The sequence below is a fragment of the Delphinapterus leucas genome, chromosome 3, assembly GCF_059928025.1.
Source record: "Delphinapterus leucas isolate spDelLeu-1000000601 "Yukka" chromosome 3, BTC_Dleu_Yukka2, whole genome shotgun sequence".
Taxonomy (NCBI): domain Eukaryota; kingdom Metazoa; phylum Chordata; class Mammalia; order Artiodactyla; family Monodontidae; genus Delphinapterus; species Delphinapterus leucas.
Window position 1 is genome coordinate 137,540,046 of NC_143131.1, and position 576,716 is coordinate 138,116,761.

Here is a 576,716-nt window from a genome sequence, read left to right on the forward strand (position 1 = left end):
TGATGTAATAGCCAGATTCACATGGCCCTACCGGTTGGACTTTTAATTAATTTCCTTTTGTCTCCCATAGCGTGCAGGTCCCTTTTCTTGACATTTGTCCAGGCTTTCCCAGTAGCTTATTTCCTAGTAGCCAAACAGTTTTCTAGAGCTTATTCCCAGGACACAATAGGACAGTTCATTTTCCCCAACAGCATGGTGGTGCTGATTGCAGAAACTGATCTGTCTGGCCCAGGTGACTATTTCGCACCTGGGTGCTCATTATCTCCATTACTAATCCAGGTTGGGGTTACAGGGACTCTAAGAGAAGGTAGAGCTTCTCCTAAGTCTTCCATGGGTGCTTTTCAGAAGATTAAAAACTCATCCTGGCCAGGCCACTGTTTCATATGGATGTAAAGACCCATTGCAGTAAGTCCTGATCAGTCTTTACATGTTCCTTCCCCTGGGCCCATGTCATCAAGCAAGGCAACTGTGGCCAGGGTGGCTTGGAGCACAGGGCTGATTGTTAACCACCTAAATGAATTCCATTCCTTCTTATCCAGCAACCCTTGTATAGCTCCCTAACATGCTAGCCAGATAAGTCACATTTCTATTATCTCATTAGGCTTTTACCCAGATAGAACTCTAATTTCTCTTCTTCTGTGAGTAACCAATTGCCCTTGATCACCAGCAAGCATTTCATCTTTTTTTAAAAAAAATTTTTGGCCGAGCCACATGGCCTGCGGGATCTTACTTCCCAGACCAGGGATCCAACCTGTGCCCCCTGCAATGGAAGCGCAGAGTCTTAACCACTGGACTGCCAGGGAATTCCCAAATATTTAATCTTTTGACACAGCTACGAGTTGGAGGAAAGTGACCTCCATTTGCCAGTGGTGCAGATGGTGACTGACAACCACTGTACACTCTCTTTAGCTTCCCATGATCCTGCTGCTTTATACCTAATTCTAACCATGATGGCAATTCATCAGTCATCTCAAGGATGATGATCCAAAACTAGTTGTCTCTGTTGTTACTGAACACTTCAGCAACCATGTCCACTCCGACCTACCAGGTTACCACACTTAACCAGCCAGTCCACAGGACTCCAGTTGTCATTCTTCCAAAAGAGCATCATGCCCTTAGCAGCCCAAGACTGGAAGCCAAATTTGTCAAGAAGGCCGACAGATGTGACTAGTAAAGAAAATATAAGCCCAGATAGATTCACATAGTTTATGACTTACATAGACAGTGAGAACAAGATCAGCAATGATGTCAGCTCCCCATGTCACAAGATGACATTAAAGCAAAAGGGACCAGGTGACACGCAAACGAGTTAGGAACCAGGCTGTTTCTGAGGAACCAATTCCACATAGGAACAAAGCCGTTTTATCAACAGCAGCTATACCCTACGAGGGGACAAGGCAGAAAGCCCCTCGTCCTATAAGAATTAGGGAGACAGATAGAAACTGCCCTGGGAAAGCTTCTCTCAAGATACGGAAGTCAGTGAGAAATGGCCTTGAATTAGCCCCTCACAACACTGCTTCTCTCTCCCTGTTTCGTAAGACTCACAGGGCATTCTGATAAGCCTAATGTCATTTGTGATTGAATCTTACCTAGGTGGCCTGTGTTGTACAAGCTCACCAGGGCACTGGCATAAATGTATAACGAGGACAAGGGAAACCCATGAGTTAGGAATTTTGCTCAGAAGAAAATATTTTGCTCCTTTGTTCCTTTATTCCTGTTATTCTGAATAACTCATTCCTGTTAATCTTCACTCTTTTGATACCTTGACTAGACAAGATAGGTTCTTTCCATTACCTTAGATTTTTTCCTATAAATTCCAAGATCTTTTCTAATATCATTGCTTTTCCATCACATTCTTGCCTAAACATTTCTCATAAAAGACCATATTTATTTCTTACTTAGTGAAGCTGTTATCCTCATTTGACAGCTGAAGACTGCAGGAGAGGGCTTGCTCATGGCCAGTGAGTAGGCTTACACCGTAATACAGTTTAGCACTTTCTCCCCTCAATATTAAACTGATTTTTTATATACATCTGATCATATACGTTTTCTACCTAAAATCTTCCAATAGCTTCCCCCATAACATAAAATTCAAACATTTAACATGCATTTAAGGTTCTATTAGGATCTCACCTGCAAACTTCAACCCCAACTCCCACCATTCCCCAATCATTCACTATACTTCACCTACTATGTCTCCTTTCAGTTGCTCAAAAATGCAAAGTCCATTCCTGCCTCAAAGGCTTTGCCCTGGCCTTTTTCTCTGCATGGAATGATCTTTTCAGCTCTCTGTGGAACTGATACTTTTTAATCATTCAGGTCTCAGACTAAGTATCACTCCCAATCACCACATTTAGTGTTACCAGATTAACTAGAAATAAGTTGATTCAGAATATGAAAGAGCCCAATTCCACACTGGCAATCAGATTATAGGTTTTCCAACAAGGGAGTAGAATTCTAAGCTGTAGAAACAATGAAGGCTGCTGCAAAGGTTAATCAAGAAATTCATGCCAAACTGGGAAAGATTTCAGCAGGTGTTAAAGAGTGAGCATGTAACGGAGTAGAGGAAGAAGAGTATATTCACAAAATATGTAGGTCAAAGTATATAAGCTCTGTGGGAATAAAGGATATCATAAGAGGTGAGAAGAGAGAGGTTGAGAAATAGAGTAAGTGAAGAAGGACCTTGAATGTTGGGCTTAATACACGAGATGATTTGATTTGTTAGTTTTTTTCTGTTTTTTTTTTTTAAGACAGCGTGTCACTGAATACTTCTGAGAAGAGGAATGATTCAGTGAAAACTGTTCCAAAGAACATTTTGCCTGCTATCTGCAGAATGACGTAACAGTTATACTAATTAGAGAAAATATATGACAGAAATAGTAAATATATACTTATCAAAGCAAACCTACAGCTCAGTAATGTTTAATTTAGCTCTTCTAAAATGTTGCATGCAGTGGGTTGGTCCTTTAGTGAGCATATTTTTATATTAATAAAGAGTTTCAAATCAAGAATTTCTACTTCCAACAAGAACCTACTGTATAGCACAGGGAACTATATTCAATATCTTGTAATAGCCTATAATGGAAAAGAATCTGAAAAAGAATATATATGTGTGTGTGTGTGTGTGTGTGTGTGTGTGTGTACACATAACTGAATCACTTTGCTGTATACCTGAAACTAACACAACATTGTAAATCAACTATTCTTCAATTTAAAAAATGCACAAAAATAAAGAATTTCTATTCCCATGTGTTTTCTTAGAATTAATGTCACTTTACGGGGTCTCTTGGGAAGTTAGTTAAAATTTCAGGGCTTCCCTGGTGGCTCAGTGGTTGAGAATCTGCCTGCCAATTCAGGGGACATGGGTTCGAGCCGTGGTCTAGGAAGATCCCATATGCCGCAGAGCAACTGGGCCCATGAACCACAACTACTGAGCCTGAGCATCTGGAGCCTGTGTTCTGCAACAAGAGAGGCCGCGACAGTGAGAAACCTGCGCACCGCGATGAAGAGTGGCCCCCGCTCGCCGCAACTGGAGAAAGCCCTCACACAGAAACGAAGACCCAGCACGGTCAAATAAATAAACAAATAAATTTATTAAAAAAAAATTTTCAGTGCAGACTTCTCTTTTGGGGAAAATAGGAACCATTTTAATTAATTTTCATGCATCTTTATCTATAACTCTGAAAAGAACATTCAGTATATAGTCAAAAGATCTATTTGTAATCTCATTTTTCCCATTTACTATTCCATTAACATTGAATAAAATACATTAAATAATTTTTATCCACACAAACTAACAGGGGCAAGTGTGAGGTAACTCATCATAAGTTTCTCAAAATCACACTTTCTATATCATGAGGTATTCTTCAAATGTCCAATATATAGAAGAGGTGGAGCAGGACAAAGGAAAATGCAATGTCTTCAATTTATAGAACAACAAATAGTTAATGTGTACCTACACTCTACCAGCATTTTACTAAATGCTGAGATAAAGTAAGGATCAAAATATGCCAGCCCTCAAGAAAATTATTGTCTAATAGACAAAATACTTTCTGCAGTCCAGCTATATACCATCTTCTCCATCGCTATGAATGCACTATGCAGATAGAATGAGTTTCATATAAATCAAAGAGAAGCTGGTGTTAAAGTGATTAAAGGAGGAAGCTATTAGACTGGGGTGGCTCTAATACCTTGGTACCCTACTAAGCAAACCAAAACCTAAGCCAGGGTCAATGCACCAGAAACCAAGAAAATAAAAGAACAGCCAATCACAAAATCATGGCTACCTAGGCTTTCCCGAATAAGGTAACTGCTTAAGCTATAGCCAATCAATAATTTCCTTGCTTTGCTTCTGCATCTTCTCTTTAAAACCTCTCTCCTAGTTCCTGTCAGATGGAATGCTCCTAACCATCTTCTGTTTGCCACTGGCAGATTCTGACTGATGTGTGTTCAAATAAACTCTTGAAAATTTTTAATGTGCCTCAGTTGGTCTTTTAACAATGGTAACACAGATCAGAACTATATTTCTAGAGAGTCGTATACTTTCTTTTTATTCTAGATTAATTTCTGTATTATATATGCAACATATTTGACATTAGTAAGACATATCTAAATTAAATGATATGGCTCTATTTTGAAATATTCCACCTTCAAATGATGCTATAAAAAATAGAGGTCAAGTTGACATAAGGACATAGTGATTATCAAATTTAATTTTCTTTGCATTGTATAGTTATCCTTCTATTTTAGTGAAAGAGGAAAGAAAGAATAAATATTGTGAACTTAAAAATGTTCACACCATGCTATATGCCCTCTTACATTTTAAAATAATTACTATGATAATAAAAAGAGCTATTGTTTTCTTTTTTTTTTTTTAAACATCTTTATTGGGGTATAATTGCTTTACAATGGTGTGTTAGTTTCTGCTTTATAACAAAGTGAATCAGTTATACATATACATATGTTCCCATATGTCTTCCCTCTTGCGTCTCCCTCCCTCCCACTCTCCCTATCCCACCCCTCCAGGCTGTCACAAAGCACCGAGCTAATATCCCTGTGCCTTGCGGCTGCTTCCCCCTAGCTATCTGCCTTACTACGTTTGTTAGTGTGTATATGTCCATGACTCTCTCTCGCCCTGTCAAAGCTCACCCTTCCCCCTCCCCATATCCTCAAGTCCGTTCTCCAGTAGGTCTGCGTCTTTATTCCTGTCTTACCCCTAGGGTCTTCATGACATTTTTTTTCCCCTTAAATTCCATATATATGTGTTAGCATACGGTATTTGTCTTTTTCTTTCTGACTTACTTCACTCTGTATGACAGACTCTAGGTCTATCCATCTCATTACAAATAGCTCAATTTCATTTCTTTTTAAGGCTGAGTAATATTCCATTGTATATATGTGCCACATCTTCTTTATCCATTCATCCGATGATGGGCGCTTAGGTTGTTTCCATCTCCGGGCTATTGTAAATAGAGCTGCAATGAACATTTTGGTACATGACTCTTTTTGAATTTTGGTTTTCTCAGGGTATATGCCCAGTAGTGGGATTGCTGGGTCATATGGTAATTCTATTTGTAGTTTTTTAAGGAACCTCCATACTGTTCTCCATAGTGGCTGAACCAATTCACATTCCCACCAGCAGTGCAAGAGTGTTCCCTTTTCTCCACACCCTCTCCAGCATTTATTGTTTCTAGATTTTTTGATGATGGCCATTCTGACTGGTGTGAGATGATATCTCATTGTAGTTTTGATTTGCATTTCTCTAATGATTAATGATGTTGAGCATTCTTTCATGTGTTTGTTGGCATTCTGTATATCTTCTTTGGAGAAATGTCTATTTAGGTCTTCTGCCCATTTTTGGATTGGGTTGTTTGTTTTTTTGGTATTGAGCTGCATGAGCTGCTTGTAAATTTTGGAGATTAATCCTTTGTCAGTTGCTTCATTTGCAAATATTTTCTCCCATTCTGAGGGTTGTCTTTTGGTCTTGATTATGGTTTCCTTTGCTGTGCAAAAGCTTTGAAGTTTCATTAGGTCCCATCTGTTTATTTTTGTTTTTATTTCCATTACTCTAGGAGGTGGGTCAGAAAGGATCTTGCTGTGATTTATGTCATAGAGTGTTCTGCCTATGTGTTCCTCTAAGAGTTTGATAGTTTCTGGCCTTACATTTAGGTCTTTAATCCATTTTGAGCTTATTTTTGTGTATGGTGGTAGGGAGTGATCTAATCTCATACTTTTACATGTACCTGTCCAGTTTTCCCAGCACCATTTATTGAAGAGGCTGTCCTTTCTCCACTGTACATTCCTGCCACCTTTATCAAAGATAAGGTGTCCATATGTGCGTGGGTTTATCTCTGGGCTTTCTATCCTGTTCCATTGATCAATCTTTCTGTTTCTGTGCCAGTACCATACTGTCTTGATTACTGTAGCTTTGTAGTATAGTCTGAAGTCAGGGAGCCTGATTCCTCCAGCTCCTGTTTTTGTTCTCAAGATTGCTTTGGCTATTCGGGGTCTTTTGTGTTTCCATACAAACTGTGAAATTTTTTGTTCTAGTTCTGTGAAAAATGCCAGTGGTAGTTTGATAGGGATTGCATTGAATCTGTAGATTGCTTTGGGTAGTAGAGTCATTTTCACAATGTTGATTCTTCCCATCCAAGAACATGGTATATCTCTCCATCTATTTGTATCATCTTTAATTTCTTTCATCAGTGTCTTATAATTTTCTGCATACAGGTCTTTCGTCTCCTTAGGTAGGTTTATTCCTAGATATTTTATTCTTTTTGTTGCAATGGTAAATGGGAGTGTTTTCTTGATTTCACTTTCAGATTTTTCATCATTAGTATATAGGAATGCCAGAGATTTCTGTGCCTTAATTTTGTATCCTGCTACTTTACCAAATTCATTGATTAGCTCTAGTAGTTTTCTGGTAGCATCTTTAGGATTCTCTTTGTATAGTATCATGTCATCTGCAAACAGTGACAGCTTTACTTCTTCTTTTCTGATTTGGATTCCTTTTATTTCCTTTTCTTCTCTGATTGCTGTGGCTAAAACTTCCAAAACTATGTTGAATAAGAGTGGTGAGAGTGGGCAACCTTGTCTTGTTCCTGATCTTAGTGGAAATGCTTTCAGTTTTTCACCATTGAGGATGATGTTTGCTGTGGGCTTGTCATATATATGGCCTTTATTATGCTGAGGAAAGTTCCCTCTATGCCTACTTTCTGGAGGGTTTTTTTCATAAATGGGTGTTGAATTTTGTCGAAAGCTTTCTCTGCATCTATTGAGATGATCATATGGTTTTTCTCCTTCAGTTTGTTAATATGGTTTATCACATTGATAGATTTGCGTATATTGAAGAATCCTTGCATTCCTGGAATAAACCCCACTTGATCATGGTGTATGATCCTTTTAATGTGCTGTTGGATTCTGTTTGCTAGTATTTTGTTGAGGATTTTTGCATCTATGTTCATCAGTGATATTGGCCTGTAGTTTTCTTTCTTTGTGACATCCTTGTCTGGTTTTGGTATCAAGGTGATGGTGGCCTCGTAGAAGGAATTTGGGAGTGTTCCTCCCTCTGCTATATTTTGGAAGAGTTTGAGAAGGATAGGTGTTAGCTCTTCTCTAAACGTTTGATAGAATTCACCTGTGAAGCCATCTGGTCCTGGGCTTTTGTTTGTTGGAAGATTTTTAATCACAGTTTCAATTTCAGTGCTTGTGATTGGTCTGTTCATATTTTCTATTTCTTCCTGATTCAGTCTTGGCAGGTTGTGCATTTCTAAGAATTTGTCCATTTCTTCCAGATTGTCCATTTTATTGGCATAGAGTTGCTTGTAGTAATCTCTCATGATTTTTTTCATTTCTGCAGTGTCAGTTGTTACTTCTCCTTTTTCATTTCTAATTCTATTGATTTGAGTCTTCTCCCTTTTTTTCTTGATGAGTCTGGCTAGTGGTTTATCTATTTTGTTTATCTTCTCAAAGAACCAGCTTTTAGTTTTATTGAGCTTTCCTATTGTTTCCTTCATTTCTTTTTCATTTATTTCTGATCTGATTTTTATGATTTCTTTCCTTCTGCTAGCTTTGGGGTTTTTTTGTTCTTCTTTCTCTAATTGCTTGAGGTGCAAGGTTAGGTTGTTTATTCGAGATGTTTCCTGCTTCTTAAGGTGGGCTTGTATTGCTATAAACTTCCCCCTTAGAACTGCTTTTGCTGCATCCCATAGGTTTTGGGTCGTTGTGTCTCCATTGTCATTTGTTTCTAGGTATTTTTTTATTTCCTCTTTGATTTCTTCAGTGATCACTTCATTATTAAGTAGTGTATTGTTTAGCCTCCATGTGTTTGTATTTTTTACAGATCTTTTCCTGCAATTGATAACTAGGCGTTGTGGTCAGAAAAGATACTTGATACAATTTCAATTTTCTTAAATTTACCAAGGCTTGATTTGTGACCCAAGATATGATCTATCCTGGAGAATGTTCCATGAGCACTTGAGAAAAATGTGTATTCTGTTGTTTTTGGATGGAGTGTCCTATAAATATCAATTAAGTCCATCTTGTTTAATGTATCATTTAAAGCTTGTGTTTCCTTATTTATTTTCATTTTGGATGATCTGTCCATGGGTGAAAGTGGGGTGTTAAAGTCTCCTACTATGAATGTTTTACTGTCAATCTCCCCTTTCATGGCTGTTAGTATTTGCCTTATGTATTGAGGTGCTCCTATGTTGGGTGCATAAATATTTACAATTGTTATATCTTCTTCTTGGATCGATCCCTTGATCATTATGTAGTGTCCTTCTTTGTCTCTTGTAATAGTCCTTATTTTAAAGTCTATTTTGTCTGATATGAGAATTGCTACTCCAGCTTTCTTTTGGTTTCCATTTGCATGGAATATCTTTTTCCATCCCCTTATTTTCAGTCTGTATGTGTCTCTAGGTCTGAAGTGGGTCTCTTGTAGACAGCATATATAAGGGTCTTGTTTTTGTATCCATTCAGCCAATCTGTGTCTTTTGGTGGGAGCATTTAGTCCATTTACATTTAAGGTAATTATCGATATGTATGTTCCTATTCCCATTTTCTATATTGTTTTGGGTTCGTTATTATAGGTCTTTTCCTTCTCTTGTGTTCCTTGTCTAGAGAAGTTCCTTTAGCATTTGTTGTAAAGCTGGTTTGGTGGTGCTAAACTCTCTCAGCTTTTGCTTGTCTGTAAAGGTTTTAATTTCTCCATCAAATCTGAATGAGATCCTTGCTGGGTAGAGTAGTCTTGGTTGCAGGTTTTTCTCCTTCATCACTTTCAGTATGTCCTGCCACTCCCTTCTGGCTTGTAGGGTTTCTGCTGAGAGATCATCTGTTAACCTTATGGGGATTCCCTTGTGTGTTATTTGTTGTTTTTCCCTTGCTGCTTTTAATATGCTTTCTTTGTATTTAATTTTTGACAGTTTGATTAATATATGTCTTGGCGTATTTCTCCTTGTATTTATCCTGTATGGGACTCTCTGTGCTTCCTGGACTTGATTAACTATTTCCTTTCCCATATTAGGGAAGTTTTCAACTATAATCTCTTCAAATATTTTCTCAGTCCCTTTCTTTTTCTCTTCTTCTTCTGGAACCCCTATAATTCGAATGTTGGTGCGTTTAATGTTGTCCCAGAGGTCTCTGAGACTGTCCTCAGTTCTTTTCATTCTTTTTTCTTTATTCTGCTCTGCAGTAGTTATTTCCACTATTTTATCTTCCAGGTCACTTATCCGTTCTTCTGCCTCAGTTATTCTGTTATTGATCCCATCTAGAGTACTTTTAATTTCATTTATTGCGTTGTTCATCATTGCTTGTTTCATCTTTATTTCTTCTAGGTCCTTGTTAACTGTTTCTTGCATTTTGTCCATTCTACTTCCAAGATTTCGGATCATCCTTACTATCATTATTCTGAATTCTTTTTCAGGTAGACTGCCTATTTCCTCTTCATTTGTTAGGTCTGGTGCATTTTTATCTTGCTCCTTCATCTGCTGTGTGTTTTTCTGTCTTCTCATTTTGCTTATCTTACTGTGTTTGGGGTCTCCTTTTTGCAGGCTGCACGTTCGTATTTCCCGTTGTTTTTGATGTCTGTCTCCAGTGGCTAAGGTTGTTTCAGTGGGTTGTGTAGGCTTCCTGGTGGAGGGGACTAGTGCCTGTGTTGTGGTGGATGAGGCTGGATCTTGTCTCTCTAGTGGGCAGGTTCACGTCTGGTGGTGTGTTTTGGGGTGTCTGTGGCCTTATTATGATTTTAGGCAGCCTCTGTGCTAATGGGTGGGGTTGTGTTCCTGTTTTGCTAGTTGTTTGGCATAGGTTGTCTAGCACTGTGGCTTGCTGGTCGTTGAGTGAAGCTGGGTGCTGGTGTTAAGATGGAGGTCACTGGGAGATTTCCACCGTTTAATATTATGTGGAGCTGGGAGGTCTCTTGTTGACCAGTGTCCTGAAGTTGGCTCTCCTACCTCAGAGGCAGAGCCCTGACTCCTGGCTGTAGCACCAAGAGCCTTTCATCCACACGGCTCAGAATAAAAGGGAGAACAAGTAGAATTAGTAGAAGTATGAGGAAAGAAAGAAGGAAAGGAGGAAAGGAAGGAAGGAAGAAAGAAGCAAAGAAGGAAAGAAAAGAGGGAGGGAGGGAGGAAGGAAGGAAGGAAGGAGGGAAAGAAGGAAAAAAGAGAGAAAGAAACAAGATACAGTAAAAATAAAATAAAGTATAATATAGTTATTGAATTAAAAAATGTTTAGGAAAAAAAAAAAGGGACGGATAGAACCTTAGGACAAATGTTGGAAGCAAAGCTATACAGAGAAAATCTTATACAGAAGCATACACATACACCTTCACAAAAAGAGGTAAAGGGGGAAAAATCATAAATCTTGCTCTCAGAGACCACCTCCTCAATTTGGGGTGATTCGTTGTCTAAAGGAGGGAAGGACGGAAAGAAAGAAAGAAAGAAAGAACGAAGGTAAAGTTATTACAATTAAAATTATTGAGAAAAAAATTTTTTTAAAAAACCATGGACGGATAGAGCCCTAGGACAAATGGTGGAAGCAAGAGTATACAGACAAGATCTCACACAGAAGCATACACGTACACATTCACAAAAAGAGGAAAAGGGAAAAAAATCATAGATCTCGCTCCTAAATTCCACCTCTTCAATTTGGGATCATTCCTTGTCTATTCAGGTATTCCACAGGTGCAGGGTATATCAAGTTGATTGTGGAGCTTTAATCCGCTGCTTCTGAGGCTGCTGGGAGAGATTTCCCTTTCTCTTCTTTGTTCTCACAGCTCACAGGAGCTCAGCTTTGGATTTGGCCCTGCCTCTGCGTGTAGGTCGCTGGAGGGCGTCTGTTTTTTGCTCAGACAGGACGGGGTTAAAGGGGCCGCTGATTCGGGGGCTCTGGCTCACTCAGGCCGGGGGTGAGGGGGGGGAAGGAGGGGCACTGCGTGCGGGGCGGGCCTGCGGCGTCAGAGGCGGCGTGACGTTGCGGCAGAGGCCGGCGTGACGTTGCACCAGCCTGAGGCCCGCCGTGCGTTCTCCCGGGGAAGTTGTCCCTGGTTCCCGGGAACCTGGCGGTGGCGGGCTGCACAGGCTCCGCGGAAGAGGGGTGTGGAGAGTGACCTGTGCTCGCACACAGGCCCCTTGGTGGCGGCAGCAGCAGCCTTAGCGTCTCCCGCCCGTCTCTGTGGTCCGCGCTTTTAGCCGCGGCTCGCGCCCGTCTCTGGGGTTCGCGCTTTTAGCCGCGGCTCGCGCCCGTCTCTGGAGTTCCTTTAAGCAGCGCTCTTAAACCCCTCTCCTCGCGCACCAGGAAACAAAGAGGGAAGAAAAAGTCTCTTGCCTCTTCGGCAGGTGCAGGCTTTTCCCCGAACTCCCTCCCGGCTAGTCGTGGTGCACTAACCCCTTCAGGCTATGTTCAAGCCGCCAACCCCAGTCCTCTCCCTGCGCTCCGTCCAAAACCGAAACCCGAGCCTCAGCTCGCAGCCCCACCCGCCCCGGCGGGTGAGCAGACAAGCCTCTCGGGCTGGTGAGTGCCGGTCGGCACCGATCCTCTGTGCGGGAATCTCCCCGCTTTGCCCTCCGCACCCGTCGCTGTGCACTACTCCGCGGTACCGAAGCTCCCCCCTCCGCCTCCCGCAGTCTCCGCCCGCGGAGGGGCTTCCTAGTGTGTGGAAACTTTTCCTCCTTCACAGCTCCCTCCCACTGGTGCAGGTGCCGTCCTTATTCTTTTGTCTCTGTTTTTTCTTTTATTCTTTTGCCCTACCCAGGTACGTGGGGAGTTTCTTGCCTTTTGGGAGGTCTGAGGTCTTCTGCCAGCCTTCAGTAGGTGTTCTGTAGGAGTTGTTCCACGTGTAGATGTATTTCTGGTGTATCCGTGGGGAGGAAGGCTATCTCCGCGTCTTACTCTTCCGCCATCTTCAAGGTCCCCCCTATTGTTTTCTTACTATGTGTTAGGTACTCTGCTTTGCATCTTATGTACATTTTCCTATTGAATACATGTAGCAACCTTATGAGGTCAAAATTTGCAATGAATACGTTTAAGTTTTCTTGTTTAGCTCATGATCCCTTCTTTGAAATTACCATCTACCATATGAATAGATGGGCCTCAGTATTACACTTACTTACATGAGATAATCCTGTCCCTTTGACCACAACTGAGCAGAGCACAACAGATTCTCTCTCCTGTTTCAGACTGGACACTAGAAGACCAAGGAAATTAAATGATGTGGGCTTAAACTAGAAGACAATGAACAGTATAGGCCAGAATCTGTGCCTTGTCAGAACAAATCCATGTATAAAGAGCAATTTTAGAAGCTCAGATAAGCCATGAAAGCTAGAAAAAGCTGATTTACAGGTAAACTATGGAGAATTAGGAAGACTCATAGCAAGACTCAGAAGCAGAAATTCCTGTCGTTGTGTGTGATGACTGAATTTTTTTGTTCTGTCACTGAAGTTGCTTAGCGTGCTCATCAAATAAACCACTTGTTCACTTGAATGGTATTATCATATTACTGTGCTATTATTACTGTTACTTTGTGCTAAATGATACCTGTTTAAGAATGGGGATTTCACTTGTTCCACATTCTAGTCAAAATTTGGTATTTTAGTATTTATATTAGCCATTCCAGGGTTTGTGAAATATCTTTTTGTAGTCTTACTTTTGTTTCCCTAATGATTAATGATTTTGAGCACCCTGAACAAGTTTATTGGCTATCTGTTTATCTTTCTTTAGAAGTATCCAAGACTTCTGTCCATTTTTAATTGGATTGTTTGTCTTTTTATTATTTATATGCTGAAGTTTTTAAAAAAATATGACTATGAGTCCTTTGCCAGGTGTATGTATTACAAACATTTTTCCCAGTGTGTGGCTTGTTTACTCATTTTCCTACTGGTGGCTTTTGATGGGCAGACTTTTTTATTTTGATGAATACAATTTATCACTTTTACTTGTATGGTTAATACTTTTCTGCCCTGTCTGAGGAATATATGCTTGTTCCAACACTGTGAAGATATTCTCTCAAATTTTCCTTCAGAGATTTTATTCTGGTTTTATATTTATGTCTATTATCTAACTCAAATTGTTTTTTGTATATATAGAGAAAAGGGGTTAAGGTTCATTTTTAAAATCAAATATCCAGTTTTTTAGCTCTTTCATTATACAAATTTATTTTTGGTACTCCTCTTGTATTTCAGTTGGATTATTTCTATAGATTTGCCTCTCAGTTCACTGATTGTTTCCTCCATTGCTTCTAGGGGTGCTGTTAAATCTATCAATCAGTTTCTTCATTTGGTTTATTTTTATAGTTTGCATCTCTTTGATGATATATTCCATTTTTTCATAGACACTGCATATAATTTCAATTAAATCCATTAATATATTTATTAAAGTGTGAAAATTCAAAAATCTAGACCATCTCTGCATCTGTTTAAATTTACTATTTCCTCTCTTCACCATGGGTTACATCTTGTTTCTTTATGTCTAGTAACTTTTATTGTGTATCAGACATTGGATATAAAGGTACCTAGTATAATTTTAAAAGTAATATTCAGCCTAGAAAAGGGTACACCCCTGTTTCTGTAAGGTTTCTGATAATGCAGCTGAGTTTAAATTTATTTCATCTCTATCCAGACTTTGCTGCAGTTTGATTTATTTGTTTCACCAGTGACTTCAGCTATCTGAGTAAGGAATGATGTCTTCTTCATCAAAGCTTGGGAGTTGAATGCCAGCAAACTGGGAAATTACTTGCTGATTTCAGTCTGGCTATCCGCTCTTTGGGCCACTGGGGAATTCTCTTTGATGTTTGGGTTAATTCCTGGGAGTTTTTCTGCCTTTGGGAATGTCCTCGGCTGCCCTACATTTAACCCTTTAAAGCTCCACTGCAACGTTCTCAGTAAACACCAAAATTGCAGGGGTTTCAGTGGGGTTTCAGCAATACACTCAGATAAGATTTGGAGTGCCTTGGATTTATCTCAGCTTTCCTGCCCTCTTCCCAGCCTTTGGCAGCTACTACCTGGCATTTGATGATAGCCTACTGCATCCCAGGGGGTTGTTCTCAGCTCTCCAGCCCTGCTCAGCTTCAGTAAGCCACTGCCTTACACTTGGAAAAGCACCTCTGGGTTTGGCGGGGTGGGGTGGGAGTGGGGGGACCTCCCTTGACTCTCTTGTCCTGCCTCAGCCTTTGACTAAGGAGGTGGCTTGTAGAAAGAAACTTAGTTGAAGGATGCAAGTAGCTCAGTGGCTGAAGCTCCTCAGTATTCTAATCTATCAACCCAGCCCACAAATGGCCATTAAATGTTTATTAAATGCAGATTTCTCCACATGCCTCTCTCTGAAAGATTTCTTATCCTCCTCTCTCTCTATCAGAAATCAAAGCAACTGCAGGCTCTTCCCTCTTCAGAGGGATTCATCACTTTCTGAACTTGTGTTCATACACCTTTTTACGATTGTTGTTTTGAATTCTCAGTTCTTTGATTTCTTTTTTTAATGATGACTTTGTAGCTTCTCTAGTTTTGTTGCTGTGGTTGTTAGCATGAGGAAGATAGTCTCTTAAAATGTTTTAACATCCTAATGGAAAGTAAATATTTACTATTAGGCTTATATTTTAATTATTATTTTTATCATAATAAAAATTAAAATTATTAGTTATTATTTTCCTGAGCCATATTTACAAGAAAAACTAGTTGATTTTAAAGAGGATTGTAGTATTTCTTGATACAAGTTCTCATTTTAAAAGAGTTCATGTTAAAATTTTAATACATTTCTCAGCTATCCATATTTTCTTCTAACTTTCTCTTCTGTAAATTTCTACAAGTAATTCACATAGACAAAACTGTGTCTATCTGTATTAGGGGCAGACAGTTTTATTTTATATAAGTAGTGGGGCACCATTTTCAATTGCTGTTCTCATGATTTCCAAGCTACAACATTTCCAAGACGCTTTTGGAAAGATTTGATAAAATATACTATTAATTATAGACCATACCCAATTTTTCTGAGCAAAGAGAAAAAAAAATCAGAAAAGCACTTCTCAAAAACCACAGGTATATTTTCCTCAAAGTTCTCTTTTTCAGTGAAAATAATCTCAAGGAATTCAAGAAAGAAAAAATCTAAGGTGTTATCAAATATCTTCACTGACCAAAGTAGTGCTCTGTAAGTTGTTCACTTCTAACATTTATGACTTATCTCTGACACTCCACCCAAAATGTCATTTCTTTATGCTGTATTATTATAGGATGTTCCATTAATTATGTCAACGAAAAAGGGGATATAAAATCATCCAACATAAAAGATGGAATAAAGCATAGAAATCTTGAAATAAAAAAACATTCATCAAAAAGAGTCATGTACCAAAATGTTCATTGCAGCTCTATTTACAATAGCCAGGACATGGAAGCAACTAAAGTGTCCATCAACAGATGAATGGATAAAGAAGATGTGGCAGGGCTTCCCTGGTGGCACAGTGGTTGAGAGTCCGCCTGCCAATACAGGGGACACGGGTTCGTGCCCCGGTCCAGGAAGACCCCACATGCCACGGAGCAGCTAGGCCCGTGAGCCATGGCCGCTGGGCCTCTGCGTCTGGAGCCTGTGCTCCGCAACGGGAGAGGCCACAACAGTGAGAGGCCCGCATACCACAAAAGAAAAAAAAAGAAGAAGAAGATGTGGCACATATATACAATGGAATATTACTCAGCCATAAAAAGAAACGAAACTGAGTTATTTGTAGTGAGGTGGATGGGCCTAGAGACTGTCATACAGAGTGAAGTCAGTCAGAAAGAGAAAAACAAACACCATATGCTAACACATATATATGGAATCTAAAAAAAAAAAAAGAGAGAAAAATATGATCAGAAGAACCTAGGGGCAAGACGGGAATAAAGATGCAGACCTACTAGAGAATGGACTTGAGGATACGGGAAGGGGGAAGGGTAAGTTGGGAAAAAATGAGACAGTGACATGGACATATATACACTACCAAATGTAAAATAGATAGCTAGTGGGAAGCAGCCACATAGCACAGGGAGATAAGCTTGGTGCTTTGTGACCACCTAGAGGGGTGGGATAGGGAGGGTGGAAGGTAGGGAGATGCAAGACGGAAGAGATGTGGGGACATATGTATATTTATAACTGATTCACTTTGTTATAAAGCAGAAACTAACACACCATTGTAAAGCAATTATACTCCAGTAAAGATGTTAAAAAACAAAACAAAACAAAAAAAATTCATTTCAAAAATAATTAAAAACAATGAGGTTAGTTCTACATCTAAACTTGTATTTTTAAAGTAATGTCCCTTACTAGTACCTGTCCTGTGTCACAATAAAACTACAGAGAAAGCAAGAAATCATTTGATTTCTTATATGTATTATACTTCAAAATGGATTTTAGAAATATATGCAGTTTTGTGCATAGGAATATAATAATACACTGTGACACGCTGTGAGGGAAGAGTGTCTGTTGCTTTTCAAATCAGAGCAATGTTTTGAAGACCCTGAGTTTCAAAAAGCTTCTATTAAGCTTTCTTTACAGTGCTTTTCTTATAGAATTAATCTGTTGGAGTTGTATATGCCTTTATGAGAAAAAATAATGCTGCAACGACAATAACAATTATAATTTAGTGAGGGTTTATAAGTGTCAAGTACTATGCTATAGGCATTAATAAACAACCTGATTTAGTCAATAAACAACCTGATTTAGTCTTCGCAACACGATTGTGAGATAAGTTTTGGTGCTCCTATTTTATGGGTGAAGACAGAAATTTTAAGTGACTTGCCCAGTTACCACTTGCCAAACCTCGGATTAAAATCTAGCACCATTGATATTTTTTTTTTCCTGTACTATCCGAGAATATAAGCAAAGCCCTAGATTGTATCACAGGCATTAGCATAAGAAACACTGCCTGAATCTGCATCCTTACTGTAAAAGAAATACAGCAGGTACAAATGAACATAACTGATCAATAAATATGTGTGATTTCTTTAAAAATTAATTGTTATTCTGCACTAGAAAGGAAAACTGAATTCTAAAGGGAAGTTGTTAATTGGTCTTGCCCTGGTTCTGATGCTAGGCAAGGTTAACCAAGACAGGCAGTAAGTATATGAAAATCTGTGCATTGTAAATACAAGAGAATGTTTCACCAACAAGTATTTCCTGGATAAAAACCCATGAAATTATCATTGTTCTCAGTCACCTAACAAGCAATTCTAATCAGCAGCTTATTTTAATTGTGAGACCGCAAACTATAAGTGCAAAAGGCTCTTCCCCTTCCTCTCCTACAGATATGTTGAAGAATACATTTTAATTCACAAATACCTAAATTTTGAAGATATCAGAATGTAGCCATGAAAGTGTAAATAATGATGAACCTTTTGCTTCCTGGACTTTGAACTTAAAGTATTTTCTCCTTGGCCTATGCAAATTACAGTCCCAGAAATCATCAGACTCTTCTTTTCCCTTTAATATTTTCTCTAGGGACTCAAATGGCAGAATGTGGTCTTTGTTTTCCCAGTATCATGATGATAAATGATAAACCACAGAGCTAGATGCACCAAATTCTGAAAACGATTTCACAGTTCATAGAAGAGTGATAAACGAAACTTTCTAAAAGGTAAGTCAATACCTCCTCAACTCTGCTATAGATAGCTCATTATGGATAAATGCCAGTTACAATCATGCTTATGACTCTGTTCTGTTTGTTTAATTTAAAGCTCCCTAAGCAGAGGAAAAGTGTCTTGAGCTGTGACTGACACATATCTATAGATATCAGATTGTTTTTCTCTTTAGAGGGACAGATGGTTCAGCTTAAAACCCCAGAGAATTTCTATAATATCTAAATGTGTCAGTTAGAGAGAAAATAATTTCTCTCTTCATCCCTCAACACGTATACAAGAAGTTATTTTGCAAATGTTATTGCTTTTTTAGAAATCTTTTAAATGGATGGTAGTCCAGGGCTCTTTCTGGAATGCTGAGAAAGGAAGCACCAGCAATTGGAAACAACCCAAGCTGGGTCATAAAATTAGGAGACTTAATATGCCTTAAAACCTGTTGGTTCATGTATCATTATTGGGGGATGGTGGGGGGAGGAGATTGCACCCCTTCTTACGGACATATTCTGGATCCGTGGTTCTCAAAGTGTAGTAAGGGAAAAAGGAGCACCAGCATCTGCTCCTAACTTCTTAGAAATGCAAATTATCAGGCTCCACTGAAGATTTAGTGAGTCAGAATCTCTGTGGGTGGGACAATCTGGGTTTTAACAAGGACTACTGTTCAGTCTAGCTCCATGATACTCAAGTGTTGCCTGAAAACCAGCAACATTGGGAGCCCATGGTAACTTGTTAAGTCAACAGATTTGGGGCTCCATGTCTACTGGTTCAGAATCTACATTTTAATAGGATCTCCAAGTATTGTGCTTCTACATATGTGTTGAAGAAGCATTGCTCTACAAGCTTGACAGATGTGTGAGGTAAATTTCACTATTTCTGCCTGTATAAAAAGGTAATATCACTCTTTAACACTGAGGTTAGAGAATGGGCAAAAAAAATCTTTGTCAAGACAATTCTCTATCAAGCACTATTCATCCATTCAATAAGCATTTCCTGAGCATTTCTTGAGCACCATGTTCTGGGCACAGTTGTAAACACTGGTTTTAGGAGCAATGCACAAGAGGAAATGAGTTTACCCTCTACAAAGTAATCAGCATTGAAATAAGAGTTGAAACCCATTTGCTATCCTTGCTGTAAATGAGACTAAGAAAGAAATCCTGAGGAGAAAATTGTCATCTAAATAGTCATTACTGCAGTTATATTGATTAATGTCTACAGGTATATGATATTTGTACCTTCATATCTATGGCACAAAATATTCCATAAGATTGATGTTGCTTGTTATAGATCAGAATTATAATTCTAGCATCTAATTTGTGTCATGAGTAATATGTGAGGTAGAGAGAAAATGAAAGCTAATATTGCATACATGTTGAGATGATCCAGCAGAGGTAAAACCAATAACTGTTTTGTTGACTAACACCCTACTTAGGGGTAGGTGGATGAGTTTTATGGACTCATGCTTCTATGGCTGTTTAACAAAAATCTATTTATGAAATTTCAATTTAAAGGTGATATAAAATAAATATTTGTCATTATATATGTGTTGAAGCAAGAGTCTCATGATAAAGATTACTCACAGTAAGAGACTACTATAAGCAACTTGCTAATAAATTGGACAACCTAGAAGAAATGGACAAATTCTTAGAAAGGTACAGTTTCACAAGACTAAACCAGGAAGAAACAGAAAATACAAACAGACCAATTACAAATACTGCAATTGATTCCATGATTAAAAAACTCCCAATGAACAAAAGCCCAGGACCACACGGCTTCACAGGTGAATTCTACCAAACATTTAGACAAGAGTTAACACGTATCCTTCTGAAACTATCCCAAAAAATTGCAGAGAAAGGAACACTTTCAAACTCATTCTATGCTGATATCAACACCAGACAAAGCTACTAGAAGAAAAGAAAATTACAGGCCAATATCAGTGATGCAAATAGACACAAAAATCCTCAACAAAATACTAGCAAACTGAATCCAACATTACATTCAAATGATCATACACCATGACCTAGTGGGATTTATCCCAGATGCAAGGATTTTTCAGTATTTCCAAATCAATCAGTGTGATACACCATATTAACAAATTGAGGAACAAAAACCGTATCATCTCAATAGATACAGAAAAAGCTTTTGATAAAATTCAACATCCATTTATGATAAAAACTCTCCAGAAAGTAGGCATAGAGGGAACCTAACAACATACTAAAGGCCATATATGACAAACCCACAGCTAATATCATACTCAATGGTGGAAAGCTGAAAGCATTTCCTCTAAGATCAGGAACAAGACAAGGATGTCCACTCTCACCAGGTTTTTTTTTTTGTTTTTTTTTTTCCGGTATGCGGGCCTCTCACTGTTGTGGCCTCTCCCGTTGCAGAGCACAGGCTTGGTCGTGCAGGTTCCGTGGCCATGGCTCACGGGCCGAGCCGATCCACGGCATGTGGGATCTTCCCGGACCAGGGCGCGAACCCGTGTCCCCTGCATCGGCAGGCGGACTCTCAACCACTGCGCCACCAGTGAAGCCCTCACCAGTTTTATTCAACATAATTTAGGAAGTCCTAGTCACAGAAACCAGAGAAGGAAAAGAAATAAAAGGGATAAAAACTGGAAAAGAAGGGGCTTCCCTGGTGGCGCAGTGGTTGAGAGTCCGCCTGCCGATGCGGGGGGCATGGGTTCATGCCCCGGTCCGGGAGTGATCCCACGTGCTGCAGAGCGGCTGGGCCCATGGGCCATGGCCGCTGAGCCTGTGCATCTGGAGCCTGTGCTCTGCAGCAGGAGAGGCCACAACAGTGAGAGGCCCGCATACCGCAAAAAAAAAAAAAAAAAACTGGAAAAGAAGAAGTAAAACTGTCACTGTTTGCAGATGACATGATACTATACATAGAAAATCCTAAAGATGCTACCAGAAAACTACTAGAACTCATCAATGAATCCATTAAGGTGCAGGATACAAAATTAATACACAGAAATCTGTTTAATTTTTTGTTTTTTTTTTTTTTGTTTGGCCATACTGCACGGCTTGCAGGATCTTAGTTCCCTGACTAGGGATTGAACTCATGCCCTTAGCAGTGAAAGCATGGGGTCCCAACCACTGGACTGCCAGGGAATTCCCAGAAACCTGTTGCATTTCTATACACTAACAAGGAAAGACCAGAAAGAGAAATTAAGGAAACAATTCCATTTACCATAGCATCAAAAAAGAATAAAATACCTAGGAATAAACTTGCCAAAGGAAGCCAAAGACCTGTACTCTGAAAACTATATAAGATGCTGATGAAATAAGTCAAAGATGCCACAAACAGATGGCAATATATATAATGTTCTTGGATTAGAAGAAACTATATTGTCAAAGTGACTCTATTACCCAAGGTGATCTACTGATTCAATGCAATCCCTATCAAATTACCAATGGCAGTTTTTACAGAACTAGAAAAATTTTTTTTAAAATCTGTATGGAAACACAAAAGACCCTGAACAGCCAAAGCAATCTTGAGAAAGAAAAATAGAGCTGGAGGAATCAGGCTCCCTGACTTTAGACTACACTACAAAACCACAGTAATCAAAACTGTATGGGAATGGTGCCAAAAAAAGACACATGGATCAATGTAACAGGATAGAAAGCCCAGAGGTAAACCCAAGTATCTATGGTCAATTAATCCATGACAAAGGAGGCAAGAATATGCAATGGAGAAAAGACAGTTTCTTCAATAAGTGGTGCTAGGAAAACGAGACAGCTACATGTAAAACAATGAAATCAGAACATTCTCTAACACCATATACAAAAATAAGCTCAAAATGGATTAAAGACCTAAATGTAAGACCAGATACTATAAAACTCCTAGAGGAAAACATAGGCAGGACACTCTTTGACATAAATTGCAGCAATATCTTTCTGGATCCATCTCCTAGAATAATGGAAATAAAAACAAAAATAAACAAATTGGACCTAATAAAACTTATAAGCTTTTGCACAGCAAAGGAAAACGTAAAATGAAAAGACAACCTACAAAATGAGAGAAAATCTTTGCAAACGATATGACTGACAAGGATGTAATTCCCAAAATATACAAACAGCTCATACAGCTCAATAACAAAAAGACAACCCAATCAAAATATGGGCAGAAGACCTAAATAGATATTTCTCCAAAGAAGATATACAGCATGGCCAGGAGGCACATGAAAAGATGTTCAACGTCACTAATGATTAGAGAAACGCAAATCAAAACTACAATGAGGTATCACCTCACACAGGCTGGAATGGTCATCATCAAAAAGCCTACAAATAATAAATGCTGGAAAGGATGTGGAGAAAAAGGAACCCTTCTACACTGTTGGTGGAAATTTAAATTGGTATAGCCACTATGGAGAACAGTATGGAGGTTCCTTTAAGAACTAAAAAGAGAGCTACCATATGATCCTGAAATCCCACTCCTGGGCATATATCCAGAGAAAAGTATAATTTGAAAAGATACATGCACCCCAGTGTTCACTGCAGCACTATTTACAACAGCCAAGACATGGAAGCAACCTAAATGTCTATCAACAGATGAATGGATAAAGAAGATGTGATAATATATATACAATGGAATATTACTTATCCATAAAAAAATGAAATAATGCCATTTGCAGCAACATGGATGGACCTGGAGATTATCATACTAATTGAAGAAGCCAGTCAGAGGAAGATAAACTATCATATGATATCACTTATATGTGGAACGAAAAATAAATGATATAAATGAACTTATTTCTAAAACAGAGAGAGACTAACAGACAAAGAAAACAAATTTATGGTTACCAAAGGAGAAAGGGGAGTGTGGGGGAGGGATAAATTAGGAGTTTGGGATTAACACATACACACTACTATATATAAAACAGATAACCAGCAAGGACCTACTGTATAGCACAAGGAACTCTACTCAGTATTTTGCAAGAACCTATAAGGGAAGAGAATCTGAAGAAGAATAAATATAAATATAAACATACACATATATGACTGAAATGCTGTGCTGAATACCTGAAACTAGCATGATATTGTAAATCAACTGTACTTCAATTTTTAAAAAAAAGAAATGCTCTTATTCCATCAAACTGTTGAATAGCACGTAACATGTCCTTTGGATAACAATTACTTGCATCTATTATTTGGTAGGTATTAGGACCTCTCTCATTGTATATGGTTTCTTTCTAGCACTCGACAGGTGGTTTGTTTCATGGAAAAAGCACAGACTTTGAGCTCAGATTAACATGAGTTCAGACCACGGTACTATGGCTTCCAATTTTTATGCCTTGAATAGAATTAATAGCCTCTTCAATTTTAGCTTCCTAATTGGTGAAACTGAAATAATAATACCTACTTTAGAAATTTCTAAGAAGAAAATTAAAACAAATATATTTATAATGCTAGGCCCATAGATGTGACATATATTTTAGTTATTAATGATATTTCTTTGTATTTTTATTCATTTATTCAAAAAAGTATTTATTAAAACACTGTTATTTGTTAGGTATGATTATTCTACTTTAACAGTAGGACTGTATCATTTTATCTTTGTACCACACAGTATCTGCTACAGTATTTTTTCTTTACTAAATGTTTGTAAATGTGAATATACCATTACTATAGTATCTACTGTCTTGGAGAACACTATAAAATGCTAAGCTTTTTCTAGTGTATTTTTATAGCTGGAAATATTTACACAGTATGGAATTATCACAGTTTATACTGTAGCAGACTCAAGAGGTGTCTAAACATTCATGGAAGAATATTTCAGTGTCTCACTCTGTTCCTGTATAACCTGGCAAATTATATGACGTAAACTTGCTATGATTCGGCTGTTTCAAATTTTCACCTATAAATCTCATTCATTCATTCATTTATTTATTCCACTTACGTTTTATTCATTGCAAAAAATACATATATTTATGTATTTTTTAACCATTCCTTGGGTACATAAGGACTTATGTCATGAAAAATTTCAAGGTCCAAATTACTATAAACTATTTCTTAACATAAATTATATGAATGCAAAATATTATTTTTTAGAACACATGCTCTTTAGCTTTCTCGTAAAGTGAATCGAATAATAGAGAGGGATTTTACAAGTGCATGCCAGAATGAACTGTTGAGCTACTGAAGGAAGAAATCCCATTAAGGATTAAATGCATCTAATACATTGTGTGAAGATTTGAAAATAAAATATGTCCCTAATGAAATACTGGTGTAGGAAAGATCGAGGTGTATTGATATACTTTCTGGAACAGTAACAATAAAATTATCATCGTATTAAAAAAAAATTAATCTTTGTATTTTCCTTGTTGCTTCAACAACACCTTAATGAACTGTATTCATAATGTTAACGCTGAGCGCTCAACACATAGGCATCACACTGTCTAATATTTGATCATTATATAAGTCATGGGGAGTTAAAGATTACAGAGAATTGGGCTGTTCTATAATCCCCATTGTGTCTTCTCAAATCTAGGGGAGTTGTTTGGGTTGTAGGCATAATGCTAGGTGAGCCGAATCCAACTTTACTATGGTCATAGCTCTATCCCACAGTACTGTAGTTCCCACTTATCTGTGGTTTCAGTTTCTGTGGTTTCAGTTACCTGCAGTCAACCATGGTCCAAAAATATTAATGGAAAATCCCAGAAATAAACGATTTATCAGTTTTAAATTGCACACCATTTTGAGTAACATGATGATATCTCAGGCCCTCCCACTCCATCCTGCCTGGGATGAGAATCATCCTTTTCTTTCTCTAGAGTATTCTACGTATTAGTTACTTAGTAGCCTTCTTGGTTATCAGATCTACTATCACAGTATCATAATGCTTGTGTTCAAGTAACCCTTATTTTACTTAATAATGGCCACAGAGCACAAGAGTATTGATTCTGGCAATTTGGATGTTCTCTTACTGTGCCTAATTTATAAATCAAACTTTATAATATGTATAGGAAAAAAATAGTGTATATATAGAGTTTGATACTATCCCTGGTATCAGGAGTCCACAGGGAATCTTGGAACATATCCCCCATAGGCAAGAAAGGACTGCTGTATTGAGTGCCTACTATGTGCCAGTACTGGGGTAGATGTAATGGATGCACAAATGAACAAGACAGGGTTCCTGTCTTCAAGGATCTCATATTATATATATGGATATAGATACCAGTTATATAAGCAATTTCAACATTTTTAATACATGTTATATCCTAGTAACTATAAAGTATTAAAGGAACACAGAAAAGTGGCACAGATCTCAACACTGTACAATCTGGCATGGCTTCTCAAAGGTGAAGACACTGAAACCAATTCTAAAGAAGGAAGGGAAAGAAATTCAATTGTGAAGGTTGGTATTTGAGACCTGTGGATGGTATAAAAAGGCTTGAAGTGGGCTATTCAATTCTTTTTTATTTTAAAGGGAGATACTTTTGGAAAATCCTGTAAAAACAAAATAAGAGGAACATGATGATAGTATCTGATGGGAAGAGCAATCCACAAAGTTTAGCAGATCTTGCTCTATTGGTTGTGACTCGTGAAATAGAAAGAACCTCTTGGAATTAGTTTCTGAATTATTAAAATAAAGCTATTCAATCATCAGAAGCTACCTAGTGTTACTAAGTTTTGAGATCTGGTCATGTGTATATCAGTCAGGGTGCCAGCAGGAAACAGATGGCATATTCAAATTGGATTACTCAAGGGAGTTTAATAAAGGGCTATTTCCAAAGATGCGGCCGTGTCAATACCAGGGCTGTTTGCACCCCTGAAGGGGTGAGTGGACAGAGTAATTATAGAAATTCTTAAAGAGTGTCATGTGGAGATGGCCACCTGGAGAGGAGATTTGACCTTTAGTTAAAGGATGCAGCTAGGCCAAGGAGAAACCACAGAGTTGGGTGAGTAAATACCCTGAATGCCCTCTATCTATATTTCCATTTGCAATCCAATGGAAGAGAACAAGGAATAAATAAAGGTTAGCCTTTGGGAGGCAGAGAGCAGGCTATATAATAGGGAAGATGATCTGGAGGACATAGAAGGCTATCCAGCATCATGTAATTCATGAATCAAAAAGGGAAAAAATTAACATGCATCCACTTAATTATTTTCCAACTTTTCAAACTGCATTGCTTATAAAATTCTTTACCAAAAATTTTATGAAGGAATTTCAATAATTAAAGAAATCGTGTGTGTGTGTGTGTGTGTGTGTGTGTGTGTGTGTTGAAGCGGGTTCTATTACACCTTTATAATTCTCCTGAGTCTACACTGCAGGCATCTTAGCTGACCTATTCATCACCACCAGAGGTATCATTGGATGAGGTGAGTCTATTTTAATCCCTCTTCTGTAGAATTATGTTAGAGCAACAATATCATAGACTTCACCAAACAATAAAATTAACCATCAGGAAATGTTTTATAGCCCTATAAACCTGATCTAACACAGCTAATATTATTGCTAGATATTATATATTCATAACCTATGTCTGAGGACTAAAGCCAGGTAGTTTTAAATGGAGATATTCAATGGTTGAAGAATAATAGATGCCAAGGAAAATACTAGGACTAGAGCCAGGAGTAATTTTCTGTTGGATAACTCTGAGATCCTAAGTTTGATTTTCATCCATTGGTTCCTAGTCCAGTTTCAAGGTACATATTGCCAGTCCCACATTAAACAGTCAATGATAGATTTCAACAAACAGGTCAGATGCTCCCCCTTTGGTTCTAGGAAATATTAACCAGATGAATTGACTTTGAAGGGATATTCTAGCTACTGTAAGACAAGGTGGCCAATATTTTCCATTTTCCACACTGAGGGTTTAGTTCCTGTCCAGACCATAAGCTGATTTCAATGTATTGTCCCTAGTGTATTAACATTTATTTTGTATTTGTTCTATGTCATCTACTGTTATTATATAACAGGAACCTGTTATATCCTTTTCATCTTGTAGTCTTACATCTTTACCATGTCTTATCTCCTTTCTATCATGATAAAGTAAGTAAAGCTTATCCCAGGGCAGAGATGTTCTCTTTATTGAAAAGCCACTATATCATTCAGGAGATTTAAATAAGATCAGGCCTCATTTAACTATGAACTCCCATTAGAAGACATTCAATTATTTTGTTTTATTTTATTTATTTGTGTTTATTGCAAAGATTTAGAAAATATTCAATGAATGAATAACTGAAAGCACTCAAGGAAGGAAAATTATGGACAAAATTTTGAAACAGGGAGATGTTTGCTATCACTTTTTAATCATTTTACATTTTAGCTCTTCACAGGAATATAGTTATATTGCAGCTGTTAAGATATAAAACAAAGATTCATTTTTATAGCTTATTTCCTCTTGTGTAATATTTCTATCTGCAATATTAACTTCCAGGTTGTGAATTTCCTGGGTAGTACTAATGAAAGTCTGCTGCCTGTCTCAATAGCTACGTCTGTCTGCAGGACCTAAGGTGCCAAAGCTCACTTAAACATCTACGTGAATCCTGCCGTGGTATTATTTTGGAATGAATAACCTGACTCTGTCTTTGGGAAATGTATTTCTGGATGGTGGTTGTTGCTGCTGATGTGTATGTGTGTGTTCCATAGATTTTCTGGCGGACAGGGGAGGGGTGAGGAATAGGTCCTGCTGTAAGACCAAACCCCATGGGTGGATACTCCAGATGGTATAAATAATAGTAGGGATCTATTTGAATACATGGAAAATGTTCATAAAACCACCCAGTACATAGTAATAGTACCATAATACTAATTATAATCATCATCAACAGCACCCCACATTGTGGTATAATAACATAAAGTATCTATCTTCCACAAGGGAAACGATGGCAGGAGAGCAGGTAAAAGTCCTGGGGCGGGGGGTACTCATGAGAAGATACCCTATAAAAATTTTCATCTGTGTTGTGGTTTTTGCCTTGAACCTTGACAAACTATTGTTAGCACTGGGTGTGCTCCCACTGTCAGCTTCTGCTTTTGCCTGCACTGACCTTGAAGTGGTAGCATTTTTTTACATTCTTGAAAACCAGACATCCTCTCTCTCCCTCTCCCTCTCCCTCTCCCTCTCCCTCTTCCTCTCCCCCTCCCCCTCCCTCTCCTCTTCCTCTTCCTCTTCCTCTTCCTCTTTCTCTGCTATGTGAGGACACAACAAGAAAGCAACCAGCTGCAAGCCAAGAAGAGAGCGCTCTCACCAGAGCCCAACCACACTGGCACCTTGACCCCAGACTTCCAGCCCCTAGAACTTACGCGGGCCTCTCACTGCCGTGGGCTCTCCCGCTGCGGAGCACAGGCTCCGAACACACAGGCCCAGCGCGTCCATGGCTCACGGGCCCAGCCGCTCCGTGGCACGTGGGACCCTCCTGGACCGGGGCATGAACCCGCGTTCCCTGCATCGGCAGACGGACCAACCACTGCACCACCAGGGAAGCCCTGAATGTGGATCTTGATGTTTGAATATGTTTTAACCTTGCACGATGTCTATACTAACAATGTATGGTTGTTTGATAAATATTTAAAAATTAAAAAAGAGAAAAACGGACATAAAGAAGACTGCAGGAGTCACGGTTTTCCTGTATCAGAGACTTCTTTGGATGTAAGTTTCAAATCCCTCCAAGACTGATTATAGGCAGAGCCGGGAAAAGGTTTGTTAAGGAGGTTATCTAAAAGATGCATATGTTATATTTTTGACCACTTACTAAAAATACAGAGTAGATATGTTTGTTCACTTTGTAATTCTGTCTTTTGCTTTCAGCCACAACAGTCTCCCTTCCTCCTTGCCAGCTCTTTTCTCTGCAACCAATAACCCCCTCTTCAAGCAACTCTGCTCCAGCCCCTGATGACTTACCTGCTAAGTCAAAGCCCTGTAACCATTTACCCTTTAAAAAAGGCACTTTTGTGACCACCATCATTGTTACTTGAACGAACTCAGGGCCTCTGTTCTCACTACAAGCAGCTTGACAAATTATTTGTCCCATAAAAGCAGGTTGCTCAATGGGGAGACAAGAGAAGGGAATCCTGTTACTAAGAAGAGTCTCTATTCCAGACTTTATCTAAACATAACAATTTATTAAAGGGAAAAGTAATACTAAAAACCTCCAGAAGTATTTTAATTCTTTAACATTCCAAAGTATATTCTTAGCTATATTGATTTCCCTTGACCACAGATGTAAATTAGTCTATAGAAATGCGTTTATTACATGGCTTAGCTTGACAGAGTGAGAAAGAAAGCCATAGCCTTCTAGACTCTACCTTCTTGACACAAGCTATAATACTAATTCGGGCTGACCATTTGTTCTTCTGTCTGTTTTTCTCTTTAAATAAAGTCTATCGTGAAAATAGAACAATTATTCTTTCCCAGGGACTTTTTAAAAAAGATCCACTGTTCTAGAGAGAATACCATTACTCTTTTTCATTCAGCTTTTAATCTGTAAATATACTTTAAGTGCCTGTCAAGAACCCAATTTACCCAGAACTGAAATATATGAATTAGCATCTTTGTTCATTAAGGGCAAAAGAAAGGAAAAGGAGGACGGAAAAAGGAGATGGGAACTATAAACTTCTGTGCCAGTAGTGGGCTAAATTCAATATATAAATATAAATATATATATATGTTTTATTTATATATATATATATTTCAAAGAAGAACACAGCTAAGAAAGAATACAAAAGGAAATAATGGATCGCTAAGATAAAGTAGTTCTGGAGTAGCATTGGTTAAGTTCAAGGTCAGGATACAAGGATAACCCTCCTGCGTTAATAGGAGTCAGTTAATGGTTAAATCACGTCAATTTAATTATATCTACAACTAAGAGAATGTGAAAGTCCATGTGGGATGGAGATGTAGGAGACAGTTTCATGGAGGAAAAGTACTTGATATAAACCTTAAACAATGGCTATAGTTTGATCTCATTAAGGGAAGAATGGGGTTACTCCAAAGAGCGTGATGATAACAAGGTGCTGGATGAACAAAGAGGACACACATCTGATTAAAGGAGTTGAGCAGTTCTGCCAGTGATTTCAGCATCTGAAAGGTGTTATCATCATTTGCCAGTGAGTTCAGCACTGCTCAACCATAATTAAATCTAGCAGACGCTAAATTAAATTACTGGAAGCTGTAATCTTCAAGTTTATGAGAAAACTTACGTACAAGAGTCTCAGGATCCCCTTTAAAACTAACAGGATAAATTACATAAAATGAAGTATAATTATTCTCCATTCACATTTTTTTTTCCAGTGTATTCTGTTTGGTAAATTTTGGTTGTCATAGTGTTAAATAAAACTCTGCTTTAAAACATTTATTTTGGATTTTGGCCAAGGATAGACTGGTAGTAAATTAAAGATATGTCATATAGCTTTAGTAATAGGACTTGCAATTATTTTCCCACCACCTTTCTCTTCCCTCTCCCCTTCCCTCTCCTCTCCCCTTTTCTCTCTTCCTCACCGAAAAGCAATTCTCTTCAAAGCCCAGAAGTAACTGCTTTCTCAGGAGTCTGAAATTTGTATATATCTCCCTATTTATTTAGCTCTTTGAATATAACTAGAAATTTCTTTACACAACCAAGGAAGATTGAAACCTCACACTCTGTAGCCATTCATAGCATTGCCATGAATGCAAAACATGTGGAAAAGTTGCCTGGCTATTTTGTAACCTCTTAAAAATATCCCAGTTAAAGAGTATATACAGTAGTGGAAAAACTCTTTCTCATAGTAATCTTTTCCTTTTCTTTTTTATTTTTTTAAGGCCACACCACTCGGTTTGTGGGATCTTAGTTCCCTGACCAGGGATGGAACTCAGGCCCCCAGCAGTGGAAGCACAGAGTCGTAACTACTGGACCTTCAGGGAATTCCCAGCAATCTTTTACTTTAAATAAATGCTTAAAGCCCTTTTACTCTTGTCACTCTTGTCACTAATGATCTTTCCATAAAGATCCCAGAGCTGGGTCAATATAGAATTTTCAATGTCTCTTACCTTTCAAAGGAGCCTCTCCTGTGACAAGATCCCTAGAGTCTCAGCAAGGCTGAGAAGGCTGTCTTTTCAAAATGCATAATTAAATACTCTTTTTAAAAAAATGGTGGTGATTTATTCTTAACACTGGAAGTGAAATGAAGCGGGGTTTAACTCAGTAATGACACTGTACTTAACGATTTCAAGAGAACGGTCCCATATCAATTGCATATTAGCGGCTAAAGGGGCCACAACTCAATCTTTCTGCTCTCTGCGGTTGTAAAATTTGGGGAGCATATAATCAAGGATGAATATCCAAATCGGAAACAGAATTTTACTTTATTAATCTGGAGCAATACTCTCTAACTCACTAAACGAAGGGCTTCTGAATATTGGAGAAGGTGGCTTAAGCTTGAAGTCAAAATGAGGCTTCCTCCTCCATTCCCCTCTTGAATGGAAAACAACTGTATCCAGAGAAGATTCAGTTTTATAACATTACACTTTGAATAACTTGCTTTATTGAACATTATTAGTTATCTTATACCGTCGCTTACCTAATCTTAAATTTTTAAATGTAATTTTCAGGCTGTGTATGTATTTCCATCATAAAGGATTTATGACAGACATAGATTTTTAATTTATCCCCAAGATTTCTGAAAATACATACACACATATGTGTTCTCTATCATCTATCATTTATCTCTCTGTTTGCATATAGATGACAACTTAAATCAATATAGACTTTTTAAGCCAAAATTCTTTTTCGTCAAAACCCCCTCAACATCATTGCATTGCCCTTGAGTCTTTCATGCTATAGAGGAAAATTCTAAGACAGCCGTTTTCTTTCCCATGTAGGCAACATTTTCCCCCTTGATATCTAAAGGTTACATTTTCTTTATTCTTAAATTTTAAATAAAATTAAAATAACATATCTAGGTATGAATTTTTTACACTTTGTGAACTTTACTGATCTGTATGTTCAAATCTTCCTCTCAAGAAAATTTTGAGTATACTGTACATTTCATTGAATATTTCTTCTCTGTGCACTCTTTCCAACACCACCCACTCTACCCCCAAAATTGAGTCATCCTCATACATAGAAACTGCAAGTGCTGTATATATTAATGTCTTTCGACTATTATATCACTTTATTTTTATACTGTGGATCTCAGTGAATATCTCATTTTTGTCCTCTATACTTGTTTGGTTTTTCTCTATCTTTATTTTTAATTTAGTAATTGTGCTGTTCATCAAATGTATTTTTCTAATTTTAGATTTTCCCCACTTCACATCTGCTTGCTTTAATTTCATAGATTAGACAGCTTTTATAATCCCCTCTTGTTTTTACACAAAATCTTTCTCAGATACAAAATTTTTTCTCTGATTCTTCAGGGTATTTCTTTGTGTGGGCTGTAATATATACTTTGCATAGGTTCCATATTTTTCTTTTGTAGTAGAATCTGACAGGAAGTTCCACTCAGTAACACTGAACTTATCGTGAACAGTAGCTCTTGGAGCCCATCTGGAACAAGTTTTCTGCTTCTTACAGCATGTGTTTTGAGATAAATCACTTCCATTTCATTCATTCATTCATTCCATAGAAATTGCATTTTTACTAGGGCCAGGTCATGGGCAATGAACATATAATGGAGAACCAAGCAGGCTGCTTTATTTGGCTACCTGCCCCATGAAAGAAAGAGAAGAATTCCAAAGGACCAAAACATCTCAAGGGAACAAGAATGCCATTACTGTTAGTAGTGAAAGTTCTCTCCCTGCCAGACTGTAATATTCTTTAAAAAGGCAAAGTGGAGGGAACAAGAGGTCAGCCATCCTCTCTAGCAACAGAATGGAGTACAGTTTTACTTCCTGCCATTATTTTCATTGCTATGGTCACCTTTTATCATTGCTTTCTAAAGCCTGATGCTTGCCAGGGTCTTCCCTGAAAACAATGCATATTAAGAGACACAAGTGGGAAGGGGACAGAGGAAACCTATTTACTTTACTAATTATGGCACTGTGTCTACAAGGGGCCAGGTAGAAGAGACAGTTTCTCTATCTTCTGAAAACTGCTAACACAACAAGCTACCTTGTGCATTAATTGTGCTTCTAGGAAGTCTTCTTACCATTTACCTGCTAAACAAAAGCCAGCAGCTGAAAACTTAGGACCTTAGTGATCACTAGGAAGAATAAAGTAATATTGCTTTATCTCGCCTCTAAGGATGTGAAAAAACTGCCTTTTTAAAGGACTTAAGCCAAGTACTGCTACAAATGACATGTACTGCTGCTAAAACCTCAGATTCAAGTTTAACAATTATTGTATGAATGCTTATAATATGCCAGGCACTGTGCTAACTGCTTTCACATTACTGACTTTCTTAACTGTTAAGAATGTGTTATAAAGCAACAGCAAATCTCTCCTTATTACAGGTAAGAAGACTATGACTCAGGGATTTCCCTGGTGGCGCAGTGCAGGGGTCACCTGCCAGTGCAGGGGTCACGGGTTTGATCCCTGGTCCAGGAAGATCCCACACGCCGCAGAGCAACTAAGCCTGTGCACCACAATTACTGAGCCCGTGTGCTGCAACTACTGAAGCCCACGCGCCTAGAGCCCGTGCTCCACAGCAAGAGAAGCCACCCCAAGAAGAAGCCACTGCAATGAGAAGCCTGCGCACCGCAACGAAGAGTAGCCCTGGCTCTCCTCAACTAAAGAAAGGCTGCGTGCAGCAACAATTCAACATAGCCAAAAAGAAATAAACAAATAAATAAATTTATTTTAAAAAGACTATGGCTCAGAAAGTTTAAGGGATTTTCCTAACAGCATAGAAAAGCAGGCCTAGATTTGAGTGAAGTTCTGACGCAAACCTCTTAACAAGCCCAACTCAAAAAAAATAACAAGGATATTAAACATATATGACTTTAAGATACAGTATATGTGTGCTCAACAGAATGCATTCATTCATTGATTTGATTTTCCAAACATCATTATATTCGACAATTTTCATATTTTAGCAATAATTTATAGGAAGTTTTCAAATAGACTGCTTGTTTAAGCATCAAAACTATTCATTAAGAAAAGCAAGGCAGGAACTTACTTGGCGGTCCAGCGGTTAGGACTCCGCACTTCTAGTGCGGCGGGTGCAGGTTCAATCCTTGTTTGGGGAGCTGAGATCCCACATACTGTAGGGCCAAAAAAAAAAAAAAAAACCTCTATGCCTGTGGTGATAATTACATAACTCTGTAAATATACCAAAAATCATTGAATTGTACGAGTAAAGCAAGTGAATTGTATGGTATGTAAATTATAACTCAATAAAAATTAAAAAAGGAAAGAAAGAAAAGCAAGGCAAAGGCAATTAATCCCATGGTACAGAAAAAGAAGCTAAAGTTTAGAAAATTGAAGTGTCTGATGCTGTTTCCTTCAATATCTAGAGTCAGGGCTCTCTCTCTCGCATCTATCACTCTGCATTTTACCATGTGCCCCCAATTTGTCTCATTACTCACCAGTAGTTAATGCCTTGTAACCTCCTATTGTTACCAGAACTCAGAAACTCCTATCATGTAGCCTGGAATGTGTCTAAATGTAAAAATTGACTGATGTCATACATGGGGAAAAGGGAAAGCCAGCATGGGAACATGCTGAGTGAATCTCTCTGGGTGATTCTGAGAAAGGAAAAGTCAATGTTTCCTATTCAGAAAGTATCCCAGTGAGATGAGAGTTTCTCAGTGAGGAATCCAGACAGTGTAATAGACAAATACTTTCTCCCCATTTCATTTAAGTCATGAAGAATGAAGTAAGCGAGAGGAATGTAAGTTTGGACCACATATTCTGTTGTTTCATGGAAACAGAAGAAATTCTGGGCTCTAAATATGTCTCAGAGTTTTCTGATGCACGCACAACCAGCCTGGGGTCTGAAATTTTGACATCGGCTGGAACTAAGCAATCACAGAACACAAAATCTTGGAGTTGGAAGGGGCTTCAAAGTTTATCCACTCCAACCCTGTAATATCCCTAAGATATGGTGGTCCAGCTTCTGCTTGAACCTCTGATGAGAAGAAATCTACTAAGCCCCGAGTAGGTTTATTACAATACTAGGTAGCGTTCATTCTTAGAAATTTGTCTGTTCATAAATTGCATCCATGGTTCTCAATTACCTCCCAGGAGTCTCACTGAATAAGTACAATCAAGTTTTACTCCTTAAGAACCTCAAGTATTTAGAGAAAGTTATATCATACTGGGTCTTTTCTTCTTCGAGCTAAATAAATATGTTGCTTTGTCAACTTTTACTCATGACACAAGGTTCTGATTCCTGTTCATTTAAGTCGTTTGCTTTTTTTGCCTTTTAATTTGATAACACTCTTTTTAAAGTCCTACCTGTATTCTGATTAGGGTTGGAACATGAGACTATCACTGAACAAACCCAACAGACAGAAGAAGGATTTTCAGGTAAACTCTGTCAGCTCTAATGTGTAGAACTTTTACCCAATGAACTTGTAAGTCACAAAGGTTGCTCCAATTACAGTCTGTAATAATTTAGTCATTTTGTTTGTTTTAGTATTTCACCCAGAAAATAAAACTGCTTTGTATTTCACTCCTTCCTTTCTCTTTCACCCACTTCTTACTTCCATTTATATCTTCTCTCTAAAAGGACTCCTTCTGACACATGCAATTACCCTGAGAGGATAACTGGGGAAAATCGGCCCCCAGACCCAATAGGAACCTATTGGTTTGCTTTTCACACTTGTGCTTTGTCTCATTTTCCTCCTTTCGTCTTTCAATGTCATTCACCATCACTGCGTAGCCCTTTAATACTCAGGAATGGAATTCATTCTTATATTCAGGAAAGGAATAAGTCATTCATTCAGCAAAGTACTATTGATATTAAGTGTCTACTACATTCAAGGCATCACACTGGGCATTGGAAATCAATGGAGACACCTAACCAGAGACTTCAATTCAAGCTGTAAAGTTTTAATTAATAAAATAGCTAGTGTTTATTGTACATTTAGTATATGCCAACACTATGTTAAGCAAGCATTTTCATGCCTTATATAAATTCACCCTCATATAACTTCAGGAATATTGTTATTTTAATTTTACAGATGAATAATCTGATGCTTAAAGTAGTTAGAAACATGTCCATCTATCACAGATAGTCAGTGGAGTGCGTATAAACTAAATCTAAGATTATCCAATGCCAAACAAAGTCCACTATCTCCCCTCCAGAATATAATAAATATGTTGCATTATTTGGGACGTAATTTCAGCAGTCATCATTACAACTCCCTCTTAACCTATTCAGTTTTAAATTTCCTTCAATTATTTAAATCTATTTAAGGTAAAAGTACATCTTCTTTTACAGAAATGTAGTTTATTCTGCCCAGGGATAGCTGTCTAGTTCACTGCCCATTTAACCAGCCAGAGACAGAGATATTTGTCAGGGATCCAGGCAGTCAGTCACCTCTCATTTGAAGTTGTTCAGAACACATTTTGAATTTCATTGAACAAACAGTGCACCACTTCATAAGGCATTAATGATCGTCATAGGCACTCACAGCACAACTGTGTGGAATACAACAGCAGTTTAAAAGATTACATAAAAAACAAAAGCCATGATGTTCCATCTCTAAAGCTAATATGCTGGAGGAACTGACTTCATAATTTTTGCTTTACCTGCTGAAGTATCAGGGTGCTGTGCACAGGCCAATGCAAGGCAGGGTATTCTTTTTCTAGACTGGATCCTCCAAATGCAAGGTAATTTTGGAAATTGTTCAGAGGGTTGGGAGGAAGTAACTCAAGGGGCATCAAAGAAACTGCTGCCACCTTGGAAGGAAGCTGTAGGGGCTCAGCTCCAGAAACTCATTTAGAAAAAGAAACTATTGAGGGAACAGACTTCCCTTGGAAGAATGAAAAAGCTTCATTATCTAGTACTAGAAAATACTCCTGAGTTGAGCCTAAGGAGAGGTCACGCCTCTATCGAATTAGCCATTACCTAGGCATAAGTACTATGGGATATGCCTTTGTATTTATCTAAACTCCTCCCCAGGAATTTTTATTACATTTTTGTTTTTTTATAGTACTAGTGCTCAAAGATCTGTTTTCAAAAGAGGGTCTAGACACATAGATATAAAATGAACACGTTAAAGCTTACACTTAACTCATTAATTAAGGAGAGAATGAGTAGGATGTTACTTTAGATTTTCAGAAGAAAATCTGATAGGAAGGTGGCTGTATTGGCCTATCATGAATGCTGAAATGAATGTGCTTAACAGATGCAGAACAGGCACAACTGGTCAATCTGCACACGGCAATAATCAACTGAATCTCCACTGGACACAATTTACATTGTTACAGATAAGAATCTATGCATAATTATCAGTTTTCTACAACTTATAGACCTGTAAAACAGCTCAAAAAAAAAAAATGGAAAGCAGAGATAACCTGGAGAGGAATGATACACATGACACTCAATAATCTTTTGGCCCATTTCCAGTCTTTTGTAATTTTTCCCTGTAATAGAACCTTACTTTAAATGAAGTTTAGAGTTTTATGGAAATGTCCTGATGTATATGTGAAATTTTAAAAACTATTTAAGTGTGAATATGTAAATGAGGATATGTAAGCTATATTAAAGATGTTATCTGTAAAAGGCACTGAGCATTGCAGAAAATAATTTAAAATAAAATATCTCTTCATATATACATATATGTGTGTATGTATATGTGTGTGTGTGTGTATATATATATATATATATATATATATATATATATAAAATGTTTCTCTTCTCCAGAAACGTTTCAATTTCTTAGCAAGAAAAGGTTAATGAATCAGGCCTCTTCTATGTGAGTTTACTAGAAAAGTTGCAGCTAAACTTAGATTCATGTGTTATACATGTATTTATTGAGTACAGGTTGTAAATAAAGCACTTCAAAGCAGAAACAGAATTAGCTTGGGCAAAATAAGTTCATTTGATATTATTGTCAGCCTGTCAGAGCAGATGATAATAAAGCAGAAAGATGTTTTAGATTTAGTCTTTAATATTTCAAAGGATCCCCAGTTGCAGTAATTCCCAAAAAGTTCTATAGAGGCTATTTCCAGACTGTTTGCTACTCCAAAAAGGCAAATTCCACTGCCTTCCTAAATCCCTGGTATTCCTTGAGCCATGGATTCATCTGAAACACCTGCCTCTTGCCAGAGGCTTCCTAATGACATGCAAATTATTGGAGCAAAAAAAAAAAAAAAATCACACTGCCTTAGTAGAAAGAAGCCTCCAGAAGGGAAGTTTGCCAACAGCATTGTGTCTGATAGAAGACGATGCATCTTCTGTCCTCCATTAAAAAATTAAGGACACCTAACCTTGAACCCTTTCTTCAATATATTAAGGCACTGTTCCAAAGTCCCAGGACTGTCCTTTAAATCTGGGCCATGTTTTCCCCATTGGTATATCTAATGAGCATGTTTATATGCATTTAAATGGCAAACAAAGTCCTGTTGGGAACAAGCTAGGGGACATACAATGAGTATATATTAATTCAGGTTTCAAAAATACAGACATTTTCTCCAAATAAAGATATATATCAGTGAATTTTAGATATGTTTAGATATATGTAACAAATATGTCCTGAGCATCAATTGGTTGGTGTAGACATGGTCTCTATTCTCAAGGCCCCTATAGTCAAATGAAAGAGACAGCCTTATTTGTTACTAAATCTGGAATTAATCATTGTTTTAAAATATAGGGTTTAGCATTTTTTAGGTAATGTGAGGCCAAGAGATCAAGAGATGCCTGCCATTGAAAAGAGAGTTTGAGGGAGAGGACTCAAATCAATAAAATTAGAAATGAAAAAGGAGAAATTACAAATGACACAGCAGAAATACAAAGGATCATATGAGACTACTACAAGCAACTATATCCCAATAAAATGGATAATATGGAAGAAATGGACAAATTCTTAGAAAGGTAAAACCTTCCAAGACTGATCCAGGAAGAAATAGAAAATATGAACAGACCAATCACAAGTAATGAAACTGTGATTAAAAATCTTCCAAGAAACAAAAGTCCAGGACCAGGTGGCTTCACAGGTGAATTCTATCAAACATTTCTAGAAGAGCTAACACCCATCCTTCCCATACTCTTCCAAAAAATTGCAGAGTAAGGAATACTCCCAAGCTCATTCTACGAGGCCACCATCACCCTGATACAGAAACCACACAAAGATATCACAAAAAAAGAAAATTACAGACCAATATCACTGATGAACATAGATGCAAAAATCCTCAACAAACTACTAGCAAACAGAATCCAACAACACATTAAAAGGATCATACACCATAAAGAAGTGGGGTTTATCCCAGGGATGCAAGGATTCTTCAATATATACAAAACAATCATTGTGACACACCATATTAACAAATTAAAGAATAAAAACCATATGATCAGCTCAATAGATGCAGAAAAAGCTTTTGACAAAATTCAACACCGATTTATGATACAAACTCTCCAGAAAGTGGGCACAGAGGGAACCTAACTCAACATAATAAAGGCCATATATGACAAACTCACAGCAAACATTATTCTCAACAGTGAAAACCTGAAAGCATTTCCTCTAAGATCAGGAACAAGACAAGGATGTCCACTCTCACCACTATTATTCAACATAGTTTTGGAAGTCCTAGCCACAGCAATCAGAGAAGAAAAAGAAACAAAAGGAATACAAATTGGAAAAGAAGAAATAAAACTGTCACTGCAAATGACATGATACTATACACAGATAATCCTAAAGATGCCACCAGAAGACTGCTAGAGCTAATCAATGAATTTGGTAAAGTAGCAGGATACAAAATTAATGCACAGAAATCTCTTGCATTCCTATACAGTAACAATGAAAGAACAGAAAGAGAATTTAAGGAAACAATCCCAGTTACCATTACAACAAAAAGAATAAAATACCTAGGAATAAACCTACTGAAGGAGGCAAAAGACCTGTACCCAGAAAACTATAAGACACTGAAGAAAGAAATCAAAGAAGACACAAACAGATGGAGAGATATACCATGTTCCTGGAATGGAAGAATCAATATTATGAAAATGACTATACTATCCAAAGCAATTTACAGATTCAATACAATCTCTATCAAATTACCAATAGCATTTTCACAGAATTAGAATAAAAAATTTCACAATTTGTATGGAAACATAAAAGACCCCGAATAGCCAAAGCAATCTTGAGAAAGAAAAACGGAGCTGGAGGAATCAGGCTCCCTGACTTCAGGCTATACTACAAAGCTACAGTAATCAAGACAGTATGGTACTGGCACAAAAACAGAAATATAGATCAATGGAACAGGATAGAAAGCCCAGAGATAAACCCACTCACCTACAGTCACCTAATCTATGACAAAGGAGGCAAGAATATACAATGGAGAAGAGACAGTCTTTTCAATAAGTGGTGCTGGGAAAACTGGGCAGCTACATGTAAAAGAATGAAATAAGAATGCTTCCTAACACCATACACAAAAGTAAACTCAAAAATGGATTAAAGACATAAATGTAAGGCCAAACACTGTAAAATTCTTAGAGGAAAACTTAGGAAGAACACTCTTTGACATAAACCACAGCAAGATATTTTTGACCCACCTCCTAGAGTAATGAAAATAAAATCAAAAATAAACAAATGGGACCCACTGAAACTTAAAAGCTTTTGCACAGCAAAGGAACCCATATACAAGATGAAAGGACAACCATAGAATGGGAGAAAACATTTACAAATGAAGCAACTGACAGGGGTTAATCTCCAAAATATACAAACAGCTCATGCAGCTCAACATCAAAGAAACAAACAACCCAATCAAAAAATGGGTGGAAGACCTAAATAGACTTTTCTCCAAAGAAGACATACAGATAGCCAAGAGGCACATGAAAAGATGCTCAACATCACTGATTATTAGAGAAATGCAAATCAAAACTACAATGAGGTACTACCTCACACAGGTCAGAATGGCCATCATTAAAAAAAATCTACAAACAATAAATGCTGGAGAGGGTGTGGAGAAAAGGGGACCCTCTTACACTGTTGGTGGGAATGTAAATTGGTACAGCCACTATGGAGAACAGTGTGAAGGTTCCTTAAAAAACTAAAAATACAACTACCATATGACCCAGCAATCCCACTCCTGGGCATATGCCCAGAGAAAACCATAATTCCAAAAGATAAATGCACCCCAGTGTTCATTGCAGCACTACTTACAATAGCCAGGACATGGAAGCAACCTAAATGTCTGCTGACAGATGAATGGATAAAGATGTGGTACATATATACAATGGAATATTATTCAGCCATAAAAAGGAATGAAATTGTACCATTTACAGAGACGTGGATGGACCTAGAGACTGTCATACAGAGTGAAGTAAGTCAGAAAGAGAAAAATAAACATCATATATTAACACACATATGTGGAATTTAGAAAAATGGTACTGATGAACCTATTTGCAAAGCACAAACAGACACAGACACAGAGAACAAATGTATGGACCAAGGGGGTAAGTGGGGGCTGGGATGGATTGGGAGATTGAGATTTATGTATGTACACTACTATGTATGAAATGGATCACTGGTGATGACCTACTGTATAGCACAGGGGGAAAAAAAAGGAAGGTACAATCTGTTTACAGGACATATATTAAGTTAACCTTAAAAATGCAGTCCAATATACATTACGTGCAGACAAAGACTGTTTGATTCCACTTATATACCTAGAAGTACCTAGAATAGTCAAATTCATAGAGTCAGAAAGTATACTGGTAAATGCCAGGGCCCAGGGTTTGGGATGGCGGGGAGGGGGAATGGGGAGTTAGTGTTTAATGGGGACAGAGTTTCAGTTTAAGTAGGTGAAAAATTTGTGAGATGGATGATGGTGAGAGTTGCACAATAATGTGAATGTAGTTAGTGCCCCTGAACTGTACAGTTAAATATGGTTAAAATAGTATGTTTTATGTGATGTGACTTTTACCACAATGAAAAATCATTTAAAAAAAAAGAAAAGAGTTTGTTACACTCACAGATCCCATGAAAATGTCACACTCTGTGGGTGCCACTAGGGAAGCAGTGGGGTTGGTCAGGAGGAAAGGGAGAGGGGGAAATGTGAGCACAAGCCTTCACAGTGGTTTCTATGGGAAAGAACGGGCGAGGCAGGGTAAGCATGCTTAGGATTGGCTAGCTTGAATAATTTCAGTGGGATCTGGGGCATAGGGGCTGTCCCTAGTTTTGTGGTACCTGACCCTGGGGTGACGGGGCAAGTGGAAAGGGCCGCAGAATGCGAGAGCCCCGTGAGAGAGGTGGTTGAGGAGAGGTGGTTGGACTAGCTGGTGTGCGTCTGAAGTGTGCTCTTGGGGGAGTGGTTTACTATGTCTAGGGATTGGCTGACCCTGGACGGACAGTCCCTCCGGCGTCACCAGGCCCCTGATGTCAAAGCATCAGAATATAGAAAATGAAAGACATAGTTAATACACTCATACCTAATTTTTTTTCTTTATACTCAATACGAAAAGTTGTTGGCACTACAAGCAGAGAGCTGGTGAAGAAAGGAAGAAATGAGAAGGAAGAAAATGAGAAATGATACCAGCACCGATGAAATTTTTTTAAAAAGGTCAGAAACCTTTGTAATCCTTTCCAGCTTCTTGTAACAAGAATAAGATGGACAAGTGGAACAAGCTGTGATTCCAGAAGAAAATTATAATAATAACAGCAACTACTCAGGGTTTGCTTATCGTGAGCCACGTGCTAGGCTTAGTGCTTTGCATACAGTTATTTTATTTGATGCTTCTAGCAACTCTAACAGCTTTTGGAAAGTGAGGCTTAGAGAGTTTCAGTAATTTTCTCAAGTTTACATAGCAAGTAAGTATTAGAGCTGAGATTTATGCTGAGATCTGATGCTCTCTAGAGTTAGAGCTGTTCATTATTACACACACATTTATATATGCATGTATGTGTGTATTCACACACATTTTATTGAGGGGAAGAAGAAGAACTTTGAAATACATCATTCAAATTATATACAGTAAGACTTTTATTTCCTAGAACGATTTATAAATGGGAGTATGGTAATTAGATTATAAGAGCATTGACGAGATAGCTATAAATGTCTTTCAATAATAATAATTGAAAATCTTTATAAACCATAGACTTATCATAATGAATTTCTTCTAGGTAATCTAATATTATCTTTGATGATTAAATACCTGGGAAGACCTTAGTGTCAACATTAAGAACATGAGTTGGAACTGTATTATCCTAAAGAAATAGGTGAGAACTTAAATGAGCTGACTTTTCCTATTTTGAAAATTGTATTTGTTGTTGTGGCTGTGATCTTCTCACCTCTTACTCCTAAAAATGTAGTGACAGGAAAAAATTTACATATATATAATATATATATATTATATATATATAATATACATATAGAATATATAATATATAAATATATATTATATATATTATAATATATATATATAAACAATATATGGGTGTGTGTGTGTGTATAACTATATATAGAGGGATAGTTGAGGCTCATGGTGGGCAGCCCCAAGATATGCCACAATGGCATATTGATTATTTTGGGTTATTTTTAGTGCATATGATTATTTTGACTTAAAGTTGCTTGAGAAGCAGTGATGCAAGAAGGAAGCTCTGAGCCTCCTCTGTTTCCCTTAAAAACAGGCAATAAACCTCTCACATGAAAAGTGCACTCCCTGCATCTGGGGGGAAAAGGACACCCCTTATCAACAGAGATAGGAGCCAAACAGGCTTGTATAAACAAGTCTCTGTCACTTCTTTAATTTACAACCCCAAGCCCAAACTCTATTTATATTCTTCACTAATTAAGCAGACAAAGCCTAAGTTTCTTTGTCCTGTCAATTCCTCACAAATTTACTGTTTCTTGGTCTAAAAAGTATGAAAGCTGCCTGCTTTGGCCACTTCTTAAGTCCCATTTCTAAGAGACCTCCATGCACATGAATTAAAATTTGTCTCTTTTTCTCTTGTTAATCTCTCTCGTGTCAATTTTATTATTAGTCCAGCCATAACTAAAGAAGGGTAGAGAGGGAAATTTCCCCCTCCCCAACAAGATATATCAAATACATAATATATAAAATATAATATGTAATAATAACCTGACCTGTATCAAATATATTATATATAATTTGATGTATATATAAAAGGGCTTGAGAGAGTGGATTTACTAGTTCCTAAATTTCATCTATTTATCATTAGCTGGAAACTGATTAGGAAAAAAAGAGCCAATGTCTCTGAGATTAAAGAGAATTGAGAGAAAGCTCTTTTAATATATAACTGTTCCAAGATCCTATACTGTAATGGACGGAGCACTGGCTCTGGGCTCACCTGATTTGGGTTTGAATTCAGGCTACAATTTTCTAGCTCTGTGAACGCATTCTGATCTGTGAAACGGTGGAAATTCCTATCTCATGAGATGGTTGTGAAGGTTAAATAAAATAATGAATGTAAAACGCTAGCGCAGTGTTTAGTTCATATTAATTAAGCATTCAATAAACCTTAGTTATTATTGCCATCAGAGGATGATGTGGTCTCCTGAAATTAAACATCAAATTTGCCTTTTAGTATCCTTTCTTGTTCCATTCGCAGTTAAATTTCTGCACCTCCAATGGAACCAGTACCCTTAGGAAAGGATTCTCTCACCCACAAGTTCCTAGCACTACTGAACCTGTCTCACTCCATTAATTCCAAGGGGGAAAGTGACTCCAGCTGAAGAGAAGCAGAGGGTAAAGCACAATCTTCAAGCCTCAGGCTCAAGAGGCACGTGGTTCTGAGACAGAGGGTGGTGAGGCAGAGTGCAGCAGGCAATGGCTTAATTAGCCCTGGTAGAAAATGAGATGCTAATTGGTCTGCTCCTGCCTACCCTAGGGACTTACATTCTACACTTCTTATCAGATGGCCCCTTGAGTCTAATTTCTTTGGAGGAAGACTCTTGCTGCTTATAACTTTCTCATACCAACAGGAAGGTTACTGCTCAGAATTCCCGAGTTTGGTGCAGAGTTGGCTCAGTTCCCAATTGTGAAGTGAGCAGAGTCCTTTAATGTCTGAATATCAGCTGTTCAGCTTCTACCCCTCCAATGGATTCTTTTCCCTCCAAACTGCTCCTGTCCTGGAAACCTCTTGATTAATTACCAACTCCCAGTTAGATACCACTTTATATTAATAAACATAGGGATGAGCCCAGGTTTCTCATAGTCAATAAAATTTTCTTGAGAGAATTCAAATTTTAATAGCAAAATCTAGCACAAGATGTGATGATTTCTAGGATTATGAATTTTCTAATCACTCAGCTACATTAGGCCATATAAAAAAATACATAGTAAGCTTTATATGTCCATGCTCTCCCCAAAAGTATCCCTGTTTCAAAGCTCTGCCTTTATACTGCCTGGAAAGAGTAATCTAAACTAGTAAGTTCCCCCACTCAGGCCATTCCTGATAGAAACAGGAAGAGTTTACTATATAAAGAGGGTGATATTCTAAAATATATTATTGTGTGTTTCTCTTTCACATTTCCATGTGCTTGACACTCTTCCTGGTGAGTCCAAAGCATCCAAGTTGATGGTAGGAAAGTAAATTGTTATAGCAATATTCACAATAATGAAAGAAACAGTTAATATTTTGCTCTGACATTTAGAAAGAAGAACAGATGGAATTCTGAGCCTTTTGTTTCTTAGAGACAGTGATTCTGATCACATACCATAGTCATCTTAAAAAACATGATCTCCAAAAGCAACTGAAGATACAAAAGGCGTCACTGGTGGTGATAGAGGGATGGACTTTGAGTAACACATGTAAGACCTTTTGGAATTGGGGGTCAAACAAAATAACTAAGAATTCATAACCTGAGGACATTTCAACATTCTCAAGAGCTGAAAGTATCACCCTAGAATTCATGTCATTTGCTCGTATTTGCATTATTTGTTATATTATTTGTTCAAGAAGTTGGGGTAGGGAAATATTACAAATTGTTGATGATTGTACTGCACAATTATTCTGGTCAGTGTTTAATCTGAATTCAGGCCTAGTTCCAAAACTGATCCTTGTTTAAAATACTGTATATAAATCATTGTACCAAAGAGAATATACTGGCTGTACAAACGCGGTTGTCTTTTAGTCTGCCCTCTGCCCCTCACTAACTAGGATGTGGATACTTGAGATAAAGTACAGATGTGTTACAGATAAACAGTAAGAAGCCACATGTTCTTCACATGTTTATTTGGAAATGCAAAGACCCAGCTATACTGTAGCCAATCTAGCATAATCAGATCTTCTTTTTAATTTTTTCTTTTTTTTTTAGTTTGGAAGTGAGATACAGATTAGCTAATCAGGTGGCCTAGTATACTGGGACAGAAACTAAGAGCCCCTGTAGGGGTCGTTGCTTTGTGGAAATGAGAAACTCTATTATCATCTCAGGAATTTCATTCCCAGGTGATTTCTATTTCTCCCTCATCTTCAAAATCTTCCTAGCTAATGTTTAGCTCTTACCTTAAATACTAAGTGCACAAAGAGGTTGCCCCTGACCCTTGAATATAAGAAGTAATCTAATAACTCATTATAACACCATCCTGCTTTAATTCTCTACTTGACACTCCCTTTTATCTGATATTTTCTTGTGTGTTTAATTGCTTATCATTTGTCTCTCCCTGTTTCCTAGAATAGCAGATCCACAAAAAGGGGAAACTTAACTGCTCATTGTTTTGTGCCCCTCTCAGCCTATCTGTAACCAATGTTGTGGCTGGACTGGCTCTTGTGATTCTTATTATGATTTCAAGACACCCTTCAGCAATCCATTAGAAAACTTCGGGGAAAAGGGTTATTACTTACAAGTCCTGGAAATGATCAATACATGGCACACCTGGGGCCACATAGCGAGGTCATGTGTACAGAGAGAGAGAGAGAGCCTGGGGTTCTACTTTTATTGGAGTTGAGGGTGGGGTCCTAGGGTTTCGTGGGCTCACTCTTTATTGATGAATTTAAAACGTGAGAGTGGAATTTAAAGAGCAAGAAGAGAAAAAAAAAAGATGGCCCAAATGGTTAGTTACCAAAATCTACCAAGATCTCTAAAACGAAAGAGCCAGAGGTGGAGTGGGAGGGGATAAGGAGGGAGCGTGTGGCCTGGCTCTTTATCTAGTCCTGTGGCTGGCAATGAGTTTGAGACAGCCATCTTTGAAGTGGATGTCTCAGTAATCAAAGCTTAAGTCAGGCACTTATAAAGAACAGAAAATCCAACTATACTTATGCATACCATAGGATCCTAAGTACATATAACTGTGCCTGGCAAATAGTAGGCACTCTAATAATATTTGCTGAATATACATGTTTATATATTAAATTATACATATGAGTCAAAAGATGAACCTAGGGAGGAAGACACAGGAAGAATAGTCTGCTCACTTGCCCATTTCCCTGAGGCTTTCTGTAATTCCATTACTTACAATTCCCTATGCCCATAGTTTTGTTTGGCCTCTGCTTTTTCTAACCAAAAATGATGGCCAAGCAAGAACTTGCTTTTCCTAACCTCAGTTTCTTCCATTTTAGAAGTTTCCATTTTAGAAACTTCCATGTTAGTCTGTATTTGGTTCACCTTCCCAAGACTTCCTAAGAAGCGTTTCAACCTTAGGGTTGGTAAGGTGATGTGCCCAAACCCATATCCCCAGCCTGCTGCAAAGCCCCTTGACTCCTAGTTTAGCACATTTTTATATTGCATCTTGCCACCTTCCATTCTTACTGAATTATAATAAGTGCTATTCTGTTTTAATGAGTATGCTAACGTGTTGGTGTTTGTCTCAGCCTGACCTTGTATATGTTTGCCTTTGCTGCTCTGTTTCTATTCAAATTGCAAGCTCTTGGGAGGAGGAGAAGATGCCAATTTAACCACCCCACTGCCTCGTGCTTCTGGAAGCTCAGCAAACACTATTTGGGTGATGATAATGATGATAGACTAGGCATAATAATATTCTTCTTTCTCTCTAGGGAACAGTGTGGTTGCTTTATTTTGCATTTTTTGTTCCTCAAGAGATAGGTACTTCGGGAGTCTTCTAAAGGTCAGAAAATGGAAGCAGCATTTTCCATCAACAACTTTTCTTACCGGAATTCTGAACTGTCCCCAGATTTGCAAAAGGAGACAGAAGTGTGAAACTCAGAGATAGTGTGGAGTGGAGCTGTCGTTTTACATTTGTTTTCCAGGACACGGCTGAGCATAGCAAATATAAGCGGTCAAGGCCACATTTCATTTTCAGGAGAGCAGGTGGCGCTTGAGGCAGGGGAATTGAAAGGATTCAGGATATGAAGGAGAGAAAAGACAATAAAAAGGAATGGAACCTGAGGCGGTAGTTGATACTGTGCCTAATTGTTGGGGAGGAAGACATTTTCCTCTACCCTTCTAGGTTCCTCTGGCTGATCTAAGAATTAAATTGACGGGAGGCAGATTAACAGGAGAAAATCAGACAAAAATCTTAATAACATGTACAAATGGAAGAGACTCAGGAAAACGGAGTAACTCACCAAAAGGGCCAAAGCCCTCAACATAAACACCATCTATAGCTAAAGACAAAAGAGGGGTAGTGGTTTGGGACCTCAAAGAGGAGGAAGGCAATGCACATGGAGACGGAAAAGCAAATGTTTGGTAAATAAAGATTTGCTGGGCTGTGCAGAGACAATAGGACACAGAGTGGAATCTGATTTCTAGGCCCTGCTGAGTTTCCTGCACCATACCTAGCCATTATTCTTTGCAGATATCTCCGATGATAGCTCTATTCCAGAAACAGAACCTTTATCTAAGTTCTTTAGGCAGCTAAGGGGAGGTTTAAAAAAAAAAAAAGACTTCCTGATTTGTGTCTTAAAAATAATCAACCTAAATTAATTCTCTTGGCAAAAAGATATATTTTGGGGTGGCAAAATTTGATCCTCTATGGTATGCATTCACAACAAAAATACAGAATTTCTCTAACTTGCAGAAAAGTTGGAGTAGCTGAGTTCCCATAGGCCACTTAATGACAATGAAATGATAAATTGTATAGTTATAGTGGCTAGGTTTTTGGGTCAAACTACATTGACAGGTGTTCCAGCCCTAACAATTCCTAGATAATACCTATTATTTTGGGTTGTTGTGAAGATTAAATGAAAGAATGCAGGCACAGCTCTTCAAACAATGCCTTTCCCATTGTGGGCACTCAATGAAAGTGAGTTATTACCATACTGTTAACACAAAAGCAAATAAACAAGGAGGCTCACTCATCAACCAGTTATACAACAGTTAAGTGGCAATCCACTGCAAAAGCCTACTGACAATGTGTCCTGAAAGGACTTTAGGATGAAAAAACACAGGATGAGGTACTCTGTGCTTTGGATAAATGGGCCCCTAAGGAATTAGATGCATATCTCAGGAAGAATTTCAACGACCCCTGATTCTTGCATCTAGCCATACACAGAAAAGCACTAAAATCATTAACTTGAGATATCTGTTCTTTGTGATTAACAGTAATTTTTTTTACCAAGATGTATGCTTGACTGCATGTATCTCCCAGCCAAAAAAGAGGCCATATAGATACTGGTTTCTCCCCTATCTCTTCAGAGCAGTTTATTCAGAGCTGCTGAATGGTTGACTCCCAGGCTATAGTCCTCAGTAAGACCCTGAAAAAATCTTAAACTCACAACTCCCATGTTGTACATTTTTCATCATGTTGACGATACTCTTTAAAGTTTCATTCTTATGAGCAGAATGACAGGATTGTCCTCAGCTTGGAGACAGAGGGATCACAAAACTTGGATGGCCCGAATTTCTAAAGATGTTCACTTCTATGGGTTGAGACATTATAGTGTTACCAATGTGTAATATAGGATTAAGGCATAATCACCAATTAACACATAATCATTAATCCATTTATCCTATTGACGACTGATAGCCTGAGGGACCTGAGGGGATTGCAGAAGAGAAAATATGAATGTGTGAGGCAGATAGTTGCTAGCTGTTCACCCATCCACTTCCTCTTTTTCCTGGGCACACAGATGCTCTTCATGCCCCAGACTACCTTCCAGTTAGGTGTGAGCACCGGCTTAAGTTCTGCTCAGTGTTACGTGATCAGAAGTGACAAGTGCTCCTTCCAGGCCTGAACCACAAAAAATTTCCCACATAATATCCCCACTCCTCTTCCTCTTACTTGATAAATGAGCATAGAGATACTACAGGAAGCTGCATGCTGAAGAAGGACACAATTCAGGTCACTGATAACATTTTGAAATTTTTAAAAAATGGGAAGTAAACTCCTCATGTGTTAAAACCATTACATATTTGGGGGTTTACTTATTACAAAAGCTAACATTAAGCTAATTCATAGAAAATATATATGTGTGCTTCTATGTGTGTAAAGTTTAGAGAATGGGGCAGTGTAGGAAATAGAGAAGGACTGAAGCAAGTAAGCCATAAAAATGCCTGTGGTGGGCTTCCCTGGTGGTGCAGTGGGTGGGAGTCCGTCTGCTGATGCAGGGGACACGGGTTCGTGCCCCGGTCTAGGAGGATCCCACATGCCACGGAGCGGCTGGGCCCGTGGGCCACGGCCGCTGAGCCTGCGCGTCCGGAGCCTGTGCTCTGCAATGGGAGAGGCCGCGATGGTGAGAGGCCCACGTGCCGCAAAAAAAAAAAAAAAAAAAAAAAAATGCCTGTGGGGCCATTTTCTAAGTAAAATGCTGTTAAGTTAGAGAGAGTGCAGTTCACAGGACTCAATATTTTCGACACCATTTGCAAGTTTGGGAGCCCTAGAGATGACCCTTTGAGGTTCAAAGTTGTTATGCTCACAGTTACAATTTATCACAGCTAAAAGATACAGATTAAAATTAGTAAGAGAAGAGAACCACAGTACACACTCCAAGAAAGTTCCAAATGTAGAGCTTCTCTAGTTCTTTCCCCATGGAGTCATGGATAGTATTACTTTCCAAGTGTGGACGTGTGACAATATGCACATTATGTTGCCAACCAGGGATGCTCACCAGAGCTCGGAGTCTAGAATTTTTACTGGGGCTCCATCATTCAAGTAAGATTGACCTCTGACATGGTTGATCTCATTCTCCAGGCCCTCCAGAGGTTGAGCTGATATCATGTGACCCAAAGCCCCCCACGCTAAATCACACCTTTAGACTATCTGGAATGACATTGGCCTCCAGGCAAACAAAAGTCCCCAAGGGTTTAAGAGATTACCTCCCAGAAACTTAGGGCAAAATTCAGATATCTCTTAAATTCTTTAAAGAATTAAGATTAAAGAATTAAGATTAAATTCTTTACTACACAAAACTGTTTTGTTATTCTTATGACATCAAATAGGGCAAACAGGCATAGATCCTTCACACAAACACAGTAATGTGTTACTGAAACTAAGCAGGACCCTGTGGGGCTCCTGGGCACAGAAGCCTTTCCTTGTTCCCCATTCCTTGTTTGTAGGAAATAGGCTTCAGCCTCCATGACCTTCCCTGAGTTCCAAAGGGCAGGTTCAAACAGTTACTAATCAGGGAAGGGAGGGGATGCAGAGACAAGCCAGGAGCAGTCAAGAAACAATAGTGTAGACTTGGGGCAGGGTCCTGGTTCCAAATCAAGGGAGATACATAATATTTTTGAGCTCTTGTACAAAACTAAAACCCCCAACAAATGGAAGACATTAATTACTGGATGAAGCATTCTTCATTCCAGAGAAGGTCACAGTTTGATAGCCTCGGGAACCTGAGAGGCTTATCAGGAGACCACCTGAGGCCAGATTAGTGGCCTCACACACCCTGATCTTTATCAGCAATCCCCCATCCTTGAACTGTTGCTATAAAACTCCTCACCAAATGCTCCCTGGGTTGGGACACACAGTTGTTTTCTTTTTTATTAATTTATTTGTTTTTAATTTATTTATTTTTGGCTGCATTGGGTCTTTGTTGCTGCATGTGGGCTTCCTCTCGTTGCAGTGAGCAGGGGCTACTCTTTTTTGTGGTGCGTGGGCTTCCCATTGTGATGGCTTCTCTTGTTGCAGAGCATGGGCTCTAGGAAGCTGGGCTTCAGTAGTTGTGGCAGCTGGGCTCAGTAGTTGTGGCTCCTGGGCTCTAGAGTGCAGGCTCAGAAGTTGTGGCACACGGACTTAGTTGCTCCATGGCATGTGGGATCCTCCCAGAGCAGGGATTGAACCCGTGTCCCCTGCATTGGCAGGCAGATTCCCAACCACTGTGCCACCAGGGAAGTACCAAGGGACACACAGTTTTTGACGGTAGGAGCCCACTGTGTCCCTCTTTGCCTGGCAAAGCAATAAAGCTATTCTTTCCTACTTCACCCAAAACCGTCTCTGAGATTCGATTCAGCACTGGTACAAAGAGGACAAGTTTTTGGTATCATTATTATTAGCCAATCAGACTCACTCACACAAACTTTTGTAGATTCTCTGATTGTATGGAAAAGGAACTGAATGAGGGATGAAATTTAGTCCTCAAACTCCTGGCCAACCTATTTTTCATGGGCCTGTATAAACCAAGACGAAGTGTCTTTTTCTAATTCATATGCACTAAAGAGGCAGATAAATGGCTTTTTTTTTTTTTCTAATCTCCCAAAGACATTGTATGTGTGAGAGGCAGCCTTGTATATGTAGTTGAGACAGTGTAAAAACAGTGTCTACATCATTCCAGTCCACAAAGAGCTTCAAGATGGTGGAGGAGTAAGATGTGGAGATCACCTTCCTCCCCACAAATACATCAGAAATACATCTACATGTGGAACAACTCCTACAGAACACCTACTGAACACTGGCAGAAGACCTCAGGCTTCCCCAAAGGCAAAAAACTCCCCACATACCTGGGTAGGGCAAAAGAAAAAAGAAAAAACAGAGACAAAAAAATAGGGATGGGACCTGCACCTCTGGGAGGGAACTGTGAAGGAGGAAAAGCTTCCACACACTAGGAAGGCCCTTCACTGGCAGAGATGGGAGGTGGGTGGCGGGGGAAGCTTCGGAGCCACGGAGGAGAGCGCAGCAACAGGGGTGCAGAGGGCAAAGTGGAGAGATTCCCGCACAGAGGATCGGTGCTGACCAGCACTTACCATCCCGAGAGGCTTGTCTGCTCACCCGCCGGGGCGGGCTGGAGCTGGGAGCTGAGGCTCAGGCTTCAGAGGTCAGATCCCAGGGAGAGGACTGGGGTTGGCTTGTGAACAAAGCCTGAAGGGGGCTACTGCGGCACAGCTAGCTAGGAGGGAATCTGGGAAAAAGTCTGGACCTGCCTAAGAGGCAAGAGACCATTGTTTCGGGGTGCACGAGGAGAGGGGATTCAGAGCACTGCCTAAAAGAGCTCCAGAGATGGGCGCAAGCCAGGGCTATCAATGCAGACACCAGAGACGGGCATGAAACGCTAATGCTGCTGCGGCAGCCACCAAGAAGCCTGAGTGCAAGCACAGGTCACTATCCACACCTTCCCTCCTGGGAGCCTGTGAAGCCCGCCACTGCCAGGATCCCGTCATCCAGGACAACTTCCCCGGAGAACACATGACATGCACCAGGTTGTTGCAACGTCACGCCAGCTTCTGCCCCTGCAGGCTAGCCCCCCATTCCGTACCCAACCCTCCCCCCAGCCTGAGTGAGCCAGAGCTCCTGAATCAGCCATTCCTTTGACTGCCTCCTGTCTGGGCTAAGAGCAGATGCCAGAGGGCGACCTACATGCAAAGGCAGGGCCAAATCCAAAGCTGAGCCCCGGGAGCTGTGCGAACAAAGAAGAGAAAGGGAAATCTCTCCCAGCAGCCTCAGGAGCAGCGGATTAAATCTCCACAATCAACTTGATATACCCTGCATCTGTGGAATACCTGAATAGACAACAAATCATCCCAAAATTGAGGAGGAGGACTTTGGGAGCAACTGTACACTTGGAGTTTGCTGTATGCAACTGACCAGTTTCTGAGTTTTATATTTATCTTAGTTTAGTTTTTAGCACTTCTTATCATTGGTGGATTTCTTTATTGGTTTGGTTGCTCTCTTCTTTTATATTTTAATTACTTTTCTATTTTTCTTATTTTACTAATATTTCTTAATTTTTTTATTTTAATAACTTTATTTTATTGTATTTTATTTATTTATTTTTTCTTTCTTTTTTTTCCCTTTTCTTCTAAGCTGCATAGCTCTGGTGTCTTCTGAGCCATGTGGCTGTATCCTGGTGCGCTGGCCGGATGTCAAGCCTGACACTCTGAGGTGGAACAGCCAAGTTCAGGACACTGGACCACCAGGGACCTCCAAGACCCATGTAATATCAATCGGCGAGAGCTCTCCCGTGTCAACACTAAGACCCAGATCCACTCAATGACCAGCAAGTTCCAGTGCTGGACACCCCATGCCAAACAACTAGCAAGACAGGAACAGAAACCCACTCATTAGCAGAGAGGCTGACTAAAATCATAATAAGTTCACAGACACCCCAAAACATTCCACTGGATGTGGTCCTGTCCACCAGAAAGATAAGATCCACCGCCATCCACCAGAACACAGGCACCAGTCCCGTCTATCAGGAAGCCTACACAACCCACTGAACCAACCTTAGCCACTGGGGGCAGACAGCAAAAACAACGGGAAGTACGAACATGCAGCCTGCAAAAAAGGAGACCCCAAACACAGTAAGTTAAGCAAAATGAGAAGACAGTGAAATAGCACATGAAGGAGCAAGGTAAAAACCCACCAGACCTAACAAATGAAGAGGAAATAGGCAGTCTACCTGAAAAAGAGTTCAGAGTAATGATAGTAAAGATGATCCAAAATCTTGGAAATAGAATGGAGAAAATACAAGAAGCATTTAATAAGGACCTAGAAGAAATAAAGAGCAAACAAACAATGATGAACAACACAATAAATGAAATTAAAAATTCTCTAGAAGGAATCAATAGCAGAATAACTGAGGCAGAAGAAAGGATAAGTGACCTGGAAGATAAAATAGTGGAAATAACTACCGCAGAGCAGAATAAAGAAAAAAGAATGAAAAGAATTGAGGACAGTCCCAGAGACCTCCACATTCGAATTATACGGGTCCCAGAAGAAGGAGAGAAAAAGAAAGGGACTGAAAAATATTTGAAGAGATTATAGTTGAAAACTTCCCTAATATGGGAAAGGAAATAGTCAATGAAGTCCAGGAAGCACACAGAGCCCCATACAGGATAAATCCAAAGAGGAACATGCCAAGACACATATTAATCAAACTATCAAAAATTAAATACAAAGAAAAAATATTAAAACAAGCAAGGGAAAAGGAACAAATAACATACAAGGGAACTCCCATAAGGTTAACAGCTGATTTCTCAGCAGAAACTCTACAAGTCAGAAGGGAGTGGCATGATATACTTAAAGTGATGAAAGTGAAGAACATACAACCAAGATTACTCTACCCGGCAAGGATCTAATTCAGATTCTATGGAGAAATCACAAGCTTTACAGACAAGCAAAAGCTAAGAGAATTCAGCACCACCAAACCAGCTCTACAACAAATGCTAAAGGAACTTCTCTAAGTGGGAAACACAAGAGAAGAAAAGGACCTACGAAACCAAACCCAAAACAACTAAGAAAATGGTCATAGCAACATACATATTGATAATTACCTTAAACGTGAATGGATTAAACACTCCAACCCAAAGGCACAGGCTTGCTGAATGGATACAAAAACAAGACCCATATATGTGCCGTTTAAAAGAGACTCACTTCAGACCTAGGGACACATATAGCCTGAAAGTGAGGGGATGGAAAAAGATATTCCATGCAAATGGAAATCAAAAGAAAGCTGGAGTAGCAATACTCATGTAAGATAAAATAGACTTTCAAATAAAGAATGTTACAAGAGACAAGGAAGGACACTACATAATGATCAAGGGATCAATCCAAGAAGAAGATATAACAATTATAAATATATATGCACCCAATGTAGGGGCATCTCAATAAATAAGGCAACTGCTAACAGCTATAAAAGAGGAAATCGACAGTAACACAATAATAGTGGGGGACTTTAACACCTCACTTACACCAATGGTCAGATCATCCAAAATGAAAATAAATAAGGAAACAGAAGCTTTAAATGATACAATAGACCAGACAGATTTAATTGATATTTATAGGACATTCCATCCCAAAACAGCAGATTACACTTTCTTCTCAAGTGTGCATGGAACATTCTCCAGGATACATCACATCTTGGGTCACAACACAAGCCTCAGTTAATTTCAGAAAATTGAAATCATATCAAGCATCTTTTCTGACTACAACGCTATGAGACTGAAATGAATTAGAGGGAAAAAAACGGAAAAAGCACAAACACATGGAGGCTAAACAATATGTTATTAAATAACCAAGAGATCATTAAAGAAATCAAAAAATACCTAGAGACAAATGACAATGAAAACATGACAATCCAAAACCTATGGGATGCAGCGAAAGCAGTTCTAAGAGGGAAGTTTATAGCTATACAAGCCTACCTCAAGAAACAAGAAATATCTCAAATAAACAATCTAAACTTACACCTAAAGGAACTAGAGAAAGAAGAACAAACAAAACCCAAAGTTAGCAGAAGGAAAGAAATAATAAAGATCAGAGCAGAAATAAATGAAATAGAAACAAAGAAACCAATAGCAAAGATCAATTAAACTAAAAGCTGGTTCTTTGAGAAGATAAAATTGATAAACCATTAGCCAGACTCATCAAGAAAAAGAGGGAGAGGACTCAAATCAATAAAATTAGAAATGAAAAAGGAGATGTTACAACAGACACTGCAGAAATGCAACCTACGAGACTACTACAAGCAACTCTATGCCAATAAAATGGACAACCTGGAAGAAATGGACAAATTCTTAGAAAGGTATAACCATCCAAGACTGAACTGGGAAGAAATAGGAAATATGAACAGACCAATCACAAGTAATGAAATTGAAACTGTGATTAAAAATCTTCGAACAAACAAATGTTGAGGACCAGATGACTTCACAGGTGAATTCTATCAAACATTTAGAGAAGAGCTAACACCCATACTTCTCAAACTCTTTCAAAAAGTTGTGGAGGAAGGAAAACTCCCAAACTCATTCTATGAGGCTACCATCACCCTGATACCAAAACCAGACAAAGATACTACAAAAAAAGAAAATTACAGGCCAATATCACTGATGACTATACATGCAAAAATCCTCAACAAAATACTAGCAAGCAGAATCCAACAACACATTAAAAGGATCATAAACCATGATCAAGTGGGATTTATCCCATGGATGCAAGGATTCTTTAATATACACAAATCAAACAATGTGATACACCATATTACAAACTGAAGAATAAAAAACATATGATCATCTCAATAGATGCATAAAAAGCTCTTGACAGCATTCAACACCCACTTATGATAAAAACTCTCCAGAAAGTGGGCATAGAGGGAACCTACCTCAATGTACCTCAAAGGCAATATAGGAGAAACCCACAGCAAACATCATTTGCAAGGGTGAAAAACTGAAAGCATTTCCTCTAAGATCAGGAACAAGACAAGGATGTCCACTCTCACCACTATTATTCAACATAGGTTTGGAAGTCCTAGCCATGGCACTCTCACCACTATTATTCAACATAGGTTTGGAAGTCCTAGCCATGGCAATCAGAAAAGAAAAAGAAATAAAAGGAATACAAATTGGAAAAGAAGTAAAACTGTCAGTGTTTGCAGATGAAATGATAGTATACATAGAGAATCCTACAGATGCCACCAGAAAACTACTAGAGCTAATCAATGCATTTGGTGAAGTTGCATTGGATACAAAGTTAATGCACAGAAATCTCTTGCACTCCTATACACTAATGATGAAAAATCTGAAAGAGAAATTAAGGAAACACTCCCACTTACCAGTGCAACAAAAAGAATAAAATACCTAGGAATAAACCTACCTAGGGAGACAAAAGACCTGTATGCAGAAAACTATAAGACTCTGATGAAAGAAAATAAAGATGATACCAACAGATGGAAAGATATGCCATGTTCTTGAATTGGAAGAATCAATATTGTGAAAATGACTATACTACCCAAAGCAATCTACAGATTCAATGCAATCCCTATCAAATTACCAATGGCATTTTTTATGGAACTGGAACAAAAAATCTTAAAATTTGTATGGAGACACAAAAGACCCCAAATAGCCAAAGCAGTCTTGAGAGAAAAAAACGGAGCTGGAGGAATCAGACTCCCTGACTTCAGACTATACTACAAAGCTACAGTAATCAAGACAATATGGTACTGGCACAGAAACAGGAACATAGATCAATGGAACAAGGTAGAAAGCCCAGCGATAAACCCATGCACCTATGGTCAACTAATCTATGACAAAGGAGGCAAGGATATACAATGGAGAAAAGACAGTGTCTTCAATAAGTGGTGCTGGGAAAACTGGACAGCTACATGTAAAAGAATGAAATTAGAACACTCCCTAACACCATACACAAAAATAAATGCAAAATGGATCAGTGACCTAAATGTAAGACCGGACACTATAAAACTCTTAGAGGAAAACACAGAAAGAACACTCTTTGACATAAATCACAGCAAGATCTTTTTTGATCCACCTCATAGAATAATGGAAATCAAAAGTAAAATAAACAAATGAGACCTAATGAAACTCAAAAGCTTTTGCCCAGCAAAGGAAACCATAAACAAGACGAAAAGACAACCCTCAGAATGGGAGAAAATATTTGCAAATGAAGCAACTGACAAAGGATTAATCTCCAAAATATATAAACAGCTCATGAAGCTCAATATTAAAAAAACAAACAACCCAATCTAAAAATGGGCAGAAGACCCAAATAGACATTTCTTCAAAGAAGACATACAGATGGCCAAGAAGCACATGAAAAGCTGCTCACCATCACTAATTATTAGAGAAATGCAAGTCAAAAGTACAATGAGGTATCACCTCACACCAGTTAGAATGGGCATCGTCAGAAAATCTGCAAACAACAAATGCTGGAGAGGGTGTGGAGAAAAGGGAACCCTCTTGCACTGTTGGTAGGAATGTAAATTGATACAGTCTTTATGGAGAAGAGTATGGTGGTTCCTTAAAAAACTAAAAATAGAATTACCATATAATCCAGTAATCCCACTACTGGGCATATACCCAGAGAAAACCATAATTCAAAAAGACACATATACCCCAATGTTCATTGCAGCACTATTTACAATAGCCAGGACATGGAAGCAACCTATATGCCCATCGACAGATGAACGGATAAAGAAGAGGTGGTACATATATACAGTGGAATATTACTCAGCCATAAAAATGAACGAAATTGGGTTATTTGTTGAGACGTGGATGGATGCAGAGACTGTCATACAGAGTGAAGTAAGTCAAAAAGAGAAAAACAAATACCGTATATTAATGCATATATGTGGAACCTAGAAAAATGGTACAGATGAACCGGTTTTCAGGGCAGAAATTGAGACACAGATGTAGAGAACAAACATATGGACACCAAGGGGGGAAAGCTGCAGAGGGGGTGGTGGTGGTGGTGGTGTGAAGAATTGGGCGATTGGGATTGACATGTATACACTGATGTGTATAAAACTGATTAGTAATAAAAACCTGCTGTGTAAAAAAAAAATAAAAATCAAAAATTCAAAAAAAAAAAATTCATGTACCACTATGTTCATTGCAGCACTATTTACAATACCCAGGATATGGAAGCAACCCAAGTGTCCAATGACAGATGAATGGATCAAGGTGTGGCACATATATACAATGGAATATTACTCAGCCATAAAAACAAATGAAATTGAGTTATTTGTAGTGAGCTGGATGGACCTAGAATCTGTCAGACCTAGATCTGTGAAGTAAGTCAGAAAGAGAAAAACAAATACCGTATGGTAACACATATATATGGAATGTAAAAAAAAAGGTTCTGAAAAACCTAGGGGCAGGACAGGAATAAAGACCCAGACGTAGAGAATGAACTTAAGGACACAGGGAGGGGGAAGGGTAAGATGGGATGAAGTGAGAGAGTGGCACTGACATATATACAATACCAAATGTAAAACAGATAGCTGGTGGGAAGCAGCTGCATAGCACAGGGAAGATCAGCTTGGTGTTTTGTGATCACCTCGAGGGGTGGGAGGGAGATGCAAGAGGGAGGAGAAATGAGGATATAAGTATACAGCTGATTCACTTTGTTATACAGCAGAAACTAACAGAACAATGTAAAGCAATTATACTGCAATAAACATGTTAAAAAATTACTACTGAAATCTTTTTTGGTGTTATCTATCATAGTCTGCACAGACTGTTTTCTAGAATTTTATTCTCCATAAGTATGATTTGGGTAAAGTATATAGTACTGGCTTATCAGAGAGCCTCAGTCCTCTGGCCACATTTATAGCTTCTAGGATGGCTGCATTTCTCACACTGGACCAATCAGAGTTATTCCTGAAACCTTCTCCCCAGCTACCAGTAAAGATGGTACCTTTTTCAGATCAAGAGCTGTAAAGATAATGGAAGTTGCTGGCTACCTGTAGGCACATTAGTGACATATGAAAAGAATGTATCTGCGAAGAAAAGCAAGCAGAAAAAGCAGAGCTAAGAGACAAAGAAAGAGAGACACTGCACTCATGAACCCCAGTGTGTCAGATGAGTTTGCCTTTGGACTGTTCAATGAGCACAACAATCTTTTTTTTTTTTGCTTTAAACTGCTTTGAGGTAGATATATAACTTAAAATTGAATGACTCCTGAGTAATGAAGTAAAGAAAACATTAGAAGTGAACAAAAGAAAGGAACAGAAGTAAAACTTGCCACTCCTCTAATAACCATGGAACTCGCTGGAAGTAAGTAGGAATATTTGTCTCTCAACTGCCCACTTGACATAATTTTTCTGTCCTTGACAATGCTACCATGGCTTGCTGGTGTTTCTTTAGTTGGTTCCCCTGCCTCAGGATACTGTAGCTATAATCAGGGACCCTATGTTTATGACAATGGTTGAGTTAGCTGAGCCAAGAATGTGCCTGTCAACAGATCCTCTGCATAGGAAGTGTTGGGAGAGGCTGGGATTAACATATACACATTACCATATATAAAACAGATAACAAACAAGGACCTACTGTATAGCACAGGGAACTATACTCAGTATTCTGTAATAACCTACAAGGGAAAAGAATCGGAAAAAGAATGTATATATGTATATGCATAACTGAATCACTTTGCTCTATACCTGAAACTAACACAACATTGTAAATCAATTATACTCCAATATAAAATAAAAATTAAATTAAAAAGGTCTAATGATGATTAATGAGCTCATTTCTCTCATAATTCACAAGTGACTTAACAGGTTGGCCTATATGGTTATTGGGAGACAAAGAAAGAGGTGATTTGTATGTGCCCAACACCTTTGACTCAGCCGGTCCCACAGGACTGGGACTTACAATGCCCTTCAAATTAGGGAGTCAGCAAGTCATTTGTTTCTGATCTGTTACATGGAAGATTTTAACAGGGGAAGAAACTGTTCTTTCTCTCAACTAAAATTAAGGTTCTTCTGAGAGATCACAGAAGAAGAACGCTATAGCTACTTTTACCACTATTTCATAATTTAAAAAACCCTAATATTTATAAAATACTTACAATGCACAGGTGCCAGGTAGTAATAGATGTGCATATGAATATACACATACGGCTGTCTGGACTTAAGTGATCTAGAAGCCAGAGAATTTTTATCTAAATTACCTAAATATGACCAAAGATCTGAATAAACAGATCCGTCAGTATATTAAATTCATACTAAACAATACTTTTTAAAAATCATGCTAACCCCTCTATCACAGCTTCTCCAAGTGAATGTGAGATTATAAATATGGGGACTTTGTCTTTTATGTGTACCGGTTATTTTCTTTGAAAAACTTTGTGTACTCAACCAGAATGTCTCAAGATATTAGAGAGGAAAGGACAATTTTCAAATTGTTAAACACATAATTTTCATACAAATAGCGAGTGAGCATATGCCAAAATTTAATTTGTGTCATTAATGAGAGAACCAGCAGAATGTTAAGAGATCATGTAGAAAGGATCTGAGAAACTGGCATACGTGTTTAGTGGGGAAAGGACTGCCCAAATAAGACTGCTGTATTGGAAAATATCCTACAAAACAATAAACCATCATCTTTGGGATTATTCTCTCTATTAGACAGGAGAAAAAAATCATCATTTGATACCAGTTTCTACAAGTTAATGGCTAACTTAAGAGGGCTGTAAAACATCCAAGCTCTGATCATTAGCCAAAGTTATATTTTCTGAGAGCATCAAATATCATTCATATGAGCTTACTAGAAAATAATCTAGCATCATATTGGAGTCACATAATCAACATGTTGATTTTTTTCAAATTTCGGATAGTTTTCTTACAAGGAGGTAACTCAGCTCAAGAGTAAGCCAAATTAATTGATCTTACCTAACTGAAAATGGAGTTTCTGAGATAACTGAGGGGCCTCATTAATTTTTTATTATTCCATGATAATAAATAATAAAAATATAAATTTTAATTATTCTTAGCAAAAATATATTTCAAATATTTGTAGATCTGCCATGAGGATACCAAACAAACATGTAAGAAGCTCAGGAACATGTATCTAGGAAAAGATACAAATTAAGTTGCTTATAATGTATAAGTAGAGGCAGGGAAAAGTTTAGTTCAGAAAATTAAATAAGTGATAAATGTGGTCAGTGTTTCTAAAGGGACACATGACCAGCAGATACATCAGCAATAATAAGAGGTAGTAATTTTACCATGAAGAACTTTTAAGATATTCAGAGTTGTTTCCCCCGAGTGGAGATTTTTTTTTTTTTTTTAAGATTACATCTTTCTTTACCTTTCCACACAGTGTGTGAAATATTATATATCTCCAAAGTTTAAAAAAGGAAGGAAGGAAGAAAGGACAGACAGGAGGACGGGAGGGAAGGGAGGGAGGAAAAAAAAAAACCTTGAATCAAACCATAAGTCATAGTACATAATCTGGATCATCATTATCATTTCCATCATCATCTTGCTGTACTCTCATTTACCTCTTGAAAGTACTCTTTTCCCCTCAAATGTTAATTAACTTTTTATTAAAAATACAAATTACAGATGAAATTTCTTATTTCATTAAATGAGAGGGTTTTCCCTTCATTGGATATTCAGCTGCCTCTAAACCCTCTCCCGCCCCTTGTCTTGGGAACAGTCATTGGCACTGTTCTTCTACCACAATCAACAAATCCCTGCAAATTAACTCACTTGATATGCCCCCAACAACCAACAGCGTCAGGATTTCAGAGACAGGCAGGATATTAAGCTATTCCTAGACAGGTAAAGATTAAGCAGGGCCCATTTGATCTTTCCTGGTTGGAATCAGTAACAGGAGCCTTCCGGATCCATGAGGAATTTCCAACTAAATACAGAGGCTAGAAAAGCCAAGCACAGAAAGACATAACGAGAAACACAAAATCAGCTGTGAATGATGAGTTGCATAAATTTGGAAAGTATGGCGTTGGGTGAGTTTGAGTCTGGCCTGGTAGCTGTTTGGGGGTATAATATCTTCAGGACATGGATTCTCATCCTCGTGACTCTGCGCTAGCAACTTCATCCTACTATCCTCAACAGAGAAAATAAATCCACGAACAGCCGGTATTACACAACCTGATTGTGTATCATGCTGAGAGTGCAGATTGTTAGTGGTCTGAGGTATTCCTGTTGAAAGTCTTTAGGTGAGAAACTTTGTAATCATACCTAACTGAAGGTATATTTTGCACTCAAGTTTTCTTTTGTAATCATCGCACATGTTTATCAGTAAGAATATGAGGGAATTAAAATTTGATTATGATCAAGGATTATGACATTATGATTATGACACTCAGATAAAGTAAATCAGGGACAAATGAATAATGTATTAAGTATCTAAACCAGGAGATGTTACTTGAGAAAGGGGCAGCCTTCCAAGTCATCTACTTGAAGAAAAGGACGGGGTTTGGAAACAGGAGCATCCCTAAGCACAAATCTTCCTAACCATAAAGCCTCAGCTGGATGACAAGTTATCAAGCACAGCTCTGTGGAGGCTGAATAACTGATTCCACTGCCTATTGTTAAATATATCCTGAAGCCTAAAGGAGATGATTCCTAATAAACTCTGAGATTAAACACCGATTCCTGGTGGCAAAATGACAATTTACAATTTCAATTATAGTTAACCAGGGAGAAAGACTGTAGCAGCAGAAAACAAACCAACACGCTGTGCTACACCAAGACAATCAATAAACTGATCTTCCATCTTAGCAGGAAAGAAGGTGATTATTTTACAAGTCTTAACTGCTTAAAGTTTAAAGGAGAATGAAACCTATCTTAAATAAGATATTTAGGGGCGGGAATCATGCCTTCTTCTTAGTGGCCTACCTTACTCAACCCACCACTTAAGAGATGAGGTGAAAGATAGCACACAGTACTACTCAATCTTCTGACCCATCAGGGTACGCAGTGAGTCACTGCTGATCACCAAGCCCAGGTGAAATATTACCTCCTTTGTGAATTCTTTCCTAATCCTAGCAGGCAGGGTTAGGCATTTCTCACTGTTTTTTAGTTACTTAGTTTGGTTAGTTTTTTTAAAAAAAATCTTAATTTATGTATTCATGCATCAAAAATCGTTATATATCTACAATGTACTAGACATTGTAATAAATGTGAGAGATAAATAGCAATGGATATGTATAATATGGCACTGATCCACTGTATTTCAAATTTTTGTTTTTATATCTGTCTCTTTAGGCACCTTAAGGGCAGAAACTGCTGTCTAACTTAATTTCTTATCCCCCAAAGTTAGCAGGGTTTCGTAGGCATTACAGGATCACAATAATCTCTTCTTATATTTTTCATACTACTTCACAACCAGTTCAAATCACATATCTTGAATGGCTCATTCTTATTACTTCCTAACTCAGTTCAGCTCTGTATACTCTGTTATTTTTATCCCTATGTTGCTTACCTATACCTTTTTGGCTATTGGTTGTGTGTCTGTGTATGTATTAGTCAGGCATTCTTCATTATATGCCGATAAATGTTTACTGAACATTGACTATGTTACAGGTGTGGCATTGGATTGCCCACAATGAGAGGAGAGGTTATCCCATTCATACTTAATATTGTCCCTTCTCCAACTAGAATCTGGGACCCTCCAAAGTTCATAGAGAATAGGAACTTTATTTTGGTTAGTTTTGTATATTTAAAGGCTAGAAATACGGTAGAAACTTGCCCCACAATTAAATTAATTGGGTCATAAATAAATGTATTTTGATTTTCCTCCCCTCCCCCACTCATGGCAGTTACACTTGGAACATAGCTAAGCATATGGTAGGACTGCAAAAGAGCTAAAGTTTATCAAGTGCTTCTTATATGTCAGATGCAAGGCTAAAGTCTATGGAAACATACTATCATTTAATTTTCCTAAAACTTCATAAGGTTAGTCTACCATTCGGATTCTATTCATAGATGAGTAAACTGGGGGTTAAAGAGATTTAAGTTAGAGGCAAGTGGTAGACCTATGACTCACATGCATCTTGTATTATTCTATTCTAACAGAGAATGGAAGATTCCTAGATTGATTAATTGTGAAATTTAGAAGCGATGCCTTACTTCTAGGGTTACTGTCTGAACTGGCTTCGTATCTCATATGAAAAGTGCCCTCAGATAGGGAGGAATCTAAAATACAGATATGTGTCTTTCTTGGTGTTCTGCCTGCACTACTTGCTCATTCTCTCAAACCCACACTCACTTTGACTATCCTGGGTTTCAGATTCCTGACATAAAAATCTTTTTCACTTCTACTGGCTGTTGTCTTTGATTTGGCATCTTTTGATTTTTTTTGACACTTGCTTTATCCTTGAACACTTTTCTACCCACTGTTTGCAGCTACAGCCTGCTTGGGGAGTTGAGTTTTGAGCCTGACACCAGGACTCCTTCCTTTGCCCTAGAGAGATATAAAAAAAAAAAAAAAAAAAAAAAAAATCCCCTCTAAAAGCAAAAAATAGGGGCTTCCCTGGTGGCGCAGTGGTTGAGCGTCTGCCTGCCAATGCAGGGGACGTGGGTTCGAGCCCTGGTCTGGGAAGATCCCACATGCTGCGGAGCAACTAGGCCCGTGAGCCACAACTACTGAGCCTGCGCGTCTGGAGCTTGTGCTCCGCAACAAGAGAGGCCGCCGCGGTGAGAGGCCCGCGCACCGCGATGAAGCGTGGACCCCGCTCGCCGCAACTAGAGAGGGCCCATGCACAGAAACGAAGACCCAACACAGCCAAAATAAATAAATAAATAAATATAATTTAAAAGCAAAAAATAGGAAACACCACAGTTTCTCTAAACACAATGATTACATAGATTTATTTCATAAGTGATTTGCATGATTCTGAAAAGAAACTCTTTTCAAGACAAAAGCAATGTTCCCTAAACAATAACTAGGTTATACTATACCTGTTTCTTTTTAACTTATTTTCTCACTTGCTTCTGGTGAATTTCAGGTAATATTCTATTTGTCAATTCTTACATAAAATCACCTGTCTCTTTCAGTTATCAATGCTTCCTATTAGAAATGAAGACTTCATGTTTGCTAAAATCTTAATAATTCTTAAGGTTATATTAAGTAGAGCTTTATTTTATTACAGTGAATACTATCTTATGAATATTTCAGTAACATTAGCAGAAAATTAAAATAAAGTAAACAGCTTCTACAAGCAAACATCTTCATTTTAATTATTATTTAGGATATACCTTATGCCACTCTCTTTTCCACTTTATGTCAAAGCCTCCTTCTCCACCGAAAACTGCACAGTCCAAGTCATGTTTAATAGTCAATATTTTAATTGCATATGACAGTAAAATAATTAAAGTTGCAATTTTCACCTTAAAAAAATCACACTCTTCTAAAAAATTACATCAGATCAATTGTGAAAAAGGAGAACAAAGTTGGAGAACTCACAAAGCCTGATTTCAAATTTATCACAAAGCTACAGTATCAAAACTGTGTGGTATCAAGAAAAGGAAAAGAAAGCCACAGACTGGCAGAATATATTTGCAAAAGACACATCTGATAAAAGGACTGTTACCCAAAATATACAATGAACTTTTAAAACTCAAAAATAACAAACAAACCAATTAAAAAGTGGTCAAATATCAAAGAAGGTATCATATGGCAAATAAGCATACGAAAACATGCTGCATATCATGTCCACATAAAAACCTGCACACAGATAATTATAGTAGCTTTTTCATAACTGCCAAAACCTGGAAGCAACCAAGATGCCCTTCAGTAGGCGAATGGATAAATAAATTGTGATACATCCAGACAATGGAACATTATTCATCATTATAAAGAAATGAGCTATCAAGCCATGAAAAGGCATGCTGGGAACTTACATTCATATTGCTAAATGAAGGAAGCCAGTATGAAAAGGCTACAATACTGTATGATTCCAACTATATGACATACTGGAAAAGACAAACCATAGAGACATTAAAAAAAAAAAGATCAGTAGTTGCTAATGGTTTTGGGGAGTGAGGGATGAGTAGGCTTAGCACGGAGGAATCCATCTATAATGATGGATGCATGTCATTATATATCTGCCCAAATTCATAGAGTGCACAACACCAAGAATGAACTGTAATGTAAACCGTGGACTTTGGATGACAATGATGTTTCAGTGTAGGTTCACCAATTGTAACAAATGTGGGGGATGTTGGTAATGGGGGGAGGTTATGATTGAGTGGGGGCAGAGGGTGTGGGAGATCTCTGCATTTTCCACTCAATTTTTTTTTTGGCCGCACCCCACGGCATGCAGAACTTCCCCGACCAGGGACTGAACCCACACCCCCTGCAGTAGAAGTCTGGAATCTTAACCACTGGACCACCAGGGAAGTCCATCTTCCACTCAATTTTGCTTTGAACCTAAAACTTCTCCAAAAAATAAAGTCTTTTAAAAAAAAGAAAGGCACACTCTCCTAAAGAAATTATATTATATTCTTTGTGGTTTTAACTTAATCTCTATTTTCAGAATCATCAAGGTGCCAGTTCACAACATTAATTTTAGAAGTCATACATCTTAATTTATCTTTTTTCTCTTTTAGAAATGTGAACAGTTCATAATGCCCAGTGGAAATACAATTAGTGAAGTGCCAATCGGCAAAGGACTGGAGAGTAGGTGCAAAGTAGCTAAAGTAGAGCAACAAAGTTGTTGCCCTCTGAGGGATTTTAAGACAAAGAAACAATACAAAAGGGAGTACTGGAAGATAATGAAGAAAAACTTTGGACTGCTGCAACAAATATAAACAGATTATTTTAAAGAGCTGCTAAGGAACAGCAACCAACTCCTTAAAGCACAGAGGTAAAACTAGAATGCTATAGAAAAAGAAAAAAAAATGTCTAAAAAAGAAATATAACAATTTTAGGACAATAAAAAACAATCCAAACTTTATTCACAAATCCTGCAAAACCAACAGACTGCTCCTGTGACACCAAGAAAAAAATGAATAAAATACACTCTGATAAACATCAGAGAGTCATTTTTCAGCACCCTTGGCTTTGAAAGAGAATTTGTTTCCTTGTGTCTCAACATATTTGTAGCTCTCATTAATGGTTAGAAGGAATACAACTCTGACTTTTATCCCTAACTTGCTTGGTATGTTTGATTTAGGTTGATAAATTTGTCAATAGATTTATAGTCTTTTAACAAATTGGGAGTAAACATAATTATCAAGACATTATCAAATATCTGAGTCAAATAAGAAGGGAAAAAAAGACATCAATCTTATTTCCTTGTTATCATAGTTTAGTTTCCAATAAACATGCCTCCTACATCCCAAACTGCAAAGCTAATTTTATTTAAAAAAATATTATAATGAGCAACATTTGATGAAATCAAAAGTAAATTGTTAGATTGTGTGCATCACTGAAATTTGAAAAGAAAATACTAATTATTTTGTGTGCTATCACTTAATATTCTGGCACACATGAGATTATTCCCTCCTACATATTATTTGTGTAATTTGACCGAGCTGACAACTAGAAAACAGTGGTGCCCAGGTTATGGTATGATGGCTGAATTTAAATATAAATTATCTTCAAATAAATGAATCTTAACTTTTAGCATATCATTATAGTAAATTATCCTTTTTCTACTTAATAATTGTTAATGAAATAGTGAACAAAAATCTCAAGTACCTATTCAAAAAGAAGATACAGGTTAGAACAAGATTTAAAGAAATGAAAACACACTAGAAAACTTAGAAACGATAGGATCATAACATTTTAAAGATTAAAACAACAAGAAGCATCTAAAGAGAAATTTTATGTTTTCGACTGCTATTATTTATCCTATCTAAGCCTGAATTTGTCTCCTAGACCTAAAAAGAAAGGAATCTATTGTCAACCTTTTCTTTATCTCAACCTCACACAGTTGTTTCTTCTCCAGTATTATTAACATTTTAATAAACTAGGTGTCAAAAATCAGATTTTATCAATTTGACAACTTCAACCAAATTGAAAATACATATTCCATTCCACATATTAAAAACCAGTTCTACAAAAATACCTGAACAAATATGAAAGTATAAATGTAAAATGATGTTTAATGAGGAGATTGGTTCAAGATGGAGGAGTAAAAGGACGTGCTCTCACTCCCTCTTGTAAGAGCACTGGAATCACAACTAACTGCTAAACAGTCATCGAAAGGAAGACACTGGAATTCACCAAAAAAGATACCCCACATCAAAAGACAAAGGAGAAGCCGCAATGAGATGGTAGGAGGGGCACAATCACAATAAAATCAAATCCCATAACCGCTGGGTGGCGTGACTCACAGACTGGAGAACAACTATACCATAGAAGTCCACACACTGGAATAAGGTTCTGAGCCCCATGTCAGGCTTCCCAACCTGGAAGTCTGGCAATGGGAAGAGGAATTCCCAGAGAATCAGACTTTTAAAGCTAGTGGGATTTGATGGTACGACTTCAACAGGACTGCAGGAAACAGAGACTCCACTGTTGGAGGGCATACACAAAGTGGTGTGTGCATCAGGACCCAGGGTGAAGGAGCAGTGACCTCATAGGAGACAGACCCAGACCTACCTGCTAGTGCTGGAGGGTCTCCCGCAGAGGCAGGGGGTGGGTGTGGTTCACTGTGGGGACAAGGACACTGGCAGCAGAAGTTCTGCAAAGTACTGTTTGGCATGAGCCCTCATGGAGTCCACCATTAGCCCCACCAAAGAGCCTGTATCCTCCAGTGCTGGGTTGCCTCAGGTTAAACAATCAACAGAGACAGACTCAGCCTCACACATCAGCAGACAATCAGATTGGAGTTTTAATGAGCTCTGCCCACCAAAGCGACAACCAGTTATACCCACCACCAGTCCTTCCCATCAGGAAGTTTGCACAAGCCTCTCAGATAGCCTCATCCACCAGAGGGCAGAAAGCAGAAGCAAGAAGAGCTACAATCCTGCAGCCTGTGAAACAAAAAACACATTCACAGGACAGACAAAAGGAAAAGGCAGAGGACTATGCACCAGATGAAGGAACAAGATAAAACCCCAGAAAAACAACTAAATGAAGTGGAGATAGGCAACCTTCCAGAAAAGGAATTTAGAATAATGATAGTGAAGATGATCCAGGACCTCAGAAAAAGAATAGAGGCAAAGATTGAGAAGATGCAAGAAATGATTCACAAAGAGGTAAAAGGATTAAAGAAAAAAACCTGGAAGAATTAAAGAACAAACAAACAGAGATGAACAATACAATAACAGAAATGAAAAATAAACTAGAAGGAAATAATAATAGAATAACTGAGGCAGAAGAACAGATAAGTAACCTGGAAGATAAAATGGTGGAATTCACTGCCATGGAACAGAATAAAGACAAAAGAATGAAAAGAAATGAAGACAGCCTAAGAGACCTCAGGGACAACATTAAATGCACCAACATTCGCATTAGAGGGGTCCCAGAAGGAGAAGAGACAGAGAAAGGACCCAGGAAAATATTTGAAGAGATTATGGTCAAAAACTTTCCTAACATGGGAAAGGAAATAACAACCCAAGTCCAAGGAAGGGCAGAAAGTCCCGTGCAAGATAAACCCAAGGAGAAACACGCCAAGACACATACTAATCAAATGGAAAAAACTTAAAGACAAAGAAAAATTATTAAAAGCAACAGGGGAAAAACGACAAATAACATACAAGGGAACTCCCATAAGGCTAACAGTTGACTTCTCAGCAGAAACTCTACAAGCCAGAAGGGAGTGGCACAATATATTTAAAGTGATGAAAGGGAAGAACCTACAACCAAGATTACTCTATCCAGCAAGGATCTCATTCAGATTCGATGGAGAAACCAAAATCTTTACAGACAAGCTAAAGCTAAGAGAGTTCAGCACCACCAAGCCAGCTCTACAACAAATGCTAAAGGAACTTCCCTATGTGGGAAACACAAGAGAAGAAGGGACCTACATAAACAAAACCAAAACAATTAAGAAAATGGTAATAGAAACATAAATATCAAAATTACCTTCAATGTGAATGGACTAAATGTTCCAACCAAAAGACACAGGATCACTGAATGGATACAAAAACAAGACCCATATATATGCTGTCACAAGACACCAACTTCAGACCTAGGGACACATACAGACTGAAAGTGAGGGGATGGAAAAAGACATGCCATGAAAATGGAAATCAAAAGAAAGCTGGAGTACCAAGACTCATATCAGATAAAACAGGCTTTAAAATAAAGAATGTTACAAGAGACAAGGAAAGAGACCACATAATGATCAAGGGATCAATCCACAAAGAAGATACAACAATTATAAATATATAGGCACCCAACACAGAAGCACCTCCATACATAAGGCAAATGTTAACAGCCATAAAAGGGGAAATCGACCGTAACACAATCATAGTAGGGGAATTTAACACCCAACTTTCACCAATGGACAGATCATCCAAAATGAAAATAAATAAGGAAACACAAGCTTTAAATGATACATTAAACAAGATGGACTTAATTGATATTATAAGACATTCCATCCCAAAACAAGAGAATACACTTTCTTCTCAAGTGCTCATGGAACATTCTCCAGGATAAATCATATCTTGGGTCACAAGTCAAGCTTTGGTAAATTTAAGAAAATTGAAATCATATCAAGTATCATTTCCGACCACAGTGCTATGAGACTAGACAGCAATTACGGGAAAACACCTGTAAAAAATAAAAACAAATGGAGGCTAAACAATACACTAATAAATAACAAAGAGATCACTGAAGAAATCAAAAAGGAAATCTAAAAATACATAGACGCAAATGACAATGAAAACACGACGTAATGCAGAAATCAACACACCCTTGTAAAGCAATTATACTCCAATAAAGATGTTAAAAAAAAGAAAATATGAACATACCAATCATTAATAATGAAATTGAAACTGTGATTAAACATCTTCCAACAAACAAAAGTCCAGGACTAGATGGCTTCACAGGTGAATTCTATCAAACATTTAGAGAAGAGCTAACACCCATTCTTCTCAAACTCTTCCAAAAAATTGCAGAGGAAGGAACACTCCCAAACTCATTCTGTGAGGCCACCATCATCCTGATACTGAAACCACACAAAGATACTACAAAAAAAGAAAATTACAGACCAATATCACTCATGAATATAGGTGTGAAAATCCTCAACAAAATACTAGCAAACAGAATCCAACAACACATTAAAAAGATCATACACCATGATCAAGTGGGATTTATCCCAGGGATGCAAGGATTCTTCAATATACTCAAATCAATCAATGTGATACACCATATTAACAAATTGAAGACTAAAAACCAAATGATCATCTCAATAGATGCAGAAAAAGCTTTTGACAAAATTCAACACCCATTTATGATAAAAACTCTCCAGAAAGTGGGCACAGAGGGAACCTACCTCAACATAATAATGACCATATATGACAAACTCACAGCAAACATCATTCTCAATGGTGAAAACCTGAAAGCATTTCCTCTAAGATCAGGAACATGACAAGAGTCGTGCCTAAAGAGGCAAAAGACCTGTACTCTGAAAACTATAAGACACTGATGAAAGAAATCAAAGATGACACGAAGAGATGGAGAGATATACCATGTTCTTGGATTGGAAGAATCAATACTGTGAAAATGACTATACTACCCAAAGAAATCTAGAGATTCAATACAATCCCTATCAAATTACCAATGGCATTTTTTACAGAACTACAACAAAAATCTTAACATTTGTATGGACACACGGAAGACCCCAAATAGCCAAAGCAATCTTGAGGGGAAAAAAAAGGAGCTGGAGGAATCAGGCTACCTGACTTCAGACTATACCACAAAGCTACAGTAATCAAGACAATATGGTACTGGCACATAAACAGAAATATAGATCAATGGAACAGAACAGAAAGCCACACACCTGTGGTCAACTAATCTATGACAAAGAGGCAAGGATATACAATGGAGAAAAGACAGTATCTTCAATAAGTGGTGTTGGGAAAACTTGACAGCTACATTTAAAAGAATGAAATTAGAACACTCCCTAACACCATACACAAAAATAAACTCAAAATGCATTAAAGGGCTTCCCTGGTGGTGCAGTGGTTAAGAGTCTGCCTGCTGATGCAGGGGACACGTGTTCATGACCCGGTCCAGGAGGATCCCACATGCCATGGAGCAGCTAGGCCCGTGAGCCATGCCTACTGGGCCTGCGCGTCCGGAGCCTGTGCTCCACAGCGAGAGGGGCCACAGCAGTGAGAGGCCCACATACCGGGGAAAAAAAAAAAAAAAGCATTAAAGACCTAAATGTAAGACTGAACACTACAAAACTCTTAGAGGAAAACATAGGAAGAACACTCTGTGACATAAATCACAGCATGATATTTTATGATCCACCTCCTAGAGTAACGGACATAAAAACTAAAATAAACAAATGGGACCTAATGAAACTTCAAAGCTTTTGCACAGCAAAGGAAACCATAAACAAGACAAAAAGACAACCCTCAGAATGGGAGAAAATATTTGCAAATGAATCAATGGACAAAGGATTAATCTCCAAAATATATAAACAGGTCATGCACCTCAATATTAAAAAAACAAACAACCCAATCCAAAAATGGGCAGAAGACCTAAATAGACATTTCTTCAAACAAGACATACAGATGGCTACAAGGCACATGATAAGCTGCTCAATATCAGTAATTATTAGAGAAATCAAAACTACAGTGAGGTATCACCTCACACCGGTTAGAATGGGCATCATCAGAAAATCCACAAACAACAAATGCTGCAGAGGCTGTGGAGAAAAGCGAACCCTCCTGCACTGTTGGCGGGAATGTAAATTGATACAGTCATTATGGAGAACAGTATGGAGCTTCCTTAAAAAACTAAAAATAGAATTACCCTATGAGCCAACAGTCCCACTATTGGGCATATACTTAGAGAAAACCATAATTCAAAAAGTCACACGCACCCCAGTGTTCATTGCAGCACTATTTACAATAGCCAGATCATGGAACCAACCTGAATGCCCATTGACAGATGAATGGATAAAGAAGATGTGGTACATATATACAATGGAATATTACTCAGCCATAAAAAGGAACGAAACTGGGTCATTTGTAGAGACGTGGACGGACCTAGAGGCTGTCATACAGAGTAAAGTAAGTCAGAATGAGAAAAACAACTATCGTATATTAATGCATCTATGTGGAATCTAGAAAAATGGTACAGATGAACCAGTTTGCAAGGCACAAATAGAGGCACAGATGTAGAGAACAAATGTATGGACACTAAAGGGGGAAAGTGCGGCAGTGGGGATGATGGTAGTGGGATGAATTGTGAGATTGGGATTGACATACATACACTAATATATATAAAATAGGTAACTAATAAGAACCTGCTGTATAAAATAAAATTCAAAAAAATAAATAAGATGATGTTTATGACATCATTGTTTGTAAAAGGAGAGACAGAGGGAGAGAGAGAGTGCCAAATAACCGTCAGTAAGAGACATGATATATTAAGTTAAATTATGATCTATTATAGTATATTCCTGCTATCCTCAACTCATGGTTAAATTGTGATATGATCAAAATATGAAAGGAAGAAAAATACATGCTTATATGGAACAAACTCTAAGATTTATTTACCAAAAAGTAAGGTTCAGAACATGTTTTATAGTATAAGCCTATATTTGCAAAATAAGTGTAATGTTTCAACTGGTAGAGTATTAAATACCTAGAAATTTAGTAGTGTTTTATGTCTGAAATATTTCATATTTGGGTGAAACACATATATTATTTTTATTTTTTTAAGTTAAATATGTCAGCAATACAAACTAATATTAAAAACAATAGAGATATCAGAAATTAATTTTCTTTTTAAAATTTGCTGCTCACATCAATCACATTCTGAAAAACATATACTACAAAACATGTTTAATTGGAGACTGTACAACTCAATAAAATAGCTTTGCAACAGTTATCCTAAACCCACCATTATAATTTGCATAGTATAAGAAATAATCTACTGCCAATTTGTGAATGTTCATTCAGCCATAGCCTATAAACCCAGCAACAGACCGAGGAGTGGCCTTGGCTTGGTTATTCATAGTTCTCATCAGGAAAACAAAATTTCATTCCTCATCCAGGTGATGAAAATCCCTCTGAAACTATTCAGATTGTAATAACCATAATTTTGTGGGAATTATCCTGCAAATCAAAACTCAAACAAGAAAAAAAGGCATTTTACAATCCAGATACAACAGAAAATAAAATTAAAAACTACATGAAAATGAACAGCAGAATTCTCCAAATCTCAGAGTAAACAGCTTGCTCAAGCGAGATAATTTAGAACACACAGAAAATTAAAACCTACTTATGATAATGGGTTTAGAATGACAATTATAGAATGCTATATACAAGAAAATGGAAGACCTCATCTCTGTATGGTACCAGACAGACTATAATTTCCCAACCTCGACCCTATATACATTTGGGGCCAGATAATTCTTTGAGAGGCTGTTTATTGCATTATAGGATATTTAGCAGCTTTGTTGGTCCTTTACCCACTAGCTGCCAATAAGACTCCTCTCCTCCACTCTCCCATCTTCTTCTGTGATATTTCAAAAATGTTTCCAGACACTGCCAAATATCCTTCAAGAGTAAAATTGTTCCTGATTGAAAATTACTGACATAGATTATATTGACTAATTTGGGGGGGTTAAATTTTTTGCTATGATCATTAATAAAATATACATTTCAAATCGCAACTCAGTACCCAAATATACATATATATATACACAAATGGGGATATGTATATGAAATACTAAACAATTATTTTGGCATGGTCACTGATCAATCAAAATAGACAGTGGTGGTAATGCTAGAAGATCCTAAGGCATCAGGAAATCTCTTTAGCTGTTGGACTCTGAAGAGTTCTAATGGGAGGACCCAAAATGTTACTGTGTCCCTGGGACAGAGGGCACCAGGAGCCACAGAGCTCCTGACTTTTCACTAACTATAGACAAATATTTCATTATTGTTAACAAATGGTTCAGCAAATGCTAGTGTGAATTGACTGAATACTAGTATTTATAATAAAATAAATATTTTATAAAACAATAACTGACAATGCATGTTGATATTTTCTATTCTCTCATTACTTTCTCTCTCTCTCCCCCTAGATTTTTCAAGGTTGGCACCATCTACTAAATTGAATTTACTGATCACAATGCTAAGGTATAATTCACACTTTGATAAACCCTGGACTTAATATGTATCATCTCAATCACCCAGGTACTACTGATTTGTATTCATATAAATAACTATGGTGATTTGGGATAGCTTCCTTGTGCAATGTCACACACTTTTGCGGATTTGACACAGTAATGGTACCAAGATGGAACCTATTCATAGGTGCAGTTGTCAACTGCCTGGTATTTATGATATAAAGGCTACTGAAGGATGTCTCTAACTCAAATTATATCAACTACTAACCTGCTTAAAATTCTCTCAATGACCAGGCCTTCTAGGCCTTTAGCACTGAGAACCTGGTTTAAGTTCAAAGACATTTTATTGGTAGGTCAATAATTAAATATATTATTAGCCTTTAACCTCGTTATATTAATTCAAAGTATTCTGTAGTGGTTTAGAGTATGCACATTAAAGTTCTGCAGGACTGTATGTACACCTTGGCTTTGCTGCTTTCTATCTATGGATCATTGGGCAATTTACTTCTCCAAGCTTCACTCACTTTTCTTAAAAATGGAAATAATGACAGTATGTAATACATATAGTTATTGTGAGAATTAAGTGTACATAAAGGTTAACTCAGTTCCCAGCATATGGTAAGTGCTTCATGAATGTTGCTTTTAAAAATGATAATACCGATAAGTTAATAATACGAATATCAAGCCATGTCATTCTGTGAATCTCACATAGAATATATAACATGATGATTTGGAAAAGAATGTCAAGGTTGCTTCCAGCTCAAGACCAAAGTCTTTTGGATCATCTTTCTTGCAAACTCTTTGTAAGTCACTTAATTTTCATAAGTGAAAATTTTTCACTTAAATAGATTAATAACTAAGGATTTTTTTAACTTAAGTGCATAGGATACATATTACATTTTAAGCGAGAGAAGCTGTCTTTAAAACATTTTCAGTAAGATTTTCCAATTAAAGCATTTGGAAGCATTTGGAGAAAAAAACTGGGTTGCTATTTTTAGAGACTTGGTTTAACAATTGCTAGGCTTCTTTGCTTTTTTAAATTCATTTTTCACCCCTTGAAGGAAATTGTAGAAAAGTTCTACTGAATTGAGTCTCATATGTGCACACATCTGCCACATAGCAATTCACATATGCTATGATATAAAATGCTAGATTGACACCAGCCTCCTGCAGCTCCCTCAAATGTGGAACTATTAGGGGGTGTTTTCTGTGTTGGTAACTGGCAACCCTCACAAAATCTCATCTGGAAGACCCAATAAACTGGAAAAAAAAAAGACCTGACTAGTTTCCATGGTAGGAAAATAGGTATTCCTGCTTGAAAAATTATTGGAACTGGCTCTTCTCTTTCAGAATTGAGCACAGAAGAAACTGTGTGAGAAATACTATACTATACTGGAGAAATAATCTGTGTGGTGAGATAAGGCTATGCCAGTGGTGAAGTAAAAGGATATCTTTGAAATCCAGGTAATGGCACTTTAATTTTATGTTTGCAACTCACCCTGTGATCCTTAGCCTCATTTACCATTAATATAAAATACAACATAAAACCAAAAGATCACTGAGATCAACTAAGATCAATTAATTCCACCCATCTTCATATAGATGTGGTAACAGAGATAAGCATTCTCTGTCTCTGCTTCTCTCCTTAGTTTAGAGTTAATTCTCAAACTTTCTAGGAAAAGAAGATTGTTTTTTAAACTATATTTTCAAATGCCAATACAACAGGATTCTGGTATGGTGAAGATACAGTAAACATCCTATCTCTTCCATCTAATACAATTTAAATCATTGGATAAAGTGCATAAAACAATTTAGCCCATAAAAACAAGGATTCTAAAAAGTAAATAATAGCTGGTGGATTGGAAAGGAAAACCAAAATGTGAAGAAAAGCTGACACAGTGGCCAGCTCCCTCATCTTCTTTTTATCCCTCTACCATGTTTCTTGGACTCACAGTCTTGATGAATTGGCAACTGCATAAAGAGTGTAGCCATGAAAAACCCTTTCTTTCTGGTCAGAGGAGTGGGAGAGGAAATTTCTGGAACAGAGAGAATGGTGGATATATTCTTTTTTTATTTTTCTCTCCTAGCTCTGCCTTCCCTGGATACCAAACTCAGTCCCCAAGCTTCAATCCTAGGCTGTGGAATTGGTCACAGCAACTAGGTCCATTTATTTGCCCTGGAGAAGAATACATTTCAGGAGATTTAAAACAATGTGGGGATTTAAAATCTTGCCTTTTGGCCAGAGAAAAAGAAGGGTAGGCTCTGAAAGACAGTGAAGTGGGGAAATTATGGAGAAGAGAAAGTTTGATAAGATAAGGAAGCAGCGTTATACATGAAATTGTAGCTGCTTATCTATGGAAATGATCTCCAAACTAACAATGTGAGAACTGCCCTATGGTGTAGGCCAGTATCCAGGTTCCAGATATGTCCCTGGATATGATATAAGCAGGCTTGATCCAAATAGCAAAACAAAGGCTTTAAAAACTGAACTGACATTAGAACCAAAGCCCACATAAGACAGAAGAGGAAGTGAAGCCTAAACCAAGTAAGATTAATTATTTGTTAAAACAAACAAAGAAGTCGGTATTCTCTAGAGGATTTTAATGTGACCCAGAGACTCAGAAAATAATATATCAAATAACTGGGTCATAATACAAAATTAATCAACATACAAAGATACATGAACATCTCAACAGCATTCAAGGAAAATGGGAATGCGTCAATGTGAAACACACAGACATATCTTGGAATGATCAGACGAAGATTTTAAAGCAATTACTATAACCAATCTTTGTGAATTAGGAGTACGAAGTCTTGAAACCAATGAAAACCTTGAAAATTTCATTAGAGTAATATGTTATTCTAAAAGTGAAAACCACAACAATCAAATTTTAAAAAAATTACTGAATGGACTCAATAACATATTGAAAATTATAGAGGAAACAGTGAACTTGAATGTAAACTAAGAGAAATAATCCAATCTGAACAAAAGGGAGGCAAAAAAATTGAAAAAAATAATGATCAAAGCCCCAGAGACCCATGGAATAATACCCAAAAGTCTAATGTTCTTGTCATTGTAGTCTCATAAGAATAGGGGAAGGTTTGTGTCACTCCCTGAAATTAAAAAATAATGCCTGAAAAACTCCCCAAATTTGGTTAAAGAGAAAATATCTGCAGATTTAAGAACCTCCATGAGCTACAAATACAATAATCTCATAGAATCTAACTATGAGATAGTTTTCTCACAGAAAACTACAAACACATCCTAATTAAAATGCTTAAAGTCAAAGATGAAGAAAAAAAAACTTTAAAACGGCCAGAAAAATTACATGTGATATGTAAGGGAAACAGTAACTCTAAGGACTGTTGATTTCTTATTACAAACCATGGAAGCCAGCAGACAGTTGAACATGTTTTTTTAAGTGCTGAAAGCAAACAACAATTTTGAAAGCTAACCAAAAATTCTGTATCCAGCAAACATACTGAGGAATGATGATAAAATAAACACATTCTCAGATAAAGGAAAACTAAAATAAGTTATCTCTAGCAACACTACTCTCAAGGAAATGTTAAAAACAGCTTTTTAGGCAAAAGGGAAATGATGCCAGAAGAAAAACTGAAAAATAGGAAATAAGAGAAAAGAAATGGTAAATACATATGTAAATATAATAAGCCATCTTTCTCCTCTTAAATTCTTTAAAGTATGCATGACAGTGAAAACATATATTTAAAATTGGCTGGTGGGGTTTTCAGTTTATCCAGATATAATACATATGACAATTACAATATAAGAAGGGTAGAGTAAAGGGATTAAAAGGTTTTAAGGGCTCCACATTTCACTTGAAGAGGTAAAATATTGATTCTATGTGAAATGTGACAAGTTATAAAAACCCTACAGCAATCAGTAAAATAAATGTAAAAAATACATAGTGAAAAATTCAACAGATACATTAAAATGGAATTCTAATTATTCACATAATCTAAATAAGAAAAAAAACAGATTAAGCAAACAGAAAAAAATAATAAAAGGGTAGTCTAAATCCAAACATTAATATTACATTAAATGTAAATGATCTAAGATGACTAATTTAAAGACAAAGATAATCAGATTGGTTTAAAAGTACCCAAATATATGCTGTTTATCTCAAACTCAGTTTAAATATAATGTTATAAAGTAAAAAAAAAAAAAAAAAAGGAAAAAGTTATACCATGCAAATACTAATCAAAAGAAAGTTAGAGTGGCTACAGGAAGGAAAGTTACCAGGGATAAAGAGGGACATTATATAGTAATAAAAAAGAACATTTCACCAAGAAAATATAATAATCATAAATTGTATGCACCTAACAAAAGAATTCCAAAATACATGTGTATGTATTGGAGAAATCAACATTCCCTTCAATGTAGTTGATAGAACAAAGAGATAGAAAATCATCAAGGTAATAGAAGATTTGAACTATACCCCTGTGATATATAATAAGAAGTATATACTTGGACTTTGTCTCTTGTTCTGTCACAGAGCTCCTAAAACCCTTGGAATTTCCTAAGTGTTGAGAGCAATAAAATTGTCTTTTGTTAAAAAGATACAAATGAACTTATTTACAAAAAAGAAGCAAACTTATAGATATTGAAAACAAACTTATGGTTACCAAAGGGGAATTGTTGGGGGGACAGATAAATCAGGAGCTTGGGATAAACAAATGCACACTACTATATGTAAGATAGATGACCAACGGGGACCTACTGTATAGCACAGGGAACTTTACCCAATATTCTGTGATAACCTATATGAGAAAAGAATCTAAAAAAGGATGAATATATGTATATGTATAACTGAATTACTTTGCTGTAACCTGAAACTAACAACATTGTAAATCAACTATACTCCAATAAAATTAGAAACAACAACAATCACAACAAACTACCACTCTGATGAATGGGGCTGGGTAGTGGGAGACAGTGGCCTGAGCACCTAATTTTTCAATGTCATAAATTTCTCAGGATTCTAAAATTAGAATAAAGTTGATAAATACAAAAAAAGTGTCTTTTTTTATATTAGTAAGATGACTTTTAGACCATACTTAGGGATGAGGGCTGACTGCCAGGAGAACCAACCATGTGATTAGTGGGCTGGAACTTTAAGTCCCATACTCCTGACCTCTGGAGAAGTGAGAAGGGCTGGAGAATGAATCAGTTGCCAAGAGCCAATGATTTAATCAATCATGCCTATGCAATGAAGCCTCCTAAAAAACCAAAAGGAGAGAATCTGCAGAGCTTCCGGTGGGTAAACACATGGAGATTTGGGAAGACTGGTGTGCTCAGGGAGGGCATGGAAGCTCAGTGCCCTTTCCCCATACTTTGCCCTATGTATTCCTTCCATCTGGCTGTTCCTGAGTTATATCCTTTCATAATAAACCAGTAATCTACTAAGTAAAATGTTTCTCTGAGTTCTGGGAGCTGCTCTAGCAAATTAACTGAATCTGAGGAGACAGTCATTGGAACTTCCAATCTATAACCTGGACCTGGACTTTCAATTGGCATCTGAAGTTGGTGGGGGGCAGTCTCGTAGGACTGAGCTCTTAACATGGGGGATCTGATGTTATCTTCAGTTAGAGAGTGTTAGAATTGAGTTGAATTGTAGGACACCCAGCTGGTATCTGGAAAATTGTTTGGTATGGGAAAAAAACCCACCCCTGCAAATGCTGGAATTGGGTCCAGAACCTTTCAGTTGGTGATCAGAAGTGAGATCAGAATTAGAAGCTTTAATCTTCAATTACCTTGACCTAACTGACATTTATAGAACCCTCAACCCAACAAATGAGAATACACATTCTTTTCATATGCATATGAAATACTCACCAAAATAGAACACGTTCTAGGTCACAGAAAAAAACATTAACAAATTAACCAAAAAAGGAAATCATGCAAACTTTATCTTGTTACCATAATGAAATTTAATTAGAAATCAGCAACAGAAATATATTTGGACAACCCCTTCATACTTGAAAATTAAACAACATACTTCTAAATAATCACTTGGCTAAGGAGGAAGTCTCAGGAAAAATTCAAATATATTTTGAACTGAATGAAAGTGAAATATATCATATCAAAATTTGTGGAATGCACCAAAGTCAGGAGTTATAGAAATTTATAGCATTAAATGCATATACTGGAAAAAAGAATAAAGGTCTCAAATCGCTAATTTTATACCTCAAGGATCTAGGAAAGAAAGAGCAATATAAACCCAAAGTATGTATAAAAAGTTAATAAAGATATGAGCAGATATCAAAGAAACTGAAAACAGAAAAACAACAGAGAAAATGAAGTCAAAAGCTGATTCTCTGTAAACACCAATAAAATTGATAAACTCTATCCAGTGATCAAGAAAATTAGTAAACATAAAGTTCTAGTATCAGGAATGAAAGAAGGAATATCTCTATAAACTCTACAGACACTAAAATTTAATGAGGGAATACTATGAATAACACTGTTTTAGTCAACTCAGGCTGCTATAAAATATATCAAACATCAAAAATATGTACTTTGGGCTTCCCTGGTGGCGCAGTGGTTGAGAGTCCGCCTGCCAATGCAGGGGAAACGGGTTTGTGCCCCGGTCCGGGAGAATCCCACATGCCGTGGAGCAGCTGGGCCTGTGAGCCATGCCGCTGAGCCTGCACGTCCGGAGCCTGTGCTCCACAACGGGAGAGTCCACAACAGTGAGAGGCCCGCGTATCACAAAAAAAAAAAAAAAATGTACTTTGTAGCTTATCAACAACATACATTTGTTTGTCACAGTTCTAAAGGCTGGACGTCCCATATCAGGGGCCGGTATGGTCGGATTCTTGGCAAAGACCCTCTTTCTAGTTTACGATGGCTGCTTTATCACATAATGGAGAAAGAGCTAATTAGTTCCCTGATCTCTTCTTATAAGGCAATAATTCCATTCCTGAAGGTTCTACCCTCGTGACCCAATTATTTCCCAAAGGCTACACCTCCAAATACTATCACACTGGAATTAGGGTTTCAGCTTAAGAGTTGGGAGAGATACAACCATTCACTCCACAGAAAACACTATCAACATAAATAGACAAAATGAGGAAAATGGAGCACTTTTTTGAAAAACATAAACTGAGAAAACTCTCTTGAGAAGACAGAGATAATATAAATAGTCGTCCTAAATCTAATAAAGAGATTGAATTCATGGTTAGAACCCATTATGAAAGAAAATGTTAAGTCTAGATGGTTTCACTGGTGAATTCTACCAGATGTTTAAAGAAAAAAATAACACAAATCTTACATAATATCTTTCAGAAAACAGAAAAGGAAACACTAACTCATTTTATGATGCCAGGATTGTCCTCATACCAAAACCAGACAAAAACAGTACAAGAAAATAAAATCACATTACAGTATTAATCATAAACATAGATACTAAAATCCTCAACAAAATATTAGCAGTTCAGTCTAGCAATACATAAAAAACATAAAACATCATGACCAAGTGAGATTAATCTCAGGAATGCAGTATTAAAAATCAATATTAGAAAATCAATCAATATAATCCACCGTATCAACAGGCTTCAAAAGAAAAATCACAGTACATGAAATAAAGCATTTGACAAAAATCAATATCCATTCATGATTTTAAAAAAATTCAGCAAAGCAGGAAACTTCCTTTACTCGATAAATGGCAGCTACATAAAACCTAAAACAAAGAAGCAGGAAACATCTCGAATAAACAACCTAACCTTGCACCTCAAGCAATTAGAGAAAGAAGAACAAAAAAGCCCCAAAGCTAGCAGAAGGAAAGAAATCATAAAAATCAGATCAGAAATAAATGAAAAAGAAATGAAGGAAACGATAGCAAAGATCAATAAAATTAAAAGCTGGTTCTTTGAGAAGATAAACAAAATAGATAAACCACTAGCCAGACTCATCAAGAAAAAAAGGGAGAAGACTCAAATCAATAGAATTAGAAATGAAAAAGGAGAAGTAACAACTGACACTGCAGAAATACAGAGGATCATGAGAGATTACTACAAGCAACTCTATGCCAATAAAATGGACAATCTGGAAGAAATGGACAAATTCTTAGAAATGCACAACCTGCCAAGACTGAATCAGGAAGAAATAGAAAATATGAACAGACCAATCACAAGCACTGAAATTGAAACTGTGATTAAAAATCTTCCAACAAACAAAAGCCCAGGACCAGATGGCTTCACAGGTGAATTCTATCAAACGTTTAGAGAAGAGCTAACACCTATCCTTCTCAAACTCTTCCAAAATATAGCAGAGGGAGGAACACTCCCAAATTCCTTCTATGAGGCCACCATCACCTTGATACCAAAACCAGACAAGGATGTCAGAAAAAAAGAAAACTACAGGCCAATATCACTGATGAACATAAATGCAAAAATCCTCAACAAAATACTAGCAAACAGAATCCAACAGCACATTAAAAGGATCATACACCATGATCAAGTGGGGTTTATTCCAGGAATGCAAGGATTCTTCAATATACGCAAATCTATCAATGTGATAAACCATATTAACAAACTGAAGGAGAAAAACCATATGATCATCTCAATAGATGCAGAGAAAGCTTTCGACAAAATTCAACACCCATTTATGATAAAAACCCTGCAGAAAGTAGGCATAGAAGGAACCTTCCTCAACATAATAAAGGCCATATATGACAAGCCCACAGCAAACATAATCCTCAATGGTGAAAAACTGAAAGCATTTCCACTAAGATCAGGAACAAGACAAGGTTGCCCACTCTCACCACTCTTATTCAACATAGTTTTGGAAGTTTTAGCCACAGCAATCAGAGAAGAAAAGGAAATAAAAGGAATCCAAATCGGAAAAGAAGAAGTAAAGCTGTCACTGTTTGCAGATGACATGATACTATACAAAGAGAATCCTAAAGATGCTACCAGAAAACTACTAGAGCTAATCAATGAATTTGGTAAAGTAGCAGGATACAAAATTAAGGCACAGAAATCTCTGGCATTCCTATATACTAATGATGAAAAATCTGAAAGTGAAATCAAGAAAACACTCCCATTTACCATTGCAACAAAAAGAATAAAATATCTAGGAATAAACCTACCTAAGGAGACGAAAGACCTGTATGCAGAAAATTATAAGACACTGATGAAAGAAATTAAAGATGATATAAATAGATGGAGAGATATACCATGTTCTTGGATGGGAAGAATCAACATTGTGAAAATGACTCTACTACCCAAAGCAATCTACAGATTCAATGCAATCCCTATCAAACTACCACTGGCATTTTTCACAGAACTAGAACAAAAAATTTCGCAATTTGTATGGAAACACAAAAGACCCCGAATAGCCAAAGCAATCTTGAGAACGAAAACAGGAGCTGGAGGAATCAGGCTCCCTGACTTCAGACTATACTACAAAGCTACAGTAATCAAGACAGTATCATACTGGCACTAAAACAGAAAGATAGATCAATGGAACAGGATAGAAAGCCCAGAGATAAACCCACGCACATATGGACACCTTATCTTTGATAAAGGTGGCAGGAATGTACAGTGGAGAAAGGACAGCCTCTTCAATAAATGGTGCTGGGAAAACTGGACAGGTACATGTAAAAGTATGAGATTAGATCACTCCCTACCACCATACACAAAAATAAGCTCAAAATGGATTAAAGACCTAAATGTAAGGCCAGAAACTATCAAACTCTTAGAGGAAAACAAAGGCAGAACACTCTATGACATAAATCACAGCAAGATCCTTTCTGACCCACCTCCTAGAGTAATGGAAATAAAAACAAAAATAAACAAATGGGACCTAATGAAACTTCAAAGCTTTTGCACAGCAAAGGAAACCATAATCAAGACCAAAAGACAACCCTCAGAATGGGAGAAAATATTTGCAAATGAAGCAACTGACAAAGGATTAATCTCCAAAATTTACAAGCAGCTCATGCAGCTCAATAACAAAAAAACAAACAACCCAATCCAAAAATGGGCAGAAGACCTAAATAGACATTTCTCCAAAGAAGATATACAGAATGCCAACAAACTCATGAAAGAATGCTCAACATCATTAATCATTAGAGAAATGCAAATCAAAACTACAATGAGATATCATCTCACACCAGTCAGAATGGCCATCATCAAAAAATCTAGAAACAATAAATGCTGGAGAGGGTGTGGAGAAAAGGGAACACTCTTGCACTGCTGGTGGGAATGTGAATTGGTTCAGCCACTATGGAGAACAGTATGGAGGTTCCTTAAAAAACTACAAATAGAATTACCATATGACCCAGCAATCCCAGTACTGGGCATATACCCTGAGAAAATCAAAATTCAAAAAGAGTCATGTACCAAAATGTTCATTGCAGCTCTATTTACAATAGCCCAGAGATGGAAACAACCTAAGCGCCTATCATCGGATGAATGGATAAAGAAGATGTGGCACATATATACAATGGAATATTACTCAGCCTTAAAAAGAAATGAAATTGAGCTATTTGTAATGAGATAGATAGACCTAGAGTCTGTCATACAGAGTGAAGTAAGTCAGAAAGAAAAAGACAAATACCGTATGCTAACACATATATATGGAATTTAAGGGAAAAAAAATGTCATGAAGAACCTAGGGGTAAGACAGGAATAAAGATGCAGACTTACTGGAGAACGGACTTGAGGATATGGGGAGGGGGAAGGGTGAGCTTTGACAGGGCGAGAGAGAGTCATGGACATATACACACTAACAAACGTAGTAAGGTAGATAGCTAGGGGGAAGCAGCCGCAAGGCACAGGGATATTAGCTCGGTGCTTTGTGACAGCCTGGAGGGGTTGGATAGGGAGAGTGGGAGGGAGGGAGACGCAAGAGGGAAGACATATGGGAACATATGTATATGTATAACTGATTCACTTTGTTATAAAGCAGAAACTAACACACCATTGTAAAGCAATTATACCCCAATAAAGATGTTAAAAAAAAAAACAAACAAAAAAACCTAAAACATTATACTTAATAGTGAAAGACTGAATGCTTCCCCTTAAGGTTAAGACCAAGGCAAGGATGTTCATTCTCACCACTCCTATTCAACATTATGCAGAAATTCTATTAATCACAGTGAAACAAGGAAAAGAAATAAAAAGCATTGAAATGGAAAGAAAGAAATGAAACTGTCCCTATTCATAAAAGACAAGATTTTCTATGTAGAAAATCCTAAATAATTTGTAGAAGAGCTCCTACTACTTATAAGTGAGTTTAGCGAAGTCACAGAATATAATGTGAACATAATAAAATCAATAATATTTTTACATACTATCAACAAACAATTAGATACAGATATTTTTTAAGAGTTCCATTCATAAGTTCCCCCAAAATGAATTACTTAGGTATAAATCTAACAACATATGCATAGTATATGTTGAAAACTATAAAATGCTAATGAAAGATCAAATAAGATCCAAAATGTGAAGAAATACATGGTGTTCATTGATTGCAAGATTCAACATAATTAAGATGTCAATCCCAATCAAAATTCCTGCAGAATTTTTTGTAGGCATATACAAACTAGTTTCAATATTTATATGAAAAGGCCAAAGAGTCAGCCAAAAAAATCACTGTAAAGCTATAGCAATCAAGACTGTATGTTATTGGAAAAAGAATAGTAACATAGATCAATGAACAGAATAGAAAATCTAGGGGGAAAAAACCTACATAAATATGATTAATTGATTTTTTAACAAAGAGGAATGGCAATTCAATGGAGAAAGGACAGTACTTTTAACAAATACTGCTTCAACATTTGGACATTTGCTTACCAAAAAAAAAAAGAAAAAAGAAAAGAAAGAAAGTATCACAACCCATGCCTGATGCAAAATGGATTGTAGAATAAACTGTAAAATGTAAGGCTTTAAAACTCTTAGAAGAAAATGTAGGAAAAAAATAGATTATGTGTCCTTCAGTTAGGCAAAAAAATCTTAAACATATTTCAACTCACATGTTCAACAAAGGACTTGATATTCAGAATATATAAGTAACTTTTACAAATCAAGAATAAGGAAATAAACAACCCAATCAAAACATGGGCAAAAAGATTTAAACAGCCACTTTAACAAGAAGATATATGGGTTGCAAATGAGCATGTGAAAAGATGCTGAATATTATTAGTCATTAATGAAATGCAAATAAATACCATAATGCCATACTGTTACACACCTGTTAGAATGGCTATAATGAAAAACACTGATAATACCAAATGCTGGTTAGTAAGTGGGGCAACTGGAAGTGTACTGCTGGCAGGAAAATGGTACAGCTACTCAGGAAAATAGTTTGATCATTAATCATAACACTTTAAATATTTCATTCCACTCTCTTCTTGCTTGCATAGTTTCTGAGAAGTCAGATGTAATACTTATCTTTGCTCCTCTATAGAAAAGATGTTCTTTCCTTCTTTCAAGATTTTTTCACTCTCTTTGGCTTTCTAAACTTTGAATATGATATACCTGACTGTATTATTATTATTGGCATTCCTCCTGGTTGGTATTCTCTGAGTTTCCTGAAACTATGCTTTGATGTCGGACACTAATTTGGGGAAATTCTCAGTCATTATTGCTTCAAATTGCTTCTGTTCCTTTCTCTCTTTTTTCTCCTTCTGATATTCCTATTATTCATATGCTACATGTTTTGTAGCTGTCAAATAGTCCTTGGACATTCTGCTCTTTCTTTCTTCTTTAAGACTCTCTTCTCTTTGCTTTTCAGTTTTTGAAGTTTCTATCGTCATATCCTCAAGCTCAGAGATTCTTCCCTCAGCCATGTTCAGGCTATGAATAAGTCCATTAAAAGCAGTGTTCATTTCTGTTACAGAGTTTTTTGATCTCCAGCATTCTTTTTTTTTTTTCTTAGAATTCTATCACCCTGCTTATATTGACCATCTGTTTTTGCATACTATCCACTTTATCCATTAGAACCCTTAGCATATTAATCATAGTTGTTTTAGTTCTCATTCTGATAAATCCAACATCCCTGACATATCGGAATCTGGTTCTGATGCTTTCTCTGTCTCTTCTAACTGCATATTTTGCCTTTCAGTATGTCTTGTAATTTTTTGTTGAAAGCTGCACTAGGTAAAAGGAACTTCAGTAAATAAGCCTTCGTAATGTAGTGGTAAGGTGTCCAGGGAGAGGAAGTGTTCTATAGTTCCGTGATCAGGTCTCAGTTTGGTGGGCCGGTGCCCCTGGACTGTGAGGCTCACCAGTGCTTCTCAGTTTTTTCAATTCTCTCCACCTTAGGTGGGACAGGATGGTTAGAGTGGGCTGGAGTTGGGTATTTCTCTTCCCCAAGGTAGGTGTGGCTCTGATAAAACTCAAGCACCGTAGCCTCTGGCTAACTAGTTTCTCCTGAGGCAGGCCTTATTAAGAAGAACAGAATTCTCGGCATATTTCAAAATGGTTAGATTTCCTCTCTCCCTGCCAGAAGCATGGAGGTACGAGGGGATTTTTTTCCAACATTCACTATGAGAACCTGGTAAAGTTTCTGGAGGTAAAACTAAAGAAAGCATGGGGGTCCCTCTATGATTGGATCTCCTGGACTCAGACTTTTTCAAGAGACAAGGGAATTCTTTGAGGAGTTGGAATTATTTTGTGTCCTGATTGTGTTTTTGTTACATAAGTCTAGGATGTGTTAAAAACTCAGAAATGTACAATAAGAAAGGTGAATTTTACTTTATGTGAATTTTTAAAAGCCAATACAGTAATAGAAATTTTTTCTCTTGTTTAAAATAAAAGGAATCCTCAAGAAGGTTTTCTATGCTATTTCCTCTAATACATTTATAGCTCCAGAATTAGACATCATGCCAATCATATTTTTTGACTACTTTATAACTCTCTGAATAACAGCATACCAGATGCAGCCACAGGACGAGAAACACTGACACTAACCAACTGGCATCGACGCAAAGTCTAATGAGCCAACACTTTGTGAACCGATGTTTTAGCCAAAGGGACCATTAAGTACAACATACTATTTAATAAAGTGGTGGGGAGAGGTAATCTTGAGGGGGGGAGGGGGAAACAGAGTAAGAGACAAATTCCCTTTGCTCTTGAGTACTGTTTAATGAATCTAATTAGTAAGCCTCAATGGTCCTGTAGAGGCTTTGGGGATTTCTGCATTCATTTTAAAAATGAAATGAATGTTCTGGCAGCTCCTGAAACAGAATGTTAAGATAAGAAATGCAACACAAAAAGCAGTCACCTTGAATCAGAACCGCAGAGCTGACTGGAGAGAGATGCTGCTGAGACTGTAAAGAAGCTTGTTTTTTCTTTTCAAGATCACCTTTCATTTCAAACCACCAGCTTCACACAAAAAAATGTAGGGAAAAGGGAGAAAAAGAACTGTCATCTGGGGCTGGAGCCATTGCAAGGTTAAAACTCTGGGGGATTGGAGGAAAAATCAGATAGTCTAAGGTTGTCAATGAATTTAGGAATGGCAAGTTGGCAATTAAGTTGGATGTTAATTAATCGGCAAAAATAGAATGGGATGACCACCTAGCATAAAGTCAGTGGTGAAGACCTGTATTTCCAGCCAGTCCTGGAGGGAAGTTTAGGGTTTGTACTTCTTCAGGGCATCTTTCTAGAGTGTGCCAAGACAGATGCCAGGCTGCCTACCAAATCATGAAGGTCACATTTCTGTTCTTTGTCAGAGCCTCTGGGCCCATGTCAACATCACTAAGGAATGCTTTCTTTCAAACAAGATCTGGTTCTTATTCCATACCCCATCTCCTGATATCATCTCTAACAAAACACACTTGCCCTGGGCTTTAGTCAGTCACAGTAGCGTGGTGGACTGGCAGCTTTCTGCTCAGTGGCACAATAAGAAAGGAAACAGACTTGACTTTCAGCTTGCTCAGGAGGTACAGGCATAAGGTGAAGCTATCTTAGGCCATGGTAATCATCCCTATATCCCAAAGTCATGAGAAGTTTTCAGAGAGGTGAGTCCTCAAACAAGACAAGCAGCATAGGTCACTGCAGAATTAAACTGGCATCTTTGGAGCATTTTGTGGGCCCACTGGAAGTGACAATTGGAAAACCAAACTAAAGGCTTGGCTTTGCCGCCTGCCTCACTATATCTCACAGTTTGCTAAGGCCAATCTACATGACTAGGGTGAGAAAACTTAATAAACAAAAGTAGCAGTGGATGCTGGTAAAATGCAAGCCATGCTCAGGCAGGATAAATAGAATCTCCACTGGATTTTCTCCCAGATAATTCTGTCAAAATGCAAATGTTAGATACTTAGCAACAGATGCCGAATAAAAGGGAGAATAGGGGGCTGACTGGCCATCTAGTATTTGCTGAAAGATTATCAGAAAGTAATAACAATAATAATAATAGATTAAAATCAGAAAGGAAAGATGGTAGGTAGAAAGGAAAATATCTGATTTAATACACTCATTTATCATTTAATATTTTCATTTTTCACCAACTCTGAGAGCACCTGAGCTGTGTATGCATCATTTGACTGTTTAAAATGCACAAGTAGTTTACCACCTGAGGAACCCTAGAATGATGTATCCTGGCGTGTGAATCACTTGACGAATAAAATCTGTCTCTATGAAATTCATCCAAGGCAGATCAAACCTAGAATTCCACTAAATTAGGAACATCATAAATATTTTGTGAGGTTAAAATGAGGTCCCTTTATTATTATTTGACTGTTCATGTGAGTTAAAACTTCGAAAGCCTCTTCTTTTGAGAATTATCTGAATCTGTTCATAATTGGTCATAGTACTCGTGAATTTCCAGCTTTCACAGAACGTAAACTGCGTAAGTATCTGTGGTCATATTTATCCCATAGTACCAATCTAGGGAGGAGTGAAAAAATTCAATCACCTAAATAGCTTTTTCAAAATTATGTAACACAGAAACAACCTTCTTTTACTGGTATTTTTCATTTCCTTCTAAAAACATAGCTAATTATGCATACAACTTTGGTCAATTTATTTAAAAATAAATAAATGAAATAGCTAATTAAATGGTATAATATAAGTTAGAAAACCATAGGAGTTTGGCTTAAAATTTTACTTTTCAATTGTTTTTACATAGACAGTTTTAACTGACAACTGCATTGATACAGCTATATCAAACACTTAGATCCAGTCTATGTGTGAAGATATGCTTTCAGGGATAACTAGCCAAACAAGCAAACATCAAGGATACTGAATCTTTTTTACTTGAGGTTGAGCTATAAACTTTAACTAAGCCATGCCCTCAGAAACTTCTAAGTGTTAGGCAATAAATCAAAAACACCATTCATTCCCTCCAGGAAGAGAAAGCCTGAAATCAGGCTAGTTGGCAGAATTGACATGGTCTGTAAGTGGTCAGAGCATCTGTTATAAACTCAGCTGCCTAAAGGCCAGGTAGGAAACCTAAATAACTGATGGAATCTGGGTGTGGAGGCTATGCTGACACAGGAGCAGATGTCCTCAGGCACAACAGCGTCACAGGCTTCTCTACCTGTCTTTCTAAACGCCATAGCTTGTGAGAAAAATTGGCTAGAGCTAAGAGAAGTTTTAAACCAAGTAAAAATGACTTAACCAATTGTTACTTTGTGTAAATGTAAGTTATATGTACCCACATCTTCCAATTTTAAAAGAAAGCAATTTAGTACAGTGTTTTTTATTCTCTACTGAGTTACACACACACATACACGTGCATATCATATGTACATACGCATACATATACACATGTGGGTGTATATGATTACATATCTATCAATATGTGTATATTTATATACAATAATTTATGAAATCTAAATATCTATTTATGGGCTGAATTGTGTCTCCTCAAAATTAATATGCTGAAGTCCTCACCCTCGTACCTGAGAATGTGACTGTATTTGGAGATAAGGTCTTTAAAGGTGCAATTCAGTTAAAATAGGCCATAGTCTGAGATGACCAGTATCTTTATAAGAAGGGGACATTAGGACACAGATGGTTTTAGAGAGAAAACCAGGGGAAGACACGGGGAAAAGATAGCCATACACAAGCCAAAGAGAGTGGAAGCAGCAGAGAAACCAACTGTGCCGACACCTTGATCTCAGATTTTCTCCAGAATTATGAGAATATAAATTCTATCATTTAGGCCATCTACTCTGTGGCACTTTGTTATGGTAGCCCTAACAAACTAATACAATTACCATCCAGTTAAAAATGTGTGAATAGTTATAACAAAGTTGAATGTATCTTGACTACGTAAGTCATCTCTGAGTTAGAAATCACAGATGTTGATTTATGAGCTATGGTGATCTTCCCATCATACTCCCTCATTTAATGCCTCCAATACCAATGACCTTGCTTTGGGAAGCTTTAATGAGGAGGCGTATCTATTTCCAAACAGCTTAAGAAAATTCATTTTTTGCTGTGTGACCACAGTCTCTGTCACAGGACTTCACCTTACGTTCAACAACATTGTTGAACTAACAAATTGAGTAAAGCCAACAGGTGGACTCCAAAAATAGTCACATCTAACTCTACAGTCCAGTGGGAGAACTTGGAATTAGATTATAAACTTGTTTTTTTACAGGTTCCTACCATACAGCTGCTGCATCTGGGCAATTTTTTCCTTTGCTTCAGTTTGCTGCTGTTATTTGCAGGTTTGTTTGCTTACAAAGGAAAAAAAAAAAAAGGAACTGCACTGAACAAATAACATCACAGAACTATATATGAAACTGCATACTTCATGATGTCAAATGATGAGATATCACTAGGTCCCAAGTCAAGATCAGATTATCTTAAAACGTATTCATCTTTTAATTATCTCTCAACTTATGTTAACTTTTCATTTCTTGGGCCTCTGCCCTCCCCTGGACATTTTCTTAGCAAAATACTTCCTTGATGATATCTCAGATGTTTAAAAATATTCCAGATGATAAAGTTTTATCAACTGAATAAAATGCTTTTTAAGAGCTTTTAAACATCATATACATACTAGAACAAGATCCTGGGTTGCTAAATGTCCATAACATTTCTTCAGACTTAAATGTGTACCTACTGTAAAAGCTAAAGACAGAGTGATCAGGGAAGTCTTTCATTGCTTTTCTCCACCTCAATGTTCTGTTTTAAAAATCTTTGCTGCAGGTTTTTTGCCCTCAGGCTTCTCGAGCTTTAAGAAGTCTTAGAGCACATTTTCTCACTGCAAGGAAAAACCACAGTTCTAACCTTGGAAAGACTTTGACAGCAGGATTAGAGCCAAGTAAAATAATGAAAGAGGCAAATTAGTCTTCAATGTTACTTACGTAATTTTCTTCAAGTCCTACTCAGAGCTCTCACACAAATTTCTTTATATCCAAGATCCCATCCTCAATTTGGGTCATTGCCCCAGATGAGATTATTCCAAGAAAGTGCTTTATGCTCTATAACTCAATAAGCCTGGAGTCTGAGCACAGAGAGCTCTTAGTAGCAGCGGGACCATGAGCAAGTTATTTGGCCTCTCAAATACTCAGTTTCATCATCGGTAAAACTGAGCCAACCTCAGTGGCCTACTGTCAGAGATAAAGAGATCATCTATATAAATCACTTAGCATAGGACCTGTCACATGAAATCCACTCTATTTGTTATCAAGGAGACTAGGCTCAGGCTCTGAGTAAGATAAAATAAGCTTACTCCATTCTCTTTCTCCCACTAAATATAGCTATAAAACCTGGACAGAAAGCATGAACAGCTATTTGACTGCTGTGAAAGTAGACAGTAGCAGAGAGATTGGAAAGGAAGATCAAATTTTGAATACAACTGACATATCCATGAGTCTACTTTTTTTTTCCCTTTTGGCAACCCCCAGCCTGAATTCAATGTGCCAGAAGTGGGCACTGAGGCACAGAGAGAGAAAACTCTAGTTAAAATCCTCTAGCTCTGGTTCCATAGTGGAAAAGGAAGTTTAACCCTCAGAAGATTGTGGAAATACATCCCTTTGGTTTTTCCTGCTCTCTTTTCTCCTACAACCCAGCCCTCAACAGCTGTAGACAGCAGTAACCATACAAACTAAAACTCTGGTTTAGGGAAATTTTCCCCTTGGATCAGCGGAGTTATGGCTTTAAGAGTATGGCGTTTATCCTTTGTTGCTTTTATTCCCTCTCATCTGTTGGTTGGCCCCCACATGAGATCAGTTGATAAAGTATATGGAGGAACAAGGTAAATAGAGCCTCAGCTTTTTGGTCATAGGACCAAAAACAGGAGCCCCAGGGAAAGAGAAAATATTAGGATGGTTGAAGAGAGGCAGGAACTTGGGAAAGTAGCCCAAGAAAGGTTTCTGTCATCTCCTATGCTCACCCCAAGCTGCACACACAAATCTGACATTATTTAGCATATTAAAGATACTAAGAACTGAATTAACCAACCACTGCCCAGGTCCAAGACTGGTGACTGGGTGATATATGCCCAGGACAGATCAGAATAGTACTGCAATGGCTTTGAAAACCACAAGTTGGAAATTACAGTTGAATCTAAACTGGTCTATTACCTGCTAAAACAAATATACCACATTTAGAAATTAGTGAAGTCTCAGTCTCATATGATAATATTCCACATGTTTAGTATTTAATCCAAACTTACTTGGCATACAGATAACTAGAAAAATCTCAAATCAAAAGGAAAAAGACAATCAACAGATAACAATAATATGTCACAAATGTTGAAATTACTTGACAAATATTTTAAAGAAATTAAAATGTCAATACTATTAAAAGCCATCTATAGAGTCAATGCAATTACTATCAAGATTCCAATGGCATTTTTTACAATTTTTAAAGAAGTAGAAAAACACTCCTAAAATTTATATGAAACCACGAAAGACCGTGAATAGCCAAAGAAAACCTGAGAAAGAACAAAGCAGGAGGCACCACACTTCCTGATTTCAAGCTACAAAACAAAGCTCTTATCATCAAAACACTATGGTCCTGGCATTAAAAAAAAAGACAAATAGACCAATAGAACTGAATCAAGTGCCCAGAAATAAACCCAAGGATATACGGTCAGCTAATATTTGACAAAGGGGCCAAGAATAATCAGTAAAGACAGTCTTTTTCAATAAATGGTGCTGGGATAATTAGATATTCACATGTAAGAGAATAAAACTAGATCCATATCTTACACCACTTACAAAAATTACCTCAAAATGGATTAAAGACTCTAATTTGAGACCTGAAACTCCTAGAAGAAAACACAGTAATAAAGCCTCTTGACATAGGTCTTGGTAGTGATTTTTTGGATATGATACCTAAAGCACAAGCAACAAAATAAAAAATAAACAAGTGGGACTACATCAAACTAAAAGAGTTCTACCCAGCAAAAGAAAACCTATGGAATAGGAAAAAATATTTGCAAACCATATATCTGATAAGGAGTTAATATCCAAAATATATAAAGAACTCATACAACTCAAGAGAAAAACCCCCAAATAACCCAATTAAAAAATAGGCACATAATCTGAACAGACATTTCTCTAAAGAAGATATACAAAAGGCCAACAGGTACATGAAAAGACGCTCAACATCACTGGTCATTAGAGAAATACAAATTAAAACCACAGTGGGATATCACCTCATGCTTATTAGAGCCATCATCAGAAAGAGAAGAGATAACAACTGCTGACATGGATGTGGAGAAAAGGGAATCCTTATGCACTGTTGGTGGGATTGTAAATTAGCCACTATTGAAAACAGTATGGAGGATACTCAAAAAATTAAAAACAGAACTACCAAATGATCCAGCAATTCCACTTCAATCCAAAGGAAATGAAAATACTCAAAATTATATCGGTACTCCCACATTCATAGCAGCACTATTTACAATAGCCAAGACACTGAAAGAACTTAAGTGTCCATTGATGGGTGAATGGATAAAGAAGTCACACACACACACACACACACACACATACACCCACACATTCACAAACGTTGGAATATTATTCAGCCATTAAACAATGAGGAAATCCTACCATTTGCAACAACATGATGGACTGTGAAGGCATTATGCTAACTGAAATAAGTCAGACATAAAAGACAAATACTGTATGATTTCACTTGTATATGGGACCTGAAAAAAAAAAAGAAAAAAGAAAAACAACACCAAAAGCTAAAAAAAACCCAAACTCATAGAAAAAGAGATCAGACTGTAGTTACTAGAGATGGGGGGGTGGTGGTGGTGAGGGAATTGAAGGAATTTGGTCCAAAGGAACAAACTTCCAGCCATAAGATAAATAAGTATTAGGGATACTGAAGGATACTGAACAACATGATGACTACAGTGAACACAGCTGTCTGCTGTATGGGACAGCTGTTGAGAGAGTAAATCCTAAGAGTTCTCATCACAAGGAGAAAAACTGTTTCCTCTTTTTGCTTTCATTTTTTACTGTACCTATATGAGAAGCTGAATGTTAGCTGAACCTGTTATGGTAATCATTTCACAATCTATGTGGATGAAACCATCATGCTTTATGCCTTAATCTTATACAGTTATGCATGTCAATTATTTCTTAATAAAACTGGAAAAAATAGTCTAGCAAGCTGTGAACTTGCTAGAACTGTGAACATGATTGAAACAAAATTTAAAAAGTAGAAAATCAGAGCAAAACAAATTTGAAGATATAAAGAAAAAAACAAAAAGTAAATCTTAGAAATAAGAATCTTAGTACATAAAATTCACTGGATGACTCAGTTGCAGGATGGAGATTATAGTGGATTTTAATACAGAGCAATAGAAATTATTCAACATCATTCAATTATTATCTGGGGAACAGAAAAATTAAAAGAAAAATAAGGACTTATTGGACAATAACAAGAGATCTAAAATATGTGTCATTAAAGTTCCAGAGGGATAGGAGAAAGAGTGTAGCACTGGAAATAATATTTTAAAAAATTACTGCTGAAAACTCTCCTTCAGTGGAGAAAGATACAAACTTACAGATCCAAAGAAGCACAGACATTCAAAACAGTATAAACTCAAAGATCCAAAGAAGCACAGATATTCAAAACAGAGTAAACTCAAAGAAACCTATTCCTGTGACTTTATAATCAAACTGCATATAACCAAAGATAAAGAACAATTCTTGAAGACAGCTAGAGAAAGGACATGTTATATATAGTGAAACAGCAATTTTAAAATTGTAAAAATATTTACAAACGATGGCAAAATAAGACAAATCAGATGAAGGAAAACTAAGATAATTTATTTCCAATGAAACTGCTGTAAAGCATAATTAAAGGAAAGTCTTAAGATATAAAGGTAATAATACCAGGAAAAACAAAGCAAAACAAACTTGGAACGAGGGGAATGAAGAAAAGCGACAAAAATGGTAAATATTTGAGTAAATATATTAGCTTATTCTTTTCCTTTTGAGATTTGTACAGTATATGTGATGGCTGAAACAAAAAATATAAGATTATTGTATAAGAATTTGCCTAGTCTTTGTCCCAGGTTCCTGGCACTAGACTCCTAAAACCCTTAGAATTTCCTGTGTAATAGGAGTGTCTTTGTCATTCATGAGCCCCTTTGGATTACCCTTTGGATTACACTTTCATTGCTTCTGAAAATGAGATGACAAGCCCCTAGATAGTTTGAGAATTATACTGGCAACATCTGAAAGACCAACCATGTGGTTAGAGGACTGAGCCTTTGAGCCAGTCTGACCTCTGGGAAGGGCAAAGATATTGGAGACTGAGTTCAATCACATGGCCAGTGGTTCAATCTATTATACCTATGTGATAAAACATCAATAAAAACTCTGAACATCAAAGTTTGATGGAGCTTCCTGGTTGGTGAAAACACTGCATAACTTGCCTTGATTTCCTGGGGAGAGGGTATAGAAGCTCTGTGCCTGGGTCTCTTTCAAACCTAACCCTATGTGTCTCTTCATTTGTCTGGTTCTAATTTGTGCCCTTTATAATAGCACTGTAATTTTAAGTATAGCACTTTCCTGAATTTTGTGAGTCATTTTAGTGAATTATTTAACCTGAGGAGGTCATGGGAACCCTTGAATTCACAGCTCGTTAGAAGTGTCAGTGGCCTGGGGAATCCTGAAATGTAGTGGTCTCTGAAGTAGAAGCAATCTTATTGGAGATCATGTCTTTAAACCAGTGGAGTCTGATGTTAACTCCTGGTGGTTAGTATGAGAATTGACTGGCAGCACACCATTCAGTGTCAGAATAATGGTTGAGGTTTTTAATGTACATAGACATTCACACATAAGAAAACCATGAAATATAGAGGTGTAAAAAGACCTATATGGTGATTTTTACGTTCAACTTCAAGTTGTAAAACACTGACACCATAGACAGGCTATAAAATATGTATACTGTAATCCCTATCTTAAAAAGATACAGAAAGAGTTTCAGTCAAAAAAACAACAGACACATCAAAATAAAGTACTAAAAGATGTTTAAATAACCCAAAGGGAAGATGAAAAACAAGAAACAGGGATTTTTTTAAAAAACAAGCAAACAGGAGGAAACAAATAATAAAATGGTAGACCTTAGTCTCCCTAGGCTGCCATAACAAAATACCACAAACTGAGTGGCTTAAACAACAGACATTTATTTTCTAACAGTTTGTGGGCTAGAGAAGTTCATGATCAAAGTGCTGGCAAATTCAGCTTCTACTGAGAGCTCTCTTCCTGGCTTGTAGACATCTGCATTCTTGCTGTGTCCTCACATGGCCTTTCCTTTGTGCTCACATGGAGAGGGAGAAAGAGATCTGGGGTCCCTTCCTCTTCTTATAAAGACACTAGCCCTAGTGGATTAAAGTCTTACCCTTATGACCTCACTTAACCTTTATTACCTTCTTCTATTATAGGTCCTGTCTCCAAATACAGCCACATTGGGAACTAAGCCTTCAAAATCTGAATTTTGAGGAGAACACAATTTAGTTCATAATAACATGTAGTGAAGTGGATCAATAATTTCATTAAACTACAAAATGTTAATTCATATCAATTAAAAGACAGAGATGGATTTTAAAATATTCAAGTATTATGTTCACAAGAAACTCATTTCAAATATAATTATGTAAATGAGTTAAAGGTAAAAGAATGAAAAAAGACATACTATATAAATACTAATCAAAAGGAAGCTGAAGTGACTCTATAGATATCAAACTGTAATTGTCAGAGCAAAGAAAAATACCAGGGATAAAGAGGGATATTACCCAATGATAAGAGGAAAGAGGGTTAATTAACCAAGAAGACCAAAAAAAAAAAAAAAATCCTTAAATGTGATTGCAGCTAACAATAGAATTTTAAAATATACGGAGCAAAGTCTGACTAAAAGAAGAAATAATACAAACACAAAATTATAGGAGAGCCAAGCTTCCAGGAAGATGGCCGAAGAGTAAGACGCAGAGATCACCTTCCTCCCCACAGATACACCAGAAATACATCTACACGTGGAACAACTCCTACAGAACACCTACTGAACACTGGCAGAAGACCTCAGACCTCCCAAAAGGCAAGAAACTCCCCACGTACCTGGGTAGGGCAAAAGAAAAAAGATTAAACAGAGACAAAAGAATAGGGACGGGACCTGCACCAGTGGGAGGGAGCTGTGAAGGAGGAAAGGTTTCCACACACTAGGAAGCCCCTTGGCTGGCGGAGACTTCGGGTGGTGGAGGGGGAAGCTTTGGAGCCGCGGAGGAGAGCACAGCCACAGGGGTGCGGAGGGCAAAGCGGTGAGATTCCCGCACAGAGGATCAGGGCCGACCAGCTCTCACCAGCCCGAGAGGCTTGTCTGCTCACCCGCCGGGGCGGGAGGGGCTGAGAGTTGAGGTTCGGGTTTCGGTCGGAGCGCTGGGAGAGGACTGGGGTTGGCGGCGTGAACACAGCCTGCAGGGGGTTAGTGCGCCACGGCTAGCCAGGAGGGAGTCCGGGTAAAAGTCTAGACCTGCCGAAGAGGCAAGAGGCTTTTTCTTACCTCTTCGTTTCCTGGTGCGCGAGAGGGGATTAAGAACGCTGCTTAAAGGAGCTCCAGAGACGGGTGCGAGCCGCGGCTAAAAGCGCGGACCCCAGAGACGAGCATGAGATGCTATGGCTGCTGCTGCCGCCACCAAGAAGCCTGTGTGCAAGCACAGGTCACTATCCACGCCCCACTTCCGGGGAGCCTGTGCAGCCTGCCACTGCCAGGGTCACGGGATCCAGGGTCAACTTCCCCAGGAGAACACACGGCGCGCCTCAGGCTGCTGCAACGTCACGCCGGCCTCTGCCTCCTTAGGCTCGCCCCGCACTCTGTGCCCCTCCCTCCCCCCGGCCTGAGTGAGCCAGAGCCCCCGCATCAGCGGCTCCTTTAACCCCATCCTGTCTGAGCGAAGAACAGACGCCCTCCGGCGACCTACACGCAGAGGCGGAGGCCAAATCCAAAGCTGAGCCCCGGGGAGCTGTGGGAACAAAGAAGAGAAAGGGAAATCTCTCCCAGCAGCCTCAGGAGCAGTGGATTAAAGCTCCACAATCAACGTGATGTACCCTGCAGCTGTGGAATACATGAATAGACAACGAATCATCCCAAATTAAGGAGGTGGACTTCGAGAGCAAGATTTATGATTTTTTCCCCTTTTCCTCTTTTTGTGAGTGTGTATGTGTATGCTTCTGTGTGAGATTTTGTCTGTATAGCTTTGCTTCCACCATTTGTCCTAGGGTTCTATCCGTGCGGTTTTGTTTTTCTTCTCTTAATAATTATTTTTTATTTTAATAACTTTATTATATTTTATCTTACTTTATTTTATTTTACTTTATCTCCTTTCTTTTTACCTTCCTTCCCTCCATACTTCTATCCTCCCTCCCTCCTTCCCTCCCTTTCTTTCTTTCTTTCTTTCTCTCTTTCTACTTCAACTAATTCTTTCTTTCTACTTCTTCCTCCCTTTTATTCTGAGCCGTGTGGATGAAAGGCTCTTGGTGTAGCAGCCAGGAGTCAGTGCTGTGCCTCTGAGGAGGGAGAGCCAACTTCAGGACACTGGTCCACAAGAGACCTCCCAGCTCCACATAATATCAAACAGTGAAAATCTCCCAGAGATCTCCATCTCAACACCAGCACCCAGCTTCACTCAACGACCAGCAAGCTATAGTGCTGGACATCCTATGCCAAACAACTAGCAAGACAGGAACACAACCCCACCCATTAGCAGAGAGGCTGCCTAAAACCATAGTAAGTCCACAGACACCCCAAAACACACCACCAGACTTGGACCTGCCCACCAGAAAGACAAGATCCAGCCTCATCCACCACAACACAGGCACTAGTCCCCTCCACCAGGAAGCCTACACAACCCACTGAATCAACCTTAGCCACTGGGGACAGACACCAAAAACAACGGGAAATACGAACCTGCAGCCTGCAAAAAGGAGACCCCAAACACAGTAAGATAAGCAAAATGAGAAGACAGAAAAACACAAGGCAGATGAAGGAGCAAGATAAAAACCCACCAGACCTAACAAATGAAGAGGAAATAGGCAATCTACCTGAAAAAGAATTCAGAATAATGATAGAAAAGATGACCCAAAATCTTGGAAATAGAATAGAGAAAATGCATGAAACATTTAACAAGGACCTAGAAGAACTAAAGATGAAACAAACAATGATGAACAACACAATAAATGAAATTAAAAATACTCTAGATGGGATCAATAGCAGAATAACTGAGGCAGAAGAACGGATAAGTGACCTGGAAGATAAAATAGTGGAAATAACTACTGCAGAGCAGAATAAAGAAAAAAGAATGAAAAGAACTGAGGACAGTCTCAGAGACATCTGGGACAGCATCAAACGCACCAACATTCGAATTATAGGGGTTCCAGAAGAAGAAGAGAAAAAGAAAGGGACTGAGAAAATATTTGAAGAGATTATAGTTGAAAACTTCCCTAATATGGGAGAGGAAACAGTTAATCAAGTCCAGGAAGCACAGAGAGTCCCATACAGGATAAATACAAGGAGAAACACGCCAAGACACATATTAATCAAACTGTCAAAAATTAAATACAAAGGAAACATATTAAAAGCAGCAAGGGAAAAACAACAAATAACACACAAGGGAATCCCCATAAGGTTAACAGCTGATCTTTCAGCAGAAACTCTGCAAGCCAGAAGGGACTGGCAGGACGTATTTAAAGTGATGAAGGAGAAAAACCTGCAACCAAGATTACTCTACCCAGCAAGGATCTCATTCAGATTTGATGGAGAAATTAAAACATTTACAGACAAGCAAAAGCTGAGAGAGTTCAGCACCACCAAACCAGCTTTACAACAAATGCTAAAGGAACTTCTCTAGGCAAGAAACACAAGAGAAGGAAAAGACCTACAATAACTAACCCAAAACAATTAAGAAAATGGGAATAGGAACATACATATCGATAATTATCTTAAATGTAAATGGACTAAATGCTCCCACCAAAAGACACAGATTGGCTGAATGGATACAAAAACAAGACCCATATATATGCTGTCTACAACAGACCCACTTCAGACCTAGAGACACATACAGACGGAAAGTGAGGGGATGGAAAAAGATATTCCACGCAAATGGAAACCCAAAGAAAGCTGGAGTAGCAATTCTCATATCAGACAAAATAGACTTTAAAATAAAGACTATTAGAAGAGACAAAGAAGGACACTACATAATGATCAAGGGATCGATCCAAGAAGAAGATATAACAATTGTAAATATTTATGCACCCAACATAGAAGCACCTCAATACATAAGGCAAATACTAACAGCCATAAAAGGGGAAATCAACAGTAACACATTCATAGTAGGGGACTTTAACACCCCACTTTCACCAATGGACAGATCATCCAAAATTAAAATAAATAAGGAGACACAAGCTTTAAATGATACATTAAACAAGATGGACTTAACTGATATTTATAGGACATTCCATGCAAAAACAACAGAATACACATTTTTCTCAAGTGCTCATGGAACATTCTCCAGGATAGATCATATCTTGGGTCACAAATCAAGCCTTGGTAAATTTAAGAAAATTGAAATTGTATCAAGTATCTTTTCCGACCACAACGCTATGAGGCTAGATATCAATTACAGGAAAAGATCTGTAAAAAATACAAACACATGGAGGCTAAACAATGCACTACTTAATAACGAAGTGATCGCTGAAGAAATCAAAGAGGAAATAAAAAAATATCTAGAAACAAATGACAATGGAGGCACGACAACCCAAAATCTATGGGATGCAGCAAAAGCAGTTCTAAGAGGGAAGTTTATAGCAATACAATCCTACCTTACGAAACAGGAAACATCTCGAATAAAAATTATAGGAGAAAACTTCAACACTTTCCTCTCAGTATTATAGGGAACTGGTAGACATAAGATCAGCAAGGATATAGAACAGTGTAACAACACTATGGATTAATTAGACTTAATTGACATTTATAGGACACTCCAGCAAAAGCAGAATAAACTTCTGTTCAAGTGCAGATGGAAACAATCAAAAAGATGAGGGGTCAGCAAACTATAGCTACTGGTCATACAAACCAATATGCATTGTACATTATGAGGTAACCACCCAAAAGTGTGACTAGCAGATGGTGGGGGGCTTTGGAGAAATCTTTGAAGCTGGTTATCACGCTCTTCTAGCAGTGTTCTCCATTGCAGCTTTACTATAGTACTAACGTAAGGAAGAAAAAAAACCCCAAAAAACCCAAGAAGAAATTCCTCAAAGTTTCTGAATCACCAAAGAAAGTATACGTAGGCAAATGAGCACATGAATGATGTTAAACATCATTGGCCATAGGGTAATACAAATTAAAACCATGATTAGATTCCACTATATACTGACTATAATAGCTAAAATGAAATAATATTGACTATAGCAAATCCTGGCAAGGATGCAAAGCACTGAGAATTCTCTCACATTGCTGGTGGGAATGGATAATGGCGCAAGTAATTTGGAAAATGGTTTGGAAGTTTCTTATTAAGTTAAAAATACACTTACTGTATGACCTAGCAATTCATTCCTGGGTATGTATCATAGAGAAATAAAAACTAATGTTAACTGAACATCCTGTACACAAAGGCTTATAGCTACTCTTTCATAAGCATCAAAAACTGGAATAACACAAATGTTATTAATAAAGTACAAGGATAAAGAAATTGTGGTACATGCATACAATGGAATAAAAAGGAATGACTGTTACACATAGAAACTTGGATGGAGCTTAAAGATGAATATCATGCAGAATATGGAAGAAATCTGCCTCAAAAGCTTATACAGAGTATGAGTCCATTTAAATGACATTCTTGAAAACACAAAATTATAGTAACTGAAAATAAATCAGTGATTTCCAGGGGGAAAGAATGGGGTTTTAAGTATAAAAGGATAGCAGAAAGGACATTTGGGAGGTAATGGAACTGTTCTGTATCCTGATTTTTGTGGTGACTGCCTGATTTTTTCTGTTCATGTGTTAAAATGTATAGAACTGCTCACCAAAATAAAGGTCAATTTTACTGTGTTAATCTATACAATAAAAGCAAATAAATGAAAAATGCAGTTGCTATTATTATCAGTTTTCCGGCATCAACAAACTAGTACATATTGGGTGTGCTCAGAAAACAACACATCTAACTTTGTCCATCAAATGTATATCTATTAAAAAAGAGAAATTGTTATTACTGATATTGTTATAATTTTCTGACAAGCCACTTTCAAAGAATTCTGAAATGACCTCTAACTTAATCTTATAAACCATTTATATTTCAATTATCTATTGCTGTGTAATAAACTTGTGGCTTAAAACAACATTTTATTATTTTGTATTTCGTTCCTTAGCGTGATGGCTTCTCTGCTGATTTTGTCTGTGCTCACACACGTGACTACATACTGCTCAAGAGCTGGCTGGACTAGAAGACCCAAGATGGCATCAATGACTTGTCTGGCATTGATCTGGCTGATGACCAGGGAAACCCAAGTCCCTTCCTCATGCCTTTCACCCTCCAGTATTCTAGACCAACTTCTTTATATGGTGCCTCACAGCAACATCCAAAAAGGATGAAACTGAATGCTAGACCAACTGAGGTCTAGACTATTGGATCCATAATACCACTTTGCCATAGTCTGTTGGTTAAAGCAAATCACAAGGCCAGTCCCAACTCGACATGGGGAAATTGAATCCACCTCTTCATTGCAGAAGGCACGAAATATTTGGGCTGTATTTTTCTGTCTACCAAATTATTTCATTCTTTTTTTTTTTTTTTTTTTCGCGGTACGCGGGCCTCTCACTGTTGTGGCCTCTCCCGTCGCAAAGCACAGGCTCCGGACGCGCAGGCTCAGCGGCCATGGCTCACGGGCCCAACCGCTCCGCGGCATGTAGGATCTTCCCGGACCGGGGGCACGAACCCGTGTCCCCTGCATCGGCAGGCAGGCTCTCAACTACTGTGCCACCAGGGAAGCCCTTATTTCATTCTTATATTATTACAGAAGCTAATGACCGACTGAGGATAAATTTCTGGGTATCATGCAAAGATAGAAATTTCAGTCCTTTTTCTAAACCAGGAAAAGTTCTTTCCTTTATGCTTCTGATTCCATTTTTCATGTGAATAGCCCTATGTTCATGATGCCACTTACATGCATGGCCATCTTTATTTGTAAAGTCTTCTTTTGGTTCTCTTAAGAACCAATTGAATATGGCAGCTGTTTATTTATTGCATAGCTCAGGCCAGCACCTAGTTTCCTGCAAGGCAGACTTGATGATGTGTTGACACCTAGAATTTCAGTTTTTCTCAGAGGAAAAAAAAAATCACACTACATTGGAATGACAATCATTAAATTCACTGTGCCTTGGTTAGGAACTGGAAACAGTAGTCCTCACAATTCTTTGTCAGCTAAAAGAGAAAATTCTTTTGATTAAAAAGTTAGAGAATTATTATATTTTGCAAAACGTGCTAAGTACTTTTCCCAAAGGAAGTAATTTCCAGATTTCTATCTTTAGAACTGCTTTTCCCAACATAATCTCTGCAAATATGTTTTTAATCCTCACTTCCACGTCTCTCTATTGCCTTGGTTTTAACTTATATTATTTTATTATTATTTCTTGTGGTCTGCTTATTCAATATATGAAAGGTTTGTGACTCTATATCTATCTACCTATCTATCTCTTTATACATATACATACATATTGATGCTGCAGTTGTTTTGTTATGTAAAACATGTAGATGAGTCTTCTATATTTCCATAGCTGAATTTAGGTTTACTGAATAACACAGAGATTTATTTTAAGGCCTCTTTTCTTTTCCAACCTAGCAACAACTTTCAAAGGACTGTTCACTTGCATTAAGAAATTCAGAAAAAAACAGCATCTGTTAGGAATGTGAAATGACCCTCTGCTACCAAACGTGTGTTGTGCCTTACATTACAATGATTTCTTTCCTTGTTTCTACCCTAAAAGTAATGCTCTAATTAGTGTCATCCTTGCACTTTGCTGTTAGGCACAACAAGCAGTTTATAATCAGCCGTGATGAAATGGTGACAATTATAAACTTTGGGACAAACTGCATGTACAACAACATTCAATTTTCATAACAGCGGGATACAGCAATTGGAGGTAGTGTTGACCAGCAAACATTTTTATTAAGAGGCGTGTGTAAAATGACTTTTTATTTTAATTGTAGCTTAGACAATTGTCAGAAAACAGAGGTACCATAGCCTCTGCTTCTAATTAAAATTTAAAATCTGCCTTCCAATACTAAGTATACTTAATGCTACCATTGGTTTGATAATCTAGTCCTGGGGTCCATACATTGTGCTTTTTTAATTAGCCCCATATTCAGTTGGTCACTTGATCCACCAAAACAAGAGAAAACATTAGGACTGAATAGACTGCATGTATTGCTCTTGAAAATAAATGAGGACACTCAGGAATATACTCCTCAGAGCATGGGGATAAAGGCAATTGTTGCGAGGAGTCGTATAAAAAGCCATGAAGGCTCGAGTTGATATAGGGTTGTTCAGAGTAAGATACTCTCGAAAATATTTTTAACAGTGAGTCTTCTTTAAGTGATGGATCTCATTAATTTGTATTGCAAACTATACCATCCGAAGACTAACAAAATGACATAAAGTTCTTAAGTTGAAGCCAAATTTCTTGTTGTATCCCATCATTTGCTTTAGTAGTTAATAAAATTTAATTTCTCTTAACACACAGCCATGATTTGAAGAACGGTTTTAGCCTCTAAATATCCTCTAAATGAAAGATATTCTTTACTAGAACGTCTCCAGTTTTCTTAGCAGTTTGGTTGATCAACATCCTTTTTAAAGAGCTCTTATAAAAAATTAGACACTGTGTCCATTAGCATGAAGCACAATGGGATATTCCTCTTTTTTGCTCTGTTTATTCTATTCATCCCAAGGTTTTATTAGGAGTTTTCAGAATCATTTCACACTGTCAATATTTACTGAGGTTATCATCATCTAAAAGCCTGTGCTTTATTACTATGGATTTCTGTCAAGCCAAATTTCCCCCATCTAATATTATATGTGTGTTTTTGTTTAACATTTGTTTGTGGGTAGGGGGGTTGGGGGAAGAGATGTTCAATATTTTTCTTCAAGATATTTGAAACCTTCTGAATGCTGATATTGTCAACTATGTTATTAATCATGCCTCATGACTCTGTGTAATAAAAGCTTAGCTTTCTTCTTCATGGATTATAGGAATAAGTGTGTAAGGAATATCTAAATAAAAGGAAAACAGATTTCTAAATATATCTTGTTAATTATTAAGTTGTCATGAATATTCAATAAAACTTGAGTCACATAAAACTAGACTGCAAATTTGACAGAAAGTTGATCTTTGGCAGTCTATTTTTAGAGGAAATTCAGACACAAGGTAAGTAGTGAATACAGCATGAATAAGAAAGCACACATACACACAACTCACAAAGCATAACTTTCCTGGCAACTTCACTTGCATTTTAAACTATTCTATAATTTTTTCTTTATACCTATTACACCTCATACTCCATTCAATTGAAAATGATGTTCAGAATAATAAATCTAAGATTGTAGATTTAGCCCATTATAAAATATTAAGTAAATTTCACTACACGGCATTTTCAAAACCAGGAAAGCTGGTGCAGATATTTTTCTTCTGCTTTATTCTTATCTAAACAAATAATTCAATTCTTCAAGCTTCCTCATTCAGTTTCCTTCTATTCATTTTGACTTCTTTCATACCAAAGTTTTTTTATTTCCTTCTCTTTTTCTAATTTAAAATAAAACATACTTACAGAAATGTTATATATACACACTCATCTCTACTTTTCCCTTGGGAACTCATCTTGCTAAAAGAACTCTAGAACTGACAAAATGGATTGGTTTATTTATCACATAATAGGCTTCAGAACAAGGACATGTTATAGAAAATCAATTCATTCCTACAATAGATACTAATTCAATGTTTACTATGGGTAAAGTATTGTGCTAAGGATCAAAGTGGTGCCATGTGTGAATACAACTCAATCTCAACCATAAAATAGGTTCTCAATATGTTTTTTAAATCTTGGCTATATCCCAATTAAATGATTTTCATTTGATATCTGAATCAGCTAACTTCTATTTACTTTTGAGTTTATTTATATTCAAGTGGCTATTACATAAGGATGGCAGAACCTAACATATATGGAGAAGATAATTTTAAATACCAATAAGCCAATCTAAATGGAATCTGAGCTGTCTAGGAAGCAAAAGTTAAATTCTAGGAAGCAAAAATTAAATTGGCTAACTCCACAAGTTGAGACTCGTAAGTTGAAGTCAGGGCTGTATTTACCACTTCAGACCAAAAATGTTCTCAATAATTAATATTCAAAACAGAAACCCAAGTAAAATACATAAATCAAAGTATGATCTTATTGATCATTTATGCCATAACAAATGTATTTATTTTATATTTATTTATTATAAGTATTTATATTTATTTCCCTTATTTGAATATTCTCAAAGGGCAAATGCCTCTGGTGTATTTCACCATCATCAACAAGGGGAAGCATTTGGGGTACAAGAAAGTGTTTTGGTTTAGAAATCTAGAAACTTGGGGTGCTGGTCCAAAATTTGTAACTATCGTGGTATGGGAGCAAGAGATGATTATTTTGAGTTCTTCAGTCTCAGATTTCTCATCTATAAAAGAAGCAAATTGCACTGATCTTCTCCATTTAAAATAAGAGTCTCAACCCTCTACACGCTCCAAATCACCTCTTCCCTTGGTTCCACATTGTCAACTGGAATGAAGGAGTGCCCAGACGACTCTGTATTTTCCTGGTAAAGACTTTTACTTCTCCTTCCCCTTCTAGAGTGTCACTAATAATAGTTACCTTGAGATTTCCCAGGACTTACCATTCCTCTTATCTTATTTACATCATTCAGTACTAGAAGCCTGTTATATCCAGGTCATCACTCAACCCCTGGCTCTATCCCCACAGAGATCTGTGGATAAGCAATGAGACAAATCCTTCACTGCCACTCTGGCCAATATTTTCCGTTCCTTGTCACACTATTTTTCTTTATAGGATTTATCACCAACTCTCATATCATATATTTTACTTTTATTTATGTTTCTATCTCTTTCCACAAATATATAACCTTCACAAGCGCGGAAATTAAAAAAAACATAAATTCTGTTTTTTAGAACAGTTAAGGTTTACAGAAAAATTTTAAAGATAGTAAGTACAGAAGCCATCCATATACCCCTCAACCAATTTTCCTACTATTAACATTAAACATTAATATGGTACATCTGTTACAATTAATGAATCAATATTAATACATATTATTAACTAAAATCCACACTTTATTCTAATTGTCTTAGTTTTTACCTAATGATCTTTTTCTGTTCCAGATCTCACCCAGAATATCACATTACATTTAGCCCCTCATGTCTCCTTCGGCTCCTCTTGGCTATGACAGTTTCTCAAACTTTCCTTGTCTCTGATAATCTTAACATTTTTGAGGAATACTGGTAAAGTATTTGGTTGCATAGCCCTCAGTTGAGATTTCTGATATCTTTCTCTTGATTGGACTAGGCTTATGGATTTGGAAAGGAGGATCACAGGTAAAAAGCTATTCCCATCATATCATATGATGGGTAGATACTACTAACATGACGTATCACTGTTGATGTTGACCTTGATCAGCTGGTCGAAGTAGCATTTGTTAGGTTTCTCCATTGCAAAGTTACTTTTTTTCTTCCTTTCCATACTGTACACTTCAGAAAGAAGTCATTGTGCAGGGCCCTCATTTACAGAGTAAGGAGTTATGTTCCACCTCCTTCAGAGTGGAGTATCTACAAAAATTATTTGGGATTCTTCTACTCAGGAGATTTATCTACACCTATCCCCTCCATTTATTTATTTACTCAATTACTTATTTATACCTACATAGATCCATTGATATTTATTTTATGCTTTGGGTTATAATCCAATACTTTATTTATTTAACTCAGCTTTTGTCATTGGTAGCTCTTTTAGTTGGCTTCTGCTTCCCTTGAACATACTACCAATTTTTTAGAAAAAGTATTTCTTTGCTTTCGGGCAATACAAGATGTTTCAGGCTCATTTTGTATTTCTTCCATCTCAGTCTTAGAATCAACAACTTCTTTAAGAAACAGTGGTTCCTTTTATTGCATAGTGGTATTAGAAACACAATCTGGGTGTAAAGCTTGCTGCTTCTTACTGGAGCATTCTCTAATATGTTACCACATAGATTATTCTAGCCTCTTCCCAATGCTAATCTGTAAACTTCCATTACAACAGTGAGAAACCTGCCCCTCAATCTCTGGCATCCATTTATTTAATTGTTCAGTTCTGGTATACAGGTATACCATATCACAATTGTTAACTCATACTTCCACGGGAAACTATTTCATCAACTAGAGAACAGTACTTGTGTAAAGTTTCTTTTGCCTTTATTCTTACAGACTTCAGTCATTTCTAAATGTACTTGGGTCAGTAGTTGTTCTCCCCTCCAATTTCTACAGTGAGATTGTTTCATAAATACGTAATACAGTTGGATTATTTGGTCACATTCCACATTCTATTCGAGAAATCTCAATGTCTTAAATGATTTTGTTTTAACTTATACGCATTAAGATTTACTCCTTGTACTGCAAATTTCTATGGGTTTTGGCAAATGCATAATGTCATGTATCCACTATCACGGTATCATATGGAACAGTCTCACCACTCTAAAAAATTCCCTGTGCTTCACCAATTCAATCCTCTGTCTCCAAAGCCCTGGCAACCACTGGGATTGTTTTATCACTGTTACAATTTTGTCTTTCCCCAAATGTCATGTAATTGAAATCATACAGTATGTAGAGGACTGAATTTTTTATCTGATCTGTTTAGTACTGTATATCTAGTATACAGAATAATTCCTTGCTTATGTGGGCATCTATTATGGACTGAATGTCTAAGTCCCCCCCAAATATATATATTGAAGCCCTATCCCACAATGTGATAGTATGTGGAGGTAGGTCCTTTGGGCGATAATTAATTTTAGATGAGGTTATAAGGAGAGATCCTCATAATAGGACTAGCGCTCTCGTAGGAAGAGACCAGACATCTTATTGTCTCTCTCTACATGCTCACTGAGAAGTCATGTGAGCACAGAGCAAGATGGCAGCCATTTGTAAGACAGAAAGAGAGCCCTCACCAAGAATCAAATCTGCCAGCACCTTGATCTTGGATTCCCCAGCCTCCAGAACTGTGAGCAATAAATGCCTGCTGTTAAAGTTACTCAGTCTATGGTATTTTTCTGTAGCAGCTCAAGCTGACTATGACAGGACTCAATATATGTTTTTGAATGAAGAACTGGAAGGATCATTCATGAGTTTCTTTTTAGTTCAAAAATGCCATGGCTCTAAGTTGTTTTATGATTTTATTTCCTTTGGCTTTCTCTCATACTCTCTTTAAAAGAATTATGGAAGAAAAACAAAATAATTACTGCTTTCAATGGTGACTGTAATATAATTGTTTTGCTAAAGGTTTTTTGAAGTGAATTTGGAGGTATGTCATTTATAGTGATTATTGTATTGATTTAAAATAGCATATAAGGAACTATTTAGAAATACATAAAAATGATAGCAAGGAGATCTTATTCTACATACTCATATTTTTCTATGAAAGTTTTTTTTTCATATTTTCTATGAAAATGTTTCATATGCTCTATGGTTTCATATTTTCATCTTATGCAGCAGTTTTCAAGGCATAAAAAATGACCTTTACATTCTTCCATACTATTGTTAAGGACTAAACATAAGCGAGTAGAAGTGAACTGCTTTACCTAAACAGAATGTATAAATGGAGGCTCCCGCCCCTTAAGAAGAAATCTTATACAAAAACAATGTTTTCAGTCTTTCCTGATTTTTAAGAGGCCCTCAGTTAAGAATTGGGTGAAACAAATGTAATGGTTATTTTTCTGCAGTCCTTTTTGCTCATAGAGTCCATGCACAGATTAATTTTCAGGATATCAGAGGGAGTCTCTTAGGTTATGATTTCTATCTAAAGGAATGACACTATATAGATTAAAGTACCACAGAAGAGTTTCTGTTAGTTCCTTGCATTCATTTCATTACTGAAGACATCAGTATAAAGCTTGTTTAAATTAAGGAATCATGTACAAGAGTAAATCTGTTCTGACCAGGATGACAAGTCTATGAACTTTCCAAAATATATCAAAAAAAAAAAACTTTTAGGATTTTGATTATCAATTTCAAGCTCTATGAGAATTATAATATGATTCCTAAGGTCATAACTGTTTTACAATTAATGCAACCAGAATTTTAGTCCACATAAAACAATGCAATCTTTCCAAGACTAAACAATCAATAGAGTCATAGAAGAATTTGGTATTTATGTTAGTTTGGATTTTGATTAATGCCAAGCCGTAGTTGGGATGTTTTTTCAAACCTATAGACAGAAAGTCACTTTTCCTGAAGTTTCTCAGAGACAGAGGGTATTTATATAAAGCGTGGCATAAAATATCCCATTGTACTTAAGTAACTAAAAAATCATAATGTCTTCAGATAATAATACTGCTTTGATGAAAAACATCTCTTGGCTACGTAATACTTCCCCAACCCCCACCGAGATATACACATTGGTTACCATTTCCTCTCAGTCTTTGCTTCATTTTCACATCTCAAAGCTATTCCTTTTTTTTTTTTTTAGCCTGGCTACGATCGCTAGATATACTAGAAAATACCTACTTAAATTTGCATTTCAAATATAACTAGGAATATTTTTTAGTATAAATATGTCCCAAGTATTACATGGCACATGGTTATACTAAATCAATTATTCATCATATATCTGAAATTCAGATTTAACTGGATGTGTTTTTATTTTCTAAAATGCTAATCCTAAAATTAGACACATTACTTATCATTAGTCCTACTAAGCAGTTGTTTTAGTATTCGCTCCTTCAGAAAGTCCTATACACAGTGAAGCTCTGATTAAATACTCAAAGATTTTGAGCAATGAGTTATCTTAATTATTTAGTGTAAATAATCACTTTGAGCTTAATTTTATAGGCAAAAATTTTATATTGATCTCATGTTAACCAATCCCCAGTCTAATCTCTTAAAAATTATCCTCAGCTCTGCCTCATAGAACTTTGTTCTCTTCCCCCAAGTACCCAGTAAAAAAAAAGTATACATAAACATTTTTTTCTTTTAACCTATACAACCCATTAGAATATTTCTTATGTTATATTGCCATTTTTGTTTATTGTATATTTTTGTTAAATTATAAACTCCTTGGGGAAAAATAGGTATTTTATCTTTGTATCTCTTAGATTAGCACATACCACTTTCTCATTAATTGAATTAGTGGAAACATTAAGCTACAATGAAATGGCAGCTAAGCATTGATACTGCAGTCATTTGGGAATGGTAGATGGTAACTATATACATTCCAAATCAGTTAACAATCTCATACCTACTTGTTAGGTCAAGGCAGAAAATAAACCAGACAGCAGATGTTTAGATGAAGCCTCCTCTAATTTATGCCTTTGGGAAAATATATATGCTATGTTGTATTTTTGGTTTTTTGTTTTTTCAGTCCATGGAAAGTAGTTGAAATCATTTAAAATGGATGATAGTCTCATCATAACAATTCCACTAGAAAACTAGGGAAAAAAAATGGGATTGTTATCTTTCCTTTTTACAGATGATAATCCTCAAATATTTTGGTCTTTTATTATTTGAATCTCAGGAATAATGTGACATAATGAAAATGGCTGTTTTTAAAATGTCCTAATGCTTTTAAGTATCTAGAGTAAATTTGCTATATTGAATTTTTTTTTCCTTAGCAATCTTTGTTTTTTTCCCGTACTTATTCCAGAAAATTCAGTTTGGCTTATAGAAAACCTGAGCCATAAAAATCAAAAGTTATTTTGAATCTATTCAACCTATATACATTTTTTATTATAGTAAATGTCATATTTTAATATATTCAACATAATGTGACCTAATGTTAATGGTTTGTGTTAAGTAACTAAACTCAGAGTGTAGCACATATCAGCTTTTTTGCCCGGCTTCCATTTCTCCACCTTCTAATAAGAAAACTCTGATTTTATCTGGGGAACCACACTTTCCTCATTAGATACAATCCAGGTGGAACTGTCAAAGACTGTGTACTTCTCTCAGGAGATAAATGAATACTTCTTGTAAACTAGGACAAATATCCTCTCCATGGACTGTGAGCCTGGAGGAGAGATAGAAAACAGAAGATAGCTGAGACTCTCCATTAGTCCCGACTTCCCAGATCCTGTCCTATTGGAGACTTGATTTTGTAATTTTTTTTTAAATGGAACTAGTTCATATCTTTCCAGTAAATTCCATTCATTTAATTAAGCAGAGCCAGCCTGGGTTGCTTGAAACTAAAGAAAGAATGAAATGTCAAACCCTCTGCAGATATAAAGTGTAGAATTCAAAGCACATTGCCCTTGCCTTATGTGAGTACAATAATCAATCTTCAAAAATGCAAAGTAAGGTCCAAAGTCAAGTAAGGGACAGAGATCTAAATTATTCGGCATAGAAACTATGGGAACAGGCAAGTGGCTAAAACAGAGAAGTTGGAAAATCTGAGTGGCGTCTTGAGGATAAGAGGAGCCGAAGAAAGGCTGGAAGAAGCAGAGAAGAGTAACCAATGAGAAATTTCTGGTGATAACTGAACCCTATATATAGGAATACCCGGTTTCAATTTTAAAATGCTTTGCAAAACCAACAAATATTTGTGGAAATAATATGACTGCACTCAAATTTTGCTCTACTCAGGAAACCATCCATATCAAAGAAGTGTGGTAGAGAACTATATTGGAATTAAGAGTGTGCAAAGAAGGTAGAGAACCACCCCAGGGAACTCTAAAGTAATTGAAATAAGCTATCATCAGAACGGATGGAATTCATGACAAGGTGTATCCATGTATACTAAAGCCCTCTAACATTTCCAGCATGTTTATAAATAAGGCTACAGGTATCATGAAGTCTTCTCTATATTCTTGGCTTTGACATTGATTCAGAGTATGATCTAATAAAATACATATGGGGTAACTTCTGATAAAAATGACCTTTGTTTAAAACACTGGTTGCTTTTGTTGAATTTTTTTGTTTTGACTAAAAATTGCACTTGTTTTTGGAACTTATTTAACAAGAAAATGTGTAGACTTTTCTATGGTCAGGAACTCTTTTAATCACCTAAAAAATATGTTTTTAAGTTGTCACATAATAGTCCCAGTTTCCAGTTGCTGAAACTGAAACACAGAGAGTTTAAGCAGCTCCTCCAAAGTCACATGGTAGCGAGTGGTGGAATCCTGGAATTTAACCCAAGAGTTTATTCCTGGAGTCCATGCCCCTCAGGCATAAAATCTGCTGTGCTGACAAAGTGAATGAAAGACAAAAAAGAGTAGACTCTGGAATCAAACGTACCTGGGTTCAACTTACTGATCTTCTAGCTATGTGACCTGTTTATTTTTCCCATGTTGTACTGAATTTCAAAGAGGATTGAGTTTCAATTAATTTTTCACCAGATTAAATATGACTTAGAATTTGGACTGCTTCAGAATTTTGTTTTATTTTATCTTGTAATCTATTTGTTCACCAATATTTTTTCTGTTTGTTTGTTTGGGGTTTTTTTGCGATACGCGGGCCTCTCACTGTTGTGGCCTCTCCCGTTGCGGAGCACAGGCTCCGGACGCGCAGGCTCAGCGGCCATGGCTCACGAGCCCAGCCGCTCCGCGGCATGTGGGATCTTCCCGGACCACACGAACCCGTGTCCCCTGCATCGGCAGGCGGACTCTCAACCACTGTGCCACCAGGGAAGCCCCACCAATATTTTTTGAGTGCCTGTTATATGCCAGGCACTATTATCATAAGTACAATTATGGATAAGACACAGCTTGCTCATCTTATGAAACTCATATATTATGTACCTACTAGTTCCCTTAACATCCTATAATAGAAGTCCAAGCCATAATTTTTGTCCCCAGTTCATTCCATTAGAAGCCAACAAGTGCTCTAAATATATGCCTGAAATTTATCAAACTGTCTTCTGAGGAAAAAAGAAAGATCACTTCATATCAATAACTGTCTCTTGAAGGCAGGTAACACATTTTCAAATAATGTGACCCTCGTAACCAGTCTGTATTTAACCAGGACAAAGACAAGCTTCATTACAGATGGAAATGAATGGCTTTTTGCCACAAGTAGATCATCTCACTGTCAAGGAGCATCTGAGGCACATCAAAGAATGGTAATTAATGTTAGTGAGAAACCCAACAAAATCAATTCCTTTTCTGCATTTAGTCTCCTAGGAGGAGTTTGGCTTCAGTTCACTGCTGAGGGATAGGCTCCTTGAATATGGGGAAATGGCACTGTGATTATTTGGGCTGTTTAAACTAGACATGCTTCTCTTGGGATTGACTATACAATCACCATAACTCCTTTAGAGATACATTTAGACGTGGATTAATCATCACAGGTCCATAGAGACTGCAGTAAGAAAAAGACTGAGCCCTACAAATCATTATTGCAATTTGTAATCTTTGCAATCACTCTGCAATTTCTAGTTGGGATCAAATATAGTAAGTACTAGAAAGAAATGACGCCTTGATCACAGGAGAAGTTAGGTGTGCCTTATATTATGGCAGTGGGTCTATAAAGGACATTTGTTTTGATCTGTTTGCCTGATCAACATCTACCCTTCCTTCCTTTGATAATAGCACACTGACCTTAATTTTTGGATTCACCCATTTCTTATTATCAGTCTATGGGCTCCAATTATGAGTATATTATCCAGCCTTGGCCAATCAGCATGTTCTCTCTTCTGGCCACAGCAGAATGGAAACATGACCAAAGTCAGCCGGGAATCCTTGGATTTTCTAGAACTTAGGAAAGTGAAACTTTCTCTTATGCTGGGACTAACTACTCAGAGGACCACATATAAGTCTGATAGTGTTGGTGTTTTCCACATGGGAAGAGACTGACTGAATGGGTCCGAAATGAAGGAAAATCACAACACAGAGAGAAAATGAGTTCTGGTGACATCACTTGAGATCCTGATTCTGGACCTTCCTGGAAAAAATCACTCTACTTTGCCCTTGTATTCTTAAGTTATGCAAGTCACCAATTTTTTTCACCTAGGTCAGTTTTGGTTTGTTTTCTGTCTCTAGGAGTCATCTAGAATTGTTCAAGCTTTCTTCTTTGAAAAATATGGGCCCAAGTTAGGGTTCTATGAGACAAGAATGGGGAAGGGTATCCAGTGTGGACTAAGATATATAAAAAATCCTACAACATGAGGGTGTCTTGACTTAGCAAAGTTTATTCTACAGATAAAGTCCGAGAAGACAGGCAAAAAAAAATCTAGATCTGAGGCCAAAGTTTGGGAATAAGTCCAGAAAAGAGTTGTTGGCAAGGCTGAAATGTGGAGGTGAGGCAGATTCCCTAAAGATAAAGCCTTTTATAGTGTGTTTTTCATCCTATGGCTGCTGAGGTAGTTCCAGTGAAATTCACCAACGGGGCTAAATTTTCTGAGTAGAGCAGCCTATAATCTCTTGTAGTAATACCTTTGATACACAATATATCTAATTTCTGAATGAGTGATTTTGATGGGAATTATATCCCAAAGAGATTTAGCGTAAAGTGTACTGAAAACTCTGAAAGTCAGTACTTCATAGGCAATAGGAAAAGGAGCCTCATTTAGCCAGGAAAACTTGTTCCCCTGTTACTGTGATTATACTATGAAAAATGCTTGGCATCACCCACATTTGAGGTATTAGTGTTTCAATTTTGCATTCTTATGTTTGAATTTGTGTGAAATGTTATTCACTATGATTCCTTCTTTGAGCAAAATGTGGCTTTTCCTGTAGGAACCTATTATGGTATGGCCTAAGGCTCCATACATTAGACTTCAACCTTTCAGGACCGCTCCTTGAGTCATAATTAAAAGTTAGCTGTAAAATGCCACATAAATTGGTCAAACTACTGTCCATTTGACTTAGGTTCCAGGAGGAATATATTTTTGGTTTACAGTATGTAGGTCATTAAAAAAAGTGGGAAAGAATGAAAGCTTTTGACTGTAATTCATTTATATTTTATGGAACAAATGCCTCAGCTCTTACATTTTACTGAGTTTTTAATTGAAAGATACATACAGTTTTAGGTAACTATTAGTAAGTCAAAGCTTTTCTATGATGCATTGCTATGCTTCAGCAACTTTTATAAAGTATGTCATATTAATCCTAAAACTTTTCCTGGGATATAGTCACTAAAATGACTTCATATATGAGGAACATCCCCTTGAATGGCATGATTTTATACTTAAATTTGACTTTAGGTGGCAACTAACTTTACTTTCTATGCCTAATTGCAACTACTAAGCTCCTTCTTCTGATTTATAGGTCTCTGTGGAACCTGGCATTATTTTTCTGGGTATGCTTTCAGTTGACACACTCAAACCCGATTAAAGAAGAAAAGGTATAAATAAAGTTCACCCGGAAAAAAAAACAAAAACAAAAGAAGAAGAGGATGAAGAAAAGGAAGAGGAACATGGATAAGGAGGAGAAGGAAGGAGAGAATTAAGGATGAGATGGCATTAGGTACAGCTGGATCCAGGCGTTGATGCAGGACCCTCATCTTGCTTACACTCCTGATCCCCCAACTCTCTGCTCTGCTTCTCTCTGAGTGCTGGCCTCTTTTACATGGTCATCAACCAATGGGTAATCAAAGGTCACAGCATTTCTGCTTAGTTACCCCAATGGAAGAAACTTAATGTTTTTTGTCCCAGATTCTGTACATAAATCCAGGAGAGTACTCACCTTAGCTCTGTTTGTGTATGCTAGCAATAAACAGGAAGTCTAATCTGATTATGTGATATCTGTGTTATTCTTTGTTATGTGAGTGTTCATATTGACTCCATGCCAGACTGTATCACTTTGGGTGTCAGGACCCTTCATTATAGATGTTTACCTCCCCTATTCTACCAAGGATTCGGCTGTGTCCATAACAACAGATTCATACATGCTAGCTGCTTTCTGACTGAGTGCCAACATAATGCTTATGACAAGGGGATACCATACTACTTAAATACACAAAATATCTTGGCATGGCCACAAAATTCCGAAGCACCAAGCCTTTTCATGTTTCAAGGCCTTCTCACATTCTGTTCTCTCTTGTCTCCCTTCTCTATTACCCCTCTTTAACTGGCCCACTTCTAAACAGCTTAAATATCATTTTCTCAGAATCTTTACCTGATCACCCCTCCCATCCCGACTAGAGTAGGACATCGAGTTTACCTGTTTATAGCTCCTGTTTTTTGTTTCCCTTATAGCAATTACTGTAATTGTAAATAATTGGGCAATATTTGTTTTCCCTTGGAAACAGATGCACTGCCTAAATTATTTACTTCTGCACTGATAGCACTTTATCATCAAAAGCACTGAATATGTATTTTTTTACAGGAATAGACAGATGATTAAAAAGAATGTTAACTCTAGAATTGCATTTGTTAAGACTTCTTTGGAGTATGCAATCAAATTTGGCAGCAAAAAATCTAATTGTGAACAGCCAGGGCACCATCAAGATCTCAATGCTACTGTTAATGGTCACATGATAATTCTAGTTAGTATAACAAATACACTGCCACATTTTAGTAACTTACACATGTAAGTGTATCGCTTGCTCACGTAACTCCTGTGCAGATATTCCTGGTCAGTGAGCAGCCTTTCTCAGTTGGGTAATTCAGGGACTCCTTCAATCTTATGGCTCCACCATCTCTAGGAGCTTGAGATGCATCCAGCAATAAGATGGAGGATGAACAAGAGTATGGAGAAGACATGCCCAATTTTGTTAATCAACTTAGTCCAGAATTAAAACACATCACTACAGCTCATATTCCATTGGTAAGAACTAGTCATATGGTCCCATCTAGAGGCAGGGAAATGTAGCTTCTAGCTAACCAGCCACATGCCAGCACAGCCATATAGCATGGATGGAATAAGTAAGAACGTTCGGTGGGCAGCTACTGATCGCTGTTTGGATAGTAGACAGTACATTGTTTATAGACAGTAGACAAAGTCTCCAGTAAGCTGATTTCTAAGATTCAAAAAGCTATGGAACCATCTTATCAACAAAACTGGCAGCAAAATGAACAATTCAGGCACTCAGCTATTTTTTCTGTAGTGAAGACAAAACAAAACATCAAAAACACAGAAATGGAAACCTGCTGACCTATTTTCTTTTTTATGGTTCTGTTTCTGTTTCTTACTGCTCACGTTGTTTTTTGAAATCATGTGGAAATACAGCCTCAGGCTGGGTTAGTATAAGAGCTACAACAGAGTTTTGTGACTTCCCTCTCAGATCTTAATTTCTCTTATTATTTCTAATATTTTTAAATGTTAACCCCAAAAGAAATTATATTAGTTAGCATATATAATCACAATGTCTATGCGCTATCCCATATTTACTACGTTCTATCTCATCAAGAAGATGCTAATTAACGGTTTGGTATGTTTAACACAGCAGTATGCTATTTAACATCTTCATAAAACATGAAGGCTAAAGGTTACAACACTATTTTACAGACTGAAACACAAAAACAGGTGGTAATCACCACAATATTTTGTTCTGAGGTTAAAATACTGGCAAATTAAATAATCTATCAGCAGATGTTGCATTATATTAATTCCTTCAGTTTTAGACGTAAACGAAGTCTAAACTCATGAAAACAGTGTGCAAGCTAAGAGAATATGGAGACGTGCACAGAACACTGATCTGACGTATGCAATACTTTTTCCCTGAGAAGATTCTCACCAGTCAATTTTATTTTGCTCAAGAATTCATAGCAAGTTACCACTAGTGATTTCTCAAAGGCACATTTATTAAAGGCTCGTATAATCTGATTTTTAACTAACTTTTCACAATTTTTTCTCAACTGATAAAATCACCCCTTCCCATTTGCCACTATTATTCATTCAACAAAATCATTATTTTGTCATTTATCTACTTATTCATTCAATTAATTATTTTAATTTTTACCAAGCCTCTGATATGTAAATAGACTATTCTGCTAGGTGCTAACTGGGCGTATATATAATTTTTGCCCTAAAAGAACTTGCAACTGATTCTTTTCATATCAGAACTATTTATACTACAACTGAATAATCATATATAACAAGACACCAGTGATGTTTCAGAGACATATATGGTAAATGTTGAGTAAATTAAACAGATAATTATGCTATGTGTTCTGAGAATGAAATTTTTTACAGTGGGGAGTAGTAACCAGAGACACCTTCTTGGAGGTAGTATGGTTTAAAGACCTTGGAGAATGCATATGAGTTGAATAGTAAAAGAATGAGCTAGGGAATTCCAAAGAGGAAAACAATGTGAAAGGAACACAGAGAAGGAGGCCTGAGTATAACTTGGAAAGGGAAAAATCAGTAGAGTATTATGGCTGGAGAGTGGAAGGTTCAAGGAGCGAAAAGGGAGATTTGGGAGCTGATAGAATAATCACCCAATTTATCTTGACAAGGAGAACAAATGATTTCTAAGATGTCAATGATGAGGAGATCCACTGTGCACTATTGTGGTGAGGGATAAGTTTCCAGTAGAGAGGACAACACATGCAAAAGCCCAAAGAAAACAAAAAGTATTCATTACATAAGAAACTATTTACTCAATATGAATAAAAGGTAAAGTGTCTATGGAAAAGGAGAAGAGAAGACAATGTTTGGGACTGAGACACATGAGTCTGGGGAGGTGGGTTATTTGGGCCATAATCAGGAGGTTATTTTTTTTTTAAGCTTTTTTTTTTTTTTTTACATCTTTATTGGAGTATAATTGCTTTACAATGGTGTGTTAGTTTCTGCTTTATAACAAAGTGAATCAGTTATACGTATACATATGTTCCCATATCTCTTCCCTCTTGCGTCTCCCTCCCTCCCACCCTCCCTATCCTACCCCTCTAGGTGGTCACAAAGCACCGAGCTGATCTCCCTGTGCTATGCGGCTGCTTCCCACTAGCTATCTACTTTACCTTTGGTAGTGTATATATGTCCATGCCACTCTCTCGCTTTGTCACAGCTTACCCTTCCCCTCCCCATATCCTCAAGTCCATTCTCTAGTAGGTCTGTGTCTTTATTCCTGTCTTACCCCTAGGTTCTTCATGACATTTTTGTTTTTCTTAGATTCCATATATATGTGTTAGCATACGGTATTTGTCTTTCTCTTTCTCACTTACTTCACTCTGTATGACAGGCTCTAGGTACATCCACCTCATTACAAATAGCTCAATTTCATTTCTTTTTATGGCTGAGCAATATTCCATTGTATATATGTGCCACATCTTCTTTATCCATTCATCCGATGATGGACACTTAGGTTGTTTCCATATCCAGGCTATTGTAAATAGAGCTGCAATGAACATTTTGGTACATGACTCTTTTTGAATTATCGTTTTCTCAGGGTATATGCCCAGTAGTGGGATTGCTGGGTCATATGGTAGTTCTATTTGTAGTTTTTTAAGGAAACTCCATACTGTTCTCCATAGTGGCTGTGGAAACACGAAAGACCCCGAATAGCCAAAGCAATCTTGAGAATGAAAAACGGAGCTGGAGGAATCAGGCTCCCTGACTTCAGACTATACTACAAATCTACAGTAATCAAGACAGTATGGTACTGGCACAAAAACAGAAAGATAGATTAATGGAACAGGATAGAAAGCCCAGAGATAAACCCACGCACATATGGTCACCTTATCTTTGATAAAGGAGGCAGGAATGTACAGTGGAGAAAGGACAATAAGTGGTGCTGGGAAAACTGGACAGGTACATGTAAAAGTATGAGATTAGATCACTCCCTAACACCATACACAAAAGTAAGCTCAAAATGGATTAAAGACCTAAATGTAAGGCCAGAAACTATCAAACTCTTAGAGGAAAACATAGGCAGAACACTCTATGACATAAATCACAGCAGGAGGTTATTTTTTATCATGTTAAAAAAGTTGGATTTTACTCTGCAAGCACTGGGAGACACTGAGAAGGGAGAACAAGGTCAGAGCTGGATGGAGGACGATGCTAAGCTGCAGCGGGCATGATTGATAAGAGAAAAGCACAACTGGAGGCAGGAGGTACTATTACTAAAAAGTTGGGGTGATTCAGATGATAAATAATGATGAAGTGGCATGGGAATGAAAAGAAGTCAACAGATGAGTGACACAGCAAAGAGAAAACTCATAATTTCTATGCGAATAGATGATGGTAGGTCCATTTTAGGACCTTCATAGTTCATATATTTCTTTTGGAGTCCGTACCCAGTGTTGTATATTAGGCATATTAAAATATACCCACAAACCCAATAAATATCATGAATAATTATAATAAATGAAATTGAAGTGTTCTAATTTTTATAATTTTGACTTTATTATAAGATAAATTATTCATTTTTCTTATGATTTTAATCTTATTGGGTTTGATTATACTTCACTATTTTAATATCTATATAAGAAATGCAATGAACTGCAGTTGTCTAGTTGTCATAAAACTATTTGTAAACAATTAAGCAGTTATTAATTTAAATTTTTCTGTTTGTATCTATGTGTATGTAGATTTTATACATTATTTCAATATTTTCAGAAGCCTTTCAAAGCTCTATGGCCCTAGGCACTGAACCTTACATGTAAAATTAGCTTCGATGATGGTGACCCTCACTGATTTACCAGGAACCATAATAGGAAGGACATGTATCATTCCAAGTGCCTCCAACCACATCCTTTTTATTTTCATGTACTAAAGTTCTAAATGAATTCTTTAAATTCACTAAACACTTCAGAGTGTTGTAGATCATGGGCTAAATTTGCCCACATTCTTGTGTGGATGTAACCCAATGGAAAAAAGCAGCGAAGTGAGAAATCTGCTTTCCACTCAGACGCCTCTCGTAAACACAGTCATTTGTGTTCTTAGGGAAGGAGGAAAAGAACACAGTGGCTGCTCTATCCCCAGCAAGCCCAGACTACTCAGTGGAGTTACTCCCAGTAATAAAAGGGCCCAGCATGTTGCAGAAGGGCAGGTGCTGGACTGATGTCAGGCATCCTTAGGGCCAGTCTTCAGCAGACACATATTCATCTGCCCAGGAAAAGTGCACCCTATGAATCCTCACTACAACATGTCATGGCAACAACACTGATTTAGACTTTCTTCTTGACCAGTTGCCATTTCTATGGTAATGAGAATCATCTTCTTCCTCTGGCTGTTTGACACTTGTCAGCTAAGCCTTCTAGAGAAGGGAGCAGTAAGAAGGCAATGCACTTTACAACAATGCTACAGTAGGGAAGTGACCGTATGCCGAAGCTCTCAATTTTATAACAAATTAAAACGAAAAGTGAATTTTCCTGAAAAAGAAAATGCTCTTCAAAAATATTTTTTCAGTTACCAATATGTTATATAACGTGCTCAAAATCTAATTTACCACTGTGTCTAAGGCACATGAAATATCTTTGACCTGAGTAATTTGATATAAATCAATGGAGACTGATACTCAGATGTCACATATTTTTGCTCTGATCATCACTTTTCAGAGGAAAGTAAAGCAAGCTAGGAGAAGGGTTAGGAGGAGGCAAAGAAGAAAAAGCAGGAAAAAAAGGAAAAGGAGAGAAAAAAGAAAAAAAATAAAAGGAGAAAGAAAAAAATCAATAAAAATAATTTTCCCTCTTTTTCTCTTCCACAAATGGTTAGTTCAAACATTTTTTAAAATGTTCCAATCTAATTATACCTATCCCAAATCAAGTTTTCTTCATGAGTATAAAAGTAATATCGGCCATTTAAGGAGATCAGTTCTTGTCTTCCTATTTTTAAAGAGCATCCAAAATTTCATTCCACATTATTTAATCCAATCCTGTACATATAAATTATGTCCACAGCACAATCTACCCTTAGCTCTAGCCAAAGCTAGTTTTTCTAGGAACCCACATACACCTGGCACCTCATCATCTCATTCTCTAAAAGACTAATCCATATTATCTATTCTGAGAAAACTTTAGCGTCTAGAATTTGATCAGCCAATTTAGTCAGTATACAAACTAGCACAATAATAAACACTGCCTTGTTCTCACTTCACGTGTGTTCATTCACCTCCCAAGACTGAGAATTCTCTGTGAACATGAAGCAAGCATTATGCTTTGAGTATTTGAAAACCCTGGACCCAATCTAGATGAATAGAAGATATTATATAAATGTGTACTAACTGATTTCTTTAGCCCTTTATCTAATTTTTGGTACACTGGTATTATCTAGGCTGCCTAAGCATGGCTGTTACCATGCAAGAAAGAAAAGGAGTCAGATGGTAAGAAGTTACTTCTTTGTCCTGCTCTGAAACTAGCTTTCTCTCCAAGGACTTTTTTGCTTTTGTTCACTAAGAAAAATTAATCTGCTGAATAACTGCTAGTGCCCATTTAATTAATTTAGCCTAACTTAAACTATTTGTTGGAATATCTGTGTAGTGTTTTGTGGAGTCCATTTTTTCCCTCAACACATTCTGTAAAGAGCCCTTGTGTAATTATTAGAACCCTGAATTAAGTAGATACCTTCTCTATGAATTGTTATTCCACCCAGGACCAAAGCCATTTCTTGTTGGTTCAGTTACATTGCATGTATATACCAATTATTACAACGAGCTTCACCAGTACTTGTTAAATCTCCTCTACCTGCTATATTTGAGACCACCACTCAAGTTGTCTTCCTTCATGAACTTTTTCTGCAACAACTATTATCTCTTTTCTGAATGTCTACAACCAGAAAGTTTGGTACCTTACTGTTTTTCTCATTATTTCATTAGCATTTCATCCTCAGATATGACAGAAGCTCCTTGAAAAAAAGGACTATATCTTTACTGTGTTACCTCCACAGATCTTCACTGAGCAGCTGTTTACTGAGAATACATCACATGCCAAACCCAGGTTAATATTTGAGGATATAGAAAGGATGCATTCAAATCCAAACTCTAGAGACGCTCTCAATCAAGTGGAGGTGACAGATCTGTAAATTGATGAATTCAGGAAGATGTAATCAGTTCTACAGACGAAGAGTTGTGAAAATATAAAACGCGGGCAATTAATTTTGCCCAGTGTGGTCATATCAATAGATACTTAATCTGGGTCCTAAAAAACAAATACAGTTTCTTAGGATAAAACTTAGGAAGGGATCAGAAAGAGAAAATTCCAGGCAGAAGTAACAGCTGGATTCATGGAAAGATTTTCCTCAAAATTTAGCACAAAGCTAAGCAAATAGCAGGGGCTTCAATAATAGTTTAATTTTAATTGGTGAAGTTCCTTTATATTGACTGGTAAAATCTAGATTAATATTTTCAGTAGACAAAATTAGAAAAAAAGAGCTTTTACTTTGTATTTAATGTGCTCCCTTAAATAAAAAAGACAATTCAGTTATAAAGAGAAACTTGTCAAATATTCACTTTGATGCATTTTGGTGATGTAAACCTACACATTATCCTAAGCTTTTAATATTCCCTACTGTTCTCTTCTAATTAACGTGAGCACTGTGTTTGAAGGACAAAGTTTAGTCTACAAAGGCACTGCCTGAAGTAACAGCATTCGCATCTTGGTTGGTTTCTCTTATGAAAATAAGGAAGGCTCACATCCAGGTGTGAAGGAGAGTACTTACCCAGTCATCTATTTAGGTATAAATACACCTCTTTGGTTCTAAATTCTAAATACTTTAGCATTGTCTCCTATGTTTTTGCCAAGTGTAGCTAAAACATGAAGTTCACTAACACTGTGGAACCATATTTATATCCAATTAGACTCTAAATATCCTTAATGAATGCAAGACAGACACCAACCCGCAATCACACACAGTCTTCTGTCAAATGGGAAAGAGGCAGGAAACTAGGAAATGGCCAACCATGACTCTGTGATCAAAAGACTCAAATGGCTCCCTGTCACTTTGTAAAATACCATCAGATTGGTTTTCATGCTCTATAGACCCTACATGCTCTGCTCCTACAGAATTCCCCTTCATCATGGCCTACCACTCTCTCTCTCTCTCTCTGAACTTTAGATATATAAGCCTCCCTATTCATCTTCAGAAGTGTCAAGTTTATTCCTATTCCTGAACGCATTTATTTGTTGTTTCTTCAGCAAGAAGATCTTCATTCATTTTCAAAATTCATTCATGAGTCTATTCAAGTGTTACCTCTAGAGAGGTTGTTCCTGGCCATGCTATTTAAAATAGGCATCATCTACCTTTATCATACTCTAATAGTCTTTGTTGCTTATATCACTTCCTGAAATCATCTCCCTCACGTGCACACACGCACTACTTTAAATGCCTGTCTCTCTTCCAGAGAGGAAAGGCAGTTTGACTCTGTTGTTCACAACTATGGCTCCAGTTTCTTGAACAGTGCCTCACATGTAATAGATGCTCAATAAATATTTCCTATTTTTTGTTGGTGTTGGCTCATGTATACAGAGTGATATGAAAGAGGGAGAAATATTTTTTTGAGTATCCTTTCCCTTTTGAAATTTGCATCTGATCATCCAACATAGATTTTCAGCTCCATTTTGGCTACCTTCACTATGATGCTAGAAGAGAAAAAAAACCATCACATCTGATAAGCACTTGACATAGAAATATGTCAAGCCAATAGTAGATCTCTTCCAGATGAACACATCCAATTATTTATTCCACAGATACTTCTTGAGCTCATAATAACTGATACTGAGACTGCTCCTAATAATTGAAAAACACAGATCCTGATCCTGCTGGCAAGGAGTTTAAAATCTAGCTAGAAAGAAACACAGCAATCCAATAAATGCACATATAATAATTTGATTATAATTATCAAATATATTATGAAGAACAAGGTGCTATGATGCCATATAATATAGAGAGTCCAATTTGGTGTGGTGAAGCAGTAAAGATTTTCTTGGGTATGCAGTATTTATGCTAAGACTTGAAGGATTAATATGAAATGACAAGGAAAAGTAAATTTTTAAAAAGGAAGGCTGCAATGGAAGGGGAAAACATTCTAGGAAGAGGGAAAGCTTAAGGACAGAGAAAATTTACTGAAGAATTTTAGGTAGGGTTGCCAGTATCGGCAAATAAAAATACAGGATGCACAATTAAACTTGAATTTCAGATAAACTATAATTTTTTTCAATATAAGTATGTTTCATATGTTGTACAGGACATACAGTAAAAACAAAAACAAAACGTTGTTTACCTGGAATCAAATTTAACTGGGCATTGTAAATTTTATCTGAAAACCTATATTACAGGAATTAAGAGATGGCCAGAACGCTTTGATCAGGTAGGAGACAGACTAAGGGTGGACACAGAAATTCTTTTGCTTTTTACTTATTCACTTATGTATTATATAAATATCTTACATGTATTTAATGTGTCTTGCAGTCCTCAATGTACCTGAGGATATAGTCAAGCAAGATACATAGAGGAATCCCCTATTAGACTATCGATCAAAGACTTTGGTGAATATGTCTCTGTATTGTCAACCCCTAGCCCAATACTTGGCGCAGAGGTGACTTCCAGAAAGAGAAGTTCAGTAACTGAAAATATATTAAAACAAAATGATGTTACTAAACAACCACTGGTTTTGGTTCCACGATAGAAAGTTAGCATTTCACTTACACATAGAAACACTTAAAATTTACCTCAGTTGGTTCTTAGTGCTCATCTCACTGTGCTCATCTCATCTGTGTTCTCATCTGTGTTCTATCTCAGCTGTAATGAAAGATGAGAATGGAAAGGACTTAAGCATATGGTGTACCTTGGACTCTCCACTTTGGCTTCAAACACAACAATACCTCAAAGATGACTGATTGTGTCCATGGGTGTTTACTGTCATATCATAATTTAGTCAATTTTTTTAATTTACTAGTAAATTTTAGTAAATATTCATCTAAGGTAGTGAACACATACACATGGTCATTAAAATAAAAATATCATTGAAATACTCTCCCGAAACCATCATCTAAGCATTTTGATTTTGTTTAGTGGCTCTCATTCAGTGGGCACTTGGCAATTTCCGGAGACATTTTTTTGACTGTCATGGCTGTGCATTTGGGGGAGGAAGTTACTGGCATCTAGTGGATAGAGGCCAGGGATGCTGGTAAACATCTTAAAGTGCATAAGATAAACCTTCCACAATAAAGAATTGTCCAAAATGTCATTAGTGTCACTAATAAGAAACCCTGACATAAATTAGTAGATAGCTTGGTTTGAAACATATATTTTAATTCATAGCAATCCAATTTTGTCAAATACAAATACAATGGCATGAGAGAAAATAGTACATGATTGTTTTAAGATAATGGGAGTCTTCCATTCTGGACTACTTATTACATGGTAGACCACTGTGCACATTTAAACTTCACAAAAATACACTGAAGTTAATTGTATTAATTGCCACTTCACATTTTAGGAAACTAAGACTTGAAATGATTAGCTAACTTGCTGATAATTGAACCTAGGTATTCTAAGGCCAAAACCTACATGCATATCCCTTCTCAGTAGTCCTTCTCCATTGAATGCATTCAATGGAATGATCACAGTAGATAACTGATTCCATAGCTCAAAATGTTTTCAACTGAAATGGTAACAAACTCTTCCTGCCTGATTATTGCCAACATTTCAAACTGATATACACTTTTTTTCTACCGATAATTATGAGAGCATACCTACTCTTCATAATTGTAACTATATATTCCCTTTATTGAACACCATCTGCTCTGTTTTGAGTTGAATCAGTCAACTTGTTTATTTTTAAGGGTTTACAGCTGTTGAAGAATCCCTCCCCCCCCCCACCCACACCCACGCCTTAATTAAAGGTTTCTTTCTCTGCCTCCATTCTCCAGAAAGGGAATATCTTAATTTGTTTTTAACAACTGTCTTCAGCCTCAGTGTCAGTTAAGTAACCATATCATCTTCATACTTAAATACCTGTGTTTTCTTTTGGCTTTTAATCCTTTGTTCTATGTTTAAATTTAACTCCAAATGTAAATGGGATTATTCAAGCCTAATAGACCCTAACAATCATCCCATGAGTTCCACAGGTGATTTGCTTCCTAATTACCATTTAAAACAATACATACCTGGCTATTTTTATGCTTATATATTCATTATTGCTATATGCTGTTAAATAAAAACAGATGCACAGAAAGGGGTAAAATTGTATCTGCAAATCACTGCAGTAAATTGGATGTTTATTCACAGAAACATCTAATTGATAATCACTTGTTGGCAAGACTGGACAAGTTTCAATGTAACTCCAAAGGAGATTCAAGCATCCTGTTAAAAAGAAAGTCTCCACAGAGCACAGCAAAACACATTTGTGTTTGCTGAAGAAACTACTATGCCCCCATCACAAAATGAGTTTTCTAATTTTGAGGTTGAGATTTCATTCATTCACTGTGATGTTAACTGCAAGACAGGAATTACTTAGTTTCAGTGGAAGAAGAGAGAATGTTGCTTCTGATCAAGCAAATTTTAAAGAAAACACAGTCAGTTCCAGTTTGTCATTTGGGTATTCTCCATTTCTTTCAGAATCTTACCTTAACACTTTCATATATTACTGATGCAAATGGAAATTGGTTTGATCTTTTTGGAGAGAAATTTACAAACAAGAATGTTGTTCTTTAGAATTCTTGTTTGAGGCATTAGAAACTGACTAGCCAACTGAAGCAGATAGGACTTCATTAGCAGGATACCTCAGAGTTCTTAGAACTGAAGGGAGCAGGTTCAGACAGAGGTAGAAAAACACTGGGAGGAAGTACATGAAGCATGAGCTAATGGATATCTCTTAGGGAGGCTGAAATGAAATGAACCAGGTTGAAGTATTTTTAGTTTTTTTGACTATACTCTTCATTTTCAAAGAGGTAGCGTTTGATTGACCTGCCCTGAGTCACATGTTCATTATTTTTCTAAGCCAGAGCAAGAAACCTTAACCAATGTTTTCACAAGAATGTATTCCAAAGGAAAAGGTTGTTGCCAATAAATAAACAGATAAACAAACAGACCCATCACTTATATCAAAAGGTTTTAAAATAAGTATTCCTTTTGATCAAGAAATGGACCTCTGGGCCATAACCTGGGGAAATAGTCAAAGATGTTTTCAAGATTTACATCTAGTAGTTAATTTTATGAGAAAGCTGAAAAAATTCCATACAAAATATGAAATTAAAAAAAAAACAGGCTAAGGGTCTGAAAGTTAAAAGTATAATTCAATTTTTGTTTAAATGACAATGTACTGATGAGAAAGTACCATATGAAAATTATTTTAAGTAATTTTATTATATACATTTTTTCTTTTCAAATCTTTATATATATTTTCAAGCTTTAGTGAAATATAATTGACACATTATATTGTCATTGTATAAGTTTTAGGTATACACATATACACATATAATTATGAAATGATTACCACAATAAGCTTACTTAGCACTTGCAATGCCTCACATAATTAATTTTTCTTTTGGTGTGTGGTCAGAACATTTAAGATTTACTTTCTTAGTAAATTTCAAATACACAAATACAGTACTGTTAACTATAGTCACCATGCTACACCTTAGATCTGCAGAGCTTTTCATCTTATTACTGGATGTTTATACCCTTTGTTTGTCCCAACATCTCTCCAGTTTTCTCACCCCTCCCCCCAGCACATGGCAACCACCATTCTACTCTGTTTCTATGAATTCAGCTCTTTTTCTGGCTTCTACATGTAAGCGAGATCATACAGTATTTGTCTTTCTCTGTATAACCTACTTTACTTACTACAGTGCACTCAAGGTCAATGCATGTTGTTGTAAAAGGCAGAAGTTCCTTCATTTTTATGGCTGAATAATATTTCATTGTATGTACATACCACATCTTCTTTACCCACTGATGGATACTTAGGTGGTTTTCATGTCTTTGTTATTGTGAATAATGTTGCGATGAACACGGGGGTGTAGATATCTCTTCAAGAGTGTGGTGATTTCATTTATTTGGATGTATACCCAGAAGTGAAATTTCTGGATTATATGTTAGTTCTATTTTTTTTTCTTTTTGAGGAACCTCCATATTGTCTTCCATAGTGTCTGCACCAATTTACATTCCCACCAACACTGTACAAGAGTTCCTTTTTCTCCACATCCTCACTGACATTTGTCATGGCTTGTCTTTTTGATAATAGTCATTTTTAAAAAACTTTATTTATTTATTCATTTATGGCTGTGTTGGGTCTTCGCTGCGGTGCGCGGGCTTCTCATTGCAGTGGCTTCTCTTGTTGCGGAGCATGGGCTCTAGGCATGCAGGCTTCAGTAGTTGTGGCTCGCGGGCTCTAGAGTGCAGGCTCAGTAGTTGTGGTGCACGGGCTTAGTTGCTCCGCGGCATGTGGGATCTTCCCGGACCAGGGCTCGAACCCGTGTCCCCTGCCTTGGCAGGCGATTCTTAACCACTGCACCACCAGGGGAGCCCCAGTCATTTTAACAAATGCGAGGTGATGTTTCATTGTGGTTTTGGTTTGCATTTCTCTGGTCATTAGTGATGCTGAACATCTTTTTATCTGTAGGTCTAGGTACATGTGATCTGGCTGGGAAGCTAAGCTCATGGAAAAACTGTCCTGGTGCTAGGTTGGACCAGGAGCTTGGTTCCAAATAACCTACCTGGAGCCTAGGTTTGGGCGGCTGCTTTGGTGCTGTGCTGGGCTGAAATCTTAGGCTCATGGGACCCCACCAGGAACCTGGGCCACGTGAGGCACCATGAAAGCCAACCTAGTACTGCGGTAGACTGAGGTCCTGGGACTGCAACAAGTCTGCGTGGTGTTGCCGTGGACCTGATGTGGGATCCCCAATGAGGTCAGGTGCTTACTTCACTCTCCCCCATGGAGGAGGTGTCTCTCTCCATACTGGGCTGTCCAGGCTTGTGGGAGGGGTAACGGGGGTGATATGAAACTGTCTTTCCTACCTTCTTCGATGCATCTTTTCCTATTTCTGTGCTCCATCTAGATGCTGTAATCTCTCACCTGGAACCCTTAGCTCTTATACAGGTATTTTCATGCATGGATAGTTGTCCAAATTGATGTTTCTGAGAGGGGATGAGCTCTACAAATTCTCATACTGCCATCTCGCTGATGTCATTCCTCTACCTATATTTTCTTCTTAGTTATGTATTTACATTTTAGGAATGGAACTTCCCTTTGTGATTGCAGGAGTCATACAGCATAATGCTAAGAATAATTATAATGTGAATAAAAAAGCATTTTGACTTTAATTTGAACTTCAAATTTATGAAATAGGATTATAGCAGCTGCCTCTATGGATGGAAAAAAAAGCCCAATGAAACAAAAATGTTATTAGTGGTTATCTCCAGATAATATTTTGGAGGGTGGTTTTTAAATTTCTTGCAATACAAGTATTTTTCTTGTAATAAGAAAGGAAAGCAGGAAAGAGTAAAAATTCTTACGTAAGCTCAGGTGTTTATATAAATGCTTATGAGATCTTTTGCTAACTTTTTTATGAGGGAAAGTCAATTTATAACCAAATTATTAGTGCAATCTGTCCATATTCCTTAAATTTCTTCATTTATACGTCTCATCTTATAGCCTACTGAAAACAAAAGAAGTAATAAACTCAGTGGCTGAGAGCAGAGGCTTTAAAGCCAGTTAGATCTGTACCTGAATCTTACTTGTTCCACTTATTACCCAAGCTGCTTCAATGTTCTGACCTCAGTATCCACATCTATAAAACAGTGATAATAATTTCTCTTAAGATCATTATGGGAATGAAAATCTATATGGACGTTATATCTACTTTACATTCACTACAGGAATATAAAGTTTAAAGAAAATAATTTGTTAGAAAATTAATTTAAAGAAAAATACTAAACAAACTATTTAAAAATTTTATTTTATACAGATATATGTAAAATCATGAAAGTAGAATGCAAGTAGCTGAAATGGGAGAACAGTGCTCTAAAATGATGAATAGAAGTTTGAGGAAGCTCTGGCTCACGTAACATCCAACATGCATTACAACAGCGGTCCCCCACATTTTTGGCAGCAGGGACTGGTTTTGTGGAAGACAAGTTTTTCATGGACAGTGGGGTGGGGGAGCGTTGGGAGAGAGATGTTTCAGGCGGTAATGCAAGCTGTGGGGAGCGGCAGACAAAGCTTTGCTCACTTGCCGGCCACTCATCTCCTGATGTGAGGCCTGGTTCCTAAAAGGCTGTGGACCAGTACAGGTCCATGGTCCAGGGGTTGGGGGCCCCTGCATTACAAGGTGCTATGTTTCCGGAAAAATCACGCCCTTGTTCAACTGCTGGCAAGTAGTAATAGGATGTCTTATTCTGGGAAGCCACAATCTAACACAGAGGTTATGCTGTGATCCATGGATGCCCCTAGTGGTCTGTGAGATCGTATACACACTTTAAATGTCTTAATAGGCATGTCTTTCTTGGCATGAGAATCAATAGCCTTCATGAACATTTCCAAAAGAAATGAGACCCTTAAAATATTAAGAAGCACAGAATTAAAATCTCCAATATTAATCACTCCCAATGTCCCTTATGTTGTCAACTTCTTTATTTGCTGCTCTTATCTGTTTTTCCCAAGTGTTGCAAATATGAGCTGGCTGCTTGAAAGACCACTAGAAATTAGTAGGAACAAGCCATGTACGTTCCCTCTTTTTCTCATCCTTGGTAATGAGCAAACCCATCTGTGGTCGGGATGAAAAATAAAACTGAATTGGCTAGGGTGAGAACACACGAATAATAATTTAGAATAAAACACGTCTTATGCACTTGCTGCTGGAGATGTGGATAGGCATCCAGAAAATAGAATGGCATATTTTAAAACATAAATGTTATATGGTGGTACAGACTAGGATCAGAATACTGAAATGAATTCTTCTGTTATCCCTTGTCTTCATAATTCAAGCCTGAAGTCTGATCTCCATCATAAGCCTCATCTAATTCTTCTAGCCTTTACTAACATCATTTTTCTGAATTCCCATTCCTGGAATGATAGATAGTTTTCTGGCCAACTCCAATCAGTTGTTTGGCTGCTTGGGAGGATTTGGAGGAACCATTAAAGCTCAGCTGGAAAGAGAAACTTGACGATGAGCAGTGTGTGCTGTGGGCTCTGACTGGAGATTGGCTGGCCTTAGGCTAGATCAGCACTAAGGAAACAACACAGGGCTTACAGCAGAAAAAATACCAGAAGTATTTTAAAAACACTAATCAGGACCTGGTGAAATCCCAAAGTTCCACACTGAATTTACATCCAGCTAGGTATGAATATCAAGCAGGGTTATGATGACCTTGGTTACTTTTACCTTGGGCATGAAAGTATTAGCAACTGCGCTGCTTAGTTACCATCATCTTGAACCATAAACTTATAAGTCACTAGAACCATAGAAATGATCAGTGAGATAAATTTTGTTCAAATTCCATTATCCAGATAAGTATACATAAATAAAACTAGCTACCGTTAGATTATAACAAGCAGTTCGAAGCTGTTACAACAGGTAGCATGGAAACGTTTTGGATGACAGTAGAGAAATAAAACAGGCTTTTTCTCTCTGCCATTTGAAGTAAATGACAAGTACTATGCTTATTTATTCTTCAAGTAACCTTGCAAGTACTATAGTACTATTATTATTATCTTTATTTACAACTGAGAAAATATGTTCAAAAGATTGTGCCTAAAAGTAGATGACAGTTGAACCCAGGTCAATCTCTGCTATAGCCCATGCATTTAATCTCGACAGTATCTCGACAGCCATTGTTAAATTATCCATACTCTCCGCAGATTCTCTTTGTGAATAAGAGGAGGTCAGCTAACAGCTGACCAGGGTAACTGTTAAATGCACATTCAGATATCTGATATAAGAGCAAATGAAGAGGGGAGTCCATTTTTCAGCAGGAAAAAACACAGAAATATATACCCTCTAGTTTCTTAACTAAAACAATCCTGATAGGGAGGAAATATGGTCCCCTTCTCTTGTTATTATGTATGGCGAACTCAAATATAAAACGGTATAATGGAATATTACTTAAGAGCATTGGGTTGGGAGCCAGGGTTCATATCTTTGGCCTGTAATACTTACACAGTGTGTGAAATTTAAAAATCTGTTGTTTAGTTCCTGCATCTGACGAAATATAGATGTAATGAATTGTTATAATCATTTCACATAACCAGACTGTCTCAGATTGTTGTGAGAATTAAAATAATACCTGGCATGGAGTAAGCATCACTGAAGTGTTAACTATGATCATAGTTATTATAATAGTAATTACTCATATTCCAGTCCAACCTAAAGTACCAACAATTTAGTTCTGTTTCAATACTTCAGGCAGCTCTTTTTAGAATCCTTTACCATGTGCACTTGCTTATGATTAAAAACCCTAACATTAAAAAACATCCTTTCTCACAGAAAGCACTTAAGATAAAGTGATAAGCAAAAGAGATGCCTCCCTGCCCTCATAAAATTTTCAGCTGCTCAGAGAATGTAGGAACTGAGATAAATAAATACTTTGGAGTATCATGAATGTTTTGGAAGACAAAATATAGCTGTGATGGGGAGTATAATTGGGGTGTTGGGGGTCAGGAAAGGCTCCCTGAGGAGGTGGGATTTAAGTTGAAACCTGGAAGATGAGGAAACTAAGTGAGAAGAAATGACTCAAACAGAATAAAAGGCATGTGTGCAAAGCTAGGAGGAAGAGAGAATGCGAGCTCAGCATTCATTATGGCTAGAGAGGACAGAGGAGAATGAAGTAGGGATTGTAAAAACTGACAAAAAGTGAAAACTACAGACCTTGTTTGACATTTTAGGAAGGAGGGATTACATTATGAGGGTCATGAAAAGTCACCGAAGAGTTTTAAGCAAGGGAGTGACAATCCATTTGTTACCAATAGAAAGCTAGAATTTAGCCTATGCTCATTATCACAGATCCAAAAGGAACTGAAAGGAATTTAAATGTTTGCTTAAGTCTCTCTAAAAAAAAAGATTGCTGATGGGAGATTAAATCGAATAGAGTACACAAGATCCCAGCATTCGGTTTTACCATTTATCTTTCCTAAATCAAAGGCATTCCAGCATAACTGCTACTTTTTCCTTTTCTCATGCCCTTTTCAAAATTGCTCCTATATCTCCATTTTCAGAACCACTCCAGGCTTTCTCTCTGTCCCTCTCCTTTCATTCTACAGATCCTTTTCAAGATGAGCCTGGAGATACATAGACCAAATCCCCCTTCATGGAAGCGCTTGCCGACAAGTTGGGGGAGGGTAGTCAGTGGGCAGTCTTCAGCTGTAGGCTTATTCGGGGGATTCCTCAGCTTTAGAGAGCAATCTCTTCTTCCCAGCTCTCACCTTTCCCAGGGCAGCTCACATCTGGTGTTTGAGAGAAGTGGGGATATAAAAGACCTGCCCCAGACATTTCATCCCAAAGTGGGATAACTCTGTCCATATATACCCTAGAGATTCATCCCAGTGGGGTTCCTTGAGGCCTTGTCAGACCTGCATGGAATTAGTTTTCTCCCTTCGCCCAGTCCTGCTTTCTCCCCTTTCCTTTCATGGTTTTGACCAAATAAACCTCTCACACTAGACATGGAATCTAGAGAACACAGTCTGCAAGACTTTGCATGTCTATTTTCCTCTTCAGGAGAAAGCTCTGTCAATTCATATAGAAATGAGCCCAGTTTTCCAAACTGAATTCCCTTTATTTCTCTCTGCACATTGCTCTGATCAAAAAGAAGAAAGTCTTGTAACTTGAGCAACAAAAAACACCTCTCTCATAAGTTCATGGAGTTAACTTATACAGGGCAGTTAGAAAGGTATAGTGATCCTGTGAATTTTCATATATTAACTTTTTGGTTCATGTCACCCTTAGAATCTGTGAACGGTTTCTTCCATGACGCTGTTCTCAGTCACTGAGGTTTCTGGAGCTGGCAGAAAGGCATCAAATCTGCTGCACTCTGCATCAGAAAGACTGCCTGTTGTCTGCCCATGGAGGCAAATCTACTTTTGTCCTCATGAGTCTTGGGCATTTGTGATGCACTGTCATAGAAATGAGAGATGAAAATGGAGAGGGTTGAGAGGAGAAAGAGAAGGACACTGCGAGGTCAATCCACATAACCAGGAATGGGAGGTGGGTGGGGCCGGTATGTTTATTGTTTGGTGAAATTGCTGGGTGGTGGAAGATGTCAGTGGTGAATAAAAGGAACAGAGTTAGTCTGAGTATGAGGGAGCTGGGAAGAAAGAATGGAATGTTTGAGAAATATTGCTGGGAGTTATGAACTGAATTTCCTTTTATGTGTATTGAGAGGTAGGAAAGAGATTGTGGTTTCTTTGTATATTGGTTTTTTGTGTTTGGACTAGAAGAGACCACCGGTATCAGGATTACCTGGACAGCATTAAACCTGATTCTATGGCCTCAGCTCTACAATTAATGGATGGAATTTGCAGCTAGATCTCCAATATCTTCACTTTTAACAAACATCCTAGGTGTTTCTAGGGCACATGATCTACACATCACAATACCCGAAGCACTGCCCTAGTCTAGAAGTCAATCTTCAAATAGGGGAAGTTGTCCCCTGAGGATACACAGACTTGTAGGGGATATACAGGCATGTATGATTTTGAGAAAATACATATCCAGATCCTCAACTTCTGAATGTGGACCTTTGGTAAAGGCGATCTTTCTGAAAAGGTCTGTTGACTATCACTTTTCCATAACTACCTCTGCTTTAAGTGTTTCTCCCTCTGAGGTGGGAGAGCTGAGTTCAGGACATTGGTTCACCAGAGATCTCCTGGCTGCACGTAATATCAAATGACGAAATTTCTCCCAGAATTCTTCATCTCAACGCTAAGACCCAGCTCCACTCAATGACCAGCAAGCTACAGCACTAGACACTCTATGCCAAACAACTAGCAAGACAGGAACACAACCCCACCCATTAGCAGAGAGGCTGCCTAAAATCATAAAAAGGTCACAGACACCCCAAAACACACCAGCGGACGTGGTCCTGCCCACCAGAAAGACAAGAACCAGCCTCATCCACCAGAACACAGGCACCAGTCCCCTCAACAGGAAGCATACACAAGCCACTGAACCAATCGTACCCACTGGGAGCAGACACCAAAAACAATGGGAAATACGAACCTGAAGCCTGTGAAACAGAAACCCCAAACACAGTAAATTAAGCAAAATGAGAAGACAGAAAAATACAAAGCAGATGAAGGAGCAAGGTAAAAATCCACCTGAACAAACAAATGAAGAGGAAATAGGCAGTCTAATTGAAAAAGAATTCAGAGTAATGATAGCAAAGGTAATCCAAAATCTTGGAAATACAATGGAGAAAATACAAGAAACTTTTAACAAGGACCTAGAAGAACTAAAGAGCAAACAAACAAGGATGGACAACACAATAAATGAAATTTAAAATAGCAGAATAACTGAGGAAGAATAACGGATACGTGACCTGGAAGATAAAATAGTATAAATAACTACCACACAGCGGAATAAATAAAAAAGAATGTAAAGAAATGAGGAAAATCTCAGAGACCTCTAAGAGAACATTAGATGCACCAACATTCGAATTACAGGGGTCCCAGAAGAAGAAGAGAAAAAAAAAAGGGACTGAGAAAATATGTGAAGAGATTATAGTTGAACATTTCCCTAATATGGGTTAAGAAATAGTCAATAAAGTCCAGGAAGTGCAGAGAGTCACATACAGGATAAATCCAAAGAGAAACATGCCAAGACACATATTAATCAAACTATCAAAAATTAAATACAAAGAAAAAATATTAAAAGCAGCAAGGGAAAAGCAACAATTAACATACAAGGGAATCCCCATAAGGTTAACAGCTGATCTTTCAGCAGAAACTCTGCAAGCCAGAAGGGAGTGGCAGGACATATTTAAAGTGATGAAAGGCAAAAACCTACAACCAAGATTACTCTACCCAGCAAGGATCTCTTTTAGATTAGATGGAGAAATTAAAATCTTTACAGCCAACCAAAAGCTGAGATAAGTCAGCACCACCAAACCAGCTTTACAACAAATGCTAAAGGAATTTCTCTAGGCAGAAAACAAAGGATAAGGAAAAGACCTACAAAGCCAAATGCAAAACAATTAAGAAAATGGTCATAGGAACATACATATCAATAATTACCTTAAATGTAAACAGATTAAATGCTCCATCCAAAAGACATAGACTGGCTGAATGGACACAAAAACAAGACCCATATACATGCTGTCTACAACAGACCCACTTCAGACCCAGGGATACATACAAACTGAAAGTGAGGTGATGGAAAAAGATATTCCATGCAAATGGAAATCAAAAGAAAGCTGGAGTAGCAATTCTCATATCAGACAAAATAGACTTTAAAATAAAGACTATTACAAGAGACAAAGAAGGACACTACGTAATGATCAAGGGATCAATCCAAGGAGAAGATATAACAATTGTAAATATTTATTCACCCAACATAGGAGCACCCCAATACATAAGGCAAATGCTAACAGCCATAAAAGGGGAAATGGACAGTAACACAATCCCAGTAGGGGACTTTAACACCCCACTATCACCAATGGACAGATCATCCAAAATGAAAACAAATATGGAAACACAAACTTTAAATGACACATTAAACAAGATGGACTTAATTGATATTTATAGCACATTCCATCCAAAAACAGCAGATTACACTTCTCAACTGCTCATGGAACATTCTCCAGGAGAGATCATATCTTGGGTCACAAATCAAGCCTTGGTAAATTTAAGAAAACTGAAATCATATCAAGTATCTTTTCTGACCACAACGCTATGAGATTAGACATCAATTACAGGAAAAAATCTGTAAAAAATAGCAACACATGGAGGCTACACAATACACAAGTAAATAACCAAGAGATCACTGAAGAAATCAAAGAGGAAATCAAAAAATACCAAGAAACAAATGACAATGAAAACACGATGACCCAAAACCTATGGGATGCAGCAAAACCAGTTCTAAGAGGGAAGATTATAGCAATACAATCATACCTCAAGAAAGAAGAAAAATCTCAGATAAAAAACCTAACCATACACCTAAGGCAACTAGAGAAAGAAGAACAAAAAAACCCCCGAAGTTAGGAGAAATCATAAAGATCAGATGAGAAATAATGAAAAGGAAATGGAGGAAACGATAGCAAAAATCAGTAAAACTAAAAGCTGGTTCTTTGAAAAGATAAACAAAATTGATAAACCTTTAGCCAGACTCATCAAGAAAAAAAGGAAGACTCAAATCAATAGAATTAGAAATGAAAAAGGAGAAGTAACAACTGACACTGCAGAAATGCATAGGATCACGAGAGATTACGACAAGCAAGTATATGCCAATAAAATGGACAACCTGGAAGAAATGGACAAATTCTGAGAAAACCACAACCTTCTGAGACTGAACCAGGAAGAAATACAAAATATAAAGAGACCAATCACAAGCACTGAAATTGTAACTGATTAAAAATCTTCCAACAAACAAAAGCCCAGGACCAGATGGCTTCACAGGCAAATTCTATCAAGCGTTTAGAGAAGAGCTAACACCTACCTCCTCAAACTCTTCCAAAATATAGCACAGGGGGGAACACTCCCAAACTCATTCTATGAGGTCACCATCACCCTGATACCAAAACCAGACAAAGATGTCAGCAAAAAAGAAAACTACAAGCCAATATCACTGAGGAACATAGATGTAAAAATCCTCAACAAAATTCTAGCAAAAGGAGTCCAACAGCACATTAAAAGGATCATACACCATGATCAAGTGGGGTTTATCCCAGGAATGCAAGGATTCCTCAATATATGCAAATCAATCAATGTGATAAACCACAGTAACAAACTGAAGGAGAAAAACCATATGATCGTCTCAATAGGTGCAGAAAAAGCTTTTGACAAAATTCAACACTCATTTATGATAAAAACCCTCTCCAGCAAGTAGGCATAGAGGGAACTTTCCTCAACATAATAAAGGCCATATATGACAAACGCACACCCAACATCATCCTCAGTGGTGAAAAACTGAAACCATTTCCACTAAGATCAGGAACAAGACAAGGTTGCCCACTCTCACCACTATTATTCAACATAGTTTTGGAAGTTTTAGTGACAGCAATCAAAGAAGAAAAATAAATAAAAGGAATCCAAATCGGAAAAGAAGAAGTAAAACTGTCACTGTTTGCAGATGACATGATGCTATACATAGAGAAGCCCAAAGATGCTACCAGAAAACTACTAGAGCTAATCAATGAATTTGGTAGAGTAGCAGGATACCAAATTAAGGCACAGACATCTCTTGCATTCCTATACACTAATGATGAAAAATCTGAAAGAGAAATTAAGGAAACACTCCCGTTTACCACTGCAACAAAAAGAATAAAATACCTAGGAATAAACCTACCTAAGGAGACAAAAGAACTGCATGTGGAAAACTATAAGACACTGATGAAAGAAATTAAAGATGATACAAACAGATGGAGAGATACATCATGTTCTTGGATTGGAAGAATCAACATTGTGAAAATGACTATACTACCCAAAGCAATCTACAGATTCAAAGCAATCCCTATCAAACTACCAACGGCATTTTTCACAGGACTAGAACAAAAAATTTCACAATTTGTATGGAAACACAAAAGACCCCGAATAGCCAAAGCAATCTTGAGAAAGAAAAACAGAGCTGGAGGAATCAGGCTCCCTGACTTCAGATTATACTACAAAGCTACAGTAATCAAGACAGTATGGTACTGGCACAAAAAGAGAAACACAGATCAGTGGAACAAGATAGAAAGCCCAGAGGTAAACCCAAACACCTATGGTCACTTTATTTTCGATAATGGAGGCAAGAATATACAATGGAGAAAAGACAGCCTCTTCAAGAAGTGGTGTTGCAAAAACTGGAGAGCTACATGTAAAAGAATGAAATTAGAACACTCCCTAACACCATACACAAAAATAAACTCAAAATGGATTAAAGACTTAAATGTAAGGCCAGACACTATAAAACTTTTAAAGGAAAACAGGCAGAACACTCTTTGACATACATCACAGCAAGATCCTTTGTGACCCACCTCCTAGAGAAATGGAAATAAAAACAAAAATAAACAAATGGAACCTAATGAAACTTAAAAGCTTTTGCACAGCAAAGGAAACCAAAAGACGAAAAGAAAACCCTGAGAATGGGAGAAAATATTTGCAAATGAAGCATCTGATAAAGGATTAATCTCCAAAATATACAAGCAGCTCATACAGCTCAATATCAAAAAAACAAACAACCCAAATCAAAAATGGGCAGAAGACCTAAATAGACATTTCTCCAAAGAAGATATACAGATTGCCAACAAATACATGAAAGGATGCCCAACATCGCTAGTCATTATTGAAATGCAAATCAAAACTACAATGAGGCATCACCTCACACCAGTCAGAATGGCCATCATCAAAAAATCTACAAACGATAAATGCTGGAGAGGGTGTGGAGAAAAGGGATCACTCTTGCCCTGTTGGTGGGAATGTAAATTGATATAGCCACTATGGAGAACAGTATGGAGGTTCCTTAAAAAACTACAAATAGAACTACCATATGACCCAGCAATACCACTACTGGGCATATACCCTGAGAAAACCATCATTCAAAAAGTGTCATGTACCAAAATATTCATTGCAGCTCTATTTACAATAGCCAGGACATAGCAGCAATCTAAGTCCATCGGCAGATGAATGGATAAAGAAGATGTGGCACATATATACAATGGAATATTACTCAGCCATAAAAAGAAAAGAAATTGAGTTATTTGTAGTGAGGTGGATGGACCCAGAGACTGTCATACAGAATGAAGTAAGTCAGAAAGAGAAAAACAAACACTGTATGCTAACACATATATATATGGAATCTAAAAAAAAAAGAAAAATAAAAGGTTCCGAAGATCCCAGGGGCAGGACAGGAATAAAGACGCAGACATAGCGAATGGACTTGAGGACACGGGGAGGGGGAAGGGTAAGCTGGGACCAAGTGAGAGAGTGGCATGGACATATATACACTACCAGATGTAAAATAGATAGCTAGTGGGAAGCAGCTGCATAGCACAGGGAGATCAGCTCAGCGCTATGTGACCACCTAGAGGGGTGGCATAGGGAGGGTGTGAGGGAGATGGAAGAGGGAGGAGATATGGGGATGTATGTATATGTATAGCTGATTCACTTTGTTGTACAGCAGAAACTAACACACCACTGTAAAGCAATTATACTCCAATAAAGATGTTAAAAAATTTTAAAAATAAAATGTGAAAAAAGAATCTTAAACTTATATGTTAAGATTTAAATAATTTAAAAAGTTATTTTAGTGAATACATGTATATATGTGTGTATGTGCTTAGTCACATACATATCAATACTAGTAATTTTCCTCCATCATGCAATAGTCCAAGTTAAGCAGTCCAGACTAGCAAAACCATCTGCAGACATTGATTTCTTGAAATCAAGTTTGCTCTAGCATCCCCTATGACTTTGCTACAGGCCTTGGCCCAATCATATCAGCCCATAATCTATTGGCAAACACTGACCACTTAAGTGCAAGAAGGCTGGGAAATGTAGTTGCCAGGTACAAATTCAAGTACAAATTCAGGTACAAATTCAAGTCAATAGAAGAAAGAACAGATTTGAAAAGACATCCTGAAGCCATTCCACATGAAGTGAATTTACTAATACATTTTTATGGGATAATCATCACTTTACCCAGTGTATTTTAATACACTACTAAATTCTGTTTATTAGTGTTTTGCTTTTGTGTTTCTCAATATGTTATCTGACATTGCCATATAACTTTTCTCTCTCATGCCATGCTTATCTAGTTTTCATATAAAGAATATTATAATTTCACAAATGAACTAGAATACTCCTTTTTATTGTAACTGGAATAGATTGTTAATTTTTTAAAAGATGAACATGATTTAGAAGATGATCACCTCTAAAACCTCTGGACATAGACTAGATTTGTTTTTCAATACTCTTAAATTGTTTTTAAACAAATAATTCTATTGCTTTAATTAAAATGGTTCTACTTTGGGTTTTCTACTTCTGAAGTAAGTGTTGGTAAATTATAAAATTTTCTAGGAAATTAAGCATTTTGTTAAAATTTTAAATGCATTAGAATAACATTAATTTTTGATCATATTTGCTTGTGATTCTTTTCATGTTTGTTTTAACAAAGACCCTGCAGCTGGCCTGCTCTACAGAACGAGTTGCTCTTCACCTTTGTCTGTAGGACTCAGTAAATGCAATGATGCCACAAGTGTAGGTGACAACCATGTATGCTCTATAGACCCTCTGGCAAGTTCTAATAAGAAAAACACAGTACACACTGGTAGGTATTGAGGCAAAGTCATGAGTTCTGCAAATTTCTATTTTCCTTTTGCAAAAAAAAAAGCTTCTGGTTTGCTCTTGGACTTTGATAGTGTGAACCTGTAACTGTGGAACATGACGTGACTCTGCAATCTGAGCTGCCTATCATAATCAATAAACCATAGGGCAGAAATTCACAGCAGCACCGTAACACCCAGTTGAAGTGGAATATTTAAAATGCAGTTTAATTAGGTCCTTAGGGCATGAGTAGTTGCATGGGCCTGTGGTTCAGATCTACTTGCCAATAGGGCTCTGGTTTAATATCTGTCAATAAGAGACACTCCCATGAGACCCACATGACAACAGAAAAGGTGGAGCCTCCTTCTCCAGCCATAAAGGGCAGATACACAATCTTGTAGATATTCTCCAGTGAAGCACCCTCCTTAGAGCTGTACACAGTTGAGGTTATCAGTAGCAGTTTCATCTGACTCCTGAAACCCCACAGAAAATCTGTAATAATAAAATAGTAAAAAATATTCAAAATAGTCTAGATGTTTTCAGGAGTTGATTATTTCCATTCTTATAATTGTTCTCATTAAATGCAGCTTTAGGTACAACAACAACTCACTGATGGAGTTACAACTGTTGAGCATCATAGGTGTCAATAATTTTCTTAACCTGGGGTGGAGGTGAGCTTATTGCCCATTCTTGAACACAGCTATGACTTCTATTTTGGCAAAGTGGGATCTTAGGAGATCACTTTTACATTTCAATATCCTTTTAGGGAGTTCCTGGAATGATCTGTAGCAATAGAATTCACTGACCACAGGTCATTCTATTTTGTTTTAACATGCAGTGGCCACAAGCAAGAGTAGCCAGTGTTCTAAGCAGGAGTGAATGGCCACATGCATGCCTTGGCTGCAGCACCGGGCCTAAGGAGTATGTGAGTTGCTTTGCTGGTTCCTGGATCCCAAGTATACTAGAAGCAAAGAGAGCTGATCGGTTAACTGTTTTTATCTGTGGCTGTCTGGTCTGACACAGGGAAATCATAGCTCCAGATCTCACAAAGAAATATTTGGAAATCATTGCCCAAGGCAATATCTACTGGGTACCTGAACTGGGGTGTAAGGCAGATCTTAGTATGGGACAACCATGTTGGCCCCATATGCATATAGAGCAGAAAAAGAAAAGTTGGCAACAGAGAGAAAAGAATAAAGCAAACGTAGAGAGGAAAGTAGAGAAGAGACATGATAATGGTAAGAGAGAGAGGCTGCAAAGTTGCAGATGACTTTCCAGTTCTAATCCCAGCCATAATTAAGATGTGACAGAACTTCCTTGCCTTGAAACCCATATGCTAACAGCTGAATTCTTCTAATAAGTGTATTTTATTTCCTAGCTTAATCTAGTTTGAACAGGTATTTCACACTTGCCCCAAGTTATCCCACGCCTAAGACACATGCCAAACAACTGAGGGAAGAACATTTAAATCTACTGAGGAAGAATGAAAGAGACCTCTTCAAACTACAGCTAAAAAGTCTGGAATTCTAAACCAACAGCATCCCTCTAATTAGGACACTGAAACATCATATATTCTGAAGGCTTTCACTATATAGATAAGGAAACTCTCTGTATGGTCACATTTTCTGCAGTTCAATAACAATTTCAAAAAGGAATATTTTTGCTCTAGATGAAAAGAAAGAACCCACACCTCAACATGGAACAGTATAAAATGGAAGTCACTGCTCAGTGCAGTCTGGTATTATTCTGATTCTGTTTACAACTGATGATGATTTATATTTGGGAGAGATATTTTTTCTTAAATATGCTTGTGTTTCTCACATGCTGTCTCAGCAATTTAGGTATCTAATTACTTGCATGTATTCATTCTGAAGACAGGAACCTTAGGTTAAAACCCACCTTGCGAATCTCAAATCTCATTGCCATGGTAACAGTGTTCATTTTCCACCAACTCTGCACTCTTAGCTAACTTAAGTATCGTGGATTTCTTTCTCATGCCAAAGCACTGTGATAGATCATTATGGAATTTTTATGTATATTATAGTACAGCCTTTAATTTCTTTTCTAAAATTGTTTAACAGGCTGCATCTTATATTGTGCATTAAATAACCCCAGATTCTCCTATTCATTTGGAAAATGTTATAAATCTTGAACTTTGATTTTGGTGTAGGCTGACATTAATCATTTTATGCTTTAAAACTCCTCATTTTGGCCTTGTGAAGAATTCAAAGAAAATTTAAATTCCGAGAACGCAGCTTTATTTCATAGGATAATATTCTTAGTGTTTATAATTTGCCTGTAAGCTCCCAATGGTGGAAAATATGTTCATATTCTTTGAATCATTCTAAGTAACCAGAACACTGCTTCCATACATACTGACTGAAACGGGATATGTCATATCTCAAGGCAATACTGATGAAAACCCATACAACATCGTCTCAATTCCAAAGTATCTCTCCTCACTACTTGCTTTAGTGGCTTAAAATTCCCATTGTGACCTACACCCCTTGGAAAGACATCAAGTTTCAAGGAAGACAAAGACATAGCAAGTGTGAGTAAAACTTGAATTCCAATCCATCATCAGCATAATGCTGATACTCTCTACTATTTTCTGAGCATTACAGTGATAGCGTTCTACCTACCTACCATCCAAAGCATTTTACCTAAGTTGTTCCATATGACCCTTCAGAGCAACTGCATTTTATCCAAGAGGGCAGTAAGGTACAGGGGGGTGGAGTAACTTAACTGAAGGCATGTAACTGTAAACTATTCAAACTCAAGTATGCTAAATGGTTTCCATTAGTGAGGATATTTCTGGCTACAAGTAGCTAAAAATCCAGATTTGCCCTCAAATCCCAGGGCAAGAATGGGATTAGAAAAGCACCTAGAGCACAAGTGTTTTAAGGCACACAGTCTCAAGTCCTCAATCTAGCTCCAGTTCTGTCCCATCCTTCCCATCCTGCTCTCTGCCCCAGTAGGCTGACTTGCATGGACCACATCAGAGCTCCTTTTCCCTCTAACTTTCCAATGGATTAAGGTTTTACTACTGGATTTTAGCAGGAAATCAGAAAAAAAAATAAGGAGAGAGACCTACCTTTAAAGTAGCCTTGGTCTCTTTCCTCCACAAATTTCCTTTACAATTTCCCTACAAATTATAACTGTTTATCATATCATATTACATAAGGGCCACAGAATAAAATGTGTTTTAAGAGGGCTGGTAGAAATACGTGTTTTGAAAAAAAAATAGTAATACAGATACTGAAATCTCTTATGACATGCCTCAAAAAATACTATAAATATTACTAATATTGTCTTTAGTTACTTATGCAACATTTATTCAGTAATTATTTTCCGAGACTCTAAATGGCTTTCCATTCTGTTTAATATAAAATTCCCAATCCTAAAGTGACTTATAAGGTCCTCTAGAGTATGACACCTGACTGCAAATTGAGGCTCTTCCCTATGACTTCTCTTTAACTGTTTTTAGTCCAGGCATTCTTAATACCTCCAGACTTCTTAATACTCTCAAGAATGCTAAGCTTTCTCTTGACTCTGGGCTTTTTACACAATCCTTTTGCCTAGAATTCTCTCCCTCAACATGTATTCTTACTGAACAGTTTCTACTACCTTAGAGAGATGTCATTTCTTTCAAAGGAAGCTGTTCCCAACTCTCCAATAATTGTTAAATCCAACTAGGGTTTTGGGGTTTTTCAATGGTAGATATGATTGAATCTATTCAACAACCACCCTCCCCTTTCTTTCTAATTAAGACAACCATGTTTTGTTGTGGATACCTATCATGATCTATCTAATCTAATCACAGAAGTGCTAGCCCCTTTATCAGTTGCCAAACTAATGAGACATAAAGGAAACATTAGCTGGAAATGACAAAAAAGATATGCTTCCTAGTTTCTGGCTGTGAATGTAATTGCAGTTGTGATGTTTATTCAAAGCTGAGGTGCCATCTTAAAATGATGAAAGGAAAATCACAGTTGCACCAAGGGAGGCAGAATAGAAAGATCAAAGGAGACTGGGTCACTGATGACACTCTGTGCCAAAAAAGTAACCTTGACACCACCTACTTCTGAATTTCTTCTTAAGTAAACAGTAAATATCCTTAGGAATTAAGCTAGTGTCAATTTGATGTCTCATTGTTTGCAGCTAGAAAAAAAAGTCCTAATTCATAATCTCTCCCAATATCAATCTGTACTTTCTTTTACATAAATCACTTTGTACGTCTAACCCCGTAAGTATAAGTATCACAAGATTCTGAAAGATTTTCAGTGATTAGCACAGGACATAGAACATGGCTCATGCTAAATAAATATTTGTTGAATGATAGTGTAGTGGTGAATAGAATAGATTCTGGAATTAGACTCTTTGGGTTTGAGTTCTGGTTCTACCTCTTAAGGGCTGTGCCACGTGGATTAGTTAGTTCTATCTCAATATGCCTTAAATTTGGCATTGGTGAAACTGAGATACAGTACCTATCTTTTTGTTTTTAGAGAGAGTTAAATGAATGAATAATAGTATTTAGATAGTTTTTGGAACATAATAACATTCAATAAATGCCTACTATTATGAGTTGCCAAGTACTGGGCCAGTTGTGGGTCATTTCAAGATTAAGAAGATTAGCACTCTGCCCAAAAGGGCTCATAATCTAGTAGAGGAAACAGGTATGACACAGTGAGTTATACAGAGGTCCTCATAATGGTTTGATTAATGGGGAGAAGGTACACTGATTTCTGCCCGAGGCCTTTTGAAAAGTCCTCCCAAATAGAGGAGAAATGTTATGTTGTAACCAGAACCTCAGCCTATTTTTCTTCTTTGTGCAACTGTAGATAAAGAAATAAAAAGAGGAAGAATTATCTTGAAAGTTCCATCAGAAACCATGTCACTTAAAAGTCCTATAATTTCCAACTGAAAAATATGAAAAGAAAGATAGAGAGGGTGTAGGGTAAGATCTGGCCAGAGGATTTTACCCTTATTCTTGCCTGCTCCTGTATTTAGCATTTTTCAGCCGGGGAAGAAACTGAGGACATCTTTCTTGAAGATGGTTAACCTTCTTCCAAAAGACTGCAGTGAGAGGTGCCATATAAACACACAAAAAATAACTCAGACAGCTGAGCCCCTCCAGATCTCAGGGATGTGAGAATGGAAGACTGACTTAGCAAAGCAGAAGGGTGGGGGGAGGAAAAGAAATTCAGGGGCCATCTGTCAGCTGAAAGGTTATAAAAAACGATATAATAGCAAGACAAACAACCTGAATCTTGTCTTTTCCTTTGGTGGATTATCTGAATGTGGCTTTAAATTTGGAGGTAAGAGCTGATATATCTCTTTTCTCTGAGTACTTCTAAAACCAAACATTTACTCAGAAAACAATTAGGACCAAAAGTGTCTAACTGAGCTGCCTTTGTATTTTGTCTCTGCTGCATAGTACAGATACTACTATGGGAGCTGTACCCTACAAATTGTAAGATAATTATTCACATAAATAATTTTTAAGATAGTATATTCATCTCATGATTGATTATCTAGAAAAATTAAGGTGTGGGAAATGTCCTAGTCAGTGTTATCCACATCTCTACGAGTCATTTCTTTTATTTATTAAAGACAATGCTATCCCTCATGGGCTTTCTCCCACCAGGTCCCTGCCATCAGGGTGTATGATACCCTGTACATGTACATCTCTGTACACACATGTACAACCTTTCCACATACTTGCTTCTCAGTTCCATTACCTCCTCATCGCCAGTATTTTCTCAACTCCTCCATGATCCATGTCCATGAATATACCCTGAGTCTTGTCATCCCTGAAGCCACTCTACTTCTCAAATCATTAATTCTAATAGCCTATTGTAGGTCTTTTCATCTTGATTAATCCACCACTGCCTCCATTTTCAGTTTGTATTTTAAATGTTCTCTAATCAATAACATTAATTCCATTGTACCTCTGTACTTTCAACATCATAGAAAAAAACCCTTGGGAAAAAAAAACAAAAAACCCACAATAAACAACAACATGTCTTCTATTTTCTGTACTCTGATGTTATGGACTGTATCGTTTCCCCTCCAAATTCATACGGTGAAGCTTAACCCCAACACGACTGCATTTAGAGACAGAGCTTTTAGAAGGCAATTAGGGTTAAATGAGGTTATAAGCATGGGGTCCTTATCCAAAAGGACTGGCATAAGAAGAGGAAGAGAGACATTCTCTCTCTCCATGTGCATACACTGAGGAAAGGCCATGTGAACGCAAAGGAGAAGGTGGCTGTCTTAAAGCTAGGACAAAGATCTCACCAGAGTTCGATCACACTGGCATTCTGATCTCTGACTTCCAGCCTCCAGAACTGTGAGAAAATAAATTTCTGTTGCTTAAGCCACCCAGTTTATGGTATTTTTTTAATGGCAGCTCCATCTGACTAACATACCTGGGTCATTAAGCATTCCTGAAAAAAAAAGTCATACCACAAATTTGATTAGTATGACTCATTACAAACTAAAAATTACTAATGTATACCTCTTATCAGTAAGTTTTTCTGTGATCCACAATGAATGAATTAAACGCTGCCCATTCTACTCAAATATCTATATCCATTTTTCCCTCTCTGTTGGATTTGTTGTATAATGGCTCCAATGAATGTCCTCTCTGTAATTTTGAGGATCTTTCCCACTTGGAATCTGGTCGTGGGCATACAACTTGCTTTGGCCAATGGGGTAGTAGCAAACTTGATGCAAACAGAGGCTTGCAAAAGGATATATGTGGGTTTTTTGTTTCTATATTAGACTGCTTGGGTTGCTGTAACAAAATACCATAGACTGAGTGGCTTAAACAAAAGAAATTTTATTTTCTCACAGTACTAGAGGCTGGAAGTCTGAAAGCAGGGTGCCAGCATGATCAGGTTCTGGTGAAGGCTCTCTTCCTGGCCTGAAGACAGCCACCTTCTTGCTGTGTCTTCACATAGTGAGGAAAGAGAGAAGAAGTTCTCTGATATCTTTTCTTATAAGGACACTATAATCCTATGATATCATAGTCTAACCTTATGACCTCATTTAACCTTAATTATGTCTATAATCTGCAAAGATAGTCACACTGGGGGTTAGGGATCCAACATACAAATTCCAGGAGGGTTGGGGGGACACATACATTTAGTGCATAACAATATGCTTTCCTAGAATGCTGCTACCACCATTAGAACAGCCTGGACCAACCTTCTGTAGGATCAGAGAACATGGAGGGGAAATGAGTTGTCTCAGCTAAAGTCATCCTAGATCAACTAGCCTGCAGCCAACCTGGCAACTGACTGCAGCCACATGATCAAGCCCAGACAAAATCAATGGGACCTAGCCAGATCAGCTAGGTTCCATAGACACATGAAGAATAATAAATGGTTGCCATTTTAAGCCCCAAAGATTTGAGATTGTTTGCTACTCAGCAATAGCTATCTGATAATACACCATCACTCTCAGAAAAATCACATATCCTTCTACACAGAGAAAGTAGAAGCCATCAGACAGGAAATCTTCTTTTTGATCACATACTTACAAATTACTGAAAATGAATCTGGCATCTCTCCTCAACTTTTCCTCCTACAAAAAAGAACGTGTCTCTTATATCTAAAGCAAATCATTCCATCTGCACTCTGGATTTCTGTATCTTCCTGCTTTCCTCACTTGCTACTCACTCATCAACTTATTGCAGTTTGGCTTTGTTTTCAGCCCCTAAGCCACAGGGCTCTTACAAAGATCACTGAGGAACTGCAACTTTACTTTTCAGTTCTCATTTTCTTAACTCTCAGAACTTCAACAGTGGAAAACTTCCACCATCTTGAAAAATTCTTCCCTTGTGTATCACAATACCATCCTTTCATGTTCATCTTCCTACTTCTATGTATATTCCTTCAATCTCTTTTCCTGGATCTTCCTCTTCCATCAGGTTTTTTAATTCTGGAATTCCTGAAGGCTTAGTCTGAAGATTTTGACTTTAATCACTCAGTATTCTGCCCTTCTGTGAGCTTTTCTCCTTCTGTCACTTCACGTTGACTACCTGTGCATTTATATATCCCAGTCCCCTTCTCTATGCTCTAGATCATGGAACTCCAGAAGGCTACTTATATTGTCACTTGGATATCTTAAAGACATCCTAAACTCAATACGTACACATCTCTCCTTAACATTTTCTCCATTTTGCCACAGAAATATGGCATTCTTCCACTGTCACCCAGCTCACTAAATTACCACCATCTATACACAGTTGTGCAAACCTGAATCATGGTATCACTTTCACAATTCTTTCTCCTTCCTCCCATTTCCATCCCTTCTCCCAGTAAATACAATAAATAGCTCATAGACATTGTCCTAATTCTCCAGAATCCTTTGGTGTATAACTTTTGGCACCCTCCATCTCTCTGCAGTGCTCAATACAATTTTACTTAAATGTGCATGTCTCTCCACTATAATACTAAATCCATTTAAGGGGTGGGTGAGAGTTAATCTTATTCATTACTATTCATAACTCTATATTATTCAATACCTTCTGCACTTAGTACACTACCTCGAAATTCATAAACGTTCAGTAAATAAATATTGAAAGAATAAAGGAATATGAATTTGAAGATTTTAATACTCATTTGAACATTCTAGTCAACTAAAAATTGCTTTATATCCTCTCATGGAAAATTGAATTTATGAGTATTTGAACATATAAGTCAAAAGTTATTAATATGGGTTTATTTACATGTCCATGCATGGAATACAGAAACCTGTGTGGTTAAGAATCACTGCAAAAGAATTGCTTCTCTAAATAAGATTCTATGAGCAGCTCAAGATGTGGAGTAGAAGGACATGTGCTCACCCCTTCTTGCGAAAGCACTGGAATCACAACTGCAGAGCACCCATCAATGGAAAAATGTTGGAACATACCAAAAAAAATACCCAAAGACAAAGGAGAGGCCACAGCAAGATGGTAGGAGGGGTGCAATCGCAATAGCATCAAATCCAAAACCTGCCAGGTGGTGACCCACAAACTGGAAAACAATTATACCACAGAAGTTCTCCCACCAGAGTGAATGTTCTGAGCCCCACATTGGGCTTCCCAGCCTGAGGGTGCAGCAACAGGAGGAGGAGTCCTCAGAGAATCCAGCTTTGAAGGCCAGCAGGATTTGAATGCACGACTTCCACAGGACTGGGGGAAACAGAAACTCTACTCTTGGAGGGCACATAAAGTCTCATACATACCAGGAGCCAGAGGAAAAAAGCAGTGGCCCCATAAGAGACTGGTCCAGACCTACCTGCTAGTATTGGAGGGTCTCCTGCAGAGGCGGGGGGTGGCTGTGGCTCACTGCAGGGACCAAGACACTAGCAGCAGAAGTTCTGGGAAGTACTCCTTGGTGTGAGCCCTCCCAAAGGCCACCATTAGCCCCACTAAACAGCCTGTAGGCTCCAGTGCAGGGTCGCCTCAGGCCAAACAACCAACAGGGAGGGAACACAGCCCCACCCATCATCAGACAAGTGGAATAAAGTTTTACTGAGCATGGCCGCGCCCAAATAGAGGGACAAGACCCAGCTCTATCTACCACCACTCCCTCCCATCAGGAAGCTTGCACAAGCCTCTCAGACAGCCTCATCACGAGAGGACAGACAGGAGAAGCAAGAAGAACTACAATCTTGCAGCCTGGGGAAAGAAAACCACAGTCAGAGAAAGTTAGACAAAATGAAAAGGCAGAGTATTATATCTCAGATGAAGGAACAAGATAAAACTCCAGAAAAACAACTAAGTGAAGTGAAAATAGGCAACCTTCTGGAAAACAATTCAGAATAATAATAGTGAAGATGATCCAGGATCTCAGAGAAAGAATGGAGGCAGGATTGGGAAGATGGAAGAAATGTTCAACAAAGAACTATAAGAACTAAAGAACAAAGAAACAGAGGTGAACAATGTAATAACTGAAATGAAAAATATGCTAGAAGGAATCAATAGCAGAATATCTGAGGGAAAAGAATGGATAAGTGACCTGAAAGACACAACGGGGGAAATCACTGCTGCAGAACAGAATAAAGAACAAAAGTGAAAAAGAAAATGAAGACAGTCTAAGAGAACTCTGGGACAACATTAAATGCACCAACATTCTCATAATAGGGGTCCCAGAAGGAAAAGAGAGAGAGAAAGGATTGAGAAAATATTTGAAGGGATAATAGCTGAAAAACTCCCTAACACGGGAAAGAAAACAGTCACCCAAGGCCAGGAAAAGCAGAGAGTCCCAGGCAGGATAAACCCAAGGAGGAACATGCCAAGACACACAGTAATCAAACTGACAAAAATTAAAGGCAAAGAAAAATTATTAAAAGCAACAAAGGAAAAACAACAAATAACACACAAGGGAACTCCCATAAGGTTACCAGCTGATTTCTTAGCAGAAACTCTGGAAGCCAGAGGGAGGGGTATGATATATTTAAAGTCATGAAAGGGAAGAACCTACAACCAAGAATACTCTCACCAGGAAGGCTCTCATTCAGATCTGATAGAGAAATCAAAAGCTTTACAGAAAAGCAAAAGCTAAGAGAATTCAGCACCACCAGACCAGCTTTGCAACAAATGCTAAAAGGAGCTCCTCTAGGTGGGGACGAGACCAGCAACTTAAAACAACTTTGTACACGTACAGAATGCTATACCAAAAATCATGGAAATAGCAAACACAAAAACTACAATATATACACAAAAACACAAAAAACACAAAAAGAAAAGCAACCCAAACAATACACTAAAGATGGTTTCCAAACACAAGAGAAAATAACAAAAGAGGAAGAGAAGAAAAAAGACATACAAAAACAAATGCAAAACAATTAAGAAAATGGTAATAGGAAAATACATATCGTTAATTACCTTAAATGTGAATGGATTAAATGCTCCAACCAAAAGGCACAGACTGGCTGGATGGATACAAAAACAAGACCCATATATATGGGGTCTATAAGAGACCAACTTCAGACCTAGGGACACCTACAGAATGAAAGTGAGGGGATGGAAGCAGGTATTCCATGCAAACGGAAATGAAAAGAAAGCTGGAGTAGCAGTACTCATATAAGACAAAATAGACTTTAAAATAAAGACTGTTACAAGAGAAAAAGAAGGACACTACATAATGATCAAGGGGTCAATCCAAGAAGAAAATATAACAATTGCAAATATATATGCACCCAACATAGGAGCACCTGAATATATAAGGCAAATACTAACAGCCATAAAACAAGAAATTGATTGATATTTATAGAGCATTCCATCCAAAAGCAACAGAATACACATTCTTCTCAAGTGCACATGGAACATTCTCCAGGATGGACAACATGCTGGGCCATAAAGTGAGCCTCAGTAAATTTAAGAAAACTGAAATCGCATCAAGCATCTTTTCTGACCACAATGCTATGAGATTAGAAATCAAGTACAAGAAAAAAACTGTTAAACCACAAACACATGGAGTCTAAACAATATGCTACTAAACAACGAATGGATCACTGAAGAAATCAAAGAGGAAATAAAAAAATACCTAGAGACAAATGAAAAGAAAAGCACAATGATCCAAAACCTATGGGATACAGCAAAAGCAGTACTAAGTGGAAAGTTTAGAGCAATACAATCTTACCTTAGGAAACAAGAAAAATCTCAAATAAACAGCCTAACCTTACACCTAAAGCAACTAGAGAAAGAAGAGCAAACAAAACCTAAAGTGAGGAGAAAGAAAGAAATCATGAAGAGCAGAGATAAATGAAACAGAGACAAACAAAACAATAGCAAAGATCAATGAAACAATAAGATGGTTCTGTGAAAAGATAAACAACTATACTACAAAGCTACAGTAATCAAAACAGTATGGTACTGGCACAATAACAGAAATACAGATCAATGGAACAGGATAGAAAGCCCAGAGATGAACCCACGCACATATGGTCACCTTATCTTTGACAAAGGAGGCAAAATCTACAATGGAGAAAAGAGAGCTTCTTCAATAAGTGGTGCTGGGAAAACTGGACAGCTACATGTAAAAGAATCAAATTAGAACGCTTCCTAACATCATACACAAAAATAAACTCAAAATGGATTAAAGACCTAAATGTAAGGCCAGAAACTATCAAACTCTTAGAGGAAAACATAGGCAGAACACTATGACATAAATCACAGCAAGATCCTTTTTGACCCACCTCCTAGAGTAATGGAAATAAAAACAAAAATAAACAAATGGGACCTAATGAAGCTTAAAAGCTTTTGCACAGCAAGGAAACCTTAAACAAGACGAAAAGACAACCCTCAGAATGGGAGAACATATTTGTAAGTGAAGCAACTGACAAAGAGTTAATTTCAAAACTTACAAGCAGATCATGCAGCTCAATATCAGAAAAACAAACAACCAATCGAAAAATGGGCGGAAGGCCTAAATAGACATTTCTCCCAAGAAGACATACATATTGCCAACAAGCAAGTGAAAAGATGCTCAACATCACTAATCATTAGAGAAATGCAAATCAAAATGACAAAAAGGTATCACCTCACACCAGTGAGAATGGCCATCATCAAAAAAATCCACAAACAATAAATGCTGGAGAGGGTGTGGAGAAAAGGGATCACTCTTGCACTGCTGGTGGGAATGTGAACTGGTACAGCCACTATGGAGAACAATATGGAGGTTCCTTAAAAAACTACAAATAGAACTACCATATGACCCAGCAATCCCACTACTGGGCATATACCCTGAGAAAAGCATAATTCAAAAAGAGTCATGTACCAAAATGTTCATTGCAGCTCTATTTACAATAGCCAGGAGATGGAAGCAACCTAAGTGTCCATCATCGGATGAATGGATAAAGAAGATGTGGCACATATATACAATGGAATATTACTCAGCCATAAAAAGAAACGAAATTGAGTTATTTGTAGTGAGGTGGATGGACCTAGAGTCTGTCATACGGAGTGAAGTAAGTCAGAAAGAGAAAGACAAATACCGTATGCTAACACATATATATGGAATCTAAGAAAAAAAAATGTCATGAAGAATCTAGGGGTAAGACGGGAATAAAGACACAGACCTACTAGAGAATGGACTTGAGGATATGGGGAGGGGGAACGGTAAGCTGTGACAAAGTGAGAGAGTGGCATGGACGTATATACACTACCAAAGGTAAAATAGATAGCTAGTGGGAAGCAGCCGCATAGCACAGGGAGATCAGCTCAGTGCTTTGTGACCACCTAGTTAGGAAGGGTGGGAGGGAGGGAGATGCAAGAGGGAAGAGATATGGGAACATATGTATATGTATAACTGATTCACTTTGCTATAAAGCAGAAACTAACACACCATTGTAAAGCAATTTTACTCCAATAAAGATGTTAAAAAAAAAAAAAGATACAGGTACCACAATGTTCACTGCAGCAGTATTTACAATAGCCAGGACATGGAAGCAACCTAAGTGTGCATCAACAGATGAATGGATAAAGAAGATGTGGCACATATATACAATGGAATATTACTCAGCCATAAAAAGAAATGAAACTGAGTTATTTGTAATGAGGTGGATGGACCTAAAGTCTGTCACACAGAGTGAAGCAAGTCAGAAAGAGAAAAACAAATACCATATGCTAACGCACGTATATGGAATCTAAAACTACAGTAATGATGAACCTAGTGGCAGGGCAGGAATAAAGACACAGACGTAGAGAATGGACTTGAGGACACAGAGTGGGAAGGGGAAGCTGGGACAAAGTGAGAGAGTGGCATGGACATATATACACTACCAAATGTAAAACAGACACCTAGTGGGAAGCAGCCTCATAGCACAGGGAGATCAGCTTGGTGCTCTGTGACCACCTAGAGGGGTGGAATAGGGAGGGTGGGAGGGATGCTCAAGAGGGAGTGGATATGGGGATATATGTATACATATAGCTGAATCACTTTGTTGTACAGCAGAAACTAACAGAACATTGTACAGCAATTATACTTCGATAAAGATATATATATAAAAAAATCTTACTGCACAGAGTTGTTGTGAGGATAAAATAGGCTAATGCAGGTGAAGTACTTGGCAGAGTACCTTAGTAAGCACTCATCAATAACTATTAATATTATGAAAGATTGCATAATATTATTCAATTACTTAGTCTACCTAGGAATCAAGTTTATGTATAAGCTGATGCTACACAGAAACAGAAATATATCTTTCATGGAAAAGAAGTAAACCAAATAATAACTAACTATGAAAAAAAAGATAAATAAAATTGATAAACCTTTAGCCAGACTTATCAGGAAGTAAAGGGAGAGGACTCAAATCAATAAAATTAGAAATGATAAAAGAGAAGTTACAACTGACACAGCAGAAATACAAAGGATCGTTAGAGACTACTACAAACAACCATATGCCAATAAAATGGACAACCTGGAAGAAATGGACAAATTCTTAGAAATGTACAATCACCCAAGACTAAACCAGGAAGAAATAGAAAATATGAACAGACCAATCACATGCACTGAACTTGAAACTGTGATTAAAAAACTCCCAACAAACAAAAGTCCAGGACCGGACAGTTTCACAGGTGAATTCTATCATTTAGAGAAGAGCTAACACCTATCCTTCTGAAACTATTCCAAAAAATTTCGGAGGAAGGAAAACTTCCAAACTCATTCTAGGAGGCCACCAGCACCCTGATACCAAAACCAGACAAAGATATCACAAAAAAAGAAAATCACAGACCAATATCACCGATAAACATAGATCCAAAAATCCTCAGCAAAATACCAGCAATCCGAATCCAACAATACATTAAGAAGATCATACACCATGACCAAGTGGGATTTATCCCAGGGATGCAAGGATTTTTCAATATCTGCAAATCAATCAGTGTGATGCACCACATCAACAAACTGAAGGATAAAAACCATAGGATCATCTCAATAGATGCAGAAAAAGCTTTTGATAAAAGTCAACACCCATTTATGATAAAAACTCTACAGAAAGTGGGCATAGAGGGAACCTACCTCAATATAATAAAGGCCAAATATGACAAACGTACACCTAACACCATACTCAATGGTCAAAACCTGAAAGCATTTCCTCTAAGATCAGGAACCAGTATGGCCACTCTCACCATTTTTATTCAATGTAGTTTTGCAAGTCCTAGGTATGGCATCAGAGAAGAAAAAGAAATAAAAAGAATCCAAATTGGAAAAGAAGAAGTAAAACTACCACTGTTTGCAGATGACATGATACTATACATAGAAAATCCTTAAGATGATACCAGAAAACTACTTGAACTCATCAATGAATTTGGTAAAGTTGCAGGTTACAAAATTAATACACAGAAATCTGTTTCATTTCTATATACAAACAATGAAAGATCAGAAAGACAAATTCAAGAAACAACCCCATTTACCATCATATCAAAAGGAATAAAATACCTAGGAATAAACCTACCAAAGGAGACAAAAGATTGGCATTCCAAAAACTATAAGATGCTGATGAAAGAAATGGAAGACTACACAAACAGATCGAAAGACATACCATGTTCTTGGATTGGAAGAATCCATATTGTCAAAATGACTATACTACCCAAGGCAGTCTACAGATTCAATGCAATCCCTATCAAATCAGCAATGGCATTTTTCACAGAACTAGGAAAAAATATCTTAAAATTTGTATGGAGACACAAAAGACCCTGAATAGCCAAAGGAATCTTGAGAAAGAAAAACAAAGTTGGAGGAGTCAGGCTCCCTGACTTCAGACTATAGTACAAAGCTGTAGTCATCAAAACAGTATGGTACTGGCACAAAAACAGACATATAGATCAATGGAATAGGACAGAAAGCCCAGAAAGGAACCCACACACCTATGGTCAATTAATTTCTATGACAAAGGATGCAAGACTATACAATGCTGGAAATACAGTCTCTTCAACAAATGGTGCTGGGCAATCTGGACAGCTACTCTTTAAAAAAATGAAATTAGAACATTCTTTAACACCAGACCCAAAAATAAGCTCAAATGGATTAAAGATGGGACACTATAAAACTCTTAGAGAAGAACATAGGCAGGGCACTCTTTGACATAAATCACAGCAATATTGTTTTCAATCTGCCTCCCAGAGTAATGGAAAGAAAAACAAAAATAAACAAATGGGACCTAATTAAATCCAAAAGCTTTTGTACAGCAAAGGAAACCACACACAAAATGAAAAGACAACCCACAGACTGGGAGAAAATTTTTGCAAATGATGTGACCGACATGGGATTAGTCTGCAAAATTTACAAACAGGGCATGCAGCTTAAACAACCCATTCAAAAAACGGGCAGAGACCGAAATAAACATTTCTCCAAAGAAGACATACAGATGGCCAAGAGGCACATGAAAAGATGTTCAACATCAGCAGTTATTAGAGAAATGCTACCACCTCACACCAGTCAAAATGGGTATCATCAAAAAATCCACAAACGATATATGCTGGAGAGGGTGTGGAGAGAAGGGAACCCTCCTACACTGTTGGTGGGAATGTAAATTGGTATAGCCACTATGGAGAACAGTATGGAGGTTCCTTAAAAAACTGAAAATAGAGCTACGTTATGTTTCTGCAATCCCACTCCTGGGCATACATCCAGAGAAAAACATGGTCTGAAAGGATACATGCACCCTAATGTTCATCGCAGCACTCTTTACAATAGCCAAGACATAGAAGCAACGTAAAGGTCCATCGACAGATGAATTGATAAAGAAGATGTGGTACATATATACAATGGAATATTACTCAGCCATTAAAAAGAATGAAATAATGCCATCCGCAGCAACATGGATGGACCTAGAGATTGTTATACTGAGTGAAGTTAAGTCAGAGAGAAAAAGGCATGATATCGCTTATAAGCAGAATCTAAAAAGAAATGATACACATGAACTTACTTACAAAACAGAAACAGACTCTCAGACTTAGAGAACGAACTTATGGTTACCAGGGGGAAGGGTAGGGGGAAGGCATAGTTAGGGAATTTGGGATTGACATGTACACACTACTACATTTAAAATGGATAACCAACAAGGACCTACTGTATAGCACAGGGAACTCTGCTCAATATTATGTAACAATGTAAATGGGAAAAGAATTTGAAAAATAATAGATACATGTATATGTATAATTGAACCACTTTCCTGTACATCTGAAACTATCACAACATTGTTAATCAACTATACTCCAAAATAAAATAAAGAGTTAAAAAAATTCTATGAGAGGACTAAAAGAGTTGGTTATAGGGTGAAACTATTGGGTACTTTACAATCAATTTTAATAGGAAAGAGAAAATACATAATGCTATAGTGGGAGAAAAAAATAGATGGGCTTTGGAGGCTGACATTCAAGTGCTAGATTTACCATTTATTAATGTAACCTTGAATGATTTAATCTCTAATAGCCTCTTTTGTTCACAAACAGAAAAATATTTCAAGCTTAACTACACATTAGAATCATTTGTTTAATTAAAAAAAAATAGAGACACTGTCTCAAACCAGAGCTTATGAAATGAGAAATAGGATTTTTATGCATGTTTTAAAACCTCATAGGCTGATAAACCTAGTTGCAGGACAGGAATAAAGAATAGACATAGAGAATGGACTTGAGGAAACGGGGTGGGAGGGAGAAGCTGGAGGGAAGCGAGAGTAGCACTGACATATATACACTACCGAATATAAAATAGTTAGCTAGTGGGAAGCAGCAGCACAGCACAGGGAGATCAGCTCCGTGCTTTGTGACCACCTAGAGGGGTGGGACAGGGAGTGTGGGAGGGAGGTTCAAGAGGGAGGGGACATGGGGACATATGTATGCATATGGCTGATTCACTTTGGTATACTACAGAAACTAACACAGTATTGTGAAGCAATTATACTCCAATAAAAAATCTATTAAAAACAAAAAACAAAAAACCTCACGGGCTAATGTGTTGCTCAGCTGAAACTGAAATAAATGGATGTAGGAAAGGAGAATAACAATACTTTCCTCACAGGATTCTTTGAAGCAACAAGTAAGATAATGTGGACAACTCCCTGGAGAGGGTCAAGAAATGGTAGTTTCCTGCTCTTTCACTCTTCCTCAGGATACCAGGAACAGTAAGCAAAATACTTTTAGAACAGTAATGTGAAATAAAAAATTCTGGATTCAAATTCTATCTCTGTCCCTTTACTAGCTGAAAGATTGTGGGCAAGTCATGTAATTTCTTTAAGTCTCAGTTTTCTACAAGTTTAATAAGAATCAAATTAACATGTTTAATCAGTCAGATGATAGATACCCAATATTCATGAAGAAATAAATAAACCATTTAATCAGATAATCAATTCATCCAATATTTTTTGAGCACTTTTAAACGCCTGGTACTCTTCTAGGAATTGTAGATATAAAGAGAGGAAGGAAAAAAAAATGAACATGGTTCCTACCCTTATGATATATAAGATTTAAAAAAAAAAAGAAATAGAAAAATAAATAATAAACAAATTGTGATACATACCATAAAGTAAATACAAGTAGTTGAAACAGAAAATAATGGTGAAGGGGGACTTAGCTGAGATAAACAGAATCATCAAGAATGGCCACGCTGGGAAATTATTTTTGCTATGCGATCAAGACAAGAGACAGAAGAAAGTACAGTGTGATAAGGTGAAAAACAGGGCTTTGGGCTCCAATTATTTTAGTTGAAAACCTAGAAAATGAGAAGGACTCAAACAATGGACAGATTCAAATGTTTTGCCTTATGTTAACCCTGATGCAATCAAGGTAACTAACTGCCTTAGCCAAATTTGAGAAGAGAAGCAGATTTTCCCCTTTCAAGCAATAAGTATGCCAATACCACCCACTGGTTTTTGATTATCACCTTTTAATAAGAATGCCTTAGATTCTTTCTTCATCTGTGGTATCCAGAGACCTCTCACCTTGTGTTCATTTTATTCACCAAATGGAAATCAACAACTTTGAGTGGCATCCAACTAATCTCTGGGAAGAATAATATTGTGAATTCTGTCACAAAAGCTACAGATGCCAAGATTTTCTAGAGAACTGGGTTCGTTATGTCCAGGCAAAATCACCCAGATCACAGTCCTGTCCATGTTCTCTAAAATGTTTTTTCTAATAACAAGGATCACATACATACACATTTATGCAAGTAAACATTTTCATTGTTTCATTGATCCTTGTCCCTATTGACTGTTTCACCAAAGGAGATAAGGGAGGTCTTTAAAAGAAGTGACTGTTCTTCAATCTCACCAGTTCTTCTCCATGCTAACAGAAAAAGAAGGAATTTGGAATTCATCTTGGAAGCTTTCAGGACATCTTTTTCTGATTAGTGGAGAGACAGCATTTAATAAAGCAGTCTCTGTAGATGTTGCAACCTTGCTACAGCCAGACAGCATGCCTTTGTTACGTCACCCTGCTCTGGGGAGAAGACTGAAGAACAGCCTCATTTATAGGACAAATGTGTGTAGACACTGCTCTATCTCAAGAGTTCAAAAATCTCCAGATGTTATTTCAATATTCAATCAAACTTAAGGCATTAAATATAAATCCACATTATCACAACAAAATTATTAAAAATGTTAGGTCTGTAGCTTCTGTTAAACCAAAAGGAATGTTCCCAGGATTTACACATGTCCATAAGGTATGGTTTGTTTCTTGGTTCATTAGTTCACTCATTTAGTCATTCAAGAAATATGTATTTTTGTGTCTCCTGTGTGCCAGGCACTATGCTACACACTAGGGTTTCACCACTGAGTGATGCAGATGTGTTGAATGTCCTGGAGGAATTTAAAAAGCTAACTGCAGGGGGAGCCAGTTATATGAAACAAACAATTCAATGAAATATGTGATTATGGATTCTTTCAGTCCTTTGAAGAAACAAAGGATTTTTGAGAGATTAACCTCATGAGGGCAAGGACTGGCTATCAGAAAAATCATTCTCTACAGAAAGGGCATTTAAACACTTACATGGGGGATCAGTAGGAACTTGCTAGGAAAAAATGAGTAGTGATGAGGACAAGAAGAGGGGGGTTTTACAGGCTAACCGAATGGCCAGCTTTGTGCACATGTCCGCGCAAAGAGAGAAGGAACCTTGGCAAGACTAAAACTTGAAAGACATCCTGTGTAGTTGATGCTTGGTTATTAAGTAAATGATTGATCATTCAAGGTATGGTAAAAAATTTGTACCTCATCCTAAGGGTAATTGGAAGCCACCAAACATTTTTAAGCAGAGAAGCTACATGTTTTGAAAACAGTTACATATTTTAAGGAATGATCACTCTGAGTGTTAAGGGAAGAGTAAATGTGGGTATGAGACCTGTGCTGAAAAAAAAAAATTACTTAAAAAAAATTAAATGCAGTATTTACACTTAACCGTGTGGTAAAAGGTCTCCTCTCAAGTCAGATAATTTAGCTTAGAGTCCAGGCTCTCCCATTATACAAGGTGTAAAAAAACACTTAGTAAGTTTTTAAATAACACTAAGAAATAGGGCATTTATTCTGGAAACTTTTAATAAAAGCAAGTCTCCAATCTTAATCCCAAACAGGTCATTCACATAACAAATATGTATCACTTTTGAAACGACAAATACATATTTCGCCTGGTTTGCTGGTCATGTATTTATACCAGTGCTTCTCAAGGTGGGTTCCCAGACCAGCAACATCGCATCAAGTGGGAACCAGTTAGGCATGAAAACTCTCAGGCCCCCTTCCAGACCTACTGAATGAAGCCCTACAACTGGCTCTGATACAGGCTTCAGTTTGAGAACTGCTAAAGTTTGAGAATAATCAACTTGTATAAATGGTGTTCACAAGCAAATATTGTTGAGTTTTCCAAGGGATGGTTGGTTACAGTCAATGAATTAGTATACTTTAAACATTCATAGGCATTAATGCTGGAGGGACTTCATGTCTACTTAATATGATTCATGCTAACACAAATAACAAATGTTGGTAAGGAAGAAAGGGAACCCTCGTACACTGTCGGTGGGAATGTAAATTGGTGCAGCCACTGGAAAAACATATGGAGGTTCACAAAACCAAAACAGAACTACCATGTGACCAAGCAATTCCACGCCTGGGTATATTAAAAAACAAAACAAAAACACAGAAACACTAATTTGAAAAGATACATGCATCTCAATCCCAAGGCCCACTGCAGCATTATTTACATTGCCAAGACATGGAAGCAACCTAAGTGTCCATCAACAGATAAATAGATAAAGAAGACGTGGAGGATATATACAATGGAATACTACTCAGCCAAAAAAAGAATGAAATTTTGCCATTTGCAACAATATGGATGGACTTAGAGGGTATTATGCTAAGTGAAATAAGTCAGACAGAAAGACAAATACTGTATGATGTCACATGTGGAATCTAAAAAATACAACAAACTAGTGAATATAACATGAAAGAAGCAAACTCACAGATATAGAGAACAAACTGGTGATTACCGTGGGGAGAGGGAAGGAGGGAGGGAAAATATAGTGGTAGGGGAGTAAGAGGTACAAACTACTAGGTATAAAATAAGCTACAAGGATATATTGTACAACACAGGGGATATAGCCAATATTTTATATAACTATAAATGGGGTATTACCTTTAAAAATTATGAATCACTATATTGTACACCTGTAACATATAATATCGCACAACTATACTTCAATAATAGAAATGTGTGTGTGTGTCTGTGTCTGTGTGTATATGTGTGTGTGTAAATAAATAAAATGACTCATCCTACTGATTGCAAACTGAAGCCCAGAGAGGGTAAAAGTCTTGCTCTGGTCACACAGTGTTTGAAGGAAAAGACTTTGAGATGAGACAAATCTGAGTTTGAATTGTCTGTCACTCATCAAGTGTATGACCTTGGGCAAGTTTTTTAACTTTTCTGGACTCAGCTTTTTCACTAAAAGATAAGGATAATAAGAGTATTTTTTCCATATTGGTGCTGTGAGGATTACATGAAATGACACTGAAGTATTTCACCCAGTGACTGGCACACAGTAAGTACTCAATAACTGGTAGCAATTCTTTGGTTCAAAGAAATTTTCCCCCTCACGTTTTGAGGTTTCATTGAGTGGAATGTCTTATAAATGAATGTGTACAATTATTGGAGCCATGATTCTACTCTTTCTAAGAAAAGCTATTACTACATCAGTGATACCTTGAACAACTGATAAAATCCTAGAATTGAGTACATCTCTTGTTATGCTATCAATTGCACTGCTCAAGGCTCTTAATGACTAGTTCAAATTCCATTTTTATGCAAGGCAAGATCAAATGGCAGCATTTTTGGAGATTATTGATAGGTCTATCTCTTTGGTATCTTAAGTCCCTTGTGCCAGCTGTTCCCTCTGGTAAGCTGTTTCCCTAAGTATTTGTGTAGCTGATTTCTTCCCATTATCCCTACTTTTGCTTACTTAAATGTCCACCTTCTTCTAAAGGACTTTCCTGACCAAATATTCTTAAACAGCCACTATAGACATTCTTTTATTACTGTACAAACATCTTATTTCTTAGCTAGTCTCCCCAATTAGAAAGTAAGGTCTCTGAAAATTCAAGACTATATTCTCAGGGCCTAAAACAGTAGGAGATTAATAGATATTTGTTGAATGATTGAGTTGAGGTTGGATTGGGGGTTTAGCAGGACACTGATAAATTCACCACACAGTGAAGGAGTTGATCCGGGTCACAATTACTAGTGAGCTTCCAGCGAGAGTGATTGTAAGAGCTTTTACTTTACATCCACTGTCAGATACTATGATAAGCACTTCACATACCTAATATCGTTTAAGCAATCTTACAAATCCCATTTTACAGATAAAGGATCTGAGGCTTAGCAATGTGAAGTAAGTTGCTCAAATTTATAGAACCAAGAGGAGGCAGATCCTCATTTCCAACCAAGACAGTCATATGCCTACAGACCCTATGCTTTTGTCCACTGCATTCCAATTCTTCCAAAATGTCCCTAAAAGCAGAAGTAATGATAAGATGAATAGTGAAAAGGGAAGAGACTGGAAGCTTGTGCTATAAAGTATTTACTTTTTAAAAAAAAAATTGAACTATAGTTCATTTACAATGTTATATTCGTTTTGGGTATACAACATAGTGATTCAATATTTTTATGTTATAATCCATTTAAAGTTATTATAAAATATTGCCTACATTCCCTGTGCAAAGTATTTACCTTTGAAACAAATAAGTCCTGCCCAGAATCGTGAGACAAAAGACTGACATCTGGAAACGTGTGTGATGCTCACAGGTTGGCCCCAGTGTTACTACAAGTGGGCCTGATGCTTACACCTGGACCATGTTTCTCTCCTGTTGAACATAAAATGTTTCACAGAAAATCAGCATCAGAGAAGATCATTCTGAGACCATCATAAAGTGATAGAAAAACACAGTCATTGTACAACTCACAATATCATACATCTCTCACTCTTGGCCAAAATGAGGGGCTGCTCTTTCTTTACAATTAGATCTCCTGTCCTCTTGCTAGTCTCCTTTATCTGTAAATAGGATTGGAAATGTTTAATCATAGAGTTTCTCCCACTTTCTGATAGACCAAATTTAGAGCAAATCCCTGCTTTTTTAGACCCTCCCCCAAATTACCCAATCAAAGCCCAAATCCTTTAATAGGTTATTTCTAACATCATCTTACTTAGACACCTAAAGGTTCCCTATAGTGTGTATTCTCCCTGGTTTCAATAAGTAATCAAACCACTAATTCAACTACAGGCATGTTCCTGTTGGTCTTTGGCCAAAGGGCACTGACAATTGTGATGGCTGATAGGGAAGTAGTAGATTAAGTGGGTTATTTTTATGTGGCAGTCACCTGGATAGTGTTGGATTATCTGCTCTTTTAAGGAGACTGTTCTTTCTAAAAATCCCATATCTCTTATATTTTTGTCAGGTTCTTCAAAGCAAGGTGTTAGAATTTCCCTTCTTGATCAACAGTCATGTTTTCTGATTAACAGGTATCAAACTGTCTTCCATATGGTTTTGAGAAGGCCATATTTTTGCCTTTGGAGACCCTACCAAATACAATATGAAAGCTATTAAAATACACCTCCATCCCACATCAAATCTATTTTCTGCTCTGAAAATTTGAAAGGATTTTTGTTATTTTTACTTTTGAATTTGCTTAGCGCTGAGAAACTCATTTCATTTATGGTTGACTGACTTTTTTTAGCAATTATTGCATAAGCCTGGGGGATCATTCATTGTGAGAAATTGAACCTGCAAGTTGCTTTAAAATGTATTGAAAACTTTATAAATACTAAATCTAGCAGTTAATGAGGTTGACATAATAATATGTTTACTTAAACGTTCATTAATTTTTATATCATGGCTTAAATTTCAAGTCGATAATTTTGTCTGTTTGTTTTTCAGGTCTTAGATATTTTCCTAGGTCCTAAACATCCTCTTTTTTGCCTAATGACTAAAATGACCCTGTGTCTGCATCTACTATAGATAGTTCTTGCTGTTAGTCCATAATAGGTGGGAACAGTATCTCACATATGTTTATTTGATTTATTTGTTTATTTATCATTTTTAACTTATATACATATATATTTGACCCTTGAACAACACATGGGTTACGGGTGCCAATGCCTGCACAGTTGAAAGTCCACGTATAACTTTGTAGTCAGCCCTCTGTATCTGTGGTTCCACATCCATAGATTCAACCAACCTTGGATCATGTAGTACTGTGGTACGTATTTTCTGAAAAAGTTCCAAGTATAAGTGGACCTGCATAGTTCAAACCAGTGTGGTTCAAGGAGGTTTAACTGTATTTGATGTGGTATATTTACACAATGGAATATTACTCAGCCATAAAAAAGAAAGAAATGATACCATTTGCAGCAACATGGATGGACCTAGAGATTATCATGCTGAGTGAAGTAAGCCAGAGAGAGAAACACAAATATCATATAATATCTCTTATATGTAAAATCTAAAAAAAAAATATATACAAATGAACTTATATACAAAACAGAAACAGACCCATAGACATAGAAAACAAACTTATGGTTACCAAAGGGGAATGGGCGGGGGATAAATAAGGAATTTGGGATTAACATATATGCAGTACTATATACAAAATGGATAACAAGGACCTACTGTGTAGCACAGGGAGCTGTACTCAACATTTTGTAATAATGTATAAGGGAAGAGATCTGAAAAAAATAGATATATATGTATGCACAGCTGAATCACTTTGCTGTACACCTGAAACTAACTATAAATCAACTATACTTCAATAAAAAAAATTTTTAAGTAATCAGAACTGAAAAAAAAAGACAACTTGATGTACAGAAAAGGTGCAAGTAGAATATAAGGTACATTTTTTTTTCCCTGAACAATTTAAGATCAAGTTGTCAACCTGATGCCATACCACTCCATCATCCTTTTAGTGTGTACTTACTACAAACCAGAACATCCCCCTTCACAACCCCACACATCCATCAACCTAGAAAATTAACACTGATACATTACTACCATAATACTTAGATCCCATTCAAGTTTCGCCAGTGTCCCAATAACACCACCCTTAGTGGCACAAGAATTCAGTTCAGAATCATGCATTGATTGCCTTTTGTTAGGCGTCTTCAGGTCTCTTCAGGCTTCTTTACTTTGCAGTCGATCCCCAATCTTTCATTAACTTTTATGAATTTGTCATTATGGGCGATTACAGACCAGGTGTTTTCTAGAGTGTCTCTTGATTTGAGGTTGTGTGATATTTCCTCTTCATCAGTATTAAGTCTGCCTCTTTGTGAAGATTAGCACAGAAGTGATGCTGTGTTCTTCTCATTGCACTGTATCAAGTAACAAATTTAATTTGCCCCATCACAGATGACGTATGCTTTGAGTATATGACTAAGATAGTGCCAGGCTTTTCTACTATAAAAGCTACAATTTTTCCACTATAAAAGCACTATAATATTATATTTGTGACTTTTATGTATTTCGTGGGAAGGTACTTTCAAATTCTGTAAATATCCCACTCCTTATTACATTTTGTCTATTAAAAATATAAATTCACACTGATACCTCAAATTCCAATTCAACACAACAGAGTTTGTTCCACTTTTCTCCTTTCCATATTTGTACTTCCATTCTCTGACAATGAGAAGCCTGGCTTCCATTATCTTCTACATGTATATCATTTAATCAAATAACCCTGTATATAACCATCCCCATCACTGTCACCACCTCGGACTGGCCTGAATGGTCTCCTGACCCTATTTGGGCACTAAAACTTCATACTGTGTAGCACTCCTACATGGACAGGCTCCTGCCTCTGCTCAGTCTCCAATACCCCACTCTGCCGCAACTACTGGCTTTAAGACTAATTCTGCCTCATAATAATATTGTAATTCCAGGAATGGAAGAGGAGAAAGAGGGTTGAAGAGAGAAAGAGAAATAAGAGAAAATAAGAGAAAATGTGTGAAGAAGAGCTATCTGGCATGTTTGCATTTATATCAACAGGAAGCTTTTGTATTCTGGAATTGTTACCTCTTTCTCATTTCTATCCCCCCACAATTAAATCAAAGGTTAGCCTTGTACACCACCCTGTCAGAAGGTCCTTACTCATGAGAGGCCTATGATATTTAATGTGTATACCAAACAATTATAAACACATATGTACCTACCTAATAATGGTTCTATGTTATTATATTTTATACCTCATTACTCACTGGGGGAAGGACTTAATTATTATAAAGTTACAACTCACTGATAATACCACATTCAGTTCTAATGTGTTCCAGAGACAATTTGCTACTTCTTATAAAGTAACACATTTTGTGAATGACTTAATTAGGTGGATTCAAAATTATCTTCATAAGAAAGTCACTTTCAATTCCTTACGTTACACTTTCTTGAGTGGTAGAGGGTGAGGGACTTTGAGCTGGGACATCACAAACTGTCATTAAGCTTTTATTAACTTTACAACAACTTGTTATCTCTATGTTCTCGTACAAGTATGTCATCTATGTTGTCTCTTGCAGTGAGTTTAAAAGATTGAAACCTTGACAAACGATCATAAAATATCAATGGTGTACTTAACTTTTGAGCTCATTAACTCACTGTTTATTTTAAATACAGATAAAGTATTGCATTTCTTATAGTTACTGTATTAAATTACATAGCGCTTGTAAATGCTTACCCAGTACATAAGTGGGTAAGTGTTTATCAAACTGGAGTAGTATTTCCATTACTTGCATAATCATTTCACTATTACAGGTGAAGTGGGGATGTTAGAACTTAGGGTTCTTGAATTCTATCTGTATTCTTCTCTGTAGCTCCTTGTTTCCCTATTTGATATAGCTGAGTTTAACAGTGCCAATGCCTTTCTTAAAATACAGTAATAATATAATAAAGTAGAAACCCTTACATATAATACATAAACTATAAAAATATACATACTTATTTTAAAAATAAAAGGCATGTAAGCTTATAACCCTTTTGTTAGGAGAAACTTCTCCTTGTCTCTCTTGGATCTGCATGTTATGTGAAGAGGCATTGACACCTTCCACTCCAAATTATTTTAAGGGTATTTGTACAGAAAACAGCACTGAAACATAGGGAAAGTATCTCCTTGCAGAGTAGAGGGCAGATGTATTTCTAGATCAGAATAATAAAAAAGCAATCTCCCTTTATGGCAAAAGTTGGGAATGTTTGCCAGCAGTGTTTGCCCTCTTATAAGACTGGTGTTTCCTAAACTTAGTTTCTCAGCAGTGACGCAAACTCACTGGATGTACTGCATCCATTTGGGTCCTCCTCTGCATCACTCTAAGGAACTAGGGAGGTAGGGACAAAGGGAACTGATGTCAATATTGAAACTCATACCACCTGCTGTGCCATGAGGAATAGTCTTTTATCTCTGACCTAGGAGTCTTGTGTTTTCTGCCATGATCTGTAAAAATATGATAGGCTTACTTGTTAGACGGCAAGTAGGGCAAAATCTCATATTCTGCACAATGATTGACACTTTTTTGTATTACTTTTGACCTCTGCCATATTCTCAATTCTCACACTGTGAAATCAGCTTTCTTACACAAAATCATGGAAAAATATCTTCACTGGCTTTATGATTTTGCTTTTTCAAAGATTCATTTAATGAACCAAGAATCCAGTTAATAGAGAGGCTATCTGAGGCAATTATTATGAATCTGTGTGATCCCAGGGGGAAAAATACGTAAATAATGTTAAGGATAGAGAAATTCTTTTTGAGACAGAATTCTTGTGTCTTCTCTGCATTTTTGGCAGGTTAGCTCTTCCTAATAAACTCGCAGTGTTGAGATGATCACCTGCCCACTCCAGATGCTCCAAGTGCTTGCGTTAAAGGAACTTCTTGCAGCAAAACAGTCACGTTTCTAGGAGACTCAGACTTTCAATAATGGATTCTACAGAGTCTAAGAGCAAACATTCGTCAGTACTCTCAGGTTCATCTTATCTGCAATTAAAAACTGTAGTGTCACCTTCAGAATAAGGTTTCCACTTTCTCACAAGATCAGAGAATTTATAACCCACAATTGCTACTAGAAATCCCATGATTTCTATTGAGTGAAAGGCTTGGATTTAAGGCTGTTTTAATAAAATATATTGATAGCTAGACATAGGCCCTCAAAATATAGATACACTTCATCAACCCAGGACCTTCAATAGACTAACTTCCAGTTTTGATAAATTCCTAATAGCATAACTATTCAGTGCCTCTCAGGATACAAGTAAAAAATATAGCTACCCAGTGAATTTTACAAGGGCATTGTCACTGAGAAAGTGGAATTTGATTGCTTTAATGCAGATATAAGATGGCATTTGTTTTCAATGATCTTGATGGCTTACATGTTTTAACTCTCCAAGAGTAAAGTCCCACACCCTTGGCAAGAAGGAGTTCTTTTCAAAATTATATACTGCCCTTGGCTGGGTGTGAGCCAAAATTCATTTAGTGATTTAACAAATTTATATTGAACTCTTTCAGCATGCCCGATGCTGTGCTAAGCCCCGAAGGCTATAGCAGTGTACAAGACGGACTCATACCCTGCTCCCACTGAGTTCGCAGTTGACTGAACTAACAATTACCAACTCAAAAATTGTAGTTTTGGTAAGTGCTATGTGTGATACAAAATTAGACTGCAGGGTGGTGGAGAGAATTTTTGTCATGTTTCAAAGAGCTCCCATTCCAGAGGTCAGCTGTTGGTAGGTACTGTTCCTTGAGAGGTTACAGTCACTATCATTCTTCAAAATCAGAAACATCATCACTTTTCTGGTTGCATTTCTTATAATTCTTTTCGACTTTTATCCAAATCTCATCCTATCCAATTCCAGCACAGGTCATATTTAACTATTTATAAAATCTCAGTGATGCCACTGTCACAGACTGAATTCCCTAGAAAGCAGACTCTGAGATTAAGAGGTTTGTTTGGATCTCTTGGGATTAATACCCATGCAAGGTAAGGAAAGGAAGCAGGATTGGACAGATGGATAAATTGAACTGCAATGCAATCTTAATGAAGACTGCAGCTAACCCCATGGAGAGCTCTGAAGATAGGACTGTCCTTCATAATTGCTTTGAGTTGGAGAGTGGTGGTTAGCTTGTTATATTCCCAGTTGATCAGTCACTGCATGCAGTCTGGCCTAGGAAAAAGGTGTGACCTTAAACAAGGCAGTTCTCTCTAATAAAAGCACTTCCTAAAGACAGCTGTCTGCTGAGATCTGTCTGCTGGCAGCATTTCTAGCAGCCAGGGGACAAAATTCTTCATTCTCCAAGAATGTGTGTCATGCGTCACAGCATCCACCGCAGCTGTTATCTCTCTTGTATACAGAGTTTCACATGTGCTGTGTCCTCTACCTGAAACAGCCTCACACTCTATTTCTCTTAATATCTTCTACTCCTCACTCAAGTCTTAGCTGAAATGTCTTCCTCTTGAAAGCTGCTCTTGATGGACTCTCCCCCCCCCATAGAACTCTTTTCTTCTCTTACTGTAGCCCTTATCACAGTATATTCTAGATGTCTGCTTACTTTCTGTATCCTCTTCAAAATTCTGTGCTACTCGAGGATATAAATTATTCATCATTATATCACCAATGCTTAATATTATGGCTACTATAAGGCAGAGCATCAATAAATATTGGTTGATTAAATGGTTAAGAGAAGGAAGAAAGGAAGGAAGGAAGGAAAGGAGGGAGGAAGGAGAGAAAAAGAGAAATGGAGTATGGGATTTGAAGACAATCAAACCACTCTTTAAATTCCAATTTTCTAACATGCCAGCTGTATGGCTTTGGATAAATTATTTAATATCCCTAATTTTCACTGTCCTTCCTGTGTAAAATGGAAATAACTCCCACCACTTAGGGTTGTAATATATCTGTTACAGAATAGATGCCAAATAGATCTTTGGTTCCTTTTCTCCTCATCTTCCCTGTGAGTGCAAGTATGAAAATATACAAGTTCTAATGTTCTCTGAGTCTATGCAAAGAATAATGCATTTTCTTCATACCACAGAAAAAATAAAATATTGTCAATTGAGGAGTATTAAGAAGTTAATGTGGTAGAGGCCTAATATGTGTGAGGTCTGATATTAATTATAAAGAAGCAAGTATTGAAGTGACAAAATTAGAAGGAAAGTGGGAAAACATTATAATATTGGGTTTTATATAACCTGTGAAGCCTCCTTCCCTGGGTCTGGGTAATACCAGGACATCACCTGACTTTTATGACATGGGGAACACCATGAAGTTTATAAAATAGTATTACATTTTCAAATCCAACTTTTTTTTTTTTTTTTTGCTTGCTTCCCTCATGTGCACGTCACTATGCAGGGGACCTAAAAGGACATGGCTACTGGATGCAGGTAGGCTCTGGTATCCAGGACAATTTGACTTGTAGTCTCAGTCACAATTCTGCCTCTTCAGGTTCGGATTTGCCCGTGTCTTAGCCTAGGAACAGCCTCTTCTATGTCCTGTACCTAAGACTTGTCCTGGGACCCCACCATTTCCCAGATTTACACACCTGGATCTCAGCCAGTTTCAGTGAATGTCAGGGAATGACAAAAATAAGTCTCCTGCTTTTCTGGCCTGCAGTTGTTCTGATCCAGCTCTCTTCAGAACAGCTTTCCTAAGGCTCCGCGACCATCCATCCTCTGCACATGCCCAGTCAGAAAGATTAACGGTGGAGCAACTCTCCAACCAGTGAGGCTGGCTGCGTTCTGGGCTTTGGCCACAACATTTTCTCAGGGTCCAGGGGGTACTGTGGGCAATGGTAATGAGCTGCTCAAGGAACCAGATGCAGTTTGAGGTCTGGAGGGTGTCTGTGTGCTGTCAGTCTTTTCCTGACCACCCTAGTCTCTAGTGATCTCCCCTCCTGCAAACTCATCAATGTTGTCTCTTTAGCTTCCTCTGTATATGGTTATATGTTTCGGTGATAACATTTAATAAGTTGACTACAGAATAAAATAGAAAAATCTTTAGATGGACAATTCAAAGCCTTTAAAATTTGACTTCAATTTACCCTTCAAAGCGTGTCTCGCATCTCAAACCTACCCAGTTCAAGGCAAGATGGCCCTTTATTCTTCACTCTGCCTCAACATCGACTTTACTCTTACTTCCTGACCATCTATTTTTAACACAGTATCAAAGTGACTTTTTAAAAATTATAAGCCATAGCATGGCTTTCCTCTGCACAAAACCCTCTAATAGTTTCCTTTGTCACTCATAAAAAACAAATTACCTTTATCATAGCTCACGAGGCCCTTTGTCATCAGCCTCCACTCCCTAACCCCTCTCCATGACTTACCTTTCTACCCTACTTTATTCTATACTAACCACACTGGCCTTTTTGTTTTTCTCAATATACCAAATATACTTCCACCTCAGGATCTTTGCATTTACTGTTCTTTTTGCCTGCACTGCTCTTTTCTTTTTTGTTTTTTTAAAAAAATTTATTTATTTAGTTAGTCATTTTTGGCTGTGTTGGGTCTTCGTTGATGCACATGGGCTTTCTCTAGTTGTGGCGAGTGGGAGCCACACTTCATTGCGGTGGCTTCTCTTTGTTGTGGAGCACGGGCTCTAGGTGTGCAGGCTTCAGTAGTTGCAGCACACGGGCTCAGCGGTTGTGGCACACGGGCTTAGTTGCTCCGCTGCATGTGGGATCTTCCCGGACCAGGGATTGAACCCGTGTCCCCTGCACTGGCAGGCGGATTCTCAACCACTGCGCCACCAGGGAAGCCCTGCACTGATCTTTTCTTGAATATCTACTTTAGTCTTCACTCATTTCCTCAATTCCTTCTGGTCTCAACTCAAATATCTCTTTGACACAATGGTTTTCATTAATAACCACCCATTTAAACTATTATGTACCACCTTGCCCCTCCCCACTTGTCACTTTCAAGTCCCAGGCCCTCTTTTATCTTTCATGTGACACTTTGTACCATCCTATACAACATTGCTTTGTTATTTGTTAAGCATGCATATTGAGTTTCTCTTTAAAACCAAAAGTCTTGGGACCACAGACTTCTTCATTTCTATATTTCCACCTCTAGCACACAACAATATCCTTGGCATAGAGTTGAGCCTTGATGTAATCTTGTGGAGTGACTACATAAATGTCAAACGTTCTCACCTCCTGCTCATTTGCTTAGACTTTTCATTTTCCATGCATGCCACTGCCTCTTCCTTCTTAGCCTGGCCTTTATTTCTAATTTTGTCCAAGTCCCATGTCTTCTGCATAATCTGTAGTAATATTCCTATTCATGGTGAACTTTCCCTCCTATGAGCCCTTACAGAAAGAGTTTTGAATGTCAAACATATTTGGCAATTATGAAACACAATATTATTTTCTTAGAAGAAAAATCTAAGGTCTTTGAATGCAATGACATTCTTTTGTTTTTTTCTGTATCTCAAGTTTTTCCTTTGTCTCTCAAGTTTGATAGCATTTTACTGAATCTGATTAATTTTACACATGTTTATAAGATCACTGTCTTAACTAATCTTTCCAAAAACAGTACTTTAGATATTATCAGAACATGGTATATTCTGTTCAGGCAAAATAAATTTGTTTTTTGTTAACATAGGATATTCGATGTAAGTATAATCAATTAAAATGTGTAGTTATTCTGGTCCTAGATCAGTCCCATTGACAACAGCCTGAAATCTGAAGAACTGAAAGTTTTTCTTAGGTCTGAACCATTTATAATGATGATCTAGCCAAATGAAGTAACTTCTAAATCATTACAGAAAGATTAAATTATAGTCAGCAGAATGTTGCTATTGGTATTTTAAAATATTCTAATTCTCTTAAGATGAGTAATTTATATTTGAAAATGTGCATGTAAGTTTTCTCTACTCCAAAGTATCATAGTGTTTCAATAATTTCTCTTTGACTTTATTATTACCCTTTATTGTTGGTATTAGCGTAAAAATCTGTTGTTTCAGACTGAAAGTTTCTTGATTGTAAGGATTAAACCTTGAAGTTATAAAATGAGGAAAAATAATAATACATATCTCATAGGGTAGTAGTGAGAATTAAATGAAAAATTCATATAAAACAGCACAAATTCTGACATACAGTGGGAATTTAATTTTAAAAAGCTATTGCTAATAATACTATTATTTATTCTTCTATGAAAGAACCTACCATAGATGCAGTACAAATTTCATGCTAAATAGATATCTATAGATAAAGGATGGATGGATGGGTGGATGGATTGATTGATAGGTAGATCCAATATGGAAGAAAGACCATATACCATAATAACAACATTAATATCAGTTTTCAAAAATTCAGTATTAAGGAGATATAGATAAACATACATATGTTTATTCCATCCTAATCGGCCTTATCTAGATAATGTAGAGCTGATGAGAATCTTATAAAGATTATCTGAGCAATAGGTAGAGATAATATTAATTGAGCCCCTGTGTATCTGTTATATCTTTTAATCTTTATAGTGGTTTTATTTAGTAGGCCAGTTGTTGTTTTGTTTTATTTTGTCTTTCATTTACAAATGAAGACACCTGAGGCTTAGGGACATGAAATAACTTGCCCAAGGATTCACCTAAGTGGAAAAGATAGACTATCTCTAGCACTCTTTCCAATTCATTTTACTGCCTCTCACTAGGCCCTGCCAAAGGGTGTTTGCTTTCTTGAATCACTTTCAAACTGGTAGTTACATGTGAAACACATGATTCAAAACATGGGGCACCTCCAACTTTTTTCTGGAAGTTTGGACTAAGGGAACTTCCTTATCTGTTAAGTCTTTACATTAAGATTTTCCAGGTGCTATAGATTGAATGTTTATGTACCTCCAAAATTCATATGTTGAAATCCCAACCCCCAGTGAGCTTAAAGTTGAAGCTGGGGCCTTTGGGAGATGATTAAATCATGAGGGTGGAACTTCATAAATGAGATCAGTGTCCTTATAAAAGATACCCAAGAGAGTTCCCTTGCCCCTTCTGTCATGTGAAAACACAGAAAGAAGACAGCCTTCTATGAACTAGGAAGCAGACCTTCATCAGACACAAAATCTGTCAGTGCCTTGATCTTGGACTTCCCAGCCTCCAGAACTGTGAGAAATACATTTCTGTTATTTATAAGCCACCCAGTCTATGGTATTCTGCTATAGCAGCCTGAACTAACACACAGGGCTGTGAAGGTTTTAACCTTTTCTGAAAGGCTTTTGAAAATCACAAGTAGGTGAGAGTAGCTATACCATGGATAATCACTGCCAACTCATTGTAATTTGTATTGTAAATATTCAAGCAATTTCCCCTTTACTGATATATTCTGATCTTGGTGTTGGTCATACCTTAACACAGAAAAAAGATGTCCAGTACACCCAAGACCATCCATGCTCTTAAATAACTGTCTCACATTAATAGGTAAGGGAAGAAGGCACACACAATATTTTACACCAGATCAAGAGAAAATTAGAAACCATGATTTTCAAGGATGCCAAAGTGTGTTCAATGCCAAAAGGTAGTACAATTCAGAAGAAAGTGGCCAGATACATGTACAATATATTTTTGTTTTATTGATGATTCTCACTGCTGTGCTGATACACCCTCCAACTATATTTTATTGATTTATTAAATAGAAATTGGGTGCGATTTATTTTTTAAAAGGCCTATTTCCAGATTGAAAGGCAGTTTTCTCTACAAAGATAGACTGTTTCTTGCCCATAAATGGCAAAAGTTGAGCCATGTTCTCCCAATATAATTCAGAAGTAGAAAACAAAGAATGCTATTTTAGTCAAGCACTAATTATTTTCTATATTGCTTACAACTCATATTTGGAGCTGAATTTAGGTCACATTCACCCACAAATCTTTCTGGAAAGAAACAAAAAATGGACACCTGATTAAATTTGGCAAAGTGAACATGCCGTTTATCTCATCTCTTTCCTAAGTGACAGAGCATGAGAATGTGTACAAAGGTATATACATCTTCAATGACAGTGCAGAATATAAGACAACAGAAAGTTGGAAATCAATAGAGTAGTGTCTGACTTATTAACAGCAGTTCCAAAAAAACTAAATCTTAAAATAGAAATGGGAAAGGCATTCCCAATTTGCATAAAACAGCTTAAATGGCTTAGCCATTGACTGCATAAGGTAAGTGGGTTTATAAACAAGAGACTGTTTAAAAATCTGTTTAAGAAGTAATTTGACTCCCCAGTCCCATGCCCATATCTATGCAATAGGGAATCAGTTCTCCCACTCTCCAGCAGAATACTGCCAGCCTTACTACTGGCAGTCTCTTCACTAGGGATTATCACTTTACTCTCCCACACACTTTGGATATAAAAATAATCCAAAGAGTCACTGACATTGGAGGTTCTCCAAGGAAATAACCCATTCAAACTAACTTACAATAAAGATGACAGTTGATAAGCATAAAGTGTCTCCTTCCATAATGGCAGAAATTCCAATGGGCATTTTAGTTCCCCTACTCTTAAATATGAACCAGGTATCACCAGATAGCTAAAGAAAGCATCTAACATGAAAGGCAGACAAAAATAAATAGAAACACACACCAAAGCCAGAAAAGACTCTTAGAAGGTATTTTCATATTTAGGGAAAATAGTTATTAAGTTTGGGAAAAAATATACTCATTTATTGAATAGGTTAGCTGAGAATAACAGCTTCTTGACCATAATATAAACACTGACAACTGAGGGACAACATAACGTAGTAGTTAAAACATGGCCTCTGAAGCCAAACTCCTTGGGCCTGAAGTTCAATCTTTGAGACTGTAGTTTACTAACAGAACACCACTTATTCTTACTCATCCCCTCTGTGCCTCAGTTTCCCTTCTGTAGAATATACATGAAATAGTACTTACCTCCTAGACTAGGAAATAATGTTGTGAGGATTAAATAAATATTTGTAAAGTTTGTGGAAAATGTCTGACACATAAAAAGCACAAGAAAAATGTCTGTAAGAGATTGACCTAAACAAATGATGTTGACCTAAACAAAATGATGGTGTAACGGTAATACTAAGAATAGAGAAGTAGAAGTGTATGTGTGTATGGTAGAGATGAAGATGGAAAGAAATGGAGCTAAATATTCATTTTCTGCACTGAGAAAGACATCCCTAACTGGAAAAAAACAAGAAGCAGCAACCTACATATGTCATTTCAAAACGTAATGGTCTCTCTCACACAAAAAGGAAAAAAATGTTTTTCTAGAGGTCAAAAATGGGGATAGGAGTGGTTGGAGGAATACTAATTCCAAAATAAAAATTTAGAACTATGTGACTTGTTTAAACATAGGCAAGCATAACTTTGATAAATTTACTTAGAAATTATAAATATGTTACATGTATAATATAAAAAAGAAAGTAGCCCTGGCAATGTTTAACCACATATTCTGATATGATTTTTTGTCATTTTAACTATTTGCCTGGAACTTTTGAATCATCTGAATTTTTCCTCGGGCATGAAGCCCTCTTGCTACTTCTAGACCTTGTCTTGACTTTTGGGGCTCTTAGTGGTAATCGTAGCAGCTGTAATATAAACAGTTATGGCAAAGTTTTCTACTTTACCATGTGAGTAGTGACTCCTGTGCACTCTCTCGCTGAACTTTAAGGGGTTGGAAACTTCATTGTAGAACAAGTTAATCTATTCTCCACGTATGGTATTAAAATAAACAATTCCCTTAGCTGAACAGCAATACATTTCCTACTCACTATTATTTCACTAAACACCACAGCCCATTAGAGGATGGGCAAAATCATGATTACCTACATATAAAGGAAGGGGAACAAAAAGCACAGGTTTAAAAGGAATTACGTGACCAAGCATCTGTCTTTAATGCAAGAAGGATATTATGACTCAGATGGTGTTATCTATAAGCATGTAAATCATATTCGGAGAAAATGCACTCAAATTACCAAAAGTCATTTACTTTATAGAAGATGTGGAACTTGAAGACCCTGAGGAAAGAGAAGATGGTGGAAAAAATGAAGAAAGCACGTATCTCTCTTGAATAATTTAATTCTCTGAGGCAAGGTATTAGATGGGATCAGACATCAAAAGCGAAATCTGGAAGAAGTGACGGGAACATAAATGAGCAAAGCTGTCAAGAGTGGAAGGAGCAGCTGGCACTCAGCTCTGGCTGACAGTAGCCATGCAGAAACACAGGTCTGGGAAGGACACATTTCAATTCCTCCTGAGAAGCCAGAAATCCAACAGTTCTATGTCAAAAAGGCAATCTGAAAATTTTGAGCATAATTTAAAGGAGGAAAGGGATGGAGAAAGGGAGGGAAGGAGGGAAGGAGGGAGGGAGGGAGGGAGGGAGGGAAGAAGGAAGGAAGGAAGGAAGGAAGGAAGGAAGGAAGGAAGGAAGGAAGGAAGGAAGGAAGGGAGGAAGGGAGGAAGGGAGGAAGGGAGGAAGGGAGGGAGGGAGGAAGGGAGGAAGGGAGGGAGTGAGGGAGGGAGGGAGGGAGGGAGGGAGGGAGGGAGGGAGGAACTCAAAGAAGCTTCCAGCTATTGGATTTTAGCATATCTTCACAGACTTACAAAAGAGCAGGGGTGTTTCTTTCTCCACACCAGTTCCTAAGTTCTAGTAATACCATCCCTATGAATAAAGTTAACTTGGCAAGTGGGAATACATATGAATTAGGTCTCCATTTTCTGAAGACATACAGGAAGTTTTCAAGAACAAATTATTTTATATTCAAAATCTAAGAGTTCTAATTATTATTCTTATTATAGCCCAACAGATTAAGACTTACTAGCAGAAATAAATGTGAGTTGGGTAATATGTATATTGGCTTTCTGTAGCGGGGAGGGCATTTTGTTTATATTTATTCTTTCCTGGACAAAGCTGAATAGTAAAGCTGACGATTTGAGTACAAAGCATTGTGACTGGAATCTGAAGCCATGTCCACTGCATTAGCTGCCTGAGACTGCCTTCACTCAACCCATTTATTTTCTTGTTATTACAAACGATTTAATAAGTTCTGGCTTGTTTTAGTATTGTTATAGCTAATTAAAATTGGAAGAAAATAAAAATCTGAATTGAAAAATTTTATGTAAGAAAACTTATAAATGTAACAGAGTACTATAACCTCTACATTTCCGAGTTAAAGGAAATAAAGTCTTATGGAATGGCTGCTGAGCACTCTCCTACTTTGAGAAAGAGGCAGTCATATTTTAACTAGTGCATTAACAAAATAACCCACGTATTTTACCTACAGGCTTGATTCTAATCATTCAGTTTAATTTAAAAATCAGATTTCTTTTTCTATTGTGTATGCTTTTCCCACAGCTACTGACTACTGCAATATTGGAAAACTGATGAATTTTTCTATTATTTGTCTGGCTAATTATTAGTTTTCATTGTTGAGGCATGTAATCCATATTTGAGATGCTCTATTAATAATATAACTTAATAATGGCACTGATATACAATTTTTATTTCCCATGCTCTTTGTACACAGATTTACTGTGAACCAACACAGATACTTGCTTCACAGTCACAGGACAGCACCTAATTTATTTTAATGTCTAAACAGACTCTGAACCCTATATGAGAAAAGCCTTTATTTTATTCACTGAATACTCAGCACCTGGAAGACAGTAGTTCACATATACCTTCATTTAATGAGAGTTTACGGAACATGAGGAAGTGGGGCTTGTTTTGTGGTCATCTAATCATTTTCTTTGATATGCAGATATTTCAAGATACTATAAAACTGATAAGGTCATCTTATTTTGTTTGTATGTGTGCATGCATGTGTGGGCGTGTGTAGCTGCTTGGTCTCTTTGTATTTAATTGTAGTGGTAGTAGACAACTGATACTGTTTTAATCATTCTTATGAAAGACTTTCCTATGGGACTGGTGTCAGAATCCTGGTGCTATCTTTGATAATGATAGTGATGAGAGAGAGTGAAAAAAAATGCAGCTTCTGACATTCAGAAGTTGGCCTGACACGCACAGCTAGGCCATGTTATTCTATCAGACACAAACATTCTCACAAAATACCATCCTCTCACAAGGTTACACTGAAACTATGATAAAATGAGACCACTTAGTAATTGTGTCTAAGCACAATAAAAACGATGTCTATAGACCACCCATAGATAAACACTACTTCTTTACTAGTCACAACCTTTCCTCTTTCTCGTCTTCCCTCACTATAGATGATACTTGAGCTATTCAACCATAGAATTGCCCTCTGTTTCTGGCAGCATCCAATCTAGAGAGAACCCGCATTACTTTAGACCTTCCCCCAGTTACCTGACCAAAGCTCAAATCCTATACAGGCTCTTTCTAACACCCTCTTACTGAGACAGTTAGTGCACGGTTCCCCATGATGTGTATTCTCCCTTGCTGAAATGAATAATAAGCCCAACTTCCTCAGCTACAGGTATGTTCCTGGAGGTCTCTGGCTAGAGGGCACTGATGATAATAACAGCAACCACAACAACAAAAATAATCTATTGCTCACTTTACTACAGCCACAATCCTCCTTGCTACTTTGTTTTCTGCCCTTCACTTTTTAAAAATTGAAGCATAGTTAATTTAAAATATTGTGTTAGTTGCAGGTGTACAGCAAAGTGATTCAGTTATAAATATTCTTTTTCAGATTGTTTTCCCTTATGTGTTATTAAAAAATATTGAGTATATTTCCCTGTGCTATATAGTAGGTTCTGTTGGTGATCTATTTTATATATAATAGTGTGTATCTGTTAATCCCAAACTCCCAAACTAATCTATCCCTCACACCCCCATTTCTCCCCTTTGGTAACGATAACTTTGTTTTCTATGTCTGTGATTCTATTTCTGTTTTGCATGTAAGTTAATTTGGGTTTTTTGTTTGTTTTGTCTTTTTGTCAGATTATTCATAAGACTTATTTTTTAAATTAATTTTTATTGGAGTATAGTTGATTTACAATGTTGTGGGATTGGGAAATTGGGATTGACATATACACACTATATATAAATAGATAACTAATAAGAACCTACCGTAGAGCACAGGGAACTCTACTCAACACTCTGTAATGACCTATATGGGAAAAGAATCTCCTTGATACTTTGAATGCAACTCACACCCCCCCCTCCTCAGGACATTCTGTTCTCGCTGTTCCTTCTGCCTGGATAATTATTAACTAGCGACCTGCATTATTCCTCTTCAATTTCTTCCAGATCTATATAAAAGTGATTACTGGATAATAAATTGTTGCAAAACTCAGAGGCTTAAACAGCATTATTTTATTCTCAATCATGTGTGTGTGGATTTTCTGGGGGTCAAATGAACTAAAATGGGCCTGTCTGTGGTTTCTGCTTCAAGCTGTGGGCCCCAGGACTGGAGGGTACCACTGTGGGTTGAGCCCATGTACATTTCATATATATCCATTCTGTAGTGAAGGGACAATAGTTATCTATAAGAAGTGTTCTCATGCAGATGGTAGAGCCACAAAACAGTATGCTTCACTGCATAAGCACATTTCAAGCCTTTGTTTTCTTCATAGCTGCTAACATCCCATTGATCAAGGCAAGTCACATCACCAAGTCTAAAAGAAGCAGGGTAGTGGCCTCCTCCTTTGGTGGCAGGAACTACAAAGTTATATGACATAGGGTGTGGATATAGGGATAAGTGAAGAATTGGGACTGGGACCCATAACTCAATCTACCACAAGATCTTGGCATAAATTTTATCTTTAAAGAGAGAACTTCCTCAATCACTCTCTCTAATGTCACAGCTCCTCCATCCCCATTGCTTCCTTTTATCAAGCTTTGTTTTCATTTAAACTTTCACAATCTGATCTGTGTGTTTGTGTGGGTTTATTACAGAATTTGCCAACCCAGCCCACACCCATACCCAGCCATACACACACATGGACGTAAGCGCCAAAGAGGACAAAATTTTGTCTGGCTTGTTAATTGCTGTGTCCTCAGTACTTAGAATGCACCTGGTACTTACTAGACACTACATTATTATTGAGCACTCTGGGATCCTAAAGCCAAGAGGAGGTCTTATGAAGATAGAAATACCTATGGACACTGACACTTCAATAGGTAGTTAATACTATTCCGTTATTGGCCCACGGTGGAGATCATTGGGGGGTCTATAAAAACAGTAATTATTAGCTATATGTAAAATGAGAATATTGCTGTAGGATTATATATTGATGAATTATCAATTCAGTTGAAATGTAAATTTTAAGATGATAGGAAGAGAAAGGTTTAGTGATATTTATTACTTAAAAGATGGCTTATATTTTATTTACACGGACTGTTTCCAATTTAGAAATTATAATACAGAAGCAACAAGGATTGAGCTAAATCCAACGGAGGACTAAAACAGTAAAATGAACACAATTTTCAAAAGAACTATCTAAGAACTTTACTCTAGATAAGTTTCAGTTTATATTGGTTTTCTCATAATGCCCAACTATCTTTCTATTCTTTTTTTTAATCTATTTATTTGTTTGTTTTTGGCTTCATTGAGTCTTTGTTGCTGCACGTGGGCTTTTCTCTAGTTGCGGTGAGCAGGGGCTACTCTTCGTTGCAGTGCACAGGCTTCTCATCGTGGTGGCTTCTCTTGTTGTGGGGCACGGGCTCTAGGTGCATGGGTTTCAGTAGTTGTGGTTCACGGGCTCTAGAACGCAGGCTCAGTAGTTGTGGCACACGGGCTTAGTTGCTCTGTGGCATGTGGAATCTTCCGGGACCAGGGCTCGAACCCGTGTCCGCTGCATTGGCAGACGGATTTCCTAATCACTGCACCACCAGGGAAGTCCTATCTTTCTCTTTTTTTTTTTTTTTTTTTTTTCTCTTTCTCTTCTTAATGACTATTAGGGCCATTTGTTTCTGGACATTTCACTGAAAAACGATGACTCATAACACTCACACGTACTGAAATATCAACATGTGTGATGAATCTGACAATGAATGACATCTTTTTTTCTTAAATTTGTTAAAATATTTTTCTTAATACAGACAAAATATAGGTCTAGCTACACTAAAGAAGTTTCACTAATATTTAGCAGTCAAGCTTAAAAATTATAAATTGACTATTAAACCTTTAATTATATAAAAGAGGAAAACAACTATAATAAAATGAAAAATTTATTTAAAAAAATTAATTTGTGTTAAATCTGAGTCAATATTAAAACTATTTTGGGATTGGCATTTTGCTATTTCAGAGATGAAATTACATGCATTTCAATAAAAAAACGCTTGAATGCTTAGAGATGGCATTTTAATTTTGTCTGCACAGTGCTAAACATTCACATATTTGAAGGTATATTCATAGGATGAAAATAAATAAATAACACAAATAAACATATTTTTTTCCATTTTAAAATCAAGATTTCTTGGCACCAATAAAGATTTTGGATTGTGCAAGTTTCTGAAATATAGGATCAGAGTTAGAAGGGTTTTAGAAGTCAATTTACTGAGCAATGTCAAAAACTCCATTACAGGGCTTCCCTGGTGGCGCAGTGGTTGAGAGTCCGCCTGCCGATGCAGGGCACACGGGTTCGTGCCCCGGTCCGGGAAGATCCCACATGCCGTGGAGCGGCTAGGCCCGTGAGCCACGGCCGCTGAGCCTGCGCGTCCGGAGTCTGTGCTCTCCAACAGGAGAGGCCACAACACTGAGAGGCCCGCGTACCGCAAAAGAAACCCCAAAAAAACCTCCATTACAGAATACCTCTCAGATGCTCATCCATCCTCTAATTGCATACAGTGCAAGGACAATGAACTCACTATTTCCCAAGACACTCCATGCTCATATTGATAATCCCATTTATAGAAAAAGTCTTTCTATGCTATTCCCCTGGACAATGAAAAATAATACATAAATTGCAACAAATTCTCTATTTTTTATAACTGCAAAAGTATATAATTAAAATCAAGACTAGGTTCTTTTCCCATATTGGCCATTACAGCGTACTGAGTAGAGTTCCCTGTGCTATACAGCAGGTTCTTATTAGTTTAGTTATCTACTTTATATATAGTAGTGTGTATATGTCAATCCCAATCTTCCAATTTATACCTCTTTAACCCCTGGTAACCATAAGTTTCTTTTTTAATTGGTGTATAGTTGTTTTACAATGTTGTTAGCTTCTACTGTACAGTGAAGTATAAATCAACTATACTCCAATAAAGTTTTTAAAAAATAAAAAATAAATCAAGACTAGTGTTCCAAAAGTTGAACCTTCTAAAGTGCCCTCAATTCATTTGACTGCAAATATCTGCAACATCTTTCTTCCAGAATTTTTGTTAACAGTATGATTTAGACCTCTTTTTAAAACTAAAGAAACAGATTCCAGAAGGAGAAAAAAATATGTTGGCAGAAGTATGATCAATAAAAAGAGCTTGGACTAGAATCTATGATTTTAAACCACAGTTGAGGACTCCAATTCAGTTCCTGTATTATAGAAGAATTATAACTGAGGTGTATACATCTACACACTAAAGTATATATAGTATTCATAAAGTAGATAAAAAATGAAACATGATAATTTTATTCATGTCACTCATTCATTTATTACAAAACTCCTTATTGAATGTTTAATAGGTGTCGGATCCTGTTCTAGGCACCTAATAGCTCACAGACCCAGAGGCTTTTATAAAATCACTGTAGAAGTATAGCAACAGAGACCTTCCATATACAAAGGTGTTGGTACCAACCTAGTCAAAGAGACATAGGTACAAAATTAACTTTTACTAAGAGGAACACTGATGCTGTTGTGGCATCTCAGATTGAGAATGAGATTCATTTGTTGGTGCAATAAATTGCTAAAGGCAGTGGTATAGAAAATGACTGTAGAGCTGAGTAAAGCCCTAGGGGTTGAAACAAGGCACTAGGTCCTACTCAACTGAGCTGATCAGGGCACTGTCTCTTGCTAAAACCAGCAATTTTTCATCCAGTTAATTGTGAACCAGACAAACATGGTCTGAAAAATATACCTTGGTGTAACCTGCAAGTATTAACCTCTGTTAAGTTTTGAGGTATGAAATGAAATGGACAGCCCATTGTTTTTGTCTTTGGCATGAATTGTTTTGTTGAATATAAAACCATCTGTTACTTTACTGGGAGATATAAGTGAAGGTGGCAAATGCTTATTTATAATGGCCGTCTTTTTCTTAGACTTGTTAAAGATAAAAAAAACTGTATGGGGGCCCTAACAGAAATTCCAATTCCAGAAAACCCAGAAAGTAAAACTCTCCTTTGAGCAATGGCTCTTTATTACTTGAAAGGGGAAGAGAGATTTTAAACATAATTAAAATAGTGATCTTGCAAATCTTTCACCTACAGGAGATTTTTCTATTAATAATTTGTGCTACATAATAGGCCATTTGAAGATTAATTGACTATGTAGAAACCATGTGTTCAGGGTCCCTGGAACTATCTGACATTCATAGTTGTATACATTTTTCTCAATATATTGGTAGATGATCTGTGTTAAGATAATACCCTTGGAATCCACTAGCAGGAAGAGATGAATACTTTTATGAATGTGTTGTGTTTCATGAGGTGTCTCTTTGACTGCATATTTCTTAGAGTAAAGGTACGTTAATATTAGTCATCTACTTCTTTTAAAGTTTTAACTGTTTGCAGATAAGATGAATAGAAATAAGCTTATTTACATAACAATGATTATTAGGAAATAAACTTTCCAACACCTTGCATAAACTCAAGGTACCCCATTATCCAGCTACCCTGTACCATTTTCTTCACCACATAAGGATCCAGAATATATTATCCATAATTCTGTCCTCTAAAACTTGAAATTCTGAATTGCAATGATTCTACCCAAATATCCATAAGACTTGTAAAAGAGTGATATTTATAAATTTATCATTATTGTCCAATAAGTTGACAAAGATCAAAACCTGAAACTCTGTTTAGTTCAGGAGTCAACAAACTACTCCAGCAAGCTAAATCCAGCTTGGTGCCTTTTTTTGGTAAATAAAGTTTTACTGGAACATAGCCATACCTATTCCTGTACTTATAGTCTATTACTTCTTTCATGCACAATGGCAGAGTTGAATAGTTGCAATAGGGCATATGGCCCATAAAGCGTAAAATATTTACCATCTGACTATATACAGAAAAATTTTTGATGCTTGGTCTAGACTGTTTACTATGTTTCAATACCACATTCTTATTCATCAAATCTTGTTACTCCTACCTCTTAAATAAATGAATCTTTATTTCATTCACCTTCTCCATTATCTCTGCTACAAAGCTAATCCAGTTCCTTACTACTTCCCTGAATGAATACAACATCTTCTTAACTGGTCTCCTGTAGTCCCACCATAATCAATTCACCTTCAATACTAATGATGGGTAAAGAAGTGGGTCTAATAGAAACAACCTAAACGTCCACTGACAGATGAATGTGTAAAGAAGATGTGGTACACACACACACACACACACACACACACACAGGAATATTACTCAGACATAAAAAAGAATGAAATAGTGCCATTTGCAGCAAATGTGAATGGACCTAGAGATTATCATACTAAGCAAAGTAAGTCAGAAAGACAAATACCACATGGTATCACTTATATGTGGAATCTAAAATATGACACAAATCACACATCTATGAAACAAAAATAGGCTCATAGACATAGAGAACAGACTTGTGGTTGCCAAAGGGGAGGGGGGTGGGAGAAAGGATTTAGACTTTGGGATTAGCAGAGGCACACTATTATATACGGGATGGATAAACAAGTTTCTATTGTATAGCACAGGGAACTATAGTCAATATCTTGTGACAAACCATAATGGAAAAGAATATGAAAAAGAATGTATATATATATATATATATATATATATATGTATACATATAAGTATAACTGAGTCACTTTGGTATACAGAAGAAATTAACACAACATTGTAAATCACCTATACTTCAATAAAATTAAAAAAAAAGAAACGGGTCTATTAAACTTTTGGAGAGCTTAAGAAAACTGTCCAAATTTATTAGCGTCTTGTATAAAGCTCTTCACATTCTAGGCTCAAATTAATTTAAATTAGACTTACTCATTGTCTTACATGAAGTCAAGACTATTACCCAGCTACCCTATACCATTTTTTTCACCAGCATCTTGCTTTTGCATGTATTGTTTCCTCTCCCTGGGACGCCTATCTCCTCCTTAATCAACCAAACTCCTATTCATATTTTAAGTCCTTTCTTAAATGTCACTTACACAGCCAAGCCCGTTCTGATTACCAATGGCTTAAATGTTAGTGTTTTCTAATGAGCCTTAATAGTACTTTGTATGTACCTCTTACCACATTGTATTGGACATACTTATTTGTATCTGATTTTTATACAGGTCATTTTTTGTAACATCTTTGTGAGTTTTTCAAGGACCAGGACCATGACCTAGTCATCTCTGTCTCTGAAGCCTTGAACAAAACCTGGCTGGGTAAATTAGTGTTTGCTTAATGGACAAATTAAAAAAGTAGCATTCAGAGTATCCTAAAATCATGAGAGTCTTTTCTATGAAGTGGTTGCTGCCATTAAATCTCTATTTTAATTTACTCTGATTCCCACTTGCTTAATAACAGCTCCCAAATTAAAAAGTCAGTATATTATTTTAATATGATGAACAGGAGCTAAATGTATATGGGAATTTATTCATATTTGTAGAATAATTATCTGTCATAGCCATCATATACATAACGGCTATATGTATATGTGTTCATTTATTTACTCAATCTACTGGGTGATTATTATTCCAGAATCCGTACTAAACTCTGGGGATAAAGTGATAAGCAAAGCAGACAGTCTCTTCCCTCATAAAGCGAACCATCTAGTAGGGGAGCCAGACAATAAAATTAAATAGACAGACATACCTTTTGATTAGTCTTATATCAGAAATGAATAATATAATGTAACAGAAGATAGAAGTTGGGGCTACTTAAGGAGTTCAGGAAGTTTCTGTGAGGAGGTAACATTTCAGCAAAGATTGGAAGGATAAAATAGAGCCAGTAACTGTGGTAATTGTGTGGTAGTAAGACTATTCTAGGCAGAGGGAATAGCCTGAATCTAGACCCTGAGGCATGAAAAAGTTGAGCATTTTAAGGAATGGATAGAGAGTTTTGTGGTTACAACTTAGTAACAGTGAGGTGGAATCAAATGAGGCTAAGAGCTAAAGATCTAACTGCACATTCATAGCCTTGACAGTGAAAGTTAGATTTACTCAAAAAATTTTAGGAAGGCTTTGGCAAGCTTTAGGCAAAGGATTAATTTCTACCAATTTGTGATTGGTAATAAAAAAAAAATTCTGGTTTCTGTGTTGAGATTGTATTGGAAGGGTAGAAGTTAAGAGATCATTAAATAGAACATTCTAATAAAGGCAAGAATTGTCAGTGCTTTGGTCTAGGTGCTAAGATAATAAGATGGATAAAGTGACTACATAGAGGTATCATGATTGAGAATACTAATTCATGATTGCTAGATACGATATCTGGTATCAACTCAGTGTCTTAGTCCATCACATATGATGCCAAGATCATAACTTTGGTTCCAGATGGTTCTAGGGTTCAAGGGTCCAGAATAAGCCTCATATAGGTTCATATTCAGTAGACATGGGGTGACAGTATGGCTGGGTAAATGTAAAATTTTCTCTATTAAATAGATAATTCCTCATACTTATTCATTATAACTCCATGTATCATTCATTTAACACAGGGATTGGCAACGTTTCCTTAAGGGATCAGTGAGCAAATAGTTTAGCCTTTGTGGGCCATGCAGTTTCTGTTACAACTACTCAGCTTTGCAGTTGTAGCACCGATGCAGTCATAGACATTATGTAATTGAACGTATGTGGCTGTGTTCCAATAAAACTTTATTTATAAAACAGGCAGTAAGCATGATTTGGTTTTGAGGCTGTACTTTGCAGATCTCTGATTTAGCATATGGGTAGTATACTACCATATACCAGGCTTGTTTTAGTTGAGCATATTATTACCTATATCTCACCTTGTGCTAACATACATCTGGATCATAATTAATATTTAAATACCTTGTGAAATGCTGAAACTGAAATAAACATAGAATGATTTTAAGGACCAGAATAACAGAGATGGTTAAATTTATCATGATCCTATTTTTATCAATGAGTTTGAAAACAATTTATGAGTAAAAATGTTTCCCTATCTCAGCCTATTGAAATGCTATACTCACTTAAAGACCCCACTCAAATGCTTATTTTTTTGTGAACTTTCTAGTTCTTTGACCTACTCTCTCTGACAGAGTGATTTTACCTATTCTCTGTGATCTCACAGATTTAGTTCTTAGGTACATTATGGAGCTCATCATATTGTATTAAAACTATTTATGTGACTATGTCATTTATCATGTCCCAAGCTTTTGGTGAGCGCTATTTCTTACTCATCAGTAATTTAGTTATCTTTTATTAAAAAATTCTTATTAGATACCAACTGTGTATAGACACCATTCTAAGTGCTGAGGATATAGTAGTGAATAATATAAGCTTGGTAGTTTTTCTTATAGGGAAACAGATAACCACAAAAGTGAACAAGTATTTTCCATTAAAATTTAAAAGATCCATGAAGAAAATAAAATTATGAGTAATTAAAAAGAGTGCTTGGGAGTCTCTTTTAGCTAGGGTGGTCAGGGTAGACCACTTCAAGCTGCTGATAATTGAGGATATTTGAGGATTTGAATTATGAGAACGAGGTGGTCAGAGCTATGAGATGGAGCATACCACCTCCCCACAGCTCTCCCTCCAAGCAAACAAAGAAACAAACAAATAAAAAATGGTATTAAAATAGCAAGTGTAAAGTCCCTGAGATTAAATTGATTTTGATAAGTTATAAAAACAGAAATAAGGACATTACAGTGTAAATGATGAGTTTAAGAAGTAGACAGGAACCAGATAATAAAAGCCTTGCAAGCTACCTTGTACAAAGCTGTATTTTCCAAAAAGCACTACAACGAATAGCCTTCCTCACATGTTCTTCCAAAACTGTGCCACTTTCCCCATCAAGAGACAGCATCCATTTCACCTTCACATGAATCTAGGCTGGGCTTTCTGACTGCCTTGAGTAATAGAGTAAGGCAGAAGTAAGACTCTATGACATTCAAACCATACAAAGATAGAATTTCTGCCTGGTTCTTTCTCAGGATGCTCACCCTTGGAACTCTGCCATCATAACATGAGGAATCTCAGGCCACATGAAGAGTCCCTTGTGGAGAGAAACTGGGCTCCTGGCTCTCAGAAATGATTGAGTTCCTAGACAACAATCAGCACCCAATTGCTGTCTTGGAGAGGTTTGTTTGCAGCAATAGAAAACTAGAACATTTAGTGAGAAGCCAAGTTCACTTCATAATCTGTGCCTGGGACAGATAAGGCCATAATTAAATCAATATGGATATTAATGGAATCACAGAGGAACACATGAAGAAACAATAATTTCAGAAAATTTTTCCTCTGTGTAAATGAACTCAGATAATCTCAGTGACACTAATCTTAGCCATGATTTCTAAGTGTACTTAAATTCAAACATTTATCATTGTATTTATTATTTTGTAATAGACTTTATTTTTTAAGGCGGTTTTAGCAGAAGGTAAAGATATTTCCCATATACCTCCTGCCCCCATTCATGTGGAGCCTCCCCAGTTATCAACCTAATTTCCTCAATTTTGCATTTGGAGACATCAATTTATATGTTATAATTTGGTTGCTATAGAAATATGTTGCCTTAAATTATTGAATATTTCATATATTTTAAGTACATTTTTATTGAAGCATGACATACCTAATGAAACATGCACAAATAATAGATATATAGCTTATGGAATTTCACAAAGAGAACACAACTGTGAAGACATTAAAAAACCAGAACATTACCATTACCTGCAGTCCAGAGTCCTCTTCACACCACTCGTAATCTCAACTCCTACTCCCAAAATAACCTCTAAATTGACTTTTAACACATAATTTTGCCTGATTTAAAATGTATGTAAATGGAAGCATACAGAATGTACTTTTTTATGATTTTCATCATGCTGTAGTATAGAGATATATTACATTAATTCTCATTCCTATGCAGTATTTCACTGTATGTGTTTATGAAAATTGATGTACCATGCTACTCATGATGAACATTAGGGCCACTTCCAGCATTATTAAAAAGTACTTCTACTAGGCACATACGTAGGAGTAGAACTGCAAGGTTGCAGGCTTCGCATATGTTGTATTTAAGAAGATATCACCAGAGTGGTTGTACTAATCTTACTAATTGATACTTCCACCATTAGTGTGTTGAGAGTTCCTAATTATTCCACATTCTCACCAATGCTTGCAGTTGCCAATCTTTTCATTTTAGGAAATCTGGTGAATATGTAGGGGTATCTCATAATGGTTTTATTTGCATTTCCTAATGACTAACGCTGTTGAGCACAGTTTCATATGTTTATTAAATATTTGGATACCTTCTTTTGTGAAATATCTATCAAGTCTGTCCAGATATTCTACTGCATTATTTGCCGCCTTCTTATTGACTGTAGGATATATATGTATATTTTTCCGAATATATGTCCTTCCTTGCATAAAAGTATCACAATTTTTTCTCTCACTAGTCTCATGACTTTCACTTTCTTCATGATGTCTCTTAATTAACAAGAATTTTTTGCTTAAAAGATAGTCCAATTATGATGTTCTTTCCTTTATGTTCGTGACTTTTGGAGACCTATTTAGGAAATATTTGTCTATCTCTAGGTAATGAAAATTTTCTGCTACGCTTCCTTCTAGAAATATTTTACAATTTGATTCACAGTTCATGTAAAATTGATTTTTATATATCGATATCTATTTTTCTCATGTGTATCAAATTTATTCTATGCCACTTATGAAATGATATCATACGGTATGCTCTTGTGTATGTGTGACTGACATTTTCCACTCAATCTAATGCTTATGAGATTTATCCATGTTATATTATGTAATTATAATTCACTCATTCTCTTAGCTGGATAATATGCCAATGTATGTATATACTATCATTCATTTATTCATGCTACTTAGAAACACATTTGGGTCACTTCCAGTTTCATGGTGAACATATGCACACATTTCAGTGGATACATAGTCAAACTGATGGTTTTGATGGTATGCACATGTTCTGATTTAGCAGATAATGCAGAAGAGCTTCTCAAATGGTTGAGTAATTTTACAGTCCAAACAGCACTTACAGGCACTTTGAGTTTCTATAATTCATCAGATAACTTAGCATTTGTCCTGTCTTTTAAATTTTGCTCTTCTAGTGGTGTGTTGTGGTATTTTTTGCCATTTTAATTTTCATTTCCCTGATAACTAGTGGAGTTGAAGAATCTTTTACATATTTTCTGGCCATTTGGGTAGCTTCTTTTGAGAAGTGACTATTCAAGACAACTGCCCAATTTTATGTGAGGTTATCTGTCTTTTTGTTATTAATTTTTAAGATTTTTAAATGTATTCTGGATGCAAATCTTTTATTTGAGATATGTGTTATAAACATATTCTCTTACCAAATAATTTACATTTTTCCCTCTCTTAGTGGTGTTTCTTGATTAGTAAAATTTCTAAATTTACTGTATTCTATTTTTTTTCTTTTTAGCACCTTTATCCAATTAAAAAAAAACTTTTGCTAACCCCCAAATTGCGCAGCTATTCTCTTTATCTTTTCTTTTAAATATTCTACATATTTATAATGAATAAAATATCTTACCTTATACTTTATAAGAGCTAGAATATGTTCTAATAACAGAGTTTTGAACTGAATAATTCTGAAAACATACAAAATGTGTGTCTGAATCTGTATCCAACTCAACTATCTTCTTTTTACCAGTAAAATATCTTGAAACTACCCACTCCTACAAAGTTCCTAGAGGATAACTTTTATTTCATGTTTAATATTTGATAAAACTTTCAGATGATCTGAAAATTTGAAGGAGTTGGAATGGCTAGTTCTATAATGATCTTTTTTATATCTGAGATTTATTTTGCCAAAAACGGACTAAAGATCCAAAACTGTGTAGTAAACAGAACTGAGAAATGAAAAAAAATATGATTCCTCAAGGTTTTGGAATTGTCTAAATGCTGCCAAGGTGTTTTATTCTCATTGATTAAAAATTCACCTTTGAAATGTAAACTGTATACAAGTGTGAATTTAACAGAAATTAAAAGTATGCCCCCCTTTTAAATGACAGATGCACAAGAGATTCACATACAACAGCTGTCTGGTCACTCACACAAACTCCTTATCATTTTCCAACACTTCAGACTGAGTGATTCTGACTGCCATTTGTTCCAGACCAAAGACTTTAAGACCAGACACAAATGTCTTTTAAATTGCATCTGATTAATATCCCTCAACAGCATATTTGTCACTCCAAAAGACTCCACATATTTTTCTCCAAGGCAAACCTACTCTGAACTGATCTGAAGATGAAATGAGGCATGGTGAATAAGTACTACCAGATTCTAATGTTACTGAAACTCAGTAATCCTCACTGCTGAAATACAACATTAAGTTCCTGAAGCAGAGACATAAACTAAAATTTTACTTTTTTTTTTCTCTCCAAAGTCTGGGTTCACCAAGAAAGGTGTTGACGCCAATGTATAGATTTGATCAGTGAATAAAAAATAATGTGTTAGGTCATAGAGATGCCACTTAGAAGGAATCCTATTTGACCAAGTTTCCATACAATTCCTAACAGAAAGAAGATCAATTTTCTAATTTGGCAATGTTCTGAGAAAGGCAACCCCTCAGTTTTTTTTCTTAGTGTTTCAAGGTCTCAGTTCTATACTTCTCAGCAAAATGAGTGTTTTAAGCTCTTAAGCTCAAGAACTCTTCCAACCTAAGCAATCACGTTTTCTCTTTCACGAGTGATCTTTGAGCTTGAAGTGAAAATGGATGGATACCCGTTCACCTTTAAATACCATAAAGATTCACCTTTATAAAAATCATTTTTGCCTCATGATATCACTAAAATACAATTTATTTAGTTTCATGGGAAAGTGAACAAATGAGACCTAGTAAAACTTAAAAGCCTTTGCACAGCAAAGGAAACTATAAACAAGATGAAAAGACAACTTTCAGAATGGGAGAAAATATTTGCAAATGCATCAATGGACAAAGGATTAATCCCCAAAATATATACACAGCTCAATATTAAAAAACAAACAACCCAATCCAAAAATGGGCAGAGACCTAAATAGACATTTCTCCAAAGAAGATATACAGATGGCCAAGAAGCACATGAAAAGCTGCTCAACATCACTAATTATTAGAGAAACGCAAGTCAAAACTACAGTGAGGTATCACCTCACACCAGTTAGAACGGGCATCATCAGAAAATCTACAAACAACAAATGCTGGAGAGGGTGTGGAGAAAAGGGAACCCTCTTGCACTGTTGGTGGGAATGTAAATTGATACAGCCACTATGGAGAACAGTATGCAAGTTCCTTAAAGAACTAAAAATAGAATTACCATATGACCCAGCAATCCCACTACTGGGCATATACCCTGAGAAAACCATACTTCAAAAAGAAGCATGTACCACAATGTTCAATGCAGCACTATTTACAATAGCCAGGACATGGAAGCAACCTAAGTGTGCATCGACAGATGAATGGATAAAAATGATGTGGCACATATATACAATGGAGTGCTACTCAGCCATAAAAAAGAAATGAAATTGAGTTATTTGTAATGAGGTGGATGGACTCATACAGAGTCTGTCATACAGACTGAAGTAAGACAGAAAGAGAAAAACAAATACTGTACGCTAACACATATAAATGGAATAAAAAAAAGGTTCTGATGAACCTAGGGACAGGACAGGAATAAAGAGGCAGACATAGAGAATGGACTTGAGAACACGGGGAAGGGGAAGAGGAAGCTGGGACGAAGTGAGAGAGTAGCATTTACATATATACACTACCAAATGTAAAACAGACAGCTAGCTAGTGGGAAGCAGCCACATAGCACAGGGAGATCAGCTCAGTGCTTTGTGACCACCTAGAGGGGTGGGATGGGGAGGGTGCGAGGGAGATGCAAGAGTGAGGGGATATCGGGATATATGTATACATATAGCTGATTCACCTTGCTATACAGAAGAAACTAACACAACATTGTAAAGCCATTATACGCCAATAAAGATGTTAAAAAAAAAATAGACATATGCACCCCAATGTTCATTGCAGCACTATTTACAATAGCCAGGTCATGGAAGCAACCTAAATGACCACTGACAGACAAATGGATAAAGAAGGTGTGGTACATACATACAACGGAATATCACTCAGCCACAAAAAGGAAGGAAATTGGGTCATTTGTAGAGATGTGGATGGACCTAGAGACTGTCATACAGAGTGGAGTAAGTCAGAAAGAGAAAAACAAATATTGTATATTAATGCATATACGTGGAATCTAGAAAAATGGTACAGATGAACCGGTTTGCAAGGCAGAAACAGAGACACAGATGTAAAGAACAAATGTATGGACACCAAGGGAGGAAAGCAGGGGTGTTGGTGGGATGAATTGGAAGATTGGGACTGACAATATATACACTAATATGTATAAAATAGATAACTAATAAGAACCTGCTGTATAAAAAAATAAATAAAATAAAATTCAAAAAATAAAATAAAATAAAATAAAATTTACTTAGTGTCATGGGAAATGAAGGAAATGAAAATCAATCCCCTGGAACTTTTTAAGCACTTTTTTCTTAAGCTCACCTAGTAAATATCTCCTCTTTGAAAAGATAAAAGCATTTTTTCTATTGATATTACCAGATTCTCAGACTCTGAATGGAACACAGTAAATTCTCTAGACCAGTGCTATCCTACAGAAATATAATGTTAGCCACAAATGTGAGCAACATATGTTATTTTACATTTCTAGTAGCCACATTAAATAATATATAAAAAACAGGTAAAATTAAATTTAATATGTTTTATCTAGCCCAATATATAACAATATCATTTCAATATGTAATCACTATAAACTATTAATAAGGTATTTACTTTTTTGGATACTAAGTATTTAAAATCCAGTGTGTTTTACACTTCCAGCACAAGTAATTTGGAATAGCTACATTTTAAATGTTCAGTAGTCACATGTATTTGGTGGTTACCAAATTGGGCAGTGCAACTGTAGAATATTTGCAGAAACACTTGGAATAAAACCTAGTCTTTTATATATCTATAGTCTTTTTATGTCTATTTTTTCCAATTGTTCTTTCTGCCTTTCTTTTCAAGTCACCAGTCTTTTTTAGCTCTTTTCTTTTTTAGATACACCAAACTGATCTCTATTTTCCTTTAAACTAGCAAAAGAGACTACTGGAATTATACAATTCTGATCAAAAGACATGAATTCTAAGGCAAATATTGAATTGCTTATAATTATTGATAATTAGTTTGTTTTAAAGTTTTCTTTTAATAGTAATTTTTTTTTTCTGCCTAGGATAAAGCTATGTCCATCATTCATAAACTATGTGAATTTAAGCAAATTAATTTGACTCAGTAAGTTTCAGGTTTCCACTCCTAATGCAGAGAAACGATATTTTTTCATAGGATTGTTCTAAGAATTTGGTGAAGTCACGCTTATATACCTAGTTTAGGACCTGATACATTATAAGCACTTATTTAACACAAATAGACATGCTTATTGTTTTCTAGGTATTTTTCATAAACTGGAAAGCACAGTGTTTTCTTTGTCTGACTTTTTCATTTACAGTGAGAAGCAAAAAAGATATAATAAGCTACTCCAATTCACACACCTACTAAACAGAAATCACATTTTTTCAAAATATTCCTCCGCTCAAATAGCAATGCCTCACTGATCTTTTTAAACATAATAATTCCATTCACATTCAGAAAACTGACATTTTTCCACTTCACTCTGAATTTTTTCACTGCTTTGTACAGGAAATTCAACTTCAAGACCAGATTTTAAGGTAACTTTCGACCCAATAAAACCTAATTACAATGCTATATAAAATTTCATTTTCAAAATTTTTTTAGTAAAAGAGAAATAACTCATTTAAAATATATTAAAGTTCTCAAACAGTCAATAATTTCAATTAACCTGAGATGTTTTCCTGATTACACTAGAGAAATGAGAGGGTGCAGTGCAATCTATCTCATTTGGATCTCATAAAGATTATTTCTGTCATTTTTATCTAATTCTGCTTATATCACCCTTCTACCCACTCCAAATCCATTCTTCACACAGCACCCAGAGTCATCTTTTCAAAAACATAAATCAGATGTCCTTCATATATCAGAGACCTCACATTACTTTCAGAATGAAACCCAAACACCCTAAAGGGCCCCACTGATCAGTTCCAGTCCTACTGAACTCATTTCCCATCAGTTACCACTGCAGCTCCTTCATTACACCCATCCATACTGGCCTTCTTTCTCTTCAAAATCTCCACGCTTGAGCTTCCCTGGTGGCGCAGTAGTTGAGAGTCTGCCTGCCGATGCAGGGGACACAGGTTCGTGCCCCGGTCCGGGAAGATCCCACATGCCGTGGAGCAGCTGGGCCCGTAAGCCATGGCCGCTGAGCCTGCGCGTCCGGAGCCTGTGCTCCGCAACGGGAGAGGCCGCAACAGTGAGAGGCCCGCGTACCACACACAAAAAAATCTCCATGCTTGATGCTCAGGTGAGGTGTTTACACTTGGCTATGTTCTTTGCCTGTAATATTCTACTCTCTCTCTCTTTTTTTTTTAACATGGAAAGGTAGTCATGATTTATTGCTGAATAAAGAAAGCAAGTTACAGAACATGATTTATTAAAATAAATGTGCAAAGTTATCTTTGGGATATTAAAATGGGAAAGCATGAGTTTTCATTTACACCAACATATATATATATATATTTTTTGTAACATCTTTATTGAAGTATAATTGTTTTATAATGGTGTGTTAGTTTCTGCTTTATAACAAAGTGAATCAGCTACACATATACATATATACCCATATCCCCTCCCTCTTGCGTCTCCCTCCCACCCTCCCTATCCCACCCCTCTAGGTGGTCACAAAGCACTGAGCTGATCTCCCTGTGCTATGCAGCTGCTTCCCACTAGCTATCTATTTTACGTTTGGTAGTGCATATATGTCCATGCCACTCTCTCACTTCGTCTCTTTCCTTTCCCCCTCCCCATGTCCTCAAGTCCATTCTCTACGCTTGTGTCTTTATTCCTGTCCTACCCCTAGGTTCTTCAGAACCTTTTTTTTTTTTTAGAGTCCATATATATGTGTTAGCGTACTCTCTCTTAATTAACATGCTGTTCTAATTTCAAATGTCACCTCCTCAGAAACTTTTTCTCTGACCGAACTACCTAAAGAAACAACCTAATTAAAATCTGAATTATCTTTTACCCACATCCCATCATTCTCTAACCTATTACTGTTTTCTTTATGGTTACTTTCACAATCTGAAACTCTTATGTATTTGTTGACCTATTTAAGGGATTCATCCCTCTCCCTGTCCAATTTAATATAAATCTTTCAGGGAAAAGACCACATACATCCTATTCCTCACTGAATCCCTGCACCTAGGGGACTTTGTTTAATTAATAAATCCCTTACAGAGGAACAGTGCTGATCTGGTTGGTCTCATTCCAGACATTGTAATGGGTCATACTTCAGGGTATAAAGATTTTCAGGGCAATGGAAGACCTAGTAAGCATATACTCCTTTAAAGAAGAAAGGACAAAGTTCTGATCTTTCTTCCTTCAGTAAGTCCTGATTATGGGTCCTACTTCTTGTGGTGCATGTGACAAAAACAAATAGAGTGGAACCTCTTTGTAATTGACACCAATGCATATGAGGAAGGATCAAAGCATTTTTTAGATCCAAGGGTTTCTGTACATAATATTTGGTTATCAGAGGATATATACTTATGTAATAAAAGCCTACCAATAACTACACTGCTACATAGCAGTGTAGCATTCAAATTTTATAAGGCATTCATATTCTTTGGCAGTTTTATATTTTTTTTCATTTTTATGGCCAAAATATTTTATAGAGGACAATTACAATAGGGGAAAGAAACTATTTCATGGTTTCATTAATAATGTTATTAATACTTTGGTAAATATTTCTGGACTTTTTTTTTCTTTTTTCATGGGCTTTTAAAAAAAGGAGATACGAAGTGATGATAGAGAGGAGAAGGTGATTGGGAAGGCGAGAGAAGTCATTTTCAGTACTGAAATCTTTTTCTCTATTCTTTAATCTTTCCATCTCAATAAATATAAAAATATGACTTCCATTTTTAACTTAGAAAAGACATTTAAATTGCAGAGAAGTACAAAGGATAGAAATAAAAAATATACATGAAACCACCATCAACTGTACATATTTTCTCACATTTGTTTCACATGTATCTCCCTATCTCTCTCCCTCTCCCCCCCTCTCTCTCTCCTTACCTGTTTATCTAAAATAAATTATTAAAGATGAGAGAGACATTCTGTTTGCACTTCTTGTCATCTTAATACTCTTCCTCTCCTTCCAGGGACAATCACTCTCACAAACTTAGTGCTTATCCATATTTGTCTACCTTGCTCAATTCTGTTTGCAGGAACACTGTATTGTCTCCTGTTTTTTGTTTTTCTTTTTTACCAAAAGGTTTTCACATTATTTATATATCTATATCTATATCTATCTGCAATCTGGTTTTCATTTGCTTCCAATTCAACATGAGAAATGAGGAAGGAAGGAATGGAGGGAGGAAAGAAGGAAGGAAGGAAGGAAAAGAAAGAAAGAAATGCCATCAATATAAAAATTATTCATTCTGTATGAAAAGTAATAAAACTGAAGAGTTTGATTTCAAATTACACTTAGGAATACTGCAGAGAAGCGCATTAAGTTGTAGAAGTCAAACAAACATCGGGGAGTGGAGAAATGTATAGCCAGAGCACATTATTTATACTTACCATCTTGGAAAAGAAAGGAGCATGCCTAACTCTAGGCAGCAATATTCCACAGAGAAAAGAAGATAATTTGTTTATCTTGTGCAAAAACTGGGAGAACATCAAAAAGCTTAATAATTTAGTCTCCAATATATGTTTGTTATTAATATTTACCTTTAAGGAAAGGTGGAATTGGTTTTATGTTTAAGAACATCATTTTTGTTGTTTAAAAATGACATGATGAGTAGGTTGATAAGGATGTTTCTATATAAATAATGAGGGAATTTCAAGAAAGGACTGATAAAATCCTTGTATATAATTTCATAAATGTGATAACTTTCTTTTTCACAAAAAATATTTATTTTTAAGGGTATTTCTTGGAGGAAGTAGTCTCCATTAGTACTGGATAAATAGCTTATCTATGCACATTTCAATTAATTAAAACATATTTTGAATGTTCATGTCAATTATTCTAAAGTGGACCATATGATAACATTTGATTTCTCAAACCCATGGAGACTAATGAGTATTTCTTGAATACCTATTATTTGGCAGTAACTAAGCAAAAGGGATGTGACAGTGAAAAATAACAGGGAAAGTCTTTCGCCTGAGGGAGTTAATATTTTAGTGGGATAAGAGGAACAATAACCAAACACATAAATTTTTAGTTGGTGTCATATACTATAAAGTAAAATAAATCTTAATGAGGAGGCTAAGAGTTGGATGCCCTGTTTAATAGGAGGTGGTCAACCAAGGAAGGCCATCCAGACGTAGGGAGTTTTCAGTTGAGACTTTAAGGAACTGTAGATTAAGCCATGTTTATAACTGTATATATAAAGAAATATATGAAGAAATAAAAGAATTACTAAGATAGGTAATGTAGGAATCTTGAAGCAAGAAAAACTAGTAGACATCCTAAGATAAACCCCTTGTTTTACGTGACCTTTAGTAGGTTATATGTTCTAATTCATTCTGAATTCTACTGGCTTGTTTCTTCTCCCTATAATTAACATTTTGTACAAAAAATAATTGGGGATTATGTTTGAATAGAATCTGAAAACAACATTTTGTGGATCATACAATCAATATCTTCATTTTACAAATGAAGAAACTGAAGCTCAATTAGGTAGATCACTGGCCCAAAGAGACAGAGCAGGAAGCCAATCCAATGCTTGCTGTCCCAAAGCAGTAATCTTCTCACTTCTATATATTAAGCAAAGTTGACCTCAGTTTTGCACGACTGGCTTCCTGGATGTTGCAGAACATGCGGCCTTAATTCCTGTGTCACTGCTCTTGCCCCTGAGGTGCCCTTTGCCTGGACTGCCTCTCCACCACCAGTGAACTTATCCATGATCCAATGTCAGCCTCTCAGGCTGCCTCCACGGGGCTCTTTCTATGACCAGGCTTCCCTTGGGAAAGAGCTCTGAATCCTCCCCTGAATCCTGCTATTTGAAATCTTAGGTTTCATGTGTGGTTGAGATAGTGCTGAACAGTCAATGATAGAATTCTTAATTTTTCCTGTGCTGTGATACTGGCCTACCTCTGTATCCTGAAACTTTGGACGACACTATTATTATGAGTTGTAATCTAAGAAAGCTCACTCCAAACCCTTATGACTATTCCCACCTCATTTTCTCAGCCCTAATTCAACAATAATAATCTTATATACGATTAATTTTGACAGAGACAGGTGTAAAAATGTGTACATATTATTGATGTGAGTTATATCAAACCTCAGTGTTCATTTCCAATGGAAAAATACATCCAACCCTTCATTTCTACTTTTAACAATTGAAACATCTTGTGACTCATCACTTAATACTTAGAAAGGTAACTTATCAGTATAGTAATTGGCTATTCTCTTAGCTTTCTCACAGAATAAAAGTACAACTTTTATTCACATTAGAAGTTAGTGACCAGTTAACTGATTAACTAATTAACTAATGATTTAATATATTAAGTATAATTTGTGGATGGCAATTTGGAAGCAAAGAAGCACTGTGACAACTTAGGAGTGGAATCCAGAAAGGTGTTTGCATAGAGTTTTTTGATGCTTCATATTTATAGCCAATCTATTTTGGTTAGGTGATTATTCTTATTGATAATCATCTGACATAGTGACTAAAACAATATTCTCACTGACTTAGACAAAATCATACGTCACTTCTGTCTGGAGGCAAAATCAGTTTTTGCCTCCAGAAATTAGCTACTGAAAGTTATAGAGTTTCTCACATAAGTTGATTCACAATAATTTGTATTTTAAAATGAAAATGTCAACTGTCATAAGGTATACCAGTAACTAGAGGAAGTTTTATCAAACCTTATAGTAACTACAGAACAGATGCTCATTCTGTGCTAGTTCTCTCTCCTCTTTTATCCACAGAGTAGACAGCATGGAGATTGAAATATCATAGTCAGATTGTTGTATTTAAGAATGCAGACTCTGGAATCCCAGTACCAGCACTTGGTAGCTCAACACATTAGAAAAGTCTGGTAACAGATGGTTGTGAACCAATCATTATGGTTATTATTTAGAAATAGAACTCCAGAATTTGTAAAGGAATTACAGATGGGACAAAACAGGTATACAGTTCAGGAGATTTGGAGCAGAAGATAAGCAGTAAAGTTACTTAAACTAAACTACAAGGAGGACTTTGGGGACAAGAACTAAGCAAATACTTAGTTATTAGAACCAACGTTACTTTTCTAAGCCAATCACTCAGGTGCTAGGGTAGGGTAAAAATACTGCAGTGAAGTCAACATGAGCCACACTGCCCCTAACTTGTCCACCCCTCTAGGCATGAAGACTGGCAATGGTATGCCAGGAGGCTTCAGGGTCTTTCTTTACCACACTATTTATGAGGACCCCTTCACCAACTTGGCTCCTTTCTTTGGTGGTTTCCACCCTCTTAAATTCTTCTTTGTCTGCAACCACTATGGTAGGGCCTTCAGTAGGTGATCTGGATGAAGTTGAAATAGCATTTGGTGCCTCTGATAGCTTTGGCTTCAAAGGGATGAGTAGGATCCTAGGCAAGCCCCATAATCACAGTACCTTCAGCAAAAGGTGCAGAGCTCACCTATGGTATCTCTGGAGGGAACCCATCATGGCTACATCAACCTAATGAAGAACCGAGTTGAGAGTACTGATTAGGGAAGATGAGGACATTCCCGCTCCCTCCAACCAGCTGGTTGAGCCTTTCCCCTCCTTATTCTTGTTCATAACTCCTCACTCACTCTACCCGTAACATTTTCCTCATTATGTCTCAATTTTTCTTTGTTACTGTACATCAGTAATTTCCGCAAGCTACATATTTCCAACATTGATGTCTGGGTGTTTCCTTTCCCTTGCGATAAAGTCATAAAGCCAGGCACTGGACAGAGACTCCACAGAAAAAGGTCCAGTTTAAAGTTTCTTCCGACAGCTAGTAAAGATCCTTAAGCTGTGCCTCCCCTTTTTTAATGCTTTACCTAAGCCACCCCTGTACCACATACCAATACCTTCCAAAAGCATAACCTCATCCAAAGATCACCCAGCTCTGAATCTAAAGATTCTGGCTACTATCTTTAAAAATGTAAAAACAAGCAATTATGTTCAGGGGAAAAAGGGTCTCCTTTCCCAAAACCCTTAACACATAGACTGTCTTGTGATGAGTGAGAGATTCAGAGATCTAGCCCAAGCCAGAGGGACCTGAGTACTACTTGAATATGTTGTAGGAAAAAAATTGTGCTTCAGTGGAAAACTGTATGTATATTGTAGCATACTCTTCAACATTTCCTGATTCTGATTCTATAGGAGTTATTTTATGACTCTATAAGTTATGGATCACTGATAACAATACAAAATATAAAATAAATCTTGTCTATAGACATGCAAATGAACTGTTTAGAGTGGAGAGACCAACCCCCTATTCTCCCCACCTGTACCCCACACCTGGGGAAAAAATAATATTGTGTCCATTTGCTCATTTATTTTAATATTCCTGATCTATAAATGTTTCTGTTCTTTTGAATTCACCTTTAAATAGGCTATAACATATGTCTGGTTCCTTTACTATGAGTGAAATAAAATCTTTAACGTGTGTTCATTTTACATCACAATTTTACTCTTTTTTTGAAAATCACTTTTAACAACTTTGGAGGTCTTCCACTGAGATGTCAGTTTTGAGCTCAAACCGATTGAGAATTTCATGCCCATCAGGAAGAGAACAGCTCTTTAATAGCTGGACCAGTGAGTTTTTGTATTCCAGTCTTTACTACTGACCCACAGCCGACATTTTAGATTTAAAGATGTAAGCTCTCTTTATCTCTGTTTCCATGCCTGTATGTCAGTGATTCAGAAAAGCTTTCGTCTCTTATTTTGTGGGTATTTAACACTTTCTATTTTATATATAAAAATATTGAATATAGGTATTCCATTTACTGCTAGATGGTAGGAATATATTACATTACAAAGTCTTTTTAGTAACAAGAGCATTGTTACCAATTGGCTTGTAGAGGTTAATAAGGACATATATAAATACAATATTTCTAAACTCCCAAGAAAATAAGGAAGTTCGATTTCTAATGCTTTAAATATGCTAGATTAAGGAAATATTTTTTAAAAACATTTAAAGAGTCCGAATTCATAAAATTTAGGTAAATCTTTGGCATATGAGATTAGTTAACAATTTTGGTATAATAAAACAGCTAAGTCTTCTCTGAGTTATCAGTGTTAAATGTGATACAAACTTTTAAACATTCTACTGAGGTATGCTTTTCTAAATTTATAAAGATTTTCAGATCAAATAAGCTAAAATAACACCAAATTAATGTTGAAGATACTGAAAGGTGTAAATCTGTGTTTTGCTAAATTAAATCATTATTCAAAAAACTTTATTTCAACAGCAAGTGTTTTTATGGTATGTCACCTTGAATAAAACTTCCAAGATCTTTAGGTGACTTAAACCTGGAACTGATATTAAATTAAGTGAATGGATATTCATTAGATGCCTAGATCATTTCTAAGTAAGAACAGAATACTAAAAGGTTGATCTCTAAGTATAATTTTGTTTATACGCTTTTGCTTATTTTTATATACTATACAGAGGCATCTTTGAGTCTGCTACTGAATATTTGATTCTTTTGCTATTTTGCCATCTCTGCCATTTTAAGAAGCTGTATACAGTTGTTAGTAGCTAGAGAAAGTTATGTTACATGTATTTATTAGCTCTGCAAGCCTTCTAAAATAAAAGTGTATGACAAGACATTCTTAATTATCCACTTCATCTCTTCCCCTGAACAAAGTAATCATAAACTGGGTTCAGAATTTTTTGTTGTTGCCCTCTAAATCTCTTTACATTTTTCAAACTTACTGAGGATCCCAAAGAATTCTTCTTTTTATGTGTAGGTGGGTTATAATTAATGATATTTACCAATTAGTATTGAAAATTGAAACTAAGAAGTTTACTAAATGCTTATTTATTGATTTGAAGATAGCAATGATAAATTACTGATACTAATAAGATTAGTGATATTATAAAGTTAGTTCTGAGCTCACACACACCCTGAGATCTGTCCTAAGTTAAAGTTTGTTCCAGAATACAAAAGAGCATAATAACAGACAAAACTGGGAAATTAATTTTATTTGCCTTACTGTACTACATGAGTCTGAAAATCTATGTGTTAAAATCTTAGGAAATGTGCTCAACTTTTATGGGCTTGTCTCCTTGGTTTGCTGTTTATTGCCTTAACCAACAGTATGAAAAGTTATTTTCCTTTTCTTTGCAATCTGACATGATAGCACAGATTCTGTATCGCATTGGAATAATTTTCTTTGATTTATATTGATTTTATTGTCTTTTATTGTTTAAGAAAAATAAAGGTTCCTCAATTTTGAAGGACCTAAGATTATTTACAATCACATTACTGTATATGTTTATTTTTTTATTATTATTTTCAAATGGGTAGCCAATTACAATTTCTCAGGCACTTACGGTTCTAAATTAAATTTCCAAATTACCTAAAAAATTTGATTTTAGTTTCCTAAATTCAAATCTTAAATGTAAAATAAAGTACAATTTTCAGGCTATCTTTTACACCTAAAAATATCTTTGAGATTTCCTATAGAGGTACCCTATAAAATAGATTTATTTTTTCTTCTTATGAAAAGAGAAGCTCTAAAAATAGTGTTTTTGATTTATTACTATTTATGAGTCTCTTCGAAAGCACTGTCAAATGGGAAAGCTGCTCAGCCTTCCATAGGTTCAATTTATATAGTTAAAATGTTATCAATGTAACTATTATAGAGATGGCATGTTTCATAAGACATCTCCAGATATCAGTCAATGTCCTTGCTTTTTATAATGGGTTTTAACCTAAGAAACACTGAAAAAACATAGTAAGAAATAGTTCTGTCACATTTTCCTCTATGTAGTAGAGTCCTGGTGGTGGCTTGCCTGATGACATTAGGCAAACAGTATGGTGTTAGCAGTCATAAGTTATTATTTAAAATGTTTATATGGCTGTAAGCTCATTTCTTTAATTTGGTTCTAGCATCTTCTAGGCCAGTGATTTTCAGTTAACCATAAACATCGATTTTAACAATGTTGAGCTCTGTTGTTGTTTTGTTGTTTAATATCAATATTAAGACTTCAGATACAATGAACTTCTTAATAGTCTCTATATGCTATATGGTGTTGATATATTCTTACTAAAGACTTGATATATAGTATACATATATATTTTAAACTTTTGGAATTATTATGTTATGTATCAAAATGTTTCTTTATAAAAATTGTGTATTCATTTTTATAACAGATGTAATGTTCCTTGAATCCTTTGAAAATATCCTTAATCATTGAGCTTAGAAGACATTTTGTCTAAAACTTATTTTGGACTGACCTGATTATCTGTTTTCTTTCCCCCCACATGCCACAGCATCAGTCTAATTTCCTTGTCATATATTATTCTTGTTATGAACTGTCATCAGACTTTTCACTTTTGAAAATTATCAGTAATAAACTAACCCCAGCCATTTAAAATCTTTGTCATCTACAGATAATGTTTTACTTCAATCCTTCTCTGAATGTTCTGTAGCTATAAGCTAGAGTTCCTGTTGTACTCAAAGGACTGCCCCAGAGTTCTGTGAAAAAGGACTGTTCCAGGTATTTTGAACTTGGAAGCATAGACTTTTGAGTACAGGCTTCTGATGGCATCCTGTAGACAACATTAACACCATACAAGGATGCTGAATAAGAATTTCCAGAACTCTGCAGTTAAAAAGTGATGGAATTCATGAGACTGCTAACCCAAGATCCATTGCAACAAGAATTAATTACATAGGACTAAATGAATTGATGAGGGATGATGGTGGGTTTTTAAAAATATTGTTGACATTTTGATATATATTAATAAATATGATATTTAATATATATCCTGTGTTATCTATTATACATACAAACACATATAAAGCCTTTAATTTGGAGCTATCTGTAAGTCCTAATGATTTAATATTTTAATAGACTGCACTGGTAGGCTGAAGTGAAACTTTTAAAATTAAGATACATTTTCACTGACACCCAGAAATTCAGAGACTCTAATTGCATCTCTTTACTTTTCATGGTAGTATAGTTATTTCCATAGGTTCTTTAAAAATCTGTCCTCTTTTTTCCCAGGATATAATTGAAAATGTTGGTTATGCAACCAAAGACTTGTCTGGAATGTCCTGTTTAAGAACGATGCTCATATAATTGGGTTTGCCCAGCCGCTTTTAAGGTGCTTTATGGAACCAATTCTTACAAAGCTTGCCCAGGAAAAGTGGTCTGGTATCTATCTGGCTTACAGGGTCCAGGCTTACAGGATGTAAGCAAGGTTACTTCCAGGCAGGCCAGTAACACTGGATATTGGGGTCCTCCAAAAGAGAGGTACGTGCCCAAATTATTTATATATATATATATATATATGCATGTATATATATATATAAAATAGGTGAAATCTGAAGAAAGAATTTCTTGAGTTTGTGTCCTAGCTTCAAATAGTAAAAAATAAAAAACTTTTAAAGGATTTTACAGTCCAGTATGAGGTTCTTCACGAAAACATCCAGCATAGCAAGCTTAAGAAGGCCTACATGGTAAGTTTGCGCTTTTTCTGCTCTTATGCAAATAACCAGGTTAAACCTAATACAGCTGGTAGCCTTATTTTGTGACCAAACAAAAACATCTTTCTGTGGTTTTTCTTTTTTTATCATAAGGGAGAAGACTATAGGGAAAAAATCTATTCTTCAACGGAAATTATACACTGAAACAAATCTTTCTGTGTTATCGGATTCTGTTTCTATTAGAGCTATTGTACAGCCCTGTAAATTGTAAATAACTAATAGCAGTTCAGAATAACCCTTCTTCAGGAAGGGAAGACAGGCCTTGGGTGCAGATGCCAGCTATCCCCACCAAGAGAATCAGGAACATGAATTTCTCCCCCATCTTCAAAATTCAATTCTTAGCCTTCCTATACTTGCAATGTTCCCTTTCCTGATATGTGAGGCTACTTTCCTCTCAGCTTTCCAGGAGCCCTTTTGGGGAATGTTGCATCCTATTAAACTTTAATCTTGTTATCTGAAGCTGCATAGAGTTCAGAAACCGGGGAACAGGAGAAGGGATTCTTAAGCCAGGACCTGGGACTCAGGTTTATTATTTTTTTAATTTCAAAAGACTTGAAGGTTTTTATAGTAATTTGTCCATTTGTACGTTTTCACTAGTAACAAATTATATATTATGAATATACCATGTCGTTTTAAAAAACAGGATATCTGAGAAGGTGCAAATAATAGAACCAGCACGGTAGTGGGTGTTCAACGTCCTTGTCACCCTCCCTCCATGAGTAGCGTCTCCTCTTAGCAGCCAAAGCAGAAACTCAACAGCAGCTCAAACTAGCACCTTTCTTCTTTTTGCCTGAGCTACTTGGATGCCATAAACTTCAACCCTAAATTGTGGCAGAAACAGAAGACACCATCCTCCTATTAGAAGAAACAAATCTATTACAAAGGAAAATATTGGGGGTTAGGTTAAACAGGGACCACACTTTTTCTTTAAATTTTATTTTAACATCTTTATTAGAGTATAATTGCTTTAAAATGCTGTTTTAGTTTCTGCTGTATAACAAAGTGAATCAGCTATATGTATACATATATCCCCATATTCCCTCCCTCTTGCGTCTCCCTCCCACCCTCCCTATCCCACCCCTTTAGGTGGTCACAAAGCACCGAGCTGATCTCCCTGTGCTATGCGGCTGCTTCCCACTAGCTATCTATTTTACATTTGGTAGTGTGTATATGTCCATGCCACTCTCTCACTTCGTCCCAGCTTACCCTTCCCCCTCCCTGTGTCCTCAAGTCCATTCTTATAGAATTTGCTAGCATCAAATATTTTGTTTATTTGGTCTAAATTTTCTCTTTGAAACAATTTTTTTTCTGTTGGAGGGTAAGACAGACAAACTATATGTGACACAACCCAAAAGACACTGCCCAGAGCAGTGACATAGGAAACCTGAGGAACCTAACATCCAAGGCTCTCTGGGAGGCATGGAAGGGCACAGTTACTGGTTCTTGACTTCTTTGACACTTGTAGGAAGTCTGCACTTGTATCTGACCTGCTTGCTGCTCCCTCAGGATTTTCAGGCTCGCAGAACCTGTTTAGTTCTGAGGACTGGCCTTTGTCTCTCAGCTTTGCAGAAGGAAGGAAGGGGGCCTGCAATCACAGCAATATTTAGCTATGGGTCCCACATGGGCCTGAAGGACTTTTTTTGTGTTGACTATGTTCCCTTACATGAAGTCCACAACTTAGACCCAGTCCATTCTGTAAGGTCAGGTTCATGACTGGCATTGATCCTGGCCTTCAGTATCTCCACTATCACAAGACCAGACTGTTCGGATCAGGGCCTGCCTGGGCTCTGCTCAGAGGTTGGTACTAGTTTGTTTTGAGTGACCTGTTGACTTTTCTTTCTCCTGAGACAAATCCACTGTAACAAATGTCTCATCCTTTGCCTGGGTTTACATTTTTGAAGATCCTGTTCCTTATGGGGAAGGATCTGAGGTGTCTTTCTCAAGAAGGTCTCTGTCCTGGGCACCAGAGTGAAGCTTAACTTCACTCTGGCAAGGGAGGTCTCCAACCCAGAATCCACTTCTGAATGCTTTCCTAATATGAGTCCTTTTTGTTCTTTTGGGTCTAAATCAGCGCTCTAACTCTTTCTCAGGAATTAAAACTTAGGGATTTATACTCTTGTCTATTGAGTGTGCCCTATCTTTCCTCCACCTGTATAGTTCAGCTACACTGTGCCAGATTTTATTTTTGGTGCAGGGAGAGAGGACTGAAAAATGTTTCCTCTGTTCCCCAGTCTGATGTGCCTCTGCAAGTCTATGGCCAGTATCAAAGTGGGACCATCTCAGAACTACCTGCCCTTTTCCATCCACAGGTATGGGTTAGCAACAGTACTATCCATGGTGGGCAGCATCTGCTTTGTGATTACTTCTTCCCCATGAACTTCTTTTTTTTTTTTTTTTTTTTTTTTTTTGCTGTACGCGGGCCTCTCACTGCTGTGGCCTCTCCCGCTGTGGAGCACAGGCTCCGGACGCGCAGGCTCAGCGGCCATGGCACACGGGCCCAGCCACTCCACGGCATGTGGGATCTTCCCGGACCGGGGCACGAACCCGTGTCCCCTGCATCGGCAGGCGGACTCTCAACCACTGTGCCAACAGGGAAGCCCCCCATGAACTTCTTAATGATTTGTTCCAAGGAACTGGGAAACCTTGGTTATGGAGTCTGCTCCTGAACCCTTAGAAGGGTGTCTAAGGAGGGAAAGGTGATTTGGTAAAGAGGCCAGAATTGTACCTTTCTCATCTGATACAATAGTATGGATTATGAACCTTAATAGAATCTACTGTTTCTTCCACATACAGCCATATATTAGCTGGGTGCAGCTTTACTCCTTGAGTTCTTGGAAATGACCCCATCATTTTCAAGGTCGTCAAAGACTGAAGTTTTTGCAGGAATTTTTGCTCATTCCCATGTCTTTACTCTCAGAATTTCTTCTTCTAACTCCAGCTGCCCTACAAAATCTGGTCTTTCCTTGGATCAACCCAGACATAGAACCCAGTCCCAACTTGAAGTTTACCCCCAAACCCCACTTCCACAAAAAACAAACAAACACACACACGACTGAGCAATATATCCTCAATTAAATATATCATAAGAGTGACAAAGCAAGAGGGAAGTGCTAGCACATCCCATGGTAAATAATTTAACAACCTCTCTTAGTAACTGTTTGTCTTCCATGTCCTTTGAGGTGTTCTGCCCTGAGGTCTATCAAGTCCCCTCATGTATGCATGGAGTGCCTACCCTGCTGGTACCTCTCTCCCAGGTCCTTATCACCCCTAACATTTTAAATGTTCAAGTCTCCTACATCCTACTCTAAGTCACACACCTAAACACAGTGTGTTGTGGAAAGTGAGTGAGGATTTCTCCATAGCAAAATCCAATTTCTTATGAGATCACCTGGGATTACACAGAGCAGGATTTATGGTTGTACTGAATTACATATATAGTTATTTCCTCTGTGAATGGTTGCTTGATTTTTCTATTCTATTTTATAACTTCACCCAACCTACTATTCACTTTCTAATATTTTCAAAAATAAATAATGAAGTTACTTGGCTGTGTGTATATATTATACACACACATGCATACCTATGTCTACATGTGAACTATACATATAACAGAGTTGGACTAATGTCAGTTTCATTATTAAGATTACAAACTGCTGAAATCAAGCACTACATCATTTACTTTTGACTTCCTCAATTGCCCTCCAATTTTAATGAGCCTTGGTCTAGGACACCACACCTTCTCACCCATATGATGGGGTTTTATCAAGATTGACAGCTCCTTTTTTGGCAGTTCTTTCCTGTAATAAAAGCTTCTCCATAGTCAGCTCTCCACAAAAACTTAGACTTCACCTTGTGCCCTGCCCCGTATCTGCTCTCACTGCACTGCAGGAAGTTTGTTTAGAAAATTCCCTCAAAATCCTAGGATCTCTGGCATTATTATTTATGTAAAGACTCACTGTTTAGATTTGTGAATAAGACAAACTGAGTTCAAATCCCTGTTCTGGCACTTATCAGTTATATGAATTGGTGTAAGTCATTTTCTTTGATATTCCGTTTTCTTATATACAATATGGAGATTAGCATCTTTAGTCTATCTTAAAAAAATCTACACACACAAATATACAGGCACAGGATGAAGACTCCTAAAAAAAGAAGAATAAGGAGGAAAGCCTAGCAATATTGTTTGGAAAATATAATAGAAAGCTACCATAGTTAAAGTAGTCTGGTCCCAAAGCAGAACAAGATTAAAAAAAAAAAAAAGAAACAGAAAAGAGTTCAAAATCAATTTAAAGATACACAGAAATTTTGCATTTGATTCAAGTCATTTCAAATAATTGGAAAAAGTTACAGTCAACATTTTCCATTGAGGAAGATGGGAAACTGAAAAGTGGATTTTCAGAATGATGAGTTAGTGTTCAGAACACCTGGGTACTTGAACTCCCTTTTCTCCCCCTGGTGAGAATAGGGACCTCCTGACACAGAGCTTATACAGGAACTTGGATGTCTCTACATATTTTCATAAATTTTCTTGAACTGATAATGAAGGCCACAAGTAAACGGTGGATTTGTTAGGGCAATAACTCAGCTTTCCAGGCCCAGCAGGCCCTAGTAGGTTGAGCAGGAAATCACCCACAGCTGCCTGACATCTTCAAGACTCTGAGGGACAGAAAAGGCTCCTGTAAGAAGTGCTGTGTCCACTCATGAGATGGGAGGGAATCTTTTTTTATTTCTATATTGTGTGAGCATCTCTGACAATGTGCTATTTCTTCCCATTAATCATAGGCCCACCTTACTATCTGAAGAGCCCATCTATAGAGTATGAAATTAATTCTTTACCTCATTCCTTCTATGAAAATCAGTATCAGTCAAATCAAAGATTTAAAGTTAAAGAAAAAAACACTGGATATTTTTTTTCTTAAACATCTCAGAGTGGGAAAGTTTTTCTACATATGGCTCAAAAGCTACTTTCAAAAGTTATCAATAAACTCGAATACACGGGGAAAACATTTCTCTACTTGGGAAAAGATATATATACGGACATACAGACTAAAAAGCCAAAAACACTGGACAAATTGGAAGAAATTATTTTCCAGCAAATATTGAAGGATTTATCTCCTTAATGTATAAGTTGCTCTTACAAAACAATAAAAATATAAAACATTCAGTAGGAAAAAATGAGTATATGGCAAGAATACAGCTCAAAGAAAAGTAATGTAAGTAATTTTAAACCTTTGAGAAAAATGTTCAGCCTTACTCATAATGTAAGAAATCCAAATTGAAACCACAAGTTGACATTTTTAAACTGCCTGATTGACAAAGCTAAGAAAGTTTAATAAATAACCATATCAGATAGGATATAGGTGAAAAAGGCACATTTACCTTTGATTACTATGGAACATAAATGGTTCCAACCACCATGGAACACAACTAAATGACATTTTTAAAAATTTGAAATGCATATGCCTGCATCAGAAATTCTATTCCTACAAATGTATCCAAAAGATTTACCCATGGATGTGTATCGAAGAATTTCAATACAGTAGCTCGGTGATAGAAAAGAACGGAAAATAACAAAAAATATTCATCAACAAGGACCTAGTCAAATAAGTAATGTATGTTCATGCAACATTAAGCTATGCAGTAGCTTAAAAGGACTGGGTAATTTCCATTGAGTGATACAGAATTGCCAAAATATATAAGAGCAAGGTGAAGAAAAATGTTTATAGTAGGTTACAGTTGTGTTACATGCTAGAGGCCATGTATCTCTATGTTCTTATATATATGCACAGACTACTGGCAGGGTATTCAAGAAACTAGGAAAGTTAGTAGTCAGTGGATAGTGGCACTGGAGGGCCAGGGAGCAAAAACGTGAGAGGAACTTTTTTTTTTTATTGAATGACTTTTTTGTTTTCAAATTATAGACTATGAGCATCTATTACCTTTTCAAATAAATGAATAATGAGATAAGAAAAAATACATAATAAATAATACAGTCATCCATGATAATCTGAGCATAGAAGAAAATGTCAGGGGATGTATGGATGCTTTTTCAGCTATTTAAAAAAATATATTGATTCCAATGTTTCGTGTGTGTGTGTGTGTGTGTGTGTGTGTGTGTGTGTGAATTTCTCTCTCTGCTTAAGAAAATAGTTTTCTTAGGTACTACTTTCTTATATATCAATTTATCTTAGTAAATTACAATTCAGGCAAATTAATTATCAACATCAAATGAAACAAATGTTTTGTTTTGAAAAAAATGCTAAAGAATAACCATACCAAAAACTATATTCAGCTTTTATATGCTTTTATATTTAGTATATTATACTGATGTTTTATTAAAATTTGTTTTTCATTAAAATTAGTAAAAGGTTTGGATTTTTTATCATAGTTACTAATTTTCTGAATAATGCTTACATTTAAAGAACAAATGATTAATTATATGGTCATATTCTAGATTTTACACCATTACTTAAGAAAAACGTGTTGAATACAAATTTAACCTGATAATTAGAAATATTCAAAAATTATCTGCCCTTTTTTTATCTTTTTATTTAGCTCATTTTATAAACATTTTTGCTACTTAGAGAATAAAATTATCCCCATGAGTGTTATGATTAGAATTTCAGTAGTACTCACTTAGCAGACTTCAAGTAGATCTTTAGTAGTGAGTTAACTGAATTAATCCATGGCATATCAGTGGCCAAAATGACATCATTTAAATACTTGTGCATAAAGTACCAGTTATGTTACTTTAAAAAAGTACTCAAAGATAGAATTATTGTTTGCAGCAGGGTTTAAAGAAACTTATTTAGTAGCCAGCTCAATATAAAAATGTTTGTAATTTCTCCTTTTTCTCTTTCTCTATTTTTCTCTTTTCTCTCTCTCCTTATATCCTTTTTATGGGAGGAATCACAATAGTTAACTATGAAAGGAAAACAGGATTGGAAACTTTATTTTTATATTTTTATCTGATCATACTATTTACATTTTCTATCTATAGAATATACAATAATGAAGGTATGTCATTTGTATTCGTTATAGGAAACATTTTAAGTGGATGTCTGGGAAGGACATTACGCATCCCTCTCCCCCTTGCTTTTTATACTTTTACAAGAAGTTTATGACAATTAAAGTATTTTGAGAATGTATTTAAAAGGCTGGATCCTATGTGATCACTGTCTATGCGATTATTTGCAGGTCCCAAGACAACAGTTCAAGGACAGGTGGTTTATTTGGGAGGTGACCCTGGGAGACCCTGACAGAGGAACAGGGAAATGAGACAGAGAAGGAAAGAGAGCCCACAAAGTTCACATTTTCATGTCAACTAACTGGATCTCAGTCCCCACTAGGATGAAGCTGGGGGCCAGCATGGCACCCGTGTCTCAGAGCCATCTTATCAGGGATCACTAGCTAAGTGTTAATTCTCTGGCCATTCAAGCTTGCAGCAGCCTGGGGAGAGCAGGCTCTGGATGCCAGAAAGAATCCTCAGCAGGAAGTAAGGGCAATTGTGCATGACAGTGGTAATGCCTGAGAGGATACAAGCAGGAAGCTTCAGCACTGCTTTAATCCCTGCCACTTAAAGTGATGGTGCACTTGATCATAACTTCCTGTGGTCTAAAGTTTCAAGTGTGTCTTCCCTCTCTACTGCCCTGATTTGGCTACTCCTGAGACTTGGGAGTTGGTCAGGACTTCTGACGGGACTTGCCTGGAAGGGGAGTGAGGCCAGCTGGAGAGCAGATGAACATCAGGTCCATCATGCGTGTAGTGTTTCATTTATGTTTGCCCATGTGGAAGGTATTCTGCTTCTACAAACACCCTCAGTTTTTGTATGGGGATGATCCTCCCCCATGCACATCCTTTCAGTTCACATGAATCAGGGTGAGAACATGCTGGTTTAAGTCAGGACAGTTTAAATAGGGCAGATTAAATACTAGGCTCTTTGCTAAGAATACCAGAAAAGATCTTTGCTCTGAAAGATCAAAGCTGAAGTTGGAAAGATTCTGCCCTGGTACCTCTGTCTGCCATTAAGTGATCACAGGGAAAGAACCTCTCGGAGTGGATCAGTGAGAGAGAGCTGAGAGCTCAAGAGTGAGAGAAATTAGGTTCTGAGCCATCATTTAGAGGTGCAGTCCCTGTCCCCGCCAGCCTGGGTGACCATAACCTCCGTGAATAAGTCGGTTGGAGTAAAACTTTTGGATTTGAAGCCAGAAGGCTTCTAAATGCAATATTAGATTATCAGGTTATTATAATATAGAAAGTAATATTAACGTCCTATTTAAAGAATTTTCAGCAATAGACAAATCTTTAATAAACAGAAACAAGTGTGACCGTGGCTAAGTTTTTAAAATTTTTTAGTGCCTTAGTATCCTCAGTAGTAGACTGAAGTAAATCACTGTACTGACATAATAGAGGGGCTGTGAACGCTAAACAAAAGCTACTAAAATTGTCAATTGTACAGTTTTTGTCACATCATGTCATGAGCTCCGTGAGGACTAAGACTCTGGTATCTATTTGTTAACCACTGTAAATCTAGCACCAACTATGCTGCTTGCACATAGTAAACCATCAACAGATGCATGGATGGAAGAAAGCAGAAGTGACAGTCAAAAACTGAGCAACCGTTATGGTACCAGCACCATCAGAAGACACCGGGCAGCCACAAACAATCAGTACAGCCCTACTGGTAGGCATGCCTACTGAAAATGAGCTAGGAAGAATGAGGAAACAAATATTAAAATGCAAATTATATGTAGGTATTTTCTTATATACAGTATATGCTACCTCACATCATTCTAAAGCTTTGGCTGTCTTTCGTTTTTCCCTTCAAACTAGCATACGTGGGGTGATGTTGCCCACTGGTTATTATTTTATGAAAAAAAACATTGCCAGAATATGTTTTCTCGATTACATGGATCTTTTATATAGACTTCTTTACTCTTGAGAAAAGAATCATGACTAAATTCCTCCAACATTTTCCCTTATAAGCAGTGCCTTGCCTGTGCTATATAATTCTGCTGTTAAAAGGACACTTTGGGATTATATGCTGAGTATATGAATGGTACTACCATGGAAGTAACTTCATTTTAAGTCTCTCAATATGAGCTGGCTGGTTTTACTATTACTTTTGAGTCATGACCCCTTTGATAAATACCATTTTTAATGCTTCCCTACCTCCACCAGGCCTAAGATAGAATATTACTCAGAATCGGAGAGTGTAAGGTGTGGCTTTATGTCACATGGAAAGAGCAGAATACAGCCAGAGTAAAAACCCACCTCTCCACACCCTAAAACATTCAAGGTCTAGGTCTGTCTTAGGACTGAATCCAACAGTAAAATTGAAATTCATATTTTGATCAGGTAACCAATTCAAGCACTCAAGAATATGTTCATCAAGTTGCATGCTATTTTTTACCATCCCACTGTACCAGGGTAACTTTCCCAGATTCTCATTTACTCAAGGGCTGCCTCTTCCTTTTACCAGTGTTTCCTCTTGATATGTCCTCAGGAAACAGGAACTAATTTCAATATAGCTGGTTAATTCATTAAACAAATATTTGTTTAGAGCCTAAAAGAAAAAGCCACTGGGCTAACACTGATTAAAGTAAAACATAATGAGAATCATAAATGCCCTGCAACAGGAACACCAAAAATAAAATTGCAATACCCAACATTTCTTTTTTTTTTTTTTTTTTTTTTTGTGGTACGCAGGCCTCTCACTGCTGTGGCCTCTCCTGTTGCGGAGCACAGGCTCCGACGCACAGGCTCAGTGGCCATGGCTCACGGGCCCAGCCGCTCCGCGGCATGTGGGATCTTCCCAGACCGGGGCACGAACCCGTGTCCCCTGCACTGGCAGGCGGACTCTCAACCACTACACCACCAGGGAAGCCCCCCAACATTTCTTAAAGTCAATGGAATATCTTACATCAGTCAAACTGAGTGACTCAAATTGTCTACTCCCAGAATAAACACTTTTTTTTATCCACTGTAGGCCCTTGATGGAGCAGAACGGAATCATATTTGACATTCACTGGGTTTGGCAACTGCCATCATTGTTTAATCAGATACTTATAAGAATTCTTCATTTGTTATTATTGTTTCTAAATTACAAACAAGAGAAAGATCAAATTATTCAGTACTTTGGGCTTCAATCAAAATAAACTCAATGGAGTGTATCAGTCATATCCCATCCCACAAAATTCCATTTCACTGTACTCTCAATAATACTTCCTCCAGCATAGTGGATGAAATCCTGTGAGTTAACTTGCTTATTTATCAACAATCACAAAGACCACATTTCACTGCAGATGAACCATCCATTTTCAATTTGTGACTTTTTTTCTTTGTTTATGAAGGAACTGAGAAGGAATCAGGAAATTAAAGGTAAGCATTCTAGCTAAAAAAAAAAAAAAGACTATTCATTTTCTACTTAATCTCATAAAATGCCTTTCTTTTTCTAGAAACTACTCCCCTTCCTTCAAATAACCACAAGAAAATGACATTTGCAGTACTTCAAACTAAAGTATGTATCATGGCATTGCAAATGTTTTCTAAAAGGTCAAAACACATTTTCTACTGTAAAGATTGTTGGTCCAGAATCAACACAAATTTTTTAAATTATGCTGTTTAAAATCACTGAATATATATGTGAATATATATACATTACATGTATGTAATTGTGTATGTGTACACACACACACATTTCATAGATTCACATGCAAGATGTTCCTCCCTCCCTCCCTCCCTCCCTCCCTCTCTCTCTCTCTCTCTCTCTCTGTTCCTTTCTAAAACACATCGAAAAACACTTAAATTCCTTAAGCGTATTGCTTGGGTCTTCTATTTTATTTTTATATTCTTTCTACAGCACTTATATTGAAGACAAGGAAAACAATGGTGGCATTCAATAATTGCTTTCTAACTATATATGATAAAGGAAAATTTAAAGGCTCTATTGTCCATAGAACACAAACTACTTAATACTGACAATATGTATAGCCTTGTATTATAATGTTAATATAGAAGTACATAATATAATTATATGAAATAATCATTATCCATTTTAATAATAAAATATATATTATATAGTACATTATACATACTGATACTATATAACACACAGCATAATATAAAATCCAAAGTTCTAAGTATGGGATGATATTAAGACATCGTCTAAATATATTTTTGTTCACCTCTACATACATAGTTCCTTTACAAGTAGTTTAAAAAACTGCTGAAGATGTAGGAACAACCAAGTTACCTCTCAGAGAAACCCCCGAAATGTCTATCTCCTTAATTATAGATTACAGAAAGAAGAGCAAGGCATTATCATCATAACCGTTGGGGGAAATGAAAATACATCTTCAAGATCCCATGTGAAAACCTCTCTGCTATCTAAATTATTTTTCTCAGTAAATAAGATAGGCTTCCGAGGGAGATATAATGTCTAGGTTTTTGAGGGAGACACAGGTATGTGAAATACAGCAGAGCTAACTGGAGGTAATTCCAACCATCAGACCATCAGGAATGTATCTGTATGACAGATACATTTCAAATGGTAGAAGTACATAACCTAGTTTTTTAGTTAAGTTACATTTACTGTCAGCAACAGAAACCAACTCTGGTAGCTGCAAGCAAGTGGATGGATATCTATTTGAGTAAAATGATGACTCCAGAGAGCACTGGAAGTTTGGAGACTCAGACTTAGAAAACAAAGTTTCATGTTAGGGTGGACAGCTATTGAACAGAAAACTGGCTTTTTCTTTCTTTTTGTTTAAAAATTTTATTTATCTATTTTTTAAAATATTACATTTTAATTTTTATTTCTTTATTATTTTTTTACATCTTTATTGGAGTATAATTGCTTTACAACGGTGTGTTAGTTTCTGCTGTATAACAAAGTGAATCAGCTATATGTACACATATACGCCCATATATCCTCCCTCTTGTGTCTCCCTCCCACACTCCCTAACCCACCCTTCTAGGTGGATACAAAGCACTGAACTGATCTCAATGTGCTATGTGGCTGCTTCCCTTTAGCAATCCATTTTACATTTGGCAGTGTATATATGTCCATGCCACTCTCTAACTTCGTCCCAGCTTACGGTAACTTCCCCTTCCCCGTGTCCTCATGTCCATTCTCTACATCTGCGATTTTATTCCTGTCCTGCCCCTAGGTTCTTCAGAAGCATTTTATTTTTGATTCCATATATATGTGTTAGCATATGGTATTTGTTTTTCTCTTTCTGACTTACTTCACTCTGTATGACAGACTCTAGCTCCATTCACCTCACTACAAATAACTTCATTTCTTTTTACGGCTGAGTAATATTCCATTGTATATATGTGCCACATCATTTTTATCCATTCACCTGTCAATGGACACTGAGGTTGCTTCCATGTCCTGGCTACTGTAAATAGAGTGGCAATGAACATTGTGGTACATGGCTCTTTTTGACTTATGGTTTTCTCAGGGCATATGCCCAGTAGTGGGAATGCTGGGTCGTATGCTAGTTCTATTCCTAGTTTTTTTAAGGAACCTTCATACTGTTTTCCATAGTGGTGGTATCAATTAACATTCCCACCAAAAGTGCAAGAGGGTTCCCCTTACTCCACACCCTCTCCAGCATCTACTGTTTGCAGATTTTTTAATGATGGCCATTCTGACTGGTGTGAGGTGATACCTCATTTTAGTTTTGATTTGCATTTCTTGAATAATTAGTGATGGTGAGCTTCATTTCATGTGTGTGTTGGCAATGTGTATATATTCTTTGGAAAAATGTCTATTTAGGTCTTCTGCCGATTGTGGGATTGTATTGTTTTTTTGATATTGAGCCATATAAGCTGCTTGTATATTTTGGAGATTAATCATTTGTCAGTTGCTTCATTAGCAAATATTTGCTCCCATTCAAGGATTGTCTTTTCATCTTGTTTATGGTCTCCTTTGCTGATCAAAAGCTTTTAAGTTTCATTAGGTGCCATATGTTTTTTTTGTTTTTATTTCCATTTCTCTAGGAGGTAGGTCAAAAAGGATCTTGCTGTGATTTATATCATAAAGCGTTCTGCCTATGATTTCCTCTAAGAGTTTTATAATGTCTGGCCTTACATTTAGGTCTTTAATCCATTTTGCATTTATTTTTGTGAATGGTCTTAGAGAGTGTCCTAATTTCATTCTTGTACATGTAGCTGTCCAGTTTTCCCAGCACCACTTATTGAAGAGGCTGTCTTGTCTCCACTGTATGTTCTTGCCTCCTTTACCAAAGATAAGGTGACCATATGTGCAGGGGTTTATCTCTGGGCTTTCTATCCTGTTCCATTAATCTAAATTTCTGTTTTTGTGCTAGTACCATACTGTCTTCATTACTGTAGCTTTGTAGTATAGTCTGAAGTAAGGGAGCCTGATTCCTCCAGCTCCGTTTTTCTTTCTCAAGATTGCTTTGGCTATTTGGGGTGTTTTGTGTTTCCACACAAATTGTGAAATTTTTTGTTCTAGTTGTGTGAAAAATGCCATTGGCAGTTTGATAGGGATTGCACTGAATCTGTAGATTGCTTTGGGTAGTATAGTCATTTTCACAATGTTGATTCTTCGAATCGAACAACATGGCATATCTCTCCATCTGTTTGTATCATCTTTAATTTCTTTCATCAGTGTCTTATAGTTATCTGCATACAGGTTTTGTCTCCTTAGGTAGGTTTATGTCTAGGTATTTTATTCTTTTTGTTGCAATGGTAAATGGGAGTGTTTCCTTAATTTCTCTTTCAGATTTTTCATCATTAGTGTATAGGAATGCAAGAGATTTGTGTGCATTAATTTTGTATCCTGCTACTTTACCAAATTCAATGATTAGCTCTAGCAGCTTTCTGATATCATCTTTAGGATTCTCTATGTATACTATTATGTCACCTGCAAACAGTGACAGTTTTACTTCTTCTTTTCCAATTTGGATACCTTTCATTTCTTTTCCTTCTCTGATTGCTGTGGCTAAAACTTCCAGAACTACGTTGAATAACAGTGGTGAGAGTGGGCAACCATGTCATGTTCCTGATCTTAGAGGAAATGGTTTCAATTTTTCACCATTGAGAATGATGTTGGCTGTGGGGTTGTCATATATGGCCTTTATTATGTTGAGGTTAAGTTCCCTCTATGCCTACTTTCTGGAGGGTTTCTATCATAAATGGGTGTTGAATTTTGTTGAAAGCTTTTTCTGCATCTGTTGAGTTGATCATATGGTTTTTATCCTTCAATTTGTAATTACGGTTTTCACATTGATTGATTTGCGTATACTGAAGAATCCTTGCATCCCTGGGATAAACCCCACTTGCTCATGGTGTATGATCCTTTTAATGTGCTGTTGGATTCTGTTTGCTAGTATTTTGTGGAGGATTTTTGCATTTATGTTCATCACTGATACTGGCCTGTAGTTTTCTTTCTTTGTGACATCTTTGTCTGGTTTTGGTATCAGGGTGATGATGGCCTCATAGAATGAGTTTTGGGTGTTTCTCCCTCTGCTAAATTTTGGAAGAGTTTCAGAGGGATAGGTGTTAGCTCTTCTGAAATGCTTGATAAAATTCACCTGTGAAGCCATCTGTTCTGGGGCTTTTGTTTGTTGGAAGATTTTTTTTTTTTTTTGCAGTACGTGGGCCTCTCACTGTTGTGGCCTCTCCCGTTGCACAGCAATGCATCCTGTATCCTCCAGATGCACAGGCTCAGCAGCCATGGCTCACGGGCACAGCTGCTCTGCGGCATGTGGGATATTCCCAGACCGGGGCACGAACCCGTGTCCCCTGCATCGGCAGGCAGACTCTCAACCACTGCGCCACCAGGGAAGCCCTGTTGGAAGATTTTTAATCAGTCTCAATTTCAGTCCTTGTGATTGGTCTGTTTATATTTTCTATTTCTTCCTGGTTCAGTCTTGGAAGGTTGTGCTTTTCTAAGAATGTGTCTATTTCTTCCAGGTTGTCCATTTTATTGGCATATAGTTGCTTGTAGTAATCTCTCCTGATCTTTGTATTTCTGCAGTGTCAGTTGTTACCTCTCCTTTTCCATTTATAATTCTATTGAATTGAGTCTTCCTCCTTTTTTTTCTTGATGAGTCTGGCTAATGGTTCATCAATTTTGTTTGTCTTCTTAAAGAACCAGCTTTTAGTTTTATTGATTTTTGCTATCATTTCCTTCATTTCTTTTTTTTTTTTTTTTTTTGCGGTACACGGGCCTCTTACTGTTGTGGCCTCTCCCGTTGTGGAGCACAGGCTCCGGACACGCAGGATGCGCAGGCTCAGCAGCCATGGTTCATGGGCCCAGCTGCTCTGCGGCATGTGGGATCTTCCTGGGCCCGGGTATGAACTCGTGTCCCCTGCATTGGCAGGCAGACTCTCAACCACTGCGCCACCAGGGAAGCCCCTTCATTTCTTTTTATTTCTGATCTGATCTTTACAATTTCTTTCCTTCTGTTAACTTTGGAGATTTTTTCTTCTTCTTTCTCTAATTGCTTTAGGTGTAAGGTTAGGTTGTTTATTTGAGATGTTTCTTGATTCTTGAGGTCGGATTGTATTGCTATAAACTTCCCTCTTAGAACTGATTTTGCTGCATCCCATAGGTTTTCGGTTGTCATGTTTTCATTGTCATTTGTTTCTAGGTATTTTTTGATTTCCTCTTTGACTTCTTCAGTGATCTGTTGGTTATTAATTAGTGTATTGTTTAGACTTCATTTGTTTGTATTTTTTACAGATTTTTCCCTGAGTTGATATCCAGTATGATAGTACTGTGGTCGGAAAAGATACTTGATATGATTTCCATTTTCTTAAATTTACCAAGGCTTGATTTGTGACCCAAGATGTGATCTATCCTGGAGAATGTTCCACGAGCACTTGAGAAAAATGTGTATTCTGTTGTTTTTGGATGGAATGTCCTATAAATATCAATTAAGTCCATCTTGTTTAATGTATCATTTAAAGCTTGTGTTTCCTTATTTATTTTCATTTTGGATTATCTGTCCATTGGTGCAAGTGGAGTGTTACAAAGTCCCCTACTATGATTATGTTACTGTCGATTTCTCCTTTTATGGCTGTTAGTATTTGCCTTATGTATTGAGGTGCTCCTATGTTGGGTGCATAAATATTTACAATTATTATATCTTCTTCTAGGATCGATCCCTTGATCATTATGTAGTGTCCTTCTTTGTCTCTTGTAATAGTCTTTATTTTATAGTCTATTTTGTCTGATATGAGAATTGCTACTCCAGCTTTCTTTTGATTTCCATTTGCATGGAATATCTTTTTCCATCCCCTAACTTTCAGTCTGTATGTTTACATAGGTCTGAAGGGGGTCTCTTGTAGACAGCATATATATGGGTTTTGGTTTTGTATCCATTCGGCCAGTCTATGTTGTTTGGCTGGAGCCTTTAATCCATTTACATTTAAGGTAGTTATCGATATGTATTTTCCTATTACCATTTTCTTAATTGTTTTGGGTTTGTTTTTGTAGGTCTTTTCCTTCTATTGTGTTTCCTGCCTAGAGAAGTTCCTTTAGCATTTGTTGTAAAGCTGGTTTGGCGGTGCTGAATTCTCTTAGCTTTTGCTTGTCTGTAAAGGTTTTAATTTTTCCGTCGAATCTGAATGAGATCCTTGCTGGGTAATCTTGGTTGTAGGTTTTTCCCTTTCGTCACTTTAAATATGTCCTGCCACTCCCTTCTGGCTTGCAGAGTTTCTGCTGAAAGATCAGCTGTTAACCTTATGGGGATTCCCTTGTACGTTATTTGTTGTTTTTCCCTTGCTGCTTTTAATATTTTTTCTTTGAATTTAATTTTTGACAGTTTGATTAATATGTGTCTTGGTGTGCTTCTCCTTGGATTTGTCCTGTATGGGACTTTCTGTGCTTTCTGGCTTGATTGACAATTTCCTTTCCTGTATCAGGGATCTTTTCAACTATAATCTCTTCAAATATTTTCTCAGTCCCTTTTTTTTCTCTTCTTCTTCTGGGACCCTTATAATTCGAATGTTGGTGCATTTAATGTTGTCCCAGATGTCTCTGAGACTGTCCTCAATTCTTTTCATTCTTTTTTCTTTATCCTGCTCTGCAGTAGTTATTTCCATTATTTTATCTTCCAATTCACTTATCCACGCTTCTGCCTCAGTTATTCTGCTACTGATTCGTTCTAGAGAATTTTTAAGTTCATTTATTACGTCGTTCATCATTGTTTTTTGCTCTTTAGTTTTTCTAGGTCCTTGTTATATGTTTCTTGTGTTTTCTCCATTCTATTTCCAAGAATTTGGATCATCTTTACTATCATTACTCTGAATTCTTTTTCAGGTAGACTGCCTATTTCCTCATTTGTTTGGTCTGGTGGGATTTTAACTTGCTTTTTAATCTGCTGTGTATTTCTCTGTCTTCTAATTTTGCTTAACTTACTGTGTTTGGGGTCTCCATTTTGCAGGCTGCCAGTTCATAGTTCACGTTGATTTTGGTGTCTGCCCCCAGTGGGTAAGGTTGGTTAAGGGGGCTTTGTAGGCTCCCTGGTGGAGTGGACTAGTGCCTGTGTTCTGGTGGGTGAGGCTGGATCTTGCCTTTCTGGTGGGCAGAACTGCGTCCGGTGGCATGTTTTGGGCTGTCTGTGACCTTTTTATGATTTTAGGCAGCCTCTCTGCTAATGGGTGGGGTTGTGTTCCTGTCTTGCTAGTTGTTTGGCATAGGGTGTCCCGCACTGTAGCTCACTGGTCATTGAGTGAAGCTGGGTCTTAGTGTTGAGATGGAGATCTCTGGGAGAGCTGTCGATGTTTGATATTATGTGGGGCTGGGGGGTTTCTGGTTGACCAATGTCCTGAACTCAGCTCTCCCACCTCAGAGGCTTAGGCCTCACACCTGGCCGGAGCACCAAGACCCTGTTAGCCACACGGCTCAGAAAAAAAGGGAAAAAGAAAAGAAAGAAAGAAAGAAAAAATAAAATAAAATAAAGCTATTAAAATAAAATAATTATTATTAAATATAAAAAATTAAAAATTAATAAAAAAGAAAGAAAAATAATGGAAGGAAAGGAGAGAGCAACCAAACCAAAAAACAAATCCACCAATGACAGCAAGTGCTAAACACTATACTTTAAAAAAAAAACAAAACAAAACGGACAGACAGAACCCTAGGACAAAAGTAAAAGCAAAGCTATACAGACAAAATCACACAAAGAAGCATGCACATACACACTCACAAGAAAAGAAAAAGGAAAAAAATATATATATATATTTAAAAATAAAAGGAAGTGGCAACCGAATCAGTAAACAATGCTACCAGTGACAATAAGCTGTAAATACTAAACTAAGATCAACATAAAACCAGGAACGAATTAGAAGCAGAAAGAAAACACCAAGTCTACAGTTGCTCCCAAAGTCCACCGCCTCAATTTTGGGATGACTCATTGTCTATTCAGGTATTCCACAGATGCAGGGTACATCACGCTGACTGCGGAGATTTAACAGGGTGCTCCTGAGACTGCTGGGAGAGATTTCCCTTTCTCTTCTTTGTTGGCACAGCTCCTGGGGTTCAGCTTTGGATTTGGCCCCACCTCTGCATGTAGGTTACCTGAGGGCATCTGTTCCCCACCCAGGCAGGACAGGGTTAAAGCAGCAGTTGATTAGGGGGGCTCTGGCTCACTCAGGCTGGGGGTGGGTGGGAGGGAGGGGTACGGAATGCAGGGCGAGCCTGTGGTGGCAGAGGCCATCATGATGTTGCAACAGCCTGAGGTGCACTGTGTGTTCTCCCGGGGGATCTGTCCTTGGATCACGGGACCCTGGCAGTGGCAGGCTGCACAGGCTCCTGGGAGGGGAGGTGTGGACAGTGACCTATGCTTGCACACAGGCATCTTGCTGGCTGCAGCAGCAGCCTTAGCATTTCATGCCCGTCTCTGGTGTCTATGCTGATAGCTACGGCTCGCACCCATCTCTGGAGCTCGTTTAGGTGGTGCGCTGAATCCCCTTGCCTTGCACACCCTGAAACAGTGGTCTCTTGCCTCTTAGACAGTTCCAGACTTCTTCCCGGACTCCCTCCTGGCTAGCTGTGGCGCACTAGCCCCCTCAGGCTGTGTTCACGCAGCCAACCCCAATCCTCTCCCTGGGATCTGACCTCCGAAGCCCAAGCCTCAGCTCCCAGCCCCTGCCCGCTGCGGTAGGTGAGCAGACAAGCCTCAGGCTGGTGAGTGGTGGTTGGCAGCGATCTTCTGTGCAGGAATCTCTCTGCTTTGCCCTCTGCACCCCTCTTGCTGTGCTCTCCTCCGTGGCTCTGAAGCTTTCCCCTGCCCACCCCCCGTCTCCACCAGTGAAGGGGCTTCCTAGAGTGTGGAAACTTTTCCTCCTTCACAGCTCCCTCCCAGAGGTGCAGGTCCTGTCCCTATTCTTCTGTCTCTGTGTTTTTCTTTTTTCTTTTGAACTACCCAGGTACGTGAGGAGTTTCTTGCCTTTTGGGAAGACTGAGGTCTTTTTCCAGTGTTCAGTAGGTGTTCTGTTGTTCCACATGTAGATATATTTTTGATGTATCTGTGGTGAGGAAGGTGATCTCCACATCTTACTGCTCTGCCATCTTGAAGGTTCCCCCAACCTTTTCTTTTTAAAAAGAAAAGTTTGGGCACCCCTCTGTAGCTGATGCAGTGAATGATTTCTAAAAGTATCCTACAGCATCTTTGCATCATTTGATCAAGATTCAAAATTTTGGGCAGGAGTATGCAATTAGCTAAGCTAATTCACCTTTCTATGCCCTGGTTCTCGCAGGTTGAGGTAAAAGACAGTCTGATCCTTTTAGTTTTAGTTCTAGAGCATGTAGTACAACCTTGCACCAAAGCTACTTGAAACGCAAAATTCCTCCTCTAAAGGAAAAAGGGGGTGAAGACTATAGAGGTACTTTTTTGAAAAGCCAATATTCACTATACTTAGACATGACAGTAAGAAAATCTTTTCTCCATTTTACACACAGATCATTTTATAATAATCTTCCAAAGCTATGCCATTTATTTATTTACTTGTTTATTTATTTGTTTGCTTATTTATCTTGTTCTTTGTCAGTTTAACTTGCTCATTGTCATCAATGACTAACATATAGGTCTTATAAGAACCAGAATTTGTCTCTCTGGTTCAATGCATTTAGACCAGATACTGGTAAATCAACACTTAGTTTATCAATATCTATTTGCTGAACTACTTGACTGATCAATAAAAGGACATTGTAATGTGTGGAAAATACTACTTGCCCAATTTCTTTGCCCAACTGAATCCTTCTGAGTCACTTCTGACACAATTCTGTGGGGTATTTTCAACCTCAAATAATTGTTATGACATAGAAGCCTTGACTAAAAAAGATGGAGAGCTTCCCACTGTGTTTTCACAGACTCAGAAGGTTTATCTCTACAGTCCCGTGTAGAAAGTGTATTTTTTACCTACTTTCTCTAATGGTCAGTGTGCTAGAGTTAACAATGAACTTGTGATGTTAAAGAATCAAGTGTGAAACAGATGCTTCCTCCTGGTCCCTCTGAAATTGTTTTAAGTTTCAAAAAGACGTTTTCTAAATACCAATGGAACTTGAAAGATAAATGTAAACTGGACTTCTTGGAGTAGCTTTCACAGTGAGAAGTTTCTAACATCTAATTCTGAAGAAAGAGTCAACAGTAAAGATTTGAACGGAGTAATGAGAGTTATTATGGCGAAAAAATGTCAGAAAGGTATTCAGTGTTTTTTTGTTTGTTTGTGGGTGGACATGGGGAAGATAGGTAGATGTCAAGATTTAGGTTTAGGGTCCATTAATTCTGGGTGATGCTTTCTGTCTAAAACCCTTTTGTCTTTTAACACCCAGTTCTAGGTTCAGGTATGTAAAAGGCTTACCTGAGCTTCCACTAGGTGGCCTCCCTTCTATGTTTCCATTACATGCTACTTTATTTGAAAATTTACCATATTTTTTTTACACTTAGTTTATTTTCTATATTTCTCTACTCAGATGCTATCATTCCAAATGCAGAAGCCCCATCTTATTGTTCTTTGTGCCCTCAGAACCTAGCTCAACATTGTACAGCACATATAGCTCAATATATTTTTCTTGAAATATTAATTGGTCTAAGGTAAATATAGTCATGTAACTTGCTGAAAATCAATGATAAGCCTGATTTCTGGGTTATATGAAGAAAGGTAATATGTTAAAATAAGAAAACAATTTCTACTGCGGAACCCGTAATGAAATTCCCTCTTATCTGTTAAGTAGTAAATATTATGAAATTAAAAAAAAATCAGCAGTATGTAAATAATCAGCAAGGACCATCTCCTGAATATGAAAATAAAGATCAGAGACAATAAGATAATTATTACCTTTCCGCTTTTAAAGAGTTAAGAGAGAAGGTGAGCAAACAGAGGTAGTCAGGCAACAGGAAGGAAAAAAAAAAAAGGAGAGACAGGGAATTAGAAGTACAGAACAAGATACAGTTCCTCATCTTTGCCAGTCTACCTGGGATGACTTAGAAAAAAATGGATGAAGACAGAAAATCCCAGTGATACCTTGTTTCTGCCATGGCACTTTTAGATCCATTTTAATGAGGCTTTCAGAGTTTCCCAAAAAATAAACTCTGTCCCTCTCAAGGTTCCTATATTTTCCAGATGCTTCTGGACATCTAATAATTTCTGCAAAGACTTTGGCCATTAGTAATTTCCAGACATCACAGCCTTTACTAACAGAAAGCACTAGAAAATAATTCCTCTCATCTTTACAGACATTAGCTTTAGCTATCTATACTAGGGCCCTTTTGCAGAAGAAGTGGAGTAGAGAAATCTTTTGCTAGATACTATAAAAAAATTCTTTTTTATGTTTTCACTTCTTTTGAAGGGATGCTTGCTTGCTTGCAAACTAACTCAATCATCCTTCTTCCCCATTACTCAGTGAAAGGGCAAAAGCTTTATAGGGAAATAAAAAAATTGGCTTCATAAACAGCCAATGTTCCACAAGCATTCAGCATAATGCGAAAGCATTGAATTATCTTCTAAAATAATATGATTTTTAATTAAGAAAATAAATGTAAAGAAGAAAAATTATTCATAATATAAAAGCCTTTTCATGTAACTTTTATATGTTATCCTTGCTCCCTTCTCAGAAAAATATTTTTTTTATTTACATAGTAGTTCCTGAATATTGTGTGTATCCCTTGTTAAATGTCATATTGAGGAAAAGTATACAGTTTAAAAGTGAACATTTCCATTAACCCCAGGCCCCAATGCCTTGGGTCCTGTAGTGAAGACAGCATTAAGTAGAGTTCCCTTCTACTCTTTGGTGGACTTAAGGCATGAGGGAGAACTAAATTCTTGTTTTAATCTATTGAGATCTTTAGTTTGTTGATTTGCAAAGTGTAATCTAGCCTACTGTTTTAGATATGAGAGTTATATCTCTCATAAAATAAAAAAGTATTCTTTTATAACATATTGAATTCAAGTTTATGCTACTATGGACAAAGATTATCACCTGCCATATCAGTAAACAAAGGATGTTGGGGCCATAAAGCCATCAGCCACTGCAGTCATCCTGCCCTACCTCGGATGATGTACCCTGAGGGGATTCAGGATGGAGAAAACAGGATATTGGCCCTAGATACTTAAAGTGCATATGAAAGAAATGATTTCAGTGAGCCCAGACTCTTTCATCTTACCATATACAGAAAAGGGCTAAATTCAGTAAGCTGAGATGTTTGTTTTTCTTTAATTAACAGTCCTGGTTTCTTTTGAAAAAACTCCTACATATCCTGGCTCTTCCCTTACTTCTTTGGAACAGTCCCTCAGAGCTAACTAAGAGACTGTTTCCCAGGCTTAAGTCCTCAGTATGTCCGCCAAATAATAAAAAATAATTCTCAACTAGGTTGTGCACTTTTTTCCAGTTGACATTACTTTGTATTTTTTCTATAACTTGCTCTTTTTTTTAACTTGGAAAATCACTGTTGTTAGTCCACATTAATCCACTTTATTCTTTTCAACAGATTTATGATATTTTACAAAATTAATGTAACATAACTGATATATCAAATAGGTTGAAAGAGTATAAAATGTTGCAGAAGAGGACTCCATATGGACTCAAGCTTCCATAAAGAATAAAAGTGAAGGAATAGAGCAGAAATAAGGAAGATGGTGAATTCAGAAACAAGTCTAGGGTAAAATGAAGATCAAAAGTGGAACAGATAAGACATATGAGGTAAGTTTGCTAAAATGTAAATTATTAAGAAAGAAACATAGACAAAAGCAAGGGAGAGCTACTAATCACCTATGGACCAACCATTATGAGGGAAGTTGTCTTTCTGAAATGTATATTCATTATAGAACCAAGAATACTACCTGATACATTCACCTATTTAGGGTTTAAAACGTGCTTGTAGAGTAATGATAATAATAAAAATAATTCCTACCACTTATTGGAAATTTAATATGTGCCAGACAGTGTGCTCTGTGCAAAGTACTTGTGCTAAACATTGAAAAGGTCCCTCCAGCAAATTTTCATTCAATTTATTCACTTAGTAAACACTTTCTAGATTCCTCTTTTTTTCACAACCACACATAATCCAGCAGTAAATTCTACAGTCTTTACTTTCAAAACATATCCCAAATCTGACCATCTCTCATCCCTTTTACAGCTCCCCTCTAATCCAAGCCACCTTCATTTTTAGGAACAATATAATAGCCTTCTAACTAGTTTCCCTGCTTCCACAGTTCTTCATCGAGCAACAAAATGGTTTCAGTATGTAAAGCAGATCGTATCACCCCTCTTATTCAAATAATCCTCAAAGATTCTCAGTCAGGAGCTGTGACTATAATAATGTATTACTCAGAGGGAAAATGAGGAAGAAGATGATGCCCAGGACACACCTCAAAAATTAGTCACAAAATCCTAAAAGTCAGGTTGTCCCATGAAGAATGATGGAACTGCTGATGTAGCTCACTAGATACAAGGAGTCAAACAGCAACACCAGCTCTTGGGATTTGGGGGAAGCTGTGACATGGGTGCTTGAACTCTGCCTGCACTCAAGTGTTACTACTTGCCATAGGTAGCCACCCAGGTAACCCTAGCCTCAAAGGGCTAAAGAAAAAGCGCCTGCCACAGGACACCAGATGGTTCAATTAACAGCAAGAGAATCACATAGGTGACAGAGAGGGAAGACTTCAGGAGGCTCATCAGAGGACTACAGCAGAGGGAGACAGCAGATCAGAGAGTTGCCGAGAAATATATTAAGTTATCAGCCAGCAGCACAAACGGAGGGTCAGAAGGAATTTATAGTGAGTTACTCGCAGGCCCTGTGCACAGTTGCTAGCAGCAGGAAGAGCTGGCAGGGTGAGGGGAAGGGGCAGCTAATCAAACTGTCTAACGTGCTGACTAGACAAGCGGTGGGATCAGACAGCAGGGGTAGGAGATTCAACTGCCGGAGGATCAGAAGAATGGGAAAGGCAAAGACAGAACAAGGTCAGTCAGGGGTCTGGGTAAAAGGAGTAGCTGATTGGGTGGCAGTCTGATCGGCCAGCTGTGACAGCTCATCGCACAGGAAAGGGAGCCAACTGTAGGAGGAGCCGGGAGGACTGAGGGGACAGAGCAATTGTTAGAGCCCAGGAATCTCAGAGTCAGAAGAGCTCATGAGAGCTGACAGCAGCTCTGCCGAGCTGGGGGTGGGGTTGTTTGTGAGTTTGCAGCCTGTGCCTTTGGCCAAGGGTCTATTTCTCACACCACAAGCAAAGCATGCTGCTCAGCTGCTTTCTCCACTCTCGCAAGGCTCAGGGGACTGTGATTTGAAGTCTCCTTGACAAAGTAGGGCAGTGGCCAAGTCTCAGCTCCTGTCAATACAGCAGCCTGGACCAGGAGCTGAGGCCTGCACTGGAACCCTGGCCAGCCTGACTCACCAGGGCAGATAAATACACAAACACTCCCCTTCCTTCTCCCCTCCCTCCCTCCCTCCCTCCCTTCTTTCTTTCTATCTTTCTTTTTCTTTCTTTCTTTCCTTTCTTTCTTTTTCTTTCTTCCTTCCTTCCTTCCTTTTTCTTTCTTTTTTTCATTTTAACATAATACACGCATTATTGGAAAAGTTGCACAAAGGATTCTGAATGTAAAGGTTTAGGTCAAAATATGACACATCTTAAATGTGTCAGAAATGTCGGTTCCATGTTCTTTAAACTTCAGGCATAGTCACTCCCCACACTTAAGCATTATGTTCTTTTTTCACCCCACCAAACCACTGTATTTTTTTTTCTGTTAGAACACACAGTCAGAAACACACACAACCTTAAAACCGCATTCTTGTAGAGTGCTTTATACAATGGATTTTCTAAAAAATAGAAAATATATATAAATCTTGAAAAACAAATTATTTCCTTATTTTTCTTTCTGTTGATGGCTTTCTGACTTTCTCCTAATATGAGTCTATCACCATCAAACCCATCCTAAATATTCAGAAAGCTAGCTGCCTTCCTCTAACCTGTATTTTTCTTATTTGTGACAACTTGAGAATTCGAAATAATATCTACCTTTTTTGAGTGCCTAGTTGGAAAAATGGTATGAGATTAAAAACTATTCATATCCCCACTTTTACTGGGAAATGAGACTCACAAGGTTAAGAAGTTTAACCAAAGTTACACACTAATAAGTTGGTTAAGCTGAAACTCAACTGCTATCCACTCACCTACTGTGTCACACAGCCTTTGCGTTTCCAACAAAATTAAAAGATGTTGGATAAAAACTTGCATAAGATTTTAGTATTCTCACTTTTATTATCTTCAAGAAATAGACTAAAGGAAGCTTTTTGCCAAGGCTTAAAATTTCTGTACATTATGAAAAATAGTCTGCATACATTTAGAATGTATTGGGTGACATTCTCACAAGAAGTGAGATTGCTATATTTGGAAGGTGTTACAGCAGGTGTGAATTAAAAATGTCCTTATCATACCCCTTCTGACCTCCTGTATCATCTGGATAAGAATCTGACCAAGAAATTAAAAATGTGATTTTAACGTATGAAGTAATTTATTCAATATTAACTGGTCTTGAAACTGTAATAATTAAAACAATGTGGTCCTACAACAAGAATAGACACGTTGATTAATGAAACAAAATAGAAAATTTAGATTCAAGTAAGTATAAGATTTAAATTAGTTATAAAGGTGACACTTCAGGTTGCCAAGGGAAAGATGAACTTGCTAGTGGTTCTAGGTTAATTTTCTGACTATTAAAAAACAGTAAGATCCTTGTGTCAAAAAAAAAAATACCGAAGTGAATTCAAGATAGATTTAAATTTAAAATTGGTAGAGTCTATATGGAACATACTTTAGCCAATATGTATGAAAATTTTTATAACATGCTTGGTTTCTCACTCAACACTTTTACTTTCAGTGGATGTCCATCACATCATTGTTTATTCTAACAAAAAGGAAAGATTAATGATAACATATCAAACAATAGGGGAATCACATAAATAAAATATAGTGTATACTTATAAAAATGGGCTACACTTATAATTACTAATAATTTGTGCTGTAAGACATATTACTTTTGTAACTAGAAAACAAATAAAACCAATATTTTAATGAAATATACAAAATATATAAAATATATATATACAAGTAAGCTACTATAAACTCCTTGAAGCCAGAAAGGGCACTTTTGGTGTTAGTGCCAATTTTATTCCAAGAGAGGCCTCGAGTGGTTAACACTGTAACTCATATTCAGTAGGCACATAATAAGTATGTGATTATGTCAATTATCACTGTCCTAAAATCATTCCATAATTTCCCAAAGTTAATTTTAAAATGTCTTTGTATCATCATGATCCTCTTTGAAGATGCCTAGGTAAATGCTTTCCCCCACCAGTTGTTATTTAAGCCTTTATACACCATATAATTTTTATATATTATATTATGTACTGGTTCCAGTCCAACTATAAACCAATGAGTCAGAATGACTAAGGAAAAGTAAGAAACACAGGGCAATTCTTTCATCTTTCCAATGTCTCTCTTCCCCAACAAATGGGGTCCAATGAGAATTTCTTCCCATGTGGACTTCTGAAGGATCTGTTATTATTCCAAGCATAGCTGTAAGTGAACATCAGCCTCAGTATTATTCTATTCCATCATACATGAGTTTTTCAAAGAATTAATACATTTTATCTGCCTGCCCTCTCTAGGACATAGACAGGAAGAAGAAATAATCATTCCTTACTGGTTACATGATGTGAATCATAATGATTATTTTGGACAATGCTTCAAAATTCAAGACATTATACATGAGTCATACTTTGGAGATCTTGAACAACAACAACAACAAAACAAGGGTCCTGAGCATTGGTCTAAAGAACACATTGATTTAACTGTTTTGAAACATGAATAATATCACTAATTAGTAACTCACAAGCAAGCCGGAGGAAACATAGTCAAACTCACTTAATTAAATATAAGCAGCATGCCCATTTCTAAGGAATACTGATCATTAGAAGTAATACGATTTGATAATCTAACCTTGGGTATATTTACCCAGGAGACAGTTAATTTCAAACAGTATAATGGCATCTTTAAAGAGGGGAGATCACTGTCAGTATGGCAGATACTTTCAGTTAATGTTTGCTTGTCCTGTCATTATGGAGGAATGGAGGAAATTCATGCATTTATAATACTGATGGTTTAGGAAAATAACACAAGGACATGGAATAACTGATTGATTCTGGGACTGAATCCAAATTCTCATTAAACTAAAGGGGCTAACCTATTAGATGTATAATACACAAATTTATACTGAGGTTAATGGAGGAATATCTAGAGCAGGAGTAGCAGACTCAAATACTTACGGGCTAGGAAAGTATCGTAAATGTGCATATTGGCTTGCAATCATTACAGAATGGTAAAGAGTATTAGAACTTACTTAAACCTTCAAAATTCAATTAAAATAACAGTGTCTGGGGGTGCAGGCCAGGGGTGGGGGGTTGGGACACGAAAGGCCATTTCCATATAGCAGTCCAGAGATTGCTATTTCTCATGTGGCAAACTAGTGTATATAAATACATCCTCAAAATGAGGGACCCAAATCCTGGAATCCCTGTGTGTGTGATAACCAAGTCTGTGACCAGTTAATTTGTTCTTTATTCAAGAGCCTGGGTATTTTGTCGCTTGCTGAGAAAGGGGGGGGGGGCGGAAATACAGTCATAATTCCCCAGAAGATGATAGTTTAAGGAGTTTATAAACTAATATATATTAAATGGCAATTAATTATGATAAGTGCTGGAATAAATGGAAGTACAGAGAAAAGGGGCATCTACTGAAAATAGGGTTAGTGATATCTAGCTTTGAGTCATTAAGGGTTAAACAGGAATTACGCAGCAATGAATGTGAGAAGGACCTCCCAGGCAGGAAAACAGCATATTACACATATTAGTGATTAGCCTTCCTTATCTTTCCCTTCCATTCTTCATTTCTCAGTCAACAGTAGTTACATATATAAATAAATTAGATAGAGAGAGAATCACTCAATAAATAGTCATTATTATTACAGTGGGACAGTATAAATTGATGTCTGAAATTAGTCAGACCTGGGTTCAATCCCTTTGGAGGCACCTGGAGCTGGATTCAAATTCTGCTTTCTGAGTTTATTAGCTGTGTGACCTAGATTATGTCACTATAACTCACCAGGCATGTTTCTTTATCTGTGTAGTCAAGATAATAATCCTAACTCGCTTTGCTATCATATGGATTAAATGAAATAATGCACATAAAACCCAGCTCCTACTACATAAAAAGTATATACATTTTTTAAAAGTTTAATTGTCAAGGAAAATAAAACTCAATATCCAGAGTTAAGCAAAAGAAAGAAAGAAAATTGAGAGTAAATGAAGTGATACTAATTCATCCACATCATTACTCTGGATCAAATTTGGTAATAGTTATTTCTTTCTCCCTAGAAAGTCTTTGGTACTCAGATGTGACTCATAGATGCCAGCACTGGGACTCAGGAGAGTTGCTAGCAAGAGCCTAAGTGGGAGTGTTCCTGAGTTTCAGTGAGCTTTGAGTTCAGAAACAGAGCCAGCTGTTTCCTTGCTGTGGTTTTTATTTACTAAATGTGGGCTGAGATGATAAGATGCCAGGGTCTGTGGCGCTCAGGGAAGGTGGGCCTGCCGTGGATGACGGGACCCCCCCAGTCACCTTCCCCACCAGCCTTCCCAGCCGTCCCGGAGCCGTTCCTTATCACCTGCACTATGTCTCCCACATGGGCATTTTTTCTGTTGCATCATTTAAAATTAGAGCCTTGAATTTTTCCTCATGGATGAATGATTCAGAATACCACAGTTGTTTTTTATTTTTAATTTCTTTATTATAGATTACTTTCCATCAGGGCCACTTATAAGAACTTGAGGAAATTTTTAAAATCTGAAATGTAGAAAACTTTCTGGGCAACCAACTTATGTTTATTTTTCAGGTAGCTTAAGTTAGGAATGCCAATCTGAGCCCTCTAGGTAACGCCGCTTACCTTTCCTAGAGTGTGGCCACTCTTTAAATCTAAAAGCCAAATACTATGCATACAGTGTTCAACAAATGATATTCTGTGCTAATTATCATGGAATCCAAAGGGTTTCTTTGCTTCCTATCCTCTGCATCAAGAAAACTAACTGTGCAAACCATGTGATAAAACAAATGATTCATTCATTCTTGTTGAATTGGGGCTAGTAATAAAAATTGGAAGAAAAATCATGCTAACCATATAAGCTCATATCTAACTGAGAACTCTAGCATTTTTTCACATGCCTAGAACACAATGGCATCTTTAATTCTTCTCTAAGTAGTAGAAAAATACTACTTATAAATAGTATAATAGTGTTTATATGAGGAGATCAAAAAACCAAAGACTAGAAAAAAGACTTACATTTATATCCCAACTCTGATACTACAATATGGCCCTGGGTATGTATTTGAGCTTTATGGATACTCATTTATCAAATGTTTATTGAGTACATATCGTGCTCCAGATCTTGATCTAAGTACTGCCCTTACCTGTCACTCTCAAAAATGGGTATAAAAATTACAAGGTCACGTATAGTTCACTAAGACAATATAACTGTGTATTTTAATTTGGAAAATTATATAGAAAATGATAAATCTGTCAACAACACATTCATTTTAGCTATCTATTTTCTGAACTGTGCGCATTGCAAGGCAAAACCTGTCTCCTACCTTATGAAAGATGAATATGGTATGGTTATTTTGTGAAGCCTCCTTTTGTAGCCATGAATCAGGCACAGGAGCTAACCTCACCAACTGGCTGAACTGACCTTGGAGCCATATGAGCCAGGAGGGATTCTGCTGTTCCAGTGGTAAATGTAGGGGGACTGGCTTCCCAAGGAATCAGTGACAGCCGTGTGGCTGGCAATGCAGAGTGTGCTGAGCTTTGGGGACCAGTATGACAAGCTTCAGGGACCAGGACTTCATGACCACAGTGCTCCCGCAGATCTGCACTGACCCAGGACATACAGTCCCAAAGTTTATTCTTCAGCCTCCTCAGTAATTCCCTAAGCTCTTTAATGTCCTTTCAGCTCCTTTCAGTGCATTTGTTTTCTGTGTTAAGCAGCTATAGATGGTTTCTGCTGCTGCTGCATCCCTAGTTGATATAAAGGGAGTAGTTAAGTCTTGTATGGTTTTAAAATACCCTTACACCTATGGAAGATGTCACGCAGGTACTACCCTGGGCCAAGGAGGAAACAATAAAAGAGCTCTTCTCTCCCCTCTCCTCAACTACAATGGACAGTACTATTCTGACCTCTGATCCTTTTATGGTGAGCATGACGCAAGTTCAGGAGACACAAGAGTGTGCTGGACAGCACACACTAATGTGTGTTCTGAAGAAAACAGTATCTATGAGATGCCCCATGAAACAAACAACTTCAATCAGATAACTTTAGAAAATGCTGCATACCGTGTCTTCTTTTGGAAGTACGCAAAACAAACAGAATCTCTATAAAGGGATGTGGTAAAAAGATACTTGTAACTTTGTACCTTGTACCCAAACTTCTTTTGGGTACACTTATGGAAGCTTATTTTCCAAAACACCAATAACATTCTGCTACACAGAATTCTGTTGAATACAGTTTTAGATATAAGTCTAAAAGTCATCTTAACTCATTACTTTGGAGGAGATAATCCTAAAGGGATGCTATGCATAGTAGCAGAAAAAGAGCATGGAGATGGGATGCATATCACATGTAACTGAGGTCATCAACGCATGTCTCTGGTTAATAACCCCTTTTTCCCAGGGCTGTAGTAAGGAGTCGCTGAAATAATGTATAAAAAACTCTTAACACATTGTCTAGCACACAGAGGAAAACTTGTGTTGTTATTATAAAAATTACATGAGAAGTATTAAAATTTAAACAATGATTGAAAATGCCCTAGTAGAAGCTCTACTATCTATTAGGTGGTTAATAAACAGTAACAAGTTAGGTTACCTTTCCCTCATTGATAAAAGCAAATTTGACCAAAGAAGATAGCTACAGTTGTACAATCTCCTTACTAGACTGTGAACTCAGGGAAGATTGGGGCTGTGTCTGCTTCTAGTCAGCCTATTCCCCGCAACAGAGCATCTAAAACATAATGTGTACTATTTTTTGTACATTGTTGATTAAATGTCCCTCTGTCTTTATTAACTTCAGAGCACAGAATCAAGATTCTTCGTTATTTGCTCTGTAGAAATAGCGTCAAAACAAATATCATAAAATCTCATTATCTAAAATTTACTATGTTACTCAGCCAGGTTCTAAATGCATTTATCAATCCAAACTTTCACCGATTAGCAAAAGACAAAGAAATGGGAATATCTTATTTCTGATTGAGTTAAAGTAACACATATTGGCATCTCAACAAAGGTGGAGATTGAAAACTCGATTCTGAAACATTCAAGGACTTTCCCATTAAGCAATGTTCCACTCTCAAATCCATAAATACCAAATTGCTATTGACGGCAGGGCAGAACAGCCTAACCAATTACACAGAATTACTTTTCAGTATGTGGATTACAACCACACAGAAAACAGCAATTGATCAAAGATGCTGGCTTCTAGCGCTAAGGGAAAGCAGCAGCACAGACAATAGATTCAAGACAAAAATCCAGAATATTTGTTTGATGGTTCACATTTGGCAGAATTCCAGATTGAATTTTTCTTATTTGGACTCTTCAGTATTTCGCGAGGATAAGAACAGCTATGATTCTTAGTTTATAGTTATCAGAACTCTCTTAACCTCACTTTCCTCATCATTCCTTCAAGTAGTTATTATGGAATGATTTTTCTCAAAGAAAAATACCTAAGAATTTCTGCTCTTTTCAATATAATTCAGTACTTTCCCATTGGTCTCAGAAAAGTGATCCAAATTATTCATTTGATCCGTAAGGCCCCAAGTAGCCAGAGACCATCTGTAATAGTCAGGTTAGGCTATGGTGTGCTACAGTAAAAAACAACCCCAAAATGTCAGTGGCCTAACATAGCAAATTATTATTTTTTATTTACTCGAAGTCTGCAAAATTATTTGTCCCTCCAGATCACTTGTCCTCCAGACAGTGAGTTACATCCGGGCCATTTAGCTTTGGAGGCTTTGCCGTATCAATACAAGGTGTCCTCATTCATCACAGGATGGGAAGAGGAACGAGGTAATTTTGCATGGACTTTAATCCCTCAGCACAAATGTGACATTATTCATACAGCTCACCCAACCGAAAGGGAGGAGGGGTATGGAACATGTGAGTAAATGAACATTTGAGGAGCACCACTGTCCCTTCCTCACCTCCTTACCTGTCCATCCTTACCTGTATCACTCTTCTACCTGCACTGAGCTCTCAGCTATACACAGTTTCTTCAATAGGCCACACTCCCTCCTCCTACAGGGCATGTGCATGCCTTTTACCTCTGCGGAGAATACTCTTTCCAATCCTACTCCCTTTCCCTCTCCCCCAACCCTTCCACCTAGTTGGTTTTCATTTTCTTGCAATCTCACCTAAGCATAATCTTCTCAGAGAACTCTTCCTCAAACTCTTCCCCTCCCACAAGTACCATTATAGGAATGTTCTCTTTGGAAAATTTATTATACTTTGCAGATTTATGTTCCTCATTGTGAATATCTGACCAAGTCTTTCCTATATCAGTAGAATGGAGACTGTAAGAGATCATGAACTATACTGATTTTTTTTATCAGCATTGTATCCCCAGCACGTAAAAAATAATTGGCACATAACATGAATTCAATAAATATTTGTTAAATGACTAAATAAATAATGAAGAATTTGATGTGCAGAGAAATTATAACATATGACCAAAGGCACAACTAATTAGTGATAAAGCCAAGACTCATACCTGGGTCTTCTGACTCTGAATCCCATTCTCTTTTTGCTGCTCCCCAGTAGGCTAAATTTGGAAATGGGCAGTTTCTTGGAAGGAGAGCACTGGAGACATCTCAGAGACTTTACTGTCAGAAAGAAAAAAAAGAGACATATTTTCACCATCTGCTTTCACAGAGCCCACAGTTTGGGGGCCCTAGAAATTTCTGGGTATATAAGTTAATTACAAAGCAACCTCTGTCAACTTAAAAAAGAAAATGAAACTACTGTTAATGTCAGCCAAGAGAGCTTTCAAAGTTTGAAGCCAAAACAAGTGTTGCATTGTGGCTTCTTTCTATTGTTGTCCTTCCACATTTATTTTCAGACTGTGGGGACAGACAAATCATGCAGCTTTATAATGAGTCACCCTTTCTAAAAACAGAATTCTATTTGCACAAACAATAGTTATCTGTCCAGCTTGACAGTAAGGCTGAAAACCAGTCTCAAATGAGTGAATAGCTTTTTCTGTTCCTGTAGATCACCTGAAATGACATGAAATCTCACTATGAACTAGTCAGTTAAAATTTATTATTTTGTAAAAGTAGACATATACTCATTGGAAAAAGCATTTAAAAGTATTTTAGAAGTACAAGGAAGAAACCAAATTTCATTTGAAATCCTACCTCCAAAATATCATAATCCCAGTTAACATTTGGGTAAACATCTTTCCAGAAAGCTATCTCTTCATAATGTGTATGTTTATGAAACTGACTGTTTTCAGAGGCACAATCAAGTTAAGTTGTGCAGGGCTGGAATAAACAGCCTTTGGTTTGAACACTAACTCTGCCACCTACCAGCTGTGTGACCTTGGACAATCATTTAACTTCTTTAACTTCCTCCATTTGTAAAATTATGCCACTATTAAGTTATGCCCCACATAACTTAATACTGTGCCCTTGCACAGTACTGAGGACAGTGCCAGACATATTTAGGTATCTAGGGAAAAAAAAACACCCCACAATTCTCCCAATGGAATGTACATAGATGGTGATATCTGACACAAGGTTTGATGTACACAACAAATCAGAAAAGTGGGATGTGCAGTCCACAGACACCTTACAGTGAGAACTACAAGGCCAATGCCTTCAGCTACTTTGTGATCAGAACTGGTGAGTGCTGAGCCTCAACTGGCTTTTAGACAACTTGGAGGGTTAAGTTTACTGAAATTATCTGAAAAGTGATTCTCTACAAAAATAAACTCTATTGGGACTTCCCTGGTGCCCAGTAGTTAAGACTCCTCGCTCCCAATGCTGGGGGCCTGGGTTCGATCCCTGGTTAGGAAACTAGATTCAGTGTGCCACAACTAAGACCCACTGCAGCCAAATAAATAAACAAATATTTTTAGAAACTGTATTATAAGAAGCATTATCATTAATTGAGCAGTGTGAGGCAAGGAATTATGCTGGGTCCTTGACATTCAATACTTTATTGAATCCTTTCAACAGTGGTACAAAGAAGTTACCATTGCCAGCCACATTTTACAGATTAGGAAACTTAAACCCAGCAAATTTAGGAATTTGCCCAAGGATTTACACATGATAATAGAGGGCCACAGATATGATCCTAGGTCTGGAGAACTCCAAATCTGAAGTCCTAAATCATTGGTCAGTACAGCTTTGCTAAGCAATGGAATGTCAGCATTTATTGTTTAAAATCCTGTGAAAATGTGCTTACAAGAGAAGTTACAATTTTAAAAGAAAAATTAGTATCTACTTAATAGACAATGAGCTTAAGATCTGAAAGGATCCATCATTTGCTTATTGTCTAATAACATGCACAACAGTGGAATGATAGAACTGGGAATGACCTTCAACTCCTACACTACTCCAAATAAATTGATTTTTGGAAGGAGCAAGGGAATATTCACAACTCAACAGTTAAGAACTGTTGCCCAGGAAAATAGTGAAAATTATATTGCACACCTAAATTTTATAATATACTCTTTAAAGGTCACATGATTCATGCAAAACATTTTAAATCTGTAGAGCAGATATATAATGCCTATTTTACTTACAGAAGAGGTTAGATCAGAGACTCAATTAGTATTAGAAAAAATATCTGGACTTAAATGGTTTTACATTCACTGTTCTCTTTATAATATCTTATTTTCTCTCTCCCGGGAAAAATCTTAAAGTACTTTAAAACACTTTCAACTACACTGTCATGTCCTCAAGCAAACAATTTACAACACATTTTATTTTTATTTATTTATTTTTATTTTTAAACACCTTTATTGGAGTATAATTGCTTTACAATGGTGTGTTAGTTTCCGCTCTATTACAAAGAGAATCAGTTATACATATACATATAACCCCATATTTCCTGTCCCTTGCGTCTCACTCTCACCCTCCCTGTCCCACCCCTCTAGGTGGTCACAAAGCACCGACCTCATCTCCCTGTGCTATGTGGCTGCTTCCCACTAGCTATCTATTTTACATTTCGTAGTGTATATAAGTCCATGCCCCTCTCTCATATCGTCCCAGCTTACCCTTCCCCCTCCCCGTGTCCTCCCCAAGTCCATTCTCTATATCTGCATCTTTATTCCTGTCCCGCCCCTAGGTTCTTCACAACGATATACATATATATATTTTTATATATATATATATATATATATTTAGATTCCATATATATGTGTTAGCATACAGTATTTGTTTTTCTCTTTCTGACTTACTTCACTCTGTATGACAGACTCTAGGTCCATCCACCTCACTACAATTAACTCAATTTTGTTTCGTTTTATGGCTGAGTAATATTCCATTGTATATATGTGCCACGTCTTCTTTATCCATTCATCTGTCAATGGACACTTAGGTTGTTTCTGTGTCCTGGCTACTGTAAATAAAGATGCAATGAACATTGTGGTACATGACTCTTTTTGAATTATGGTTTTCTCAGGGTATATGCGCAGTAGTGAGATTCCTGGGTCATAGGGTAGTTCTATGTTTAGTTTTTTAAGGAACCTCCATACTGTTCTCCACTGTGGCTGTATCAATTTACATTCCCACCAACAGTGCAAGAGGGTTACCTTTTCTCCACACCCTCTCCAGCATTTATTGTTAGTAGGTTTTTTGATGATGGCCATTCTGACTGGTGTGAGGTGATACCTCACTGTAGTTTTGATTTGCATTTCCCTAATGATTACTGATGTTGAGCATCCTTTCATATGTTTGTTGGCAATCTGTATATGTTCTTTGGAGAAATGTCTATTTAGGTCTTCTACCCATTTTTGGATTGGGTGGTTTGTTTTTTTGATATTGAGTTGCATGTGCTGTTTGTAAATTTTGGAGATTAATCCTTTGACACTTGCTTCATTTGCAAATATCTTCTCCCATTCTGAGGGCTGTCCTTTGATCTTGTTTATGGTTTCCTTTGCTGTGCAAAAGCTTTGAAGTTTCATTAGGTCCCATTTGTTTATTTTTATTTCAATTTCTTTAGGAGATGGGTCAAAAAGGATCTTGCTGTGACTTATGTCATAGAGTGTTCTGCCTATGTGTTCCTCTAAGAGTTTGATAGTTTCTGGCCTTACATTTAGGTCTTTAATCCACTCTGAGTTTATTTTTGTGTATGGCGTTAGGGAGTGTTCTAATTTCATTCTTTTACGTGTAGCTGTCCAGTTATCCCAGCACCACTTATTGAAGAGGCTGTCTTTTCTCCATTATATCTTCTTTCCTCCTTTATCAAAAATAAAGTGACCATATGTGTATAGGACTATCTCTGGGCTTTCTATCCTGTTCCATTGATCTATAGTTCTGTTTTTGTGCCAGTACTATACTGTCTTGATTACTGTAGATTTGTAGTATAGTCTGCAATCCAGGACTGTGATTCCTCCAGCTCCATTTTTCTTTCTCAAGATTGCTTTGGCTATTCAGGGTCTTTTGTGATTCCACACAAATGGTGCAATTTTTTGTTCTAGTTCTGTGAAAAATGTCATTGGTAGTTTGATAGGGATTGCATTGAACCTGTAGATTGCTTTGGGTAGTACAGTCATTTTCACAATGTTGATTCTTCCAATCCAAGAACATGGTATATCTCTCCATCTGTTCGTATCATCTTTAATTTCTTTCATCAGTGTCTTATAGTTTTCTGCATATAGGTTTTTTGTCTGCTTAGGTAGGTTTATTCCTAGGTATTTTATTCATTTCATTGCAGTGGTAAATGGGAGCGTTTCCTTAATTTCTCTTTCAGATTTTCCATCATTAGTGTATAGGAATGCCAGAGATTTCTGTGCATTAATTTTGTATCCTGTTGCTTTACCAAAGTCATTGATTAGCTCTAGTAGTTTTCTGGTAGCATCTTTAGAATTCTCTATGTATACTATCATATCATCTGCAAACAGTGACAGTTTTACTTCTTCTTTTCCAATTTGGATTCCTTTTATTTCTTTTTCTTCTCTGATTGCTGTGGCTAAAACTTACAAAATTGTGTTCAATAACAGTGGTAAGAGTGGACAACCATGTCTTGTTCCTGATCTTAGAGGAAATGGTTTCAGTTATTCACCATTCAGAATGACACTGGCTGTGGGTCTGTCATATGTGGCCTTTATTATGTTGACAGTGAGGTGAGCTCCCTCTATGCCTACTTTCTGGAGGGTTTTTCTCATAACTGGGTGTTGAATTTTGTTGAAAGCTCTTTCTGCATCTACTGAGATGATCATATGGTTTTTCTTCTTCAACTTGTTAATATGGTGTATCACATTCATTGATATGCGTATATTGAAGAATCCTTGTATTCCTAGGATAAACCTCACTTGATCATGGTGTATGATTCTTTTAATGTGCTGTTGGATTCTGTTTGCTAGTATTTTGTTGAGGATTTTTGCATCTATGTTCATCAGACATACTGGCCTGTAGTTTTCTTTCTTTGTGACATCTTTGTCTGCTTTTGGTATCAGGGTGGTAGTGGCCTCGTAGAATGAGTTTGGGAGTGTTCCTCCCTCTGCTATATTTTGGAAGAGTTTGAGGAGAATAGGTGTTAGCTCTTCTCTAAATGTTTGATAGAATTCCCCTGTGAAACCATCTGGTCCTGGGCTTTTGTTTGTTGGAAGATTTTTAATCAGTTACAATTTGAGTGCTTGTGATTGGTCTGTTCATATTTTCTATTTCTCCCTGGTTCAGTGTTGGAAGGTTGTGCATTTCTAAGAATTCGTTCATTTCTCTCAGGTTGTCCATTTTGTTGGCATATAGTTACTTGTAGTAATCTCTCATGATCCCTTGCAGTGCCAGTTATAACTTCTCCTTTTTCATTTCTAATTCTGTTGATTTGAATCTTCTCCCTTTTCTTTTTGATGAGTCTGGCTAATGGTTTATCAATTTTGTTTATCTTCTCAAAGAACCACCTTGTAGTTTTATTGATCTTTGCTATCGTTTCCTTCAATTCTTTTTCATTTGTTTATGATCTGAATGTTATGATTTATTTTCTTCTGCTAACCTTGGGGTTGTTTTGTTCTTCTTTCTCTAATTGCTTTAGGTGCAAGGTTAGGTTGTTTATTCGAGATGTTTCCTGTTTCTTAAAGTAGGATTGTATTGCTATAAACTTCCCTCTTAGAACTGATTTTGCTGCATCCCATAGGTTTTGGGTCATCGTGTTTTCATTGTCGATTGTTTCTAGGTAGTTTCTGATTTCCTCTTTGATTTCTTTAGTGATCTCTTGGTTATTTAGTAGTGTATTTGTTTAGCCTCCATGTCTTTGAATTTTGTACAGATATTTTCCTGTAATTGATATGTAGTCTCATAGCATTGTGGTTGGAAAAGATACTTGATATGATTTCAATTTTCTTACAATTTACCAAGGAGAGAAAAAGAAAGAAAGAAAAATAATATAAAATACTAAAGTTATTAAAATAAAACATAAAACATTATTAAAAATAAAATTTTTAAGTAATAATAAAAGAAATAAACGAAAGAAAGAAGAGAGCAACCAAACCAAAAAGCAAATCCACCAATGATAACAAAGAAACAAAAAAAAACGGACAGACAGAACCCTAGGACAAATGGTAAAAGCAAAGCTATACAGACAATGCCATACAAAGAAGCATACACATACACACTCACAAAAAGAGAAAACGGAAAAAAAAAGTATTTATATATTAAAAAAAAGGAAGAGTGCAACCAAATCAATAAGGAAATCTACCAATGATAATAAGCTCTAAATACTAAACTAAGATCAAAATAAAACAGAAACTAATTAGAAGCAGAAGGGAAACCCCAATTCTACAGTTGCTCCCAAAGTCCACCGCCTCAATTTTGGGATGACTCATTGTCTATTCAGGTATTCCACAGATGCAGGGTATGTCACGTTGACTGTGGAGATTTAAGAGGCTGCTCCTGAGGCTGCTGGGAGAGATTTCCCTTTCTCTTCTTTGTTGGCACAGCTCCTGGGGTTCAGCTTTGGATTTGGCCCCTCCTCCGCGTGTAGGTTGCCTGAGGGCGTCTGTTCCCCACCCAGGCAGGACAGGGTTAAAGTAGCGGCTGATTAGGGGGGCTCTGGCTCACTCAGGCTGGGGGCGGCTGGGAGGGAGGGGTACGGAATGCAGGGCGAGCCTGTGGTGGCAGAAGGCATCATGACATTGCAACAGCCTGAGGTGCACTGTGTATTCTCCTGGGGAAGTTGTCCCTGGATCACGGGACCCTGGCAGTGGCCGGCTGCACAGGCTCCCGGGAGGAGAGGTGTGGATAGTGACCTGTGCTTGCACACAGGCTTTTTGCTGGCTGCAGCAGCAGCCTTAGCATTTCACGACCATCTCTGGTGTCTATGCTGATAGCCGCGGCTCGCACCCGTGTCTGGAGCTCATTTAGGCAGTGCTCTGAATCCCCTCTCCTCGCACACCCCAAAACAATGGTCTCTTGCCTCTTAGGCAGGTCCAGAATTTTTCCCAGACTCCGTCCCGGCTAGTTGTAGCACACTAGCCCCCACAGGCTGTGTTCACGCAGCCAACCCCAGTCCTCTCCCTGCGATCTGACCGAAGTCCGAGCCTCAGCTCCCAGCTCCCACCCTTCCCGGCGGGTAAGCAGACAAGTCTCTCAGGCTGGTGAGTGCTGGTCAGCACCCATCCTCTGTGCGGGAATCTCTCCGCTTTGCTCTCTGAACCCCTGTGGCTGTGCTGTTCCCCGTGGCTCCGAAGCTTCCCCCTTGCCCACCGACCATCTCTGCCAGTGAAGGGTCTTCCTAGCGTGTGGAAGCTTTTCCTCCTTCACAGCTCCCAGCCCAAGGTGCATGTCCCATCTCTATTCTTTTGTCTCCGTTCTCTCTTTTTTCTTTTGCCCTACCCAGGTACATGGAGAGTTTCTTGCCTTTTGGGAAGTCTGAGGTCTTCTGCCAGCGTTCAGTAGGTGTTCTGTAGTTGTTCCACGTGTAGACCTATTTCTGATGTATCTGTGGGGGGGAAGGTGATCTCCACATCTTATTCCTCTACCATCTTGAAGGTCTCAGAAGACATTTTAAAAAATATTTTATACACAAGCTAGGGAAAGTTTCTGGTTTCAGACACTACCACATATACCTCAAATAGCTCTGTCTGTGGAGTTACAGGATAAGATTCTAAATGAGATTTATGACAAGGCTTCTCTGGCTTTGGTGGAGGCTTCCTGAATGAAAAACTTCCTACTAACTTTGTGAGATCTATACTTGAGGCACTCAGGGACTATTTTTCTGAGAAATCAAAATGACTGCCTTCATCACAGCGAATGCTATTTGACTTTAGAAAGAAATTAATTAACTGCCTCAAAGTACAATCACTATAAATTAATCAAGAGTAGACAGACATTAATTCAGAAGTGGAAAATCCATCAAGAGCAAACCAAGTTAAACACTGTAGAATCATTAATATCCATTTCACAAGACTGAATGCCATTAGCTTTAGTCAGCCAAATGCCGGCCACAATCACTTTCTCTTCCTTCTGCCACTGGTCAATGGAAAAACACAGCTTACCGAGTTTGTTTTCAAACAACTTAATTTGCTTCTCATTAAAGGGCTGTGTGGATGGTTATAATGGATTTGTATTTAAATGAGAAGAGTCTATTAAAATAAAAAAATGTTTTTATTAAAACTATTTAACCTTAATATAAATTTCTGTTTTGATGTGAAGAACTTATTTACATTTTTTCCCCCTTAAACCTGTATGGCCAGTTTGATTTACTCAAATATCCAGAGTTGCCTATAACATTCTAGTAGTAAAGTAGTCTATCCAACTGAGCTTTGTGGAATAACCAGAGTGTAGCTAAAAAGAAAATGTGGATAGAATGAAAATTTCTACCATCTTTCAATTCTATGCCATAAGGAAGTCACTGTTCCTCTCTGAGTCTCAGTTCTTTCCTCTGTAAAATCTGGTAACTATATACCACAGCAAGAAGTTGAGAGGTTTAAATGAAATAAGGCACATAAGTGCTTTGTAAACTCTGAAATAATACACTAAGAAAGTTTCTGAGATAGTTTATCATAGATTAGAATCCTGGTTCCTGCAGCATATTAGCTGTGTGGTCTTGGGTAAATTGCATACCTCTCTGGGTTGAAGATATGTAATCTATAAAAAGATAGCAATAATTCCTTGTAAGACTATTGTGTAAAATTAATAAACAATGAAATATAACATATAGTTGGCACTCAATAAAAGTTAGTATCATCAATATTGTTTACTAAATTGTTATACTTCCCCGAGCCCAACATAATTAGGCTCTTAGACAGCAAGGAGATAATAATAATGGAAAGTGTAAAATATAATACAAGAAATCCTGGGCAGAAACCAAAGAAAAGACATGGCAGGGTTGAAAGAGACAAACATTCTCTCCTAACTATGTGATTATTTGCAACTCATAAATTTATATATTTAACAATTTTTGTGGAATATTTACTGTTGGGCATGCAAAAGAATGTTATACACAGTCCTTGCTGTTGGGGAACTTAATATCTCGTCAGAGAGATAGATAGATAGATAAAAAATAGATGATAGAAATTTATATTTATATACATGTATATGGATATAAACATTATATATATTATATACACATTTGTAATTTATATATGAATATATGTTTGTATATACACTATATTACATATTAATTTAAAAATTAGGCTATAACAAGTTACAAAACAGTACATAGTAAAATTGAAACTATGATGATAAGAAGTATTCAAGTACAGGAATCATGCCTGTTTTTCACTGTACTAAGTGAATTCTTTCACCCACAGTATGTTCTCAAATATATTTATTATGTAAATAAATCTATCAATGCATGTTTCATTCCAAAAACTAGATTCTGAGGACTGGAGATTAGCTTTCTGCCTTTGTCATCCCCTTGTTTTCTCTGGTTACCTGGAATAAAGATAAGGGAGATTTCCCTAAGAAAAGCTGCCAGTAAACATCAGCAAATTAGATTTCACTCAAGCTTAAAGTCCTTCAATGTTACCACTTTGGTATATTAAATGGCACAAGGGGTTTCATCTCCTGCTACTCTGATACACACGCACAGTCTATGGACAATGTTACAGTGAATTACTTATAATTCCTCAGCATCTCCCTCTGTCATATCACCAGTCCCATGCACAAGCCCCATGCACAATGCTTAAGATGTCCTTGCCTCAGTCACCTAGTGAGCCCCTACTCATCCTTCAACATCTCATGTAAATTCTTCCTCCTCTTTGCCGTTTTCTCAGACCGACACTAACAAGATGATTAATCAACTCCTTTGTTCTACTTCAACATCATGAATTACGATATTGCAATCATCTGGTTACCCACCCATCTTCTCCACTGGTCTGCAAGTTTTTAAAAGGCAGAGACTGTTTTTCTCTCATGTTCCAGGGCTGGTAAATAGTAAGCACTTTACAAATAAATCTGTAGTCGGTTCTTTCAAATAAACTTAGTCTTAAGTCTGTCACTGAATTACATGAGATTAGAAGGAAAACATGTGTTGAATAATGTAAGTTAACATCACTCAGTATTTATTATACTGCAGGTGTGATACTGTTATTAACCCCATTTCATAAATGAAAAATCCTTAGCTTAGAGAGGTAATGAGATTGACCCAAGGTTATTCTGGCTGCCTGTACGAGACAGAGCTAGGATTCAATCACTGGTCTGCCAACTCTGAACCATTAGGACAAGTGAGAACTGATTTAGGGTGATCTACCCAACTGTTACTCTATCTAGGAACAGGCACCGATGTGATGATTCAGAACTGTGGAAGCTTTGTGTTATGGAGAAGAAAATAAAGGTGGACAGAACCACCACATTGCTGCTCTCAACAACACAGGTGCTTACTTTATTAATGAAAATGCAAGCGAGTTTGCTCTATTTGGCAAGGTTAAGACAAACCGGTTCATCCTAAGAAATTAAGACTCCATCCTGCTGGTTTCATAGAAAAGGGCTAAAATAGAACTTTCAACTGCTAATACAACCGTATAAGGGTGATAATTATTTTTGTTAAATGTCACTAATAACTAATGGGGAAAATTCCATTTTTGTTAAACATGAGAAAATATGTGACTAACAGCTGAGTGACAAAGGCGCTTCATCATCACTTATTAACTGATGACTTTTTAAACCAGAGATGCATCTCTTTTATTCTTTATTTTAAAAGGAAACACACTTTTAAAAATAAAAGACTGAGCCCTGTCAAAAAGGACAAAGAAGGAGCCCTATAGCCTAGACTAGAGTATTCTTACTCAGTAAACAGAAAAAGAACAGCAGGTGCTCCAGGAGCATTGAAGACATCATTGGAAACTCCCTTGTTTCTTTCTTTGCATCCCCGGGTATTTCCATGTAATAAGAGTGTTATCTCACCCTCAGAAGTTCTGCTTGACAATCGCAGGCATGGCAAGCATAAAGATTACTGATGACTCTGTGAAATTATGTAGCTAAAGGCTTTAGCCTCTGGCTGTTGAACAACTTTGAAAGCCATATCTGTTTGTCTATGCTGGAATCAAGTCTCCTCTTTTGGAATAACAACATTGCAGAGGTAGCCAGTGACAAGATCAGCAACTGCCAAGGAATTAAATGTCCACAATACCTACTCAAATGCATGAATGCTCATATGCATGTGCATACTCTCATACACATGCACACACACACAAATTTGCTTGTTCTAGAATTCCTATTTGGCATACTATCATTGAATGGTATTAGCTGAACTGATTTTTTGAGAATGGTCTTTCTTTCTTGTTATTGAAAAGACTGGCTAGATGCTCACTGGTCCCATTTTGTCTCGTGGAAACAGAGAAAGACCACATTTCCCAGCCTCTTTTGTTCTTAGGTTATACGGCTGGTTCAGGCCAAGAGAACATGGACAGAAGTGATAATGTGCTGCTTCAAGGTCTAGGAGCAGAATGTCTCATCCAATTCCTCTCCCACCGCCACCAAATCCCCACACCCCCCTGCCCTGTCAACCTGGTGGATGACATGAGGCTGACCCTGGGCCTCAACATGATGGAGACATAACACGTAAGCAGCTTGGGTTCTAGCATCACCACTTGGAAGACAGCCCCCTGGCCTGCCTCAGATTTCAACGTGAGAAATAAGCTCCCTGATAAGCCACTAAGCCTTCAGAATTTACAACTCCACCATTGACTGCCTACTCTAACAGAAAATTTGGCACGAGATGTAGTGTTGCTTTCAGAAAAGCCTAAATTAAATAGCATTTGCTTATCAGTTGGTCAGCAGTCATTTAAAAGAATCAATATCAGAAGTTGCAAATATGTCAATCAATGGTATTCACGGTCAAAGCTTTGGTAAAAGTGTTGCCACAGATCAACACATCTTTGCCCCACACAGCAGTTCTAAACAAAGAGAACTGAGACTAGAATGCAAATATTTGGTGTTAGTTTTTATTGTGCCCATTTGGGAAGATATTGCAGGAATGAAGAAAACTCCCAGGAAAGAATGGGTCAGTTTTCAAACACAGATGAAAGTGAATGAGGAGTACAGGAACAGAGAGTTTCTCAGACTACAAATGTAAGGAATGCGATTAAAAGACTGAGGGGTTTCAGTGACTCGGAGAACACATCAAATTAGGGACTGTGTCTTCCCATTCAATTTGAGAAAGAGGAGAGGCATGGGAGTGAGAAAGCAGAGAAATAAACTGGATATGAGAATTGTGTCTAGGAAAGATCTCTGGGTATAGTTTCCTTATATGAAGCTTAGTAGATTTAAATATATCGGAAAGCTACTGTCTAGTTGAGGGAACTGTATTGCCAGATAAACTATATACCTGAAGCTTAAAAAGCCGTTGAGTATTTGAAACTTAAGCAGGCTTTGTTATCTGTCCTTCAGTATCTAATCTTCTAGAGCAGGAGTTAGGCTATTCAAATTTCCATGGACCAATGACTGCTGTATTCTTCTCATTCTTCCAGTTTCTGAATGGAAAGATTTATTGTCATTACCCTCACCCAGTTTCACCATTTTATATTGAAATATATGACGTGGAGGGCAGATCAGTTTCATTTTTATTTATCTTTATTTCATAGGTTACCAGTCCCTAGGCCACTAACTAAACCCAGACCTTATAAAGAGGACTGAGCAGCATGGTTCAGGGCCTGGGTAGAATTTGGAGCTGTCATCGTTGTGAAGGGGTAACTATTTACATATATGGAAGGAAGGGATTTGGTTTGGATAGGATTTAGAAGGGTGTACAGGGGACTATGGTAGAGACTGGCTAGATACTCACCGTATCATTTCTTCTTCTTGGACACAAGGAAGTCTATTTCCCAGCCTTCCTTGCAGTTGAGGCCACATGACTAATTTCTGGCAAATGGACTATCTGCATAAATGATTCATAATATTCCAGACATGGTCATAACACATACTAACTGATCCTCCAGGTTATCTCTAAGTCACACTTACATTTCATGTCTATTACTGCTGGCCGGATAAAGCCAGGGTGAACTAGGGCCACAGGATGCAAATAGCTTGGGTTTCTGAATTACTATTGGGGAGAGAAAACACTTGACCTATATCAGACTGATCTTAGCAACGAAGACACTTCTGTTGTATTATACCCCTAAGGTTTTTGCAGTTTGTTACTGTAGCATGGCTTAAGCCCAGCCAACTTGTAAACTTTCATTATGTGAAAAAAACCCCACAACATTGTTAATCACCTATACTCCAATATAAAATAAAAAGTTAAAAAATATACTTAGTCATGATACATTATTCCATCATTATCTCATTGGATTCAATTTCTTAATATTTTGTTTGTTAAATCAATTAGTAAAATTTTGACAGTTGTTTCACACAGCATCTGATTGGGAGATGGAAATAATTTTTTTTTTTTTTGCGGTACGCGGGCCTCTCACTGTTGTGGCCTCTCCCGTTGCAGAGCACAGGCTCCGGTCGCACAGGCTCAGCAGCCATGGCTCACGGGCCTAGCCGCTCTGCGGCATGTGGGATCTTCCTGGACCGGGGCACGAACCCGTGTCCCCTGCATCGGCAGCCAGACTCTCAACCACTGCGCCACCAAGGAAGCCCCAGAAATAATTTTAACTGACCACTACGTTGGTCTGGCCACTGTGCTAGATAGACACTTTAAAATCCTTTTGAGTTTCATTACTTCTACTTTAAAGATGAGAAACCTGAAGTACAGAGAAGCTATAGGACTTATTACTTGAGTAGACAATTCTATTTTACACCCTTTTACACCCTTTACATCCTTTCTTAAAACTTTAGACTTCCTTTAGGGTTATGTCCAGTTGTCTGAGTAGGGTTTTACATGTAGACCTAAACCTAGGCTCATCCCCATGTCTATCAGGACTGATTCAAGGGTGTGATTAGGATGTAAGCCAGTCCGATCACAATGAATTTTTAATTTTAGAAATTTTTATTGAGATTGGGACAAGTAAGATACTCTTCATTCTGAATCTTAACTAGGGATGGGTCATTTCTTGAACCTGCTGAAAACTATCTTTCAAATCCATAGGGAGAGTGCATTTACATATGAAGAGAGGCAGAATGAGAGATTGAACAGGTACTTATGACATCAAATGAACTTTTATATCTTTGGGGGCATAAAAGAAAATATAAATATATACCCAAATACTCTTTTTTGAGTATTGAGTAAATCTCCCTTCCACTTTTTAAAAGCATGATGTTGGTTTACTCTTACTTTCAATGTCATGCATCCTAAAATTTATCTGATCCCAGCTAGCTGAACCAACTATCAAACTCCAGAGCACTGTTTTTTTCTCATTTCCTGATGTTGTCTTACCTTTCACTTGATAAAATATGGTTTTATTTAAATGAAGCTATTTGTTTATATACAGAAATTTATAGAGCAACAAATATATATTGGGTATTATGCTAGGAAGGAAACATAAAATAAGCAGAACCAAGAGTTTACAGTCTTGGTGAGATATAAATAATAGCCATGAAGCTTTGAGAGAACTGCAGAAAGCAAAGATAACCAAGTGCTAAAGTATGAATCTCTTATTGATCAAACTCAGAGAACATCAAAAACCTCAGGATTAACTGGCTCAAAAGACTTTTCACTGCAACATTTTATGACTTCTGCTCAGTTTATTTTCCTCCCATAAAAATTTCAAAATTCCCTTCTTGTTCTCTCCTACTTTAATCACATGCTCTCATTGTTACCTCCCATTCCTATGACAAGAGAAGAAAGTAAAGTATAAATGTCCTATATATACACTACCAAATGTAAAATAGATAGCTAGTGGGAAGCAGCCACATAGCACAGGGAGATCATCTCGGTGCTCTGTGACCACCTAGAGGGGTGGGATAGGGAGGGTGGGAGGGAGATGCAAGAGGGAGGGGATATGGGGATATATGTGTATGTATAGCTGATTCACTTTGTTACAGAGCAGAAACTAACACACCATTGTAAAGCAATTATACTCTAATAAAGATGTTTTAAAAAAAGTATAAATGTCATAGAAAACTTGATTACATGAGGAAGTATGATGTGATGGTGAATGTTTAATAACCAGCTCTCTCATCTGTAGTACATGTCTATTTCCATGGCATAAACACTACCATCAGGCATGATTTCAGTCTATCAACACGATATCACTAAATTCAGAGTTGGAGGGAAAAAATGCAAACTATAGGGTCTCAAGAGCCACTAGAAGCCAGCTTCAGCATACTATTGGATATAGTGGTAAACTTTTCCAAATTGTTTTAAAGTTATAACTGTATTAACTCATTTTTTTAACTCACTAAACATTGTTTTAAAGTCTTGTATCTGTGTATGCATATGTGTGCCTATGTGGGTATGTATAAATTTAGATAAACATAAAAATGAAGGGAAAATACAAATCAAAATATTATTACTGGTTATTGCTAAATGTGAGATTATGGATATTTGTATTTTCTCTTAGGTTTTAACTTCTATTTTTCAAATATTCTGCTTTCATTCTGTATTATTTTAAAAAATATTTTTCTTTAAAAAAGAGAAGTAGCTTTACTAGCCCAGATTTTGTATTTCCCTGTTGAAAACGTTCATCTGAGAAAAAAATCCTCATACAAAGATGACAAAATTATTTATGATACATGACATTGAGCATGTTGCCTGACCATTTAAAACTAATACATTTTTAAAACAATAAAAATGCACAAGACATTTAAAATAGTAACTCATATATAGTCTACCTGGATTTAGGCTAAATATGAAGATTTTTTTCATGTAGGTGAAAGCAACATCTTACTGAGTTTGAGTCACGTAATTCCAGAAAAGCTATTTGCAAATGAATGATGTGATCCACATAAAATTTTTGCTGCCATAGAATCGGAAGGCTCTAAAGAAAGACTCACAGCATAGGTTTATAAAGTTTCACAAAACTATCTCAACCACAGCACCACTGTCTTATCATCATAGTACTCAGATTCAAGGAAACTAATAGCTTGGTGGCACTTACATTTTAAAAAGACTCTCGTGTTAGGCTAGTAATGAGATAAAACAAATAGGTTCCTAATTGATCTTAATTAATATAATGTTATATATGAGATTGTGCTTGTAAAGTAAATACGATGTTACTTTTCATATATTTGCTTAGGATATTTCCTTCAGAATAGGTTTCCAGTGAAATCCTTAAGCTGATAGCAAAGGCATACAGGTAGATCATCCTATTCAGTGGATATTAACAGGAAAACAAAATGCCAAAAAAGAAAACTAAACCACAGGGAAAAAAAGACATCATTAGACAATCTTTCCAAATTAAAACATGGAAAGATAATAAGGGGTGAAATGTACTCCTTATGGCAACTTCATATCAAAGAATGAATTGCTTCAGTTCTAGAGATGAATTTTAAGGTTGAATTAATAGCTGGCCTCATTACTTGTGACTGGCAGCTCAAACTTGGGGTAAATTTCTGAGAGGCATGATTTCTACCTGACATTTGAGATGCTCAGTGATAAATGCCTATTGAGGGCCAATATGAAATATTAGACTTCTAAACAATAGAGACTTCTGACAAAGTAGTCATGAAATTCTATGTAACATCAATCCTCTGATACTTATTTCATAATACCTTGTCAAGTGATTTTTGACTCAATTTCAAGTACTTTGTATTCCTTCAAAATTAGTCTCGAAAAGTAGGACAGATGCTTTATTTCATATTTAAAGAGTGTGCGTACAGAGTGGGAGAGATATTTATAATTGTATTCAAAATATATTAAATATTTTTCCTAAATATCAATAAGAAAAAGACAGCCCAATGGATATATAAGTCAAAGACAAATAGTTCACAGAAAGCACATTCAGAGGGGTAACAAACAGATGGGAAAAGATTTATCTTCATTATTTATGAGGAAAATTCCAATTAAATAAAATTAAATGAGAAAATCACAATGAGTATGTGCACACTAAAATAACTAAGAGGAAAAAAATATTAAGGAAAATGCCAATTATCAGTGGAGATGTGGAACAAGAAGAGTTCTTAAACACTTTGGATGGGAGTGCACATTGGTAAAAACATACTTACCAAAGCAAATACATGGAATCCTATGACCTAACAATTTCACTCTTTTAATATATAACAGCAGAAATATTTTCCAAAAGACATACGTGAGATGGCTCAAAGAGCACTCTTCATAATTTACCCAAACTAGAAATTACCCCCAAAACCCATTAATATCAGGATGGATAAATAAATTACAGCATCTTTACAACAGTGAGAATGAATCTCATTACATACAAAATTATGGACGTATCTCCCAAGCATAAGGTTGAGTGAAATATGCCAAACACTAAAGAACGCATATTGTATGCTTTCACTTACACAAACATCTAATTTCTGCTGCTATAAGTTAGGAGAGTAATTATCCTTGGCATGAGCAGTAATCAGAGGGGAGTACAAGATTGGGTGGGAGGAGCTTCTAAGGGGCTTGTAATGATCTGCGTGTTGTTTATACAGATGTGTTCATGTTCTAAAAGGGCATCAAGTTGTAACACATATGATTTGTGCCTTTTTTCATATTTATGTAATGTTTTTTAAGTGGGACAAAAATTTAAACAAATAAAAGAAATCTGCCTTGGGTCACAGAGCAAGTTAGGAATAGAGTCAAAACACAACCAAATTCTGACTTTATAGCTCCTAGAGCTCTATTTTAGATACCTGAACAGATAACACAGAATTTCTATTTTTTTCCCTCAGAAATAGCTATTCTTTTCTAAGTAAAAACTTACACAGCGTTTGGCAATACGAGCAGTATAATTTAGTGGAGAAAACTACAAACTGGAACAACCTGGATTCAAAATCTGTTTCTACTCTGATTATTTATATCTTAAATTCTCATAGCTTTTATTTCCATAGCTATAAGTAGAATAGGATTATATATCTCACAAGATTGTTTATGGAATTAAACTAGTTCTGACATAAAAGTACATGATCAATAAATACAGTTATACTTATGTTGTTAATATTAGATTAAATAAAGGAAATTCTGAGCTAGTCAACCCTAAGAAAGATAGCTTAATTAAGTAAGAGCTCTACCATAAGCCCCATGAGAGCAAGAACCACTGTAAACCCAGGGGCCAGTACAGTTGCTGGAACATAGTAGATAATAAATGTTTGCTAAATTATCAGTGTCCTTTGCCATGCTTCCCAGTTTGTAAGTGTTACACTATAAATATAATGGCTCAAAAATTATTGAAATATAGTATGGTCTCACAGCAAGATAATCTCTCATGTATGTTTCTGCTGTTTAGACCAAGGCACAATCCTACCTTTTATATACAAGAGCACACATAGTGTGCTGTATATGGCAAACGGAAATTTATATAGGAATGGGAACAGTTGTTCTTTGGTGTGGACAGCACATTTTATATCAAAATATTTTTAAGGAATTTTATGGAGAAGAATAGTAAAATATTTATTCTACTTGATAACCTCATCTAATTAGTCTTTAGACCTGAATTTGAAAATGACTTTTCTATTAATAATAATTAAAAAAACCCCACCACCGGTCCCTCCCATCAAGCCTCTTAGATAGCCTCATCCACCAGAGGGCAGACAGCAGAAGCAAGAAGAATTACAATCCTGCAGTCTGTGGAACAAAAACCACATTCACAGAAAGATAGACAAGATGAAAAGGCCGAGGGCTACATACCAGATGAAGGAACAACATAAATCCCCAGAAAAACAACTAAATGAAGCGGAGATAGGCAACCTTCCAGAAAAAGAATTCAGACTAATGATAGTGAAGATGATCCAGGACCTTGGAAAAAGAATGGAGGCAAAGATCAAGAAGATGCAAGAAATGTTTAACAAAGACCTAGAAGAATTAAAGAAAAAACAAATAGAGATGAACAATACAATAACTGAAATGAAAACTACACTAGAAGGAATCAATGGCAAAATAACTGAGGAAGCAGAACGGATAAGTGACCTGGAACACAGAATGCTGGAAATCACTGCTGTGGACCAGACTAAAGAAAAAAGCATGAAAAGAAATGAAGACAGCCTAAGAGACCTCGGAACAACAAGAAACGCAACAACATTCACATTATAGGGGTCCCAGAAGGAGAAGAGAGAGAGAAAGGACCCAAGAATATATTTGAAGAGATTATAGTCGAAAACTTCCCTAACATGGGAAAGAAAATAGCCACCCAAGTCCAGGAAGGGGAGCGAGTCCAATACAGGATAAACCCAAGGAGAAACATGCCGAGACACACAGTAATCAAATTGGCAAAAATTAAAGACAAAGAAAAATGATTGAAAGCAGCAAGGGAAAAATGACAAATAATATACAAGGGAACTCCCATAAGGTTAACAGCTGATTTCTCAGGAGAAACTCTACAAGCCAGAAGGGAGTGGCATGATATACTTAAAGTGATGAAAGGGAAGAACCTAAAACCAACATTACTCTACCCAGCAAGGATCTCATTCAGATTCAATGGAGAAATCAAAAGCTTTACAGACAAGCAAAAGCGAAGAGAATTCAGCACCACCAAACGAGCTCTACAACAAATGCTAAGGGAACTTCTCTAAGAGGGAAACACAAGAGAAGAACAGAACCTACAAAAAACCCAAAACAATTAAGAAAATGGTCATAGGAACATACATATCGATAATTACCTTAAAAGTGAATGGATTAAATGATCCAACCCAAAGGCACAGGCTTGCTGAATGGATACAAAAACAAGACCCATCTATATGCTGTCTAACAGAGACCCACTTGAGACCCAGGAACACATACAGACTGAAAGTGAGGGGATGGAAAAAGATATTCCATGCAAATGGAAATCAAAAGAAAGCTGGAGTAGCAATACTCATATCAGATAAAATAGACTTTAAAATAAAGAATGTTACAAGAGACAAGGAAGGACACTACATAATGATCAAGGGATTGATCCAAGAAGAAGATATAACAATTATAAATATATATGCACCCAACATAGGAGAACCTCAATACATATGGCAACTGCTAACAGCTATAAAAGAGGAAATTGACAGTAACACAATAACAGTGGGGGACTTTAACACCTCACTTACACCAATGGACAGATCACCCAAAATGAAAATAAATAATGGAAGCTTTAAATGACACAAAAGACCAGATAGATTTAATTCATATTTAAAGGACATTCCATCCAAAAACAGCAGATTGCACTTTCTTCTCAAGTGCCCACAGAACACTTTCCGGGATAGATCATATCTTGGGTCATAAATCAAGCCTCAGCAAATTTAAGAAAATTGATATCATATCAAGCATCTTTTCTGACCACAACGCTGTGAGATTAGAAATCAATTACAGGCGAAAAGACGTAAAACAAACACATGGAGGCTAAACAATACGTTACTAAATAACCTAGAGATCACTGAAGACATCAAAGAGGAAATAAAAAAAAACCTAGAGACAAAGGACAATGAAAACACAATGATCCAAAACCTATGGGATGCAGCAAAAGCAGTTCTAAGAGGGATATTTATAGCTATACAAGCCTACCTCAAGAAATAAGAAAAATCTCAAGCAAACAATCTAACCTTACACCTAAAGGAACTAGAGAAAGAAGAACAAACAAACCCCAAAGTTAGCAGAAGGAAAGAAATCATAAAGATCAGAGCAGAAATAAATGAAATAGAAACAAAGAAAACAATAGCAAAGATCAATAAAACTAAAAGCTGGTTCGTTGAGAAGACAAAGAAAATTGATAAACCATTAGCCAGGCCCATAAAGAGGGAGAGGACTCAAATCAATAAAATTAGAAATGAAAAAGGAGAAGTTACAACAGACACCGCAGAAATACAAAGCATCCTAAGAGACTACTACAAGCAACTCTATGCTAATGAAATGGACAACCTGGAAGAAATGGACAAATTCTTAGAAAGGTATAACGTTCCAAGACTGAACCAGGAAGAAACAGAAAATACGAACAGACCAATCACAAGTAATGAAATTGAAACTGTGATTAAAAATCTTCCAACAAACAAAAGTCCAGGACCAGATGGCTTCACAGGTGAATTCTATCAAACATTTAGAGAAGAGCTAACACCCATCCTTCTCAAACTCTTCCAAAACATTGCAGAGGAAGGAACACTCCCAAACTCATTCTATGAGGCTACCATCACCCTGATATCAAAACCAGACAAAGATACTACAAAAAAAGAAAATTACAGACCAATATCACTGATGAATATAGATGCAAAAATCCTCAACAAAATGCTAGCAAACAGAATCCAACAACACATTAAAAGGATCATACACCGTGATTAAGTGAGATTTATCCCAGAGATGCAAAGATTCTTCAATATACACAAATCAATCAATGTGATACACCATATTAACAAACTGAAGAATAAAAACCATATGTTCATCTCAATAGATGCAGAAAAAGCTTTCGACAAAATTCAACACCCATTTATGATAAAAACTCTCCAGAAAGTGGGCATAGAGGGAACCTACCTCAACATAATAAAGGCCATATACGACAAACCCACAGCAAACATCATTCTCAATGGTGAAAAACTGAAAGCATTTCCACTAAGATCAGGAACGAGACAAGGATGTCTACTCTCACCACTATAATTCAACATAGTTTTGGAAGTCCTAGCCACGGCAATCAGAGAAGAAAAAGAAATAAAAGGAATACAAATTGGAAAGAAGTAAAACTGTCACTGTTTGCAGATGACATGATACTACACATAGAGAATCCTAAAAATGCCACCAGAAAACTACTAGAGCTAGTCAATGAATTTGGTAAATTTGCAGGACACAAAATTAATGCACAGAAATCTCTTGCATTCCTATACACTAATGATGATAAATCTGAAGGAGAAATTATGGAAACACTCCCATTTACCATTGCAACAAAAAGAATAAAATACCTAGGAATAAACCTACCTAGGGAGACAAAAAACTTGTATGCAGAAAACTATAAGATACTGATGAAAGAAAATAAAGATGATACCAACAGATGGAGAGATATATCATGTTCTTGGATTGGAAGAATACCGTGAAAATGACTATACTATCCAAAGCAATCTACAGATTCAATGCAATCCCTATCAAATTACCAATGGCATTTTTTATGGAACTAGAATAAATCATCTTAAAATTTGTACGGAGACACAAAAGACCCTGAAGAGCCAAAGCAGTCTTGAGGGAAAAAAATGGAGCTGGAAGAATCAGACTCCTTGACTTCAGACTATACTACAGTATAGTCAAAGCTACAGTAATCAAGACAATATGGTACTGGCACAAAAACAGAAACGTAAATCAATGGAACAAGATAGAAAGCCCAGAGATACACCCATGCACCTATGTTCAACTAATCTATGACATAGAGGCAGAGATATAAAATGGAGAAAAGACAGCCTCTTCAATAAGTGGTGCTGGGAAAACTGGACAGCTACATGTAAAAGAATGAAATTAGAACACTCCCTAACACCATACACAAAAGTAAACTCAAAATGGATTTGAGACCTAAATGTATGACCAGACACTATAAAACTCTTAGAGGAAAACATAGGAAGAACACTATTTGACATAAATCACAGCAAGATCTTTTTTGATCCACCTCCTAGAGTAATGGAAATAAAAACAAAAAAAAACAAATGGGACCTAACGAAACTTCAAAGCTTTTGCACAGCAAAGGAAACCATAAACAAGACGAAAAGACAACCCTGAAAATGGGAGAAAATATCTGCAAACAAATCAATGGACAAAGGATTAATCTCCAAAATATATAAACAGCTCATGCAGCTCAATATTAAAGAAACAAACAGCCCAATCCAAAAATGGGAAGAAGACCTAAATAGACATTTCTCCAAAGAAGACATACAGATGGCCAAGAAGCACATGAAAAGCTGCTCAACATCACCAATTATTAGAGAAATGCAAATCAAAACTACAATGAGGTATCACCTCACACCAGTTAGAATGGGCATCATCAGAAAATCTACAAACAACAAATGCTAGAGAGGGTGTGGAGAAAAGGGAACCCTCTTGCACTGTTGGTGGGAATGTAAATTGATACAGCCATATGGAGAACAGTATGGAGGTTCCTTAAAAAACTAAAAGTAGAATTACCATATGATATAGCAATCCCACTACTGGGCATATACACAGAGAAAACCATAATTTACAAAGATACATGCACCCCAATGTTCATTGCAGCACTATTTACAATAGCCAGGTCATGGAAGCAACCTAAATGCCCATCAAGAGACGAATGGATAAAGAAGATGTTGTACATATATACAATGAAATAATACTCAGCCATAAAAAGGAAGGAAATTGAGTCATTTGTTGAGACGTGGATAGATGTAGAGACTGTCATACAGAGTGAAGTAAGTCAGAAAGAGAAAAACAAATATCATATATTAACATATGTATGTGGAACTTAGAAAAATTGTACTGATGAACCGGTATGCAGGGCAGAAGTTGAGACACAGATATAGAGAACTAATGTATGGATACCAAAAGGGGAAAACCGTGGTGGGGTGTGGATGGTGGTGTGCTGAATTGGGCGATTGGGATTGACATGTATACACTGATGTGTATAAAACTGATGACTAATAAGAACCTGCAGTATAAAACAAACAAACAAAATGATTTAAAAAAACCCATCAACTTTAATGGAAAACTTTTTAGAAGGACATTTTAAAAGATGTGCTTATAGCAGTTACTTTTAGAGTTAAAGGACTCATATTCAAAAAAGTGTTAGACCTTTCTATTAAACAAATTTCAGAACGTATTAAAGTCTTTGAAATGTTATTATTTCTTATGTATCTCCAACAGGGATCTATTGTATGGTGCATTAACCAAACGTATTCTATCTCAAAACTATCCCCATACCTCTGCACCCCTATCCACAACACACACACACACACACACACACACACACACACACACGGAGAACTGCTGTTCTGAAGAATGTACTTTGAAAAGAAATGATTTAGAAATATTGCAAATCCATACCATTTTAATGAATATTGGACAATATTCTAATGGGATGGTACCAGTCTAGTCTTAATAAGAATTAGGTGATTAAAATAATCAAACTTGACATTCTTTCCCACTTAGTGTGAAATAGGAAGCACTACAGAATTTCATTTAACTGCAATGCTTGAAAAATGTAGTGTATATTCAACAGAACTTTCTGGTTAACTTGTTTATTCAGTGAAACTTTTCCATGGCATGGCGATTCCTGCTGGGATAAAGGGAATTTTCTCTGAAACTCTGTTTCAGCGTGCACAGTTGTGCTAGCAGGGTTCCCAATATAGTTTTAGAAATCCAGAACTTCACCTACCACGAATCTTCAAAGTCACTACCTATACCAGTGGCAGCGATGTCAACAGTCTGTAGGAAACTTTATAAAAAGGAAAGTTGCCTCCGATTAATTCTTCTAAGCAGAATAAAAGTCGAAGAAAAATATATATTTTATTTCATTCTTCAGACGTTTGAAGACACTGACAGGTGTTTCCAAACTAATCTTTAATTAGTAATGTAAGAACCAATGGTGGTTCTGAATAACAACTGGGTAATTAAAGTACTTATCAACTAACTGATAATTAAAATGTAAAATTCAAGTAGTTTCTATTTGCAAGCAAAATAAATCTCCAATGCATCTAGGCTAGCTCAAAATTTTTTTCTCCTTTCTTATCAAAACTGCAGAGTCACAATGGAGAAGATTTCACAAATTCTAAGAAAATATTACACTAATGTCTTAATTTGAACTAACATTGGAATAGAGCAATTCTTATCCCCAGAACATTATGAGACTTTCACTTTCCATCATTCTAGAACATAGGTGATTAAAAGGATATGAGGAGAAAGTCCTGGATTCTCTAAAGAATACAGGAAAACAAATACAAAAAGTCCTCATATTAAAGATACCACTGTCTAAAATCCAAAGAGGATTCACCAAGACAGAGCCTTTTCATAACACTGTACCTACCACCTCCATCACCACTACAAATCACCACCACTAACAGCATTAATAACAACAAATTAGCAAAATTTCCTACAAAGCTTCTCTAGCGTTCATTTAATACAGTGGTTGTCAAAGTTGAGCATGTACAAAAATCACCCGAAGAACATATTATAACACAAGTTTTTCAGCCCTACCCTTAAACTTTCTGATTCAGTAGCTGTGGGATGGGTCACAAGAAATTTCAGTTCTAACAAGTTCCCAGATGCTGCTGCTGTGCCTGGTCTGAGGACACACACTTTGAAAGAATCATTTAAAATATTTTAATATGATTTCACTCAGTGAAATTTACTATAGACCCAATTATGATGTAAATATAGTTGTTCTGAATAGTCTTATTTTTCAAAATTCAAAATAGGATAGTATGACAGTTGTGTAATAAGAGAGAGGAATAACTACATTATAATGGATGCTACATAACTATTGATATAATACAATATACATGGGTACAGTATGACTTATCCCTGACAGCAGAAAAGATGCTTGGCTTGGTATCCCGCTAGGCCAGTTCAGTTAATTAAACTAAGTACCTTCCAGAGCATCCGATCTCCTATTTGTACCCCTCACTGTATCTATTCTTCCCCCTCTCCAGATGGTTTGTATCTTCTTCTATGTCTGAAATACACTCCTTCAACCCACATGATTAACTCCTATTGTAACTATAATTATAATAGGAATTGAGAGTTCATCTTTAAAGTCAACTTTTCCAGGAGGTCTGTCTTGAAGTATTTCTTTGCCCCTGTAAAATATGTTGGGTCCCTTCCTTCCTCCATTCAGAGCATGCTGTGCTCATCTCTACCACAGCACTTACCAGAGCATGTTATAATTTTCTGTCTAGGTATCTGTCCCTTGCCTGAGATTGTGAGTTTCTGAAGAGCAAGGATCTGATCTTACTGCAGTTTGTATTTCCAGCCACTAGAATATGTCCTTGACAATATTTCTGAATTAAAACAAAGTTATTATTTTCAATCTAAGTCTGGAGATTTTATCTGTGGCTTCAGTTAAGTAGCTTTGGAATATGAATTTGCTTGTTCATTCAAATTTTAATTGACTGATCTCTATGTGCCAAACATAATAGATATATCGATGAGGAAGCCCATGAGATTTCTATGCTTCTATGTCTCAACATTTGGTAGGGATGAAGATTAATATAAAGACAATTACCAAATAGTATGACAAAGGCTTTGATGGAGGCAGTAGAGATTCTGTCAGAATTTTATATATGAGAACCAATTAACCCAGGCTTGGGGTAAGAAAGGATTCCTGAAAAAAGTAATTTTCTAAACTAGGGTTTATTGTGATAATCTGCTTCCCTTGGGTATTTTATGTATTATCTTTATATATTCACGTCAAGCATAACCAATTACCTGGTCTACTGTTTGGGCTTCCAGAAAGTTGTACTTAATGTAAAATGAGAATTAGAAAGAAGGAATTCATATGCTAATTATGTGATATCAGATATTTAACTCTTTTTACATAAATAATTCTGGTCCCTTGTATTTGGAATTTTAAAATATTTTTCCCTTTTCCCCAGCCTAGATTTTTATTCATTCATTTGGCATGCAAATAGGCAGATTTGAGACATTGATTACTTTCATTATAATGTAGTTACTTCTCCTATCACATTTAACTGTCAAACCATGCTATTTTGAATTTTGAAGGATAAGATTACTCAGAACAACTATACTTGCATTATAATGGGGTTCACATTAATAATAAGGTGATTCTACTCTTTTAGTATCACCTTTACCTTTGAAGTGTCACATTAAAGCTTATGTGCCATCGTGTGGTCTTCGGTGCCCAGAGTATTGGCATTTAAGATCTTTATCAGACATCTAAAACGAGGCAGTGGCTAGAGGCATAGAAAAGGGTGAAGATCATAAACGCGAAGAATACCATGGAAAGGTTCAATCCACAGTGTGTGAATAATTCACAAATACCAAATTGGTTTTTGAAGATTCTCCCATCATCACCCATTTTCCCTCCTTAGGATCTTTTCCTCCTCAGTTCATCTTATATCCTGTATATCTAACAGGAACTATGATAATGTATTAAAGACGAGATTTTATTTCTTCAGGCAAGAAGAAATACACATATATTATTAAAGCAAGGGATCTATGACAAGTGTAAAAGGTTAAGTCTACCTCCCTTCTAATGCCTCTAGATCATTTTTATTTCTCTCTCATCTGATTTAAGAGACAAGATGTTCTATTTTAGTTTCTATCCCCGGCTGCACATTAGAGTCACATGGTGTGGTAAGCAGAATAATGGCTCCCAAAGATGTCTATGTACTAAACCTTGGAAACTGTGAATATGAGAGTTTACGTGTAAAGGGATATTAAAGTGGAAGATGGAATTAAGATTGCTAATTAGCTAACCTTAAAACAGAGATTATCCTGGAGTATCTGTCTGGACCAAAGGTAATCATAAGATCCTGTACCCAGAAGATCATTTGTAGAGAAAACCAGAGAGATGGCAGCATAAGGAAGATTTGGGCCACTTTACTAGTTTAAAAGTGGGCCACCAGCCATGGAAAGCAAGCAACCTCCAGAAGCTGGAAATGACAGAAAAATAGATTTCCCCTGGAGACTCCAGAAAGGAATGCATCCTTCTGACACCTTAATCTTAGCCCAGTGAGATCCCTGTCAAATTTATGATCTACAGAACTGTCAGATAATAAATGCGTAAATGTGTGTTTCTTAAGCTGCTAAGCTTGTGGTAATTTGTCACAGCAGTAACCGAGACAATAAATCTGGGGACCTTTTAAAAATCCTGATGCCCAGATCATACCCCACAACAATCAATTACATTAAAATCTCTGGGGGATGTGGATGGGGGTAGGATGAAATCCAGACATCAATAATATTTTAAAGCTCCCTAAAGCAGGGGTCCCCAAGCGCCAGGCCACACAGCAGGAGGTCAGCGGTGGGCGAGACAGCGAAGCTTCATCTGCAGCTCCCCATCGCTCCCCATTGCTCACACTACCACCTGCACCATCCTCCCACCCCCACCCCCCGTCTGTGGAAAAACTGTCTTCCATGAAACTGGTCCCTGGTGCCAGAAAGCTTGGGGGCTGTGGCCCTAGAAGATTCCAATGTGCAGCCGTATTTCAGAACTGCCACTGTAAATATTCTCAGTGGTCTCCACGGGGTCCTAAACTGCCTCAGAATGAACTCTTCATTGTTGGTAAGGCTGGGCCCATACGATGTTCGTGACTCGCCCAGTGTGCTTCCGGGAGCATCAAATATCACCTTGAAACTTGTTAGAAATCCATAATCTGGGCCCCAACCTGACCCATTAAGTCAAAATCCAAATTTTAATACCAAGCCTAGATGATACGTAGGCAGATGAAATTTTAAGAAACAAATAGTGTGCACTGGGCAGTTGCCTTCCACATCTAAAATGGCTCTACTATTTGCAATGATTTTTAAATTATTACCTAAATAAAACATTTTAAAGCAGGCCCTCAAGGCTATCAGTTCCTTGAAGGAACTGTTTCCCTCCCTTCTTTCTTCTTTCTGCTCTCTCTCTCCCTCCCTACTTCTCTCTCTCTTAAATCTCTCTCTCTACCTTTCTCTCTCTCTCTCTACCTTTCTCTCTCTCTCTCTCTGTCCCCCGCTCCCTCTTTGCTGATCCTCAGTGCCCAAGATATTTCCTTTCTGACTTACTAACTGCCTGAAATAACAGTAATTGTAACTGCAGCAATGATAAAAATAACTCACTGAAATGCATTATACTATGAAATAAAAATATAACTTAAAATGTCCCCCCCAAACCCTCCCTACCTTTTAATTTAGACTCAATGCTCTGTTTCTTTTTGCCCCAGACTAATTCCTCTTAGACTGTAGAGATATGGCTCAATATTTATTATTCTGTTAAAATTCCTAAATAATTCCAGACTTCTCAGGACTTTATTCCCACGAGCAAATAGATTCAATTATCAGAAATCTCTTGCTTACACAAATTTACATTTCTTTTACTCTAAATTACAATTTTTAAAATCCGGCCTCTGTAGAAAGAAATATCCTGTATTGGTAGAACTATATCATTTTATTTAAATTATTTTTCTCCAACCTGGGATTGGAGAAACTAATGACAATGACATAGTAAGACGTGAAGGTGAGAAATATGAGACTGCAAATTGTGCTGCCATCCCCCTTCCTATGTTCACAGAAACATCAACAGGAGTCTCTCCCATGCTAAGCCCAAGACTCATTTCTGAAGTTTCTCAACACAGCACTTCAGATAGCACCACAACCAAGTGTTTCGGTTTTTGAATTTTTTTTTTCACCTTCATCATTTCACCTAATCACTATGACAAACCAAGGAACTCGTTGCTACTATTCCCATTTTACAAACGAGGACACCAAAGTCTAGAGGTCATCAGCAAGGTAACCAAGGTCATGCTGTTAATAATAGGGAGACAGGATTTGAGTCAAGGTTTGCCTGGTTCCAAGGCCCATGTTAAAACTCTGTTGCCTGCAGTGATATGACATGATTTGTTGGCCCTGGGAATGACAGGAAGCCACATATTAAAGGAATTTCCCTAGAGAAGTCTTAGAAAAAAAACTTAGTGGGTCGAATTGACCACAAGGCTTCTTACCAAGTAGCCACACGTCTGTAAAACTGGGCTATGTAAGTTCTATGAAGAAGATCATTAGTAGAACTCATTCCAGCTCTAGAAATCTGTCCTTGCAGAGCATGCTGATGTACTGCTTATGTGATAACCAGCACTAAGAAACAAACCATGATGCTTTCAAACCACTGGCCTATTAGGCTGAATTCCAGTTACTTGCTGAAAGCGAACAAGTAATTTCCAATTACTAGGGAATCTTTATAATGAGTTTACATACACTTTGCCCCCTGCATAACACTGCTTTTTCATAGCATCCAGTATAACTGAGGAGCTGCAATGAACAAGATGAGGCACTATCCAAACAGCCACCATCTATCTGTTACTGTAGAGGGAGGGAAGGGGAAAATTCAGAGATAACCTGCTGCACTTAATATGCAAGTATGGACAAATGGTTTCGGCTTCAAGATCATTATCCGGCAGGGTTTCTCAAAGGTCGGTCTGCCTATTAGCTAGTTGGCAACGCCCTCTGTCTCTCCTACCCAGAGACATCTGAAAGGCTGCTTCTGGAGAAAGTGACAGGCTGACTTGCTGGTCTTACTTACAGCCAGTAGGTGTTATAGGTCACACCCCTGATCGTGTCCATGCACATGTGACAGTATCTGTTGAGAGAGAAAGATGCAGTCTGTCCAGTATGCCACTGATTTCTAAGATGCCCCCAAACAGGGAAAACAGAAGCTAAAGATCACTGCCAGTTATGTGATAATTAAAATAGTTTTATTACAAAGACTGAAATTAAAATTCAGGAATGCCAAGCTCTGGGTCAGGCCTGAGTTTGAGTCCTGGTTCCAGCAGCTACTGGTTTTGTAATGCTAAGTCATTTACCAAGTCTGTGCCCCAAATTATCATCCTATAAAATGGAATAATACCTAAGTCTCAGGGTTATTATTTTTTTTAATGGTACGTTAATTTATGCGAAGTGCTTAGTGTGCTGCATGGAGCAGAAAAGGCCATCAGAAAACATTAGTCTCCTTGTACTTCCTTTTCTGGGAGCCAGAACTTTAGATTATTCCTTTCCCATCCTCAGTTGCATATACTTCATGCCCTGTAGTCAGAGACTTCAGGGCCATGTGTTTTCACCAAGTACCGCATGGAACACAAATTCCTAATTACACTTAATGTTTAATGTCCATAACTACAGCCTTAAACAAGAGATTTCTGTTGCCACATATTATGGTGAAATATATTCATTAAAGAGTGACAGATTTCCAATGAGTTCCTACTATGTGACAGTTTCTGTGTAAACTGATAGGGGAAAAAGATTAAGACATAGTATGTGCTCTGGAGGCACTAAACTCTAGCAGGAAAAAACATGTTAATTGAACCGTGTATCTATCCCACACAGTCGTATAAAAACGCATGTGGAGTACAGAGGAGTGATCAGGAATGAATCATGGGCAGGAGGGTATTGCAGATGAGCCCTGAATAATAAGTAGGATTTTAATAGGAGAGCAAGGGACACATCAGGCAAATAATTTGGAGACAGACTATGAAGAACCTAGAATACCAACATTTAGGTATTTAGTATTTTGACTGGCAGGAGCTTAAGATGTATAAAGCAGGAGAGTGACAGAAGTATATCAACAGAAATAACTGTTAAAGTAAAGATTATAGTCTGCACTTAGCCAGCCATACCCAATTTTCTATTCTGCTCATATTAGTGTGTGTGGAGGCTGCCAGATCTTTTCCTATTCATTTGTAAACGTATGTGGGTGCCTATACATTATAAATGCATTTCAGCACATGACTTGCATATGCAAAGACATATAGGAGGTAGGTCCTCTGGAAAGGCAGTGTGTGGAGCTCTGAGGACATTCTTCCCAGCAAAACAAAAATTTTATTGTTGAAAATTATAAAAAGCAATCATTTAAAGTCTATGGAAATTTTCCTAATAGCACAGAGCAAATGAAAAAATATTCACAAGAAAAACCTCAGTATGAACAGTGAGAGTCTACTATTTGAATCATGATCCACTCCCTTTCTCCCCTGGCCAACCCAGCGTGACAAAAACACCACTGCAAACCGGTGCAGCCAAGAACACAGGATTCACCATCTCCCCTCCCCCTATAAGGAAATATCCAAGAAGAGTACTTCTGGAATCACAGTCAACCCTGGGGTTCAGGAAGTCTGTGCTCATGCACTAAGCTGTATCTACTCAGGAGTGATCAGAGCAGGACATGGGGCTCACTTGAAAGCACTCTCCAAGGCCCACACAGACCCATCAACCCAGGGAACATAGCTCATTGGCACAAAGGGGTTAAATTCAACTTCTGACCAGATCCTGTCTGGCAAATAAGTTTCTCTGACCCAAGTGTGATTCCCAGGAATCCAGGTATAAAAATAAATTATACCTACTACTGGCAGTCTGGACAAGTATCAATGATCAGTGCTTCACCCTCTCCATGACTGATTAGAGAGGTAACCACCAAGTTACTAGTTCCAGGCCGAATGCAGGCCATAAGAATGTAAACACCCTGAACAGTGGTAATAGCCTATTAACTACACACATATCCAATATTAAAGGGTAAAAATCTTACTGGCTGCGAGGACTTAAGCATAGTCTGTGACCAAAAAATAGCTTAAGCTAATCATGGCTGACCTCTAAGTAGCCAAACCAAAAGATTAAAGCAAAGAAAAAAACACCTGAGCAAGGATATCGGAGGCTGCACACTGCAGGGTAAACAGACTTCACAGAATTTGTCACTAAATAAATTTAAATAATAACCAGTCAAGTAGCGACAATAACCCTCCCTCCCTTCTGTAGGGGATGTGTATCCATAGTTGCTACAGTACATTATCTACAAGGTACAGTTTTCAATGTAAAGTTAAGAGACATGCAAAGAACATAAATCTAACTTTGAAGGGATCCATATTATAAGCATGCTCAAAAAACTTAAGGAAAAAAGACAAAGTAAGTATAGATGTAAAGATTCTACAAAAAAATTTGCAAAATATATCCAGTAATATATAAAAGAATTATACATCAAGACCAAGTAGAATTTATCCCAAAAATGTATGGTTAGGGTTTTTTGTTTGTTTGTTTGTTTAACTGGAGTATAGTTGATTTACAATATTGTATTAGTTTTAGGTGTACAGCATAGTGATTCAGTTACTTCTTTTTACTGATTATATTCCATAATTTCCTATGCTGAACAGTGAATCCTTGTTATATAGGATTTAGTAGTTTGTATCTGTTAATCCCATACTCCTAATTTGTCCCTCTGCCCCTCTCTCTCCCCTTTGGTAACCACAGTTTGTTTTTCATGTCTGTGAGTCTGTTTCTGTTTTGTAAAAAGGTTCATTTGAATTACTTTTAAGATTTCACTTATAAGTGATATCATATAGTATCTGTCTTTCTACATCTGACTTATTTCACTAGGTGTAATATTTTCTAGGTCCATCTGTGTTGCTGCAAATGGCAACATTTCATTCCTTTTTATGGCTAATATTCCGTTGTATATATGTACCACATCATCTTATCCATTCCTCTGCTGATGGACATTTCGGTTGCTTCCATGTCTTGACTACTGTAAACAGTGCTACAATGAACACTGGGGTGCATGTATCTTTTCAAATTAGAGTTTTCATTTTTTTCTGGATATATACCCAGGAGTGGGATTGCTGGATAATATGGTAGCTCTATTTTTAGTTTTTAAGGAAACTCCATAGTGTATGGCTAATTTTACACCCAGAATCAATTAAAATAACAAACTATATCAACTGAATAAAGGACAAAAACTATGTGATCATCTCAGTAAATACAGAAAACATCTGACAAAAATCCAGAATCCCTTCATGATAAAAAAAAAACAAAAAAACAAAAAAACTCTACAAGCTAGAAACAGAAGCCTCAAACAATTAAAATGCATCTACAAAAAACCTACAACTATCATCAAACCTAATGGTGAAAAAGATGAATGCTTTCTCTCAAGATCATGAAAAAGATAAGGATGTCCACTCCTGCCATTTCTATTCAACATTGTACTAGGGGTTCTAGTCAGAGCAATTAGGCAAGATAAAGAAATAGAAAGCTTCCAGCATAAAAAGCAATAAAACTATCTGTATTTGCAGATTACATGATTTTGTATCTAGAAAATTCTAAGAAATACACAAAAAATATATTAGAACTAATAAACAAGTAAAGCAGGGTTGAAGGATACAAGGTCAATATGCAAAAATCAATTGTATTTAATAGATAAACAATAAGGACCTACTGTATAGCACAGGGAACTATATTCAATATTTTGTAACAACCTATAATAAAAAGAATCTGAAAAAGAATATACATGTATACCTGAACACTTTGCTGTACACCTGAAACATTTTAAGTCAACTGTACTTCAATTAAAAAAATGTATCTATATACACTAGTGATGAACATTCCAAAACTGAAATTAAGAAATCAATTCTATTTATAATAGATCAAAAAGAACAAAATACTTAGTTATACATTCATAAAAGAAGCATAAGACTCGTATACTAAAAACTACAAAACACTGTTGAAAGGAATTAAAGATCTAAATAAGTTGAAAGACTTCTCATGCTCCTGTGTCAGAAGACTCAATATTTTAAGATAGCAATGGTATTCAAATTGATCTACAAATTCAACACACTTGGTAACAAAATCCTAGCTGGCTTTTTTGCAGACACTGACAAGTTGATCCTAAAGTTCACATGAAAATGTGAGGGGTGAAAAACAATCAAAACGTTCTTGAAAAAGAAGGTGGAGGACTCACATTTCCCAATTTTGAAACTTACTATAAATGTATGATAATAAAACAATGAAGTACTGGCATAAAGACAGACTTATAGATCAGTGGCTAATTGATTTTAGACAAGAGGGCCAAGACAAGTAAATGGGGAAAGAATAGTCTTTTCATAAACTGTACTGGAACAACTGGATATCCACTTGCCAAAGAATGAAGCTGAAACCACACCTCACATTATATGCAAAAATTAACTTTAAGTGGCTCATAGACTGAAATGTAAGAGCTTAAAATATATAAATCTTGGAGGAAAACATACAGTAAACATCTCTTGTTTTACTTTAGGTTAAGCAATGGTTTCTTAGATACAACACCAAAAGCGCAAGTGGCAAAAGGACAGATAGATTAGCCTCTAACAAAATTAAAAACTTTTGCACTACAAAGTGTACCATTGAAAAAGTGCAAAAAACAGTCCACAGAATGGAAGAAACTATTTGCAAATCATGTATCTGATAAGGATCTTGTGTCTTACAACTCAATGATGAACAGACAAAAATGAAATTTAAAAATGGTCCAAGGATCTAAACAGACAGTTCCCCAGATACAATACATAAATGCCAATAAGCACACAAAGCAACGTTCAACATCATTAATCGTTAGGGGAGTGAAATCAAAACCACACTGAGATATCTTTTATACAAACTAGGATGGCTACACTCAAGATATAAAACAGCAAGTGTTGACAAGAATGTGGAAAAATAACAATACGTTGCGGGTCAAATTTTAAATGGTGCAGCCCCTTTGGAAAATAGTTTACAAAATTATTAAATATAGAAATACTGTATGTCCCAGCAAGTCCACTCTGAAGTATATGACCAAGAGAAATAAATCATTAGCCCACACAAAAACTTGTATACAAGTTCACAGCAGCTTTATTCATAATAGCCAAAAATAACCTATATAATATTCATGAAGGTGGAAATAACCCAAATGTCTATGAATTGATGAATGGATAAATAGTTGTATATCTATGCAATTTAATATTAATCATAAATAAAATGTAGAACTTAATTATCTTATAACATGGATGAACCCTAAAATTATGCTGAATGAAAGAAGCCAGTCACAAAAGGCTACAAATTACATGATTCTATTTATATTAAATGTTTAGAATGAGCATATCTAGAGGAAAAAAAGGAGATTAGTAGTTGCCTTGTGCTACATGGTTTGTGGTACAGGGAATGGGGTTATGGGAATGACTGCTATTGGGTATGGAATTTCTTCGGGGGTAGATAAAAGGTTCTGTAAACAGGTTATGATGGTTGCACAATCCTATGAATATACTAAAAACAGAATTTTATACTTTAAATTACTATATTTTTTGGCAATTTAATATCTCAATAATCTGTTTATAACATATAACACTGAATGTTTGTAAATATGTATTTTAATACATTTTAATTAACCATATTTTAGATATATGCAAATAAATAATAATATATAAAACATATATATCTGTGCATATGACATGCTTATAATTTAAGTATGTATTCATTTAACTTATATTCATTTTATAAATTTAACACATTTAAAGGTTATTTTAACATAAATAGCATTATGATGTAGCATATTGTCCTGAAAATTACTTTAAAACATAATAATCACATTCCACTTTCCCCTCCAGAATATACAACTCTATTTCATTTTCCTTTTTGGCACTGTAGTATTATATATTACTGATTTACCATAAACTATTGAGCAATTCCCTTACTGATGGACTTTTAGTTGCTATTCATTTATACCAAAAAAATATATATATATATATAAAATAAACATTTTGTTCTTATTTATCTGTGCAAATATATTAAAATGTTCCTAGAAGTAGAATTACTAGGTCAAAGGTTATGCACATATTAAATTTTGATAAGTGCTCTGAAATTACTTTACAAAAACACTAGAAAATCTCTATTCCCAACAATATTGGAATTGAAGCATATTGTTTAAAAGAAAGGGGTTGTCAATGTCATTCATATCCAAGCTCCACCAGTGTTAAGCTGGGTTACTCTGTGAGAGATATTTAACCTTATAAGTTTCATAAAGATGATGTTAGGATTAGCAATATGATGTCCAATTCACTGTAAATGTTCAAGCTAAGTTATATATCATTTTTAAGTCAGTCACGATGAAGTTTCCTATTTCTCCACATTTTACCAATAGGAGATAACATAATTTTATTTAGTTTTTCCATTTCACTGATGAACAGTCAAAAACAATCTTATGTTTAGATAGTGGGTCTTGGAGTCAGAATACCTGAATATCCATCACTATCAAACTGTGTGAACTTGGTCAGACTACTTTTCTGTGTAGCAATGTCCGCATCTCTAAAATGAGGATACAATTTTACGAGGTTGTTATGAGAAGCATATGAGTTAATTAAGTGTTTAGAAAAGTGCCCCTAACCATAATTAATAACTAATAATTTTTATTTACTTTATTGTTATTTCCCTGATAACATTCGCCACCAGAGAGGTTAATATTTTTATTGGCTAATTTGCTTCTTTAGTGATATGCTTATGGGATGTTTGCTGTTTTCTTATTTATGTGTTGGAGCTCTTTTTACAACTATCAATACTTTTCTTGCTATAAATGTTGCAAATATTTTCCCCCCGACAACTCACTTGTCTCTTCACTTTGTTTAATTTTATTCCATTTCTTACTCCCACCCCGCACACTTGCTTTGTTTCAAACACCTGGCCTCCTAAATGTACTTTGAACATACAGGTTTTGAAGTGGCTCCTCCCTTTGCCAACAATGCTTTTCCCTAGATGCTCACCCTCTACGTTCTCTAGGTCTTTGCTCATAAGCTCATACGTCACCTCTTATTAAGGCCTACACGTAACACTGTAAATAATTTCAGTACACTTCCACTCCTGCTAAAGCCAAGCCAGATCAGCCTTCCTATACTCTATTTTTTTATCATAGCACTTAGGAACTTCTAACAGACCATATATATTCTTTCTTTTTTATTTTCTGTCTTTTCTACTAAAATTTAAGATTCACAAGAGTAGGAATTTTTGTCTGTTTTTATTCCCTAGGTATCTCCAAAAGCTAGAACACTAGTTTGTACATGTTAGGCATCTAAAAATATTTGCTGAATCATTTATGATTACTTTTTCCAAATAAGTTTTCAATGTTTTATGTTATCAAATCAGAAAAGAGATATATTTATGAATACATTATTTTTATCTCATTTTGGCAAGGCGTGAGTACCCTAAGATTGAGCAAATATTGTCTTTCGTTTTCTTATTATTCTTTCATAATAATTATCACTGTTGATTTACACTTATATTCTGGCTCCAAATAGAGTATAGTTTGGATAAAGTAGAAAATCTAAAAGATGTTTTTATTGAAAAATTAGATGTCCTAACAGTAATTATCAAAGTTCATTCTTTACCCACTGATGATCAGCATGACTTTTATCATATACTCAATCTCATTTGTACAGATTTCTGAACTCTATTCTCTTTTACTCTATGGTAAATTTATTTAAATTAATTTTATACCTAAAATTGTAACAAATTTATAGATGTATTTGGAGACGGTTGTCCCATACTTACTAGTTGAGTCCCTTTTGGTTTCTAAGAATATTAATCCCCTAAACTTTGTTCAGCCCTTCTGGAACTTCTATTAGCTGATATTAAATCTCCCATCTGTATATTCTGTATCACCTCAATTTCATAACTTATCTTTTATTTATTTGATATTGTGAGATCTCATCTACTTAATCATTCAAGTTTATCTTCTGTTTGGGTCTAATCCATTACACAAAACTTTTACTGATATATTTTAACATTTCATATTTCTTACATATAGAATAGCTCAAAAGCATACATGGAGACTCTAAAGAATGTTATAAAATGAACACCTGTGATAATTTCATCCAGAAAAAGAAATGAAACACTTCTCTATGCATTTTGAAAATGTGAAATTTTTTAGAAAATATTTTGAAATAATCTTACTAACTGTATATTCTTATGTATGCTATTGAACTCATCCACTTAAAAAAATTTAATTTACTCCATTTCATTTCTAGAAGTCCTATTTGATACTCTTTAAAATGTGCCAGGTCATTTTTATGGTTTCTTGTCCCATACACACATTTTTCTAGTCTGTCTTCTATTTCTTTAAACATAAAAAAAAAGCCTAATTTTATAATAGCTGTTTTGGTAATCCCAATATCTGAAGTCTGAGAGTTTGCTATCCCCACATATTATTGTAGAAGGTAGAATAATGGACTCCCCAAAATATTCACACCCTTTTCCCTGAAACTGTGAATATGTGCCTTACAAATATGACAAAAGGAACTTTACAGACATGATTAAAGTTTTGAGAGGAGGAGATTATCCTGGATTATTGGTGTGGGCCCAGTGTAATCACAAGGGGTCCTTATCATGGGAAGGCAGGATGGTCAGTCAGAAGAGAAGATATAATGATGGGAGCAGAGGTGGAAGTAATATGAGGAAGGGTCCGTGATCTAATGAACGTGGGTGAGCCTCTACATGTTGGAAAAGGCAAGGAAAGAGATTCTCCTTGAGAGCCTCCTGAAGAAATACACTCCTACTGACCCCTTTTAGGACGCTTGACCTCCACAACTATAAGATAATAAGTGTATATTGTTTTAAGCCACCAAGATTGTGGTAATTAGCAATGGTAGGACACCGATACAGTTATTTTGGTAATTTCTTACTTCCAGCACCCTTTCCTATGTGTTTCATTATTTTTTCATTGTGATTTCCCTAGAAATATTTGTTTTCCCTAGAAATAATTTGTGACAGTTTTTCATGGCAAAGGTTGAAGGTGAGGTCTCTGGAGAGCATTTACTTCTATCAGGGCCTGAGGGCCACCACCAAACCCAGTCTATTATAAAGCTTTTTCATACTGTGAGTATATTTTGGAACCAAGTAAATTGCCCAGCGTGTATTTCTGTGCCTTCTCTTTTTTATACTATCATATTTTTTCCTCCCAGATCTTATTTTATGTTCTCGTATCTTTGGTTGTTTGTAAGACAAAGCATCAGTACAGCATTATAGATAGATGGAATGGTTTGCCCAGTTAGGAGTACAGTGCTCTCTGTAACAGGCCATCTTCTCCAAAGAGATGCCTCAGAAACGTTAGGAAGTGGGAAGGCTTCTAATAGGTTGCCTGAGAAAAGGACAGTGATGTTCTCTAGGCATTCACACAGTTATCTTTTATTATTATTATAGTTATCTTGCTCCTGCATTATGGTCACTTTTCTTCTCCTCTTTTGTTGTTGTCATTGTGTTTGTTGTTGCTGTTATTGCAATGGCCTCTGTTTTTCATCTTCCCTGCACTGCTTAAGAAACCCAAGGGTTTAAAGGAAGTAGTTTGAAGTTATAATCAAGAAAGAAATGGGGGCTACATGTAGTATAGATATTATGGATACCTGAGAATATTATGTTATCATTAAGCAAATGCCAGAGAATGGCAATATTTTGCTTTCCAGAAAGAAGTTAACAATGTTGTAAAATGGATTCCATATTCATATCATTTCTAAAGGCAGATGCTAGCATGACTTGGAGTTTTTCCAGGTTTAAAGACTATCAACTTTATCAAGAATCCTCAACCAAAGACAGTTGCTTCCTTGCTAACATCTGTGCAGCAGCAAGATGCCAGAAAGAAATCAAGCCAGGGTATGGTAATTATGCTATGGATATATTGGTACCCTAAAGGACACTGGTTAGTTAGCATTATGAAATTTAACTATTTACTATTATTAAACAGGTGTATTGTCCTGTAAAGTAAGCATTGCTATATTACAGATGTTTTAGAGGAAGATAAATGTCATAGGATAATTATAATTAACTTCATATGTGTGTGTGTGTTTTTATATATATACACCACATTCATTTAATAATAATAAACTTTTTAACTGTACTTAATTAAATATCTGAAGTTATGCATCTGGAACCTAGTAGTCTGTATTCAAAGTAGCTAGGTCAGATACCAAAGCTATCCAAAAATAAATGCTTATCTCTTTGATTGGTACACCCGAAATGCACATGTGTATGTGCTACGGTACATGTTGTAAGTCAGGCCATCTTAAATAAATTGGTTAAGATCTATCAAGACTTTTCTTAATTAATTGAATCAACAAGTACTGAGTATAATGCCCTTTCCTAAATGCTCAAGATACATCAACGAACACAGATGAAAAAGATATTTTTTACCTTCTGGAACCCACAACCTAACAAGTAAATTATTATACGTACATCATTCATAAAAATGGTAAGTATTATGGCAGAAAAATTAGAGTATGCTGTGAGAGGTCAAGAGTGGTGGGGGTCTTGCAGTTTTAAAGAAGGTAGTTAAGGTGGCCCTTCTGAGAAGATATTAAGTGAACAGAAGCTTCAAGGAGTCCTGCATTTATCCAGGTGGATATCTGGAGGAAGAGCATTCCATGCAGAGGGAACAGAAAATACAAATGACCTGAGGCAGAAACACGTCTGGCATAACTGGGTAATAGTGAAGAATTGGGTACTAGTGAAGAAATCGCCTAGAAGCTTCTAGGAGTAGAGTAGAAGGAGAGAATCACAGGAGTCGAGATCAGAGGGGGGATTAAAGGGACAGATGATGAGGGAACTTGTGGGTCACTGTGTGGATGTGGACTGTTCTATGAATGAAATAGGGAGCCAAGGGATAATTTGTGTTGAACGTTGACTTTAAGCTGACTTGTATTTTAATAGGATCACTCAGACTGCCGAGCCAAAAAAATTAATAGTGAGAAAAGGGTAGAAACAGGTAGCACATTAATCAGGCCACTGTATTACCCAGGCAAGAAAGTGGCTTGGATCGGTGTGGTAGCAGAGCCAGTAACAGATAAACAGACTCATTTCTTAGAAGGTAAGGTTCCAGTATATTGTGATATGGAACAGAACTCTTTGCCAAGTCAGTTGTGTGTGAAACCACTTCTGCCTGTGTAAATATCAGTTCTACAACACTGATGCTGCTGGAGGAATACCTGTGCCTTTAATAGGCAGAACATTTCTAAATACGATAGAGTGTATCATCAAGGACATCGATTTATTCTAATTCTAGATTATGAAACTGACCTTCTGACTTCCTAAATAAATACTTTTAGTTGAATACAATAACTAATCTCTCCAACTTCAATACCAAAAATAGATAACTGAACTTTTAATGTACTTCTAATTAGGAGTTTTAAAATAAACGAGAAAATATTTGCCTTGGTTTCCATAACAGTTATGGTTAAGCCCTAAAGGTGTGGGAAGAAGGGAGAAAGCACAGCAGGGTTAATGATTTTCAGAAATAACAGTCCTATTTTCTAGACCAGATTCAAAGTGGAAATAGAGAGGAGAGTGACTGAGCACGGTGACCTCAACATGACTTAAAATTTAGAAAGCAAGAGGAGTATTGATCTCTTCTCCTTCTATCAAAAACTACAGAGAGTCACAATTTATTGTTCTGCCTTTTGAGTAAGCACCATGGCAGAAAAACAAGAAGGAGGGCTTCACTGAAGCAAAGCCAGAAAGGTTGTTTAGCTACAGTAAATTAGGCACAGTTATGCCTCAGTACGTTGTAAATTTATCATTGACCTCTGTGTGCAATGAACATGGAGTCAAATACAAATTCTACCCCTTCTTTAGCCACGTGTCACCTTAGCTAAAGTAGTCTCACCCTCTTTTAGGTTCCTTATTTTTAAAACAGATGTAAAATCAGTAACTACCACATTAAGCTGTTTTGAGGATTATAAAAGACAATGTATGCAATGCATACAGCACAGTGTCTGTCATATAGGAAGAATTTAACAAAATTCTATTAAATTTTAATTCTGTTATTAAATGTTGTATAGCAAATAATGCAGTAGACAAAAGATCCATCCAACGGGTTCCATGGAATCTTGAAAACAAAACACAATGTCTGAATTTGCGTCTTTTCACATGGTCAGTGAAATGGTGTGCAGACAAAGATAATGGAATTTGCTACTTCCCTCACACCAAAAATCAGGGTCTGAGATATGCACTCATGAATTATGTCACTATTCAGATTTATTAACTACAGTACAGTTTTGAAATTCAATGTATATTTATTTTGTGGCAATATCTATATATTAATGAAACACAGTACTATAGTATGAATGAATGAGTGAATGAATGAAAGCAATAAATATTACCAGAATGTATAAATTATCTGGGCTCATTCTTAGTTCATAAATCCCAGAGGAGGGAGGAAAGAAATTTACTTATTAATTTTACACAGAAATATTTTACATTTGAATAATGACTGAACCTAATTCAGATGATATTCTGAACATCATCGAAAATTATATAAAAATCTCATGATCATTTCATCTTTCTTTACTAGCTATCATTCACTCTCATTTTGTTCATCTACTGAAATAATATTACATAAAATTGGATTTCACTGTCCTTCATGCCCACTTAAAAAAAAAAAAAGGTAACTAAGACAACCCACAGTGTACATCATGTATATTTTCTGGAACAGGAAAGATAATGCCTAAAGTGGGAAACTGAACAGTTGGTATCCTGTTGGGAGGAATTATTTTTCCAGTTGCAATAATAACTTGATGAGGTTGCTATTATTTTCCACCTCAAGTTGTGTTTATTAAAATGATTTTAAAAGGCAATGAGGTGGAAAATGTACTGACAATCAGGCTAAGTGGCTACATACTTTAATTCTCTGACAGAAAGGGCAAAGCAGTGAGAAGGGCTTTTCTAATGGTACATGCCGAAGCAGACATACTCAAGATGGAAATCTGAACAAGCCAGGAGTGGTACGATAAGGTTCAGAGTGTCAGTTGTAAGTTCTCTGTAAGTCCCAGAACTAACACCACCTCAGAATGTTAGGGAAGGCTTTATGGATGGATATGAGATTCATTTTGAGTCTTGAAGGATAGGAGAGATCTGAATATGTAAAAGAGAAATGGGAGCTACAGTTGGACTCAGACGAACCTGTGTTTAACTTTTCGTTCCACTATTACAAGCTGCATGACCCTTGGAAAATCTAGGTTACTTCATTATATACTGGAATAATACCAGAATCTCTCATGTGAGTTCACTGTGAGATTTCAAGGAGATGATGTACATAATGTGCCTCACATAGAGCCTGTCACATAGCAAGTTCTCAGTAGATGGTGGAAATTGGTTGTGTTTATTTTATCTAAACTAATCATCAATTAAATGAGGAAAACAACCTCAGGAGTTTACTGAGCTGGAAAGCATCTAACAGAGTAACTAGTTATTAGAAATTTAATACAAAATATTTGCATAGGCATTTGGAGATGAGCTTAAGGTCAGTGTGTTTATAGGTGATTATGAGAGAAAAGCACAGATGCTGGGACTTCCCTGGTGGTCCAGTGGTTAAGACTCCACGCTTCCACTGCAGGTGTCATGGGTTCGATCCCTGATCAGGGAACTAAGATCCCACATACTGTGTGGCATGGCCGAAAACAAAACAAAACAAAAACCCAAACAAATAAAAAAGAAAAGCGTAGATGTATGTAAGTTCAATGGAACAAAAAAGAAAAAAAATGCTTAGTACTAAAAGATGTTGGTTAAATGCTCTGAGATAGGAGGCCTATAGGCCTTTTGCTTTCGTATTAGATTAGCAATGCATTTAATCATTTGCAGCAATTGTATCACAATAATATAATGGCCGCCACACGAGGTGTTGACAAAGATTCTGAATATACAAGCCTGTGCACCAGAGTGAAGTGGGGGCATTATTTCCTCTGGGTAAGATTCATTTCTTTTGCATGAAAACACCCAGTGCTTTTTGTTTTTCAATTCCACATTTCTCATGGAAATAATTTATGGTAATATAGGCAGATAGCACAGAGCATGTAAGGAACTTAAATTAATTTGAGTCTCAAATGAGAAACGCTGGAGTGTTGACAATAGCAAGATAGTTCTTAGGAAATGGAGCAGGTCGCTTTATTTTTCCTCACTGATCAACAAGGGACTTAGCTGAAAGGGATGGTTAAGTGGCTGAAGTTTTAGTTTTCACTACCTTCTCCTCCAGTGAGACAATTACTTCCAAGGTCAATTAGTCTTCCCAAATCCATAGATAAAATCCCATGTAGCTGGGCTTCCCTGGTGGCGCAGTGGTTGAGAGTCCGCCTGCCGATGCAGGGGACACGGCTTCATGCCCCGGTCTGGGAAGATCCCACATGCCGCGGAGCGGCTGGGCCCGTCAGCCATGGCCGCTGAGCCTGTGCATCCGGAGCCTGTGCTCCGCAACGGGAGAGGCCACAACAGTGAGAGGCCCGCGTACCGCAAAAAAACACACACACAAAAAAATTAAAATAAAATCCCATGTAGTTTACAGCATATAAGGTATTGTTCGAGCGAGTCTCAAACACAAGTCTATCAGCTTGATAAGGGCATTAAAATATCAGCTTGATAAGGGCATTAAAATAGTCCATGACAATACTGTCTTTTGGCTTTAGTTTCAACTCCTCTTTTTTCCTTTCCTGGATTTAGAGTCACTTGAAATTAAAATAAAGACTTTGAGAAAGATTTTTGCATATTACACATTTTGAGATACATGTTATTAATAAGGTTTGAACTCCAGGCAGTTGAGCTACAATATTGTTTTGCTAGAAATAAATCATGACATTCAAGTTAAATTTTCACCTATATAATAAATTTGTACTCCTCCACAAGAAATATTATATTCAACATGTAAAAATGATTGGCTTTTTGGACTTCCCTGGTGGCACAGTGGTTAAGAATCCACCTGCCAGTGCAGGGGACATGGGTTCGAGCCCTGATCCGGGAAGATCCCACATGCCACGGAGCAACTAAGCCAGTGCACCACCGCTACTGAGTCTGGACTCTAGAGCCGTGAGCCACAACTACTGAGCCCATATGCCACAACTACTGAAGCCTGTGCACCTAGAGCCCATCCTCCTCAACAAGAGAAGCCACCGCAATGAGAAGCCCGCACTCCACCACAAAGAGTAGCCCCCGCTCGCCGCAACTAGAGAAAGCCTGCACACAGCAACGGAGACCCAACACAGCCAAAAATTAAAAAATTTATTTTTTAAATGATTGATTTTTTTTTTTTTTTTTGGCCACACCAAGCGGCATGTGGGATCTTAGCTCCCCGACCAGGGATCGAACCTGTGCCCCCTGCTTTGGAAGCATGGAGTCTTAACCCCTGGCCAGGGAATAAATCATAAAAATGATTGATTTTAATGAATGAGAACAATTGAAAAATCCAATTCTAAAATTATATTGAATATATAATGTAACCTGTCTTCAAACCAAAAGATTTAATTTCAAACAGACGGAATAACATTTTGTAGACTTTTCCGATCGTTCTGATTTTGACTTAAGCAGAAGTTGGTTCTAACAAAAGCGACTAAGATTACTCACATATGCCACAGGTATCTTTACCCAACCAGAAGCAGCCATCACTAGTTGATCATAGAACATTTAATCCTGTTGAGTCTGGATCCACCCACAGAATCTGTTTTAACCCAGAACCCAAGTCAGTCCCAACAGTTCATCCCTTAGCACCTATTACCATTCCCTGCCTTTGCAAAAACACTCTTTAAATTGGAGAAGAAGCAAACACAAATGGTCACCACAACAGTGTTTAAGTTGTCATAATTCTGAACAAAAAACCAAAATAAACTTGAACACCACACATTTCCTCATGCCAGGTTTGGGTACTTCATTTTGTGAAGATCATTGTCCAAATGCTTCTCATGATTAAGCATGCAGTATTACTGCTCTGTAAAGATGGGCTAATGTGACTCCATAAGGTTTTATGATACTCATTACCAACAACTCAGTGTGCACCTAAACGGTCTCTGAAGAAAGAAGAACAATGTGCTCAATTGCTGTTTCAGAGGCAAATAAATACAGTGCTAACACTGCTGTGTGTCTCTGGAGGAAAAAAGTCCTAAATACTCCATATGTCTAATAGCAAATGCTTCTGGATGGATTTTCTTCCTGCATCCCTCACAGCATCCTGTCAGCACTGAGATACATACAGACTGAAAGAGACTTCAGAGGGAACCACATATGCCTAGCAACAATTGACAACCATAATCTTTTGCATAAACTGAATGTCTTTTAAACAGACATAATTTTTTCAGAGCAGTTTTAGGTTCACAGAAAAAGAGAGGAAGGTACAGAGATTTCCCATACACCTCCCACCCCCATACATGCATGGCCTCCTCCATTATTAACACCCCCACCAGAGTGGTACATTTGTTACAACTGATGAACCTACATTTACACATCATAATCACCCAATGTCTATAATTTACATTAGGGTTAACTCTTGATGATGTACATTCTGTAAGTTTGGGCAAATGTATAATGGCATGTAACCCATCATTATAGTATCATAAAGAGTAGGTTTCACCACCCTAAATAGACTCATTTTGTAGAGGGCTATAAAAGATGAGTATTTTAATGGATAGGGAAGGAAAAACAACATCAACACTTCTTCTCTGCTAAGGAATTATTGCATACCCTTGAAAAATGCCACAAGGATATGGTAGGTTCAATGGAGATGCTGTGGATATCTGAAGAAGCAGAATCCCTTTGGCCTTTCTCTACAATCTCATGCAGCAGAACACCCTGAGAATCTCTTTACATTGCAAGATAAATAAAAATCATGAGAACATGATAGATCAAAAGGGTCAAGCCTGGGAAATGATAATTGATTGCAAAAGTGTTGTTATATACATATAGTGGAATACTTTTCAGCAATTACAAAGAATGAACTACGATATATGCTGGGTTAAGAGTTCTATAGGTGCGCATTCTGTCAAGATTTTTTATGATCAGATTTTCTGTATCTTTACACTTTTTATTTGCTTGACCTATACCTGAGTGATGTAATAAAATGGCCCATCACAATTCTCAATTTTTCAACTATTCCTGTAGTTTTATTGACTATTCTCTTTGTGTTTTTGAAGCTATTTCATTAGGATCAAGTAAGATAAAATTATGTTTCCCTTGGGAATTGCACCTTTATTATGTTACGACTACTTGCATTTCTAGTGATGCTTTTTTCCTGGTAAGTTTTCTTCTTTTTCTATATTAATAGTTATTCAAACTTTATTTTATCATTTTCCTGTAAGATTTCTTCTCCATCCTTATACATTCAGTATTCTGTCTTTATGTTTTAGATGAATCTCTCATAAACAACGTAAGTTTGATTTTTAATCCAAAGTGATAATTTTTCTCATTTAGTTACTGAATCTATTTTCTTTACAACTGTTTTGATTATGGGTGATCCAATTTGTTTCTAATATATTTTGTGGGGGTTTTTGTTGCTGTTTTGTTGTTGGACTTTCTCCATATTTCCCCTAATCTTCTTGCCTTCAATAGATTTTTTAACTTGTTCCCATTTTTATCCTTTACTAACTTTAGAAGTTTTAAAATAGGATTTTTGAGTGTTTAACTTCAAAAATTTTACAGATATACTTCACAAATTCTAAAGTTCCTCAGTTTCTTTATATTCTATACAAATGAGATTTAGTTAAATGCTTTAACTCTGCCTCTATGCCAACTTGTATGTTATTTTTACCCAATATTTTAAATACTTCATTGTTTATCACCACAAATTAACGATTGTAAGTACAGACATATCTCATTTTATTGTGCTTCACTTTATTGTGCTTCACAGATATTGTATTTATTACAAATTGAAGGTCCGTGGTACCCCTGCGTCGAACAAGTCTATTGGTGCACATTTTCCAACAGCATTTGCTCACTTCCTGTCTCTGTGCCACATTTTGGTAATTCTTTCAATATTTTAAACTTTTTTGTTATTATTATATTTGTAAGGGTGATCTGTGATTATTGATCTTTGGTGTTACTACTGTAATTGTTTATTTTTATTTTTTAACTTAAAGTATGTACACATTGCACATTTAATAGACTACAGTATAGCATATTCATAACTTTCATATGCACTGGAAAACCAAAAATTTCACATGACTAGCTGTATTGTGATATTCACTTTATTGCAGTGGTCTGGAACAAAATTTGCAATATCTCTGAAGTAAGCCTATATTGTTTCACCAAAAAACTATTTGTTTATCTTTATCCCATGTTCACCAATTTCTATATACATTTTTCCTCCATGCAACTCTCACTTTCATCTTCATGTTAGTTCCCTTACTGAGAATGTTGTTAAACATTCTCAATTTTTGTTCATCTAACAATGTCTTTAGTTCATCTTCATTCTTGAAAGGTAACTTATCTAGTTACATAATTCTATACTGACCAATTATTTTTCTCAAATATTTGATTAAATTATATAAAAATTTAATTAAATTTAATAGCTTCCTTAATTTTCATTTGGGGGCTGGGACTGCTGTACTGTCAGAAACAGAGTTATTTCATGTTACAATTATTTTCTTGGCCCAGTGTTTTCTAGAATAAGCTTTATAATTAGGGTTAGGTGAAGGATGAATAATTTTTTTCAGGTTTTTTTTTAATGTTTAACGGTTTAATATTATTAAATACATATCTTTTGGCTGAAGTCTCTAAATAAGCATTTTCATCCATATTATATTTTGTTTTATTTCTCATTTTATTCATGACCTGGCCAGGGAAAAGGAGTGCCCCTCAGAGACCACAATGCATGATATAGTATCTTATATAAAATGCACTCTCAAAAAATATTAAGGCATTAAATTAGTAGATAAATGTCTTTTCACTTCCCTTCTGCAGTTTCTCTCCTTCAGAATTCTTTGTTGTCACATTAAAAAATAAACTATGCCTAACCCAAAATAGGTTACAATAAATGTGCATTGAATATTTACGATGTTATATGTTATTCCTCCCTTTAGAATTCCCACTTTTACAGATGAAAAGAGTAAAAGGTCATGCCTCTTTAATGATGAAATTTTAGGCATCAGGAAAAGGGCAGTGGGCTGATTATTTCAGAATTTTTTGTGCTGCCCAAATCATACCACAGAGATCACAATTTAATCTGCCGAAGCATAAGGTTAGCTCTCCTTCTACATTCAAAATTTGTCAGTCATCAATAATCAGCAACATTTCAATGTAAGGAATGCTTGAGACTGGGAGAAAACAAGAACCTAATTAAATCAACACCACAGCCAGATGGAAGAGAACCATTGTTTATTCCTTGATTGCCAAATATTAATTGGCACAGAGTATGTTTTCAATAAATATTTGTTGAATAATGAATGAATGAGTGAAACTAATGGATAGAAATCTTATTTCATGAAACCAAAGCAGTTTCAGAGACAACAGATAAAATCATGAAATCTAGCTTTCAAGCCTTGGTTTAGGAGTGTCACTCCCAGATGGAAGCTTAATTTGTAAAACAGATCAATATAACGCTCCACCTACTCTCCTAGGTCATCCCTGAGCCTTCAATTCTCTATTTTTGGATAGAAGGAATCTGAGACCCAAAGAGAAGGTACTGCCTATGGCAAACTTAATGATCAGCGTGCACTGTGCTGGAATCCTGTTCCTCTCACCCTGGTCCAGTGCTTTTGCTTTTTCCCCTTAGTGCCTCCATGATGTTACTGGAAATGTCCTCCCAGGCACTGAATGACTCTTTATGTTTACTATTAAATTAGTATTTCAAGTGACTTCAGGAAACCTAAAAATCTCCCTGGGATAATGACTTCTCTTTGTTCTTTTCATTCTCAGCTAAACTGAGGTAGACTAATACCTTAACAAAAAAATCCCCAAGACCCAGCAAAAGCCCTCAGTAAACAAGGGTACAGAGGGTGGTAAATAATTACTTTTTTCTCTTTTGTCTGTATAAACTCTAGAATTAAAGATATTTGCTGTTTGGATTAGGACAGTCAAAACCGTCTGGCCTTGACCTATTTGAAACATTAAAGAAAAAGGCAAGTTATTTCATAAAAGAGCACATAAATTGCAGTAAAAAGCATATCCTTTAATAAATTCTCTTCTACCCAACCATCATTTCTCCTTTCCCATCCTGAGGATATGGGTTGCTGTGGGATTATGTTTAGAGAGGTGAAGTAGATTTCAGGGGGCCTGAAACATAACTGTAATTTTAGAGTTCATGAAATACTGCAAATGCATTTCTTTTGAGTTAAACAAAGACCAGATTTTTGCTTGGTTTCAATGACACAGAGTACATCGTATGAGCAATAAAATCCTCCTAATATTCTGCCAGACAAATAATATTTGTCTTAAATTGTGTTCCTTAGGACCTAAAGGTCACAGCCACAGGTGAAATGGATCCTAGATGGTCGTAACAATGTCCAAAGCAATAACTCCTGCTACGACTATCATTGACTCTCCTGGGAAATCTTGAGTCCTCTGGCAACACAAGAGGACAGTACTTGCTTTAATTTCTTCTGAGACTGAATTGATACCACGACTCTTGTCACATTTGCAGAGCTAGGCTATAGATATTCTCACCCTAGCACAAAAACATACATTTTGATCCTCACAATCTTTCACAGTTCTTATTCTAACTTCAGCTCCCAACTATTTTTATTAAAGAAACAAGACACAAAACAAGGGTGGATCCACTGAACAAAAGGTAGATTTTCTGGACATTTTCTCCCCAGAACAGAGATCTGAAGGTGCCAAATCTGACCAATAATTCCTTGCCTTGTATTTCCAGTGTTAGGTACTAAAATACATGACCCTCTAGCATGCTGAATGAACTGGACCATCCTTTCCCATCTTCATCACCATAAAAAAAACCCACATGACATAATAAGTAGCATATGCACTCTCAGGAATGATTAGGAAGTGAGATCACTGAGGACTTCATCTCCAGTTTAAAATGTTTTACCCTTGGTTTTCTCAAGTTATATTCTTTATGTGCTCCATGTGTCTTCTGTACCTGCCCATGAACACTGGAAATTTGCCAGATGAATCTTACTTTTACTCAATTGCTTGGCATGAAGTGATACTTGGGTACTCCGCCACCAATAGATCAGATGAATAGGATATTATACAGATTTTGTATTTCAGTTAGAAGGTTAAAAAAAATGTACTGTAAGAAAAATGACTGTAAATTATTGCAGATGGTAGAATGTCATATCTATCCAATATGCCTGACCACAGTTACAAATTAACCAAATTTGACTTGTCCCCACTACGCTGCCCCCTGAGTAGTATCCTTTAGAATATCTACTTCTAATTGAAGCAACTTTTATTATCTGCCTTTTTCCCTTAGCTATTTTAGCATATAACACAGTAGAGGATAGTCCCATTTTATTTCTGTCTTTACCTATGATGTGAGTCATACATAATAAAGCTTTGCATAATGAATTTCTTGCATATAGTAAACAATGGTTTTGCAAACTCTATTCTGACCTTTACTTATTCTCTATATTCGCTAACATTTTGCAAACCCACATGGGTGTGTGAAATTGTCTGCATGCTCATGTGAATTATTAACATTAGGAATGGTATTTACCTATTAAAAAATATACACACAAAAGACGGCAATTTTAATTTTAACAATGTTGAATTTAACACGTTAAAATAAAGGAAAAAACTTTCAAATACAAAAAAATTATGATACTTGGACAGAGTGCTTCTTCTGTATTCAAGTAAAGGTAGCTCACTGTGGTATGCAGAATAATGACCACCACCTCCAACCACCCCCCTGCCCCCCCCCCACATAAAGACATCCATATCTGAATCCCCAAAACCTGTAAATATGTTATGGTACCTGGCAAGGAGGAATTAAGGTTGCAGATGGAATTAAGGTTCCTAATTAGCTGACCTTAAAATAGGATTATCTAGGTGGGTCCTCTGTAATCCAAGGGTCTGAAAAGGTGGAAGAGGGAGACAGAAGAGCCAGTGTTAAAATGATTCAGCATGAGAAAGACTCGACTGGTCATCACTAGCTTTGAAGACAGAAAGCAGCTAGATATGAAAGAATGCAGGCAGCCTTTAAAAACTGCAAAAGCTAAGAAAACAGACTGGCCCCTAGAGCCTCCAGAAGGAACACATCTTCATTTCAGTCCAGTGAGACCCATTTTAGATGTTACAGCACAAGAAACTAATAAGCTCATAGATAAGTTTTTCTAGGAACTGATAATCTTTCTACCTTTCCTTAAGCCTTCCAGACATATACTAGGTTAAAATGAGAAATTTTGATGGCTTATATGAAACCTAGTGCTTTATTGCTTCAATTACTGTTTTTCTTAGAAGCATTTAACACCAACGGAAATGACTGTATTTGTTTGTATATTGTTGTTTCCGTTGGTACATGTAAATCTTAAGAGGACAGGTCTTTAACTTGTTTTTCTTCATTGGGTTCATTGTCTAGAACAATGCCTATCACATATACACTTCCTATTATTTTACTTTCCTTGCCTCAAGAGTGAATGTGGTGTTCTATGGATGTGTGCATTCAGTATTCACGTGTAGTAACCACCCAGGCCTGTATAGTCACTTAGTTACTCCCAACAGGTCCCTTAGGGAATTTTTAATGTCAATACAGCTGGAAATACGTGCAATCAAGATTTCATGCTGAAGAAAACAGTGACCATCTGATGAATAAGGATTTTCTACAGCTTATTTTTTCTTGTGGAATGTCTCCTATCTTAGCAAGTTTCTGGAACCTCCTACCTCCCTTGATCCATTAGTATCTCCTGGGAGATAATCTCTAAGCCCTTGGAATATGCTGCCTGATAAGAATATTTTTGTATGCCTGAGGTATTAGACCGTGATGTACCTATTTGACCACAGAATTTTATCCCAACAGTTTGATTATGGTGAATACATGAATTTGCTCTAAGGGAGCTAATGTCTGAGTAGCTTGAGGTTGGTCAGACATGAGGATGCTGGATACCTACAATGCTGACCCTCAATAAAAACCCTGGTAACCAAGGCTGGGGTGAGATTTCCTGGCTGACAATATTTTGCATATGTTGTCACACATCCTTGCTAAGAGAATTAAGTGCATCCCGGAGGGTCTTCTCTAGGATGAGAATCTTTGTGTCTGTTGTCTCCTAGACTTCACCCCATGTGCCCTTCCCTTTGCTGATTCTATTCTACAGTTAACCCTATAGATTCTGGATTGTCAATGAATAGCAGTATAAATTAAAAAAAAAAAACATTTCACACTTAGACATATTACAGGGAATTTTGCAAAACACAAACACATAAAAAAAGTTCTCCAAAGGAATCAGATAGAAGAGTTTGCCAAATTTAAAAAAAGAGCAAAGGAACAATATTTGGCTGATTTGCCAATAGCAATAGCTAAGTCAAAAGAGAATGAAACAATTGGGAGGGGGAAGGATAAGCTGTGACAAAGCGAGAGAGAGGCATGGACATACATACTACCAAATGTAAGGTAGACAGCTAGTGGGAAGCAGCCGCATAGCACAGCGAGATCAGCTCAGTGCTTTGTGACCGCCTGGAGGGGTGGGATAGGGAGGGTGGGAGGGAGGGAGATGCAAGAGGGAAGAGATATGGGAACATATGTAAAACTGATTCACTTTGTTATAAAGCAGAAACTAACACATCATTGTAAAGCAATTATACTCTAATAAAGATGTAAAAAAAAATTTAAAAAAGAGAATAAAACAATAACTTTAACTTATTGAGAAAAAATAACTGTCGGTATTCTATATTCAATTTAGGTAAATACTTTCAAGAATAAGGATAAAATAAGGACAACTTCAAATTACTAAAAACAGAGTTTCCCATAAATCTGCCCTTATTAAATGAACTTCCTTTAAAAAATACTCCAGAAGGAGGATTAATAAGAAAGGAAAAAAGTTCTGAAATGCAATAAAAAAAACAGTAAGAAAAGAAAATTTAAAATACAGGATCAATACAAATAAATATGGACTGGCCAAAGGCAGATCTAGTTAAAATAGGACTTGCCTGAAGTCTAGATCTCACTCTACCAGTACCAGAGACATGAATAGACAAAGGCAGAAACTGCTCAGTTTCTCTACTGGTTAAGATGAAGATGTTGTAACTCCCTGTCCCAAGGGTTGTCCTGAAGATAAGAGAGACCATAGGTGGGATTCCACTTAAAATCTAGAGAAGGATATTGTAATTATTCAAATTAGCTATGCTACTTTGGTCAGCTCCTAAATGGGGGAAAAATTACATTGAACATTTAAACAACTGCAACCACTGTGAAAAACTTCTAAACAAATTTTGCAGTGAGGGAAAGGTGCTCTCATTCTTGGCACTAGTGTATCTTAAAATGTAATAATAAATTGAAAACTCTCAATATTTTAACCTCAAGTGGTGCAAAAGAGTGACCTAACATGGGCTAAAGAGAAAGAAAAGCGAAGTAACACCACTGGTAGACAGAATCAACAGAAATGTTCATCCTTCATCAGAAAATCAAAATGACATCTACTAAGATGCTAAACCTTCCATTTTCTCCCTTTTTGGTTTAATACGTATTTTGCATTTAAAAAGGAATTGCCAGGCTTCCCTGGTGTCGCAGTGGTTGAGAGTCCGCCTGCTGATGCAGGGGACACGGGTTCGTGCCCCGGTCCGGGAAGATCCCACATGCCGCGGAGCGGCTGGGCCCGTGAGCCATGGCCGCTGAGCCTGCGCGTCCGGAGCCTGTGCTCCGCAACGGGAGAGGCCACAACAGTGAGAGGCCCGCATACCGCAAAAAAACAAAAACAAAAACAAAAAGGAATTGCCATCTTCTTGTGGAAATGAAAATAAAATATAGTTTGTAAATAGCCTTTTGGAGGTCCTGATACTCCTGACAAAATAGACATACTGAAGCATCTGTTGTTGTTACTTCTGTAGCATTCCATGGTAAGCTCATAAATTAGCAGGGATATTTCAAAATAGGAAACTGGAGCATTGAACAGAAGCATCAGAAAATGTTAAGCAGTATCAGGCCCACTGCCTGAAGTATTTACAGTGACGAGGTGACTGTGTGTGTGCTTTTATCTCACTGAAATTAGAGATAAAGCTGAGTGCTTAACTTTTCTATTTTATATTGTAAACCATACTCTATGTGGCTGAGAATTTAAGAAGCTTAAAATCAATGCACTTGAGGAAGATGGGAGGATATGTTTTAATACCTAACATGCTGCAGAAACCTGAAATGTGTTACAATTACACATTACACTTACCATCTGTTCTGTTTACATAACATCAGGTGACGTATTTTTTTTTCATATTTGAAATTGCTTCCCTTCCCCCCCTCCCCATGAGTTCTTAAAGGCAAACAGAAAGAAAAGTGTTTTTTTCCTTTTTACTGAAATTGTAACTCCAATTGGGTTGTGCTTTAAAACAGCTTTACACATGAAGATATTTAATGCAACCTTGTTTAAAACAGCAAAAAAAAAAAAAAACCCCAAAAAATCGATATCATATGTGTTATTTCCAAAACTGAGTTTATATGTTTGAGTGTGCTTTTGTTAATTGCTTTCCTAGTATCCACTCACTGTCTCTTTTGCAACAATATCCTAAATTTTATCTGGATAACGGGGGTAGTGAGTGGCTTAAGTCCTTAAGTATGTCTCACACTCCTTTCCTACTGTGATTCATGACTCAGTTCATACAAAATGCCTTAGGAAGACTCAATCTCATGATCTTTGTTGGGAATACTGGGAAGTAGGCTTTTTACTTTTGACCAGATACAGGCTTGAATATGAGTGTATGTAGCCCTGGGAGCTGGTAGTTGCTAGTTCACTGTCATGAAGTGAAAGCCTACGAAGAACGGGGCCAACCAGAGAAGGATGAAGAAATGGAGAACGAAAACAGTCCTGGACAATCTACTTGAGCCACTGGACCGAGCCTCACCTGAAGCCTGTCTGTGTTCCCCGCCTGGCTGCTGTCCACACCCTGTTCAGGATTCTTCCTGCCTCATTACAGCTGGGCAGAGGTGGGGGGTTCAGACTCCCACTAGCGCTCTGCCCTCACTACCCCAGGTGGGAGGAACAGGGCCCCATCATACTACTCCTACACACTTCAGTTAAAACTGTCAAGGGAGTTGGTACCCCTGGAAGGTTGTAAAAGTCCTGGCTTCCCTTATGGCCTTCCCTGACACCAATACAATGTGGAGGAAGACATGTACCACTACATGGGGGTGGAAATCCAGGCTCCCCTTGTGATCTGGGCACAAGGTAGGAAGAAAGTCTGTTTCTGAAGTCTGTCAGTCTTCTCTGACACCACCCAGGCTGGAAGGAGAGGGTTGCTTCATTTTAGTCTGGTAAAGGCTGGTCTAGGCTCCCACTGACAGCACTGGGAGAGGGGCTGCAGATTTCTCTGTGGCCTGTGGCTGAAGCAGGGCAATTATTATCTAATTATTTTCTTTCTTGCTAGGCTGACCCTTTTCTGGCTTTTAGCTGCAGACACAAGGCATTTCTTGGAGTTTTTTTGTCCTCACTCATGGGCATTGCTAGATTGCTGTCTTTTCCAGCATTCCAATCTGTGATGCTGAAGCAAAGGAAAACTCAGAGAATGGCAGTTCCTTGAACTGGAGGCCTAGTCAGTCTGCCTTCTTTCCTCCTTTCAGAGTCTTCTTATATTGCTTTATATCCATAATGTCCAGGCTTTTTACCTGTACTTAGCAGGAGGACTAGGGAAAAACTGCGTCTATATCCTGAAGTAGAAGCCCCCACTTCATGTGAATTTACTTCTTCTAAATTTGCTGGGGCTGTCTTTATCGCCCAGAGTGTGGTCTGTCTTCATAATTCTTCCATGGGTATTTAAGTGGAATGTGTATTCTTCAGTTGTTAGCTGGAGTCCTCTCTCATATTAAGCCAGTCTTACTTATAGTTTTGTTTAGATCTGTAGTCTTACAAAATGCTGTCTAATGATGTGACTCACGGATTCTCTCAATCAAAGACAGGGCTTCTAACAACCTAAATGAACATCAATAGATGAATGGATAAAGAAGATGTGGCGCATATACACAATGGAATATTACTCAGCCATAAAAAAGAATGAAATAATGCCATTTGCAGCAACATGAATGGACCTAGAGATTATCATCTAAGTCAGACAAAGACAAATATATGACATCACTTATTTGTGGAATCTAAAAAAAGTGATACAAATGAACTTATTTACAAAACAGAAACAGACTCACAGACATAGAAAACAATCTTATGGCTACCAAAGAGGAAAGGGGGGGTGGGAAGGCATAAATTAAGAATTTGGGATTAACAGATACACACTACTATATATAAAATAAATAAACAAGACCTACTATATAGCACAGGAAACTATATTTGACATCTTTAATAACCTATAATGTAAAGGAATCTGAAAAAGTCTATATAACTGAATCACTTTGCTGTACACCTTAAACTAACTCAACACTGTAAATAAACTATACTTCAAAAAGTATTAAACAAAAAAACAGGGCTTCTAAGAATCTTAAGGGTGTTATACCTTAGAAAAGGGTTAAGGTAAAGAAGTTTTTATCCAGAAGATATTTGTGCGCATGACTGCTGTCTAATGAAATGAACCCCATTGACAGTCACAGGAGATGCATAAAACCTTTAAGAGAATCATGTATGCAGAGTCATAGATGCTCCAGCTCAGAGCAAAAGGGACAAAAAAAATTACAAAATTAAAAAAAAAAAAAACACCTTTGGAACTCCAAACTTTTACAAGCCAGAAACAGGTTGAGGAATCTACTTAGCTAAAAGCCTGTGCTGCCTTTCATGGCCAAAGAAGGGTGATTTGGAGGAAAAAGCATAACCTACCAAAAAGCGCCAAGAGCTCTGAGAGGCTTTGGAGAATCATTTCCAGGAAGAACTGCCTGCATTTACCTGGGTGAATTTAGAATTGCTATAAATCTGTAACTCTTTTGTGTTTCTCATCTTCTCTTTTCTGGGACAGGAATGTCTATAGTGGTCATCCACTGCCTTAAGCATCCTTGTATGTTGGATGTATAGGGGCAGTTGTCTCTTTATTCCACAGGCCTGCAAGTTTGAAGGAACTTTACTCCAGGAATAGCAAGTAAAAAACTGCATGTGAGGAAACTCATCTACACCTGGACTTGATTTAGATGAGTTGACACTAGAGGTCTATCTGATGCTGTGATGGAATAAGATGTAGGTGGGGATGCGTGGAAGAATGGGAGGGTGTGAGTGTATTCTACATGTGGGGGGAAATTGAACCATTTGAGCCAGAGGGCAGACTCTGGTAACCAGCATTCCAAATGACCTCCAAACTGTGGTCTCTCTCGTTCTCTCTCCCCTACCTCTCTCTCCCCACCTACTCTCCCCTCCCCCGACTCCCTCCTTCTCTCCCTTTTCCTCTCTTCCATTCTATGGAAGAAGCTTTGTTATAAGCAGCCCTAATAAGAGCTCCACATGGTAAAGAAATGAAGCCTCCTGCCAATGACCAGGTAAGTGAGTTTGGAAGTGGCCCAGACCCTTCAGAGAGACTGCAGCCTCAGTTAACAGCTTAACTGCAGGCTCATGAGAGTAGCTGAGCCAGAATGACTCAGCTAAGCTGGTCCCAGATTCCTGAACCTAAGAAACTGTGTGAAATAAAAAACATTTTTGTTGTCTGCAACATGCCAAATTTTAGATAATGTGTTACACAGCAATAAATAGGCAATACTCCAAACTTTCTCAATTTACATAACCAGAATAGTGTACAAAGAAGAAGGTATGAATTTTATCCACATACTTATTTCAACGGTATTGTTCTTATGAATGTATTCAAAATGGGTTTGTGAATCAGTGTCACCAACTATCATTACACCTGTACGTATGGTTGTTTCCTGAGCAAAAGGCAAGCTTTTCCTCATGTGGTGGCATGATTCTTTGGGTAGGACATGTAATTATAGAAAAAGTCTCCATAGTATTGTCATTTATGTGCCAAACTTCCCTATGCTTCTGGTTGGCCTTTGGGGGAATTGGTGACTGACTGGAGTAGGAGATGTTCTCTCAACTCACGGCTGCGGAGCAACATGGAGCGTGGATTTCATCTTTTATTTTCTTATACTGTTGTACATTAACTCTCAATTGCCATGCTAAGCTCAGTAGAAATCAGACACCCTTATATGTAGGCATCTGTCTGCTTTTCTTGACAAGTAATAATTTGGGGGTCATATAAGATGACCCACTGAAAGCAGCCCCCATAGGATAACAAGGTGATTTAAATGGAGTTTGTTTGAAGCAAGTCTTTGGTTTCTAATCAGTATACGGTTGTGTTGTGACTTGGTTTACAGCATTTCTTCCTTATTTTTCCCCCTTTCTTTTTCCTTGTTTTCAATCATAACAAGTACTACAGCATATTGTATAGTTTACAAATAATTCTGGTAGCTTTAGAGGGTTTCATTAAAGGTGGGTTTTTTTCCCCTTACTTTTGTTTTAAAAGGGAGTAGAGATTGTTACCATTATACCTCATGCACTGCTTAAAACTTTAAAGCCTAAACTAAATTATCTTTCTGGCAGATATTTCAACAAACTCTTTTAATGTTCTGCTTGGCAGCATTTGTATCATGGACATACACTGTCCTCTGTAAAGATGTGGTGGTTATGTGTCTAGGGACAGAGAAATGGAAGCCCTCTCTGTAAGGCACATACACCAAGAATCTATGTCTTTAATTAAGCATTCTACCGCCTATTTAAGAAGAAAAATAGATTGTCAGATATTTAATGATTTTTTGCTCCTATTTATGCTTTTTGTCCTTGTGCTTCTAACAGCAACATTTTATCTTCTGCTCTGTATCTTTCTCCACATCTGTCTTTTGTGCCATTTATATTCAGAATAGATAGATATGAGATGAACTTACAAATCATTTAACATTTTTTGCCTGGTATCTTTCCTTGATATTGTGTATTAGCTTATCTCATATTAAAAGGCCTTTACAATTACAGACCAGGAAGAACCTGTTCAGAAATTTGGCTTTCAGAAGGCAGGAGGGCAGTTGTTATACATATTAGAAACCTAAAAGAGGTGCTTGAATATATTGACATATGTAATTATACTACTGTTACAGTACTTTTAAATTTTATTATTATTTAAAAACACTTTATACCACCAGGATGAACATCTTTCTCTCTCTCCTCTTGACTTCTAAACTCTCTTGAGAAACATAGCTGTCTCTATTTCTATTGCATATAGTGTTCAATATGGAAACCTGGCAGGTGGATGTCAAGAGACTTAAAGCATTCTGACATGATACGAATTTGCTCCTCCTTTCAAACTAGTACTGTGAAATGATAGTCAGAAGCAGAGGGAGATAAGGTGCCTGGCCAGAGAAGATTTCAAGGTAATGTTATTGACAGTTTTCATTCCACACTTTTCCATGTCTGATTCTCTTCCAGATATTTCCCAAAGCAGATAAAAATGACCATGACAAAGCACATATTAGTAATCAAATCTATCCCATAAGGAATTATAAATATTTCCATAAATCTGTTCCATATCTATTCTTCATGTTCTGAAAACAATCTAATAATACATTTGGCATATTGTATATGTTAAAAAAAAACATGGTAATGTTAATAAAAGGAAAAGAATTTCTAATGCCATGAAAAAGCCTTTTTACTATACATGCACTCTCTCACTTTTCAAATTATCTGTAATAAAAGATCAGTGATTTTCAGTTTATTTTTAATTTTCAATTCATTGCATGTGGATTGAATTGAGAAATATAATTTTAATATATTAATAATTATAATTATTAGTTATATTATTAATATAATTAAGAATTAATAGTAAAACAAAATACAAAGGAAAACACAGAAAATACAAGATTTTTGATCAGGCAATAGATGTCAAGGCAATGTCCAAAATATTTTAAGGTTTCTAAACATTGTCTCTAAATTTCTGTATTTGCTGCAACTTCTTAACAGAGTTGGTGGAGTGGGATTGGTTCACAGGAGACACTTTGAAGAGTGGGGCTATAACTGATCTAAAAGGATGATGCAGGCAGTCCTAGGGCAGGTGGTGAGGCACAGACAGTATCTGTCTCTTCTCCAGTACATACTTTTGCTACAGATTTTTCTATGAAGAGAACATTTATTTCTACTTAATTTTTATTTAGGGTAAATGTAATTGCCTTCCATTATTCATCGGAAATAAATGTTTAAAGACAAGCTACAATTTTTCAGAAAATGGGTTAGAGCAGCAAAACTGGCAGAGTAGAAAGACCCTGAGCTCACCTCCTCTCATGTGTGCACCAAAATCACAACTACCTGCAGAACAATCACCAGTGAACATGACTGGAACCTACCACAAAAGATCTGCAACTAAAGACATAAAGAAGGGACCACAATAAGACGGGTAGGGGGGCAGACTCGTGACATAATCAAATCCCATACCCCCCAGGTGGGTGATCCACAAACTGGAGAGTAATTCTATTGCAGAGATTCTACCACAGGAGTGGGAGTGCTGAATCCCATGTCAGGCTCCTCAGCCTAAGGGTTCAGAACAGGAAGATGAGCGCCCAGAACATTTGGCTTTGAAGGCTAGTGGGGCTTAACTGCAGGAGCCCCACAGGACTTGGGGAAATAGAGACTTCACTCTTAAAGGGTGCACACAAAGTTCACATGCACCGGGACCCACAGCAAAAACAGTAATGTGATAGGAGGCTGGGCCAAATCTACCTGCTGGGCATGGTAAGTCTCATGGAGAGGCAGGGTGGTAGAGGCTGTGGCTCACCCTAGGGACATAGACACTGGTGGTATACATACTAGGGAACATTCAGCCTCATAAATATGGCTGCTGCTGGTGACTGAGATCTTGGCTCATTAGCTCCAAGACCTGGAACCACCTGAAAGCCCAGGCGCCAGTGCTGGGATATCTCAGGCCAAACAACTAACTGCGCAGGGACACAGCACAACCCATCAGCAGACAGGCGGCCTAAAGAGTAAAGAGGTCACAGACGCCTCTGGACTCACCCCTAGACACAGCACAGGCCACAAGAAGGCCAAGACCCAGCTCTACCACCAGTGGACAGGCACCAGCCCCTCTCACCAGGAAGCCTGCATAAGCCTCTAGACCAGCCTAACCCACCAGGGGACAGACACCAGAAGTAAGAAAACTATGATCCCTCAATACAGTTCAGACCCTACCCTGGGAGCAGCTGGGGCCTGGCCCTGCTCAATATCAGGCCAATGCAACCTTCAGGAATCCATGGACCCCATACCCAACTGTGTCAGGAACAAGCCTCTCACCACCAACAATCTGAAATGAGATCTGGGATTCCTGGATACTACAGCTGGACTCCAGAAACTAGCACGGCCTGACAGTATACTGAGACTGAGCTTAGGATCTGGCTTCACCTGCCAGTGGATGGGCAACAGACACAAGTCTTCAGGACCCTGACTTCACCCATCAGGGAGCCAGCACTGGCCCCAGGGCCCTCTAGGATTCCACAACCAGTGCCTCATGACCAGGCCCCCCTAAACAGCGGGAAGTAGCATCCACACAAGGCAGGGCCTGGCAACCAACGAGACTAGGGGCCAACCAAGCCTACAACACTGCCCACATAGTCCTCCCGCCATAACAGAAGGACACATGCATCCCTCTTAGGGGGAACATCTAGAGCATATAGCTTGGGTGATGAGAGGGGAGTATACTGCTGGGATACACAGGACACCCCCTACAGAGGGCCAATTCTCCAAGGTTAAGAAACATAACTAACCTACCACATACATAAAAATACAAATAGTAACTTAGACAAAATGAGTTGGAAGAGGAACATGTTCCAGATGAAAGAACAACATAAAGCCCTGGAAGAAGAACTAAGTGAAGTGGAGGCAGGCAATCTACCCAAGAAAGAGTTCTGGATAGCAATGTTAAAGATGATCCAAGAACTCTGGAGGAGAATGGATGCACAGAGTGAGAAGCAGAAAAGCTCACCAGTAAAGGCAAACATACAGTAAAGGTAGGAAATCATCCACACACAAAGCTAGTAGGGAGCTTAAAAGACAAAAGCCGTAAAATCATCTGTATCCATAATAAGCAGTCAAGGGGTACATAAAACAATTACATGTAAAATATGATATCAAAAACTGTAATTGTGAGGGGAGAAGAGTACAAATGCAGGGTTTTTAATATCCATTTGAAATAAAAAGATCAGCAACTTAAACCTATATACACACATATACCTATAAAATATAGGTATATTTTATATGTATAAATACCTATATATATACACCTATAAAAAAACCTGAAGGCACCTACAAGCTTAAAATCTATAATAGATATATACACAAGAATGAAAAAGGAATCCAAACATAACACTAAAGATAGTCATCAAATCACAAGAGAACAGAAGAAGAAAGGGGAAAAAAGACCTACAAAAACAAATCCAAAACAATTAACAAAATGGCAATAAGAATATACATATCAATTATTACCTAAAATGTAAATAGACTAAATGCTCCAACCAAAAGACACAGACTGGCAAAATGGATACAAAAACAAGAACCATATATATGATGCCTACAAGAGACTCACTTCAGATCTAAAGACACATACAGACTGAAAGTGAGGTGATCAAAAAGGTCTATTTGCATTCCATGCAAATAGAAAAGGTCTATTTGCATTCCATGCAAATAGAAATCAAAAGAAAGCCAGAGCAGCAATGCTTACATCAGACAAAATAGACTTTAAAATAAAGACTATTACAAGAGACAAAGAAGGACACTACATAATGATCAAGGGATCGATCCAAAAAGAAGATATAACAATTGTAAATATTTATGCACCCAACATAGGAGCACCTCAATACATAAGGCAAACACTAACAGTCATAAAATGGGAAATCGACAGTAACACAATCATAGTAGGGGAATTGAACACCCCACTTTCACCAATGGACAGATCATCCAAAATGAAAATAAAAAAGGAAACACAAGCTTTAAATGATACATTAAACAAGATGGACTAAATTGATATTTATAGGACATTCCATCCAAAAACAACAGGCTACACATTTTTCTCAAGTGCTCATGGAACATTCTCCAGGATAGATCATATCTTGGGTCACAAATCAAGCCTTGGTAAATTTAAGAAAATTGAAATTGTATCAAGTATCTTTTCCGACCACGATGCTGTGAGACTAGATATCAATTACAGGAAAAGATCTGTAAAAAATACAAACACATGGAGGCTAAACAATACACTACTTAATAACGAAGTGATCACTGAAGAAATCAAAGAGGAAATCAAAAAATACCTAGAAACAAATGACAATGGAGACACGACGATCCAAAACCTATGGGATGCAGCAAAAGCAGTTCTAAGACGGAAGTTTATAGCAATACAATCCTACCTTAAGAAGCAGGAAACATCTCGCATAAACAACCTAACCTTGCACCTAATGCAATTAGAGAAAGAAGAACAAAAAAACCCCAAAGTTAGCAGAAGGAAAGAAATCAGAAAGATCAGATCAGAAATAAATGAAAAAGAAGTGAAGGAAACGATAGCAAAGATCAATAAAACTAAAAGCTGGTTCTTTGAGAAGATAAACAAAATTGATAAACCAGTAGCCAGACTCATCAAGAAAAAAAGGGAGAAGACTCAAATCAATAGAATTAGAAATGAAAAAGGAGAAGTAAAAACTAACACTGCAGAAATACAAAGGATCATGAGAGATTATTACAAGCAACTCTATGCCAATAAAATGGACAACCTGGAAGAAATGGACAAATTCTTAGAAATGCACAACCTGCCGAGACTGAACCAGGAAGAAATAGAAAATATGAACAGACCAATCACAAGCAATGAAATTGAAACTGTGATTAAAAATCTTCCAACAAACAAAAGCCCAAGACCAGATGCCTTCACAGGCAAATTGTATCAAACATTTAGAGAAGAGCTAACACCTATCCTTCTCAAACTCTTCCAAAATATGGCAGAGGGAGGAACATTCCCAAACTCATTCTACAAGGTCACCATCACCCTGATACCAAAACCAGACAAGGATGTCACAAAGAAAGAAAACAACAGGCCAATATCACTGATGAACATAGATGCAAAAATCCTCAACAAAATACTAGCATACGGAATCCAACAGCACATTAAAAGGATCATACACCATGATCAAGTGGGGTTTATTCCAGGAATGCAAAGATTCTTCAATATATGCAAATCAATCAATATGATACACTATATTAACAAATTGAAGGAGAAAAACCATATGATCATCTCAATAGATGCAGAGAAAGCTTTCGACAAAATTCAACACCCATTTATGATAAAAACCCTGCAGAAAGTAGGCATAGAGGGAACTTTCCTCAACGTAATAAATGCCATATATGACAAACCCACAGCCAACATCATCCTCAATGGTGAAAAACTGAAAGCATTTCCACTAAGATCAGGAACATGACAAGGTTGCCCACTCTCACCACTCTTATTCAACATAGTTTTGGAAGTTTTAGCCACAGCAATCAGAGAAGAAAAAGAAATAAAAGGAATCCAAGTCGGAAAAGAAGAAGTAAAGCTGACACTGTTTGCAGATGACATGATACTATACATAGAGAATCCTAAAGATGCTACCAGAAAACTACTAGAGCTAATCAATGAATTTGGTAAAGTAGCAGGATACAAAGTTAATGCACAGAAATCTCTGGCATTCCTATACACTAATGATGAAAAATCTGAAAGTGAAATCAAGAAAACACTCCCATTTACCACTGCAACAAAAAGAATAAAATATCTAGGAATAAACCTACCTAAGGAGACGAAAGACCTGTATGCAGAAAATTATAAGACACTGATGAAAGAAATTAAAGATGATACAAATAGATGGAGAGATATACCATGTTCTTGGATTGGAAGAATCAACATTGTGAAAATGACTCTACTACCCAAAGCAATCTACAGATTCAATGCAATCCCTATCAAGCTACCACTGGAATTTTTCACAGAACTAAAACAAAAAATTTCACAATTTGTATGGAAACACAAAAGACCCCGAATAGCCAAAGCAATCTTGAGAACGAAAAATGGAGCTAGAAGAATCAGGCTCCCTGACTTCAGACTATACTACAAAGCTACAGTAATCAAGACACTATGGTACTGGCACACAAACAGAAATATATATCAATGGAATAGGATAGAAAGCCCAGAGTTAAACCAACGAACATATGGTCAACTTATCTTTGATAAAGGAGGCACGAATATACAATGGAAAAAAGACAACCTCTTCAATAAGTGGTGCTGGGAAAACTTGACAGGTACATGTAAAAGTATGAAATTAGAACACTCCCTAACACCATACACAAAAATAAGCTCAAAATGGATTAAAGACCTAAATGTAAGACCAGACACTATCAAACTCTTAGAGGAAAACATAGGCAGAACACTCTATGACATAAATCACAGCAAGATCCTTTTGGACCCACCTCCTAGAGAAATGGAAATAAAAACAAAAATAAACAAATGGGACCTAATGAAACTTAAAAGCGTTTGCACAGCAAAGGAAATCATAAAGAAGACCAAAAGACAACCCTCAGAATGGGAGAAAATATCTGCAAATGAAGCAACTGACAAAGGATTAATCTCCAAAATTTACAAGCAGCTCATGCAGCTCAATAACAAAAAAACAAACAACCCAATCCAAAAATGGGCAGAAGACCTAAATAGACATTTCTCCAAAGAACATATACAGATTGCCAACAAACACCTGAAAGAATGCTCAACATCATTAATCATTAGAGAAATGCAAATCAAAACTACAATGAGGGGCATCCCTGGTGGCGCAGTGGTTGAGAGTCTGCCTGCTGATGCAGGGGACACGGATTCGTGCCCCGGTCTGCGAGGATCCCACATGCCGTGGAGTGGCTAGGCCCTTGAGCCATGGCCACTGAGTCTGCACGTCCAGAGCCCGTGCTCCACAACAGTGAGAGGTCCACGTACCAAAAAAAAAAAAAAAACTACAATGAGGTATCATCTCACACCAGGCAGAATGGCCATCATCAAAAAATCTAGAAACAATAAATGCTGGAGAGGGTGTGGAGAAAAGGGAACCCTCTTGCACTGTTGGTGGGAATGTAAATTGATACAGCCACTATGGAGAACTGTACGGAGGGTCCTTAAAAAACTACAAATACAAGTACCATACGACCCAGCAATCTCACTACTGGGCATATACCCTGAGAAAACCATAATTCAAAAAGTATCATGTACAAAAATGTTCATTGCAGCTCTATTTACAATAGCCAGGTCATGGAAGCAACCTTGGAAGCAATCAACAGATGAATGGGTAAAGAAGATGTGGCACATATATACAATGGAATATTACTCAGCCATAAAAAGAAACGAAATTGAGTTATTTGTAGTGAGGTGGATGGACATAGAGTCTGTCATACAGAGTGAAGTAAGTCAGAAAAAGAAAAACAAATACCGTATGCTAACATATATATATGCAATCTAAGAAAAAAAAAAAAGTCATGAAGTACCTAGGGGTAAGATGGGAATAAAGACACAGACCTACTAGAGCATGGACTTGAGGATATGGGGAGGGGGAAGGGTAAGCTGTGACAAAGTGAGAGAGTGGCATGGACATATATACACTACCAAACATAAAATAGATAGCTAGTGGGAAGCAGCCGCATAGCACAGGGAGATCAGCTCGGTGGTTTGTGACCACCTAGAGGGGTGGGATAGGGAGGGTGGGAGGGAGCGAGACACAGCAGGGAAGAGATATAGGAACATATGTATATGTATAACTGATTCACTTTGTTATAAAGCAGAAACTAACACACCATTGTAAAGCAATTATACTCCAATAAAGATGTTAAAAAAAAAAAAGAATTCAGTATCTAGCAATATTACCCTTCGGAATTGAAGGTGAAACAAAGACATTCATACATAACCGAAGACTAATAGAATCAACTGCTAACAGACTTGGTTTATAAGAAATAGTAAAGGAAGTCTTTGAAAGGGATATTCTAGATAATATCTTGTAGTAACTATTGTTTCTAATTTTTATTCCCCCCTCCCTCTGAGGGTTATTGTTCTTTTTTATTTAGTAATGTGGTTGGATGATATTAATAAAATCTTTCTTTCTCACAATGTGTGTTAGCTGAGATCGTGGCTTAGTTAAGTTTTACTATTGTTGGTGGTGTTGTTATTATTTTAAACATGGCTAGCTAGGAGTAGCCTGTGTTTCTGCATTGCAGGGCCAGGACTAAGGTGAGACCAGTAAGGGCCCTTGAGAGGGAAATTTAAGGAGGTATTTGTTCTCAGTATTGTGCAATACAGGATTGATTGATGGGTCTGTGTGTAGTTTTAGTAGCACACTCAATGTTATACATTTTTCAATCTCTCCCTATTTTCTTTTTGCTAGAACCTCTCATGTGTCCTTTGCATGTGTGTGCAGCCTCCTTTTGTTGGCAATATTTTGGTATCTTGAACTATATCCAGTGTTTGATACAAATGTGCACAGCCTCTGTTCATATCCAGGCATACTTAGAGAGCATATAAAGGTTGTCTATGGCTATCTCACCTTCCAGATTTTCCTGTTAAATCCCTGTTTAGTCTTTGGCTCTGCCACTTACCGCAACTGGGACTGCAATCTCGGTCTAGGATATCTTCAGGTCTTTGCTTTTCTCTGCTGGGTGCAGGGTTTTTGCCTTGTACTCTAAATTAATTGCTCCTTCTCCAGCATCAATGCTGCTGATTTTCCCAGATTGTTCCTTTCTGATAGAATCACCCTGCCTACTAAGCTGCAGGGCAGGTATCAATAGATGGGAGCAGCTCCAGGCAAGAATGCTGCAGACACCCACTATTCTTTATCTGAAAGTTAGTAGTTCCTCATGAAAAAAAAATGCATTTCCATTTGCTGTATGCATTTGGCTGAATCCCAGAGAACCAAAATGGTTGTTTCTGGCAGTTCTGTCCAACTGTATTTTTACTTTTGAGGAAGAAGATTTGCCAATCTCCCCATTTTGACATGCCGTAAGTAGCCTATGTTCATTTGACCATCTAGGAAGTATTTTCTTCACCTATGAATTAGGTCTAATGCTGCTTAATGTGCCAATCTCACATGACTTTTGTGGCAATCAAATGATACATTTATAATTATAACAGCTAGCATTACGGACATATATACACTACCAAATGTGAAATAGATTAGCTAGTGGAAAGCAGCCACATAGCACAGGGAGATCAGCTCGGTGCTTTGTGACCACCTAGAGGGGTAGGATAGGGAGGGTGGGAGGGAGACGCAAGTGGGAGAGGACGTGGGGATATATGTATATGTATAGCTGATTCACTCTGTTATAAATCAGAAACTAACAAACCATTGTAAAGCAATTATACGCCAATAAAGATGTTAAAAAAAAATAACAGCTAGCATTCACTGATGGCCTTTTTAACACCAAAAACTATTTTGAGAATTTTAAATATATTACTTTATTTAATCCTCAAAAAACCTGATTGGTTATGCATCCTAATTATTAATTTTAGAGATTAGAAAACTGAAGGAATTAAGAGGTTAAGCTGTCTATGGACACAGAGCTAGTGAGGAAAAAAAAAGGATCCAGAGCCTAAACTTTTAATACCCATATTTTGGCACCCACATTGTAAAGTGTGAGAATAAGATATTTATGCTATCCTCCATATTCTACCTCATCCTCCAGATATTTACAGGAGTTTTCAGTCACTGGTTTATCTACTGACTCTTCATTTTCTTTATCAGCTGTGTGTCTCAGAATGGATAACCTGTAGGTATGAACAGAACCAGAATTTTCAGAGCAGAGGGCAACAAGCCAAAGAGATTTTGATTAGGAAACTGAAGAGCTATGGCATAGAAAACATAGCACAGAACAGCACATGGCCTATCTAGTTGTCATTTTGACAAAGTGATTTTCTTCCCTTTGGGGATGGTCAGAGTTTATGAGTCATCTCCAGTCAGCTGTCTGACAGAGTCTTTGGTGTGCTGAGAAGCAAATCATATTTTCTTTTCCATGCCACTGGATCTTCAGAATTGAGGATATACCACACAGTGTTTTATTTTCTTATTGTTATTTACTTTTTACTAAGGTCTTAAGAGATGTACAGAAAAGATATCTCTGTGAGGAATGCAAATAACAACCACCACATAAAGTCTGGGTGATGACACGAAAACATTTCTCACTGGAGGTGGATAGAACACATGGAAACAATCCTCCCACTTCATCAGTTTATGACAAGGCTTATTCCCAAGTGGCCACATGGAGCCCACACAGTTGAAGCCTCATTTGACATACACAAATACACTCTGGATCCTTTGCAATAACAACTGTCTACCCTACATTATTCTGTCTCCATTATGTCAATATTAAATAAGCATTATGTCCAGCGTAAAGAACAATGACTGCCCTTTATTTCAAAGGCCATTGATTCTCTATTTGTTTTTGAAGTAAATGTCAGTTAGGAGGAAAAAAATGCACCAGTATTAAAACCGGATGTGACTGGGTTGCAAAGCACTTACTTCTTGCCTAAAGTACTTGGGCTTGATAACAGCAGTGCCCTAAAGGTGCACTCCCACAGAGAGGCAGCATGGGTTCAAATTCAGCTCTACCACTTATACCTCTGCAATACTGGTCTAATATTTGGATTTTTAGATTTGGATTGGATATTTTTAGATTTACTTTGGATTTCTTTTTTATTGGTGATCCATAATTAAAATATTTTGTACTAGAAGACAGTCACTGTAGGAATCAGACTATGAGGGTACAAAGAGAAAACTCCATGACTGGGGAAGATAAATCAGCTGAATGTGAACTGTTGCACGCTGCAGAAAAGAGTATGAGTCTTAGAGTTGTACAGAAGCAAATTCAAATTCTGATTCTGCTAATTTATACCTGTGGGGACACAGGCAGGATACTTAATTGAAACTCTGTTTTCTCATTGGTTAACTGAAGATAATAGAAATGCCTAACATCTATTGAGTATCCATGATGTACAAAGCACTATATTAAACATACATCATTCAATTTTTCAGGAAAACACAACGAAGCAAGTTCTATTAATATGCCCATTTTATAGAGGAGGAAATTAAGCCTTTAAAAGTTTGGGTGACTTACCCAAAGTCACGAGGTTGGTAGGTGGGAGAGCCATTTTTATATTCAACTGTCTGGTTCTAAAGGCTGTACATTTAGCAACTAAACTGTCTCCTTACCTCTTTAAGGTGATTATGTATGTGTGTGTCTGTTATTATTATACATGGGTATATATGTTATTTGTAATGATATATTTGTCATTATATGGATATTTATCTTATATATAAATTACATGTTATATATTTAATGTATTTCATAAGCATTAATATTAATAAATGGCTATTTTTGCTGATGAACTCTTTTAAAAAGACATCATCAAAGATTTTAACAAATTAATATTTATTACTTCAGATATTGAACTATGTTTTTTTTCCTTAATTTAACTCATTTAATTTCAATGAAAAACATGCTGAAGCAAATATAATTATCTATTAATTAAATAGATTAATTTTAAAAAAAGAGAGAGCTCAGGCAATTGAGTGACTTCCTCTGGATTACATAGCTACTAAAGCTGGAATTTAAACTTGATTTTCTAGTGCCAATGTACACATCTTCTCACTATATCACAGAGTGGATTAAACTATGCTCCATGGTTTATAAATATATTTTTGACAAACGTTTTGTTATCCACCTATTAGCTTTTTCTTCGCCTTTTAAAAAAAAATAACTTTTTCCATTATTTTTTGAACATACACCAGGAGTTATGATTAACACATGCCAGGGAAGGTAGAAGAATGTCTTAGTTATCAGCAAACATTCTTCCATAAATCCATGAATATTTTTAATTAGGGATATGACATACTTGATAGACAACTTAGTTTTCAAGTGTCTATTACTGAAGACATCCTGTAATCATAATTTTCTCACCTTATTATTGCATAAAAGGACATGTGTATAATAATGATGAAGCTGCCAAAATCTCTGATAGCTAATGCAATATCAAATAACTTGGTGTGATCCTAGGTAGATGAAGGGGAGAGAATCTAGAAATACTGTATGTCACAATACATTCTGAGCTACTGAGCTCATCTGAGAGTCATCACTGTTTTGATTTGTGAAGGTAAACTGACCCAGACAAGGAATCAGAAACACACGCAGACATTTGCATCACATCATACATAACCCTGGGTTTTTCTGCATTGGTAAATATGCCAGCAAAATCATGACTTTCTGAAATAGTTTACAAATCAGAAAGACCTGCGTTCAAATCTGATACCCAGCCCTGTTTAGCTGAAAAACCGTGGGTGAGCTAGTTAACCATGGGTGAGCTAGCTAACCAATCTCATTTATAAGAGGGAAAGCTGAAATACTGTGAGATTCACATGAGACAAAGCGTAGCACAGTGTCTGTCAGCTTACTATTGCTGCTTTTCTTATCTGTCTGCAGCAGATTTTTCCAGATTTCTCTCAGTTTGCTAAACGCAACAAGGTATTCATTGTTGATATTACAAGTCTTCCTGACAATGGTGGGGAACCTTAGTTAGATAAAGGACTATAAAATTTTTAAACTGTCTTTTTTCAAGCACTTCTATTTTCATGCCTACACTTTTAATGTTGTTTTTGTCTTGATTTGTGGCAGATCTTTATGGTGTACATGGGGTGTAGAAGTTGTGGAAAAGAATATAAAACTGGTTAAGAACTACTTTCAGAAATTTGTAATTTACAGAATGGATAGACATGAATAGGACTCCAAAGGGAGTGCACTATGGTAAGTTCTAAGTAACAGATGAGTAACAGAAGAGTCATAACATTCTGAGAGGAAAAAAATATGTCTCTTGGAAGGATCAGGTAACACTGAGAGCAGAAAGTAGGCTTTGAAAGGTTGAATAGGAAGCATCAGAAGGCTATTAAAATGTAGGAAATTACCAAGTAGAACATAAGCCAAGTTCTAGGGAAGTGACAGTTTATAGGCAACAAATGAGAACCAAGACTAGATAGTAAATGCTGAAGAACTGAGTGAGGGCAGTGGAGAATGAAAAAAGGGTCAATTTGTGCCATGTCCAGGAGCACGTGAATCAAATAGGTCATTTCCCATGACCTATAGGGTAAAGAAGTCATAAAATCACTTCAGGAAAACAACTACAGAATTTTATATTACTTCCATGTGACATGTCACCTTTGCTTGTTGGCATTTGAAATCTCCAGTAACCATTTGGGAACCTCTTAATTTGTCACCTTTCATGTGTTTTACACTTTCTAACAGTAAAGTGATGTTCAGTAAGAGGTATCTATTTAGTTTTAAAAGAATTTTTCCACACAAAAGTTGTTCATGTGCTGAAATCTGAAGGCAACAGATTTATGAGAAGTGATTCTGCATTGTCTCTAAAGGGTTCCTGGGATTATTGGTTCTGGGTGAGTTTACCTGTTAATTTCTCCACCTGCAATGCTTTAATGTGAATAGTGCTGAAATCTGACTCGCTACCCTCATGATACATAAGATTGGAGGTCCTGTTTCTAAATGTGGCCTTCTGTACCTCATGCCCAGCCCAGGGAGAGGAAATTTTCTAAACTATCTCATAGAATGGACAGTACTTCAATTTTCAACTTAGGCAGGGATCTCAGAAATTGCTCCCCGCAATGCACAAGGCTGAGGCCACTTTCTTATTTTCATTTGCCTGTTGAAGCCTCAACTCCTGTAATCTAATAATTTTTCTGCTACTCTGGTGGGCTATATAATGTTGATTGCTGCTCATGATTCTGGCTTTGAATTCTTTCTTCTTCCTGGTATATAAAATTTCTCTTATTTGCTTATTTTTTAAAATGTCTTTATTGGGATATATTTCGCATATCCACACAATTCACCCATTCAAAAGATACAACCCAAAACCAAATCCGAAAATACATTAAAATGATCATACACCATGATCAAGTGGGATTTATCCCAGAGATGCAAGGACTTATCGATATTCACAAATCAATCAGTGTGATACACATTTATTCATAAAATGAAGAATAAAAAACATATGATCATCTCAATAGATGTAGAAAAAGCTTTTGACAAAATTCAACACCCATTTATGATAAAAACTCTCCAGAAAGTGGGCATAGAGGGAACCTACCTCAACATAATAAAGGCCATATATGACGAACACACAGCTAACATCATTCTCAACAGTGAAAAGCTGAAAGCATTTCCTCTAAGATCAGGAAAAAGACAAGGATGTCCAATCTAGCCACTTTTATTCGACATAGTTTTAGAAGCCCTAGCCATGGTTATCAGAGAAGAAAAAGAAATAAAAGGAATGCATCTTGGAAAAGAAGTAAAATTGTCACTCTTTGCAGATAACATGATACTATACATAGAAAATCCTAAAGACACTACCAGAAAACTACTAGAGCTCATCAATGAATTCAGTAAGGTTGCAAGACACAAAATTAATACACAGAAATCTCTTGCATTTCTATGCATTAACAATGAAAGATCAGAAAGAGAAATTAAGCAAACAATCCCATTTACCATCACATCAAAAAGAATAAAATACCTAGGAATAAACCTACCTAAGGAGACAAAAGACCTGTATGCAGAAAACTATAAAACACTGATGAAAGAAGTCAAAGATGACACAAACAGATAGAAAGATATACCATACTCTTGGATTAAAAGAATCAATATTGTCAAAATGACTATACTACCCAAGGCAATCTACAGATTCAATGCAATCCCTATCAAATACCAACGGCATTTTTCACAGAACTGGAACAAAAAATTTTCTAATCTGTATGGAAACACGAAAGACCCCGAATAGCCAAAGCAATCTTGAGAAAGAAAAATGGAGCTGGAGGAATCAGACTCCCTGGCTTAAGACTACAGTACAAAGCTACAGTAATCAAGACAATATGGTACGGGCACAAAAACAGAAATATAGATCAATGGAACAGGATAGAAAGCTCAGAGATAAACCCACGCACATATGGTAACCTTACCTTTGATAAAGAATGGAAGAGTATACAATGGAGAAAAGACGGCCTCTTCAATAAGTGGTGCTGGGAAAACTGGACAGCTACACGTAAAAGAATGAAATTAGAACACTTCCTAACACCACACATAAAAATAAACTCAAAATGGATTAAAGACCTAAATGTAAGGCCAAATACTATAAAACTCTTAGAGGAAAACAGGCAGAACACGCTTTGACATAAATCGTACCAATACCTTTTTGGATTCACATCCTAGAGTAATAAAAATAAAAACAAAAATAAACAAATGGGACCTAATGAAACTTAAAAGCTTTTGCACAGCAAAGGAAAACCATAAACAAAACAAAAAGACAACCCACAGAATGGGAGAAAATATTTGCAAATAAAGCGACTGACAAGGGATTAACCTCCAAAATACACAAACAGCTCATGCAGCTCTATATCAAAAAAAACCAAACAACCAAATCAAAAGATCTGAATAGACATTTCTCCAAAGAAGACATACAGATGGCCAAGAAGCACATGAAAAGATGCTCAACATCACTAATTATTAGAGAAATGCAAATCAAAACTACAATGAGGTATCATCTCACACACGTCAGAATGGCCATCATCAAAAAGTCTACAAACAATAAATGACATAGAGGGTGTGGGAAAAAAGGGAACCCTCATACCCTGTCAGTGGGAATGCAAATTGGTACAACAATCCTGGAGAACAGTATGTAGCTTCCCTTGAAAACTAGAAATAGAACTACTATATAATCCAGCAATGCCATTCCTGGGCATATATCCAGAGAAAACCACAATTTGAAAAGACACGTGAACCCCAGTGTTCATCACAGCACTATTTACAATAGTTGAGACGTGGAGACAACCTAAATGTCCACTGACAGAGGAATGGATAAACAAGATATGGTACATATATACAATGGAATATTACTCAGCCATATAAAAGAAGGAAATAATGCCATTTGTAGCATCATGGATGGACCTAGAGATTATCATAATAAGTGAAGTAAGTCAGACAGAGGAAGACAAATATCATATGTTATCACTTACATATGGAATCTAAAAAATATGACACAAACGAACTTATTTACGAAACAGAAACAAACTCACAGACTTTGAAAACAAACTTACGGTTACCAAAGAAAAAATGTGGGTGGGAGGGATAAATTAGGAGTTGGGGATTAATATATACACACTATTTTATATAAAATAATCAACAAGGGCCTAGTGTACAGCACAGGGAACTCTACTAAATATTCTGTAACAATATATATGGGAAAAGAATCTGAAAAGGAATAGATATATGTATATATAACTGAATCACTTAGCTGTATACCTGAAACTAACACATTATAACTCACCTATACTCCAATATAAAATAAAAATTAAATTTAAAAAATAATAAAATATACAACCCAATGACTCTTCCAGTCCAATGCACAGTTTTGTGATTTTATCACAACCAATTTTAGAATCTTTTTATTACCCCAAAAATAAACCCTTTACACCTTACCATTTACCCCTTAATCCTTTCATCTCCTCCACCCATAAGGAACCACTAATTACCTTTGTCTCTATATATTTGTCTATTCTGGACATTTCATATAAATGAAAGCACACAGTATGTGGTCCTTTGTGAATGATTTAATTAACTTAGGATGTTTTCAAGGTTAATCCATGTTGTAGCATGCATCAGTATTTCATTTCTCTTTATCCCTTAATATTCCATTGTATGGATATACCACATTTTCTTTTTCTATTCATCAGTTGATGGACCTTCAGGCTGTGTCCACTTTTTGTCTATTATGAATAATGATGGTATTAAAACTCATATACAAGTTTTTGAGTGAACATATGCTTTTATTTATCTTGAGTATATAGCTAGGAGTAGAACTGCTGGGTCAAATAGTAACTCTATAGTTAACATTTTGCAGCACTGTCAGACTCTTTTCCAATGTGACTGTATCATTCTACATTCCTACCAGTAGTATGTGATGGTTTCAATTTCTTCACATCCTCAACAATACTTCTTATTATCTATCTTTTTTATTATAGCCATGTTAGCAGTTAAAGTGATATTTCATTGTGATTTTGATTTCCATTTCCATGATGGCTAATGATGTTGATCAACTTTTCATGTATTGATTGGCCATTAGTATATATTCTTTAGAAAAATATCTATTGAGAAATCAATATTTAATGAAGCATCTCTCAAAATGATAATTTTTATAGAAACCTGAGAGTACCCAAATTCTAAATAAATTTGAGAAATATTAGGTTTTTCATTGCATCATTAATATCTTATCATTATGATATATGTAAATTGAAGAGGGCATATGTCCCCAGTATCACTCCCTACCAGACTGTAAAATCTAACAAGAAAAGAACAGTCTGTTTTTAATCATAATTGAGATGTTAGTAACTAATAAAGTTCCTTTAATATGGTGGATATTCAAAATTATTTGATGGATAAATGGAGACATCTCTGTAAAAAAAAAAAAAAATACACACACAAAACACTGCCCTATTCCATTTGCCTGTGGGTTATTTGTTCTTTTTTATTCTCCCCAGACTAGTTTTATTCTGAAATTATTAAAAGTAATAGTACAATATGAACCACTTGCAACTTCGTTTTAAAAACGATCATTATTAGCCAAAATATACTTGGTTGAAAAGGAATACCATACATATCAGGCAAAGAAGATGACTCAATTGATATATTTCAGGCCATTTTAAGTATACCCTCCTTTCTTTTCACTATTACACATTCACCAATGGTCTAGATTAGCACCAGCAAATAGCCATCAGGGGCCCGTGCTCTGCTGGTGACGTAATATTTAATTATACATTTACTGAACTTTGGTCACTAAGTGGTCTGTTTAAAGATTCTGCAGAACTGGCAGATAGACACTAAAAGGCCTCCTGGAAACTTGCTCTTTGGGTTTGGTATTTTTTATCTTTCTAGGGATTTATCCATTTCATCTAGGTTATATAATTTGTTGGCCCACATTTGTTCATGATATTCTGTTATAACTATTTTTACTTCTGTGAAGTTGGTAGTAATGTCCCCCACTTTCACTTCTGATTTTAGCAATTTGAGTTTTTCCTTTCTCAGTTTAGCTAAAAGTCTGTCAATTTTGTTGATCTTTTCCAAGAACCAACTTCTTATTTTGTTGAATTTTCTCTATATTTTTCTCATCATTAATTTTCATTCCAATCCTTATTATTTCATTTCTTCTGCTTGCTTTGGGTTTAGTTTTCCCTTCTTTTTTCAGTATCCTAAGGTTGAAAATTCAGTTCTTTATTTGAGATTTTTCTTCTTTTTTTAATGTTAAGCATTTACTGCCATGTTTCCCTCTAAGCACTGCTTTGGCTGCAACCCGTATGTTTTGGTGTATTGTGTATTTTGTTTTCATTAGTGTCAAGGTATTTTCTAATTTCCCTCGTGATTTCTTGTTTCACCCGTTGGTTATATAATTTCCATGTTTGTGAGCTTTCCAGGTTTCCTGTTACTGATTTCTATTGTCATTCCACTGTGGACCAGAAAACATTTTTATGATTTCAATATTTTTAAATTTATTAAGACTTGTTTGTAGCCTACCATATGACCCATCCCAAAGAATGGACCACGTGGACTTGAGAAGAATATGTATTCTGTTGTTTGGTGGAATTATATGTTAGGTCTAGTTTGTGTATAATGTTCAAGTCCTTTATTTTCCTCATTGGTTTTCTGTCTAGATATACTATGCTTTATTGAAAGTGGGACATTTAAATCTCTGACCATTATTGTTAAACTGTCCATTTCTCTCCTCAATTCTCCTCATGTATTTTGAGACTCTATTATCTACTGCATAAATGGTGATAATTATTACAGCCTACTGACAGATTGACCCGTTCTGCATTACACAATATTGTCTTTTATATCTGGTAACCTTTTTTTTTAAATAGCTTTTCAAGTCAAGTTTGACCGATGTTAGTATAGGCACTCCAGTATTCTTAGGGTTTCAGTTTGCATATCCTTTTCCACCCTTTACATTCAACCTATTTATATTTTTTAGTCTCTAGATAGCCCACAGTTGAATGTGTTTTTCTTTTTCTTTTTAATCCAGTCTGTTAATATCTTCCTCTTATATTAGTTAATCCATTCACATTTAATGCTATTTATATACTTGAATTTTTATTACCTTTTTACTTATTTTCATATGTTTTACTGCTTTTTTCTTCCTCTATTTCTCCTTTATTACTTTCTTTTGCATTAAGTGAATATTTTTGAGTGTAATATTTTAATTCCTTTAAAGATATTTTCACTATTTTTATTTATTTATTTATTTATTTATTTTTGGTTGTGTTGGGTCTTCGTTTCTGTGTGAGGGCTTTCTCCAGTTGTGGCAAGCGGGGTCCACCCTTCATCACAGTGCGTGGGCCTCTCACTGTCGCAGCCGTTCATTGTGGAGCACGGCTCCAGACGCGCAGGCTCAGTAGTTGTGGCATGGGCCCAGTTGCTCCGCGACATGTGGGATCCTCCCAGACCAGGGCTCAAACCCATGTTCCCTGCATCGGCAGGCAGGCTCTCAACCACTGTGCCACCAAGGAAGCCCCTTTTTCACTATGTTTTTAAAGTTGTTTTCTAGTAGTTCCTTATCTTATAAGACTTATCAGAATCTACTTCAGATGTTTACTAACTTAATTCTAGTGCAATATAGAAGCATTACTCCCATACTGCTCTACCTTCTCTTCCCTCTTTTTGTGCTATTATACAATACATAGTATGTCTAATTATATTACAAGCCCAACATATATTGTTATACTTATTATTTTATGTCTGTTAAAGAAGATGAGGAAAGAAAGATAGTTAGTTATATATAGTTATATAAAGATAGTTAGTATATCTATCTTATATAAAGATATATAAAGTTATATAAAGATAGTTAGTATATATCTTTTGAGTTTGTTATATATAACTTATTTTTAAGACTGTATATTTTAAGATCAATTTTAGGCTTACAACAAAATTGAGAGGGAAGTAGAGATTTCCCATATACTCCCTGCCCCTACACAATGGTAGCCTGTCTCATGAGACAGAGGCCTCCTAGGCAGCAGGCTCTCTACCCGTGCTTGCAACTCATACTTGAGTTAGGAGAAACTCATGGGCCCTTCACGCCCGTATCTCAAGCAAAATTTTAGCGGAAGAGCATACAAAATGTCCTAATATGGGCTTCCCTGGTGGCGCAGTGGTTGAGAGTCTGCCTGCCGATGCAGGGGACAGAGGTTTGTGCCCCGGTACAGGAAGATCTCACATGCCACGGAGCGGCTGGGCCCGTGAGCCATGGCCACTGAGCCTGCACGTCCGGAGCCTGTGCTCCACAACAGGAGAGGCCACAACAGTGAGAGGCCCGCATACCACAAAAAAAAAAAAAAAAAAGTCCTAATATGACAGCTGCTGACCTCACCATTTCCCTAACATTTGAAATCCTTTCCTTTATCCAGAATGAATTTCTACGGCAGTGTTCCTATTATGAAAATTAAAAGAGATAATTATGTAAAAAGGATAAAACATGGAAATACACAAAATCCCCATTTAGGAAGTAAAATAGCAAAACAGACATAACAAACAAATATAAACTTCCTTTCACAGGCAGCATTCAGGTCATCTAAGAACACCTATACCTCTTGTTTAAGCTGCTGTTTTTCAAATACAGCCAGGCTCTCTTCAGAAGCAGCTGCACAGTAAAAATAATTCCTTCATTCTTCAAACCTGAGATTCCAAACATTCATAGTGACTCAGGTACATATATAAGAACTTCTCTTTAGTGTCAATATATTAAATACACTCAATAAAGTGTTCATTTATTTTTAGGTATTCTGTGTAGTATATTTAAAGGCACCATTTGATATCACTTTCTATGTTACAAGCTTTCACTGTCATTGACAAAGGAATGATTTCAAAGCTTTTGACGAAATTTAACACCTATTTATGATAAAAACCCTCCAGAAAGTAGGCATACAGGGAAATTACCTCAACATAATAAAGGCCATATATGACAAACCCACAGCCTAAATCATTCTCAATGGTGAAAAACTGAAACCATTTCCTCTAAGATCAGGAACAAGACAAGGCTGTCCATTCTCACCACTATTATTCAACTTAGTTTTGCACGCTTTAGCCACAGAAATCAGAGAAGAAAAAGAAATAAAAGGAATCCAAATCAGAAGAGAAGAAGTAAAGCTGTCACTATCTGCAGATGACATGATACTATACATAGAGAATCCTAAAGATGCTACCAGAAAACTACTAGAGCTGATCAATGACTATGATAAAGTAGCAGGATACAAAATTAATGCACAGAAATCTCTTGCATTCCTATTCACTAATGATGAAAAGTCTGAAAGAGAAATTAAGGAAACACTCCCATTTACCATTGCAACAAAGAGAATAAAATATCTAGGAATAAACCTACCTAAGGAGACAAAAGACTTGTATGCAGAAAACTATAAGACACTGATGAAAGAAATTAAAGATGATACAAACAGATGGAGAGATATACCATGTTCTTGGATTGGAAGAATCAATTTGTGAAAATGACTAAACTACCCAAAGCAATCTACAGATTCAATCCAATGCCTATCAAACTAGAAGAAAATATTTCACCATGCATTGTATGGAAATGCAAAAGACTCTGAATGGCCAAAGCAATCTTGAGAAAGAAAAACGGAGCTGGAGGAATCAGGCTCCCTGATTTCAGACTATACTACAAAGCTACAGTAATCAAGACAGTATGGTACTGGCACACAAACAGAAATATATATCAATGGAATAGGATAGAAAGCCCAGAGATAAACTCACGCACCTATGGTCACCTTATTTTTGATAAAGGAGGCAAGAATATACAATGGAGACAGCCTCTTCAATAAGTGGTGCTGGGAAAACTGGACAGATACATGTAAAAGAATGAAATCAGAACACTCCCTAATATCATACACAAAAATAAACTCAACATGGATTAAAGACCTAAATGTAAGGCCAGACACTATAAAACTCTTAGAGGAAAACATAGCCAGAACACTCTATGACATAAATCACAGCAAGATCCTTCCTGATCCACCTGCTAGAGAAATGGAAATAAAAACAAAATTAAACAAATGGGACCTAATGAAACTTAAAGGCTTTTGCACAGCAAAGGAAAACCATAAGCAAGATGTAAAGAAAACCCTCCGAATGGGAGAAAATATCTGCAAATGATGCAACTGACAAAGGATTAATCTCCAAAATTTACAGGCAGCTCATGCAGCTCAATATCAAAAAAACAAACAACCCAATCCAAAAATGGGCAGAAGACCTAAATAGACATTTTTCCAAAAAAGATATACAGATTGCCAACAAACACATGAAAGGATGCTCAACATCACTAATCATTAGAGAAATGCAAATCAAAACTACAGTGAGATATCACCTCACACCAGTCAGAATGGCCATCATCAAAAAATCTACAAACAATAAATGCTGGAGAGGGTGTGGAGAAAAGAGAACCCTCTTGCACTGTTGGTGGGAATGTAAACTGATACAGCCACTATGGAGAACAGTATGGAGGTTCCTTAAACCTGAAAATAGAACTACCATACGACCCAGCAATCTCACTACTGGGCATATACCCTGAGAAAACCATAATTCAAAAACAAGCATGTACCAAAATGTTCATTGCAGCTCTATTCACAATAGCCCAGAGATGGAAACAACCTAAGTGCCCATCATCGGATGAATGGATAAAGAAGATGTGGCACATATATACAATGGAATATTACTCAGCCATAAAAAGAATCGAAATTGAGTTATTTGTAGTGAGGTGGATGGATCTAGAGTCTGTCATACACAATGAAGTAAGTCAGAAAAACAAATACCGTATGCTAACAGATATATATGGAATCTTAAAAAAAAAAAAGGTTCTGAAGAACCTAGGGGCAGGACAGGAATAAGGATGTAGATGTAAAGAATAGACTTGAGGACATGGGGAAGGGGAAGCTGGGACGAAGTGAGAGAGTGGCATGGACATATATACACTACCAAATGGAAAATAGATAGCTAGTGGGAAGCAGCCACATAGCACAGGGAGATCAGCTCGGTGCTTTGTGACCACCTAGAGGGGTGGGATAGGGAGGGTGGGAGGGAGACGCAAGAGGGAGGGGATATGGGGATATATGTATAGCTGATTCACTATGTTATAAAGCAGAAACTAACACACCATTGTAAAGCAATTATACTCCAATAAAGATGTTTAAAAAAAGCTCATGATTGTTTTCCAGAACAACTGTGGCATAAACTACCACCAATACTGTTTCCAGTTATCTGTTTCATCAGCATTATCTTCTGTCATTAAAAACATGTCAAAAATTTATCCTTGTGAATTTGACAATAAAATAATATCTGAATAAAAAAATGCATATGAGCTTACAAGGTGATTGTGTGAATACACTACAGAGATCTTCAGCTTTTAATGTAGAACTAGAAGACAAAAGAAGGCATTATATGTTAAATACTGAAATATGTTGTATTAATTAATATTATTAGAGTTCAAGAAAGTATGATCAACTGTCACTGAAGAAAGCTTCTAAAAAAATTGATCTGTGTCTTGTAAGGTATTCTAGGGTAGAGAAACCACAAAAGGACCACTGAAATATATAAAATTTGTACAAAATGGAAGAATGACTCACAATGGTGGGACAAAGAACACCTGAGCCCACATACTCCTGTTCCCTCCTGTTTTTACAGATGAGCTGTCCATATTCTTATGAACAGCTCCATTTATGCACTAGATCCCATATTCTTTTGCCTATTCAAGAACACAGATCTTGAAGTTTCCGCTCATCATCTTGACACTATTTCTTCTCTCTCTTGCAGATGGTTTCTCTTGGCTTACACATACATTGCAATTTCTGCCATCATATAAACAAGCCCTCTCTTGACCTCACTTCCCTTTCAAGTAACACCAATATTCCATTCACATTTACATCAAAACTCTCTGAAAGTCCTATATACTCCTTTTATCCAATACCTCTCCACCCAATCAGTCTACTGTCTCCAATCCTCCATTATAACTGCTGTTGTCAAAGCGACCAATGACCTTCATATTATCAAAGAGAATATTTAAGCCTCAGACATCATCATTGTTGAACTTTCTGCACATTTAACATTTCATCCATCCTTATTAAATAACTCTCTTTGCTTGGCTTTCAGAACACTACATACTGCTGCTTTTCTCCCTATCTTACTGTCACTCTTCTATCTTCTTTGCTCTTCTCACCTCATATTCTCAACCACTAAGCAAAGCTCAGTTCTAAATTTTCTTTTCTAATCTTCTCAATGCCCATTATCTTGTTGATTTCATCTAAGCTCACTGTATTAAATCCAATCTATAAGATATCTCCTCACAAAGTGATTATTCCAGTCCGAACTCCTTCTATGAACTTCATTTTTAAATGTTTAGTTATTCATCTGACGTCTCCACTTAGATGTCCAATAACAGATATTTCAGAACTACATTCCAAACTAATTTCTTAATTTCACCCTACCACCCCACCAAAATATGCTCCTTTCATAATCTTACCCATCTTAGTTAATGGGAATGCCATCCCTTCAGTTTCTAAGGCCAAAACCTTTGGATTTATTCCTGATTTTAAAACAACCAGCAAATCCTGTTGTCTCTACTTTCCAATATATTCAGAAAACTCATCACTGATAGTTCCACTCTGGTCCAAATCAACAGTATCTCTTGCCCAAATCATTGCAACGGCTATCTAATTGTTTTCCCATCTTCAGTTACACAGCAGTCTGAAGATCATTTAAAATGTACCTTGGAAAATATTCCTAAACCCCACGTAACTACTATTTCACTCAAAGGAAAAGCCAAAATCCATGCAGTGCCTTCCACAACCCTACATGATCTAGCCCCTCATAACCTTTCTGACTTTATCTCTTCCCCTTGTCTCCCTCTATCACTCTACACTAGCAGCACTGACAACTGTGCCGTGTCTTGATACCTAAGGGTTTTATGTTCACTCTTTCTCTGCCTGGAATATTCTTCTCCAAGATATTTAACATCCATGTATCAATTCTACTCTTCATCTCATTCAGGCCTTAGATCCAATATCACCCTTTCATTGATCCCTTTCCTGCCTATCCTTTACTGACCCTTTTTCCAAGGTTACATTCCTTTATAACACGGATCACTATCTATGTCTGTCTATCTACTTACCCACCTATTTATGGGATTTCTTTTTGTCTGTTTTATTTATCTACTGAATCTCTGGTACATAGAAAAGAGTCTGGCACCTGATAGACACTCAATGAATATTTGTTTAATGACTCAATGAGTAAATGAATGGACCAGTTTTAGTAAGGTTAAAATGCTATGGAGTATTAAAATGATAGTGAGATATTATAATAATAATCTTATAAAAATTACTTAGTGTAAACTATCGATGTCAGAGTGGAAAACAGGGATTTCAAGTCACTACACTGCTTGTGGCATATGCAAAACAGAACTGTGCCGCTGCCCAGTTGGGAAACAACACGCTCATATCACTCTGGCCATCTTTTCTTTTCACTACCGTCTCTCACAGTGGCAGCGGTGAGCCAAATGGCTTTACACAGTGCCTGGACACAGCATTAAATAATACTGAATCCCATCATGAGAAATTCAAGTCGTTCTTATTGTCATTCTTCCTTTTACAAATCTTGCTTTTTAACTAAGAGTGACAGCTTCTCACTCAGAATTTTCAGGAAGCAACCATATTTACAGGATTGAATATAGGATTGAATAATATTTTGGCTTTATTATACCTGCTGAACACACATTTTCTATTCAGAGCAAACAGTACTGGCTTTCCACTCCTATTCTTGGCATAAAGTTCTCCTCTAAGATATTTATTTAATAAACCAAAACTTTATTTAAGGAGAAATTCTGAATAACTGACAAGCTTTTGACATGTAAATATGTCAAAAAATAATTAAGATGATACAAGAAAAAGTGTACATTTAAAAACTTCAACTGGATAGGCAAATGACTAAGTTTGAGAAAATGGTGATGTTTTATCCATCGCACATCGGAATATTTACAGAATGATATTGTTTGGGCCTAGCATAAAACTTAAGAAAACAGGATAGACTGACATAAAATAAAACCTCTTTAACCTCTCCATCAATCCCTTGAGGCACAGCACGTGGTCTTTAGAATCAGTTAACATGTATCTAATTAATGAGGCTTGATACTTGAACATCTGCAGTTTGCTCTTCATTTATTTTCCTTCTCCAACAAAAAACCTCTCAACAGTCAAATTATATATAATAGGGCCAATTAGTAAAGAAGGAACCTGAACATCTTTAGAGAAGATCTGAGAAGGCATAGTTGGTTTAAGATTAAACCTAATTATCTTAATTCATTTGTTCTCATTTCTTTTTCTCTGCAAGTTTAAATAAAGTACCCATAAATTTCAGATTAAGACAAAGGAAAAAGCCAAGGTAAAGTTATGACAAAGGTAATAGCACTATGTTTTGCAGGCCATTTACTTCATGCCAGCCCTGTCCTTATTTGGGGTAGTTAGGGAGCTGGAACAAAATTTCCAGGAATTAAACACATTTCCAGATGTCTCCTCTACCCAGCTCCCCTTGGAGATGGATGGTTATTATCGTCTCCCATTTTTCAATACTGTCATGCTTCCTATAATCCTCTTCTCACATCATTTCTCCTTTCTGAAATTGCCACCTCCATTGTTCTCTACCAATTTGTGCTTCAAAGCCCAAATAAAGTCCAGCTCCTCATGAAGCCTTCTTAGATTATCCTAGTCACCCTCCGTCTCTCTAACTGAGCTCTCTTTAATATTATTTTCAATCACAAAATTAGAATTTGGTTATTAACAGGCTATTTTCTACTGCACAAAATTAGCAATTTATTACATATAGTCTAGTTCTCAACAATCATTTCATATATCTAACATGAACATGTGCCTTTTAATTATCATAGGTTATATTATGTTACTTTTGAACCCTACAGAACTTAGTGTGTGTGTGTGTACATATATATACATATATATTCGGTTGGCCAAAAGGTTCGTTTGGGTTTTTCTGTAAGATGTTATATGTACATATACGTACATATATATACATATACATACACATATATACAATATATATAAGCCATAAATATCATGAGTTTGTAAGCCATGTGGAACAGAAATGTCAATAACTTACACGTCCTAATTATATAAGAGAATGCCTGCATGTGTTTTGAAATTCCTGTTCTTGTTGATGTAATGCTTACATGTAATAAACATCCAGCTGTGACAGCTACAATTAACAAATCTTTCTGTAACATTAAGTAGAATGCTCTATAAGCCCACACTGGAATAAAATGCAGTATTTGCCAATTGTAGAACCTCTAGGAAAATAGGGCACTTCTTAGCACAATTGACAGGAGCATCAGTGGCCCAAACATCAGAGGCTTCGTCTTCCCAAATTTTTAAGTATTATATAATTATTATCATAATAATGAAAGTTACCATTTATTGATGTTTACTAGATTCCAGACACTTAAGATTTTTACATGTGTAAAAACTGTATCATCCTCCTGAGAACTTTATCACATAGTTATAATTGTTACTGTGATTTTACAAAGGAGGAAACTGAGGCTCAAATAGCACATAAAAGACCCAGAAATAGAACTCAGTCTGGTTCATTCCGAAGTTCATGCATTAAAGCTCTTAAGACCTTAGTCAATTAACACAACAACAACAAGGCAATCTCAGTGAATGAATATAATTCAGAATCCCCTATCACGTTCAAATCAATCAGTTTCCACCCCACCTTAAGCAAGACTACCCGTATACATAGCCTCTACCACCAGGAAGCTACCAGTACCAGACAGCCTCCTCCTTCTTGTCCTGCTCTCTATTTCTAATACACTTGTTTTGCCTTGGAAGATCCTATTTCAGTCCTCTTGCCTAGTGCTTAATCTGCTTCAGCAGTACTTGATCCCACCTTCATCCTTGTTTGCTAGATTTCAGCTATATCCTAGTACCATTCCTTACAAATATATCTCAGGAACATTCCCTAGTAAGTACAGATCAACCTCTCCGCATATACACCGGTCATCATAATCCTTCAACCCAGTATAACATATAGATTGTCATTTTTCCATGGAGAGACATCTACTCATTACCAACCCAACAGGCATTCACTAAATTTCTTCTATATATAAATCATAGTCCCGACAATTGTGAAAGCCACAGAACTTCATGACAGAGCTCCTATCATCATGGAATCTACACCATGTATTTGAATTTATGAAGGAATATTAGTTTCCTATTGTTGCTGTAACGGATTATCACAAATTTAGTGGCTTAAAACATTAGTTGATTTTACAATTCTGTAGAAGTCCAACAGTAAATTCAAGATGTAGTTAGGGTTGCATTCCTTTCTAGGGGAGAATCCATTTTCTTGCCTATTCCAGCTTCTAGACACTGCCCACATTCCTTGGTTCATGATCTCTTCCTCCACCTTCAAAGTTATCAGCTTTGCATCTCTCTATGGCTTTCTTCTACAGTCACATCTCTATGCCTGTCTTCTTCTGTATCTTTCCTCCAGTTAACTACCTTTGTGATTATATTGGGTTCCCCTGGATAACCCAAGATATTATCCCTATTTTAAGGTCAACTGATTGGCAAACTTAATTCTATCTGCAACCTCAATTCCATTTTGCCAGCTAATCTAGCATATGCATAGGTTCCAGGAATTAGGACAAAGAAAAAGGGATCCATGAGAAGAAAATCACAGAAAAAACGGAAAACACAGATTATGTCCAGAGAACACTCTTGGATAGAAATCCCACCTCCTGTTTCATCAAGACATCTTACAGATGTTACATATTATTGACAAGATTCCAAGAACATATGAGTACTTTTTGTATGGTGGCCTCAATTTATTTTTGAAACTAAGTTATAAAATATTAATAAATAAATAACTATGACACAGAGAGGAAGGGAAAGGGAGGGAGAGTGAGAGAAACGCAAGAGACAGGTCTCGAATGCTATTGAAGTTAGCAGATTTACTCCAGCCTAAAATCTCAGCCCTGATCTTTCACTTGAGGTTTCAGCACATCAGTTCAACTCTTAGAAGGTGGGTTGTCTTCAACCAATACTCAAGGGGTGTGTGTGTGTGTGTGTGTGTGTGTGTGTGTGTGAGTGAGATGCCAGCTTCAGCATTCTTGATGCCTAGGCACGGAACACTTGTTTTAGGCCTAGCTAAGGGCCTTTGGCTGGAGTCAAGATGTAGAGTGTTAGGTTCTAAGATGAAAAGTATGGAGTTATACTTGTGATGGGCCATACATTTGCAGAGTACTTTTGGTGAGAGATTATATAATCACTTTTAGATAGTGTTAAGCACCTAGAAGAACTCATCCCACTGTTCATCGTGGAGAGAAAGAACTGTTCAGTATTACTCATGTTTTTCTTTCTTTTTTCTCTTTAAAATAAAATCACCTAAATTCTCATCAAACCTGAAGACCCAAGCAAGCTTTTTCTCTTCAAGAATACTTTTCCAAACTGTATTTTCAGTCATATCGCCTGTATCTTACTGTTTAGCATTTGATCACACAACATTATCTATTATTCTATAATTGTTTTGCAAGCTTGACATCTTCCCAATTCTATTACATGCTTTTGAAGACCACTTTTTTAAAAAGTTCTCAAGTTTCTAGCCATACAGATTAGTACATAATGAATATAAGTGAATACAACTGAAAAGTCCTGGTCAAAAATACTTCCCTTGAGTCAATTTCTATTTCAAATGCAATCATCATTCAAATGTGTTTGAACTTTTTTTTGGGGGGGGGTTGTCGTTGCAACTACTGTAGATATTTATGATCATATATTTGATGTTCATGTATGTTTAAGTTTCATATAATAGTAGCAAGAAATAATAAAAGGAATAACACTACCATTCATTGCATAATTACTATGTGCCAGAAACCATTAATTCCAAGTATCTTATAGGCACTATCTCACTGCATCTTCATCAAAACCCTAGATCACAGATCACTGTGAAAATTAAATGAAGGATTTTAAATAGAGTCGTAAACACAGAATCTTACCAATGATCAGTGAAAGGGAGCAGAATATACAACCCCAAAACATGACTGCAGGAGTTCAGGACATACTACCCCAAAATATGCCACTTTGGTATGCTGATTATTTTGAACTGGAAGCACTAGCAATTCAGCAGCAAATGCAGGGGGAGGCTTTCTCTGAACTGCCCTTATCTTCTTAAAGACATATCCTCCAAAAGAAACTCAGCTGTCACAGATCGCCTCCCCTAGAGTTTCACCAGTCAAGAAAGACAGACTCTTACCACAAGAGATGAGACTAGACATTGACCCCACAGCCACACTTTGTCTCAAACTGTCATACCTCCCATCTATTCTTCTAAGACCCCATTCAACCCTTCCTAAAAATCATTCACTCTCCTCTAAGAGGCCTATATTTCCCCTCCCTTTTCCCTATTAAGATGGTATTTAATCATGAATTCTAAGCCACTTCAGGGAGTTACTAATTTTTCCCTGGGTATCTCCCATATGTACATGAGATATACATGTTAATAAACTTCTTTGTTTTTCTCTTGTTAATAAGTCTTTTATTACAGGGGTCTCGCTAAAAATTCAAAAGTGCAGACAAAAATTTATTTTTCCTCCCTTAAATCAGCTGTCAAAAACTGTTAGCTACTATTTAATTTTCATATTATATATCTTTCACCAAAACAACTGGAATTCAATAATTTCAGTGACCCATTTCTTGGTATTTTATAAAAATTAATAACCCCTCAACAACTAAGAAGACATTAACAACAGCATAGTAAATTATTCTGACCTAGTATGGCTCATTTTCTTGCCCCTGGATTCTTCCCAGTATGCATAAGCATTTGCAATATTTCCCAATGAGAGAAGACAGCTTGCTTAATTTTGTTCCTATGGCATCAAAACTATTCCATAAATAAAGTTTTTAAATGAAAGGCCTTGGGTGACTGAATTATAATGACCAAACATTTCAAAGCATCCACCAAAACAATCTCAGCCCTCAGAAGAGCTGAACACATTAATGAAATGGCCTCCCTGTGGAGAGAAATACAAAAAGAGCCACATTTTGTTTGTGTTTGAAAATAAAGCATCCAATTTTCAGGGGTCCAGAACATTAGAGAAGGATGACACTCTTTGGTTTGGAGGATAGAACGATTTGGTGGTAGGAAGCACACCTGCATACCTCAGCTGAGTGCATATCAGAAAGACCTACTTTAGAGTTCTAGAAGGGTGAGCCATACATGCAAAACCTGAGGCAAACAACAAATGAGTTTGAGTATCTTTGAAAAAACGTTGCATACTATAGCAAAGCTTGAAAGAAAGTAGGTGCTTCTTTAAGTTTTGGAATTAAATACAGTAATTGCCATTATAATTCATCTATCATCAAAGCAAGCTTGTGGAATAGAGCTTGGGGTGCTTTTCTTCAAAGGGCTTCTCTATTTCTCAGGATTTAGCATTGCCCTTCAGGCAAAACCACCATAAAAGTCCCACCTGCTATTTCAGTGTAAACTTTAAACACTAATGGTGCTGAAGAGCAATATTGCCTTTGGAAAGCCATCTATCATCTGCAACCATACTTTATTTTCCAGGGAACTGAGATACTTCAATACTGAAATGGAAATCAGTGGAGGAGGAAGGGCAGGTTTTCTACTACTTTCCAACCCATATTTTTCATGAAAGTAGAACTACAAAACCCTTTTCCAGCCCAGAATCTGTTAAGACCCCCTGGGGACATTTCATGTCTTGAATATCTCTACCTTGTTCCATTTTTCTTTTCACAGTTCTTCTTCACCAGCTCTGCAGTCTGAGAGCAAAATTTTAGAATCTCACTTTGATATACCTCATATCAGGACAAGTAACAATTTCAAATAGTAGGAAAATCACCTGGGTAATAAAATACCCAATTTTATATATTTAAATACAATGATATTAGTCTTCAGATAATCAGGGAAGAAATAATTTACTTATTAGATTATTTTCATATCTGTTTTACTTAATTCTTTCACACTATTCACTAAATTCATAGGTGTGCCAATAAGGAAAAAATGTTGGGAAACCATTCCTTAAATCAAAAGACATAAAATTGACTAACCAGTCCAACTTGGGTGAAAAATGTTACCCTTCTGTAGTATATTGATTTAATATTTTATTCAACTGTCTACATGTAACTAACAATAATAATAAAAACATCATCACTGAAAATTTACAATGGCATTGTAATGGATAAGCCCTTATCAGCCATTATTTTATTTAATCCTCATAGCAAACTCTATGTGGTACGTACCATGTGTTATTTCACAAACGAGAAAAACGAAGCACAGTGTGGTTTAAGGCCCTTACCTAAAATCACACAAGTACACAGTCGTCAGGATTTGAACCTAGGCAGTGAGTGTGACAACCAATGACACACTCTAAAATTTCTCATTCATTTCGAAGAGAACTGTCTACTCCATTTCTTTTCCCATATGGGAAAATGGGGAGTAGGAATTTGATATTTAATGAAAACTAGTGTGCACTAAGCATTGAGACACTGTATTGTTTCATCCTGGTACCCTTGTAATTGTTTTTGTACAGCACAAAAACAATGAGGTGCTTCTAAAATGTTGGTGGTGTTTCAGTGCTTTACAATATTAACTCATTTAATCGGCATAATGACCCAATTAAGTAGATATTGTTTTATATACCCGTTTTCCAGTTGAAGCATCTTTAGCACAAAAAAATTAAGTAATTTAACCAAGATTATGCAGCTGGTAAATGGTAAGATATATTCATACATAGTTCCCCATAGCCATAGCCGATGTGAATCTTATTACATCAGTTCAATGAAGTGGATGTTTCCTATACTGAGAGGAGACTCTTTTATTAATACCTATGCCTTAACCAAGAAAAGCTGGTATATGACTTAGAAACAAGGCATTTCTATTTTCTATCCTCTGGGACTCCCATTAAATAAGTTTTTTCACAAGGTTCACCGGACTAATTCCAGTTTCTCACATAATTGCTAAGTTATTCCTCTTAGTTCCTTCTAAAACAGTGGCTCTCAAACACGTCTAAACAAAGGAAAGCCAGTTAAGCAGTTGTATATAAACGGGCAATAGTGGGAACAGTCTTCTCGCTGAAAGGTTTAATACCAGCTTCTCCAACACACTGAGAAATGCTTTTGACAAGCTGCAAAATGCAAAATCATACTCTTCAAAACTCACTATTTGTATGAACTGCATGACTTAGTATGACAGGAATAGTTCTTGTTTTTGATATTCTGAAACTTGATATTACAACTAATATTGTTAATAACAAATTTATTCCTTAAAATGTAGTATTTTCTTACATGTTTTAAAAACTAATATTTCTCTGAATTATATTTTTATAATAAAAAATTGTGGTTATCTCTGGAAATTATCTTAGTAGCTGCCAAAGGTGCAAACAGTCAAATAAGCAAGTCAACAGAGGTAATCTAAGTAGCAGAAAGGTGAAATATTAAGTGGAGAGAAATTCCTAGTGAAACAAGAACCATAAGGGTAGTTTAATTGGTTTAATTGGGTCAATAGCCATAGTTAAATAAACCTGTGGCTACTGACCACATTGAGACAAAGAGATCCATTTCTACAAAGTACCTTTAGGAGTCTTTTCTTCTTTTTCTTTTTTCCAAATGTTGACAAGAGAGATGAATGAGCAACCAGTCCTGCCAATTGAAACAGTCATCTTTTCAGTTTATCTCCAGAAAATTAAATGTAGTTCAAGAAAATTAATCATTTTATACAATCTAAAAATCTACATATTGCTGAAAACGTGTGATCAGAGTATTTTCATGATAAATTTGGAAAAGACCAAACTGAAGTCCTTTACTGCAAATTATTATACTTTGACCTGTTTAAAACAAGCACTTAACCTGATACCTGTGCCACTATAATCAACTTCACGTCCACATCATTTCCTGAGAGAAACAAATATCTTATCAATAAGAACTGGACTGAGATTGTAAGCACCACGAGCAAGTATGGTATTTCCTTACTCACAGCTGTGTTTCTAACACTCTTAAAAGCAGTTATACCTTATGCCTTTTAAATTAACTTATCCCTTTCACGCAACAAACAGCTTGCTAAAACTGTCTGGATGCCAGAAGTTACTCACCAGTTCACCATTTAAGGTCACCATTCCTTCTTCTATAATTGCAGAGTTCAGTCTAGATACCTGCTACATGTTTCTAAAACTCACAAGTAGATTCTTTTGAACTCTAGCCCCGGTACTCTATGAAACTACATACTTGTCCTCAGGCTGAGTGAACTTGCAATCATAAGAAACACTTGTTGGAGGAGGCTATCGAGAGGCTGTGACCACTGGTTGACCCTCAAGCTAGACCCAGGCAATTGGAGGCTCCTCACCCACTCCCTTGTCCTTGGAATGTATATTCTGACCATCATTCCCACACAAGGAGCTGTTTCAAGGACGTAGCCTTGAGAGAGTAATGTGCTGTTCGGACCATCTGGAAAGTAAGGCGACTTAACTCCATTGAGGCCTCTATAAACTTTTAAGACTCTGCCAGGTGGGTGCGGAGACGTCCTCGTTTTGCGGCAGCCCAAGACAAGCGTCATATGTAAGTTCCCTTGCTTAGTAAACCTGTTCTAACCGCAGAACCAGCCCCCGCCACTGGCCCTGTCCTGATTCTAACAAGATACTGAACTGTTTTTCAGCGGTAACAGAACAAAACCGAAACTCACACTGCCGAAGCATGCGCAGAGGAGAAAATTTTGACCTCAACACCCGGAACCAAACTTCCCCCTCCCACGGAACCAAAGAATCAGGGCATGACCGGAAGCTGAACGCCGGGACCCTTTCAAAAAGGACGGGTCCATTTTCCAGGAGGTTGTGCTGCTGAAGCCCTTTTCCCACGCTTTTTTCATAAATGGCCATGTTCCAGACAGAACCTTCCAGTCAGAACCTGCACCGCCAGAACTCCAGCATACCAGCTGTCCTCCCCTGATTTATAAAAGCTGGACAGGTATGAGCCTTGCTTCCTGTCTCCTTGCCAGCCGACCTTGCAATAAAGCTTTTTCTTCTCTCAAAAGCCTGTGCCATAGTATTGGCGTCTATGTGCATCAGGCAGCTGGCTTACGTGGCCACCTATCAATGTGGAGTGGTCGCCCTCTTTCTTCACTATCTCCTTGCCCTCGCATGTGGGGGGCCCATTTGTGAACCAACAGCACTTCCACTACCTGTCCTGTCTCTTCAGGACTCATCCTAACAAGGCTAGTTTATCCAAGTTTCGTATCAGTCAGACAGAACAGGATCAATAGCTGATTCTCAGGAAGAGAGTCATGTATGGTTGTGGGCTATGGAGGTCTACAAAAAAGAAACTTGCAGAAGAAAGGAAAAAGAGTAACTTATTTTCTTACTTAAGCTATGAAGTGAAAAGCGGACAGGAAAATTACCTGTCCTGCATGAAGATCACAGCTCTACTGCTACAGTTCTCACCTTGCACGGTATTCTGTTGTACTAATGATGCCCCTTACTCTCATCCCACCTCTCTATCAAGCAAGGTACTATGCCTGAAATTGCTTCCCAATTGTGATGGACATTCTTCTGCAAAGATTACATTATATTTTGAGTTTGGAAAAATCCACTTAAAATATGTAATCCTTATGCAAGTGCAATCTGTGCACTGTACATCAAGCCTCTGCTTTCACACCAAAACCCTGATTCTGTTTTCTTTTGCCTCTGATTTTCAATCAGTAATTTTCCTCCTCTGATTCCAAGAGGAAGACCAAAATTCAAAAATTAAGTGTACATAGCACCTCCATAGTTGTATGTGCATTATGTATAAGATGATTATAGACTTCTCCCCTTCACAATATTAACTTCCAGAGGTCAGATAATGTGTGTTATATTCTGCAGGAACATCCCAATTTTCACCCTGGTATGCATACATTCGCCCTAAATAGTTTCCCATTTAAAATGTCTTGCCAGAATCATGTACCAGTATGTGTAGACTCATACCTCCCTATCCCTAAAGAGGAATAAAATAACTCGGTGTTCAGCAACCAGCTAGAAGCATACTGTGGCATGTTACCAATGGAGTATCTCTCTGGAAAACAATTCCTGTGGATTGTAAATAATGGCATTGACCAATCACCACTAGGAAAAGGTAACACAGTAATTGATATTTCTCCTAGAGTGACCAAGGGAATGGCTTGACTATATCTGTGAGAATTAAAAACAAATTGCAAGCTCCTAGTCTGTCCTCTGTCCTTATAAAGCGCCAACAACGTTTTGTTGTCTCTCAGTACCCCGTTTGGTGCATCTCAACCTGTTTTTTTTTATGTCTCAGTTTACTAAAATAAATGTTGTACATTCTCGTTGTGGTCAAAAATAAACGATGGCTCATATTGTGCGTAGGTTCTTGCTCATGACAGTCCAGACTGCTAACAGATTGCTAATATGTTAACAGCTCTATTATAAGACTCTTAAGAATGCAATTTTTTTTGTGCCATTTCTGAAGTCAAATTCTCCATGTTAAAGGAGTACTGCACAGGAACACCGGGATAGATGCCCAGACTCTTTCTGCATGCAGATATCTACAGTGTAATAGATCCAGATGGCTGAGAATTTTAAGGTAACATTCTTCAAGGTGTGCTGCTTATTCAGGTGTGCCCACTCTGGAAATCAGAATATTAATCTGAAATACTCAGATAGGATCTCTGCCTCCTGGTCCAGATCTGCATATAATAAAATTTAAAGGTACCCTAAATGTAGAAGTTTCTGGAAATGATGGAAGTTAAAAAAAATTTTAAGAATGGCTGGACTCAAATATTGAAATTAGATAATTTTTCAGTTTCTCCTTCCAAAGATACAGGTGAAAATCTTTAAATAGATGTGATTCAGTGTCTCTAGTTCTTGTGTGATCCAGCTTTTTAAAAATATATATTATTTACATTGGTTAATATCCTTTTATGAATTTTATGCCATTTGTCCCATAGTCTTGGTATTGATATTGTCAAGGGAGAGTCTGACTTTAGATAGGAGCATGGATGGTGGCTAAGAGCATGAATACATGTCTGATACATGGAATGTGCTCCATAAAGGCATCCCAGGGAAGTTGCTCAAGATAATTCGTTCTAACTTTTTCAAAATCATCTGTTCTGTTTCACAAAGTTGCTCATTAGTGCTAGGAGAATATTCCGTAGAAGACTGTCATGGTCCCTCAATCTTCAGTTTATAGTGTCAGTGAGGTTCAGCCATTGATTCAGATTGACTCAGGTAACACACAAACATCACACTGAGTGCCTACCCGCCAGTCACTATGGCAAAAACATACTTTATATGCACAAAATTCCTACAAGAAGAATATAAATATTACAAATCTTACTCTGTGTATTCAACACACTCTTTTCATAATAATAATAATAATAATAATAATGATAATAAATGAGATTTATTTGTTCATGAAACAAATTGTAAGGAGGGGATTTGGCTTCTGGCACAGCAAGATTCAGATGCCCAAACAATATTGCATGAATTCTCTTTACTCTCCAGTTGTTTTGTTTTCCATTCTGCTGACTTTATTTGGAAGCAAATTCTTTAAAAAAAACATTTAACCACACCTCTGGATTTGCCATCCTAGTAGATTTTCCAGTAATTCCAACTAAGATCCTGGGCTGTTGCTTGCTCATTGATATTCTGTGATTGTGCCTAAATCATCTGCCTACCTCTGAAGCCACACCGCAGGTTCAGCATCCTCTGAAACATGAGCATTGAATCTAAGGGAGGTTAGTTCACAGAAGAAACTCAGGAAGCTGTCATTGGAAAAGAGCTAAATGGAGTTGTGCTGACTAAAACAATAGATATCCACTGTACTCTCACCTTACAGAAAATTACATTGAATCTTTGCTAATGTACCAAGTAAGTAAAACCAAAACTCACACTCAGGCCTACTGACCTCAAAGTCACTCTTGACAACTGTCCCTTATTGTCAATCAGTACCAATTAAACTAGCTCTGATATCAAACTTAGGGAGGATTGTTTATTCAGATCCATTCTCTAGAACTGAAACAAAAGTAATTTAACAAGTGAAAGTACATATGTTTTCTTCAAATTTTTATCTGTAAAAATAATATGTTTTTCTTAAAATTCAGATTTATATATGAATATCAAGAACTTCAGAGGTATATCCCACTAAGATCCTGCCCTCCTATAAGGGCAATTTATAAAGGGCTTCAAAGTCTCAGAAAAGATGAACTATTAGTCAAACACATTATGATTTTTTTGTCATAGCTTGGATTTTTTAAACTATTATTTTAAATATAAGTAATTAACGCCAAATTGATTTTCTATAAGCATAGCTCTGAAATATGACAAAGCAAAGAGCTTAGGCAGACAAAGTAGAGGGTGATTCAAAGAACTTCCTTTCAGTATTCTTTTTAAAATCTCTGTCATTCCTCATCATTTTTTTTCTTTACCCTTGACAGTCATTTTTAAAAAGGCTTTCTGAGATCAAAGAACAGATCAAGTTTCACAGAACTGGATATGTGTCTGCTCACATAGGAATGCAGCCTTCAATCCAAGTTCTATGTCTTGTGCTCTAAGTCAGCTAACTAGCCTCTCACTATGACTTCTAATAAAAAATTCTCATTATACCACAGCATGCTTGGCAGAGCTCATACTGCTTTATATAAAACGTCTTCAAAAGTGAGGAAGAAAATATACATTGCCTCAAAAGGGAGCTGTGTTGATTATGACATTATCATTTTCAAGATGAGAAAACACAGAAAGGTTAAGTGACTGTGGAAGGTTACACATTTCCTCTGTGTAAAGGAGGATGACAGTTTTGTTTGCAAAATTTGAAGAACTGGAAACAGCATTATCTAAGCAGCCACAGATTAACAGTCACTGCACCTTCTGGCTGTAGCACACTATTAGGGATGCATATACCCTCACAGATAATGTGTCATTGTTTTGCTCCTGTGTAATTGTCACAATGATGCTTAAGGTGCTAGATTTTTTTCAATTTTCACTTAGTTTTACATAAAAATTTACCAATTTATTTAAAGATGCTTCTTCTAAATCTCATGAAATGTTGGCATTTTTATTGTACAGCATAACTGAAACTCTATAACCTCTACTTTTAAATAATTTAACATAAGAAAGCGGCTACCCTAAAGGGTAGGTCTAAGAACTGAGACTCCACTTTCTGAAAAAGAACAGCATCCATGAAAGCTTTTAGAGCAGTAGTTTCTGACTTGTTAAAGATACCTAAGAAAAGACCAAATCATCTTTTGAACCAAGCATAACCCTCCCACAAAACTTTCCTGTAATAAAAATATTTTAATGCTCTGAAGGCGGGGGGAACATGGAGAGAAGATACAGATATTTAGCTGATTCAACTAAAATCTGGTTTCTTTTAAATTACCTTAAGCTTTTTCACTGATTTTTCCCATGGCACAATCAGAATGTCATCAACAGCAAGCCTACTATGTGAATCAACAGATGGGTTAATGTGAAGAGTGAACTTTTATGACTAGAAGCCCAGCTGACACTAATTCCTTGATATAGCCTTCCAACTGAAGGGGCTCTATAATCACATCAACCATTTTTCTTAACTTTGACAAATTCTGAACCTCTGTTTTCTGTTTTATAGTATTCCAAAAATACTAAGAAGCCATTTCAACTTAGTACATGGAGGTCAGCTCAGTTCTTAAAGGAACTGTCTTTAGGGATGAGTTGATCAAAAACCCTTATTCATGGAATGTAAAAAGACTTCACCTGAGATTGTAATTATAAAATAATTATTTTTTATTCAGAAAATATGTATTGCTTGTATACGAATTAAAAGTCATTGTGCTAATACAAAATAGAGTCCCTGCCTTCATGTTGTTTTCAAGCTAGCAGCGTTGGTTAAACATGTATAAAATTAATTTTAATGCAACTAGAATGTAATCCTGTCATAAGGGAAAGACTGTCTTCATTGAATTTTAGAATAGGAGTGGTCACTTTCATCTATGATTGTATGGAAAGGACAAAAAGGGTTGACTCTGTGGAGCAGGAAACATGTGAAGATCTTCAGAGATGGTTACAATTTTTAATGCTGAAATGAGAAGCAAGAGGCATGGAGAGAATAAGACACAGAACTAGAAAGCCACATAGATTGTTCAGCGATATATTGAAACCAAACACATAATGGCTTGAACAAACGTTGGAATTCATAAAGCCACACTAAACTAAAATGTTACAAGAAAAGTTTTCCTCTTTGATGAGTATGGTAGAGATAGTGATATGGAAGCCTGAGAGTATCTTTTGGTATGTTGGAAATATTTTACTTTTTGATCTGTAGGGTACATTACAAAAGTATGTTCACACTGTGATAATTCTTAAGTTATACAGTTATGATTTATACACTTTTATGTAAATACATTAAACTTGTACTAAGAGTGTATTAAAAATAAAATAAATAATATAAAATTTGACAGTGTGTGTGGCCTTGATTTTCTTATGAAAGCATGTTAAATAGTCCAGTAACTATGATAACGTCTTAACTATATCTTCATTTAATAATTTCTCTTGTCTTTGAATAATTCAAAACACTTTGTAATCTGTGAACAGGGAGTTGAAAGCCTCAAAAAGGATGTATCCCAAGCATTTGAAACAAGGGTAGGAAATATCACTTGCAGAAACTGAATAAAAATCCACATAGCAAAGGTTAGATTACTCATTATGGAAGCTATTTACAACAAATAATTTGTATCTAAGTTATCTATAAGACTTCAGCGGTTCTTAAATATATACTGGCATTTTTTTTTTTTTTTTTTTTGCGGTACGCGGGCCTCTCACGGTTGTGGCCTCTCCCGTTGCAGAGCACAGGCTCTGGACACACAGGCTCAGTGGCCATAGCTCACGGGCCCAGCCGCTCCGTGGCATGTGGGATCTTCCCATACCGGGGCACGAACCCATGTCCCCTGCATCCGCAGGCAGACTCTCAACCACTGCGCCACCAGGGAAGCCCTATACTGGCATTTTAAAATATGTAAAATGGAAGAAATATTTAGAAAATTGTAATATTTCAGGTGGGATGAGTTATTACAGTCATTTTTTTAATGGCTAAGTAAAACAAAAGATAATAAGTAGAAATTTCCAGTCAATAAAAAGCATGATTTGATTTTAATAATTGTAATATTCATTAGCTAGACAGAAATTAACTCCCTATATTGGAAAAGAAAATATCAAATACTTGTGCCTTATGACATTGTCTCTTTGTTCTTCCATTAACTTCCTTTACTCATCAAAAAATCTACAAACAATAAATGCTGGAGAGGGTGTGGAGAAAAGGGAACCCTCTTGCACTGTTGGTTGGAATATAAATTGATACAGCCACTATGGAGAACAGTATGGAGGTTCCTTAAAAAACTGAAAATAGAACTACCATATGACCCAGCAATCCCACTACTGGGCATATACCCTGAGAAAACCATAATTCAAAAAGAGTCATGTACCGCAATGTTCATTGCAGCTCTATTTACAATAGCCAGGACATGGAAGCAACCTAAGTGTCCATCAACAGGTGAATGGATAAAGAAGATGTGGCACATATATACAATGGAATATTACTCAGCCATAAAAGGAACAAAACTGAGTTATTTGTAGTGAGGTGGATGGACCTAGAGACTGTCATACAGAGTGAAGTAGGTCAGAAAGAGAAAAACAAATACCGTACGCTAACACATATATATGGAATCTAAAAAAAGAAAAGAAAAAAAAGGTCAGAAAAACCTATGGGCAAGACGGGAATAAAGATGCAGACCTACAAGAGAATGGACTTGAGGATACGGGGGGCGGGAAGGGTAAGCTGGGACAAAGTGAGAGAGTGGCATGGACATATATACACTACCAAATGTAAAATAGCTAGTGGGAAGCAGCCGCATAGCACAGGGAGATCAGCTCAGTGCTTTGTGACCACCTAAAGGGGTGGGATAGGGAGGGTGGGAGGGAAGTAGATGCAAAAGGGAAGAGATATGGGGACATATGTATATGTATAACTGATTCATTTTTTTGTTATAAAGCAGAAACTAACAAACCATTGTAAAGCAATTATACTCTAATAAATATGTTAAAAAAAGACCAAAAAACTGTTTTGTTACTTCATTCCTGAATGGTCCTACCTATACACAGTGATGTCCTTTGTTAATAATTAATTTGTTCCAAATATCAGTAACCTGTCAAATATAAAATTAAGCAGCTATCATTCTGGATCATTAATTAGTATTCTCTGAGCTAGTACTGATATGATTAGAGTAGGCTATGGATAAAATTAGATATTTTAAGCACCTCCAAAAACACCTGGGACATTGAAGGTGTTCATTAAATGTTTGTTATTACACTAGAAACTAGAACTGACCACTACCCAATACAAACTTACTGTTGGTTAGTATCTTATTAGTGTGTCATAGGAGGGGGCTTCTTAGTGTCTTTGAAATACACTGAATAAATCTGCCATGCAAAGCAAAGGCTAATGCTTGTTAAAAATTATCATACTCTGGCTTCTTTCATTCAGCATAATTATTTTGAGAATCATCTGTGTTGTTGCATGTATCAATGGTTAATTCTTTTTTAGTGTTGAGCAATATTTCCCTAGGAATACTCTAGAAAAGAACAATTTTGAGCTTTCTCCTGTTAGGAGAAGAAAATTATCATGAATCACTGGAACTTCCATCTTTTTTAACAGTTAAATGAACCTTCTTGACCAAAATAGGCTGATATTACATACAGCAACACAGATGGCTCTCAAAATAATTATGCTGAGTGAAAGAAATCAGATTTAAAAAATTACTACTGTATGATGATCTCTTTTACTTAAAACTCTAGAAAATGAAAACTGATCTATAGGTAAAAAGAAGCTGAGGTCGGGCACTGGGAAGGGGAGGAGGGAGGGATTACAGAAGGGCATGAGAAAACTTTCTAGGGTAATGGATATGTTTACTACTTTATGGTGATGATTAATGGGTGTATACATGTGTCAGCTGTACATTTTAAATATGGAGTTTACTGATTACTGTATGTAAGTTATACCTCAATAAAACTGTTTTTAAAAGATAAATAATAATAACAACAACAATTATTTTTCCCTCCATATTCTACAAATGTTTATTGAGTGGGTTTCCTGTGCTGCGTTTGAGCAGCTCAGTAGAGATTTGGTCAAATATAATTCTTGCCCCATGGAGTTTAGTTTAGAAAGGGAAACAGACATCCTTTAAATGTAAGTGTAATATGCATTACAAAGTGTATTGTGAAACTGCACAATAAAGAATTGAACCTAGTCTGTGGTTTAATCTGAGTGTTCCAAGACTTAAAAGATGAGAATCATATGGCCAGGCCAACAGTAGAAGAATGATCTTTTCTAGGTAAAGAGAATACAATATGCAAACCTTACAAGGTAGTAAGAAGTTTCTCATGTAGTATAAAAGGTCCATGTAACTCAAGAAGCCACCAGCGGGAGGGAGGGAGACGCAAGTGGGAAGAGATATGGGAACATATGTATATATATAACTGATTCATTTTGTTGTGAAGCTGAAACTAACACACCATTGTAAAGCAATTATACTCCAATAAAAAAAAAAAAAAAAGAAGCCACCAGAGAAGACTGAGAAGGTATAGCAGGGAAAAAAGTGTGGGTTACTGATTAGTAAAGCTTCTAAGTATATGCACTATCGGAGAAATACTAAAAATTATTCATCACTTATCTGAAATGCAAATGTAACTGAGAATCCTTTATTTTTTATTTGCTAAATCTGGCAACCTGTGTTATCAGGGATGTCAAGAGTAGAAAATATTTCAAGGAAAACACAACAATTACAAATCGTGTTTATGGAGCATTGTGCCAAGTGCTTTACATGAATTATTTAATTTTATTTCCCTGTCTCTGCCAATTCCAGTGGTCACAGCTGGATCTACTGATGGCCTGATTTGAATTTCCTGGTAACCTCAATTTGTTGAAGGCACTAGAATAGACACAGAAAGTTTTAATATTTTTCTTTCTCAAAAACCCATCCATATTGGCCTAGCATCTTTGTATGATCCCTACTTTGCTGACAGCAGAATTATTCGAGAACCATAATGTCTTTCTAGGACTAAGCCCCTGCCCTAAAGTTTTGTCTAATTAGATTTTATGCAAGTGCTAGTTCTTCCCTGAGTAACAGGGTCTCATTCGTCACATTCTCTTAACCCCCATAATTCTAAATCACAATTGGCTATCACCATCTTAGTCCTAATCATTATAATATTTAACATTTGCAGAGTTATTATTATATGTCAGACGCTCTGCTGAGAGCCCTATATGAATTATCTCATTGCATTTCACAACAGTTCGATAATGTTAATTTCATCAATTAGTCTTCATACACATGAAGAAACTGACACCTGCAGTTAAACCCCTTGCCAGGATAAGAGAATTGAGGCTCTCAGAAGTTGCTTGTCCAAGTTCAAAGTGAAATCCCTTGACCAAGACCACTCAGCTATGGATTCAAGATTCAATTTACATGACTGTCAACTAAGCCCAGTCTTTTTTCTTTTCAATTTTTTTATTCAAGTCCAGTCTCTTAATAAATAACCCTATATTCTCCCCCATCAACTGACACATTTCCTTGTCATTTTCAAAGCCTGACTTTGGCCTGTTGTCTTGGCCATTTGTCCAAATGTCCCTCTAAGAAACAAGGATCTTTTGACAGGGTGGTCTTTGTGTCAGAGTCCCCCTTTTCATCAACCCGTTTTAGCATGTCTTATATGCAAAGCAACTCTCATTACCTCAAATGTACCAACTCTACTGTACCTCTAAAAAATCCACATAACATTTGGGTTTAGGATTCTCCTTTATATCTCAAACTATGTGTGGAATTAAGGGAAATGAGATGAATTGTGTATCTGGATTAGATTGTGAATATATAGAAACATTCGTTTGTTTCATTTAAGTTGTGAATGTAATACAGAAGCTTTTTTAAAAAATCTCTTTAAACATGTCTGTTAACTCTCAGTATAGGCCCTGCTTCATTAAGCCTCCTTATTTTGACTCCATTAGTACCTCCATTTCTGTTCCAGTTAGTTTATCAGACCGATAAAGTACAAACAAAAATTGCTGATGGAACCATTTGAAATGGCAGATCAAATAACCTGGAAGATTTAAGGGAGATTATGTAGGCTCTAGGCAATCATTTGAGGGAGTTCAATCTCCAATGGCTTTAGAAAGATGCAAAAATTGCTTAACATTCTGGAATATAAGTTGAAGGACATAAGAATGTTTAGAAAATAACCAAAAAAGATAATGCTAAAAATAAAACACCTATTGTGGGACAGCATGTGACTGAAATAAATTTCTTCCCAGCAAGTAATTTTTTAAAAGTTTACTACACATTATTTTGGAACAGAAATGACATTCCAATATAGGATATACATTTGTTCTGAGGTGACATAAGTTCTAGATAGAAAAAAAAATACTAGAAAGCTGATAAATGGGAGTATTTTCCTGTTATAACTAAAAACACGGTAAGTCAAATATAATGAAAAACTCTCACCTTGGGTCATTACAACTAAAGCTACCTGTGGAGTGCTGTTGAAATTAATCTGAGGAGCCCCAGATTAACATCATCTGATGTTTTAGATTCAGGCAAAGTAAAGCTTCCCCCATTAAACTTTATATTATTCAGGATGCTTTCATTGCAACAATAGACATCCAACTCAAGCTTACTTTATATAAAGCTTACTTGATGTAGCTCCTGTAACTGAAAAGGCATGTAGCCTGGGATATGACTGTGCCCAGAGGTTCCAACAATGTCTTTATGTGCTGGTAGTTTTCTCTTCATCTTTAAGATCTGTATTTCTCCCTATTGGATTTACTATGTTTGGCCTTCTCCATGCCACCCTTTATAGTTTCTACCTCCCATCCCATTTGAAAGAGAGATACTCTCTTCCCAAGAGTTTGGGCAAAGGTTCTAGAATTAAGGTTGCTTACCCTGATTGGGTAAATAAGTCAATCCCTGAACCAGTCACTTTGGTGAAGGAGATATAACTAGCAGATTGTTAAGCATGCTTAGATCCAGAGGTGGATTGAGTTCTTACTCAAACCAGTGGGGCTAAAGGGAAGGCTGAATGCCTTGGAAACTGGATTAAGATGCTATCGCTGGGTGAAGCAGGAAGGGGTGCTGGAGAGACCAAAGCCACAAATGTTCCCTTTACCTTTGTTCCATTTTCTCTCTCTAAATAATAAAAAAATTGTTAAAACTTTCTTTTTTCCTCTGTATATTTACACTTCACTGTAGCTCACACAGCTAAGAGTAGTTCCTTGAATGGATTACAGTGTTTTAATTCTCTGAGTCTTCGTACATGCCAGTTCTTACTTCGTGGAATTCCTCTCTCTCCCTTATTCACTCTTTCTCACTCTTATTGCATGACCAACTCCATTACTTCTCCATTTAAATGTCAGTTCCTCAAGGAAGTCTTGGAGTAAAGGTTCTGAGACTTTGATGTACCCGTTGCCCTGTTAGATTAAAACCAAACGAAAGCCTTTGCCTCATGGCACATGAGAAAGCATTTGCATCACTGGAGACCAGAAGCCCAGATCTCATGAATGTGCTATATTGCAGCATAACCAATATTGAATGAGAACAGAAATGTACTGAAAATGCAGATGGGCAGAGAGGAATACAATCTGACAAGAGTAAGTTATTATGGCCAGAGGGCAAAAAACAGCAAAGTTTGTTGGAGAGTGAAAAGTTAGAAAGGCAGTAACTCCACATTGGGTCTTTGTGTATTTTACAGTGTTCTACGGCTGCAATGAGCCAAGTATAAGCTGACATTTGAAAATTCAAAAAACCCAACAGCAATAAAACCATGAAATCAGAAGTTACTGTATAACTTAAAAACAACAACAAAATAAAATTCAAACATTCTGATGACTATTTCTAAAATACCTTCTATTCTCTTTTAAGAAAAAAATTTGAAAGACAGAGAAAGAAATCAAAAAAGGAAAAAAAAAAAAGATATTTCAGGCTCTTTTCCTAGGAGTTTCCAAACCATCACTTTTGGTCGTGTTCTGAAATTTTTTATACCTTTTTAAATTGAGGAATAATTGACATATAACACTGTGTTTGAGGTATAGTACAGAATGATTTGATATTTGAATATGTTACAAAATAATCACAATATAAGTCTAGTTAACATCTGTCAACATGCATTGTTACAAAAAAATTTAGTCTTCATTTTTTTTGTAACTATGCACGGTATTCTGAAATTTTTCTACTAGCAAAATGTTCAGTGAAGGTAATGCTTTAACAATTCTTTTCTAGTTTTCTGTTTGTTTGGGGGTTTTGGGGGGGTAGTTTTTTAGAGCAAAATTCTTTGAGTAAAATAAAGGGAATCTTGCTTTTGCTACCTGGTATGCTCTTCTCTCTGTCTTTGCTTAGCTAACTTCTACTCCACTTAAGATGTCATCTCAAATATCATTTTCTCCAAGAGAGGTTTTCCCTGAGCAATTTATCAAGATTTTGGTCTATCTGCAATGCTGTCTTATTAAATTTTCCTCACTTATCACATATTTTTACTTGGAGGTTATCTGTTTTATGTCTGTCTCCCCTCACAGGCTGTGAGTTCATGACTGGCAGTGTTCATGCCTGTCTTGTTCCCCCATAGTATATTCAGAGTGTAGCCTAGTTCCATAAAAGTCACTCAATAAATATCTGTGGAATGGATAAATGCAACGCATCCTCAAGACTCAGCATAAGTACTTGGAACTCCAGGTAGCTATCCTTGATGACATCTGCCTGGAGATGTCCTTGTTCTTATTTCCAGAGCAGTCTGCATATATACCACTATCATAGCATATATAACATTATACTATGTACTATGTAACATATGTACTATGAAGCCATCATTATTATTCTCTCTCACCTTCTAGAGGGTACTTAACACAGCTCCTGGAATACAAAGAATACTAGATTGAATGTTGTTGATAAAATGAATGTATAAATGAACAACATAATGAATATGCCATATATCCACCAGACTCCCAGGCACCACACTCAGCATTACAGCCTGGCTGAGGATCCAAGGAACGGCTATGTTGAACACCTCTGAAATGCACTCTTCACTTGAAAAGGCTATTACCCAGACAGAAAAGATGCAATTATAATAGCCTCATCCTTTAAAAATAGTTTTAAAGGTAAGCTTTTAGTGTCCTCACTCCCTTATATGGTAAGAAAGTATTTTTAGCCACTTGATACTAAAGTTTTTCAATGTGACAATATCATTAACTACACTTTTCATTATGTGAATGAAGACAAATAGTTGACACATTCCTCACGGGGCAATGTGATTTCAGTATGATTCAGCGGCTTTTCACCTACATTAAGTGAGAGTGATTCACAACACCTGAGTGGCATGACCCCTCCTGAAAAGAAATATTAATGGAATATCCAAATCAAAACCTCCAGGTCCCTTTCAAATGAAAGGGATGAGGCTATCTATTCAAGACTACCACTCCCTTTTTATTTGGGATTTAGAGGAGATTCCTATGCCTTTGAATAAAAGAACTTTCATGACTAATAAAATGCACTTTTATTAGCATCTAAGATATTACACATGGACTGTGTGTGCACATAATTGGGTAATATGTCAACCTCACATATGGGCATATGGCTTACATAAACAATATATACACAAACAGCATATACGTATATAATACCCTATCTATTAATTTAACAGATATGTACTGAACCCCTATTATGTACCAACCATTATTCTAGGCCCTAGGAGTCCAGTGGTGAGTGTAGCATAGAGAGTTCTTATCTTTGTGGAGCTAACAGTCTATTAACAGAAGATAAAATAAACAAATTTTTAAAATTGATATTTTATAAGGGATTGAATAAGACAATATGGTAACTAAGGAGGGGAGCCACTTTAGATATTTCATTTGTATACATATACATATGAGTAATATACAAAATTTACTGAATATCTCAGTAAAACTTTAGCATATTTTTTAAAAAACTAGAGTTTAATAACTTAATTTTAAGGAGTCTAAAAATAATTAAGGGTAGTTCCATGTTTAGGTATTTAAGAAGTCAAATATATTAACTCTGGTAGACCTAAAAAAAATCAGACGATTGCAAATATTCAGATATTTCCAAAACTGTAGAATACTAAAGATGAGGATGATATTAATGTGTTTTTAGAAAGTCATTCCCAAGTATGGCTCTGACAAGAATTATCTGAGGTGCTTTTGTAAAATATAGATTCTGGTTGCCCATCTTAAGATCTACATAATCACATTTTTGTGGATGGGACCTGTCACTATAAGTGTTTAAATGCTCCCAAGGTGATTATGGTAACTGGCCAGGTTTAAGATCTGTTCATCTAAGATGTTCAGTGTATGCATATCCAGAAAATATTCAAAACAGTGCTTTCCAGATTCAGGGAAATAAACCTGCCCGTTTGGTAAAAATGCAACCTACAGTTCCCAGCCCAGATATTCTGACTCACTAGGCTTAGAGAGCTGTCTGTTCAGCTTTTATAAAACTCCCTAGAGAATTCTGATATGCAAATAAGTTTTTGGAAATCATTGTTTTGAATAAAATATGTTAGACAGGAAAAACTGCCTACAGGTACAAGCATGGTAATTCTTTGCACAAACCTAGGGAAGCCTACCAGCAAAATTTCAAATAACTTCTTCCTATGAAGAAATGCTACACAGGCTATGTCAACAACTAATGTGGCTTCATAAGAAAATGCTGTTTTGGAAGAAAAAGGAATAGATGTGTATGATATCTGAGAGAAAAGTATATTTGGCTGGTTTTCATGAGTATCTACTGGTTATTGCATTTAGATGAAAACAGAGGTTTTTATTTACACATGAAAGAAGAGATTTAAGGACTTTTCTGACATTGTTCCTTATGATAATTACTGGGCATGAAGACCATAGTCATAAATATGTCATTCATACAGACATGAAACTTAGTCTGCTTTGAGTTCCATTTTTCATGTTTGCTTCCCTATTACTTAGATAAAATATTTCTGCTCTCCACCCCTTTTCTAGCTTCATCTAGCTTAATTTTCTAATGAATTTTTGTTCCTCTCAATTAATCGCTCACACCTCTTGGAACAAGACATTCCTATCCTGAGCTGAGAATTATGGGAGAAGGAAAGGGTTTGAAGAGGCATCAATGTTGGACCAGGTGTAAGAAATAATGAAGGGAAAAGGTGTAGATGGTCAGAGAGATGGGGTTTCCTCACAGCACTCAAATGGGAGCTGTCTGGGTGGGAATGTGTATCACAGTGGCTTACTGTGAATATAAGAGATTTGTCATACCTTGGGTATCAGGCTTTGGAATAGGCAGGTGAGTGAAAGAGGCTCTATGAAAAGGAAGAGAAGAAATAGAGAGAGTGTACTACAGCCTATATTCACTGAAAAGTAAACACATTATAAACCTACAGTAATTTAAACTGTATAGCACTGAATAAGAATTGACCTATAACTTAATGAAAAGAATTAGAACTTCTAGAAAAAGAAGCAACAACATGTGAAAATAAAGAAGTCATTTCAATTCAACTTAATATAGATTGTTATAAGAATCAGAAATTGAGTAAAACATAGCAAAATTCAATATGCTGCTATTGTTAAAAATAATATCAAACATAATAAAAATGTGTGTGGGTCCTTATCCCATTCTTTCATCTTGGTTTTGATACTACACATCTTGAACTCACCAAATAGTTCACATCTTTGATGGCATCCCCCTGCACTTACTGTTTATTCTTCAGGCTTCCTTCTTTCTTCAAAGGTCCATTCTGGGAAGCCAAGTCTCTAGTCTGGGAAGTGCATTGGTTTCCTAGATATAGAACCAAAGAAAAGAATAAGAGATAGGAATTAATGTACCCTTTCCCATTACACAGTCACTTTCAGAAAAAAAAAAATGTTTGCATTGACCTCAGGTTGACAATTATTAATATAAAATATCTCAGATTGTAGATACATCCTACATTTGGTTTAAAATAAAGTTTTTAAAAATTATTAAGAACATGAAATAAATTACAAAAAAGCCATTCCATAGATATTACCTAATAATATATAGTATGCTGGTTGATTTCTCTCAACCACACCATCTTTAGGTTTGCATTTACACTGGCCACCAATAGAATTTGATGTTGTTTACCTTAAAATAGTAGAAATTCCTTCACATATTCAAGAATGCTGAGAATCATTTCATTTCTTGGACATAATTTTGCAAAATGGCAAGAGCATGATGTTTCTCAGGAAGATGCCTTTAAGTGACTCTGAAGCAATCACTATTTCTAGTTTTGTACTGAAATGAAGCCAAAAATATAATTTTATTATAGGCCTCTGACAAATAAATAGCAGAAAATAACCCACTGCAAAAAAATGAACCAAAAAATCCTGTTTGCTTATGTTCCTACAGCATCATACCAGTATGTGAAGCCTGACACATTTAGATATAATGTTTTCATCTGAGCACTTATTCCAGGCACCTATAAACACGTGTAAACAGATTAAAGGACAACAATTATCCTAAGTTGCCTATTTTTTTGGCAGATGCAAATATAACAAGACTTTCTTATAATTTATGTTACTACTTGATTTTAAAAATACACACTTTATGATTTGTTGCAGGACACTGCTACAAATAATCAATAGTTAATTAAAAACATTATTCAACCAGAACATTTTTTAAAAAGGTAATTAAATGAATCTATAACTGATTTTTCCCAAGTGGCTTAATGACAAAGGAGAACATATTAATTAAAGTTATTTTGAAAAGCATCCTTTCTGTGGCCTCGTTTCTCCAGTTCTAACAAAGATGTTTCTAGTGATGGTATTCTTCACAAATGAACATTGAACACATCATTCAAATATAATTTCAAACTATTTTCCTGTTCTATTTAATCCTCTCATTTTTCCAACTATAAAGGCCGAATATACTATCTACATAGTCTTTCTCTCTGATAGATCCAACAAGTAAAGCAATCTTTCTGAAAACTTTCTTACACGTGAAAAGGATCAAGCCTTCCATTAATTTTTTAAAAATATTTTTCAACTTCTACGTGGAAAACCTTGACAATTTTCAAAAAAATATTCTCTATTTGACTTTTTCTCTCACTCTTCCAAAGCTCCTAAAAGTCTAAGAATGGAAATCTACTGCATTAACTTATATACGTATCAGCTGTTACTATCTATATTGGGGAATATTCTTTCATCTCTTTTATCAGGTTTCAAATGGATTAAAAGTTAATTGAAAAAGTATTCAAAAGAAAGTGAAAAAAAAAGAAAGACAGTGGCACAAGGTCAAATAAGTTTTTAAAGATACAAAGTTTCATATTTTTTATATTGGAACAGATGCCCAATTCAAGAAAAATTTCCTAGTGACTAAAGAATGCAGGGAAAATTTTATCTATCTATAACCTGACTATAATGTGGAAAAATTAAATAAACCTTTTGCAGATCTACTTTATTGAGTAGGTTAACAGTATCTGTGATTACAGCCTTCAAGGTCCCCTAGTATTATACACGAGCTTGATCTATTTTTTAAAGTGCCCTTCACAACATTCTTTACTTACAGACTAGGACCTGCTCTACTCTTGCTTGTGTTTTTCTTTCTGCCTATTTTGCCTTTCTCCTCATCTACACGTTCTAAACTACTCCATACCCAGTGATATCATCTCAAAGCCTTTCCTCTCTCAGGTCACCTTCCCCAGCTGCCTGACTCGGTATTATATTTTCTTGCTGATACTTAGAGCTTAATCTACATGTATTATGATTATGCATATGTTTGTTCTATGTATTCACCAATAGTTTAAGGTTGTGAAACCACACATATATCTGAGTCATCCTTTGCTCCCATAGTACAATTATATGCACAAAATAAACATGTTGCCTTGAATGAATTTGAATTTGGCTCCTTAATCTGTGGAAAGAGCATGAAGTTTCGGTTAAATGTATTCTGACCCCCAACAACTAGAGCCAATCCTAATATGTGAGTACCTGTAGTCGTAAAGTAAGTTCCAACTTGAAAAAAATATGTTCTCAGTTATTATTATAATTCAATCAAATGTTGAAGTGTTTCAAACTACTGTCAAAATCTCACTATGGGGCTTCAGTTCAGTGACTAAGAAGAAAAGACAGAGGAAAGAAAACAAAACATATCTAAAGTTCATGAAAATGTTTTGAGGTCATCTTGAAAGTTGTACTATAGAAAGAGTCTATGAAAATGTATGTAATGACTATACCAATAGCCCCTTTTCTGAGAGAAAAATAACGAGGATAAATATTTCTTTAGTACTTGCTCTATAACAAACATGTGCTAAGCACATTAGATTTATAACTTAATTTGTTATATAGTGGTCCTAGATTACTACATAGCACTAATTTGTAATAATCCTATGCATTATTGTGAGCATGCCCATTTTACAGATGAGAAACTGAGTGTGAAAGAAAAACTGCATACTCACTGAATACACTTCTCCACAACTCCCAATGTTCCTGTAGGAAACGGGAATGTAACTAGTTCTGGACCATGGACTATGTTTGGAATTGACTGGTGCTAATCCAAATATATAGAATGGGTGTGAGTTTGCTTAGCTCTTTCTTCCCCTGGAAGCTATCTGTTGAGATGATGATGTCACGAGATTGAATCATGCTGGGCAGATGAGTTATATGTGGCATTAAGCTACCCTGGAGTCACTGATCTGCATCAGATTAAATGAGCAAGAAATACATCTTTGTTGTGTTAAACCACTAAATTTGGGGGCCTTATTTGTTACCACAGCATAACCTAGCCAACCCTAATTAATACTCTGAGACTCCAAAATGTATTGTAAGTTGTAATTTTGGGGAAAAGTTGAGTAATTTTGAGTTAAGTTCAGAGCTTATAATCTTGCACAGTATGCTTCTTGAAAGAAAGCAGTTCCAAGTGGTTTCTCCTGAACAGTACTGCTCATGTCATGTGTGCAGCATCAACAAAATATCCCTGGCTTTCTTTGGTGGGAAGAGTGACTAGTGCCAAGCCAAAGTCACTCTGTGAAGACCTGGATATGAGGAAAGTTGATGCTCTCTGAGATGGCACATTACCCTAATAAGATTGACACTCCAGAAAGTATAAATTCCAGGTGCCCAGGAAGAAGCAGGTTACTGGAGCTCAGACTGAATTCTTTGAATAATGCTGAGCTCAGCTTCCACCTTTCCATGAGGCCATCTATGCTACATGGGAAGTGTGAGATCCAGAAGAAATGTTAAGGTACTAAGGCTGTTTCCCCTGCTACTTTCCTTTCTCTGTGTCCTTATTATAAATCCACAGCAACAAAGACAATCTGGGGTTGACTCTTTTTGTAAACCATAAAGAGTCTAAGTAATGAAGATACTATTCCTTTTCTAAACAGCATGTTTTCAAAGGCTGGAATGATACATGTTCATTAGCCTAGATGTCCTACAAATTACAGCCTAAGCACAGTGCACTTTTATAGTGGTGTTTCACAATTACATTTCCAAACACAGATATCAATTTACAGTTAGTGAGAAAAAGATATTTCAGAACAAATGATAATCCAGGGATTCAGAAATGTTACGAATTGTGTTGCTTTTCTAACTTCCAAGTTTGCTTGTGTGTGTGTCTGTATCTGTGTGCCTGTGTGTGTCTCTATCAGAAACTAAAAGGAATGTTGCTGTCTCTTTTCACAAGAAAGCCCAGTTTATCTTTAAAAAGACAGCTTTGCAACTAAAATGACCTAGAAGGACACGTACTTCTTGGCATACTAATTGCTTTTGCCTTGAGGTGGGAGAAATACCTTGTAGCTGGCTTTACATTTCCTAAGCTACATACGTAGACACCCCCAATCCAGGAGGGAAATTTCACTTAATGTGCTTTGTGACTTTCAGAAATGATTACACACTGGACCTTCAGGTACCACTATGCTTTCAGCATGTAGCTTTGTAAATGTGATAATTCTTTTTATAGATATGTGAGTGCTCAGTTGAAAAATACTGGAAGAAGGGAGGAAAATTCAAGGTTTATGGGCCATGGCAAGCTACAAAAGTGATTAAAAATTTTTTTAACTTTTAATTAATAGTACTTGGTTTCTTCAAACATTCAGACCGAAATTATAGATGCCATCATTATTAAAATGATGAGTTTACTGGCACTGGAATATAAAGTTATGCACAATGGGAAAACAATTAAAAACACAAAAGCTTATATTTTCTTTGTTTATAAAAAGGTAAGCACCAGAGGGCAAAGAGTGGAAGCAAGAAGAACTACAATCCTGCAGCTGGTAGAACAAAAAACACACTCACAGAAAGATAGACAAGGTGAAAAGGCAAAGGGCTATGTACCAGATAAAGGAACAACATAAAACCCCAGAAAAAAAACTAAATGAATTGGAGATAGGCAACCTTCCAGAAAAAGAATTCAGAATAACGATAGTGAAGATGATCCAGGACCTTGGAAAAAGAATGCAGGCAAAGATCGAGAAGATGCAAGAAATGTTTAACAAAGACTTAGAAGAATTAAAGAACAAACAAACAGAGATGAACAATACAATAACTGAAATGAAAACTACACTAGAAGGAATCAAGAGCAGAATAACTGAGGCAGAAGAACGGATAAGTGACCTGGAAGACAGAATGGTGGAATTCACCGCTGCAGAACAGAATAAAGAAAAAAGAATGAAAAGAAATGAAGACAGACTAAGAGAACTCTGGGATAACATTAAATGCAACAACATTCGCAATATACGGGGTTCCTGAAGGGGAACAGAGAGAGAAAGGACCTGACAAAATATGTGAAGAGATTATAGTTGAAAACTTCCCTAACATGGGAAAGGAAATAGCCACCCAAGTCCAGGAAGTGCAGAGAGTCCCATACAGGATAAACACAAGGAGAAACATGCCAAGACACATAAAAATCAAACTGGCAAAACTTAAAGACAAAGAAAAATTATTGAAAGCAGCAAGGGAAAAATGACAAGTAACATACAAGGGAACTCCCATAAGGTTAACAGCTGATTTCTCAGCAGAAGCTCTACAAGCCAGAAGAGAGTGGCATGATATACTTAAAGTGATGAAAGGGAAGAGCCTACAACCAAGATTACTCTACCTGGCAAGGATCTCATTCAGATTCGATGGAGTAATCAAAAGCTTTACAGACAAGCAAAAGTGAAGAGAATTCAGCACCACCAAACCAGCTTTACAACAAGTGCTAAAGGAACTTCTCTAAGTGGGAAACACAAGAGAAGAAAAGGACCTACAAAATAATTAAGAAAATGGTCATAGGAACATACATAACAATAATTACCTTAAACGTGAATGGATTAAATGCTCCAACCAAAAGACACAGGATTGCTGAATGGATACAAAAACAAGACCCATCTATATGCTGTCTAACAGAGACCCACTTCAGACCTAGGGACACATACAGACTGAAAGTGAGGGGATGGAAAAAGATATTCCATGCAAATGGAAATCAAAAGAAAGCTGGAGCAGCTACACTCATATCAGATAAAAGAGACATTAAAATAAAGAATGTTACAAGAGACAAGGAAGGACACTACATAATGATCAAGGGATCAATCCAAGAAAAACATATAACAATTATAAATATATACGCACCCAACATAGGAGCACCTCAATACATAAGGCAACTGCTAACAGCTATAAAAGGGGAAATCAACAGTAACACAATAACAGTGGGGGACTTTAACACCTCACTTACACCAATGGACAGATCATTCAAAATGAAAATAAATAAGGAAACAGATGCTTTAAATGACACAATAGACCAGATAGATTTAATTAATATTTATAGGACATTCCATCCAAAAACAGCAGATTACACTTTCTTCTCAAGTGCAAACAGAACATTCACCAGGATTGATCACATCTTGGGTCACAAATCAAGTCAGAGTAAAGTTGAGAAAATTGAAATCACCGACCACAACGCTATGAGATTAGAAATCAATTACAGGGGAAAAAAACGTAAAAAACACAAACACATGGAGGCTAAACAATACGTTACTAAATAACCAAGAGATCACTGAAGAAATCAAAGAGGAAATCAAAAAATACCTAGAGACAAATGACAATGAAAACATGATGATCCAAAACCTATGGGATGCAGTAAAAGCAGTTCTAAGAGGGAACTTTATAGCTATACAAGCCTACCTCAAGAAACAAGAAAAATCTCAAGTAAACAATCTAACGTTACCCCTAAAGGAGCTAGAGAAAGAAGAACAAAAAAAAAACCCAAAGTTAGCAGAAGGAAAGAAATCATAAAGATCAGAGCAGAAATAAATGAAGTAGAAACAAAGAAAACAATATCAAAGATCAATAAAGTAAACGCTGGTTCTTTGAGAAGATAAACCATATTGATAAACCATTAGCCAGACTCATCAAGAAGAAGAGGGAGAGGACTATTATCAATAAAATTAGAAACAAAACAGGAGAAGTTACAACAGACACCGCAGAAATACAAAGCATCCTAAGAGACTACTACAAGCAACTCTATGCCAATAAAATGGACAACCTGGAAGAAATGGACAAATTCTTAGAAAGGTATATCCTTTCAAGATTGAACCAGGAAGAAATAGAAAATATGAACAGACCAATCACAAGTAATGAAATTGAAACTCTGATTAAAAATATTCCAACAAACAAAAGTCCAGTACCAAATGGCTTCACAAGTTAATTCTATCAAACATTTAGAGAACAGCTAACACCCATCCTTCTCAAACTCTTCCAAAAAACTGCGGAGGAAGAAACACTCCCAAACTCATTCTATAAGGCCACCATCACCCTGATACCAAAACCAGACAAGGATACTACAAAAAAATAAAATTACAGACCAATATCACTGATGAATACAGATGCAAAAATCCTCTACAAAATACTAGCAAGAGAATGCAACAACACATTAAAACCATCATACACCATGATCAAGTGGGATTTAGCCCAGGGGTGCAAGGATTCTTCAATATATGCAAATCAATCAATGTGATAAACCATATTAACAAATTGAAGAATAAAAACCATATGATCATCTCAACAGATGCAGGAAAAGCTTTTGACAAAATTCAGCACCCATTTATGATAAAAACTCTCCAGAAAGTGGGCACACAGCAAACCTACCTCAACATAAAAAAGACCATATACGACAAACCCACAGCAAACATCATTCTCAATGGTGAAAAACTGAAAGCATTTCCTCTAAGATCAGGAAAAAGACAAGGATGTCCACTCTCACCACTATTATTCAACATAGTTTTGGAAGTCCTGGCCATGGCAATCAGAGAAGAAAAAGAAATAAAAGGAATACAACTTGGAAAAGAAGAAGTAAAACTGTCACTGTTTGCAGGTGACATGATACTATACATAGAGAATCCTAAAGATGCCACCAGAAAACTACTAGACCTAATCAATGAATTTGGTAAAGCTGCAGGATACAAAATTAATGCACAGAAATCTCTTGCATTCCTATACGCTAATGATGAAAAATCTGAAAAAGAAATTAAGGAAACACTCCCATTTACCACTACAACAAAATGAATAAAATACCTAGGAATATACCTACCTAGGGCGACAAAAGATCTGTATGCAGAAAACTATAAGACATTGATGAAAGAAATTAAAGATGATACCAACAGATGGAGAGATATACCATGTTCTTGGATTGGAAGAATCAATATTGTGAAAATGACTCTACTACCCAAAGCAATCTACAGATTCAATGCAATCCCTATCAAATTACCAATGGCATTTTTTACAGAATGAGAACAAAAAATCTTAAAATTTGTATGGAGACACAAAAGACCCTCAATAGCCAAAGAAGTCTTGTGGGAAAAAAATAGAGCTGTAGGAATCAGACTCCCTGACTTCACACTATACTGCAAAGCTACAATAATCAAGACAATATGGTACTGGCACAAAAACAGAAACATAGATCAATGGAACAGGATAGAAATCCCAGAGATAAACCCATGCACCTATGGTCAACTAATCTATGACAAAGGAGGAAAGGATATAAAATGGAGAAATGACAGTCTCTTCAATAGGTGGTATTGGGAAAACTGGACAGCTACATGTAAAAGAATGAAATTAGAACACTCCCTAACACCGTACACAAAAATAAACTCAAAATGGATTAGAGACCTAAATGTAAGACCGGACACTATAAATTCTTAGAGGAAAACATAGGAGGAACACTCTTTGACATAAATCACAGCAGGATCTTTTTTGATTCACCACTTAGAGTAATATAAATAAAACCAAAAATAAACAAATGGGACCTAATCAAACTTTAAAGCTTTTGCACAGCAAAGGAAACCATAAACAAGACAAAAAGACACCCTCAGAATGGGAGAACATATTTGCAAATGAATCCACGGACAACTGGTTAATCTCCAAAATATATAAACAGCTCATGCAGCTCAATATTGAAAAAACAAACAACCCAATCCAAAAATGGGCAGAAGACCTAAATAGACATTTCTCCAAGGAAGTCATACAGATGGCCAAGAAGCCCATGAAAAGCTGCTCAACATCACTAACTATTAGAGAAATGCAAATCAAAACTACAATGAGGTATCACTTCACACCAGTTAGAATGGGCATCATCAGAAAATCTACAAACAACATATGCTGGAGAGGGTGTGGAGAAAAGGGAACCCTCTTGCACTGTTGGTGAGAATGTTAATTGATACAGCCACTATGGAGAACAGTATGGAGGTTCCTTAAAAAACTAAAAACAGAATTACCATATGACCCAGCAATCCCACTACTGCGCATATACCCAGAGAAAACCATAATGTAAAAAGACACATGCACCCCAATGTTCGTTGCAGCACTATTTACAATAGCCAGGTCATGGAAGCAACCTAAATGCCCATCGACAGACGAATGGATAAAGAAGATGTGGCACATATATACAATGGAATATTTCTCAGCCATAAAAAGGAACGAAATTGGGTCATTTGTAGAGATGTGGATGGATCTAGAGACTGTCATACAGAGTGAAGTAAGTCAGAAAGAGAAAAACAAATACCGTGTATTAGCGCATATATGTAGAACCTAGAAAAATGGTACCGATGAACCGGTTTGCAGGGCAGAAATTGAGACAAAGACATAGAGAACAAACGTATGGACACCAAGGAGGGAAAGCGGTGGGGGGTGTGGGTGGTGGTGTGATGAATTGGGTGATTGGGATGGACATGTATACACTGATGTGTATAAAATTGATGACTAATAAGAACCTGCTGTATAAAAAAAAAAGAAGTATGCATCAGCTTTAGGAGATTTAAAAATTTCCCCCATATAGGACATTATAATCAAGAACATAGCTGGTACCACCATTTTCAAGTACCTAATTTTCCAGTTTTGCCTGCTCAGAATCCATTCCCACTGCTACTGGTAACAGAATGTATTTTATTTGAGAATCACCTCCCCACCCTCATTTCATGTAACTTAATTTATCTGACAGTACCTCTTGTTCAAGGAGATAGTATGTGACCAAGGCTTGTAAATCAGAGCATAAATGATCCCCTAGTATAAATGGTTAGTTCAGGTACAGAAACAATCCAACTCAGACTAATGAAGTTCAATTCCAAGACATTTGTTGCCATAAAGAAGAGAGACTCTAAATTAGACCTAGAGCTTGGAGAGTGATTTGCCTGAGTGTGAAGCCAACACAAAAGGAAGCTAAAAGACAGAGAGAGAAATGGCTCTTGATATCACATGAGCCCCTCGATCCAGCTACTACTGTACTACCTGGAGTTTTTCAGTGACTAGAGACAATAAAGCCTCTTATTTTGCTTAATTGAGTTTGGTTTCAGTTTTAGTCACTTTTATTTGTGTTCCAATGTATGCAATGAAGAAAATGTGGCAAGTAAAACTATACTTGATGACCATGCTTTTTTGGCAGGATCTGAAATTCACATACTACATGTCAGTCAACATCTGGAAAAGGCCCATTGCTATTGATAAGACTGATTTCCTTCTGGCTTGCCGTAAATGGTCCATCTCTTGTTTCTCTTTCATTCATTCATTGAGGAAATATTTGAAGTCCACTATGTGGTAGGCTCTTACACTATCATGGGTAATAAAAGTCTGTGAACAACACCATAAAGTCCTGACCCTCACACAGTTTTATGTCTAGTGAGGTAGGCAGACCATGCTTCATGATAAATAAGACTAGACAGCAAAGGCTGGTGTGGGTGTATAGGAGCACATAGGAGAGCACATAACTCAAATTCAGGGGCTCAGCAAAGGTTCCAAGACGAGGTACCACATAAGACCAAAGGATGTGTACAAGTTGTCACCAACTGTATGCATGAAACAATCTTACTGAAAGAGAAAATACAAAAGGAGCAGCAGGTTTGCGGGGCTTCGGAAGCAGGGAAGTAAAATTTTAGAGAAAGATATCCGAGAGTAAATACTAGGGATTTGGCTCTAGAGTCCTAGAGATGAAGATTTGTGAATCATCTGCATAATCTTGGAGTTTGAGGCCATGAGAGTAAAGGAGTTTCCTAGAAAGTGTAGAGACTGGAGAAAAGCAGGCTTCATGCAGACTCCAGGGAAAGACTAACATGGTCAAAGGGCCCTAACAGGGTCAAAGGAAACAAAGAATTATCCACAGCAGGAGATAGAAGAACAGCAAGTCGAGTGTCACAGGAGCCAAGAGAATGTGTTTCAAGGAGGAAGTAGTTGTTCTCAACAGTGACAAACAGTGTAGAGAAGTCAAATAAGGCCTGAAAAGTGGTCACTGCATTTAACATTTGCAGAATGGTTCATATCTTGGTTTTTGAGATCATTTTCAATGGAGTGGTAAGTACAGAAGACAAATTACCATGTGTTAAATGTTTGGTGAATAAGAGGTATTAAATTGGGAAAATTACATATGAATATGAATATGTATTTGTTTAAGTTGATAGATATTTGAGCATCTTTAAATTTTTCTTTTGGGAAGAAGTTGGCAGAAGGAGAGGTTTCAGATCTAGGAGAGAAAAAAAGTGCTAATAGATAATCAGGCACAAAGGACACGAGATGGAGATACACAGAAACTAGCTTACCTTTCTCCTTGTATTGAAAAATACAAAGCATGGCATTGCCACGAGCAATATTAAATCTTCACATACCTAAATATTATATAGCTCAGCTCAGGTAATCATCCCTTCCTTGTCTTCTTTGTCTTCAAAATTCCTGAAGGATTCTGGAGTCGGATGTTGGCACATTATGCACCGGATGGTTTTACCTCTTCTCTTAAAAGAATAGAAAATAAAGACAATCTAGGTAAGCAGGCATGCCACTTTCTCATCATACTTTCATAATTTATGCACAGACACATCTTTTTATAGAAAAAGAAGTAGGCAAGAGTTCCACATTGCATGATTTTTTTGACTTTATAAGTTACTATGAAAATACATACACACACCACACAAAAACCTTATCTCTTTCTGTTTTTACCTACTCTATCTGTCTTTCCAACTATCATCCATCTTTCTTCACCCACTTATTTTCTGTTTCCGATGAGAAAATTCAACTCTGTAATTCCTCCATATTTTATATGTGTATCTTGTGTTTCTTCACTAAATCTCTATTCAGTATATTCAAAATAAAAATGTGGAAATATTTCTTCAGTGGACAATCAGGAATGAAACCTTCAACAGATCCTTAAAAATATATCTGAGGAAGTTACTCTATTAACAATACAAATAGGCAGATGTCCTCTGTAAATACAAGTATTTGACTGATTTTAGAAATATACTTTACTCTCTAGGGAAAAATATTTGGATTCTGAATTAAAGCATTCAAGCACAGATAAATTCAGCAGATAATTAATTAGCTCTTTATACAACTATCTCATAGTCCAATCCACAAATAAATTATACAGTATACAATGTACATTTAATTTGTGAAAAGCTCATTAATTCCATTGCTGTTTTAACCAATGCTCAAAAAGAATACTGAAGATATTGCTACTATATGGCTTAAAGCCATAAGTATCCTCCACATTCAATCCAAAGGACATTTCATGACAGATGGAATAAAAATGACATGGACTTACAGCAATCCGAAAATGACCTGATAGTTTGGTAACTTTATAAGCTATTCCCACTTAAAGAACTTTTTAAAAGTATCACAGACATTTTCAATTTCTTCATATATCTTTCTTTGGGCAGATGGAAGAAAGCCAAATAATCACTAACAATCCATAAACCATATACTAGAATTTATGCTTTAACAAACTGACTAAATAATGGCTCACATTTAGGAAAATGGACTTTTTAAATGGCCTAGTTATAGTCCTCATCTATATTTTAAAGATATTTCTTCTGAAGGCTTTAAACACTGTATAATTAGTTTGATAGGTAATGCAGTATATCATGCTTTCGCTCTAGGGCAAACAAAACAAACATACCAACTAGTCTAGGAACAAGAACTCCCAAGAAGAGTAAGAGAGAAAGAGACTGGGACATTTCCTAGAAACAAAATGAATCTGGCATATTCCAGCCTCAGGCAGCCAAGGAAGCCACAAAGAAAATCAGAAAACTTAGGACAGAATTACAGATACAGAAATCATTGTATAATGACTACAATTCCGCCTACTTCGAGGGGAATGTAAATTAAACCTCACAGGCTTCACACACAAAAGTAAAATGCATTGCAAAACTAGCCAACAGGGCTTCCCTGGTGGCGCAGTGGTTGAGAGTCCACCTGCCGATGCAGGGGACACGGGTTCGTGCCCCAGTCCGGGAAGATCCCACATGCCACGGAGTGGCTAGGCCCATGAGCCACGGCCGCTGAGCCTGCACTCCGCAACAGAAGAGGCCACAGCAGTGAGAGGCCCGTGTACCGCAAAAAACAAAACAAAACAAAACAAAACAACAAGCTAGCCAACATTCTTTTCATGCTAATTCATGTTACTGGATTCTAGGAGGCACTATACACATGAAACTACCTGTCCACAGAAATAGAGAAATGAGACTCAGTATGGCAGGAAATGTGTTCCTTGAAAGGAAATTAGAACATATGGTAGTAGCCAACTCTACTAATTTGGAAACTGAAAGTTTCTTTTGATTTTGAGTTAATCTAACCCTCCACGTTCACAATCAGAGAAATATAGTGACAAGTCTTATTTTATCACTCATGAAACATTAAGGCAGAGAAAACAAAGCACAATCCCATATTTTAAAATAAGTTCTATATAAACTACATAAATTATTGTAATGATCTTCCACTTTGCTTTCAAATGTAGAGACTTGGCCTTACTGTAGCAAATTTTGGTCTGGTTTTACTCGAAGCAGCTGCCTCTTTTTAAATGACTCACTGAGCTTATCATATATCAGACAGCTGTTCAAAAACAGACTTGGCCTATATTATCAAGAGTACAATTCAGTAGCCCATGTAGTAATTTTCCAGGAACTTAAAGTTAACATCAACTAAAGTAAAAAATCATCAGCATCAGGTCATCCAGATTCACAGATGAGCAAAACAAAAAGATTATGTTTTTCACAAATAAAAGGTCACCTTTCAGAATGAAAATGCTTTGTGTGATCATGCAAAAGCAATCCATGTATTCACTTGTTTATCATTTTTTTTGTTTGCTGAAGCAAAGGGATTAAGAAACCAGTGATATTTTTCTTCATCATCGTTTATATTTATGTACTGTGTCTACATTTGGAAAGGGTTGTTGGGTAACTATGAGTAGAAAGCAACTCTGGCGAGGTAAAGTAAACTTACATAGGGAATTATAAAAAAGGAAGAAATATGAAGCACCGGACTTCATAAAGGGCAGGCACAAGAGAAGCTTGAGGAACTAGGGAGCAGAAACAATTGGATAATCACTTTAGGCCATCCTTCCATGAACTGCTCAGGATTCAATTTCTCAGGAGAAAAACCTGAGTTTGGGTTTCATGTCCATCTCTTGGCTGGTTGAGCATAGGTTACTTTGTTTAAAAGTCCCCCAAAGATTATACGTAATGAAGATATGCAGCAAGGGAGAGAATTTATAATTGGATATCTGGCCTGTAACTCACAGATATCCTTGGATAAATTTATTCTGTACTAAAATCATCCATAGTTTCTTTTCCTTGCAAATACGAAGGCAGAATAATCGGCTTTCACACCAGTAAGCCTATATTGTACTTGCCTATAATATATCAGATAATACATAATATAAATTGGGAATTGAAAATTAAATCAAATTAGGTTGTTCAACTCAAGTCACTACTAATAAAAATAGGAAAGGCAACTAAGTTTACAGTACAATAAGAGCTATGCTAGATGCATAGGGCTAATGGAATTTTTGATGAAGCAATTTGTGATATTCTACAGGAAAGAGAAAACAGATCTCTAGGCAGAGAAATGTTACGTGGGCGCCAGTGTGACAGTTCACCATTGGAAAGCAATGATAAATGTTTGTGAGTTGACCGTAAACTCAAATTTAAGGTTGGCTACCTTCTTTTGTCATAATATTCCTGATGCACAAACTCCTCCCATTTGTCAGATTCTTCCTCTACCCACTGCAGAAGAGATCATTTTACTGCTAAAACATGGAGAAAACAACCACGACGACAACAAAACAACTCTCTTGAACTTTACAGGACTTTGAAGAACTCCCTATGGTATCATGGTATGTGTGTGTGTGTTTATGCATGGTGTGTGTAGGGATATCTTTTCCCGTATATAAATACACCTTCAGAGATTTCTCTAAAATAATCCAGCTATACAATGCCTCTAAATGTTTGAAAAACAAAGTAGTTACAAACACATGAAATATTTGAAAATGTATTTCTGGACTACACCCTATGAGCAAATATTTAGATCCTTAAAGATGTTATATTTTAATATTTTTAGTGCAATAAAGGAACTCACAGTCTATTAAACTTCAAAACTTGCTTCTAATCCAGGGCATCCCCTGTGACTTTTTAAATAAATTTTAATGCATATTTGTGATTAAGAGTAATAAAGTAGGAAGATGGCGGAAGAGTAAGACGCGGAGATCGCCTTCCTCCCCACGGATACACCAGAAATACATCTACACGTGGAACAACTCCTACAGAACACCTACTGAAGGCTGGCAGAAGACCTCAGACCTCCCAAAAGGCAAGAAACTCCCCACGTACCTGGGTAGGGCAAAAGAATAAAAGAAAAAACAGAGACAAAAGAATAAGGACGGAACCTGCACCAGTGGGAGGGAGCTGTGAAGGAGGAAAAGTTTCCACACACTAGGAAGCCCCTCCGCGGGCGGAGACTGCGGGAGGCGGAGGGGGGAGCTTCGGTACCGCGGAGTAGGGCACAGCGACGGGTGCGGAGGGCAAGGCGGCGAGATTCCCGCACAGAGGATCGGTGCCGACCGGCACTCACCAGCCCGAGAGGCTTGTCTGCTCACCCGCTGGGGCGGGCGGGGCTGCGAGCTGAGGCTCGGGTTTCGGTTTTGGACGGAGCGCAGGGAGAGGACTGGGGTTGGCGGCTTGAACATACCCTGAAGGGATTAGTGCACCACGACTAGCCGGGAGGGAGTTTGGGGAAAAGCCTGCACCTGCCGCAGAGGCAAGAGACTTTTTCTTCCCTCTTTGTTTCCTGGTGCGCGAGGAGAGGGGTTTAAGAGCGCTGCTTAAAGGAACTCCAGAGACGGGTGCGAGCCGCGGCTAAAAGCGCGAACCCCAGAGACGGGCGCGAGCCGCGGCTAAAAGCGCGGACCACAGAGACGGGCGGGAGACGCTAAGGCTGCTGCTGCCGCCACCAAGGGGCCTGTGTGCGAGCACAGGTCACTCTCCACACCCCTCTTCCGCGGAGCCTGTGCAGCCCGCGACTGCCAGGTTCCCGGGATCCAGGGACAACTTCCCCGGGAGAACGCACGACGGGCCTAAGGCTGGTGCAACGTCACGCCGCCTCTGACGCCGCAGGCCCGCCCCGCACACAGTGCCCCTCCTTCCCCCCCCCCCACCCCCGGCCTGAGTGAGCCGGAGCCCCCGAATCAGCGGCTCCTTTAACCCCGTCCTGTCTGAGCAAAAAACAGATGCCCTCCAGCGACCTACACGCAGAGGCTGGGCCAAATCCAAAGCTGAGCTCCTGTGAGCTGTGAGAACAAAGAAGAGAAAGGGAAATCTCTCCCAGCAGCCTCAGAAGCAGCGGATTAAAGCTCCACAATCAACTTGATATACCCTGCATCTGTGGAATACCTGAATAGACAAGGAATGATCCCAAATTGAAGAGGTGGAATTTAGGAGCGAGATCTATGATTTTTTTCCCTTTTCCTCTTTTTGTGAATGTGTACGTGTATGCTTCTGTGTGAGATCTTGTCTGTATACTCTTGCTTCCACCATTTGTCCTAGGGCTCTATCCGTCCATGGTTTTTAAAAAAAAATTTTTTTTCTTAATAATTAATTTTAATTGTAATAACTTTATTATACTTTACCTTCTTTCTTTCTTTCTTTCCTTCCTTCCTTCCCTCCTTTAGACAACGAATCACCCCAAATTGAGGAGGTGGTCTCTGAGAGCAAGATTTATGATTTTTCCCCCTTTACCTCTTTTTGTGAAGGTGTATGTGTATGCTTCTGTGTAAGATTTTCTCTGTATAGCTTTGCTTCCAACATTTGTCCTAAGGTTCTATCCGTCCCTTTTTTTTTTTTCTAAATATTTTTTAATTCAATAACTATATTATACTTTATTTTATTTTTACTGTATCTTCTTTCTTTCTGTCTTTTTTCCTTCTTTCCCTCCTTCCTTCCTTCCTTCCTTCCTCCCTCCCTCCCTCCCTTCTTTCCTTCTTTGCATCTTTCTTCCTTCCTTCCTTTCCTCCTTTCCTTCTTTCTTTCCTCATACTTCTACTAATTCTCTCTACTTTTTCTCCCTTTTATTCTGAGCCGTGTGGATGACAGGCTCTTGGTGCTCCAGCCAGGAGTCAGGGCTCTGCCTCTGAGGTAGGAGAGCCAACTTCAGGACACTGGACCGCAAGAGACCTCCCAGCTCCACATAATATTAAACGGCGGAAATCTCCTAGAGACCTCCATCTTAACACCAGCACCCAGCTTCACTCAACGACCAGCGAGCCACAGTGCTGGACAACCTATGCCAAACAACTAGCAAAACAGGAACACAACCCCACTCATTAGCAGAGAGGCTGCCTAAAATCATAATAAGGCCACAGACACCCCAAAACACACCACCAGACGTGAACCTGCCCACTAGACAGACAAGATCCAACCTCATCCACCACAACACAGGCACTAGTCCCCTCCACCAGGAAGCCTACACAACCCACTGAATCAACCTTAGCCACTGGAGACAGACATCAAAAACAACGGGAACTACGAACGTGCAGCCTGCAAAAAGGAGACCCCAAACACAGTAAGATAAGCAAAATGAGAAGACAGAAAAACACACAGCAGATGAAGGAGCAAGATAAAAATGCACCAGACCTAACAAATGAAGAGGAAATAGGCAGTCTACCTGAAAAAGAATTCAGAATAATGATAGTAAGGATGATCCGAAATCTTGGAAGTAGAATGGACAAAATGCAAGAAACATTTAACAAGGACCTAGAAGAAATAAAGATGAAACAAGCAATGATGAACAACGCAATAAATGAAATTAAAAGTACTCTAGATGGGATCAATAGCAGAATAACTGAGGCAGAAGAACGGATAAGTGACCTGGAAGATAAAATAGTGGAAATAACTGCTGCAGAGCAGAATAAAGAAAAAAGAATGAAAAGAGCTGAGGACAGTCTCAGAGACCTCTGGGACAACATTAAACGCACCAACATTCGAATTATAGGGGTTCCAGAAGAAGAAGAGAAAAAGAAAGGGACTGAGAAAATATTTGAAGAGATTATGGTTGAAAACTTCCCTAATATGGGAAAGGAAATAGTTAATCAAGTCCAGGAAGCACAGAGAGTCCCATACAGGATAAATACAAGGAGAAATACGCCAAGACACATATTAATCAAACTGTCAAAAATTAAATACAAAGAAAGCATATTAAAAGCAGCAAGGGAAAAACAACAAATAACACACAAGGGAATCCCCATAAGGTTAACAGCTGATCTCTCAGCAGAAACCCTACAAGCCAGAAGGGAGTGGCAGGACATACTGAAAGTGATGAAGGAGAAAAACCTGCAACCAAGACTACTCTACCCAGCAAGGATCTCATTCAGATTTGATGGAGAAATTAAAACCTTTACAGACAAGCAAAAGCTGAGAGAGTTCAGCACCACCAAACCAGCTTTACAACAAATGCTAAAGGAACTTCTCTAGACAAGGAACACAAGAGAAGGAAAAGACCTATAATAACGAACCCAAAACAATTAAGAAAATGGGAATAGGAACATACCTATCGATAATTACCTTAAATGTAAATGGACTAAATGCTCCCACCAAAAGACACAGATTGGCTGAATGGATACAAAAACAAGACCCTTATATATGCTGTCTACAACAGACCCACTTCAGACCTAGAGACACATACAGACTGAAAGTGAGGGGATGGAAAAAGATATTCCATGCAAATGGAAACCAAAAGAAAGCTGGAGTAGCAATTCTCATATCAGACAAAATAGACTTTAAAATAAGGACTATTAAAAGAGACAAAGAAGGACACTACATAATGATCAAGGGATCGATCCAAGAAGAAGATATAACAATTGTAAATATTTATGCAACCAACATAGGAGCACCTCAGTACATAAGGCAAATACTAACAGCCATAAAAGGGGAGATTGACAGTAACACATTCATAGTAGGGGACTTTAACACCCCACTTTCACCCATGGACAGATCATCCAAAATGAAAATAAATAAGGAAACACAAGCTTTAAATGATACATTAAACAAGATGGACTTAATTGATATTTATAGGACACTCCATCCAAAAACAATAGAATACACATTTTTCTCAAGTGCTCATGGAACATTCTCCAGGATAGATCATATCTTGGGTCACAAATCAAGCCTTGGTAAATTTAAGAAAATTGAAATTGTATCAAGTATCTTTTCTGACCACAACGCCATGAGACTAGATATCAATTACAGGAAAAGATCTGTAAAAAATACAAACACATGGAGGCTAAACAATACACTACTTAATAATGAAGTGATCACTGAAGAAATCAAAGAGGAAATAAAAAAATACCTAGAAACAAATGACAATGGAGACACAACGACCCAAAACCTATGGGATGCAGCAAAAGCAGTTCTAAGGGGGAAGTTTATAGCAATACAAGCCCACCTTAAAGGCAGGAAACATCTCGAATAAACAACCTAACCTTGCACCTCAAGCAATTAGAGAAAGAAGAACAAAAAAACCCCAAAGCTAGCAGAAGGAAAGAAATCAGATCAGAAATAAATGAAAAAGAAATGAAGGAAACAATAGGAAAGCTCAATAAAACTAAAAGTTGGTTCTTTGAGAAGATAAACAAAATAGATAAACCACTAGCCAGACTCATCAAGAAAAAAAGGGAGAAGACTCAAATCAATAGAATTAGAAATGAAAAAGGAGAAGTAACAACTGACACTGCAGAAATACAAAGGATCATGAGAGATTACTACAAGCAACTCTATGCCAATAAAATGGACAATCTGGAAGAAATGGACAAATTCTTAGAAATGCACAACCTGCCAAGACTGAATCAGGAAGAAATAGAAAATATGAACAGACCAATCACAAGCACTGAAATTGAAACTGTGATTAAAAATCTTCCAACAAACAAAAGCCCAGGACCAGATGGCTTCACAGGTGAATTCTATCAAACGTTTAGAGAAGAGCTAACACCTATCCTTCTCGAACTCTTCCAAAATATAGCAGAGGGAGGAACACTCCCAAATTCCTTCTACGAGGCCACCATCACCTTGATACCAAAACCAGACAAGGATGTCAGAAAGAAAGAAAACTACAGGCCAATATCACTGATGAACATAGATGCAAAAATCCTCAACAAAATACTAGCAAACAGAATCCAACAGCACATTAAAAGGATCATACACCATGATCAAGTGGGGTTTATTCCAGGAATGCAAGGATTCTTCAATATACGCAAATCTATCAATGTGATAAACCATATTAACAAATTGAAGGAGAAAAAACATATGATCATCTCAATAGATGCAGAGAAAGCTTTCGACAAAATTCAACACCCATTTATGATAAAAACCCTGCAGAAAGTAGGCATAGAGGGAACTTTCCTCAACATAATAAAGGCCATATATGACAAGCCCACAGCAAACATCATCCTCAATGGTGAAAAACTGAAACCATTTCCACTAAGATCAGGAACAAGACAAGGTTGCCCACTCTCACCACTCTTAGTCAACATAGTTTTGGAAGTTTTAGCCACAGCAATCAGAGAAGAAAAGGAAATAAAAGGAATCCAAATCGGAAAAGAAGAAGTAAAGCTGTCACTGTTTGCAGATGACATGATACTATACATAGAGAATCCTAAAGATGCTACCAGAAAACTACTAGAGCTAATCAATGAATTTGGTAAAGTAGCAGGATACAAAATTAAGGCACAGAAATCTCTGGCATTCCTATATACTAATGATGAAAAATCTGAAAGTGAAATCAAGAAAACACTCCCATTTACCATTGCAACAAAAAGAATAAAGTATCTAGGAATAAACCTACCTAAGGAGACAAAAGACCTGTATGCAGAAAATTATAAGACACTGATGAAAGAAATTAAAGATGATACAAATAGATGGAGAGATATACCATGTTCTTGGATGGGAAGAATCAACATTGTGAAAATGACTCTACTACCCAAAGCAATCTACAGATTCAATGCAATCCCTATCAAACTACCACTGGCATTTTTCACAGAACTAGAACAAAAAATTTCGCAATTTGTATGTAAACACAAAAGACCCCAAATAGCCAAAGAAATCTTGAGAACGAAAAAAGGAGCTGGAGGAATCAGGCTCCCTGACTTCAGACTATACTACAAAGCTACAGTAATCAAGACAGTATGGTACTGGCACAGAAACAGAAAGATTGATCAATGGAACAGGATAGAAAGCCCAGAGATAAACCCACGCACATATGGACACCTTATCTTTGATAAAGGTGGCAGGAATGTACAGTGGAGAAAGGACAGCCTCTTCAATAAATGGTGCTGGGAAAACTGGACAGGTACATGTAAAAGTATGAGATTAGATCACTCCCTAACACCATACACAAAAATAAGCTCAAAATGGATTAAAGACCTAAATGTAAGGCCAGAAACTATCAAACTCTTAGAGGAAAACAAAGGCAGAACACTCTATGACATAAATCACAGCAAGATCCTTTCTGACCCACCTCCTAGAGTAATGGAAATAAAAACAAAAATAAACAAATGGGACCTAATGAAACTTCAAAGCTTTTGCACAGCAAAGGAAACCATAATCAAGACCAAAAGACAACCCTCAGAATGGGAGAAAATATTTGCAAATGAAGCAACTGACAAAGGATTAATCTCCAAAATTTACAAGCAGCTCATGCAGCTCAATACCAAAAAAACAAACAACCCAATCCAGAAATGGGCAGAAGACCTAAATAAACATTTCTCCAAAGAAGATATACAGAATGCCAACAAACACATGAAAGAATGCTCAACATCATTAATCATTAGAGAAATGCAAATCAAAACTACAATGAGATATCATCTCACACCAGGCAGAATGGCCATCATCAAAAAATCTAGAAACAATAAATGCTGGAGAGGGTGTGGAGAAAAGGGAACACTCTTGCACTGCTGGTGGGAATGTGAATTGGTTCAGCCACTATGGAGAACAGTATGGAGGTTCCTTAAAAAACTACAAATAGAATTACCATATGACCCAGCAATCCCACTACTGGGCATATACCCTGAGAAAACCAAAATTCAAAAAGAGTCATGTACCAAAATGTTCATTGCGGCTCTATTTACAATAGCCCGGAGATGGAAACAACCTAAGCGCCCATCATCGGATGAATGGATAAAGAAGATGTGGCACATATGTACAATGGAATATTACTCAGCCTTAAAAAGAAATGAAATTGAGCTATTTGTAATGAGATGGATAGACCTAGAGTCTGTCACACAGAGTGAAGTAAGTCAGAAAGAAAAAGACAAATACCGTATGCTAACACATATATATGGAATTTAAGGAAAAAAAAATGTCATGAAGAACCTAGGGGTAAGACAGGAATAAAGATGCAGACCTACTGGAGAACGGACTTCAGGATATGGGGAGGGGGAAGGGTGAGCTTTGACAGGGCGAGAGAGAGTCATGGACATATACACACTAACAAACGTAGTAAGGTAGATAGCTAGGGGGAAGCAGCCGCAAGGCACGGGGATATTAGCTCGGTGCTTTGTGACAGCCTGGAGGGGTGGGATAGGGAGAGTGGGAGGGAGGGAGACGCAAGAGGGAAGACATATGGGAACATATGTATATGTATAACTGATTCACTTTGTTATAAAGGAGAAACTAACACACCATTGTAAAGCAATTATACCCCAATAAAGATGTTTAAAAAAAAGTAATAAAGTAGCAGAGTTTATTTAAAACACAGTAAAAGGCTTATTAAACATTGGTAAATTGCTTGGGATTCTTCAGGGAGACTTCCTTCTCCTGAAATAGTGCTCTCCTTCTCTGCAGAGTTTCATGAACTTTATACACCTTGAGTGGGATTAGAATTCCTGCTGCTACAGTAGAAAGCTACTTTTAAAGTGTTTTTTTCATAAATGGCTAGTATCCCAATAGAATAAATTGAAAAGGTCACTGAGAAACCTTTGGAATCCCAGCAGAACAGGAAGGAGTGAGGCAACTGAATCCTAAGAAGAATTTGACCATGTTGGTCCACACTGTTTTTCATCCATTATATCTTGAAAATTAACATGGCAACAATATTTTCTTTTTCTCAGAGGCTCCTGCAACTCCTCTCCTCGGAAAAACACACATATTTTCCTCCTGATGAAGCCAGTTTGCTAATCAGCCAAGGTGCACTAAAAAGTCAAGTGCAATCAGGTATTAAGAGACAAGTGATTAGGGAAAGTATTTAAGAATCATAAGCAGAAGTCATATTAAATGTAAATGCTTCTGTTTCTAAACTTAGAAAGTTTTGCTTTGTGACATTTAATTTCTGTTCTCACCTATATTACCCATCTGCTTTTCTACTTAACATTCTACATTCACTCCCAATATCAGCCTCTCCTGTTGGTTTATGTCACTATGAAGCTAGTTCCTCTCCAGCAAAGTAGGTCTTAAAGCAGTTCTAGTGAATCCTTGTGGGGTCTAAATAGATGAATTATTTAGCCACTAGTCAATATGCTTTACGTTCAGTTTCTTGATTATAAAATGGAAATATCACTTTTTAAAACATGAATCTTTAATATAGTCAAATCAAGATACGTTTCATGGGAACCAACTTACGTTCCAATAACTTTTCAAGCTAACAGATGGTAATAATGATTGAGACGGACTTACTTAAGGACTATTCTGACACTGACCCATGGGAACTAAGTGTGGACCATGTTCATAGGCTTTAAAGATTCTTCCATACAAATAGCATGTGTTTAAGATAGGCATTCATCATACAGAGACTTCTTTCTACCTTGTCTCTGACAATGTGAAGTGTACAGAAATATAATTCATCAACACTAGGAAAGTTTTAAGGATTGCAAGCTAAATGAAAACTGTTTTCCCCTAAAACAGTGTTTCTCAATAGTAAATGTTTAAACGTAAGTGACTGCTTTCAGAAATGTCCTCCTGGTACTTCTTGTGGGTATTTCTACATTCAGGTCAAAGGATTTGCATGCACCTGATTAACAACTGAGGAAACTTAATTTTCCCTTTAACCTATTTGGGTGCTTTTGTGGTGTTTTTGTCTTTTTCAGTTCTTTCAGTATCTGTTAACATCATCTTAATAGCATAGTAAACATCTTTTCAGGAATTTTCAGCTGAAGGCTTTTAATTTAGTTACCTTTGGTTTAATTAATTTATGGCCAACATTTGCCACGTTCTAAAAAATATTTGGCTTAGTTTAGTCGTACATATTAAAGACTGTTTGGCAAGGGCCTATAAGTGGTATGGTCATCAGGGACAGGCTGCCTCTTTGGTATTTCATCTGGTATTGATTAGTGCTGCCAACCTTTGGGGAGAAACAGTCAAAATGAAGCCCTGTCAAAATTCATTAGTCCTGTCTTTGTTCCTTCAAACACTTGAACAGTTGTGATAATATTTAAGGAAAATAAAGTTGAATTTCAGGTCTTGCCATTGCCATTAAAAACAAATTATGCAGGAAGCTTGGTTTTACCCGGGTACAAACTTACTTGAATATTCAGTACCTGAGGCTCTGACCACTGTCACTGTGCCAGACCAAAGAGCAGCTACATCTTAGTGGTCACTAAACTTGCACTGCTTACATAGTATAGTTTCATCTTTGCATATGGATGATTTTTTAAAATCCTTTTACATATTTAGTGGTTATGATCCAATGTGCCATAAGTTAATTTAACTTAGTTTAAATCAAATATGCAATGTTTACTTGAATTTTATTTCTATTAAAAGCAGATTTTGACTGTAGGATCTTCAGATTTTCAGTCACGTAAGATTTCCCTTCAGTCATCTTTAAAGCAGATGCATTTTAAGGGCTTAGTGTTAGGATCTGCATATTTCGGACGCTGAAAAGACAAATGACTTACAAATATGTTTTGCTTACGTTTTGTTCTAGGACTAGCACTGCTATCAATGGAAAGTATTTTTAACTAGTCTGTTATTGAGAAATTAACCATATTTTTACATTTCAGCCAAAATAAAGACCATATCTAATATTCTGTAAGATACAGCTAATATGTAAATCTGAAATTCACGTGTATCATATGATCTGAACTGTATTTTCCAACTTAAATTAAAAATGCAATATAGATTCAGAAATGTCCGTATTTTTCTAATGACTTCACTTTATATTATTTTGTTGAGTTGCATAAAGAAGCAAGGAATTGTATTTGTATTAAAAGCTTCAGCAAGCTGTTAGTTGAGTTTATCATATTTGTACATGATTACAGATTAGTCTATTCCCATTTAAAGGAAAGATGGACACTATTTTAAAGTGATCTTTAATATTTTTTATATAAACAAATTTGAAATACAGTTTACTTTGGTTGTTTTTACATATCAAGTCCCACAAGTCTTGTATTTGTTTCTCATAAGTATAACCCTGGACCATGACTTAATGTTATCTTTGCTTTGTCTTTTGGGTGGCCTAAACTACATTAGCATGAAGGCTGAACATTTTTAAACTTTTTTTCCCAAAAATCATAATAATGATTACTTTATTAATAAAGTCCTGTATTTGGGAAAAAAAATAAGGAGGCTTTTTAAGACTACTCATGTCTAGACCCCAACCCAAACAAACAAACAAAAAGTTAAGGTTTTCTGGAGATGAGCCCCAGACCCTGGTATTATCTCAAAGCCCCCCAGGTGCTACCAATGTGCTGCTAGGATTGAGATTCACTACCCTAGAAAGTACATGTGTGCGCACACACACATATCCAAAGTAGTAATTTCAAGTTTACAGTGAAGGGGATTTAAGTATTTTTCCCTGAGTTTCTAAGAATAATAGATATAGATGTACCAAAAAGTTTTAGTAGCAAACTTTCTCATCAACTGTTTGTTGAATAAGAAATGCTTACTAATTTTCCAAGATGCATTAAGTGGCTAATATACAAAGATGAAAAAGTCCCTATCTTCACAGAGGATAGAGTAAGCACAAGCATTCCTCAGTTTAGGACCACTGGGGGAAAACCTGGTAGGTCCTCAAGAACCAAGAAATTTGTGTAGCAGAAACACATTCTTTAATATTATAGCTGCTTTTATTTTTTCTTAATACTTTCAGATATTTTCCAAATATTTCTCAAAATTCTACTTGAAAACAAAGCACTATATTCTTGGAGGACATCTGAAATATGTTAAATAGTAAATTTATCCTATCACTGAAAGAAATTAGAATATTAACTTTTACTTGTTACTCTTGTTGGGTTTTTTCCCATCTACCATGAATTTGTTATCAAACCAAGGTGTTTTCTGGATGTAATTTTTCTGAGCTGAGTGAATTATTCATTTAGAAAACCTTTTTTTAGTTCTCTCTTTCTCTCTCTTTCCTTTATCATGATTCTCCTTCGTATAACACTGTCACTTGTATCTGTTGTCTTCCTGTTCATTATTCCCCCCATTCTCTTCCAGGATCTGAAGTCCTATCCCATTGGTCTGTGTTTGGATCTGTTTTGTTTCTTGGTGTGGGTCAGGAAAGCAGGAGTGATTCAGATTATTCATAGCACATCTGCCAAAAATGAATGTCTAATGTCATTAAGACTACTAATGAAGACAGTAGGGCCTGAGTGGCCCAGATTAGCCTAATTCACAATAAAGGAACTCACAGGTATGAACGTGAAGATAAGGATGCAACCAATTAACTGTCATACTTTACTTTTCCTATATTATCTTAACGTCCCCACATCCCATTAGCTCTTGAACATCCTACTCAATTTCTACTGGCTCCAAAACCCCTTTTCTACTCACAGGATACAGAATTCCTTTAAAAATCTGTCCAAAGTAATTTTTGAAGTTTCCATGCACTTATATTCACTTAAAAATAATTTCTGGATTTTGATGCTGCTGAAGCACCTCATTCATGCTTCGATTCCTGTATTCCACAACAATTCAACAATCTCTAATTAAACAAAGATGCTCTCCATGAGTTACCCACAGTGAAGCGCTCAGGGCGCCAACATGTCCCTAAATGATTAAGATCTTTTAATGAACAAACTCTACTTCCCCCACAACATGAAAAAACATTTATCATTTTTCTTGATCAGAGCAGTATTAGTCACCATAACACGTCCAAAAATCTGCTTGCTTCTGAAGACAATGTTCTGCTGTGAAATCTAGTTAAATCAGACCACATATTCTCTTATGTCTCCTCTGCCATATGAATCCCATTGTCTCCCCTCTTCCCAGTCCACAGTACAATAGTTAAACTAGGGTTCTGCTTGAACCCTAGTCATTGACACAATTTGAGTGATTATCCTTATTAAGTCAGTGGATGCAAATGACTATGAGAGAGTTGCTAGGGGTTGCCTAGTTCCACCTTTGAGTTACATAAATCTGAATTATGGTACCAGTAATGCTGCTACATGTGATCTTCTTCCATGCACAATAGGAACTCCTTGAGAAGAAGGATTGTATCCCCAAAGCTTGACTCCTTACTACAGTTCAATAAAGATGTATGGGACAGTTGTACAAATGAAATATTGTGAGATTATTTAGAGATAGGAAAAGGGTAGGTATATCTGAAACATACTTGTCTGTATTCCACAGCATTCTCTTTCATTGAGAACCTGGTTTTTCCCCTAGCCTAAAAATATGCCAAAGATATAAAAAATTCATAAAGTCCTCTTTATCTTCTACTACCTCGGCCAACAGAGAGGCCATGGTTGCTCTTGTTCCCTTGGAAGAACAGCTGAACAGTGCACTTATCCCAGCAATCAAGGTTAAATCTATCTCAAGGAGCAGTAATTCTGCACAAGTAGGGCCACACTGAGGGATGCCTTACTGTGCAACAGCTATCTGGGCCAAAAGAACATGGGAGATGTTGATGTGATTATTTTGTTCAATCTGACTTCTAGATGCTAAACCTGATAACCTGATATATAGCCTCTCTTCTGAGTAAAAGTAGGATTGGTGAAAGCATAGCCAAGCTCCATTCAATTAGATTTACGATTACATCTTTTTTAGGAAGGAGGGGGAAATGATATTTTCTGATATTATAGCAAAGACAAAATTAGTTTTTTGCTCCTTAATATGCTTTGTAGCTCCAGGTTTCCACTTCACACTCAGCCAGTCACTGATCTTTTAAAATGCAGGGCCTAGCACAGTGCCCTGCACATTTATGTTTTCTTTTATTCAAATAAATATTTATTGAGCTTCTACTAAGTGCTCAATAAATATTTATGATAGTCTTATAACTCAACATCGGAAAGAAGATAAATAAGACTGGGAGGATAACATTACTCACTACATGATGAATGTTTTCAGGGCAAGGACTGTTTTTAAGTACCCAGCAACGTGGCTGTACTCAATAAATAGTTGCAGAAGTGAATTGTGAAGCAATCAGGAAAAGGACCTAAACTAAGAAATTAGGAGAGCAAACTCAATTTTATTTGAAAATGAGTTGAAAGCGTAGCTAAGGAATTTAAAGAAGGACATGAAGGACATGGAAGACCCAATTTGTATCACTTGCTTACTATTCTTGGAATTCTGCAGGAACATGAGGAACTATGTCCCTTCTCTTGCCCGTCTTACAGTCTAGTCATAGAAGCTAGACATAAAGAAGGATTTGCTTTTGTTAAACAGTGAGCACATTTGCATAGGGCACTATTAGAGAATTTAAGACTCAGCGTCAAATTTTAAAATGCCGACATCGTTAAATACATAGGACTGTAATATTACTGTTGGTTTCATAAAGATGGTAAGACTTGGGCTATTCTTGTTTAATAAATTACCTAGGTATTTCTCCTAAATATAGGTTCCTGATAAACTTCCATCTCTAAGAATAAAAATAAAACATTCCCCGTGAAAAACATAAACCCTGTGTGTGTGCGTGTGTGTTTCAGAAGCACCAAATATATTTTATGTGTTGATCACAATTTATTTGCCAACCTGTAACAGGTTTTACACGACATGCAATGCTTGTCAGAAACCATTGATTTAAATACTTTGACACAAGTTGACTTGTAAACTAGTTAGTAACTTATAAAACAAGCTCTAAAATGTTACTCACTCACATTTATTTCACCTGTGATTATCTTGTGACCACAACTATATTGTAAAATACCTGAATATTGATAATACTATTAAGATATCTTTTTGCTTCCACAACAGTTTCTAGCATGATGCTCAGGAATTTACTAACTTACATAAAGACATTAATTGTTGGACAATCTCAAGCTATCTAATATGATTTCTAGATAAGAAGATATTAAGAAACCTATCTAGAAAATTCTAAGAGTGGAAAAGGGAATATTTAGTTTTCTATAATTAAAACCTCAAACAATATTTTTTCATGAGTTGACTCTAACTCTGAAACGATTCTAAAAATGTAAAGCTTCTGTTGGCCTGGAAAAAATGAAAAAGATACGGAAATAGGTATTACCATTCAGTATTCAGATGCTTGAAATGTATTAGATTGTTTCAAACTCTGCTCTTAGCAATTAGGCCTTTGAGCTTGCCAATACTTAGAAAATTTAGGCAACTGTAGGTATGAATGTTTTTAAAGCTTTAAATGTAATTGAAGCAATACTGAATCGATCTGCTTCACAACCTTGGGTGAAAATAATTTTAAATAAAAGAGCTAGGATTAAGCACTGAGAGAGGTAGATGAGTCACACGGGAGTTAGTCAAGTCAGTACAGAAGGCAAAATCAATTATATAAAAATTGCCCTGAAATTACCTGGAAAATACAGTACACAAAATTGTGTACCCCATTTAATCCAGAAAATTGTTTGCACACTAAAATTTGCGAAACATTGAACTAAGGAAAGAACAAAAGAAATTCTATATACCTCTCTGCTTTAAATGCAATGATGAAATCTGTAGAGGTAAGCTGGGGTGAGTTGCGAAGAGTTTGTCCTTACACATCAATTTAACCAGTTTTAACATTAAGCCCTTACCTCAAGTTATTTTAAGAGATTTATTAGCTGGTGTGAGAGGTTAGATTCTAAAGTTAGCACATCATGTAAAAGTACCCTAGTCTATGACTCCACTAATCTTAAAAGGACCTCCTGTCCCCAAACTCTCCCTACTGCCACTTCAGTGTACCTGATTATCTCACAGGTCTTACCAAGATAGAAAATGGTTTGAAGACCAGTGAAAAGGCAAATGCTTTATGGGAAAGGTAACTGCATCATCTTTGGCTAGGCGCTGAATTTCTCTGGATAGTTTAATTCATACTGTCCAGATCTCTATGTATAGTTAGTTCCATTAAAGATATTGTTATCTACTCGTGCTGTCCAACATGAAAGCCAGTAGCTACATGTGGCTATTTAAATTAAAATTAAAGATAAATAAAATTTAAAATTCAGTTCCTCAGTCATACTAGTCACATTTAAAGTGCTCAATAAGCACATGTGTGTAGTGGTTGCCATTTTGGACAACACAGATATAGAACATTTCCAGCATCATCGAAACTTCTACTGGACAGCACTGGTATAACCATGTATCTAATTGCCTCATGATATTATTTCTGTGGAAAACTCCAAAAGTAGTTGGGGTAAATACTGTACTACAACCAACAGACTAGTAGTTTAATTACCTATAACAGATTCATTTACCTATAACTTACATCGAGCCATTTGTCTCCATGAACATGATCCCTGTTTACAATGAATAATCTCATTTTGCTGATGAAAGAAATGTTTTATTTGTAGTCCACAAATAGAGAAATATTGTGCTCTGACATTATGGAAATAGCAAGGTACAACCCAGCATATTAGGCTTTATAAAACATTCATTTCTCTCCTCTATATACTCTTTTGGTGGCAGGGTATACTTTCTATGTGATGCATTGTTCTAAAATTGACCAGAGTTTCTGAGCCAAAAATAAAATTAAGTATGGTGTCTGCTATTGATGGAAATTACACTACCCTTTATCCTTCACCCTTGGTGGTTGTTCATTTCTGGGAAAGTGAATTTGGGTACAAATGTCAAAAACATGCTAACCTCTACTGCAGGGAATTCATTTTCAAACACAAAGCTTTCTTGTTTGATTTTCATATTGAATGCTTGGGTTCAAGGAGGGAGGACTACACAAGTATGACAGTTTATTGCCTTTTTCCCATCCAATAACATGTCCACTTTGTAGAAGTGGCTTTGCAGCTCCCGCAGTTGGCTGGTTGCCCACTTGTATCCAAAGCAGAAAAATAAATACGTAAAAGCAGAAAAATAAATACTAATAAATGGACTTACGACAACTTTTCATACTGGGTTCATTAATTTTTATTCCAACTCTGGTTCATTCATTCAACAATTATTACTGGGCACATACTGCATGCCAGACACTATTGTATGCACAAGGCAGAAACAGTCCCTGCCTTTCATGGAGCTTTAAGTTACAGAGCTTGAGTAAGTGGAAGGTAAGGAAGATAAGATAAAAATGTAAATAAATGCATAAATAAGATAATTTCAATTAGTTACAAATTCTATGAAGAAATTAAAACAGGCTAATGGGAGAAAAGTGACTAACATAAGGCGCTACTTTGGGTAGGATGCTCAAAAAGTCCTCTGTAGGGGGGGATGACTGAGATGACAACTAAATGATGAGTAGGCATTAGCTGTGCAAAGACACAGAAGTAGAGGATTTCAAGAAGACAAAACAGTATGTAAAATCCCTGAAGCAGAAATAGCCTCAGTGTGCTTAAGAAATAATATATTTTTGTAAAGGTTAGGATTGCTAGAGTGCAGGAGAGAGGACAATAGTAGGGAATGAGTTTAGGTGTAGGTAGAAGGAAGATACTAGAGTCTCATAGGCATGGTACTAAGCTAGGAATTTATTCTAATTGCAGTACAGAGCCATTTGAAGCACTTTAAGCAGGGAAGTGATACCTTCTGATTTCTGTTTTTAAAAGATCATGAAAACAACTTCGTGGTACTAACAGAAAATGGTAACGTGACTAGAACGGTGACAGAGGAGATGGGGAAATATTGATCCAGGATATATTTTGGATGTAAAGTAGACATAACTTGTTAATGGCTATGGGCAATGAGAGAAGAAGGGTGATTAAGGATGAACCCCATTTTTGGCCTGAGCAAGTGAATGGATGGTGCTTCCATTTAACGCAAGTGTGGTTGTCATAAGCTTCTATGCTACACAATTAATCTTACATGGAAGATGACTAGCCATGTCCACTTGGCTCAGCACACCATAGAGGGAGATATTTCTTGCTCACCAGTTTGGCCATGGCCAAAAGCATTCTGTGACCAGAGAGCAGACTTCTTATCAGGATTGATGGAGTTTCTAAAATATGATATAAAACCACCGTATAATATGTAATTTTATCTCAGCCCATCATGATAACCTTAACATGTACGTAAACTTATATGTATACTCTTAAGATAGCAGAATACTCAGATTGGAAAGAAATGGTAAATATAACCCATTTCCATATCTCACAGATCGGAGTTCAAATTCTTGCTTTGACACTCTGTAATCTTAGACAAGTCACTTAACCTCTTTAAGTCTCCTCTGAAAACGGGGGAGATAATGTTGGCTTTACAGGATTTATGTGAGATTACACGAAACACTCTGTGTAAAACACTTCACATACTGCCTGTGATATGAGAGATGTTTGATAAAGAAGAGAGCCCCTTTTTCATTTCTTCTTACTCCTCCACTTCCAGGAATTGCCAGGTTGTCCCTTAGCCTCACCTAGCCCATCCATTTTAGCAACCTTAGCATAAAATAGTGTCTCTCTCCTGGTAGTTCCAGCAAAAGTTCCAGATTTGTCTTATTTGCATGTGTGCACACCAGAATTTCCCAAACCATGTCTAGTGAACATGAGAGAATGGTGGTTCCACAAAGGGAAATCAAAATGAGGTTACCAGAAGAGAGAGTAATGAATGCTGACCAGAAGAAAAACATCCATTGCGATGTATATACATCTATTTCTTGAAAAATGCTTAGAAATATCAATAATTATTGCCCCAATTTTATTTTATTTTAAAAGTGCAAATTTTTCAAGCCCCCTCTCACCGCTGAACTGCTCAGAGTCAAAATTATACTGTAGGACTGGTTCTAGATAACAGTAGGCACAAAATTTGCTTTTTAATAAATGTTATCAGCTTGAGTCTTGAATTTGTACTTCAACAGCAAGAATGGAAACACTTGGTATTCAGCTCTTCCTTGTAGTTTAACAAAGCTCAGTCTCTGGCAGTATTTGTTTTTGGTTTTGGTTTTTGACTCTAGTGTGGATTTCTTATAACCATTAAAAAAGTCTAGAGTATATGAAGTGGTTTGAGATATTGTATTGTGGATTTTTTTGTTTTAAATTTGAATGAAGTAATATAAAAATCTTGAAATACTTTCTAAATTGAGCTCATAATTTTTTTCTTTTTGAGGACTTTACCGAGCCTTCCTGTTGGCTCTACATCTGTATTGGTTTCCTAGGGCTGCCATAACAAATTACCGCAAACTAAATGGCCTAAAACAGCAGAAATTTATTCTTTCACAGTTCAGGAGTGAAGAAGTCTGAAATCAAGACACCAGCAGGGTTAGTTCCTTCTGGAGCCTTTGAAAATCAGTTTTATTCCTCTCTTCTAGCTCTGGTGGTTGCCAGTAATCCTTAGCATTGCTTGGCTTGTAGCTGCATTACTCTGATCCCTGCCTCTCTAATGGCCCTCTTTCCTGTGCGTTTCTCTATGTGTCCTCTCTTCTCTTTGTAAGTACACCAGTCATTGAAATTAGGACTTCTTCTAGGACCCAATATGATCTCATCTTAACTAATTACAAATAAGGCCACATTACGAGATTCCTGATGTGCATAAATTTGGGAGGAACATTATTCAACCTGCTACATTGTGTATTGGATTCTTCTTCATAGTTCAACAAAATTCACACTCTTGTCATTTCTCTGGAGTGGATTTCCTCTTACCACTGAAAAAGTCTGGGGTATATGAAGTATATTGTGCTTTTTTTGTGGGGCACAGGGCCCTGCTTCTATAGCATCTTTGCACAAATCCAACTTATCAAGTACACTACAAAAAAAAGAAATCTTTTCTATTCCTTGTTTTTCTTTGAGAATGCAGGCTTTTTGAGGAGTGGGAGCATGAGTTGGCACTCCTGAAATCTCAAGGTTTTAGCAACTATCCAGAACATAAAAGGCAAAATGTTGACATTATTCATTTATTCATTCATTTAGTCATCAAATACTTATTGAGTGTCTTCCATGTGCCAGCACAACCAATATAGCAGGTGGGAGAAGATATTTTGGATCACATACCTATTTGAATATTAATTCAACAATTTCCTGAAGTGTATACATATGCACACACAGGTTAGCACACAATTCCACAGAGTTCATAGAACCCAGAGATTCATGCACTCTTGGTTAAAATTCCCTAGCTACCTATCTTGCTTCCATTTTCTCATTCCCAAAGTGGCTACAAGGCTATTCATAATAATACCTGTCTTAGGCATTTGGCAGTAGATAATAGAAATCTCAAGTAATATGTATTAACCTAATATAGTTTTGTCTTTCTCACTTAAAACTAATTGTAGATGTTGGAAATTGCTGGGTTTTCTTCAGGTCCTCAATGACTTCACCTAAGACCCAACCACTTTCAACTAACTTCTCTCCCTTTCTTAGTAAGGGTATTGACTTTGGACTGTATGTCTTCATTCAAAGACAGAAAGCAGTGGTTAACTAGGAAAGTAAGGACCTTATCTTCTCTCACCTCACATTAGAGAGCAAAGATCTTTCCCATTAACATGCTAGCAGACTTCCTGTTCTGTTTATTCAGCCAGAAGAGAGTAACATGGAAACCCTTCAGTGCAAGCAAGGCTGAGAAATTAGTATCTATCCATGACTAGATTAGATCAATAATAAGTTATTTCCTGGGGCTGGGTACATTGCTTTGCACAACATAATTAAAATTCTTTTAGCAAAGAAGAGAGGTGGGATGTCTGTTGAGCAGATGAATAAGAGTATCTGCCATACATGTGTACATCTTCAGAGCTTAGAAAGTACTTTCCAAAATATAGTCTCATCTAGCCATCATACTTGTGGCTCAAGAATCATTTCCCAGCTGCATGATGAAACCAAGGCAGAGAAGAGTAAACTGACTTGCCTAAAGTTGCACAAGTAAGTAGCTGAGCTGAGATATAATCTAATCTTCCAAGCTATTTGAATCTGGGCACATTTTTAAAGGACGTTCTTTCAGATGTCATTAAGCACTCAAAACAGGTAATGATCCTTTAAAAGAACACTGTTAGAGAAGGCTTAAGGATGAATTCAACTGAATTCATTTGAATTTCCAGTTCACATTGCCCGTGAAAGGTTGATTCCCTCAATATAATAATAATAATAAAAAAAGAGAGAGGTCAATTTAAAGGTATACTAAGTGAGCTTAGAACTAGGTAGAATAAAGCATGAGAATCCCATGCCATTTTCTATTTTAAAGGAGAGATGTCTGAGAGGGGTCTGTATCTAAATTCAGAGTTTGCTGTTCTCTCCTTTCTTTCTTTCAGTAAACCTCAAAACAAACCAGTGAGGTCAAACAGCTAACATGACTTGGAACATCATGGAAAAAAAATACTCATCCCACTAAGCGAGCTATATGTTATGTATTTCTAAGTGAAAAAGATCGTTTTCCATGTGGTTTTATTTTCTATTAACAGCTAAGAACATCTCATTTTAGTGACATGCACATTACATTTACATTAATTTTATTTTTAAATTTGGATACGAACAAGTTAATTTATATACTTTTTTATAAAATAATTACAGAATAAATGTAAGGAATATAATTATTGTGCATTACATATTATGAAGGATATTTTCAAAAATAAGCATCTGAATAATATATGGAGAAACAGTTACATGCTGGGTTTTAAATTTAATAAGATATTTTAAACAATCATTAAAAAAGTAAATAAAAGCAGTTGAGAAGCTTGCAAGGTAGTAACTCCAGATGTGTAAGATTTTCAAAATGTTATTCATATCTGCTCTATGCACTCTTCAGTTCTCTTTCCCAGGAGCTGGAGTTAGAAGGAAAGCCTAAAAAGCTATCCAATTATAGAAAGATTTCTGTACGTCATACCACCTGATTTAGGAACTCATTCTACATATTATGCGTTAGAATCAGAGATAATTCTCACTATGTTCTTGTAATAATCATTGTTGTTTTAATTGTCAATGAGCAAGTGAAGCTTATTCAGGGTCTGTTTCTGAACTGAAAAGAAGAAAATAACAGAGGTCCAGTCTCCCGGACAAAGAGTTTTACTTGGAAATTAAAGGCGTTTTAACTATTATTTCCTCCTTCAGTTTCTCCAGGTCCATGTTCTAGATCCAGCCTTTTCCTTTTATACCTTGCCAACCATTGTTTTAGCTTCCCCCTGGCAAATGTGGAACACGACCAAAATATCATGGAGGAGAATCCATAAGATCATTAGTCCATGATCCCATTTTATTATGGCAGGTTACGGTGTCAAAAAGCAAACATTTTTTGAGTGCTTACTCTGTGTCAGTCACCATGATAGGCATTGGATTTTCAGCAGTTAAAACAGACATAACTCCCTATAGAAGACAGTATGACTTCTCTTAACATTGGGAGGTTTCTATCACTGATCCAACCTCTCCTAGAGACCCCTGGTTTCTTATTCCACTCTCCACCATGTTGAAATCTTTAGTTTTATAATGCTATGTAATGATTAATACTGTAACTTCTGTTTTAATTTACATAAAGAAATATTTTGATAATACTAGTATGTTTCCAAATTGAATATGGTTCCCTACCTTGGGATGTTTTGAGTGTGTACTGGAGAAGGGTATCTGGAATCCTCCCATGACCTCAAGAGCTCCAGATGATGACTCATCTCTCCTGTTTGCAGCTGGTCCAAAATAACTGTGAAAAGAACAGTTTTAAGACACTTAATAGGCTACTTTTCCTCTAAGAGTTTTGCATTCTGTTCTAAAAGGTGAAATTTAGTTCACTTCTATAATAGTTACAACCAAATGGCCAAACTGCCTATCTTTTTGCATTCTGATATGTAATTATCTATATTCAACTAAAATAAATAAACAAAACTTTATGCAATAGCAAAAGCACTAGTCTGAAATGCTCAAACCCAGAAGAAGTGACATTATACATGTTTTAATTTACTTACTTTGGAATTTTTCCAGAATTGCTTATGAACTAAAAGAACTATGGCATTTAAAATAACCCTAGAGGGCTATGTTCTATCAGCAAAATAAAGACACCAAAACTTATCAGCATCAAAAGCTTTCCATATACCCCTTTTCTCTTAAATGCTGGCTATATTCATTTGTTGATGTAATGTTGCAGCTATGTCAAATTGCTTTAGTGTTGCCCTTAGGGAGCACAAATGAGCTGAGTTGTTAAATGTATTTATTTCATACCCAACGATTATACCCACACATACTTTCTATGCTAACTACATTTATTTTTTATTCTCTCTTGTTAGAAAGTTTAAAAACAGATTTTTTTGCCTTTTTCAAATTTAAGGAATTTAATTCAAATCTTCTCAAGTGGCCTATTTTTATTCATCTGTTATGTAGATTTATTTAATCATTAAAGTATCTCTTTTGTAAATAACACTAAAGAAGTTCAGGCTTTAAATAAAAATTTAAAAACACAACTCTTATCCTGAAAATAAGGAAACATTAAAAGTTCATGGGGAAATATTTTACACCTGAATTTTATAGGCACTTATCTTTCAGAAAATATTGATGAAAGTCTTTTGATGATGTAAAACAACAGTAATAGGTAATTGTATTTATTATAGCCATTTGCTTTATTATCTGAAGTTAACTTTGTTCTGTCTAACGCTATTTTAATTAAATTTACACTGCAAGGAGGTGAATGCTGTTAGATGTTGGGTCAATATAGTTATGAGGCAGTTTATATTTATAATGACTCTCTTGCTCCTTTCTAGCAAAATTTAATGAACTATAAATTAAAACAGCTGAATTGCCTCTTGAAAATAGGACTAAGAATTATTTTCAAAAAATGAACATTCAACGTAGGTTAACATCCATGAGTAGAATTGTGAGCTGGTTTATTTCACACATTTATAGTGTGTGTGTGTGTGTGTGTGTGTATGTATGTATTCATGCAACCAAGCTAACTTGAGATGAGGTCACTTATCAGGAAAAAAAAATAAAACATATGAAACCCCCAAGGCTTATGCTTTCTCACATCAAGAGAAAATATCATCAAAAGTGATAGACACTTGGTGATAATAATGAGTTTTAAAAAGGAAAACCTCGACACATGCATGCACACACACCAACTTATCAATGTTCACAATAATGAGCTAAGCTGAAGCTCTTGCACAGGTATCAACACATGATAATTGCAACATTGCTGAAACCACAGAAGTAATGCTCCACTGGGCACTGTCCACATAAGGGTACCCAGAAGGTAAAGGAGGAATGAAGTGCTGAGGTGGTAAAGCCACTTACCCAAATGGCCTTTATGGAAACAAACAAACAAAAAAGAACAGCTAGTAGTCTTGGTTAATTGAGAAGTGAAATAGATTGGAGAATTCAGTAATAAAATGCTTCCAAATGAGAATACAACTTATTTTGGAAAATGAAAAAAAATACAGTCAAAGAAAACTGTTAGGAGGGAGCAAGATAGGGAGGGTGTTTGGAGCAGGACAGAGGAGAGGTACTCCAATTGTGGGCTTCAAATTGAAAGTGTGTATATCACAGGGCTCTGAGACCAAGACAAAAGGGCTTAAAGATAGTTCCCACAAAATGTCATGTGCTTTAGAACAATAGCTAAGACAGTAAGTTCTGAGTCATAATTTATAATTACATCATATGTCTAGGTTTTCTACAATTTGGAATGGGAGATTCTGAATAGTGAATTCATTAATTTTTAATGGACAAAGATATGTGAATATTACATAAACTCTAATGAAAAGGTCTTGTAGTGGTTCCTTTGTAAAAAATAAATTTGAGAAATTAAAATGTGTACAAAAAAAAAGGAAAATCTCAATAGCCTCCAAAGTTGTAGCTTCAGAATCTCAAAATCATTATGTCACTGTATTGGCAAGGATCTTTGTGACCCCTCTCATAGGTCCAGAGACAGTGTCTACAGATAAAACTTCAAGGTCCCACCAACTAGAAGGTTCCATAGACTCAACCATCATACTTTAACCATACAAACTGATGTCTGACAGACATATTGAAATATTCAATCAATCACATTATGACCTCATATTCCTTGATTTTTCAGAAAAACAAATTGTGTCTGAGGCAAGTAAAAGGATGGTTCTGCCATTTGGAGCAGAGCCTGACCATCTACTTCTTGGTCACTTTTTTCAATAATATGGGATATGCTCTAAGATTCTCAAATTGCAAAAAAAATAGATACCTTTAGGTTTTATTTATCAAAGTTAAAACCAATCTCTTTCTGAGGCATGGGAAACGATAAAAGATAATCTCTTCCTGCACAAACCCCTTTTAATAAATGTAAAACTGACTTTTAGATCTATTGAATCATCCTTCTGCATCGCAGGTTTCTATTTGAATAAACGCAACGAGGATATCTAATGAATAAGCAAATCGTCATCTAAAAGGTATCATAATGTCTAAAATTTTAGGAAACAAGGTTCTAGAAATTTGTTTGCTTAATAAGTACTTTCTGCAGGCCTACATTGTATCAGGTATGAAGAAGAGCTGCAGGGAATATAGTAGTAATAATCCAATGCATTTGAAACAGAAATATCTTGCTTTCATGGAACTATATAAATCTAGTGGGGAAGATAAGAGGTTTATAACAACTATGATATGAAGATATAAATGTTCAGAACTAAGAGAAAGTGGTCCAGTACAATGCAAAATTAGGTCATGAAGAAGGCATTTCTATTAGCTTTAAAATGCCCACATACTCCCCAGGCATCCATTACAAATATTTTGCACATATATATTTTGGTATATAAGTCAAATATTTTCTAACTTGTGATGTGCATATTTTTTAAAATGTTAACATTTTGACAAACAATGAAGGGAAGGAAAAGTAAACCAGTTAAGTTGTCTGTTCTTTACAGGCCCCAACCCAGAGAAAAACACTAATACTCTACAAATGTTAGTTACTATTTATTATTATTATTTCTAACGTCATTAAGAACCATTCCCTAAACCTATGCCAAGGTATATTGATAACTCTATATTCTGAATATAGGTCAACACTCCCTAAATTGCACTTCTCAGAATATTAATTCTGTGAAACTTTTGTGTTAGTGTTACATTTAAAAAGAGAAGTTTCTTTCAGTGTCAAACATGTTTGGAAAATGCTGGATTAGTCCTTCAGGGAGAATCTGCAGGACTTTTCTGAGCCTTTAATATGATTCTCCTAGAGGACACAGCAGTTACACAACTTATTTGAGCAGAGAAATTTTTTCTCTCACTTCACTGAAAAATAATCTTTCTAATGTGTGCAATTTGAACTCTAAGGGACTTCTGTTAAGTCCAAGACTGGCTAGAATTCACTCCACTGCCACTCCTGGCCAAGACTATTTTAAGTTGATAACTATTTCTCCCTTCCCCCTTCCCCCTTCCCGCTTCCCTTCTTTCTTTCTTATGTTGCTCTGTTTAGAAAACACATGGGAAAGGCAGATGGCACAGCACCAGGTCGTGTGAGGCTAGGGTAGTTGGAGCTTTTCCAGAAGATCCAATACTTTGAGAACTAATATCATTTTTCTTAGGACAGACATGGTCTGAGATGGTGAACCATGTTCTGAAGAGGGGAGAAGAGGACTAAAGGAAAATATGAATTGTGGATTGTGTTTAGATCTAACATGATCCTCTTTAGTTTGTTTTTCTCTCTGGAATAAGCAATTAAACCAGTGCACTCTATAATATAAAGAAATTACATGATCAAGGTAGTACCACATACTTGTTCTTGAAGTAGTGAGAGAGGCATTCCAAATAGGCTGGAAGCATAATTTATTGATATACATTTCATTATGAATCAGACTAAGAATTCTCCACACCAGGACACTCATGATACTTTCTCTGAAACTTCTATTTCCATTTCTATCATCCCACCTCATACCAAGTTTTCTTATGTTGATGTGACTGAACAATATTTTGGTTTGAGTAGCTATCAGGGCTGGGATTAGGATGAGGGAATGAGATCCCCTCCTTAGGGACAGATTTCAAGGAGATGCCAAAAAATAAAACACTAATCAAAATAAGTAATATTTTAGTGAATGTTTTAAACTAAAATTAACATAAGAAAATCCATGATGAACAAAACATCAAAATTCTAAATAAAGACAGTATCATAATACTGATTTTTTTTGTAACGTAGGCTCCATATGGCTCCACACGGCACCGGTAGATGCCTCTTTAATCAGAATTTCCCTGGTTTTGCACTGTCACTCTCGCACCTGAGGATACTTAGTTTGCAGTAGCTGATTTTTACATAACCTATATGAATAAGCACATTTGAACACAAATGGTTTAATTCAGTCACTTAAGGTGTTACCTTTGTCAACAATCATTCAGTACTTAGTAGCTAGATTAAGCAGAGATTGTTCTTCTTTTTCTCTAAACTTGTTTGTGAATAGACATACTCTATGTGACAAGATCAATGGACCACATAAATATTGCTTATTAGAGCTCTGATGGAAACTTCAAAGCCCAGGAAAGTTAACACAAGGTCAAAGAAAGACTGCCAGGTTCTGAACACCTCCACGCTGCCTTTTCCTCTCTCTCAGAAAAAAAAAAAAAAAAAGAAAGAAAGAAAGAAAAGAAAAACATTATTTGGGGCAAATAAAAAGCAGAAATCATGACACTAACTTTTCTTCTTTTATAAACATGTTAGAACTATTTTGATCATTTTTCTAGAGGTTAGAATGAGGGATTTGGTTAGTCTTGTCTAAAATAAATTTATGAGCCATTATTCTACTGCCCTCTATTGTTAAAAACTGAATAATAAGGTCCTTGAACAGGGTGAAATCGAGTGAAATGTCTTTTACAAAGCAGTCATATATATATGTCTCCAATGTATTTATAGATCACCTAGAGCATTCTCTGGAAAGTAAAACATTTGTAGTTTTTCTTTGGAAATCCAAAATCCATTAGTAAAAGTTTTTATTTTGGCATGTATACTTCAGGACACAATATGATATACTATTAAGATTTATTAAAATTAACTTATTTATTTCGATAAAATAATACATACACATTTAAATATAACTGTGCAACATAGAAACGTTCAAGGAAGAGAACAAAAGACCCCCAAATCCTATACTCATAAACACTAGTGACATCTGATGCTATACTTCCAGACTTTATGGTACACAATTTTATTGAATACTTACAAAAAAATCACAACTATTCCTAAGTAAACTTTTGTTTTTACTCAATGTAAAAGGCATTTTATCTTCTTCTTGACTGGTTCTTTCAAATATCTTAAGAGTTCAATTGCTCAAGCATATCGCCCATGAAGATTTATGCCAGGAACAATGAGGACTATTATAAAAACTACCCAATAGCCTTGAGGAACATATAACAAGCACACATGAAACAACCAACTGCAGAACATGAATGGCAGCATAATGTTATAAAAATAAGTCACAACTAGAGAAATGAAATGCAGAGCAGCAAATGTAGTGGAGCTCACGTCTGCCACAAAGATGGTTAAGGAATGTTTGTTCATTCTGGAGAAAGCAAGAATGAAGATGGGGCAGAATGATATTACTGCAGATATCAAATGAAGGCTGAGTAAAGGTAATGGTGGGCTGTACCACAATGAGAATAAGCATGATTCTTACTGAGGAGAGTGAAGCACATAATACAAAACAAATGAAAAATAAAGCAAAAAACTGACCAGGCTCACCCTAGACTGTGAGCTCCTTAAGCGCAGTAACTATTTCATAGAGTTTGTGGCATTTTCAGATCAAGATGTAGTAGACAGTAAGCAATAAGAAATGTTAAAGAGAAAGAGGAATGATATAAAGGAAAGGAGGAAGATGGGATAAAGGTAGTACAGGAAGGAGGAGGGACAGTGACAGGGAAGCAGAGAAGAAATAAAAAGTAAAGAACAAAGAAGAAGAGTGGGGGCTTCCCTGGTGGCGCAGTGGTGGAGAGTCCACCTGCCGATGCAGGAGTCGCGGGTTCGTGCCCCAGTCCGAGAGGATCCCACATGCCGCGGAGCGGCTGGGCCCGTGAGCCATGGCCACTAAGCCTGCGCATCCGGAGCCTGTGCTCCACAACAGGAGAGGCCATAACAGTGAGAGGCCCGCGTACCGCATTAAAAAAAAAAAAGAAGAGTGTAAGGAAGGAAGGGAGAAAGGATGCAATATTCATATATTCAGATATGTGTGTTCCTTTACTGGATAAAGAGCACAGCTAATAAAAATGCCATAAATGCAAATTAAAAAAACCTTTAAATTCAATCATTAACGTACCTAGGCAGATACTGAATTTTGAGCAGTTGAATGATAATATGAAAATAATTTGGCCTTGGGTGGTATGTGCAGGTGTACAATAAATAAATGTTGACATTACCTGATCATGCAGAATGGTATTTGTAATAATACGTTATTGCTAATGATAATCTTCCTATAATTGTAATGTACAGGATAACATTTCCAACACTCCCTAGCCTGCTTAATCTGCCTGCTATTCATTCATCCATTTATTCATAGAGGAAATATCTATCGTATATCTTATGTGTGAGGGGCACTGTTCCAGATCTAACAAGAAAGTGAAGACCATTTCTTTATATATGTACATGTTCTGCACCTTATTCCACAAAGGATTTAAGGCAAGAAAATGTGATTAATATATGATTGCTTCTCTTAAGAATGTTATCATCTCAATAGCAATTATATGCATGCATAACAAAACAAAGCAAAATAACCATTCTATGAAAGCTCAAAGGAGTCTAAGATGAATTCCAAATTGCTGAATTGGGGAAGTCTTTAAAGAAAGATATGGTGTAAGAGTAGAGATATGAAGGAATCACAGAATTCTAACAGGCAGAGGAGACAAACACATACTGGGCATTGGCTATAGAAAGTGAACTAGATGATCAGAACTATGATGGTTTCAAGGAACAACAAGACATAGAATGTGGCTACATTCCAGGTGGACAGTGGGTAAGTAGATAGTAGTGGTGATATACTAGCAGTGCTGGAAGATATTACAAAAATTAGGGAGATTTAAATTATTGATTTAAATTAGGGAGACAAAAATTAGGGAGATTTAAATTATTGAAGATATTACAAAAATTAGGGAGATTTAAATTATTGACGGTTAAGAATATCATATGAAATTTGGATTTCCTTTTCTCTGAAAATAAGATTTATATTCAAGACGGTGCAGGAGGAAAATTTTAAAAAGTTTTATAAAGCAACAAATGTTAACAAAAGTACAAAAATGAATCACAGAAATAACAGATGGGAGTCAGAGAGACCACAGAGAAGGCTATGTAACATTGCAAAGTACCCATGATCAAACCTCTAATTTAGGTTTGTGTGATGGAAAAAAATGTATAATTTAAAGAATCAAAATAAATTCAGTGACCAGTTTTATGAGGGAGAGTATAAGGAGGTGGATAAAAAGAGAGTATTTCTAGCTTTAACAATCAATGATTTCAGAAGAATCTTAGATTTCAGAAAAGCTACTAATTAAATTGTTTTGGATATGATTTTTTTGGACTAGTGGGATATTTAAAAGAAGATATTACACAAAGAACTGTAAATAGAGATAAAAAGACATTAGGACTGCAGGTACAGATTTAGAAGTCATCTTCATTAAGGAGTTTTTAGGTCAAGCAACTGGACTGAAAGAGATTTCCATGGGAGGTGATGCTGAGTTAGAAGAAATTACGATGAAGATACAACTTGAAGAATACCTATACTTTAAAAGCAAAGGGAGGAGACAGAGGCATGAAGAAGATCAAAAAAGGTATGGTCAGACATGCAGGAGGTATAATTTAATTTACTGCTGACTTATACTACAGGTTAGTAAAAGAGACATTTTATTATATTGGATATATGTATATTATTCTATTAGGAATAAATATGACCCTGAGTAGCTAGCTTGATTTTATCTATAGGTATTATTATATTCTCTGTTCAAGGGAGAACTCAGAGGCAAAACTGTGGCTTAATTCTTCTAAATGTGTGAGTGTTCTTTGTATCATTTCATTTATTAAATTATCATGCAATAAAATTGACTTTTTGGTATATATTTCTATGTATTTTAAAGTAAATATCTGTGTAAACATCACCGTAATCAATATACAGAACAATTTCACGACCCAGAAACCTTTCTCATGCTACCTCACTTTGCAATCATACTCTACCTCCACCCTGGCCTCTAGCAGCCACTAATCTCTTCTCCATCACTACAGTTTTACTTTCTTCCAGAAATTTGTCTAAATGAAACCATCCATTACAGAACCTTTGAGGACTGGCTTCTTTCACTCAGCATAATGCCTTTGAGATACATGCATGATTTTGTATGCATCAGTAGTCCATCCTCTTTATTTCTGAATAGTATTCCACTGTATGGATATCCCACAGTTTACCTATTCACTCATTCAAGAACATTTGGATTTTTCCATTTTCTCGCAATCACAAATAGAGCTGCTATAAACATTCACGTACAGGGTTTTGTGTGATTATAACCTCATTTGTCTAGGGTAAACACCAAGAAACGAATCACTGGGTCATAAGTAAAGTGTGTGTTTAACTATGTAAAAAACTGCCAAACTGTTTTTTGGTGACATTTTGTATTCCCACCAGCAAGCGAAAGTGTCAGTTGCTCTACATTCTCACGGATACCGGATATTGGCTATGTTAGATGTTTTAATGAGTATGAAATGGTATTGCATTGTGGTTTTACTTTTTACTTCCCTAATGGCTAATGGTGTTGAATATCTTTTCATCTGCTTATTTGCCATATATGTATATTGTCTGGTGAAGTCATGTGTGAGGTTAAAGGGCATTTATTTTACACAGTATTTTAATACCTGGCTCTATGTTATTTCTATATCTTATTTTGCCTCAATTTTTAGCCTGGTTTTAAGTGTATTCATTCTTTATTATATGCCTTATAATAAGCCACTAAATATTCACGAAGTAAGTTTGGGGAGTTGGATGAGACAAAAAAAATTATAGTTACATATAAATAGTTGAATATGCAAGAAATGGGATTAAAAACTAGGGAAAATTAATTAAATTCTCTCAAGAGCATTTTTAGTTTACCAAATCAGATTTGTAATTATATAGTCATATGAAGAGAGCTTGGGTGAGAGCTAGTCAGGAACGGAAATGGTCCTATTTTTTTCCTCACTACATTTTTATAGAAAGAATTATTTTGATGGGTATCAAAGACAAAATGGAATCTGGAATACGTTAATCAATGAAATTCACACTTGCACAAAAGTGTTATAAATTCAAACGGAATGCTTGGTTTTCCTTTCTAAGACAGCTGAAAGCCTTAGGGTAAGAGGTGCCTTGTAAATAAACATTATTATTCCCTCAGGCTCTGAAGAGAGGTTATGGGGCATCAGCCAGAGTTTAATTAAAGAGTCTCAGCACTGCCGAAACTGTCTCTAGCATCTTTCTCTGGCTGCTTAAAGAACTGTCTAGCAAATGAATTGCTGAAAACCAATGTGGCATTTATGCTGTAATTAGCACAAATCAACCTGTAATACTACAGCAGACCTTATGACTTCCACTTCACATTTTGTTTCATATCATTGGCTAATGCAGAGCAATGAAAATTTTCCAAAAAGATGATAAATACTAAATCCCAAAGGCACATCTCTTTTATTTCCTCCAACTGACATCATGTATCTTAAATCCTAAAAATCAGGCATCACTATCTATAAAGACATTACTTTCAATAGAGCTAATCAGATAACAGCTTTGGAAATTATATAAGAATAAATGCTATCCCTTAGAGAAACAAAATAAAATACAGGTCAGAGAACTGTATTGGAATCATAAAATAGTTGCTATTCAAATTTTGAAAAGTTTCCAACTCTTTCATGTGTAATTTAAGCAGTAATTTTTATCACAGCCTCATCAGATTTTCCTCAGAGAAGCTTTCAAGAAAAAAACAAAATTGCAATGGAAATTTAAAACATAATGGTAAGAATTTGCCTTTACAAATAAAAAAAATATGATCTTTGTTGTGCCTGTTTTTTGTGGAAAAAATAATGCATTTCATTGAATTTATTTAAATAATCTTTACACAGAGAAATGTTTCTGGCAGCTTTAAATCAAACTTAAATTTGGCATCTATTAAAATACACATCTTAAAATTGCTTGGTATATTAACATTTTTACATTGACTAAATGCTTAATTTCCCTTTAAAATACCTTTTTATTAATCACTATTTAAATGAAAGTGCAAGTTCACATTAATATCTTGCCTGTGGCCAGAATTCCAATTCTCATTACCCATGTTACTATTGGCTGGAGATAATTAGAGGAGGAATGAGATATCATACAGTCCTTCTTAAAATTCACAATGCACCTTACAATAATGACTTCAATGTTTTTCCATGCACTAGAAAGCTTATGCAGCAATTATTCAGTCTCCTCCATTTTCCGGTGATGCTTCATCATTGCAAAGAGGAAAGAAAAGAGAACACAATGTGAGCAAGAAGGTAAGGCTTTGCATGAAAAAAAAAAAAAAAAAGACAGGAAAGGGAAATTCTGTTGGGTTTAGAGCTACTGTGAAGGAAACCAAACCAGGTGAGTCAGAGTAAATGATCTCAAGGGCCAGCCCTGATGCTTGCAAAATGTCAGGAGAAGGCAATGAGCAAGGGACATGACACGAGACTTAAAAGGAGCCTGGCATGATGGTAATCCATAAGGAGATATGATGCAGGGACAGTGCTTTTTCCCTTTCCTCAAGGTGATGAAGGAAGGTATGAAGGAGGGAGGGAGGGAGGGAGGGAGGGAGGAAGGAAGCAAGCAAGCAAGCAAGCTTCATCTGCTGCTTTCCATCGCTCCCCATTGCTCCCCATCACCACCTGAACTAACCATGCCACACACACACACACAGCCCCCGCCCCCATACGTGGAAAAATTGTCTTCCATGAAACCGGTCCCTGGTGCCAAAAAGGCTGGGGACCACTGCTCTAAACCACTTAAAACTCTCGTATATTGTCAGAGTTGAGCATCCCATATGCTTAGAACTATTAGATGATACCTTATATTCAGATGTTGGAAAAAACCACGTTTCTCACTAAATTTCAATGAATAGGCTTACTATCCATCATACCATATATGGGCAGGATTACACAGAGGTTGAGAATGGAGTCCTGAGTTCAAACCTGGTCTGCCACATATTAGCTGGGTACCCTTGGATAAATAATTTAAGCCACAGTCTCCTAAGGATAACTGAAGATAATAAATGTGCATAATTGATAGCATTATTGGGAAGTTTAAATGAATAATAACAGGTGAGATTTAGTATGGTGACTAGTCTATGGTGAACACCCAATAAATATAATAATAATAATTCTTATTATCTGCTAACAGTAGGATAACAGGCAGGAAGCACCAAACATTTTAATGTACGCTACTCTTCATCTGAAAATTAAGCTATAACATGACAAGTAAGGACATGTTTTCATTGCAAATTTTAAATATGATTTCCATCAGAAAGGTCACTGTATGCAAATGGGTTATTTGTATGACTGTTTAAAAAATGCATGCTGCATTTTTGGAGTGAATTTGGGATCAAATCAGTTTCAGTGATACTTGGAGTTATTTGATTGGCTCAGCATAAGATACTGTTTTCTTATTTTGGTTTCCGCTACCTGCCTTCACAGTGGCTCTCTGCCACTGTCATCAGAATGAAACATTGATTGGATTGATCATCATGATGATGTGGCTCAAAATTTGTCAGTTGTATATTTAAAAATTATTTCTAGTACTTGGGACCTTCTCAGCAAACCAGAAGAAGAGATTCATTTTAATGTATCTCACAAATCTCCAAAAAACGGACTATTCTGTCATAAATAGGACTATATATAAGATGCACATTAAATAAAAAAGTTAAATTTCCTTACTAGGTATGATTCAAATTATAACCATTCAGATGGGTCTTAATTAACCCAAACAACACATCCTGAGCATCTCTCTGCTATGTTCTTAGCTCTAGTCTTAGGAATAAATAACATATTGGGGGGATTTTTAATATATGGTACATATTATATCATAACATTAATAAAAATGGCAATATAAAGAATGACTTCCACCATTTTACTTAGTGATGTAATAGCTAACATTAAGTCAATACAGGGCACTTGGGTTCTGTTCTAAGCTATGTTATATGTATTAACTCACTTAATCCTCTCAGAAAGCCTATGAAGTAGGTAGTCTGATTATCCCTATGTTATAGATGAAACAGATACAAAGAAGTAAAAAAGGGACTTCCCTGGTGGTCCAGTGGTTAAGAATCCGTCTTGCAATGCAAGGGATGCTGATTCGATCCCTGGTCAGGGAACTAAGATTCCACATGCCATGGGGCAACTAAGCCCGCGCACCGCAACTACTGAGCCCACTCACTCTGGAGCCCACGTGCCACAACTAGAGAGAAGCCTGTATGCCACAACTAGAGAGAAGCCTGTGTGCCACAACGAAAGATCCCACGTGCAACAACTAAGACCTGACGCAGCCAAAAAATAAATTTTTTTTTTTTTAAGTCACATAGCTAGTAAGTGGTGGCACAAGGTTTAAACTCAGACATTCTGGTTTCAGTGTCTACACTCTTAATTACCTCATAATTTTCAATAATGGTAGTAACAACACTTTTCAAGTTTTCCTATGTAAACTAGATGTAGACTTAATATCAACTTTTACAAACAACCTTGTTATTTTTGTCATATTAATTGCATCAGTCATGTACGTTATAATGGATGGAAGAGCAGGAAACAATAGAAGACGTTTCTTGAGATTTATTCTCATGTCCTATCTACTCCAGTATTGAGTCTAGCCTGCTTTCATTGTGATGAATCTTTCTTCTATCCAGACTACTTAGTTTTCAGGACTCATGTCTCTCAAAGCAAATTTCTTCTAGATTCATGCACCTCAAAGTAACCCTACTTAATTCTATACCCAAGACAAGTACCTTCTCTGAAGTCCACTTAGATATCTTCCAAAACTGAAACACATTCATATTTGTTCATATGGGTGTTTCTGTGCTTTCTTCCTGACCATCTGACTGACTAATACCATCCTGACTAATGATCATTCATTGTAATGCCCACTACTAGTAGAACTATGGGCTCTGGAACTAAATCACCAGTGTCATCATACCCAGGTCAGCTCCTGTTTTCTGTTTTGTTTTGTTTTTTAATTTTTAGTCACACGTAAACTGAAATATGCCATATCATCAATTATCAGTAATATTCCATGAAAGTGCCAGTGCAAATGGTATAATTCTTGGGGATGATCAGTGGCTCCATTGCCCCTTTTATCCTCCACGAACTCTCCCCTGCTCAAGGAGATCTGTTACCTGATTCCTCTGCCAAAGTCCCCTGACCATTTCCAGGATTCATGTCTATGTCCATAAAATAATCCTCTCTAATATAAAATGTGAAAATAACTATAAGTAATGATTGAATAATCAAGAAAACAGGAGGAAAATTAAAATTGCAGCTGAAAAAAAAGAGAAAACAAACTGACTGTGTTCAGTATTTTCTATGTGCTAACTATTAGGAAAAGTACTTTTTGTGTATTATTTCATTTAATCCTCACAAAATCCCTATGCTATGAATCCGTTAGTGTGCTTATTCTACAGATAAGAAATCTGAAGTTCAGCGTATTTAGGTTGCTTGCCTAATGTGATACATTTTGTAAGTATCAAGACTGAGATATAAACACAAGTTTGTCTGATTTGAGAATAAATTATTTTAATTCTGCAGCTAGTAAATAATAGAACTGAATGCCTATAAAAAAAGCAGTTCACAAGACTCAGATAGAAATTTGGATTGTTTTTTTAAATTATGCCCTATATTAAAATTAAAGTTAAAGTAATATCAGTACTATGTTCTATGTTGCAACAAAGTAAATGGAAAATTATACTCATGATCAGAAATTCAAATTACACCTTGCAGAGTGATGTCTGGTTGAATGCAAATGAGCCTCACTTTGCAAAATGCCTATTGAAGAACTCAGTGTCAGCAAAAGTAAGATGCTTACATTGATAAGAAAAGATCTTAACATTTGTTTTGGATAAAAATAAGTTAGCAACAAGAGATGAGGTCAGTGCTATGAGGTGAGCTATTTTCTACTACTAGGGTGAGAAGTCAAAGTTACTTTAAAAGTTTGCTGAGCAAGCATGCAAAGTTCATTACCTTTTTCACATTCTGTGTGATGGTGGTTGGTGACTAAAACCCATACTTGGAAAAGTATTTTATTAGCAATGATTTTAAAATTCCAGTATTTATTAACTCAACTGTAGGTAAGTACCACAGGCTATGTCTACATGACAGAGCAAAATATTAGACACACACATACACTTATATATAAGTTCGAAATCTCAGATTTATCACTTTCTGACTATCCACATGACCTCAGACAATTTATTTAGTTTTTCTAAACTTTGGTTTCTCATCTTTCAAATGGGAATAATATAAGAACCTATGTCATTGGGTGGTGAACCTATGTCATTGGGTGGTTGATACTATTAAATAAGATAACATATGCAAAGTGCTTAGCGCATTTTTCAGTAAACACCGGCTATTAGCATTATCAACACTATTTCCCCATTTCCATTCAAAATAGTTTGGTGCCCTTTAGCAGACAACTTGAAAGGTGATTTGACTGTGTTTTTGATGAAGCTGACTCACCTGGTTGAATCTGTCAAAATAATTTGTGGCTGTAGACTTAGCCTAAGTTGCACGTACCCTAATATTTGGTCTCAGGCCAGGTCTCAGGCCAGATTTTCTGATAGCTGTCCCACTGGGCTATTTAAGATTAATGGCTTAATAGCTTTATTCCCACCTTAACGCCCTTCATCAGGAGATCTAACCAGTGCAGGAAACTCCAATGCCACTGTGTTAAACAAAAGTGATCTTTGTAAATTTTTCTAAGTAAAGGCCTAGTATAAGAACCACTTTTTATTGCTACTCTATTCTTTTTTTCCAGTTTCTATTAGGGTTTTAGTTTTAATGTATCTCTTGGTAACAAATGTTCTCAGAGTTTCAGGCCACCAGCACAGAACATTAATATCCCATTACAACTGGATTTCCAACTATTTTCTTACTTTCAAACCCTTGTTCATCTGTCTTGAGATACAATTATTAAAAACAGTCAAGGCATAATCACAGTGATGCTACTTAAGTGATTATTCTCTGCAGGAAAGCTACTGCAGTTTTTGAGCAAAAAGAAAAAAAAAAAATCCAGGAGACATTTCATGCAGTATACTTTCTGATTCTCTCAGTGAAGCATATGTGAGCACTTCTAGTCATAACTTATTTTTGTACAAAGAATTGTTCCTGCCTAAGAACAGAATTGCCCAAGGGAACTTCTTGAGATTGAAAAGTAGTCAGTCATACTCAGATTCAATTTACTTCTGTCTCAGGACAGAAACACAACTAGGGCCACTCATAAAGTCAGAGGTCACTATCTTCAAAGTCTGCAGGTTCAGACAGGTAACAGCAACTTCTAACCTATAGTTGATGCCTGCCATGTACGAATAGGGTCTGGTACTGCAGTATTTTGACATTTTTTTCCCACAGGAAGAAAGAAATGTAGACTGTGAATTTCTTGACTTTTAAATGCCGGTAATGAATTCACATATTTGAAATATATTTTGTGTGTCACACTAAACTTTCAGGCCAGACCTAGCTAATGAGCTGCTAGATTAAGACTTCTGCTTTAGGACCTGAATGACTGCCCAAATTCATTTATTCAGAGATCCTAATGTGAGCATAAAATAGTGCTAGAGACAGTGAGATACTGCATCATTTCACAGCTACCAAAGGCAGTATCCGTGCATCTGATCACAGTTCTGGTCTTTATTAACCACTGGCTTAATGGAGTCCATTGTAGGGAGGCCACTGTGGACCAGAGGAACTGAGCTATTTCTCCTTATTGGGTGAAAAGTACACTCTTTGCTAATGCCATGACAATGAGCCAAACAGCCATCATCTTTTAAGATCTTCTCTTGGTCTCTCTCCTTTAATTGCTGATAATAGGATGATAATAATCTTCCTTGACCGGGTTCTAAATATTTCTTCGTATGACTCCATTTCATGTTATTCCAGACCCACAAGTATCAGAAAGAACTGTCAGTGATAACATGTCTGAACCTTTATCATAGTTCTATATTATTATATTAGGGTTTTTTCTTATCCTATGAATCAACTACCAGCTCCTGATGACCTTCCTGGAAACTATTAACCAAGAACAATGAACAATGGTTATCCCATCACTTTTTGAAATGATAACTTTTTTCAAAGTAACTATTCTACAAGCAACTCAGTGTGTAAGAAGAAAGAACTACTCTTGATGCAGAGAAAACTCGCTTACTCTCAACCCTTCTGTTTCTTTCTTTTCTCTCTGTCTCTGTCTCTGTCTCTCTCTCTCCTTCCTAGCACATCTTTGGATATTCACGGAGTCCTAGAGTACAACAAAGAACAACTTGAACCTTGAACATCTCTATAGAGAACACAATGATATCACTTGCTTGAATCTATGACTAAACTCAGAATGTACAGATGTGTATATGAGTGTGTGTGTGTATCTTAAATCGACTACTATTTTTGTGTAACATTATAGTTGAATTGACAAGCTACTCTTCCTATTGCTCCTTTCTTCTTAATACATCTTCCTTTAAGATCTACTTTTTACTTCTCTTCTTGTTTAGAAATAGAAGTGTTCTTCCTTTACAATTATCTCTTAGAACTTGATTCATTAACTATTCCCACCTCTGTCTCTTTCACTCTTCACTTTATCATTAAAAAAAAAAAAAACTATCAGTCTTGAATTTCTACGTAAAGAAGTTCTTAAATCTGATGTTACTTATTACCACTGCTTACCATGTTAACCAATTTCAGCAATATTTTTCTAGCTTTATTGAGATATGCTGACAAATAACAATGTGTGAGTTTAAGGTGTACAAATATAGTGATTTTAAATATGTATATATTGTAAAATGGTTACCACAATAAGGTTAGTTAAAACATACATCACTTCACATAGTTAAAATCTGGGCGGGGCGGGGGGGCGTTATGGTCAGAACTTTTAAAATATACTCTCTTAGTAACTTTCAAATATACAACCCAGTACTGTTAACTATAATCACCATGCTGTTCATTACATCCCCAGAAATTATTCATCTTATAACTAGAAGTTTGTACTCTTTGTCCACCTTCCTCTATTTTCCCCCCAGAGAAAGGGACAGAGAGTTTATTTAAACCTATTTCAATATGTTTAGACAAATAAATATATGTTATAATATTGATACATTTACAATGCCAACTAAAAAGTTTCCATTTCACATTGTCTGGAGTTGTATTAAGTGTTTTTGTCAAGTCATAGTTTTATTCATTCTGTACAAAGCCATGATATTCAAAGGGAAATGATATCAAGCTAGAAGAATAGGAAATGTAGTGTGAAGTCTCTGGGCTTGAAGGAGGTAGATAATACAGTACACTGAGTTTCTTTGTTGTTGATAGGGAAATATTTATCTAAATAGGAATGTGTTTTAGAAGCAAATGTTAAGTACTTGGGGATAGGCAGAAGAAAGAGAACGTAAAATCCATGAAATCTGGGGGCTGTGTGCATGCTACCAAGATCTTGAGGAAAAATAAAATAGGGAGAATCCTTCAGAATATTAGAATGCAATGCATTATTTGAAACACAAGAATAAGGAAAGCTGAAGACACAGAGGTTAACCATGGGGTTAAGTTTTCAGTTAAGGCTGAGATGCATAAGTACACTCACAATTTCCTTGCAATATCCCACTCACCACCCTCATAGAGTCATGGCAATAATTAGTTACAAAGCCAAATGTAATCTATTCAGAATCACTTGGGGGAGAGTGTGCGGAAGAATTTGGAACAATTAGTTCCTCAAAGTGAGACTATGAGAGAAAGAAGACTAAAAAAATAAATTAATTAAAATAAAATAAAAACATTTAAAGTGAGCACCTGGGGTAGTATCAAATTATCTTTTCCAGTATACCTGGCCAATTCAGCAGTTAAAATCATGCAGCTGCATTTCTTCATTGCCTCATTCTTTTACCTGTCATCATCTTAGGAATACACTTGAGAAAGGATGTATACATCTAGATGAAAATCACACTGATGCTAATTTTATCATCACAAAAGATGGTATTTAGCTCCTACACAATATGTTTACTTATTATTTAATTTTCTTATTTCATTATATAGGCTAGCATTTTAAAAACAATATTGCATAATATGTTAATAGTAGAGATCTTTATTTAGTTCTTATATTTGTAGGAATATCTCTAGTGTTTGTTATATTTAATGTTTTCATTTGATTTAATAGAGAAAACTACTTATTAACCTTAAAAATCCTTCTAGAGGGAGTTTAATATGTTTATGTGTGTTTTCAGGAATGTGTATTTAATTTTCTCTAATGATGTTTAGTAACACCAAGATAATTTTGTTCTGTTCATTGATGTGATTCAACACACAGATGTTAAACCAACCTTACATTCCTGAGGTAAAACCAACTAAGTCACAAAGAATTGTGTCTTATACTGTTAAATTCCCTCTGAGAATAACTCATCCGGTATATTTATATCCATATTCAAAAGCGAGCTTATTCTACAATTTTATGTTTCAGTGTTGCCTTATTTCCTATTATGCTTCATTTCCCTTTTTTACTATACTCCTCTCTATTTCTAGAAGATCATGTCCTTTTTTTGGGAAACCACGTTTGACAGAGTGTTTTAGAACCAGAGGGGAAAAAAAAGACAGCAAAAATGACAGTCAAGAAATGGAATGCTAAAGACAGAATATGTGCTGTCACTGAGAGAAAATGTTCATGTAAAGACACAGGGGAAATCTTTCATTATACCTCCAGAGTGATAATTATCCATTAGGCATCATGGTCTGACAATATGTCTATTTTTATACCTAAGTATTTTCACTTATGAAATGAACGAGTGAACTAAAATTAATAATTAAGAGCAAGTGAACATTAAATTTAAATTCTACTTTATCTTTAAACTTATTGCCTGTCATTTTAGTACATAGATCCAAATATTTGAGTGACCTATTTTACGAGACTTTAAAGGAAAAAAATCCCTTATGTGAATTTTTTACCCTGAATATATGCATTTAATATATTTAGCAGTCTAGACATGTTCACCCTAAAATCAAGAAAGAGAAACTTGAAAAATAGCTGATTTCTAAAAATTTGGGGCTTATTCAATTATGCTTTTCTGAAGAACGGGAAAGTTATGGAAGAAATTAAAGTTTTCTTTAAAGACCATAAATCTATTGAAAAATGTCAAAACTTCTTATAAAGATTAATTGTTTAAGCTTCACTGCACCTCAATAAGGTGGAAATCTTTTTTTTTGTTGTTTAAATAACTGCAGTTTGTCACTTTATAGACAAACATAGTTGGAGATAATACAGTAATTTACAATGCCAAAATTTTTTAATGTAACCCAATCACTTTTTTTTTTTTTTTTTTTAAATGCGGTACGCGGGCCTCTCACTGTTGTGGCCTCTCCCGTTGCGGAGCACAGGGCACAGGCTCCGGATGCGCAGGCTCAGCGGCCATGGCTCACGGGCCCAGCCGCTCCACAGCACGTGGGATCTTCCTGGAGCGGGGCACGAACCCGCGTCCCCTGCATCGGCAGGCGGACTCCTAGCCACTGTGCCACCAGGGAAGCCCCCAATTACTTTTATATGAATCAAAAATAATGCATATAAAGCAACACCACCTATTTAGCAGGAACATAAATAAACCAAAAGAAACTCATTAAACATGTTAGAATGAATGTCTGTCATGAAAGAGAAAGGGAGGTAGAGAGTAAGGATAGAAGACAGGAAAAAAAAGAATTTTGTAAAAGCTTTTCATTATTAAGCTACTTTAAGTACATAGACCAGATTTTTTGAGTGTCACCTTGAAGCTTTTAAAGCTTAATCAGATGTTGGCTAAAACCATTTTCTGGTTGTACTAGAGTGATACAACCTCTAAAATCAGCTGGTTAAAAAACCAGGGAAAGATTAACATGCTTGAATAAGATGCCCCCTTATTTTTGTCTGATTAGGGATATTAGATAGTTCTGATTCAGAAATATACAAGGTATGGAAAAAACTCCTCAACCTCCTGTATCCACATTCTTTTCTCCAAGACAAACAAGAAGATACTGAGAGTTCACTTTCTACCTAAAGAAAAGTCTCTACATAGAGTTTACCAAGTGCCAAAGACTGTGGGTCCTATTGGGCCACTTTAAATTAAAAACAGAATTACTATACGGTCCAGCAACCCCCTTCTGGGTATATTTCCAAATGAACTGAAATCAGAATCTCAAAGATACATATGCCCTCCTATACTTATTGCAGCTTATTCATAATAGCCAAAATGTGGACACAACACAAATACCTGTCAACAAATGAATGGATAAAGAAAATGTGGTATATACATACAATGGAATATTATTCAGCCCTATTGCAGCAACATAGATGAGCCTGGAGGACATTATGTTAAGTGAAATAAGCGAGTCATGAAAGGACAAATAGTGCAGGATTCCACAAACATGAGGTATTTAAAAGAGCCAAACTCATAGAAACACTGAGTGAAACGGTGGTTGCCTATGGCTGGGAGGAGGGAAATGGGGAGTTGCTATTCATTGGGTTTAAAGTTTCAGTTACACAAGATGAACGAGTTCTAGAGATCTGCTGTACAGCATTGTGCGTGTAGTTAACAATATGGTATTGTGCACTTAAAATTTTATTAACAGGGTAGATCTTGTATTACGTGCCCTTACCACACACAAAAATGTTTTTTTAAACAAATTTTAGATGGAAAATTTAATCTCTGGTCTCTCTTTGTGGGGAGAGTAGGAGCTAAAACACTGTCAACTTCACATTCACATATGGCCACGTTTGGTAGGTATTGAGCAGAAGCTCCTCTCCACCTCTTGGGCTCCCTTCCTGTCATTAAGACAATACAGCAGTTAAGTTGCCACAATCCCTTTCTCTCTTTATGCTTCCTAACACTGAGATGGAGGGTCTGTTCATAGTCATCGTTGTGCTTGCACTGCTGTTCTCCTACAATCAGAAAGAATGAGATGTATTATTTGTTCCCATATCTGTCAAAAGTGGCAAAATTAATGATAAACTGAAAGGCTTGCCTATTCCAGTATAAGTGGAAGAAAACAATTCTCTGTATAGAAGTGAAGATTCCATTCAACCAGCTGCAATCAAGTTATCAACCTTGTTCGTGAATGCATTCAAGTCTGGGGTCCCTGCTCTATGAAACTGAGGTACAGCAGATAACTATAGTAACTACTAAAAGAATCAAGACTTTCTATTTTTCATGATGAAATAGAGGGTTGAGGACTACTGAAGGTTCCTAAACTATAATATTACCCAATTTCCTTATTTTATTTTGGTAAGTTGACTGAATTACTCAACTAGGCATAAAACTTTAGGAAAGAAACAGTAGCAACCCTTATAGGCTATTGCCCCTCACCCCAAATTCAGAAACTCTTCTGACTGCTTTATCTCCATGGCAACAAAATATTTGGTATATTTAGTAATTTTCATAAAACTTCAATCAAGGCTAATAGTGTTTACTGTGTAAATCACACATTCTTTTTTTTTTTTTTTTTTTTTTTTTTGCAGTACGCAGGCCTCTCACTGTTGTGGCCTCTCCCATTGCGGAGCACAGGCTCCGGACACACAGGCTCAGCGGCCATGGCTCACGGGCCCAGCCCCTCCGCGGCATGTGGGATCTTCCCGGACCGGGGAACAAACCCATGTCCCCTGCATCAGCAGGCGGACTCTCAACCACTGCGCCACCAGGGAAGCCCCACACATTCTTTTGTGTTGTTATTGTTGAAAGTCTCCATGGATTAACTGGGAACATTACATAGAGCAGAGGATCTCAAACTTTAGTATGCAACAAAATCACCTGGAAGACTTACTAAAACACAAATTTCTCAATCCCATTCCCAAATTTTCTGATTTAGTCAATCTGGGATGGGGCCTGAGAATTTTTATTTCTTCCAAGTTCTCAGGTGATGCCACTGGTCCATGGTTCACATATGAAGAATCACTGAAGCCATAATGCACTTGTGAAATAATACATTACATTTTTAATCAGAGATTATAAATAAAATTTGTCATGGTAAATATTTATAACTTCAAATAACATTTTTATATGAAAGCTAATAGCTTGACCTATGTATTAGCACTTCCTAATGGATAAAACCTCTATGTAAGGATTCTTTCAATACAACAGGACTCCTACATCTTCATGTGAACCTGCCATTAGATGAACTCCTTAGTGTGAACCCAGAGCTAATAAAAGTATCTGTTGATATTTCACAATATAAATTCTAATTAAACAAATAAGGTAAAGAGATGTCCAAATAATTATTTTTAATCCAGCATCATATGGTCCTTGTATACATACAACAATGATCTGGAAAAAAAAAACCTCACTTAACAAAGATTCATTGAACACTGCAGTGGTTTGGTTGTCACATCCCAGGAAACATAAAACACTTCAGTAACATTTTCTTCACCTTCTAGTAGTAACAGGTATCGAGCTTTCCGTTGGGGTCCTCTGAAGTTCTCTCGATTGGTGGCTGCTTCAGCTGCCATATCCTAGACCTAGAGATGGGGTAACTGATCACCCTGCCTCACACTGCTGCATTCAAATCACCATCCCTTCCTTCTCCCTAATGAACCCCCAGTTCTTACTGTCATAGCACACCATGTTTCCTAACCTGTGGTGCCATCTGCAGACTGATCTCATTCCTTCAAGATTTTAGCACCTTGCTCAAATACTTTCTTCCATCTTCTATTCCTATCATTTTTATTTGTGATTTCACAATCCAAAGAAACAATTCAACCAGTACCTTAATTTGCTCACTTCAAATCACAATAAGTGATTCCCATGAGTAGCTAGGGGTGCAAACCAGTATCATAAACCAGTAGTTCTCTGTATCAACAGCACCTGGGAACCTTTTTTAAATTTCAGTGTTCTGGTTCCACAGCCCAGACCAATTAATGTCATAATTTCAGGGAATGGGGCCAGGCAACAGTTCTCTTTAAAATAAAGAAATGAAGGCAGGCAGGCAGGCAAGGAAAGAATACATAAATGGATGGATAAATAAATAAGTAAACAAACAAATTTCCTGAGGGATTTTACAATACGTTAGAGTTGAAAAAGAAGCTGTACTCTAGACCTTTTTCATTACCAATAGTTCCCCTGCCTCTGAAATCTTTTTTTTTTTTTATTAACCATAACTCTGAAATCTCATTTCCCTCAAATAGGCTGAAATCACCAGTTCCTCAACCACATAGAGACTTCTGATCTGCTGACCCTTCTCCCTTATATTCGCATTTCCCTCCGTAATCAATTTGGATTCCAAATTTACCATGTTAATCACGCTCTTACAAAATGCTCCAATCACTTGTCCCACTCTTTCCTTGCTGTAATAATGAACTAGTCTTTCTCCATTTATTTGAACCATGCCTCTTGCTCACTATAGAACATTTTCTCTCCAGTTGTCTGCTCTATCTCATTCATCACTAGTATCTGTTTCACTGGATCATTTCCATCATCAAAAAACTTTGTTATGATAATTCTGCATTTAACAATAAGCTCTTACTCTGCATTCCTTTTTAGTTAGCACCCATTTATCTTCTCCATTTTACGGTATAACTCTTTGAAATGCTGTCTCTATTTATTATCTTTTCACATTCTTTCAATCTACTCCAATCATCCAATCCATTCTTTTGAAGGTCAGTAATGACCTCTACATGAAGAAATACAATGGCCAATTTTTAGTTCTTTTATTAATCTATTAACTAGCATTTAATGTAGATGATCACTCCTTTCTTCTAGAAATACTGTCATTTGATTTATATGATACCCTGTTTTTTCCTTTCCTCCTACCTCATTCTACTTCCTAGCTCACTGTCTTCTTTGCTGAATTTTTATTTTCTTCCGAAACTCTAAATAATAGAGTGCACAAGGGTCTGTCCTTGGATATCTTATTTTACCTAGGTACACTCAATCTCTCGGTGACCTCACTGTTTATATGCCATCTTTATATTGATGGCTCACAATTTAATTTCTTCGGGCTTGGCTTTCTTCTGAACTTAAGACTCCTATATCCATCTGCCTCCTTAATTTATCCTTGTGAACACATAATAGGAGCCTCAAATTTAACATGTCCCAAAACAAACACTTGATGTTTCTCCCCTGCTTTTTCCTCAATCTTCCCAACCTCAATAAATGACAGTAACATTCTTCCAATTCTCAGGATAAAAATCTGGCGTTCACTTTTGGCAAATCTTGCCGTTACTCCCTTCAGAATCCATCCTGCCCCAACCTCCCCTACAGATTCTACTGCTCCAACCTGTGGGACAATTACCTCTCACCTGGGCCACGGCATCAACCTTCTAACTAGTTCCCGTGTTCGACACCTCCACTCCTAGCATCGTTCTCCTCTCCAAATGTTAGCCATAGTGATTACTGTACAATATGTGTCAAATCAGCCATCACTGTCTCATGCTAAAGAGAAGTAAAAGCCTCTCTTTACAAATACAATTTATAAGTTTTACCTGGTCCCCAAATGTCCTATCTCCTATGATTTTCTCCAGGCTTAATAAACTTTTTTTTTCTGTTATTTGCACATGCCCAAAACAATACTACTTCAGATATTTTGTACATGCTCTACCTTCTGCCTGGAAGGCTCTTCTCCCAGACGTCTCAATGACGTACCCCCTCACTTAATTCATCTCTGTTGCAATATCGTCTACCCAAAGAGACTTTATCTGACCACCATATCAAAAAAAGCACCTTCCATCACTCTCTATCCACTTCCTACATTTAAAAATTTTTATTTTATATTTTCCTGATTCTTTTATTTATCTACCCATTGTTGTGTACTGTTTGTCTTCCCTCATGAAAATATTAAGTTTATAAAGCAAGAACTTTGTCTATTTTTTCATTGTAGTATTCTGGAGTCTAAATCATGCCTGACACATAGTGAATGTTTAAATATACTCAAATAAATGTTTGAGTGAACATTTACTATAAGCCAGGCTTTTTTTTTTTTTTTTTCTGGTCCTGCCCTCATGCAGAAAATAAACTAATAGAAAATAAATAACCAAGACAAAAATCCAGATAATTACATACGATAATAAGTGCTGTGAGGGAAATATATACAATGATGTGTTTTATAGCAATCCAGACTACCTTAAGTTGGCCTGGGAAGACATTTCTGGGGAAGTGCTATTTAACTTGATGCCTATAGGCTAAGCAGAAGCTAACCACTGAAAAAGCTAGAGGCTAAATACTCCAGTAGAGGAAACTGCAAATATTAAGGGCCCGTATTAAAGGAAATATCCAAATGCTATGTAACTGAAAGGAATAAAAATACCAAAGAGGAGCTCTCTGAATGAATGCACGAGTAAAGCAATGAGTCTAACAGCAAGTAAAGAAATGTTACTTAAGAGGATTTGTATAATAACCTGGGTCTATGGTAAGATTTAATTTTCTGATGACTCTCTGCATTACCAATGCCCTATGGCCTAAATATAATCCTGACCAATGTCTCAACAATAGCTATTGTCCCTGCATCACATGGGCTAAGCTATTCCACACTCATTCTAACCAGCACCACACATGTTGTCATTCTTCAAGAATATAAAATATACAGCTTGATTAGACTATCCTGACATCTGTTTAAACAACATGATGTGATTTTTAAAAAAATGATTACATCTGCAGCAAAGACAGAAAATTAAATTCTAGTTCCAGCTCTGGCAACAGCTTAGAAGGTAGCATTACATTAGAGACTTCAAGTTTCTACTTCAAGTTTCTACATCTCAGGGGATTTTTATCTGCATAATAATGAGGTTTGACTCGATCATTGGCTGTCAAATTGTGTACAAAGGAACTGACACAGGGGCCCCCTCAGGGAAGGGCTAACTAGAGCAAGTGGACCTCTGGACGTTAAGATCTAGTGTGACAAGAGCATCCTTGAGTTGATTTTAGGAAATATTGGGGTTCCATGTAAGATTAAATTTTAAAATGTATGTTTCTGTATACATTGATAGATATGTGATAAAAAATATAGTTAAAATTTTAATAGTAGAATCTACATGTGTGAATATGGTGTTCACTATGAAGTTATTTCAGTTTTTCTCTATATTTGAACATTTTCTTAATAAAATGTCAAAATGGGTTCCACTATAAAAAAATAAAGTTATAGAATCTTTTGGACTACTTAATTAAAGCTTTATTAGCTCTTATATCCTATGGATCAATGAGGTTGTAATCTAGCCTTTGGATTTAAGGAACAATTTTTAACATACTACTAATACACCAATGCTTCTATTGTTGAGAAATCATTAAATCAACATAATCTTCTAGAAGATTGTATACAGCTTTACGGCAGAGGTGCTCTTCTTTAGAGGTTTCCAGATACTAGAACAGGGACAAGCTCATCAGAGGCTCATAAATATTTGTGTGTGATTTTTAATGAAAAAATAAAGAGATGGCATAATAGCTCAGTAGTCATTTTGCTAAATTATTTTATTTTATTTTACTAAGTGACAAGGCCTTCAAAATCAGTTTGTATATTTGAGTTTACAAAGTGGCTTTTGTACAGGTGCAATATTCCTTCATTTTCTTTCTTTGGCATATGTTAAAAAATAATACAAGGCAAACTGAATAAAGAAGGCTGAGTTCAGGAAAGTACTTACCAAAAAAGGCCCTGTGGGCTTTTTAAGCCACCATTTCAGTAAGTGACAAAAACTAATTAGCATCATATTGTCCCAAACACTATGAGCAAATCCCTCTCTCCCCCACACCCAGTGAAGGGACAGCCTTTTCTTCCTTCCTTTTTCAAAACATTATAGGATTCCACTCAATCTCACAATGTCAGTCCTTTGAAGATGGAGTTGAGGTTGTCTAGTTTTGAACCTTTATTGCAAACAGCTAATTTCCTTGTGTTCACTTGGCACAGATTGGGATATTAACTCTTTCATGGGTATCTCCTAGGCATATTTTAGAGAAACCATTTACTGTAATAATTATCAAAACAGAACAAGCTAAATGAAAACCTGATGTTCTAATAGTCATAATGGAGAAAACAAATAATAAAATATACAAAGGATTCTCACACCTGGCTCACAGGTTTGTGACATTAAGCACTCAGATATTTCAATTAATGTTGCCTACATTTCATAATGATGGCAGCAGGAGGTTACAAGCAGTTTCCTTTGTGATGTGCTAACACATTAGCAAGTAAGTACTTCTCCCCAAATGTCTTCCACTGAGTAAACATGAATACAGAATTCTACGTGTGATCAAATGGAATTTTTCTCCCACACTTTAATAAATTTTAAATGGTATGTGTTCACTTTACTTGTTAATTACAATCATGTGCACACTGAAGCTGATGAAAATCTAATTCACTCGAATTAGGACTGAGTGCTGTATTTCCAAATGTCTTCATTAATGAAAAGGTAGTCCACTGACAGAGTAAATAAAACAAGTTTCAAACAGCCAGCTGGAAAGGTTATGCCCTGAACCACTATGGTTTAGAAGTCATTACTTAGTGTGTTCCAATAAGAAAATAAAAAATGACAAACTGAATACTTATTTTGTACCAGGAACTATAATGAATGTTTCAGTTGCTTAATTTCATATAATCCTGACAATTTTTGGAAGAAGACCGTTTGATTTTAACTTCAAAGATGAGGAAACTGAGGACTGGTGAGGCAAACTGTTCAAGGTCACACAGCTGGTAAATAATGAAGTTGTGACTCAACCCAAGTCTCTTTTGATTCTAAGGCACAAATGCTAAACCATCAATTTTCATGGCCCCCATTCAATTATGCCTCAGTGTGGCCCATCAACCTGACTGGATTGTAGGAAACTAATTTTCACCTAGAGCTCTTCTGTTTGCATAACACTTTTAGTCTGTGAATATAGAATATCAAGGTGTCAACTCTTACAGACATGTCCTTTCTGAATTGTTTTCTCAGCATGGTGAAAGTGAAAAATGAAATGTTAAAAAAAAATCAAAAGCTTCCAGAACTTTATAGAGTATATTCTGGCAAGGAATATATATATTCTGAAAATTAAGTATAAAAATATATAATGACCAGCAGAAATAAAAGACAGGAATTTAAATAAACTTCCCTTTAAACTTATTTTTCATTTGCCAATAAAAGCGAGGACATAACATTAATTAACCAGTTTATTAATACTTATTCTTTATTTACAACCTTTAAAGGAAGACTAGGCTTTGGAATACTATGATAGGTACTGTTACTCAACAAATACTTTTCTATTTTGACATATCAAATATGAATAGCTCATTAATATCCTGTAAGTATTATGAACTTACATCTCTCAAGGAAGTATATCTTGTAAAATTACTTTTTTTCTCTATTTTTCTCCTACAAATACATAAAAAAACACATCACTTTATTTAAACTTGAAGGAATGACTTCATTGTTTGAGTATGCCCAGCAACTATTTTTCCTTTCTGCTAACTGATACCTTGATTTTTTTCTGGTGGGTCATCCCACCTCATGCTCAGACAATGTGATTAAAGGGGTCTGAGACTAGTCCAAGGACTGAGAGATTAGCATATGGCTAGTCAGAGCTACATATCATGGTTTAAATATGGCCAAATGACCTGATACAGGCCAATGAACTCAAGCCTAGAACTTTTTTTTGTTTGTTTGAATTGGGAAAGAGAATATCTTTCACATAGAGTTACTAAGCTGGTAAAATGTGAGCCTGGATCTCCTGGTGGTCCTTCTCCTACTTTACAGGACAGCTTGCCAGAGACTAAGGTCAACTTCTAGGACAGGAGATCCAAGAAAAGGTAGAGAAAGAGTCCTAAAGACATTTTGAAACTCCTGGATCCAACTGTGCCAGAAGCTTTGATCTTTCCGGGTAGATTTTTATTTCCTGAGCCTATAAATGTTTTATGTTGTATAATCTGTGTGAGCTGAGTTTTTAGGACTTGTACCCAAAAGAGTCTTGTTAGTATATTTTGACACAAAGGGAAAAAAATATTCACCAAGATGTGACAACACGCAAAATTGAGAGGATTATTTATTTCAGACTAAAAATCATCTTCCTATAGGATTTCTCTTCTCTATGATAGAAGGCAATTAGGCACAGTATAGAAGTTGTATGAAATGGATTTCTAGCCTTAGTCCTCAAAATTTCTACATGAACACAATATAACAGTTAAATATATCCACTTATTCTAGAGTTAACTCCAAAAAAGAATTATAATTCTTTTTGATTGTGAAAGTACAGCATTAACTTAAAAGACATAGCTTCCTAACAAGGCAAGGAGATAATAGTCAAATAAGAGACAATGCATAAAGTTGAAGTTCAATCAATAGACTGGGTTCTAATCCCCTGTGACTTTTTCCTCTCTGGTTGTCAATGTTCTCATCTATAAAATGAGGATAATAAAATATTCTCTGTGTGCTCCTCAGCTTTACTGATAATATTACAGTGTATTTATATGTAACCAGTTGGAAGACATGACCCACATAAATAGCAAAGCTTTATTGTCTGGACTACTTTAATCACTAAAACCTATTTCACAACATAATGCTGACTTTATATCATACACATAGATCAGTTTTTACCATCCCAACAGAAACATCTTTTGTGACTTTTTTTTTTAAAAAGGCATTTTACTCGTATAAGTTATGCCTCCTTAGTTTTCCAGCCACTTGAGACATAAGAAAAGGGATAAAGTTAAGCATGTCTATCTCCTGTGTGTTGGGAACCATGCCATTTCTGAGCCTCTAGAAGCAGATGTCCCAGATCCTAACCCTGAAGTTGATTATTGGTGTTTTTCCGATGGTCCCTACCATATTTCTTATAGGGTATTACGGTTGTCCTCTGTAAATGCTATTGGCTGTTTACCTCTGCACCCTGCCAGATGCAGCCTCCTTCTGCTGTCCTGCTTATATTGTCACTTCTCCACATGTGTTTTACCACACTTGAACTGACCACACCCTTTATCCCCAAATGATTTCTTACTCTTTACCTACAGCCTGGGAAACTAAAGGCCAAAAGCCACCCCCACTGACCATCATAGGCTGCCTGCCTGAGCTTTTCAGAACAAACTGCGAACAAGACTACTTGAATTCAATGCCATACACAAACCCCCATCACTCTCACACCTCCTGCTGTGTGGCTCACTGCACCAGGTACCGTCCATGCTCATAAATTGACATTAATTAGCAAATGTAACCAAGGATGAGTATAATTAATTATACAGTTATGAACATTTCAAGTTTAATCACTCCAAAATTACTTCGTGAACTATGTTATGAATAATGCCTGGCTAAAAGAAAATAGATATGAATACTTTTAAGTCACATTCAATAGTCACATGCCAACAATCCATGCAGCCAACATAAATATGCAGAATTCTGATCACACACCCCATTACTGACAAAATATTAACATCTCTAGTTTTGTAATCATTTCCAAAGACAGTTTGAATTTCATGCTGACTTTGGCATTAGGTATTGTTTTGTGAACTCTTAAATTAGGTCATGTCCTATAGTGGTACAAGTTGCTCTGGTTAAGCCAAAAATAAGCTCTCTTTCCACAAAAGATACCCTTCCTTCCTCCTTGCTTCCTTATTTCTCTCTCTTGCTTCTTTTATTCCCTCCTTTCCTTCACTTTCTCCTTCCTCAGTCTTTATGGAGCTCCTTCTATGTTTCAGATACCATACTAGTATGTAGAGGTTATAATATTGAACAAGACAGCAGCTCATTTTCCTTCAAGGATATTAAAATCCAGCAATAGATACTAAACTGGAATAATGAATACATTGAGGGAGGAATAGTTGGATATATTAACATAAAGATAGCAAAATATTCATTATGAAATCTAGGTGGTAGAGTTAATATAGATGCTCAATCTGTAATTGTTTCATTTTTCTGTACACTGGAAATTTTTCACAGTAAAACTTCAGAGGAAAGTTCAGTAGAAGAGATAGAAAATAAAACAAGCAATTCTATAAAGTATAATAACTGCTATAAAGAGAGATATACAAAATATTATGGGAGTGAATCTTGTCTAAGGGATAAAGGAAGAAGTCAACGATTTCTAGATGAAAATCAACGATTTCTAGATGGGCATTGATGGTGACTCCAACATCCATTGTGTGAGAGCCATGTGGTTTGTGGAGATGGACTCCATCCCCCAGTTCGAGATTCTATTGGTTCATCTAACCTAGGCGTAAACCAGGAAGAAAGCAAGAAATGTGCATGTGACTCAGCTGGGGCCAAAGCAAAAAAAAGTGGGTATTTTCTGGAGATAGAAATTTCTTTCCTTACACTTTTGAAAAATGATACCAGAAGCCATTATGTCTCTCTTTTTGAATAGTGTGATATGGTTTGTTTGACAGCTAGGACTGCTACATTCATATTTCTATCATGACAAACAAGACTTCATATGTGGTTGACAACTCAGACCTTGATGACATCTTAGAACCAGTAATACAAAACAAACTAAGGCCACATTTACTCCTAGATTTTCAAATTATGAGAGTCAATAAAGTCCCTGTATTTTTTAAATTACTTTGTATTTTCAATTATTGCAAGAGAGTATCCAAGTTTGTTTGTTTAGAGGACAATTTCTGTTGTTCATTTGTTTTTGTTTCTAACATATGCAGTTCCTAGTTCATCAATTTTAAGTGACTAGTTTTTCTAGTGTTTTGCAGCCCTTGACATGCAGCCTCAGGTGATGAGTCAAAAGATGATATGAATAAAAATACATTATTGTACCAAAATCCTACCTCTAGACCAAGGAATATGTGGGAACAAAGCTGGTACATCTTGACCCTCTCTCCCTGGTTCCAACTAGCTTAGCTGTTGTCAACCCCAGGTACCCTAAACTAACTTATCCCCAACATTCCAAAATTCTCAATTTAGTCATATATTAAACTGGACAATAAACTTTTGACAGTGTTACATTTATTGGCCCAGAAGTCTTTATTTTCTTATCACAAGTAAAAAAAAAACTCTATTTGGAAATAACTCAACCCATCTGTAAGTATTTTGTTTCTGTTTTTAAAACAAAACCTTCATATGTTTGTATTTGTAGAATAAACAAAAGCAAATGTTGGCATTGTTAAAAAAATAATTCAGTGTTTGGGAAATGAGGGATTTTTTCTATGTAAATACTGAATATATGATATTGGCTTACTTTTTATGCCTATGCCTGCATATTCGTTGAGAGAAAAATTCTAAAAAATAGAGTTCTTAGTATATTTTAAGGTCTATGGGTTAGTGCAACATATTTCATCCCCTAGACCAATCAGCAGAAATTCCAAACTGTCCTTCATTTTTATTGGTCCTTTTTTTTTTTTTTTTTTTTTTTTTTGCGGTACACGGGCCTCTCACTGTTGTGGCCTCTCCCGTTGCAGAGCGCAGAGCACAGGCTCCGGACGCGCAGGCCCAGCGGCCATGGCTCACGGGCCCAAACGCTCCGCGGCATGTCGGATCCTCCCGGACCAGGGCACGAACCCGCGTCCCCTGCATCGGCAGGTGGACTCTCAACCACTGTGCCACCAGGGAAGCCCCATTTATTGGTCCTTCTTGCAGATAGAAAATAAGTATCTTTTTATCTGTAAATGATAGTAATATTATTCTATCAGGAGAAGCTTGTTTAGCGTGAAAACCACTTAAAAACAAGGATAGCCAATCAAACAAAGATCAAATGTGTCTTCAGTAGCCTTCAAATTGCTTTTTATGGTCCTCTTTTTCTCTCCAAATTCTGTTTCCTATTCCTCTCAATCCCTACACATCCTAGCACTTGATGCTAGGATGCTGTCTTTATCCATATGGCTCATTTTTTTGTACCAGAAGGCCAGCTATCACTCTCTATCCTCATCTTTTCTTATTTCCTTGTAGTAGCTTTCTATTTCAAAACAAATTACCATATGCTTAGTGGCTTGAAACAACACAAATTTATCATATTACAGTTCTGAAGGTCAGAAGTCTGGGCTATCCCTGGTTCAGCTGGTTTTCTGCTCCACATTTCACCAGGCTGAATTCATGTGTGAGCAGGACTGAGATAGTTTTTGGACCCCCTGGGGATAAATCTGCTTCCAATGTTATCCAGGTTGTTGGTCAAATTCAGTTCCTTGTGATTGTATGACTGAGGTCCCCACTTCGTGGCTAGCTGTTGTCTGGGGTCCTTCTCAACTTCTGATGGTTGAGATCCACATTCCTTGGCTCATAGCTCTCTATCTCCATCTTCAAAGCCAACAGCACATTTAGTTTTCATGCTCTGAATCTCTCTGACCTACCCTTTAACTTCATTTCTTCTCTGCCTTCCTCTTCTGCTTTCCAGGATTCATGTGACTGCATCAGGCCCACCAGGATAATCTCTTTATATTAAGGTCAGTGGGTTAGTAGACAAATTCCTTCTGTAAAGTTTGTTCACAGCAGTAACTAGATAACATTTTTAAACAGTTTTATTGACATATAATTGATATACAAAAAACCTACACATATTTAATGTATACAATTTGATGGGTTTGGGCATATACCTACACCCATGACACCATCACCACATTCAAGGTAATAAACATATCCATCACCTCCAAAAGTTTCTTTGTGTCACCATGTTGTTTCTTGCTATTGTGTTTTGGTTTTGCTTTTGTTGTAGTAAGAACACTTTTACCCGGGATCTACCCTCTTAACAATTTTTTTTAAGTACACAATACTGTACTGTTTATTATGGGCACTATATCGTACAGCAGCTCTCTAGAACTTATTCATCTTAGATAACTGAAACTTTACAACCATAGAGCAACAAATTCCATTTCCTGATGCTCTCAGCTCCTGGTAACCACCATTCTACCATTCCACCATTCTGCTTCTATGAGTTTGTCTATTTTAGACACCTCATATAAGGTATGACATATATGACTGTCTTACTTTACCTAGTGTAACGTTCTCCAGGTTCATAATGGCAAGGGTTTGCTTCTTTTTTTAACTGAATATTTCACTGTATGTATATATCACATTATCTTTATCCATTTACCTGTAAATGGACATTTGGGTTATTTTCATATCTTAGCTATTGTGAATAATGTTGCAATGAATATGGGAGTACAGATATCCCTTTGATATCCTGATTTCAATTCTTTTGAATATATATCCAGAAGTAGAATTGCTGGATCACATGGTAATTCTATTTTTGGTTTGTTGAGGAACCTCCATACTGTTTTCTTCAGTGGCTGTAGTTTTTTACATTCCCACCAATAGTGTACAATGGCTCCAATTTCCCCACATCCTCTCCAACCCTTGTTATCTTTTGTACTTTTGTTAATGGCCATCCTAACAGGTGTGAGGTGGTACACATTGTAGTTTTGATTTGCATTTCTCTGATAATTAGTTATGTGGAGCAGCTTTTCACATACTTAGTAGTCATTTATATGTCTTCTTTGGATAAATGTGTAATCAGGTCCTTTGTCCAGTTTTTAATTGTGTTACTTGTTAGGGTTTTTGTTTGTTTGTATTTTGCTTTTGAGTTGTAGAAGCTACTTAGATATTTTGGATGTTAACCCTTTATCTGATATTCTCTCAAATTCTACAGGTTGTCTTTTCACTCTGTTGATTGTTTTCTCTAGGAAACTTTTTAGCTTGACATAGTCCCACTTGTTTATATTTGTTTCTGTTGTTATATCCAACACCAGCGTTAACAAGTTTTTCCCTATATTTTCTTCCAGGAGTTTTACAATGCAGACCTTATGTTTAAGTCTTTAATCCATTTTGAGATGATTTTTGTATATGGTATAAAATAGAAATCCCATCTCATTCTTTTGCATAATGATATACAGTTTTTCTAGAACCATTTACTGAAGAAATAATATTTTTCTCATTGTGTATTCCTGGCACCCTTGTCAGAGAGCAGTTAACCATATATGTGTGGGTTTATTTCTGGTCTCTCTATTCTGTTCCATTGATCTATGTATCTGTCTTTATATAAGTACCATACTGTGGCTTTGTAACATATTTTGTAATCAGGCAGTGTAATGCCTCCAACTGTGACCTTCTTTTTCTTAAGATCACTTTGGCTTTTCTGGGTCTTTGTGGTTCCATATAAATTTAAAATATTTTTTTGTAAAAAAAGTTGTATTGGATTTTGATGGGGATAGAATTAACTACGTAGAACATTTTAGGTAGTATGGACATTTTAACAATATGAAGTCTTCTAATCCATGAACATGGTATGTCTTTCCATTTATCTGTGCCTTCTTTAACTTCTTGCATCAATGTCTTATAGTTTTCAGTGTATAAGTCTTTTAACCTCTTGGTTAAGTTTACCCCTATTTTATTCTTTTGATGCTATTTTAAATGGGATGGTTTTCTCAATTTCCTTTTCTGATAGGTTCTTGTTTGTATAGAGACTAGCAATTGATTTTAGTATGTTTATTTTCCATTCTGTAACTTTACCAAATTTATTCATTAGTTTTAAGTTTTTTTGGTGAAATTTAGGGTTTCCTATATATAAGGTCTGACATCTGTAAAAAGAGACAATTTTATTTTTTTCCTTTCCAATTTGAGTGCCTTTTATTTAACTGTCTTGCCTAATTGCTCTGGCTAATACTTTGAGTACTATGTTGAATAGAAGTGGCAAGAGTGGGCACCCATGTCCTGTTTCTAATCTTGAAAGTCTTTTAGTTTTTTTATTGCTGAGTGTGATGTTAGCTGTGACTTTGTCATGTATGCCCTTTAATATGTTGAAATACATTCCTTCTACACCTAGAAAAGCAATAGAAAAGGTCAACAAAAGGAAGAACTCGTTTTTTGAAAAGATAAATAAAATTGACAAACTTTTAAGTAAACTACTTAAGAAAAAAGAGGGAAAACTCAAATAAAATTAGAAATGAAAGAGAAAGCATTACAGCTGATGCCACAGAAATACAAAGAATCATAAGAGACTGTGAACAATTATACACCAACAAATTGGAAAACATAGAAGAAATGAATAAATTCCTGGAAACATATAACCTACCAACACTGAATCATGAAGAAATAGAAAATAATCTGAACAGATCAAAAAGCAGTACAGACACTGAATCAGTAATCTAAAGGGCCATCATCAAAAAGTCTACAAATAATAAATGCTGGAGAGAGTGTGGAGAAAAAGGAACCCTCCTACACTGTTGGTGAGAATGTAAGTTGGTGCAGACACTGTGGAAAACAGTATGAAGTTTCCTTAAAAAAACTAAAAATACAGTTACCATATGATTGATCCTGCAATCCCACTCCTGGACATATATCCGGAGAACACTCTAAATTGAAACGATACATGCACCCCAATGTTCATAGCAGCACTGTTTACAATAGCCAAGACATGGAAGCAACCTAAGTGTCCTTCAACAGAGAAACAGATAAAGAAGATGTGGTACATATACACAATGAAATATTACTCAGCCATAAAAATAATAAAATAATGCCATTTGCAGCAACATGGATGGGCCTAGAGATTTTCATACTAAGTGAAGTAAGTCAAACAGAGAAAGACCAATACCACATGATATCACTTATATGTGGAATCTAAAAAAATGATACAAATGAACTTATTTACAAAACAGACTCACAAACATAGAAAACAAACTTATGGTTACCAAAGGGGAAATGTGGGGGAGGGATAGATTAGAAGTTTGGGATTAAAATATACACACGACTATATATAAAATAGATAACCAACAAGGACCTGCTGTAGAGCACAGGGAACTATACTAAGTTTCTTGTAATAACCCATAATGGAAAAGAATCTAAAAAAGAATATATATATATATATATATATATATACACATATATATACACACACACACACATATATATATATACTTTGCTGTACATCTGAAACTAATACAACACTGTAAATCAACTATATTTCAATAAACATTAAAAAAGATAAAGAAATAAATTTAAACAACAACAACAAACTTCCTAATAAAAAAGCACCCAGGACTAGATGGTTTCACTGGTGAAGTCTACCAAACGTTTAAAGAAGAATTAATGCCAATCCTTCTCAAACTCTTCCAAAAAATCGGAGAAACTTCCAAACTAATTTTACAAGGCCAGCATTATCCTGACACTAAAGCTAGGCAAAGAAAAGAAAACTACAGGCCAATATTCCTGATGAATATAAATGCAAAAATCCTCAACAAAATACTAGCAAACCAAATTCAACAGGACATAGAGAGGATCATACACCATAATCAAGTGGGATGCAAGGATGGTTCAACATACACAAATCAATAAATGTGATACAAGACATTAACAGAATGAAGGATAAAAATCATATAATTATCTTAATAGATGCAGAAAAATTCAATAAATTTTATTCAATAAAATTCAAAACATTTTAGTGATGAAAACGCTCAACTTGGATTAATATTTAGCTGTAAAATTAAGGCATGTTTATCTGGGGAGTGAGCAATCTTTAGAATTTTGACTACTCTACTTCTCCATCCTTCAATATGTAATTGTCATACATTTTATTCTATCAACTAAGGGAAAGAACTTACATTTTATTGAAGATTAATGGTGATGTGAGCTTAGTAGTGTCCTTCTTCCAAATCTGGGTTTAATATACACCTTCCAGGTGTTTAGGTAATGAGAAAGGCTGATAAGAGAAGTTTCTTCAGGTTCTTTGAAGCATGCTATAAAACATTTTGTCTACAGTTATAGTGTACTTTGTGTCTTCCTGTGAATTCCCTGAGGGTGATAAATTCTGTATTGCATTTTTTGGAATACTGAACTTCTTTCTCATGTTTGGGGAGTTCCTCACTTTATGAATGAGTATCTCCAACCATAAAAGCTGGAAAATACTGGATACTCATTTCCCTAGGTGTCAATGCTATGACAGAGACATGTAACCTAGATGCAGCCTTAACAGTGCATCAGTCTTCGTGACTGGATCAGCAAGGGTGGTAAGGATCTCTCTCTTTATAGCGACAGTAACAGTTTCTGAAAATAATAAATCCCATCAAAATTGCCAGTTCTATTAACAAACGAACTCTATGGTTTAGTTTTAGACATAGTTTCTGGCTGCATACCTTTGAGTCTTGTTTTCCAGCACCCCAACAATTCTATGAACTCTCAATATCCTTATAATAAATTATTTTTCTGTTTACTCAGCTAAGGTCTGCTTTAGTTGCTTTCAACCAAGAACACTGAACAGTACAGACAACATCAAATGTGCTAATGGAGACTCTGAAGGAGCTAAGAGCACTTCACAGGGGACCTGATTTACTGCAATCCAGGGCTTAGATTCTGAGAGAGTAGAATACAGCCTTGCTCCTGATGTAGTTTTGTCATTCATACAAGGAATTTCACTTGAAAGAATTTAACTATGCATTTGGAAATTGCCAATTTAATTCATACTTCGTTTTCGTTTTGCTATCAAGTCACTATTTTTTCTATTTACATGACTAAAGTGTTCAATGAGTTATAAGCAAAATAAAAATTGACAGTTTTGACACCTTTGCATAAGAAATTAGTGTAATGATTTTTAATTGCATTCCAGTGAAATAAATTCACAGCTATATGGAAAACCATGCATAGTTTTCCTTTAATGAAAAATAGATTTTCATTTAGAAGAGTAAAATTAAACTCTGTATGTTCTTAAGGAAGACTTGAAAGTAATTTCAAACAAGAGCGACAGAAACAACAAAAAGTCAAAGTTAAACATTGTATCCAGCCTAAATTATTCATTTGGCCACACCATGCATTTTTTTTAATTCTTCCATTTCTCACTCTTTCTTTTGCTATAGATAATATGGAGCTAAAGAGAGCTTAAATATCTAATCGTGGCAATGTCCTCCAAAACTCTGGATGATGAGTAATATTGGCGACAGACATCTTTTATAAGTGAGTGTCAATGAAAAAGAGAAAGAACATAAAAGTCACACATCAATATTTATTGTTTGTTGATACTACTTCTATTTTGTTTCAGATATTGGCTAGAAACATAAATAGTCAAGTTACCCAGAATACACCTTTGTATTCTCTATCTTACCTTAAAACAAAGCCTGGTTCTGAGTCTGGACAGTGGGTATAACTGACTTGGTTCTCTATACATGTACTTGGTTTATTATGAGATACAGTTTTAAAGGTCATGTTAATACTAACAAATTCTTTAAAACATGACATTTTTGTGAATTATGATTCTTCCCCAGCCTTTTCAAAAGAAGCTTTTACCAGAAACACTATTTATTTTGTGCCAATTTAAAATTCATAGAAAACAGATTCCAGAACTCCCTCTCTAAGCTGTGACTAGCTTTAACAAATCTTTATTAGTAAATCATACCAGATGACTGTTTTGCTAAATTAGATTTATTTAGTCTTACCAATATTAATTGCAATAAATAAACAAATAAGTTTTCTGAGCACTAACTGTATATGTTTCAGGGTATGTATGTACATTTCTGTGTGTGTGAGTGTGTGTGTGTGTGTCCGTCCAATGCTCCACGCCCTTCCTCCACGAGGGGAACCTTTCATTGCAAATATAATAGGTGGGATACTTTACATCACATCCCTCTGTAGAAGACTGGTCGGGGAGAGCTACAGAATCGTTAATTCTTATTCTGTCCACTTTGCTTACAGTTGTATGCAAGTACACGGACTAGGTCACCAATCACAAGTTCCCAAATCTACTCTTATTCACTTGATTGTGAGGTAAAGAGTACAAGCACCTGCCTCTTTAAGCATGGTATATGCTTCCTACTGTCAAACCAGCTTTCTTTCTATTCCTCCTGCCCACATGCACACTTTACAAATCTGGTTCTCCAGCCTTTATTCTCCTCTGTGAATTCCAAAGACCTTTTTATTAAATATTTTTTTCTCTCAGGACAGCTAGAGACGGTTTCAGTTGCTTGCAATAAAGAAATTAAAAACTCAAGAGCCCTGTTATACTGTCAGATTTAAAGGATGGTATTGACTACTCATACGGTGACAGACATTCAGGAAAAGTAATTGTATGTGTGGGTAAAAGGGATGGAAAAGAATATTGATGCTAGGTTTGCAAATGCTAATTGATTATCTTAAACCCCCTGCGTTTCCATCTCCTTTTTTAATAGCATGAGAATGACTGTATGAAAATATCTCAGTATTCTCTTTTCCAAGTAAGATCATCCCATTTTTTAAGGTTAAAAAGTGTGAAGTTTAAAGCTTTCATTTAGCAAATATGTACCCTTTAAAAAGATAAAAATAAAAATTAAACAAATATTAATAAAATCAACTTTGCAATCACCATTACATACAAATTTTTAGAAAACTCATTATGTTTGCATCCCTACCCTTCTACAATTGAGCTTATGTACTTTCACTGTTTACACTTTATTTGACATAAATGAGAAGTTAAGTAAGTAAAGTAGCTCTAAAAAAGATCTGCAACTAGCATCGTTGTGTTAGAGTTGCAGACAACCAAACTCAGCCTCATGAGCTTGCCTTCAGATTTAATTCTAGATGTCCTTTCTCTCCTGCACATAAAAATAAATAGGGAAATGATTTCTGTTAGCTAGATCTCTGGTTTAAGCAGAAATGCAATCATCACGGTTCCTAAGTGCTGTGTGTACACTCTCTAACTCAATTTTCTCAGCATTATTTAGACACACTCACTGCTTAAACCTGATATGAAGCCTTCCTGCCCATACCAATTAACCTAACCTTGCAATTTAGTTTTGCCCAGTCGTCCTTGAATCCTCCCTTGTTCTCCTCTGTGCTGCTCATTTGAATTGGTTTGAATCCTTTCCCAGAAAGTGTTTGTAATCTAAAAATTGTCTTAATCTCTTTGGTCCAATTTTTCCTGCTTTTTAATTTCCTGCAGGACTCAAGTGGATTTCCAAACTTTTCCACACATCCCATGGAACACTATTTTTTAAGTACAATTTTCTTTTTGTGTTTTGCTCATGGGAAATGGCACTCTTAAAAAGAGAAGTCATCGGCCAAACCGCATTAAAGACCTTCTCTTCCTCCAATTCTCCTGGGATTTCTAGGTGCTTCTCTCAGTAGGATCCAGGAGGGAAAGAAGAGACAAAAAATGTCTTAACTGCCAAGCTAATGTCATTCTCTACAGGTTAGGCACTGGAAAATAGAAATCAATTGAGAGCTATGGAGTCAACTGTGACCTAGGAATGACTAATTCTATGAGTACTTGGGACCAGATTTATGTAAATAAATGTAGCTTAGAGAAATCTTCAATTTGGTTCAAATGGGAAATTAATTATGGACCCCATATCACCTAGCATCATAAAAGCAAGATACAGTCATCAGAGGGGATAAGTTCTCTGGAGGTTTCATTTAAAACTTGGTTATCTTTTAGGTCCTCACCTTTACATCTTCTATGATTACCCTTGAAGTGACAATATGGGTTCATGTGTTTAATTGGCTTAACTGGATGCATAAATTCATGATTTTCTGCAAAAACACTGACAAATATTATGTCACTCTTCATGTGTTCACATTTTTCTTATATTTCTCTAGGTGGGAATTTTTTTGTTGATATTCTCCATTCAGTAAACAAATTAAGCCCTGTAATAGTATGTCGTAACAAACTGGTTGACCTTGGATCTAACATCTCCACAAAATAGATTTCCTATAAAAACAATAACAAAGCAACATAAAATATGGTATCTCTTTGGCATCTTAATGATTTTAAATGGTGTCTCTATCAAATTATATATGTTAAATAAAACTAGTTTAAATTTTAAAATTTCCACAACTCTTTACTTCCTCCATTTCCTCAAATAAGCTTCTTCTCAACTGTTTTTCTTGGCAAAACATGGAACAAAGACGCTAATACTAATAATTTAAATGCTAGACACTATATCTGCATCATTTCACTTTGTTCTCAAAATAACATAATTTAGGTATCCATGTTATTTCAATTTTACAAATGGTGTGACTGAGGCTTAGAAAGAATTGTTACCTGCCCAGAGTGGCACAGCTAGTAAATTGTAGAGCCAGTATTTGAACACAGGTGTATGTGGCTACATGGTTCAAATTCTTAAATACATCCCCATAGAGGGTCACAAATGTTTATATCATAAATGTAAATCATACAAGTGACAATTTTGAGATTAAATCTATGCTTGGTAGGACAACTGTACTGTGGTATTTATCTTTGGCAGCGGGAGGAAAAGTCTTTCACATACGCCAGAGTTTTTTCCATTTGTGCATTAATGATTTTCATTTCTCTCTAAAAGAGTAGGGAAGATGTGAAATTTCCCCAAAGACACTGACATGATTACCAATCTACTCAGAGCTTTTTGCTTAACCTGAAATTATATTCATCTTTATGTCTGAAAGTTCCAACTATTAAGACCAAACATACTTGTAAACAGTAACCTGGTGACTCAGTACTTTTGTAGTATTATATAATGGACCAGGGATATGTCCTAGATACACAGGAAAGTAGACTGGTTCACTTGGCTTACTTTTAGTATGCATGTGAGTATGTGTGGGAGTTTGCATATGGTGGACATAGAGAAAAAGGAGAGTATTCAGAACCATCTAGCCTCACAGATTTATTTTAAGAGTCACCAAATGATATATGTCTTCAGAGCAAAGGATATTTTTAATCACTTATTTAAAGAATCCCATGAATTCTGTAATTCATGCATTAGTTGAATTTTCTTCAATACTTTGAATATTTTTATCCTTTAAAAGTATGCACCCAAAATTACACTCTTGAAATTGTCTTTCTTGAGTTTGATTTACTGCTCTGATGCTTGCTAAATAGAAGTATATCAGAAAAGCCTAAAATAAATAGCTAACCACATTACAGAAGCTAGTGCTAAGCTATGATAGGCCTAGAACTGTATATATTTTGCATTACCATGTGTTAGTAGTTTTCAGATTAAAAATGATTTATAAAATAACTGTTTTTCTCAAAACAGACATTTCACCAAGGAATACTATTTTTCTCTGTTTATGTCCCAAAAAATTTGAAAGGAAATTTTTAAAACCTGGAATATGTGTGTTATAAATCAGAGACCACAAAATTAGAGGCCACAGGCTTTTGTTAGTCCACAGAAAGGTTTTACTTGAGTATACATTTGAGTCATATGAAAATACAGACTTTGCATGTTAGCACTCTCCTATGTAAAATGTAATTTCTGGACAAGGTGATCTCTGAGCTCTTCTTCTTTGAAACAGTTTGACATGCTGAATGCTGAAAATTGCTATCTGCCATTTTAAAATGGAAGGAGGACTGCTGATTTCCACTAAAGTGATACCTTCCTATGGTGAAGCTGAAGAGGTGGTTAGTACGATTGGATAGTAATGTTGTTTGCAACTCTGTAAGGTAGTACTTTTCAAACTTTAGAATGTGTAAGAATCACCTAAGAATCTAAGAAAATGCAAATTCTGGGGCTATACCCCCAGAGATTCTGACTCAATAGGTTGGGAGTAGAAACCTGCGTATTTGCATTTCTAACAAGCTTCCAGGTGATGCTGCTGTTATTGGACCTCAGACACATTTTGAAGAACACTCACTAACCTGAAGAAGAATCTCAACTTTTCAAAAGGCATTCAACTCACATCATATACAAAAATTAGCTCAAAATGTAATCAAAGACCTAAATGTGAGAACTATTTTAAAAAGCAGTAAAATCTTAGAAGCTATAAAAAAATAAAACTTAGAAGAAAATGTAGGCATAAATCTTCATGACCTTGAATTATACACCAGCAACAACAAAATCAAATAGATAAATAGACATCATCAAAATTAAAACAGTTTTTCTTCAAAGGACACCAATAAGAAAGTGAAAAGACAATTTATGGACTAGCAGAAAAATTTTGCAAATCCTACATATGATAAGGGACTATTACAACTCAACACCACACAGAGACTTGTGCATGAATGTTCACAGCATCATCATTCATAACAGCCAAAAAAGTAGAAATAGCCCAATATCCATCAAATGATGAAAGGATAAATAAAATGTGTTATATCCACACAATGGAGTACTATTTGGCAATAAAAAAGAATGATACATGCTACTATATGGATGAATTTTGAAACTTTATGCTAAGTAAGAAAATTCAGCTACAAAGGAGCACCTATTGTATGATTCCATTTATATAAAATGTCCAAAATAAGCAAACCTATAGAAGCAAAAAGTAGATTTGTAACCGCCTATGGCTGGGGAAGGGGGAATATGAGGATTGCAGGGGTGTGTGCTGAGGGGAGTGGGGTTTTGCGGGGGGGTAATAAAAATGTTCTAAAATTGGTTGTTGTGATGGAGGTACAACTCTGAGAATATATTAAAAATCACTGAACTGTATACTTTAAATAGGTAAATTGCATGTAATGTGAATTATATCTCAATAAAGCTCTTTTAAAAAAGGCATTAAGGGCTTCCCTGGTGGCATAGTGGTTGAGAGTCAGCCTGCCGATGCAGGGGACACGGGTTCGTGCCCCGGTCCGGGAGGATCCCACATGCCGCGGAGCGGCTGGGCCCGTGAGCCATGGCCGCTGAGCCTGCGCGTCCAGTGAAAGGCCGCAAAAAAAAAAAAAAAGGCACTAAAATTTTTATTGAGCAACTACTGTATTTACCCTTCCCAGTGACTTGATTTGATCCTTTGACTATGTGCTTTCAACACACCGTCTACTCCTCCCTCAGAGCATGTGTGACACTTTAATGTGAAAGAGTGTTTAACATCCTGTCATCTTTCTCAGATTCCAAATTCCAGTGACAAGGAATGTTTTGTCTGCTATGTTAACCTCATAACACAGTTTTTGGTAGAGCTGCTGCTTAGTGAATTATTCTCAAATAATTAATGAAGGGCTCATGGTCTTATGGGAAAATAAATCTCCTTGTTTATAATCTCATAACACTCTGGTAGCATGAGGTGAAGAGAAAGCCAAGCACTTCCTAGGCTATTCACAGGCACACAGGCATAGTTACTGTGGAGACAATACAACTTTTGTTACAATTAAAGAAGAAACCAACAGAATAGCTTAAAAAGGAGGATAGGCTTGCAGAAGATTTAGATTAAAATTCTGACCATGTTTTTCATCATTGTTTTTGTTTTTAAGCCCTGCAGCTCTGGACAAGTTGCCTCATGCAGCTAAACTTCAGTTTCTTCATCACAAAGCGCTGGTAAAGATACTCACTTCTTTCCTCTCTGGGTGGTTTTGAAGAACAAACAACATAACCCAGATGTTAATTCCTTGCAAAGATATGAAACTGTACAAATATAATTTGCTAATGGTGTAGCGTAACAGTAAAGAATTAAAAATATGACAACTAAAGACAGACATTTATTTAGATCAGAAGCAAACAGCAGACATTCTTAATTGTCCCCACAAAAGCTATTTCCCCTTTCTTCCTTGCTAACAGGTCCCAATTTTGTTTGGGCAACCAGGTGTTCTCCCTGGGAAATAAATTATAACTGGTTGAAGCAAGTCATTAAAATTATATTTCTGTTACCTACAATTGGTCTTGCGATAGACATTAATTCAATTCTGGCCAATGACAAGCAGGGTGAATCTATTTTGTGCTCCAGGGAAAGATTTTCCTCCTTGAAAAGAGGCACGCAAGAGAAATCCTTTGACAACCACCCATCCTACTTCCTGCATGAGAATCTGTCCTATAAGTTCCTCAGGCAGAGCTCTGCTGCCTCCAACTTCCAATCAAGAAGGAAGGGCCAAGACAATCACAGGGACGCTGCACCAAAAACTGCCACTGACCCATCAACCCTGGAACAACTTCCCCCCAGACTTGTCACCACGTGAGCAGAATAACTGCATGTAACATGGAAGCTGCTACTAATGAGGTTTTAAAATAGTTTTTTGTTTGTTTGTTTGTGGTACGCGGGCCTCTCACTGTTGTGGCCTCTCCCATTGCGGAGCACAGGCTCCGGACGCACAGGCTTAGCGGCCATGGCTCACGGGCCCAGCCGCTCCGTGGCATGTGGGATCTTCCCGGACCGGGGCACGAAACCGCGTCCCCTGCATCGGCAGGTGGACTCTCAACCACTGTGCCACCAGGGAAGCCCAATAGTTGTTTTTGAAATCATTCTAACCAATACTGAGCTCTTTGGGTAAGTACAATGGCATGGTGACATGGGGAAGACTAGGAATCTCTCCGAAGGGCTTCCTCTGCTATGTAAAGCACTGGCAGTCCACTGTCTCCTTGTTTTTTTTGAGATGTTAGAGCTGTAACAATAGGCAATTAAATTTTTGAAAACTTGCTCTTGAAATTAAGCAGATTAAATGAAATGATAAAAGGTATTTTTAAATGTTCACATCTAAGTACTTGTCACACTAATTTTGAGAAAAGAAGAGAAGACAAAGCATAGGAGAAAAGAGGGTGAGTTTTTTAAGCCTGAAGAATTTGCTGATCTCTAACGCAGATTCCTATGGGTCCACAGCACCGTTTTCAACAAGGTACATTGTATAGTTGAAGACTAATTATGCAATTTTCTGTGTGGCTTTTGTAGCCTCGCTGTCCCAGCCAATGTTTGTCTCTTTTATTAGAGTAACCATGTCAAAGCAGCTGTGAGGCCCAGGAATGCATAAGCAGAAACACACACACACACTCACACAATTATTTATGACAATTCTTTAAAGTAAATGAGATTTAATTTCTACCCACTTGGATTTCTTTGGGGGATACTTTCATTGAAAATACAGAAGTGCTAACTCTTAGGTAAATAAAGCATCTAGTGGGAACTCAGACAATGGATCTTAATGCTGCTTAACACTGTGTCTAAAAGGAATGATTACTGACACATAGTTTTCAATGAATTTATTCTTCTTCCCTTCAGAGATAAATCCACGGCAGTTTCAGCCTTGGTAAGCATGGATAAAGCTGAATGATTCTAAAATACAGTAATGAGTCATTTGTCTGACAAGGCTGACTCCAAGCTCATCGATAGCAAGGCCCTTCCTTTGCCTTATTTATTACTGAGTTCCCAATGGTGGGCAAAATGCCTGGCACAGAGGAGTGGCTCAAAATTTTTTGCAGAATGAATGAGGGAATTAATAAATCAGTAAGTCTCCAAACTGTATCACTATGTTTCCCTTTTAATTTCTTTTCTAGATCATGGATATTTTTATAAAATATCTTTCAAACTCCATGTACTATGAATTTTTTGAACCATGAGGACATATATGACACTACACAATTTAGATCATTATGAGCTAGAGTGAAGAACTGTTAGATTTTAGTTTTATAAATGTTATGCATTTATAAACTGACAGTGGGTAATATGTGGTTTCCAGTAGGGACTCAGGACACGAAAAGTAACTCACAGACCCGATAATACCTAAGAAATCCACTAGGTTTAGGGTCATCGGTGTAATCATGGTCTGTTCTGGACAACAAACTTTAACCAAAAAATGGTTCTCTTGTATTGGTAAGGTCATCCTTTTCCATACAATCCCACAGCTTCAAGTAAGACTCCTAGGAAGGAATAAAAGAGGATCTCATCCATCTAGATAGGCAGTACAACTTAATCCTGGGATGGAAGATATTGTAGCCAAGTTGCTCTAGGCTCTCACCCTTCGCCATCTAGAGGAAAGGAAATGACCTAAACAACCTCATATGCAACCTCCCAGATCAACCATATTGTTGCTTTATTTGATACTATCCTTTATACAAACCTTGCTCATTCCTGTTTTAATTTCCCAGGTCATGACAACCTCAAAAGTATTCTTCTCAGCTCTCCTATACTCACAATAATGTCCCTTTCTCTATAACAATTTATGCAATCAATATGTTCTGAAGTAATCTCTTCCTTCTCTGAATTCCTACCTAAACCATGTATAACCTGCCCTATGTCATTTGCCTATGCATGATCTGTCCTCTATTATTTCACTATGTTTAGCCAATCGCATAAAATTTCAGCATATATAGCTTGTCCTATATCATTTCATCATGATCACTATCATTTTTAACAATAGATACCTTTTATTCTTTATATATTATGTGTTACGCGCTATGCTGGGTGCTTCATAAATGTGTGTCATGGTTATATCTCAGGTATATCCTGACAACAGCCTTCTGCATTACCCAGCCTATGCCAAAGTAGAAACAAAGACTCAAAAAAGATGCTGACATCAGTATACATTCTTGACTAGAAAGTGACTGTGCCTCCCCTTGAGTACTAGACAAAGCGTTTACCCCTATGCTTTCTTTTTTTTTTTTTTTCTAGATCATGGACTCCGTGCTTTTATAAAAGCAAGGTTTGCGGAAAGAGTGAAGGGTTCTGAGTAACCAAAGAAAAAAGAAGTTTACATTCTGGAGGATCAGGAAGTAGCATAGAAAGGACAACTCTCCCAATTTTTCTGAAAAATGGAGGACCCATTATCTAAGGACAACCCACTAAACCAATAGTCCTGGTCACCTGTAAGTCCCTAAACTAAGGGTGCCCAAGTATAGGAACTGTTATGAAGTTTTTCCCATTTGCTCTGAATTAGGAAGCCTTGGTCTATATGATATTTGGAAGGATTTTGGAAAAACTATCACCATGTCTGTATATCTTATGAATTCACCTTGATTTTAAACCTCTAAAGGACAAGAATGGTATTCGATTCATCCTAGAGGTATAGTAGTCATCCTATTAACTAATATACTCAATTACCCAAGATGTCCCATTCATCGAAAACATACTTAATAAAGAGAAGCTCATTTAGATAAGAGAAAGCACAGGCTTCTGAAAGACCAGTAAACTTCAGATGGCAATAAGATTACGAAACAATTACAATCCATTTCTGTCCTCTACCATCCAAGCAAACATCAAACTGTCATTCTTTTGATTCTAAATCATATAAAATGTTAACAAGGCTAACGACTTTAAAATCTAAGCAAAGCACAGAGCATATCTATTAACGGGGAGTAAGATGGTCCCAGGAACTTAGGCCTTTCTTACTAGTTAACCAAAAGAATTGAAAAATGACTTTTATCATTTTTACCTTTCCCTCTAAGCAACAAAGTACTGGTTAAGAAAGTTTTCAGGTCTGTCTACTGCATAATTTGTGATATCATTAATCATGAAGGAATTAATTATTTTTGCCACCTAATTAGTGAAATGAACCTCCACTTAACACCTTGTGCTGAAAATGTGTCAGCACTTCATTACACAGATATTGGAAACTGCAATCTGGTTGCTATGGTAACAATAGGATCCAATGGGGATTTTTGTGTTTAGCTGACATATCTAGATCAAACAGAATACAATTAAATGGAAAAAATCTAACTTAAAGCACTTCTGTACTCAAAACGATGCAAAAATTGTTTTTTGAAACTGCCAATTTCAAATAAAATGATTGCCTAAGTCTCCACAGAAATAAAAAACTTTTTCATATTTCATTATCCTTGGACCTGCATTTTTTACTTTGAAAATGAAAATCATTATTGTAGAAACACTCAGATCATAACCCCCACTGTTTCAAAATTTTATTGATTATAATAATGTATAAATCATATAAGAAGTCACAGAGTTAAGCCAAAGCAAGGAAAACAAAAGATGTGTGGCCTTAAAACAACAAATAAATCAGAAACAGAGACTGCTCTATGTTAATATGATTCTGTGACAGTAATTGGCAGGGAAGCTTGTTAAAAAGGCAATTCATTAAAAGTTATAGCTTTGGTTGGTTGGATGTCAGATTTTCCCCATCCATCCTTTATGCTGTGCCTCTGCCTTCATTTGCAATACTTGATTTGTACAATTTGACATAGGTATAGTGGAGCTCTTGGGTCAGTATTAAAATATAAAAAATATTCCAGTCAGCAAATAATTATTGAGCCCTCACTCATTCCAAAATAAATATAACACACTATAATTTGTATACTTTAATCTCCCTTTTAAAATTTCAGTTGATCTCAAAATATGCAATGCCTGACTTGCACCACCTGATTCAGCACCTAAACAAAGAATAACGCTGCATAGCCTTGGGTAGTCAAGACCTAGTTTCTGTCAAGACCAAGGTGCCATTAGCCACAGAGCAGGCAAGACCCAAGAGACTAAGAGAAGCCTAGGGTGGGTGTGGCTTGTGCTTAGCAAGTGAACTCAAGAGCAAATAATGCCAGCAAAGTGTAACAAAAAGAGAAGTTGCTTGACAGTTGGAACCCCAAATGGTCAGTGCCCAGGAAGGCTCTTAGCAGGAAAAAGGATTTGAAATTTAATTGCAGCAAAGATCTCACCATTGAAAAACATAAAATACTGGGCAGGAAAGCAAGGTATTAGCGAACCTGCTACTTAGTTTGAGAAGCTGTTTTAAGAAGTAATTTTTGCTGATGCAGAGTCCACAGGAGCCAACAAGCCATTACTGAAGTCCCATATGACACAGAATAGGTAGCTCTGCCACTGGACATGCAAGTTTGAGAAGTGATAACTCTTTTGAGAATCTGACCATATATCAGAATATATTAGTGACTAAAGACTCAAGAGGGCCCTAACATAACTATAAGAAGTGTGTCCATAGAAAATCTTTATATAGAAATTATTTTGCCGGTCTTAATAATGAATTATCAGGATTATAAATACAGGGAGGCTCTATCCATACAACTTCAAAAGTCATGACCAAAGCCTTTTGCATAAATGATTGTGCTGGCTTCAACTTCACTGGAAGCACAAAATGTAAATACTCTTCTATAAAATAAAAATATGAAACCACACTTTGATAATCCAGGTCCCGTTTACTCAAGGCAAAGTAATATACATTAAATTTTCTATATTTCTGTAGAATTCATAATTATTTAAGTCAGCAGTAGTCATGCATATTGAGTATAACATGTCTTCAGGGCTACTTTGGTGGCTTCAATTTGGTGGCTTCACTTTTAGCTTTCAGTCGTTATGCTAACTAGAATCTCTCTTAGCACTACACTGAGTTCTCAACTCCATGATTGGAGCTGTAATACATAGGCTTACAGCTGTGGAGCAGACTGAAGTTTGGTGCATGATTTACAAAAAGTGCCTGAGCTTTACACATTACTGTTAAATATTTATTTACTCAATTCCTACTTATCACTTAGGAAGATGGATGACTTTATTATGAGCTACACAAGACTATTTAAACATCAGTCTATAGCAAATATGAAAGGATACACTGTTTTTTGTTTGTTTTATAATTAAACCTTTTATTTTGAGGCAATTTTAATCCACAAACTATAGTGTTAAGAAATACTATAAGAAGCTCCTGTGTACCTTTATTCAGTTTCACCCAATGGTAACATCTTGTAAAACTATAGTACAGTATCCCATTTAGGATATTGGCACTGATACTATAAAGTTACAGAACATGTCACCAAGTATCCCTCATGTTACCTTTTACAACCAAACCCACTTTATTGACAGTCCTAGCCTCTCTTCAGTCCCTGGCAGCTGCTAATCTGTACTCTGTGTCTGTAATTTTGTCATTTCAAGAAAGTATATAAAGAGAATCATACAATATGTAATCTTTGGGGACTGGCTTATTTTACACAGCATAATTCTCTGGAGATTCATCCAGGTTGTTGCATTTATCAAGAGTTTGTTCCTTTTTATTGCTGAGTTATTATTCCACAAGTATTTAACCATTCCTTCATTGAAGGTCAACTGGATTGTTTCCAGTTTTTAGATGGTATGAATAAAGCTACTATAAATATTCACATACAGACTTCTGTGTGAATGTGTTTTCATTTTTCTGTGATAAATGCCCAGGAATGCAATTGGTAAGTCATATAGTAGTTGCTTGTTTAGTTATACAAGAAACTGCCAAGTTGTTTTCCAGAATAGGTGTACCATTTAACATTTCCAAAAGTGATGTATAAGTGATCTAGTTTCTTAGCATTCTTGCCAGCATTTGGTGGTGTTACTATTTTTTATTTTGGACATACTGATTAAGTGTATAGTGAGATCTCATTGTGGTTTTAGTTTCCCTAATGAAAATGATACTGATTTTCTTTTCATGAACTTGTTTGCCATCTGTATACATCTTCTTCACATCTTTTGCTTATTTTGGAATAGGAATGTTTTGGGGTTTCTTTTTACTGTCGGGCTTTTTAATTGAGGTAACATTGATTTATAACATAAGTTCCATATATATACTATTCAGCCATCAAAAAGATGAAATCTTACCATTTATGATAACATGGATGGAACTTGAGGGTATTATGCTAAGTGAAATAAGTCAGATGTAGAATGACAAATACTGTATAACTTCACTTGTATGTGGAATATAAAAAACAATCAAACAAAAATGCTGCTGAGCTTTGAGAGATCTTTATATACTCTAGATTCTAGTCCTTTGTCAGATATGCAGTTTGCCAAATTTTCTCCCAGGCTGTAGCTAGTCTTTTTTATCTTCTTAACAGTGTTTCACAGAGGCAAAGTTTTTAATTGTGATCAAGTCCAATTTACCAAATTTTTATTTTATGTATCATGTAAAGTGATAGAACACTTTGACTAGCTCTAAATCCTGAAGATTTCACCCTAACTTTTCTTCTAAAAGTTTTACAGCATATGTGCTACATTTAAATTCACGATCAATGTTAACTCAACGTTTGCATACTGTGTGAGACTTAAGTTGGAGCTCGCTTTTTTGTTTATGCTACGTATGTGCTCCAGCACCATTTGTGGAAAAGTTTTTTCTCCACTGAATTAATTTACTCCCTTGTCAACAGTTAGTTGGATGTATCTGTGTGGTCCATTTCTCTGTTTCTAGTCTGTTCAATTGGTCTCTCTATCTCTGCCAATATCGTATAGTTTGGATCATAAGTCTTTGAAAGTAAGTAGACTGATTCTTCCCACTCTATTCTTTTTCAAAATTGTTTTAGCTATTCTACATCTGTTGTCTTTCTATTAAATTTCAGAATAATTTTGTCTATATAAAAAGTGCCGCTGAGAATTTGCTAGAAATTGTGTTAAATCTGTACATCCATTTAGGCAGAACTGATATCATTATTCGTTGAGTCTTCTCTTGATGAACATGGTACATCTGTGAATGTATTTAATTCTTCTCTGAATTCTTTTTATCAGCATTTTATAGTTTGCAGCATACAATTCTTGTACATGTTCTGACGGGCTTACATTTAAGTACTTTAATTTTTTGAGTGATTATAAGCAGCTCTGTATTTTTAACTTCAGTGTCTCAAATTCATTGCTAATATATAGAAATACATATTAAATTGTATTTAAATTGATTTTTTAAATTGTATCTTGTGATCATAATGAATTATTAGTTCTAGGAGTTTTTCTAGTAGAAAACTATGTCATCTGCAAACAGGGGAAGTTTGAGATCTTCATTTCCAATCTATGCATTTCTCACCTATTGCACTGGCTAGAACTTCCAGCAATATGTTGAGTGGGAGTGCTGACATATTTGCTTTGTTACCAATCTTTAGGTGAAAAGTATGTAGTCTTTCACCATTAAGTAAAATATTATGTATGTTTTTTGTGGGGGTTTTTTTAGATGCTCTTTATCAAGTTGAGGAAGTTCCCCTCTATTCCTATTTTTCTGAGAGATTTTTGTGATGAATGAGTGTTAAACTTTGTCAAATACTTAAATTGTGTGATTTGTTCTGTGATTGTTATTATGGTGTGTTACACTGATTTTTTAAAATACTGAACCAATCTTGCATCCCTGGAATGAACCCAACTTGGTAATGGTATATAATTCTTTTCACGTATTGCTCAGTTCTGTTTGATAATATGTTCTGGGGTTCTGCATCTTATTAATGAGGGATATCGGTCTATAGTCTATTTCTATTTTTGCACTGTCTTTTTCTGATATTGGTATCAGGGTAATAATTGCTTTATAAAATGACTTAATAAGTGTTCCCTCGTCTATTTTTTGGAAGCGTTTGTGCAAAACTCGTGTTAATTCTTCTTTCAATGTTTGGTAGAATCCTCCAGTGAAACCTTGTGCCCCTGAGGATTTCTTTTTGGGGAAGTTTTTACTTACAAATTCAATTTGCTTAATAGTTATAGAGCTATTCAAATTACTACTTCATACTGGGTGATTTGTATTAGTTTGTACTTTTTGAGAAATTTGCCTATCTCATCTGAGTCATCAAATTTCCATGTGAAGAGTTGTTTGCAACATACCCTTATAGGTTTTTTGTTGTCTGCAGGTCTGTAGTTACACCCCCTATTTCATTTCTGCTATTGCTAAATTGTACTTTCTTTCTTTTCTTATATTTTCTTTGTCAGTCTGGCTAGAATTTTGTCAGTTTTACTGATCTTTTCTCAGAGCTAAATTTCTCTTATAGATTGTACTCTATTGCTTCTGTTTTCAACTTAATTGCTTTCTGCTCTTATGTTTATTATTTTCTTCCTTCTGCTTGTTTTGGGTTTATTTGCTCTTCTTTTTCTAGATTTTTGATGTAGAAGCATAAATTACTGATTTGAGATTTTTCTTCATTTCAAATGTATGCATTTAGTGCTATGAATTTTCCTATTAGCACTGCTTTAGCCATTTAGCCCCATCAATTTTGATATGTTGTATTTCCCTTTTCATTCAGCTAACTATGTTTTTTATATTTCATTTGATACTTCCTCTTTTACTCACAGATTGTCTAGAGGTGTGCTGTTTAATTTTCAAGTGTTTGGAGATTTTCCTGATATATTTTCTTATGATTTCTAGTTTAATTTTATTTTAGTCAGAGAATACAATTTATATGATTTCAATTTTTTAGAATTTGCTCAGGATTTTTTATAAGGACCAAGATATGGTCCACATTGGTATATATTCCATTGGCACTAGGAAAGAATGTGCATTCTGCTATTGTTGGGTGGAATATTTTATAAATATCTATTAGATCCTATTTGTTAAAGTACTTTTGAGTTTTTCTATATCCTTGCTAATTTTCTATTACTCAAATCAATTATTGAGAGAAGACTGTTAAAGATCAACTATATGTATGGATTTGTCTATTTATCCTTTCAGGTCAGTTATTTCTCCTTTCAGTTTTTATTTTACATATTTTGTAGCTTTGTTATTTTGTGGATACGTATTTAGGATTGTTATGTCTTCTGAAGAACTAACACTTTTATAACTATATAGTGACTTTCTATGTCTCCGGAAATTCTCTTTGTTCTGAAGTCTACTTTATATGATATTAATATCTTATACTAATATCCTGCTTTATTTTAATGAATCTTTGTATGATATATTTTTCTATCCCTTTACTTTCAACTGGACTATATCCTTACATTTAAGGTGAGCTTCTTCTAGACAACAAATAATTGGGTTACTTTTTATTGTTGTGCCGGCAGTGCTGTTTACTTAAATCTACTCTTTCAATCTCTGTATTTTAACTGATTTTTTAAAACATTTATATTAATTTAATTTTAATATTTTAGGGCCTAACTATGCCATTTTACTTTTGTTTTATCTCAATATTTTTCATTTTTTCTCTTTTTTCTGTCATCTTATGGAATACTTAAACATATTTCTTTGGAATTCAATTTTGATCTATACTGGGTTTTTTTTATCTTTATTGGAGTAAATGTTGTGTTAGTTGCTGCTATACAACAAAGTGAATCAGCTATATGCATACATATATCCCCATATCCCTCTTAAGCCTCCCTCCCACCCTCCCTATCCCACCCCTCTAGGTCATCACAAAGCATAGAGCTGTTCTCCCTATGCTATGCAGCAGCTTCCCACTAGTCATCCATTTTACATTTGGATGATACTCTCTCACTTCGTCCCAGGTTCCCCTTCCCACCCTGTGTCCTCAAGTCCATTCTCTGTCTGCATATTGATTCCTTCCCTGCCACTAGGTTCATCGGTACCATTTTTTTAGATTTCATACATGTGCATTAGCATATCTATATACTGGTTTTGAGTGTATATCTTTGTATAACTTTTTAGTGTTTGCTTTAGATATTACATTATACATTTACACAGTTTATCACAGACTACTACTGTCAACATTTTACTAGTATATATACTTTACCTCCCTTTCAGTCCCCTTAAACTCCATTTAAAATTTTTGTAAATATTTCCTCTGCATACATGTAGAACCAAATCTGATGGTTTTATAATTTTCACTTCAACCATCAAAAATTTAGAAAATTCAAGAGAAGTATTTTTCCATATTTTTGCTTACCATGTTGAAATGATGTTTCAACATTTCACCTTTTACCATTTCTTTGTTTAGAGAACTCCTTTTAGCCATTCATTAGGGTATGTCTGCTGGAAACAAGCTCTTTTTGTTTTTCTTTATTTGACAATGTCTTGATTTCCCCTTTATTTCTGAAGGATATTTCCACTTGGTATAAGATTCCTGGTTGACAGTTATTTTCTTTCAGCACTTCAAAAATGGTGGGTCACTTCTTTCTGTCCTCTATGGTTTTCTATTAAAATTCATTGTCATCTGAATATGTTCCTCTATAGGCGAGGCATCATTTCTTTCTCTTTCTGCTTTCAAGATTTTTCTTTGTCTTTAGTTGATAAAAAGTTTTACCATGATATGTCATGATGTAGATTTCCTAAGGTTATTCTATTTAGAGTTTGCTTAGAATCTTGAATTTGTATGTTTACACCTTGCTAGTGCTTTGGAAGTTTTCACCATTCAAGTACTTTTCAGTACTTCAAGTACTTCTTTATCTCAGTTCTATTTTTTCTCTTCTACTGAGACATCAAAGACAAAAAAGTTAGATCTTTTGTTATAGTCCGACAGGTTCCTGAGGCTATGTTCATTTATTTTTCACTCTTTTTTTCTTTCTGTTGTTAATTGGATAACTTCTATTGTTCTATCTTCTTGTTCACTGATTCTTCCTTCTTTCCCGCTCTACTCTGTTCTTGAGCCCATCAACTGATTTATTTTGGTTGCTGTATTTTTCAGTTCTAAAATCTGTGTTTACTTCCTCTGACAGAACTATTTCTTTGCTAAGACTTTCTATTTATTTTGCTGAGACTTTCTATTTGTTCATTTGTTTCAAATATGTTCATAATTTCTCACTGAAGTATGTTTATGATGGCTGCTTTAAAATCTTTCAGACAATTCTAATATCCCTGTCATCTTGGTGTTTCTATATGTTGATTTTTATTCCCCTTCAGTGTGCAATCTTCCTGCTTCCTGGTATGACAAGTTTTTTCCTATTGAACCCTGGATATTTTGGATATTACTTTATGGGACTCCCATAATGACAAATCCAGTGGTCAATGATCAATCCTTATCTTACTTGATTTATCAGTAATATTTGGCATTTTCTAAATCCTTCCTTCTTAAAGAACTTTCTTCACTTGATCTCTTATTATCCTTCTTCTCCATTGCTCTTCATTCCTTTAGTTCCTCTTGTAACTATTAAAGGGTCCAAGGTCAGGCTTTAGACCTATTCTCTTTCTACATTCCCTAAACAATCTATTCCAGGTTTTAACATACTATAATGCACACTGCCACCTCAATATTCACATATCCAAGTTAAACTTCACCCATAATTCAAGATTCATATACTCTACCAACTACTCAACAGCTCCATATGATTGTCTAATAAACATCTCAACCTAATCATATAAGTGGAATTCTTAAGCTGTTCTCTCAAACCAACGTTTTCTGCCATCTCCCCAGTCTCAGTAAATGGCCCTACATTCCTTCATTTGCTCAAACCAAAGCCCTCAAATCATTCTTAATGTTTAATTTACTCTCTTATCTCATATTGAATTCATCAGAAAATACAATCCTTCAAAATATACCCAGAATCTTATTAGTTCTGCAAACCTTCATTGCTATCATCCTGGTCCAAATTATCATTTCTCACGTGTTCTTCACACTTCGGTGCTTGCCGCTTGCAGACTAGTCTTTCTTCTACAGTATAAATAAGATTATATGACCCATCTATTTAAAATATCCAGGGTTCTATACATTCCATAGAATAGTATCAAAAGGCCTCACCATGATATATTAAGCCTTACATGATTTGGTCTTTTTCTTTTTTAACAATAAGATACAATGGGGCTTCCCTGGTGGCGCAGTGGTTCAGAGTCTGCCAGCCGATGCAGGGGACACAGGTTCGTGCCCCAGTCCGGGAAGATCCCAATGCCGTGGAGCGGCTGGGCCCGTGAGCCATGGCCGCTGACCCTGTGCATCCAGAGCCTATACTCTGCAACGGGAGAGGCCACAACAGTGAGAGGCCCACATATCGCAAAAAAAAAAAAAAAAAGATACAATGGACAAAAGGTGGTAGAAGTAGCAAGTGCCCTAGTAGCTACACCTATTACTTTTATATCATCTTTTCTATTGAAAGTTACACAGATATTTGTTTATACTGTTTTAGCAGAGAAACTGGATTACTTAGGGGGTTACTAGCAAGTACTTTTTAAAATCATATTTTGTAGTGTTTTTTAAATTTAATGAGTATCTTCATGAAATTAAAACTTTTCCATAGCAGTCAATTAAAACAGAAATTGTGCTTAGTCTCACAATTTACTTTCATACCTTAGTATATCATGTAAAACTCAGAAATTGTACTCTCACAAATCACTGTCCTATTATTGTTATGGCCCATCTTTTTGAATCCTCAAAAGATGTTTCATAACCCTTTTAATAAATTGTTCTAACTTAAAATTAAAAAACAATAAACTTTGTTTATGTCAACACATAGCACGGCACACAATGCTAAACTCTGAAATTCCCCCCTTTAATTCAGAATAGTATATGATTAAGGAAAGAGAAATTTTATATTGAGAAAAAAATATTGGGAAGATGAAAAGGAGAAATACTATTCTAGATAAAGAGTTCTCCAGGTTTTTTAAGAGTTCCTTTAAGGGTCCCTTTATCACAATCATCAATGGCTATTTTTATGATTATTATGCAGATATACACATCAAGGTTTAAGAATTGATAATATAAAGGATCCATGACACCAAAGCCTATTACCATTTACATATTCTCTAAACAAAAATTTATTGAATATCTACTTTTATACAAAGAATTATATTTGACATTCTTGTATTTGATGAATGTAAGCAAAAAAAGCCCTTAGTGACCTTTTCTAAATAAGGCCAAAACATTTATAGTTATAAAACCTAAGGAGATTTGAATGACATCTTGCAGCAGAAGATGATTTTTTTAATTTTATTTCATTTTTTAATACAGCAGGTTCATATTAGTTATCTATTTTATACATATTAGGGTATATATATCAATCTCAATCTCCTTCATCCCACCACACCCCCACTTTACCCACTTGGTATCCTTTACGTTTGTTCTCTACATCTGTGTGTCTATTTCTGCCTTGCAAAGTGGTTCATCTGTACCATTTTTCCAGATTGTTAATATATGTGTTAATACACAATATTTGTTTTTCTCTATCTTACTTACTTCACTCTGTATGACAGTCTCTAGGTCCATCCCCGTCTCTACAAATGACCCAATTTCGTTCCTTTTTATGGCTGAGTAATATTCCATTGTATACGTGTAGCACATCTTCTCTATCCATTTGTCTGTTGATTGGCATTTTGGTTGCTTCCATGACCTAGCTATTGTAAATAGTCCTGCAATGAACATTGGGGTGCATGTATCTTTTTGAATTATGGTTCTCTCTGGGTATATGCCAAGTAGTTCGATTGCTGGGTAATATGGTAATTCTATTTTTCATTTTTTAACGAACCTCCATATTGTTCTCCATAGTGGCTCTATCAATTTACATGCCCACCAACAGGGTAAGACTGTTCCCTTTTATGCACACCCTCTCCAGCAATAGTTGTTTGTAGATTTTCTGATGATGTCCATTCTAACTGGTGTGAGGCGATACCTCACTGTAGTTTTGGTTTGCATTTCTCTAATAATTAGTGATGATGAGCAGGTTGTCATGTGTCTCTTGGCCATCTGTATGTCTTCTTTGAGAAATGCCTATTTCTGTCTTCTTCCCATTTTTTGATTGGGTTGTTTTTTTAATATTGAACTGCATGAGCTGTTTATATATTTTGGACAAAATATATAAATCCATTGTCCATTGATTTGTTTGCAAATATTTTCTCCCATTCTGAGGGTTGTCTTTTTGTCTTCTTTATAGTTTCCTTTGCTGTGCAAAAGCTTTTAAGTTTAATTAAATCCCATTTGTTTATTTTTGTTTTTATTTCCATTACTCTAGGAGGTGGGTCAAAAAAGATTTTGCTGTGATTTATGTCAAAGAGCATTCTTCCTATGTTTTAGAGTCCAGTCTTATATTTAGGTCTTTAATCAATCTGGGGTTTACTTTTGTGTATGGCATCATTCTTTTACATGTAGCTGTACAGTTTTCCCAGCACCACTTACTGAAGAGCGTGTCTTTTCTCCATTGTATATCATTGCCTCCACTGTCATAGAGTAGTTGACCATAGGTTCATGGGTTTATCTCTGGGCTTTCTATCCTGTTCCATTGATCCATGTTTCTGTTTTTGTGCCAGTACCATACTGTCTTGATTACTGTATCTTTGTAGTATAGTCCCAAGTCAGGGAGTCTGATTCCTCCAGCTCTGTTTTTTTCCCTCAAGATTGCTTTGGCTATTTGGGGTCTTTTGTGTCTCCATACAAATTTTAAGATTTTTTGTTCTACTTCTGTAAAAATTGCTGTTGGTAATTTGATAGGGATTGCACTGAATCTGTAGATTGCTTTGGGTAGTACAGTCATTTTCACAATATTGATTCTTCCAAACCAAGAACATGGTATATCTCTCCATCTGTTTGTGTCAACTTTGATTTCTTTCATCAGTGCCTTATAGTTTTCTGAGTACAGGTCTTTTACCTCCTTAAATAGGTTTATTCCTAAGTATTTTATTCTTTTTGTTGCAATAGTGAATGGGATTGTTTCCTTAATTTCTCTTTCTGATCTTTCATGGTTAGTGTATAGGAATGCAAGAGACTTCTGCCATTAAATTTGTATCATGCAACTTCACCAAATTCATTGATTAGCTCTAGTAGTTTTCTGGTGGCATCTTTAGGATTTTCTATGTATAGTATCATGCCATCTGCAAACAGTAACAGTTTTACTTCTTTTACAATTTGTATTCCTTTTATTTATTTTTCTTCACTGATTGCCGTGGCTAAAACTTCCAAAACTATGTTGAATAATACTGGTTACAGTGGACATCACTGTCTTGTTCCTGATCTTAGAAGAAATGCTTTCAGTTTTTCACCATTAAGATGATGTTTGCTGTGCGTTTGTCATATATGGGCTTTATTATGTTGAGGTAGGTTCCCTCTATGCCCACTTTCTGAAGAGTTTTTATCATAAATCAGTGTTGAATTTGGTCAAAAGCTTTTTCTGCATCTATTGAGATGATCATATGGCTTTTATTCTTCGATTTATTAATATAGTGTATCACAGTGATTGATTTGCATATATTGAAGAATACTTGCATCCCTGGGATGAATCCCACTTGATCATGGTGTATGATCCTTTTAATGTGTTGTTGGCTTCTGTTTGCTAGTATTTTGTTGAGGATTTTTGCATCTATATTCATCAGTGATATTGGTCTGTAACTTTGTTTTTTTGTAATATCTTTGTCTGGTTTTGGTATCAGGTTGATGGTGGTCTCGTAGAATGAGTTTGGGAGTGTTCCTTCCTCTGCAAGTTTTTGAAATAGTTTGAGAAGATTGGGTGTTAGCTCTTTTCTAAATGTTTGGTAGAATTCACCTGTGAAGCCATCTGGTCCTGGACTTCTGTTTTTTGGAAGATTTTTAATCACAGTTTCAATTTCATTACTTCTTCCTGGTTCAGTCTTGGAAGGTTATACCTTTCTAAGAATTTGTCCATTTCTTCCAGGTTGTCCATTTTATTGGCATAGAGTTGACTGTAGTAGTCTCTTATGATGCTTTGTATTTTTGTGGTGTCCATTGTAACTTCTCCTTTTTCATTTCTAATTTTACTGATTTGAGTCCTCTCCCTTTTTCTTGATGAATCTAGCTACAGGTTTATCAGTTTTCTCAAAGAACCAGCTTTTAGTTTTATTGATCCTTGCTATTGATTTCTTTCTTTATTTTTCATTTATTTCTGCTCTGATCTTTATGATTTCTTTCCTTCTGCTAACTTTGGGGGTTTTTCTGTCCTTCTTTCTCTAATTTCCTTAGGTGTAAGGTTATGTTGTTTATTTGAGATATTTTTTTGTTTCTTGAGGAGGGACTGTATTGCTATAAACGTTCCTCTTAGAACTGCTTTTGCTGCATCCCATAGGTTTTAGGTCATCATGTTTTCATTGTCATTTGTCTCCAGGTATATTTTGATTTCCTCTTTGATTTCTTCAGTGATCTCTTGGTTATTTCGTAGTATATTGTTTAGCCTCCATGTGTTTGTGCTTTTTACATTTTTTTCCTTGTAAGTGATTTCTAATGTCAAAGTGTTGTCGTCAGAAAAGGTGCTTGATATGATTTCAATTTTCTTAAATTTACTGAGGCTTGATTTGTGACCCAAGATGTGATCTATCCTGGAGAATGTTCCATGTGCACTTGAGAAGAAAGTGTAATCTGCTGTTTTTGGATGAAATGTCTTATCAATGTCAATTAAATCTATCTGGTCTATTGTGTCATTTAAAGCTTGTGTTTCCTTATTAATTTTCTGTCTAGATGATGTTTCCATTGGTGTGAGGTGTTAACCCCACTATTATCGTGTTACTGTTGATTTCCTCTTTTATAGCTGTTAGCAATTGCCTTATGTATTGAGGTGCTCCTATGCTGGGTGCATATATATTTATAATTGTTATATCTTCTTCTTGGATTGATCCCTTAATCATTATGTAGTGTCCTTCCTTGTCTCTTGTAACATTCCTTATTTTAAAGTCTATTTTATCTGATATGAGGATTGCTACTCCAGCTTTCTTTGGATTTCCATTTGCATGGAATAGCTTTTTCCATCCCCTCACTTTAAGTCTGTATGTTTTCCTAGGTCTGAAGTGGGTGTCTTGTAGACAGAATATATACAGGTCTTGTATTTGTATCCATTCAGGGAGCCTGTGTCTTTTGGTTGGAGCATTTAATCCATTCACATTTAAGGTGATTATCGATATGTATGTTCCTATTAGAATTTAATTATTTTTAGTTTGTTTTTGTAGGTCCTTTCCTTCTCCTGTGTTTCCCACTTCAAGGAGTTCCTTTAGCTTTTGTTGTAGAACTGGTTTGGTGGTGCTGAATTCTCTTAGCTTTTGCTTGTCTGTAAAGCTTTTGATTTCTCCCTCAAATCTGAATGAGATCCTTGCCAGGTAGAGTTATCTTGGTTGTAGGTTCTTCCCTTTCATCACTTTAAATATATAGTGCCACTCCCTCTGGCTTGTAGAATTTCTCCTGAGAAATCAGCTGTTAACTTTACAGGAGTCCTCTTGTATGTTGTCATTTTTCCCTTGTTGCTTTTAATAATTTTTCTTTATCTTTAATTTTTGTCAATTTGATTACTATGTGTTTCGGCATGTTTCTCCTCAGGTTTAGCCTGCCTAGGGCTCTGAGCTTCCTGGACTTGGGTGGCTATTTCCTTTCCCATGTTAGGGAAGTTTTCGACTATAATCTCTTCACATATTTTCTCAGGTCCTTTCTCTCTCTCTTCTCCTTCTGGGACCCCTATATTGTGAATGTTGGTGCGTTTAATACTGTCCCAGTGGTCTCTTAGGCTGTCTTCATTTCTTTTCATTCTTTTTCTTTATTTTCTTGGCAGTGAATTCCACCATTCTGTCCTCCCGGTCATTTATCTGTTCTTTTGCCTCAGTTATTCTGCTACTGATTCCTTCTAGTGTATATTTCATTTCAATTATTGTATTGTTCATCTCTGTTTCTTCTTTAATTCTTCTAGGTATTTGTTCTTTAATTCTTCTAGGTCTTTGTTAAACATTTCTTGCATCTTCTCAATCTTTGCCTCTATTCTTTTTCTGAGGTCCTGGATCATCTTCACTATCATTATTCTGAATTCTTTCTCTGGAAGGTTGCCTATCTCCACTTCATTTAATTATGTTTCTGGGGTTTTATCTTGTTCCTCCATCTGGTACATGGCCCTCTGTCTTTTCATTTTGTCTTTCTGTGAATGTGGTTTTAATTCCACAGGCTGCAGGATTGTAGTTCTTCTTACTTCTGCTGTCTGCCCTCTGGTGGATGAGGCCAACTAAAAGGTTTTGAGAAAATGGTTTTTTCATCTAAGAAGTTTATGAATTTATTTTCTTAAGTGTAGAACCTTCCTACATATGTACATTCTTGAGGCCTTTTACAAGTTGCCTCCTGCTTTTTACACGATAGGTAGCTGTTTTTACTTGTGTGTGACATATTTATGTCATTTAAAAGGTTTGTGGCATACTTTGTGTCAAAACCTTTGAGTGGAAACTGTGATATAACTGTCATTTGTCATTATCATGAGAACCTCCAGCTATAAAAAGTTTCCAAATATTGTCAATATTTAAATATTGTCAATACTCCTACCTCAAGCAAAATAATATACTTATTAGTTGTGAGTAACAACAGTTAGCTACTGCAGCTTGTATTCTACTAAGCATGTACTTGTTGAACATTTGTGTTAAATTGTTCTATATGTTTATTGAACATAGAGAAAAATTTATGTTTATAAATTTATGTTTATAAACATGCTCTATATGTTTATTGAGTTGTCTCAACAAACCATAGTGTACTGATCCATGCTTTTAGCTAACAGCAATAACTTCACTGATTGATAAGAAATTATAACAGAGATTATAGGGGAGCCCATCATTATTTTTTTTTTCATTTTATTTCTCCCAGAGAAATAAAAGGTGGGATATCTGGCCTCTTGTTTGCTCTGATTTCATACTGGCTCTATCTACTCTAATCAATCAGGTCTCCTGTTGCTCCTACTTTGGGATTTTCATTTGCTGTGTCCTCTTCCTGAAAAGCTATTGCCTGAGATATCAGCATGGCTTGTGTGCTTCTTTGAGATCTGTACTCAAATATCAAATCTTTGCAGAGGTCTTCCCTAACCACCTGATATAAAATAGCCCTAATCCTATCACTCTTTACTATTCCTTATTTTCCTTCAAATTACATATCCTAATCTGACCCACTGGATATATGTTTGGTATGTGGTTATTCTCCATAAAGCAGAAAGTGAACTCCTTGAATACAATGACTTTTTTTTTTATTGCTATATCCCCAATGACTAGTACAAACAGCCAAAGTATTCAGAATATATTTTAATGACTGAATAAATTAATGTATGTTATCAAATTATCTTTTTCTCTTTAACAACTGATGCTTTATACACTTTGATACTAGGGTTATATTATTTGTATTATGATTATATATCATTTTTGTAACTTTTCAGTGACTTGTACTTAAACTATGTCAAATATTCCTGTTTTATTTATCTAATGCCTTTTGCCTTGAACACACCTGTTTCTCATATAAATATCATCATTTCTGTTTCTATGTATTTTTATTTCTATAATATTTTCCCCAGCATCAACCAAAAGATCAATAGAAAGTTTCGTATAGTCCTCAATATTTAGAGAAAGAAAAAGTTTTAAATATATAAATGTATTACTGTTACAGACTTGAGAGTCCTTGGAAGGCATTCCTAAGTTCCATTCTCAGCCAGTGAGTATGTTCAAGAAAACGTCACAGCAAAAAGGATCTTGAATGCTCAGAGTTTTTGAGTTATAATTTCTTTTTGATTAATATAACAGCCTTTCTAACCTAAAAAAACATAGTTTTTAAAAACCATTATTATTTATTTATATGCCTTGCCTACTGTCAAAAAGGACTGTAGTCAGCTTATCCAAAAAAAAAATCTCACGTATACAATAAAGCACATTAAAACAGAAATAGAAATAATGAACCATGGAAAAGAAAGAAAACTTATGGCAAAAATCTCAGCTAATGTGGTTTCTACATGTATAATACATAATTAGAATTTATATTAGCTTTAAGCTGCTTTATTTTTATAGCAAAATAGAAGAGAGAGAAAGAGAAGGAGAGAAGGAGAGAGAAAGCTGGGAGAGGAAAGAGAGAGAAGAATATGAACTGCTATTTAAGTTGATATTCCTGCATTAAGGAAAAAATGAAAAGCAGTGGACAAGAGGAAAACAAGAATCATTTTTTAAGTGCCTACTTTGTTATAGGAACTGTACTAGGACATACACATATATATTACCAAGAATATAAATTCTTTGAGATATGACTATTATCCTTACTTTACAGTTGAGAAAACTGAGCCCCAAAGAGATGAATAATTTTCCAGAGTTCATATGACTGGATCGTGGCATACCCAGTATTGAATTTTGGTCTTGCTACACCAAAACAGCCTTCATAGATCATAATTAAGAGTTTTAAGGATAAATAAATATAATTCCAGGATATGCACACACACACACACATGCATGCATCTAGTATATGCACACACAGTATGCAGAATATCAGAGAGCTTTTCTCCATGTTCACACACTGGGAAGGGAATACTATCTACCTTCAGTCTGCAGGTAATTTCCATCCTGGTGTATTGAGTTAGGGAAAGTTAGGATGTTGTAGATCAAGCCTCTTCCTTCCTTTCATTATAGGAAGATATTTCTGATTTAGCAAATTAAATCAAATTGAATCATCATCTCAAGAACACAGAAGAGGCTTCTATACCAATGGGCTACAATCTAATGCTCTGTAAATCATTATATCCATGCTAAGGTGTTTCACAGACCTGAGCTGGAGAAACAGAAGTAGTCCTAGGGAGACAAGTTTCTCCTGGTTCCTAAATAAAAATCTTCAAAAGTAGCAGTCCCACTTAGAACTATTTTATATATTGGTCCTTTTATTAGTTAATCATTGCTGTGTAACAAATTTATCCCTAAATGTAATTACTTAAAAAATATTTATGTGTTCCCACAGTTTTTAGAGTCAGTAATGTGGGAGCTAGCTTAGCTACGTGGTTATGGTTCAGGGTCATTCATGAGGTTGCAGTTAAGTTCCTGCCTAATGCTACAGCCATCTGTTTCCAAGATGACTCATTCACACAGCTGTTAGCTGGAGGCCTCAGTTGTTCACTGTGTGGAACTCTCCATAACACTGTTGAGCATCTTCATGACACAGTAGTTAACGTCTCCCAGAGTGGTGATCCAAGAGATAGAGAAGAAAGAGAACCCCAATGTCATTTTTGACCTAGTTACTCACAATCATTATTGCCATATTCTATTTGTTAGAAGAGAGTCAGTAAGGCCAGCCCACAGTCAAAGCAGGAAGACTTAGACTCCTCCTTTTGGAGGAAAGGGTGTTGAAGAATTTGTTTTAAATCCACCAGCTAATTCCAAATAAGATGCTATTTTTTTGAAAAGTGTTGTTATTTTAAAATCTAAACGTTAGAAAATATTTTTCTAAATTAATTTCATTAGTGTACACGGCAATTCAATTATATCACTATTTAGGCATCATAAAGCTTGTTCTTGGTAATCTTTAGTACGGGAACATAGGAAATTGCAAAATGAGGAACCAACAGTATAAGAGATAGTCTAATATTTGATTATAAATCACATAAATGTTAAGCTGACCCTTAAATGCTGTCAAGAATCTATTTTTTATCAAGATCTCATTAGTTTTGTTTTGTTTTTATGCTTTAGTTGGAATGAAATATATAAGAGGCCCTAAAGCAGTAGGAATGAAATGTAACCTGGGCTTTAGGCAATAGTACTGGGCAGACAAGTGCTGATTGTCTTACCTGAGAGATCAGTAATACATACTAGTTTCTAGTTTCATCTTTTTCAAGTTGTGCTAAGTTTAGATATATATCCTATGATTTGATTTTAGCATTAAGAGAATCATAAATTGACATCAGAGTGAACACAACTATAAAACTCAAATGGGAAGCCAGTTTACCAATCCCAATAAGAGCCAAGATTTTTTGCACTGTCAATTTTCATCATACTGAACTAGTTTAAAAAGAAAAGAAAAAGTGTCTGAGGCAAGCTTTGCAAGACAATTTAACATACAACCACACACACACACATACCTCTACTGTCCATGCCCATATCCAGGCACATACACTCATACACACTCACTTGTCTAAACCTAAATTTTCCCATGTGTAAAACAGTGATAATAATAGTATGTAACACATAAGACTGTTGTGAGGGTAAAATGAGATAATACATGTAAAGTATTTAGCACAATGCTTGATCCATGGTTAGGGCTCAATATATGTTAGCTATTTTTGTTATTTAAGTGATATTATAACTAATATGCCTTTCCAGTGATTGTGAATAGGAAGACAGAAGTTATACAGCTTTATTTCTGCATTCTGGTATATATAATTCTAAAATTAAGTTTCTGAAACAGAACCATCTTATTTCTCCCTAACTATATTCCTATTTTTAAGACTCAAGATTACTCATCTAGTAAGTAGGCAAATTGGCATTTAAGCCCACAGTTTTCTGATCTTTCTTCTACACTACAAGGATTCAATAGCTGGTCTCTCAATATATATCTTTAAGTGTGTCTTTTTGTAATCATCCATTCATGTACAGGTTTCTAATATAATCTTCATTATACAGATATAATATATTCTATATACTTAGATGTGTGAGGTCCTCAGGAGTAGGGTCTAAACTCTTACTGCTTTCACTCTCCTCTTTGCCCATCCCTTCTCCAACATAATCTCTCAAGACAATACAATTCTTTGTACAGGTATTCAATAAATTCATGCTTCTCGAGAAGATGAATTCCTTCCAGCACCTACTTATTTGCAACAGCCGGTGTTACCTACAAACAATCATCTCTGACATAGGAACTGATCCAAATCAGACATTCAGTAGCTAACTGACTCTATAAATATGGTAGTCATGTGAATACACTGACTTATATGTGTCTTACCATTCTGAAGCTAGTTTTTCTCTTCAATGACTACAGGTTATGCTATCAACAGTATAATCATGTTGGTATTTCAAGTAAATGAAAAACAAAAAAGACTTTTCTCTCAGACTTTAACTCTACTCAAAAGCAGAAAATTTACTGTTGTTTTTCACTGCAAAAGATACCTAATGATGGATGTAGCTCACTGGTTCTCAGAAACAAAGAATACGAATGGAAAACACATTTCAGTTCTTATATGGGTAATAACTTCTGAAGAACTGATGGATAGAAGGAGATTCTTATAAAATGACAAACTGAAATTGGCTCTGGTTCCCTTGCTCATGAAGTGTAATCCAACAGATCATCTCCCAAATTAAGCTGGTTTTTGAAAGATAGAGTCAAGTCCTCTGGCCATGCTGAGTTCTCAAGAAGAGATAAGGAAGAAGTGAGAGTCTGGTAATGGTCTGGAGAGACCTCTAAAATGGGTATCTAACCAAACATGGTGAAGAAATACTGACATACTGCCCCTGCATAAGTAATGTGTCTTGGAAGTTGGATGTGACTCTGGATCAGAGGACCTAAAAAGGAATAAATGTTGCATGAAAACATCTCTTCTCTCACAAGATGAGGAACACCAGCTTTAGCAATAATGAAGTTGGTAAGCAGAGAAGCTTCCCTCAGGGATCTAGACTCGAGAAGGAGCTTTACAAGTTGCTGCCTGGCTCACTAGCTCAACCAAGACTAACTGGATAGATACTGCAGATGGTCAGGACTCAACATGCTCCAGAAATTCAACCTCAGCACCAAGAAGCAAACACAGGGGGAAAAAAAAAAGGCCACTAGATAAGGAAAACATAAGCAGAAAAAAACAGAATGAGAGACTCAGTGAAACAGAACTACTGGGGAAAAAGACAGTAACTTGAGTAACAGAAAAAAACAATAAGAGCAATTAAAGACATTCAAAATTAGCACAAAAAAAGCTTACATGAAAGAACGTGATATACAACTTAAAATTCAAGGACAAATTGATGAGGAACTGAACAGGCATTTTTGAAATCCAACTTAGTGGTCTGGAAAATTAAGAGAAAGACATAATACAAAAAATAATAATAGAAGAGATGGGAAGCAAGACTTGCATGATGAATCTGAGAGTACTAGCTAAAAATAATAGGTGGTCCAGGAATAAAATATCATTAAGTAAATTAAAGAAAATTTTCTGAGAAAAATTCTCAGGAAAAAAAAATAACCGAAAATACAAGTGTTAGGGCAGAGACCTCAAAGTAAGATAAAAAATTGAAAGAAAATAGAACAATGAACTTTGCAGTATACACAGTTGAATCTAAATGGATAATAATATAGTGGTTGAGGGCATGTAATTTAAGAGCCAAGCAAGGATTCTTGGCATAGAAAAGAAATACTACAGGGAAAAACATAACAATAATCTGGGACTTCCCTGGTGGCACAGTGGTTAAGAATCCACCTGCTAGAACACTCTATGACATAAATCACAGCAAGATCCTTTTTTTTTTTTTTTTTTTTTGCAGTACACGGGCCTCTCACTGTTGTGGCCTCTCCCGTTGCGGAGCACAGGCTCCGGACGCGCAGGCTCAGCGGCCATGGCTCACGGGCCTAGCCGCTCCACGGCATGTGGGATCCTCCCGGACTGGGGCACGAACCCGTGTCCCCTGCATCGGCAGGCGGACTCTCAACCACTGCACCACCAGGGAAGCCCCAGCAATGTCCTTTTTGACCCACCTCCTAGAGAAATGGAAATTAAAACAAAAATAAACAAATGGGACCTAATGAAACTTCAAAGCTTTTGCACAGCTAAGGAAACCATAAACAAGAAGAGAAGACAACCCTCAAAATGGGAGAAAATATTTGCAAACGAAACTGACAAAGGATTAATCTCCAAAATTTACAAGCAGCTCAATAACAAAAAAACAAACAACCCAATCCAAAAATGGGCAGAAGACCTAAATAGACATTTCTCCAAAGAAGATATACAGACTGCCAACAAACTCATGAAAGAATGCTCAACATCATTAAGCATTAGAGAAATGCAAATCAAAACTACAATGAGATATCATCTCACACCAGTAAGAATGGCCACCATCAAAAAATCTAGAAACAATAAATGCTGGAGAGGGTGTAGAGAAAAGGGAACACTCTTGCACTGCTGGTGGGAATGTGAATTGGTTCAGCCACTATGGAGAACAGTATGGAGGTTCCTTAAAAAACTACAAATAGAACTACCATATGACCCAGCAATCCCACTACTGGGCATATACCCTGAGAAAACCATAATTCAAAAAGAGTCATGTACCAAAATGGTCATTGCAGCTCTATTTACAATAGCCCGGAGATGGAAACAACCTAAGCGCCCATCATCGGATGAATGGATAAAGAAGATGTGGCACATATATACAATGGAATATTACTCAGCCATAAAAAGAAACAAAATTGAGCTATTTGTAGTGAGGTGGATGGACCTAGAGTCTGTCATACAGAATGAAGTAAGTCAGAAAGACAAATACCGTATGCTAACACATATATATGGAATTTAAGAAAAAAAAATGTCATGAAGAAACTAGGGGTAAGACAGGAATAAAGACACAGACCTACTAGAGAATGGACTTGAGGATATGGGGAGGGGGAAGGGTAAGCTGGGACGAAGTGAGAGAGTGGCATGGACATATATACACTACCAAATGTAAAATAGATAGTTAGTGGGAAGCAGCCACATAGCACAGAGAGATCAGCTCGGTGCTTTGTGACCACCTATGGGGTGGGATAGGGAGGGTGGGAGGGAGGGAGATGCAAGAGGGAAGAGATATGGGAACATATGTATGTGTATAACTGATTCACTTTGTTATAAAGCAGAAACTAACACACCATTGTAAAGCAATTATACTCCAATAAAGATGTAAAAAAAATTTTTTTAAGTCAAAATGTGAAACTCCCCCCCCCCCAAAAAAAAAGAAGAATCTACCTGCTAATGCAGGCAACACGGGTTCAAGCCCTGGTCCAAGAAGATCCCACATGCAGTGGAGCAACTAAACCCGGGCGCCAACTACTGAGCCTACGCGTACCACAATTTCTGAGCCCGCGTGCCACAACTACTGAGCCCACGCTCCTAGAGCCCATGCTCTGCAACAAGAGAAGCCACTGCAATGAGAAACCCACGCCCCCCAACAAAGAGTAACCCCCACTCGCCGCAACTAGAGAAAGCCCACGCACAGCAACAAAGACCAAATGCAGACAAAAATAAATTAAAAAAATAATTTTTTAAAAAAGATAAAAAACAATAATCTGGAACTAAAAATACTAAGATATCTCAGAAAAAATAAATAAAACATTAAAATGTAGTAGGATACAGATGTAGACTATTCTCAATGTCTCTTCTTGGAATTGAAAAACATAGTTTATTATGAGAATTATTTATAAATTACTTTCATAAAATGATACATGTATTTTGCCATTAACAAACGTAGGTGGATATTAGAGAAACAGAAAGAACAATTAAACTCCAAAATAGCAAAAGAGATTGGGGGGAAAAAAAGCAGCTTGGTCCAACCAATGGAAAACAAAGTGGAAAAAAAATACGCAATAATATAAAATAAATAGTAAACATATATGAACCAGAAGAAAGAAAATCTATTATATCCATTGTTATGCTAAATATGAGCATTTTAGAACTTTATATAGAAAAGATATTACAAAAGAAGGAAGGCACATGAAAAGATGCTCAGTATCTCTAATCATCAGGGAAATGCAAATCAATACAACAATGACATATCACCTCACACCTGCCAAAATGGCTACTGTGCTTGGGATCCTTCTGATGTTAATACAGACAACACAGTTTAAGGGATCAGGCCCACAAGATTGCCCCCACCTTTAGATACCAATTGCAAGGCCCTGGTTGTCACCGATACAGTGAGTCCCCTACATACGAACAAGTTCCATTCTGAGAACACGTTCATAAGTCCAATTTGTTCATAAGTCCAACAAAGTTAGCCTAGGTACCCAACTAACAGAATTGGCTACACAGTACTGTACTGTAATAGGTTTACAGTACTTTTCACACAAATAATAGATAAAAAACAAACACACAAAAAATAAAGAAAACATTTTTAATCTTACAGTATAGTACCTTGAAAAGTACAGTAGTGCAGTACAACAGCTGGGATACTGGGGCTGGCATCGAGTGAACAGGCAAGAAGAGTTACTGACTGGAGGAGGGAGAGAAGGTGGGGAGATGGTGGAGCTGAATGATCATCAGCAATAGGAGACAGAGGGCAAGTTGCAATGTCACTGATGCTTGACATTGATGGCACAGGTTCTGGTTCCATGCTAGAACCAGAGGCATGTTCGCATCTTTGAAAGTTCGCAACTTGAAGGTTCGTATGTAGGGGACTTACTGTACTTCTGCATGAGCAGCTATAAATTGGAGGTTCCCATGACTTTCTCCTCGGGTTCAATTATTCTCTGGAATGGTTAACAGAACCCAGGGAAACAGCTGACTCACTATTACCAATTTACTATGAAGGATACATTAATGGATACAAATGAACAGCCAGATGAAGAGATACATAGGATGAGGTCCAGAAGGGTCCCAAGCACAGGAGCTTCTTTCCCCATGGAGTTTGGAGTGTACCACCCTACTGGCACTTGGATGCATTCTTGTTCACTAACCGAGAAACTCTTCAAACCTCTTTGGTTAGGGTTTTTAATGAAGTTTTTACTAAATAGGCATGAGTGATTAAATTATCGGCCACTGGTGATTAACAATCTCCAGCTCCTCTCCCCTCCCCAGGGATTGGGGGCTGGGGCCAAAAGTGCCAACTCTCTAATCACATGATTGGTTCACAGTAATCAGCGTCCTATCCTAGGTACTTTCCAAAAGTCATCTCATTAAAATAAATGCAGGTGTAGTTGAAAAGGACTTGTTATGAATAACAAAAGATGCTCCTTTTACCTTTATCACTTCGGAGCTATTTCAGGAACTGAGGGGAAAAGACCCAAATATTATTTTATTTTATTATATTAGTTGTTCTGTGCTAAGAACCAAGGACAAAGGTCAAATATATATTTCTTATTATATCACAATGCCATACTTGGAAAGACCCAAAGATATGATCTAAATCATCTTCTTTTCTTCGTAGGGGTGGTATTCTCTTGAATCAAGTATATTTTTGGTTAATTATAATAATTTTTAAGTTGCAGGTGATTAAGATTTTACTGTTACTTTTAGTAATTTCAGGATAAACCTGACCTAGTGGGGATAGAAAAGATCATATAAACAGGCCCAGGTGAGCAGAATAGGTTGGTGTTTTTGAACAAGAGATGTCTCCATTCATTTATCCATCAAATAAATTTTATTATCTCTCATATTAAAAGTCCAGTACTAGCTGCTAAAAACTCGCTAATAACTAAAACAGGCTGTATTTGTCTTCTTGGAGTATATAGTCTGGTGGGGAGAGATACTATGGGCTATGTACCCCCTTCAGATTATACACATCATATAAAATGATAGATTAAATTTAGGATTAAAAAAGTCTAGTATATCTCACTTATTAAGAATTTGAGAACTCTCAAGTTTCTACTAAGAAATTATTATTTGAGAAAACACTCAATTAAAATGGATTGCTGAATAGACATTTCTCCAAAGAAGATATACAACTGCCCAGTAAGCACATGTTAGCCACTGGGGAAATGCAAATCAAAACACAATGAGATGCCACTCTACACCCACTAGGATAGCTGTAATCAAAACGGCAGATAATAACAACTGTTCTTAGGATGTGGAAAATTGGAACCATCATACACTGCTGGTGGGATTGTAAAATGGTACAGCCACACTGGAAAACAACCTAAAATCTCAAAATGTTAAACACAGATTTATCATTTGACCTAGCAATTCCACTCCTTGCTACATACCCAAATGAAATAAAGACATCTGTTCTCACACACACACAAACTTACACAAAAATGTTCACAGCAGCATTATTGATAATAGTCAAAGAATGAGGAAAACCCAAATGCCTGTCACCTGACTATTTGATAAGCACAGGTGGTATATGCATATAATGAAATATTATTCAGCAATAAAAAGGAATGAAGTATTGATACATGGTACAACGTGGACAAACCTTAAAAATATTATGCTAAATGAAAGAAGTCAGTCACAAAAGACTACACATTGCATGATATCATTTATATGAAATGTCTAGAATAAGCAAATCTATAGCGACAAAAAAGTTCATTAGTGGTTTCCCAAGACTGGAATACGGGAGTAGGGGAAGTTGGAGGGAAATGGGGATTGACTGCTAATGGATATGAAGTTTCTTTTTGGGGTGATGAAAATGTTCTAAAATCATGTTGTTTGTTGCACAATTCTGTGAATATGTTAAAAACTACTGAATTTTCCACTTTAAATAGTTGAATTGTATCTCAAAGCTATTTTTTTCCTGTTGTGATTCCTTTGGTGTATTCTTTTTTTAATTGAAGTATAGTTAATTTACAATGTTGTATTAGTTTCAAGTGTACAGGAAAGTGATTCAGATATCTATCTATCTACCTACCCATATATATATATATATATACACACACACACACACACATATACGTATTCTTTTCCAGATTCTTTTCCATTATAGGTTACTACAAGATACTGAGTATAGTTCCCTGTGCTATACAGTAGGTCCTTGTTGTTTACCTAAGTTATATATAATTGTGTGTATATGTTAATCCCAAATTCCTAATCTATCCCTCCCCTTTCCACTTTGGTAACCATAAGTTTGTTTTCTACGTCTGTGAGCCTATTTCTGTTTTGTAAATAAGTTTATTTGTATCATTATTTTTTAGATTCCACGTGTAAGTGATAGCATATGTTATTTGTCTTTCTCTGACTTACATCACTTAGTGTGATAATCTCTAGGTCCACCATGTTGCTGCAAATGGCAATATTTCATTGTTTTTATGGCTGAGTAGTACTCCACTGTATGTAGGTACCACATCTCCTTTATCCATTCATCTGTCTATGGACATTTAGGTTGTTTCCATGTCTTGGCCCAGTGTTTGCAGCACCACTATTTACAAAGACGTTATTTTTAAAATGCCAGTTGCTATCATTTTAGGTGTCTAATTCTTGTCAATATGTTCTTAAACAAAATGTAAAAATAGTCACTAAAGTATAACAGCCATTACTGATATAAATTGATTAGCCAGATGAGCAAATTATGCTTTTATTCTTTACAATGTTTGACAAGATAATGGCTCAACACCAGCAAAGTCAGGTAAGGAATCGCACTCTTCCTGCTCTCAGAACAATGTTTTTTCCATTATACCACTGTGATAGAATTTTTTCCTGATATGTTACGTAACTTTAAAAGGTGCCATTGACAAGACAGTACAGTGAATGGCACCCCCTTGGAGTGCACCATATGAACAGCGGTACACAGTTATCCTGATTGGGCCACTCCAAAGAGTAATAGAGGTTTACTACTAAGTATTTGAACTTCCCAAAGGTAACATACACCCTGATTTATTTACTGCGATTTATCATGCACCTTGCCTTCTATTATTCTTAACCAGACCCGTGAAATCAGCATTAGGAAAAGCAAGGCATTTATTGACATCTGCAAGACACCTCTCTAAAAAGGAACCAGTATGCTGGTTGGAGTCATGGACTGTTGTTGGGATGAATAAACTTGTCTCGGTGATCTTCTACAGTAAAGCAACCCAAGCAACCTTCAAATCAAAACGTAAATCATTTTAGTTTTAGAGAAATGTAAAAAAGAAAAAATTTACATATGATAGAATTTGGCAATTTAATTTGTTTCCCTTAATTTAATTTTCACATGCCCAAAGTGCAGACTAAAGAGGTATTAAAATGCAGGGAACAACTTTATAGAATTAACCTTGCTCCCTGTAAGAGGTTATAAAGATGACATTGGTGAGCATTTCCCTGAACCACTCAATTTTAATGCATGGTTGATCTGGGCATTTTGAGACGAAGTGTGTAAAGGGCTGAGTTCCTTGAGATTTCACTGTGTACACAGATCGTAAATGCATATCCTTGGTGTTTCCCTAAGGTCCTTATGTTATCTGTTTAGAAGGCAGTGCATTATTCAAGTGAAATGCTGAAATCATGTCCCCTCTATGTAGTTAGCAAGTAAAATTGCTTCCGTAAACGTTGATTCTTCTTCAAAAGGTACAATGAATTGATGAAGAAATACTTTTTTTTCTTGTTTTTAACATCTTTACTGGAGTATAATTGCTTTACAATGTTTAGTTTCTGCTTTATAACAAAGTGAATCAGCTATACATATACTTTTAAATGTTAGACTGAAACAAATAAATATGTTTAAGAGATATTAATAGTTTGAAGAGAACCTAAGGAAACGTGTCTTTCCCCGACAATAGTTATAGATAAAATGATAAAGAATGTTACCTTTATTTTTCATTAGAAAAGTAACGCTTATTCCTTAAAGAAAAGGTTGAACATAGACAACATTTTTAATACCTCAAGAACCACCATCATATATTTCCATAAAATATCTTTTATAAGACATGAAAAAAATAGGGTATAAAAGTATAAATTCAGCATGGTCATATGTTAGAAGTGGTTACGTCTTTAAAGTTGGGTTACAGATGGTTTGTTTTCCTAATACTTTTCTCTATTTTCCAAACTTTTCACAGTAAACATATTATACTGGACTTAAACAAAAAATGAGTTTTAGTACAAAATAAACTGACAAATAAAAATGTGAGGGACAGATAGACATAAAAAGAAATGTCCTGGGCTTCCCTGGTGGCGCAGTAGTTGAGAGTCTGCCTGCCGATGCAGGGGACACGGGTTCGTGCCCCAGTCCGGGAAGATCCCACATGCCGCAGAGCGGCTGGGCCCGTGAGCCATGGCCGCTGAGCCTGCGCGTCTGGAGCCTGTACTCCGCAACGGGAGAGGCCACAACAGTGACAGGCCCGCGTACCGCAAAGAAAAAAAAAAAAAAAGAAATGTCCTCAGTTGAATGTGTGGGGTTACTTTAAAATGATCCACCATCCTCCCCACAATAGTTGGGAGAAAGATGAACAAACATGGCAAAATATTGAAAATCACTCAAGATGAGTAATAGAAACACGGGGTTTATTACACTACTCTCTCTACTTTTATGTTCAAAAATGTCCAATAAAACAGGGAAAAAGAAAAAAAAAACACTATCATAAAACAATCATTGTTAATGTTTTGCTGTACTTCCTCCCATCTTTCTTCCTCACGTATAATTTCTGTTTGTTTTGCAAAGCATCAATCATCTCTTGTAACCATACTGTTTATCTTTACAGTTTGGTTCCAAAGCACAATACTTAAGCTGGAGTCAGGCCATGTTTACACACATACATATACACACACACACACACACACCCAACACACACAACTTCACCTGCAATTCTCTCATCCAAAGGACAAGTCCTGTTTGCCCTCATTTTCTTACTTGAGCCAGAATATGTATGTACTACCTTGAAGATGAAAGGTTCCAGAATAACGACCAGAGTTGATTAGTCTGGTCCAAACAGTTCCCAAAACAGATGCCTGGGGTTGAATTGAAAAGTGCACAAAGGCAGAGTCGCCACTGTGGATGTTGAAATACATCATAATCCTGTATGTTTCCAATGCTAATGCTTGGGCCTGAGCCGTCTTTTGAAGAAGTTATTACCCTCCAGGCAGATCACAGGGCTTCTTCAAGGTGGGAGACAGGACGAACTTTCCATCAGTGTGATGGGAGCTAAAGATAAACATCTTTGCACTACCATTAGTCTTGGATCCCAGGAATATAACTGGATTCAGTCACAAAAACCACTTTGCAGGGCACAAGCCTGACTAGCATAGGGCATATCCCTATATCATTCATCCCTGTATCACCCATAGAAGCACACCATTCCCTTTTGAACTACAGCTTTAGAGCAGTGGAGAGCCCACATGGTCATTCTGTACTTTACTGCTTCTATTCAAAGTTTATCTCTGGAGTCATAATTGCTCTTCCCTGATCCCAGAGCATCATTCAGGGCCACCTCAGTCCAACTGGCTTAGGAGAAAGGAGTTAGGTCTTGATTCTTTCTCTTCAAAAACCTCCCTGGCACCTTAGGTAAATGAGCCCATTAATTCCAAGACAAATTTCAAGTCACATCAATCAATGCTTTCCTCAAGCAGACAAAACAGAATTTTACCCCACCAGGCATAGTTCCTATATTCTACATATAAGGCAACATCTCCTGGCAGTTAAGAATATGGGTTCTGAAGCTCCAGAGCCTGGGTTCAAATCTCATCTTTGTCATTTACTTTCTTTATGACCTTGATCAAGATACTATAAATCTTCTGTGTCTAGACTTCCTCATCTGCATAATAGGGATACTATCAGGGTGTTCTTCACAGGGATCTTATAATAATTCAGAGTTAACACATTTAATGTACTGAGAAAAGCACCTAACATATAGTAAATGTAGAATATGTGCTAGCTAATCAGTATCCTGATTTTTTCACTTAATATTATGAATATTTTTCATGTTATTTTTAATAGTTGCCAATTTTCTATCAAATGAATATTTTTATTCAACAGTTCTCTTCTAATTGAACATTTAGTTTCTTTTCAGTTTTACTATTATAAACTATATTGATATAAATATTTTTATGCGTGGATTTTCTCATGGTTAGTGCCAAATCTTTGAAGTTCCCAAAATGGAAATTACCAAATCAAGGAATAAACATTTAAAATTGCCTAATAAATTTTGCCAAAATATCTTACAGGACCAATCTGTTTTCACTAACTTTGATGCCAATTTAATCCCAGACTTCAAAAGATAAAATCTGAAGGAAAAAAAGACTGTCCCAGAATTTTTAAACCAAATACTCAAACACAACCTTCAGACATTATTTCAGGTATTATTTGTCCTCATCTTTTGCTCGGATAGCAATGATACTATGCCAAACCAATATGTAGATGTCTCTTGTTTTCGACTCTTCTGGGACTTTAAACTTGATAAAAATGCAAAAGTGGTAGCTAACTTCAATACAAACTCTTTCAGTCTATATACCTATCTCTAAATATTGCTTACATTTACACTGTCAAAGCCTTACAATGGAATCAGAGGAAATAAAGGGGTGACTCAGAGACAAATACTATAAGTATCTGAAATAACCAAGGAATACATAAAACTCAGGATAAAAGATGGAGAAAACTGCCATCAAAATGTTGCTATAGAATAGTAGTAACGCAGTGGTTACTGCAAGCTCTAGGTTAGACTGCTTAGCGTGATGTAAGGTCTATCACAGAATTTTTATTTTGAGTTACTCTTAAAATAGGTAAAAGCTCATGGAAGGCTGAATATAAGTTTCTACCTGTGGAGATTATTTTGCATGGTACAGGTGTGACTGATTTTAAGTTGTTCCTGAATAACTTCCCCCTTCTCATAAAGTTTTGGATGAGTATGTGGCCACCCAGCTAAACTACATTTCCCAGCAACCCTTGCATCTGGGTTTGGCCATATGCTAAAGTTCTGGCCATTGGAATATGAGAAGAAATTAAGTGTGCAATGCCTGGATATTGCCTTTGAAAGGAGTGGATGTGTATCCTCTAGGCTTTGCTCCTTCCTATAGGGTGATAGATGGTGAGAATTAAAGGATCTTCCTTGGTTACATAAAGCAAACATGGTAGATGACTGCACTGGACTGTTACATGAAAACGAAATAAAGTTCCAGGCACGTTAATAGTAGGATTTCTTAGTTAAAGCAACTTAATCTGTACCTTTCCTAATATAATATGACTCCAACAGAAGTCAAGTTGGTTTTGATTTGAATTTTTGAAAAGAATGACAATAAAATATTATCAGAAAAGCATATTCAATATTCGCTAATGACTTCTACATTGCTGAGTGATCTTACCCCAGCTGCTAGGAGTAGTGGTGGCCCACCATCTTCATTTGTCAGTTCAGTTAGTAGACATTTGGTCATGTTCAAAACGTCCATAAGACATTTGGTCTATGCCAAAAGGTCCTTAATATTTGGTCCTGTCCAAAACCCAGTGGCATTAACTAAATATGCTCACAGACGTTTCAGACAGCACCAAATTTCAAAGACCTTTTGCCATAGACCAAATGTCTTATGGACCAAATATCTTATAGATGATTTGGGCAGGACCAAATGTCCTACAAGGGTCAGTTCTTCATAGTTTGCCTCAGCTGTATAAAGCCACCTTGCCCAGGATCCCACCCTAATAAATGGCTGACACACTAAACCCATCTCATGGTCCAATTCCCAGAAAGTTCAACATGCAATCGTATGTAACAGGAGTGGTACAAAAAAATTAGGCAATAGAATGGATTTTTGTAGCTGGATTAGTCATTGTCTGCCTGCCACTGTCTGCCTAGTCACACCATTGGTGACAGATATAACACAAATAGATGCTGGTAAAACAAAATGCCCCAATTGCTACAATTTTCACTGGCAGTGAATTGTAATGATGTGCTAGTTCAAGGGAAGGCAAGAGCTAACACACTGCATCAGGCAGGAAGGGCAGGAAGGTGAAACAGTATGGGTAGAATCAAGACTCAATCCCTAGTTCTTTTGATTCCATGCACTGTGATCTCTAATCGAACACAAAATTTTCCCCATATTTAGTTAATTTAAAGATCTGTAAAATGAAAATACTGGTACTGTACTTACTGAAAAACTCTGCATATAAGTGGACTCATTCAGATCAAATCCAAGTTGGAATCTGAGTGCAAAGAGTGGATTATAGTGGGCACAAAGATGCACCACTCAAGAAAGGACTTGTTGCCTCAGCCATTAAGAAGGATGTCAGTCAACAGCCTGTGGTTGTCAGACCCTTAAGGAATTGCCTCAGCTGCAAAGAGTCACCTGGCTCAAGGTTATACCCTTACCAGGGAAACACATATTTAATGACTAATTGTGGTAGGGCATTAAAAGTCCAACAATTTCCATTTAACAGGGGACAACTATGATGAGCCATTTTACTTCTGTGGGATCAAGCTAAGCTGTCACCAGATCACTGCAGCTCCATCTCTCTCTCTGCCCCATGCTGCTTTCTTCCTCTTCCTCCCACAGGTTTTCCTCCTACCAGCGTTCCCTAATAAACATAGCATATACTGCAACTGGTCTCAGAGTGAGCCTGCCAGAGAATCCATTCTTTTGGGACACACACTTTATTCCTCATACTCCTTGAAACACGTTACTCACGTAAATTATAAGACATCATAGGCGGATTTTTCATCTACTTGATTGGCCACTATTTCTTACTCTCTTTTGTCATTTCTCTAATTTAGTGTGCCCCAAGACTCCCTTTCTAGTCCTGTTCCCTTCTTTTCATTACCTACACTCTTGCGAATATTACTAGTCTTGTTGCTGTAGATACCATGCAATCTGTTTTTTAATAAAGCAGCCAAAGCAGTTATGTTAAAACACCAATCATGTCACTACTCTCCCAAAAACCATCCCATAATTTCTCTTCTCAAAGAAAAGCCCAGTTTTGTCCTTGTTGTTGTTTGGATTTTGGGTTTTGTTTGTTCATTTTTTGCTACAGTGGTCTGTAAGGGCCAACAGGAGAGGTTCTCAACCCTGGATATATGTTATATATATAGGTTATATAGAGAGGTTACATATGTTATATATACCTGAGAAGCTGAAAATCCAGGGTACAAAAAATAAGTACTTCAACTTTACGAACTAAAAATAACTCTATAAAACAGATATATCATATTACTAAATCAAGTACAAATAATGTTACCAAGCAATAACTATTATGGATACAGATAAATAAAGCACACTTCTGAGTTAAAGTCAGGTTTGTACTGTCAATAGCCCTGCCCTGCCTTTCCCCCAATTACATAGGTTGAACCCTTTTTTCTCCCACCCTTATAGTCCATTCATCACTAAAGCCTGTAGTTCTATTTTCAAAACATGTCCCTTATAGAAGTAATTGTTAATGTCCAATAAACATCCCCATTCCCCTTCACATTCCCAGTCCCAGTGCTGTTATGCTGAAAACATGGAATTAATTCAAGCTAAATTAGTTTGAATGGCAATAATCAGTATCACTTCCAGTCTAAGATAATTAGGAGTTGGTGTGCCTCCTTCATCTCTCTCTTCCTCTGCTGTAGTGACCTTGAAGGCCACGTGTTCCAGATAGTAGCTAGAAGGTGGAAGGTATGTGGATTCTTGAGTCACCGTTTGGAGGAGAGTTGCTTTGGAGATCTGCCCAAACTGCATGAGACAGTGAAATGATTTTGGGATCTGTTAATTACTCTAAAAATTGATAAGATTTGTACCAGGAATGGGCAGGAGCTTCTCTAACGAAGACAAAAAGCAAAACATGTGGCATCTGCTTCGGAGTCAAGTGCTAGGACAGCCAGAGAAGTGAAATTGAAAGTTGAAAAGATATTAATCTCTCTTACCAGTAGCAAAACATGTGATCATGCTACTACCTACAGTAACTATGATCGCATCATTAATGAGCTTGAAACTCTAGGAGAAGAAATGGGAAAACAGAAAATGAGTGGTGTTAGTTGCTTATTCCAGGCTCTAAAAATGTCACCTCATCACAGAGGACTTTGCTTTTGTCACTCCCCGCAAGTTAACCCTTCATTACTCTCTGTATCAGTTCATATTATTCACTATAACCCTAAATTAATATGTTGTTTACTCATGAAGGATCAGTCTCTCTAGAATAAAATCTCCATGAAAAAGAGACTTAAGAGTCCCATGTTTACCATTTTATCATCAGAATCTTAACAGTGTCTGCCACACAGTAACAAAAATAAATGTTAAACAAATGAAGAAAATAAAGAATGAATGCATTCTAATTATTTGTTTGAGATGAAGACTCATTAATTAATATGCATTGGTACCTGTCTGCTTTTCTTTCTCTCTTTCTCATTCTCCTTCACCTTCTTGTCCTCTCTGCACAGCTTCTCTTCTCTTTTTTTTTCCCCATGCATTTGCTTTATTCTTTTCTCCCTAAAACTAGTTTCCCTGCTTCCAAGGTCACAAAGCAGCCCCACAGCTTCCAAATTAATGTTAGTTCTCTCACTACACAGTAATTCCAAATTATCCTGAGAAATAATCTGATTGAGTCAGTTTAGGTCATTTATGACCAATCATTTATCGACACTGGTGGGGGAGAAGGGAGTAGGTATATACACTGTTGTCAATGTCCTACGCAGAAATCTGGAAAGGTGACTACTGCAAATGCTCTTGACAACAGACTAATAGAGAGGAAGCTGCTGAATAAATTTTCAAATAACTCGTTTATCAGGTGGGGCCTCAGGATCCCAAAAATTAAAAATAAGTAATGAAAAAGTCCTAAAATTTGCATTCTAAAAAGGAAATAGATAGCTGAGTGATATTACTGACCATTTTAAAGAACAAGGAAATAATTAAAATTTTTATCAAATTCTACATAAAGCAATATTCCAAAATCTTTGGAGTTACTTGTTCACAATCACTGTTCACAATTACATATTTGAAGCAAAACTCTCTTTACTGGGAGCATCTTTAATGACAATGTGACCAAAAACATAATGAAGATTAAAAATAGAATCACATATAATTTTTCTCCTGTACTTGTTTTATTCCCTCTTTCATTTAGGAATAGAAAAATTAAGTAGCTCAAGCAACCAATTTGTAAGCAGATGATAAAGAATGTTTGCAACAGTTTACTCTGGCACTTCACTGGAAAAGTCACAGATCAGACTAAAAGATTCTGACAGTAAATATCCTGTTTATGAGTATGATTTATCCATAAATATAGCTACTGATTTAAAATAAACTTATAGATTGTACTTTATGAACTATGCTTTAAATATGACTCCAGTTATGTAGTCTAGTCTAATCAAGCCTGTTGGCATTCTGATTTGGGAAAATAATTTTAATATATCATGTTATTATTATTTGATAATTATTTAACTTTCAAGTGGTATTTACAGTTGTATAACATACACGTTTATAGTATATAATACATATAATATGTACACAAATAAATGCACACAAATGTGGGTTGAAAACATTAAATTGAAATTATATCTAAAACTATGTCATAAACGGGTATCCTACCTTTTGACTCTTCTCCTCAAATTCTTCAGATACCCATTATCCTTTGCTGCCCAGAGCTGTCAAATTGTACTCTAATACTAAGATCTCTTTGTTTTACTCCATAAAATGTCTCTTCTGTTTCTCTTCCCATATCAGAAGATATATCCCAGAATGTAAAATAGATGATTATCTTATTACTTGACACCGTAAAAAAGTTTTAACACTCTCATATTCATTAAGAAGTATACACACACACATTTAAGTGTTCACACACACACAATAAGCTGACAATATGGTAAGTACTGAAGAAACCATGGTGAACAAGCCAATTTCCTTCCCTCAAATTGCTTAGAGTCTAATAAATAAAAAATTATTATGCCCTTACTATATGCCAACAGGTGATGATCAAAGTATAGTAGCTCATTTTACTCCTTAAACTCTTTGACCTAGAGTTAATCCTATTTGAAAGATGTGATAGGGACTTCTCTGGTGGCCCAGTGGCTAAGGCTCCGTGCTCCCAACGCAGGGGGCCCAGGTTCGATCCCTGATCAGGGAACTAGATCCTTCATGCCACAACTAAGAGTTCACATGCCGCAACTAAAGTTCCCTCATGCTGCAACTAAAGATCCCATATGCTGCAACTAAGACCTGGCGCAGCCAAATAAATAAATAAATATATTTTTTTAAAAAGATGTGACAAATTATTTAACAAGTCCAAGTTTAGATAGTGTCATTTTTTAAGTGTCTGGATATCTAATCCTCAAACGCTAATATTAGTAATCAAAGTAGAGTTTGAAGTACTAGTTGATGGAATTTGAATAAGAACCTAAGAGCCCCACAATTCCTTTCTACCAAACACCCTCTTCTTCTATATAATTGCTAAGGCAGATAAATATGTACTTCACTAATAAATGGGAACCCAAAACATCACTTTAGTATTAGGTGGGCTAACAGTGATACCCAAATGTGAGACTTTCTTGTAACCTAGATCAAACACACAGCTTACACCCAAGTCCTAAACAGCCTTCTCTAGTCAAAGAATGGAACCCAGCGATGATGATTCCCTAAGGCTTGGGGAATGCTCTGAGAGGAAGCACAGAGATACAGGATGGGTAACTGACCCTCCCCTGTAGTGTGGGCCTTGGTCTCACACAGGTCCTTTAGATAAGGAGGAGAAAGTAGGAAAAAGAGCTGCAGTAGAAAAAAGACCATAATTACTAATAACAATGGTCCAACCACTGATCCAGAGTCTGGGGAATTAGATTTCTCTCTCTAGGGAAACAGAAAAAAAAAAAAAAAGTTTCGGAGAGAACGGCACTTCTTCTCCCATGAAATTAGTAAATGTTGAAGCCAGAATATGATCTGGGTATTTTCACTCCAAGATTCCAAGTTTATTATTTTAACTGCTCTATTTTTTTAAAAAAAGAATGTTGTTAACCTTGTTTTTGGTTTGTTTTTTGTTTTTGTTTTTTGACCACACTGTGTGGCATGCAGGATCTTATTTTCCTGACCAGGGATCGAACCTGAGCCCCCCGCAGTGGAATCAAGGAGTCCTAACCACTGGACCGCCAGGGAATTCCCTATCCTTGTATTTTTAAAAGAGCTTTATTTACAAAAATGAACCTCTAAATAATGGAATACTCAAAGGATTCATTTTAAAGCATAAATGATTCCTCTGGGGACTTCCCTGGTGGTCCAGTGGCTAAGACTCCACGATCCCAATGCAGGGGACCCAGGTACAATCCCTGGTCGGGGAACTAGATCCCACAGGCATGTCGCAACTAAGAGATCACATGCCGCAATTAAAGATCCCGCGTGCTGCAACTAAGACCCGGTGCAGCTAGATAAATAAATAAACATTAAAAAAAAATGATTCCTCTGCTTCTCTTTCTAGCAAATTGCCTCTTCCCACTATACCTATTCACTCCACTCGTTCCTCACATGTGAATTCTTACCAAAGTGGTTTTCTCAGGTTTTATCAACCATTATTAACCCTCCAATTTGAGGAACAATCTAAAACTTTACATTAATGATATCTGATGAAAACAGAGAGATCAAAATAATTATCATGATTAAATATTAAGAAAAGCAATGGCCATTTTAGAAGAAAAATTATTTAACCTTCCAAGAAATATATTTTTATTTTTTAAACTTTAAACCTATAACATTAATGAAAGGATAAAATTGTCAAGTTCATCAAATATTATCATTTGGGTAATATGGAACATATAGTCCATGAAAGTCCACTATTACTGTTAAGTAAGCTCCGTTGTGCTTTTTTTTTTTTTTTTTTTTTTTTAATTTTTAAATACTCATTTCTTTCTCCCACCACTAGATTTCAGGGTAGTATTCTCTTCAATGTCTCTGTGCCCTTGAAATTTGTTTTCCCTATTTCTGGAATTATTTTCCTTTCTCTCAAAATTGTAAACTATGACTTGTCAATCTTTAACACTCAGATAATACGATGAGGGCATTGGCACTCCACCTCACAGATTTATGTGCCTACAATATTGTCCACTTCCTGATTTTAGAACTTGCAGCAATACTTTCTGTCCCGTGACACTGTGACATCCTTGAAACAAGAGACTATATTCTATTCAACTCTGAAATCTTCTTCCCCCAAAGCCCATCACTGTGCCTGTCTAAGGAATGAATGAACAATTTTTGGAAGGGAGTGAGTACAGAAATTCACAACTCTAAACTCTCAGAAAACTATTCCTCTCTCCTCACCCCTACATCTATTAATACCCATATGAATATAACAAGCAAGCTCTGACTTGGTATTTTAACCTTTATGCAGTTCTGGGAAGTCTATGTCTTATAGGATGCGACAGCATAAAAAGAAAGATTTGTGATGACTCATTCTGATCCATGTCAAGTAGGACAATAAAATATATAAACTCTTCACATTTTTAGAGTCTAGCTCCTACATGATTTACTGGAAGAGAGATATGGTACCTTACCAGAAAATGAAATTGACTAGCCAGCTCTTTGCCTATTTAATAACTCTATTCTCATAAGGAAATATTTTGATTCAGCCATTCAACTTCATAACACAAATCTACGTGTAAAAAAGAAATAAATTACTGGCAAAGAATTTTAAACTTGGTAACTTAGGAATATGAAAGAAAAACTCTTCTCAGTTACTGGAGTTGACTGGAAAATAGACATAACAAAGTATGCAGATGGGCTGCTGATTTAAACCATCTAAATCATTTTAGATTTAGAAGCATTTTTATACAATTCTTTAAAGGTCTGTTTCATTCCACAAAGATTTTTGACCATTTACTAAGCACCAGTCACCCCTGCTCTAGGTAAGGAAGAAAGCCAAACACAGAATCATTTGCATGAGCTTTTATCAGAAAATGCCTGGCAGAAGGATTTTAAGGAGTATCTAACTTGTGTTATAGGGCATTAGCATGAGGAGGCTGGCCAAAATGCAGCCATTTTCAGGAACAATGGATGAAAGATGGTTCTGGGAAAAACCAGAATTCTGGGAGGAATTTTTCTTGTAAATTACCATTCATTGATTGGACAATGTGGATCTTATCAAGAGGTGTGCAGAGGAACAGTAAGGAGATAAAGTCTTGTGCAAGAGGGAGTGGGGGAAACAACGGCAAGGGACAAGGACGTGCATTTTAAAATGCACAGCGACAAGCAGATGAGGTACCACTGAAGACATATATTATCACCAGCAATGCCCAAACAGACCACTCATTTGAAAAAAACACAAAGTACACAGATGCCCCACCTCCAATTCTCACGCATAAATAATAAAAGTATAAGGCATAGTTATAACTTGTGTTTATCATGTGAGAGTTATCAGAGATTTTTTTTTTCTTATATCTTACAATACCCAGAGGAAAAGCTTCACTCTAGTCTGACATCCAGAAAGATGTTGTGCTTCTTCTAAGAAACGATTTTGCGTTTATTATATTAAAATCCTCCTGATGCAAATGTTCATGCCTTATAGAGTGTAATTTTGTTTTACAAAATCCCTGTATTTATCATATTTTTCTTGCTTTGCTTGGATATCTTGAGTACAATTTAAAATATGTCATATATATTTCTTTAAATGACCTTAACTCATTCTTAGAAATCTGAGGAATGAATGAATGTACAAATGAATAAGTGAAATAATGAGTAAATGAATGAATAATAAATAAAACCTATCCCTCCAGAAAATTTTTACAAGTAATGGGCAAATGCAAGTTCAATATAACACTACATTAAGCTGAACACTAAAAGCAAAATTGGTTATTATTTAAAATTTGATGTTGGGCATTCTCCCAGCACACATTTTCCACACCGGGAAGTTAGAGTTTGACTGGCTTTAATTCCTGTCTCTACACTCATTTCATATCCAAACAAGCTGTTTTATTCTATAAATATTTATAAAGCTCTCTCCTGACATGCATTCAAAGTTGTTCTGTCAAAGAGAAAAGGTTAGCGAAGCTCAATTAGACCAAATGGAATGAGTGAGAGAACAGAACTGTCTTTGGCATTTTTTGAACATTAATACTGAGTTAGTCGATTCTGTGTCCTTGGACAAGGAATTTTGTAGCTCTAGGCTGGAATTGGCAAATGTGTCAGTAACACCTACCCACACCAATCTCTATATGGAAATGAGTAATAAGCCATCATATCAGGGTTACACATGATAGTGTAAAGAAAGAATATATTTTCAGGTAAGCATTTTCCAGCTATTTCATGTCCTTAAAAAAGTGACTGCACTGTTGCTTTGAGAGTGATAAACAGATGGCTCAGGGGAATGTACCATTTAATACAGAAATATTTGCAGAAGAGACAACTAAGCAAAATATTTCGGGAATCTTCTGGAAAAAAGGAGGTGCTACTCTCAAGTCACTGAAACTCTATTTTCTCATCTTCTAATTGTGCCTCTTAAGTAAAAGCCAAAATGTGCATTAATTCCCAGCTTGGTCACCAGAGAATTCTCATTTAAACACTGGATACAAACAGTCGAAATCGAGATTCAAACTGAGCAAATGTTCAGTTTAGTAAGACAAGCACATGTTATAGCTGTAGATTTGGGAAGAACCATGCGGATCTAAAATGCAATGCCTATATCTCTATGGGATAAAGCAAGAACAAATACAGATCTTTTTTGTTACATGACTGATTTGTGCAATTGGATAGAGAAGAATTCTACCGATAATTAAGAAGGTATATAGAAACATGAAGGAATCTCTGATAAGGATGAAATCAAAAAAGTGAAATAGATTAAATATCAGAAGTTTTACTTCTTTTCTCAACTATGTGTTACCAACAGAGGTTACCACATAAATGCATTTTTAAGTCATTAGTCAATGTTGGACATTTTCTCACCACATCAAAAATGCATATGTTCTGGTAGTTAACTTTACCACTAACTTGCTATTTGAGTTTAGGAAAGGTTCTTTGTGAGACACTATTTTTATCAATAAAAATGAAACTAATATAGTTTCTCCCTATCTCCCAAGATCATTGTAAGGTTAAAATGAGATAGTAGGTAAATGTAAAGTTTGGCATTTAAGTTCAAAAAGTCAATTGCTCAAAATAAATCAACTGTCCAAATACAGGATAGAAGAAATGTTAAAATAAGGTTACAATCGTCTACGAAGGGACATTTCAATTAACTGGTTGCTAAAATACTAATGAAATCCAAGACTACAAAATACAACTATTGTCTAGCTCAAGGGACAGACAGGGTACCACACACTGTACTGGTCACATCAAGTAGACATTGCTCAGAACATTGAGAGCCTCCTAAGTAGGATTAAGTGAAGTGTTTAGAATCTGTCATAAGAACAAACTTTCAAACAATCAGGGATGACTACTCAGGACAAGTAAGGTTTCAGAAGTGTTGTCAGTAGAACACTACATGAAAAAAAGAAATCTGAGTTGAAATATGCCTAGCAGTTAGGGCTGTCTATAAGTGAAAACACAAAGCTGCAATGTAATGATCTTTCTGTCACTAGAAGGGTTCAAGCATAGGCTAGGTAATCAATCAACTGTTAGTGTGCTATACAGAAGATAGTACTAGATATGCTCCAAAGTCTCTTCCAACTAATTATTTTAAAATTGTGAATATAGGGGCTTCCCTGATGGCGCAGTGGTTGAGAGTCCGCCTGCCGATGCAGGGGACACGGGTTCGTGCCCCGTTCCAGGAAGATCCCATAGGCTGCGGAGCGGCTGGGCCCATGAGCCATGGCCACTGAGCCTGTGCGTCCGGAGCCTGTGCTCCGCAACGGGAGAGGCCACAGCAGTGAGAGGCCCGCGTAACGAGAAAAAAAAAATTGTGAATACATCCAGTGCTCTTTCCCACTGCATGAAATTATTTTCAGTTCAGCATCTGAGAGCTACCAGAAAAGAAAAACAGAGTTATTGCCAGGACATCAGCACATTCAGAAGAGATTGAAAATGCTATGCTTCTGTATGCAGGTCTGGGATTGTGATTTGGACGCATTAAAAGTTAGAAATAGAATGTCAACAGTGTTGTCCTGCTGGAATTGTGTACTTATTAAGAAGATGGAAGTTTTGAATCAGAAGATCTAAAGGACCTTGCACTTTTCCATACATGTGACAAGTGGCAAAGGAGAAGTGGCAGGAGGAGGACTGGAGGTGTGTGCCAGGAGTTCAGAGACAAGCCACATGCAGCAGTTTGCGAGGTGAGTCAGGTTACCAATGTTGACTGCAGCTCTATTATGAGATGGAACTTTCCCTAGACCCAGTGACAGCAGGCTCTCATTTTGGGAGTAAAGAGCTATACCAGGTTCCAGCATTAACAACAGACCTCTGCACGGCCCACAACATGCCCCTTCCATAGTGTCCCTCCTTTGGAACCAGGGAGTGGCATCTGGCACCTCCCTGTTTTTAATGACCCTGGTCCTGGGGGTGGGGGCAGAAAGAGGAATATTCCAACAGAAGATAATGCAAAAAATATGCAAAAATTTCTTTTTTTTCATGGCTAAGTCGGAAAGGTTACTCAAAGGAAAATATCCAAGGATGCGTTTTTATGGTAGTGTGAAGACTGGCTCCCTTGTTCATGAGAGAAAATGTAAGCAGTACTTAGATAAGCAACAGTATCTACAGCATTTTGTGTGAATTCTCTAACTTGTGTGATAGCTTTTACTTTTACGCTGGCTTTCCTAACTATATTTTTAAGACTCATGGGGCAGTACCACTATCACATGCCTCCATATATTATTAGCACTGTATATGGCGATTTGCAAACAGTACATGCTTAATAAATGTTTGTTTTCTGACAATAAAAGAAAATAGTGAATATAATAGTAACTTTAAAATTAACATTATGCAAAGGAGAGACATTGTCATTCGTAGAAATAGGTTCCTCCAATGAAATATCATTGAGTAATATGCTAATATGCCATTACTCTGAAGATGATGGGTCTAAGTGGTAAAAGGAGAGGGGGAAAAAAACCAATTAGTTCTTATTCACCATTTTCACAGTGAATGCTTATGACTTAGATGCTGCTGTCAAATGCATGATTAAAAACAAACTTCTCAACGTGAATATGCAACTTACCTATCATTTCTATTAGTGGAGGCATGAGTTGCTTTTGTTTTGAAAATAAACTTCAAAGAACTTTCTGCTCAGAAATAACTTGAAAGGAGAAAAACTGATTTTATTTAGAGTTAATACCAGGAAAACAATATTGAGACATATGATCAAAATGAAAACTGTTTCATGAAATAAGTTATGACTCAATATTTAGTGACTTGAGTTTGTTTGTTTCATTTAACTCTATAGCCCGTTCAGACTGAAATTGATGGCATAAATTTAAATCAGTTTTCAGAATGCATAACTTTCCATGAGCTATACTGAAAACCTCTTGTATATGTATAGTACACATATATTTATCTGAGGTTACATATAAATAAACACATTTTTGTAGACATATCTGGGGAAATCAGAAATTCATTCTAAAATCATATTTGACTATAGGATAAAATTAAATGTATAATTTGGCTCCCCAATCTTTTTGCTATTCACTTATACTAAGTAAGCTCCAACAGGGCTAGCTGACCCACTCCAAACCTACAGAGTCAGAATCATAAGATTTTGAGAACATAACTATCCTAAGGGAACATCTCCTGAAGGGAACACAGAATCAACTGTCTTCAAGGACCAGGCAGGTAATAGAAATATAAGACATCAGAGAGTGATAGAGTTTGTGGAGAGCTGCAGACTCTCTCCTGACGAAATGCATCACATTCAATTTATAAAAATTCCCTGATGATGAAACAAGCATTTGTCTGTACTAGATCTGACTCAGAGTCAACTAGGTGAAATTCCAGGTCTAATGTTCAGCTATCTTACAGATAGAAAACTGCAGTGGATATTGGGTTAAATAACTGACTTAAAGCCATTATAGTTAAGTTGTGGCAAATAGATCTAGATTCTAAGTGTTCTGTCTCTTGGTTGTATACTTTTATATTATACAACTGATTCTCTTTCCAATATCCAGATCCTATCATTCTGGCCTTTCAAATATATTCACGTATATAAAAATTGTGTTGAATTGTACACTGATGTCTCTTGTAATCCTAACTCTCTGTTCTTTTTTTGCTTTTTCCTATTAACAAAAGACTATTACATGAAGTAAAATATAGTGAAAAAACCTTATAAACATACCTAGGTTTCGATGGGAAAGTGATCCTCCTTTACAAGTTACAAAGAACCAAAATTTTCTATTCTCAGAGGTGGACTTAACTAATAATAAAAACTGAGCCTACCATATTGTTTATTCATATCTAGTTCTGCTACATTTACATACCTATTTCCTTGGAGAGAACAATAAACCATTTTATAATCCCCTCTGCAGTTAGCCTGGCATGGATCTTCATAGTCTGCTATTAATAAAAGAAAGTTTGTTAGGACAAACCAAAGAATAATAAATTTTTGCTTTCTAGAAGTAATTTGCAGATAGACTCTCAGCCCACTTTTTTTTTTTTTTGCACATCCTAACCGTGTGTTATTGCATCTTGGGAAAGATTTGTTTTTGCTTAGATGAGACAAGGCAAGCAATTGGAGCCTTCAATCTGGTGATCTGCAAGGATGACATCGTGCCAGGAATAATCACCATGTTTACGTTGTGTATGTCCATCAGGACATTAAGCAATTGTTGCTCCTAAATAGTCCAGAGAAGAGAAGCAAAAAATCTGATGAGTACCATTATTGAAGTGGCTCCAATCTCTTGAGTCCGAATTATAATTATTATTTGCCTCTAAGGCTTCTGATTATATAGGAATTCTTCAGTGACAAGTTATCTTTCCTCGAAATGTGTTCATTCTTGAAATAAAAGCATAGCTCTACCTTGAACACAATGATGAAAGATGAGAGAATGCAGCCCAATCTATTTGTATGAATGGGTTGGATTGATTTCCTTTTTGGCAACTGCAAACTCAAAGCATTAGGAATAAATGTGTTCATTCAACAAAAGTGTGTCTTATTTGATTGAATCATGTTCTGATCCAAGCAAAAGAGTCTTAGAAAAATGGAAAAGATTTGTCAGGAAGTAAGATATTCATGTAGTAATGGAAATAAAACCACACACCGGAATTTGTTAAAGACATACATAGACATTCTCATCTAGAATATAAGAATGATATACAGCTCTTCTCACTGACCCTTAGTTGCTAAACAACTATAGTTATTCAGTTATTTCCTGGTCCCAAGACTGTTTATCCAGCCTCCAGTATTAGTACTGCCTATGTCAGTTAGGATTTTGTTGGTTGTAATCAACAGAAATCAACACTGAATAACTACAGATGTTAAGAAATTAACTAGAAGGTTGTTATGTAGCACATAGATTCAAAGATAATACTAGTGAGCCAGACTCAAAAAAAGACAACAGTTCAGGGAATCTGCTCGAATTCTCAGAGGAACACATCCAATTGGTCTTATTTGGAACATTACGCCCAGAGAAGGCACAATGCTTTAATTGGTAATCCCAACAAAACTGCATAGGGCAAAGGTGATTCCCCAAAAGGAAAAGGGGATGCTATTATCAAATGGGAGAGAGGGGAATAAAATAAACAGGCACTACACTGCTCTTCACATTTTGGCATTGATCAGGATAAGACTGAAAAGGCAGATCGCAACAGAGGCCCAGAACATCAGTACAAGCTTATGCCCATGCCTCTCTGTTTTTCTCTTTATGTGACTCTAGCCTTGCTGCCTGACTGCAGGTATATTTTCAATACTGATTTGAGGCCAGGCCTGCACATGGGGATTCTTGTTGTTTTGCCCTTCTTATCGCAAAAAGGAAACCAAACAAACTGCCAAGACCCATCTAACAGGAATCAAGCTGAAAATCTGTGAGGTTCTGTTTTATTTTACCTTGTAGAAAATATAACTGCTCACTGCCAATAGTTTCTGGGTGTTGCTACACATCAGTATATGAGTTTATCATAACAGAAGTAGTATTAAACAAGGAAAACTTAGTTTTATATAAATCAGAGGTGAATAACCAATTTCTGTCTTTCAGATTTACAATCTTTTACTTATTTAGTTTTTGGCCAGGCCTCGCCGCTTGCAGGATCTTAGTTCCCCAACAAGGGATCAAACCCATGCCCCCTGTGGTGGAAGTACGGAGTCCTAACCACTGGACCATCAGGGAATTCCCAGATTTACAATCTTTTAAACTTGATGTGGAAATAAGGATTTGGGGAGTATTTATTTATTTACCAAGAGCACCTAAAAACAGTTTTACATGCCCAATATGCACAGTGAGCATTCTGACTGATGAATTTTATTTTATTATGTGCTTATTAGTAAGCCTAAATGAAATCCTTATCAGCAGCAACAATCACTAAAATTTGCTATCTCAGCCCTGTGATGGATGCTGTGCAGACAACAGTCACTGATGTTTACAGCCACTAGTAAGAAGAATGGTCCTATTCCTATGTTATAGGTAAAGATGATAAAGCCCACAGTGGTTAAGTAACATACTGCACTTAGAATCATTTAGCTAGTAAATGCTTAGAACTGGTGGTTAAGGCTTCTTGGACCTCAGTTTTTAGCCACTATGTCATAATTCTCTAAAAATCATCAGACAGCTTTGAGCAATATTTAAGAAAAATGAATCTAATTTATTCCTATCAAGTGGCTCAAATTTAATTGTGTTTACTTAGTCACAGATGTTGTCTATAAAATTTTATAATTTAAAAGGAGGTAGAATTCAATGTCGGGGGGGTCAAGAGCACCTATAATATTCACATTTCATATTATAAAAACAAATTATAGTCACTGTAATGAATTCAGCTAATTCCATTTTTTAAAATTGCTCATTATTCCCGTGTTACTAGGAAGTAGACATCACTAGAGACATAGTTTAATTAACGATGGCTAATATTTATTGGGTAGTCACTATGTGATTAATACTGGATGTAAAAATATGCCCACTTCTTGCTCCACTCTATTCCTCTACTCTTTTCTTACTCTGAAGTTGTCTGTTCTTCTAAACATGCTTACTCATCATCAACACTACTGACATTTTGAATGGAATAATTCTTTGTTGTGGGGACTGTCTTGTATGTTGTAGGATGTTTAGCACCATCCGTGGCCTCAACTTACTAAATGCCAGTAGCACCGCTTTCCCACTTGTGACAATCAAAGATATATCCAGAATTTCCCAAATGCCCTGAGGGGTGGAAGAGGAAGTTATGGGTTAAATCACTCACAGTCAATAACTACTGCTCTAGAGTTACTCCCTTCTGTACCTATTTCTTGTACTCACCCCTGACATTTTTTGCAAGAATCTTACTCTCTCTATGATCATCTCTCCAAAATCTTTAAACTCTTTTTTTTTTGCGGTACGCGTGCCTCTCACTGTCGTGGGCGGAGCACAGGCTCCGGACGCGCAGGCTCAGCGGTCATGGCTCATGGGCCCAGCAGCTCTGCGGCATGTGGGATCCTCCCGGACCGGGGCAGGAACCCGTGTCCCCTGCATCGGCAGGCGGACTCTCAACCACTGCGCCACCAGGGAAGCCCCATAAACTCTCTCTTTTAATTAGATTATTTCCATTGGCTTTAAATACACAAGCTACCCCCTTTTAAGAATACTAATTAATTAAAAATTTTACCTGGCCCCTTACATTTGTCTGAACCCTGTCCTGCCTCTCTTCTCCCCTGCATAATCCAAGTTTCTTGGAGATACATCTATTCTTGTTGGGTCATTTATTCACTTTCCTTTCACTCCTTACTCCACCCCAAACTGATTTCCATCAGTCCCTCTCCTTCCTTGGCTTCTGTGCATAACAGTCTCCCAATTTTCCTTCCTTTCTGGGAAATCTCTCTCTCTCCCCCCTTTCTCTCCTCCCTCCTTCCCTCCCTCCCTTTCTCCCTTCCTCTCTTCTTCTTCACTACCTGGCCATAGAATGGTGGTGTTTCTCAAGGCAGGTTCCTAATTCACCTCTTCTTTTCACTCAAGCTTCTATGCCTCAGAGATCCCATGGCTTTAATAGAAATGTATATGGTGAGAGCTCACAATATCCCCAGGTCTCTCCTCAGAGAACCAACCCACTGTGTCCAACTGATCATTTGACGTTTCATTTGCAGATCCTAGAGCACCTCAAACTCTATGTGTCCAAAATAAAACTTATGACCATGTCATCTCTACACCTATTTTTGTTCATTTCTCTACACAGTCATTGGATCCTTGACTCATCTTGTTGTGCTACTGAGAAACCTAAATGTTATTCTTGAAATCTCCATTTCCTTTGACCTCTGTATCCATTTAATCACAAAATTATGTAAACTTTACCACTTAAATATCTTTCATTCTATCCACTCTTGTCATATTCATCAGCTCTAGCCTAGTACATACTACTTTTTTTCATGCTCAGAGTTTTGACAGTCTCCTAGTAAGTCTGCCCGTGTCTACTCTGGGCTGCCCCAGGGAAAGTGATATATTTTACTTTTATTTTATTTTTTTAATTATTTATTTATTTGGCTGCACCGGGTCTTAGTTGTGGCACGTAGGATCTTTAGTTGCAGCATGCAGGCTCTTTTAGTTGCAGCATGCACGATCTAGTTCCCTGACCAGGGATCGAACCCAGGGCCCCCTGCATTGGAAGTGTGGAGTCCTAACCACTGGACCACAAGGAAAGTCCCAAGAGAGTGATATATTTTAAATGGAGATTATTGATCTCACTACTCCCTATGCCTTTAAAAACTTTAAATGGCTCCCCAATGCCATGTGAAACACACATTACTTAAAGTTTATACTACAAGCAAATGACTCTACAAACACTGTAGCTAACTCCTCCTCAAGCTATATAGCAGTGAAATCTGTAAGAACAACAGTAGCAACAACAACAGTAACAAAACAGCAACCAAAACATAAAAACTTTATTATGACTCATGTACTATTCTAAGCACTTTACATACATTAAATAATTTCATTCTCACAAGAGTCCTAAGAGGTAAATATTATTTTTATGCCCATTTCATAGATGAAAATATGGAGTCACAAAGAATCACAAGTGATCTGAAAAGGTCACACAACTATGAATGGTCAGAGGCAGGATTAAAATCCAGAACAGTCTGGTTCTGGGTTCACACCACGTCCTGGACAATCACACTATTTTTGCTCTCAGTAATGTAAAAGTTTTAACTACCTCACAAAATATACACCAGGATTTTTATTTAACTGAACTTTCCTTGCTACTTTTACAGCTGTAACTGCTGTAAAAATTGGAAGAAAAACAAGGTATTCAATTGCGACCATTTAAGAAACATTTATCGTTTTCAATCAAATGTATATTATAGTAATGCCCCCTTCCAAACAGCTTGGATGTGAGTGTAAATGGGATCACCCAGCTAACTATGAAACAGTATGTATCACAGAAGAGCTTGAGAGAGCCATACTAACGATATAAAATGTTATCCGTGATATTCAATACAAAACTGGATTAAATACATTACAACTTCTAAAGGAGAAGAGGGCATTAATCAGAAGGGAACAGGGAATTCACAAAGGTATACCTCTACCGTCAACAACCACCCCGAAGAACACAGGAAGGGCTGATATTTACTGAACATTTACAAAAGCAAAAAATTGAGTGGAGCCCTTCTCGTGCAGCAACTCATTTACTTCTCACAGTAACTGTAATATTTATTATTACCTATAATTTACAGGTGAGTCAACTGAGACTCAAGACCATGGAGCTAGAAAACCTCAGGGCTGGAATTTGAATCCAACCTAATCTAACTCTAGTTATCATAAAAAAAAATAAACCACCTACTTCTTACAGAAAAAAATAAAATCATAAAGTATACTGATGCAAAATATAGGTGGAATCTTTCCAGGTCCTGGTCCAGTGGTGAGACTGCCTTGCTAAGAAGTGACAGAGAAATGTAAGAGAAAACCTTCAGAGGCTCAAGGAAAAGGAGCTGGGTTTCCTTATAACAACTGCCCTTCTTGCCTGCTCTGCGTTTTGCTTCTGCTCTGCTCTGAGAGCTTAGTAATTGGTTTTTAAAGTGAAAGTTGTTCTCTAGCAAAAGCTTTTGGTCCAGCCTTTAGGTAGATTAATTTTTTAAGCTTTCAAAGCTTGTTCTTCAAACACTACTCTCTGGCATTGCCTGAAGATGGCAATAAATGAAGACCCTAGACACACAGCCAGAACTGGGGAGTGTAACTGCTGGACAACAGCAACAAAAAGGAAGAGATGATACAATTCAAATAAAAGCTGAAGTGAAAGTTTTCTCCTGACCTCTGGAGAACTCGCTTGAAAATACTTCTCTTAACATGTATTCAAAATGCCAGAATCAGAGACTGCCCTTCTGAAGTACACAAAGTAAAAGAGAGTGAATATTGTCCACAGACTCCTCTAAGTGACAGACTTTCTAACCCAAGTCTTCCTGTAGAATTCCTTTCAGGATTTGCCTGACCATAAGCTTCTCTCTCAGAGACATCTGTAGCGGCAAGATAACTTTTCTGCATATGAAAAATTAAATTTCAAAGACTGATAAGAATTTGAAAAGAACAAAATTATCTGGTTGTGAAAAAATAGGCTGCATAGTATTCGGGGACATTTGTAAAAAGAAGTGTGTTTTCCTTCCGATGGATCCACTAAAAAGCCCATCTCAGGCTCAGTAATTAAACATATGTCAAGACTTCAATAAACATTCATTCATCACGCCATTATATGACCATTATATGACAAATAAGAGCGCAATCAAAATTTATTCCGCACTTTCAAACAGAAAGAAGTCTGACCTGAGGATGCAGGGCACAGTTCACAACCCAAGCCTAAATCCAGGCCACAAAAGAACTTAAGATGCCAGGTAGCTTGGAAGAGCCACTAGGCGTCTGAACATGTCTTACAGAAGATAATATAGAAGTATATTCCACTATTACTAGTATAAAATAGGACCCATTTTATTGATAATAGAAATGTTAGTAATGTTAGACTAGAATACTCTAAAAAGAGGTCCAAAACTCTAATGTCTCAGACACAGTAGCTGCTTATTTCTTCCTCAGTGCAAAACAGGTGATGCTGGCAGGTGGCTCTTCTCTGCACAGTGATCTGGGCCCATAGTTCTTCCATTCTTACATCTCCAGAACCTTGTTAGTGCCCATACCCCACTAGATGAAGGGGATAAAGACCCACACCAGCTTTTTAAAGGCCATAAACCAGAAAAGGCACACAGCAAGTCCACTCACATTAATGAAAACTAGGTGCATGTCCCTGTAGAAAGGCCAAAGGGGCTGGGAAGTGTAGTTCCTGTCTGGGCAGCCACCATACAATGCTTCTATTGACACAGAAAAGAACAAAGGGTTTTTGATAGTCACTTAGTCGTCTGCATCTCAACAACAGTACAAGTAAGTTCATCTTGACTGACAACAGAATTTCAAAGGCAGACTATTACTAGTTCAGGTTCTAAGGACCACTAATTCAAAATCAATGTAAATCTATCAGGAAAATAGCAAATTTAAAAGTAGAAAGAATCAAGATGTTGGAATGGCATTATACAGGAGAACTGAAAATTCAACCTTGGATCAGTGGTCAAGGGAGAGTAGCATCAACATATACACACTACAGAATGTAAAATAGTTGGCTAGTGGGAAGCAGCAGCACAGCACAGGGAGATCAGCTCGGTGCTTGCTTTGACCTAGAGGGGTGGGGTAGGGAGGGTGGGAGGGAGCTCAAGAAGGAGGGGACATGGGGACATACGTATGCATATGGCTGATTCACTTTGTTGTACAACAGAAACTAACACAGTATTGTGAAGCAATTATACTCCAATAAAGATCTATTAAAAAAATAGTTATGCTATTTTACGCTGTTCTATTTCACTGAGACAGTATGTAACAGGATAGTCAGACAGACCTGATTTAAATTAAGGTTCTGTGTATTTCTAGCTGTGTGAGCTTGGGAGAGTCAGTTAAGTTCTCAGTTTCCTGTTCTCTTAAATGGAATTAACATCATCTACTCATAAAAGTTTTAATGATTAATTAATATGTACATAGAACTTAGCAGTTTATGGTACAAATAAATGTACATAAGGTACTACCATTATTATTCTTTGTCATATGTTTTAATTTTAGAGGTTACTGCAACATATCCAAAACCAAGTTCATTATCTTCCCCTGTAAGTCATTTCAAGTTCTTTGCCTGAGAGGTACTTCTAGTTTTAGAAGAATACTGGACCTGGGCTCAAAACTTTGTAACCAGCTTTGATTTCCTCTTATCTATTTATCCAAATTCCAGGTGTATAAATACCCATCATGTGCCTATTCCATCTCCCTAATTCACACTTCTATCATGTTTTTTACGGACTACCACAACATCAACCCAGACTCAATGTCCTAAGGAAAATACCTTGAGGAAAACAGGGAGGGAGAAAAAGTGAAACTTGAACATATGTGTTTGAAGTCAGAAAATAAAATGAATCTCTAGTACCTCTAGTTTGATGGTTGTGGAAGCTGGTAAGGATTTGTCTCCAAATGAATGAAAAAAGGCATCAGATCCCCTTGACCAGGTTTCTGATTCAAAATGGGCTTTATAGATATCATCACTGAGATGGTATGGCTATACTAAAAGTAGGACAATAATAATAAAATCCTCTTTAACTTCATGGGCACCGAGACCATCAAAATGTGGTAAAGCCCTGACAGCACCATCTGCCTGTCTTTTTACTGATCCCTGATCTAACATGTTCTATTCACTAAATAAGCATCTCATTGTTTAAATCATAAATTGGTATCTTTTACCCCAGGTTTTTTTTTTTTTTTTGGAACTGCATGTTCCCATAAAACAATAAGGTATATTTTAATTTTTACTGCATGACATGACACATTCAGCTCCAATGACTTGTGTTGAATCACTCGAATTATAAACAGCGGTTCCAGGCAAAAATGCAAACTAGGTCTGGGCATGTTTTTGTAGTTTAAAATACAGGGGGAAAATGGCAATTGGAACAACCACTGTTCAGTGTCTTATGGAGATTTGCTTTTAGTCAATGCCACAAACTGAGCCACAGATTCAGCATGGTATCTCTAAAACCAAGCGATCAATAGCTTACCATAAAGATATACTATAGTGCTGGTAGACTTAGTAAGTTGTGTGTTATAATTTCCTATTTCCTGGTAACTCAGCACTTTCTAGATATTTTTCACAGAGGTGACTTTAATATACATCAAAGAAAGCAGTCCTGCAGTTCTGTTCCCTCTTGAGTCTGTGCTTATCAGAATATCAAACCAAACAGCAGAAACCAGAACTGGAAAAAAAAAAAAGACAGTGTAAGAAACATGTCTGAGAAGAGGCAAAAGACAGGGTTGCTTGGGTTGATTTTCCTCCCTTCAGCTGTGATCCTTTGTAAGGCTAAAATAAGGGGCCAGTATCATTCAAGCACGTTTATATGGTGTAGGACTTTGTAATGGGCATATTCTTCCAGACAGGCTTATAACACAAACCCCCATAGTGCTGAATCACAGGGCTCAAATCCACAGAGGAAGCCCAGGTTCTAGGAAATTGTAGCAATAGTCCCACATCCTTTAGCGATGCAAAGAACAGTTGCCTGGAAATCTTCAAGGGAGGCATCAAAGTGAGTAGGGATGAAATACCATTTATATAGATATATTAGTCATAAAAGAAAGTCTTCTTAGTATAACCCAGATGTCTCAAAGTCCTCTGGCCTTTGGGGGTCCATCTGCAATATCCAGATAACGTTGATCCATTCTGTGCACAGTAGGAAAACATCCAATATCTTCAAGGTCTCCCAAGGGGCCCACATTCCTGTGCATCCATTTATAATATAGTCTAATTTCTAACTATTACTCTCATCCTCTCTGTTTCTCTTTTAAGGATAGAGCAGGAAGTGTAGCACATGGGAAAAAGAAAGTTGAAAGAAGAGCAGGATTCTGCTCTGTAACTTATAACACAATTCAAAGGATTAAACACTGATTAAAATTGACAAAAAGTTTTAATGTCCTGGCAGGAAGTTCCTCATAATTTGTTTTTATTAGCTCTGTATTAGGATTTCTGAATTACGAGTTCTAGTAGCAATTGCCTTGTCTAACTTTATCAAGCAAAAAATGCAGCATTATTTCAATTCTTTGTTTAATGAATGAATTACTTAAGAGGTACCAAGAGTTTTCTGAAGGCCTCTAGGGAAAGATCAGAGTACATATTTAAAACCATTATTTATTTTTCTGACCCTAGTAGTTAGCTTGTTCCATTTTAGAAATGTGGAGACATGTTAAATATCAAGCTCAAAGTCACAGATGGAAGCAGGAGCCCGTTTTAAAAATATGCTCTCCTGACTGGTAGGCTGTTTCTTTGTTGGGCAGGGGGCCCGATCTTTCTGAACCAGCTCCAAGATCTCCACCTTGTCCCAGAATTTACATTTCATTGAAGCCAGCAAGTCTTTCAGATTCTTCTTTATCTCTAGGGCACTGATTAAAGCCAGCAATGGGACAAATGCAAAAGCCTCTTCAGAGGAGCATCTTCTCATGATTCTTGGGCACAACTGACTGCCATCTTGATTTTCAGCCATATGACCTTTCCATAGAGGATTAAATTCTTGTGAGGATACTATAAGGAGAGGTTGCTTCAAAGATGGTAGGGTTTCATAGTAAGAATCATTTTTACACCAAAGGGCTTCCCTGGTGGTGCAGTGGTTAAGAATCCGCCTGCCAACACAGGGGACACGGGATCGAGCCCTGGTCCGGGAAGGTCCCACATGCCGCAGAGCAACTAAGCCCACGTGCCACAACTACTGAGCCTGCGCACTAGAGCCCACAAGCCACAACTACTGAACTCCGTGCACCACAACTATTGAAGCCCACACGCCTAGAGCTCATGCTCCACAAGAGAAGCCACCGCAGTGAGAAGCCCGCACATCGCAACAAAGAGTAGCCCCTGCTCGCCACAACTAGAAAAAGCCCGCACAGCAACAAAGACCCAATGCAGCCAAAAATAAAATAATTTTTTTAAAAAATCATTTTTCCATCAAAATACTGAGGCTTCATTCTTTTACTGCTCTGGGGGTAAAAAATAATACCTGGAAGTTTCTAGGTGCAAAGAGAAGACAGGTTTTAAAATTTTTGTTGTTGTTATTACTCTTGCTGCTATTTTAATGTTCTCAAAGAAATAAAGCTGATTAATGTCCTCATATCTGAATGGCAAAAGGTATTTTGAAACAATTACATTATCTAGATATGTCTAGAAGTCAATCTGCCAATCAACTGTCCCTTTAGAAACTTTTCAATGTAAATGAAGAGCAGGTATGGGGTTATCAAGCATGTAATAAAATGTCTTTGGTTCAATTAACTAACGGTAATAACAGTCACCTTTTTTTGACTGTTTGCCATGTGCTAAATTGTGAGCTGAGCACTTTACATCAATTATCTCTAATCCCTATAACAATTTTTTGAGAGATGAGCATAATGAATAGTTGTTAGAATAAAAAATAGTGTCAGTGTAGCATGGCTCCTCCTTTTCTATAGTTCTTGTGGAATATCCTTCCTATACTGTGTCCTCTGGGTGTGTTCAGTCACGCTGCCCTACCTTCTTCAAACAAAGGGAGGGAGCGCAAACCCCAAACTGGCCATCGAGAATGCCTTCATTTGCCTGACCACAGTCATAACCCAAGCAGATGCAATCAGATCTGCCAAGGCCTCTGTGAGCAACAATTCCTCTGGGCTTTCTATTGTGGAGATGTAAGTGGAGATGGCAGAGGCCTTCCTGCCTGATCCAGAGAAAGTATGAAATGAAGCTGAGCAAAGAACAACCAAGCCAACAGGTGAAAAGAGAAACACTGTCTCAGCAACATCTTTTGAAACCTCCGCACCAAACTATGCCTAAAGCCAGAACTACACTTGGATTTCAGTTACGTGACCAGTCAATTCCTTTTCTGGTCAATGGAGCTGGATTTGGATTTCTGACACCTCTAGCCAAAAGAGGCCAGACTAAACTTTATGAATGAAATCCATTTTACAGATGAGAAATAAATATCAAATAAATTACTCAAGGCCACTAAAGTGGTGAAGCGAGGTTTAAAACTAGGTCTCTAGACACTACAGCGTATGTGTTGGAAGTTGGTATGAGAGTCTAATGCTTGCTGTCCTTGAAGGCATCATATACTTAGATTTTTTTGTCTCTCTAGCTGGAGATAATTTGTCAGTTGTGCTCTAAATCTCAATCTTCCTTATCACGCATGGAGCACAGTTCTGAGACAGTGGCTGAGACCAGCACAATGAAACTAAATGGTTATCCAACATCCAATTTTTAGCCTTGTATTAATCGATGGATGGAAGGGGGTGTAGGGATAACAAAGAAAAAAGAAAATCCTGCCCTCAAGGAGCACTGAATTAAAGAAAGTGCAGAGAGACAGATGAATAAGCAATTACAATATGATATTATAAGTACCAGAGTTATTTACACAGTGAGGTACAAGGGCAAGAAAAAAGTGTGAAAAGATAACTGGAGAATGTGAGATTTCCCAAAGAGATAATACTTAAACTGAGGGTTAAAAGAATAGAAGCTTGGCCATTATAGAAAATTGAAAATACACTGTTGGTCAGGAATATTCTAAGACATAGACAGTAAGCCAGATACAGTTAGAAAATGGATTTGGATAAGCATCAAATCCATGAGTCTAACTTCATTAATGCTGGTCTTGCATTTCTTTTTGAACTGACTAAATCAGTACTTGAATTCTAGTGCTTTACTTACTCTTCTAGGATGTTTTAAGGCAAATCTATTTCATTCAGTTCAACAAACATTTACTGAGCAATTTTTTTTTTTTTTTTGGTCCACGTGGCGGCTTGCAGGATATTAGTTCCCTGACCAGGGATTGAACCCGCACCCTCCCTTGGCAATGAAAATGCAGAGTCCTAACCACTGGACTGCCAGGGGATTCCCACTGAGCACTTTTTTTTTTTTTTTGCGGTATGCAGGCCTCTCACTGTTGTGGCCTCTCCCGTTGCAGAGCACAAGCTCCGGACGCGAAGGCTCAGAGGCCATGGCTCACGGGCCCAGCCGCTCCGCGGCATGTGGGATCTTCCCGGACCGGGGCACGAACCCGCGTCCCCTGCATCGGCAGGCGTACTCTCAACCACTCTGCCACCAGGGAAGCGCCCACTGAGCACTTTTTATATCCAGGCTCTATGCTAGGAAATGAGTAGATGCCTGTGAGCAGGAGTGGGACATGAGGAGGAGGAGTGGGTAGGGAACAGAGCTGGGTTATAGAGGATACACTCTCAACAGTCAGGTTCTTCAAGGAGTTTATCCAAAGAGGGAAATACAAATAGATAATCTCAACACAAGACGATAAGTACCGTTCTTCTGCTATAAGAGCACAAAGAAAGGGCTCAGAGGAAATACTTGGAGGTTATGGCATGTGACCTGAATCTTGAAGGAAGAATTAGAATGAGACTAATTGAAAAAAGGGTGAGAAGGGCATTTCAGACAGAAGGCACAGGAGCAAATACAGAGGAGAGAAACCACACAAGGTATGTAAAGAATTCACAATAATGTGGTATCATTTCAGCAGCAAGTGGCTGAGAAGTAGATAGAGACTACGACACAGAAGACCAAAAGATCTAAAACTTTATTCCATGGGCAATGAAGAACCACCAAAATGTTTTAAGCAGAAGTGTGACAATGCCATGCTGGTTTTAGCTGTAATACGGAGAATGGAGCTAAGCAGGGGAGAACTGAAGATCAAGTTGTTAGTGAGAAGGCTAGTGTAAAATTTAAACCTACTGGATGCATTTTAAAATACAGTTTGGAGAGCAGCTATAATTCAGGAGCATTTAGACTCCATTCTCTATCAGCCAAGGCGTTGGCCCAAATCCTCTGGCCTCTTTGGATTATAAAAGCAAGGTAATTGTACAGTTGGCTGTGCAGGTTACAGATAAAAGCCATATTTAAGGTTAGCTGTTAAAGAAGCCTCTCGATCCTTTAAATATTCCTCTACTCAAAAAAGGATTTTACTCGGTTCTTCCTTCAGCAAGCCTAACCAAACAAAATATTGTTGGCAGGGAAACAAATTATACAGTTCACTGCTAAAACCAATGCAATAAAATCAACTTGTTTGGATAGCCTTTTGTTTATTTTAAAGTCACATCGAAGCTCTTATTATAATATCTCAAAGGTAAATTCCAAACACAGATAATTTCAGAGTCAGGCTGAAATAGATCAAAAAAGTGCATTTATACATTAATCCTGGGGGTTTTGTTAAGTACAATATTTTTCTAGAAGTGTGAAGTTTGAGCATGCAATCCATAATTACCACTACAGTAAATAAGAAAATTAATTCCAAGGACAGTATTTTTCACAGTTATAATATGCAAACTAACTGGAGTTTTTAGAGTTAGTATAAACTAGGAGGTGGTGAGGAACTGGCTTTTTGGAGTAGTTGAAATGTTTAGAAATTTTATAAGAAGCCCAATATATATTCTGTATTTTGAAGGTAATCTGCACTCATGTGGTACAGTCTTTCTCTGAGATTCTTCTACATTGTAGAGTTTATGAAATAGTGGGAACCATCAGTATTTATCATTACAGCATATCATCTAAACTGATGAGTTTTAATTTGAGAATTCAGTTTTGACTTGGGTTAGTTTGTTGCATTGACAGTGACTGAAAGTCAATTCAATTTTTCTCATGTAAGAAAAAAAAAATGTTTGAAGAATACTGGTATAAATCCGAAGAAAATAGAACTATCAAGGAGCTAGGCATAGATGACACTGATGACGTGGAACAACTAGTGGATCAGAAAAGTGTTAATTTTACTGTCCCTCCTCTATTCAACCACTTCTATAAACAGAACATCCATTAAATGCTAGATTTGTGAAAACCAACTCCTTTCCTTCACCCCAAACTTGGTGATCTGATGACATGCCTCATCTTCCAGCAAGTCCCATAGCCTGTGCCTAAACTACTCAGTATATGTTATTCTTTTGACAGCAGTGATTTGTTCAAGGATGGAATTATGGCTTATGTTATAACAATTATAACCACAAAAACTTACTTCTAGGAGTTTTTTCTGAACTGTTAGCAAAGTTGACTACCCATCAGGTTCGGGTAGATCACGCTCGATATTGGCAAGGGGCCCCTGCCTAATGGCATGTTTCCAGGACTCAGGCTGATGGAAGCACCATCATGACACAGGCTCCCATGATCACAGCTCCAGGAAAGAGAGAATTTGACAGGCTGCATATGTCCCTTCCCCTCGCAATTCATAGGCCAAAAGAAACCATATGAGTTCTAACTTGCATTTGTAGTGCAAAGCTCATCTCTGTGTTATCTTCTACCCAATGGAAATGAGACTCAGTTTCCAATCAGTCCTATTCCAACCCTGAAATTCTAAACTCTCTCCTTCCCCCTTTATTCATACTTATACAATGACCAACGATTTTCTGAGTTATCTGTTTCTTGCAGCTCCTTGTTAAAGGCAAAAAATAATAAGCAAACAACTTAATAACATTCTGTTTAATATCTTCACCTAGAACTCATGATCATTAGGCACATTATATGTCTAATAGTAAATCATAAGTATCCACTAAGTAATAAATATCTACCAAATTAAAACTTTAGAGGTAAATTATAGCTAAGCATTTTATCATTGGATATAATCATAATTAAGTAAATTCCATTAAACAATTTAAACTATATGACACATTTGATATATATGTTTTTGCTGCAGCAAATTACTGTAATGTTGAAAACAACACAGATATACTCTTTCCATTTTGACAGCCAGAACTCTGACACAGGTTTCACTGAGCTAAAATCAAAGTGTCAGTAACACTATGTTCTTCTCTGGAGTCTATCAGGTAGAATCTGTTTCCTCACCATTTCCAGCTTTTAGAGGCCCCCCACATTACTTGTCCCATGGTCATCTTCAGAACCAACAATACTGCATCTCTCTGGCTCCTGTTACATGGTCACATGTCCCTCTGACCACAGCAGAAAAATGTTCTCTGATCTTAAGGACTCATGATTAGTTTGAGCTCATCCAGATAATCCAGGATATTCCCCCCATCTCAAGGTCCTTACCTTAATCACATCTGCAAAGTCCCCTTTTCCATGTAAGGTAACACACTTACGGGTTCTGAGGATTAGGAAATGACATTGTCAGGGGAGTGTGGCATTATTCTGCCTGCCACTGTGTACCTGATGCTTTTGGATGCTTCAAACCATGTAAAGCAGACAAACCACACCAATACAAGTATCATACAAGTTAGCTCTATACTTAGACAAATCTATTCTAAAAATAACACCAAAGGTTTAAGAAATTTGTGAACTATTTTGAACTAGTTTTACGTCACCCTACAATAATAGATAGGCTTAGTTTGAAATGTCCATCAGGAAAATGACTGTGAAAGCCTTTTGTAAGGGTAAGATGAACTTTTAAAGTCCCACTTATAAAGTTCGCATGACACATATACATTATTGATACTATGTATAAAATAGACAACTGATAGGAACATACTGTATAGCACAGGGAACTATACCTAACGCACTTTGGTAACCTAAATAGGAGGGAAGTCCAAAAGGGAGGGTATATCTGTATGGGTATGGCTGATTCATTTTGTCATGCAGTGAGGCGAACACAACATTGTAAAGGAACCATACTCCAATAAAAATTCATTTTAAAAATAAATAAATAAAAATAGAGTTTGCATGACATAATCCATTGTTCTGTCAGTTTGCCATATTGACCTGACTTGTTAGAATTATTTAAAAGTTGATGCATCCCTTATTAACATAATATTATAATTAGCAGGGCCATGTAGAGGTTTCATATCCTAGAAAGTAAGAGATTGAGTCTATGTAGTTAGCTGTCTTTTTTGAGAAATTTGCTAATTTATTATCCAGGAACAGGCTGTATAACTTTTGCTACTTGATAATTGTGTAGGAACTTATCATTCCTTGCCATACAATAGAATTCTTAGATTTCAAGGACTACTTAATTTACAACTCCCTATGTTCATGCTTCACTGCTTATACAGTTAGAAGATAATTTTGTTAGATGTAATATGTAGACAAATACCTAATGAATATAATAATTTTTTTAAATATGTATATATACACACATATACACACGTGTGTTTATGCGTGCGTGTGTGTGTGTGTGTGTATCCTGACTCATGAATATAAATTTGAAACAAGGAGTGCTATTTAAAAGTTAACAACTGGAAGAGTTCAAATGCCAGTTCATCAAAACAGATGCCAGCTGCAAAACAATGAATGCCAGCTCTAAAGAACCGCTGGTACATCCACAAGTCATGCTTATTGAACCTTTTTAACACTATGTAACTTTTTTTATACTCCGTATTTTCTTTTCTAATTATCATTATGAACACAGTAACCTTAACAAACTAAAATTATTTCAATCAGCCGTAATAGCTATGATGGTTTTTGCTGCTGTCATTTTTACTGAAACTGTGCTCAGATTTCTTGGCCAATGGAGACTCTTTAAGTTAGCTCTATTTTCTTCCAGCACTGCCCTTTCAAGGGATTCTGATCTCTTTTATTAGAGAAGACTTTGGGACACCCATATCAAGGGGTGAGATGCATGAGAGCTCGTGGTGGTCAAAATTGCCATTGTAACTGGACCACTTGTGAAAGAGCTGTAAAAAATATATTTGAAAGTCACTGATTATTCCAAGTATTCCAATATATACTGTGATATTTTACACACTATTTTTAAAGAATAAGGTTTCATACTTTAAAATTTTCCTACTACATAAACACCTCAGAAGCATACCTATACTCAAACCCTTTACTCCATTTCTTGAGGAAATAATTCCTATTTTCTCCCAAACTTTTCAACAACTACACAAATTTTTTTTTTTCTTTTTTTTTTTGGCGGTACGTGGGCCTCTCACTGTTGTGGCCTCTCCCATTGCAGAGCACAGGGCCCAGACGCGCAGGCTCAGCGACCATGGCTCACGGGCCCAGCTGCTCCGCGTCATGTGGGATCTTCCCGGACCGGGGCACGAACCCATGTCCCCTGCATCGGCAGGCGGACTCTCAACCGCTGCGCCACCAGGGAAGCCCTACACAAATCTTTTAAACTTATGAAATCTGAGAACTATAAACGTATGCATTTATTAAAATACATTTTACTAGCTCTAAGGATGTTTGGTATTCATTTTAGATAGCTGATTGGAGACACACAACAAAAATGGGGTGAACCATGCTAAATACCTATCCAAATTGATAGATAATTCATGACATTTATGAACAATGGAAGTATAAAAATACCTACTCAAGTAAAATAATCATTTTTTCCTGTTTTTTGTAAGTTATAGAGAAAATCAAGTGAATAGTTATTAGGGGCTTAAAAGCTTAATAAATGGTATGACTTAGGTTTAAAAAACATAATCTTATTTCAAAGTACATGTATTTAGCCTCCATATTTTCCAAAATTTAAAAACGCACATGAGAACTACATTTACCATTATGGCCATTCACTGAGAATAATACATCTTGAAAATATATTCTCCAGAATGATTATGTCTTCTAGAGAATCCAGTAGTTGGGGAAAAGTGTTTTTTTCTTCTCTTCTCTTGCTAATATGACTATGAGGCTATTTAAAATATCAGGCATATTAATTTTTCTATGTTTAGGAGAGTTTAGCCTCTTCAAGTCAACCTTGGATTCTTGAAATTTACCTACTCATTCATACAATTATAATGTATCTACCATTTACGGTTCTAAGTACCGGGAATAAAATAATGAAGAAAGTAAATGCACTTTTCCTGAAATTCTGTTTTGTCTTTTGCTATTCCACCCTAGCGTCTTCCTCCTGGCTATTTCTGATTATACTTAAGAACTCTGCTCAGGTACTATATTTTCTGGAAAACCTATCTTGATGCTCCAAGAGTGAAAGATGTTCTTCCCATATGCTTCCACAATGCTCTCTATTTAGTTCTTTTGTAACATTTTTATCTTGGACAGTCATTGGCTATTTTCTTTTCCAGACTCTCCCTGCCCCTCAGTGTCCTACAAGCAATCACTGTGGCATTCACCATGGTGTTTCCATGGCCTAAAATGTGCTTCAAACAATCAGATATCCGTAAATATTTACTCATTAAATTAATGTGGGTTAATGCTGGGGTGGTGTGTCTACCTTCCAAACACTTACTCTTTAATGAGTACAGTAAACAGACATAGATATTGCAGGATTATACATGCACCACTATAGTAGTTATGGAGTGTGATGAGAGGGAGAAGCAGAGGCAATTAACTGGGACTTGGTGAGTCATGGTCCTCTCAAGGGAGAGATAACACCTACAGCTGTCTGCATCCGAAGGGCTGTATAACACTTGAAGGAAACAAGGTCCTTGCATTTCCTGACTGCTTTTTTTGAACCTTACCCAAATTATAAACAGCTATTTCCTGTTTATCCTTACCCCAAAAAACATCATGGAATGCCCTAACTCTGAAAGACAGATAACAGAATGTCTCTCCATTTCAGGTTAATCAACATTTTACTGTGAATTGAATGAATAAGTAGATAAATATTCCACACCAAAGGCTAAGTGACTGAAAGACAGAAGCTTATCAACTGCCACTTCTGTCAAACTGCCCCAATTTCACACTCTGGCACTCTTCCTATCGTGGAAGGGAAAAGATACTAACTTGGAACAATGATCAAGAGAACTATAATATAACAATGATCAGACCAAAATGAAACGGGTTTCCTCACCTGTCATCAAAACACATAACTAAAGGTAGCGGTTAGAAATTCACATTAAAATAGAGGGAGAATGACATCTACAGGTTGAGAGAATTCGGCCTACTGGATAGCTGATAATGGTTTCTCCCTATAAAGTTTAAATGTTTCTTACACATAAAATTCCACTTAATGATAAAGGGAATTATCTACACACAAAGCGGGAGGAATTGACCTATTATCTGTGCAGGTCTAAGAGTAATGAAAGAAAATTAATCCTTAATTGGCTAGCATTGCAATTGGAAATATTTTACAAATGCCTTTAAATGCCTTTGATTTTATTTCTGTACATTATGTAAGCAGTATATCATGATCATCTCTTGTACAAAACTAAAACTCATCATCTCATAAACATCTTATTATGTTTATTAATAAAACATAAAGATTTGGGTGAGAATTTTTTTTAAAAAATCATTTATTATAGTTATCACAGGAGCTTCCTGCACTACAAATTATTTGTACTCTGAAAAATAACCATCAGGAGAAAATGTGTGTGACCTCAGGTTTAGTGATGAGTTCTTAGGCAGAGCACCAAGGCATAATTCCTGAGAAGTATTTGATAAGTTGGACTTCATTAAAATTAAACACTGTTCTGCGAAAAACACTGTTGAAAGAATATAAAGACAAGCCAAAGACTGAGAGAAAATATTTGAAAATCAAATCTGGTAAAGGGCTTGTATCTAAAATATGCATAGAACTCGTAAAACTCAACAATAAAACAAACTTTAAAATAGCCAAGACAATTTAAAAATACCCAAAATTTCTGAACAGACACTTCCCCAGAGAAGATATAGAGATAGTAAATAAGCATATGAAAAAAAATGTCCAACATCATTTGTCATTAGGAAAACGCAAAGTAAAACAATAACTGGTTACCTCTACATGCCTATTATAATGACTAAAATCCAAAACACTAACACTACCAATTTGCATGGAGCAACAGGAACTCTTATTCGTTGCTGGTGAGAACGTAAATGGTACAGCCACTTTGGAAGTTTAGCAGTTTCTTATAAAGCTAAGTAAAGCCTTACCATACAACCTAGCAATCAGGCTTTTAGGATTTACCCAAATGAGTTGACATTTATGTCCACACAAAACTTTCACATGAATGTTTAGAGCAGCTTTATTCATAATCATCAAAAATAGGAAGCAACCAAGATGTCCTTCAATAGGTGAAAGGACAGGCAAACTTGATATGTCCATACAATGGAATGCTTTCAGCAATAAGGAATGAGCTATTCAGCCATGCAAAGACAATGACGAATCTTGCATACATATCGCTAAGTGAAAGAAGCCAGTCTAAAAAGTCTACATTCTATACATTTCCATTTGTATGGCACTCTGGGAAAGGCAAAACTATAGAAATGGTAAAAAGGTCAGTAGTTTTCAGGTGTTTGAAGAGGTGAAGAATAAGGGATATTTTAGGGCTGTGAAATTATTCTGTATAGCAATGTAATGTTGGATACATGACACTATTCATTTATCAATACTCATAGATTCTTAGAGCACAAAGAATGAACCTTAATATATACAAATAAAAAATCAATTAGGAGATTGAGGAGCCCAAGATGCAATGCGGACACTGGCAAAAGTATCTGTATAAAAATGTATGACACACCTTTGAAGTGGGTGTGAGGAAAAGTGCTGCCCTAAGTAACACGGGAAACAATGTTAGACTGTAAAACTAAAGACAAAAGGAATTGCAGGCAAGCACGCTATGCACTGTAGTTGCTAAAGTGGTTTCCCATAGGGATATGGATTAACAATTCTAAAACCACAGGACAAGTGTACTGGGATTGAACAAATAAGTAAATGGATGACAGAAGGAGCTAGGATTCCCACTGTTGGAGTGAAACGTTACAGATAAGCAAGGGAAGAAGACTAGAATAATCTATGTGGTACTGGATAAAAGAGACATCAGGGTGAATTCGTGCTTAGTGTAACATTGATACAGATGGACATTGCATTATATATAATTATATATATAAATACATGTTATGTGTGCACACACAGGTTGGTATTCACACATGTATTTTCTAGCTCTATCTTCTGAGAGGCCCTAGAAGTAATGACACTCAATAGCAAAAGGTCCCTTTGGTCCTAAATTCCACATTACTTAGCATTTATCATTTCACTGCATCCCATTTAGTCATGTGTGTGTTTCACAATCTGCCCCTGACTTCAAGACTGTATAAAGAGGACCCATATGTCTTCTAACTAGCAGCTCCAGTGGGATGGTTAAAGGAATCATACATAATTGTAACCAAGGGGGAAATGCCTTATGACATTAAACTTAAGAACTTAGGCTTACATACATTATTCATATATTCAGTCCTTCATAAACTTTTACTGAGTGTCTACTATATTCAGGTAACTTTAGTAAGCACTGGAGATGTGCAAAAGAACCAAAGAATAAAGCCTCTGTCATCAGGGACATTAGTCTAGGGTCAAGAGACAAAAAAGTCAAAACAAGTAAAATGTTGGGCTTTCCTGGTGGCGCAGTGGTTGAGAGTCCGCCTGCCGATGCAGGGGACGCGGGTTCGTGCCCTCGTCTAGGAGGATCCCACATGCCGCGGAGCGGCTGGGCCCATGAGCCATGGCCGCTGAGCCTGTGCGTCCAGAGCCTGTGCTCTGCAACGGGAGGGGCCACAACGGTGAGAGGCCCGCGTACCGCAAAAAAAAAAAAAAAAAAACAAGTAAAATGTAATAAGAGCAAAATTATCAAAATTGTGACGAATATTACAAAGCAAATAAATCAGGGTGATGTATAGAAAGAATCTGGGTTAGGCCTACTTTAGAATATGAAAGGTCTCTCTCAGATTACATTTGGATCTGAGATTGAAGGAGTTAAAAGATGAACATTTATTCTATTATTAACATGTGAAAAGTCTAGGAGAGAGCTTGACAGTAAGAAGGAAAAGTAGGTCCACAGGAGCTGTTGAAAGAACAGAGAGGAGCCAGTGTGGCTGAGGCATACAGTTCGAGAGAGAGAGCCAGGTGGCATCAGCTATAACTGCAGGGAGAAGACAATGCAGGCCCCCACAGATCGTGCTAAGAGAAAGCACTGAAGAGTTTTGAAACTGGGGATGATTTATGTTTTAATATTACAACTCTGGTGGCTCTGTATAAAATGAATTGTGGCACATCAAAACTGGAAGCAAACAGACCAATTAGGATGATACTTTAATAGACAAGAGATAACTACCCAAACTTTGACCAGCATAGGACTCCCAAAAAGCAGCCCCTGGCTTACATTAGTCCTCTGCTAGAGAGATACCACAAATAACTTTTTTTTGGAAAACCACTAAATCCTTCATTTTCCCCAGTTAACCTTCTGAGAAAGTCAATTTCAATTCAACTCAGCTCTATGGACATATATTGACCCTTTTTTTTTTTTAACTTGGCCACTATGTTTATTTTTTTAATACATCTTTATTGGAGTATAATTGCTTTGCAATGGTGTGTTAGTTTCTGCTTTATAACAAAGTGAATCAGCTATACGTATACATATATCCCCATATCTCCTCCCTCTTGCATCTCCCTCCCACCCTCCTTATCCCACCCCTCTAGGTGGTCACGAAGCACCGAGCAGATCTCCCTGTGCTATGCGGCTGCTTCCCACTAGCTAGCTATTTTACATTTGGTAGTGTATATATGTCAGTGCTGCTTCCTCACTACGTCCCAGTCTCCCCTTCCCCCTCTGTGTCCCCAAGTCTGTTCTCAACATCTGCATCTTTATTCCTGCCCTGCCCCTAGGTTCATCAGTACCAATTTTCTAGATTCCATATATATGTGTTAGCATACAGTATTTTATTTCTCTTTCTGACTTACTTCACTCTGTATGACAGACTCTAGGTCCATCCACCTCACTACAAATAACTCAATTTCGTTCCTTTTTACGGTTGAGTAACATTGCATTGTACATATGTGCCACATCTTCTTCATCCATTCATCTTTGACACCTTTTGTACTGTGGCAGACATGTATGACAAGATGTGTAGGAACAGACCCCTGCCCACAAAGTCTCCCAGTCTAATAGAGGAAACAACATGGGTACAAATAAAATCAGAGAATTTGCCATATACTGCGTGAAATCAGATCTCAGTTTGTTTCTCTTATATCTACCTCCTTCACAGTTCAGAGGATGTTTCTAGGCTTGGATAATCAAGTCCTAACAGTTAAGATTTTTATGTCTCCTTTCTAAACCCTATCCACCATTTTTCTTTCTCAGGTGAAAACCTATTTTTAACCTCAATCCAAAGAGAACTGAGGCTTCCAATGGTCTTTAGATGTACTCTTGGGAGGTCACAGCTGAAGGCAAGAATGCAATCTAAGCAGGCTATTTAATTTTTTTATATATATAAAAACTTCAGATGAGAAGCAAAATGCTCAGAGATTAACATTTATTTTTGCAGCTAGGAGAAAGGTGTGATGGAAGCAAATTAATTTGAGCAGATACTTTGCTTTAAATATTTCAGAGCAATCTCATCTCAAGATAAAGTGGAATTCTCCATATGCTGGTGATATTGCCATCAACTTAATCATTTAATCCGGACCTTTCCAGCACTTGCTTTCTTCTTGTAAATAATATTTAAGGACACCAATTTGAATCAATAGTACCACACTCACCTAAATAAATCTAAGTAAAGCATCATTGTACCCCAACTAATCTCTGCTTTCTCACATTTATTCTACATGTTTCAGGTAGAATTGTATTTCTTTAACAATGTTTCTCTTCACAAGTCAACTGGGAAAAATAAAGGCTTTTTTTTTTAAAAATCACAGCAGAATAAAAACATGTATAACAAACTAATTGAGAGTAGTTAGAAAGAGGGATTCATGACCCTCTCATAATCATATTTGCAAGATTTGACTTATGGGAAATGATATGAATCTTTTTAAGCAGCAGTGTATTCATTAAAAAAAAAAAAAATTTCCTGAATTCAAATATGTAAAAAGAGAAATAGATGAGAAAAGGACTAATTAGAAAAGCTAACTATACCACAACAGTTTAGAATTTAGATTTCAAGTGAAAAGAAGATGCAAAATTTTTAATTAGCAACATGGAGGATAAACAGAAACTTCTCTAGTCATAAAGGTATGAGGGGCTTTCTGCTTTCAATACCTTAATGGACTAGATTCTCTGAATTGATTTGTAACTAGCATATACCTAGACCCTTGAAAAAATTAAAGGCATTTCCCAAGCAGGAGGGGAAGAAAGGAAGAGAAAGCTGATACCTGAGAGTCATAAATAATGCAAGAGCCAAGAGGGAGGCAATGCCAATTCCAGGACAAATATAAGACCGAGCTTTAAGTCCTACAAGAGAAAGATGTAGACCCAGAGACTCCCTTTCAGAGAATTACAGTGATCCAAGGGTGTGGCAAATTCCTGGCAATCAGAAGAACAATTATGAATCCTCTCTGAAAATAAAAATTGTCCCTAGTTTAGACACTTGGGATTCTCACAGATTAACCTCAGCATATAAACTAACATTAAAAAATGATGTACAAGAAAACAAAAGTCTGCATGAGACTGACACCAAAACCAAAATTAAACAATGGGCAGACGCTCCCAAGATTTTAAGATTTTAGAATTGTCAAAATGAATAGATAATAGCTAATAGAGAAATATGTTTTAGAGGATGGAATGACAAGCAATAGGAGGCTATTAAAAATGACCAGTCATATCTAAAAAACAAATTCAAAGGGAATTTCTATCACTTAAAAATATAATTATTGAACAAAAAACAATTAAGTGGACAAAGAGTAGACTAGGAACCAACTAAAGAGAAAATAATTGTACGAAATATATATCTAAACAAATTATTCAAAGTAAAGCACTGAGAGACAAGATGAGAAATATGAAAGAGTTATTAAGAGAATATATAGAACAGAATAAGGTCAAACATATATAATCAGTGTTCTATCAGGAAAGAATAGAGAGAGTGGAGGGGAAGAGGTATTGAAAAAATAATGGCTAGGAATTTTTCAGAACTGAGGATGGAGATAAAAGTAAATTATAAACTAAACAGTATAAATTAAATGAGATCCAATATTAGACCTATTGTAGTGATACTAAAGACACAAAAAACAAATAAAATATTAAACTTAAGCAGAATAAAAAAGGTTAATCGAGCAGGAACAAAAACAGAGTAACAGCAGACCTTTTAAGAGCAATAATGAAAACAAGAATACAATGGCATAATATGTCCAAACAGCTGAGGTGGAGGGGATGGGGGGAAGTCATCCTAAAACTGTATTTCCAGCAAAACTAGCTTTCAAGGACAAGGGTAAAATAAAAACATTTCTCGATAAACAAAAATGTGATCAATTTTACAGAACTTTACTACAGAAATTTCTATTAATATACTTTAAAAAGAAGGAAATGACCCAAAAAGAAAGTCTGTGATGGAAGAAGGAAAATGAGGGTAAAATACCCATGAATACATATGGCTACCTAAATGTAGCCAAATGAATACGTATGGCTACCTAGTTATTTTTAAATAGGAATGTAACTATCCCTCTCACAGGGTATTCAGAAATGTGGTGACAGGAGTATTTCTGATTGTCACAATACTTAATGACTATGCTACTGGCACTTAGCTGTAAGGCCAACAATACTAAATACCTGTAAAGAGAAATGGCAAGATCACTTTCAATGCATGTTGATAAATGAAGCATTTCAGTTAATATTTCATTTTAGTATTATCCGTATCTCACTATCAGAATCCCATTTTTTCCAAAAACATTTTTATCTCTATAAGCATAAAAGCTATTTATGTTATCACTTGGAAAATATTTAAGACCATATATGTTTAAAACTATACATAATCTCACTACCCCAAAAAGAAAGGATACCAATATATCAACATTTTAAAGGATACAGATCCTAACATTTTCATTTTGTGTGTATTTACATATTTGAAGAATTACATTGTGGCTATTACAACTGCTATTTTTCACCCAGTTTATGTTGTTTTTTTCAAAATATATTTATAGTCATAAATTTTCTCCCATGTCAATGTCATGTTTCCTAGTCTCTAAGGCTGCTTAGCATTCCAGCACTCGATGTAACACAGCTGATCTAATGTCTCCAATGGCCAATATCTGAGCTCTTTCTGATGTTCACTGTTATAAGTGATGCTGATATTTCTTGCCCTTATTGGTCTTTTTAGCCACGTGAACTACATTTCCTTTGGTTGTATCTTCTCCAAAATTTCAGAATTCTTACAACTGGCTCAATTCCAATTGTGGCTACTTTTGCTTTTTTATAGTAACCAACATATAATGGTTCAACCCACATATTTCTAATGTGTGAAAGATGCTTATATATATAACTAGTTTCAGTGCCCAAACCCTGCCATGTTATACCACAACTTCCCCATTATAGAATACATTAAATGACACATTTACTGAAATGTACTTCACATATCATAACTTTCACCCTTTTAAAATTTACAGTTTGGGATTTTTTTAGTGTATTTTACGAAGTTGTGCAACCATTACCATTATCTAATTCCAGAATATTACAATCATCCCCAAAAGAAACCCCATACACATTAGCAGTTATTCCCTTTGCACCCTCCCTGCAGTCCCTGAAAACCACTAATCTGTTTACTATTTCTTTGATCTTTCTCATCTGAACATTTTACATACATGGAATCAAATAATAAAATATATTGATTAAAGAACCAATCCCAATGTCATGCAGTAAATATTTATTGAATTACTACATTGCACACTTATTTATTAATACAGTCCTAGTTTTCCATGAGGTCTCAAAGATTATCAGCCCATTTCACTTTATAAGTAAGGAGAATTATGACTGGAAGATGAGATGATTGCTTCAGACCACCCAGAGAAAGGGGCAACCCTGATCTTCTGATTACTATTTGAAGTTTACTTTTTCTATACTAAGCTACATGCACCCTATACTGAGACCCCCAAAAGACACACCATGACACTACAGATAATGACGTAACTAATTCTTTTTCTAGGTAACACAAAATTAATCAAAGAAGGGAGAATTAGGGATGTGGGAGTGGGAGGTACGCATGTTGGTAAACCAACCAATGCTATTAAGAACCAATATAAACTAATTCAACTTTCATTTGCAGCCACAAGCAATGTTTCTTTTGCATCCTTCTAAAAGGATTCATTATGATTATAATCTGGCTAATTATAATCTGGCTTGTTCTTTCCCTTCCTTTTCCATCCTCTCCCTTCCCTTCCATTTTCTTAGCTTCCTTAATAGTTAATTCTTATATCCATTAAGTACAGCAAAGCAAAGTAGGTATTCACACACTGGGAGAGGAAGAATGCTTTGGTCCAGAGAAGGACAGGCTGAAGTATTGCCATAGATGGGGGACCTCAGGCAGAGTATCAGAGCCTGTGCAAGACAAGGAAGGCAAATCTGAAAAGGGGCGACCTGGTACGGAGTGCCAGGGTCTACATAGGATCACATGGGATGGGAATGTCATCCATAGAGTGGAGGGAGGGAAGGTGTAGTCAGGAGTTTATGGCACCACTTGATGAAAGGAAAGGAAAGCATCCCCATGAGGGTGTGGTCCAGCATGGTGGGAGCCCATGCAGGGTGAGAAGAAGGGTGTCTACATAGCGTGAGCAGGCATCCAGGAGTGGGGAGTCAGAGCCGAGCATAGTGAAGGGGGCATCAGCACACAGAAGGGGTGGCAATGGTAATAGAAGATTGGCTGTATAGAGGGTATTGGTCATATAAATAAATATATAAGGATGATGCAAGCCAGTCTTCCTACTGTCAGGAAATGGAGTTAAAAATACGCAAAAGGAGAATTCTATTATGACCCATGTGGTGGGGGACTGCAATTGGGAGTATGGTGTGAATGCATGGTTTTCAACATATACAGATAGATATACAAACAAACATAAAAGTAAGTGTATATACACCTATGCGTGCAATGCATATTGTATTCAAAGAGATGGTCTAGGACGAATGACACCCTAGCAATAAATATACCTAATGCCCAGATCTTCACCAAATATCATTCTTCACCAAAAGGACGTAGGACCCTTTGTAGAAATGACTATTTCCAGAGCTGAGGCACAAAAAGTAGAATGAGCCAAAGACAAGTTTTTGCATGCCTAAAGCAGGTATGTATTTAAGAAATGATTAGACCATGTCAAAGGGACATAAAGAACAGCTTGGAGGAACTCTTGTTGACTAGATCTGAAGCAAACTTGAGTATCAAAATAAATAATCAAATTAATGGATTATAAAGCATTGACAAAAGTAGGAAACCATGAGTCCATAATTTGATAAGTAATGGTTAAATACTAAGGTCCACAGATACTTATTAATTTCAAAAGAGAAAATAGTGACTGGTAGACACCCCCTTAATTAAGTAATCAAAGCAAACAGCATTAGTAACACCACAGATCAAAACTGTGTGCCATGTGACAGGATGCATCAAACATACAATCAATTTGCAATACTGCTCCTAAAAGTGCAGAATTTAATATAATCATGAGTAAGCAAAAGACAAACACAAATTGAAGAACATCTGAAAAAAATAACTAGGCTTATCTTTAATGGGTCAAGGTCTTGAATGTCAAGAAAAAAACTGGAAAAAAAAAACTTCCATACTTCAGGAGAATAAAGATCCATGACAACCATACGTAGTAAAAAGTTCTGAACTGGATTATTTTGCTATAAAAGGTATTATCAGGACAATGGTATAACTTGAATAGGATTAAATGATGGTAATGTATCTGTGTTAGTTTCCTGATTTTGGTAGTTTATTGTGAGGTTATAAGAGAACTGGGAATGTACTGCACGTAGGTCAACATTCAGGTTGGTTCAAGAGAATAAAGGACAAATTTCAAAACCACAGATATCATAGGAAAAATTCTAAAGTAATATATTAAATAAATACAATATACACACATTAAACCAGTAGGGGGTCAGGAGACATCAGGTCAGATCACCTCCTCTCAAATGTTATAGTGACAAAAAGTTATTTGTACTTTCCTAAAAATTTGAGACTGCTCTGAAATATTATAGAATTCTAGTAAAAAAAAAATATCTGAATTTTATATAAACTAACATTCAATTCTTTTCATCACATATAGAAGCCAACATATGACTTCAGGTATCATAAACAGCTCATTAGACTCAGCAGGATTGTCATTTATTTTTCACACCTAAGAGAAACAAAGCAGAACCGCAGAAGAATTGTGCCTCTTTGTCAGCTGAAAGGGAACATTTGCTAATTAAAGCACTGCTTTCTTTCTGCTTCTTGCATACAGTTTTATCACACATATTTGCCAAATATCTCCTGAATCCAGAACCAAGTATAGTGTTTGGTGTACAGTATTAACAGAAATACTAGTAATCGTGCTAACACTCTTAAATATTGCTAACTATATACAAGGCACTGCTCTCAGCACATGACATAGATTAATTCATTTAACCCACACAGCAAACCAATAAGATTATGCTAATATCATTCCCACTTTATAAAAAAGGAAATCAACATACAAAGAAATTAAGCCACTTACTCAAGGTCATACAGCTAGTAAATGTCAAAGTTACAATTTAAAGGTGGAGTATTTGACTCTAGAGTCATATAAATAAATATTTGTTTACTAAAATTTAATAAATTTACTTCCCTGAATTAAACAACTTGTAAACGATAAAAAGGCTAATTCACCTACTGGATTGCATTTTGAAATCACCGAAGACATAATATAGCTCTGGTTTCTTTAAAAAAAAAAAAAAAGATGAGCATCTAAGAGGAATATAAACCATATCATATTTACATTTATATATACAATATGAGTCATATCCACAGTAGACAAACTCTTTTTCTGTTATTTTACAGAAGTCACCAGTTTTAACATAAACAGAAATTTCGAAGTTAAAATATTTTATGCGTTTTCTCTTATGAATACAAGCTCATAAACTATTAGATTCAAAACTAAATTTTGAAAATACCATAACATATTAATTCACTGCTTCAACAAATATTGAACACATACCACACACCAACTCTATTCCAGGCACTAGATAAATGATTTAAAAAAGGAGAAAGAAGCTAATTAAGTTAATAGGATTATATAAAGGTCTCATTAATAAATCCAGTTTTTTAAAGATGCAAAAAGTATCATTCATTCATTCATTCATTCAAAATAAACTCATTCTCTACCATGTTCCAGAATGTAGTTGTAGATACATATGAGGACAAGGGCAATAAAAGCAAAGAAGAACAAGAACAAGCTTAAGAAAGTCACTGAGAAAAAAATACCCAAAATGTTATTACAAAATCAAAAAAACAACCAAAAAACCTATTTCAGCATGTACAAACAGGAATACTTAAAGTCCAAATAAGAACAAGGAGATAGAACCACAATATTGAGACAAAATAACAATAGCTAACATGTTTTCTATGTGTCAATAAAATTACATATTATTATCTCATTAACTCTTCAATTCCCCAAAACAGTAAGGTAGGTATGGTATGATTCCTACCTGTCAAAGAAAGTAGAAATATTCAACTCGGTGTCAGCGTGAACTGCAATTGAATTAGAAAGAGCAGTGTTAATATAAAAATTAACTGGAGTAAGGAAAGGTGAAGAGAAAGCTGCTTTTAAGTGGTTTGATTTTTCAAGTACAGAGGAACTGCTTTTCAAACATGGTTTAGGTTAGTGGTGCTGTTTGGGGAATCACAGAGAATTCAGAATAAACTGCATATGGTCCAATGTTCTGACTATTTTCAGAGGGAAAAAAAGGCCAAATTTCAAAACATACATAACTCCTATAAAAAATGTTTAAGCTATTTACTATACAGAAAATGTATGAGTATTTCAAAAGTAAATTACGGGAGGAGCTTCAAGATGGTGGAAGGGTAAGATGCCGAGATCAACTTCCTCTCCACAGATACACCAGAAATACATCTACATGTGGAACAACTCCAACGGAACACCTACTGAACACTGGCAGAAGACCGCAGACCTCCCAAGAGGCAAGAAACTCCCCACGTACCTGGGTAGGGCAAAAGAAAAAAGAATAAACTGAGACAAAAGGATAGGGACGGGACCTGCACCAGTGGGAGGGAGCTGTGAAGGAGGAAAGGTTTCCATACACTAGGAAGCCCCTTCGCGGGCGGAGAATGCGGGTGGCGGAGCGGGGAGCTTCGGAGCCACAGGGAGAGCACAGTAACAGGGGTGTGGAGGGCAAAGCAGAGAGATTCCCACACAGAGGATCAGGGCCCACCAGCACTCCCCAGCCTGAGAGGCTTCTCTGCTCACCCTCCGGGATGGGCGGGGCTGGGAGCTGAGGCTCGAGCTTCGGTTGGATCCCAGGGAAAGGACTGGGGTTGGCTGCGTGAACACAGCCTGAAGGGGCTAGAGCGCCACAGCTAGCCAGGAGGGAGTCCGGAAAAAAATGCGGAGTCGCTGAAAAGGCAAGAGACTTTTTCTTGCCTCTTTGTTTCCTGGTGCGTGAGGAGAGAGGAGTAAGAGGGCCGCTTAAAGGAGCTCCAGAGATGGGTGCGAGCCGTGGCTATCAGCGCGGACCTCAAAGATGGGCATGGGACGCTAAGCCTGCTGTTGCCGCCACCAAGAACCCTGTGTGCAAGCACAGGTCACTATCCATACCTCCCCTTCTGGGAGCCTGTGCAGCCCGCCACTGCCAGGGTCCTGGGATCCTGGGACAACCCCGGGGAGAACGCACGGCACGCCTCAGGCTGCTGCAACGTCACGCCGGCCTCTGCCGCCGCAGGCTTGCCCCTCATCCGTACCCATACCTCCCCACAGCGTGAGTGAGCCAGAGCCACCGAATCAGCGGCTCCTTCAACCCCATCCTGTCTGAGCGAAGAACAGACGCCCTCAGGAGACCTACACCCAGAGGTGGGGCCAAATCCAAAGCTGAACCCTGGGAGCTGTGCAAACAAAGAAGAGAAAGGGAAATTTTTCCCAGCAGCCTCAGGAGCACAGGATTAAATCTACACAATCAACTTGATATACCCTGCATCTGTGGAATACCTGAATAGACAACCAATCATCCAAAATTGAGGAGGTGGACTTTGGGCGCACAGATATATATTTTTTTATCCATTTTTCTCTTTTTCTGAGTGTGTATGTGTATGCTTCTGTGTGTGATTTTGTCTGCACAGCTTTGCTTTTACCATTTGTCCTAGGGTTCTGTCTGTCCATTTTGGGGGGCTTTTTTTTATTACTTTAAAATTTTCTTTTCTTAATAATTATTTTTTAGTTCAATAACTTTATTTTATTTTACCTTATCTTGTTTCTTTCTTTCTTTCTATTTTTTCTCCCTTTTATTCTGAGCTGTGTGGATGAAAGGCTGCTCTTGGTACTCCAGCCACACGTCAGGGCTGTGCATCTGGTGGAGGGGCAGACAAGTTCAGGACACTGGTCCACAAAAGACCTCCCAGCTCCACGTAATATCAAATGGCGAAAATCTCCCAGAGATCTCCACCTCAACACCAGCACCCAGCTTCACTCAAAGACCAGCAAGCTACAGTGCTAGACACCCTATGCCAAACAACTAGCAAGAAAGGAACACAATCCCATCCACTAGCAGAGAGGCAGCCTAAAATCATAAGGCCACAGACACCCCAAAATACACCACCAGATGTGGACCTGCCCACCAGAATCACAAGATCCAGCCTCATCCACCAGAACACAGGCACTAGTCCCCTCCGCCAGGTAGCCTACACAACCCACTGAACCAACCTTAGCCACTGGGGATAGAAACCAAAAACAACGCAAACTACGAACCTGCAGCCTGCAAAAAGCAGACCCCAAACACAGTAAGCTTAGCAAAATGAGAAGACAAAGAAACACACAGCAGATAAAGGAGTAAGGCAAAAACCCACCAGACCTAACAAATGAAGAGGAAATAGGCAGTCTACCTGAAAAAGAATTCAGAATAATGATAGTAAAGATGATCCAAAATCTTGGCAATAGAATGGAGAAAATACAAGAAACGTTTAACAAGGATCTAGAAGAACTAAAGAGCAAAAAAACAGTGATGAACAACACAATAAATGAAATTTAAAATTTTCTAGACGGAATCAATAGCAGAATAACTGAGGCAGAAGAAAAGATAAGTGACCAGGAATATAAAATAATGGAAATAACTACTGCAGAGCACCATAAAAAAAAAAGAAAAGAATTGAGGACAGTCTCAGAGAACTCTGGGAAAACATTAAATGTACCAACATTCAAATTATAGGGTTCCCAGAAGAAGAAGAGAAAAAGAAAGGGACTGACAAAATATTTGAAGAGAGGATAGTTGAAAACTTCCCTAATATGGGAAAGCAAATAGTTAATCAAATCCAGGAAGCACAGAGAGTCCCATACCGGATAAATCCAAGGAAAAAAATGCCAGGACACATATTAATCAAACTATCAAAAATTAAATACAAAGAATAAATATAAAAAGCAGCAAGGGAAAAATAAAAAACAAGGGAACCCCCATAAGGTTAACAGCTGATCTTTCAGCAGAAACTCTGCAAGCCAGAAGGGAGTGGCAGGACATATTTAAAGTGATGAAGGAGAAAAACCTACAACCAAAATTACTCTACCAAGCAAGGATCACATTCAGATTTGATGGAGAAATTAAAACCTTTACAGACAAGCAAAAGCTAAGAGAATTCAGCACACCAAACCAGCTTTACAAAAACTGCTAAAGGAACTTCTCTAGGCAGGAAACACAAGAGAAGGAAAACACCTACAATAACAAACCCAAAACAATTAAGAAAATGGACACAGAAACATACATATCGATAATTATCTTAAATGTAAATGGAATAAATGCTCCAACCAAAAGACACAGACTGGCTGAATGGATACAAAAACAAGACCCATATATATGCTGTCTACAAGAGACCCACTTCCGACCTAGGGATACATACAGACTGAAAGTTAAGGGATGGAAAAAGATATTCCATGCAAATGGAAATCAAAAGAAAGCTGGAGTAGCAATTCTCCTATCAGACAAAATAGACTTTAAAATCAAGACCATGACAAGAGACAAAGAAGTACACTATGTAATGATCAAGGGATTGATCCAAGGAGAAGATATAACAATTGTAAGCACTTATGCACCCAACATAGTAGCACCTCAATACATAAGGCAAATACTAACAGCCAGAAAAGGGGAAATCAACAGTAACACAATCATAGTAGGGGACTTTAACACCCCACTTTCACCAATGGACAGATCATCCAAAATGAAAATAAATAAGGAAACACAAGCTTTAAATGATATATTAAACAAGATGGACATCTTTGATATTTATAGGACATTCCATCCGAAAACAACAGAATAACATTCTTCTCAAGTGCTCATGGAACATTCTCCAGGATAGATCATATCTTAGGTCACAAATCAAGCCTTGGTAAATTTTAAAAAATTGAACTCATATCAAGTATCTTTTCTGACCACAACACTATAAGACTAGATATCAATTACAGCACAAAATCTGTAAAAAATATAATCACATGGAGGCTAAACAATACTCTACTTAATAACCAAGAGATCACTGAAGAAATAAAGAGGAAATCAAAAAATACCTAGAAACAAATGACAATGAAAACATGACAACCCAAAACCTATAGGATGCAGCAAAAGCAGTTCTAAAAGGGAAGTTTATAGCAATACAATCCTACCTTAAGAAAAAAGAAACATCTCAAACACACAACCTAAGCTTACACCTAAAGCAATTAGAGAAAGTAAAACAAAAAAAAACAAAGTTAGCAGAAGGAAAGAAATCATAAAGATCAGATCAGAAATAAATGAGAAGAAATAAAGGAAATGATAGCAAAGATCAATAAAACTAAAAGCTGGTTCTTTGAGAAGATAAACAAAATTGATAAACCATTAGCCAGACTCATCAAAAAAAAAAGAAGACTCAAATCAATACAATTAGAAATGAAAAAGGTGAAGTAACAACTGACACTGCAGAAATACAAAGGATCATGACAGATTACTACAAGCAACTCTATGCCAATAAAATGGACAACCTGGAAGAAATAGACAAATTCTTAGAAATGCACAACCTTCCGAGACTGAACCAGGAAGAAATAGAAAATATGAACAGACCAATCACAAGCACTGAAATTGAAACTGTGATTAAAAATCTTCCAACAAACAAAAGCCCAGGACCAGATGGCCTCACAGGGGAATTCTATCAAACATTTAGAGAAAAGCTAACACCTATCCTTCTCAAACACTTCCAAAATATAGCAGAGGGAGGAACACTCCCAAACTCATTCTACGAGGCCACCATCACCTTGATACCAAAACCAGACAAGGATGTCACAAAGGAAGAAAACTACAGACCAATATCACTGTGTATAGAGATGCAAAAATCCTCAACAAAATACTAGCAAACAGAATTCAAGAGCCCATTAAAAGGATCATACACCATGATCAACTGGAGATTATCCCAGGAATGCAAGGATTCTTCAATATACGCAAATCAATCAATATGATACACTATATTAACAAATTGAAGGAGAAAAACCGTATGATCGTCTCAACAGATGCAGAGAAAGCTTTCAACGAAATTCAACACTCATTTATGATAAAACCCTCCAGAAAGTAGGCACAGAGGGAACTTTCCACAACATAATAAAGGCCATACATGACAAACCCACAGCCAACATCGTCCTCAATGGTGAAAAACTGAAACCATTTCCACTAAGATCAGGAACAAGACAAGGTTGCCCACTCTCACCACTCTTACTAAACACAGTTTTGGAAGTTTAAGCCACAGCAATCAGAAAAGAAAAAGAGATAAAAGAAATCCAAATCGGAAAAGAAGTAACGCTGTCACTGTTTGCAGATGACATACTATACATAGGGAATCCTAAAGAGCTACCAGAAAAGTACTAGAGCTAATCAATGAACTTGGTAAAGTATCATGATACAGAATTAATGCACACAAATCTCTAGAATTCCTATATACTAATAATGAAAAATCTGAAAGTGAAATTAAGAAAACACTCCCATTTCCATTGCAACAAAAAGAATAAAATATCTAGGAATAAACCTACCTAAGGAGAAAAAAGACCTGTATGCAGAATATTATAAGACGCTGATGAAAGAAATTAAAGATGATACAAATAGATAGAGAGATATACCATGTTCTTGGGTTGGAAGAATCAACATTGTGAAAATGACTCTACTACCCAAAGCAATCTACAGATTCAATGCAATCCCTATCAAACTACCACTGGCATTTTTCACAGAACTGGAACAAAAAGTTTCATAATTTGTATGGAAACACAAAAGACCCTGAATAGCCAAAGCAATCTTGAGAAAGAAAAATGGAGCTGGAGGAATCAGGCTCCCTGACTTCAGACTATACTACAGAGCTACAATAATCAAGACAGTATGATACTGGCACAAAAACAGAAATATAGATTAATGGAACAGGACAGAAAGCTCAGAGATAAACCCATACACATATGGTCACCTTATCTTTGATAAAGGAGGCAAGCATATACAATGGAGAAAAGACAGCCTCTTCAATAAGTGGTGCTGGGAAAACTGGACAGCTACATGTAAAAGTATGAAATTAGAACACTCCCTAACACCATACACAAAAATAAGCTCAAAATGGATTAAAGACCTAAATGTAAGGCCAGAAACTATCAAACTCTTAGAGGAAAACATAGGCAGAAGACTCTATGACCTCAATCACAGCAAGATCCTTTTTGACCCACCTCCTAGAGAAATGGAAATTAAAACAAAATTAAACAAGTGGGACCTAATGAAACTTAAAAGCTTTTGCACAGCTACGGAAACCATAAACAAGAAGAGAAGACAACCCTCAGAATGGGAGAAAATATTTGCAAATGAAGCAACTGACAAAGGATTAATCTCCAAAATTTACAAGTAGCTCATGCAGCTCAATAACAAAAAAAACAAACAACCCAATCCAAAAATGGGCATAAGACCTAAATAAACATTTCTCCAAAGAAGATATACAGACTGCCAACAAACACATGAAAGAATGCTCAACGTCATTAATCATTAGAGAAATGCAAATCAAAACTACAATGAGATATCATCTCACACCAGTCAGAATGGCCATCATCAAAAAATCTAGAAACAATAAATGCTGGAGAGGGTGTGGAGAAAAGGGAACACTCTTGCACTGCTGGTGGGAATGTGAATTGGTACAGCCACTATGGAGAACAGTATGGAGGTTCCTTAAAAAACTACAAATAGAACTACCATATGATCCAGCAATCCCACTACTGGGCATATACCCTGAGAAAACCATAATTCAAAAAGAGTCATGCACCAAAATGTTCATTGCAGCTCTATTTACAATAGCCAGGACATGGAAGAAACCTAAGTGTCCATGAACAGATGAATGGATAAAGATGTGGCACATATATACAGTGGAATATTACTCAGCCATAAAAAGAAACGGAACTGAATTATTTGTAGAGAGGTGGATGGACCTAGAGTCTGTCATACAGAGTGAAGTAAGTCAGAAAAAGAAAAACAAATACCGTATGCTAACACATACATATGGAATCTAAGAAAAGAAAAAATTGGTCATGAAGAACCTAGGGGCAAGACGGGAATAAAGACACAGACCTACCAGAGAACGGACTTGAGGATATGGGGAGGGGGAAGGGTAAGCTGTGACAAAGTGAGAGAGTGGCATGGACAGGTATACACTACCAAATGTAAAATAGATAGCTAGTGGGAAGCAACCGCATAGCACAGGGAGATCAGCTCGGTGCTTTGTGACCACCTAGAGGGGTGGGAGGGAGGGAGACGCAAGAGGGAAGAGATTTGGGAACACATGTATATGTATAACTGATTCACTTTGTTATAAAGCAGAAACTAACACACCATTGTAAAGCAATTATACTACTATAAAGATGTTTAAAAAAAAACTAAATTAAATCAGTAGGCACTAAAATAGTAGATGACATTTTCTGAGGACTTACTATGTGCGAGGCACTATTCCAACTATATCTATATAGTCCATATAAAAATTGACTCACCTAACCCCACAAATATCCTATGGGATAGGAATTATTAGTATCCTCACTTTACAGAGGGGAAACTGAGACTTATATAAATCAGTAACTTCTCCAAAGTCGTATAAATAACCATTGGCAGTCAGAATTTGACCTTGCGTGGCGTGATTTTCATCTGCACTTTAGATCTACCTTTGTTAGAAAAAGACACAATTGAAATGCCATTGGCAAAATGCAGTCTCCCACAATGGGGGTGCCTGGCACATCTTGAGCATGCAGTAGATATTTGTTGAGTGAATGAATAAATAGCCTTCTAGCTTATTTCCACCTCAACATCTTTTCACATGTTGTTCCCTCTGCCTAGAATGTTTTCCCATTGTTTTTTGAAGGGAGCTCTTTTTCAACAATTGGATCTCAGCTTGGTTTTCTCCACAGGGAGAATTCCCTGACTGCCCTTCCAAAAATACCAGCATGTATGCCCATCATATATCCAGCTATATATCCATATACATCCAGGTATATGTCACTTTGAAACCATGGAATTTATCTAGTTTATGTATTTATTTACTTGTAGTTTGTTCGTTTTTTCCCAGTAAGATATTGGCTGTAGGAGAACTGGGGTCCTTTCTGCCATGTTGATCACTCTGTATAGCTACTAGGCTTTCAATGAATGCCAAATGAATAACTGGATAGATGGATATGTGCATGGACGGATGATTGAATGGATGGATGGACAATGTATCTGGATTGCAGCCAGGCATTCGGTCATAATTCTTATGATGTTGAGATGGGCTATATATATTTCCAGGTGGTTAAATGACTGGACTCCAAAAACCTTGATTTTACCAAAGTAATAACAGCTTAGAGAAGTTCTCGTTAACACTTTTCAAAAAGGTTTTTTGTGTGTGTCAAAAGCATGAATGTGAAATTTGTAAGCTCTAACTCAAGTGCTGAAAAATATTTTAGATTCAATTATTTTATTTGATGTTCTAATATTAATAGACAATACCTAGAATCATTCCCATGCTCAAAAATATTATCATTTCAAGGTACTACATGGTAAGGCTTCAGCTAAAGTTTTATTGTTGGTGGGATGTGTGTGTGACTAAAAGTTAAGCAACAAAAAAATAATACACACAAGAAAAAATTTTTACAATTGTTTTGCAATGACTATGGAAGGCTAAGTTGTTACTTTATTAATATACAAATCCAGAAATGTTATTTAGGAAGATGTTATAGCTTAGTACCATTTATAAACATTAGAGTTACAGAGCAAACATCGCTTTTTAAGCATATACTAAGGATCAGAAGGTATGAGAACTCCTGATTAAAAGATTACACATCAAGCAGATATTTAAAATAAAGTTCATTCTTCCCTAAACATGAGCAGAGTGTGTCTTCTTAGGTATAGCCACAGACAATATGGGTGTGAGGAAGCATGAAAATGTGGATCATTTCCCCTTTCCATTGCCTACTTTCACCATCACTTGGTATCCTTACCCAAGGACAAGGACCCAGAATCCCAAATCATCTCTTCTCCTCTTTCACACCACTGCATGCTCCCTCTCTACACACAAACACACTCGACTTTTTTTTTTTTTTTTTTCTGATACAAAGTCATTCCAATGGCTCTAATAAATAGAACCATTTTTAAAAGGCTCTTCAGGAGCAACAACTAACTGACCAGGCAATGTGAGTGCCTGTTCAGAAAACAATTTCCAGGCGAAGAAGATGTTTCAATTCCCCAAATCATAATACCATGGACACTTTCTCTATGCCTAATACCAGCCTTGCCTCCTCTCTCTAAATCTGTGTGTAATTCAGGTCCTAGCTTTAGTCAAAATGAAAAGACTGCCACCTACTGAATTACAGGCAGAGACAACTGGAATCTTGAGGCACGTTTAATTTAACCATGGAGTCAGTCTGTTTCCGAGAGCAGGCACCACCTGTTCTGAGGCATTATATGTAGGGCAAGGGGATGACTAGCATGTGGGTGGTAACTGGCAGTTGACTGGGAATAATTTCTACAAAAGCCTCTCCTTGAGTGACAATATAAAGTGATAATAAGGCATTCTCAGCTCAACAGAATTAGTGAAAGCAGGATAATAAGTTCTTTGGGACATTCTCTAATATAAATACTGAGATTGTGTTTCCCTATTCATCTCTTCTGCCTGCTGAGGTTGTTAACCACCTTTCCCTTGGTGAAACAGTAAAATCAAAATGGGCAGCTAAAGCACTATAAAAACTATCAAATTAAAGGAGGACAAATCATAAAGATTTCTTATGTTTGCCTGTATTTGCATCTTCATTCAGTGTCATCCCTGCCACTTGTTACCTGCAACTTCACACATCTCACTCCGCATATAAAAGTGAAGAGTCTCTTCAAAATTCAGATTACAGCAAGCAAACAACAGTCATAACAGTGACAGTGACAGGGATTGCTTTTTATGATCCACAATAGAAAAGAAAAAACACGATTTTTTTCCATTAACCATAATTACCTGAGGTTTAAAGAAAAATTAATGTTGAGAAATCAAATATTAACTCATTAGGAGAAAATAGTAGATCACCTTCAAATTCACTATTCATGAATGTTGGCCTTCATTAGCTAAAACCGAAAAAGCACACATGCAGAAACTACATAATTTACACAAAGGCTACCTGAATGATGCCAAATACTCTCCAAATACTACTAAAAGCTTGATTAATGGCTTTTAAAAGCCAATGAAGCTCATTTAAATTCACTCAGGGGAAAACATAATTTTCAAACTAAACTAATAAAAGTCTCACTGTTTATTGAACTAAGTTAACTTTATTAACTTCTTTCTTTAAATTCATTATTACTTAACATTTAAAATGTGTTTACTGTTAAAAACTCAATAGTTTATTTCATTATTTTAATTACTCATTAATCCAATACTAAAAAAAATCTAAATCATGTCTGTCTATTGTTGATGTGCCAGTTTATTTGGAACTGTCCTGATTCCTACAGATATATAAATACTTCCCACAGATATGTATTTCCTGAATACACACACACACCTATTTCCTGCATATACATATATATGTACTTCACTATTAAATTTTCAACAACTACATAAATTTTCTTTACAGGTAATGTGAGGTTTTTTATTTAAAAAAAAGAAAAATCCCAATTAGGCAAAATTATAGAGACAGAAAGTAGATGAGTGGTTGCCTAGGGGTGAGAGTGTTTATTGTGTCTTACAGGTATTGCTTACAGTTCCAGAAATTCATGAAGCACTAGGAAAATTTTTACCCGCAGTTTATATTCAATGTCTCTGAAATGCCATGTTCTCTTAATACCAAATGTTCCATCTTCAAACCAAATCACCTGGTACCATTTTCTTCATAGGTCTTATCACTGTTACTTTTTAATTTTTTTCTCCTCCTGCTAAGATATAACCACGATGAAACAGAAAACCTATCCTTCTTGTTCATTGCTTCATCTTCAGTGCCAAGAACAGTATATGACACATGATAGGCACTCAACAAATATATGTAGAATGAATAAACACTCATTAATCTCCCAATTTCATTTACCTGCTTGAACTAAGAAATTCTGAAAATATCTTGAATCTACAAACATTTATAAATATTTCCTACGACTAAAGAGCAGTTGGTTATAGGGCAGGAGCTAGGAAAGTGTCACGAAACTGTTGTTTTCCTCAGACCTTAGTTTTTTGAAAGATAGATACCATTTTTCTTGAGAAAGCTAAGAACATAACATCGACGGTCTCTTTGGTCTAAAAAGAGTTTCATCAAAGTATTGACCTTTGGAACACATGTTGGACATAACTGATCTTCCCAGGTAAGAAAACTCCAAAGCTTCATCTGGATTTTCTATTTTCCTTTATAATATTTAGTTTTGAGAAACCTGACTTAAATGGTTGCCATGGAAATGAGCACAATGGTGAATCATAAAGCTTTTAGAAGGATGCAGCATAAATGTAAGAAAGGGTTATTTTTATTAACTTTTTAAAACTGATAAATCTCAGGGTAAGGAAGGTACTACAGAAAAAGAGAAACGATTCTTATAGCTCTCACCTAGGTATTTGTAAATGCTGTGAAAAAAATAAAGACATTGTTGCAATGAATCAATGCAAATACAAGAAGAGTATTTCTATATACTGATTTATTATTTTATAAATGTGTATATATCATAAATCATAAGCCCTGTGAACCAATATAACAGCTATTCATTTACACATGTATATAGGTTATCTTGTCCAGTCTCAGCCTTGTAAGGCATGTCCTATTTTCTACTACAGCACTCAGTTCTTTCTTTAAAGCCCAATAAGCAATAAACAAGCAGTTTAATTAATTAAATTGTTAACTATGAAAATAAACCAATTTTATTTTTTAGAGCAGCTTTTGCTTTTGCTGCCTTATGATGTAAAAAGAGACAAGTACATATCTGTGAACTCAACAAAGCAACTGTAGTGGGAGACAAGGTGTTAAACAATTTTAAAGGTATTGCATGAAATGTTTACTGACCAGAATTTGGTACAACGGAAAAAGGCTCCAGCATATAATCAGATTTCCCACATGGAAAATGAACACCAAGGAACAACAACAATAGCCTACATCTTTTTGTAATATATTTTTAATTACATGTTCATTATTTTGGGCTTATATAGAAATTTTCCTTATCAAATTAAACAATTTTAAATTGACCTCATTCAGTGTATATATAATAGCTACAGTCAGTAAATGGAATGATTTCCCACAAGGATTAGCAAGGTAGTAGACTGTGCTTTTGCTGTGCCTTCTAATTTCAAACTAAATCATTTATTTATTGCCTTTATGGCTACTGACATTTTTGAAGACTATTACCACATGTGAATAGGGTTTACTGGGCATGTATGTTTTCCTCTTCTGTTTCAAAGCTAATTTTTAGAATTCTTTTGTCAATTAGGAAATGGAGGTAACCATGAGGACTGGTAAGCTAAGGTGAAACCTAGCTACTAGTTTCGTATATATTTACTAGTTTCCTGTATATTAAGGTATATTTGCCAAATGGCACACTTCCCCTTATGATGTTAAAGAGTATAAAATAAAAACTCATTTTCAATTTAAACTCTAAGTCCTGATAGTGTTCTGGAAGTCCCTTCTATAAGAAATGGATTTTTTTTTCCGTATCAAGTATAGGAGGATTAAAGAGTTACCTTTACGTTTCCTACAATTATAACTCATTTGAACCTAATGAGTCCCATTTACCCTCACTAGAATATTATATTATAAGATCAATAAATTATACAAAATACATTTGCCTGTTATGGAAGGTCAAGAAAAGTAATTTTCTTCTAATGATAGGGAGAAATATTAGGAGATGGAGGTAATGTTCAAAAGACTGTCTGTGGTTTTGAAGTTACCTGCCATGATAGAATAATCAATATATAACTAGGAAGACCTTCATTTGATCATTCATGCCTCATTGCTCATGAACATTATTAAATATTCTCTTGGTTTCTCAGCAGGTTGTCTTTGAAGTTGCCACAAGGAACATTTTTCTGCGTGAAGAATTATATTTCCAAAATATGCAATACTGATGTGTAGCTACAAGATAAAAAGAGATATAAACTTGCACATAGCTCATCAACTGCTCACTGACCTTGGATCATAAGATTATCTTATCAAAATATGCATGTCTGCTCCTGAGAAGTCAGCTTTGCCAAATGGCCAACCTTTCCTGTGGACCATGTGGTCATACGGGACACAGGAAAACCATTTAAACCATAACTGTTACAGTATACATGTCAGAGTTTCATAAAGAAGCAAGTCATACTTCTTATCCTCATACTTTTTGTCAAAAGTTATGGTAAATTAAACTCGCTTTCTTCAGGTGTGTGGTATTTGTCATTATCAATGGCAGCATTTGATGGGTCAAAATCTAAATTTAGAAACCCTGTGCCATTAGCGCTGCTATTTTTCAAACTTTGGAATATGTAGCAACCGTGAAGCAGAGCACAAGTGTTAGCTTACAACGAGGAATTTTATGCACAACCCCAAAGGACATGTGGCCTAAAGCATTGAAATGATTTATGTTTACAAAAATCCAAGACCCTAAAGAAAATTCTGTCATTTCTGAAGAACAAACCCTTAGGAATGAGCCAGTTTTGACTAGCTTTATGTTCCCACACAGAAAACACATTTGTTCACTTGAAAAGATCTCCAAGACCCCTTCTAAGAGTAAGAGTGAGAGGAAGTTACACTGAGAAGTTATTCCATAATCTCTCAATAATGGCAAATCTTTCACTCTAAAATAATGTTTCCCATTCAGTCAAAAGGCGTTTATGAGAATCAGCCACGGGCTAAGACATGCAAAAGGAGCTGAGAATACAAGGATAAATAAGCCACACTCACACAGTGGGGAAGCGAGGCACACATACAGATTGCACAGTCCTGTAACAGAACCATGCTCAGAGGAATCATGCCTGATCTACCTGGGACATTCAAGAGACTGTCCACAGAGAAAGTAGCATTTCAACTTAGTCTTGAGGAATAAGTTTGCAATACTGAGAATATGAGAAGACAATCTATGGAAAGAGCATAGACTGAGAAAAGGATTGGAGTTTTGAAACTCATGGGTGATCTAAGAACTGTGAAAAGTTCCATGTTACAAGAGCATAGAATGCAAAGGATGAGGCAGCTAATAGAGCTAAAGAGAGATTTGTTACTGAATTTTGATATTTTCAATGGTTCAGACAAGAGATAGCAGTTTGAACAGTTATAGTATAGTAGGGATAACATTAAGGGGCCTAATCAATAAACTTTATAATTAATTATGTTGGGAAATGAATGGAAAGACAGAAGTTAAGAATGACAGCAGTCTTTGTTGTATAGATTTCAAGTTAATAGCAATGTCATTAACCAAGATAGGAAATAGAAATAAGGAATTAATATCAAGACAGTGAATTCTATTTTGGACATTTCAAGTTTGAATTTCCTAAGAAACATCTATTGGAAATGCAAACATTATGTTACAAATACAGAAGTGGATCTCAGGAGAGAGATCAGGTGCAGGAATCATGTAGTTGGAAATTAATTGCTCTAGATGGTACGGTACTTGAAATCTTGAAGCTAATGTTATCACCCAGGGAGAAGAGGAAGAAAAAGCAGAGAATCAAGGATAAAATTTCAGGGAGTGTCAAAGTCTAAGAAATGAAGGAAAGTGAGAAGGGGTCAAATTTTAGAGGAAATCTAAGGGCACGGAGGTCAGGGGAGTGGCTAAAGGCAAAGCAGAACAGTTTTCTTGAAGCCACGACAAGATTACATCAAGGAAGAAAAACAGGAGGAGCTGGTCAAGAAAAACTGAAGAAAAGGTCTAAGGACAAACTAAAATAGGTCATAGGATTTAGCAATTAGAAAATAAGCCCCTGGACTTTGCAAGACTCTCTGTGTAGTAGAAATACAAGCCAGGTGTCAGCTGGCTGAAGAGTAGAAATGAGGTGATGATGTGGGAAAAATAATTATATACAACTTGACCTAGAAATTCCATAAGGATGGAAGAGTGACAAAATGGAGGCAGCTGAAAGCAATAATAAGCATGAGGGCAGGTTTTTTGTTGATGTATCATTTTATTTTTGTTCAGAGATGGAGGAGCAAACAGTGTGCTTTAAACAAAAGGGCTTTTAAATAAAGGGGCTGCATAGAGAGGCAAAGACGAATGCACAAAGTCCTAAAGAATTTGCAGTAGATGAGAGGCTTAATCTTAAGGTAAAAGGTGAAATGCACTGCTTACTCTCAGATAAGACTGCTATAATGACACATGGCTCTTTTTAGGTATATTTAGAAACTGAAAAAAAAAAAGTGATAAATGTTGTAAACTAATAGGTTCTATTTTCTTTGGAATATACACTTATCTTCTGAAAGGTATACATCAGAAGGGAAAGACTCTACAAATTACACTGTAGCAAAAATAATTTTGTTAATCTGGTGATTAGAAAGATGGAGATAAAATGGCTGTGAAATCTATAACATTGAAAAATACACAAGGTGACAAAAGTTGAGGGTCAATATCAATGAAACATGGGTCATTTTTTACACCAGATGTGTATAACCTTCCCACCACACCCACATGCACACATACATTTAACTCATTTCTCCACAGTTGCTCAACAAAGCCAAAGTGTCTGGGCTAGGAATTCAGAACACAGCCTCTCAAATCAGAAATACAAGTTGGTCAATGGTATTAAAAGACCATCAAGCATTGTGTTGCATTTGTATTGAGTCACATGATACTTAAAATATTTACCAAGCATTAATTATATAAATTAAATATATTAAAATTAAAATATATAAATATTGGGCATATTTAACCAAGAATTCCTAGCTATTGGTTAGAGATTTGAAGATGGATTTAATGACCTTTTAAAAAATATTGTTCTCTCACCCATTATTGTTTTGTTGTTCTACCTTGAAAAGCAAATCTGGAAAACTAGGTCATTGAAATTTTTTATTCCTCCAAAGCACAATTAAATCACAAATGTCAGGAAAAATTTTTCAAAACTTGGAAATTAATGGGCAAGAGATTCCTGGGTGTCTTTAAGGAGTATGTCCATGTTTTCTAGCATGCCCTCTGGGAATTACCTGATTCTATTAGTTGAACATCTTTCTATTGAGTAGATTATTTTACATCTCTCTAGCGGCAGAAGATAACTTGAAGAAATCTGATAGGAATGCAAATTATCCTTACCCATAACAATGCAAAAGATCATCTGGTGGAGAATCAATTATTTATACCTTGTAGAATAGATCAACATGACACTGTTTTATTGTCCTATATGATGTTAACCAGTTTTACATCTATTAGCAACTTCATTTTTACATTCCTGTATGTGCATGCATGCACACACACACATAGAATCACACACACATCAGTTCTTCAATTTTTTTTTAAACTGGTTTTAACATCTTATTGGTTCCCTCACTAATTAATGAAGCAAATAAAATTTTGAATATGTGTTCATTTTATATTTTTAAGAGAATCATGGGTTTACCTTTTTTAAAACTGAGTTTTAGCACAAAAAAATTAAGTGAACTGGATAACTACATTTAAGAATACTTGTCTAGGGCTTCCCTGGTGGCGCAGTGGTTGAGAGTCCGCCTGCCAATGCAGGGGACACGGGTTCATGCCCAGGTCCGGGAAGATCCTACATGCCGTGGAGCGGCTGGGCCCATGAGCCATGGCCGCTGAGCCTGCACGATCCGGAGCCTGTGCTCCGCAACAGGAGAGGCCACAACAGTGAGAGGCCCACGTACCACAAAAAAAAAAAAAAAAAAACCTGTCTAGAAGCTTGCCCTCCAGATCTTCTTAATAACCGTCATTGTATCAACCTCACAGCATTAATAATTTTAAAATCACAGTCTCCCATTTATATGGATTCACAACTTGGATATATTCATTTTTGTCAACCACAAATAAAGTAAAATACATCTAATCAAATTAGAACTGTACATATCTGTATAGTAATACAATCTCTATTTTATTGAGAAAGAAATGATTGAGTATTAGCCAGAATGTTCAAGAGTATATCCTTAGTCACTGTGGAGCTATTTTTGCAATAAAACCTGCACTTTGTCTAACAAGTTCCCTTAGGAATTAAGAGAAAAACATGTTGAAATGGGGGGAAAAATGCAGTTGGAAAATTTCAGCCTAACAACTATATGGTCTAGCTTCATACTTCAGTGTAAATATTCGCAACATATTATTAATGCCCTAAGTTTTCATGTAATGAAATAGAATTATTCAATATTTTAATTACACCTGTAAAATAAAATTTGCATAATAACGTGCTATTTGAAAAAGTAGGCATAAATTAACAAAATGTAAACCATGATCCTTTTAAGAAAATAAGTATGGACTTACTGATCTTAATTCACTGGTGCCATGGAAATTACTTCTTTTATGAATTCCATTTACCTCAAAAATAAACACTTTCATGACTCAGGGAATGCATTATTTTGACTATCCATAAGTGTTCACCTTATCTAGTTAGTGATTCATACAGATAGACTCACCTTCAAATACAAAGAAAAAGCCATTCAAAAGACACAAACACACCAAGCCACACTATTACTCTTAAATACATGATGGTGCGGGTGGAATTTTCTAATTCAATCTTGTGAGAGATAATTCTAAGATCAACATGCTTCATATTTTCTAACACTTCAGATTTGGCCTCCAACCATGTTTTAATATTTTACTATAGGTTAAGTATTTGTAATTATGAAAAAGTAATCAGGATATAATTTGAAATGCAAAACAAAAATATTACATAAAATGTCAAATGAATAAAAATAAACTATGTATGTTTTATATATACACACATGTATACAGGCATATATAAACTGGAAAGAAACCCTCTGAACTCTGAACTGTTAATAGTAATATTTCCTGAAGCAGTTTATGGTTGATATGTTTTGTCAGCTTCTTCATAATTGATTGTCTTTAAATTTTTGACAGTGAAATAAAAAATTACTAAAAAAATCTATGCTTTTCCATTGGTCACACAATGAGCTACACATTTTTCTCTCTTTAAAGTTTTCACCTGCCATTTCTTCACTCAGGTGTTTCAAAAGCTCAAGAAGAATAATGATTCCCACTATTTGCACAATTGTTTCTATCTTTTTAATTGAACTGAATTCATAAAATATGATTCATAAGCTTCCAGCTAGGGCAGGTTTACTTAATACCTTGTCCCTGATGCGTTATAAATGTTTTACATCCTTTCATACCCATTTTGAGCAAGTCACTTGGCATAACTGCTGTTACAAAAAGAATCCACTCTGAAGTCATACCCACAACTAACTAGAAACACACTTCCTGGACATTTGCAAAGTCAGCATGGAGCTGATTATTTTCAAGAAATTGAACAGTATACTTTCAGTAGTAATCAAACTAGAAGCAAATAGCGTTGTTCTAACGGACATTTTATTTTATTTTATTTTTTTAAAACATCTTTATTGGGGTATAATTGCCTTACAATGGTGTGTTAGTTTCTGCTTTACAACAAAGTGAATCAGTTATACATATACATATGTTCCCATATGTCTTCCCTCTTGCGTCTCCCTCCCTCCCACTCTCCCTATCCCACCCCTCCAGGCTGTCACAAAGCACCGAGCTAATATCCCCGTGCCTTGCGGCTGCTTCCCCCTAGCTATCTACCTTACTACGTTTGTTAGTGTGTATATGTCCATGACGCTCTCTCGCCCTGTCAAAGCTCACCCTTCCCCCTCCCCATATCCTGAAGTCCGTTCTCCAGTAGGTCTGCATCTTTATTCCTGTCTTACCCCTAGGTTCTTCATGACATTTTTTTTTCCTTAAATTCCATATATATGTGTTAGCATACGGTATTTGTCTTTTTCTTTCTGACTTACTTCACTCTGTGTGACAGACTCTAGGTCTATCCATCTCATTACAAATAGCTCAATTTCATTTCTTTTTAAGGCTGAGTAATATTCCATTGTACATATGTGCCACATCTTCTTTATCCATTCATCCGATGATGGGCGCTTAGGTTGTTTCCATCTCCGGGCTATTGTAAATAGAGCCGCAATGAACATTTTGGTACATGACTCTTTTTGAATTTTGGTTTTCTCAGGGTATATGCCCAGTAGTGGGATTGCTGGGTCATATGGTAATTCTATTTGTAGGTTTTTAAGGAACCTCCATACTGTTCTCCATAGTGGCTGTACCAATTCACATTCCCACCAGCAGTGCAAGAGTGTTCCCTTTTCTCCACACCCTCTCCAGCATTTATTGTTTCTAGATTTTTTGATGATGGCCATTCTGACTGGTGTGAGATGATATCTCATTGTAGTTTTCATTTGCATTTCTCTAATGATTAATGATGTTGAGCACTCTTTCATGTGTTTGTTGGCATTCTGTATATCTTCTTTGGAGAAATGTCTATTTAGGTCTTCTGCCCATTTCTGGATTGGGTTGTTTGTTTTTTTGGTATTGAGCTGCATGAGCTGCTTGTAAATTTTGGAGATTAATCCTTTGTCAGTTGCTTCATTTGCAAATATTTTCTCCCATTCTGAGGGTTGTCTTTTGGTCTTGATTATGGTTTCCTTTGCTGTGCAAAAGCTTTGAAGTTTCATTAGGTCCCATTTGTTTATTTTTGTTTTTATTTCCATTACTCTAGGAGGTGGGTCAGAAAGGATCTTGCTGTGATTTATGTCATAGAGTGTTCTGTTTGATAGTTTCTGGCCTTACATTTAGGTCTTTAATCCATTTTGAGCTTGTTTTTGTGTATGGTGTTAGGGAGTGATCTAATCTCATACTTTTACATGTACCTGTCCAGTTTTCCCAGCACCATTTATTGAAGAGGCTGTCCTTTCTCCACTGTACATTCCTGCCACCTTTATCAAAGATAAGGTGTCCATATGTGCGTGGGTTTATCTCTGGGCTTTCTATCCTGTTCCATTGATCTATCTTTCTGTTTTTGTGCCAGTACCATACTGTCTTGATTACTGTAGCTTTGTAGTATAGTCTGAAGTCAGGGAGCCTGATTCCTACAGCTCCTTTTTACGTTCTCAAGATTGCTTTGGCTATTCGGGGTCTTTTGTGTTTCCATACAAATAGCGAAATTTTTTGTTCTAGTTCTGTGAAAAATGCCAGTGGTAGTTTGATAGGGATTGCATTGAATCTGTAGATTGCTTTGGGTAGTAGAGCCATTTTCACAATGTTGAATCTTCCCATCCAAGAACATGGTATATCTCTCCATCTATTTGTATCATCTTTAATTTCTTTCATCAGTGTCTTATAATTTTCTGCATACAGGCTAACGGACATTTTAATCACTAATGATTATATTCCTTTAATATTTATTTGTTTATTTATTTATTTATTTATTTTGGCTGCGCTGGGTCTCAACTGCAGCATGCTGGATCTAGTTCCCCTACCAGGGATCGAACCTGCACCCCCTGCATTGGGACCATGGAGTCTTACCCACTGGACCACCAGGGAAGTCCCACTCCTTGAGTTCTTCATGTTTACAAAATAAACATGTAAAATGAAAATGGTATTTTAAAAGTAATTTTTTGGTATATTCGAATGATTAAGAAGTATTAGGTTTATCTAGCAGTTAGGAAAGTTCCTTGGAAATACAATTATTTCCACAGCACAAGGATTCCTGGAAGATGGTGGCTTGAATGACTCCCACCTTGGTTAGCCTCTCAGTTCTCACCTGTTCACTTTTGCTAAACAAGCCCCTACTGAGAAGAAAAGGTAGGCAGAGCCTAGGAGGGTAAATGTGAGGTTACAACTTTGTCTTCCTCCTCACGGAGACGGACAGTCTCTCTGGACCAGGAGAACAGCAACAGAGAGGCCTGAGACAGGATATAGATTGCCAGAACAGGCCTGTTTTCCTTGGAGACCAAGCCCTCAGAGTCCTGCAACTTACCTCACTCATGGGATGCCAACATTTAAGGTACCAAGCAACTGGCATACAAAGGAAAATTACCACAAGCTCAGTGGCACCCTATCGGCATGAAAGAGGAAATGGACAAGCAAAATGAGCCCTTACAGATACTAGAGATTCTGAAGGAGAAAGATAACAACATGACCAAACCTAAAAAGAGCACAAGAGCACATCAATATACTTAAGAAAAGTACAAAACAAGGTTCTGAAAAGAGAACACATCATTTGCAAGCTAAACAAATATTCTGAACTGAGAGAAAGAAAACTAAATGATGACATCTGAATTTAGTAGAGCAACAGGATCTGCTCAAACTTTCCTAATGATTTCCCATCTTACTGAAAATAAAACAACCATTTCTTACGATGGCTGGTAAAGCCCACTGTGATACTGCATTGGACTATTCTCAGACCTAGAATCTGACTTGTCTCCCCTTACTGTAATCCAGACACATTTCTGTTCCTCCTTAAACGCTATCAGCATGATCATGCCCCCAGGTTTTTACACTTGCTATTCCCTCTCCTAGATAGCCACATGTCTTGTTCCCTCATTTCATTCAGGTCTTTGTTCAACTATCACTTCACCAGAATATCCTTGGTCACCCTATCTAAAACTGTTGCAGCCATGCTCTCTCAAAATTCTTATTCATCTTTATTTTCCTTATAGTATCCACCATCATGTTATATATTTAATTATTCATTTTTTAAATTGTATCTCTTCCCCAACAAGAATATTCTCCCTATGAGCTTATCTATTTCATTCATTTCTGAAACCTTATTTAGTGCTTAGAACAATGCTTGGGACACTGTAGACACTCAATAAATTTGTTGAATCAGTGAATAAATGAGTGGTGAGAAAGTTCCTATTAAAATTGGCCTCTCAATGTCCTCAAATTTTAAATTGAAGTATGGCGGATTTACAATATCATTTTAGTTTCAGGTGTACAACACAGTGATTCAATATTTTTGTAGATTATAGTCCATTTAAAGTTTTTACAAACTAATGGCTATATTCCCCAGTGCTATTCAACATATCCTTGCTGCTTATCTATTTTATACATAGTTTGGATCTCTTAATCTCATACTCCTATCTTGCCCCCCGCTTGCCTCTTCCCAGTGGTAACAACTAGTTTGTTCTCTATACTTGTGGGTCAGTTTCTGTTTAGTTTTTATTTTTACATTCCACATATAAATGGTAACAGAGTATTTGTCTTTCACTGCTGACTTACTTCACTAAGCATAATACTCTCTAGGTCCATCCATGTTGTTGCAAATGGCAGAATTTCATTATTTTCTATGGCTTAGTATTCCATTGTATGTATATACACCACGTCTTCTTTACCACTGATGGACCCTTAGGTTGCTTCCATATGTTGGCTACTGTAAATAATGCAAACCTTGGGGTGCATATATCTTTTTGAATTAGTGTTTTTGTCTTCTTTGGATATATACCCAGTAGTAGGATTGCTGGATCATATAGTAGTTCTTTTTTTAGTTTTTTGAGGAACCTCCATACTGTTTTCCATCGTGGCTGCACCAATTTACATTTCCACCAACAGTGAGTGTATGCAGGTTCCCTTTTCTCCAAAACCTTGCCGACGTTATTTGTGGTCTTTTGATGATTGCCATTCTGACAGGTGTGTGGTGATATCTCATTGTGATTTTCATTTGCATTTCTCTCTTGATTGGCAACGTTGAGCACCTTTTCATGTACCTGTTGGCCATCTGTATATTTTCTTTGGAAAAATGTCTAATCAGGTCTTCTGCCCATTTTTCAATTGGGTTGTTTGGGTATTTTTTTTAATATAAATTAAGTTGTATGATCTGTTTATATATTTTGGATATTAACCCCTTATTGGTCATATCATTTGCAAATATTTTCTCCCATTTGTAGGTTGTCTTTTCATTTTGTTGGTTTCTTTTCCCGTGAAAAAGGTTTTTTTTAAGTTTAATTAGGTCACCTTGTTTATTTTCCCTTTTATTTCTTTTGCCTTAGGAGGCAGATCAAAAAAATATTGCTACAACTTATGTCAAAGAGTGTTCTGCCTATGTTCCCCCTTAGGAATTTTATGGTTTCAGGTGTTACATTTAGGTCTTTAAGCTTTTTTTAAAAAAGCTTTTTAAAAAGTAATGAGAAGCATTTGTGGAAATGAATTCCTATATTATTGTGTATGTGTATAATACTGCTGAAATAGTGATACCAAGTAGAACAAAAAGTAACTACTAGAAAAATATTTACTACCGGGGTGAATTGTATTAAACAATAAACAAATTAAATTGCTCACAATTTTTTGCTTCCTCTGCACCCCTCCCATGCTTCCTTGCAGGCAGATTATAGTTACCTGCCCCATCAATCTCAGCCTTAATTATGTGACTTGCTTTAGTCAAAGAAATGTGAATGGATGTGACTACTGTTGCACTTGGGCAAAAGCTTGAACAGTAGTTATGTCATTTTGTGTTGAATTTCTTGCTCTGAGACAAATACCATGAGAACTGAATGTTCAGTGGTCACCTATTCTTTCAGCTTGGATTCTAGAGAAGACATATGGAGCTCAAACAATCTAAACAGAATCAAAGCCTTCATAGAGCCACATAACATAAACAAGAAATACATATTGGTATATGTCACCGTGGTATTGGGGTTGTTTTTGCTACAGCAAAAGATGAATAACAAAACTAAGTATTTCAGAGTTTAATATCTTTGTGAAAAAAAATAAAAGTAATGGGTATTTTTTTAATCTGCAACTGTATCCCCAGTGGCTAGAACAATGCCTAGCATATAGTAGGTATCCAATGAATAGTTGTCAAATACAAGGGACCATTGTCTATCCATTAAAATCTCTCATGTATGACCAAGGTGAGCCTGAACATCATCTGTAAATACTTCAATGACAGTTTTACATTATGAAATAAAACCCTGATGAATTCTTAGTGTGTGAAATCTGTGTTTTCTAACTAGCAGACAGACCTTCCCTCTATTAGCTCATACTTTGAATTTGGCCACCCATACTTAAGTGACAACACCTGATTAAGCTGACAGCTGAATACACATCTGAATGAGCATCTAAAGTTTGTTAGTATCAAATTGGTTTTCAATGTCAGTTTAATTTGAAGAAACTCTCCCTCCTTGATTTCTAGAAGTCTCGTTTCAACATAACAACCAAATAAATTTTTTGTCTAGTCTGAGTCAGTCTCTAAGCTTTCAGAATTACACAAATTCTTTCAGATACATCTTCCTTAACAAATGCAACAAGAATAACAGAAGTGACTACCTTTAATGTTGTATTTACCTAATTGTGATTTAATAGGTTAAGAAAAATTAAGTATAAAAATAGGTATATATATATATGTAAAAAGTGAGAATGTTCATGGCATATTCTTGAAAGAAAGAAGTAAATGAAGGAAAACTATGGTCATCACCAGAACTGTTGAAATATTTCTTAATCTCCATCTTCTAGACTGAGTATGATTGCAGTTTCTGGCCTTTCATAGTTCAGTGGAAACAGACAACTAGTTCTAGACAACGAGTTGTGAGTGGAAGTGACATGGGTCACGTCTGGGACAAAGCATTTAATTGCTGGTTTGAGACATTAAGAGTTCTATGAGACTCTGAGCCATGTGGCAGAGCAGTTCTCCTGGGTTCCCTTACCCTACTGCTCTCCACCTGGACGCCCCTTCTGGCACTGTGACTGGCAAGATCCCACATGGTAGCTTCTCCATGAACTTGGGTCTCTGCAGCTACAAAGAGCAGATCTCTGCCAACCCATCCTGGACATGTCATGTGTATAAGAAAACCAAACCACTGTTTTAAGACTGGGAATTTTTGGAGTGCTTACTGTAATGCAAGACTTAGTGTAATCTAATTAAATAAAACAGAATACATACATATAATTGAATGTATATCTTCAGTGTGTATGTATATGCACAACATAATTGGTCTAGAAGAATAACACAAACTAATTAGTAGTTATAATTATGTAACTATTAATTTTAACTAATTGATTAAAATAACTGATTAACTGTAAATAAATATTAATTATATAATTAATATAATAGAGGGAGATTTTAACATTTATATACTTGCATGGCTTTCTTTTTGCACTGTGCATGTAGTAATGTTATAACTTTTCAAAATAATTTATAACAATAAATACAACCTCTACACTCCTGAAAACTGTATCGTTTAGTAGAAAAGTATAGGAAACAGGATAAGTCATGGGAGCTCTGTTTGGAATAAAGAACTAGCAGCAGAATCTCAGAAGGGTAAACTATCAGCTTCATGCCTACGATTTCACTTTTGTGTGGTATCCGGTAGTAAACAGTAAGATTCATGTTCCACCAGCACGTATCTCATATAAACTGTTGAAACCTGTGGTGTTTCAGGTGGAAAAAGTTTACAGGAGTAGAGACTTGGGCCCCTAATTCTGCTAGCTTTACATCAAATGTTAGTACTGGAAAGCAGAGGAACACAATGGATAAACTTGAATCAATTCAGAGCATCAGAGGTAAAGTTTAACAACCTCAGATTAAGAAGATGCAGCACAGCCTAAAGCACTTTTTTTTTCTGTCTTTATTCATACTCTTTTCTTTTTCTCTGCATTGAATTTGATCCTCCAAAGCAGACTATTTTAGCCATTTTTCTAAATTACTGCTGATCTCCATTTTTTCCCTTTGATATCCACTGCACTGTTCCATCAGAGCATTTATCATAATTTGTAACTGTTAATTAATTTATTTTTTTGTATTTGCTTATTGGCTGTATTTCCCCGTGATCTGTGTTTTAATGAGGGGAGGAGCCATGTCTATCTCTTTTAGTACTTTCTTCCTAGATTTAGGCAGTGATGGACACTCAATAATATTTTTTCATAAATAAATGAGTCATTAAGTCAGTCAACATTATTCCACAAACTGAATGGCTCTAACAGGGATAAAACATGAAAATACTGAAAGTTACTTATATTTCCCATTGTAGGAATTATCTTATACAAAATAGTTCATTTTTAATGAACTCCCTGGTATCACATGTAAAGTAAATGGGATTGTTTCTTTTTTTCTTTCAAATTTTAGTAAAAAAAACTTATGTTCATTTTTAGGAATATCATTGGTTCCTGAACAGAAAAAAGGATTTGAGAAACATGTCCTGAAACTTACATAAGCGTTCAAAATTCCTTGAAGATTTCTTAAATTTTACAAAAACAGATCAAATTGCACACTAAAGAATTTTTTTAAATCATCAATTGATCAAGTTTTTCTTCAAAGGCATGACTTTTGAAAGAATTAATTCAAATAATTAATAGCTAAGAGTTTGGCTGTTTCTTAGCAAATTGTTTTGAATACCTCTACAGATTAGACTACTCTTGTTTGAAACTGGAATTAGAAATCTCAAGGAATTGCTGGCATTTCTAATTTGATCCATACCAAGAATAACTCAAAGAAGGGGCATGATATGTTCAGATTAATTAAAATTCTAATTAGAAATGAATTTAAGAAGCCACCCCTGAGAACTCTAGAAAGAAATACCTGAATCTGTGTATTTTAGATCTTGCAGGGATTTATCAGATACCCTTAAGTCCTTGCTCATTGAAATATACTGTCAAGACATTGTCTACATTTTGAAAAGAGGTTTAAGTTTGATTTATGTGTTAAACTAGATTTTAATCCTTTCAGAAAAAGTTCATCTTTAACTGCTTTCCTACAGTTAAAATTCCTTACACAGAATTTTCCCTTGGTCAAAAATACTTTCACGTGCTTCCCTAGTGGCACAGTGGTTGGGAGTCCGCCTGCCGATGCAGGGGGCGCGGGTTCGTGCCCTGGTCCGGGAGGATCCCAGGTGCCGCAGAGCGGCTGGGCCCGCGGGCCGTGGCCACTGGGCCTGCGCGTCCGGAGCTTATGCTCCGCGGCGGGAGAGGCCACAGCAGTGAGAGGCCCGCGTACAGGAAAAAAAAAAAAAAAAAACTTTCACAATAACTATTTGCTAATTATTTTTAACATTAGGGCTAAACAAACTTAACTCAGTCCCCTTACTGAATTAAGGCTTCACCACCGCCATATTAAATGCAGATCATGAGATCAGGCCCTGTTTTGATAAACAACAACAAAAAATCCTTAACTGGGCAACCTTCAATGTTGCAATTACTGCTGCTTCTGTAAGTACATTCACTGATTCACTGTAACAATGAATTCAGTGACAAGTTGGTTGACCCTCTAAAGTTTCTGATGCATATCAATATTCATGAGCAAAGATTAGAAGAGTCTGCTATTTATATTCCTAAAAACTGTCATGGCCAATAGCATTTCTAAATCCTGCTTATCAAACTGCTTGACTCTGCTTGTGAAATTGAGAAAGAAGTGGGCTTGGGTCTGAATTATCCTCTGCTTAATTCTGGTAGGACCAATTCGAATCTAATGACTTTTTCCAGAATGTACACATCAGTTTTTATGGCTTATTCCCAGGTACCTTCTGGTAGGCTATACTCAGGTTGTAGATTTGATGACAAAGCAAGGAAGAAAAATGAAAATAGGTCAATCGTGAACTACGGTTTTTAGTGTGTAGTCCCTGCACCAGCAATAGGAGCACTACCTGAGTACCTGACAGAAATGCTGTTCTCAGACCTGTCTCAGATCTACTAAATCAAAAACTCTAGATTATGGGCCCAGTAATCTATGCTTCAACAAGGCCTCCAGTTGATTCTGATGTTAAGTTTCAGAACCACTGCATTAGCATGTTCTGCTACAGTAGTCAGTGGACTCTTGCATGCTGGCATCTCCCCTTGCAGTGGACCAGGCCTCAGAGCTCCTCTGCCCTGGAGAGTTTCTACCTCCACATGGGCTGTGTTGGTCCCTGAACTATAGGCTTATCTCTCCTACGAACCAGGAGGGTGTTGGCTACCTGCAGAGCTCCCTATGTTTATATCCTTAACTACTGCATACCTGTGGTTATGCTCAGATCCTGATTAAAATTAAACGAAAGCCAGCATGATCCTAAGGAGTTAGCATCATCACCAATCTTCAAACCTAGACCAACACTTTACATCCAAGCCCAGCTCAGTGATAGTCCAAAAACACAAATGAAAAACAAATCTACTGTCCTTCCTATATGAGTAATGGTCCATGAGGATTGTCCAGATAATCTAGATTTCTTGATAATGAGATTTACACTTTCTATTCTGATCTGAATAACTTACTTTCAATATTTAACAAAAAGATGTTAAGCCCTCCCAATGATGTTTTGCTAAAACCAGCATCATTCTCAGTATTTGTTTTGACAGTTCAGAGGGTGTTGCTTTTACTCTGATCAGTAAATACACGTAGTTAGCATATGGTCCGCAGTATCCTTTGCCCTTCTGAAAAAGCCATTGAATATTGTTTGAGAACTGCTGTTTAAAATCGTCATATATTCTAAACAGCATTGTCTACATATGTCTAAATTCAATTTCTGTGCCACCTTCTTCTGAAATAGTTACCTCCTTCAAAACATTATTAATCTTATATAAATGTAACGTTCCAGAGAGTCAAAGGGCCATGCTGGGAAAACACCAGTATCGTTTAAAACTCTGAAAATATGTGACATAAATTTGAAATAAGGTACTAAGACCAGAGACATTCAATATTGCCACTAAGGGTCAAATTTAAATATGAACCAAGAACGCAGCTGGAAGGAAAAATGGCAATTTCCATGAACCTAAGTCAAAAACAGAAACAAAGCATTTTCCCAAAATTGTCCTCATTCTCTATGTAGAAATACAAAGTCCTGATAATTAGTCTTGTGTGATTACAATTCCCATTGGTAGGCTTCCATGCCTCAGTGATAGGCTAACACTTGGGTGGCAGTATTAATTGTATTTCCATTTTCAGTTGCACTTTGACTAGGTAGAATGTGACTGCCATTCTACCTCTGGCAGAATCTTAAAGGTAAGTTATAAATGTCAAAATATTAAGGAAATTATCTAAGAAACTTGAAAATTGGAAGTTATTCTTTGTTGCTGCATTTGTCCTGAACTACTGTTACCATTCATCTTTTATATCCTTTTTCACTGAAAAATATTATAGTCTAACCTTCAAAACTCATGACAAGAAGTTGTTTATTCTGATTTTTGACACAATTTATTTAAATTTAACTGGTGTAGTCTTAGGCAATGCTTCTCAAATATTTCATGGCATACTTAAATAATGGTAATTTTATGTAGCACACTGAGGTAAGTGACCAAGAGTATTTTCAGCTATCCTAGCCTCTCCCACCAATGACCACCCCTGAGTCACCCAAGCACATTTGTGGCCCATTCACTGAATACTAAAGCACTTATACACTTCAGTTGTCAGACTCTGCCTTCAGTTTTAGACAATCTGTAATTCCTAGGATGAATTACAGAACAAGAAAAAGGAAGAAGGAAGGAAGGAAGGAAAGAAGTTAGGAAGGGAGGGAGGGAGGTAGGGAGGGAAGGTTAGGGTGGTAGAGGGGGGAAAGAGGAGAAAAGAAATTTTAAAAAGAAACAAACAAACAAAAGATGGGAAAAGAACAAAAATAATGATGTCATAGAAAAAGAAACAATTAAAGAACAAAAATACTGGTCAAAGCTGAAAGGTCCAAATTTAAAAAGCAAGGAACAAAGATACAAGCCAAGCAAGAGGTCAAAAGACAGATTAATTAACAAAATAATTATTATTATAAGGATAAGCAGATTAACAGGAAAAAAAGTTAGTTTTGAGGAGTGTAACATAATTATAGGTGGTACAAAGTGACAGGCATTAATAAATAAATGTATTATGCTCCCTTTCTCTTTCTCTTTATTTTCTGATTAGTCAAGGATAAATGTTCAGATCAATACTAGTATGCCTTTCAGACTTCTTTTAAACTTTCTAACCGTTTTTTTTTTTAGCAAAGAAAAGAGCTCAGAGCCTTTGATCTCTAAGTGGAATTCAATATTATTTTGTTACTCATTGAAATTACACCATTAACTTATGTATAAGGTACCCAACTGGTGCAAGAGTGATAGAATTTTGAAATCTGGTCTTGCCCAAACTTTACATTGCAAGAGTCTTCTAATTTTTGAACTGGACATTAAAAAAGTATGCTTCTTTCTTAAAGTCACATGGTTTCCAAGAGCCAAAGTGGACACTGGAAAACAGTTCTCTCCCTCTCTATCTATCTCTCCCTAATGAAAAGAGACTTAGAAACATACTTCAACTAATTTGTTACAGGTTTCTTAAAATCATCCTCATTTATGTTCAACCATCCAATTTTCTAAAAAAAAAAAATAGTGTACATACATCTGTTTCATTCTCTTAACATAAATAAAACTATAGCCAGATAAAACCATGCTTGCCAAGGCTGCTTAATGAAAAATGAAAACTCTTCACTTCCACAAGATCTGGTCACATTCCCTCTAAGCAAAAGCAATGCTACTTAAACATGAGAACTACAGAGCCCAGTGCAATAGCCATAAATCTATTAAACACTTAAAATATGGCCAGTCCAAAATGAGATGCATTGTATTAAACACTGATTTTAATGGTTTAACATGAAAAAGGAGTGTCAAATATCTTATTAATAATTTTATGTGGATTAAAATAATATTTTAGATACATGGATTTCAATAAAATATATAATTAAAATTAATTTCATTTCTCTACTTTTTTTAACACATTATAAAGTTTCAAATTACATGTGTAACTCACTTTATATATTCTATTGGATAGTGCTATTCTAGAAGCTCTCACCAATGGATTCAGCAAAGTGAAGGCCATTAATGACTTTGTAGAAAACATAATTTTTGTGAAATTTTTGCACAATTCCTTTCATAATCATGAGTCTATTCTTGAATTATTTTTTATATTTAAATTTTCCTAGAAAATAGTCCATTTCAGAGCTTTTGAAATATTTAATACATATAACTTATATATACTATCCTCATGAATTTCTGATTTTCTCTGGATTGCTAGTTATATTTCTAATGTTGAATTGTGTATATTTGGAATTTATCTTTTATTTGGAATTTATTTATTGCTTTTCTGTTTTCTACAAGTTTCTCCTTCTAGATTTACTAACATCTTCTGTTTATTTTACTATAGTTTTGTTAATTTCTAAAATTAAATTCTTATTTTCTTTTTCTTATTTAACAATAAACAGCATTAAGAATGTACATTCACCTGATTTTTGTAGCATGACATACAATTTTTATAATGATTTCTTTGACATTGTTTACTAAATGGTATATAATTTGAGCTTTATGTCTACCTTATGTTGAGTGTTTAGATTCTTTTTTTAATTTCAAATGTCTTAATGCTTTCTATTTAGAAATTCATATTTAGCATATGGTATTGATAATAGTAAACGTAAACTGTATGGCTTCTACTTTGGAAAATTCATTGAACTTATTCTGGTGACCTAGAATGTAAATAGTGTTAGGACCCAGGGCAGTCTACCCAAAAATACCTCAGCAGAATATTGATTATTTTGAATTAAAGCTATTTAAGAAATGGCCAATGCAAGAGGACACTTTGACCCTCCTCTATATCTCCCTGAAAGCAGGAAGTAAATCTCCAGTGTGAAAGGTACCCTCCCTGTAACAAGAGGTGGAAAGACATCCTTATCACCAGAGACAGGGAATTCAGGGCCAAGAAGCCTGTATAAACTAACTTTGTTACTTCTTCACTAATTTACTACCCAAGCCCAAATTTGGCTTAAATTCCTTACTAATTAACCACCCAAACTTAAGTTTCTTTGTCCTGTCAATTTCTCTCCAATTTATTGTTTCTTTTTCTAAAAAGTATAAAAGCGGCCTGCTTTGGCCACTTCTTAGATCCCATTTCTATTAAGACCTCCACCGGTATGAATTAAATTTGCTTCTTTTTCTCCTGTTAATCTGTCCTGTGTCAATGTTATTATTAGTCCAGCCATAAGAACTCAAGAGGGGTAGAGAGGGAAATTTCCCCCTCCCCAACAATAGTCAACATTTATTTAAAAATTCCTGTACTCTCTGTAACACAAAAGAAATTTGTATTTATATACCACATACAGCCTATTAATTTATATTTCAAGTTTTCTAAATCCTTGCTTTTATTTTCATCCTTTGTCAAAAGCCTGAGACAGCATTTATGTGCATATTCCTAATGGTTTGCCCAACTCCACAGAAAGGATAATCTTATATTCCATGCTTGAATAAGATGCTTCTCTTTCTTTCTCTTGATGTTTGTAAACAAGAATGTATGTTACACCAATTCTGCTGTTAGCTATCTTGTAACCCGGAGGGAAGCCGATTTGTGAAAAAGCTAATACATATAGTAGTCAGCAAGTAGAAAGATGAAAAAGGACTGGATACTTTATTCATATTTCCTAAGTTTCTACATAATATCCTTTTCCTGTTCTAGGATTCCATCCAGGATACCATATTGGACTAAGTCATCATGTCTCTTCATCTCCTCTTGGCTAAGAGTTTTCTCACCTTTTGATGACCTTGACAGTTTTCAATAATTTTGATCAGGTAGTTTGTAGAATGTTCTACAGCTGGGAGTTATCTGATATATTTCTCATGATTGGAGTAGAGTTATGGAATTTAGAGAAGATTACAGAGGTAAAGTGCCATTTTCACCATATCACATTAAGAATAGATACTATAAGATGATTTACACCTGTGGGTGTTAACCTTGGTCATCTGGTTGAGACACTGTTTGCCAGGTTTCTGCACTGTAAACTGACTCTTTATTCTGCCATCTCCATACTATACCCTTTGGAAGGAAGTCACTATACATAGCTCACATGTAAAAAGTTGGAGGTTATACTCCTTAAGAGTGCATTCTCATATAGGTTATTTGAAACAGTTCTTCACAGGGGATTTGTGTATTCTGTCCAACTTATTTTTTTCAATCAATTAATTATATCAGTATGGATTCATAGATGTTTAATTTATACTTTGGGTTATAATGCAATACTTCTTTATTTTCTGTCTCAAACTGTTTTCATCTTCTCCATTGGAAGTTTTTCCAGTTCGCCCCAGTGTTCCCTGAATGTATGTTTTTGTGTGGGCAGGTTTTCAAATCAGTTGAATAAACACATAGAAGCATGACTGCTGGATTTAATGCCTTTGCTTTGTTTTTGCCCATTATACTTTGACAATTTTATTTTTTAAACTTCACATAATTTTGGTTTTAGGTATATCTGCTGTAAGTAATAATATATAACAATGAAATATATTGAAGATGGCTTTTTTTATTCAAATAAAAACTTTGACTTTTAGTAAGTTAAATGCACATGTATATATGTATTTATTTATATTTATATATATTCTGAAATTTGATGGTTTCTTTTAGGTTTTAAAAAATATATCTCTACATACTTTTGTTTTTAAAATACTGCCAGAAAGAGATAGCATTCAGTGACTATCTCTGGGAAAACTGAGGAATTTAGCATACTTTTGCTTCATTATTTTTCCATCTTTCAAAGTTGTAGGTATAATCTAGAATAGTGAATTTAAATCTTTTTAGTAGTGGAAACCTGTCTTCAAATTTTACATGAAAATATAATAAAGTGGCTAAACAATTCAACTGCTCTAGTTGAGTCATAGTTATTCCTCCCTCAGTTCTTTTCAATTTTTCCGAGTAGGCTCAAAGACTGTCTTTGTTTGATAACAGTATTTCTTTATCATTAAAATGTGTCACACTCATCTCACAAAGGGTAGGCAGGCCTTCAGAAGCAATGTGTTTTCACTGTATTAATTTACTGTTACTCCTTATGGCAAATGATCCTAGAGTTTAATTCACCATGGTGGTATAAGATCTCTTCCTGAGATTAATTAAATTACAGGAGTAAGTTGATCTAAAGAAAAATACTATGTAAAACTCATGCAGACAATATGATTTTTAAAAATCTCAGTGGTGGATAAAGGAATTTTACAACCTTAGGAAGCTCCGCTCTATAACCAAGCCTCCTAGAAGAAGAAAAGTACAGTTAAGGAGAAATAGAAAGTGTTGTCTAGGACTACAACAGATAGATCGGGGATCTTACAAAGATTTTGCTTCAACAACAAAATATTAGGGGAAATATAATAGGGTTAACAGATATGGTGATAAATGGTATAAGGCAACAGAACCATGTTAGAGCCATGGATGGCTCCAGTTTGCACACATCCCTCCTCACTTTATATTTAGGAAGGAGCCAGCCTTCTTAAGGAATAAACAGTAACCAGAAACAAACCACCACAAGATGTATGCACGAAAATGCACAGAGCAAATGATAAACGTGGAGGATACACAAATCATATCCAAAGAAGAGTACCAAAATGCAAAAGAAAAAAAATATTCGGGATGAAATAAAACTCTCCTTGAAATAAAGAAAAGACAATGAGATGTAGATTAAAAGAGCATCCCATATATTGATACAGTATTCCAGTGATATACTGAGACATTACTGAACATCAAAAATAAGGAATGAATCTCATATGCACCTAAGCAAGAAAACTGAAGAATGTACTAGTGAAAAACTGATTTACCTCAGACTACTCTATGGCAATACTCAATGCCAAAATAAAGTGGGTTAATGTGTGTAGTAGGTTAAATAATGGTCACCCAAAGATATCAAGTTCTAAACCCTGGAATTTGTAAATGTTACCTTGTTTAGAAAAAAGGTGTTTGCAAGATTTGACTAGATTAAGATTTCGAGATGAGGTTACCCAGGATTATCCAGGTGGGTTCTAAATGCCATCCTTAAGTGTCCTTGTAAAACAGAGACAGAGGGAGCTTTCACACAGACATACAGAGGCCACAACAAGAGTCAGGCAGCAGAATGATATAATCACAAAACAAAGAAGGCTAAGGCAGCCATCAGAAGCCGAAAGAGGCAAGGAACAGATTCTTCCCTAAACTCCCGGTGGGACTGCTGCCTTGATAGACTTCAGGCTTCTAGTCTCCAGACCTGTGACAGAATAAATCTCTGTTATATTGTCATCAACTTTGTGGTAATTTGTTAAAGCAGCCACAGGAAACTATCACAATGTACAAGATATGATGAGGGAAAGAATATTATTCCCAGACAAATATGCATGAGTATGCAAGAAACTAGGAAACAGAGGCCATCTTAGAAAATAAAAAAGCCAAAAAAACTCACTTGAGTATGAAATCCAACGAAGAAATAGGTTAAAATAAATAATTAAGGAATAGAGGAACTGAAAAAAAATAATAAGTCAATTTGAATACAGAATCAAGTTTTTAAAGCTGTGGGAATTATGGTTACAAACATTAACATATATATTTATAGATATAAACCCTAACAAGATAATAATAATATAACTAAGATGAATCGAGGGAAAGTAGACTAGGTGGAAATGAGGAAAATGAAACTGGGACAATAAAATATCTTTTATGAAAGGGAACAGAAAATATCTAAATAAAAATACATAGTACAAATACCTAATAATTTCAACCTATAATTTTTTATAATCTTTTTCTTTAGTGTGACCTTTTAGGAACACATTAAAGTGTCAACTGTGTCAACTTAAATAGACTATAGTACCTCGTTATTTAAACGACACTGATCTCAGTGTTGCTGTGAAAATATTTTATAGATGTAGTTCACATCTATAAACAACTGACTTTAAGGAGAATACCATCAATGATCAGGAGCTTACCTTCAATGACCCTTCATCCAATCAACTGAAGGCCTTATGAGCAAAGACTGAGATTTCCCAAAACAAAAGAAATTCTGCCTCAAGCCTGGAACATCAATTCCTGACTGAGTTTCCAGCCTCCCCACCTGCCCTACAGATACCAGACTTGCCAGCACCCAAAACTGTGTAAACCTGTTCCTTGAAACCCCTCCCCATCTGTTTCTCTTTTTTCTCTCTCACCTATCTATCTACCACTGGTTCTGCTTCTCTGGAGACACCTGACTGATACAGGAACTAATTCTGTTTTTCTTCAGATTCTTTTCTAAGAAAATTTAATTAAAATGAAATTTTAATTTAAAAATATGGCCTGTATAATTAAATTATATTTAAAATAGATTCTTCTTTTTTCCTTATAGTTCTTTCTTTGTTTTGTTTCACCCCTTCCATCCTTCTTTTCCTTCTATTTTGGTAGATCAATATGCACAAAGGAGAAACAACTACTAAAATGTTCACTAACAGTTATGAAAGTTGTTTCTAGCTACTGAGATTTCTTTTTAACTTTCTTTATTGTACTTTTTAGTGTGCTTAGAAATGTTACAAGTGATCGTGTGTGTGTGTGTGTGTGTTTAAGCATTCAAAAATAAGTAGTCCTGATATAATCAATTATTTGGAAGAAAATGAAGTTGAAACCCTTTCTCTCTTACATACACATGCACACACATACAAATGAATTTTACATTAATTATTTAAATGCAATAACATAGATGAATGTAAAAAAAAATAAATTAGCCCTAATATGAAAAATAGAAACTATTAGTGGATAACTTACTAAATATTAGAGTGAGATAGTACTTTCTCACACAAAATCAAGAAAAATGAATTACAAAGTGTATTCATCAGGGTTCTCCAGAGAAACAGAACCAGCAGGATGTAGATATAGATACAGATATAGAAATAGAGATCTCATGCAATTATGGATGCTGGCATGTCCACAATCTGCAGGGTGAGCCAGCAGGCTAGAGACCCAGGGAAGAGCTGATGTTGCAATTCAAGTCTGAAGGCCATCTGTTGGCAGAATCCCTCTTCCTCAGGGGACTGATTGGAAGAGGAGGGCTGACTCCTCTTCAACTGATTGCATGAGGCCCATCCACATTATTAGAGCAATTTGCTTCACTAAAAGTCCACCGATTTCAATGCTAATCTCATCCAAACACATCTTCACAGAAACAACTGCAATGTTTGACCAAATATCTGGGCGCTGTGGCCCAGTCAACTTGACACACAATTATTCAGCACATGAAAAGAATTGCTTAATATAAAAATATAATAATAAAAGAGAAAACTAAAACCCAGATATGTCCTAGAAACTTAAGTGGCAGACTATTTTAAAAATGTATTCATACATCTATTTCATCCATGAGGAAAGGGTTACTTCTGTCTTGTTTACTTCTGGAACCTCCAACTCTTAGCACAGGCATGGGCACAAAATAAGAACTTAGTGCACTTTTTAAAACTGGAAGGAAAGAAAGGAGGAAGGGAGAAAATATGTCAAAATTTTAAGAGAATGCCACTCTCCTATTTATTTTTCCTCTATTTCTCATCTTTTTTTCATAGTGAACATTCTACTAAATACATATTATTAGTTTTAAAATAAATATCCTTTAAAAACTAAATAATGTGGAATTACATGCATTGACATATTCCTTTTTAATAAAATGTGATCAAAACTATATATTTATCATAATTTATTTTCAAAGGTAACTTAAAATATGAATACTTATAAACTATGCCTCTGAAAAGATTTAGTTTTGGTCTTACAGAAAATATAACTCTTTAATTATTTGCCTTTGAAGTATCAGAATAATAGCATGGGATTACAGTTTAGGTATTAATACAAATTTTCTAGTTCCACAGTTACTATAGTTATCTCTCAGTATCCATGGAGGATTAGTTCCAGCACCCCAGCTACCAAATACCAAAATGAGCAGACACTAAAGTCCCATATATAACCTACATTCACCTTCCCATATACTTTAAGTCATCTGTAGATTACTTATCATACTTAACACAATGTAAATGCTATGTAAACAGTTGTAAATACGATGTAAATAGTTGCTTTAGGGAACTTTCTGGATTTTTAAGAAATATTGTTGGTCTGTGGTTGGCTGAATCCACAGATACGGAACTGCAGATATGGAGGGCCTACTGTAGTTGTATGACCCCAAGCAAGCATATGAAATACTATTACAGTGTCTGGAAAATAAAAAGGGCTCAATAAAAATATAGCTATTAAGCTGCATCTAAAGAAATTTTTTAGTATAGTAATCTGAGAAAGTATATCAGTGGAAGTCCCATAGCACAATAAAAACAAATTCATACCACCAAAAACTACTTTAATGCCATTGTAAAATATCCATTCATGTCCTCTGAAAATGAAATCTTGCTTGAATTACAAGCAATAATAACCTGGAGTTTATTATTCTAACAGTGAGCACATGAAACTGATAGTCTCATTTGTGACTGTGCACTGTTATTAATCAAACTCACAGCTACACAGGGTGAATTACTTCATCTCTCTTTACATGCCCAAGCATAGCTTTATTTTTACTTACAGCAGTTTACATAGGAAAGCCAAAAAACAACAGGGACACTTAGATCAAACCCAGGTACTTTTAATACCACAATTACTACCTATTTACTTACATGAAATTGAACATTTCCGTCAAAAAATAATCACTGATTTAAGTAAATTTATGTTTTATAAGGGCCACATAATGAAGATAAAAGTCTAAAAAGAATTCCTGTAAACAGAGCCTATCCAAATCCATTGAAAAGAAAAATTAATTTCTCCTTTATATACCTACAGCCACCTAAAAATTACCTAAGGCAAAAGAGTGAATTGAAAGTAAATTTTTATAAGTTTCCAGTTCAACTTTACAAGTTCAAAGAATGACATAAGAACCACATAAGTAGAGTATGACGAATCAACTTTCCTTCACCAAAAATAAATATTCTGCTGTTAGAAAAATTCTCTCACTGCTCAAATTGTGGATCTCTGTCTTCAAGGTTTATTATAAATTTAATTATCAGTCATTTTAATTTCCTGCAGCTAAGTGTGGAGTTTCTAGCAGAAACACCCATTCAAACACTTGGGGGTTAGCTATAGCTTGTGAATACAATGATAGCGCTTTTTCTATAGAAGGACTTTAACAATCAAAATACTTTAGGCAATTTACAAATGATATTATCTCTGTAGATTAGGATAACGATAACAGGCAAGATTTAAGTAACTGAGATCTGTTTTGTTGTCAAGATTACATAACATTTGATTAATCCAATCTCCCCCATAATACTTTCACTGATCACTCTCACTGCATCAGTTTCATCTTTCTTTTCCCTCTTTATGCTCATCCTCAGAGACCAGCATAAGGATTAGCACTTAAATGCAGAGTGTGGTCTAGTCTGGTTCCCTAGACTGAGAAAAGCCCTTCCTTTATATGCATGGTATTGCCTGGCTCACTGTAAAAAGAGCTGGCTAAATGCCAAACACTTTCCTAGGGGATTTTACATGTAGTGGTCTCATTTGATTTGCACAACTGCCCTGTGAGATGTCTATTATTATCATACCAACTTTTCCAAAAGGGGGAACTGAATTACAGTCAAACCAGAGTTTAATCCTAAACCACCTGATTCCAGAGTCTTTCCTCATCTCATTACATACAACCACATAGTAGATGTCCAAAAAGTACTTGGGAGCAGAAGGAAAAGGAAAGCACATCTCAGATTCATATCCTAGTAACTCAGTTTTAATGTTTCCTTACTCTATAAAAGTGATGGGGATGAAATAACTAAAAGCATATAGAAAGTACTGGATTAAAACTAATTCAAGTTTACTGAAGGTAATTTTAAAATTAAATTCCTCTGTCATTCATGATTCTTTAAAAAAAAAAAAACCTTTGGAAAACCTACAACAAGCCCAAAACAATTAAGAAAATGGTAATAGGAACATACATATCGATAATTATCTTAAATGTAAAGGTATTAAATGCTCCAACCAAAAGACAGAGACTGGCTGAATGGATACAAAAACAAGACCAGTATATATACTGTCTACATGAGACCCACTTCAGACCTAGGGACACATACAGACTGAAAGTGAGGGGATGGAAAAAGATATTCCATGCAAATGGAAATCAAAAGAAAGCTGGAATAGCAATTCTCATATCAGACAAAATAGACTTTAAAACAAAGACTATTACAAGACACAAAGAAGGACACTACATACTGATCAAGGGATCAGTCCAAGGAGAAGATATACAAATTGTAAATATTTATGCACCCAACATAGCAGCACCTCAACACATAAGGCAAACACTAACAGCCATAAAAGGCAAAAAAAACAGTAATACAATCATAGTAGAGGACTTTAACACCCCACTTTCACCAATGGAGAAATCATTCAAAATGAAAATAAATAAGGAAACGTAAGTTTTAAATGATACATTAAACAAGATGGACTTAGTTGATATTTATAGGACATTCCATCCAAAAACAACAGAGAAAACATTCTTCTCAAGTGCTCATGGAACATTCTCCAGGATAGATCATATCTTGGGTCACAAATCAACCCTTCGTAAATTTAACAAAATTGAAATCGTATCAAGTATCTTTTCCAACGACAACACTATGAGACTACATATCAATTACAGGAAAAAATTTGTAAAAAATAAAAACACATGGAGGCTAAACAATACACTACTTAATAACCAAGAGATCACTGAAGAAATCAAAGAGGAAATCAAAAAACACCTAGAAACAAATGACAATGAAAACACGATGACTCAAAACCCATGGGATGCAGCAAGAGCAGTTCTAAAAGGGAAGTTTATAGCAATACAATCCTACCTTAAGAAACAAAAAACATCTCAAATAAACAACCTAAGCTTACACCTAAAGCAATTAGAGAAAGAAAAACAAAAAAATCCCAAAGTTAGCAGAAGGAAAGAAATCATAAAGATCAGATCACAAATAACTGAAAAGAAATGAAGGAAATGATAGCAAAGATCAATAAAACTAAAAGCTGGTTCTTTGAGAAGATAAACAAAATTGATAAACCATTAGCCAGACTCATCAAGAAAAAAAGGGAGAAGACTCAAATCAATAGAATTAGAAATGAAAAAGGAGAAGTAACAACTGACACTGCAGAAATACAAAAGATCATGAGAGATTACTACAAGCAACTTTATGCCAATAAAATGGACAACCTGGAAGAAATGGACAAATTCGTAGAAATGCACAACCTGCCGAGACTGAACCAGGAAGAAATAGAAAATATGAACAGACCAATCACAAGCACTGAAATTGAAACTGTGATTAAAAATCTTCCAACAAACAAAAGCCCAGGACCAGATGGCGTCACAGGGGAATTCTATCAAACATTTAGAGAAGAGCTAACACCTATCCTTCTCAAACTCTTCCAAAATATAGCAAAGGGAGGAACACTCCCAAACTCATTCTACAAGGCCACCATCACCCCCATAGCAAAACCAGACAAAGATGTCACAAAGAAAGAAAACTACAGGCCAATATCACTGATGAATAGAGATGCAAAAATCCTCAACAAAATACTAGCAAACAGAATCCAAGAGCACATTAAAAGGATCATACACCATGATCAAATCGAGTTTATCCCAGAAATTCAAGGATTCTTCAATATATGCAAATCAATCAATATGATACACCATATTAACAAACTGAAGGAGAAAAACCATATGATCGTCTCAACAGATGCAGAGAAAGCTTTTGACAAAATTCAACACCCATTTATGATAAAACCCTCTAGAAAGTAGGCACAGAGGGAACTTTCCTCAAAATAATAAAGGCCATATATGACAAACCCACAGCCAACATCATCCTCAATGGTGAAAAACTGAAAGCATTTCCACTAAGATCAGGAACAAGACAAGGTTGCCCACTCTCACCACTCTTACTAAACACAGTTTTGGAAGTTTTAGCCACAGCAGTCAGAGAAGAAAAAGAAATAAAAGGAATCCAAATTGGAAAAGAAGAAGTAAAGCTGTCACTGTTTGTAGATGACATGATATTATACACAGAGAATCCTAAAGATGCTACCAGAAAAGCATTAGAGCTAATCAATGAATTTGGTAAAGTAGCAGAACACTAAATTAATGCACAGAAATCTCTGGCATTCCTATACACTAATGATGAAAAATCTGAAAGTGAAATTAAGGAAACACTCCCATTTACCACTGCAAGAAAAAGAATAAAATATCTAAGAATAAACCTACCTAAGGAGATGAAAGAGCTGTATGCAGAAAGTTATGACACTGATGAAAGAAATTAAAGATGATACCAATAGATGGAGAGATATGCCATGTTCTTGGATTGGAAGCATCAACATTGTGAAAATGACTCTACTACCCAAATCATTCTACAGATTCAATGCAATCCCTATCAAACTACCAGAGGCATTTTTCACAGAAGTAGAACAAAAAATTTCACAATTTGTATGGAAACACAAAAGACCCCGAATAGCCAAAGCAATCTTGAGAACAAAAAATGGAGCTGGAGGAATCAGGCTCCCTGACTTTAGACTATACTACAAAGCTACAGTAATCAAGACAGTATGGTACTGGCACAAAAAAATATAGATCAATGGAACAAGATAGAAAGCCCAGAGATAAACGCACGCACATATGGTCACCTTATCTTTGATAAAGGAGGCATGAATATACAATGGAAAAAAGACAACCTCTTCAATAAGTGGTGCTGGGAAAACTGGACAGGTACATGTAAAAGAATGAAATTAGAACACTCCCTAACACCATACACAAAAATAAACTCAAAATGGATTAAAGACCTAAATGTGAGGCCAGACACTATCAAACTCTTAGAGGAAAACATAGGCAGAACACTCTATGACATAAGTCACAGCAAGATCCTTTTGATCTACCTCCTAGAGAAATGGAAATAAAAACAAAAATAAACAAGTGGGACCTAATGAAACTTAAAAGCTTTTGCATAGTAAAGGAAACCATAAACAAGATGAAAACACAACCCTCAGAATGGGAGAAAATATTTGCAAATGAAGCAAATGACAAAGGATTAATCTCCAAAATTTACAAGCAGCTCATGCAGCTCAATATAAAAAAAAAAAAAAACAACCCAATCCAAAAATGGGCAGAAGACCTAAATAGACATTTCTCCAAAGAACATATACAGATTGCCAACAAACACATGAAAGGATGCTCAACATCATTAATCATTAGAGAAATGCAAATCAAAACTACAATGAGATATCATCTCACACCAGTCAGAACGGCCATCCTCAAAAAATCTACAAACAATAAATGCTGGAGGGCTTCCCTGATGGCGCAGTGGTTGAGAGTCCGCCTGCTGATGGAGGGGACACGGGTGTGTGCCCCAGTCCGGGAAGATCCCACATGCCGTGGAGCGACTGGGCCCGTGAGCCATGGCCGCTGAGCCTGCGCGTCCAGAGCCTGTGCTCCGCAACAGGAGAGGCCACAACAGTGAGAGAGAGGCCACAATAGTGAGAGGCTCGTGTATCGCAAAAAATAAAATAAAATAAAAAATAAAAAAAAATAAATGCTGGAAAGGGTGTGGAGAAAAGGGAATCCTCTTGCACTGTTGGTGGGAATGTAAATTGATACACTATGGAGAACAGTATGGAGGTTCCTTAAAAACTAAAAATAGAATGACCATACGACCCAGCAATCCCACTACTGGGCATATACCCTGAGAAAACCATAATTCAAAAAGAGTCATGCACCAAAAAGTTCATTGCAGCTCTAGTTACAATAGCCAGGACATGGAAGCAACCTAAGTGTCCATCAACAGATGAATGGATAAAGAAGATGTGGCACATATATACAATGGAATATTACTCAGCCATAAAAAGAAATGAAATTGAGTTATTTGTAGTGAGGTGGATGGACCTAGAGTCTGTCATACAGAGTGAATGAAGTATGTCAGAAAGAGAAAAACAAATACCATATGCTAACACATATATATGGAATCTTAAAAAAAAAAAAGGTCATGAAGAACCTAGGGGCAAGACGGGAATAAAGACACAGACCTACTAGAGAATGGACTTTTGCGTACGTGGAGAGGGAAGGGTAAGCTGGGACAAAGTGAAAGAGTGGCATGGACATATACACACTACCAAACGTAAAATAGATAGCTAGTGGGAAGCAGCTGCATAGCACAGGGAGATCCGCTCAGTGCTTTGTGACCACCTTCAGGGGTGGGATAGGGAGGGTGGGAGGGAGGGAGATGCAAGAGGGAAGAGATATGGGGACATATGTATATGTATAACTGATTCACTTTGTTATAAAGCAGAAACTAACACCCCATTGTAAAGCAATTATACTCCAATAAAGATGTTTTAAAAAAAAAAACCTTTGGGCAATAATTTTAGACTCAGTACAAGTTGCAAATACAGTACAGAGTATTATTGAAAATAATAAGTAAACAATCTATAATAGGAATAGAAAAGAGTTTTATTTGAGCCCAACTGAGGACTATAGCCTGGGAGATACAGATTCAGAAGCACTTGAACTGTGTTCTGCCAGAGTACAAAATGGGGGAGGCTTATAAAGGCAAAAACTGAAATATTACATAAGTTGTTTGTCAAGAATTTTAACTGGAGCCGGCAAGAAGTACGGGTGCTTGTTAAGCAAGGATTAGTTGGGGTCTGAAATGGTTGCATCGTTTCAAGGGGAGACCTTGAGACCATAGGTTTGCAGCTAGTGGCAGCTAGCAGATAATGTTTTGAAAACAGCTGGTGATGTCCTTGAGTCTAATAGAGTTCAGAAAATTCAAGTTCTCAGTGATGCAGGAACATGTCTGAAAGCATGTGCACAGTGGCCACCCAGCTCCATTCTGCACGCCTGAACCACAGCTGAACCATTTAGAATTTTGAATACATTTTTTTCTTTAATGGTTAAAGCAGATGTACAATGCATGTTTAAGAAGCCACAAAACAGGCTGTTCTTTTGATAGTTAGCATAAAGTTTAAGTTAAATCATGTATAAGTCAGAATGACTTTTCCATACATCGATATGTGAAATTTTCTTCTATCAAGAGAGCTACTATATAGCCTTCACTCAGTTTCCCCCGATGTTAATATCAAATCATAGTACATTATTAAAACCAGGAAAATGACATTCACAAAACATTCTATTGTTTTTGAATGTTATGGTTTGTGGAAATGGATAGGCCCATTTCCTAAAAGTTGTTTCAAACTAGTATAATTGCCAAGCTTTTGCTAGGGAATCGTATCTTATAACGACTAGTCAAATTCCTACAAGAAAAAGAATAAGAGCCTCATAAATACATTTTTGTTTTTGCCCTTGTAATTAAGCAATTGAAACCAAAAAGTTGTGTAGTTGGAAAAAGGTATTATCATATTCATGAATCTGCAGACATGGAAATGCTCTTACGGAATATTGAGTATAACCCCTCATTTTATCAAATGAAATAAAATGCTGGGAGACTTGCTCACCATCACACAGGAAGTCAGTGATTTAATCTGCATGAGAAGCCATGTGTTTCCAACCAGCATACTTTCCATTATACCCCACAGTTGTTTTACAAGTATAAAAATAGATATATAGGCTGACTTCTGAAAAGGGACAGAGAGCCCCAGAGGAATCTAGCTTCAAAATCAGACCAGGTTTAGATTAAACAGGGATTGATAACATTTAAAGATTAGTGAGAGAGTTGCATAATTACACACAATATTTAAAACTTCCAATTTTTCATTTTAGATGTGATAACATTTAAATTAGCTATTTTTATTCCAAGTAAATTTTGATGAGTAAGCTGAGCTGCATTAACTAGAAAGGTAGTCTGATAACATTTAAACAACAGGGAATCACTGAAATGTGATAGGTGGACATACATCGCACTGAACCAATCATTTAAAGATTAATAAAATTAATGTAAATTATACCTGCAAACCTAAATTTATAGGAATCATCCTCTTTTACCGAAAAGTATAATTCTTAACCTATTTCAGTTCTGACTTTTCTCTCTTGTCTTAATTAGTTCATGTTAATCTAACTCATCTCTGATATACTCTACTACTGCTTATAATCTGTAAGAACAAATTTAATAACTAATTAAAACCTTTCATATTCTTCTTCTCTATATGTTCTCTCACCATTATGAAGAACCCTTTGGGAAGGAGCTTGTGTTTAATGATTTTCTTGTCCAAACTGTCCACAGAATAAGTGTTCAGTAAATAAGTCCAAAATTATTTTGACAAATGTTCCAGCATAAAGAGCATTTTATGCCATATAAACTGAAAATCTTCTGTCAAGTCACTAACAGAAAAGAAAATTAATATTCTGAAAAGGCTGATAAAATAGGACTAAACATCTGACAATGAAACATCAGTAATTTATGCATGGAGTAGCTTGACAAAAGTTACTGCTTATTACTTTAGAAGGTTGGGAAGGAAAGCTCTAAACTTTAGAAAAGTTTCCAGCATGGGCTATTCCAGCAAGCTGCATGACCTTGGGGAAGATACATAATTTCTCTGGGCCTCAATTAGGATTGATCTCTAAAGGAGTTCTAGGTCTAAAATATTATGATTTTATTTAAGTTCTCAAAGCATCCTTCACTTATACAAAGGAAAGAGGAATTTAACTTATAGCAGAGATTAGAAAATCAAATGTTTTAGATTACTTGTTTCAATATCACATAACCATTATTTTAAATTAATCTGTGAAAACCTATTTCAGAGACAAAAACTAAATAAGAAAAATTCTGAAGGTTTAAAAAACATATAGATGCTGGTGTCAGCTGACTTGAATTTAAGACTCTGCTTGACCCTTACCAGATATTAGAACTTGAGGAAACTGCTTTACTCTCTCTTTGCTTATTTTCTTATCTATTAACGGGTGTGGGTGCTGGTGGGGGTGAGGGTATTATTATGATAAAATAGTCTTTAAAGCCCTTTCCACATTTTTTATTATATCATAGGAAAATGGTGTGGTATTTCAATACCACCACTACCTCAAGAAAGAAGGCTCAAGAAAGCAGAGCATTAAATAGTATAGTAAAAGCAAAGAGTATGGGTCTGAGTCAGTCACAGCTCCAAAGGTGAATTTGGGGCAGTGGAGGAAGTGATCCTATGATACCTAGAGAAGACAGGTTAGAGGGTAAAGCTGGAACTGCAAGGTCACAGTAAGGAGGTAGACAACACTCCAAGGAGGCAAATCTCTGTACGTAAAGGCCAACTTAACCCTCGCTATAAACTGAACGTTTGTGTTCCCCCAAATTCATTTTTGAAGCCCTAATCCCTAATGTAATGATGTTTGGATGTGGGGCATTTGGGAGGAAATAAGGTCTGGAGGGTGGAGCCCTCATGGTGGGATAAGTGCCTTTATAAAAGCGATGAGAGGTGTGTGTGAATGAGAGAGAGAGAGAGAGATCTCCCCACTGTGTAAGAAAACAGCAAGAAAGCAGCTATCTGCAATAGAGCTCTTACCAGGAACCAAGTCAGCCAGCACCTTGATCTTGGTCTTGCCAGCCTCCAGAACTCTGATAAATAAATGTTTCTTTTTTAAGCTCCACAGTCCGCAGCATTTTGTTAAGGCAGCCCAAACTAAGTCCTCCACTGAGGCAGCCAATTATTTCTTTTAAACTAACACTTTCAAATCTAGCCCATACTTTTATTCTGAAGTGTGGATCTATATGCCTATTTTCACTTAGATGTCTTACAGCCATTTCAACCTCAACATGTCCAAAATCAGGGTGACTTGATTTGCCCCCTCAAAGTTATTCTTCTAGTGTCACAATTCATCCAGGTGCTCAAACCAGAAATTCCCGATTCCTCCTTTCTTTCTACCCACCCTCAACATCCAATCCCTAATAGTCATAATAGTCCACCTCTAAAATGTCTTGAATGCATTCACTTCTCCCCATCATTACTGCTATTCTCTAGTCAAAGTCACTGTCAGCTCTTGCCTGGACTATTCCAGCAGACAGCTTCCATTCCTTTTTCACCTGAACCAAAATCCATTCCCTCTCTCCAACAGTCAGAATAAACTTAAAAAATATAAATAAGATTATCATGATTATGATTAAACCCTCCATTGGATTCCCAGTGCACACTGTTTACCACACTCTGCAAAACCCTTTATGATTTATCACGGGCTTCTCTCCATCTTCACCCTGGCTGGCTCTACTCCTTGATCAGTTTTTTCTAGGAGCCCCTGATCCTGCAATAGACCAATCTCATTTTTCCCTTTGGGTTTTGCATAGGCTGTCTCTAATTCTTCTGCCTGGCATGCTTTTCCCTTTCCCTCCTTTATATCTTAGCCCATTCCCCTTCACGTGACCAGTTTGTTTTCCTCCTGTAGGGTTTAGTTTGATGCCAGACAAAGACAAGTTTTCCCTCACCACCCTACCAAAAATAGCTTCTCCTTAATCACTGCCTAAGTCCTTTATTTGTTTCCTTCATGGCTCTTACTAGAATGTGCAATTATTTAACTCATCTGTCTCTTTATTTTTAATCTCTCCTCCCTCCTCGAAGGTGGGGAACAAATATCTCATTCACCACCGTTTCCTCAGTACTTAATACAATTTCTAGAATATGACAGGAACATGGTAAATATTTGTTAAATAAATACATTGTGTGTTGAGAAATTTACCTATCAGGAGACATCAAATTTTCTCATGAAAACTAATTATGAAACGATAGTCATTTTCTCCAGTTTCTTCTTTGCCAGATTTATTCCACAAAGCAGGCGAAACCTGGAATGAAATAACTGAGAAACTGCTGTTCATGTGTCTTATCACATTGCTCATTTGAACTTGTATTTTATTTCTCGTGACTCAAAAGTTTCTTTAAAACTATTTCTTCTAGATATTAGGCCATATCTTATACTTAAAACGTCTGAAGACTCCAACATTAGTATCCTCAGTATTCTTTGTTAATAAGTTTACTGGAGTTCAGAGTTGCTGATTAAGCTATTATACTGTGAAAACTCTGAGAATATTACTGGATACTTTGAACACAAATTGGTTGGTATTAAAAATGGTATTCATGGGCATATATACTGCCCATGGGGTATTCATGGGGTATTCCACATACCATCAATATTCCACAGAATTTATAACATGCCATATAGTTTACTTCTTCAGGACAAAAATCAGTTTTCTAGGGAGACTGTGCAATCAAATTAAGCTTGCATTAATTGGAGCCTTAATCGATTTTTTATAACTCAAAAGGATAATGTTTCTAGCAATAAAAAGTGAGATTGTATTAAGTAGTGCTTTGAATAAAGTTGTATCTGCATTTATAATTTATCATAATCCTATTTTAGAAAATCTTATATTTCCAATGGGTCTGTTTCTGTATGAATTCTCCTGAAAATTAAAAACTAGAGGGGAAAAAGAGTGAAAAAAATTAACCTACTGGTCAAAGCAAGGAACCTGTGAATAGACCTATTTACCTTTGCTTAATCAATAATTTTTTGCAGCAGGGTTTCAAACCAGGCGATTGGATTTATATAAAACTTTGACATGAATTAAGAGCAGATGGGGTCACACAAAATTCTACTGCATGAATTCTCTTAATAAAAAACACCTAGCATTTTAAAAAAATCTATCAGTTAAAACTAGTACTCAGAGTAAGTTGCAGAAAACTGTTAAGAATTAATTAACTCCTAAAATCTTAGTAGGAGCTGATTATGAACAGTAAAAACACGGTAGAATCTGCAAAACTTGCCTGAGGCATCTCAAATAAAGAGTGGTAATACATAGTCAGAGAAAGTTTTCTTAAATTATTCAATTTATATTTGGATTTGGGGATAAGAAATTATACTTATCATTGTTCCGACGACTCCACTATTTTAAAATATAAAGAAGTCAACACATTTTTAACCATATATTGTGAAGTGCCCAGAGGTAAAATTGATTATAGATATATGCAAAAAATTAGATCCTAAAATGCAGCATAAGGCTGGATATAATAGAAGGTAGAAGGTATTCTTAGCACAGCAGCCAGAGTGACCCCTTTGAAACGGGGGGCAGATCCTAGCATTCCTCTGCTCAAAATCTTGCCAAGGTGCCTCCTCACTCAGAGTCCAAGCAAAAATCCTTAAAGGAAACTTCAAGGCGTTCTGTGATCTGCTCACCTACAGCCTCTCCAAAGCCACAGCAGCCTCACCTCACCTCTGACCTCACCTCCTTCTCTCTCCTCCTCTTTCACTCTCCGCCAGCTGTGGTAGCCTCTGTGCTGTTCCTTGAATGTTGCAGGCACATTCTCACCTGAAAATCTTCATATCAGCTGTTTCCTCTGCCTGGAATGCTCTTCCCCAATATTTACACAGCTAACCTCACACCTTTTTCACATCTTTGCTCATATGTCACCTTTTCAAGGAGGACCATCCCAGCCACCACATTTGAAGTTACAGCCTGACCCCACACTCTCAATTCCCAGTTCTTACTCTACTTTTTCCTTTTGTCTCCATGACGCTTACCACCTTCCAACATGCCATGTAATTTACCGCTTTATTGTGTTTATTGTTTATTACTGCTCTTCCGTTATAAGAATGTAAGCTTCATGAAGATAAGGATCTTTATCTGTTTTATTCCCAGACACCCAGAAGAGTGCCTAGTATGTGGTAGGCATTCAGGACATATGTACTGAATGAATGAAATGATAAGTCCATGACTTTTCTTCATTAGAAAATTAAGTCTCTGGGAGAAAAACACAGCCTGAACCAAGACAAAAAGCCAAAAAGAACCAGAAAGGATATAGAGCCCTAGGAAAACCTAGACTAGGAACAACTTGGCTTGGAGTGATTGGACAAAGAAATTCTAAAATGAGGAAGTTTAAAGACTTTAAGTTAGCCAAAGTTGGGTTTTTTCTACAATTCCTTTACATTCTATAGTAATCTTTTTGATATCGGAAAGTCGGTTAGTAATATTTTTGATACTAGGAGACATTTTCCGTGAAAGTATTCCAGATGCCTTCTTAGGAAAAAAACAAGAAAGTGAGGCTATCTCAGTTTGGCTACAAACCAGCAATCCAAGTATTAGTGGCAAGTGACTCTAGAGCCAATGAACGATTGCGAATCTGTAATATTTCCCTCAATACCCTCTTAGGATTTCATTGACCATTAAAGACAATTTTCTTTCATCCAAATTGACATTTTATCCAGAACAGGGATTTTTGGTTGAAGCTTTAAAATACTTTCTTTGTTATTTCTCTAATTAGAACTGCTGTTCTATCCAAAAATCGACTTTAAACTTTAAAATTAGGATAAACTTAGAAGCTGAGATCTATAATATATTCTCAAGATGAAAATTACTCATTCTCTAATCTTTATCAGAGAAGTTTAAGTTGCCTTTTAAAATCTGTATAATAAAAATGAACTAAGGTCCCTATAATTTCAGGAATAGAGTAGGTAGGCAATAGGAGAAAGAAAGGCAAGACACTACCACTGGTGACAAAAATGCAGCTATTCTGCTATTTTGGCAAATTACAGCTTCCTTCACTCAAAATTCCATTCTCTCTTATCCCTTCATTGCTCACCTATAAATTTATTTGTACCATTTCTTGCTTATAAATTTATTGACTTATTGACTTTAGGCAAAGAGATTCTCAGGGAAGTTTCATCCTATACAGATTCCAGAAACGTTCTAGTCTTCAAATCTGTGACTATGTCACTACCTAGGTCTAAATCTAACCAGAAACCTGCTAACATCAGTTCATACTTTCAAATGATTTTTATAAAAAATAAAATGTAGGGGCTTCCCTGGTGGCGCAGTGGTTGAGAGTCTGCCTGCCGATGCAGGGGACGTGGGTTCGTGCCCCGGTCCGGGAAGATCCCACATGCCACAGAGCGGCGGCTGGGCCCGTGAGCCATGGCCGCTGAGCCTGCGCGTCCGGAGCCTGTGCTCCGCAACAGGAGAGGCCACAACAGTGAGAGCCCCGCGTACTGCAAAAATAAATAAATAAATAAAATTTATAGCTCAAGTATGTATAAAATGACATGTATTAACATAGCCTATTCAACTGGATGGATACCTACTAATCAGCGATTACTCTAGAAACTGGATGTGAATTTACCATAAACTTTTTATGGTCACTCTGACATTTAGAGAAGGCAGATGATGTAAACTGTTTACTTTTTTCTTGGGGAAAAATATCAAATGACGTTTTCAAATAACACTCAATGTTTAATTTAGCCAGTTGTTAACTGTCCTCCCTTCAGACTTCATAATTGTTAGTAACCAAAGGGGTTTCTTGATAGGCATTTTAAATCCCTAATTTGGTACTAGTGTTCAATAAGATATCATCTAAATTGGAATCACAGTTAATTCAGTCAGGTGGGTAGTGGACATCAGAGCCTCTGAGTGGCAATAGCTAAGTACTGAGGGCTGGTCTAGGGAGATTTCTCAATGACCTCAATCTTATATTTTTAAGAAATAATCAAACAACTTGAATAGAAACATAAATTAAAATTAAGAGAATTTTTCATCACTAGGAAAATCATGGTACATCCATCTATTAGAATATTCTGAGGTCACTTATAAAGAGAACTTTGATGTTTATGTATTGACATGGAAAGATATCCATTAACATATTTTTAGTAAAATGTCGTAAATAAAGAAAGTGAATAGCAATACCCCATTAATACCAGTTGCTGTGAAGAACACCAAACACTTTTTATGCGCATTACCTCACTAAATCCTTATATTAAGCCTATTAAGCAGGTACCATTAGAAACTCTATTTTAAAAATGAAGAAACTAAAGCTCAGATAGATTAAGTGACTTGCTTATCTTCACTCAGTAAGGCAATGGTAGACCTTGAGCTCTACCCTGGATCAGATCAAATTCAGAGCCTGCATAAGAAAAACACGCTTGAAATGTGCCAAACATCAAAAATGGTTATATCTGGGGAGTAGAATTAAGTAAGGAGTAGAGGAAAAGAAGCAATTTTCTATAATCTCAATTATTTTTTATAATAAATATGCATTATTTTTTATTTTGGAAAATAAATGTATCAGTATCAATATTTGAATATTAATTTTAAGAGAAAAGCTCTTAGGTGACATTTTTTCAACTGTTCTTTCCATCCTGAAAAAGAGGGATATTAGCAATTCTTTAAGCCCTAGAAATTGACTTCTTCTAGGATTAACTTTGAGAACTCTTCTTGGAGGAAAAGCATCTGTCTCAAGCTGTAGGCTGCTCTACTCTGAGGTGAAAATGAAATGACATATGTGGTCATGAGCAACATCAGATTGTGTGGAAGATCAGAAACAAAACTGCAACCCAATGAAACAGATTGGTAGATAAAATATGAGATCAACAAAGATTCAAGGCATATAGAAATTAAGATGGCAGAGACACAGTGAGGCTGGAAAAAGGTCCAAAGTTTTTGCAAACAGCAGCAAGAAAGATCTTCAAATGAGTCCAAATTACCAGTCAAATTGACGACTTGAAGATTCTGAGGAGCAATGTTTAGAGACTACTGGATACTTGGCACCCACAAAAAGGCAGCTTGTAGGCCACCATTAATTACTTTTATTCCTTTACTTTCCTGGCATCCTATATGTGACACTATCAGGCTGCTATTTAACAGGATATGGAACAGACTCAGTTCTCTGGCAAGGCATTACCCTACTGTGGATAGATGTGGGAAGTTAAATTCTTTCAACTTGAACAAATGGTTTCTGAATCATGCTTACACTTAAATATTTTGTCTCTAATGCTTTGTAATGTCAGGATTCAGAATTAGATATTGCCCACCCAATTCCACCCATACAAATGATAACTAATGAATATATCTTTCATTCAACAAAGAATTAATGAAAGGTTATAATAATATAAAATGGAATCAAGATATAGAGACTTTGGGGGCTTCCCTGGTGGCACAGTGGTTGAGAGTCCACCTGCCGATGCAGGGGACATGGGTTCGTGCCCCGGTCCAGAAAGATCCCACATGCCGCGGAGCGGCTAGGCCCGTGAGCCATGGCCGCTGAGCCTGTGCATCTGGAGCCTGTGCTCCGCAACGGGAGAGGCCACAACAGTGAGAGGCCCACGTACCGCAAAAAAAAAAAAAAAAAAAAAAAAAAAAAGATATAGAGACTTTGCCATCAGAAAGCTTATATGTATAGTAGAAAAGAGAGACTACGACTTCCCTAGTGGCGCAGTGTTAAGAATCCGCCTGCCAATGCAGGGGACACGGGTCCAAGCCCTGGCCCGGGAAGCTCTCACTTGCTGCAGAGCGACTAAGCCCGCAAGCCACAACTACTGAGCCTGTGCACCACAACTACTGAAGCCCACACACCTAGAGTCTGTGCCCCGCAACAAGAGAAGCCACCCAGTGAGAAGCCCGCGCACCACAAAGAAGAGTAGCCCCCACTCACCGCAACTAGAGAAAGCCCGCGCACAATGATGAAGACCCAATGCAGCCAAAAATAAATAAATTTTTATAAAAAAGAGGAGACTAAATTACTAAATAAATAAACATTAAATTTCAGTTAAAGAATGTGATAAAAGAGAGATAATGGGGTATTATGAGAATATGTAAGTGATGATCAAGCTTTATTGAAATTTCTAATCATGGGAACAAGAAGCATACAAATATGGAGGGCTTGGAATTCCTTTAACTATTGCTCAAGCAGATGTTTGCTTCATGGTTTAGACTTGTTTCTTTCAAGTGCAAAATAATTCTACACCAAGAACAAGATTTATTTACTCTTTCTAAATAATCTAGTGCCCTGTCCTTATATGTAGCAACTGTAATTAAATTTAAAATATTGGAGCAGTGCCTTTACTTGCAATCTGCAGTAAAAACATCTGTCCAATGTGGTTCAATAAATGGAGGAAGGAAATTCAACAGCAACTGAGGCTACGAGTGAAACTTGATAAAAGAATTACGTGCTGACATTTGTTCCTGAAAAACATTTGTGAAAACGAAGGATGATGTTTCTACAGCAACCAACTTTGTTGGATCCACTAAGCTCTATTAAAAATGAAGAAAGAAACAAAGAGAGATGGAAGTGAGGGACAGAGTGACGTCTAATGTGAAATAGCATATGAGGCAAAAATTCGGACTGCTAAAGTCAAGGTCATTGGAAGAGGGATAGAAAAATCCCCAAGCTACCCATGCCTATCCAGTTGTGTCCCTTTTGACTTTGAGATCGGTGTTTGATTCCCAATTTTTTTTTTTGGCTAGACCATGAGGGATCTTAGTTCCCCAACCAGGGATGAAACCCATGCCTCCTGCAATGGGAGTGTGGAGTCTTAACCACTGGACTGCCAGGGAAGTCCCTACAGATCAGTGTTTAAAACACAAGTGTCAAAAGGGCAAATGAGTAAAGCAGGCCAGGTGATAACTTGTATAAATAAGAGTCCCAGGTTTCAACCAAATGGGGCCTCTACTACTCAACTCTAATCCAGTGTGGCCAAAAAATATACTTAGACACATGAATTTCTATGTGAAATATCTCTATTAGTTTCCTTTCACTGCCATAAAAAAATTACCACAAATTTAGGGACTTAAAACACTCTTTTATTATCCCACAGTTCTGGAGGTCAGAAATCCAGTTATA